Raw genomic sequence first — 525,572 nt, 5'->3', positions numbered from 1 at the left:
CTGCTTAGGCTGAGAGAGCATGATGAGACCTGCACTGCATGGACCCTATAATATATATGAGGTGTTTAGCCGGCCAGATGTATTGGTATTCAATAATGTTAGCTATGATGACCATGTTGCCGAAGGTAGCAGAAACAGAATTTAATCAGAATGCCACAGTAGGGAAAGAATTGATCCTTACAGTAGTGAGATAGATAGATAAAGATATAGATATATATATGTATGTGTGTGTGTGTGTGTGTGTGTGTGTATATATATCCATAAAAACTAAACTGGCTACTAGTTCTCTGCTAATTTCATGTGCTCTCCTAATCCAGGAAACAAAGAGGACACAACACACACTCAGTGTTGATCTCAAATGGACAGGGTTGTTGGATTTGGAACCACTATTTAAAAGGTTCTGCTTTACAGTGAAAATACACAAAAAGATTATTTGAACCCAAGGTATAGCAAGATGCTGTATGACAAAGTTTGGCTAGTTTTAGAAAATGTCACTCTAGTAATGAAGATATAGATATAAATATATAGATAGATATACTTTTTTATTCAGAGAGAAAAAAAGAGTTTTCCAACCACAGGAGGTGTTTGGGTAGGGGGAGGTGTCTGTCCATCCAGCCCCAGCCCCTAGCCAATGTAGTTTTCATAGCAATCAGGGGCGTGGGATAATGGCCCCCAAAATTAAAGTGGTATCTATGTGTGTCTGGGAAGGAGAGGAACCCAAAAGCCGTGAAGGGGTGTTTGGGATTTTTTTTTATGCTACCATGCAAAAAAACTTTTATTAACATTCTGAACAGCTATTAAGAGAGTGTGTATACACACTCACAAGTGGAGATAGAGTTCAGCCTGTTAGACTTGTTACTGAGAGAAGGAAAGAGAGCAAGAGAGGAAGGAAGGAAGGGAAGGAATTAAAAAATCTTACCAACATAAATTCTGAATTGAGGAGATGAGGGGAGTGTGGAGAAGATAGGGCTGGTAAACTGGTTTGGAAGGTGAGGATGGTTAGGAAACATAAGGAAATCAATTTGAACAAGTAACTTTTGATATATTATCTTCCAGAAAGGAGCAATAATAGAACCTTTTTTTTCTTTTTTAAATATATTTTAGATATAATATAAAAGTCTTATATTTTCAATATACTATTAAGAGTCTTTCTTTTTATTGAATTAATTTATTTATTTATTGGAAGAAAGAAAGAACCCAGCATCAGGTTGTTGAAGACTATACAAAATCACTCCTTATTTAAACCAAGTCCCTTTAATAAGGCCAGAACAAACTCAAACTTAACAATGTGTGGATTTTTTTTTCTAAACAGCCTACTATAAGATGACAAACATACAGAACAAAAAATGTGGTAAATCATTTGCAACTTTATCAAATTAAAACCAGCAACTACTATTTCAAATGCCCTAGGGTTTTTATGTTCTATGAATGGAAATCATAGTTTAAATTGTTAACAAAGATGCTGCTTGATGCACTACTCAGTAGGAAGTCCTTCAGGAAGGTTACTTGGAAGGGCAAAGCAATACTGCTTACCAATTTTGTTAACTTAATCCCAGGCTTAGCAATGAAGTGGGAAAAATCAACTGAAAGAAGAGCTTTTTCTTCAGCACAGCATTTAAAGAAGTAAAAATAAAGATACCGTTGAAGCTATTTTAGGTAAATTCTAAAGTACCTACTAAAGGCCCAGGTCAGTTTTTCGGGTTCTTTTTTTCTGGGAGGGGAGGGATGCATTATATAATGACTAATGTGCTTTAAAATAACTACAATATATGTTCATATTTCATAAATATTGGTTTATGCCATGTGGTAACTCAACACTCACAGCTATGACTGTAACATAAAATATTTCCAGAGGAAAAAAACAATGAGAAGTCTCAAGACCAGTACACCGTCTTACACTAAAAGGAAGGAAGATTAGAACATATAATTTTCGTATTTTAAAAGCTCCTAAAACTTGGATTTTCTTGTAACCAAAAAAGGTAACCTCCTGATCAATTCATACACAGTCTTGTATCCACTTCTATGCACCTCTCTCACTCTTCATATTTGATTTCACTTTTTGGGATGCCAGCAAAAATCTTCACTGAAGTCAAAAATAACCTTCACAACAGAATTTCTTTTCCAAACTGTACAACTTGAAAACTTGAAGAGTCACAGTGCCCTCTAGTGATTCATTGGTAAGACCGACTTTTATTTCAATTTCAGAGAACAAAAAGTTTAAGGGATTCTTACACATTTCCAGGGAACTTTTTTGTTGTTTTGTTTTTTTGCAATACATATTTATAAATGGAAACTTCTATTTCTAATGGGGAAAAGTATAAGTTACAATAAATTAGCCATACACCACAATGAAGAATAACTCCCTTTTTTATCTAGTGCTCCCACAGTTATACTGTATCTAGAGGGGAAAAGGGGCTTAATTTCAATCAATCCTGCAAAACAAGATACATTAATATATACAAATGTAAGATTCTTAATCTACAATTGTGATGAGGACAGGTTTGTGGAGCTGTGGAGCTGTACTATAGTCCGGAATCTGTCAATGCCTGACAATGAGACCAGTGTCAAAGAACTTCTTTGCAATTTCTCAGTCTCACCGAACCTCATTTTTCTTCCTCTGTAAATGAAAAAAGGGTGGATGAGGATGCAGGAAAATGGACTGTAAACACTTCTACTGGGAGCATTGATTTTACAGCCTTTCTGGATTCAATAACTCTCTAACAATTTCCTATGTACATTGGCAACAATTCTCAAAAACCAAAAGTTTCCATGTGTATATCATCTTAGTGCCAGAATAATGGCCAATGTTGAACTCGTACTCTGTCCCACATACTGTTTTAAGTGCTCTAAGTATATTTGCTCATTTAATCCTTACAAAAATTCTATAATGTTGTATTAATAATTAACCCCATTTTATATAGCAAGGAACTGAGACACTGAAATTTGTCTGAGTTTACAAAATCAAGAATTGGATACAAACCCAGTTTATATGGTTCAGAGTCCATGCTGCTAACTATTATACTATACTCCCAGAACTACTTCTTCTGGGAATTTACCCTAAGAAAATAGCCAAGGATGTACACAAAGAATTTTCAATCACGGTGTTAATCTCAGCATCATTTATAATAGGGAAAAAATGTAAAATAATTAAATATATCAAATATACTAAGTGAAAATAACAGTTTAGAGACATACATACATTCATATTTATATATAGTGGATGCTTCCATTGTTTAAAGAAATATATATTAAGAGGAAGGCAAGAAATTTGCAAATGTGTAAATCATAATTACGTTGTGAGCATAGCATAACATATAGAGAAATTGAATCATCCTATGTTGCACACCTGACACTAAAATAGCATTGTATGTGAATGATACTCAAATTTTAAAATTATAATATTAATAATGTATAGAGAGTTAGTGGGAGAGTAGGCATAATGATTTTTAATGTCCATTTTCCAAATTTTCTACAAATAATTCTAAAAATATTTTTATATTTGGGTGCCTGAGTGGCTCAGCCATTAAGCGTCTGCCTTCCGCTCAGCTCACAATCCCAGGCTCCTAGGATCTAGCCCCTCATCAGGATCCCTGCTCAGCGGGGAGCCTGCTTCTCTCTCTCTCCCACTCCCCCTGCTTTTGTTCCCTCTTTCACTGTGCCTTTCTCTGTCAAATAAATAAATAAAATCTTTTCAAAATAAAATAAAATAAAAATATTTTATATTTTTAAGAAATGAAGGTCAACTTTTTTTTACTTTTGCAAAATTTTAAAGTTGGAAATTTTCACATAAAAACTTTGCTTTTGGCCTCTACTTTCCATGTTTGCCCTTGCTATTTTATTTTATTTTACTGTAATTCCAGTAGAGTTAACAGAGTATTATTTAGTTTCAGGTATATAATATAGTGATTCAACAATTTCATACATCAGCCAGTGCTCACTACAACAAGTACGCTCCTGGGATGTCTGGTTGGCTTAGTTGGTAGAGCATGGGACTCTTAGTCTCAGGGTTATGAGTTCAAGCCCCAAATGGGCATGGAACCTACTTAAAAATAAAAAATAGGGCGCCTGAGTGGCTCAGTGGGTTAAAGCCTCTGCCTTCGGCTCAGCTCATGATCCCAGGGTCCTGGGGGGGGGGGGGGGTCTCTGCTCAGCAGGGAGCCTGCTTCCTCCTCTCTCTCTGCCTGCCTCTCTGCCTACTTGTGATCTCTGTCTGTCAGATAAATAAATAAAATCTTTTAAAAAATAAATGAAAATAAAAAACAAGGGTGTTCCTTAATCTGCATCACCTATTTCGTCCCTCAAGGAAATACGATCAAAACTATAATGAGATGCCACCTCACATCTGTCAGAATGGCTAAAATCAACAACACAGGAAACAACAGGTGTTGACGAGGATGTGGAGAAAAAGGAACCCTCTTGCACTGTTGGTAAGAATACAAACTGGTGCAGTCACTGTGGAAAACAGTACAGAAATTCTCAAAAAGTTAAAAAATGAACTACCCTAGAATCCAGTAATCACTATACTGGGTATTAACCAAAAAAATACAAAAACATTATTCAAAGGGATACATGCACCCATATGTTTATTGCAGCACTGAGCACTGTTTACAATAGCCAAATTATGGAAGCCACCCAAGTGTACATTGATTGCTGAATGGGTAAAGAAGATGTGATACACAAACTCTCTCTCTCTCTCTCTCACACACACACACACACACACACACACAGGAATATTATTCAGCCATAAAAAAAGAATGAAGTCTTGCCATTTGCAGTTACATGGATGGAGCTAGAGAATATAATGCTAAATGAAATAACTCAAATACAACTATCATATGATTTCACTCATATGTGGAATTTAAGGAGCAAAACAAATGATCAAGAGGAAAAAGAAAAAGAGAGAGAGAAAGACAAGCCAAGAAACAGACTTTAACTGTTAAAAACAAACTAATGGTTTACCAGAGGGGAAGTTTGTGGAGAATGGGTAAAAATATTTTATTTTTAATGGGAAATTCAGGCCAATTGTGCTCTAAGATACTTCCTAGCTCTAAATATTTATGATTCGGAAACAATAAATAGAGAATAGTCATGGAATTTTAGAACTTGTGGGGAGAAAAACATTTATCATACCTCTAAAGGTTCCCATTATCTGCTTGATTCTCAGAATCACCTGGGCTAATCAAAGACAAACTTCTTGCCTCCCTCTTTTTCCAGTCAAGATCACCTGAGGATGAGGTCCAAGTGATTCTTATGAGCTGACTGTGGGAAACCTCTAGTTTACTCCCATTGCATCATTAAAATCATCTGACTGGCACATAAAACAGCACTCTTATAAACCAAACGCAGACCCGAGCCTTCATATAGTGTTGGCTATTATAAGCAATCCAATTGAAATTGACAAATTTCAAGTTCAAGTTCAATTTTTAAATTCTCTTGAGGAAAAATGTGTCTTAAAATAAACAATAAATTTACTAATAAAAAATTGTATGCATAAAATAATGAATGTCAGACCTATCAACTATAAACAGTGAGAATGTATTCTTACCTATATTAATTTGCATGTAGCTTGTTCACATTTCTAACTGCATACTTATTTAAAGGAACCAAAACTTCTTAGAGTTCATAGGACACAAAATCAGACCCAAACAAAAAGAACAATTTTGATATTATTGGCAGGTGTTGGGGAGGGTGGAGTTAATGCAACAAAACACAATTTTGTTTTAAGCAAAAGATTGTCTGAAGCCTTCTCAATAGTCCTAATTGCACAGAGTAAGGAAAAGCCACCCTGGACACAGTGAAAATATTTGTAAATGAAGAAAGAAGGAAAGTATCTTGCGAAATCATCCTTGAAGTTTCAGACTTTAAATGTTTGTCACCTTTTCTGAAGCCATTGAGCATATTCTTAGAGCAACAAGTTTTATTTGCAGTATAGTAACCTAACTGGTCTCAAACTGATGGTACCAAAAGAGATAGAGTTACAGTAACTTACGTGAGACAGTCATCATAGACTTTATTTTATCTAAGCCACAGACCTAGCTGCCTGGCGTGCCCATGTCATTTTGTGCAGGAAGACATCTGCTAGGTGCACAGCATCAGGAAACAGGGGGCTGACTACTGATCTAAAAAACTACAGGTAAATAAATATGGAAGGTAAGATGGTTCATCTTTGCTTCCTACCCTTCAAAAAGAAAGAACTCTTAATGTACCAGTCTCAACAACAACAACAACAAAACATACATACACACTCTCATGGAGCAACTAAAAAGAAAAGCCAAGACTGATGTTGAATTGAAAAACTGTGAAAATTGTTTGGTAATAGTGAATTTTTAGGTGACATGAATTGTGGATATCATGTGCTGTTGCTTTGATTGCTTGGATGACTCATCAGATAACACCCTCCCCCAAGCCTTAAATGCAAACTGTTTCAATTCCCTTACCTGAGCTTTCGCACTTCTCTCTTCAGAGTTCTGGAAAATGTTCTACTCAAGGCAGCAAGTACACACACAGCCCAGATGAACTATAATTAAGGTGGCAAGAAACCAAGGAAAAGAGAAGGCTGTATTAGTTCAATTGTTTCCTTCGCATGGGGAGCAGATGGACTCCAAGGTCTAATAACCCTTTTGTACCTCAGCTAAGGCTGACAATATATCATTATACTCAGATGGAAGCACGAAGAAGGTGCCTAGCAACTTGGACTTGGAATGCCTGAGCTTTTGTCAATTTACGTCATAATCTTAATATTAAACAGGCTCGCTCTCATTTGCCAGTCATCACCTCATTTTATGTTTTTCAAACACAAGAAGATTAAACAGTCTTTCCTGAAAGTACTTTAGCCCCTTAGATATAGAACAGTAGTAGTATTTAAGAGTCTCCCCTTATAAATGTATACATAAAATCGCCATGACCCTTAATGGAAATTATGTAAGTTGAGGGGCCTTCCGTGGGTAACATTTTCATTAGCCACAGTATGCACATAACCCAGGGTCTTTTTGAATTTGGAAACCAAGCACTATTTCTTGGACCCCATTGTGTTTGTGTGTTTTGTGTAGATAAAAAGTTATTAGAACTTTCATTTCTTTTTTTTATATAAATTCTTTTAATTTATTTTCAGCATAACAGTATCATTATTTTTTCACCACACCCAGTGCTCCATGCAATCCGTGCCTTCCTTAATACCCACTACCTGTACCCCAACCTCCTACCCCCCCCACCACTTCAAACCCCTCAGATTGTTTTTCAGAGTCCATAGTCTCTCATGATTCTTTCATTTCTATTTAGTTTTATCTTTTCCTTCTTTAATGTCTATTTGTCTACATTATAAAATATAGACAATTATACATAATATTTTATAATAAAAATAAAAAGTGAATTTTGGGTTGTGTGCTCAAATATTTTAGATATCTAGATCATGGTAGGAGATCAATTAATAGCTAATGAAAGGTAATAATGAAAGAATGAAGAAAGGAAGGAGACCTGAAAATGACTCAAAATCACTGGACCATCAGTGGACCAACCACATGCCCTTCTCACAGGAAGAAAATTCTATTAGTAACATATGATCAAGGGGATGACAATCACCAATTCTCTCCAATATCCTACTGGGGTGTCTAATTATGTCAATACAGGAGGGAGACAGAGCTTGTTAATTTCCCATTTTACTCTATGGTAAAGAAGAAAAATATTGGGGAAAATTAATTTCTGTTAGGAAACCTAGAAATATTGGTTGGAGATATCAATAACATACCCAGGTCCTCAGATCCCAGACAAAGAGCTTCAAATATAGTTCATATTCTCCTGGCTTTCTCACTGGAGATGCCAGTGAAAAAGAAGGAAGAGATAATTATATAAAGAATAAATCTGAGTCTTCGCTGAACTCTTGCAAATCTTTTTGACAACAATAATAAAAAAGGAATAAAAAATGCTTCCAGCATAATTATCCTTAATTGTGATGAAAAATATATAACTGAGTATGTTATTCTTAATAGGACCCATCCTCCCCAGCATGGACATTTGGTATTTGGAATAACTTCAAGGAGGAGAGAATTAGGAGATTTTCTGGACCACATAGTTCTCATCAACTCAGGGGAGAGAGGAAGGCCCCAGTACAAACTTGACTTGGAAGAGAAAAATTCTGCTATCATTATATTGATGAATGTTGGTCTAATATAATATCTTCTCCATTCTTCTGCCAATGCATATTGTCCTACCATATGACAAACACCAGTGAGAGAAGTTGTGAGTGTCTGTCTCATTCTTATCTTCTCCCTATCCTTTGGTATGTAACCATGTATTTGGAAGATCTTATGTTAAACAGGTCATAAAATAGTGTGGAGAAAAAAAAAATGTGAAAAGAGCAAATGTACTGTAAAACAATTACTGGAGACAAAGGAAAAACAAAAGAAAGTAATTTTAGCCTGGCCATACAAGTTTTCTCTCTTAAGTCGATAATGTCACATTCCTGCTTCAAAAAAAAGAGGGGTCTAATTGTCTTCTTCCTTATATTTCACAGCCATTCTAAACCTGTTCAGATATCATTAGACCTTTTCAAGATTGCTGTTGAACTTCTTCAAGATCTAATATTTTGTAATTCTTAATGTAAAGGAATAAAAGTAGACCAATATCCTTCTCTAAGCTGAATAACTGACTTTGCATGGAGACTTGAGAAAGTATTTTAACCTTTCCAAGTCAAGGCCTTCTCATGGGTAAAATAGAGCTAAGTAGCTTTCTACACTTTCCTCATAAATTGTTTCAAAATTCAAAAAAACCACTGGGAAGAGTTGAAACATTTTGTTACTTTTTTCTTCAAAGATAAAAAGGGATCATCCCTTCAATGAAGGAAAGATGAAATATACAGGATTAATTCATTTTAGATACTTAAATGTACAGCATTCTTAAAAAGGAACCTTAAACCTTCAGCCCTGGATAACCTCTCACAATTGAGCCACTGTTTAATACATTCTTATAATGCCAAGGTTTTAGAAAAGAGGGTAAAAATACCTTCTTTGGGCAATTTGTGTGCAAATGAAACAGCTTATTAAAGATCCCCTCAATGAGAATGTGTAAACACTACTCTTGGCCACAAAGAAACAATTTCCTGGGGCAAACTTCATGGTCTGATTTCCCAGAAATACCCTGGAAAATGAACAGAAGGAAACGCCTTATACTGCTTTGTCTGTAACCACAAAATATACACATAGGGTCCCACCCAGCTGGAATTTAACCCTGTGCCACCCAAAAAGAATAAAAATAATAACAAAAGTTCCATAATGAAGCCATTGTACACTTAAAAATAATACCTACACTATCTACACATGAAAGCCAATATAATTATGGTCCAGGAAACCGAGTTCCTTCGGAGTAGAAATGTGAACAGGTGCCCTGTCATAATATTTTTTAGGCAAGAACCATTCAAGGTTATCTCCTCTCCCCTTAGTTCTACTTAGTTTAAATCCATCAGAGGGAGGAGGGGGAGTAGGATTTATTCAATTTAGAATGGATTAAGTGAACATCCACAATGAATATGTCTATCAAACATTACTTTTTTTTAAAACTATCATTATTGTAACTGTCGATCTAATAGAAGAAGGTTTAGAACAATTCATTTAAGGAACAGTCAATTCTTGTATGGTTGACTGTATCTCTATCACCATCTAATGTCTAAAATCAGGCTATCAATGTGTTTCTATCCTAGTCCCATCTCATCAAACCCCCTTACTGTCAAGACTACCCACTTCTGTTAGCAGATTGGAAACCACAGACTCAACATCGACTTCTTCCTCTCTTTATTCTCAATTAATCAACATTGCTTTTAAGTATTAGTTTAGAAATGCCTCTCCCTTTCCTCTGCCACTATCATGGTTCCAGTCTTTGTCATCTCTCTCCAATTGCTTCCAACTTTGCCTTTCCACCACTAGTTCTCAACACTGGTTGTACTTTAGAATTACTTCAAAATATTTGAAAAACACCCTAAATCTTTTATACAAATATCCTTAGATGGTAAGATCTTTTTGCTTGCATCATTCAGTCAAAATAAAAAGAACGTTTAGGGGATGCCTGGGTGGCTCAGTTGGTTAAGCGACTACCTTCGGTTCAGGTCATGATCCCAGCCTCCTGGGATCGAGCCCCACATCAGGCTTCTTGCTCAGCAGGGAGCCTGCTTCTCCCTCTGCCTCTGCCTGCCATTCTGTCTGCCTGTGCTCCCTCTCTCTCCCTCTCTCTCTCTGACAAATAAATAAAATCTTTAAAAAAAAAAAAAAAGAACTTTTAGTATAGAGACATATGTAATTTATCTTATTACTTTTAAATGAGAGTACTTGATTGTAATACTTATGTTCATATTATCAAAGGACACCTAAGTATTTCTCATCCCTGAGTAAATGCCTGGCACATTTATTTTTTACAAGAAGTTTTTCTTCATGAAAAATTATCCACAGGTTACAGATTGTTTATAACTGAGTTAGAAATAGTTATTGCTATTTTATGATGTAAATGAAAGAACACAGGACTGGGGATTTGAATTTTCATTCTGATTCATATTTATGCTGCTAAGCATACGTTCCTTTTTAAAAAAAAAAATTGAACAATAATACCATCCCTACACACCTAAAAAAATTATTGTCAGGAATAAATGGAATAATATATATGAAAAAGTATGAACTACTACAAATTCCAAGTGCCCTTCTCTTATATTGATGCATTTTATTCCTAAATAGGCTATAAACTCTTAGATTAAATGTAGTTTAAGTATTGAAAATTAAGCAACATTCTAAAAAGAAAAAAATGTATTTTCCAAGAGAGTTATTGTCTCTATTACAACTTATGCTTACTGTATACCAGAGGCAGCCCTCTATTCCACAGAGTATGTGGAACCCCTCTCAAGCTGCCAGCACTTTCTCCTTCATCTGTAATCACTCCCTACTGTCCTTGGCAACCCCTGCCTAAGTCTGCAAATAATTCCCACTCCCTAATTTCAAAGACAAGAAAAAGCAAGCCAATCAACAGGTAAATTTCCAGCCGCATCTTGCTTCTACATTGGTTCACTGGGCCTGGTTATCTTCTAAATGCCCTGCTGGGGAAAACACAGGAAAAACTTCTGCTGAGGGTGAGGGTACTCACATCTGCTAAGAGTGTATCCTCATGTGTTTGCCTGTGAGAAACAAGAGTGTGTCTAAATGCAAATTCAGAAGATGAAATTGAATGACTGCAAGGCGGGAGGTAGAGAGCCAAGACGAGTTTCAGTCCAAAGCCACAGCGTAGATACTCACAGTTAAATCTGCCTTGGATCCTAGGTACCTCCTTGAAGATTTATGTAGACTACCACCTGATTCAGGGACTGTAAGAATTGGTCAGGGAACTTGAAGGTATTTCTAATCACATTCAAATATATACCCTAGTTAAGTTCAAATCTTAGCCAAAAAAAAAAGCAAAAAAGCAAACAATCACCACAAACCCTTTTTGTAAAACAGTATTCACCTGTATCAAACCTCTTTATCTTAGATATGTAGAGACATGGACAAGTCTTAACAATAATCCAATACATCATTCTGAATATAAATTTGAGGATTCTTCAATTAAACTGTATTTAAATGTAATATTCATTTATTTCTTATCCAACTGATTATTCAATTATTTTGAAGGTTTTGCACTAAATTTCACTTGGCAAAATACACCTTTTTTTTAATCAAAGAGTTTACAATATGGTATTATTTTACAGCCATTTGGAGTTGTTGAATCTTTTGAAAACCTGATTAAAGACATAGCTATTTTTATCAGAAATACAAAAATACATATAAAGTTTGCCTCAGTTTTAAGGGCTAAAGTCTACCTAATGCTTATTAGGAACAGTTAATGGTCAAGAAAAAGTAAGAATGAAGGTAATACAAAGTAGCAAAATATTAAGGCAATAAGATCCACTATAAGAGCTTAGGTGCATTTATTTGGGTGTAAAATTCTCAAAAATTCATGATGGAGGATACTTTGAGGTTTGCTCTTAAAGAATGAATAGGACTTTTCTAGACAGAGGTTGGAACATTCAAGTCTACAGGAATGGCATAAGAAAAAGCAGAGAATCACATAAATATATGAATGTTAGGCATATCCAAACAAGAAAAATTTCAAAGTTCTACTAGAAAGTTTGGATTTCATTCTATAAGTAAAACCAAGTCGTTAATGTTTTTTAAGCAAGAGAGAGAGATGATCAGAATGGTGCATTAGAAAAATCCTTTTGAGGGAGTCTGGGTGGTTCAGTCAGTTAAAGCCTCTGCCTTCGGCTCAGGTCATGATACCAGGGTCCCGGGATCAAGCCCCGCATCGGGCTCTCTGCACAGCAAGGAGCCTGCTTCCCCCCTCTCTCTGCCTGCCTCTCTGCCTGCTTGTGATCTCTGTCAAATAAATAAATAAAATCTTTAAAAAAAGAAAGATCCTTTTGACATTAAAGTATAAATTGGCGAAGATAACATTAAAAATAGAAGATTACTGCAGTGGTATAAGCAAGAAATAATGAATCAGGAGCAATAAGGCTCATATAATGACACACTAGAGGTAGAACCAAGCAAAACTGACCCTTCATTAAAATGTGGAGAGTATAGGAAGAGAAGGGATTAGATGTGATTACAAAGGTATCTCTTCTCCTAACTCCCCATGTCCACCATGCTATTTGTTATGCTCCACAAATAAGTGAAACCATATGATAATTGACTCTCTCTACTTGACTTATTTCACTCAGCATAATCTCCTCCAGTCCCGTTCATGTTGCTACAAAAGTTGGGTATTCATCCTTTCTGATGGAGGCATAATTAGAAGAAGGGAGTTGGGGGAAATTGTAAGGGGAGGTGAACCATGAGAGACTATGGACTCTGAAAAACAATCTGAGGGGTTTTAAGTGGTGGGGGGAGTGGGAGGTTGGGGGAACCAGGTGGTGGGTATTACAGAGGACACGGATTGCATGGAGCACTGGGTGTGGTATAAAAACAATACTGTTATGCTGAAAATAAATAAAAAATAAATTAAAAAAAACAAAGGTATCTTTTAAAATGTTAGGAAATGAAGTACATTTTGAGTGAAAGATCAGTTTATTTATGGCAGATTGAGTTTAAGCTATTAATTACTCCTGAAAATAAAAGATTTTACTTATGAACCTATATCCATCAGAATACTAATAGTATTAATAACTATAATATTAAAAGAAAAAGACTAAACAAAATCTTGGGATTCTATCAGGAGATTGAAAAATCCTCCAAGAGAATTTTCAACCTTTATTCAAACAAGCAGGAATTCAGTGATAAGTTTGCAACTTATACCACATTTCCAAGATCCAGCCTCTTCAGTTTTGTACTTTACAACTTTTATACTTTGCACAAACTAATCTACAGTGTGCAAAACAGAAGGTGTGCTAATATTCAGCAATAAACACAAATAAGCAATGTTGCCAATCTCATCAAAAACACTGATTTCTTCCCAAGAGAAAGAATCTCACCAAATAAGTGGACAACAGTTACTTGATAACAGCAGGCAGCAGAACTTTGATCAGAAACCAGCTTCCTTCCTCCAACCCAGCTCCTCAACTATTAATTACTCCTGAAAATAAAAGATTTTATTGGATTAAGATGTAATAGATTAAGATCTAATTGGAACCCAAGAAATCATCTAATGCAACCTTTTTTATGTAAGAAAAAAAAACAAAAAAAAACAAAACAAAAAACTAATGCTCAGGGATATTAAGGAAGTCACTTTGGTAATAAACAACAGAACTGGAACTAGAACTTTTGTCTCCTGACTCCCATTTCAGGTGTGCTTTCCTCAGCCCCATATTTTCAAATGTTTCTTTGAGTCATGAATTAACCCAGTGGACTTGTAGTTAACCTACGTCCCACAGAGCAGACCTCAGGAGAATACTGAGCTGCCATACTGATGGATTGTTGGGGTTGTTTCCAGCTGCTTGGACAGAACCACTCAAGCATCTGGCTGAGCTGAGGGGATGAGTGGCTACACACATGTGTGCTTACTGAGGAAAAGGTTAGAAAGGGGAAATAGCTTCTTCATAGGTGCCCTGCACTCTTTCTCTGCATTTCTTTCCTAACAATGGCTGCTAAGAGACCTGATGTCAAAGACCTCCATATCCTCTGCCCTCCAGCCTGCCCTTCTCTCTCCCTGAGCCTCATGCCCCCAAATTATCTATCCCTATCCTTTCTTTGAGAGATTCCTAGCTCCTAAAAATTGCTACTCTGAGGAATAGATAAGCAATATAATGAAAACGGTGTTTGAACTTCAGAGTTTGGAAAGCCATAATTAAACGGCCCCTTCACTAAACTCTTACAGGAGCAGATACTAAATGCATTATCAACAATGGTTGGAAAATCAGTCTCTGAGAGCAGGACCCAAGAATCTGTTCAACAAACTCCACAGGGAGTTTTAATGTTCAGCAAGGTTAGAAAATCTCCAATATAATCTTCATGAGAATTGTTTTCTTTATGATTACATTTTGGATGACCATTTCAAAAGCCAATCTAAAAATCTTAAGTAGGAAAAAGGCAACACAAAACTGCTGGAGATTGAATGTGACAAAGCAAGTACTGGAACTAGAAGGTTTCAGAGATTTCGTCTAGGTTCCTGTTTCTCAAGCAAAAGAATGCCTCATGCACTGCTGAAATTTCACAATGTTGCACTTTCATGGAAAGAAAGATTAAGTATACTTTTTTCTTTAGAAGGCAGACAGAGTAAAATTAAAAAACAAAAACAAAAAGATATCAATTTCAACTTAATTACTGAAGAAGAAAATAGAAACTAAATGTAGACAAAATTTGAGTACCAATTTACCCTTCATATGCTAAGTCCTTAACATGTTCTCTGCTTAGGTGCTAAATAAGAGTTTATGTGCCCCAAAATATTCAACTCACTTGACACTTTACATTAAGAAAAAATAGCGAGCTTCTCATTCAGTGAGACCCCGCTCCATGGCTATTTATAAATGGAGTAGAATAACAAATCATTAGGACATGTTTGAGAGGGAGGGGAAGGCATGAATAACTACAGTTAGTATATTTCATGTGTCAGTCTACTATCTCAGCATGTATAGAGCCCACAGGAGGAAATTTTTTTGACATTTCTTTTCAGTTAAAACCAGCTGGTAAAATTTATAGCTTTTCTGGTTCACAGAATACTATGGCCTTTGTAAAGGAAGGGTGTTTGGCTTTAAGTAAGTAGAGAGTTAATGATATTACCAAGAAATATAATTTCTCAACTTATTTTATATGGGCTCAATATCACAGTCTAATCTGCACATTTTCCAGAACCTTCTAAAATTGAAAAAGAAATCATATCAGAATATTGGATTAGTCTTACAGAATGAACATCTCAAAGAAATAATTGTTTTCTGTGTTAGATGAAGTTTCCTTTGGATAAAGTCAAGTTGTACCTGCACACAAATGTTCCTTAACAAACACTATACTTATTAACTAAGACAAAGCTTAGTAAGCAAGCTCTGTTACATCTTGCTCTATATCAACACTGAATAATGTCTGTTATATGGATTTTTTTTTCCATACAGTAGACTTGAGGAAAATATGCAGAAAATTGTGCTAATTTGGATTTACTTGTCAAATTACACAATCAGGAAGCCATAGAATAAGATTCGGGGTATTTGAGGTGCACTAAAATAATACTGTGATGGCATAAAGATTCTTACAGCGCAAGAGGATTCTGTCAGACTGGCAATACTCTGCGTCTTCACCTGATCAGATACTTTGTAAAAATCAGTGAACTATACTCTTTGTACACTTTCTATACATTTGTTATATTTCACAGTTTAAAAAAATAGCTAAACAAAAGAGCACATATCTCAACCATTCATTAATCTCTGCTATCTCCTGAGAATACATTAAAAGTACATCGAAAGGATTTTTTTAAGTTCCAAATCCACAAAGCAAAAAAAAAGATGATGTAGAAATAAGATAGGTCAACTAAGTTTTGGAAGGTGGAAAGTACATGGACATATAACAACTGACTTAGAAGACAAGAGGAAAACCAAATTCCTACACAGAAATAAGAAATGAACCTTGAAAAGACTCAAGAGTTGGGTCTCACAAGTACCACTGAAGCTCAAGTATTTGTGGGACTGAAAATAGAAGGGTTGGTTATCAGCCTGTAGAGGAAGCAGTTCAGCTCCTAGATGCCCTCCATCACCCCAGTAAAAGATTAAAGAAGTCAAACCTTAGAACTTTGGGTTAGGAGTTATCGGGCACAGCTGAAGGCAGAGATGCCATACTGAGTGAAATTTATATACTAAATAGGGAGACCCTTGAGCTCACCCCTACCCTCGTCACTACCACAGCAACCTGAATCTTGGCGCTCTTGTGGTGACCCTTACAACCCCTAGGCAAGGAGATAAAGGATTTCTACCTGGGAGAACTGAACATGTATAAAGAAAAGATCACGTACTCAAAGTTGAGCATGAACAATGAAGCAGCATAATCTCCACCCAAATAACCTGCATAGCAGCCTGTCAATCAATACACCCTATAGGCCTCTGTGCACACACATGCCCACATGTGCATGCACACACACACACTTACACACAGAGATTTCAGTGAATTCTTAAATCCTTCATTCTTTTTTTTTTTTTTAAAGATTTTATTTATTTGACAGAGAGAGATCACAAGTAGGCAGAGAGAGAGGAGGAAGCAGGCTCCCCGCTGAGCAGAGAGCCTGATGTGGGACTCGATCCCAGGACCCTGGGATCATGACCTGAGCCGAAGGCAGCGGCCTAACCCACTGAGCCACCCAGGCGCCCTTAAATCCTTCATTCTTAAATATGAGCAGGCAAAACAGGCAAAAAATCCAGGTATCTAAAGCATAATCTTTGACACGAATGATAGTGACAAAAATAAGTAAGAAACATGAAGGTCAAGAAACAGTCAATACAAAGAACAAAATAAAACTTTTAAACACTGAAATTAATATCCTGAAAGACATAATAGAAGATATTAAATTCATGATATGAAAATAGAATGTAATGAAAAAGAAACAAGGGGCACCTGGGTAGCTCATTGTGTTGAGCCTCTGCCTTCTGCTCAGGTCATGATCACAGGGTCCTGGGATCAAGCCCCACATCGGGCTCTCTGCTCAGCAGGGAGCCTGCTTCCTCCTCTCTCTCTCTGCCTGCCTCTCTGCCTGCTTGTGATCTCTGTCTGTCAAATAAATAAAATCGTCAAAAAAAGAAAAAGAAACAAGTTCTTGAAAACTCTACATGATTATTGCAGAAATTAAATAAATAATATTTTAGATTAAAAAGTGTTAAGTAATTGGGATCAATGACAAATTTTCTGACACCAGGGATAAAGAGAAGATCCCAAAAGGCTTCAAAGACATAAACAGATTGCAGGCAAAAGAATGGGAATTTAAAATGTTATCAATCTTTTCAGCAGCAATATTGGACTCTGGAGGAAATGACACATAAAAATTCTGAGGGAAATTCATCTCCAACTTAGAATTCTGGAACTATATAAATTTAAAATCAAATGTGAGCATCAAATAAAGATATTTTCAGTTCTATGAGTTCTCAAGAAAAAATCTTTTCTCATGTATTTATTTTCAGGAAGCTACTGAAAGGTGTGTTCCACCAAAACTAGGGACTAAAACAAGAAAAATTTAGGTAAGAGGGCCACAAAAACACAGAAGAGTAAAGAAGTATATTTACAGACTATTAGTTAACAGAAATCCCAAGACAATAACCAAAACAAAGACAGCAACTAGTTTACATTGAAAGAAGAGGAAGGAAAGTTTTAGAAAGGAAATCCCTAAGACAAATATTGAAGTAATAAGATTACCTGACGTGTCTGAACATACAGAGAGAGTAAATTCAAATTTCTGACATGAAGTTTAAGGATACTTAGTGACAGATACAAAGAAAACAAAGGAAAGCAAAAAGGAGGAAAAGAAACAGTCCAAGAAACAGGGAAGTATTACCCTAGAGAACTTGGGCTCCTAACCCAGATGAATTAACAGGGGCTGAACTTATTCTACTACCTGAAACAAACAAAAGACAATATATGTAAATCAATGGTTTTCAAAAACTGGACAGTAGGCAATAAAAGAAAGTGGTCTATCAAAGAATGTTCCTTACAATAGCATAATACCTATTCTTTTCAAGGGCACACAAAACAGGCTATACTATAAGCCATGAAAGAAAAAGGCTCAACAAAAAAAGACGAACATGCTATAGTATCACTTATATGTGGAATCTAAAAATGTCATACGCATAGGATCAGAGACTAGAATCGTGGTTACCAGGAGCTTGCAGGGTGGGGTGAAAGGGGAGACCTTGGTCAAAGGGTACAAACTCCACTTTTAAAATGAACAAATTCTGGGGATCTAATGTAGAGCATAGTGATTATAGTTAACAATACTGTATTATATACTTGAAAGTTGTTTGAGAGCATATCTTAAATGTCTCTACCACACACATACACACATACACACACACACACACAAATGGTAATTGTGTGACATAACACAAGTGTTAGCTAACATGAGGGTGGTGATCATTTTGCAATTTAGAAGCTTATCAACTCAACACATTGTACACCTAAACTTAGTGTTATATATAAATTGTACCTCTGGGGTGGGGGAATCTCAGTGGCAAATAAGCATTGCTAAGTTCATACAAGATTAGGAAACTGCAAATTAGAACAACAATGAGATTCCACTAAACACCTGTTAGAATGGACAAAATCCAAAACACTGACAGCACCATGTATGGGTGAGGATGTGGAACAACAGGAGGGCTCATCCACACAGGTGGGAATGCAAAATGCAACAGCCACTTTGGAAGATGGTTTGGCAGTTTTTTGGAGAACTATGCATACTCTTTTTTTTTTAAGATTTTATTTATTTATTTGACAGAGGGAGAGAGAAAGAGATCACAAGTAGGCAGAGAGGCTCACAGGGGGAGAGGGGGAAGCAGACGCCCCACTGAGCAGAGAGCTCCATGCATGGCTCAATCCCAGGACCCTGAGACCATGACCTGAGCTGAAGGCAGAGGCTTAACCCACTGAGCCACCCCCAGACACCACTGGAGAACTATACATACTCTTACCACATGATCCAGCCATCATGCTACTTGTTATCTATGCAAATGAGTTGAAAACGTATGTCCACCCAAAAACCTGCACAAGGATGTTTATAGAAACTTTATTCACAATTTTCAAAACTTGGAAGCAACCAAGATGACCTTCTATTGAATGTGAATATATAAATAAACTGCGATAAATCCAGACAATGTAATACTGTTCAATACTAAAATGACATGAGCTATCAAGTCACAAGAAGAGATACAGGAAATTCAAATACATATCACTAAATCAAAGAAGACAAATACGATCAAATAAGAATAAATCTAATCAAAAGTATGAAAGACTACACTAACGACTATAAAACATTGTTGAGAGAAATTAAAGTTTAAATAAATGGGGAGAGGTATTTTGTTGACAGGTCATAAAACTCAATATTTTTAAGGCATCAGTTCTTCCCAAATTGATACACAGATTTTTTTTAAATCCAAGGAAAAAATCCCAGCAGGATTTTTCTAGACACTGGTAAGCTGATTCCAAAATTCACTGTAAGTGCAAAGGATAGCCACACAAATTTTTAAAAGAATAAAGTTTAGAGATTAATACTTCTTGACTTCAAGACTTACAATACGACTATAGTAAAAGGATCTGAAGAGACTATTTAGCCCCCCAAACCCTTGGGGAGAACCGAGGGGCCTGGGGCTAGAGCACTGGTTGCCTGCCCTTCCCTCCAGACCCCACTCATGTAATGCCAACTGGGTTGGCATCATGTAATGCCACTCTGGGTTGGGCCATGTCTAATAGGCTCTACATACTACCAAGCATAGCCACAAAGACCTGAAGTTGGAAGTGTTCAGCAAGTTGCTAGCAGACTCCAAGGCACAGGTAGAGAATCACACACCTAAGATCCCCGATACCACGACTGGCTACTCCCGGAACCAAGCTGGCACTGGGACCCCAAATCCAAGCAAAATTTGGCCCATCTTTCTAGATGCCCAGAAATTCATTTCAGGTATTTACAGTGATGTCCGTGGCACCGCAAAATGAAGGACATAGCTTCTGGCAGAAAAGGACCACACGTACACTCTAACCATGGAGGGCTTGACCTGTGCCCTCAGCAAATACGACATCAATGTAAAGAAGCCACAATTTCACCTGAGCCACCCCACCTAAATGTATTTGTCTATCTCTGTGTCTCCATACCAGTGTTTTTTCATAAACTTCACTGTGACAAGTAAAAAAGAAAAAAAAACTACAGTAAAGACAATGTGAGATTAGAGTTAAGATACATAAATAAATTAGCAGAATGGAATGGAGAGCTAGAAATAGACCCACAAAGCTGATCTTCCATAAAGATGCAAAGGAAATTCAGTAAAGAAAAGATAGTCTTCAACAAATAGTGCTGGAACAATGGGAAATCCACACGTGCACGCGTGCGTGCGTACACACACACACACACACACACAAAAGAACTTTGACTTATACCTCACACCATACACAGAGATTAATCCAAAATGGATCATAAGCCTAAACATAAAGCCTAAAATCATAAAACTCCTGAAAGAAAACACAGGAGAAAATCCCTGTGACCTTGAATTAGGCAAAGATTTTTGGATATAAGACCATAAACACAATCTACAAAGGAAAAAATTAGTAACATGAACTTCATCAAAATGTTAAGCTTTTGTTTTTTGAAAGCTTTTCAAAAGTTAAGAGAATGAATAAAAGCCACGAAGTGGGAGAAAATATTTGTAAATCAAATATCTATAAATGACTTGTACCCATAAGTACAGAGATGAACTTAAAGCTCAACAGTAAGAACATTTTTAAAACTCAATCTTAAAAATGAGCAAAGGGGGGGGCACCTGGGTGGCTCAGTGGGTTAAAGCCTCTGCCTTCGGCTCAGGTCATGATCTCAGGGTCCCTGGAATCAAGCCCTGCGTCAGGTTCTCCGCTTGTCAGGGAGCCTGCTTCCCACTCTCTCTCTGCCTGACTCTCTGCCTACTGTGATCTCTCTCTCTGTGTCAAATAAATAAAATCTTAAAAAAAAAAAAAGTCAAACATGTGCCTGCCATATAATACAACCATTCCACCCCTAGCTAACCAGCCAAGAGAAATGAAACATATGACCATACAAAGATTCAGACATGAATAATCATAACATTTTTATTTGTAATAACCAAAAACTAGAAATGATCCAAACACCCAGTAATAATTGAATAGATAAATAAATGGTAGTATATCCATACAGTGGAATAAATTTAGCAATAAAAATAAACTTATTATTTGCAACAACAAGAATAAATCTCAAAATAATTATAAAATCTCAAAATAAGTGAAAGAAGCTAGACAGAAAAAGACTAATGCTCCATGATTTGATTATGCAAAATTCTTAAAAATGAAAACTAATCTCCACAACAAAAGGCGTATTAGCGTTTGCCTATCAGGTGATGGTAGTACAGAAAGACACCAAAGGGACACAGGAAATTTTCAGGGTGATGGGTATATCCATTATCTTGATTATGGTGATAGTTTCACTGGTATAAACTTATGTAACATCTTATCAAATTTTCTACTTTAAATGTGTCCTTGTATTGTTTATCATGCCTTAATAAATGTTTTTAAAAGCCATAAATCAAATGAGATATAATCATAGATATGAATAATGTTCACATAATCACAATAATATAAGCACCAAGTGTTAGTTTAACCAAAATTGTGACATACTTTTCTGAGTTGCTGAAGGCTAGGTTATTTAATTTGCATTTGCGGGGGGCTTTCTCTAGTAAAGTTTTGCATCTCTTTATTTTTTTTTACTTTTTTTTTAAAGCACACTACAATAGTTAATTTTACTTGTTTAAGGGCTCATATTGCAAGCATTAAACCAAGCATCAGCTTTGATTCTGTGAGCCCAGATTCACATATTTAGGAAAATAAGAGCAAACTATGATCCATGTATATGGATGAAAAACTAAAGGCTCACAATTAATTACATTGTAGTTTTAAATTTCTACAGCCTAAAAGCCAGGATTCACAGATCTTTTACGTCTTTCTTGACGTCCCACAAGATACCTGCACTTTTCTTGAGCTGGGCAACCTCATCATCCTTCTGCTTCTGTAATCACACTGGTTAAGCCCCAAGTGTTCAGATTACACAGAAAGCTCAGAAAGACTTCATTCTGAAAGCCATATATCCCCTTCGCCATTGTTGACACTGGATGAATCCCGGATAAATTCTCCAACATGGATTCAATGAGATCAGCCACATTTAATCCAATAGCCCAGTTGGTATATCCTTTTAGCCTGATGACTTCTTAGGCACTTTCCATCACCACCTTATACACTTCCTTCCGATTCTCACTGCCATCTGTTCCCATTTCTGGATTCAGTTCCTGAAGAGAAACATCTACCATATTCACTCCACTCCACACAGCCACAATTGAATCACCATGTTCTCCCAAAATACATCCATGGCAGCTGCTGGGATGAATGCCTAGTTTTTCAGCCTTAAAATAGCAAAATCTAGCAGAATCCAGATTACACCCACTTCCAATCACACAGTTCTTGGGTAGTCCACTTAGTTTGCAGGTAACATGTGTGAGAATATCCACTGGATTGGAAACCACAATTATGATGCTGTCAAGACTATACTTGACTATCTGCAGAATAATGAATTTGAAGACATTAGCATTCCTCTGCACCAGATTGAGCCGGCACTCTCCCCCCTGCTGGCAGACTCCCGCAGTCACCGCCACAATCAATTGGCAGTCACAGAGTAATCTTTATCTGCCACAGTTTTAGGTGTCTGAAGAAATAAGCTCCCATGTTGCAGATCCATCATTTCTCCTTCAAGTTCATCTTCCAAAACATCCACAAGGGCAAGTTCATCAGCCAGGGACTTTTCCAGAATGCTGATGGAACACACCATTCCAACTTGTCCAATACCCAGTACAGTGATATTGTTTGGGATGACTGCCTCTTCTGCAACTGGCGCTATCAGTTTTTCCTTAAGAGTTTGTGCCCAGAGAGAACCTGCTGGGAGAGTCGCAGGAGGAAGACAATGTTACCTGCCTGCTTCTCCTTCAGTGCAGGATCTGCAAGGAGCATTTTTGCATCTCTTTTTCATAGTCACTGGTCATTTGAGATTTCTCCTTCTGGGAATTGCTTATTTGTGCATTGTGCCCACTTAGATTAGCTTTCCTGTCTTATCCTTGTTGCTTTGCAGAAGTTCCTTGTGTATTCTACATATTAATCTCTTTATTGGCTAAATATGCTGTGAAACTCTTCTCTCAGTCTGTTTCTGGCAGCTGACTTTGTCTAATGCCTTCCCCTTGCAGTCCACTCAAATTTGTCGGTCCAAAACACTGGGCAGGTCACAACTTCAATCAACTTTATGTGTTAGCTATGTCAACCTTATCACTCACTGCTCTCTTGGAATTTAATATTCTGAATATAATATCTTAATACAAAATATCTTAAAGGGCCAACAGATTGTATAATATCGAGGATTTATCAGTGAGTTTGCCTAAAAAATGAGTTTGTTCCTGCCAGAAGAGTTTATATATAATTTCAGAAAGTAGCAGGCTATGCAAAATGGTGATAAGAGAAATACTCTGTTTTCTTAAACTTACCTTGCAGGACCCTTCAAGGATGGATCTGATAGTGTATGTAAGTGCTGACTTAGCAAATACCTAGCCCACAGCTAGTGCCCAGTAAATAGTCGCCCTGATTATCACCTGGTGCCCTTCCCCAGCCTGTTCTCCCTTGTAACCTGACAAAAAACTCTTCTACCTATCGTTTAAAGCTCAATTCAAAACACATCTCTTCCATAAAACTCATCCCCACATCAGTACACGTCAAATCTAGCATATCACTGCTTAAACCACACTTTCACTCCAAAATATTAATCACTCTCATCTCTGTGGTCTCAAGCAAACCACTCATTTTACTTGTATTTAAGTGTCTGAGGATACTGCGATGAGCTCAGTACATGACTTTTTACTATAATAAAGTGTGAACTTCCTGAAGTCAGAAATAATTACCTAGGTCACCCATTTTTAACACAGTGAAGGGTTTTCTTCTTAAATAAACAAGCAAATAGGCTAAACACATTATATAGATACAAATGAAAAAGGGACCAAAGAAAAAAGAAACAATTTTGACTATCTTTGTACTCACAGATGGAGGGTGATACTGGGGTGGCTCCATCAGTTAAGGGTCTGCCTTCGGCTCAGGTCATGATCCCAGGGTCCTGTGATCCAGTCCTGCATCCGGCTCCTTGCTCAGCGGGGAGCCTGCTTCTCCCTCTGCCTCTGCTCCACCTGCTTGTGCATGTGCTCTCTCTCTGCTGATTAAATAAATAAAATCTCTAAAAAACAAAATCACAGAAGAAGGAAGGAGAAAAAAGAGAGGAAGGAGGAAAGAAGGAAGGTGAGGTGGGGAGGGTTGGGGAAGAAAAAAGAAGCTTATAGAAAATTTGGAATATTATGATGTCCTACCACATTATCCCTTTGCAAAGTTCAACTACACACCCCATATGAATTTCATCAGTAGAATTTCTTTAAATTGCTTTATTTATTTGCTTATTTATTTATTTATTTATTGAGAGAGAGAAAGAGTGAGAGAGAGCAAGCACAAGCCAGGAGAGTCAGGCAGAGGGAGAAGCAAACTCCTGGCCAAGGAGGAAGCCGGATGTGGAGCTCCATCCCAGAACCCTGGGATCATGACCTGAGCCAAAGGCAGACACTTAACCAACTGAGCCACTCCAATGCCCCTAAATTGCTATATTTAAATCAATATGTATCTATCATCAATGAAAGGCAAAATGTCTGTCACCTTTCTTTTTTTTTTATTTTAAGATTTTATTTATTTATTTAACACAGAGAGAGATCACAAGTAGGCAGAGAGGCAGGCAGAGAGAGAGGAGGAAGCAGGCTTCCCTCCGAACAGAAAGCCTGATGCGGGGCTCTATCCAAGGACCCCAAGATCATGACCTGAGCCAAAGGCAGAGGCTTTAACCCACTGAGCCACCCAGGCTCCCCAGTCACCTTTCATTTTTAATTTTATGTAGAATTACAATTTTAGATTTATGTGAAAGTTAGAATCAATTTTCTCAACAAGTCATTGTGAACGCCCACATAGTGAGAAACTTTACTTACATGTGGAAACTTTCACTTCTGGGTGAAAATTAAGTGCTTAATTAAAATGAACTTTTATGGGCTCCCTGTCTATAACACTTGTCTTTCTAAAAAGGGTGTCAGATATTGCAACACCTATAGTGTGAAAGCAATTCCCTGGCCTAAAATATTCCAATTCTGATTTCATGATGAAGGAATATAGAAAAGAATGAATGTATGATTCAACACTTAAAAAATGTGATTTAAACTTTAAATATGCTTTTATTTTTGCTCCAACTTTTTATTTCTTAAGTAAAATAAGGCATGTTACATTTATTTAATATCCACATACCTGAATAATGTTTGTCCTACTTCCCAGTGGCAAACTCATTTTTAAAAATTAAAATTTAAAAAAAAAATTTTTTAATTTAAATTAAAAATGAGTACCTGTTGGGGCACCTGGGTGGCTCAGTGGGTTGAGGCCTCTGCCTTTGGCTCAGGTCATGATCTTGGGGTCCTGGGATCAAGCCCTACATTGGGCTCTCTGCTCGGTGGGGAGCCTGCTTCCCCCTCTCTATCTCTGCCTGCCTCTCTTCCTGCTTGTGATCTCTATCAAATAAATAAACAAAAATCTTTAAAAAATGAATACCTATTATTTATACATTATTCTTATCTTTTGAATATGTCCTGGTTGTCTATTTTGACAAAGAAAAAATCACTCCAAATTGAAATGGCTTAAAATAGCAATCAATTTGTTATTTCCCATGGCTTCTATGGGTCAAAGATTTAGGGAGGTTTCTGGCTTGAGGGAATCTGGCTTGGGTGTTTCTGGCTTGAGGGAATCTCATGTATTGCATGTGCTATATGATGCCTTAGAACTTTCTGGGGTCTTAGAAAGAATAGCCCTATCTCTATCCCTTAGATCTTTATCCTAAATCATCTTTCTCTCTCTCTCTTTCTCTCTTTTTTTTTTTCTCTTTTTTTAAGAGAGAGAAAGAGATTGGGGGGAGGGGAGAGGAGAGGGAGAGAGAGAACCTTAAGCAGGCTCCACACCCATCATAGAGCCCAACACAGGGTTCAATCCCAGGACACTGAGATCATGACCTGAGCCAAAATCATGAGTTGGACACAACCAACTGAACCACCCAGGCATCCCTTAAAGCCCTTTTTAAATTTGAGAACAATTTGCTTTCTACAAAGACTGCTCTGAATCCTTTGAATTTTCTGTGAATTCCATTCAAAACTAAATAATTAGTTCATTAGTTCATCGGTCCATTTTCATTGTAGTTTAGGCAGCAAGAAATACCAGATCATTGAGTTCATCAGCCACACAGTCTGTGTTCCACATTTACATAGGCAAGAGTTTCACTAAACTTGCTGCCAGTCCATAACAAAGGGAACAAGGATTCCCTTTTCTTCAGCTTCCAATTATGTTTTCCTCACTTTGCTTTAAGCCCTCACAGACAGACTTCTTGAAGCCCTTTAGGCTTTTGCTAACACTCTCCTTGAGTTCCTTCCAGCTTTCAGTAACAACCTCTCTAGGTGCTTCGGGATTTCACTTAACAGTCTCTTCCTAAAGGATTGTGTCCACATTATGTTTTTATCATGTCAGCACTCCATTTCTGCATCAAATTCTGCTCCAATTATCTATTGCTGCATAATAAATCACCCCAAAATGTAGTTGCTTAAGACAACAACAATCATTTTATTATCTTTCATGATTATGGGTCAGGAATTCAGAAAGGGATTGGCTCATGGTTCTGGCACAATCACTCATTTGCATACAGTACCCAGTAGCTAGACTGGAACAATTCAGAGGTGGAACAACTAAGATGGCTGGACATAGATCTCTCTCCATGCAGATTCAATATTTCTCTCTGCTCTCTGCATGTAGCTAATTTGGATTTCCTCACAACACATGTGTATGGGGGAGGGCGGGTACAGGGATTGGTCAGTTTACATAATCTGACTTCACCCTGAACAATCATCCCATGAGAACCAAATAGAAGCTTCTGGTGTGTTCTTAGCTCGTATCAAGCAAAGTCACCTCAACTACATTCTGTTAGTCAAGTAGTTGCAATCCAACCCAAATTCAAGGGAAGGGAGAGAATTAGACTTTTTTTTTTTTTTAATTAGAATTTTTATGGGTTCTGAAAGTGCATGAGGCTAGGGAGTTATTTTACAACCATTTTCTTTTTTCAAAAATACAATCTGCTACATAATAATACTTTTAGGCTTTGTTCTGTAAGGTCTCTTTGTCTAGCTATTTTAAGCAAGAAGTAAAATAAACCATCAGCCATTGAAATAGGATCCCAATTAGGGCTAGAGGGAAAGGAAGTCATTTAACACTTGGTAACCAGTATTTGGGGAGTTTGTTTGTCCGTTTGTTTGTTTTTAACCATGACTTCAAAATTGTGGAGATATAACCCTGATTACTATATGAAATTAGGTTTTCAGTATATACTTTAAAAGGAAAACTTTTTTCTTGAAAATGTCTATATATGAATACAATTGTTTTGTTATTCTTCACCTATGAAATGCTAGACTATATTGCTATGCACACCTTAATTCCTCTACAATAGATAGTACAAAATATCAAACATTTATTTCTCCATTCATTTTTCACACATGCAGCACCATTTGTAAGGTTTTCTTTTAAATAGCTTTATCAATCCACCAAATAACGGCAGAAGTCATCTGGTTTGTGGTGTTAAAGCTCATTTTTATATATTTTTTTCAAAACATCTTTTATAGTGACCAAATTGTCCAAGTGAAAATTGTTATTTTTTTATTGGAAAGGAATCAGGTTGTTTTTTTGGGGGTTTTTTCAATTTAACTTTAACCCCTCACATGTATGTCAACATGCTGGAAACTTAAGAAAGATTATATTTTCAGTGATTACAACACCTCCAAATGTCAGTACATATTACCATAAGCACATAATTAGGAGAAAGACAAATATATGAAAATAAAGTGTAATAAGCAGTTTAATACATCTAATACCATATATACACATGTTTATAACTCACTCCTGCTTTAAAAGAGGTATTAATAAGATGATATCATATCCCCTAGAAAGAATGACCCATCCATCACACAAAGTATGATGTGTGATTCTGTGGCAATTTGGGAAAGCAGGCCTTCTTGATTCACTCCTGCTATTCGTACAATGTCCCATGTGCCTTTACAACTGAGGAAAAGACATAATCATCAGTGTGAATTTCCTTATCTCTATATCTGAGTAAAGTGTCTTTTGCTTGAATTGAATGAACACACTCTGGATTTTTTGGACAGCCCAGTTCCAAAAGTTGTGTTTCATAAGTGTGTTTGTCTTAATTTTCGATGGAGAAAATCTAGGTCTTCCATGTTAACAACTCTAGCGAGTCTATGTCAATACATAAACATCAGTCCAGGTGAAAGTATAACTTGGCAGCATTGCAATGAAAGGTGCATAAATTTTGAAGTCAGAAAGACCAGTGTTCAAATCCCTACTGACTCACCTATTATCTCTGGGATCTTTAGCAAATTCCTTCTCTTGAGCCTTTGTTACCGTGATTGTATTGATGCTTGCACAGGTGTTTGGGTATTCAAACCCACTGAATTACATGTGTTAAATACATGCAGTTCTTTGATTATTGATCATACCCCAATAAAGCTGTTTGAAAAATAGTATATGGTATAATATCCTTATCTCATAAAGTAGATTTGGGAGATAGAAGCAAGAATATAAAGTGCACGTCACATGAGTAGCTTTGAAAGCTGTTTTTTGGTAGTAAAAGTTTAGCATTAATTTACTTGGATTCTTGCAAGGTTCTAGGAAATGCCAAGAGAAAAGAGAAGGAAGTAGAAGTATAACTGGACTAGAGAGCGTCTTTCCTTAAAATAACTTTACTTTTCTTCAAAAGTAACCGAATATATTTCCCTGAGAAACAGAGGCTTAGGGGACATTTTAGCTTTAGCTCTATGAGAACAAGACCCAGATTCCAACTCCAGTCTTCCTATGTTGACTTCTCAGTGTTCATACCCATGCTAATGCAAACACATGAAAACAATTAAACAGCTAAATTCCAGCCTGGCTTCTCAATACTATGGCTTATTTAGCTCTTAGCAGGGGATACTGCTGTGGCCCAAAAACTGGTTTACCACAGAGTGATTTCTGCAGAGAATGCAAAATCATATCAGCAGGTTTGTTACAAATTGTATCTTGGCAGTAGAATAAAGCTGGAATATTCACTTGGCAGCCTGTATGTATACCTCCTGTATGACCACGCCTACCCTAGAAGATTAAAGTGGAAGATTAAAAATAGCCTAGATAATTTGGGTAAGAAGAACAATAATAAAACCTGCTGTTTATTCATGGAGAAAATGGTGATGGTTTGAGTATCTATAATATATGAACACAATTAGTTTGAATATTCAGTTCTCATTTATATTTACAGATAATTTTATCATTATATTTACAAGGGATTATCTCTCTCTCCACTTTCTTTGATCTGTTTTGACACAGCTCAATATAATATAGTATTGGCAGAATCAAGATCTTCTAAAGACATTAGTCTCTACCCCTAGTCTCAAACTTTCACATTTAAATCCAACTAAAAATATAAGAGGAATTTTTTAATTACTGTAAACCAAGATAGAATCCTTTTTAAAAGGTGCAGCAGTTGAGGGGCACCTGTGTGGCTCAGCTGGTTAAGCCACTGACTCTTGATCTCAGCTCAGGTCATGATCTCAGGGTCCTGGGATGGAGCTTTGCTTTGGACTCTGCACTCAGCAGAAGTCTGCCTGAGACTCCCTCTGCCCCTCCCCCCTTCTCTATCTCACCCCCTCCTTGAAAATAAATGATTTTTGTTTTTAAAGATACAACAGGTAGAAGATCTCTAGATTATCAAGATGGCAAATCATTTTTAATCATATAAAAATTATACATTTCACATCTAGCTATCACAGAGCAATGAGACATTACTGTTAAGTCTGCAGAAATGATAATATATCCTAAAGTTTTATACATCATATGTGTGATTTTTCATGCATTATAAAAATAAATATGTGATGTAAGCAAAGGCATTTGTCTCTAGGTTTTGAAAATAATTGCTTAATAAAAATAGAAATGGAAGGAATAAAATATTATGAACATTTAGAAAATCAATAGGGACATATCCTAAAACTTTCATATTAAAAATATTGGAAGAATCTTTCCTCTGGAAATCTCAGATTGTGAGAGTTCAGCATATTCAGAACCATAATTTTATAATTCTATATTTTTCATGTCAAGATACTTTTAAGTAAGTTACTTTTCAAACAATTATATTCTTCTCTAAAATAAAACACATAATTTCTGGGTCACCAGGGTGGCTCAGTAGGTTGAGGCCTCTGCCTTTGGCTCAGGTCATGATCTCGGGGTCCTGGGATTGAGCACTGTATTGGGGTCTCTGCTTGGTGGGGACCTGCTTCCTTCTCTCTCTCTCTGCCTACTTGTGATCTCTGTCTGTCAAATAAATAAAGAAAATCTGAAAAAATAAAATAAAATCAGATTTTGACCCCCAAAGTCATAAGAATTCAGTGAGAATGTGGAAGAAAAAGATCAGATAGTATATGGCCAGGTCTGAGATGTAGTGGGTACATGAGAAAAGATTCTAGTATTTTGTTCCTAAATCACAAGTGAATCTAGGACTGAGGCATGTTTGGCTGGACCAATACTGTAAAGGAGGCTGTTGTATCTACTATGGAGAATTGTTAGCTTTTTGGGGCCACTGCCTCTAGGAGCTTACAGCAAACCAGCTGGTGGTGGGCCTGGGGCTGCTGTTGGTCAATAGGGCAGGCAGTTAGGAAGAGCTAAAAGCAGAGTGGAGAAATGCAGGTATGAACCGGAAACTGCTGGCGTCTTAGCATCTGTATACACTGACTCTAACCAATGACAACTTTCCAAGTATAATGACTACTGCTTTAGTCTCTGCCTCCCAAATCTCCTACAGCTTCACTTAGGGTCAACTCCAGTCTAGAATCTTACAGAAAAACTAAGTTCACAGCATGAGCAAGGTTACCATGGAAGGATGTAGTATAAGAGATTAGACTACTGAGAGACAAAGCCATAGTTAGAGAGTGATTTAAGTGGGGATACACAGAAAGGAACGAAGAAGGCATTGCAGAACAAGCCACAGAACAACCAAAGACATAAATATGGAATCAACACGACATGGATAGGAGTCCAGAACGTGGAGGAGAACAGGAGGACACAGGTGCTAGTTTAGTTAAGGAAGCCATGTGATGGAGGGCACAAATGCCAATTCAAGCTTGCAGATGTGAGTGCCGGGTGGTGTAGTCGGTTAAGCGTCCAACTCTTTGTTCCTGCTCAGGTTATGATCTCAGTGTCATGAGATCGAGCCTTGCATTTGGTGCCACACATGGCCTGGAGTCTGCTTGAGTTTCCTTCTCTCTTTCTCTCCCTTTGCCCCTCCTTCACGAAAATAAATACAAAAATTCTTCAAAAAAAGTTTACAGATAGAGTTAAGTTCTTGAGGAAATTACTAATGATGGAAGTTAGGGGAAGATCAACATAAGCTTAGAGTACGAAATGATTTAAAGTGCAAAGAGGCTCACAAGGATCACTTAGATGAAAACATGGGCAAGGGTAAGTGACAACATGACAGAGAAGAAAAAAAAATCTAAAATCTTATTAATTGACAAATCAACAGAACTTAACACCAACCAAAAGGCAGAACTTCTAGGGAATGAAACATTGGGTAGCAGTTAATAAAAGAATGCTTTCCCTGATTTATTCTATTGACATACTTGGAACTATGATTTGGATCTGTGACAACTGAGTTAAGATTTATGCACTAGAACTTTTTACCACCAACTCTACTGAAATATATAAGGCAACTGAGATAAAGTAGCTTCCCCAGTTGTCAAGAATGTCCCCATTGCCCAGGATGGTGTTTGTTGTAGTCAACCCTAACTACCTTAGGTCAGCTTCCCATGGACCGTTTTATTTCTGGTGTAGAAAGAAATGAAGATCACCCATATAAGAACAGAGACTATTTTATTCAGAGTTTGCTGTGCCAAGGGAGTCAGTCATCATCTCCTATGTTTGGCAAAGATGCAGAAGCAGGCAGGGAGCAGGAAAGCTTATAGTAAGAAAAAGAAGGAAGAGCATCAGACATGCTCGTATTGGAAGTTGTTGGCATAGGGAAGATGAAGGTAAACTACCTAGAAGCAGAGCATACTACCTGATGGGTTCAAGAACATACCTGGCTTTCTCTGGTTGGTCCTGATTTGGAAGTAGTGGCAAAAATAGGAAAGTTGGGGGTCATTGACCAGTCCTGACTATTCTGGGCCAGTTGCTTCAGAGGTCTGGCGCAGCTTCCTGGGCTTCTAAGTCTGAGTTCTATTGTCATATGTGATCTGACATCGTTCATTTACATAATTAGCACTCTCACTAGGAATAAAACTGGATGAGAGTTCACTGTTTTTCATTAATTCGGTACCTTCACAGATTTATATATCTATGGGTTTCACTGCCCACACTATATAATTGTGTTTAACTGCATGAAAAACACTGATTATCATGGAAGTCTTCCAAGAGGAAGAAAGTAGTTATTGTGTTGAAAGAGGAGTGCATTTCTCACTTCATCTATAGTAATGGTACAGTCTTCCTAGAACACAACTCTCATCATGTCATAACTCAATTCAGAAGTTTATAATGGTTTCCTGTTTTCAGCCACCTTTGCATAATATCAAATTTCACCATCCATTCATTTCTCAGTTATTATGTGCCTATAACATATTAGGCATTATAATTGAATGTTGGGGTCATAGCCTGAATAAAAAAGCCAATAATTAATAAGTGATGTTATAAATACCAATACAGGACATTGTGAGAACACAGAGGAGGAAAGTTAAAAGCAAACTGAGGGTTTTGGGGTGGGGGGTGTTGAGGGGGAAGGAATGGGTTAAATGGGTGATGAGCATTAAGAAGGTCACTTGTAGGGCGCCTGGGTGGCTCAGTGGGTTAAAGCCTCCGCCTTCGGCTCAGGTCATGATCCCAGGGTCCTGGGATCGAGCCCTGCCTCGGGCTCTCTGCTCAGCAGGGAGCCTGCTTCCCCCTCTCTCTGCCTGCCTCTCTGCCTACTTGTGATCTCTGTCTGTCAAATAAATAAATAAAATCTTTAAAAAAAATGCTTAAAAAACAAAAGGAGGTCACTTGTGATGAGTACTGGGTGTTGTATGTAAGTGAAAAATCACTGAATTCTACTCTAGAAACCAATACTACATTATATGTTAATTAAATTGAATTTAAATAAAAATTTGGAAGAGTGCCTGCCAAAAAAAAAAAAATGCTACCAGGATACCTCCCAGCCTCCACCCAAAGGCAGAAGGCAACGCAAGCCCAGGCTGTTCCAGCCTCCCACACAGTAGTAGGAGACTGCTGCTATCTTCTGTCCCTCTCCACCCAATGGCAAAGAATAACCCAAAAGTGATACTCCTGACTTTTCCCTCAGCGACAGAAGACAGCCTCAGGAGGCACTCTCTTCCTGCAAAAGCAGAGCCTGAGCAGAAAGCACACTGGCACTATCTGACCAAAAAACAAGCCAGGTGAAATGTTCTCCCTCTTACAGGTCTGACATCCCCCATCACTACCTCCTGACACTGGAAGGCCCAAGGAAGTACTTTCTGTCCCCATAAGTGTCACAAGCAGGGACCAAATGGGAGCTCCAACAGCAGGAAGAACAAAACAGACCAGAATGCATTGAAAGCATTCTGAAAACTAAATGTCACTGGATTCGTAGCAGCAATGTCCACAATAGCCAAACTGTGGAAGAAGCAGAGATGTCCTTCAACAGATGAATGGATAAAGAAGATGTTCATATATACAATAATATTACTCAGCCATTAGAAAGGATGAATACTTACCATTTACTTTGATGTGGATGGAACTGGAGGGTATTATGCTGAGCAAAATAAGTCAATCAGTGAAAGACAATTATATAGTTTCACTCATATATGGAATATATATATATGTATAGAATATAAAAAACAGTACAGAGGATCATAGAGGAAGGGAGGGAAAGCTGAATGGGAAGTCATCAGAGAAGGAGAAAAACCATGACTTTTAGCACTAGGAAAAAAAACTGAGGATTGGTGGGGGGCAGTGAATGGGGGTTGGAATAACTTCTTGATGGACATTAAGGAGGGCATGTGATATGGTACTCACTGGGTGTTATACACAACTGATGAATTACGGAACACTGTATCTGAAACTAATGATGAATGTTGGCTAACTGAATTTAAATTAAAAATAAATAAATAAAATAAAATGTCACTGAAGCTACATTAAACATAAGTAACCTAGAACTGGGGTGACTGGATGGTTCAGTCAGTTAAACATCCGACTCTTGATTTCAGCTCAGATCATGATTTCAGGGTGGTGACTTTGACACCCACATCTAGCTCCACATTCAGCAGGGGAGTCTGTTTGAGATACTCTCTCCCTCTTCCATTGCCCCTCCCCCTGTACTCTCTCTGTCTCTCTTAATTAATTAGTTAATTAATTAAATATTAAAAATAAATAAGCCAGAACCAACATACTAAAACTGAAATAAGGTGACTGCAGCTAAAACAGAAGATTTAAATAGAACCAAAAATCTTCTAACATAATATCCAAAATGTCCAGGACACAATAAAAAAATCACTAATCATTGAAAAAATGGGAAAATCACAACTTGAATAAGAAAGGATAATTGTCTGCCACCAAAGCTGAGTTGAATGAGAAGGTGGAATTATCTAAGAAGGATTTAAAAGCAGGTATATAAGAAAAATGCTTGAATGAGCAATTACAAAATCTCTAAAAACAAATGAAAAGTAGAAAAATCTCAGCAATGAAATAGAATTTATTTAAAGAACCAAATGGAAATTCAATAACAAAAAAGAAAGAAAGAAAGAGAAGACTCACCTTACTGGATGGGCTCAATCGTATATGAAGATGATAGAGAACAGAATCCTTAAACTTGAGGACAGATCAGTAGGATTTACTTAAACTGAACAACAGAAAAAAAAAGATTAAAAAAAATGAACAGAGTCTCAGAGATCTTTGAGACATTAACAGAAGGTCTAACATTTGTATCATTGCAGTCCCAGAAGGAGAGGAGAAAGACTGTGGGGCTAAAGACAGTGTTCAAAGAAAAAAATAGCTGAAAACTTCTCAAATTTGGCAAAAAGACAGAAACATAGAGATTCCAAAAGCTGAACAAACCCCAAAAAATATAAGTGCAAGCAAATCCATGCCAAGACACATCATAATTAAACTTCTGCAAACTAAAGAAAAAGGGAAAAAAAAAATCTTCAAAGCAACCAGAGAAAAACAACATATTACCGTATGCCTATAAGTGAACACCAGTTCTAATGACAGCAGGTTTTTCATCTGAAACCATGGGGGGCCAGAAGGAAGTGCACAACATTTTCAAGGGCTGAAATAAAGAACTGTCGACATCAATTCTATATCTGGGAAACTGTTCTTCAGAAATGAAGAGGAAATAAAGATATTCATAGGAAAAAAAAAGTAAGAGAATTTGTTACTAGCAGACCTGCCATTAAAGAATGGCCTAAAAAACTCTCTTCAAACAGATAGGCTATAACAGAAGAAGGCTGGAATTTTGGAGGGGAACGAAAATCAGAATGGATGAAAGCTGAGTAAATATAATAGACTATCCTACTCAGGGATATTTGTAACCATTTTTGATGGTTAAAGCAAAAACTATGACACCATCTAATGTGGTACTCAATGTATGGAGAGGAAATACTTAAGACAATTGTATTTTAAAAGTGGGGAAGTAAAGAGACCTAAATGAAAATAAGGCTTCAATACGCCTTTTAAAGTGGTAATACAGTGACATGTAATAGGTTGTAGTTAGTTATGTATTTTACTGTAATAGCTAAAGCAATCACTAAGAAAACTATCCAAAGTAAAATCCTCAAAGGCACATTTAATAAATTAAAAATGGAATTCTAAAATATGTTGAAGTAACCCAAAGAAGGCATACTGGTCTGACGTACTAGGAAAAAATGGAACCAAGCTGGTCAAAATCATCTTAGTTGGGCCCAACCAACCTGTAATCATGTGAGAAATTATTTTTTAAATGCCCTTTTTTTAAAGCCTTTGTATTTTTAGAGCAGTTTTAGATTTATAAAAAAAAAATGAAGAGAAAGTACAGAGATTTCCCATATGCCCCCCCATCCTCACACATGTATAGCCTTCCTCATTATCAACATCCCCCACCTGAGTGGTAGATTCTTTTTAATAAGTGTGGCTTTACATTGACACATTATAATTACCCAAAGTCCACAGTTTACCTTAGAGTTCACTTTCAGTATTGTACATTCTATGAGTTTGGACAAATGTATGATAACATGCATGTATCCATCATTATAATATCATACAGAATATTCTCAGTGTCCTAAAAATCCTCTGTCCTCTGCCTATTCATCTGTCCCCCAACACACATACAGCCCTGGCAGAAAATAACCTTGTTGTTGTCTCCCTGGTTTTGCCTTCTCTAGAATGACATAGAATTGGAATCATCCAATATGTAACCTTTTCATATTGGCTTCTTTCACTTAGTAATATGCATTTAAGTTTCCTCCATTTCTTTTTGTAACTTGATAGCTCATTTCTTTTTTGCTCTGAATAAAATTTCATTGTCTGGATGTACTACAGTTTATCCATTTACCAAATGGAAGACATCTTGATTGTTTCCAAGTTTTCACAATTATTAATAAAGCTGCCAGAAACATCCTTGTACAGGTTTTGTGTAGACATAAGTTTTCAACTCCTTTGAGTTGAAATATCAAGGAAGACGACTGCTGGATCTTATGGTAAGAGTATGTTTAGTTTTGTAAGAAACTGCCAAACTGTTTTCTAAAGTCATTACAGCATTTTACATTCCCATCTGCGATGAATGAGAGTTCCTATTGCTCCACATCCTTGTCAGCATTTGGTGTTGTCAGTATTCTGGAATTTGGCCATTCTAATAAGTGAGTAGTGATATCTCATTGTTGTTCCAATTTTCATTTTCCTGAGGACACAGGATGAGGGAGCACTTTTTTGTATGCTCATTTGCCATCTGTATATCCTCTTTGGTGAGGAATCTTTTTGGGGTTTTGACCCATCTTTTAATGGGCTGTTTATTTTCTTATTGTTGAGCTTTAAGAGTTCTGTCTATAGTTTAGCTAGCTGACCCTTATCAGATGTGACTTTTGCAACTGTTTTTTCCCTAGTCTGTGGCTTGTCTTCTAATTTTCTTATTGTCTTCCACCCAAGGTTTTTCACTTTTTATTTTATTTAAATTCAATTAATTAACATACAATGTATTATTAGTTTCAGAGGTAGAGGTCAGTGATTCATCATCTTATATAATACTCAGTGTTCATGACATCTTGTCCCCTCCTTAATGAGTTCCAGCTTATCGATTCTTTCTTTTGTAGATAACATCTTTGGTGTTATATAACAAATGCTATTTTAAGCCATTGCAGTTTTTGAGTTATTTGTTATGCACAGTAGTTAACCAGTATTCACCCAAAAGCCATGACTAAAAAAAAAAAAAGAAAACACCTAAGTTTTTTTCTGTTTTGTTTATCTAATTACCTAAACCTAAAATCTAGGAGTCATCTTAGTGTCTTCCCAGTCCTTCATTTATTTTATTCTTTTGGCAAAAGAGACACTCTGAAAGATTTTTAGCAGGGGGGAAATATGATCAGATTTCTACTTTAAGAAGATCTATACCTACAGTTCTCAAAAGCTGGCACAAGAAGCTCTAGGGTCCCCAGCACCATTTTAGAAGGTTTGCAAGGTCAAAAATATTTTAATAATAATACTGTGTACTCCCATTCTTTTGTGAGTATATAGTGTACACTCACAGAGATTAAATGATATGGGCATCCCAGCAGATTGAAAGTAGAAATAGATATATGAACCCATCTGTCTTCAATTAAATCAAACATTACAGAGACTTGCAAAAATATTTTAAATGCTACTCTTCTCACTAAATTTTGTTTAGTTTTGTAAAATGTATTTTTAATAAAAATATTGTTAACATGAAATGAGATTTTTTATCTTAAAATTTTTAACTTAATTGTTAAATTCCTTGGTGTTAATTTCTAATATGGCAAATACTACTATCATGCATATAAACAAAAGCTTTTTCAAATCCTTAATAATTTTTGATAGTGTAAAGGATTCTTAGAGACAAAAAAAAATTTGAAAACTGCTTATCTAGACTACAGGAAATATGGTAGATAATTTCAAAAAATGCCAGATTATAGACAAATTAGAAGCTAGGCTGGATAATTTCAAAGTGAAAGGTATGCTAACATAAATAATAGTAATGTGGGTGGGTGGGAAGAGATGAGTAGAAGAGAGAGTAAGGAGATAGAATCAAATGGGCCATTTCTAGCTTAGAAAATTATCCACTTGATAAACTATAACTTGTTCTTAAAGCCAAGGTCTTCTCCTCTGTCATATCACCCATGGCCTGATATGGAACTCCATTCATATGTCTGATCTACCAGTTACAATCATTTGTCTAATATGCCTGTATCCTCATGTAGCAAAGGCCATCCTAAAAAGGAAGTATATTTCAATATAGGTGTACCTCTATTTCAAGAGGCAAGAAAATTCTCAAACACACAACCTAATCTTACACTTTAAGGACCTAGAAAAGGAACAACAAATAAAACCTAAAGTCAACAGAAGAAGGGAAACAATAAAAATTAGAGCAGAAATAAATGATATTAAAACAAAACAAAACAAAAAACAGTAAACAAATCAACGAAACTAAGAACTGGTTCTTTGAAAGAATTAATAAAGTTGATAAATCCCTAGCCAGACTTATCAAAAAGAAAAGAGAAAGGACCCAAATAGATAAAATTATGAATGAAAGAAGAAAGCTCACAACAAACACCACAGAAATACAAACGATTATAAGAGAATATTGTGAAAAATTACATGCCAACAAACTGTACAATCTGGAAGAAATGGACAAATTCCTAGAAACATACAATCTACCAAAACAGAAACAGAAGGAATCAAAAATTTGAACAGACCTATAACCAGCAAAGAAAATGAATCAGTAATCAAAAATCTCCCAACAAAAGAAAGTCCAGAGCCAGATGGCTTCCCAAGGGAATTCTACATTTAAAGAGTTAATACCAATTCTTCTCAAACTCTTCCAAAAAATAAAAATGGAAGGAAAACTTCCAAATCCTTCTACAAGACCAGCATTACCTTGATTCAAAAACAAGATAAAAACCCCCATTAAAAAGGAGAATTATATTCCTGATGTACACGGATGCAAAAGTTCTCAACAAGAACTAGCAAACTGAATCCAATAGTACATTAAAATAATTATTCACCACAAACAAGTGGGATTTATTACTGGACTGAAGGGTGATTCAATATTTGCAAATCAATCAACGTGATATACCACATTAATAAAAGAAGGGATAAGAGCCATATGATCCCCTCGATAGATGCAGAAAAAACATTTGACAAAATAAAGTATCAATTCTTAATAAAAACCCCGGACAGAGTAGGTATAGATGGAAAATACCTCAACATAATAAGAGTCAATTTATGAAAAACCCATAGCTAATATCATCTTCAGTGGAGAAAAACTAAGAGATTTTCCTTCATGGTCAGGAACAAGACCTCTCAGGATGGGATGTCCACTCTCATCATCAGTATCTAAAATAATACTGGAAGTCTAAGTCTCAGCAATCACACACCCAAAAGAAGTAAAAGACATCCAAACTGAAAGAAAGAAGTCAAACTTTCACTATTTGCAGATGATATGCTACTCTATGTAGGAAATCTGAAACACTCCATCAAAAAATTGCTAGAACTAATATGTGAATTCAGTAAAGTTGTAGTATATAAAATCAATGTACAGAAATCTGTTGCATTTCTCTACAACAGAAAAATAAATTAAGGAATTGATCTCATTTACAACTGCACCACAAACAGTAAGATCCCTAGGAATAAATCTAACCAAAGAGGTAAAACATCTCTACTCTGAAAACTAGAGAACACTTATGAAAGAAATTGACAAGGACACAAAGAAATGGGAAGACATTCCACGCTCATGGATTGAAAAAACAAACATTGCTAAAATGTCTATACTACCCAAAGCAATCTATACATTTAATGCAATCCCTATCAAATTACCATCATCATTTTCACAGAGCTAGAACAATTCTAAAACTTGTAGGGAACCACAAAAGACCCCAAATAGACAAAACAATCCTGAAAAAGAAAAGGAAAGTGGAAGGCATCACAATTCCAGACTTCAACTACATTACAAAGCTGTCATCATCAAGACAGCATGGTACTGGCACAAAAAAACAGAGACACAGAACAATGGAACAGAATAGAGAGCCCAGAAATGGACCCACAACTATATGGTCAACTAAACTTTAACAAAGCAGGAAAGAATATCCAATAGAAAAAAGAAAGTCTCTTCAACGAATAGTGTTGGGAAAACTGGACAGGCACATGCAGAAGAATGAAACTGCACCATTTTCTTACATCATGCACAAAAAGAAACTCAAAAGGATGAAAGACCTAAATATAAAACAGGAAACCATCAAAATCCTAGAGGAGAAGACAGCCAGCAACCTCTCTGACCTCGGCCATATCAAAGTCTTACTACACACAGCTCCAGAGGCAAGGGAAACAAAAGCAAAAATTAACTATTGGGACCACATCAAGATAAAAAGCTTCTGCACAGCAAAGGAAACAACAAAACTGAAAGGCAGCCTACCAAATGGGAGAAGATATTTGCAAATGACATATCAGATAAAGGGCTAGTATTCAAAATCTATAAAGGATTCGTCAAAATCAATACCCAAAAGATAAATAATGCAGTTAAGAAATGGGCAGAAGACATGAACAGACATGTCTCCAAAGAAGACATACAAATGGCTAACAGACACATGAAAAATATTCAGCATCACTCATCATCAGGGAAATATAAACCAAAACCACAATGAGATACCACCTCACACCTGTCAGTATAGCTAAAATTAGCAACTCAGGAAACAAGAGATATTGGTGAGGATTTGGAGAAAGGGGAACCCTTTAATATTGTTGGTGAGAATGAAAGCTAGTGCAGCCACTCTGGGAAACAATAAGGAGGCTCCTCAAAAAGTTGAAAATAGAACTTCCTTAAAACCCAGCAATTGCACTACTAGGTATTTACCCAAAGGATACAAAAATACAGATTCAAAGGGGCACATGCACCCCAGTGTTTGTAGCAGCATTATCAACAATAGCCATACTATGGAAAAAGCCCAAGTATCCATTGACTGATGAATGGAGAAAGAAGATTATATATATAAGAAGATATATATAATAGACTATCACTCAGCCATCAAAAAAAATGAAATCTTGCCATTTGCAAATGATGTGGTGGAGCTAGAGTGTATTATGCTAAACAAAATAAGTCAGAGAAAGACAAATACCATATGATTTCACTCATACATGGAGTTTAGGAAACAAAAGAGACGACCATGTGGGTAGGGGGAAAAAAAGAAAGAAGGTAAGGGGGAAGGTAAAGCATGAGAGACTCTTAACGATAGAGAACAAACTAAGGGTTGATGGAGGGGAGGGAGGCCAGGGAGAGGGGGAGGATGGGCTAAATGGGTGATGGGTTAAGGAGGACATTTATTGTGATAAGCACTGTAAGTGATGAATCACTAATTCTACTCCTAAAACCAAAATTACACTATATGCTAACTAACAAGAATTTAAACAAAAATTTGGAAGAAAAAAAATCGAATATACTATTTAAAGCCACACTGTCAGAAAGTCAGAAAGATTTAAAATTGTAGATTGTATTACTTCTAAAAATATAATAATAATAATAATAATAATAATAATAAGCCTGTATCCTCTACTGGACTTGAATTTCCTGAAGTTGAAGACAATATCTTACTCACTTATGTCCTCTCTGCCTCCACAGTGTCTGTCATACGTAACAGGCTTTCAACAGATGTTAGATGAACGTGTAATAGGTAGAAAAATTACTGATTTACCACCACCCTTTCTGCTTACAAAAAGGATCTTATCTTGTTGAGCTAACTTCCCTGCTACTTTGGCCCATCAAGGTAAGTTCAATTGTTCTGGAAATTCCTAGATTTTTGGAAGGAAAAGGACCAAAAAAAAAAAAAAAAAAAAAAAAGACCCCCCCAAAAAAGACAAAAAAAATTAAGAGACATAGAGCTAGGTTTGAGAGAGAAACATGAGAGGACAGGAAGGGAGACAAGAGCTTCTTGAAGTGTTACTAAGGGTTACAAACTCGTAGTTCATTTCATATTCTTAGGAAGGCGGAATTACTTTTTAATTACTTTCGGTTGCTAGCCTGTTTCTTTAGTGCGGTAGTGTGCCAAGACTGGGCCATATGGGGCCTAAGAATTTATTTGGATTATAAACTAAGCATGCACGCATGAACTAAGTTTTTTGCTAACAGACTTTACATTTCATAGTATTTTGTGTGCATTTTGGTTAAGCATATCCAGGGGCTTTGGTTTCAGCCTAAGTTTTCTCCTCTGCTGGGATTCTGACAGGTCTGGGCACGTCTGATGACGTAGTAGCAGCCCACATGTCTATACAAATTGATCTGCCCAGGGGTGTGGAGGAGCTGTAAGGAGTAGGGCTTTCCAAGGCACACTACGGGAGACACCTGGGACTTGAAGGGAACAACACAGTGGCTTTCCCGCTCAAGACTCATAGACTAATGTTTCAGCTCTAAGGAGAGAGAGGTACCACAGGAAAAAAGGAAAAAAACTTTTCCCCAAAAGAACTTAGGAGAGGCTGTCTAAAACCTCTTTGTGTGCCCGCTGACAAAATATATTCTGTGTGGAACACAGCTTGTATCTGGGCCAGAGTCAGCTGCAACTCTGCTTGGTCTCTCTAGCTTGCAGGGTGGGGAGTGACCGCAGGCTATAACTGCTCTGAGGTATTTTCTCCTGCAGGGAACATCATTGAGCAGAACAGCTTCACAACTGCATAGGAGATACCTGCTAACGATACCTAAAAATATAGTTGGCAGGGAGTTTTCGGAGGCTGAGGCTGTCACAAGTCAGTAAACTTTGAGTTGTTAGAGTTCATGTGACTTGATTTGAGTCCACTGATTTCTAACACAAATGATGAAACAAGCCTAGCTAGCACCATGCTTTGTGGAAGCCACGTTAAAATACAAATCATTACAGCATTGATGAGTGGATCTCTTATTTTAATCAGTGAATAAATCTTACTTCATTTCAAAAGGATTTGAGGCAGCTGGCTATTAATTTAACAAGTTGCTACCTGAAGCTATTCAGTTGAAAGAAATGTTTTTTCCCTAAAATCTAAGAGACATCATAATCAAAAGCCTATTTGTTAAGCATTTACTCACAGGAAGCATGGTGCTAAGTAAGGCTCATCAAGAAAATGTCACAAACATGTCCCATGTTCTTCAGAATTCTGCAGTCTGAAGTAGGTTGAAGGCTCATCTAAGGAATGGAATTATGAGAGGAGAGTTCCTATTTACAAAGAATGAGAAAAAGGAAAACTTAGCAGTCTGGAACAGAAGCGGGTGTGCCTTGTCCTGACATCGGTATGGGACACCGGTTTTTGTTTTCTCATACAACAAGACCCTACAGAAACCTTCTTTTCTCTTTATATCATCTAATACCACCATTTTGCATTTTCATAGCATATGCACCTAAAGTACGCAACAAATCTCCTCTTCAAATCTGTTATAGGGTATAGGATAAGGGCTATTTTGTTTTGTTGATAGCGTATCTGTGATAACCCTTCAAAGAATGGTTCACTCCCACACAGGGCTTTGGGTTTCACTGATAACTGGATGGGAATGTCCCAGAGGAGAGATGACCTACAAAGAACTATATTATAATCTTTCAGTAAAAAACAGGAGTGGCACCTGGGTGGCTCAGTAGTTAAGCGTCTGCCTTCGGCTCAGGTCATGATCTCCCCATCCTGGAATGGAGCCCTGCATAGGGCTCCCTGCTCAGCGGAAAGCCTGCTTCTCCCTTTCCTTCTTCCCCTGCTTGTTTTCTCTCTCTGTGCCTGTCTCTGTCAAATGAATAAGTAAAATCTTTAAAATAAAAAATACATAAATAACAGATAATAGATCAAAATGACCCTTCAGGAGTCTAAAAATATGAAAGATCATGGTTCTTTTTCCATTTTTTCCTTCCCTACAAGTAATTTTTAACTTACTCCCAAGAAACAATTCTTTTTCATTTCTAAAAAAGCCAATATGAAAAAAGAAGAATCTAAAAAGCTGTTGGTTTTACCTTTCTTTAGAATTCCTGTGTACCCTTATAAAAGATTTATCTTGACTAATGCCGACAAAGGAATCTGAAATTTAATCTGCTTCTGGTAGCAAATTAAATAAAGATTTTTAGACCCTGATCAAATCTCATTCTATGGCACAGACATTGCAATGAAAAAGTCAAAACCTGTTAGAGTTTCCAATTAGTAAACTGCTCCTTCCCATCGCTGGACTTACAGATAAATACAGGTACTGTGATAAATGTGGAGATAGAGAGCTTTAGGCCATGGTCAGACATTACACAGGTGTCCTTCATAAATGTCAGAGACAAAATCAACTATTCCTTGGAGACTGGAGTTTTCAGGGCTAAAGCTCTAGACACATTCATCACAGAAGCCGGCAAGATGCCATCGCCCCAAAGCAGAGCCAAGCCAAGCGTTCTTAGTTAACATTAAAATCTCACAGCATATCTAGCAATCAGGAGCCCTACAATGGAAACCCAAGTATTAGTGTAGGAAAGTGATAATGGGAAATAAAATCACAGACATTCAGTTTCTAATTGTGAAGCTTATGATAGAATTGCAGTCATTTTCTCTGGACTTTGTACAGCAAAAGGAAATCAAATTATTCCAGGAGGAAAGTATGCTGTGGTTTTCTTTTCCGAGGAAAACACAATTTGCTCTCTCCTATTATGTTTGACTGAGGTCAGAATCAACATTGTTGCCAGTGTGTCTGCTATTAAAAGTCTTGAATAAACCTCTAAATAATGACATGTTAAAATACTGAGCAAAAAGAGAAAACCTCAAAGGTTTGCTTTTTGAAGATAATATGAATCATTCGTTTAATTCAGTAGCTTGAGACATTTATGTATAAACACACTTAGAAGAATTAGTGATACTATACATAACATGAGTCATTTAAAACCTCATCTTCTTTAATTAGAAAGTCCAGCCTTTAACCCCACTCAGTCTGACCAAACGTTTCATGATTTGAGTGTTCATTCTGTATTTTAATGCTAAGTCTACAACTTAGCTTCATTCTAAATGTTATTTGACCTAAATTTTCAGTTTCCTCTAAAGCAGTTAGGAATTCTTCATTAAAAAGCATTTATCAAGGGGCGCCTGGGTGGCTCAGTTGGTTAAAGCCTCTGCCTTCGGCTCAGGTCATAGTCTCAGGGTCATGGGATCAAGCCCCACATCGGGCTCTCTGCTCAGCAGGGAGCCTGCTCCCCGCCCCCCCCATGCCGGCCGCCTGCCTCTCTGTCTACTTGTGATCTCTGTCAAATAAATGAATAAAATCTTTTAAAAAAAAAATTATCAAGAACAGCCAATAGAATTCAGGAAGTTGATACTAACCCAAGCATAAAATTCTTAGAGAATTCTAAGACAGTGATTAGTAACAGTTTAAACAGCTAGAACAAAGACATTCAAAACAGTGGTTCACGTAAATGGATTTTTTTTTCTCTTCCATGAAACAATTCAGATACAGATGGCTAGTCCACAAAACCATCGGGGACCCAGATTCCTTGTATCTTTTTATTCTGCATCCCCTAAAGTGTGGTCCTGCGCCATATGGTCAAAATTGATTTATCAGCAATTGGATGTTCCAACCAGCAAGAATAAGGAAATACAGAACGTAAAGAGCAAACAGCTTCTTTCTAAAGAAGTAACTCACACATTTCCCATATCACTATTGTTCATGGTTTTTTTGTTTTTGTTTTTTAAGATATATTTGAGAGAGAGAGAGCAGGGGGAGGGACAGATGGAGAGAATCCCAAGCAGACTTCCCACCCAGCATGGATCCCGATTCGGGGCTCAATCCCAGAGCCCCAAGATCACAACCCCAGCCAAAATCAACAGTCAGATGCTCAACCAACTGAGTTGCCTGGGTGCCCGAATTTTGCTCACATTCTCCTGGCAAAAACTTATCTTCAGGGCCACAATTTGTTATAAAGAAGCAGAAAAATATATGTTCAGCTGGAAGACTATGTGGTAGCTAAAATTCAGGGATGCTCTTACTAAAAGAAAAAGAAGGCCACCTGGGTGGTTCAGTCAGTTAAATGTCTGCCTTTGGCTCAGGTCATGATCCCAGGGTCCTAGGACGGAGCCCCACATGAGGCTCCTTGCTCAGCAGGGAGCCTGCTTCTCCCTCTCCCTCTGTGGAGCCTGCCACTCCCCCTGCTTGTGCTGTCTAGCAAATAAACAAATAAAATCTTTAAAAGTAAATAAATAAAAAGGAAAAAGAGAATGGATACTGGGGGACAATTGTAGTCTGTCACAGACAATGTATCCTGAGGTGTGTTAAGGAAACAAGAGTTCCATAAGATGTCAACAGCTTGCCAAAAAATAAGTTCTTTGTATCTGGACTTATCAGAGCCTTTAATACACTAACATTTAAACTCTATGAGGGAGGAATAGCTTTGCTACATTTCTCAAATTCATTTGGCCATGGATCCCATTTTTCAAAGGTCAACTCTTAGAGCCAATACACTACAGAACATATTTTGGGAGCCACTACTCTAGAATGCTACATCTAAATTTATTAACTCTGGCTACGTAGCAAAATTCATCCAAGTGAAAAATGAAAGCATTGTCATATTTCAGGTGCTATATACTTTAAAGGGACTGAATATACCTAAAGACTGCATATTTTAATTCTTACAGTGAACTCATTAAGATTAGTTTGTGAAACTGTCTTGCTTTTTCCTTAAAAAGTGGGGAAAGGGCATTTTTTTATGTAAGGCAAAATAAATGCATATAATATGCATCCTACATAAGAGAGTCTCCCAACGATTCATGGTCTAGCCCAGGTTAAATTAGTAAGCCTCTGAGATCAGTTTCATGAGGCCCCAAGTCAAACAGTTTAACAAACAGAGTATCAGTTACCCAGTGTTTTATGGTGCCTAGATCACTGCCCTTAAACATGCAAAGGTACAGGGTAGGGTCCAGTTAATTAGAGCCCTTGTAACACCTTGCACACATGTTGCTGGGGTACAGGATGAGGCAGTGGAAATTAAAGAGCATTACCTTTGCTGCACAGGCCAAGAACACAGCCTGAGACTAATTAGATAATCAGTAGTGTCATCACTGCTGCTTATTTTCCTGAGCTTCAAGGAAAGCCAAGAGTCTAAGACACTCTAATACCATCATATAAAAAATTATCACCTAATCTTGCCATCTGGGAAGTGGGTTTATCTATCATTTGTGCGATTCACATTGCCTATGTCAATGGGTGGTTTCCCTTAGCCTGAATGGGTCCTGCTGAAATTGTGGTGAAAAGGACTTTGGAATCCACCAGACCTGTGTTCCAATTCTGGCTCCAGCACTTCCCACCTACGTGGCTGCAAACAAACTAACTAACACATGAGCCTGTCTCCTCATCTATCATATGAAGTCTTCACTATCTACCTCATAAAGTTTTTGTGAGCATGAAATGGGAAGCAGTATATAACGTACCTAGCACAGTGACTGCCGCATAATAAAGGTCCTAAAATGTTAGTGTTCTTCCATTCTTAACACTGCTCCTCAGCACCGTGGCTAAGATCATGGGTGATGAAGACATACAGAGCTAAATGTTAGTCCTTGCTCTGCCACTTTATAGCTGTGTGACCTTGATCCAGTTATTTAATCCTTTTAAGTCTCTGTTTCCTCACCTGTAAACGAAATACATAATAGTACTTACTTCCTGGGCTTACTGAGAATGAAATGTAGTATTAAGAAATTAGTACAGTGACTGGTATACATTGTACTTCATCAAAACTAAAACTTCATCAATTTTAAAATGCATCCTGATTTTATAGAAGTTTAAATGTGGGAGAAAAATATGTGCATCCTAGAATTGATAAAATATGGTTATAAGTGCTTAATAAATATTAGTTGTTGTTATCACATATAATTTGTTATTAAGGAGATTTATGGGGGGTCCTGGGATAGAGCCTACAGAGATTGGAAACATCAACAACTTTAGTCTTAGAACACTAATTGAAATCAAGAGAGTTAGCATGATGACCGCAATATAATGTGATTAATGTAATAATAAAGCTGTATCTATGGAAGGGAGATATAATAGAAGAAGCTATGATAAACTTTAGGATTTAGGTTTAGGATTATGGGGATGAGAAGATGGAAAGGAAAAGCTTCACAAAGAATTGATTCATAAGCAGGGTTTTGAACAATAAAGTGTCCTACAGCTAGAAAGGACATCCCAGACGGAGGAGAAAACAACTGAAAAATCACTAGTGTTGGAGGAACACAAGATAACTCAGCATTACTGGAATGTAAATTGCTTTCATCTTGGATGAGAGAATTCACAGGAATCCACATGGCCAGCAAAGATAAGCCCCCTTCATTCCCTGAAGGGGAAGCTTCTAAGTAAAGGAATTTAAATCCATTCAGAGAAGAAACAAAATTAATGTACCTAATCGCCAAACCCTGTAGGATATTACAAAAGAGATGAATGAAATCTCTCGGGCAATAAGAAAAATAGACTTGGGGATACAATTTCCTAAGGAAAAGTATGTCCTAATCAAAGAACAAAAGATGACAAATTTGAGTATCCTTCATGTTTCTAAGAAACTAGTCCCAAACAAATCTATTAACAAATAGATCATTCTTTAAAGAAACAAAAACACTATGTTAAGCACATTTTACTTCCATTCTAAATTTTAAAATTTTCTTTGCTACCAGTAGTACATCGGTCCCATCTTTTGGGTCTTAAAGCCCACTGAGTTTCATTTCCGTTCTTTTGCTGACATCGGTTTCTAAATAACAATTGGGTTTTGTATATATGCTGAGTATTCCATCTTTTACAACTGTGTAGAAAATACACTCTGACCACCAAATCATTTGGAATCAGTAGATAGCCCATCTTTGATCCAAAAATTCCCCTCAGAAAGGTCAAAGTAAGAGCATATTATCCTTATATTAAGAAAACTAGGGGGACGCCTGGGTGGCTCAGTGGGTTGGATGACTGCCTTCGGCTCAGGTAATCATCCCGGAGTCCTGGGATAGAGTCCCACATCCGGCTCCCAGCTTCATGGGGAGTCTGCTTCTCTCTCTGAACTTCTTCTCACTCATGCTCTCTCTCACTGTCTCTCTCTCTTCCAAATAAATAAATAAAAATCTTTAAAAAAAAATTTAAAAAAGAAAAGAAAACTAGGAATGCCTGGGTTGCTCAATGGGTTAAGCTTCTGCCTTTGGCTCAGGTCATGGTCTCAGGGTCCTGGGATCGAGCCCCGCATCGGGCTCTCTTCTCCTCAAGGAGCCTGCATCCCCCCTCTCGCTCTCTGCCTGCCTCTCTGCCTACTTGTGATATATCTCTCTGTCAAATAAATAAATAAGATCTTTTTTAAAAAAGAAAGAAAAAAAGAAAACTAATAATGCTCATTCAGGGTATTTCATAGACGGGAGGACATAGAACCAGTCTTCTCAAGTTTCTGCTTCCCTCTCAAAGTATTCCACCTTCGGTCTTTCATGTATACCATTTCCAACCACTTTGCATATATAATGGGAATTCTAAATAACTAACCCAAAATGGAAAATACAAACCTTATACATCTTGAACAAAAGTGTTTAACTTTTGAACACCTTGTTTGGCACTGTGTGAAAGAGGGTAGGGGCGCCTGGCTCTGTCAGTTAAGCATCTGCCTTCAGCTCAGGTTCATGGTCCAGGGATCCTGGGATGGAAACAGGCATTGGGCCCCCTGCTCAGCAGGGAGCCTGCTTCCCCCCCCACTCCCTCTGTCCCTCCCCTCCACCTCCCCTCCCCCCAGTTCATGCTCGCTCTCTTTCTTTCTCTCTGTCTCTCTCATATAAATAAATACGATTTTAAAAAAAAATTAACAGAGATTCTCCCTGAGATAATACCCAGGGCCACATCTAGGTGTACACAGTATAGACTACAACACAGCTGGGCTCCAGCAATGAGCACAGCAAACTTAAAACCCTGCTGTCAGGAAACAGATGCAGACTAAGTCCAATAATAAAAATGAAAAGCAGGAAGCCAAGAGAATAAATCCCACACTCAAGGTTTTATCCTCCACCTAGATGTAGATTCTGCCTGTGGAGATGGCATTTGAGAGGCTACCCCTGGAGTCCCCTGACCCCAAGGTACTGACCGCAATGGTTTCACACAATCAGTGTCACAGCTTGCTTGTCCTATCTGTTCCTCTCACCCTCCTTTCCAACTTCAAATATACATACCCAAAGGAACCAACCTTATTTTTTTTAAAGATTGTATTTATTTATTTGACAGAGAAAGACACAGCAAGAGAGGGAACACAAGCAGGGGGAGTAGGAGAGGGAGAAGCAGGCTCCCCGCTGAGCAGGGAGCCCAATGCAGGGCTCGATCTCATGACCCTGGGATCATGACAAGAGCTGAAGGCAAATGCTCAATGACTGAGCCACCCAGGCCCCCCAGGATCAACCCTATTAAAACTGCTTTTGACTATCCAAATCTTAGCTGGGATTGTGTGACACTGTGAAAACCAGTGACACTCGAAAGGATCAGAAAAAAAGAACAGGATACTCCTAATAAGGAGGAACACATGCCCAGTGCCTGCTAATAATGCTCAACTGCTTTCTACTCTAGACCCCCTTTGCTAGAGTTTGAGGGCTTTCTCAAAATAGTCTTTCTCCATTTAAAAAGCAGCATCTCCCCCTTTGGTTCCCTAATCCCCAATCACTGGTTGAGGTTTCCCTGCTTTAGTTCTATTTCTTTTTTGGCTATGAAAGAATTTCTTCAAATTCCCAACCCCCTCCTCTGTTATGCTTAGGTTTCATAGCAATCAGTTGGGGGCAACATTTAATGATTTACAGCCCTGAGACTTTTTTACAGACTATTTTAAGATAGAGAGGGAGATTTTCATGCCACAGAATTGAGCTGTTACAAGGGAAAGAATTTCACACCTTTCAAGACACCCTTGCAGATTTTGCTCCTTGTGCTTGGGGCCTAGGGCTGGTCTTCTTAGGGCCCCTCTCCTCAGGGTCATTACAGCTCTGAGCTCAAGGCCAGGGCAGACTGAAGAGGTAAGAAATTAGGGAGGACAGAGCTGTAGGATATGTGCACAAAGGAAGTAAATAGTTAGGGAGCAGAGAAGAGCAGCGACAGAGCAGGGTGGGTGAAATGCAGTGAAAAGGACTTTGCTAGAGCAGCTCTTACAACATGAGATCCACAGGCTGAGCTCCTGTTAGGCATTCTGTTTAAAAAAAAAAAAAAAAAAAAAAAAACTGGAAAAAATTGTCTTCCTTATCATAAATGTGCTTTTCTTTCTTCCTGATGCCCTTACAATAGAATCCCTCTCTCGCAATCTGAGCCTGCATCTCAATCTTGCTCTCAGTGGCTGGTAAAATCATTCTGGCTGAGTTTTCTTGTCTTTTTTTTTTTTTTCCTTAAGATTTTATTTATTTATTTGACAGAGAGAAAGAGGCATTGAGAGAGGGAGTCAGGCAGCGGGAGTGGGAGAAGGAGAAGCAGTCTTCCTGCAGAGCTGGGAGCCTAATTCAGAGCTAGATCCCAGGACCCTGGGATCATGACCTGAGCTGAAGGCAGGCACTGAACAGACTGAGCCTCCCAGGTACCCCATATCTGGCTAAGTTTTTAACCTGATGGTCAAAAGCAGTTTAAGTTGGGGAAATACTGAATCAAGCAAATTTAAACTGTATTTGCACTTCCAAAATTCCTCTAACTTGTACTGAAAGGGATGGAGTCGAGGTGAATACAGAGCAGTATTTCCTAAACTCATTTTTCCATAGAACTCTTTTTCTAAGCACTTTTATCTCCTCATGAAAGATAAATATTTATAAGGAACTATGGAGTTCTCTGCTAAAGTACAGCATTTTTGTCCCAGGACCCTTTGCACTCTTAAAAATTATCAAGGACCCTAAAGAGCTTTTGATGACTGATATTTGCCACCTTGGAAATTAAAACTTTGAAAATTTAAAATTTGATTAATTCATTTAAAAATACAATAGTAAACTTGTTACATGTTAACATAAGTAATATTTTTCTTTTTTTAAATCTATATTTTCCAAAACAAAAATATTTTGTGAGGAGACTGACATTTAGATTTTTGCAACTCTCTCTACTTTCCAGATTAATAGGAGACAAGCTTCTCACATTTGCTTCCACACTTCATCTGTTGTGATAAGCCATATAGTCTCTGGAAAACTCCCCTGTATACTCATGAAAGAATAAGAGAGAAAAAGGCCAATGCCATCTTAGTGTCATTATAAAAAGTTTAAACCTCGAAGACTCCCTGAAAGGGTCTGAAAGATCCCCAGAGGATCCCATACTTTGAAAACTGCTGACCTAAGGCATGGATTGCCTGTGGAAAGAGGAAGAGGAGGAAGGAAAAAATAAACCATTTATGAGCGTCTACCACATGCCAAGAAACCTGCTAGGAATTTCATTAATTCATTAACGTTAATTCACTTCACCTACAAACCATCTAAGGCGGTAGTCCTTATTTCCTTTGTCATGCAGATGAAGACACAGACTCAGAAGGATTGGGTGATTTACCAAGGTCAAACAGCTCATAAGAGGCAGCGCTAGTTTGAGGCTGATTTTGGATACCAAGGTATCTTAAGTAGTTTTCAATGTTGTGTCACTATACTAACTTTCTATTACTGCATAACAAATTACCACAAATTTAGCAGCTTAAAATAACATCCATTTATTCTCACAGTTATGTAAATCATAAGTCCTAGAGGTGCCCAAATGGGTTTTCTGCTCTGGGTCTATTATTGAATAGACTTTTCAGGCTCTTAGTCTGACTGACTTCTCATCTGGAAGTTCTGAGGAAGAATATGCTTCCAAGCTCATTGAGGCCTTTGGCCAAATTCAATTCCTTACAGGTATTGGACCAAGATTCCCATTTTCTCACTGGCTGCTGGCCAGAGATCTTTCTTAGCTCTGTAGAAGTTATTCTCAGGTTCTAGACACTTATCCCTCTCCATCTACAAGCCAGCAATGGAGAGTCTCCCTTGCAAGTTTAAAAACTTTGGCATCCATGGGGCACCTGGGTGGCTCAGTCAGTTAAACATCTAACTCCATTTTGGCTCAGGTCACGATCTCAGGGCTGTGAGATAGAGCCCCAAGTCAGGCTCCTCACTGGGCATGGAGTCTGCTTAAGATTCTCTCTCTCCCTCTCCCTCTGCCCTGCCTCCCCCCACAAAAAGAACTTTGGCATCTTTCTTCTTTTTCCATTTCTCAACTTTCCCAGAGCTGAAATATATGTGCTAACCTCAGTTTGCTCTCCGTTCTGATATGAGTACCTCCATCTGGGGTCAGTAAACCATTCCTGTCTCAGGGCCAGGCTCAGTATATGTTCACAGAGCTCAGCAGATAAAACCTCTCTGTTTCACAACAACTGAGCTGGTATCTCCCTGCACCTTCTGGATTCAAATAGCCAGCCAGGCTTGACTTCTCCCCACAGACTCTGTGGTTCCATGACCCCAACTTTAAATGAGGTTAACTTCTATAGGTCACACTGGCAGCCCTCTTTCATCTGCTGTCAAAATGTCTTTTCTCATTTCTCCTTTCTTTTTCATAAAGATAAATTCAGACCTTCTTATATCATTCTTCTCCAATAATACTACATTTAGAGACCATCTCTATAGAACATTGCTATAAAACAGCTTCATTAAGTGCATAATACATGAGTTTAGGATTAAAGGCTTTGGAGTTCTACAAATTCTAGTCAAAACATGATTAAATATTAAACAGAATTCATATTAATTTTGTTTAGAGAAATGTATAAGAGTATTACAAAACCCCCTTAAAGTAGCTGGAAATCAAGTTCCTTTCTTCCTTTCTTGCTGAGTTGTTGTAAAATTAATGCCATCCCAAAAGCATGGCATGCTTTATAAGCAAACTTTTTTCTTTTGCTTTATTTATTCATGTACATTTTCACTTCTAAATTTTAAAAAGAAAACATTCAGAGAATAATGTCACTAGTGGTTTTCTACATATACTCATTGTGACTCAAGTGGAATACTAATCTAATAGCCATTGGGAGTGGAATTAGCTCAAGGATTTGTGAATTGGATTACGGCAATGTCAGAGAATGTTAAGGACAGGAATAAGGAAAAAAGTGACAAAGGAGAAAGAGGAAAGGAGAGGCGAGAGGAGATGGGAAGAGCCATGAAGAAGAGACACAAACAGAGCATTCACATGCCATAAGAAAAGAGCAAAGATTTCAGAATCAACCGATATCAGTCAATTAACTGACCAACTAATATTTGTTCGATTAGACACTTCTAGGATCTTCTGTTTGTGTGTCTGGGGATACACACAGATAAGTACAACCATAAACCTACCAGTCAGAGCTTTAAGAAATTCACATATTAAGCAATGAGCCCTTGGTCTAAGTCCCAAGTTTTTGTGGAACTGGCTTTTTGGATCTATATTCATGCAAAGGAAATGTATTATTCTAAAGAGTAGAAAATCATACCTTTTTAGGCAAAAAGAATTTATGGGGTTTGCCCACGCAGCAATGTGATTATAGTTCCTGAAGAATGAAGAGTATGCAGGTCAGTACCATCCTTTTGCCAGCACGTGTGTCCAGATTATTTGCAGGTACAGACATTTTTTTTTAATATTTTTCTTTCTTTTTCCAGTCATTCACAGATCTCTCTTTCTTCACAAGCCTCCTATGTTATTTTGATATAAAGGTTTTCTTTGTTTGGGTTTTTGTTTGTTTTTAATGTAGGTTTGCTCAGGCTGCCATAACAAAGTACCACCAACTGGGTGGTTTAAACAACAGAAATTTATTTCCTCACAGTTCTGGAGGCTGAAAGTCCAAGATCAAAGTGTAGGCAGCATTGGTTTCTTCTGAGGGCCTTTCTCCCAGGCCTGTAGTGGGCTCTCTTCTCCCTGTATTTTTATATAGTCTGTGTGTATATCTATCTCTTAACCTCCTCTTCTTGTAAGGACACCAGTCATAGTAGATTATAGCCCTCCCTAATGATTTCTTTTTCCTTTAGTTACCTCCTTGAATACATGATCTCCAAATACAGTTATATTTTGAGCTACTGGGAATTAGGACTCCAATATATAAATTTAGGGGGAGATACAATTCTGCCCATAACAGTGATCTTTTTAGAAACTTTGCTCTGATAAAATAAATTCATATCTATGGATATAAGTCATCTTAATCAACTGTTGCTGCCATCTTTAATGCAGATTTTTATAATAAAAAGACAAAACCTACCAAGGTTTTCACAAATACAAACTCTGAAAGAAGAATTTCAAAATAGACCCCCCCCCAAAAAAGGCAAAACCTAATTTATAAAATTATTTATAAATTTAAAAATAATAAATAATTAAATAATTTAAATAAATAAATAAATAAATAAATGGATACTTTTAAATGACATAAAATTATTTTATATTTATATATAATTATTTATATATTATATATACTTATATATAATTATTAATTATAAATAAATAATAAAACAATTATAAATTATTTATAAATCTTATATAATTATAAAATTCATATAATTTTATATAAAATTTATATAATTTATATATAAAATATAAATTTATAGAATTCAAGGGGTTGAATTTTATATTCTATTTATAACTTTTTCCCATTCATTCTGACTTTACCATCATGCCATCCATGAAATAAACATCCCACTGTTTTCTACTTGGTTGTTTAAAATTTGCTTAGCTTATTGCCTTGAATAAAAGAGGGTTGTAAAGCATTGTTGGGGGGGGGCGAAACAAACTTGGAACTAATACTTATAAGCTCAAGTGGGCTCTCAAATAGCCTAACCAATAAATTGCTGAAAATACTGTTTAAATCCTACTTCTGCCACCCATGTAAGGTTGGGTTTCCTACTATTCACTTTGAGCTTTAGTTTCATAATCTTTATAATAAGAACAGTAACTCCTCTGTGGGGACACTGAAAGGAAAACAGAAACGAGGGTCAGACTGGTAACACTGGCACACCCTTTCCCCCTGGTGGCAATTTTTAGAATAGGTGGGCAGTGGCCAGGGCAAAACTGAAATATGGAAACTATGAAACAAAAACCAGGAGATAGCCTCCTTGCAATGCACACACTAACTTTTAATTGTTACTTTTCTTGCCTCCTCACTATTTTTTCTCCCCAACTGCTATCAGTAGTCCAAAACAAACAGTGACAGAAATTTCAGAAGCCATTCAATTACCCCAGAGGAATTGCAGTATATGTCATTAATGATGATTTTTTTCTAGAATTGTGATAAAATGCATATAACATAAAATTTATCGGGGTTTCTGGGTGGCTCAGTCAGTTAAGCGTCTGCCTTGGGCTCAGGACATGATCTCAGGGTCCTGGGATCAAGCCCAGCATTGGAAACCCTGCTCAGCAGGGAGTCTGCTTCTCCCTCTACCTCTCCCCCCATGCTCTCTCTTGCTCTCTCACTCCCTCTCTCAAATAAATAATTTTTTAGAAAAAGAAAACATAAAATTTACCATCTTAATTCTCTTTAAGTATAATGTACAATGCATTAAGTACATTCTGTGGCATTAAGTACATTCTCATTGTTAATGAAAAGAAAATAATTTTATTGTGTTTTCCTAATTTAAAAAATAATTATAGGGGTGCCTGTGTGGCTCAGTTGGTTAAGTGTCTGCCTTCAGCTCAGATCATGTTCTTGGGGTCCTGAGATGGAGCCCTGCATCAGGCTCCCTGCCCAGCAGGGAGTCTGCCTCTCCCACTTCTTTTGCCCCTCCCCTCATTCATGCTCTCTCTCTCTCAAATAAATAAATAAAATATTTTAAAAATAATAGTAATTATTATTATAATCATTGTAAATAGTTCAGAGGAATGCTGGAAACAGAAGTAAAACGTTACCCCAAATTCTACCACCAGGAAAAAAAAAAGTCTTTTTTTGTTGTTGTTGATAAACAACTTCCATGAATACCTAACCCTAACATTAGCAACAGTCCCTGTGCCTGGTGAGAACTCTCCTTTGTTTTGGTACTGACCCTAAGTGCACTGCTTCCCCACCTCCATTCTCTGTTTTTATGCATAGTGACCCAGCTACTCCTTCACTATGCAAAATACTTCCTTCCTAAAAAGGCTGTATGGGTAGCAGACATGACTAATTTTTAAGATAGCAATTGGGGAAGCCAAGAAAAGTAAACAATGTAAAATTTCATTTCATACGTCCTGCACTTTTGAAGAAGTCCCTAAGCCATCCCCTCTCTGAGAAAATTTTTGCATGCCACATCTTTCATCTTCCTTGCTGCTTACATAACCTCCTTTCTGTCTTTTCCTCTCCATTCTCTCTGGCTCATAGCGAATCCCAAAATTCCTTTCAATTTCTTTTGTAGAAGAATTCAGCTTTCTCTTTATCCCTTTCCTGTCTGTCAAAGCTCTGCCAAAAGAGCCTCATCTTTGCAAGGGAGCACACCCATCTAAAACAATTACTGTTTTCTCCCAGAGAATTCTGAGTCCACCAATTAAATATTAGGTTTTTTCTCTCTACATATATATAAATTTTTAAACCACACACATACAAAAATAACATCACACTATGAGGGCTCCTACATTGATCAGTTCTGGGGGGGCCCATAGTCTATGTGGATGGGTGCCTCTGAGGTTGGTGTCTCTGTGTCTCTATACAAACAGTCCCTCAGTACTATACTTTTTATTTTGTAGCTCCACAGTGCCATTTCCTCTATCACTAACTACAATTATATATCATTATTTTAATAACTGTGTAGTGTCCCATACTATATAATGTTCCATTGTCTATGATGGATACACATAAGTGACCCCCTTTTTCTCCTTATTAAAAATGCTATGGGATGCCTGGGTGGCTCAGTCAGTTAAGGGTCTGACTCTTGACTTCAGCTCAGGTCATGATCCTCAGGGCTGTGAGATCAAGCCTCACCTTAGACTCCACACATGGCATGGAGCCTGCTTAAGATTCCTCCTCTTCCTCTGCCCTGCCCCCTCTAAAGAAAAAAAAAAAGGAAAATGCTGTAATTAACTCCTCAAACAGGTACCTTTCTGAAGATAACAAATTATAGTCATATATTATTATATCATTATATACATTATATTTAATCTAGAATAAATTCCTAGATACAGAATAGGTATATACATTTTGCCACACGTTCCAAACTGCCTTCTTAAGAAGTACTAGTTTTCCCTAAAACAAATAATATATTATATGTTAATTTAAAATAATAATAATAAAATTTAAATTTTAATTTTAAAAAAAGCAGTACTAATTTTTACTACATAGGAGTTTTTTTTTTACACACAATTTTCAATCATGGGCATTATTATATTCATTCTCTTTTTTATTATGACAGGTGAAAAAAGACATCTTAATGAGTTTTTGTTTTCTTTTCTCTGATTACAAGCAAAGTTGAACATCTGTTATATATATATATTTGTTGACCATTTGCATTTCTCCATTTATGAATCGCATCTTTATCCTTTTATACAGGATTTGGTCCATTTTGGGTCCATTTTTATATACATGGATTTATTTTTTTCCTATCAATTTATAAGAGCCATTTTAAAAATTAGCAACATACTTACCTAATGTTGGTTTTTATTTTCCATTTCAGAAATTCCATTTTACCTCAAGGCCCTTCTGCAATTACAACTAGACCATGAAAATGAGACACTGCTTCAGTAGAGTGATTAACAGGGAGAAGACAAAAAACTCAAATTCCTGACTTTGAGTTCCAAAATAAGGACATGATATCTGTAATATAGGCAATAATCTCAAAAGTCAAAACCTTTGACTGAAAAAAAATTATGTCCTAGTCGATATCTGTCATATATGTTACCAATACTTTTCCTAGATTATAATTTCCCTTTCAATCCTTTGGGGTTTTGTTTTGGCTTAGTGTTTGTTTCTTTATTGCCTTATATATCTTTGCATTTATTCCTTTGTTTTCTTGATTAGATTTGAAAGGTTTCCTCAGGCCCACATCATAAAAATATCCAACTGTATTTATTTTCTCCATTTTTCTTTCTTCCTTTCTGTTTCTCTCTCTCTCTCTCTCTCTCTCTCTCTCTCTCTCTCTTTCTCTCTCCTTCTCTCTGAGAGAATCCCGAGCAGGCCAGATGCAGAGCCCGAGGCAGGGTTTGATCTCACAACCTTGAGATCATGACCTGAGCTGAAATCAAGAGCTGACCCTTAACCGAGTAAGCCACTCAAGCACCCCAATTTTCCCCATTATTCTTATGACTTCATTTCTTATAATTAAAACTTAAACGCATCTAAATTCATTTAAGGGCAGAGACTATAAGAAGAAATCCAGCTATTTTTTTCCAAATCATTGTCAGCTTTCCCAACAAGATTCATTAAATAGTTTATATTTTCCTTAATAAGTTTAATGACAACTTTATCATGAATTAAATTTCTATATATACAAGAGTCTATATCTGAATTCTACTTCATTAATCCATATGGCTGCCTTTACACCAGACTATTTTAATGTTAAAACTTCATAATATATTTTAATATGTGATTGATCAAGTATCCCCTTATTTAAATTTATTTTAAGAGATTTTCTGGATATTCTAACATATTTCTTCTTTCAGATAAAATTTAATTTTGTCAAGGTTTACCCAAAATGTGCTTGTACCTTTGGGGTGCCTGGGTGACTCAGTGGGTTAAAGCTTCTGCCTTCGGCTCAGGTCATGATCTCAGGGTTCTGGGATCAAGTCCTGCATCGGGCTCTCTGCTCAGCAGCGAGCCTGCTTCCTCCTCTCTCTCTATCTGCCTGCCTCTCTGCTTACTTGTGATATCTGCCTGTCAAATAAATAAAATCTTTTTTTTTTTTTTAAAGATTTTGTTTATTTATTTGACAGACAGAGATCACAAGTAGGCAGAGAGGCAGGCAGAGAGAGAGGAGGAAGCAGGCTCCCTGCTGAGCAGAGAGCCCGATGCGGGGCTCGATCCCAGGACCCTGGGATCATGACCTGAGCCGAAGGCAGAGGCTTTAACCCACTGAGCCACCCAGGCGCCCCATAAAATCTTTTTTTAAAAAAAAGTGTTTGTACCTTTTTTTTATGTTTAATGGAATTACAGATTATTTTTGCACTCTTACGCCTTCCTATTCAAAATAACTTATTAACATTTGGAAATTAATAGCCCTCCTCTACACAACCAATAACCAGTTAGAAAATGTAATTGAAGAAATTAACAATAGCACCAAAGAAGTTAAAATTCTTGAGAAAATTTACCAAGAAATATGCAAAGCCTATATTAGAAAATCTTCAAAACACTCCTGAAATACATTGAGTAGAGCTAAATAAATAGAAAGCCATCCCTTGTTCTTGGATAAGAATACTCAACACTTTAAACATACCAGTTGTATATAAGTTGATTTGTAAATCTAATACAATCTCTTGATAAAAATACCAACAAGCTTTTTAAAGGAGCTAGACTAGACAATTGATACTACACTTCATGTGGAAAAATAAACACATAAAAATAGTCAGAAAAACACTAAAAAAGGAAAGCTATGATGGAGGGAGTGATGACTAACTCTACCAGATATTAAAATACTGTTGAACCTCTATAAATAAAATAATGTGGTATTGGTGTATAAACAGACTTGTCAAATTGAATAGACACTCAAATGATAGACTTGAGAACATATTAAATTTTTGTATATGATAAAGGTGTCTCTTAAGTCTCAACAGCAAGAACAGACTTTTTCATCAATGGTACTGGAATAACTGCTTAACCGTCTGAAAAATAAAAAGATAAAACTAGATCCATACTTCACAACACACACACATACACACACACACAGCCCTCCAAACAGAATAGAGAACACAATAAAAATAAAGCTATCCAAGTACTAGAGAAAACAAAGTGAAATTCTTCATTAACCTGGAATAGGAATTTTCTAAGCATAACTAAAAACTCCAGAAGCAATTTTTAAAAGATTGATAAATCTGACTGCATAAAAAATAGCAACTTCATTGAAAAAAAAGGAAAGTAAAACAACTAACAAACATAAAAAATATTAGCAACATGTATCACAGATAAAAAGCTACTAATACATTAAGAACTCTTAAAAATTGAGAATTTCTGTGTTAAGTGCCTGAGAGTCATGAGAGAAAGAAGAGAGCACTCCATAGACTAGGAGGGGAGGACTTTTTGGAAGAAGTGATACCTAAGCCAGTATGAGTGAACAGGAAGAAGGAGAAGAAAGGGAAGGTCAAGTGATAAGAGACTATACTCATCTGCAGCAAGATAGAGTCGTTGTGGACAATGAAAAATAGTGATGCTTCATTCCACAGCAGACACAATCAAGACTAGAGTACCTGATGGCCAACAGGCCATCACTATTTTATAGCATGAGTTGGCCTCTTTCACTCTCCTGGAGTTTCCATAACTGACTAGCATTCTGCGTAAGTGAGTATATACATTCAATAAGGTTACACTGATGTCTGGCTCACCTGGGGGCCATTTGGATTTTTACAGTCAGATCATTCTGATTAATAATAAAGTTTCCTTCCCAAACTGTAATCTGATTCTTAAACTCTTGGGAAATACCTCAACACAGAGCTCAGGGTATAAATGGTCAAGTGCACATTTCAAATACATGTATCATTCTTTCTGTAATGTACATAACAGATTGCCTACAGCAATGACTGCCCAATATGAAAACCCAGTAGTAGAATATAGAAATGGTCTAGTAGGGAAATGAGTCCAACAGGACAATCAGGATGGGGATGGAGAAGAGGGTCCAGAGGTACCTAAAGTCACAATCCTCCTCCCACATACAAAGAAATTATTTTTCTTATTATAAAGCTGAAGCCTGAATCTTAACCTAACATTAAGTTAATATAATCAAGAATATCACATACACAATAGTATGGCTTTATAACTTCATTTTTGTCAATTCAAAATCTGAGCACTGGGCGCCTGAGTGGCTCAGTGGGTTAAGCCTCTGCCTTCAGCCCAGGTCCTGATTTCAGGATCCTGGATCAAGTCCCACACTGGGCTCTCTGCTCAGTGGGGAGTCTGCTTCCCTCTCTCTCTCTCTCTGCCTGCCTCTCTGCCTACTTGCGATCTCTGTCAAATAAATAAATAAAATCTTTAAAAAAAAAAATCTGAGCACTGGATTAGTATTTTCAACCAAAAAAAAAAAAAAAAAGAGCAGTATTAGTGATAATGTTCATTGAGGTAAAATTTACCCTAACTGTACAGACTATCAATCTGGTAATTGTAACATGAAAACATGATCACAAAAGTGACAAAATTAAAATAATGATGAGATTTCTCATTATGAATGAGCCACAAGAAATGAAAGTAATGGGAGTACCGATTAAGTGCCCAACTCTTGATTTCAGCTCAAGTCATGATCTCAGAGTCATGGGATCGAGCCCCACATCAGACTCCACACTCAATATGGAGTCTGCATGAAATTCTCTCTCTCGATCTCCTTCTGCTCCCCCTCTCTAAAATAAATAAAGAAATCTTAAAAAGAAAAAAAATTAAATTAGCCACGTCTCCAAAAATGGCACTTAATACTTCTACAGAGAACTGGAAGAGCACTAAGCATTACAGAGGAAATAGAGATTTTTTATGTTTGGTTTCTGTTAACTATGCTATTTTCCAATAGGAATTATTTTTCTTTTGTTTCTTACTCAGTTCCTTTTCTTGGTTGTAATCTCTCAACATTACATATCCCAATAAACTTTATTTGGTTTATACTTAGACTACTTAAAAGAGTTCCTTTAGTTCTTCTTAGGTGGGATTCTATTTTCCCTTACACCTCTGTTGTTCTCAACCTACCTCACAACTGTGTGGGGGGGGGGGGGCGTACATAGGTAAAGGTACTCATTGTACGTAAGTATTACATAGGTTTTGCAATGCGACTTCAGCTATTACATAATGTAGGCACATCACAAAAAATAAGACCTTTTTTTCTATGAATGCTTGTCAAGCAGCTTAGGAAAGTGATATTTGTAAATTTTATCACTTGCCATTGAGTTATAGAATCAATAGTAAGGTTGAGATTGTAGTAACATTACCTAACTTCAACAGCAAAACACTGTCTCACACATAGAAGATGAGAGTCTGATTAAATCTGCAGAAATTTTCCTTGTAGAAGTGATGTACATTTTTAAAATTTAGATATCTGGTACTTTATGACTTGCTTGAGAATTGCCTAAAATCCTACACCACGCAGGCCTTTAAGAGTATTTGCCGCTTACCTAATACCATCTGGTGTAGATCAGCTTATTATATATAGCATCATCTCCAAAGAATTCTCTGCATTATTTATGAATATTATAATATGGGTTGTAAGAAGTTATGGAAAAAATGCAAATACATCTGGAGGTCATTTAACAAAAATCAATAAACCCTTTATGAATTGAATTATTATTCATATGTTAATCTGATTGGCTCACTAAACATTTCCATTGTTCACTAAACATTGTCAGTTTGCTCAAACATTCCTCAGAAGTCTATCAAAAGACTCAGTGACTACATAAAACACTAATTTTTTCATGACACTATTCCTTAGAAAGCTATAATCTCCCTGCATTGGTGAATCTTTATTTCGTCAACAGAAATGTGAACATAGAAATTTTGGCAATAGAAATGTAGGCAATTGAAGCCACAGAAGCAAAGGGAAGTACAATTGTAGCAGGCTCTAACCGTGGATCATGTAGGCAGTCCATATAAGAGAAACTGCTCATTAAACATTACTTTGCCTAGTTTTGTAAATCATCATTTCATACTTTAATGCCCCTTTCTCTATGCCAATATAAGCCTCAGAGGGTCCCATAAAAGGAATCCCTTGTATATTTTCAAACCACCAAAACCACGGTTACACGTATATAAAATCCCAATGGACTTTCCCTTGAAAAATTCCCATTGATTTCAGCAGGACACACCCATTCCCCAGAATACAGTCAGCTTTTCTCATCTGCTCTAATGAGAGAAAACATTTTGTTAATAAAGCAGATGGCAGCCATCACAAATGTCTTATTAAATATTAAGTAATGGGTGCTTTCTCTGAGCCAAGGAACAGTAATAGGCAATATCCATTATGAATACTGTACTGGCAAAATCGCTCTTTTATAGACTCTCATCAGAATTGAGTGGTTTGACATCCCATTCTAAAAGACAGGACAGGACGGTCACAGTTTCTGACAGCCAACCTTGCACTAAGCACAGCGTTAGGCAAAAGTATATGCATTATTATTTTACAGACAATTAACTGAAGTTCTCATAGGTCACAATAAATTATCTATTAAAGGATGTTATTTTAAAAGGTCAGGCAGATCAAAGCCCAAGCCCTTCCCACTTCACCACACTCTACACAACCTAACCTGAGGTATAAAACAGAAAAACTTGAAGGCATTCTAAATTAATTCACTTCCCTGCTCAAGTGTACAGAAAGAACGTGGCTCTTTCACTCTGAAGTTAATACCATTGCTCTTCATCAACCCCAACCCTCTGAGTAGTAAGCAGAAAAATTACTAATGTCAAATCCCATTTAAACCTTCGTGCAATCTAGTCATTTTAACTGTCCCCACAGGTACCATCTAGTGGTCTCTCTGGAGCTACTCTTCCTCTACCACAGAGCAGCAAGACTCATGTTCTAGATGGCCAAGCAAGGGATACCCCCTCCACTCTACAATGGAGTGCTCCAAATTTATTCCTTGATACGATAAAAGGGGAGAACATGGCTTTGGAAAACCCTTTCTCATTGATAGCCTGGCTTGCAAGACTATGGTCGTGAAGCAAATCTGAATTCAGCAGATAACATTTCTCCATAGAGTCTCTCCATCCCTACTCCCATGTAAATGGATTCTTAGACCAGCCAGCACTAAGCTTATGTATTCAAAAGAGCAAAATAGAAAAAACATATTAATAAATTTCAAACTAGGGGTGCCTGGGTGGCTCAGTCTGTTAAGCATCTGCCTTCGGCTCAGGTCATGATCCCAGGGTCCTGGGATCAAGCCCTGCATCAGTCTCCCTGCTCAGCTGGGAGCCTGCTTCTCCCTCTCCCTCTGCCTGCCACTCGGCCTACTTGTGCTTTCTATCTCTCTATTAAATAAATAAATAAAATCTTAAAATAAAATACATTTCAAACTAGAGTAGTTTTACCAATGACACAAACATGGGTACATGTAGCTAATCCAATAGAATCCCAGTTTTGTGAAACTATTTGTTATTTGAAAATATGAACTTTTAATTACGAATACATTGTATATGCTATGGAGATAGAAACAGATGACAAATTGTTGCAGAATCTTTTTTTAAAGAAGATTTTATGTATTTATTATTTATTTATTTGAGAGAAAGAAAAAAAATATGGGCAGGAGGAGAGGCAGAGGGAGAGGGAAAGAGAATCTCAAGCACACTGTGCTGAACATGCAGTGGGATGTGGGGCTCAAATCCAGGATGCTGAGATCATGACCTGAGCTTAAATCAAGGGTCAGTTGCTTAACTGACTGAGCCACCCAGGCACCCCACAGAATGAACCAAGATGCCCTTCAACGGACGAATGGATGAGGAAGATGTGGTCCATATACACTATGGAGTATTATGCCTCCATCAGAAAGGATGAATACCCAACTTTTGTGACAACATGGACAGGACTGCAAGAGATTATGCTGAGTGAAATAAGTCAAGCAGAGAGAGTCAATTATCATATGGTTTCACTTATTTGAGGAGCATAACGAATAGCATGGAGGACATGGGGAGATGGAGAGGAGAAGGGAGTTGAGGGGAATTGGAAGGGGAGGTGAACCATGAGAGACTATGGACTCTGAAAAACAATCTGAGGGGTTTGGAGGGGCGGGGTTGGGAGGTTGGGGGAGCCAGGTGGTGGGTATTAGAGAGGGCACGGATTGCAGGGAGCACTGGCTGTGGTGCAAAAACAATGAATATTGTTACGCTGAAAATAAATATTAAAAAATGAAAAAATAAATAAATAAATAAATAAAATTTTAAAAAGAGAGTTTTCTCCCTTAATGTTCTTTGTTAAAATGTTTAAGCATCAATTCACACAATAAAGGAAATATATATATATATATATATATATATATATATATATACATATATATTCATAATAATTTTCCTTGCACTTTACCTCCCAAGGTAACAGGAGTAATGTTTATATCCTAATTTATATTTTTCCACACCTACACCTACACTCATACAAACATATAGACATGCAGGCATATGAATAGGGATTTTTGTATCATTATATAAATAATCTACATACATTACTCTGCAACGTGCTTTTCTCATTTAACAGTCATTAAAACCTAATTCTCAAATTGGTTAAAACAAAGTCCCACACAAATAGTAATGGAAGCACATTAAAATTTCATTTGACTCATTACTGAAGGAATCAGCAGAATGACAACATTAATTCAGTTTGAATACAAGAAACTTGGACTTAAATGAACAGTGAAAAAAGGAATGCTATTAATAAGACTGTTAGATTAAATATAAAATTGGTCATTGTCCTACAGGGAAATTAAAATCATAACCTTTGGGTTTATCTCCTTTACTATACAGAAAAAAAAAAAAATCACCACACCTTATTAGATTTCTACAAGCTAACCTTTAATATTACCAAGTTGTAAAATGCCTGGGGCCCTTATCAATTGTAAACATTAAATCAAGCCCAGTCTCTCTTCCTCAAGAGAGCTAGATGACCCTCAGACTGGCTTGTCAGAAAATGCTAGAGCAGGATATTAATATCATGCAATCATCTTTTTTTACCCCATTTCCAAGTTTTAGAAATTTTTCCTAAACATAACAGATCATGGATATACCTTTGGATTAATAGATATATGTCTCCCATTCATTTCTTAATAACTGTATAGTCAATCCATAGTATAAATGCTCTGCAAATAATCTAACAATGTCCTTAATAATGGACATACAGGATACAGGTTTTTATCCAACCTTTCACCACTACAAATAATACTACTTTAATATCTTTGTATACATGTTCTTCAATACTGATATTTCTATTGTTAAAACAGAGTCCCAAGAGCAGAGGCATCAAAATCAAAGAAAATACATATTTTAATTTAATACCTATTGTCACACTGTTTTATGAATTTTGACAGTTTGGGATGTAGTCCTGTGTATATTTTTATCCTAGTTATGTCAAAATAATCCTAACAAGATTGAAAATGTTAATACCTACAAGCTGTGCCATCCCACGAAAGATAACAAGTTTCATGCCAAAAATGTAATAACAATGACTACTCAAACTGTGAATCAAAAATAGTAATAATAACATAAATGTAAAAGCAATATAAACATCTTTATTGGCTGAAAATAAAATGTTAACTTTTTTGTTATTTGCTTCCCTTGATGATCCTAAATCATTATATTTGCTAGTATTGATCAAGTTTGCTTTCATTAGTATATAAAAACTACTTTGCATGGGGTGCCTGGGTGGCTGAGTTGGTTAAGCATCTGACTCTTAATTTCAGCTCAGGTCACAATCTCAGGGTTGTGAGCTCGAACCCTTCATTGGGCTCTGCACTGAGCGTGGAGTCTGCTTGAGATTCTCTCTCTCTCCCCTGCCTCTGCCTACCCCTCGCCCGGGCTTACACACTCTCTTTCTCTCTCTAAAAAAAAATACCATATGCAAAGGTGAAGGAGGGAGAAGAGACATGGTCCTACCTGCTTGCTCCCTATTGGCTCTCCATCTTTTTACTGTTCCCAACACCACCTCTTGATCCCAGCAGCAGCACCCCCTTCCCATAGCAGGAATTGAATCCAGCTGTCACTTTTCCTGTATTTTCAGAACCAAGCTCAAGCATCTCTCAAGGACACTCCTCCAGGACCAACCAAGCAGTAACCTCTCCATAGAGGTCTGAGTTTCAGTCCTACAGAGATACTGCAAGTTTCTAAGTTTTAATCATTCTAATCTTTAATGATTCCAAGACCTTTGTTTTATATTGTACTAAATGCTACTGAATTGTTCACTTTAAAATGACTACTTTGGAGGCACCTGGGTGGTTCAGTCTCTTAAGCATCTGACCCTTGGTCTCAGCTCAGGTCTTGAACCCTGCATTGGGCTCCATGGAGCCTACCTGAAATAAGTAAACAAATTTTTTTTTTATTTTAAATGACTATTTTTATGTTAGGACATTTAACTTTAATAAAAACTTTCACTTTAATAATAAAAAAGAGCTGGTGTGGCTTCTGTCTCCACACTGGGCCCTGACTGATACGTGGGCCTTCATTCCAAAAACGGCAGCCTTCGAGTTTACTTTTACTGCCTTAGCCACATAGTATTTCATCAGCCCTGGTTTTTGTCCAGGTCTCTAATTCCTGCTGTCCAGGAGATGGTTGGTTGTCAGAGGAAAGCATTGTCTCAACCGGTGCTGTCCAGTACTGTAGGCCCCAGTCACACATGGCTATTTAAATTTAAATTTAATTAAATACTTCAGTTCCACTGACATTTTTCAAGCACTCATTACCCACAGTGGCTCGTGGCTATAGGAGTGCCCAGAACATTTCCTTCATGGCGAAAAGTTCTGAGCGGCATTAGTCTACACCTCTTCAAGGGTCTTTCCAAGGTATTTTGTGGCTGTTCATCAGCTGGTAGTTACAGCCTCCCTTGGAGCCAAAAGGAAAAAAATCAGGGAAGAGGAGGTTGGGTCAGGGTCATGTTTCTTTGCAGCTCTCAGCACTTCGCTCTGCCCTTCCTTCAGCCCAGCAGTTCTGCTCTCATCCACCGCTCTCCCTAAACACACGTCAGCAGTTCCTGCATGTGTGAGTCTACATTTAGTTTGATAACATATTAATTTGAGCTGCAAAATTATGAACTCCTCCAGGCCAGAGTTTTGGGGTCTTTTTCACACACCCTTCCCTCGTTCAGTGGTGTATTCCTTGAGCATTCTCACGGAACATCCAAAGAGGCTCGCTCTGGTTTCGGGAAATTCATTCCAAACGGACAGTTTGCCAGCACAGGGGTAACACTCTGCCTAAATAAACAGAAGCGATCTGTGATGCTCCACTCCTATGATTTTTTCTGGTTTCGATTTTGTTCATGAGCGTACCACTTCAAAAACATTTCTAGTGCGGCTCAGCTCAAATAACTCCAGTAGGAGATGGTAGTTCTCCTCCGTGAAAATCAGTCCAGCACTAAATCCTTTTTGTTCTCAGGTCACAGATAAGATCCAAGATCAACCCAGAGTGACACAAGACGGAGATACGAGCCAAGCACAATGCCCTTCCCTCAAGACTTCTTCCTGAGTGTGCTTCCTACTTTTAAAGGATAAACTGAGGCATATTAAACGTTTTAAGAATTGAACAAAAATCAGTTAGAAGAGGGCAATACCAGAGCAAAACTGATCAGGAGCACTCCAGGGACAAGAGTTCAGGGAAAGACATTTATGGAGAAATGACAGAGACAAAGTAAAGAAATTATACACTGGCTATATATAGCTTAAAGCCTGGTTTGCTGTTTGTGATTGGTTTTCCTTATGTTTCAATTTCATAACCTTGGGTATTTACAGTCTCAGATTTTGGGTTGCTTACGCAAGCCAACATGGCATTAGAGCCACCTGCGTCCAGTGGCCTCATTATTTAATTAATTTGCCATGTTTTAATTAATTTGCCATGGCTTTCAGGGAAGACCCCTGAATATCTGAATGGAAGTTTCCAATCAGAGGGTAACTGATCAATAGTAGTCTTAAATGACTTTTTGTTAACGCTCATCAGATTTTGAAATATTGATCTGTAGATTACAACAGCTTCCTCAATACTTATGAAAACTGAATACAAGTTTGAGGAAAAATTATGCTTTGTGTAGTTTGCAGACTACGTTTGCAGGCATAAATCTGTATTGGGCTGATAAGGAGTATTTTCTTCCTAGTTTACTACACGTGTGATATTATCATTCCACATTGAAAGTGAGAATGACCAAGATTCATGAAGGCTTTGGCAAGGAGCTCAGCCTTCTTAACTGCAGGAATAATAAAATAAAATATTAAGAAAGTGGAGGGGCACCTGGGTGGCTCAGTCAGTTTGGCACCCAACTCTTGATTTCTTTCAGGTCACAATTTCAGGATCATGAGATCGAGCCCTGGGTCAGCTCTGTGTTCAGTGCACAGTCTGCTTCAGATTCTCTCTCTCCCTCTCCTTCTGCCCCTCCCCCGTTTGCATACATGCTCAATAAATAAATAATTCCCTTAAAAGAAAAGAAAGTGGATAAATACAGAGAGCCCAACTGATATAAGGCCTTGAATATCCAATAAAGAAATCTATGTGGGTATGTAAGCCAATTGTCATTGGCTCTGTCACACTCCCATCTCTTCCTTCTTCTTCCTCTGCTACTTTCTCTCTCCAAGTTTACAGAAACTATGTCCCTCTCTGTCCAAGTTCTATCTGGCCAATTTTCAGAGTGGTTGACACATAGAGGAGACCACTTTAAAATCCTGAGCAGACAAATGATATAAAATAGTGGAAGTCCTCAGTGCCTTTCTCATTTCCCCTAGCACAGGGCCTTATCCTTTCTGTGCCTACTGCCTGACCTCCAGCTGAGAGCATCTGCATCTCTTTTCCTGAGGGCTTTCTCACAAAGCAGAAAGGAAGTCTCAGGGAATTAACACCCGCTGGAAGAAGTCTTTCTCCAATGACGATGACAGTTGGTTGTCCCTTGGATGAGATCACTGTGAAATGTATGTTCCACATTGGCTCCCAGCATTTTCCGGAGGGATGACGCCCTCATTTTCCAGGGTGGTAACTGGCCTTTATTGGCTGCCTTCCCTTCTATTTCACAACCTCATATCCTTACTGATGTTTACTGGGATCGTCTCCCAAACAAACTACTTGCACTCATATCTTTGTCTCAAGAGCTTAAAGACACCAGATAATAATAACAGTTATTTGTTCAGAGGATGCCATGTGAGAGGTTGTTCTAAGAGCTTCATTCGTATTCACTGGATAAGGTAGATATATCATCATTATGCCCGGTACCCAGATGGGGGAACTGGAGCACAGAGAGGTTAAATACTTACCATTTGACCCTAGTCAGCATTGCTTCAGAGCCTGTGTCCCTATACTATGCTGCTCGCTGCCTCAAATGGGCCTTAAAGAAATAAATACAAGTGAGAAAGGAATAAAATCAAAGGAATTAATTCATAAATTCCAAGTGCCTGGCAGAGGAAGAACTAGTAGACCTGGGTACTTATTAAAGAAGAAGTAAAGAGAAAGGAACAAAAACGAATGCAATGTCGGGGCGCCTGGGTGGCTCAGTGGGTTGGGCCGCTGCCTTCGGTTCAGGTCGTGATCTCAGAGTCCTGGGATTGAGCCCCACATCGGGCTTTCTGCTCAGCAGGTAGCCTGCTTCCCTTCCTCTCTCTCTGCCCGCCTCTCTGCCTACTTGTGATCTCTCACTGTCAAATAAATAAATAAAATATTAAAAAAAAAAAAAAAAGAATGCAATGATGAGATGGTAGCATATGTTTTGCTTGTCTTCCTCTGGAGAGGTGGAGGTTAATTTCCCTCTCTCTTGCATCTGGACTGGCATTAATGATTAACTTGACCCATGGAATGCACCAGAAGTAACATTCTGACCTCCAGGTTTAGGTGTAAGAAGCCTCGCAGCTTTGCCTGGGTCTTTTAGGAGACACTTTTCTGGGAACCCTACACTCCGTGTGAGAAGTCTCACCAGCCTGAAGCTGCCACACTGGAGAAACCACAAGTAGGTGCCCCAATGGATCCTGTCAGATGATTACAACTTTTCAGCCGTCCCTGAGAAGGCTCCAAATATCTGTGACTCTCCAAACCTATAGTGTACCAACCTGTCTAAAGGGGTTCAATATATGTACAGAATTTTAGAAAAATAATAAAACAAACAAAAAGCCGGTCTGCTTTTGATTATCACCGTGAACTAGTAATTCTAAACAATGTCAGTGATAAAATATTACTACCCAGAGACATCTTTTGTTGCTCTAATTTCTAAACACTTGCTATGGTTATTGTTAATGATATGCAAACAAACTTTAAAGTGGCATATTTGTGTTACTTATGCTTTAATGAACAGTGTATTCTAAGTGGAAGTTAAGGTGGAGAACTTCCAGTTATCCAGTCAACCCCCAACACACCCAGTCTCAGCAAAGCATGATCTTTTCAAGCTCTCTAAAAGAACCCAGTTCTTCCCTACCATATATTTCTTCCTTGTGTGTCTCCTTTACTACTCACACAGAGCGCTTCATTTCTGACACTTCTAGTCACCAACTGTGTGGAGGCTTTTCCCCACAACAAGCAATTCTCTGTGACACTAGCTGAGTATCCTACAATTTAACTTGTGTCTGACTCTCTCTCCCGAGAAAGCATCAGATCCCATGGTTAAAGGCTCAATCCCACAAGAGTGCCCCCCACCCCACATACACATAATTCAGACACAAATCACAAGGCCAGGTTATCACTGTCTATCGCTATCACTAACTATCACTCAGTTAAAATTGGAGGTTCCAATGACTCCCTCTTTGAGTTCAATTAGTTTGCTAGAGCAGCTTACAGAACTTAGGGAAGCATTTATGCTTACCAGCTTATTAAAGGACATGATAAGGATATATCTAAACAGCCACATGAAGAGATATATAGGGCAGAATCTGAGAGGGTCTCAAGTGCAGGGGGTTCTGTCCCCATGGAGTTGACGTACACCACCCTCCTGGTGGAGATGTGCTCAGCAGCCTAGAAGCTCTCTAAACCCCCTATGGGAATTTTATGAAAGATTCCTTGTGGAGACACAATCAATGATTAAGTTCATTTCTGTCCGGAAGATGGGGCAGGGGAACCAGGGTGAAAATTCCAATCTTCTGTTCATGACCCTCATCCAGGAGCCATCCAGGGGCCCACCCAGAGTCAACTTTATAGAACAAATGATGCTCCTGGTGCTCTTATCACTTAGTTAGGAAGAAGAGTTTTAGGAGCCCTGTCACAGGTGGGCAATTTTATATACATATCTTATAATTTCACACTCTCTTTGTGGACATTGTGGAGATGTGTATTCTCCAGTTCCTGAAGGGCTACGTATTCCTGCTTTTAGATGGTAGATTCATATAAACTATGATAGCATAGTAGTTGCAAAGACAAAGAAACAGAACTTCCATTTTTCTACCTAACCACTTGGAATTTTCTTTGTATTTTAAAAACCTAAAACAGTGAAACAAGGTGCAAGTTACAAAGGTAATATTAATGTTCAGAAAGAGAAGATTTACACATGAAAATTTTGGCTGAATTTAAATAATATCTGTATAAATTAAAATTTGTTCTTCTATTTTAATTGTTAATTATTTTAAATTTAAAGAACAGATAAAGAAAATAAAATGTTGCATCAATGGTATAATTTAGTAATTGTCCAAGTTGAATCATTTGCAGACTTTTCAGCTATTATAAAATTCATTTATTAGTTATTGAACAATTACTTATTTAAAATATTACTATATCACACTGTAACCAAAAGATCAAACTATGTAGATTAGACAGAAAAACTTCAAAATAAATAGTTGTGTACTTTTCCCTTTTTTATTGAACTGTAGTATCTTTTTTCCTTTTTTTTTAAACTGGTATGATTATTTATATAAAGTTCAACTAAAAAATTGGGGGAGGGGTTTGCCTGTGTTGCTTAGTCAGTTAAGCATCTGACTCTTGATTTGACTCAGGTCATGATCTCAGGATTGTGACACTGAGCCCCGCATCGAGCTCAGCAATTGGTGTGGAGTCAAGATTCTTTCTGCTGCTCCTTGTGCCCCTCCTCCCACCCACACTCTCTAAATAAACAAATAAATAATTTTTTCACTGTGTCTTTCTGTTTTGTGGGCATTGTTGTTATTAGTTTCATTTCATGTTGTTATTGAGGATAATAATGTGCTAAAAATTATCTGTTCTGTACACTATATGCACAGATACACCAGGCCAGTTCATCAGGCAGCTGAATACCACCAAGTGACCAACATGAACACCACGTGGAACAGAAGAGTCACCTAGACAAGCAATCCCTGTCTGAACCTTAGAGTCATGAAATATAATCAAAAAGTCATTGTTTTGGGGCACCTGGGTGGCTCAGTGGGTTAAAGCCTCTGCCTTTGGCTCAGGTCATGATCCCAGGGTCCTGGGATCAAACCACACATCCGGGTCTCTGCTTAGCAGGGAGCCTTCTTCCTCCCCTCTCTCTCTTTCTCTCTCTCTCTGCATGACTCTCTACTTGTTCTCTGTCTATCAAATAAAAAAATAAAATCTTTAAAAAAAAAAAAAGTCATTGTTTCAAGTCACTAAGCTTTGAGATGGTTTGAGATAATAGCAAAAGACAACTGGAACATTTCCAAAGGTGAACAACTAGAACGCTTGTGAGTCTTCACTTTCTAAAATGGTGTAACATGAATTTGAGTTTGTTCATGTGAAGCTTGATTTAATTTTTAAAATGTTATTTGTAATTCTAATATCAGTAACTCTCAGTTGACAAAGTTCCCTGGTTCTGATAAACTCACTTCCCAAACCACCACATTTCAACATCCTTGAGAACTGCCACAGTGAAGAAAAGCACTCATTAAGGATAACTGGAAATACGTCATAATCTGAAGGTCTTGAAGAGTCTGGACTTGATTACTTTAACAACATTTTTTGACCTATCATGTGCCAGGCACTCCTCTAGGCATTGGGATATAACAGCGAACAAGGCAAGGTGCCTGCCCTCAGGGTGCTCATATCCTGATAAATTATGATAAAGAGTTTACTCTCAGATATGTTTTACTACAGAGATCATGGGACTATTCCGTCGGCCGTATACAGCAGACATCAGAAACAAAAGGAATGCCAGCTAACAGAACTAAAGATTCAGATCTTAAAATGTTTAGAATTTGGCATGTGTTTTACTCAGTGATAAAGAATGCATGAAATTTTTAATTTTATGACTCCTCATTAACTGGAAGTCCAACATAAACATCAGACACACCTGGATCCAGACACCCAAAGAAAGTGGCAGCTTCTCCTAAGAGAAGCGTGTGTTCGTCCCTAAGCAAAGTCAAAAATTAAGTCAGAATGGGTCATTGCTAGCAGGCAGATGGATGGTAGCCGATTCATAAGAAACCAAGACAGAAGAAAAGAATCAGGCTGGGTGTATTGCTCACCGTGATGAAAAGCCAGCACCAGCATGAATGGCCTGGGCCAGGAAACCGAGGCCCAGCCGCTGCTGCCCGAGCAGTCCTCGTGCACTCAGAGAATGAAGGAGAGCCCCGCTTCTCTAAAGACAATATTGCAATTCCCTCTCTAGAACAATGCCAATAAAGTATTTTTGGATAAAGAAACCTAAGGTAGATGTGGGAAGTGAATTGCCAACATCTCAGAGTTAGGAAATGACAAAGCCAGGGTTCAAAACCAAGTTTTCTAATTCCAAGGCGAGTATTCCCTCCAAAGCTAGCTCCATGGCTGCTACAGTTTAGACAGACTTTGGCTAATAACTGTGCAGAACATTTCAACTGGCAGAAGAAGAGCTGCGTGATTAAACTGAACATTCTCACCTTTCATCATGTGGACTTTGAATATTACTTGGAGAGATAAACCTTTGAGTTCATATGGAGAAAAACTGTATTGCATATGAATATTTCATTTCATTAATAACATATTAAGCGCTTTCAAGTACACTTGATCCTCACACAATCCTATAAAATAGGTAGGACTGGATTTCTTATAACCATTTATTAAAATGAGAAAAATGAGACTCAGTGAGACTAAGGGACTTGCCAAAGATGACATAGTTTTATATTAGAGGTGGAACTGGAGCGAGAACATATTCTTTATCCACAAGTTTTTTTATATTACTTTTTCTATTTTATTAACTCTCTTTTACATACAAGAGGATATATGTTAGGATCAACCACCCAGCTTAAGAACCTGATCTCAGCTGAGATGTTGAAGTCCCTGTACTCTCCTCCCCTAGGGCTGATGTTCACAACTCCGGCGATCATCATTCACATAGAATATAGTGGGAAGGGTGCCCCCTGGAGTTGTGCCCCGATAGCCTGTCCCCAATTCATCTCTCCCCTCAATTCTGAACTGTGTTTATCATTATCTTACTTTTCTTGGTATTTCACCACATAACTTTATTACTCTAAAAAATGTTCTTTAATTTTTCCTGTTTTTTATACTTTGTAAGCAGTCATACTAATCATAGTCTTCTACAACTTGTTCCTTCACTCCATGTTCTATCTCCGTGTTGGGGTGAGTAGCTGTACTTCTTTCATTTTCCATCGCAGTATAGTATTCTACAATATGAGTTTGCCACAGTTTTTTTTGTCTAGTCTTCTGACATTGAACCTTTTGGTTGCTTCCAGATTGGAGCTATCATAAACAGTACAGCTAGAAATATTCTTGTGCTTGTCTCCACAAGAGTATAAGTATACGAGTATAAGCGTTTCTCCCAGGGGGGCACCCGGGTGGCTCAGTGGGTTAAAGCCTCTGCCTTCAGCTCGGGTCATGATCCCAGGGTCCTGGAATTGAGCCCCACATTGGGCTCTCTGCTTAGCGGGGAGCCTGCTTCCTCCTCTCTCTTTGCCTGCCTTTCTGCCTACTTGTGATCTCTGTCTGTCAAATAAATAAATAATAATTTTAAAAAAAGAGTTTCTCCCAGGTATCAAAGTAGGAGTGTAATTACTGTCTTGTAAGATTTACATATCTTCAACATTACTAGATAATTTCAAATTATTTTCCAAGGTTTTGTACGAGTGTGCATTTTTTCATCATCAGTTTATAAGAATTTCTGCTTTATTCGCATCCTCAGCAACCGTTGGAATTATACACTCCATTTTTTTTTTTTTTTGCCATTATAATGGTTGTATCTCAATGTGGTTCTAATTTGCATCTCTCTGATTACTAATGGATTTGAGGGTTTTTTTCATAGTTTTTTGGTTATTTTTGTTTCTTCCTCTGAGCAATGGCTGGTCATATTCTGGCTCATTTTCCTGTCAAGCTGCTTAATTTTTTTCTTATTGATCTTTTAAGAGGAATTTGTATATTTTAGGTAACATTTCTTTGTCACTTATATATATATTATAAATTCTTCTCTCAAATTAATCTTGTGTTTCACTTTATTTAAGGACTCTTTTGATAAACAGATCTTAATTTTAATACAAGCATGTTGATAAATCTTTTCCTTTATGGACTAATAGTTTAATCTCTAATATGGTAAAAGATATTTAAATACAGCACTGATTCTATGTATTAGATTTTTCATACACTACTGAGTTCATAAGAATTTATTTAGAATTTTTACATCTATTTTTATGAAATACAGATTCCCTATGACCCTGCAATTGCACTATTGGGTATTTACCCTAAAGATACAGATGTAGTGAAAAGAAGGACCATCTGTACCCCAATGTTCATAGCAGCAATGGCCACAGTTGCCAAACTGTGGAATGAACTAAGATGCCCTTCAATGTAAGAATGGATAAAGAAGATATGGTCCATATATACAAAGGAATATTATGCCTCCACCAGAAAGGATGAATACCCAACTTTTGTATCAACATGGACAGGACTGGAAGAGATTATGCTGAGTGAAATAAGTCAAGCAGAGAGAGTCAATTATCATATGGTTTCACTTATTTGTGGAGCATAAGGAATTACATGGAGGGCAAGGGGAGATGGAGAGGAGAAGGGAGTTGGGGGAAATCAGAGGGGGAGACGAAGCATGAGAGACTGTGGACTCTGAGAAACAAACTGAGGGTTTTGGAGGGGAGGGAGTTGGGGAATGGGTGAGCCTGGTGGTGGGTATTATGGAGGGCATGTATTGTATGGAACACTGGGTGTGGTGCATAAATAATGAATTCTGGAACACTGAAAAGAAATTTTTTTAAAAAGATGGGACTTACATACAGATGACTCTAACATTAGTTAATGCATGAACACTTAGGCTTCAGATTTCTAATACTGATTTTTCAAATAAGCAAAATTTTTTATGGAAAAAGAATTCAATGTATTTCTTATTTTTAAAGTGTAAAAATTTTTAAAAAGGGCATTGGCTATAAAAAAAAAGATTAGTCTGCAATTTTCTTTTCTCCTACTCTTCATTTATAAATCAAGATTTTATCATCCTTATAAAATGAATTAGAGTCTTTGAATTTTTTTAATCTTTATTTAAATCCAATTAACTTATAATGTATTGGTTTCAGAGGTAGAGGTCAGTGATGCATCAGTCATCTCTAATACCCAATGCTCATTATATCATGTGCCCTCCTTAATGTCCATCACCCAGTTACCCCTCCCCACAACCCCTCCCCTACAGCAACCCTCAGTTTGTTTCCTATGCTTAAGAATCTTTTACCATTTATTTCCCTCTCTGATTCCATCTTACTTTTTTCCCTCTCTTTCCCTTTGATTCTCCATTTTGTTTCTTAAATTCCACATATCAGCAAGATCATATAATTGTCTTTCTCTGATTAGCTTCTTTCCCTTAGCATAACACCCTCTAGTTCCATCCAAGACTGAAATTATGTCTTCCTTGAATTTTGCTAGATCACAACAGAAAAACTCTGGCCTTAGGCTTTAAAAACAGAAAAATAAATAACTACCAATTCAACTTCTTCAATGGTTATAAGATGATCCAGGTTTCTTCAACCTTCTTAAATCAATTAAGGGTAAACATTGTCCTAAACATTTTCAATTCCTAGGAATTTGTCCACTTTGTTTTTAAATTTAGTGGCATAAAGTTATCTATAATTTTCTCATATCTTTTTAATCTCTGCTCTGTCTGTACTTAGTCCTCTTTTTCACTCTTTTTTTTTTTTTTTTTTTTTTTTTTTTTTTTTTTTTAAGATTTTATTTATTTATTTGACAGAGAGAGATCACAAGTAGACAGAGAGGCAGGCAGAGAGAGAGAGAGAGGAGGAAGCAGGCTCCCTGCTGAGCAAAGAGCCCGATGTGGGGCTCGATCCCAGGACCCTGAGATCACGACCTGAGCCGAAGGCAGCGGCTTAACCCACTGAGCCACCCAGGCGCCCCTCTTTTTCACTCTTTATTTTGTTTGTGACCTTTCTCTTTTTGATATAAATCTTGCTGTGTACTTGATAATTTTATTAGTATTTCAAAGAGTCGACTTTAGACTTCTTGATTATCTTTATTGTATCTTTTTAAAATTGTATTAACTTCTCTCTTATCTTTATTATTTCCTTCCTTTAACTTTATTTATGTTTAGTCTCCTGTGCTTTTTCTAATTTCTAAAGTAACTTGATTAGGTTAATAATTTTAAGTTTCTTCTTTTATAATGCAAGTATCTAAGGTTATAAGTTTCCTGTAAGTTCTTTCTTATTTCAGAACAAATTTCTCTCATTCCTAACAAGACTTTTGCTTTGACCAATGAACTATAGAAAGTTTTTTAGTTTCCTAATGTAAGGTATTGATTTTGTTATCTTATTGTTTTGTTACCTTACTGATTTCTAACAATTACCTTTAAGTCAAAAAACATAATCTATATGATACTGAATGCTTGAATTTTTACTCTATCCCCAGAATATAATCACTTCTTATAAATGACCCATGCACTTGAGAAGAATGTATATACACCAAATGTAGGGTTTCATTTTCTATATATTCCATTGGATTTAAGTTGTTAATTGTGTCATTTAAATCTTATATCTTCACTGATTTTTGTTGTTGGCTTGGTCTATAAATTACTGAGAAAATTATTTAAATTTCCCATAGTGACAGGTGACATTTACCAATTTGATAAATTGTGAATACATAATAAATATATCAGTTTCTGGTTGCAATTCTGCTAACTTTTGCTTTATATAATTAAAGTTATGTAATTAAGTATAATTAAGCATAGAATGACAAATTAAATATTTAATTATATGCTGGTCTTCTTCTGTTTAATCTTAAAATCTATTCTGTCCAATATTAATATGGCTACACCCGCTTTCATTTCATACATATTTTCATATTTGCTTATTTTCTCATACCCTTTTGCTTCCAATCTTTTGGTATCTGTACACCCTCAGTTTGTACGTGTGAGAGTGTGTGTGTATGTGCACATGTGTGCTATCCAGGTTGACATTCGCTTTTAACTGGAGAATTCAGCTAATTTATTCTTATTGAAAACACACATATTTATAGAAAACATATATATTTGGATTTATTTTTTATTTTGTACCTTCATTTTATCCTGCTTTTTCTATGTTTCTTTTTTGTTTGTTTGTTTTTGTTTTTGTTTTTGTTTTCTATTCTGGATTGATTTTTCCTCTCTTCTTTCCTATATTTCTTTCTAGTAACTGGGAATATGTATATTCTATTTCCATTTTTCTTCTGTTGTTCCAGGAACTTAAATACATATTTAATCTAACAATACCAGAAATTAATCAGTATTTATTGTCAACTAAACAATACATACAGTTTGGAATGCTTTAAATAATGATGACCAGCACTGCACCCACCACTTAAATAATAACATTTTATTTAATAGAAAAAACTAGATCAGAGCAAGGAGCTTAAGAATGCAGGGAAGAATGGGGTAGAGTGCAATTTTAAATATAGTGGTCAATCTGGGCGACATTGAGTAGCCATTTGAGCAAAGATGTGAAAGAGATGTTAACCAAGCAGAATCTAGGGCAACAACATTCCGGACAAAGGAATCAGCAAGTGCAAATGCCCTAGGCTGGAGAATTCTAGGAACAACTAGGACAAAGGAGGGCAGTGTGACTGGAGCAGAGTGAACTGGGGGATAATACTAGAAAATGGATTCAGACAAACAATGGAGGATGGGCTCAGGTTGGGCTTTGTGAGCCATTTTAAAGACATGTGGCTTTTACTTGGAGTAAGATGTGAAGCCTTCAAAGGGTTTTGAGCAGAGAAATGACATGAATTGACTTTTTTACACTTCAAAGCCTCTCCCCTAATTTAAATAATAAGATACTAGAGAACTTTTCTTAAAACCAATATTTTATTTCCACAAATACATGCACATACAGGTATGTTTTACTTGTATAAAAGAGATAAGAAAATCTCATGGGAGATGGTTTTAAATATTTGCCTTCATGCTGACTATGCCTTTCTTAATCTAAGATTTGGTAGAAAAAAGGTAAAAGCATAGATAATCAGAATGAAAAGTTATGCCCTTATATCCAATTACTCCTCTTCTTGATGATAATCATTCTATCAGGTGTGACGGATATCTCACCCTGGTTTTCATTTGCATTTCCCTGATGACTAGTGACATTGAAAACTTTTCCATGTACCTGTTGGCCATCTGTATATATTCTTTGGAAAAAATGTCTATAAAGCTCGTCTGCCCATTTTTTTAAGTCAAATCGTTTTCTAGCTATTGAGTTGTATGAGTTCTTTCTATCTTTTATAAGTTAACTCTTCATCATATACATGACTGACAAATATTTTTTTCCCATTTGGTAGGTTGCCTTTTCATTTTGCTGTGCAGAGCTTTTTTTTTTTTTTTTTTTTAATGTAATACCACTTTTTAATTTTTACTTTTGTTACTTATGCTTTTGGTGTCATATCCAAAGAAGCATTGCCAAGACCAATGTCAAGGAGCTTTTCCCCATGTTTCTTTCTAGGAGTTTTATGGTTTCAGGTTTCAGGTTTAGTTTTTAATCTAATTTGGGTTAATTTTTGTGAATGGTTGAAGATAAGGATCCTTTTTCATGCATCTCCATAGGTTTTCCAATTTTCCCAATACTATTTATTGAAGGAATTATCCTTTATCCATTAAGTATCGTGGCTTTCTTGTCAAATATACTTAACCATGTATGTTAGGGTTTATTTCTCGGCTTTCAATTATGTTCCATTTGTCTATGTATCTGTTTTATGGTAGTACCATATTGATTTGATTTCTTTAACTTCATAGTATCGTTTGAAATCACAAAATGCGATGCCTTCTGCTTTGTTCTTTCTTGGGATTGCTTTGGCTATACAGGGTCTTCTGTGGCTCTATACAAATTTTAGGATTGATTTATCTATTTCTGTGAAAAATGCCACTAGGATTTTTTTTAAGACTTTATTTATTTATTTGACAGATATAGATCACAAGTAGACAGAGAGGCAGGCAGAGAGAGAGGAGGAAGCAGGTTCCCTGCTAGAGCAGAGTGCCTGATGCGGGGCCCGATCCCAGGACTCCAGGATCATGACCCGAGCTGAAGGCAGAGGCTGCAACCTACTGAGCCACCCAGGTGCCCCAAAATGCCACTAGGATTTTAACAGTGGTTGTATTGACTATATAAATGGCTCTGGGCCATATGGATGTTTTAACAATATAAATTCTCCTAATTCATGAATACAGAATATACAAACAACAAATTATTGTGTCTTTTTCAATTTCTTTCAACAACATCTTATAGTTTTTCCATGTACATATCTTTCACTTCCTTAGTTAAATTTATTCCTACATATTTTATTGGTTTTGATGCTATTGTGAATGGGACTGGGTTTCTTGTTTATTTTTTTGTTTTTCAGATAGTTCATTGTTAGCGTCTAGAAATGCCACTGACTTCTGTGATTTGTATCCTGCAACTTCACTGAAATAGTTGATTAGTTCTAACAGTTTTTTGGTGGAGTCTTTAAGATTTTCTATATACAAGATCATATCATCTGCAAACAAATACATTTTTACTTCTTCCTTTCCAATTCATATGCCTTTTTTTCTTGACTAATTTCTCTTGCTAGGACATCTAGTGCTATATTAAGAGAGGTAGTGAAAGTAAGCACACTTGTCTTGTTCCTGATCATAGAGGAAAAGCTTTCAGTCTTTCACCATAAACTATGGTGTTAGTTATGGGTTTGTCACATATGGTCTTTATCATGTTGGGGGTTGTTAAGAGTTTTTATCATGAAAGGATATTATATTCTGTCAAGTCTTTTTCTGTATCTATTGAAATGATCACATGATTTTTTTAATTTGAAGTTTTTTTGATCATATGATTTTTATCTTTCAATCTATTACTGTGGTGTGTCACATTTATTGATCTGCATATGATGAACCATCTTATTTCACCATGATGCTGACATCATTCTCATAATTTATTTTAAAAACATTTTTAATTCCCCTAAATGTTTCCATATATATTTAAGTTATTTCTTATTTTTTGCTACTAGAGACAATTCCAATGAACAGCTTTGCATTTACAACTTTTTTACTTCTTGCATTTCTTCCTGAGTATAAATGTCTAGATTGGTATTGCTATGTCAATTTTCTAATTTTCAACATTCCTAACTCTTTGGAATCTTCTTGTTCATTTGACTTGCTGGAAAATGATTGAATGTATTCTTTCAAAATAGTCACCTCCACCCTGTTGGTCAATAAATCCAAGTATTACCCAAGCTGTATAGTGCCAAAGAGTATTTAGCCAGGTGTGGACAGAGAAAGAACAAGCCAACTATCCTGAATCCTCTGGGATGTGTGCATGATGGTCTTCTCCCACAAGGAAAACAAAACAAAGACACGGCAAAAACTCAAAGAAAACTTTGGAAGGCTAAAACCTGCTATTCTTTGGTCTCAGCATTTCTGATGATTATTATGTCATTTGCAAATGATGGCCCAGGTTATTCTGCTCAGATAACACATATTTCTCTTCTCCAAAGATGTTAGCCTTTTATGTCTTCCTTCTAAATGTTCTTTAAAATGTTGTCTCCGGAGAAAAGAAAAGAATTAAAAACAAGGAAAAATTTCTGGCAGAACAGTATGATCTGCTCCATTAAATGTGCTCTGTCTTTCCTCCAGTTTCTCCCCACTTAATAACTCTTCAGAAAAAAAAAATTACTGATAGAATTATTTTCCCTAATCTCTGTGTAGTTTAATTTGGAAACATTCCTAGACCAACATCCAAAATAATTTAGGGCAAGTGAAAAAGGTGAAGCTGACCTTAACCAAAATTCAAGTAATCACTCATGGTTGGTTCTGTCAGAAGAACTGATGATTGGAAGGCAGGACCATGGTAGCAACTAAGAGAGAAAGGCTTCAACATCTCTTCACCTCTCTGAGTGGTCAGGAGCTTGCTGGTTGGAAGAGTGGAAGTTGGGAGGCAGAGGACAAAGAGTGGAGTGGCACCCTGTAAAGAACACCAAATTGGGGATATAACAACTTTGGTTTGTGGGTTGAGACCCAACTGTTCCAACTATCAGCTTGGAATACATCATCACTTAGTGCTTACTCTCACTACCTCTCTTAATATAACATTAGAAGTCCCAGCAAGAGTAATTAGTCAAGAAAAAAAGGCTTATGAATTGGAAAGGAAGAAGTAAAAATGTATTTGTTTGCAGATGATATGATCTTGTATTATTACTCAGAAGCAGTAGAGTATAATGGTCAAAAACCCAGGCTTTGGAATCAAGCAAAGGAAAAATAGAAGACCTTGTCCCCAAACTCAAGGAGCCTGGATATTGGAATTTTTTAGTAACTAAACAAAAAACATTAATTGTCATAAAACTTCTGTTTATAGCAATGTCACTGCTAGTGGAGAGGAAGATTGACTCTACCTTTGAATAGTGTGTCTGCTGTTTATTGGGACTCTGGTCTTGTCTAAGTTACTTTACTTTTCTCAGTCTGTGAGTCCTTACCTTTAAAATGAGGGTAATTATGCCTACTGAATAGGGTTGTTGTGGAGATTCAATTTATAAAGCACTCAGCAGAGTGCTTTACACAGAATTTTATAGTTATGATTGTATTATTATGATTATCCTTTGTAAATCACAATCGACTCATCTGTGAAGGAGGATGTTACCCGATGATTACTACAGTTCCTTCTAATTCAATTTTAATTCTAGTATCAATTTAAAATACTGTGCAAGCACAAAATTTGCACAAAAATACTGTGCAAGCACACTTATAATTTAATCATAGTGTGTTAGCTTTAAAAAAATACATATGTTGTTCACTTGCCAAGTATTCTCAGATAAATAAGATCATCATGGTGAAATGACTATCACCATAATTAGCAACAGAGCTCTCAACAACCATTTAACCCAATGAGATACGGAACATGCACATTCAAACACAATGATCTCATCCCCTATCCTCACCTCTCTGACCTCTTTTCCTGCAACACTCTTTCTCCCCAGCCCTCCCCAGCCTCAGTAGCTTGTTATCCCACTGAATAATGGATAATGCATAATCTCAACTTAGAGTGTTTATACTTGCTATGTCCTCTTCCTAGAATATCCTACCCCTAGATGTTCACTGGTCTTGGTCCTTCATTTCATGCAAGTCTTCCATCAGAAAGGATTTCCCTGACCAAAACCCTCCCTGTTTTTGGTCTTTATCCCTATATCCTTAGTATTTATTGCCCCATATATTACATATATGTTTGTTCTTGTTGATGACCTTCACTATAAAGTATGTTCCATAATAGAAAAGATTTTGTTCCTGTGCCTGCCTGGATCCCCAGAGTCTAGAAGTATGCCTGGTATATAGTAGGAACTTAGTAAACGTTTGACAGTTGAATGAATGAATGGAAAAGAAAGGAAGGAAGGAGGATGAAAACAAAGAAAGAGCCATGAAGAGTGGATCAAAGATTAAGAGTAATCTGTTATTCCTTTTCTAAAAAATATGTATGTAATCTGTTAGGAGCCTTTATTACTTCCACTGATAGGCACTTTTCTTTTCCCTTTTTTTTTTTTTCCCCCTAGCCTTAGTGAGATGGTGAAGTTTTAATTCAAGCATATGTTTGACTGGTTGTAGAAAGAGTGGCAGGAGAGAATGTTTTAGACTGGGCCATAATTTACTCAGCCAACTTTGTGAAGACTCTCAGCTCTGGAGGTCCTGCTATGGAATGAAGAGGAGAAAACTGTGAGCTGAATCTTGAGATGTAGAAGCCCATCTCCATGCTGCCTCCCTGGAGTCCTGCTGCCTTTTCCCCTTTAAAGAGGTTGCTTGTTCCTCATTGAACAGAAAGCTGTAGGAGAAATGGGTTTTAATATTTAGTCTTCTTCATCTTGAGCTGGATGAAGATAGGGACTTACCCGTAACATAGAAATACAACCACTTTTGTTTCTATTCACAATAAAATTTTCTGATTTTTTTCTTAAATTTTACCAACCAGGAATTGAGTTTATTTTGCTTTAATAGTTTAAGCAAGTGTCATAAATTTAATTCCAGGTCCAAGGAAAATCTGTGAAGAGAATTCTTTTCAGATGTGCTCCCAAATAGAGAACAGACTTTATGATGTTCCTGCTAGCATAAAGAGGGGTCAGAAAGACACCTTTTCAAAGAATTCCTAGTATTATGGTTTAGTCCTATGGTTCTTCCCTCTTTCTGCACTGTTCCTACTAATTACTCCAACAAACAAGAGTTCTCTGTGTTGAAAACAAAGGAAAAAAGCAGCCATAGGAAGAATGCTTATGTTTATAGACATTCTCTTATATTTACCATTTTATCAATGAGAGATACGATGGCTTATTTCAGCAACTCTTTGCTGGATACCTGTATGTCCTAAGTTTGGGGCTAGATACAAGAAACAACAGATTTATCCGAAATAGCTCCAGCACATAAGAGGTTTTCAGCCTAGGAGGGGAAACAGAGGAATGTGGAGATTGGAGGTGGTAAAGGGTAATGCAGCATAGCCACAGGATTGGAAGGAGGCGGCACATCATACATGCAGGGGCATGTGGACATCATTCATTCGCTGAACCTTTTTTGAATACTTACCTACAAGGCATCATTATAAACCAAATATTGTTAGTTCTGATTACAAAAACCCTGAGTTCCACTTATATTATTTTCTGCATCCCACTTACAAAGTACAAAAGCTCATTTATTTATTTTTTAAAGATTTTATTTATTTATTTATTTGACAGAGAGAGATCCCAAGTAGGCAGAGAGGCAGGCAGAGAGAGAGAGAGGAGGAAGCAGGCTCCCTGCAGAGCAGAGAGCCCGATGTGGGGCTCGATCTCAGGACCCTGAGATCATGACCTGAGCCGAAGGCAGGGGCTTTAACCCACTGAGCCACCCAGGTGCCCCTCTCATTTATTTTTTTTACATAATACATTATATATTTTTTACATACCAGATGCATGCCAAAAAAGTTATGTGCACATTTTGAAAAATTATGTGAATTTTTAAAGACAATTTTTTAAAGAATGCTTGTATTATTTTAACAGTAATGTCCTGCAATGTTTGGAAAATCACTGTTAACAATTTATTGTATCACACACACATAGACACAAATATAGACATGCACAGACAAACACACTTAGACAAACATACACTTTGTACATAGTTGGGATCACACAGAGGATGCAGTTTTGTCCTGTGCATTTTTCACTTAAAATGAAATACGAAATATACAAAGTGGGTATGTACAACCTTTCTATGTGAACCTACCTGCAGTAACAATCCAGTTCAAGGAATGTTTTGTCAATTCTAATAAAGTAGGATTTGCTCTAAGGAATTCATCTGTTACAACTCTGAACTTTTATCCTGCAGGGTTTTTTGTTTGTTTGTTTGTTTGTTTGTTTTAAGATTTGTTTATTTGAAAGAGAGAGAGAGAGAATATAAGAAGGGGGAGAGGAAAAGGGAGAGGGAGAGAATCTCAAGTAGACTCCCTGCTGAGCACAAAGCCCGACACAGGGCTTGACTTCATGACTCCGAAATCACAACCTGAAAGGAAAGCAACCGACTGAGCCACCCAGGTGCCCCTCTCCTGCAGGTTTTTTTTTTTTTTTAATATTTTATTTATTTATTTGTCAGAAAGAGAGAGACAGTACAAAGAGGGAGCAGCAGGCAGAGAGAGAAGCAGGTTCCCTGCTGAACAAGGAGCCTGATTCAAGACTCGATCCTAGAACCCTGGGATCACAGCATCAACCCAAGGCAGGTGCTTAACCTACTGAGCTACCTAGGCGTCCCTCTTGCAGGTTTTATTAAAGCAGAATAAATTTTTACAAATAAATTAGCTTGAGAACTTCCTGTTTTCACCTGTAATAAAGAAACACAAATCTGAGACCTCTATTTTTTTTTCCTTTTTTCATAAAAGGGTACCAAGAAAGTTGTATATTCCTAATCTATTATGATAGTGTCCATGGCATAAGTTTAAATGTCATTAATAACAAATTTACAAATTTACTGGCAAAAAATTAGGCAATCAATTGACTTGATAAAAATAAATTGTGCAGGGGTGCCTGGGTGGCTCAGTGGGTTAAGCCTCTGCTTTCAGCTCAGGTCATGATTTCAAGGTCCTGGGATCAAGGCCCGCATCGGGCTCTCTGCTCAGCAGGGGGCCTCCTTCCCACACACACTCTGTCTGCCTCTCGGTCTACTTGTGATCTCTCTCTCTCTCTCTCTCTCTCTCTCTCTGTGTCAAATAAATAAATAAATAAAATATTTTTTAAAAAATAAATTGTCCAGCATGATATTTTAAAAACTCAGAATAATCATTTTTAGAATGTTAATTTTTCCTATCAGAAAAGTAATACATAATGCAATTAGTAAAAGGAAAAACAATCAGTAGTAGCAATACCACCCCAAGATATCTTTTCTAACATTTTGCTGAATTTTCATTTTTCCATTCAAATGATTAAAAAGTTATAATCACACATTTTATCTCCTGACTTTTAGTTAACATTATAAAAATTGTTAAACCCCTCCATATAATTTTAAAACAGTTTTAATAAATAATATCCATCATATAAATGGATCATGACTTAACTAGTTACCTATTATTCAACATTATACATGTTTCCAGGTTTTTTAGTGAAAGTGAAAAGATTTGTACATGAAGCTTTTTCTATATTTAGGCTATTTTCTCTAGGTCAGTGTGATTTTTTTTTTTAATTTTATTTATTTATGAGGATGGTAGGTGAGGGAGGGGGCAGAGGGAGAAGGACAAGCAGACTCTTCGGCACTGAGCATGGAGCCCAACAACAGGCTTGATCCCAGGACCTTGAGATCATGATCTGAGCCAAAACTAAAAGTTAAGTGCTTAACTGACTGAGCCACCCAGTCACCACAATGTGATGGTTTTTCAATACATCAACTTAGCTAGCCTACAGTCCTGTCACCCAACCAAACACTAATCTAGGTATTGCTCTGAAGACATTTTGTAGGTGTGATTAAAGTCATAATCGATTGATTTTAAGAAAGGAAAATTATCCTAGATACTCTGGGTAACCTCGCTCAATCAGTTGAAGGCCTGAAACACAGAACTGAGGCTTTCCTGGGAGAAGAAATTCCTCCTATGGACTACACTTTCTGCTCATACCATGCCCAGAAAGTTCCAGCCTGTCCTTCCTGATGGCTCACCCCACAGATTTCGGACTTGCCTAGCCAAACTCCACAACCCACAAGCCAATTCCTTGTAATAAATCCCTTAATATCTATTTCCTACTGGTTCTCCTTCTCTGGTCCAACCCTGATGGATACATTTATGTTCTCAGGAATATACACACTACATCAAAAGTCTCACCCAATAGAAAGTCCAAAATACTATTCCTGTCACTTTCCTCTAATAACTTTCTCCATGATTTTTAAAAAATAGATGATGTCTTTCTTGCTGCCTAATCTCACATAGCCTAAAATTGGGCAAGTAGAGGGAATCATGTTTGACTAAAGACCTGTATAACAGCTAAGCTTAGACAAATAGCACTCAGAACCAGCCATATTGGTGGAATTTGTTCCGCCTGTGTGCTAAACGAAGTGTAACTAAGATGGTCTGAATCTTTCCCCAGCAGCATTGGCAGTAGCCTCAAAGTGTCTCAGCTAACACTTCATTATCCAGGCAACCCAGGGATTTGTATGATACCAGTCTTTCCACTGGGCTGATTATTTACATGGACTCTTTCTATTTATAATGTAATATCAAACCCAAACAAAAAGATTTCACAAGGGCACCCGGGTGGCTCAGTCATGAAGCATCTGCCTTCAGCTCAGGTCATGAACCCAGGGTCCTGGGATGCAGCCCTGCATCAGGCTCCCTGCTCAGCGGGGAGCCTGCTTCTCCCTCCCTCTCTGCCTGCTGCTCTGCTTATTTGTGCTGTTTCTCTGTCTGCCAAATAATTAAGTAAAATATTAAGGAAAAAAAAAAGATTTCACACACACCTATGTGCACATATACACATATCTACCCATATATACACATATCTACCCAAACACATATTAACTATTTTTTTACTTTTTTTTTTTTTTGCATAATTGAGACACAGCATTACGTTAGTTTCCAATGTATGATATAGTGATTCCACAAGTTTATAGATTAGGCTGTACTGACAAGTGTAGCTACCGTTTGTCACCATACAACACTATCATGGTCTCATTGAATGTCTTCCTTATGCTGTGCCTTTCATTCCCATGACATATTCAGTCTATATTAGCTTTTGAATATCCATATTCATCTTGTCTCATATAGACCCTTATAGTTTTCCAATTATTCTTCATAATCTCTTTTCAGACTTCACCTACTTTATATATGAAAAATGCTTTTAATGACTTTAGATAGAAGAGAAAATGCTCTTACAAATAATAAGTGTGTGCCAAGGAAGAATATGTAAACTAATTTCTTATAAAGTCATGTGTGCCATTCTTATTCTGAAAAGGTTAACGGGATACTAATATCACAGCAAGACTTAGTCAGTTTTGTTTTCCATAGAGTGCATGTAATTCTTTATATATTTAGATCAGGTATTCTATTGTATATCCACCACAGTGCTTAGGAACAACTACAGATTTGAAGAGGAGGTTTTTAGAAGCCTATTAAAAATTGGTTTCAGGTAAAAGAATTACACTATTCATAGAGTTCCTCTGTCTTCTAAAGTGAATGGTTCTGGCATTTGAAATGATTATGAAATGATGGAGAATTCTCCATCTACATAAAAGAATGAGCAAGATAAGAAATAACCCACCATGAGATGATTTATACATGTAATTCCTTTAGATCTGAAGCTTAGATAGCTAAAGTGTGACACAGTTGAAGAAGTCTATGTGTTTTACCAAGCTGGAGACACCTGTGGGGCACACAGATAACACTATGCAACTGGCAACTAGAAATTTAGGCCTGGACTGCAAAAGTGAGGTTAATAAAAATATAATGTGTCCACATGAAGTCAAGTGGATATGTTTTAGTGTTCGATGTACCCAATGTCATGATCTGCAAATATCAGTGAATGTGCTATGAATGAGTCCATCTTTTTTTCCCTTTGATAAGCAGTGAGCTGCAAATGGAAGTTGGTATAGAAAGCTCTTTCCAAAAAAATAAAAAATAAAAAAAAAAGAAAAAAAGAAAGCTCTTTCCACCAATGGTACTTTCTACAAAATTCTCCCTGTTCCAACATAACTTTAGGGTCTACCTGAATTTTTTAAGAAAAGAAAGGAGGAAAGAAAGCAAGAAAGTAAGAAGGAAGGAAGGAAAGAAAGAAAGACATACAGACAAGACTTTGGAAAAAGGTGTTCTATAAAATGATTAAAATCTTGCTTAAAGGGTGCCTGTGAGACTCACTGGGTTAAGCCTCTGCCTTCAGCTCAGGTCATGATCTCAGGGTCCTGGGATCAAGCCCTGCATCAGGCTCCCTGCTGAGCGGAGAGCTTGCTTCTCCCTCTCTCTCTGCCTGCCTCTCTGCCTACTTGTGATCTCTCTTTCTCTCTATGTCAAATAATTTTTTTTTTTAAACCTTGATTAAAATCCAGAAGTTTCACAACCTCCCCACAGGTGAACTGAGGAATTCAATATACTTTGAGGGCAAGATCCTGGACCTCTGGAAAAATGGCACTTCATCTTTTTCATGTGTATATCCCCATGGTAGGTGCTCAATAACTAATTACAGAAGGAAAGAAGTGAGGGAGGAAGAAAAGAAAGAATTGAGGGAGAGAGGGGAGCAGGGAAGACTTGTGATGACTTTTGAATTCTGGGAGTTTTTTAATATCTTTCAGTATCTTACAATTCTTTATCTATGTATTTTAACTAGAGCAAAATGTCACATTTACCAGTTGATAAATACTGTCATTAAATATTATGCAAAATGATCAGAACTAAGTGGGATGGTGGGAGAAAAAGAGGGAAAAATTGTTTCAGGACCAAGAAATATAGTTACTAGGGGCACTTGGGTGGCTCAGTGGGTTAAGCCTCTGCCTTCGGCTCAGGTCATGATCTCAGGGTCCTGGGCTCCAGCCCCACATCGGGCTCTCTGCTCCACGGAGAGCCTGTTTCCTCCTCTGCCTGCCTCTCTGCCTACTTGTGATCTCTATCTGTCAAATAAATAAAATCTTTAAAAAAAAAAAAGAAATATAGTTACTAGCTGGGATTTGAGGTTCAGAATTCTTTATTCAGATGCACTTAAAAAGTAAGAATCAATGCTAAAACCATATATTGCACTTCGGTTATTATATATTTTATAAATATTTATTTTATCATGTTGAACAGATGGTCAAAATCAAGTTTCAGGCAGTAGCCAAGTAACTTTGTGTGATATAAACCCGTAATTCACTTTCAGAATAGTTGTACATTTGGAATGGAACCATTGGACACACATGACTAAACTCCATTCTCTGGTAGAGCAACTTTATACCATGCAAATAAGTAGACAATCTATAAGCGAGACCCAGGATTTATGCAATTTTCCAAGTTCTAAAGATAAGTAATGTATTTTAATGGTCTTAATGTTTTTAAAATCTCAAGTGCTATTTCAAAGACAAAAACGGATTCCAGATCACACCACAAGCATATATTATGTATATATTAGATGGATTAACTTAATTGAATTCCCCTGATGACTCTGATTTACATACAGATTTTTAGCTGAAAGGTTCACACACCATGAAATACCCATCAGCCTTAAAGAATAATTCATTAAGTGTATGGATTTTGCATAATCATAATAAGTGAATAAATGGGAAAAAAAATCAAGTAGTTTATGGTTAACTACTCTGGCATCAGCATACTTATTTCCCAAATAAGTGAAATCTCATTTCTTTGTCAGTGTCTATTTCTGATTGGGGAACTACTTCTCTCTCTTAAAAAATATTTTTTAGATATTTTATTCACTTTTTATTGTCCAAATATGCCACTTATTTTATATACATTAGGACATTTTTCAATGCATAGTCTCTAAACTCACTGGTTAAAAATAAAAATAACTACAGAGGAAATAAAAGAATACAAATTTTTAATTCAATTAATTAACATGTAATGTATTATTGGCTTCAGAGGAAGAGGTCAGTGATTCATCAGACTTACATAATAACCAGTGCTCATTATATCATGTGCTCTCCTTAATGTCCATCACCCAGTAACCGATTCCCCTATTCCTCCAGCAACCCTCAATTTGTTTCCTATGATTAAGAATCTCTTATGATTTCTCTCCCTCTCTGATTTTGTCTTATTTTATTTTTCCCTCCCTTCCCCTATGCTCCTGTTTTGTTTCTTAGATTCCACATATGAGTGAGATCATGTGGTAATCATCTTTCTCTGATTGACTTATTTCGCTTAGCATAATACCCTCTAGTTCCATCCACGTTATTGTAAATGGCAAGATTGCATTTTTTATAGCTGAGTAATATCCCACAGTATATATATACACCACATCTTCTTTCACCAATCCTCTGTCAATGAACATCTGGACTCTTTCTATAGTTTGGCTATTGTGGACATTGCTGCTATAAATATTTGGGTTCACAAGCTCCCTTCAGATCACTACATTTGTATCTTTAGGGTAAATACCAAGTAGTGCGATTGCTGGGTCATAGGGTGGCTCTATTTTCAACTTTTTGAGGAAGCTCCATACAGTTTTCCAGAGTGGCTGGAGCAGCTTGCATTTCCACCAACAGTGTAATAAGAGGATTCCCCTTTCTCCACATCTTCACCAACATCTGTCATCTCCTGACTTGCTAATTTTAGCTATTCTGACTGGTGTGAGGTGGTATCTCATTGTAGTTTTGATTTGTATTTTCTGAGGCCAAATGATGCAGAACACCTTTTCATGTGTCTGTTGGCCATTTGTATGTCTTCTTTGGAGAAGTGTCTCTTCATGTCTTTTATCCATTTCTTGATTGCATTGTTTGTTCTTTGGGTGTTCAGTTTGATAAGTTCTTTATAGATTTTGGATACTATTTTGAATATTTTGGATACATACCTTTATCTGATGTGTCATTTGCAAATGTCTTCTCCCATTCTGTCAGTTGTCTTTTGGTTTTGTTGGCTGTTTCCTTTGCTGTGCAAAAGTTTTTATCTTGATGAAGTCCCAATAGCTCATTTGTGCCTTTCTTTCCCTTGCCTTTGGAAATGTGTCTAGCAAGAAGTTGCTATGGCCAAGGTCACAGAGGTTGCTGCCTGTATTTGCCCTTGGATTTCGAAGGGTTCCTATCTCACATTTAGGTCTTTCATCCATTTTTACTCTATTTGTGTGTGTGGTGTAAAGAAATAGTCCAGTATCATTCTTCTGCATGTAGCTGTCCAATTTCCGCAACATCATTTGTTGAAGAGACTGTCTTTTTTTCATTGGATATTCTTTCCTGCTTTGTCAAAGATTAGTGGACCATAGAGTTGAGGGTCCATTTCTGGGTTATCTAAGGAATACAAATATTTTTAAAAACTAAAAAGTTAAAGGGCACCTGGATGGCTCAGCTGGTTAAGCATCCAACTCTTGATTTCAGCTCAGGTCATGGTCTTGGGATGGCGGATTCTAGCCCTATGTCAGGCTACATGCTCAGGAGGGAGTCTGCTTCAGATTCTCTCTCCCTCTGTCCCTCCCCCAACTCACACTCTCTCTTGCTCTTTCTCTCTCTTTAAAGTAAATAAATCTTAAAAAAGAAAAAAAAACTAACTAAAATATTAAATGATATATTAAGGGCATTTATAACATTTTCATGCCAGCTAAAGTTTGAAAGTAATAGAAGGACATATTATAAGTTTTGCATAATAGTTTTTTGTTCTTTGAAAAATTCTCAAAAGTCTCTAAGAACTTTTTTTAATTTTTTTCTTTTTAGGATTTTATTTATTTATTTGACAGACAGAGATCACAAGCAGGCAGAGAGGCAGGGAGAGAGAGAGGGGGAAGCAGGCTCCCCAATGAGCAGAGAGCCCGATGCAGGGCTCAATCCCAGGACTCTGGGATCATGACCCGAGCCGAAAGCAGAGGCCTTAATCCACTGAGCCACCCAGGTACCCCTTTAAGAACTTTTTTAAGTCTGATTCTTTATTCCCAAGATGTTTGCGCCTTCTTACTTTTAGGCCACATTAAGATTTGTCTTTTATGCTGGCTCTGCTACTTGCTCACTGTTTAACTTTGGGATAGTCAAGCCCCAGTTTTCTCATTTGTAAAATGAAAACCAGAATACCTGCCTCATAGGTGTTTGTGAGTATTTGAAGAAAATCATAAAGGACCTCGTACAGGACCTGGCCCATTGTACACAGCAAGTACTTGGTGGCATTTGTAGTGGAAATAGAGGAGGAGGTGCTGTTGGCCATTGATTGCCAACACAAGAAATCAGAGAAGTGTTTCCTGGGATCCACTAACTGAATGTGGGATTGGTGTTTTCAGTGGTAGTGTGCTACAGCTGGCTTGCTCTGGGTTGGAGAGCCAATTTGCTAAATAGTCTTCAGTTTTTCAAGTTTGGCAGTTGTAGAAGCATTTACACCATAGAAATTGGCAAGTGCTGTAAACCAGGGGTTCCTCCCACACTACATATTACCCAAAACACTGATGGTTTTAAGTCTTAGCTTATGAAAATTGTTTAACTTCATATTGTACTTATGGCTGCATATTTCAATAAATCCTTTACGTACATGATTTAAGCTTAATTTATGGGTTGCCCCAAGTGAAAACTAAAGGCAGACCTAGTATGCAGTACTCTGCTCTACTGCCCACCTGCTTAATAATAAGCTGCACTTCATTTCTCAAGGCTTTTACTCACTTTTTCATGGTTTTCTACACCAGGTTGTCACTCAAAGAGGCAGTGGAAAGAGTTTAAAAAAAAAAATCTCTGAAACTTTTTTTTTTTAAGCCTGTGTGGGTGTTTTGTGTGTGTGTATACTTATACCTTACCTATGTCTATACCTATAACCTGTATACTTTGGGAAGGACAAAACTTGTGTGCAGCAACCAAAGTAAGTGTGCTCTGTCCTGGACACAGAAGAAGGTTGCATTTCCCAACATAAAGGGATAGGGGAGGACTGATGTGACTAGTTCTGGCCTAAGGAATATGAGTGGAAGTTTTGAACAACATCCAAATCTGGTCCTTAACAAAATTTCTCACGCAATCTTTTCTTCTCTCTTTCAGTCACTCTCCCTCTCCTTCACTCCCTTTCCTCCCCATCTCTTTTCCCCAAATATGGAACTGGATATCCAAAATAGCAATATGAGATATCTAAGACACCTCTGAGAAGAGTTGCCCCTAGAGAATTACTGACCTGCCCCAGACAATGACATGAGTGAAAGTTAACCCATGGTGGCGCTTTGCCGCTGAAAGCTCAAAGATGTCTTATTACAACAAAATCAACTCGTAAATATTATCATCCTCCCCCCACATTTCTACAACTAATCTCCAGAAAGAAGGGGTGAGCAGGAGGTCTATATTCTGGGAAGCTTGGATTTTTGATATTTCCATTCTCTACAGTTGGATTTTTTCTTTAAAGAATGTTCACAAGAATAAATTTAATGCATAGTTTACTGTAGAAAAATCTAGATAAAGAAGCATACAAATCCTTTAAAATCTTTTGAAATATACTGCTTATGAAAGAGATGTAGGACTAAGTCAGTTTTCTAAGAACTTCCAGTTTTAATAAGCAAAGCAGATTTTTTTGTTAATTGAACATTTTATGTATTAAACAAATGTCTAAGTAAGTAAAATGTAAACTATAGGATTGTCTGGTGAGTTATATTCACACTTCTTGATACATCACATTAAACCTTGCTATAATGAATACGTCAAGTGCCTTTAAGCTCCTTTGGTATATTTTGTTAAAAAGATATTATGAACTCCTAAAGAAACTAATTAACTGAGAATTTTTAAAAATTGGGTTTTCCTCACTGCTTTGCCCCTCACCTGCTGTTAAGACCTTGAGCAAGTCATTCACCCTCTCTGAGTCTCAGTTCTTCACCTAAGCTGAGAAAGTTCCAAATAGATGATTCTTTATACCCAAGAGTATACTTAAAGTCTGAAATATGACTATGAAGTGTTACTGAATTTATAGACTTGCTTTTTAAAAATATATTGGTAGTAGTAGTATACGAAAGTTCTTGAGCAGGCACATACCCAGGGCCTGAGAATAATATTGTTCCAATGCAAAATATGATCTCCTTTGTAACAATTTCTTTTATAATATGGTTTCCAGAACAGAAATGTTTTGAAAAAGTCTTTGAAATCATCCCATATTAGTAAGAAAATGATGCAAAAAAAATTTATTTCTGGTTGTGCTATGAATGAGAGTAAAATATTTCCTTAAAAGCACATTTTTTTAAAAAAAAAAAAAAAGCACATTTTTAGAAGAATCACTAATTGAAGTACACATCTTTAAAAGTATGTTTACTTTTCAGGTAATCTGTAATCTCAGGCAATTTCATGATTTTAAAACTCTACTAAATGCTTGAGAGATAAATCAGTAGGAAGTTCATGAATAGATCTCAGCTTATATTTGTTGAGCATCTTCTATAAGTCAAGCTCTGCTTTCGACACTGTATGAAAAGATAAAACTTTATGGGGAAGATATTCCTCTGTCCTCAAGGACAGAATATAAAATATAAAATAACTTTAACATAAGGTAGGTCATAAAACCTGGTGAAAACATAAGCTAAATGTATAATTCAGAAGAAGGGAGTGTCACAGCCAAGCTATCAAGGAGGCTTAATATAGAATTAGGTGTGTGGCTGCATCTTGAAGATTAATAGAATTCTGGCAGATGGAAATGGAGAGAGTATTCCTAGCTAATGGAATAGAAGGAGAAAATGTGCAAAGGTAAGAAAATGAAGTATAATCTTAGAAAAAAGTACATTGGGTAGATTTAACTAAACTATAGAGAGTGGAATAAGAACTTGTGAGAGGTTACAATGGGCAACTGAATTATGGAGGGCTCTAAATACCAGGCTGAAAAAAAAGTGTACTTTTTTCTAAGATTGTACTATATTTTCTTACCTTTGCACATTTTCTCCTTCTATTCCATTAGCTAGGAATACTCTCTCCATTTCCATCTGCCATTTGTGCAGTCAAATTCTAGAAGGTCATCATTGTGCCATCTCTTGCTGATAGAATGACAAAGAGGAATCAGAAACCTGAAGTTAGGAAACCTCAACAAGAAAAAGCCATCAGAGCTGCCAAGGAAGTGACAGAGGCTAAGTAATGTTTTTTAGACAGCAATGGCTGGCAGCTTTGAAGTTTCCCATGAAGGCAGCAGCTAAATGAGAGCTTGAGAAGCCCATGAAGCTTTCTGAGTGCTGGGTTCATGGAAAACACTAAATTGGCAGATCATATTTTTAAATAAACATGACTATTTAAAAAAAAAAACACATCAAAGTAGAACTAATCAACAAATTCAGTAAATTTGCAGGATACAAAATCAATGTACAGAAATCTGCTGCATTTTTCTAAACCTGTAATGAAGGAGCAAAAAGAGAAATTTTTTAAAATCCCATTTAAAATTGTACCAAAAATAAGATATCTAGTAATAAACTTAACCAAAGAGGTGAAAGACCTGTACTCTGAAAACTATAAAACACAGAAGAAACTGAAGACGACACAAAGAAGTGGGAAGACATTCCGTGCTCAAGGATTAGAAAACAAATATTGTTAAAATGTCTATACAACCTGGCTCTAACACAAGATGGCAGAGAAGTTGGAGACCCTGTTTCAACAAGTCCCCGAAAATGAGTTAATGATCTACCAGAACACTCTGAACACCCATGACATCAGCCTGAGATGTAGGATTATACACTTCTGCATCTCTACAGGGGCAGAAGGCTCCAAGGGAGAGGTAAAGAGGAGTGGGAATCAGACTGATACCTGAGGATAAACAGAAGGGGGAGGGAGCCACCAGAAGTGACCCATTAGGAAAGTAATATTCAAATACAAGAGTACTCTGTGATTGAAGACCAGCATTAACTTGGAGTCTGGTTAAAAGCACTCAAAAGATCTTAAGGGCAACTGGCAGAATCAGGCGGTCATGGGCAGGGTCTAAGGCCATGGACCCAGGACGGTCACCACCAGTGACCACCCATGCCAGACAATGCAGCAAAGCCTCCAGGCCATGGTCCCTGAGCTCCGGCTTTCCACTGCTTGCCCCATGCTGCTAGGCATGCGTGAGAGATTCTGGGGTGGTCACCAGCTGGCGCTCTCTAGAACCACAGCCTTTTGCACTCTGCATGTGCACTATGAGACCAAGGCCTGAACCTCACTCTCCACCCTCCCCTGAGAGAGCTCAGTGCAGGCACTAGATGGTGGTCTCTAGGACCAGCCAAGAGTGTGAACACTCTTTTCACAACATCTGTATCTTTGGGGTAAATACCCAGGAGTACAATTGCAGGGTCATAGGGAAGTTCTATTTTTAATTTCTTGAGGAATCTCCACACTGTTCTCCAAAGAGGCTGCACCAACTTGCATTCCCACCAACAGTGGAAGAGGGTTCCCCTTTCTCCACATCCCCTCCAACACATGTTGTTTCCTATCTTTTTAATTTTGGCCATTCTAACTGGTGTAAGGTGATATCTCAATGTGGTTTTAATTTGAATCTCCCTGATGGCTAGTGATGATGAACATTTTTTCATGTGTCTGATAGCCATTTGTATGTCTTCATTGTAGAAGTGTCTGTTCATATCTTCTGCCCATTTTTTGATATGCTTGTCTGTTTTGTGTGTGTTGAGTTTGAGGAGTTCATTATAGATCCTGGATATCAACCTTTTGTCTGTACTGTCATTTGCAAATATCTTCTCCCATTCCGTGGGTTGCCTCTTTGTTTTTTTGACTGTTTCCTTTGCTGTGGAGAAGCTTTTGATTTTGATGAAGTCCCAAAAGTTTATTTTCGCTTTTGTTTCCTTTGCTTTTGGAGACATATACACTATGGAGTATTATGCCTCCATCAGAAAGGATGAATACCCAACTTTTGTAGCAACATGGACGGGACTCGAAGAGATTATGCTGAGTGAAATCAGTCAAGCAGAGAGAGTCAATTATCATATGGTTTCACTTATTTGTGGAGCATAACAAATAGCATGGAGGACAGGGAGAGTTAGAGAGGAGAAGGGAGTTGAGGGGAATTGGAAGGAGAGGTGAACCATGAGAGACTATGGACTCTAAAAAACAATCTGAGGGGTTTGAATTGGCGGATGGGTGGGAGGTTGGGGTACCAGGTGGTGGGTATTATAGAGGGCACGGATTGCATAAGGCACTGGGTGTGGTGAAAAAATAATGAATACTGTTATGCCGAAAATAAATAAAAAATAAGTCAAATAAATAAATAAATAAATAAATTGACTTGGCAAAATTCTTGCTAACACCAGGCTATGCAGGTCTAATAAAAACAGGACCTAGTCAAGAAAAGGGCTTAAAGGAATCAAATTAAAGTCTGGTTAAAGAGAAAGTCTTTGTTAATGTCATGTGACATTCAAAAGTGGTAATTGGGAAGAAAAAAAAAAACTGTTCCTCTACTTCTTACTCTGAGGAATAGTAATAAATAATATTTGTTAACTTTGAATTGGTTTTATTATCATTTGTAATAGTTTAACATGTCTGAAAATACTGAAAGACTTAAATATGACAGAGAAAAGAAAATAGTGGACGTCCTATCTAGTTTACCCATCAGTGTAATCTCTACCTCTCATTGTCTTTGAGATATTATACAAGTCTGTAAATTGTAGAAAAGAGGAAAAAAATGTAAATTATTCTTGTCCATAGAAATGCAAATAAATTTTGTTCTCTTGAATGCAAAAAAAAAAAAAAAAAAAAAAGAGTGTGAACACTCCCAGCTCGGGCTTGAAAATCTTAGCACACTATCCCTGGTTGGGATCTCTCGGGCAGTCTGAACCTCAGACAGCAGTCCAGCAAAGATAGCCACTGGAAGCAGGCTCCCTGTACCAACATCGCTCACAGTTTTAGTAGCGCACAGGTGCAGAGACAAGCGGGCAGCACAGGGCCCCCATAAAACTGTAAAACTCCAATATCAGGAGAAAACTAGATATTAATCTCCTGGTATTGCCCTAAAACCTGTATATTTCATAGATACAATTTTTATTTTTACTTCGCTCTCACTATTCTCATTCTTTTTAATTTTTTTAACCTATTTACCATTTTGAGAGGTTCAGTACAACAAATTCCGTAATAGCCTTTTAACTTGAACTTTTTTCATACATATACCTGTGTTTTTCTTTTGCTTTTCTTTTTTTTAAATATAAATATTGATATACGCTTCACAGTAATCCTCTTTCCCTAATCAACACTACCCCTATATATAAACCAGTTTTAATCTCCCTTTGTCTCTGGAAAGTTGAGTCCTTTAACAAAGATATCAAGATACACCCAGGAAGAATCAAAATAAACTTCCTTGCCCACATTGAGTATTTATAACCACCATCCCATCTTTTTCTTCTGTCAGTGTTTCTGTGTATTTGTTTTTGTTCTGGTATTATATAAATCTTATACTAGAGGTTCATTTTCACTGGGTTCTTTTTTTTTCCATGTCACGTACTTTTGTCGGTCTTTTTGTTTGTCCATTATTGTTTGTATGATTTATAAATCTTACCTTTGGGGCCCATTCTGGCTGAGGCTTCTCTCTTTTTTTTCTGTCTCTCTCTTTCTCTCTCTCTTTTTTTCTTTTCTTTCTTTTTGGTGGTGACTTTCAATTGCTCAGAAGTGTTCCAGGGTGCACCTTACCTGGGTCATGGTTGATATACTCAGCTACACATCCCCTCAACCACCTCTCACCAAAAATGACTAGGAGGAGGAATGCCCAACAGAAGAAAAACTCAGAGACTATACCCTCTCCATCAGAGCTATTGGATATGGACATAAACAGTATGCTGAAAAGGGAATGCAGGTTAACAATTACCCAGGCAATGGCTAGGTTGGAGAAAACCATTAGTGACAACATGGAATTGATTAGGGCAGAAACAAAAGCCACCCAGAAAGAAGTTTAAAATGCTACCAATGAGATTAAATTTAATCTAAATTCTCTAACAGCTAGGGTAACTGAGGCAGAAGATAGAATTAGTGATCTAGAGGACAAACTGATAGAGAAAAAGATTCAGGAGGAGGCCTGGAATACACAGCTTAGAAGCCATAAAAACAGAATTAGGGAAATCAATGATGCCATGAAACCTTCCAACATCAGAATTATTGGGATCCCTGAGGGGGAAGAGAAAGAAAGAAGACTAGAAGATATAGTTGAACAAATTCTCCATGAAAATTTTCCTAATCTAGGGAATGAGACCAGCATTCCTATCCTAGAGGCAGAAAGATTGCCCCCGAAGATCATAGAATCTAGAAAGACCTCAAGACACGTCATGGTGTCAATCCTAAAGGGGACATACAAAGCCATCCAAGCCTTCCTCAAAAAAAAGTTAAAAAATCCAGAATACACCAGGTCTCTCTACACCTTAAAGAACTGGAGAATCAATAACAAATTAAGCCAACCCCACATACAAGAAAGGAAATAATCAAAATTAGAGCAGAGATCAATGAGATAGAAACTAAAGATACAGTAGAACACATCAGTGAAACCAGAAGCTGGTTTTTTGAAAGAATCAATAAGATCAATAAACCATTGGCCAAACTAATCCAAAAGAAAAGAGAGAGGACCAAAATTAACAACATTGTGAATGAAGAGGGAAAGATCACAACTAACACCAAGGAAATAGAAACAATCATCAGAAATTATTATCAACTCATATGACAATAAGTTAAGCAACCTAGACGAAATGGATGCATTCCTGGAAACCCATAAACTTCCAAAACTGAATCGGGAAGAAATTGACAACATGAATAGACCAATATCTAGTAACAAGATTAAATCAAAATCAAAATTAAATCAAAAACCTCCCAAAAAAACAAGAGCCCAGGAGGTGACGGATTCCCTGGAGAATGCTACAAAACATTCAAAGAAGAAATAATACCTAATCTCCTGAAGCTGTTTCAAAAGATACAAACGGAAGAAAACTTCCAGATTCTTTCTATGAAGACAACATTACCCTGATCCCCAAACCAGACAAAGACCCCAACAAAAAGGAGAATTTCAGACCAATATCTCTGATGAATATGGATGCCAAAATTCTCAACAAGGTCCTAGAAAATAGAATCCAACAGCACATTAAAAAGATTATCCACCATGACCAGTTGGAAATTATCCATGGGATGCAAGTGTGGTTCGACACTGGCAAATCAATCAATGTGATAGAACAAATCAATAAGAGAAGAGAGAAGAAGCACATGGCGCTCTCAATTGATGCAGAAAAATCACTGGACAAGATACAGCATTCATTCCTGATTAAAACGCTTCAAAGTATAGGGATAGAGGGAACATTTCTCAAATTCATAAAATCTATCTATGAAAACCCCACAATGAATATCATCCTCAATGGGGAAAAGCTGAGAGCCTTCCCTTTGAGATCAGGAATATGACAAGGATGCCCACTCTTGCTACTCTTGTTCAACATAGTACTAGAAGTCCTAGCAAGATCAATCAGACAACAAAAAGAAATAATAGGTATTCAAATTAGCAATGAAGAAGTCAAACTCCCTCTTTGCAGATGACATGATACTTTATATGGAAAACCCCAAAGGCTCCACCCCCAAACTACTAGAGCTCATACAGCAATTCAGTAATGTGGCAGGATACAAAATCAATGTACAGAAATTAGTTGCTTTCTTATACACTAACAATTAAAATATAAAAAGGGAAATTAGAGAATCAATTGCATTTACTATAGCACCAAGAACCATAAGATACCTGGGAATAAACCTAACCAAAGAGGTAAAGGATCTGTACTTGAGGAGTCACAGAACACTCATGAAAGAAATTGAAGAAGACACAAAAAGATGGAAGACCATTCCATGCTCTTGGATCAGAAGAATAAACTTTGTTAAAGTGTCTATTCTACCTAGAGCAATCTATACTTTCAATGCCATCCGGATCAAAATTCTACTGGCATTTTTCAAAGAGCTGAACAAACAATTCTAGAATTTTTATGGAACCAGAAGAGACCCCGAATTGTTAAGGAAATGTTGAAATGGAAAAACAAAACTGGGGGCATCATGTTGCCTGATTTCAAGCTTTACTAGAAAGCTGTGATTCCCAAGACCGCATGAGACTGGTACAAAAACAGACACATAGACCAGTGGAACAGAGTAGAGAACCCAGATATGGACCCGCAACTCTATGGTCAAATAATCTTTGACAAAAAAGGAAAAAATATACAGTGGAAAAAAGACTCTTCAATAAGTGGTGTTGGGAAAATTAGGACATCTAGAAGAATGAAACTCGACCATTCTCTTATGCCTTACACAAAGATAAACTCGAAATGAATGAAAGACCTCAACGTGAGGCAGGAATCTATCAAAATCCTAGAGACCAACATAGGTAGCATCCTCTTCAACAATGGCCACAGCAACTTCTTTTAAGACATGTCTCCAAAGGCAAAGGAAACAAAAGAGAAAATGAACTTTTGGGACTTAATCAAGATAAAAAGCTTCTGCACAGCAAAGGAAACAGTCAGCAAAACAAAGAGGCAACCCAGGAATTGGAAGAAGATATTTGCAAATGACAGTACAGACAAAGGGCTGATATCCAAGATCTATAAAGAACTCCAACTCAAAACACACAAAACAGATAATCACATCGAAAAATGGACAGAAGACATAAACAAACACTTCTCCAAAGAAGACATACAAATGGCTAACAGACACATGAAAAAATGTTCATCATCATTAGCCATCAGGGAGATTCAAATAAAAACCACATTGAGATACCACCTTACACCAGACAGAATGGCCAAAATTAATAAGACAGTAAACAACATGTGTTGGAGAGGATGTGGAGAAAGGGGAACCCTCTTACACTATTGGAGGGAATGCAAGTTGGTGCAGACACTTTAAAAAACAGTGTGGAGATTCCTTAAAAACTAAAAATTGAGCTACTCTATGACTCTGCAATTGCACTACTGGGTATTTACCCCAAAGATACAGATGTAGTGAAAAGAAGGGCCATCTGTACCCCAATGTTTACAGCAATAATGGCCATAGTCACCAAACTGTGGAAAGAACCAAGATGCCCTTCAATGGATGAATGGATAAAGAAGATATGATCCATATATACAATGGAGTGTTACAAATCCATCAGAAAGGATGAATATTCAACTGCTGTATCAACATGGACGGGACTAGAAGAGATTATGCTGAGTGAAATAAGTCAAGCAGAGAGAGTCAATTATGATATGGTTTCACTTACTTGTGAAGCATAAGGAATACTTGTGGAGGACATTGGGAGATGGAGAGAAGTGACTTGGAGGAAATCGGAGAGGGAGACGAAGCATGAGAGACTGTGGACTCTGAGAAACAAACTGAGGGGTTTGGAGAAGAGTGGGGGGTTGGGTGAGCCTGGTGGTGGGTATTACGGAGGGCATGTATTGCATGGAGCACTGGGTGTGGTACATAAACAATGAATTCTTTTATAGTGAAAAGAGATAAAATAAAATAAAATGAAAAAAAAGTCTATAAAACCTAGAACAATCTACACATTTAATACAATCCCTATCAAAATACCACCAGCATTTTTCATAGAGCTAGAGAAAACAATCTTAAAATTTCTATGGAACCACAAAAGCCTCTGAATAACCAAAGCTATCTTGGAAAGGAAAAGCCAAGTGGGCTGGGGGGGGCGGGCATCACAAGTCCAGATTTCAAGTTATATCACAAAACTGTAGTAATCAAAATAGTAAGGTATTGGCACAAAAATAGACACCTAGACCAATAGAACAGAATAGAAAATCCAGAAATAAACACACAAGGATATGATCAACTGATCTTTGACAAAGCAGGAAAGAATATCCAACAGGAAAAAAGACAGTCTCTTCAACAAATGGTGTTGGGCAAACTAGACAGCAAAATGCAAAGGAATGAAACTGGGCTGCTTTCTTACACCATACATGAAAATAAATTCAAAATGGATGAAAGGGGAAAAATACGGATGAAAGACCTGCATGTGAGATCTGAAGTCATAAAAATGCTAGGATAGGGCACCTGGGTGGCTCAGTGGGTTAAGCCGCTGCCTTCGGCTCAGGTCATGATCTCAGGGTCCTGGGATCGAGTCCTGCATTGGGCTCTCTGCTCAGCAGGGGGCCTGCTTTCCTTCCTCTCTCTCTGCCTGCCTCTCTGCCTACTTGTGACCTCTCTCTGTCAAATAAATAAATAAAATCTTTAAAAAAAAAAAAATGCTAGGATAGAGCACAGGCAGTAACTTCTCTGACATTGGCCATAGCAACTTTTTTTCTAGATAGGTCCCTTGAGGCAAGGTTAAAAAAAGAAAAATGAACTATTGGGACTACATCATGTAAAAACATTTTTCACAGCTAAGAAAACCATCAACAAAACTAAAAGGCAACCTGGGTGCCTGGATGGCTCAGTTGGTTAAGCATCTGCTGTGCGATCAAGTCCGGCTTTGGGCTCCCTGCTTGGCGAGGTGCCTGCTTCTCCCTCTGCTCCTATCCTCCATTGCTTGTGCTTTCTTTCTCATACACACTCTTTGTCTCATGCTCTCGATTTCTAATAAATAAATAAAATCTTTTTTAAAAAATCTAAAAAACAATCTTTGGCATGGGAGAAGATATTTGCAAATGACATATCTGATAAAGGTTTAGTATCTAAAATACATAAAGAACTTATAAAATTCAACATCCAAAAACCAAATAATACAACTAAAAAGTGAGCAAAAGACATGAATATACATCTCATCAAAGAAAACATACAGATGGCCAACAGTCAAATGAAAAGATGTTCGACATCACTGATCAACAGGAAAAAGCAAATCAAATGAGATATTACCTTCACACCTGTCCAAATGGTTAAAATCCACAACACAAGAAACAACAGGTGTTGGAAAGGATATGGAGAGAAAGGAACTCTCTTCCAATGTTGGTGGAAATGCAAACTGGAACAGTCATCCTGGAGAATTGTATGGAGGTTCCTGAAAAAGTTAGAAATAGAGCTACCTTATCATCCAGCATAACAGTAGTGGGTATTTACCCAAAGGATTAAAAAAATACTAATTCAAAGGGATACATGCACCCCAGTGCTTATAGCAGCATTACCTACAATAGCCAAATTATGGAAACAACTCAAGTGTCCCTTAACAGACGAATGGATAAAGAAGATATGGTACATATATATACCTTGTAATGAATGAAATCTTGCCATTTGCAATGATGTGGAAGGAGCTAGAGAATATAATGCTAAGCAAATAAGTCAAGAGTAATCAGAGAAATAGAAAATACCATATGATTTCACTCATTTGCAGAATTTAAGAAACAGAACAAATGAGCAAAGGGGAAAACAAGAGAGAGACAAACCAAGAACAAGACTCAACTAAAGAACAAACTGATGGTTACCAGAAGGGAGATGGGTGGGGGGATGGGTGAAATAAGTGATGGGGACCAAGCAGTGCACTTGTCTTGATGATTAAAATAAAAACTTAAAAATAAAAGAACACATCAAAGTAATTACACAACTAAATACGCTTTTTAAAAATGAACATGCTCTTCTGGTTTCTCATGTAATCAACAGCTACTTCCCAGAATACACCTCACCCACCTCCCATACCAGACATATCTTACAATATTTGAACAAAAACAGTGACTCTAGGAAAGAGACATTCTTTACAAAAACAGTGAGTGCTGAGTGCTTTTCTCTCTCAGACCCAATTCCACGCACAAAGGAGGGAAAACTTATCAGTTAAACTTCCTAATTATCTACAATAAAGAAAGTAACTAGATGCAGAAAGAAAAAAAAATAGTAGTGAATAATCCAAAAGGCATGTTTCTTACTTTGGAATGCTAATTTACTTTTCCAGTTATGTTGAACTTAATCTATTATTGCATCTCCTAATTCCACACTAATATATAATATAGGAGACAGACCAGAAACAGTGCTGATTTGAAGAAGCCAGGGGAAATTCCAAAACATGTTGAAATAATCCATATAACAGATGACCCATATACATAAATTTGAGAACCAAGATATTGTAAGGTTAGTGACTTAAAAGATGGAAATATTCCTGTTACTTTTTTTCTCTTCTGGTTGGTAGTATTGCAAGATAATTGTAAATTTCATTTTTCTATAATTCTATAATTTTCCCTTATTTAAGATAATTTTCCCTTGCTTTTATCTTTCCCTTGACTCCCTTTGATTTCACCACCCAGAAACTATCCATCAACTAGATGGTCATTTCTCAGGAAAGTAGTGAAGCAAAAAGGGAGGAAGGAAGTCATAAAATGAGCTGTCATCCCCATTTTTTACAGATAAAAACACTGACCTGATGACTATCAAAGTCAGAATTCAAACTCCAAAGTGACAACTTTTTGCAGTTAAACAGTACTTTCTACTTTTTCTTTAAAGATTTATTTATTTACTAGAGAGAGAGTGCACATGCACAAGCAGGAAGGTTAGAGGAAGAGGGAGAGAGTCTGAAGCAGACTCTGCACAGACCATGGATCCCAATGATACGGGACTGAATTTCAGGACCCTGAGATTAGGACCTGAGCTGAAACCGAGTCAGATGCATACTGACTGTGCCATCCAGGTACCCCAGCACTTTATACTTTTAAAAGAACTTTCTACATATTATTTCAATTTATTTAACTTTGATTAGACCCTACCTCAATCTGAAAAATGGATTTCTTTTTTTTTTTTTTAAGATTTTATTTATTTATTTGTCAGAGAGAGAGACAGCAAGCACAGGCAGACAGAGGGGCAGGCAGAGTCAGAGGGAGAAGCAGGCTCCCCGCAGAGCAAGGAGCCCGATGTGGGACTCGATCCCAGGGCGCTGGGATCATGACCTGAGCCGAAGGCAGCCGCTTAACCAACTGAGCCACCGAGTGGCTCATTTTCATCCTGAAAAATGGATTTCTAAAGGCAAAGGTGATATATGTTAAAATTTATGTTTATGGTTTGTCTTCCTCTCTGATTTCATCTGAGCTGGAGGAGGCTAGGTGGGGGGATGGGGTAGTTAGGTGATGTGTGTTAAGGAGGGCACTTGGCGTAATGAGCACTGGGTGTTATATACAACTGATGCATCACTAAATTCTACCGCTGAAACTAAAAAAAAAAAAAAAAAGGATTTATGTTTATGACACATTTGGATTCAAAAAAAATTTTCACATTTAAATATAAAAATTATGGGTAAAAATACTGAGAAAACGTTTTTTTCTTTGAATTTTTGTTAAGCCACATAGTTTTATAAGGTTATCTGTGTATAAAATTTTTAGTGTGACGTTACATATTGTGCTCTAAAATCAAGAAAATAAATATTTAACCATATGACCAGTCCAAAAGAAACTGAGGGAAAAAGAAATAATTGCTTTTTTCGTCATCTCATAGCAAAAGTTTGTGAGGATTTGTACTTAGTCTCCAATTTGATCAGTTTGCTGTAGCATACACATGCTATTTTGAGAATTATAATACCCAACACAATACCTTGTGAATATAGAATGTGCCCAATAAAATAGTTGCATTCATAAATAAAAAGTTAATTGTATAAGGTGCCAAAGAATGGGAAAGTATAATAAGAAAAATTTAGAATGGAAATAAAGTGGGGCAACTTCCATGATACTTTATAATAAAATAGCAATTGAGGAATGCATAAATTTGTTTAACTCACTGATGTTACTTCTATGTCACAATTTATTTTTATATTTTCAAAATCAATGTGAATTTTTAAAAAAGGTAGGTCTAAAGTTATGTCAGGTTTATTTTTCTATTCTAGAAATTCTGAAAACTTGATATTTTGTAGTATTTGTTGATAGATCTCAAGAGAGATTGTTACATTAAAAATTATTTAAGAAAAAAATTTTTAAAAAATTATTTAAGGATTTGTTTCCTTTATAACCTCAGTATGTATTGGGTATTCCTGTGCCCCTTCACCCATTCATTTTTTATTTTTGTTTTTGTTTGTTTTTTTAGTATTCAGTGATATGCTGCCTTTTTTTTTTTTAACTCCTGGCTTTGCTAATTTTATATAAATCTAAACTGTTAAAATACAAATCTATTAGCCAAATTTTCGCATTTTCTAACACATATTATGTTTAAATTTCTCTGCCAGGAATTGCTATCAATTTTCCCTATGCTGACAAGTTTTAGAATATGAGAATTTTCATATTTTATTTCTCAAGCATATGAACAAATTGCATTGAGAAGTATAAAACTAAAGCATACAAATGTCTTTGAACAAAGCAATGAATGCCCCCTAGTGTTTTTTGTTAGAATATCAGTTTTGATAACATAAATTGAATATGTAAATAATATTTTTATAACTACTTAAAAAATAAACTCATAAACAATAGAATATGAATGTTTTATAAGTTTTAAATTTCACCAAAAATGGAGTAGCAAGACATTTAGTTAAATGTTGCCTCAAGTAAATAATAGATATCATAATGTATACACAAAGGTGATAGAAATCAGAGCTGTTCTGACAGTTTTTCAGATATGGGACAGTTGACACTCCTGAAACACATACCCTGCCTTTCTTGCAACACCTTTCTAGCTAACTCCAAACTAAACTCATTAGGAATCATTCTTAAAACACCAATATACAGGTAATTAGTCCCAAAAGCCACATTTGCGCTCTGTCCGCGGACCTGCATATACAGAGCTTCTAACTCTACAGATGAAATTCTGTTTCCATGAGCATCTTCTGCCTCTGCTCTAGTTCCCTTGTTGGTAATGGTCACGGTAAAAATAGAAAGGAGCAAAGAATATAGTTTACCTGGGCATGTGTCAAAGCTGCAAAGTTCCAATGTAACTTGCCTTAACTTTACACAGTGGCACTCATCAAGAATTTAGAAGTGCCAATGCCTCTGTGGTCAACAGCCCATGTCTGGTCTACCTGAAGGAGCATTTGCTTAGAGAAAATAAACACATCAGAAAAACATGTTGGTGGATATCTGAGTTTATTACAACTTCACAGAATACTACATATTTGTCTCTGTAACTAAGGAAAATGATTATAAGTACCACAAACACACAAAAAAGCATTGGAAAACATCTGAGTTGAATACATTAAGCAGGGGGTATTCCTTATTTTATTCTTACCCAAGTATCTCTTTGCCTTTTGGGGGGACACCGCCCCTTTTCTGGTGCGTAGACTTGATACTGTGCAGAAGGTCTGTCTCAGGACCAAGAGGTGGACACAGGATGGAGCCTTGACCAGACTTTAATTTCAGAAATATGAATCTTGGACGGAACAAAGAGAGGTGGCAAAGTTGCTCCCTAGATCCCCAAAGCTGCCTGTTCCTGCATATCCGAAGACCTACATGGCCAACTTTTCCTTGGAATCTGTGTGAGATACCAGTAACTTTTTGCTTAAGTTAACCAGAATAAGGAGATCTAACTGAACTATTTCATAATAATAACATTATACTTACCACACTTAGGTTACATAAAAATATGAAAAATAAACCAAATGATATAATTAGGTCGTTTTAATTACAAATGAGTAATTTATGGACAATATTTTTATTATCATTGAATAACATTGTCAGCTACAGTTTAAAAACAGAATTTGTGTAGATAAGTTACATTATCAATGTACTTTCATAAAAATCTCCAAACAAGCATAATTTTTTAAAAAGCGTTAGAACAAGAATATTCTTTATTATTTATGTTTGCGAACAAAAAAAAAAAAAAATGCCTTCTTTCATTCTTTGCTTTAGTTGTCAGGTAGCTGTAAATATGTCTTCCTTCCATCACCACCATCCAAAATTTAAGGGAGAGAAATATTTATCTATCATATCCAAATCTTTCACTCAATTTAAATTTATACTCACTTTGTTTCCATTTTTAATCTTTCAAAGGGTAGTTAAATGATAAAACACTTTTCTTTATTATTAAATAATTATTATTTTATGTGAAAGAAGCAAAGCAAATTTTATTTAAACTTTGTCAATTATACTTCAACTTAAAATTTTTTATTTAAAATAGTTGCTTCAGAGTATTTTTTATTTAAGAAATCTCTTAGCATGGACTATAAAATCCAAACTTCCTATAAAAGATCAGAATACCTACTTGCTTTCTTTAACAGAGAATGTCATTAAAAATACAATGAAATAGGGGTGCCTGGCTGGCTCAGTCAGTAGAGCATGTGGATTCTTAATTTCTGGGTTGTGAGTTTGAACCCTACATTGGGGGTAGAGATTACTCAAAAATAAAATATTTTTAAAGAAGAAATACAATTACACAATGATAATATAACTTCAATATGATGCTTTAGCTTACCAAATGTTTCTGTGTGGATTATTTCATTTAAGTCTAATGACTATAAATCAAAGATTTGTACCACCATCTTACAGATAAGGAAACAGAGGCCAAAAGAAGGTAAGTGGCTTACCCAAGGTCTTAAAAGTCATCATGCAGCAAAGCCAACTCAAACGCAGATACTCTATCTCTCCAACTATGGTTCTTTCCATTATACCACACTACAAAGTAGAATAAAGTTCTATTTTCCTAGTGTTGTATTACCTCTTAGTGATACTATCACTATACTTACTATCAGTAATACTATCAGGAGTAGAAAGTAAACCAAGAACATACCATGACACAAGATCCCTAGGCAGTTTTCAGGAACTGTAAGTTACTGGTGCTCAAATGCCTTTCTATCAAGAACTGTGAAGTGTTTTTCAATCTATAACATTGATTATTCTCTAGACTATTTCAATAATGTATGTCCCATTTCAATGATAAAGTCAAACAAATATGAATTCACTTTCAAATCATCTCCAACCTTTAATATTGAAATGCAATATATTGCATTTGAATATATTTGATGGTGTGGGTATAAAAACGATGTTCAAGTCCTTCTCTCCATACATTTTTTTTTTTTAAATCCTTGATGGTATTTTTCTAGAAGAGATATTGGATTTGTCTGGATTAGTACTTAATCCTTCCCAGATGCCCTTTTGACTAATGCAAACAATAAGATTGTTGGCTAACTTAGAAATTCAGCATGTGGCCACAGAGTCTCAAAGCCAAGTGGCCTCAAAAGACACATGCTCTTCTCCATACATACATAATTAGCCAAGCTAGGAGACACCCAAAACTGAGTTTAAGATGTCAAAATTTAATTTCATAGATAAGAACCAGATTTTAGACAACTCAGACACTAGAATATTACATATTAAATATTATTAATAATGGAAATAATATTAGATACTAGTAGATATGTATCCATCTCCTTGTTTTCTATAAAACTTCCGGGAGTGATATTGTGTTAGTCCAGGATCTCTAAGAAGCAAGTACCAACAAATAGCCAAAGCAATATTGAGAAAGAAGAACAGAGCTGGATATATCACAATCCCAGATATCATATTATACGATAGAGTTTTAATAGTAATAAAAATAGTATGATACTGGCACAAAGCAGACACCTAGATCAACAGAACAGTCTAGAAATAAACCCACAGGTATATGGTTAATTAATACACAACAAAGGAGACAAGAATTCATGATTGGGAAAGGACAGTCTCTTCAATAAGTGGTGCTGGGAAAACTGGGTATCTACATGCAAAACAATGAAACTGGACTGCTTTCTTACACCATACACACACACACAAACACACACACCTTAAAATGGGTCAAAGACCTAAATGTTATTCCTAAAACCATAAAATCCTAAAAGAAAACATAGGCAGTACGTTCTTCGACATTGACCTTAAAAAACACATTTATGGATATGTCTCCTCAGGCAAGAGAAATAGAAGCAAAAATAAACCATTGGGACTACACCAAAATAAAAAGCTTCTGCATGGCAAAGAAAACCATCAGCAAAACAATAAGACAACCTACTAAATGGTTGTCTTATTGCAAATGATATATTCAATACGTGTTAACATCTAAAATATTAAAAACAACTTATGAAACTCAACACCAAAAAGCAAATAATCTGATTTAAAAATGCACAGAGACCTGAATAGACATTTGTCCAAAGAAAACAGCCAACAGACACATGAAAGATGCTCAGTAACACTTGGCATCAAGGAAATGCAAATCAAAACCACAACGAGGGGCGCCTGGGTGGCTCAGTGGTTTGAGCCGCTGCCTTCGGCTCAGGTCATGATCTCAGGGTCCTGGGATCGGGTCCCGCATCGGGCTCTCTGCTCGGCAGAGAGCCTGCTTCCCTCTCTCTCTCTGCCTGTCTCTCCATCTACTTGTGATTTCTCTCTGTCAAATAAATAAATAAAATCTTTAAAAAAAAAAAAAACCACAACGAGTTATCACCTCACACCTGTCAGAATGGCTAAAATCAACAACACAAGAAACAACAGGTATTGGTGAAGATGTGGAGAAAAGGGAACCTTCTTTCACTATTGATAGGAATGAAAATTGGTGAAAACATTGTGGAAAACAATATGAAGGTTCCTCAAAAAATTAAAGAGGGGCACTTGGATGACTCAGTCGGTTAAGTGACTGACTCTTGGTTTCGGCTAAGGTCATGATCTCAGGGTTATGAGATCAAGCCCCATGTTGGGCTTCCTGCTCAGTACAGAATCTGCTTGAGATTCTCTGTCTCTCTGTTGCCCTCCCTCTTTGTTCCTCCCTGCTTGTGCTCTCTCTTCCTCACTCTCTCTCTCCCTCTCTCTCAAATAAATAAATAAAATCTTTTTAATAATATTAAAGATCAAAATAGTATATGATCCAGTAATTCCACTGCTGGGCATTTACCCAAAGGAAACAAACACTAATTTTAAAAGCTATATGCCCTTCTATGTTTATTGCAGCATTATCTATTTGGAAGCAACATAAATATCTTTCGATAGATGAATAAAGATATGCTACACACACTCACACAATGGGATATGACTCAGCCATAAAAAGAATAATATATTGCCATTCGTGTCAACATGGATGGCCCTAGAGAGTGTTTTATGTTAAGTGAAATAAGACAGAGAAAGACAAATATTGTATGAGTTCACTTATATGTGGAATAAAAAAAAAAAAAAAAAAAAAGAACAACAAAAAAACAGACTCTTAAATACTGGAGTTTGCTAGTTGGGAGGTGGCCTGGAGGATAAGTGAAATAGATGAAGGGGATTAAGAGGTACAAAGCTCCAGTTATAAAATAGATAAGTCACAGAGGTAAGTACAACAGAGGAAACATAGTCAATATCATAATAGCATTGTATAGTGACTGATGCTGACTAACTATACTTAACCATGGTGAGCACTGAGTAATGCATAGAATTGTCTGACCACTATGTTGCATACCTGAAACTGATATAGTATATAGAAATAATTATATTTCAATTTTTTTTTTTTTAAGTAGAACTTACAGAAGCAGAGAATAGAAGAGTGGTTAGCAGGGGCTGAAGGGATAGGGAGGTATTGATCAAAAGGGATAAAGCCACAGTTAGGTAGGACGAATAAGCCAGAGAGCTAATGTACAGGCAGATGACCATACTTAATGCTACAGCACTGATTACCGGAAATATGTTAGAAGAGTAGATTTCAGGAGCACTCATCACACATACACAAAATGGAGGAGGAAGTGATATTAGCTTGACGCTAGTATTCATGTCACCATGCATATATGTATCAATTCATCCTGTGGTACACCTTAAATCATCTACAATCTTGATTAAAAATGCACAAATAAATGAAAAAATGAGTTTATTAGAAGGAAATGCCTGTGTACGAAGAAATAAGGAGGGAGCCGGAGAAGGCGGGGAGAGTCGTCAGACTGTGTGCAAGCCTAATCCGGTAGAATAGGATCGGGCGGGACGGTTGACTGGACATAGCTGAGAGAGCCGTGCAGTCTGAAGAAGGCCTGGCAAAACCTTAAGGATGTCCTGGAGCCAAGGTGGGCCAACAAAGGAGTCACACCTATCTTCCGGAATGAGGAGGGCCTCAGCACAGGACTGTATTCCGTCTTAGGCTGGAGCCTCCAATAGGTATGGCCTGGGGCAAACAGGGTGGCTGGGTCTCAGAGAACAGCAGCCCGGGCCCCTCCATCTGTGAGGAGCTTCGTTACTGTTCCACCGTAGAGTGTATGAAAGACCTAAGAGCGGAGCTTTCCTAAAACTCTTTAAAACATTAGAGGGAAGGCCCCTTTTTATCAGAAATGCATTCCTTTTGTTTTGTTTTGTTTTTCACAAGAAAGCTAAACCTGCATAATTTGGGAACAATATTTAGCATTACTATAAATAGAACACTAAGAAAAGCGTTCTGAATTACAATTTACAAAATATGACAATTTCTAAATCATCTAATAAAAATCGTTCCATAGTTTTATTCAACACCAGGTGGAGCTCTTTTGCTTTTTAAAACAAGGAAAGAGTTTTGGGTTTTGGTTTTTTTGTTTTTTTTGTTTTTTTTTTTTTTACTTAATTTAATACAGGTTTAAGCTGATTATGCATAGCTCTTAAGTCATCTGGTAAAATCATTTGAGTGCTTTCACACCATATTTGTCACCATTTAAAATCTGATAATTTCTACAAATAGCACAGACTAGCTCAAGCTGCAGTGTTAATAAAATAAGACCACTAAGGCTAAAAATAACCATTAAATCTCAAATAAAGTTGTAAATAATACTGCTTCAAGGTCTACATTATTCTAAAGGAATGAGTTAAGAACCTAATTTAAATCTCACAGTCAGGGGCACCTGGGTGGTTCAGAGGGTTAAGCATCTGTCTTTTTCTCTCGTCATGATCCCAGAGTCCTAGGATCAAACACAGCATCCGGCTCCCTGCCTGCTTCTCCCCATCCTCTGCCTGCCCGCCCCTCCCCCTGCATATGCTTTCTCTCCCTCTGTCAAATAAATAAATAAATCTTTAAGAAATAAATAAATAAACCTCACAGTCAATCCTTAAACAAATCAACAACTATGGAACATCCTCTCCAAAATCTCCAATGTGCTCCACATTCATTCTTTTTATGTAAAATACCTTCTCTATAGGACAGATACTAAACAGGTTTTATGTTATGAAATATAATATTTTCACAACTTTTCTATGCCAATTCTCAGAAGAAGCTAAAGGATTAAATTAACAATGTTTATAATGTAGACATGCTTTTTCACAAGTAACTTGTCCCAGCTGGGAGGCATTACTTTCTCTGGGTCTATGCTTCAGAGGACTTCCATTCTCATTGCAGGGTGATGGATACAGACACAAAAGGATTTTTACAATCAAAAAGCTATTTTTTAATGATAGGGTTGATATACTCATAAAGAAGCCCGTTTACTGCAGTGGTCTGTGTTATCTATTTATTCTCCCATCCATGCAAGAAATACTTATAGGGAGCTTGCTATACGCTGAAGAGACAGGAATGAATAAGACAAACAGAGCCTGCTGCTTGGAGCCTAAGAGTTCACAAGATCTACAGTGAATCCAGCGTTATAATACAGACCATTGCAATGAAGGAAATACAGGGTACTCTGGGAGCCAGAGTGAGGGAACCTAATGATCAACTTGACCTGGGAGACAGAATACCTTCCCAAACAAGTGAAATTTAAGCCGAGACTCCTCTGTAGGAGAAAATGGGGTGAAAAGCAAAAGTCTTTAAAGATATTCAAGGTAAAGAAACAGCTTTTCCAAGGGCTTGGGGATGAGATACAGAGGATCAAAAATTTTTAAAATTAAAAGCATGTCAGCAGAGCATAAGACGTAAGATTCTTGGAGAAGTGAGAAAATTTTAAGATTTGGAAAGATTTCTGAGAACCAGATTGTGAGATCTTTTAAATGAATTAACAAATTGGAATTTTATCCAAGAACAATTGGAAATATAAATCAAGGGGCTAAGTTAAAACTTGAAAGGATGTGCTAACCAGACCAAGAAATATTCAGTGTCTAAAGGAGCAATATGTTAGATGAATCATCATCAGTATCCCAACCAAAATAAATTACTTAGATGTGATTATTTTAGCTTCTCTTATCCATTAAAGCAACAACATTGACATACAGACTCAGTTCATATGATTGTTGATGTCAGTGACTTTTTATCATAACAACTCTTAAACAGATATATGGCTTTTCAGATTCTTTTTTTTCTTGTTACAATTATATTTATTCCCAAAACATAATAATCAAATTCACTGTAAAAAAAAAAAAAAAAAAAAAAAAAAAGCATCTGAGCAGAGAGCCCTATGCGGGACTCAATCCCAGGACCTTGAGATCATGACCTGAGCGGAAGGCAGTGGCTTAACCCACTGAGCCACCCAGGCGCCCCTATAAATATATATTTTATATATGTTATATATTTATATATATTATACATATATAACATATTTTTATATATAAATATATAAATATAAGACAAATATAAGGACAAAAATGATGATTAACTTCATTGATGCTAAAAAGCCTGACAAAATTTTATACCCATTTCTAATATGGTCTGTTATGGGCTGAGCTGTGTCCCTCCCAAAATCCATATGTTGAAACCTCACCCCCCAGGAGCGTATGTGGAAATAGGGCTTTTAAAGACGTAATTAAGTTAAAATGGATCATTAGGGTGAATCCTAATGCACTGCATCTTTATTAGGTTTAGGACACAGACATACAGACAAGATGACCAAGGAGGACACAGTGAGAAGGTGGATACAGCAAGCAGAGGAGAGAGGCCTCAAAAGAAATCAAACCTGCAATACCTTGATCTCAGCTCCTAGCCTCTAGAACTGGGAGAAAATAAATTTCTGTTGTTTAAGCCATCCAGTCTGTGATACCTTATTATGAGAGCTCTGACAAGCTAGTGTACCCTACAGTTACCCTCCAGAAATGTGATTACTATGTGATTTTACACAGCCCAGTCTTAAAGCCAATACATTATTTAATAAGACAACTCTGAAGGCATTCCCACACACACACACACACACACACAAAAGAACAAAGCAAGGATGCCCACAATCTCCACTACTACTTAAGATCATATTACGATGAAATTTGGCAATAGAAAACAAACAAACATACTACTCAGAAAAGCAGTAGTAAAAACAATTTCTGTATGCAAATGATATAATAGTGTACCTGCTAGCCCAGGAGAATCACTAACAAAGTTAACTCAAACAAAAATGTACTCAATAATACAGCAGGACATAAAATTAACATGTGAAAATCAATAGCCTTGATACAGCTCATGTGGAAAAATAAAAATAGAAGAATATTTAGGGAACCCTGAAAAGTAATAACAATATGGAGAGACTAGCCCTCCCAGAAACTGAAATATAACAAAAAGCTCTAGAATGAAAAGAGCATGGTGCCAGTGAGACTTAGACCAGTGGAACAGAACAGAAATTCCTGAAATAGATCCAAGAATACATGAAAGTTACTTTGTTACTGTCTCAAAGGGACCATCTCAAATCAACAGGAAAGAGTAAGATTTTTTATAAATACTGCCCTGTATAGTCATTTAGAAGAAGAAAAAATTAGACACTTCTCACCATATACAAGAATAAACTCCATTAGATAAAAGATTAAATCATATATAAAAAGAAAAGGAAAAGACAAGAAACCATACAAGTAGTAGAAAAAAATAAGGGAAATTCTTTTATAATCTAAGTGTGAGGAAAGCTTTCTAAAAGTGACCTGACCTGAAAGACAAATCCTAAGACACTCTTAACCATAGGAAACAAACTGAGGGTTGCTGGAGGGGAGGGTGGTGGAGTGCGGGGGAGATGGAGTAAGTGGATGAGGGGCATTAAGGAAGGCACGTGATGTAATAACCAACTGAGCCACCCAGGCGTCCCGGCACGTGATGTAATAAGCACTGGGTTTTATACGCAAGTGATGAATCACTGACCTCTGCCTCTGAAACTAATAATATACCATATGTTAATTAATTGAATTTAAATAAAATAAAAATTTAAAAAGTGACCTAAAATCCAGATGCAACAAAAGAAAATATTAAATAAATGTGACTGCATTAAAAGAGAAAGCTTTTTCATGAAAAATAAACCACCATAAAGTCAGAGGATAAATGACAAACTAGGTTGAAATATTTGAACAGATAGCATATATAAAGCGCCCATCTCTCCAATGTTTAAAAAGTTCATAAAAAATAAGGGGAAACTTAAGACTACGGCCATAATGGAGTAGCAGAGTCTAGATTACTCTCACAAATGAAACAGCTGAAAATCCAGACAAAACACATGAAAGAATGGTTTTCAGACACTGGACCACAAGCAACACAAGGCATGATCCCTGAGAGAAGCAAAACAAATGAAGTCATGCCTCGGAGGGCCCCAGCTTACTGCCTGAAGAGAGTTTCGGGCCACAACAAAGGGAAGGGGAGGCCAAACAAAATCAAGCTACTCCACTGAATTTCAGAGACAGAGTTAGAATTTGGGGAGGTGAGGGTGGCGGAGTACCAGAGAAGAGAGGGCTGTGCAGGGATCTGAAAAGGATTCCTCTGGAGTCTTCAGCAAAGTACTGGGAAAAACATGCATTCGAGGGAAACTCCTGAGAAAGAACCCCTAGAAAGAAGCAGATGGAACAATCCTCAGATCTTTGACAGCATGGGGAATAGCCTCTGTCCCCACTAACCAGAGTGAAGGAACCTCAAAATAAATGGGAAATCTGACAGAATAAGAATCTGTAAGCTACAGAAGGAGGTCAGTGCTTGCCCGGGGATAGGAGTGAGGGATGAAAAAGTGGTGGATTGCAAATAGGAAACTTTTGGGGGTAATTAGTATATTCATTATACATATACATATGCTAAAACTCAACAAATTGGATATTTTAAATATGTGCAATTTTATTGTACATCAATTATACCTCAATAAAACCATGAGGAAAGTAAGTTTTTAAAAATTATGAGGGAGAGAAAACCCAAAATAAAAAAAGATAAATACCCTCAAACATATAAAAATGCATAATTTCACCTATAATAAAAGAAACGCACAATACTGATGCCACTTTTTACCTTTCATATTGGGAAAATTTCAGCAGCTTTTCAATGCACACTTGAAGCTATGAAGAAACAGCCATTCTCAAACTTTCCAGGAGGTAGTACAAAATGGTATGTAATCCATTGGGTGGGGATTGGCAATGTCTACCAAAACTGTATATGCATTTATTCTTTGTTCCAGCATTCTTACTTCTAGGAATTATCTTGTAGATATAGCCCCCATCCCCCCCCAAAAAAAAATAGTTTATTCAATGTGGCATTACTGGTAATAGCAAAATATTTTGAACAATCTAAATGTCATTCACAGCAGCCTGGTTAAATAAAGTATTGAACATCCATTCAGCTAAGTATTTATGTAGATCCAAAGTTGACTTTTAATAAAAACAACTGAACCAACCATATATTGAATTGATAACATAATCACAGGAAAAAAATCACAAAATTAATTAAAGTATCTTTAGAATAGGGGTGCCTGGGTGACTCAGTCAGTTGTGTACCACTCCTGATTTCGGCTCAGGTCATGATCTCAGAGTTGTGAGATCAAGCCCTGCATCAGGCTCTGTGCTGGGCACGGAGCCTGCTTAAGATTCTCTCTCTCTCCCTCTCTCTGCCCCTCCACCACTACTCTCTCTCTCCCTCTCTAAAACAAAAAATAATAAATAAATAAATAAATAAGTTGTTTTTTTTTTTAATATAGTAACCTGAGTGTATCCTTAGTTGACATACTTCAAGGACAAAAGAACTGCTTAGAAGATTTGCCTTTGGTTGGCATAATAATTCTAATCTGAATTCATATTATATCCTAATTGTAGGAAAGAACAAAGGAGTGAATATATTGATATTCTGGAAACTGAGGTTCTCTCTGTGGATGAAGAAAAATTTAAATATGTATCAAGGAAGGAGAGGAAGAGCCTTGTGGCATTGTTTGAGAATAAGAAGTATTAGTACACCAATTTATTTTTTTTTCCAATATATTTCCTTTTTCTCCCTTGAAAGGGCCTAGAAACAATGACATACTAGTGACAGCAAATACACCTATTTCCCAGTGTCAAGGGCTGTACAGGTCTGAGATTTTTATCCTACTTACAACCTGATAAGCTAGCCTGCCATGGTGTCATGAATGCTAGCAGAACACAAGGAACTCCTGGGTTAGCAATAGGGACTTTATTCCAGAAATAGTCATCCCCAGAGCATCAGAATCTCTGCCAGCTCATTCCCACAGGGCAACATGGAAAGGGTCAGGAGATGCCTGTACATGCCAGGGGTTGCTTTACAAGAGGACTCGGAACTTAAGGAATCCTGTCTTGTAGAATGGGAACAGCCTTCCCCATGATTCACCCCACAGGAAGCATTATCTTTATTATATCGAACAGTACACAAACTTCCCTTTTCTCTGGTAGGAGACTACCTTCTAAGGCTGTTCACTGCACAAAATCCTTGAAAAAAACAGTCTAGCACAAAGGGCATTTACTGCATCCCTCACAAGATGTCCAGGAGGGTGAGAGAACCATGGAAAATTGTCTCCCAACACCCAGATCTTGCTGTCCAAATATCATTCACCACAAAAAATAAATAAATAAAAGGACTCCTTTGATAAAAGGCTGATTATAACTTTGGGGCAGGAAAAGCACAGGTGAGTCTGGAATGTCTTATTGTGTCAGAAAGTAATTAAGCCTGGAAAACTGATGAAGACATTCAAAGGAACTTAGGGCTAGAACAAGCTGAGCCTCAAAATGAGTAATTACAGGGACACCTGGGTGGCTCAGTGGGTTAAGCCGCTGCCTTCGGCTCAGGTCATGATCTCAGGGTCCTGGGATCGAGTCCCACATCAAGCTCTCTGCTCAGCGGGGAGCCTGCTTCCCTCTCTCTCTCTCTGCCTGCCTCTCTGTCTACTTGTGATCTCTCTCTGTCAAATAAATAAATAAAATATTTTTTTTTTAAAAAGAATAATTACAGAATAGATTATAGCACATTCAATGTTTCTTTAGATATCCAGGAGGCCATGGTAATCCTTTGAAAAGGCGGTGGAGGGAGCTCATCTTTAGAGAATAATGCCAGCTAATAAGAAGCAATGAGAGAATGAAAAAATAAATATGAATCGTCACTGAGTGCCTGTTGGTTTATGAACTGGCCCCCGCACACAGGGGGCAAGGAGGGTCTGAAATGATAATGGCTGCACAGCCCTCTCCCCTCCACGCATCCTTCTCCTCTCAGCTACTCTGCCCCCGCCTTCCCCAAATTCTAACTCTGTCTCCTAAACTCAATGTGTTGGTTTCATGTGTCTTCGTTCATAAATGTACCCCCCAAAATAAACACGAGCCCCATGTGATAACCACTGACTTTCTGTGAAGCCATTGCCTCATTTATTTTTAGGTTTCCTTTCATTTCATTAATTCACCATTATGTAGATACATCACCTTTATTGTTACCACTTTATATTGTCCTTATTTATGTTGGACCAGGAATGACTCAGAGGTACTTCACAAAGGCACAGGGACTTGGCAGCACCTCCCTGTCTAGTTTACTTCCTCACAGGTTCTTACACATGCTTAGGCTAAAGTCAGTCTCATCTGTGTGAAGCTCCTAACCGTAGAGTGAAGGGTGGTACCGCCCATTATTAAATAACATTACTGTCAGCGGCTCACACGAACACACAACCCCCAAACATGTTCAAAACACATGTCTAGGGGCGCCTGTGTGGCTCAGTCAGTTAAGCATCTGCCTTGGGCTCAGATCGTGATCCCAGAGTTCTGGGATGGGTGCCCATTTCCCCCCCCTTGCCAATAGGGCATCCTGCTCAGCGGGGAGCCTGTTTCTCCCTCTCCTTCTGCTGCTCCCCTTGCTTGTGCCTTGTACTCTGTGTGTGTGTGTGTGTGTGTGCATATCAAATAAATAAACAAAATCTTTTTAAAAAAACATTTATTTAAAAAAAAAAACCCACATGTCTATAACCTAGGACAGTTGCATCTTCCAACTCAAGAAGTTAGGGGTGTCGCTAGCAGTTTTTATACTACTCAGTTGATCCCCAGCTCCTGAAGAGGAAGGTAGGTACCAGGGGACATCTCAAGGAGAAGAGCAGGGGAAAGAAGGAGCACTTCCCACTTATGCTGTTCTAAGGATTTGCATGCTGAAAGGATTTGGATCCAGGCAAATAAAACTTGATCCTCCTGCTTATCATTCTATCTATCTATCTGCACACATTTATTAAATGTTTAGGATAAAAAAGACTAAATGTGGTTTCAGTGCTCTGGGGAATGGCAAATGGGTATCAATGGCATATCATATAACAGAGGTATGGATGCTTCTACTATGTTCCAGTAGGAGAGCGGTGGGAAGAGCCTAAGACAGGGCACAGCACAGCTGGTCAGAGTTGAAAGCCTATTCCTGAAAAAGTGGCTGGGATCCCTAGCCCTCTGGGAGTCTGAGCATCGAACAAGATGCCCTCACTACTTAGGAAGATGAAAGAGGAACTGAGTGATAAATCATTTTTAAATGATTTATCATTTAAATGATTTAAATCATTTTAAATGACAACATAGTATTATTTATTTATTGTTAAATAAATAAGGAAAAGTCAGAAATGCCAAATTGTTATAACTTTGCCATTCTGTCCCTTCAAAGTCTGGAAGAGCATACAAACAAGTATAGATCATTAGGGAGAGAACATAATCTTATAAGTCAATCATAGACAGACACAGAGTCCAAAGGGTACAAAAGCTCTTTTCTTGCTGTCTATAGCACATAGGCTGGTGGGTACCCAGAAGCCCTATTTCTCTTCCTTATTCCTACCAAGCTTCCTCCTCACCTCTCACTTGTTCCATCCTTTCCTTGCCAAGGGACCCATCCTTTTGTTGTATTTTGTGGACAAGGTCTTCTGAAGTCTACTTTTTGTTCCATTTTCGAGTGAAATAGTAGATTCTCAAGTTTTTCATAAAGGAGCACCTACTCAACAGATAAAACTGTCCCAATAACTAAAAATAATTTCAATCAATCTTGAGACCAAAAGACCCCTCCTAAATGATGAAGTGTAAATGGAAATAGAGAAGGCTGTTCTGCCAAATGTAAAATCTGAAGAAAGCTAATCTCCCCAGGTGAAGATCAAGATATTTCTATAATTTAAAAAATCTAGACATCCTATGTATATATTATGTTGGGAGGCAGAAGTAAGACTCCACTTCATTCTTTCACCCATATATGTCTTTTTCCTAAGTCAGAGAGTACACAAATGATTACCATCTAAAAGCTGCAAGAGTGAAGCAGTGCTGACATGGACAACAGAAGTAACTAGAAATACTAGAAAAGAAAAAGGGGTCCAGAAACTCTCTAAGCACTCACACTCCTCTTCATTTTTCTAGGGTTCTGCAACTTCTGTTAATCAACTCTTCCAGTGACAGAGAGCCTGTCACCCTTATGAGGTTAGATATTGTATTAGATGCCATGATGTATCACCACAGTCCTCTCTCCACATCCTCCCCGCCTGTGAGTCATTCATTCCCCATGCTGCTAGGTATGTTGACAGATGTGGCTCTCAGCTGAGTCTCTCTCCAGAAACTGCTCTGAGCCACGGCACCTGGGTGGCTCAGTCAGTAGCACCCTACTCTTAATTCCAGCTCAGGTCATGACCTTAAGCTGGTGAGATTAAGCTCTGCGCTGGGTTACGTGTTGGTCATGGAGCCTACTTAAGATTCTCTCCCCCCCCCCCACCTCCGGAAAAAGAAAAAAAAAAGAAGAAAAAGAAAGCGCACTCAGCTGAAGAGAGTCACTTTGTCAAACATCATAGCTCTTTTCTGTAATGGTAAGAAAATACAAAAACCTGTTCCTCTTACCTAAACTCAGGACAACCCTGCAGAATCATCCCATAGCAAGCCCATGTGATTGGCTGTGACCTGGAGACTACACTGCATTTCAGTGTCTCACTATGCCCAGTCTTGCTCCCTTCATTCTCCCCAGTTGTTGATCCCAACAGTACTTCCTAGTAACCCTCCTATATGGAAATCTCCATCTCAGAGTAAGCTTCTCAAGGATTCCAACTTGCAGTTTATATTAAGTATAAATCTGCCTTCATATTTAAAAAAAAAGGAGTCTTCTTGTTCTAATTCTAACTTCAGAAGCTGTACTGGACAAAACAATCTGTTCCACATGATGGCCTTTCAGATATTCGAAGATAGTTATTATGTGTCTTGAGGGGAGCACCCAATCTTGGGAGTTTGTGAGAAGGCAGAGGAACCAGCTGATGCAATGAGACTAAAGCCAGGAAAGTGTAGTGTCTTGGAAACCATGCCTGCATCAGAGCTGCCAAGCACTGCAAGAAGTATTTCCACTCACAAGACCCACTGGTTCCATAGACAAGTTCTCATAATCAACCTTGAAAATGCACTGCCTTAGTTTTCTATGATGCAAACATAGAAATTAAAAAATGACACAAATTTAGTATCCTTAAACAACACACATTTATTAGGCCACCATGTTATAGGTCAGAAGTCCAGGTGGACTCAAGTAGGTTCTCCGCCTATGGTCTCACAAAGGCAAAACTGGGGTTTTATCTTGGTTAAGACCTTATCTGAAGGGTCTGGGAATAATCTCTGTTCCAAATTCATTCAGAGATTAGTTCTCTGTAGTTGTAAGACCTAGGCCTCCATTTCCTTGCTGGCAGTCAGCCAGGGCCACTTTCTGCTTCTAGAGCACCCCCCTCCACTTTCCTTCTCAAATCGTCCCCTCCATCTCTAAACCAGCCATGTCTTATACAGTTATTTTCATATGGAAGAATTCTAACTCTCTAGCTTCCTCTTCTGCCATCAGTCAGAGAAAGCTCTTTGCTTTTAAGGACAAACAAGTAGCTATAGATACATCTCACTTTAAGATAGTATGACATTCATAAACTCAGATTTATTATGCAAACATAACTGAATAGTGATCTATAACACCACAGACTTCTCAAAATTTGATTCAAAATTCTCAAAATTTGAAGCCAAAAGGAAAAGTTATCTAATAGTTACAAACAAAATGTAAATTACTAAAAACTTAAGATAACTTGGTAATTATCCAAAATAGTTACACAATAACTACTCCCTATATAAAAATATTTTGTAACAGGCCTTTTTAAAAAGTAGGGTATCCATGTATCCTTATATTGCACAATGTTTTGCAAAACCACTTATATATATCTGAGAATGGAAATCTAAAATAGATAATTGGAACTTTTCACCTATAGAATTCAGTTGCCAACTTTTCTTCAAATCATTCTTTCTACATATTTATATGTGAATGCATCCTAATTCTAAAAATAATATGTATTTATTAAAATTTTGAAAAATACAGAAAAGCATAAAGGAAAAAATAAAAATCCCACCTCACTTCCAGATACAATCATTTTTAAGATTTGGTGACTATCCACCCAATCGATTCCCTAATATTTACATAGTTAACAAAGTCTGAATGTACAGTTTTATCTCCTGAATATTTGCTAAAGTTTAAATCATAAATATTTTATCATGCTATTAAGGATTGTATTTAAATTTCATTTTAGTAAATACATATCAGTTCATAGTATGAATGGACTTTAACCTATACAAGTATTACACTAATTTTAAAGATTTTTATTTATTTATTTGACAGAGAGAAAGAGATCATAAATAGGCAGAGCAGCACGCCGGGGTGCGGGGGGAGACAGGCTCCCCGCTGAGCAGAGAGCCCGATGCGGGCTCTATCCCAGGACCCTTAGCTGAAAGCAGAGGTTTAACCCACTGAGCCACCCAGGCACCCAAGTATTACACTAATTTTAGATATTTACACCTTTTATATATTTGTTATGATGGCATACTATAATGAACATCATGATCTTCATCTTTTATTATTTCTTTGATATTAATTTCTGAATCAAAGGATGTGAACATTTTCAGATGAGGCAGAGCATAGAGCAGAGGTGAAGCAAAACAGAAAGATTAAGTGAAAGTCTATTAAAAGATGAGTTCCCCATTATTCATCCTCTTTACCTCCTTGGTTCCCAGAACACTGGCAGCCAGGATTCAAGAAACTAACCCAAGAGAAAAGTTCAACAATGGCATTTTGAAATCCTACAATGAATAGTGAAGTCCTAGCTAGTAACCATACATCTAAAAATTAATCTATCACTACTTATAATTAATCTACAAGCTATAATCAGTAGTACCTTATAACTAAAACAACATTCTCCAGTCTCTTCTCCATTTATCCTCCATTAAAGTATCAGACAGAATAGTTTCACTACCCTAAAACTCCTCTTTGCTCTGCCTATTCATTTCTCCCCAAGCCCCCTGGGAAATCACTGATTCTCAGTTTTTACAATTATAAAGCTGATACAAACATCACTTATCTTTTTCCTTTCTTCATAGCTTTGCCTTTTCTAGGATGTCAAACAGCTGGAATAATACAGTGCGTTGCCTTTTCAACTTGGCTTTTTTCACATAGTAATATGTATTTAAGATTCCTCCATGTCTTTTCATGACTTCTTGATGGCTCATTTTTTTTTTTTTTAGCAATGAATAATATCCTATTGTCTAGACAAACCACAGTTTATCCATTCATCTACTGAAGGATATTTTGGTTACTTTCCAGCTTTGGCAATTAAAGCTGCTATAAGCACCCACCTGCAGGTTTTTCTGTGAATATAAGTTTTCAGTTCATTTGGGTAAATGCTGAAGAGTGGGATTGCTGGATTATATGGTAAAAAAATATTTTTTGTTTCGTAAGAAACTTCCAAATTGTCTTCCAAAGTGGCTGTAACATATTGTATTCCCACCATCAATGAAGGAGTGCTCCTTTTGCTACACATCCTCACCCGTATGGCATTGGCTGGGTTTGGCATTTTAGCCATTCTAATAGGTATGTGGCGGTATCTCATTACTTTGCTAATTTGCAGTTTTCTAATGACATATGATGTGGAGTATCTTTTCATATACTTTGTGCCTCTCTGCATATCTTCTTTGGGGAGGTGTATATTAGGTTTTTTGTCATTTTTTAAATCAAGTTGTTCCTTTTCTTATTGTTCTATTTTAAGAGTTTCTTGTGTATTCTGGATTACAGTTCTGTTTCTGAAAGGTCTTTAGCAAATATTTCCTCTCAGTTCATGGTTTGTCTTCTCATTATCTTGACAGCATCTTTCACAGTTTTTAATCTTAACGAAGTCCAATTTATCAGTTTTTTTTTTCATGGCTCCGGCTTTTGATGCTGCATTTAAAAATCACCATACCCAAGATCATCTAGATTTTTCTTTTATGTTCTCTTCTAGGGTGAAGTGTATTTTTAAACTACATAGATCCCAAAAGAGAATATGGAGTCCACATGAGACTGGTCAGCCACCACATTTTATTCATTCTTTTATCTTTGAAGACTAGAACTCAGCCTGGCATATCACAGGTAATCAATATATGTTTGCCAAGATTGATGAATGTATGTGGCTTCTTTAGGCAGAATTTAAATTCCACCAAGAACTGAAACCTAGCTCGCCTCTCTTTCCTACTCACTTTCCCATCCTTCCTGGGGCAGCCAGGGCCCAAAGAGCCTCCTCATTGCCTCCTCCACTCCTCCCTTGTTCACGGTCCTCCAAGCTGCAGGTGGTAGCTTTCTTTGCTGGGGGCGGTGCCTGGACACCGGTGTCCCTTGCCCGGGACAGCCTTACTGTCCAGGAAGGGAGAGTGAGGAGCACTAGGCGGCGAAAGAGCGCAGCCTGGGACAGCCCGGCCGGAGGCACTGGCCAGCTCACCGCGCGTGCAAGGGACCTCGAAGCGTGTTGGGACAAGGAGGGGTGGGATAACGTGGAAGAGGGGTACTGTGGGTTTGGCCAGCCCCGGCGGAGGCGGCGGCCAACAGAGCACCCACCTGCCCAGTGGTCTCCCACGCCCGGGTGGTTGTGCCGCCCGCCTCGGGGCTCCCAGATCCGCGCGGGTTAGCAAGCGGGCGAAGGACAAGGACAGCCGTCGCTGCACACCGCTACCCTTCAGTCAGGTTTTTGAGGGTCCAAAGCTGACAGCCTTTTCTTTCAGCTCCGAGTTCCCCAGCTGCGGCCCCATCAGTGCCCGAGGCAGGCGGCGCTGCGAGTGCAGCGGCACAGCCCTCGGCGCCCCCTCCGCCTTCCGCCTGTGAATCCATTGTACGCTTTTGCAGCGAGTCTCAAGTGGGCATGTTTCAGGTGGGCAGGTCCAGTGTCCCCAAACCTGCCCCCCGGAACCTGGAGGACCTGGACTCTGTGCAGCGCGTCCTCTTACACAGGTCAGTGCTGGGCCGGGGGCCCCGGGAAAGACCGCCCTCAGCTCCCGGGGCTTACGGCGAGGGGAGGGGCGACTTTCCTGGGCGGGGGGGGGTCCTGCGTGAACAGTCTTACTTGGGGTTCTCCTGCGTGTGGTGCTCGCTGCGGCAGGGCGTTGGGACCTGCACCCCACCCTTTCCAGAACTGGATGCTCCCGACCCACTTAGTCTAGCCGCTGGGACTCTGGTCCCGCGCGGGACCGGGGTATCCACCCACCTCCAGAAAACACCGCTTTCTAAAGAAGTTAAACAGAATTAAGCAAAACTGTTCTTTAAACACCTCTAGACTTTCTCCAGGAAAAAAATAGCTAAAAGTGTTGTTTGGATTTCGGTTGTAATTGGAGTTAGAATGACCACTTTTTAACAAATCTAAATTCTAAAACACGCGCGCTCGCGCGCGCACACACACACATACACCCCAAACGCACGCGCGCGTGTCTGCACAGATAACTACACAAAAGAAATTTAAGAGTTCCTCTGAGAAGGTTGGGAACACCAACTTTCCGTAAACTGCTAATGATGAATTTACTGTTTGTACCTTCGTCCAACCTTATACTTTATGCAAATAGACCAACGAATATTAAATTCCATGGTAACTATGATGAGTTTATAGAAAATAAAGAAATAAGAATCCACATGGATAGCAGATTTTCTTTCCATTTTAAGGTTAAGAGAGGATGGATGAAATGTCAGGCAGTTAATGCTGCTTTAGGTCTAGGAAAGCCTGGCCTTCTTAAGACATAATATGGGAAAAACTTAGAAATATATCGAAAGTATCTCTTGAATACATTTGTGGTGAGAAAAAGTGGCCCTTAGTAAATATCTGTGTGTGTGTGGGGGGGGCTTATTAGTGTTCTCTCATCTGTAGACGGTTCAAGTGACCCTTTTAAGTCTTTGTATAAAACCATATGAGCTATAGAAACCCTGTTCTGTTGGAAGTGTGAGTAAAATAAAAAGACATTGTGCAAGGAAGAAAGTGGGTCTCTTCGATTTAAAAGCTGTCTTCTGAAACCTGCAATTTTCCACAGTTGGTTTCCTTTCGCCCTCCCCCCAAGAGAGCCCCTGCCATATACAATAAAATATTGTCAAACAAGTAGCTAATGGGGGGGGGGGGATTCTAACTTCCCAAAGACAAATCCCCCTGCATGATAAAATTTCAGTCCAGAAATAATCCCCCAAAACATTAACTAAAAACCCATTCACAGCATGATGTGATGAAGTAGGGAGAGGTTTTAAGCTTAAGACCCTGCTACAACAGAATTTCATATTTTAAATGTCAGGTGCCAGAAAATTTCCAAACTAATTAACACTGCAGGGTTTCAGATCCAAAGCACAAATATGTCTGAATGACCCAGGGCAAAAGAGTATGTTTAAACTATAGTCATCAAGACTGAAGTGATTATTTCGGAAGTAAGTAGGGGAGTATTTCTGGAATAAACTTGCTCAGTATATGAAAAACTACTCTATCTGAATTACAAATAACTGTTCCCACATGCTATAAGAACCAATGGAATCTGAAACTATAAATGTATTTGTCAGTATTATAGCTAACAGGGCTTTGTTTTTAACACTATATGAAAGTCGTTTTGCTTTGGCAATGTATCATTTTTTCAGTGATTATTTATTATTAAATGTTTTCAAACATACTTATTAAAAAATGAGACATGTATAGAGGTTTCTCTTTCTAATGAAGCTATATTTTCACACATGTTCCTATTTCATCAAATGTCTTTTAAAAAAAAGATTTTATTTATTTATTGAGAGAGAGAGCATAAGTTGGGGAAGAGGGTGGGCAGAGGGAGAGGGAGAAACAAGGAGCATGGAGCCCCATGTGGGCCTTGGTCTTGGTTGGGACCCTGAGATCATGACCTGAGCTGAAGTCAGACACTTAACAAGCTGAGCCACCCAGGTGCCCTGAACAAACATCTTTTACTTGCATTTATAAATTTAGATATAATGTAATAGAAATTAGAGAAATCAGATAACTTTTAGACCATGTTCATCTACTCACTATAATTCTCATTGACTAGTCCAGAACATGTCCTATTTTTTAATATCAGTTTTATAAAATTTTTATGTTTTTCCTTTAAAACATCGCTTGTCAGTTATCCACAACATTTTGGCAATTGCATTAAAGAGACCGATAGTCTTGAGCCATAGACAATTTACAGAGAAGAGAAAATAGCAAACTATTGTATCTTTACATCTGATTTTAAAGGGTAAGTCTTCTGAGTGTTTTTTTAAATTACTTGTGTATTTTCTGCTGTGAATATGGTTTTCAAAACTGTAAAGCATTAAATTACCGAGCTTTTGAAAAAGATACTTCAGCCAAACCAAAATTGAAGCAAAGTTGCAAACTTTTCTCTGCATGAGGTGTTAGCTACAAAATATAGTTAAGACTAAAATAACAGTAGCTGGGGCAAAAAAGCTGTCTGGCTTTTTGATTAGAAGTTACATGTAGGTTGTCAGAGTCAGGGAAAACTTCAGTATTATTTCTCAGTTACTTTACGTAAGTAAATTAACTCATATTTGTGTCATCTTGATTATAAAAAGTATCCAAATAATTATGTTTGGGCTCATTAATATTTTGCAAAGACAAAATAAAATATGTGCACAAGGCTATTGCAGGTTTAATCATTCCTTTTGAGTCCTATTTCTGTTGCATAGTTGTTGTGTGACTTGCAAGATTTTTAACATCTATTTTCCTGTTATTTCTGTAATATAAAGGGATAATACCCATCTCACAGGGTCTTGGTATGAATTTCAGTTATGCAACAGCTCTGTAAAACTAGGTTCTGTCAAATATGAAGGATGATATTAACAACTGTCCTAAAAATTTAAAGCAAAACACACACCTATAGCTATTCCTAAATATTCAGAAAATTCAGCTAAGTGACTTTTGCCCAAACCCTAACAGCTAATATATGGGGCTGGTCCAGGCCAGAGTGGTAGTATGTTCTGACATCTCGGCCAGCAAAGAAAATGAGCTAGAGTTATGCCTCTGGAAATGTTTGATGACCTAAATTTCATGCTTTTGCCCACAGCAAAAAAATGCATATTTAAAATACCTCAAATATTCAGAAGTCTCAGGGGGTAAAGGTGTACCACATTAGATAACATTCCTGATGAATAAAATATACTTTAAACTCAAAAAGTAAAAACTAAAAAAAAAAAATAAACAATTTTTAAATATAGCATATAGCACGCACTCATCTGTTTCTTTAGGTGTAGGGCTTTAGATTCCAAGGGTTATCTCATTTGGTTCTTAGCGACCCAGTACAGCAAGCAGGGATTATTATTACTGTCTTCAGATGATGAAACTTTGTCCACATTCACTTGGTTATTAGTGCCAGAATCAGAACGATATGTGGCTTCTCTGACTGGAGAATGCGTGGCACTTAAGAATGAGCATTTTCACAGTCTTATCAAATTACTGTAGGGTTCGACAATGCAGTAATTTTCTTTTCTTTTGTTAGGTGCTTTTGAGGGCACTTGGCATTTCACTTATAAGCTTTTTTTTTTAGTTCTTGTGTATTCTTTTTGTTTCCTACTTTCCTCTTCATTGGCAAACAATTTCTGCAGCTATTGTATTCCTGTTTTAAGGAGGCCTCCCTTCCTTCTGGTTGGCAGCTACTGATATACAGCAGCTGAATTTTTTTTTATAATCTGTAAATGAAAATTTTTTTATGATCTGTAAATCAAATATAAAGTGAGGATAAGTAGGAGTAAATCAAGGGTTTTGGGCTTGAGCTTGGTGCCGTCTGTTTCAGTTACTTTTATGTTTACCTCTGTATTCTTACCTGTGTTTAATTATTACTGAAACAGAGAATGTATGATCTATCTCTTTGGAATAAGTTCCATACATTTTTACAGGTAATTCAATTTTTATATTGAAAATTAGAATTTTAGATAATACAATGCTATAAACATAGGATTGCTAAAGCATTATTCTTATATCCCAAATTTTAAAAATCTCACATTGCAAAGCCTCAGTTTTTAAAATGTTATTTTGCTGGTCTAACAAGTTATTTGTTCATGATATTTAAAATGTTGGGGGTTGTATTGTATTACTATATACTCATGAATTATTTCATTGTTCACAATTAAGGTGGCATTAATTAGTTTCTAACAATGTCAAGTTCCATGCACTTTTCCTTGCAGTTTAAATTTTTTTAATGGACATGACCTCATGTGGCCCTGTTTTCACTTACTTCTCATTGCTAGCTTCTATTACTACTAAACGGAGAGCTCTTGAACCTGCTAAAGACACTAAATTTTTAATTATGTTCTTATCTGGTGTATTTTATGTCAGAATTGTATTGTATGCCTAATTGAGATGGCAATCTATGAAAAATAAGGACATTATGTCATATATATTAAACTGAACATATTTAGTCCTCAGAAGACTGCTGGCCATCTGTGTAGTGGAAAATAGAAATTGAGAATATACCTCAGTCTCTTTTAAGTCTTCCTGAAATTGCTAATTATAAAACAGTCAGTATTTTTTAAAAGGCCCTGAAAATAGCCTGTTATTCTTTTCTGTTCTTCATCCCCTCTAGTATACCTAAGATAGTTAGATATTGATTTATTTAGTACAAATATGATATATAAAATTGAAATCTGATTAGTTAATATCACCCTGAAATTTTAAATAAGAATATAAAATGATTGTTATTATTTCTAATTTTGTGAAAGATAAGCAAAGTGGCAAAATTTTGGGTGGGGCAGATTTTGTCTATTAAACTAACATATGGAAATAGACAAGCCAAGGAAATTAACATAATTCACAGACGTGATTATTGTGAAGAACATTTCTTAAAAGATGCTTTTATGTGGCACTTCCTGCTCCTGTCCAACTCTGTGTAAGATGAAAGATCAAAAAACAGTAACGAAAACTCAGTCATATCTTCCAGGAATTTGTCATTTGATGGCAAAGATAGACACATTCCTAAATAATTTAGATACACCCAGACTGATACTTATTATAACAGAACTTTATTGGATAGATTATGAGGGGAAGGTGGAAAGAGGGATTGTCACTGAGGTACGAAAAGAGTGCAGGAAGCTTCTTGAAAAGGGTACTATTAGAATTGGGTCTTGAAGTAAAATGTGGTATTTTAGATAAGTAGCATTCCTCGATGAAAGAATCACATGAGTAAATGATTTATAAAATAGCTTGTTTTATTGACATTTTATGTGCTAGGTATTGTACCTGCATTAACTTGTTGGACTCCAAACAGTCCTGTGATGTATGTACCAATATCTGAATTCATAGATAAAGAAATGCAGCTTGGAGAGGTTAATTTGCTCAAGATTATAAGATGGTAGTTCTGGAGCCAGGAGAGGTCTGTCTGCCAGGCTCAAATTCAGGAGGTGGGAGTGGGTTCTAGTCTACTGGGGAAATGGTCACTGGGCCTGCAGGTATGAAGCTTTAGAACTGCACAGAGGCTTAGGGCAGTGTTTTCCAAGTTTACCTTAACCTAGGGATCACTGAGGGGCAGGGGCATGTTTTAAAACAGTATTTCCTGGCTAACTTCCCTGGAGATTCTGATCCTGTTGAAGTGGGGCAGGCCTTAAAATCTCTGTTTAACAAGAACCCCTGGGGATCTTTTGATCTGACAAGTTGGGCACATTTGATTAACTTGATTAATGCAGGAAATAAGGCATCTAATTCCTAATTGGTGCTCAATTGTTTGTAGAATTGGAATTTTTTTTTTTTGTTGTAGTTAAGAGACGACACAGTTTGGACTTTATTCTCTAATGGAGTGGCATTGAAGGTTTATGAGCAGGGTATGAAATTATTAAATGTTTATAGAGAAAAAAGTATTCTTTTTAAAATTTTTCTTTAATGCAATTTAGTTAACACATAGTGTATTGTTAGTTTCAGAGGCAGAATTCAGTGATTCAACAGTTTCATAGAACACCCAGTACTCATGACATCAAGTGCCCTCCTCAAGCCCCATCAGCCAATTACCCCATCTCTCCACCCACCTCCCCTCCAGCAGCCTTCAGTTTGTTTCCAAGAGTTAAGAGTCTCTTATGGTTTACCTCCCTCTCTATTTTTCTCTTATTTTATCTTTCCTTCCCTTCCCTTGTGTTCATCTGTTTCTTAATTTCCAGTGTTATTTATATGAAGAAAATGTGTTTGTTTTGTTAAAATTTTTAAAATGTACTTTTCTTTTTTACTTCCAATAAGATGCTTCTAAAATAAGAAAAGTGTAACTTATTAAAGAGGTGCCTAAAGCATTTTTTTAAAGATTTTATTTATTTATTTGACAGAGAGAGATCACATGCAGGCAGAGAGGCAGGCAGAGAGAGAGGAAGGGAAGCAGGCCCCCTGCTGAGCAGAGAGCCCCATGCGGGACTTGATCCCAGGACCCCGAGATCATGACCCAAGCCGAAGGCAGTGGCTTAACCCACTGAGCCACCCAGGCACCCTGCTAAAGCATTTTTTTAAAGTTTATTTACTTAAGTAATCTCTACACCTAATGTGGGGTTTGAACCAGAACTGAGATCAAAAGTTACATGCTCTTCCAACTGAGCCAGCCAGGCATCCCAAACATTTTTTATTTTGGAATGAAATCTTAAGTAATTTTTAACATTTGAGATTGTGGTGAGAATAATATGTATGTGTTGACCAACATAGCTCTTATAGTGGTTCCAGCTTTTTTCTCATAATGTTTCTCTGATTTTATTTATTTATTTTTTTAAAGATTTTATTTATTTATTTGACAGACAGAGATCACAAGTAGGCAGAGAGGCAGGCAGAGAGAGAGAGAGAGAGGAAGGGAAGCAGACTCCCTGCTGAGCAGAGAGCCCTATGCAGGGCTTGATCCCAGTACCCTGAGACCATGACCGGAGTCAAAAACAGAGGCTTAACCCACTGAGCCACCCAGGCGCCCCTGTTTCTCTGATTTTAAAAGTAATACATTTTTTTGGACCTCATTGCTGATGGAAATACTTGTTTCCCTTCCTTCCTGGATCCTATCTCTTCAAACTTCTAATACCATTACATCCTTCATCATTTTCAGCCAGCAAGGTTGCCTTCTACTTATCTGAGAATATAAACACCATCACGTAAAGGATATTTCAGCTCCCTGACTAACCCTGACAAGTCAGCATCCATACCTGCACCCTCCTTAAGGAACCAGTTTGTGTATATGTGTGTGTGTGTGTGTGTGTGTGTGTGTGTGTGTGTGTGTGTATTCCACCCCTGCTCCTTACTGATGCAGGAGTCGATCCCAGGATCCTGGGATCATGACCTGAGTTGAAGGTAGCTGCTTAAACAACTGAGCTACCCAGGAGTCCCTAGGAACCAGTTTTAAGGAAGACATGTCAGCAAGGTCATATCCCTCCATCTGTACCTCAGATGCCATTTTCTCCTGCTACCTCAAGAACCTCCTCTGTCCCATTATCCCTTTATGAACTGGTCCCCTGTTTCCCAATCTGAGTGATGTAGAGACCTCTTTTGAGGAAAAACTGTTGTGGATTTCCAGGAATGACCTAAACTTTTTTAAAATTATAATTTTAAATAAATAAGTATAAGCTCTGTGCTCTATAGCTCTTACAAAGATAAAAAGTTCTATAAATTAATTCAAAGCAAACTGTAAAACAATATTCAATAGCTGGTATACAACTCTGAAAAAACGCATTTAGAAATCATACAACAGGGGCTCCTGGGTGGCTCAGAGGGTTAAGCTTCTGCCTTTGGCTCTGGTCATGATCTCAGGGTCCTGGGATGGAGCCCTGCATAGAGCTCTCTGCTCGGCGGGGAGCCTGCTTCCCTCTCTCTCTCTGCCTGCTGCTCTGCCTACTTGTGATCTCTCTCTGTGCCAAATAAATAAATAAAATCTTAAAAAAAAAAGAAATTATACAACAAAAAAACTTTTAGGATATTGAAATGTACATAGTTTAATGTAACAAATGAAACTAAACCGCATCTTGAAAGTTTAAATACTTTTAGCCTGCTACTGCTTAGGTTCTTTTCTGTTCTTTTCCTTTTTAAGAGTTTATTTATTTATTCAAGAGAGGGAGCAAGAGTGAAGGGGGAGGGTCAGAGGGAGAGAGAGAAGCAGGCTCCTCGCTGAGCAGGAAGCCTGACTGGGGGCTGGATCCGAGGACCCAGGGATTATGACCTGAGCCAAAGGCAGAGATTTAGCAGACTGATCCAACCACTGGCCCCCACCACTCAGTTTTTTTTTTAATTCTCCATGCATATAACCACTTTGTGCCATGGGAAGCACTCATTTCCCACTACTCTTTTCTTTTTGGATTGTAACACTCCATAATAACAGAAGTTTAGACTTCCTCTGTGGCCCTCCACACCCCAGTCTATCTTCCCTTGGGTATTCCTTGGAACTCTGCATTTATCATGATACTTACCACTGTGTATTATAAATTGCCTATTTGTCTTTCAGTATCTACCATCTATCTGTCCATGTAGTTTAACTTGAATCTCGAGCACCCATCCATTGAGATCATGAAATATTTTATCCTTTTTTTACTTGCTATTGTAAGAGTGGGTTAGCATAAGAACGGCCATCCTGAAAGCCGGGAAGCCATTTTACTGAGCATCCCTAACCGGCCAACCACTGCGTAGGTGACTTGAGATAAGAGAAACTAGCTAAAACCTAAAACACAACTTAATCATATACCACCAGGGCGCCACAGGGACCAGATGTTAATAAAAAACAAATAGTTAACTTGCAGAGATCACAATCCTGCAAGACAGGAGTCTCCCTTGGTTTACGAATGTCCTAGTGATTTACAACAAAGAAGCTGTCTTCTCAAGAGCCCAATTTCCAGGGACAAATGGTTCAGTTCCTTGAGGCCTGATGTCGCCCTCCCCACCATAAAACTGAAGGAGGCTGAGGTGGAGGGAAATGTAAATAAAGTTAAATTTCTTCTAAACCTAAATCTCACTTAACCGCCAGGGTGACACCGGGGTGGCAAAAAGTTAAACAAAGTTAAAACTCTCAAAGTGGGGCGCAAGATATGTATGAAATAGCCTTGAAAATGCTATATAAACCCCTGGCTGTGAGTGCTCTGGGTCCTTGTTGAAACCCGCTGCATGGGGCAGATACTTGGACCCCAGCTAGCTGGAAATAAACCTCCCTGTGTGACTTGCATTATCAAGAGTGTTCTCTGTCTAATTGAAGGGTGGTCGATTCCGTACCCTAACACTATAACATGACTATTTCCCCATGCATTACTCCTTGAAAACGTTTACTATTCTCAAATTCATATTCCATACATATTATTTAGTTTTCGCCTGCTGTTGAACACTTAGATTGCTTTCAACTTTACACTTCCACAAATTTTATAAATTTTTTGCATCCTTTATTTTCTTAGAATAGATCTGCAATAGTTGAATTACTGAGTCCTGAGGGGGAAATATAATCTAGTAGTTAATGACTTAGGTTCAATTTTTGTTTGACTTTGTTGCCTTCTAGCCAGTTGACGATTAAGATGAATAACCCAAGCTTCAGTTTCTTTAGTATAAGATATTTACTTCATAATAATACTTAGCATAGTAGACGAATAGAACAAGTAATTTGAGAATATTACTGATTCTCAATAAATGCTATTATTTTGTACTTAGAGAAAATACTTGGAGGTATTCGTAAATTACCGATAAAATTTATCAATTTACACTTCCAACTCAGTGATGAGAAGAAATTGTAAGTTTGCGTTACAGAATGAACATGCAGTTGATTTCACAACACTGCCACCCATTTGAAGCACTCCATGGCATCTGCCGGGAAAACTATAAATACGTTTGCAATTGGGAAACAAAATGAAAACGGAGGAGACAATGGAGCGTATTTACATTAGCACCTCTTTGAGGGCGTTGTTTAAAAGCTTTCCTTCCTAGTCCAGGAGGCAGAGGCCCTGAGGAAGGGTAAAGAGGAGTTTCCTTCACCTCAAGGAAACCCCAGGCTATGTGCCTCTAAGGCTTTGGGCAGCCGTTCCGCGTAGAAACACAGGGCAAAGTGCAAACTGGAAGAAAAGGGAAAGACAGTGGGTCTTCTCTGTTAACAAATTCTGCGGCTCCAAAAGAGTGCATTTAGGAGAGTCTAAGCGGTGAAATTTTTACTACTTAATTCCTCCAACTGAGACGCCCTCCTGGACATTTCACCTCATTGGCTTCTTTCAGTAGTTCTCGCGCTCTCGGGTAAAGCTTCCTCGTCTCCCTGGCAACCCAAACCGCCACCAATTGCAGCCAAGCGTTGGCGGTCACGTGGCGTCTCCTCTTTCCCAGTGGAGACAACATGGCGGATACAGCGAGCTGTACTTTCGACATTTGAATTACGCGACTTGCCGCTATTGCATTCCTGATTATGGCGTTTCCGGTTTCGTGTGGCTCGCCTCATAGCCCCGATGAGCTCCCTGGAGACCCGTCTTCACAAGAAGATGAGGATTGCGATTATGAAGATCGGGTCAGCTACTCGGGTTCATACTCCTCAGAGAGTAGCGATTATGAGTAAGAGTCTTGAAGAGGGGCAGTTAAATCCATCCGTTCAATCCAGAGAGTGTACACGTGGGCTGGGGGGACTGCCAGAATGTTGGCGTGGTTGGGATTGAGGAGAGTTCTATAATCAGTGGGATTTACTTGAGCCACGTTCCACTTCTGCGGTATTGTGAGCCGCAATGACGTGCCATTCTTCGCTCGTGTGGGCTTTTTATGATGGTCAGGTGAGGAGGTTTTCCTCTTTGTGGCGGGTTCTGTAGTATGTAAGGGTATACCTGTGAGGATGTTCCCAACATTCTTTGAGCTTGTCGCCGTGCCTTCTCTGCTGTTACGGTCTTTGTGATTTTAGTGGAAGGATACCCTACACGTTTTTTCTTGTTTTAAAAATGGGTAGGTATAGAAAAAAAATTCACCCTTCCTCTTCACCTTCAAGAACAACTTCTCAGCATTTGGGGGGTATTTCTGCTCTATTTCCCTATACATTTTCACGGTTTTCTTGTTTTCTACTTAGTATGATACGTAATTTAAAAAAAAAAAAAAGATTGTTATTTATCTATTTGTCAGAGAGAGCACAAGCAGGGGGAGCGGTAGACAGAGGAGGCAGAGGGAGAAGCAGACTTCCCTTGAGGAAGGAGCCTGATGTGGGACTGGATTCCAGGACCACTGGGTTCATGACCAAGAGTTGAGGGCAGATGCTTAACCTGCTGAGCCACCCAGGCATCCCAATAATGTGATTTTTAAAATATAGAATATCTAAGTGTTATTTTCCACTTTTTAATCCATAATAATATCGAAAAGGTTATTTTGATCCATAGGACCCAATGCTATTTCAATTTTGCAGGAATCTATTTCTTACTACTATGAATTAAGACCTTTTTTGAAAAGTAAATTAGTCCTAGTTTGAAAGCTATGGATAACAGTGAGAAGGTGTAGGTGCCAAACCCTGGACCAATCCCATAACAGACTCCCATGCATAGTCAGTTTTAGGATGATATTTTAAGTGTATTATTTAGGAATAATGATTGCAAGTATTTAATGTGTATTTAGGAGTAAAAATTACTTGGCAATTATTTCCACCTTTGGGTATGTAAAAAGGATTTACCATTATCTTTTTTAAAGATAAGGGTAAGGGAAAACTAATGACTGCTTAATATACTCTAGAGGCTCAATAAAGACAGATTACATTCTTGAGGAGACTGTCAAGTATTTTGTGTAATCTTCTGTGGTCATTTAAAAAGTAGTTAAAAAATGATGGTTATCAAGTGAGGCACTGGATGAAGGATGGGTTACAGGAAACCTGATTTGGTCTTGCTGTGGAAGTCATGGATCTTGTGAGACTAGAGCTCCTGGTTTCTCTGCATCTTAGAAACACACTTTTAGCTTAGAGAGAATCTGTAATTCATCCATAGTCACACAACTGAGTGTTTCAGCATAGAAATTTAGGAGGCCTGATTGCAAATGGAACGAAGGCAAATGAACTAGCCCTGTTTCCTAGGAAATGAGCAATCTGATGACCCTGTGTTAGGAAAACTTGTTAACTCAAAACATTCTGTGATTCAAAATACATGTAAATATGGATTTTATATATAAATACATAAACATTTGTATATATATATTGTGTGTATATATATATGTATATATTTTTTAAAGGGCATTAAGTTTTCCTCATTAGTTATTCACTCGTTACTCCAGATGTTCCAGTGTCTTTATCCTCCTAATAATAAAAGTACAGTAGATCAGGGCGCCCGAGTGGCTCAGTAGTTTAAAGCCTCTGCCTTCGGCTCAGGTCATGATTCCAGGGTCTTGGGATCGAGCCCCACATCAGGCTCTCTGCTCAGCAGGGAGCCTGCTTCCCCTTCTCTCTCTCTCTCTTCCTACCTCTCTGCCTACTCGTGATCTCTGTCAAAAAAAACAACAACAACAAAAAAAAAACTTTAAAAAGTACAGTAAACCTCTGTTGCAAAATGTTCAGGTGATCTATATTTTCAAGTCCTGTCAAGATTCAGATTTAATGTTTATCGCTTCTTCATGTGTAGGACATGAGAATTGATTTGCTGATCTGACCAGGTAGGTTTCTGGTCTGTTCTTACTTACTTCTCTAACCTGCAGAGTCACCACTGTAGAAGTAGTCTTCCCAGTTTGGACATTACTTTTTTTTTTTTTAAAGATTTTATTTATTTATTTAAAGGGGGCATGTGAATGGGGTTAGGGAGGGGCAGAGGGAGAGGGAAAATTTCAAGCACACTCTGCCCTCCGAGTGAAACTTGACATGGAATCTCACGACCCTGAGATCATGACCTGAGTCAAAACCAGCCGTGGGACACTTAACCAGCTGAGCCACCCAGGCAGGCACCTCTGAACCAGATCACTTCTTCTTTTTTTTTTTTTTTTTAAAGATTTTATTTATTTATTAATAAATGAGAGAGAGAGAGAGCGATCACAAATAGGCAGAGGGAGAGGGGGAAGCAGGCTCCCTGCCGAGCAGAGAGCCCAACTCAGGGCCGATCCCAGGACCTGGGACCATGACCCCAGCCAAAGGCAGAGGCTTAACCCACTGAGCCACCCAGGTGCCCCAGACCAGATCACTTCTTAATCAAATACACAGGGACATGTGAACATGTGAACATAATTTTTCTCATCAAAGCTAAGAGATAGGCATTGTCCATGTTGTTGCCCATATGTAGTTCATTCTTTTTTAACTTCTGAATAGGATTCCACTATATGACAATACCACAGGTTATTCTTTTCTTGGGTTTTAACATAAGGATGTTTTACTTGAAGAATCAAAATATTTTGAAGTCGTGATGCCATATACCGTATTAACATCCCATTTAGGATAATTCCCTTTTTCTTCTGCTCTGATCCTTGACTTCTTTTTCCTTTTAATTTAATTTCTCTTTTATCAAATTACATATATTAGAAATTCAAACAGTGTATGTCTAAGTTTTTTATGAGAATGGCAATTCTTTGCTACCCTTTCTGCTTCCAACTCAGGATGTTTGAAGATAATTCATTATCTTCCCTGTTTCTCCCCTGGTGTTGCCCATCTTACCTACTGATATCACTCTCTCCTTGCTCATGTCTTCAGATCTAGTAAGTCTGCAGTCTTGTTGACTTCCTTTTTTGATATCCACCCATCCTCCCCCCACCCCACCCCAGAGGCACTGCCTGACTTAAAGCGCTGGCCTCTCCCAGGTAAGAGTGGAGTAGCCTTCTAACTGATCTGGATGCCTCTTCTTTCATCTCCAGCCTTTTTTCTATACAGCTGCCAGAATTTGCTTTCTAGAACACAGTTCTGAATCATTTTTCTCTTAGAGAACTGACTACAAAAAATATATTGTGGCAGTTTGGATCAAAAATAGAATTAGGGGCACCTGGGTGGCTCAGTGGGTTAAGCTGCTGCCTTCGGCTCAGGTCATGATCTCAGGGTCCTGGGATCGAGTCCCGCATCGGGCTCTCTGCTCAGCAGGGAGCCTGCTTCCCTCTCTCTCTCTCTCTCTCTCTCTGCCTGCCTCTCTGTCTACTGTGATCTCTCTCTGTCAAATAAATAAATAAAATCTTTAAAAAAAAAAATAGAATTAAACACATACTTGAAGCTAAATAAAATGAAGCAAATATGCATATGCTTAACTAGGTCATCCCCGTGATCCTGAAGAGAAGGCTGAGATTTAAGGAACAGCTAATATGTCAGGCTTGGTCACTGATGGTTGTATTGCAAAGAATTTAGCCACTTCAATTACAGTGGAATTTCTTGTTGCCTGAATGTAGTCATCCTGTGCAAGGTAATGAATATTCGATTAAGGGTAAGGGTCAGAAAACCTGTGTTCTCTGCCACTAACCATATGGCCTTACATGGGTCACATGACTTCTATAAGGATCAGTTTTCACGTGTTAAAATGGGAATGAGACTATTTACTTAACTTTGAATTTTGTTGACTGTGAGAAGGTTTGTTAAATCCTAGGAAAGGGAAGTTTGTGAACTGTTGATGGTAAGGAATTGACAAGAGGCAAAGAGGAGTTGATGGTAGAGGTGACATTTTTGATTTGAAAGAAGGTTAATCCAAGCTGAGTTTTATTTCCTCATATTTCCCCCAGCTTTATGGAGTATAATTGTCAACTAAAAATTGTATGTATTTAGGGACGTCTGGGTGGCTCAGTTGGTTAAGCAGCTGCCTTCGGCTCAGGTCATGATCCCAGCGTCCTGGGATCGAGTCCCACATCAGGCTCCTTGCTTGGCAGGGAGCCTGCTTCTCCCTCTGCCTCTGCCTGCCATTCTGTCTGCCTGTGCTCGCTCGCTCTCCCTCTCTCTCTCTGATAAATAAATAAAATCTTAAAAAAAAATTGTATGTATTTAAGGTGTACAATGTAGTGATTTGATAGGATTCTATCAAATAGAGAATTCTCTAAGAGGAATGCGGATGCCCTTTACAAGTGTATTTTGCTTGCCTAAAAGTGTTAACATTTTAATTTCTTCAAATTTTCCCTGGTCTTGAGGGGTTCAGAATCAGAAGAATTCTTGGTTATAAATTATCATTTTATGAGATGACTCTTATAACAAGTTTTCTCATCTTTGTCAGAGGTTTCACAACTTCTTCCATATATTCAGGAGGGAGAACACTTCATATTTTAAGGGGCAGAGTGGTTAAAGAGAAAACTGTAGGCTGAAGGTGCAAGCATTTCTATGAAATCTTTGTTAGATGGCCAAATAAAGACACGCTTTTCTTTTTTCTTAATTCAAAATTATTTTCTCCGAAAAATTTGAAATATGCACAAAAGAAGAAAGAAAGCCCTTATATACTTCTCACCAAAGATGTGGTTTTCTTTACATGAAAACTATCTTCCTGGTATTGAATGAGAAGCTTTACGGGCCTTCATTTATTCTGACTTTTATTTTAAAATTTGAAGTAATAAGATAATTGTGTTAGGGCAGTGAAACTACTCTGTGTAATACTATAATGGTGGATGATGCATGTCATTATGCATTTACCTAAGCCTATAAAATGTACACCACCAAGAGTGAACTGTAATGTAAACTATGGATTTGGGGTGGTTATAATATATGACTATAGGTTTGTCCATTGTAACAAATGTATCATTCAGGTGGGAGATATAGATAATGGAAGAGGTTATGCATGTGAGAGGAAGGAGTATGTTGGAAATCTCTGTACCTTCAGCTCAACTTTTCTTTGAACCTAAAATTGTTCCAAAAAAAGAAAAAAAGGTAGTAAATAATTTTTCTATAGTACTCAAAAGCTCAGTGGCCGCCAAAATAAATTCCAGATTATTAGGGGTTTCAGATCTGTCCTTAGCCTCTCTGATCTCATCTTTGATGATCTTCCTTCTTTAAAGCCTTTTTTGTTCTCACTTGTCTTACCTCGGACTGTTATTTAAAAAATAATATAGGGTGCCTGGGTGGCTAAGTCAATTAAGCATCTGACACTTGATTTCTGCTCAGGTCATGATCTCAGGGTCATAGGATCAAGCCCCACATCAGGCTTTGCACTAGGCAAGGAGCATGGTTAAGATTCTCTCTCTCGGGGCACCTGGGTGGCTCAGTGGGTTAAAGCCTCTGCCTTTGGCTCAGGTCATGGTCCCAGAGTCCTGGGATCAAGCCCCGCATTGGGCTCTCTGCTTGGCAAGGAGCCTGCTTCCCTCTCTCTTTGCCTGCCTCTCTACCTACATGTGATCTTTGTCTGTCAAATAAATAAAATCTTAAGAAAAAAAAAAGAAAAAAAAGATTCTCTCTCTCCCTCTCCACCTCCACCCCTGATCCCGCTCACATACACACACTCTCTCTCTCAAAAAAATAAATTAAATTAAATTTAAGAAAATAGCATAGACTGAGTAGCTTATAAACAACAGAGATTTTTTTCTCACAATTCTGAAGGCTGGTTGTTCAAGATCACTGTACCAGCATGGTCAGGTTCTGTTGACACCCTTCCCCCAAGTTATGGATTGCTGACTTCTCTTTGTATCCTCACATGGCAGAAAGCAGAGAGAACAAGCAAGCTTTTTCATGACCCTTATGAGGATGCTAATCCCATTCACCAGGGCTCCATCCTCATGGCCTCATCTAATCCTAATTGCTTCCCAAAGGTCCCACCTCCTAATAGCATCACATTGAGTGATAGGGTTTCAACATATGCATTTTGGGGAGACACATTCAGTTCTTAACATTACTACTTGGAAATATACACTCATGCTCATACCTCTTGTGTACTTTCACACCTACACTTGTATGTCCTTTGTTCTCTCTGAAACATCCTTTCTTGCTATCTTATCAAAATCATTCAATGTCCCACTTATGTGCTACCTTCTCCTATAGACTTTTTTGATACTTCTTACACTTAATTTCCCTAAACTTGGCTCTCCTGTAGCAGTTTTGGTTCTTCACTTTCGGGCCTTGCATTTTAGCTAGGTGATGAACCCTCTGTCCATCTTACATCTTTAAAAGCACAAAAATGCCCTATCACAAAATGTTTTGCTGGTCTGTGATTTCAGTTTTTCCAGGGTCAGATCTTACGCTCAACTCAGTGATTTGTAAGCATGCTCCATTTAACTGAAGGGTGTGGATGTAGGGAATGTGGTCCTGGGAATGGGGTCATTATTAGCTTAGTTCCAATGGAGATGTGTTCCTGATGTAAAAATTTATTTCATGCTGAGAGTACACAGTAGTTTACTGGCTGATCCGTTCCTTTTCTCTAACATGCTTCACATTTGTTCCAGTGGTAACTCTGGCTGGGCTAGAAAGACCACCAGCCCATCCCAGGTTCCCCACCCCTCAAGCTGCCATAACATCTAGCACAGATTTTAACTATTAAAACTATGGCTTTCTTCTAGAAAACAATCGAAAGACTTCAAGGATAAAAATTAGATATTGCTGGTAGAGCACAGAAAAACGTTAGATCAGCGCTGAACAAACATCAGATAGACTCGATATTTAGTTGTTATGTTTTTATTGTGTGTGGGTTTTCTCTGTCCCTAGAATTGTCCTGCTGTACATATTAGGACCATGTAACTATGTGTTTTGGCCACTTTGGTACTTTTGCCCACTAACAAGGAAAACAAAGTATACTGTAACAGGTTTGGAGTAGTAGCAAAAGCCTGTTTTCCTTAAGGAAATGAACCAGTAGCTCTGGCTATTCATAACTTTTCTTGTGGTAGCCAAGAAAATCCTAATACCATTTCAGTTGATAAAAAATGTTGACAATGTAAATAATGACCTAAGGGATTCAATAGTTTAGAAGAAAAAAAATAGTATCAGTGTAGAATTCTTTTTTTTTTAAGATTTTATTAGGGGCTCCTGGGTGGCTCAGTCATTAAGGATCCTGGGATCAAGCCCTGCATCAGGCTCCCTGCTCAGCGGGAAGCCTGCTTCTCCCTCTCCCCCTGCTTCTATTCCCTCTCTTGTGGTGTTTCTGTCAAATAAATAAATACAAATCTTTTAAAAGATTTATTCATTTATTTATTAGAGAGAGAGAGCGCTCACAAGCAGGGGAGTGGGAGAGGGAGAAGCAGGCTCCCCACTGAGCACGGGTTCCCATACAGGTCAATCCCAGGACCCTGGATCATGACCTGAGCCTAAGCAGATGTTTAACTGACTGAACCACCCAGGTACCCTTCAACATAGGATTCTTGAATATGAATTGAGAAATTTATTAGCATTATCTGAAGTTCATTTTCTTTAATATAGTTATATTACCCTATATGTAAGTGAACTTGGTTATTTGTAAATTAGCAAATCTTTCTTTTGGGAAGAAGGACTCTGCTCATGTTTACTACATCAGAGCCTTGAAAACCACTTAAAGTGTCCTCAAACTTTGCAAGCAGACAATGAATATACAATTATTTCTGTTCAGAGAAAGTGGAATAAGCAAAATAATCTCATTGCAAGACATTTACACAATGACAAGTTTGCAATTTGTACCATAGGATCTCAGAAAAGAGATTAAAGAACACTTATAAAAATGTGAATTAAATCTGCTTGAGTTGATTTCCTTTTTAAAAACAAACATTTTCTTGTGGAATAAGTTTAGATCTTACAGAGGAATTGCAAACATAGTACAGAATGTTCCTGTATGTCCTTCACCCAATTTCCCCTGATGTTAACATCTTACACAACTACGATATGTTTGCCAGAACTAAAAAATTAGTACATTAGTACATTAGTACAGTACTTTTAAATAACTCTACACTTTATTTGAATTTTACCATTATCTACTTATGTCCTTTTTCTTTTCTAGGATCTAATCCAGGGTATCATAATGCATTTAGTCATTAAGTCTCCCTAGTTTCCTGTGGTCTGTGACAGTTTTTTAGTTGTTTCTTGTTTTTCATAACCTGGATCACTTGGTTAAGGTAAAGTCTGCAAGGTTTCTTCACTGTGAAGTTACTATTTATCACTTTCCATATTCTGTTGTTTGGGAGCACATCACTGAGTCCAGTTCACATTAAAGGGGAGGAAGGGTTAAGCTCCATCTCTTGGAGTAGGACGTATCAACATACAATATTTATTTAATTTTGTTATTAATAATAGTTGCACTGAAAGGTTGTTTTTTTCCTAATTGTTGTCTTTAATACACCCTCTTCTAGTAGAACTAGTTTGAGAATACAGTCTTTACAACTTTCTCAAACTTTCTAACATTAATCAGTTATGCTCTTATTGCTTATCTAAACAGGAATTAATCATCTGGAGTAGGAGTTAGGAATCTTCCAGGAATAATGAACTATGGGAGCAATACAGGCTGCATCTGCTTCACTTCTTTTGCCAGTAGTACTTAGCCTGGAACCTAGCAAATAGAGGTCATTAAAGACATCTTCATTTATTGCCAGGAGTTGGAAGAATACAGAAGTATGAGTGCTATATCCAATAAAGTTAGAAGTTACTCTACATTTTTAACTCTTTTGGGCAAGAGGAAAGGAACTGACATTTGACACTTATACCATGTCTAGCAGATTTTTTAATTTACTATTGATAACAGCCATGTGAAGTAGCTATAACCTATTTTCTAGAAGAGAAAAACTAAAGCTTAGAAAAGTAAAAATGTCAATAGAACAGAATTTGAACCCAAGTCTTTGTGACTTCTCAGTTCCTTTTTTTTAACTATATATGTTTCCTTCTTTCATGAGTCTTATACATTCATTTCTCTGTCTTTATTCCTGTTCCTCTTACCTCCCTTTTAATTTCTTCTTCCTCTTAAAGTGAAGCATCTTTTAAATTTAGAGGTGATGAAAATGGATCTTATTCATTGCTAGTGGAAATGTGAATTGGTGTAGCCTTTGGGTAAAAATGTATATGTACGAGGCACCTGGGTGGCTCAGTGGGTTAAGCCTCTGCCTTGGGCTCAGGTCATTGGGTTCTCTGCTCAGCAGGGAGCCTGCTTCCCCACCCCCCACCGCCTGCTTGTGATCTCTCTGTCAAATAAAAAAATATATATATGTACATACATACATATAAGGATGGTTACTGTATCATTGTCCATAAGGGTAAAACAATATGGAACACAAAGATAGATTTTTAAGGAGGCGAATGACCAAATGTGCTACATCCTTGATAGGAACCATTAATGCAGCCATTGGGATTTCTAAATTGTGATAAATGACAAAGGTTTGTGTATATATACATATGTAGGTACACTTTTGAAAGATGATTCCACATTATATATAATAGAATATGTAATAGTTCTAGTTTTTCAAAAACAATGACAGCATAATCCTATATATGATTTTAGGATTTTAAGAACATGAATATTTAACATTTATGTCAGTGAAAAGTAGGAGGGGAAGACAACATGTATTATAGTTCTGTTTCCATTTATATAAAATGAGCCTGTGCATGTGTTTGCATAAAAGGATGCGTGAAGGGCGCCTTGGTGGCTCAGTGGGTTAAGCCGCTGCCTTCGGCTCAGGTCATGTTCTCAGGGTCCTGGGATCGAGGCCCGCGTCGGGCTCTCTGCTCAGCGGGGAGCCTGCTTCCTCCTCTCTCTGCCTGCCTCTCTGCCTGCTTGTGATCTCTGTCTATCAAATAAATAAATAAAAATCTTTAAAAATTAAAAAAAAAAAAAAAGGATGCGTGAAAGAATAGTCACCAACCAGGAATCTAGTCGACAGTAATTCCTTCTGTGTCATCATCTCATGTAATCAGTCTCAAATTCCAGTGATTTTCAAGCATTTCTTAAATGTTTTTCTTACTTTCCATGTTTTCTGCCATTGCTTTAGATACCATCTTTGCCTGGTAGCTAAACATCCCATAGCCAGACTCTTGACTTGAATCTTGCCTCACTCAAATCCTTCTTCCAGTTTCTTGTTAAAGTAGATCTATCCAGAGATATCTGACATATAAAAATTTCTTTTTTTTTTTTTTAATTTTTTATTTTTTATAAACATATATTTTTATCCCCAGGGGTACAGGTCTGTGAATCACCAGGTTTACACACTTCACAGCACTCACCAAAGCACATACCCTCCCCAATGTCCATAATCCCACCCCCTTCTCCCAAACCCCCTCCCCCCAGCAACCCTCAGTTTGTTTTGTGAGATTAAGAGTCACTTATGGTTTGTCTCCCTCCCAATCCCATCTTGTTTCATTGATTCTTCTCCTACCCACTTAAGCCCCCATGTTGCATCACCACTTCCTCATATCAGGGAGATCATATGATAGTTGTCTTTCTCTGCTTGACTTATTTCGCTAAGCATGATACGCTCTAGTTCCATCCATGTTGTCGCAAATGGCAAGATTTCATTTCTTTTGATGGCTGCATAGTATTCCATTGTGTATATATACCACATCTTGATCCATTCATCTGTTGATGGACATCTAGGTTCTTTCCATAGTTTGGCTATTGTGGACATTGCTGCTATAAACATTCGGGTGCACGTGCCCCTTTGGATCACTACATTTGTATCTTTAGGGTAAATACCCAATAGTGCAATTGCTGGGTCATAGGGCAGTTCTATTTTCAACATTTTGAGGAACCTCCATGCTGTTTTCCAGAGTGGCTGCACCAGCTTGCATTCCCACCAACAGTGTAGGAGGGTTCCCCTTTCTCTGCATCCTCGCCAGCATCTGTCATTTCCTGACTTGTTTATTTTAGCCATTCTGACTGGTGTGAGGTGATATCTCATTGTGGTTTTGATTTGTATTTCCCTGATGCCGAGTGATATGGAGCACTTTTTCATGGAATTGCATTAAATGTGTAAATTGCTTTAGGTAGCATAGACATTTTCACAATATTTATTCTTCCAATCCAGGAGCATGGAACATTTTTCCATTTCTTTGTGTCTTCCTCAATTTCTTTCATGAGTACTTTATAGTTTTCTGAGTATAGATTCTGTGCCTCTTTGGTTAGGTTTATTCCTAGGTATCTTATGGTTTTGGGTGCAATTGTAAATGGGATTGACTCCTTAATTTCTCTTTCTTCTGTTTTGCTGTTGGTGTAAAGAAATGCAACTGATTTCTGTGCATTGATTTTATATCCTGACACTTTACTGAATTCCTGTATAAGTTCTAGCAGTTTTGGAGTGGAGTCTTTTGGGTTTTCCACATATAGTATCATATCATCTGCGAAGAGTGATAATTTGACTTCTTCTTTGCCAATTTGGATGCCTTTATTTTCCTTTTGTTGTCTGATTGCTGAGGCTAGGACCTCTAGTACGATGTTGAATAGCAGTGGTGATAATGGACATCCCTGCCGTGTTCCTGACCTTAGCGGAAAAGCTTTCAGTTTTTCTCCATTGAGAATGATATTTGCGGTGGGTTTTTCATAGATGGCTTTGATGATATTGAGGTATGTGCCCTCTATCCCTACACTTTGAAGAGTTTTGATCAGGAAGGGATGTTGTACTTTGTCAAATGCTTTTTCAGCATCTATTGAGAGTATCATATGGTTCTTGTTCTTTCTTTTATTGATGTGTTGTATCACATTGACTGATTTGCGGATGTTGAACCAACCTTGCAGCCCTGGAATAAATCCCACTTGGTCGTGGTGAATAATCCTTTTAATGTACTGTTGAATCCTATTGGCTAGTATTTTGTTGAGTATTTTCGCATCTGTGTTCATCAAGGATATTGGTCTATAGCTCTCTTTTTTGATGGGATCCTTGTCTGGTTTGGGATCAAGGTGATGCTGGCCTCATAAAATGAGTTTGGAAGTTTTCCTTCCATTTCTATTTTTTGGAACAGTTTCAGGAGAATAGGAATTAGTTCTTCTTTAAATGTTTGGTAGAATTCCCCCGGGAAGCCGTCTGGCCCTGGGCTTTTGTTTGTTTGGAGATTTTTGATGACTGTTTCAATCTCCTTACTGGTTATGGGTCTGTTCAGGCTTTCTACTTCTTCCTGGTTCAGTTGTGGTAGTTTATATGTTTCTAGGAATGCATCCATTTCTTCCAGATTGTCAAATTTGTTGGCGTAGAGTTGCTCATAGTATGTTCTTATAGTAGTTTGTATTTCTTTGGTGTTAGTTGTGATCTCTCCTCTTTCATTCATGATTTTATTTATTTGGGTCCTTTCTCTTTTCTTTTTGATAAGTCTGGCCAAGGGTTTATCAATTTTATTAATTCTTTCAAAGAACCAGCTCCTAGTTTTGTTGATATGCTCTATTGTCTATTTGGTTTCTATTTCATTGATTTCTGCTCTGATCTTTATGATTTCTCTTCTCCTGCTTGGCTTAGGGTTTCTTTCTTGTTCTTTCTCCAGCTCCTTTAGGTATAGGGTTAGGTTGTGTACCTGAGACCTTTCTTGTTTCTTGAGAAAGGCTTGTACCGCTATATATTTTCCTCTCAGGACTGCCTTTGTTGTGTCCCACAGATTTTGAACCGTTGTATTTTCATTATCATTTGTTTCCATGTTTTTTTTTCAATTCTTCTTTAATTTCCCGGTTGACCCATTCATTCTTTAGAAGGATGCTATTTAGTCTCCATGTATTTGGGTTCTTTCCAAACTTCCTCTTGTGGTTGAGTTCTAGCTTCAGAGCATTGTGGTCTGAAAATATGCAGAGAATGATCCCAATCTTTTGATACCGGTTGAGTCCTGATTTAGGACCGAGGATGTGATCTATTCTGGAGAATGTTCCATGTGCACTAGAGAAGAATGTGTATTCTGTTGCTTTGGGATGAAATGTTCTGAATATATCTGTGATGTCCATCTGGTCCAGTGTGTCGTTTAAGGCCTTTATTTCCTTGCTGATCTTTTGCTGGGATGATCTGTCCATTTCAGTGAGGGGAGTGTTAAAGTCCCCTACTATTATTGTATTATTGTTGATGTGTTTCTTTGATTTTGTTATTAATTGGTTTATATAGTTGGCTGCTCCCACGTTGGGGGCATAGATATTTAAAATTGTTAAATCTTCTTGTTGGACAGACCCTTTGAGTATGATATAGTGTCCTTCCTCATCTTTTATTATAGTCTTTGGCTTAAAATCTAATTGATCTGATATAAGGATTGCCACTCCTGCTTTCTTCTGATGTCCATTAGCATGGTAAATTCTTCTCCACCCCCTCACGTTAAATCTGGAGGTGTCTTCGAGCTTAAAATGAGTATCTTGGAGGCAACATATAGATGGGTTTTGCTTTTGTATCCATTCTGATACCCTGTGTCTTTTGACAGGGGCATTTAGCCCATTAACATTCAGGGTAACTATTGAGAGATATGAATTTAGTGCCATTGCATTGCCTGTAAGGTGACTGTTACTGTATATGGTCTCTGTTCCTTTCTGATCTACCACTTGTAGGCTCTCTCTTTGCTTAGAGGACCCCTTTCAATATTTCCTGTAGAGCTGGTTTGGTGTTTGCAAATTCTTTGTTTTTGTTTGTCCTGGAAGCTTTTAATCTCTCCGTCTATTTTCAATGATAGCCTAGCTGGATCTAGAATTCTTGGCTGCATGTTTTTCTCATTTAGTGCTCTGAAAATATCATGCCAGCTCTTTCTGGCCTGCCAGGTCTCTGTGGATAAGTCAGCTGCCAATCTAATATTTTTACCATTGTATGCTACAGACTTCTTTTCCCGGGCTGCTTTCAGGATTTTCTCTTTGTCACTGAGACTTGTAAATTTTACTATTAGGTGACGGGGTGTGGGCCTATTCTTATTGATTTTGAGGGGCGTTCTCTGAACCTCCGGAATTTTGATGCTCGTTCCCTTTGCCATATTGGGGAAATTCTCCCCAGTAATTCTCTCCAGTATACCTTCTGCTCCCCTCTCTCTTTCTTCTTCTTCTGGAATCCCAATTATTCTAATGTTGTTTCGTGTTATGGTGTCACTTATCTCTCGAATTCTCCCCTCGTGGTCCAGTAGCTGTTTGTCCCTCTTTTGCTCAGCTTCTTTATTCTCTGTCATTTGGTCTTCTATATCACTAATTCTTTCTTCTGCCTCATTTATCCTAGCAGTGAGAGCCTCCATTTTTGATTGCACCTCATTAATAGCTTTTTTGATTTCAACTTGGTTAGATTTTAGTTCTTTTATTTCTCCAGAAAGGGCTTTTATATCTCTCGAGAGGGTTTCTCTCATATCTTCCATGCCTTTTTTGAGCCCGGCTAGAACCTTGAGAATTGTCATTCTGAACTCTAGATCTGACATATTACCAATGTCTGTATTGATTAGGTCCCTAGCCTTCGGTACTGCCTCTTGTTCCTTTTTTTTGTGTTGAATTTTTCCGTCTTGTCATTTTGTCCAGATAAGAGTATATGAAGGAGCAAGGAAAATACTAAAAGGATGGCAACAACCCCAGGAAAATATGCTTTAACCAAATCAGAAGAGATCCCAAATCGTGAGGGGGGAGAAAGGGGATAAAAAGAGGTTCAAAAAGGAAGAAAGAAAAGAAAAGAAAAGAATTTAAAAAAAAGAAAACAAATACAAAAATATAAAAAAGAAAAAATATATATATTGGATAAACTAGTTAAAAAACGTTAAAAAAGAAAAAGGTAAAAGTTAAAAAAAAATTTACCACAAGGCGAGAAAAAAAAATAAAAGAAAAAGAAAAAAATCAAATTAACTGCAAGACTAAAAAAAATCACACGAAAAAAGCCATGAGTTCCGTGCTTGGCTTTCTCCTCCTCTGGAATTCTGCTGCTCTCCTTGGTATTGAAACCACACTCCTTGGTAGGTGAACTTGGTCTCAGCTCGATTTCTTGTTGATCTTCTGGGGGAGGAGCCTGTTGTAGTGATTCTCAAGTGTCTTTGCCCCAGGCGGAATTGCACCGCCCTTAATAGGGGCCGGGGTGAGTACTCCGCTCCCGTTTGCTTTCAAGAGCTTTTGTTCCCTGAGCGCTTTCCGTAGAGTTCCGGAGGATGGGAATACAAATGGCAGCCTCCTGGTCTCCAGCCCGGAGGAGCCGAGAGCTCAGGGCCCCACTCCTCAGTGCGTCCTCAGAGAACAGCGCCCAGTTACTCCCGTCTGCCTGACCTCCGGCCGCGCTCCGAGCTCACCGAGCCTGCGACCGGTTCAAGGTAACCCCGAGCTGTGAGCTTACTGTCGGCTCTGTCTCTGTAGCCGGCTTTCCCGTTCCAATACTCGCAAGCTCTGCGACACTCAGACACCCCGGATCCTTCTGTGACCCTGGGGGACCCGAGGCCACGCTGACCCCGCGTGGGCTTCACCCCAGTTTAGCCTCTGGAGCGATGTCCCTCAGCGGAACAGACTTTTAAAAGTCCTGATTTTGTGCACCGTTGCTCCGCCGCTTGCCGGGAGCCGGCCCCTCCCCCCGGGGTCTATCTTCCCGTTGCTTTGGATTCACTTCTCCACTGGTCCTACCTTTCAGAAAGTGGTTGTTTTTTTGTTTCCAGAATTGCTGTTCTTCTTGTCTTCGATCTGCCGATGGATTTTCAGGTGTTTGCAATCTTTAGATAAGGTATCTAGCTGATCTCTGGCTAGCTGAAGCAGTCTCAGCCTGCTACTTCTCCTCCATCTTGACCCCTAAGTCCACATAAAAATTTCTAATACTCTTCATTATTGGGGCGCCTGGGTGGCTCAGTCGTTAAGCGTCTGCCTTTGGCTTGGGTTGTGATCCCAGGGTCCTGGGATCAAGCCTCAAATCAGGCTCCCTGCTCAGTGGGGAGCCTGCTTCTCCCTCTCCCACTTCCCTGCTTGTGTTCCCTCTCTCGCTGTCTTTGTCAAATAAATAGATAAGTCTTTAAAATTCTTCATTACTTATACCATCAAATCCAAACCTCTTGCCAAAAGGCCTTGTAAAATTAGGACTTGAGTACTTTTCCTCTATGCCCCACTTTTGGTGACCATAGACTATCTTTGTTTTGTTTTATTTACAATTTTATTAAAATTCCAGTTTATTAAAATACAATAATATTAGTTTCAGGAAAATAATTTTGTGATTCATTACTTACATACCACACCCAGTGCACATCACAACAAATGCCCTCCTTAATGCCCATCACCTATTTAGCCCCTCCCCACCCACTCCACCCCCAACATGTCTGTCTGTTCTCTGTAATTAAGAGTCTGTTTTTGGGGCACCAGGGTGGCTCAGTTGGTTAAACGTCTCCCTTCAGTTCAGGTCATGATCTCGGGGTCCTGGGATCAAGCCCCACATTGTGCTCCCTGCTCAGCGGGGAGCCTGCTTCTCCTTCTGCTCCCCCCTCTTGTGCTCTCTTTCTGTGTCATGTAAATAAATAAAATTTTAAAAAAGAGTCCGTTTTATGGTTTGTCTCTCTTTCTCCCCCCAACATTCATCTGTTTGTTTCTTAAATCACACCTACGAATGAAATCACATGGCATTTGTCTTTCTCTGACTGACTTATTTCCCTTAGCACAATACTCTCTAGCTCCATCCACAAGACTCTCTAGCTCCATCCACATCACTCTCTAGCTCCATCCACATCATTGTAAATGGCAAGATTTCATTCTTTTTTATGGCTGAATAATATTCCTGTGTGTGTGACCTCTTTATCCATTCATCAGTTGATGAATACTTGGCTGCTTCCATATTTTGGCTATAATTGATAATGCTGCTGTAAACATCAGGGTGCATGTATCCCTTCGAATCAGTGTTTTTGTATCCTTTATACCTAAAGGATATACCTGCAATTGGATTATATGGTAGTTCTATTTTTTTTTTAAGATTTTATTTATTTATTTGACAGAGCGATCACAAGTAGGCAGAGAGGCAGGCACAGAGAGAGAGGGAGGAAACAGGCTCCCCGCTGAGCAGAGAGCCCAATTTGGGGCTTGATCCCAGGACCCTGGGATCATGACCTGAGCCGAAGGCAGAGGCTTTAAACCACTGAGCCACCCAGGCGCCCCAGTAGTTTTATTTTTAAATTTTTGAGGGACCTCCATACTTTTTCTATAGTGGCTACCCCAATTTGCATTCCAACCAGCAGTATAAGAGGGTTCTCCTTTCTCCACATCACCAACATCTGTTGTTTCCTGTGTTAATTTTAGCCACTCTGACAGTTGTGAGGTGGTATCTCATGTGGTTTGGATTTGTATTTCTCTGATGATGAGTGATGTTGAGTGATGTTGAGCATCTTTTTTATGTCTGTTGGCCATCTGTATGTCTTATTTGGGAAAATGTCTGGTCTTGTCTTCTGCCCATTTCTCAACTGGATTATTAGTTTTTGGGTGTTGAATTTGATAAGTTCATTAAGATTTTGGGTACTAATCCTTTATTAGATGTGTCATTTAAAAATATATTCTCCCGGGGCGCCTGGGTGGCTCAGTGGGTTAAAGCCTCTGCCTTCAGCTCGGGTCATGATCTTAGGGTCCTGGGATCGAGCCCCTTATCGGGCTCTCTGCTCAGCGGGGGCCTGCTTACTCCTGTCTCTCTGCCTGCCTCTATGCCTACTTGTGACCTGTCTATCAAATAAATAAATAAAATCTTTTAAAATATATATATGTATATTTTTTCTCCCATTCTGAAGGTTGTCTTTTAGCTTTATTGATGGTTTTCTTTGCTGTAAAGAAGCTTTTTATTTTGACCTTGTCCCAATAGTTCATTTTTGCTTTTATTTCCCTTGCCTCAGAAGACCTATCTAGAAAAAAAATATCTACAGCCAACGTCAGAGAAGTTACTGCCTGTGTTCTAGGATTTTTAAGATTTCAGATCTGATTTAGGTCTTTCATCCATTAGGTCTTTCATCCATTTTGAATTTATTTTTAAGTGTGGTGTAAGAAAGTGGTTTAGTTTCTTTCTTCTGCTCATAGCTGTCCAGTTTTCCCATCACCATTTGTTGAAGAGACTGTCTTTTTTCCATTGGATATTCTTTCCTGCTTTGTTGAAGATAAGTTGACCTTATAGTTGTGAGTCCATTTCTGGGTTTTCTGCTCTTTCCATTGATCTGTGTGTCTATTTTTCCACCAGTACCATACTGTCTGGATCACTATCGCTTTATAATATAACTCAAAGTCTGGAATTGTGATGTCACCAACTTTGCCTTTCTTTTTCAAGATTGCTCTGGCTATTTGGGGTCTTTTGTGGTTTCATACAATTTTAGGATTGATTGTTCTAGCTCTGTGAAAAATGCTGGTCGTATTTTGATTGGGATTGCATTAAATGTGTAGATTGCTTTGGGTAGCATGGACATTTTAACAATATCTGTTTTTCCATCCATGAGCATGGAATGTTTTTCCATTTCTTTGTGTCATCTTTAATTTCTTTCATCATTGTTTATTGGTTTTCAGAGTATAGATCTTTTACCTCTGTGGTTAGGTTTATTCCTAATTATCTTTGGTTTTTGGTATAATTGTAAATGGGATCAATTCCTTAATTTCTTCTGCTGCTGCTTCATTATTGGTGTAGAAAATTCAACGGATTTCTGTAGGTTGATCTTTGTATCCTGTAACCTTACTGAATTTGTATATCAGTTGTAGCAATATTTTGGTGGAGTCTTCAGGGTTTTCTACATAGAGTAATATGTTGTCTGCAAATGGTGTTAAGTTTCACTTCTTTGCCAATTGCCTTTTATTTCTTTTTATGTCTGATTGCTGAGGCTAGGACATCCATACTGTGTTAAATAACAGTGGTGGGAGTAGACTCCCCTGTCTTGTTCCTGACCTTAGAAGAAAAACTCTGTTTTCCTCCTAAAGGATAATATTAGCTGTGGGTTTTTCATATATGGCCTGTATGATGTTGAGGTTTGTTCTTTCTTTAGTTGTCCACATAGGCCAGATGGTTTTAGTTGTCCACATCGTCATAGAGACAGTCCCTCAAGGCCTCTGCTTATGCTGTTGTTTCGGCTTGGAATTGTCTTTTCTTCTTCCCCTTAAGCCCCCCATATCCCATCACCAACCACTTACTCTCTTAAAACTTACTTCTGTGTATCCTCTACCAGAAATTTCCCTGCCCTCGCTCTCAATCCCAGGCTAAATAGGGGACCTCTTTTGCATACAGTGTGTATTGTTGTGAATTGTTTCTCACTTTCTCTTCCCCATTAGACAAGGGAAGGTACAATTCTAGTGCCTTCCAAGGACCTGGCACTGTTCATTTGCTCCATGATTGAATATCCTGTGTCCTCCTCTTACCTGCAGAGATCTTCCGTCATAGCCAAAAGATGTTTTCTCTTTCAGATCTTAGAGATTAAGATGAAACATCTTCATGTTTAGCATAGGAGAAAAAGTATTTCTTTTTTTTTTTTTTAAGATTTTATTTATTTATTTGACAGACAAGAGATCACAAGTAGACAGAGCAGCAGGCAGAGAGAGAGGAGTAAGCAGGCTCCCTGCTGAGCAGAGAGCCCGATGTGGGGCTCGATCCCAGGACCCTGAGATCATGACCTGAGCCGAAGGCAGAGGCTTTAACCCACTGAGCCACCCAGGTGCCCCAGAAAAAGTATTTCTTTGGGGTCACATTTCTAATACAAATAAAGAGATTATAAAGCAAATAGTTTCATTCATTGTTTAAATTGATACTTATCTTTGTAAGTAGTTGTGTATAATCATGATATATACATTGTGACATTTTAAACTATGATACATAATTATCTAAATTTTTTATGATTGGAGGCAGTTACTTAGATTCTTCAGAGTAGAATTACAGAGTTTTTTTTTTTTTTTAAGATTTTATTTATTTATTTGACAGAGAGAAATCACAAGTAGACGGAGAGGCAGGCAGAGAGAGAGAGAGGGAAGCAGGCTCCCTGCTGAGCAGAGAGTCCGATGCGGGACTCGATCCCAGGACCCTGAGATCATGACGTGAGCCGAAGGCAGTGGCTTAACCCACTGAGCCACCCAGATGCCCCCAGAGTTATTAAATACTGATTTCTGTGGGTACAGATGAGTATGGTTGCAACATCTGATAAAGGGTTAATACCCGTTGCTTAATGGTTCTAAAATGATGCCCCACTTTGGGACCCAACAAGTGCCAAAGAAATACTAGTTTTGATATTTGGGGCTAGGTATGCCTTTTTTAACTATTAATATATTGTTGAAAATTCTGTGTTAATTGCCAATGACAGATGAGATTGGTGGTTAATTTCAGAGTTGAGTAATAAAATGGTGCATTTTTTTTTTTATAATTAACTTTCACAGTTTTTGGAGAGACAGATGCCTTTTCTTTTTTTTTTTTTTTTTTGAGATGGCGAGAGAGAGAGAGAGCGCGCTCGCACGAGCGTACGAGCGTTTGTGCTCATGAGGTGGAGGGGATGGACAGAGGAGGGAGAGGGGAAGAGAGAATTTAAGCAGGCTCTAAGCCTGGTGCAGAGCCAGCACCAGCACAGAGCCCGACATGGGGCTGGATCTCATGACCCTGAGATCATGACCTGAGCCAAGTTTATGCATCAGACGCTTAACTGACTGAGTCATCCAAGCACCCCTAGAGAGACAGTTGACTTTTAAGTTAAAAGAGCCAGAGTTGCTAATAAACACTGTAGAAAACAGAATTGTCTTCTATTTCATGGAATGATTAGAACACAAATTATACCCTTTTATATAAGAATACTGCAGTTGATGTTTCTGACTCTCTCAACATATTTTCTCCACTGTAACCAGTTCTGCTTTAAAAAAATAACAGTTTGAAAGGTACAGCATTCATAACATTAAATAGGGAGGGTAAGGGTAGAGTTTTTGATAGGTTTGTTACCTTAAGATGGGCATGTTTTTTTTAATGCTGTTTCAGTCCTTTTAATAGCAGAACTTTTATTTTTTTCAATGGCCTATTTCCCAGTTAAAAGTTTTTTTTAAAACAATCACATGATGAATTACGTAATATGCGGTTTATTTTTCTTACTATAATTATTCATAAAAAGGAGTTTTATGGAAATTATAAGTTATAGAAGCAATCATTATTAACTGTGATTATAAACTAGCTGTTTTAAATGAAGATTTTAGTTTACGGTAAGGTGAATGTTTCTCTTTTGAAAAGTTATTGTATAAACAAATCTTACTAATAATGGTAGGCTTTAGCTTTCATTTTAATGTGACAGCCATGCTGAATAGTTTTATGCAAATAGGTTGTTTGATGTCCAGTTTCCAAATGGCTTATGTCTGGATATAATTGCACAATCAACTATTAATGTGAATTATTGTCCAATGAAATTGTCTGAAGTCAGCAATAACCTTACAGGGGCTGAATTAAAATTTAAAAAAAAAACAAAAACAGCTACCCTTAGATTCTAGAAGAAGGCTATCTCCTTTATTTGTTTTCTTTTCTATCACTATACTTTTTTAACCCTCTCCTCCAACTCCATTTCTTGAAGACTCTTAAAAAGTGTCCTGGGGGCGCCTGGGTGGCTCAGTGGGTTAGGCCGCTGCCTTCGGCTCAGGTCATGATCTCAGGGTCCTGGGATTGAGTCCCGCATCGGGCTCTCTGCTCAGCAGGGAGCCTGCTTCCCTCTCTCTCTCTCTCTGCCTGCCTCTCCGACTACTTGTGATTTCTCTCTGTCAAATAAATAAATAAAATCTTTAAAAAAAAAAAAAAAGTGTCCTAGAAAATAATGTTGATGCTTATAATAAATCAGAAATAGTAAGGAAACTTGAACAAGAACTTCCACCTCCTCCCACTTCTCTGCACACCTGGTGCCTGAAAGACATAACTATTTTTCTTTTGTTTGGCTCCTATTCAGAGTATCTTTTCTATTTTTCACAGTGATGTTGAACCTGAATGGCTGGACAGTGTGCAGAAAAATGGAGAATTATTTTATTTGGAATTGAGTGAGGGTGAAGAAGAAAGCCTCCTTCCTGAGACTCCTACTGTGAATCATGTCAGATTCAGTGAAAATGAGATTATAATTGAAGAGGATGATTACAAAGAAGGAAAAAAGTATGAACCTAAACTCAAGCGGTTTACCAAAATTTTAAAAAGTAAAAGTCTTTTACCCAAGCGCCACAGTAAAAAAAGTAGTAATGGCAATGAGCCAGTGTCCATTCTAAAGCATCAGTCTGACCAGAAAACAGGAGTTGTTGTCCAACAGCGGTACAAGGATGTGACTATTTATGTAAACCCCAAAAAGTTAACTGTGACCAAAGCCAAAGAGCAACTTAAGCTTCTGGAAGTCCTGGTTGGGATTATCCATCAGACCAAGTGGAGCTGGAAAAAAGGTGGAAAACAGAGCAGTGGAGAAAGGCTTGTGGTCCATGGCCTGCTGCCAGGAGGCTCTGCTATGAAGAGTGGTCAGATATTAATTGGTAAGTGTTGCTGGTAAACATCATTTCTTGTTTGCAGAGATTCATGATTAGTGATGCCTTCTGAGATGTGATCAAAACAGAATTATATCCAAAGTCTCAACAGATTAAGGACTGCATGATGGTATTTGGGACAGTAGCGACATTGTTAGGCATGGTGTACTACAAGGCATAACGCTCTTAGACTAAGTACTTTAGGGATTGAATATGTGTGTGCCTCATTTAGGTCAAGGAATAGCTTAACTAATTGTTGAGTTTTGAATTATATCATTTTATTTCATCTTGCTTATATTTGCTGACAAGAAAAAGAAAATAAGTTAATTTTACAGTGATAATATCGATTTGAATGACCTATATCCAATAGCGTGATATAAAAATATGTAATTTATGAACAAAAATATTTTTACATTTGTGTTTTACTTGAGTACACTAAGTTCTTGAGAGTGGTTTTTAAACTGTTTTGTTTGGCATATTTAGCAACATTGATGTTATACATAAATTTCATTTTAAGTGTGGTTGTCATAAAATATCTTACCAATTTAAAGGTTAAAAAATGCATCTGAAAGTTATTCTGAATATATGTTAAGGTGAGCATTTTGTATTGCTGATACATTTTCAGCTGTTGGATATAATGCTTGAGTTACTAGTAATTTTATTACAAAGGTAAAAGCTATGTCAAATGTGAGAATATATTATTAATGAAACTTAAAATCAATGAACAAATCTAAAAGCTGACAGTCTTTTAAGTTGACTCAGCCTATAAGATTTAGATATAGGAACTTTTTTTTTAAAGATTTTATTTATTTGACAGAGATCACAAGTAGGCAGACAGGCAGGCCCAGGTAGAGAGGAAGGGAAGCAGGCTCCCCACTGAGCAGAGAGCCTGATTTGGGGCTCAATCCCAGGACCCTGGGATCATGACCTGAGCCAAAGGCAGAGACTTTAACCCATTGAGCCACCCAGGCGCCCCTAGATATAGGAACTTTTATAGCTACCTTAGAAACATTTAAAAATATTTCTTTAAGTCTAAATTGTATTTGTTTGTTCATTGATTCCACAAAACTTTTGAGTGTCTGCTGTCAGGAATACAAATATTATTCTAAGGATCCATTTACTCCTCCTAAGAGGCTCATACTGCAGTGCAAGAGGTGGGTCAGAAATAGGCAGTTTCACATAGTATGATTAGTGTCGTGATAGGGTTTTACATAGTATGATAGTTTCATATAGTATGATAAGTTTCTCATCGTTTGATAAGTGTCATGATAGGGTTTACAAGAATGAGTCACATAGGAAGAGCATCTATGCAATCTATCCTAATGATTGCAGCAACATCTCCACATTCTCTTCTTACAGTTTAATGTTGGTACTCCTCCTACGTTTTTTTTTTTTTTTTTTAAGATTTTATTTATTTATTTGACAGAGAGATTGAGATCACAAGTAGGCAGAGAGGCAGGCAGAGAGAGGGGGGGGGAAGCAGACTCCCCACTAATCAGAGAGCCCGATTCGGGGCCCGATCCCAGGACCCTGAGATCATGACCTGAGCTGAAGGCAGAGGCTTAATCCACTGAGCCACCCAGGCGCCCCTCCTCCCAAGTTTTAAGTTAAGTTTTTGTGTCCTCCCTTCCCTACTCCTGTGGGCCTGAACCACAGCTTAAGTAGTACTATGTGATTTCAGAGGTGGGATCATAAAAGGTGATACAGCTTCTGCCTAGTATTCTTGGAATTCAGTTGCCATTGTGTGGGCAAGGCCGGTCCACATGAAGAGGCCACAAGTACTATTCTGGCTAATCAGCCCCAGCTGAGGCCTCAGCTACCCTGCAGCATCAGCCAGCACACATGAGTGAAGAAGCCTTACAGAAAATTCCAGCCCCAACCACCATCTAGGTGCAACCACATGGGGAACCCTGAGTTTGAACCTCAGCTAAGCCCAGTCAACCCCAGAACCAGGAAGGATAACAAATTGTGCTTGCTGTTTTAAACTCTAAATTTTAGGGTCATTCATTATGCAGCAACAAATAGCTGGAACAGAAGCTAATGCATGCTTACGTTCTCTCAGGTGCTCAACTTCCTTTTTGGTAAAATGTCTCTAAGGTTTCTTCTTTTTGTTCTGTCAGGATGCCATAATTCATGCTTATGAATTCTTCTCTGGTTGTTGCAAAACACCATAGCTTTAAGATAGCACATGATGGGAAACTCCTATATTTATCTGGGACCTCTGCTCAGGACCTAAATGGACTGATTTGTAGACAAATCTCTGAAATGCTTCTTAGCCATTCCACTTGAAACCTAATAGAGAGTTGGTTATTGTCAGTGAGCATCCCATTCCATGTTTCATTTCCCCGATCCTCCAGTCTACTGAACCTTCTAGGAATACTACTTACCTAGACCTGATCTTTTTGCACCATCTCTATGGGAGGAAAGAAAATGAACTATAGAGAGGAAGAACATGCTACGTCGTCCTGTTGTTTATCGTGAAAATAATTTAAAGATACACAGGATGTTGGTAGTATACTTTTTAACCCGAGTGTGGTTATATAGGTATGTTCACTTTTTGATAATTTATTGTTGTAGTAGTACTTTGTGTGCACTTTTCTGCATGTGTATGAATAGCAATGAAAAGGCAGAAAAATGAAGTTCATGATTTCAGTTTCAAAATGGAAGAGTTTATGATTTACCAATAAGTAAAAAAAAAAAAAAAAAGATATGTCAAAATAAAATGATTATTTCATCCTCGGTGCATAGCAAAATGCTTGGTTGATAAATAAGCCCTAAAAACGTTTATTGAATAAATGCACAAACTGTGTAGAAAAATACTGTGGAGGGAAAACAATTGGAAGTAAATATAAAGACACCAAAATGCTGGTAGGGTTTGTGTGAAGATGTTACAGATGGTTTGTTTTCTCTTTTTTCAGAGTTTTAATTTTATGGTGATATTGTATATTTTTAAAGTTGTATACTTAGGGATAAATAATGAACAATTTTTAAAAAGATTTTACTTATTTACTTTATTTACTTATTGAGAGAGAGAAAGAGTGCACATGTGCAGGTGCAAGAGCTGGGGGGGGGGCAGGCAGAGGGATAAGCAGGCTCGTGCTGAACAGGGAGCCCGACTAGGGACTCAGTCCCAGGACCCCAAGATCACAACCTGAGCCAATGGCAGACGCTTAACCAAAAGAGCCACCTAGACACCCTAATGGACATTTTTGATGTCATTGTGACTTTAATTTTTGATGTCATTGTGACTTTAATAATTCCACAGCATGGAACTTTGTTATTTGTTTCTTTCATAGTTTCATTGTATACTGAAATCTGTGGTTGAACTGTGATGTAATCCCATAGGCAAGAGAGTCTTAAAAACTTTGTCCTGGTAATGCAGTTTGCTGGCCATTGTCTAGCTGGAGAATGATCCTCCTTTGACTTAAGTGCATTGGCCAACCCAACTCTATTCTATTTTGATTCTTCTTTGTTGGGATTTTGGAGGGTTTGCTGCATATTCTGGTGCCATTTTTGTTCTTACTGCTGACCTGTGTCTTTATTTTTTTATTTCTGAGTTTTTCTTAAAGTTTGACCACTAGGGTGTCCACGGTGGCTCAGTCATTTAAGTGGTGGATTCTTGATTTGGGCTCCGGTCATGATCTCAAAGTGGGGAGTTCAAGTCCAGTGTTGGGCTCCCTGCTGGGCCTGGAGCCAGCTTAAGATTCTCGCCTCCTCACTCTGACACTCCTTGCTCCTCCCCACCACCATGCATGTGAGCACATGTGCTTTCTCTCTCTCAAATAAATAAATCTTAAAAAAAAATAAAAGGGGTGCCTGGATGGCTCAGTGGGTTAAGCCTCTACCTTCGGCTCAGGTCATGATCCCAGGGTCCTGGGATCGAGCCCCACATCCGGCTCCTTGCTCAGCAGGGAGCCTGCTTCCCCCTCTCTCTCTGCCTGCTTCTCTGGCCTCTACTGATCTCTCTCTGTCAAATAAATAAATAAAATCTTAAAAAAAAAAAAAGAAAGCCACAGTTCTTTGCTCCCTGACTACCTGTAGCCAGCCTCCATCCGTAGACCAAAGCAAATCCTCTTCTGACCTGCATCCTAGAAACTGCATATCACCTTGGTGATTGTTTTTTTTTTTTATCAAGATGACCCATTTTTGCTCATTTTAACCAGGCGTATTATAAGGATGGAAAGGATAGGGTTAAAGAAATCACACATTAATGTTCTCAACACGCATACCCCTGTAGAAAGTTTCTGCTCAACAATAAAACAAAGTGTTTTTTTTTTATTTTTTATTTTTTATAAACATATAATATATTTTTATCCCCAGGGGTACAGATATGTGAATCGCCAGGTTTACACACTTCACAGCACTCACCATAACACATAACCCTCCCCAATGTCCATAACCCCAGCCCCCTTCTCCCAACTCCCCCCCAGCAACCCTCAGTTTGTAAAACAAAGTTTTTATTTTAAGTACTTTTTGTGTGACTTCTAATGTTCTCACCTGTGATCATTGAATAACTTTGTTTTATATGACACACTTGTGCTATTTCTCTTTTAAATTTTTTGAAGTTGTTTTTTAATCTTTTTAAAAATCTTTTTGAGGTATATCATACATTGATAACATAGACAAATCTTAAGTGTGCACTCAGCGAATTTTGACGTATGTATATAGTTGTGTAACTACCACCCAGATCAAGATAAAGAACATTTCCAGTACCCAGAAGGCTCCATGATGCCTCCTCCCAGTTAATACCCTCTCCCTTCTGAAAATCCACTTTTCTATCAACAGAGCTGACTTTTTCTCCTCCTCTTCCTCCTTTTTAATTTTACCACTTCTCAAACTTCATTTAATAGAAGTCTATAGTGTATATTCTCTTGCATTTATTTTCTTTATTTTATAGTATGTGAGAAATATATAGGTTATTGCTATGTAGTATTCCATTGTATATTCATTTTTCCATTTCACTGTTGATGGATATTTCCAGTAAAAACATTTTAAGTGCTGGGACGCCTGGGTGGCTCAGTTGGTTGGACGACTGCCTTCGGCTCAGGTCATGATCCCGAATTCCAGGATCAAGTCCCGCATAGGGCTCCCAACTCCATAGGGAGTCTGCTTCTCCATCTGACCTTCTCCTCGCTCATGCTCTCTCTCACTGTCTCTCTCTCAAATAAATAAATAAAATCTTTATAAAAAAAATTTTTTAAGTGCTCTTTTTAAAAGATAGGTTTGGGGTTTTTTTGTGAACACCTAATGGTTTTGTTTTATTCTTTAGTATTTTATATGTTGTTATTTGATACACATTTTTATTTTCACTTTCTGTAATACTTGAAACATTTCAATTTCTCCCCACTTTTTTTTTTAATATTTATTTGTTTATTTTAGAGAGAGAGAGTGAGCGCAAGCTGAGGGAGGGTCTGAGGAAAATCTCAAGCTGACTCTGAGCTGAGCATGGAGCCTGACATGGGGTTCAATCTCACAACCCCAAGATTATGATCTGAGCTGAAACCAAGAGTCACACACTTAAACAACTGAGCCACCCAGGTGCCCCAGTTTTCAGTTTTGTTAACAAAAATAACTGCTGTGTTTGTCTGTCTCTCCTCCCTCACATCATTTCTTTCCCACGTTTTTACCTGTGGTAGTGGACCCAGTAGTAAAGGAAAGAAACAAGCAGTGATTTCACTGGAAAAATAAAATTAGAGTTTTTAGGCCTTCCTAGAGAGTTTCTGGGGCAGTTACTTCCTTCTACAGCTGAGTAACAGAAGGATTATGTGATTTACCCAAGAACAGAGGGCAGTGATAAAGCTGGGAACTACAAGTTCTGATTTCTATTCACAAAACTCTCACTTGCTGTGGTGCTCACTTGATGGGTGGGGGAAATGCTGAAGGATTTCTCTTTGGAGCCAAAAAGAAAAGAAATCATTTCATCCTTTCAAAATGTAATTTGGAAATAAGGATTAAGCTACAACAATGTACCACCTAACCCATTTTATCCATTTTGAGACACTTATCCAAACGAAATAATCTAAAACAGATCTATAAACCATGACCTTTAGGTCCTATCAGGCCTACCACTCATTTTTGTAGTCTGAAAACTGAGAATGGTTTTTACCTTTTCAGTGATTAAAAAATAAAATCAAAAGAATAATATTTTATTATATATGAAAATTATGTGAAATTCATATGTTAGTGTTCATGAATAAAATTGTATAGAACACAGCCATATTCATGTGTTTTGTCTATTGCCGCTTTCAAGCTACAGTTGTGGAGTAGAGTAATTAGTTGCTGCAACAAAAACCATATGGCATGCAGAGCCTGAAATATTTACTTATCTGGTCCTTTACAGAACATTTGTTCATCCCAGATGTAAAAGAAGGAAAACTATGTGCATGAAGATATTTATTTAAGCATTTTTTAAGAATAAAAAATAAAAAGCATGAAAATGTCAAACTGGAGGATGATTATTTTAATTATAATTTAATAAATGTATGCATTATTTGACTATTAAAATAGTAATCTAAGCACTGTGTACCAACATAAAAATTCTTAATACTTGAGAGGTTTAAAAGGATGAAATTCCTTTATACCTTATTAGTGTCAATATAAGTAAAGAGTAAAAATAATTTGTGAAAATAATTATGGCTATGAGTGCTGGGGTCATCAATTTTTAAAGCATTTCTATAGTATTACTTCTATTTTAATGAGAAATAAAAACCTTGCACCAGTTTCTTATCAGGCAACATTAGGGAATATGATCTTTTCTTAATCAAATATTTTGAGTGATTATTACAATATATGAGACACCATTATTCAAGGATTTCTAGAATGATAGGTTAGGAGAAACCTTAATTTTCTGCTTATGCCTGCATATTATAAATGAGAGATTGATATTGGAGCTCAAAAAATACATAATGAAGGTAATTCTCTCAGAATTTAAGAATTTTTCGGTAAATGTCTTGACAGTAGATGCGTTAACTTGAATGTATAAAACGGCAGTACTTGGTAACTATGTTTCAGAAGCCAGATTTTCTTCCCCGAAAGTCAAATTCAGTTTAATTTAAAAGACCAATTGAAACTCACAATCGGATCCCACCCCATTGGTATATAACATATTTCCCGGTCCTTCTGTGCATAAATTCCTCCTTCTAACAAGACTGATTTTTTTTTTTCTCCAATGACCTCTTTGTACTCTTTATATATTCTGATCTGTTCTTCTTCATTCATGGTCCCTGATTCTCATTTGGTGCTTAGTTAGCCAAGACTGCTTTATATTGTTAAGACAGGTGTATTCATTTTCTATTGCTGCTGTGACAAATTACCATAAAGTTAGTGGTTTAAAACAACACAAATTTATCATCTCGCAGTTCTGGAAGTTAGAAGTCTAAAATGTGTCCTTTTGCACTAAAGTCAAAGTATCCACAGGGGTAGATTCCTTATAGATTCTCTAAGGTAGAAATCCCTTTCCTTGGCCGGCTTTTCAGAGGCCACTTGAATAGCCTTGTTTCACGGTCCCTTCCTGCATTTTCAGAGCCAGCAGCGTAGCATTTTCAAGTCTCTCTCTGACTCTGACCCTCCTGCCTCCTGCCTTATAAATACCCTATGATTACATTGGGCCACTTAGATAATCTCCCAATCTGAACATCCTCTTCATTATATCTGCCAAGTCCCTTTTGCCATGTAAGGTAACTTTCATAGATTTCAGTAAGTAGGGTGTGGACAACTTTAGGGGACCATTAATCTGCCTACCACCATGGGTTTTTATTTTTTAGTAAAATAATGAGTTTTCGGGTTCCTCAGTGCTCAGTCAGTTAAGTGTTTATCTTGGACTCAGGTCATGATCCCAGGATTCTGGAATCAAGGGCCCCACATCGGGCTCCCTGTTTGTTGAGAGCCTGCTTCTCCCTCTCGCATTGCTGCTCCCCCTGCTTGTGCTCTCTCTCTCTTGCTGTCTCTCTTTGTCAAATAAATAAATAAAATATTTTTTAAATATAGGGATTTAATTTGTTTAATATAGACAGTTGAGAAAATGAAACAAAAAAAGAAAAAGCCCGTACACCCAAAGGCAATATTCTACATAAATATTTTTTCTTTTTTCTATATTTATGTGTAATAGTTTTAAAAATAATTTCTTAAACTGTATTCATTTTGTATATAGTATAAATACAGTAGTAAACAAATGTTGACATATATATTTTCATAGCCCTTGGTGCCCTTCAGTACACACTTGATATTAAGTAGATGCTGAGGAATGCATTGATGGATTTTCTCAAGTGATTAATTTTACATTGAAGAATTGATTTAAGTGCAGTGCTAAACTGATTTCACCACTTTCTATTTCTTTGACTTTTGAATGTATCTTGATAAAACTTTCCATCAGTAATTCACATTTCTTATCTAACAGTTCAAACAATTTCATGCAGTTCATTTCCTTTCAGCCTATGACAGGGTGTCCTAAGGACTCCTGTGTGCTTGCTGAGAAAGAACTTTGCCCACTGCAGTGATAGGATGTCCTGGAAGCCTGCCATTTCTGAGTCACAGAGTTGCTGACAAAAACTGGAGGGAAACAAATATGTGGGAGAGTGAGAAGTGGGTAGAACACTTCTGCTATAGAAAGAGAAAATGTTCCACTAAACATTAAAATATTATTTATACCACACTCACTCTAAAATTAATTTTCATATCTATCATGACAATACATGTATGTCTCCTACTTTTAGAGCTTTGTTAGACATGTTTTCAGATGGTTCTTTTCTACAACACTACCTCTGTTGTCCAAGGCTGTTCACTGCCCAAACATCCTTGAAAAAATAATCCAGAACAAGGACTTTCAGTGCCTTACCTTGCAAGATGTACAAAATATGAAACACTGGGGGAGAATCATCTACCAACGGGCGCCTGGGTGGCTCAGTGGGTTAAGCCTCTACCCTTGGCTCAGGTCATGATTCCAGGGTCCTGGGATCGAGCCCCGCATTGGATTCTCTGCTCGGCAGGGAGCCTGCTTCCTCCTCTCTCTCTGCCTGCCTCTCTGCCTACTTGTGATTTCTTTCTCTGTCAAATAAATAAGTAAAATCATTAAAAAAAAAAAAATCTACCAACATTGTTATCTATATACACGTTTATAATCTGTCTTCCCCAGAGTATGAAGCTCCATGACAGTAGAGGTTTTTGTCTGTTTTGTTCCATTGTTTACCTATATTGCCTAGAACGTACATGGCACACAGTAGGTGCTCAGTAAGTATCTGTTTGATTAATATTAATAATTTGGTCCATTTCCTAATGATATGTTTAGGAATGATAAAAAATAATCTTGGTATGTATATATTTCTATTAATAAAACTCACTGGAATTTTGATATTATCTCTATGTTATAAAAGTAAATTCCCATTTTAACACTGATCTTTATTTTATGAAAGCCACCAAATTTGATAACCATACCCACTTAAAGAAAAAGCCATGGAAAAGGAACTTTTACCAAAACATGCTGTGGTTTTGTTATAGTTGGGGCCTTTGAAACAAAGAGCTATATGTAGACATAGATCAGTAATAGCAGTGAAAGCCACAGCATATTGAATTATGATGTACCACATGGATTTAATTAAAATTAAAGCCAATTTTTTTTTACTGTGGGTTTAAGTGATTAGATTCAATTTTGCTAAGTGCAGTACTTGGTTTATGCTACAAATTTTGTATTTGCCCTTTGAGTTCTCTCAATTGTATCCAAAATGAGAATATTCATCTCTTTAAATGTCCATAGGTGGTATTTAGTTATGGTGTAACATTGGGCTATATTATAGTATAAGAAAAGAGTGGAGTGGGAGCTTAGCTCTGCTGCTATGAGCTGTATAATAATATATAATGAGTTCCACAGTACTTTGAAGAGGTTGGAATAGATGCTTTTTAATGGTCTAACTCTAGATCTTTTTGGGTTTTGAATATTTATACAACAACCTTTGTTATTCTGTTTTCAGGTGATGTCCTTGTTGCTGTGAATGATGTTGATGTGACTTCTGAGAACATAGAGAGAGTTCTGTCTTGTATTCCTGGACCTATGCAGGTATAAACAGTCTTTCTTTTGTATTTTATGATTAATTACAGAAAATAAAGATACCTTCTACTGTTTTCTTTTTTAAGATTGAAAATTATCATGTATAAAATGAATTATACTTACATATTTGATGATTTAAAACATTTTAGCTTCTGTTAACATTTTTAGCTTTTGGATATTATTCTAAAAAGAGAGAAATATCTACAAATAAAACCCTCCTATGTAAAGCAGGAATAATGACGTAATTTAAAAACTATATAATGACCAACCTATCATTATAACTTCTATATATGTTGATGAAAATCCATTTCCTAGACAAGTCATTTTAAACAGTCATGGAATTTTTTTTTCTCTGGTTTATTAAAATCACTGTTCCTTTAAAAAAATTTTAAGATTTTGTTTATTTATTTGTTAAAGAGAGAGAGAGCATAAGCAGAGGAAGAAGCAGGCAGAGGGAGAAGCTGTCTCTCTACTGAGAAAGGAGCCTGATGTGGGCCTTGGTCCCAGAACCCTGGGATCATGACCTGAGCCAAAGGCAGATGCTTAATGTACTGAGCCACCCAGGCATCCCTCCTATAAAGTTTTTTAAATGTGGTTTTGTTTATCTTAAAAACTAATTGTACTATTTTCTTGATTTGTGTGTGTGTGTGTGTTATCTTGTTTAGCCTTATTCCTGAGCTTTCATTTAGCTACTTAGTGTATTATTGCTCATTCCTTGTAAGTAAAAATAAATCTCTTTCATAATAGTTATTTTGATAGTCTAAGCATTGACATTTTGTATTGTAGATGACATTTTTAGGTCATTAGAGAGATGTATTTTGAAAGTGCTGTACTTTCTATTTAGGAATGTTCTGCTCTTGTTAGTATCAGGAATTCACTTTTTCTCTTTTGAGGGATAGGGAGGATGATCTGCTTTGAACAGGTAGATACTCCATCAGACTATGAGAGGATGAGCCACTTTCTGGATTGATCAGGGTGAAGAATAGAATCCATGATAAAACAGAATCTTCCTGCATCTGATTTGAGATACTGAAATAATGGGACCCATGATGAAATTCTTTATTGTCTAAGAAAGAACATCTCCCTTATGTTCACTTCTTTCTCTTAACACACAAAGACACACATGGATGCTCTGTAAAATTAGCTATCTTTGGAAATGCAAAATGAAAGTGCTCGAAGAACTTTGGCAGCCAGTGACCAGCAGCGCCTAGGAATGGATAGAGATGGCGATGGAGACAAGGTGGTGTTTGAAATACTAACAATCAGGCAGACACCAGACGTAATGCTGAAATAGGGTATACTATTGTCCCCTTTGGTCGTCAGGTGTGGAGAGGGCCTAGGGTGAGCCAGGGTACTAAGCACCTCAGGGGGCTCAGACAGCAATTACTTACCCATTAGTAATGAAGAATTGCAGTATTTTAACAACTGAATCAGCTTCTCCAGAGTAAACTGGCCGCATGTCAGCTCCCAGGTCTGGGCTCCTCCTTTCTTGCCTCTGTCAGTGGTGGGTATCTGCCAGTGTTGCCAGAGTTCAACCGCGGCTCTTCTATCTTCCAAAAAAAATTATGTTTACAGTCGAGTCACATTGTACTTATGTTTAATTAACATTTGCAGATTCAACTATTCACACTCAGAAGTTAAAAAAAGAGAGAGAGGAAGAAATAATGATTTAAATATTTTTGTCCGGTTCCACCCACCATTTACATGCCCTTATTAAATATGAAGTAGGAGTTGTGTATCTGCTGTTGGCCCAGTTTGCCTTTTATGATGTGAGCATCTTGCTGCATTAAGTGTGGTTCTGTATTTAAATACACATACCCACACACACACACACACACACACGCATGCACACGGCTTTTACATGCCAATATGTACATCTTGTGCCTAAATGAAGAAATAGCAGTTTGTTTTGAAAGTGGAAGAAAAACTGTTTTGAGTTGTTTGAATTTATCATATTGAGAGAGTATGTTCTACTCTAGCACATTCTTGCCTTCCTAATCTAAGTTCAGAGTGATTTTGACAGCATTTAATTTGAGGATATTACCCTGTCATAAGATGTATATTATTAAAATCTTTTTAAGGTTTTAAATCTTTTAAAATCTTTTCTACTTAAAAAAATAAACTTTCTTCTTATTATAAAGGTAGTACATGTTCATTGTAAAGAGGAAGATACGAAGAAGTAAGGGACAAAATCTTTTAAAATCCCATTACCTGAAGATGTTCATGTTTAATGTTTTGGAATATTTTATTCTAGTTTAACCCTTTGAGTATAAACATATATGCATTTTTTGTTTTGCTAGCAGAATTGGTATTATAGCTGTGTCATGCTCAAAACCAAGCACCAGCTTTTAGCATGATGTATCTTTAATAATGTTTAAAACATAGTTAAAATTCCTTTAACTAGAAGTAATGTTTAATTAGTAAACCACATCTTTCTTATATCATTAGTGTTGAAAGGGGTGTGAAGTATAAGCTTCTCTCTACCAGCCGTATAAACTAGGAGTTCGTAGGAGGCTCAGGGAGGACAGGAGTGGAATTGGGAAGAGAACTAGTGTTTGTACATACCAGGCAGTTTGTTGGTGCTTTGCTAATCTCATTTTCTTTAGCGATTTAATTTATTCCTCACAATAGCCTGTAGGATACCAATAATTGTGTTTCTATTTTGTATGTGAAGAAAAAGAATCAGAGAGATGTAACAGTTTCTCCAAGGTTGCAGAGTTAATAACTCAAGGAACTGAAACTGACTGCAGAGCATGATCCTTCCATCTCTCACACAACTTGGGTGGGTCTTCATTCCTGCTGGGCTAGAACAAACTGAGGTGGAATTGTCTCGAAAAAGTTGTTTTACCTGATTTGTATCTATGGCAGCTGAAACAATCACTCAAGCAGTAAGAGAAGAGGAATATTCATTTATAAAGAATACCAAAGGAGACTTTTTAACATTTAAATTTGGAATTGTCTAACAGCAATATTTTATTTTATTTTTTTAAAGATTTGATTTATTTATTTGGCAGAGAGAGACACAGTGGGAGAGCGAACATAAGCAGGGGGAGTGGGAGAGGGAGGAGCAGGCTTCCCGCTGAGCAGGGAGCCTGATGGGGGGCTCGATCCCAGGATCCTGGGATCATGACCTGAACTGAAGGCAGATGCTTAACGACTGAGCCACCCAGGCACTCCTCTAACAGCAATATTTTAAACTTCTGCTTGATGTATAAATATGGTCTAAATGCTCTTGTCATCTGACAGAAGATGGCCTGGGAGCTATCTACAATGTGGTAATGTGGTAGAATGAGGTCAGAGCTCCATTTTAAACCTTGCTCTGAGCAAGTTGCCAGACTGTTCTGGGTTTCAGTTTTCTCATCTATAATCAGAGGAGATTTGAGCAAATATATCTGAACCCAATTCCAACTCTGCAGTTCTGTGCTTGATTTTTAAGTAAGTTCTGTTATAAATAGATTCAGAATACCAGAATGAAATCCGGAAGTGAAGCCTATATGCTAGGTGAGGTACAAAAAGACTAAATTATTTCTTTTAAAGCCAAGTTATAAAATTCTGCAAAAATAGTTATCTTAGATTTCTCTAAAAATGTTTTCTGTCTTGAAAGAAAAAGAAAGCTGGAGAATTGTTTTAGGCTAAAGCAGAATGAAATGACATAGAACTAAGTGCAGTGGCTAATCCTAAATTGATCTTGGATTGCAGTGGGTAGCAGCTATATTGGGACAATTGGGGAAATTTGGGCAAAGACTTGAGAACAGTATTATATTTAATATTCAAATTCCTAAGTATGATAATTATATTTGGTTGTGTAGGAGAAAGCCCCTATCCTTAAGAGATATGTGCTCAGGTATTTAGCAGTAAAGCATTAAAATGTCACCAGATAATTCTGAAGTGATGCAGCCAAATTTTTTTTGAGTATATAAAGTAGGGGTGAGGATGGAAGGAAAGGGGAGTAAGACAGAGAAGACAAGGAGAAAGCAAATGTGACAAAATGTTAAAAATTGGTGAAACTGTGTGAGGAATAATGCATGGGTAATTATTATGTTATTGCAACTTTTCCATATGTTTGAAATTTTTTAAATAGGAAGTTGCGAGTTTGAAAAAAAGAGGTTTTCAGTATTTAAAATGACAAGAACAAAGGTACAAGTACCCTTGTGATTGCTGACTGTGACCTTTACTACTGCAGCTCTTATGCACTCATATTTATTCAACAAGTACATAATTATATATATTAAGTATATATCACTCATTCCTGGCTTCTTCAGGGAGCTTGGGTCCAAATTCTGCTGTTGACCAGGGTAGATTGCATTAAGCATTGGGCCATACCTCATTTTCCTGGAGCTTTGGAGGAAGCCACCAACTCCTTTCACAGATCAGCCTGTAAAACATTAGTCCTGGACTCTTACCTCTGAAGTATTTCTTAGGCCCAAAAGAGGGGGGAAAGTCTTTTTAAAGGAGATGATGGTTGGGTGGAATGTTTTAACTTTTATCTCCTTGTTAAACAAAAGTGATATATAAACCATGGAAAAATTAGGAAATAGACTGGCAAATTTTTTTTTTTAAATGTAAATCTAATCTATTCTCAGAACCCAGAAGTATCATCTATGTGGATATTTTAAAGTGGAGGACTGACTGATCAGATTTGCATTTTAGGAATATTTCATTCTGAATAGGCCTGGAGGTAGGAAAACCAGGTGATTGGCTTCACAGCAGTCCAGAAGAGAGCTGATAAAAGCCTATGGATATGGAGGAAGGAATAGATTAGATTCAAGATAATGTGAAGCATACGATAGTGCTTCCTGTGGGATAAAGAGAAGTCTAACATGCCTTCCAGGTTTCATCTTGAGTGAGATTGCCTTAAACAGAAGAGGATCAAGGAGAGAGAATTTGCTAAGTCAGATACACTCCTGTTCTTCAGAATTGTGACTGAGGAATATTCAAAGCATCTGCCAGGAAAAGGAGAAAGGATCAGATGGGCAGATAGCAGTGTAGATGTTGTGAGAGAGATCCCAGGAGGGCTGTGAGCAGAGGGTGAGAGACTGGTCAGCTCTTGGAGCTGCTTCAGATTCTGACAACCTCCCTGGTTCCCATCTGTGAAGAGGATGGCTTGGTAGCTAAAAGAAAGAAAGAATTTGCTTGTTTGTTTGACAGAGGCTGAAGAGACATTGCTTGTTAAATGGAGGGGTTGAAGAGAGAAGTAGAGAAAGGGTAATTAAACAAGATTTTGGCAATGATGAATTATGGAGAGCATGTCTTCTGACCCAAGGAAAGGTACATCATCTCCTGAACTGGAAGGAAAAGAAGAAAGGATGAGCAAATTGCACACCACACACACACACACACACACACACACATTTTGAGAGAGACAGGCAATGAGGAATGATGAAACATATCATAGATTAATGTTCATGGAGGAACAGAAAATCCTTTTGTAAGAGGTTTCATGTAAACTATTTTATATTAGATGGGTTTTTCCCCCTCAGATTTTATTTATTCATTTAGAGATGACAAGCTGGGGGAGGGGCAGAGGGAGAGAGAGACTCCATGTACTAAGCACAGAGCCCGATGTGGGACTCCATCCTATGATCCTTGAACCTTGAACCAAAAACAAGAGTCAGACACTCAACCGACTGAACTAACCAGGTGCTCCCTCCTAGATGTTTCTGAACAAAAGTTCTCTATAAAATATATCTTCAGTATTTATGTATATAGACCCCTTTTTTTAAAAAGCACATAACTCTTAATTTAGTTATTTGTCTCATCCATTATTTTATCAAGGCAACCAGATATCCTGAAATTTAAAGCTACTTAACATGTAAGCTTTTCAAAATGCCTTGCTAAAATATAATTATCTTTGCGTAATGCTGCTAACTTTACTTAAATCAGAAGAATGGTGGCTAAAATAGTCCTTAAAAGAATTTTAATGGATGGTTCTGTGGTGTGTATATTTGAGTTTTTGACATGGTGAGGGGAAAATGCCCTTACACCACAGAAAAGAAGTGCAGTTGTCTGCCAAGTATAACATTAGTTAGTTTTCAAGTATGTCATTTTTCACTAAGCATAACAAACTAGTCTTAAATTTTAGGTTGTTTTTGCTGCCTAAAGTAAAATTAGTGAGCTTTTATTTTGAGTTTACCACCTCATTTCCTTTTGTCATTTTTGGTGAGTCACAGCCAGTCTCTTAACCTCTCTACCGACAAGAGTCTCAAACGGAAAAGATGCTCTCCCTGTTCTGAGGCACATTTCTTTCTCCAAAGACCACCTTTCTCCTTGTTTACTACTGGTATGCGCTACTCTCACAGACACTCCAACAAACCCAGCCAGCCTATCTCTGTGACATCTGCTTCCCTAGGATGCTAATGATCTCATGCTCCCTGTGGTCATATTTCTCCCTCCATTCATATATATTGCTCCTCACCAAAGCCCAAGCCTTGGGACAATCTCATAGCTTCCATCTCACCTGTCATAAGCTCTGGGTTCAGGATTTCCCCAAATTCTCAGATCTCTCACATTTTCAACACCATCACCAAGGAACACCACCCATATATTTTCTTCTGGAAACTCTTAAATTCTCATTCTTGGATAAAAGAATTTTATCTTTTATTTATTTTTTTATTTATCTTTTATTTATCTGATCTCAACCACCAAACCATTCACTTCATAAGGTCATTCTTCAAGGATTTTATATGGTTTTTTTTTTGCTTATATTTGTATTTCTATTTATATATACATATTTTGAACGTTGCCCTGTAGAACAGATGCAACTCTCAGAATATAGTCTTTTAGGCCATCTAATGCTTACCTGTTGCTTGTTTGGGTCAACACCTCACACCAAGAAATTCTTTTTCACATTCTTCTAAGACCGTTTCTAAAACAGTGTCTCTTCAGCAGTCTCTCACCTTAATTTTAAGTTTCATCAGAACTTGCTTGATTTTTCCCATATAGGGTCTCTAATTTTTTATATTTTTGTTGAGTTTGCTTATTATTTCCCCCTAAATACACTAATTTTCTATCCAGCCTTTTTGGATACAGTGTTGTAATATTAAGGACCCATTTTTCAATAGGTTTATAGCAAATATAAAAAATTTAGTAAAGGTTGGCTTTTCCATTTGGAATATTACATGTTTTGTACAGAAACATGATCATTAGGCCTCAGGAAAATTTTCTGAAGGATTTCTCCCCTCCTACTTTCTATATAGATTACTACTGATCTTGACCTAGTTTATCTTTCTCTGAATATATACATATTAATGAGTTTAAACCTCATGTTTCTTTTCTATTTGTTAATAAAATAAATCTGAGACTTATTTTAGAAAAGATGTTTAACTTAATTCACTTTAGGTATACAAAGATAATTTAGTGCCCTTTAGATGCCATATCAGATAGCTACAGATAAGCAAAATTGAACACAACTGTAAATAGTCCCTCCTTGTTGACAAAAAAGGATATTTAGATATTTGTCTTTTGGAAGGTTTTATTCTCAGGGCAGATTTATTTTATAGTATAACAGTTAGATGGTCTAGTGGGATTATGAATGAATTTTTTAAAAATAATGTGCTTATTTTTTAAATAAGAGAGGGGCTTCCCACCCCCCTCTCTCTGCCTGCCTCTCTACATACTTGTGATCTCTGTCTGTCAAATAAATAAAATCTTTAAAAATAAAATTTAATCTAATTTTAAAAGAGTCACTGTGTTTAAATTTGGAACTCTACGGATTATTATAGTTAGCATATCCTATTTTACTCCTCTGTATTGATGATAAAATATAAGTCCATAAAGCTCATTTTTTTAAAAAAGTGACTATATATGTTAATATTTATCACATTTAAAATTGGCCTTAAAAATTGTACCTCTTGAGTACCTGGGTAGTTCAGTCAGTTAATCATCTGCCTTTGGCTCAGGTCATGGCTCCAGGGTCCTGGGATCGAGTCCTACATTGGTCTCCCTGCTCAGCCAAGGAGCCTGCCACTCCCCCTAATTGTGTGCTCTCTTTCTCTGTCAAATAAATAAAATCTTTAAAAAAAATAATAACATTAAGAATGAGGGATTATTTATTACTATCTTGATAATAACTTTTTTTAAGATTTATTTATTTGAGAGAGAGAGAGTTAACGGGGGAGGGGCAAAGGGAGACAAGCAGACTCCTCACTGAGCATGGAGCCCAACATGGGGCTCAGTCCCAGGACGCTGAGATCGTGACCTGAGCCAGAATCAGGAGTTCGATGCTTAACAGACTGAACCACCCACGTGCCCCTATCTTGATAATAACTTCTAAATATTTTCCTCCCAAATGCAACTTAATGTGTACAATTTTATCTGCTTTTAAATATTGGCTAGATATTTCCCACCCCCAGCCTATTGAGGTATGATTAACAAATAAAAATTGTATATATTTTGGTTGTTCATGATTTTTTTTAAAGATTTTATTTATTTATTTGACAGAGATCACAAGTGGACAGAGGGGCAGGCAGAGAGAGGGGGGGAAGCAAGCTCCCCGCCAAGCAGAGAGCCCAATGTGGGGCTCAATCCCAGGACACTGAGATCATGACCTGAGCTGAAGGCAGAGGCTTAACCCACTAAGCCACCCAGGTGCCCTGTTCATGATTTTTTAAAGTATCCAGTGTGATGATTTAACAAACACATATTGAACAGACTTTTTATTCTTAATCAAACATGAATTTATTTTTTTACTTAAAATTTAATCTAATTTTAAGGGGCACCTGGGTGGCTCAGTGGGTTAAAGCCTCTGCCTTCAGCTCAGGTCATGATCCCAGGGTCCTGGGATCGAGCCCTGCATCGGGCTCTCTGCTCAGTGGAGAGCCTGCTTCCCACCCCCCTCTCTCTGCCTGCCTCTCTGCATACTTGTGATCTCTGTCAAATAAATAAAATCTTTGAAAATAAAATTTAATCTAATTTTAAAAGAGTCACTGTGTTTAAATTTGGAACTCTATGGATTATTATAGTTAGCATATCCTATTTTACTCCTCTGTATTCTGATAAGATTTTAAACATTAGGAATACTTTGTGGTTATATAGCTTATGATGATGTTTTTACTACACCAAATTAGCTATATCTAGTGAAAACTTCTTTTAGTCAAGATACACACTGGTGCTTCTTTAAAATGAACAAGTTATCTTTGGCCAGCTGGCATCTAGACACCTATCTCCTTTTCAAGTAAAAGTAATTGAGAAGTGGAAGCTAGCTTTCAACAATTGGAGAATGGTCACATTCTGTATTCTTACCAATCTTGTCTGACATCAGGCCGTGAAAATAAAACTATCTTGATAAAACTTATAATCTTCTCAGGCCCATGGTCCCAGATCTAGCATGTTGATAGTTTTTTCTCTCCTTGGTCTTTATTTTAAAGGACCAGAAAATGGGGTGCCTGGGTGGCTCAGTGGGTTAAGCCGCTGCCTTCGGCTCAGGTCATGATCTCAGGGTCCTGGGATCGAGTCCCGCATCGGGCTCTCTGCTTAGCGAGGAGCCTGCTTCCTCCTCTCTCTCTCTCTCTCTGCCTGCCTCTCTGCCTACTTGTGATCTCTGTCTGTCAAATAAAATAAATAAAATCTTTAAAAAAAAAAAAAAAATAGTGGGTTAAAGGACCAGAAAGTGAGAGAAAAATATTTGAATATCGCCCCACTTGAAAGGACAGCTAACCTGGTTATATGCAGTTCCTTTTAATCCTATATTTCTTCTTTTTTCTTTCCCCAGATGAGCTATTAGCATTCATAATACTTTGCTCCTCTTTTTGAATTATGAGATTGTATGAATTTTTGTTTTTCTATTGTATTTCTTTGTTATCAGTATCTTAGAATACAGTGATTAAATTTAAATAAATAAAATTTTGTACAGAGAATTATAAATTCTTACTCAATAAATACATGTAATAATATGTACCAAAAACTAGGCTAGGAGCTGGAGATACAAATGTAAGCAGATTACATAATCCTTAGGGTGCCTGGGTGGCTCAGTCATTAAGCCTCCGCCCTCCTCTCCATTTGTGATCTGGATCCCCGCACAGCGGGAAGCCTGCTTCTCCCTCTGGGGGCTTGTGTTCCTTCTCTCACTGTCTCTCTCTCTGTCTGTCAAATAAATAAATAAAATTTTAACCAAGAAAAAAAAAAAAAGAAGAAAGAAAAAGAAAAAAAAGAATACATAGTCCTTGACACCAAAGAGCTCATATTCTAGGATGATTTTTAGATATACTCTGTGTACCTAAGTGTCTATATATGTACAGACCCTTCTTTGTGAAAACTGCAACTGACCTTTCCCTGTTGAAAAATCTACTTGTTTCGTTAAAGGTAAAACTGACCTTTGAAAATGCATATGCTGTGAAGAAGGAAACAACTCAACCAAGACAGAAAAAGGAACAGTCGAACACAAATGATTTAGTCAAACTTCTGTGGGGAGAGGAGGTTGAAGGTATCCAGCAAAATATCCTAAACACTCCTCACATCGTTATGTATCTCACACTGCAGCTTGACTCAGAAACATCAAAAGAGGAGGTGAGTGCTTTCTCAAACGTGCAAAGGAAAAGAATAAGGTCCTTTTATAGTCTTTCAAGTGAATGACGAGCACTTTTTTTCAGTCATTCTGTGTCTTTAGGGTTGTGGTATGTCTCTTACACATAGCAATCTTCTAACTGATAAGCTTAATGAGTCCATTTATACAGATTATTGAAATATTTGAATTTTTTCTGTCTTCTTTAAAGATTTCTATTTTAATTACTTTTTCTATAGTATTTTTCTTACCTGTCATTGCTTGCTATATACTATATTTTATGTGATTGCCTATAAAATTTTATCATATTTGTCTTAGCAGATTCTGTAACGCTGCTTTAACTCTTTTTCAAAATAATTCAGGGCCCTTAGTATACCTTAATTCAGATTATCCCCTCTTCACATACATGCTATTTTCCTGAGTATTTTAGTGCTATCATTTTTTTTAAATACTTATTTATTTATTTTAGAGAGAGAGAGCACACGTGCATGCACACAAGTAGGGGGGTAGGGACAAAGTGAAAGAGAGAGAGAGAATCTTAAGCAGGCTTCATGCACAGTGTGGAGCCTAATGTGGGGCTCAGGTCTCACGACCCTGAGATCATGACCTGAACCGAAATCAAGAGTCAGATGTTTAACCAACTGAGCCATCCAGGTGCCCTGTGCTGTCATGTTTTTAATTCCAGAAATTGGACATAATTATGCTAGTTCTACTACTATTAATTATTATTACATTTTATATATTATAAAACATATAATACATTATAAAAATCATTTTTTGCATTATGCTCCATACAAATGAATTTTTAAATTTGCATATATTCTTATCATTTTCTTTACTCACTATTCTTTCTTACATCTCAGACTGTCCTTACTTGATCATTTTTCTTCTTCTTAAGACATATATTTCAGGCATTTCTTTATAGTGAAAGTCTCTTGATGGTAAATTGTTTTTGTTGTTATTTCTCTGATGGTGTTTTTTTCACCTCTTCTTGAAAGGTGCTTTATAATTCTACATAGTATTAGTCAGAATAGGCCAGGCCTATTCTGTAACAGCCCTGATGTCTTAGTGGCTTAACATAATAGAAGTTCATTTCTCATTTCAATGTAAATGTTCCCGGTCATATAGCCTAGTAGTTGGAGCCCTTCATCTAATGGTTCCATTGATTCCCAAAGGCTTTGGAGTCCTCCATTGGGTCATTTGCATCTCGTTCACCAATGAGAGAAGAGAGAAAGCATCTAATATCCCATGAGACAGTTCAGAGTTCTAACTTAAAAGTTAAGGAGGGCACATATTGCATGGAGCACTTGGTGTGGTGCATAAACAATGAATCTTGGAACATTGAAAAACAAAATAAAATTACCAAAAAAAAGAGAACTTACATTCAAGTAAAATAAACAGTATATCAAATGGTTAAAAAAAAAAAAAAAAAAAGTTCTAACATCACTTCTGCCCATGTTCCAGTGCCTCAACTAGTTATATAGTCTCTCCCAATTCAAAGAGGTAAGAAAACACAGTTTTCCTGTGTGGCGAGGGAGAAGATGAAGTCAACGCATGGTATTGCTTATGTCATTATGGTAGAAAGTTATTTTCTCTAATCTGTTTAAAGATAGTATTCCTGGGGCGCCTGGGTGGCTCAGTTGTTGGGCGGCTGCCTTGGGCTGGGTCATGATTCCAGGGTTCTGGGATCCAGCCCCGCATCGGGCTTTCTGCTAGGCAGGAAGCCTGTTTCTCCCTCTCCCACTTCCCCTGCTTGTTTTCCCTCTCTCGCTGTGTCTCTCTGTCAAATAAATAAAATCTTAAAAAAAATAGAAGATAGTATTCCTTTGTCTTCTGATTTCAGTAATTGCTGTTAAGTCTACTGTCAGTCATTCCTCTATAAGGATCTTTTATTTATTTTTTTGTTTAATTTCTTTCTTCTGCTATGTCCAAACTGTTTTTAATCTCACTCTTGTGTTTTCTATTTAAACAATCATTTTTATTTTCAGGATTTCCTGAAAAAATCTTTAGTCTGCCTTTCAAATCTGTCATGATACTCCTGGTAGTCTCTTGCTGCTTGCTTGTCTTTGCGATTCTATACTTCATTTCTCCAAGTATTTCATATGTATTCTGTGTTCTCTATTCTGTATCTGCCCATTCCATCTTCTCTAACTCCTAACTGACATGTGGTAGTTTGCCTTCTTGTGCCCTTGGTGATCACTGACTAGGCTTACTACTTGATTTTACCTCTGGAAGTCCTGTGGTTAGAAGGTAGGAATGCCTTCCTCCAGAGAGAATTTGCTTCTGCTTCTGCTTCTGCCACTCACCTAAGGTACTCAGACTTTCTCAAGAGTCCAGGTTTAACACAGTGGTCCTAGGTTCATCTTACCTACCTAGCCATTAGGAAAATACTCTGTACTGATTGACACTCTTGTAGGCATCAGCCCTCTGTCCCTCTGCCCACCACTCACCACTGCCCGCTAAAGCCCTCTTGCTTTGCAGTTCTGAGGAAGGCGATTGAAAGGGTATGGAGAAGACGTCCTTAGAAAACCTTTCCATTTCTTACATATCCAGCATTTCAGCAAGTTATGTTCTAGCCATAGTTCCATAGTGCTTCAAGCAGAAGCGCCATCTAAAAGTTGTTAACCTAATTTACATTTCTTTGCTGTTGAAATCCTTGCAGGCCATTCTGATTGCCAAAGCCATTTTCTCCAAGGGGTGCATTTCTTTGTGTTGCATCTTTGTATATCAAAATTTAGTCAATAATTGAAATGGAAAAGAAGGGATTTTTTACTTCTATGTATTTTTTGTAATTTTCTGTATTCTGAAAACATAAGAGACCTAAGGTTAATTATTCTGATTTCTTGCATATATTTATTTTATACCTTAAAGCAAATGAGAAAATTAACTGTTTGTTATATAAAACGTACAACAAAATTCTGGGATGGTAGCACCCTGAAACTTTCTAGGTCATCTTGGAGTAGAGTACCACCAAAGCCTTTTGTCATCTTTGGCTTTCTTTCCATGGGAAAATGTGTAGATGTTTCTCAAATGAACAGGTTTCTGTCTATTGAGAGCCCTATATCAATATTGTAATTAGAAGAGGCTTTTTATTCTTACTGAACAGAGTGGAAGCTGCTGCAAATGCATGCTACTAACAAGTGCCTAAAAATAAAAAATAAAAGCTAATTAAATTGGTTAGGAACTGTAGAGTTTGCCAGGTCCTTAATACTGAGGCTTTCTGGGCTGGTTGCTACAGGGTTTGGAAAAAAGAGACTTTCTCAAATGGCCTGTTTGGTCTTACTTTACAATAAAATGTCATAGGGTGTTTTGTTTTCATGTGAGTTAAATATTTAATAAAACCTTGTCTTCTTCAACTTACAAGACTTAGAAATATCAAAAATCCAATCAAAGACGGTAAGGTTATTTGTTTAAAGTGGTGTTTGGTATTTGGCTAAATGCAATGTGTATTTACTAGTCGAGGTTTAAATTTATTAAGTAAGCATTAGCAGAAGATCTTAACTGATGTTTGGCTTAATTTCTAAAGAAAAAATTTTTATAGCTTTTTATCCTAGAAATGTTGTAAGAAAATTTGAGTGTTAGGCAGCATGTATTTGGCCAACATGTTCTATAGCAATTTGCATATACTGATGTGCTTATTAATATTTAAAAAGATGTGTCCAGTTTATCATTTTTTATATTTATCCTAATGTAAAAATTGCCAAGATATGGATACTAAGTCACGTAATTATTTATTGTAAAGAGGGACCAAAACAAGATATAGGGCACTCTTTAGAGAACTGAAGAAAGACGTATTTTAGGAGTTTGGGCTTTCAGTAGTTACTGTATGAATATTTAAGGATGTTAAATATTAAATAGCGTAACTGGGAGCTACTCTGAATTCTCTGTGGTTTCTATCTAGAAATTTTTATTTTGCCAGCTTTTAGTTTGCCTTGTGAGAAAAATAACATGTTGCTTTAAGTCACAACAAAAAAAGTGAGATACAGAATGATTCATCCCTTTGTGTAAAAGTTCTAACCCAAAGCACATCCTGATTTTGAAATTTATTTTATTTTGTAAAACTGTTTCCTGGGAATATGCTCTTCTTGAAAAGAAAAAAATATTAAGCATTTTGTGAATTATATAGATCTAGTTTTTTCTATGATTTAAAATGTGGTTTCTTTTAAAGTTTGAATTCAGATTAACTTGTGGTGGGAAAACCCTCTTAAATTTAAGACAGATAAGATAGTATAGCATCAGAAATACTGCTATCTGCACTACTATAATTTTGTGTTCTTTGTAAATTTAATTGCAGTATTGTCTCGGGTTAAAATGATGATTTCACCAAAGATGACGAAGGTTATCTATTAAATGTCAGTAATGAAAGTAATTAAACAGTGAAATTAATTATAATCATTCTAACTAATCAGTGTCCTACTCGGTGTATATTTTGATATTATGACCAGTTTTGACAGTCTGTAACTTACTTTCAAATGTAGTGTTTTAAATACTAGGTAATGTGTTAAAATTCCAGACATACTTCCCTCCTTGTGTTTGTTTGAATAATGCTTCCTTTGAAGCTGAAAAGATTGATTTTTTTGTTCTTTTCTTAATAGTGAATTCTGAACTTTCCATGACCAAAATATGGGAGGCTGATCATTTCTATTTCTTTTCATCTAACAGCAAGAAATTCTTTATCATTGTCCAGTATCTGATGCATCTCAGAAACTTAAAAGTGTGAGAGGGATATTTCTCACACTCTGTGACATGTTGGAAAATGTAACTGGGACACAAGTTACTAGGTAAGAATTGATTTTTCTTTAGCTTTAATTCTGGTTTTTTCAAGCGCTGTACCTCTTACAATATAGTGATATAAGTATCTATTATACAAATATATTTGTATCTGTAATATAGATAGCTATACAGCAGATATGATATCTGTAGGTATTTTGTTTCTCACCCAAATTATTTCTTGTAGTCACCTATATAAAAGTGTAGGTTCTCAATACAGCTATAAATCTGGGTGTTTTGGCACACTTTAAATCACAAAGGTGGACTAATGGACCTACATTTCAGAATTTATTCATGAAGGTAGTATCTCTTAAGCATGGCATTACATTGAGTCTGCTTTTTCATGCTTTTGTCTTGATTATTAACTCGCTAGGCAGTACTTCTGTGGTTGGCAAGAATGACTGAACACTGAATTTTTCATGTTCTACAAGTATGACAGAAAAATACAGAAAACACATACACTTTAAAAAGAAGAGTCAGAATGCAGTTATCATCTATGCAAATTCATTCAATGATGGATAAGCAAGAATTATGTGAAATAATTTCTTGGAAAAACAAAATATACCATATAGTCAGTTATAGAGCCACATATCCCTTTCCACATTCATTTATTAAGCCCTAACTTTGAAATGCCACAGTTAATTTATGGGAGAATGCTGAAAACTTCTGAGTTTTATTTATTTATTTTTTAAATAAAATTAAATAAATAAATGGGATTACTAACCATTTTTCTTCCTTAATTCAACAATTTTAGACTTTACAAAATAGGCATTTATCTCAAATTTTTTAAGAGCTCCATAATATATAAAATATAAAATTAGATTTTCTAAGACTTTAGCTTTTCCCATCTTCTGGTAAAAATGATACTTGTATGATTTTAAAAGATAAGGTTGGCAAGACAATAGGAAGGAGAATTTCTTTTTCTAAATGAAATTTATATTTAACCATGGGGTTCATTTTCAAGACAGTAACTGAGGCTACATTTCATGTATAAGTTTGCATTAAAAAGGGGCACCTGGGTGGCTCAATTGGTTGGGTGACTGCATTTTGCTCAGGTCATGACCCTGGAGTCCCAGGATTGAGTCCTGCATCTGGTTCCCTGCTTGGCAGGGAACCTGCTTCTCCCACTGACCTTTCTCCACTCATGCTCTCTCTCTCTCATTCTCTGTCTCTCTGTCAAATAAATAAATAAAATCTTTAAAAAACATTTTTTTGCATTAAAAAGAAGTGTTGAGTAAAATCATATGGTATGTGTCTTTCTCTAACTTATTTCACTTAGCATAATGCTCTCTAGCTCCATCCATCCACATCATTGCAAATGGCAAGATTTTATTTTATTTTTTTACAGCTGAGTAATATTCCATTATATATATACATACATTTATATTTATACACACACACAAACACACACACTACATCTTTTCTACCCATTCATCAGTCAATGGACTTTTGGGCTCTTTCAATAATTTAGCTATTATAGGGATGCTTGGGTGTCTCAGTGAGTTAAAGCCTCTGCCTTCAGCCCAGGTTGTGATCCCAGGGTCACCTGGGATCCCCTGGGATCCCCTGGGATCGAGCCCCGTGTTGGGCTCTCTACTCATCAGGGAGCCTTTTTCCTCCTCTCTCTCTACCTGCCTCTCTGCCTACTTTTGATCTCTGTCCGTCAAATAAATAAATAAAATCTTTTTTAAAATTTAGCTATTATAGATAAGCTGCTTATAAATATCAAGGTATATGTATCCCTTTGAATTAGTGTTTTTGTATTCTTAGGGTAAATACTTAGTAGTGCAATTCTCCTTTTAACTTTTTGAGGACATCCCATACTGTTTTCCAGAGTGGCTGCACCAGTTTGCATTCCCACCAACAGTGTAGGAGGGTTCCCCTTTGACCACTAGCGCTTCCTGTTTCTTGTATTGTTGATATTAACCATTCTGATAGGTATGAAGTGATACCTCATTGTAGTTCAGGTTTGCATTTCCCTAGTGGTGATTAATGTTGAGCATCTTTTCATGTGTCGGTTGGCCATTTGGATGTCTTCTTTGGGAAAATGTCTGTTCATGATACCTTCTCCCATTCCATATGTTGTCTTTTACTTTTGTTGATGGTTTCCTTTGCTGTGCAGCTTTTAATTTTGATGATGTCCCAATAGTTTATTTTTGCTTTTGTTTCCCTTGCCTTAGGAGATATATCTGGAAGGAGGTTCCTATGGCCAATATCAAAGCAGTTACTGCCTATGTTCTCCTCTAGGATTTTATTGGTTTCATGTCTCACATTTAGGTCTTAAATCCAGTTTGAATTTATTTTTGTGTATGGTGTAAGAAAATGGTCCAGTTTCATTCTTTTGCATGTAGCTGACCAGTTTTCCCAACACCACTTGTTGAAGAGATTGTCTTTTTCTTTTTGGATATTCTTTCCTGTTTGTAGAAGATTAATTGACCATGTAGGTCTGAGTTCATTTCTGGGTTTTCTTTTCAGTTCCCCTGATCTATGTGTCTGTTTTTATGCCAGTACCATACTGTCTTGATCTCTAAACAGCATTGTAGTATAGCTTGAAGTCCAGAATTATGATGGCTCCCACTTTGCCTTTCTTTTTCAAGATTGCTCTGGCAATTTGGGGTCTTTGTGGTTTCATACAATTTTAGGATTGGTTGTTCTAGCTTTGTGGTATTTTGATGCTGGTAGTATTTTGGTAGGTATTGCATTAAATGTATATATTGCTTTGGGTAGTATAGACTTTTTTTTTTTAAAGATTTTATTTATTTATTTGACAAATAGGTCACAAGTAGGCAGAGAGGGAAGCAAAGAGGTAGGGGGGAAGCAGGCTCTCCGCCGAGCAGAGAGCCTGATGTGGGGCTCTATCCCAGGACCCTGAGATCATGGCCCGAGCCAAAGGCAGAGGCTCTACCCACGGAGCTACCCAGATACCCCTGGTATAGACATTATTCTTTTAAGATTTTTTATTTATTTATCAGATAGAGATCACAAGTAGGCAGAGAGAGGTAGGGGGAAGCAGGCTCCCTGCTGAGCAGAGAGCCCGATGTGGGGCTCAATCCCAGGACACTGGGATCATGAGCTTAGCTGAAGGCAGAGGCTTTAACCCACTGAGCCACCCAGGCGCCCCCCTAGTATAGACATTTTAATAGTATTTGTTCTTTCTATCCATGAGCATGGAATAAGTCTTCCCACTTCTTGTGTCCTTCTTCAATTTCTTTCATCTGTGCTCTATAGTTTTCAGAGTACAAGTCTTTTACCTCTTTGGTTGGGTTTGTTCCTAGGTATCTTACAGTTTTTGGTATGATTGTAAATGGGATTGATTTTTTAATTTCTCCTGCTGCTGCTTCATTACTTGTGTAGAGAAATGCAATAGATTTCTGTATGTTGATTTTGTATCCTGGGACTTTACTAGATTCGTGCATCAGTTATAGTAGGTTTTTGGTGGAATTTTGGGGGTTTTCTAAACAGAGTATAATTTCATCTGCAAATAGTGAAAGTTTTACTTCTTCCTTGTCAATTTGCATGCCTTTTATTTCTTTTTGTTGTCTGATTGCTGAGGCTGGGATTTATTACTATGTTAAATAACCGTGGTGAAGGTGGACATCCCTGTTGTGTGCCGGACCATACAGGAAAAGCTTTTTTTCCTCATTGAGAATGATATTTGCTCTGGGTTTCTCATATATGGCCATTATTTTGTTGAAATATGTTCCCTCCAAACCTACTTTGTTGGGTGTCCGGGTGGCTCAGTCAGTTAGGCGTCTGCCTTTCGCTCAGGTCATGATCCCAGGGTCCTGGGATCGAGCCCCACATCAGTCTCCCTGCTCAGTGAGGAGTCTGCTTCTCCCTCTGCCCTTTGCCCCTGTTTGTAATCTCTCTCTTTCTCTCTTACTATCTCTCTTTCTCAAATAAGTAAATAAAATCTTTTAAAATAAATAAAATAAACCTACTTTGTTGAGAATCTTTTCATGAGTGAATGTTATATTTTGTCAAATATTTTTTCTGTATCTATAATTGAAATAATATGGTTCTTATCCTTTTATCAATATGACTTATAATGTTGATTGATTTGCAAATATTGAACCCACTCTTGCAACCCAGTAATAAATCCCACTTTAATCATGGGGAATGATTTTTTTAATATATTGTTGGATCTGGTTTGCCAGTAGTTTATTGAGAATATTTACATCCATGTTCATCAGGAATACTGGCCTGTATTTCTCTTTTTTAGTGAAGTCTTTATCTTTGCAATGACATGGGTGGAGCTAGAGAGTGTTATGCTAAGCGAAATAATTCAGAAAGACAAATACCAGGTGATTTCATTCATGTGAAATTTAAGGAAAAAAAAACAGTTGAGCAAAGGGAGGATAAAAAGAGAGAGGGAGGCAAAGAAACCAATTCTTAACTATAGAGAAGAACTTCTAGTGTGGGGAGAAAGGTAGGTAGGGGAATGAGCTAAATAGGTGATGAGCAACCACCTGGTGTATGGAAGTGTTGAATCACTACATTGTATATCTGATACTATTATTACACTGTGTCTTAAATAACTGGAATCTAAATAAAAATTTAACAACGATTTTACACTTGATCTTAGCCAAAAGGCCAAGAAGCGATTTTTAACAACAATTTTAAAAACCAGTGATGGTAATGCCTGAAGAGGATGTTAGGAAGATGAAAAAATATCATGTCTCACAAATAGTATGCATTTGATTATAATAAAAATAATAATATCTACTGCAGTATAGAAGGTATATTAAATCCTAAGGACTCAGCAGACAGACTGATGTATGTATTCTAGTTTAAAGAAAAAAAAAATCACTGAGTGTATTTTCATTTTATTTTCTTTCTACTACCTACCCATACTCAGGATGGAATCATTATGCTCTCCATGTTTTCATAGTTCATTATATATCTCTTTTTAGATCACATTTAGTTTTCCAACTAATTAAAGTATAGTAAACTGCATATATGTAAAATGTACAATCTGATCAGTTTCAACAGAGGCATATAGACCCTGAAGCCATCACCACAATGAATATATACATTATTCTAAACATTTCTTTGAGAACACATTTAAATCTGACTTATATTTTGGTTACTTGCTTATGTACCTATGTCCTATATTGAATTATTATCTTGTGAGCTGGGACTGTATCTTCCTATTTTTGTAATTTCTCATAATAAATCATGTTTATAAATAGGCAGTAAGAAAAGATTTGTTAAATTTGCATACTAATGGGAGCTTTCTTCTGAAAAAAGTAGCATATAGTCATTTAATGTTAATTAAAGAATTTCACTACTTTTGGCTGTAAGAGGTCTACCTTCATTTGACCTAGAGCTTTTTTATAGGTTTTAAAAAAATATTTCAGAATATATTTTTTGTTGTTACATAATTACTTGCCCTTTCTGTGTGACAATTAGGTATATGCCAAGAAATTTGCTCATTAAGCATGCATTTCTTAAATCATACTATATGTAATCTTTTATGAATGACTGTTTATAATTTTATGACATTTAAAGATATTCTAACTTATTTTCACTCTACTTTTTCCTAGCTCATCCCTTCTTTTAAATGGGAAACAAATCCATGTGGCTTATTGGAAAGAATCTGACAAGTTGTTGTTAATTGGCCTGCCTGCTGAAAAGTAAGTTGAGATCTTTTTTTTTTTTTTACCTTAAAATCATTTCTGAAATACTGCTAACAAAGTCTGTTTCATTAAAATTATGACATTTTTGGCGAAAGCAAAGTCTTTCAGTTTTACAGTTTAAAGATCTCTTGCACCACTACAATAGCTACCATGCTAATTTGGTATTTAAAAATACAGAAAAGGGGCACCTGGGTACCTGGGTGACTCAGGTAATTAAGCGTCCAACTCATTTTTTTTTTTTAAGATTTTATTTATTTATTAGACAGACAGGGATCACAAGTAGGCAGAAAGGCAGGCAGAGAGAGAGGAAGGGAAGCAGGCTCCCTGCTCAGCAGAGAGCCCGATGCGGGGCTTGATCCCAGGACCCTGAGATCATGACTGAGCCGAAGGCAGAGGCTTTAACCCACTGAGCCACCCAGGCACCCAGCATCCAACTCTTGATTTTGATTTTGGCTCAGGTCATGATCTCAGTATCCTGGGATAGATCCATGTGTCATGCTCTACACTGAGCATGGAGCCTGCTTGAGATTCTCTCTCTCCCTCTGCCCTTCCCCCTCTTGCTCTCTCTTTTTCTCTCAAAATAAATAAATAATTACTTAATTGAAAACAAAACAGAAAAGTGCTAGAAACAATTTCTAGGGGCCCGGCTTTCAGTACACTTCTTTCTGAGATATGGCCAATATGGAGCTGAGAGATGACCTTCTCTACTTCAGTTGTCAAAAGAGGCAACTTTTGACAAGATTGTAGTATGGATTTTATGTGTTTGTAGTTTTTTACTGTTGGAGATTTTGGAGAATTAAAGGTCAAGTAGAAAGGTGTTTGGTCCTGATGTTGAGTGCCCTTGACAAAATAGAGTTGACCCTTGGAGAACATGGGTTCAAATTGCATTGATCCACTTATGCGTGGGTTTTTTTCAATAACTATATTGGAAATTTTTTTGGAGATTTGTGACAATATGAAAGAACTTGCAGATAAACTGCATAGCATAGAAATATTGAAAAAATTGAGAAAAAGGTATATCATGAATGCATAAAATATATGTAGATACTAGTCTGTCTCATCATCATTACCATGAAGTATACACAAGTCTATTATTAAAAGTTAAAATTTATCAAAACTCGTACAAACACTTGAATGGAGCAATTCATAGTTGAGAGAGATGTGAATAAAGTAAAGATGCAGTATTAAATCATAACTGCATAAAATTACTATAGTGCATATTGTACTACTGTAAGAATTTCATAGCCACCTCCAATTGCTGTTGCAGTGAGCTTGTGTTATGATTATCTGCTTAAAACTCCCTATGACACTAATCATCTCTGTGAATAGTTTGTCTTTCCAGTAAATTGTTTATGGCAATAAAAAGTGATTTCTCACAGTTCTTGCATATTTTTCATTGTGTTTAGTGCAATACTGTAAGCCTTGAATAACACCAGGAGATCCATATGAAGTGCTGGAAGTGCTCCCAAGAAGCAGAGGAAAGTTATGACATTACAAGAAAAAGTTGAATTGCTTGATATGTACTATACATTGAGGTCTGCACCTGCGGTTGCCTGCCATTTCAAGATAAATAAATCCAGTGTACAGGCCATTGTAAAAAGAGAAAGGAAATTCATGAAGTTATCACTGCAGTTATGCCAGCAGGTGCAAAAACACTGCACTTTCTGTGAAATATCTTTTTATGATGTATTGAAAATCCGGCTTTAAGTAGGTATAGGATTACTATAAGAAAGGCATACTTATAGACTCTAATGTGATTTGAGAAAAAGCAGTTATTATATGACAACTTGAGGCAAAAAAAAAAAAAAAATGTGGCTCTAAAGCAGGAGATTTTAATGCCAGCAAAGGGTGGCTTGACAATTTTACAAGGAGGTTCAGCTTTAAAAATGTCAAGATAACAGGAGAAGCAGATTCTGCTAAGAGACAGCAGATGAGTTCCCAGATGCCATTAAGAAAATCAGTGAGGAGAAAGAATATCTGCCTCAAGGTTTTTAATACAGACAAAATTGCCCTATTCTGGGGGAGAAAAATATTGCATAGGATATTATTAAAGAAGAAAAGTGAGCACCAGGATTTAAGACAGGAAGGAATAGGCTAACTCTACCCTCTTATGCCAACACATTTGGGTTTATGGTCAGGACTGCCCTTATCTATAAAGCTCATTAACCCCAAACCTTGAAGGAAAAAGATACACCAGATAATATTAGCTACCAGTCTTTTGGTTGTACCACAAGAAGTCTTGGACATTGAAAACCCTTTTTCTGGATTGGTTCCATTGATGCTTTGTCCCTAAAATCAGAAACTACTTTGCCTTTGAAAATTCTTTTGCTATTGGACAATGCCCCTCGCCACCCAGAACCCCATGAGTTCAACACTGAAGATGTCAGTCTACTTGCCCCCCAAAACAGCAATCTCTAATTCAGCCTCTAAGGCTTGTTACACATGGTACCCTATGGAAAGGGTTATCAATGCTGTAGAAGAGAACCCTGATAGAACATGAAGTCTGGAAGTATTACACCACTGAGGATGCCATTGTTGTTATCGAAAAGGCCATTAAAGCCATCAAGCCAGAAACAATAAATTCCTGCTGAAGAAAATGGTGTCCAGATGTTGTGCATGACTTCACAGGATTTATGACAGAGCCAATCAAGGAAATCGTGAAAGAGCCAATCAAGGAAGTCATGCCAAGTATTGGATATGGCAACAAGGTAGCAAGACGGGGGGACTGCCAGAAAAAAACTGATACTAGATAGTCTGGCAGAAGGATTCTGATTATTCAGGACTGCTTTGACTTCTTTTATAACATGGACCCTTCTATGATATGGGCACTGATAATAAAGCAAACAGTGGAAGAAAGTTTGATGTCATATAGGAATGTTTTTAAAGAAATGAAAAAAAGAAATTACCATATATTTCTGTAAAGTTAAACTGAGTGTGCCTGCCTCTCTTGCTTCCCCTTTACCTCCACATCTTCTGCCTCTGCCACCCCTGAGACAGCAAGACCAACCTCTGCTCCTCCTCCTCAACCTGCTCAACATGAAGATGATAGGGGTGAAGATCTTTATGATGACCCACTTCCACTGAATGAATAGTAGATAATCGTCATGCCATGTAGCTAATAAACTTATCTGTTGTGTATGTGTGTGTCTTCATGTGAAAATCTGATAATTGTACAGCAAGAGCTATATCGTCGTCATCATCGTCTAAGTATTGATTATGTAGAACACCATGTGCAAAACTCGTGTGTAAGGTGATAGTGTGTCCTTACCTAGATAAGGCGATTGATATTTAACATAAAATTAATAATATGTTATTTTTCTATTTTATAACTTTCTTTCAAAAAAATTATACTACCATACAGTATGCCTCTCCTTCTTGTAATAGGGGAAAACTGCATATCAGTATACCATCACAGGTAAGTGATTTAAGAAAAAAAGTAAAGTGTTTCCAGCATGCCCTGAAAATATTTTAATACTTCATTCTCTAGTGTTATGGGTTAGGCTGCCATGAAGCTATGCTGTCAATTATATTAGGCTACCATAAAGAAATCATATTGCTGCTGCTTTGTTATGAATGCATGAATTGTTTGTAAATAAATATTTTATTTCTTTTTAGCATTATCTTTTCATTTTGGATCTTTAGTGTCAGTAACATGTGTAACATCTATAGTGTTTTGTATTATATAAGACAGTATTGTCACAGGTACTAACAAATAGATGGATGATTTATCTTGTAAACAGATGATACAAACTTATGGTATCAATTTCTCTTCTTATGGTTTTCTTAATAAAATTTTCTTTCCTCTAGCTTACTGTATTGTCAGAATACTGTATATAATACATGTAACATACAAAGTATGTGTTAAACAACTGTTTACTTTATCAGTAAGGCTTTTAGTCAACAGTAAGCTATTAGTATTTAAGTTTTGGGGGAGTTAAAAAGTTGTACTTGAATTTTCAACTGCCTGGAGTATTGGGACCCCTAGCCCCTGCATTGTTTAAGGGTCAACTGTAAGAAATATTTAACTTTAAAGTGATGTCTCTAATGATATGTCTTATATTATTGTTTTCTCCTTCTTAATTTTTTGCAAGTATTTTTAAATATATCTTATTTTTATAGTTGGAGGTAAGAGTTGGGTTGACATTTATAATGAGCACACTGTGAACCCACGGACTGCATTAGGTACTTTACATTCATTAATCTCACTTAATCTTCAAAATCAGCTCCAGATGTACTTCGTGATCTCTGGCCCCATTTTATAAATGAGGAAAGTAAAACCAAGAGAAGATTAAATAACTTGCCAAAGGTCACATAACTGGCAAAAAGCAGAATTACAAATTGAAGGAGAGTCTTTCTGAATTCTTTCTACCACATTGCTCCCCTGATGTCATTAGACATTAAAAGCTGTGGGGAAATGGGATAGGAATATGGACAACAGCCTCAAGGAGAGTATAAGTTAACTAATGTTAGATGAGTCTTACGTCCCTGTTCAGTGATTTTTTTAAAAAATTTGTAATTTAGATCCTTCCCCACTTTAAAAAAAAGAAATTGGACAACTTCTATTAAACTATAAGTGCATTTTAGTTTTAACTTCTGGTCCACAGAATCATACATTGTCTACCAAATACTAATCAAATATCAAAATAAGTACTATAGTATATGAGTGACACAACTTTAGAGAATACCAGTTTAGATAACTTTTCTTTTGGTGTTGCTTTTAAGCTTCCCAAGGAAGAAAAAAGTATTATAAAAATGCATTATCCAGAGGGACCTGGGTGGCTCAGTCATTAAGTGTCTGCCTTCAGCTCAGGTTATGATCCCAGGGTCCTGGGATCGAGCTTCGCATTGGGCTCTCTGCTCAGTGGAGAGCCTGCTTCTCCCTCTGCTACTCCCCCTGCTTGTGTTCCCTTTCTCACTGTCTCTCTCTTTCTGTCAAATAAATAAATAAGATCTTTTTTAAAAAATGCATTATATAGCCAATCTGAACATGAATATGACTATTCTCTATTATTGGTAATTTTGTTAACCAGATTTTTTATCTGGTTTATTATCTCATAGGTGTTCTTGTGAGTCAGGAATTCATGAGCAACTTAACTGGGTGATTCTGGCTCAGGATCTGCCTTAATGTTTCAGTCAAAATATTGGTCAAGGATACAGTTATCTGAAGGCTGAACTAGAGCTAGAGCATCTGCTTCCAACATGACTTACACACCTGGCCATTGTCAGGAGGCCTTAATTCCTTGCCACAAGGATCTCTCCCTAGAGCTGCTTGAGTGAAGTTCTCATAGCACATCAGCTGACTTCCCCCAAAGCAAGTGATAGAGAGATGGGTTTCTTCAAAATAGAGAAAATGGGGAAGTTGACTTAGTCTTAGAAATGATGCAGTCATTTCCCCCATTTACTATTTGTTAGAAGTGAGTTAAATAAGTCCAGCCCACACTCAAGGGGAGGGAAATTAAGTTCTACCTCTTGAGGGGAAGAGTGCTGAATTGTGGACATGTTTTTATACCACAAACAGGAACTCCAAAGGAGGCTGCAATGAAAAATAGCAAAACATTTGTGTTTTAAAGGTGCCTAATTTCAGTCGAAATTAGATCTATCATGAATGCGTGGCTAAAAATTTTTTTTAATTTTATTCTTTCTGTTCTCATCTTTATTATTTTTTTTTCCTTCTATTGCCTTTGGGCTTTGTTCTTCTTCTAGCTCCTTTGGGGTAAGGTTTGGTTGTTTATTTGATACTTTTCAAAATTTATTGAGGTAGGCCTGTATTTCTATAAACTTTCCTCTTTGAACAGCTTTTGCTGCATCCCCAAGATTTAGACCATTGTGTTTTCATTTTCATTTTCATTTGTCTCCTGTGTTTCCTGTATGCTTCAAAACATTTAACGTGAGTGATAATGGTTCTGTGACATATACTAGGAAACTAAACCCTAAAAAGGCTTAAATACTTTTTCTGTAGGTGGTGATATCAAAATGCCTACTAGACCCATGCTCAAATTTCAAATCTAGACAGTGGAGTCTTTAATGAACAACCAGCTATACTAGCATTTAACCCACAGACTTCTCACATTCTTTTCATGTAAAATGTAAAGATGTTCTGCTTCTCTTAAATATGTATTATTTGGTTATGTTATAAATGCATTTTTGCTTTTTTTTAGAGTTCCTCTTCCTCAGCTGAGGAATATGATAGAAGATGTTGTCCAAACCTTAAAATTTATGTATGGTTCTTTAGATAGGTAAGTACTTCTGTGAATTGAATCTCAAGTTTTTGTTTATTTGTTTAAAAAAAAAAAAAAAAACTTTTAGTCACAGAGAATAAACTGATGGTTACCAGACGGGTGGTAGATGAGGGGATAGGGGAAATGAGTGATGGGGATCAAGGAGTGTACTTGACATGATAAGCACTGGGTGATATATGGAATTGTTGAATCACTGTGTTGTACACCTGAAACTAACATAACACTGTATGCTAACTATACTGGAATTAAAAGTTAATAAGAAAATATTAAAAAGGGGCACCTGGGTGGCTCAGAGGTTAAAGCCTCTGCCTTCGGCTCAGGTCATGATCCCAGGGTCCTGGGATCGAGCCCCACGGCGGGCTCTCTTCTCAGCAGGGAGCCTGCTTCCTCCTCTCTCTCTACCTGCCTCTCTGCCTACTGTGATCTCTGTCTGTCAAATAAATAAATAAAATCTTTAAAAAAAAAAATATTAAAAAAATGAAGATATCAATGCTTATGAAACATGAATCTCAAGTTTTAAGTATATAATTCTAAATCTCTTTTGCACTTAATACTTTTCCTTGATTGGCAAGTTAGTTATTTGTTTTTTTTCTTATTCCTCTGATTTTTTCCTTCTTTAATTAGTGGCTTTATTTTATAGTTCTAGGCAGTTTTTCACTTGATCCATTGCTTTTTCTTTTTTGGTCTTATGTTAGTTCAGTAAAATAATGTGAAATAGTGATAAAACCACAATTATATTCTGATTTGATATATTTCTATAGTAGCAAATGTAAGAGCATTTCAAAATAGATACAGAAAAGAGTAAGAAGGTTTTAAATAAGTTGTTTGTGTTTTTCTCTGGTTTTATAAGAGCATTGTCAAATTTACTATCCTAAAATTTGATACTTCTTACTTAAAAAATGTTTAGTAAAAAACATGCACTCATAAATAAATGACACAGTAAAAAAGGTATTGGCTAGTTTCATGTGTATTATTTCATACATTTCCTATACAATATGAATACAGTCTACATACTCTTTTTTTTAATATATGTGGGCTCATATTATGCATATTTTCCTGCTTCTTGCTTTTTTAACCATGCAGTAAAATATGATACATCTTTCTTGATCTGAAGGAGGCAATTTGAGGTAACTTCGACATTTGAACCCATAAAATTATGGATAAAAAATACGATTTTTTTCTGTTGGTTGGATTTTTCTAAGTCCCAGTACTTCAGAAGGCTAAAATGATACCTTTGCTTTCAAAGCCTTAAGAAAATATCAATATAAAAATCCAGAAACAGTTTATATGTTTTCCCAAAGCATAGTGGTGTCAGCTCTCTGTTCTTTCTATTGTGGATCTTTGTTGTCACTGTTCTCAAAGCAGCCTTGAAAGGATTTTCTGTGGCTGTGGTATCAGTATTTTCTAGTTTGTAGAGTTCTCCTCCAAGAGCCTCTGAAGAGACAAATCCTCTCAAACCCAATTACTAATTAGCATTTCCCAAACATGTGAACTATGAAAGGCAAAGCAACCACAAACAGTGCTTTTACCTTCAGTTAAATAAGGAAATTTTTAATCAATAAAGAATAAAGATATGGTTGTAAACCACCTCCTTAAATTCACACTGGGTGAGCAAACCTTGCTTTGTTTTGCCTTAATTAAAGCTTTATATTTTTATAAAACCAGAGATAATTAAAAATTAAATTTCTGCAATGAATTCCATACTTTAAGACAATTAGTCAGGATTGTTCTGCAAGTTGCAGTGGACTAGGTTAGGGGCAGGGGACACTTAATTTCTGTGAATTTCATTTTGAAATTTAGCTTCCATTTACTTGGAAGTATCACCAAATTGGCAGTAAATTTTAGTTTTTCCTTGTTCTGTTGACAATTTGAAAGGCAAACTAAGAATATAAATGTGAAGATCCATTAGTTCTTAAGACCAAGAAGCAGTATGGATCCAAGATGCTGTTAGTAGTCATTTTGTAGCAATTTTTAATAAGCTTTTCTCTAATTATGAAAGATATTAAAAGCACATTATGAAAAATTATAAGACTAAAAAGTCCAAAGACTTAATTTTTTTTAAGTTGTAAGCTAGTTAGTTCCCTATAAGGCACGGAAGATTGATTATATATTCGCAGAATTTAGTGTTTTGATCAAAGATATGTTTCCTTCACTATTCCTAGCCAAACTATCAGCAAATTCTAAACAGTCTGTCTTTAAAACATATCTCAAATCCATTCATTTCTTTACATCTTCACTGTTAACCCTGTCCAGCCACCAGCATCTCTCACTACTACAGTAATCTAAATGGTTTCCTTGCCACTTTAATAAATTTTCAACTGCAGTTAAAATGATCTTTTTACATTATAATCTGGCTCCTACATACCTTTCTGATTCAGATCTCAAACCGCACCCACCCCTCTGTGCTCTTCTGTGGGTACCCTGCCCAAGTTTGTCAGCATTTGTGCTTTTTCCTCTCACTGGATCTTCTTGACATTGGGATCTCAGCTTAAATGCCCATTCTCAAAGACTCTTCCCCAGCTTTTGATCTGTCACATCACCCATTCACATGATCCTATTCTCTGTATGGCCCTTTGTACGAGTTCATGTTTTTACTGTTTGTTCATTTGTTGTCTTTCTCCATTAAAATGTGAGCTCCACAGAAACAGAGACCATGTCTTTTGTCTTGATAGTTTTACTACTGTACCTCCAGCAGTGAGAACAGTGCCTAGAACACAGTTGGCACTTAAGCGGTTTGTTGAATGAATCCATGAATATTATTCTGATGTATTAACGGCACATATAATAGTTATCGTATTATCCAGCGGGCTATTCCAATGAAAGGATGCAGGCAATGCTCTATTATTTTTGCATGGCTAAAAACAAATGTTTAGTCTGTCTCCCCTTCCTCCCTCTCTTTGAGTTCTTCAATAGTGTTGCCTTCATTAGTGAAGAGGGGAAAATTACTTAGGCTAATTATGTGCTTTCTGTATTCAATAAGTAATAAGTATAATAAGTACTTATTTACTAGGTACTTCACACGTGAATCAGGTTGTATTATCCCCATTTTTAGAGATGGGAACAAAAGTTCAGAGAAAGGTTAGATGATTTTCCTGAGATACCTACCTACTAAAAGCAATGAATGATAAGAGTCAAAGTCAGATATGTTCTATTACAAAACTCTAACTCTCTTTATTATTCCATCTTGCCTGAAAGGTATTGGGAGTTTAAATGGCTAAGAGATAAGGTAAAAGCAACTTACTTTTTTTTTTCCCCCACAAAGTGTACTTCAGCTCATTCTGTCGTAGATAGACCATTTGTGTTAGCCCTGTGGTTCTCCCATAATATCATCTACTCTGTACATTTGAAAGTAGGTTTTTGGGTAAAAAATATTGACAGGATGAACTTCTTTTTTTTTTTTAAAGATTTTATTTATTTATTTGAGAGAGAGACAGTGAGAGAGAGCATGAGCGAGGAGAAGGTCAGAGAGCGAAGCAGACTCCCCATGCAGCTGGGAGCCTGATGCGGGACTCGATCCCGGCACTCCGGGATCATGACCTGAGCCGAAGGCAGTCCTCCAACCAACTGAGCCCCCCAGGCGTCCCTGACAGGATGAACTTCTTACATTCCATCGGTAACATTATAGCAGTAATTCTTCATAAGGGAGAGGAGTGAGGAAGAGAGCCTATGTAAGTTGGGAAAGATCTAGTCTTCTTAGGAGCATGTAGATAACCACCATTTCATATGTTGTTCTGACTTACAGCTCTTGTTTCTTCAGTGCCTTTTGCCAGGTTGAGAATGTTCCTCGTTTGGATCATTTTTTCAGCTTGTTCTTTCAAAGAGCACTTCACCCTGCTAAACTACATTCTGGTACCAGTTTGAGTGCACAACAATATGATGCTTCCAGCGCAGTGCTTTTAGACGGCCTCCCTGGAGTTCGATGGCTCACACTTCCACGGGAAATCAAGGTAATCTCGGGAGTCATAAATAAAAATCAGAACCAGTTGCCTTGTAATTTTTTATCTTCTCTCCTTTTTAGACTTTTTGTTATTTTCAGGATTGTGGGTAAGAGTTAAAAGAAGCCATTGGTTAATTAAATAGGAGATCTAGTACAGTGAACTTAGAAAGAGAAATACTTCTTTCTAGATAGAAATTAGTTCTCTTATCTTACTTTAACATTTAAGCATTTTCCAAACTTAAAATACTTTTCAGAAATCAATGTTATGTGGTGTGTTTTGCTTTTGTTTGTTCAGATGTTCTCTCTCTCTTTTTTTAATGTCATTTTTCCTACAGTACACTGGACTAATTTAAGAGAAAAGATACTTTGCTTATTGTCTTAAGGAATGTGAAGGAACAATTTTAGTAACTTTGTGCATTAGCCTATAGAATTCAGTAGTGGAAATAGCAACCTGTAAACATTAACATTTGTGAGATCAAAATTCACAAGTGGATACTTTTCTTTTTGTCCTTTAGTTTTTCACAAGAGAAACCATAGCCCAAAAAAAGAGTACATGAAATATTTGCTAGATGCAGAAAAATGTAAGTCACAAATGAGTAATAAGTCACAGTGTGAGAAAAGTATTGAAAGGCATGACTAATGTTTCCAAAGCTTTAGTTATCTCAGTAAGACACAGTTTGAAATAGTCCTGCAGAGAGTACCCTGGCCTTTAAAGAAAAAGGAAAAGAAAAAAAAAAGGATAATCTTTTTTTCCCCCACAAATCACGTATATGATGCAAGCTTTAATTACCAATAGTTTTCAATTTATATATACACATTACAAATTAAGCTACAGATTAAATTTATTCTGTTTTCAAATTTGGAATGCTTCATGGAGGAACAAATACATGAAAGAGTTCAGGCAATTTCCATAGAAACAAAAGCTAAATCCTAAGTAAGATTTTCCTAATAACTCTGTAGGGAAGCTAAACTGTGCCAGATTCCACGGGAATGCTTGCCTTCATGTTTTAATCCATAAATAAAGATTAAGGGTCCTTTTATATAGGACATAGGAAAGACACAGGGAAGAATGTTGATATTTTCAAAGAATCTAACTGCTGAGAAATATATAGGAAATAGAGGGGAGAAAAAAACCCTCAAAATAGTTTGAGCACATTAAGATTGATTATTTTACTCTTAAGAATTTTAATAGTTTCAAGAATTTTCCAACTCAAAACTGGAAAGCAGTTTTTTAACCCCAGAAATTATTTTGCATTGAATACAGAATAAAGCTCATCTTAAAGCCCATAATAAATAAATAAATAAATAAATAAATCTCATAATAATCGAGATTTAACTGAAAAATGTATGTTAAATAAATATTTTTCTGTAATTCCAAAGCTTAATAGTAACATGTTCTATTGGGGGACATTTCTTAAATATCACAAAAGAGAAATATACTTACTCAATTCTTCAACTAATTATTAAGCACTTTTATGAGGCCATTACTAAATAATAACTGATACGAGTTAAATGGTTTGTGTTACTTTTTTTTTCTTTTCACATAGATGGAACTAGACACAGCATTGAATGACTTGGAGACTGCAGATTTTGCAGAACTGGTGAGAGAACTGATGAATTTTAGGAAAGGCTCAATGTTGATTTGATATTTTATAAATCAGCCATTATTCTAAATATTTTTCAAATGAGCATGTAATAATCTTGAAATACGTATCATTGGGTCTCTATTTTGACATGAACAGAATCTATTTTGCTTGCCTTAAAATTTTTCACTCAGTTGAAAGTATTTGTTCATAAGGTATACATGATGATTAATTGCACTTAGAATCTTTAAGAACTGGGCTTTGAGAGAAAGGACACACATTAATGTTAAAGTAAAGTATATAACTGAATTGTAATACTAAAGTTAGTAAAAACCCTATTGATATAATTTTCAGTTGGGAGTACCAGTATGTTTTTTAATCTTTTATATATATATTTAATATAGATAGATAGATAGGTAGATAGATCGATCTCCTAGCTCTGTCCAGTAAAAAGGCCTAGAAATAGTGATCATCCCAGTGGTGATGAATGCCATTAGCATCCAGGCTATGGTACATAAATAATACTTCTTACTAAAAGAAACCAAGACTCCTAAGAGAAATGGCTGATTGCGGATTTGGGGCTAAAAATATACTAGATAAACCTGGCAACATCTTATTGTTTCAGAAATCCAGAAAGCTTTAAAAAATGCTGCTATGGGGTCCCTGGGTGGCTTGGTCTTTAAGCGCCTGCCTTTGGCTCAATTCATGATCCCAGGGTCCTAGCCCCGCATCAGGCTCCCTGCTGGGCGAGAAGCCTGCTTCTCCCTCTCCCACTCCCCCTGCTAGTGTTCCCTGTCTCGCTGTCTCTCTCTCTCTCTCTCTGTCAAATAAATAAATAAAATATTTTTTAAAAATATGCTGGAGTTAATAATAGGGTTCAAGTAATTAAGAGACAACTTGAAGAGGCTCCCACTTGAGCATTTGTAAATGTACTAACTGCAGTAGATTGAAACCCATCAGATATGTTGAAGTCCATGAATTCATAATTGTACTCAAGAAAAAAAGAAACTTCTTGGTCAACTTTGGAAGATGCAAGGGAACCAATTCATTACTGTGAAAACTGTTAACAAAGAGAAAGAAACAAACATTTATCTGCCCTTCCTATCTGAACCATACCTCAAGGTTACCAAAAAGAGATGAGGGGGAGTTCTCTTTACAGAAGTATTCTATTTAACATACCAAGAAAGGATGACAGAACTGGAATATTACCATATTGCAATCTTCCCAATGAATTAATAGGTCTAAGCAAAGATCATCAGGTTTTTGTTTTTTTTTTTAAGATTTTATTTATTTATTTATTTGTCAGAGACAGAGGGAGAGAGAGCGAGCGAGCGAGCACAGGCAGACAGAGAGGCAGGCAGAGGCAGAGGGAGAAGCAGGCTCCCTGTCCAGCAAGGAAACCGATGTGGGACTCGATCCCAGGATCCTGGGATCATGACCTGAGCCAAAGGCAGCTGCTTAACCAACTGAGCCACCCAGGCGTCCCAGATCATCTGTTTTCTAAAGATTTTGTTTATTTATCTGACAGACAGAGATCACAGGTAGATAGAGAGGCAGGCAGAGAGAGAGAGGGAAGCAGGCTCCCTGCTGAGCAGAAAGCCTGACGTGGGGCTCGATCCCAGGACCCTAATATCATGACCTGAGCCGAAGGCGGAGGCTTTAATTCACTGAGCCACCCAGGCGCCGCTCATAAGTAGTTTTTAACATCATGAAAAGAAAGACAGCCAGGTAGTATGTGGCTCATGGTGGAAGCACAAATTTTCTATCAAATATACTTGATGAGGTCTCGAGATCTAACTACCACTATATAGGAAATACTAGGGACAAAGGGACTTGTTAAATGACCCCATTTGGGAGAGGGAGATTATAATCATCAAAATCCAGACTATAAAACACAGTAAGACAATTTCTTCAACAAATAAAAGGGAACAGGGAGAAAAGGAGAGAGCCTATCAGTTAGAAGAGACTTAAGAAACATATCAACCAATTTTAATATATGGGTCCTTACTTGGGTCCTGATTCAAACAGATAAATTTTTTCAAAACTTCTTTGAAACAATCAAGGAAATATAACATTGATAACTGGATATTAGGTGAGAATAATTCTTTTGATGTGGTAATAGTATTATATATATATATATATATATATATATTTTTTTTTTTTTTTTCTAAACCCTTCTGTTTTAGAGATATATACTCTGAAGTTTGTAGGTGAAATCATATAACATCTATTACTGGTTTTGAAATAATTCATCAGGGAAAGGGAAGAAAGAGAGGGATATTGATGAGACAGGATTAGCCATGTGTTGGTCTTGAAGCTGGGTGATGGTAGGCATAAGGCCTAATTATACAATTCTGTTTTTGTATGTGCTGAAATTTTCAGTAAGGAAAGTTCTTTTACCAGGGACCTGGGTGGCTCAGTCAGTTAGCGTCCAACTCTTGATCTCAGCTCAGGTGTTATCTCAGGGTCTTGAGTTCAAGCCCCACATTGGGCTCCATGTGGGGCATGGAGTCTACTTTAAAGAAAGAAGAAAAGTTCTTTTTGTTTTTTTAAGATTGTATTTATTTATTTGACAGAGATTACAAGTAGCAGAAAGGCAGGAAGAGAGAGAGAGGAGGAAGCAGTCTCCCTGCTGAGCAGAGAGCCCAATGTGGGGCTCGATCCCAGGACCCCGAGACCATGACCTGAGCTGAAGGCAGAGGCTCTAACCCACTGAGCCACTGAGCCACCCAGGCGCCCCATTTACTTTTAAAAGTAAATGGTGGGGGCAGTGGGTGGCTAAGTTAGTTAAGTGACCTGATTTCAGCTCAGGTCGTGATCTTAGGGTGCTGGGATGGAGCCCTACTTTGGACTCCACTCAGCAGGGAGTCTGCTTGAGGATTCTCTTTCCCTGTGCCCCTCACCTCCGTTTGTATGCTTACTTGCTCTCTCTCAAATAAATAAATAAATCCTTAAAAAAAAAAAAAGTAAATGGGAAATTAGATGTAGAAGCAGTGAGGGCTGGATCATAAGCTTGCTGGTGAAATCTTGATTGCTTCAAAGAGTAGCTTAGTTTTTTCTGTTTTTGTTTGTTTGTTTGTTTGTTTGTGTCAATCAGTAGTTTTTTATTTGACAGGAAGAGAGAGTGAGAGAACACAAACAGGGGGAGCAGCAGAGGGAGAACGAAAAGCAAGCTCCCCGGGACTCCATCATAGGATGCCAGTATCACAATCTGAGCCGAAGGCAGACCCTTAACCCACTAAGCCACCCAGGTGCCCCAAGAATAGTTTAGTCTTAACTAAGATCCTGAGCAAATGGAAGCATATTTTGTTTGTAAAAATAATGGAAACTTAAACATGGTGAACTCTTCATATCTTCATAGGTCATAAATCTTTTCACTGATGGAGAATGTTTAGATAGACACGAAGCATTAGGAGCAGCTTAAAGTATTAAAAATTCCAGGTTTTAGGAACTTAAATCTAATAGGTTTCATTAAAAGTCTAATTCCTGGTTTATGTAACATCATAATGAACATTGGAATTAACAGTATTTTCTGTGGTTAGAAAAAGTTCTATTGGGATTCCTTGGATACAACATCAAGACACAACATATATAAAGAAAGAAGAAAACTGATAAATTGAGAATGTCAGATGGTACAACTACTTTGGAAAACAGTTTGCAGTTTCTTAATAACTTAAATATACAACGACCATATGATTCAGCCATTCTGTTCTTCTAATTACCCCAGAGTAATGAAAGCCTATGTCAATACAAGACCTCTACACAAACATTCATAACAGCTTCATTTGTGATAGCCAAAAACTGGAAAAAATTCAAGTAACTCAAGTGTCCCTCAGTGTCTTGATAGGCAAATTGTGCTATGTTCATGCAAGGAAATACTACCCAGGGAAAAATTTGGCAAGAGTGTTGATGGAATTGTTATATATCTTGATGTTGATGACACTTAACATAACTATGCACATTTGTCAAAATTGGCAGAACAGGGGCACCTGGGTGGCTCAGTTGGTTAAGTGGCCAGCTCTGGGTTTTGGCTCAGGTCATGATCCCAAGGCCCTGAGATCAAGCCCCGCATTGGGCTCCTTGCTCATGGTGGAGTCAGCCTGAGGATTCTCTCCTCTCTCTCTACCCTTCCCCCAAGCCCAACTATCAATTAAATAAAAATATCTTTTTTTAAAGCTTGCAGAACAATTCACAATGAATTTTACCTTAAAAAATGAAAATAAGGATTTATTCTAAACTTTTTGTGAAATTAGATTTAAGATTTAATCTTACATCCTAATTTTGTTTTCTTTAGTTTTTAAAATTATTATTAGGGTATAATTTATATTTGGTAAATAATTCTGTGCCCCTTTATAGTCAGTCCCTCTCCCTACCTACCTCCAGCCCTTGGCAACTACTGATTTGTTTTTGTCCCCATGGGTTTTACCTCTTCTGGAATGCCCTATAAACTGAATTAGATAATAGATAATTTTGAGGGGCCTTAGTTCAATTAGCATAGTTCATTTGAGATTCATTCACGCCTCTGTATGCATCTATAGTTTAGTCCCTTTTACTCCTCAGTAGTATTCCATTGTATGAATGTTTCACATTGTTTATCCATTTTCCAACTGAGAAAGATTTAGGTTTTTTCTCGTTTTTTTGTTTTTTTGGTTTTTTTTTTAATATTTTATTTATTTATTTGACAGAGATCACAAGTAGGCAAAGAGGCAGGCAGAGAGAGAAGAGGAAGCAGGCTCCCCGCTGAGTAGAGAGCCCGGTGTGGGGCTCAATCCCAGGACTCTGGGATCATGACCCAAGCCGAAAGCAGAGGCTTTAACCCACTGAGCCACCCAGGCGCCCCTCGTTTTTTAGTTTTTTTTAGGTTTCGTTGTTTTGGGGTTTTTTTAGATTATTAAAGTAATACATGCATAATTGGGTAAAATGTAAGCATGGTTATTAAAAACAAATGTCCTCCCTCTTCATCCCCCCCCCCATCTATCTCTAATTTAACTTTTCTTACAGTTTGAAACATATTCTTCCATAAGAAACATATTCTTTTTTCTATACTCATAGGTACACACAAACCAGCACATGTGTATACACGTACATGTATATCATTGAGAATGCTGTTCTTTTTAAAAAATTAGATCATAGCGGCACCTGGGTGGCTCAGTGGGTTAAGCCACTTCCTTCTCCTTAGGTCATGATCTCAGGGTCCTGGGATCGAGCCCCACATCGGGCTCTCTGCTCAGCGGGCAGCCTGCTTTCCTCTCTCTCTCTATCTCTGCCTGCCTCTCTGCCTACTTGGGATCTCTCTCTGTCAAATACATAAAATCTTTAAAAAAAAATTAGATTATAATGAATATTTTGTTCTGTAGCTTGCAGTCTTTGCTCAACAGTAGACCCTAAAACCTTTTGTGCCTGCTCATATAGATCAACCTTATTTTTTTTTTTTTAAAGATTTTATTTATTTATCAGAGAGAGAGAGGGGAGAGAGCGAGCACAGGCAGACAGAATGGCAGGCAGAGGCAGAGGGAGAAGCAGGCTCCCTGAGGAGCAAGGAGCCCGATGTGGGACTCGATCCCAGGACGCTGGGATCATGACCTGAGCCGAAGGCAGCTGCTCAACCAACTGAGCCACCCAGGCGTCTCAATCAACCTTATTTTTTTAACAGACCTATGATAGTCTATAGTGTGAACGTACCTAATTTTGTTAACCATTCTCCATTGTGGCACTCTCCAGTTTTTGCCTTTTTACAAATGGTTCTGCTACTAACTTTTTATACAAAAGTCTTGATTATCCTGTTTGAGCATTTCTGTAGATTTTTGGAACTGAAACTACTCAAAGGCTTTGTGTATTTTATTTATTTATACTAATCAGTTGTTCCCAAATAGGTTTTATCAAATTATACCTTTAAAAATATTATTTGGGGGCACCTGAGTGGCTCAGTGGGTTAAAGCCTCTGCCTTCTGCTCAGGTGGTGATCTCAGGGTCCTGGGATCGAGCCCCGCGTTGGGCTCTCTGCTCAGCAGGGCCCCTGCTTCCCTTCCTCTCTCTCTGCCTGCCTCTCTGCCTACCTGTGATCTCTGTCTGTCAAATAAATAAATAAATAATCTTAAAAAAAAATTATTTGGTAATACGGGATATTTTAGATGATATATAGTAGAAGCTTTTTGCCTTGATAGACTTGTTTCAATCCCTCCTGTAGTAACTAACCATATGTTCTATTCTTAGATATCTCTAATCAACAGTATCGTAAAAGATTAAAAATTAAAATTGTTTTCCATCACAAATTCATGCACATTATCTTTCTTTCTAATACCCTTGTATATTCATTTCTAAAAAAGGCAGTATGAAAAGTTGTTACTAAACAATGTAATTGCCATTTTAACCATTGTAGCTTAACTAAGATCTTTTTTATCATGAAAAAACAATATAAATCCACTGTGGTTTTTCTTCCCCAGTCTGAGGATTACTATGACATGAGGCGGCTGTATACAATTTTAGGGTCTTCTCTATTTTACAAGGTAGGTTGAAACTTGAAATTTTTATAAATGTCCAACTGCTATATGAACAGATCTAAAACAAATTTTCTCAAACTTCTACAAACATGAAAATACATTTCTTACTTTTCCTTTGAAACTTGTTACTATTAGATTAAGGTCTTAAAAAAAAACCAACAACAGCAACAAAAACCAAGACACTGGTACCTACATATTTACAAATACAATAAATATTTCTGATGTAAATGATCTAAAGCAAACTGATCTAACCTGATCTAAAGCATTTGTGGATGTGTAAAGGAGAAACAATACTCAAGGAACCAAATGTGTAAGAGAGAAAAGCAATATTTTAATGATTTCTTTTTGCAGCAGTGAGTGTACTTTTTTCTTATCTTCAACATAACCCTGTATCTTTTTAGTAAATCTAACAATTAGTTGACTTCCATATACAGCAAATTAAGCATCAAATGAATTTAAGTATTTTCATATTTCAAGATTTTTAAACACAATTTAAAACCTTTCTAAAAAAGAATCTGACAAAACAGAATGGTACACAGTGAAAACTAGGTCTCTCCTCACCTTACCTCTTGCTTTTGCTTCTCTTCTCCACTTTCCATCCTCAGAATTCAGTTCTTTTCTAATGTTGCCAAACACTCGGGCTTATGTTACTCAGGTGATCTGGTTTTGCTCTAAAATCTATCTGTTGTAGACTTGACTTTTCATAAATCCTGGATCTCTAATTGACTTCAGGAAAAAAAAAAATTTATCTTTACTGTATCTATTCCACTTGAAACTGGAATATTTTAAGCCAACTGAAGTACCTATGAAACCCTTAGAAATATGGCATTATTGCTTTATATCACTAGTTGACTTTTGTTCTTTGTGGTTAAATTCAAGGGTTATTTGATATGCAGTCATTTGCCTAAAGATGATCTTATTGATATTGCTGTATACTGTCGCCACTACTGCCTACTGCCTTTAGCAGCAAAACAAAGAATTGGTCAGTTGGTTATATGGAGAGAGGTGTTTCCTCGACATCACCTCCAACCTTCTACAGACTCAAACACTGAAGTCTTTCAGGAACCTGAAGGGAGATATTTTTTGCTAATAGTTGGCTTGGTAAGTTTACCTTGGTTTCTGTGTGTGTGTGTGTGTGTGTGTGTGTGTGTGTGTGTGTTTTGGCCATTTGAGGGTTTTTTTGGCCATTTACTATCTAAATATATACTCAAACAAACATAATAATTTAAAATTATGAGCATTTCAGATACCAGTATTCAAGAAAATGTTATTTGTCCCTTATTCCTTTTCTTTTGCATCCCTTTAATGCTTGTGGAGAAATTAATTAATGAAACCCAGAATAAGATTTTATCAGGTCCTTAAGATCTTTTGTTCATATTTCTATAGTGGTTTTATCCTCTTGTTTGTCTTGGGAAATAGAGACATGAAAAGGATATAGAATGAGAATAAACATGGGATTGTAAATAAAAGGACTTCCAATAATTGTGGCTCTTTGAAAGCTACCTTGTGACATGTGCCAAAAAGTAGTAGTTGATGGTATACCAGGAGAAGGCAATCTGATTGAAGATTTGTTTTCAAGGACAGTCAAGCAGCACTGAAAATAACTAACAAAGGGAGGGAGGAGTTTTTAAAAATCATATGATTATGCCATATGTTGTTAGTATTCATAAATGTATACATGCATGCTACATATAAACATTTTCATGTAGCTAAAGCTCTATTAATATTCTTTTCTTATAGAAGCACTATATGTTATGTGTGCTATTAGAATCTGGAGGCTGTGCATCCAAAGCTATTGGGAATCCTGGACCCGACTGTATTTATGTGGATCAGGTCAAAACAACCCTTCACCAACTGGGAGGAATAGATTGTCGCATCAGTGAACAGCTAACAGCTTCTCCCAGCCCCTGTTTGTCTTGTGCTGACTGGTTCCTTACTGGATCACATGAAAAATTAGATAGTTTGACGACCTCACCTATCCTCAGTAGGCTACCAGGTACTTCCAAGGTAGCAACCTCTCCAACATGCAGAAGAATTCTTTTTGGTGACTATTCCTTAAAAGCACGTAAGCCCAGCCCTTCTCGAAGCAGTGGAGGATCTGACAATGGCTGTGAAGGTGGAGAAGGCATTGGCCTGAGCCCTCATTCTACACCAGATGCCATATGGAAGCAAAGAGAATCTCGGGGCTCTGATGGTTCGGAGGAAAGTGGGGCCTTGCTTAAGGTGTGTGTTCATTCAAGTGTGTACATTGAGCTAAGCTGTCTTGCCAGTTCTTATTTTATTTTATTTAAGATGTTATTTATTTATTTGATGGAGAGAGAGAAATCACAAGTAGGCAGGGAGGCAGGCAGAGAGAGAGAAGGGGAAGCAGGCTCCCTGCTGAGCAGAGAGCCCAATGTGGGACTCAATCCCAGGACCCTGAGATCATGACCCGAGCCGAAGGCAGAGGCTTAACCCACTGAGCCACCCAGGCACCCTCCAGTTCTTATTTTAAAAATGCAAGGAAATTTTTAATTTAATGTTGGGATCATTCTTCATTTGAACTACTGGTTGTTTGGGTTACTGTTGGCAAACCAGTGATTTGGAACCAAAAAGAGAAAAAAATATCAAGTAATAAAATAGTAGCATTCAGGACAGCTGCTTGACACTACTTACAAGTAGGAAAATTGCTTAATCCTGCTTTCCCTGTTCATCTTCCTTCCGTATTCACAGTGTTAAGTGAAAACGTCCTAGTTGTGGGGGATTTTACTATAAGCAAATTTGACTTTAATAGGAAAACTACTGCATTATCTTTTTCCTAGTTGTGGGGGATTTTAGAGGGCTGGTCTGGCTAAATAACCAATAAAATATTCAGAAACAAAAAGAAAATCAGAAACTTATATATAAGTATATAATTGTAAAAAATACATGTAAGTGTATACTTGTAAATATTTGTGTGTATATGTTATTCTACAGATTTTTATAGGAGATTTTTGTTTTATTTTGTTTTGTTTTTACCTGCCTCTGTGAAGATCTGGTCTCCATAGTCAAGAATTTAAAATGTGATTATAAAATAAAGAGAATGTTCAGTTTTCAGGTTGTTTATTTTGATCATTTTTCCATTTTTTTCTCCACAAAAATACCATAATATATCCAAATGATCATCAAAGTAACCACACTGGGGGATGTTATGCTTATTCTAATGATGCTTCTCTTTCAGAACATTTTTGAAACTCTCATTTGGGTTGTTGGAGGCAATGCCAAACAAAGCATAAAAAAGGAGGAATCTGAGAAGGGGCACAAATAAGATCTGAGATTCTGAGTGTCATGGCATAAATAGCCATAGATTCCATCTTCTAGTTCCAAACAATGCAGAACTCTTGGGAGCTTAGGTAGATGTATTTAGGAAATAAATTCTTACTATATTGATTATCCGGTCAGTGAAATTGGTAGGAAACATAATTTAGGAGGTAATAGATTTAAAGAACCATGAATAGTTCCTAAGAGAGATTGAATTAATCCCTAGGATTGAGCCATTCAACAAACTTGATTGAACACCTACTGTGTGCCAAGGGCCATGCTAAACAGAGGAGATACAAAGATGGATAAGACACAGCCCATGCCTGTGAGAAGTACAAGTCTAGAGAAAGAGATAAGTACATATACATATAAAACATAACAAAACTTGATAATGGCTCTGGTAAGTTTTCAGGAAGAACTATCTTGTCCTAAGACATGGTCCCGAGGTCACTGTTAGCAAAGGAGGTACAAGTACAAAGCAAGAGGTACAAGTTAGCATCAAAAATATTTAAAGGAAACTTTGCAAAATAGTAAGTAGTTCTCTTAGAAGGATTATCAGTTTTTACACTATTTCTGCTGTTTGATTCCATTCTTAGATACAAACTGATCTACTTAACTGTATTTTTCAGGTCACTAAAAAGAAGGTTAGTCTTCCAAATCCATTTCATTTGGGGAACTTGAAAAAGAACCTTTCAGAAAAAGACCTGGAAATATATAACACAATGAAGTAAGAAACTTCCTTATAATATTCTTTTTCACTTAAACATTGTGTCTTTAAGAAAGTTTTACAGTAAGAAAGTACAAATCCATACCATATAAAGATTTAATTCAAAAATGTAATTATGATATATCTTACATTATTAAAGGTAGTATCTATGCTAATTCACTAATGTTTTTCATTACACGTATAGGAAACATGTACTCCTATTACAAAAGATTAAAAAAACAGAGTAATGTTTCGAACTGTGAAAGCTCCTTTTATCTCCTTTCAATGGGTAACCTCCCTTTTGGGTGTGTATATTTTTAAATTATTGTATTTACATTTTTAGACCTTAGTGGATTCTGTGGTCTGCTCCCCAGATACTCCGTAGCCCAGGGTACTCCTGCCCAGTGTTGGTGGTTGGCGGGGGTGGGGGTAATGAGTGTTAACTACACACAGTTTTCCCTCCCTGGCCTTGCTGTGTTTGGAAGTTTATTGACTCATCCAAGATTATAGTATCTCCCTGGGAATAGCCCACATCCAGTGGCTAATAGATAAGTGAATACAAAGACTTGGCCCTTTGCCTAAATTCAAGACAACTCTAAAAGGCCATCCAAGCTTCAGAGTTGCAAGAGGTATCTGCGGAGACCTTTGTTTTGATTGCGGCTTCTCCTTGGCTCAGTCCTGCTTCCTGCACACTTTGTGCCACAGGTGGTATTCCCCAAGGTTCTCCCTAATAAACTTGCTTGCTGCATATCTCTGAGAGTCTCTCACTTTCTAAAAGAGATGAAACCTCAAACTTACATTAAGTAGAGAATTCTGAAGAAAAGGGAACTGAGTAAGAGGAGCATTTTCAGCAATTTAAATTGTCTAATTATTAAAATATGAAATGTTACATATTCACTTCTTGTGCAGCTATTAGGTGATGACAAGCAGATCTGTCAGGATCAATTAGTATGTAACAAACTCAACTGCACACTTTTATCTGGACAAGCAAACATGTACAAATAAAAATTATACAAAAAATTTCAACACGGGGCGCCTGGGTGGCTCAGTGGGTTAAGCCTCTGCCTTCGGCTCAGGTCATGATCCCAGGGGCCTGGGATCGAGTCCCGCATAGGGCTCTCTGCTCAGCAGGGAGCCTGCTTCTCCTCATCTCTCTCTCTGTCTCTCTACCTATTTGTGATCTCTCTCTCTGTCAAATAAATAAATAAAATCTTTTTAAAAAAAATTTCAACACTATGACCTTAATCTTTGAAATGTCTTATAGTAAGTTCAGATTTATAGATGAGAAAAATTTATAGATGATCTCCTTCTCTGTCTGTCCCTGGTTTTAAAAGAGAACCAAGGCCATAAGTCAATAATAAGAAGGAGAAATTATTCTGATCATGCAGCCTAATTAACAGTTTAATAGAAGTAGAACTAACATGGGTGATCAGGGCAGGCTCTAGGCTGGTAAGAGCTGAAATATGCCTTTTCTTTGTCCTGTGCTTGAGACTGGGGGAAAAGGAAAATAAAAACTGGAGGGATTTCTTTCAAATAGATATTAGAATTAGAATGGGGGCAGCTGGAGTGTTTGAGATGCAAATACAGAATTGCAGTCCATATGCTTAAAGATTGCTAATCAGGGGGCGTCTGGGTGGGTGGCTCAGCAGGTTAAACCTCTGTCTTCCACTCAGGTCCTGATCTCAGGTTCCTGCGATAAGTCCCACACTGGGCTCTCTGCTGAGCAGGGAGCCTGCTTCCCACTCTCTCTCTGCCTGCCTGTCTGCTTACTTGTGATCTCTCTCTCTCTCTCTCTCTAATGAATAAATAAAATCTTTAAAAAAAAAAAAAAGTTATGGATGAAGAGGAAAAAGGCAAGGTTTAGTGGAGGAAGCTTCAGAGTTAACTAAACTCAGCCACTTAGCTTTGTGACCTCAGGCAAGCCAGGTAATCTGAGATCCCTGAAGATTGATTCCCTCATAGTTAAAATGAGGGTAGTAGGGGCACCTGGGTGGCTCAGTGGGTTAAAATCTCTGCCTTCAGCTCAGGTCATGATCCCAGGGTCCTGGGATCGAGCCCCATATGGGGCTCTCTGCTAGGCAGGGAGCCTGCTTCCCTTCCTCTCTCTGCCTACTTGTGATCTCTCTCTGTCAAATAAATAAATAAAATCTTTAAAAAAAAAAATGAGGGTAGTAATACTATTGAACATCTCAAAGGGTCATTATGAACATTAAGACTAAGGTATGTTGTAGCACTTCCCTGGCACAGAGAGGGCACTGAATATATGATAACTATTATGATGTTGTTGTTGCTGTTATTGTTTTTCTTTAGCTCTTCTTACCACTGGTAGAAATAAGCAGTATATGTAGATTCTGCTGGCAGGTCTGAGACCTAAAGATGGAAAAGAAGAATAGAGAGATGAAAATAGTAAGAGAACATGGAAGGGAAGGAAGACTCTAATGAGGAGTAGTATAATACAAGTAAATGCCATAGTGTTCCAGAATATTAACCCACTTTGCAGTTGGTAATAATAATTTTATTTTTCTTCAGGATCATCAGTTGGACTGTTAGGCTACTAATTTAAATATGTTTATTTTGTTGGAAGGTGTTCTTATACGTGGTCAACTCTAGACCGATACCTTATTTATGACTTGTAGGTATCTGAACCAGAAAGGAGCTGATAATTTATTACCAACTATGGAGAAAGAGGGGTTTAGCCAATTTGGGTTGTTTAGCAAAGGAACAATTGTTTGCAATTGTGTATTTATCCTAGCCTCCCATGTGATATTTGCCTCCATTAAGGAATTGATAATAGCCCTAGCCTGTATTCTAGTTAAGAAGAAAATGGGACTTAGATGTTTGGCCTAGTTTTCCTGCCCTGATTACATTGCCAATATTATACTGTAGATAAAAGTTTGGAGTCTACAACGTTCAAAATGAAGCAATATTTTTTAAGTTTGTTTAAATATCTTCTCTCTTTTTTCTTATTTTTTTCTTCTTTTCAAGATTAACATCTGGTCCTGAGAACACACTTTTCCACTATGTTGCCTTAGAAACTGTGCAAGGGATCTTTATTACTCCGACCCATGAAGAGGTGGCACAGCTAAGTGGTTCTATCCACCCTCAACTAATAAAGAATTTCCATCAGTGTTGTCTCTCCATTCGTGCAATTTTCCAAAAGACATTGGTAGAAGAGGTATAAATATAGTTTTGTCAATTTTGTTTACAGATCTCTAAATATTCTCTCTAAAAGCTCTTTAATCAGTATGTCCAACAATGACAGTTTTTATTTTAATTTTTTTTAGCAGTCACCCAGTCTAATTAGAGTATACAATCTAACTTGAGGGCCAAAAGGATTATACTCACAATATTTAACTTAAAAGCTTTGTTTCATAATAACTGATTTTAATGCCCTGGAATACTATTCCAAAAAGTGGTGGACCTGTGTTTTTTTCTATGGCAAAGTAGAATGTGGTAGTTTATAATTTAAATTGGCCTCTATATTTATTATCTGCGAGTCAGCCATGGCTCGGACAGTAGTATCTACCAGTTGTTAAGTCTGATAATTCTTTAAGTATTCTGTCAGTAGTATAAGGTGTTTTGTAACATAATAGGGTAAGGTACAGCGATAGACACAATACTGTTGCAAATCTTTTAGCCACTTGATTTATTTCTTGCTTGCTTTTTAATCCAGGATGAAGTTTCATTTAATATTTTACCTCTGCATAAGTAATAATATTATATGTAATTAAAAAATCAACTAGATTATCTTAATGGCAAGGAAAAGTATGTGTTGATTTCTTGAAAGGGATAAACATACAGAAGTTTATTTGTCAGTGGTCAAACATCGCAGAGCCAAAACCAAAAAACAAAACACCCTTCTGAAGATGATTGAAACGTATATAGCAATATGTGTGTTAGGAATGCTAAAATTGAAAAAAAAATTAAAAAAGAAGAATGCTAAAATTGGGGGGACTTGGGTGGCTGGCTCAGTCAATTAAGCATCTGCCTTCAGCTGAGGTCATGACCTCGGGGTCCTGGGATCGAGCCCCACATTGGGCTCCCTGCTCAGCAGGAAGTCTGCTTCTCTCTCTCCCTCTGCTGCTCCCCCTCCTTTTGCTCTCACTCTGTCTCTCTCTCTCTCTCTCAAAAGAAAAAAAAAATGTTAAAATTGTGAAGAACTTGGGTTTAAACGTAGAAGAATATTGGGCTGGGAATGAGGAATTTTATACTGAGCCTGGATTCTTCCTGTTTCCTCAGCTATAAAGTAAGTGGCCTGAATTATGTCTTATTAGAATTCATTCAGCAATAAAATTCTGTGCTTTGTAGGATTTTTAAAAATTTTCTTTCTTTCTTTCTTGAGAGAGAGCACACAAACTGGGGGTGGAGTACCAGGAGAGGGAGAGAGAGAATCTTAAGCAGGCTCTGCACTGTGCCCACAAAACAGACCTCAGTCTCACGACACTGAGATCATGACCTGAACTGAAATCAAGAGTCAGATGCTTAACCAACTGAGCCACCCAGGTGCCCCTTACAGGATTTCTCTCAGAAATTGGTATTCAGCAAAATGTTATATCCAACCATATCTATGTGCTTTGTGGTCTTATGCTCCTCCTTTCCTTTTAATATAACTGATAGAGTCTCTAAAGGAATCTTTCATTAATAATTCAGTAAGAGTAGTGTAATTATTCAGTAATAGTAATGCAAATTAGTCTTTCCCATAATACTGAACTATTGAGGTATCCACTATGCACCCGACACTACTCTGATGCTGGGGATATAGCAGTGAACAAAGTCCCTTTCCTCATGAAGCTATTACCAGTGTGTGAATGGAGGTCTGGGTTCTTGGATTCCCCCATGAAAGATTTACGTGAGGATCCATGCTTGAATAAAAATGGCCAGAAGGAAGATAGCAGACATAAAGCAGTTTATTGAGGACAGTACACTCTCAAGGTGAGAGAGCAGGCAGGCCCAGAGATGGCAACTGGACCAGGGTTAGGAGTATCTTTTCTTTTTATGTTTCCATAGTTTATGGGTCGTAGCTAGGGCAGTCTTCCACTGAAGTGGTTTCCAGTCATCTAAGGGACTCCTGTGGTTGGGCATAGGTCCTACTCCCAACTACTGGCCCTGCAGGGTTCTTGCCAGAACTATCATGGTCAACTAATAAAGATTTTTTAAAATTTTCTTTCTTTCTTTCTTGAGAGAGAGCACACAAACTGGGGATGGGGTACCAGGAGAGGGAGAGAGAGAATCTTAAGCAGGCTCTTAAGATCATGGTCATCTTCTTCCATGGAAAGAAGGCATTGAAAGAACAATCTAAATATACTATAATGAAGCTATTTATTACCCTGGGGCAGTGGTTCTCCACACATGACTCTTGGTCTGTCAACCCAGGGCTATTGGAAGCCTTAATTTAGGCCAGGATGTTAAAAGCCGAAAAGTCAGGATGTTGTGTCCTCAGGTTCCTTTTTTTTTTTTAAATTAAAGATTTTATTTATTTGTCAGAGAGAGAGCGCACAAGCAGGGGGAGAGGCAGAAAGGGAAAGAGAAGCAGACTCCCTGCTGAGCAAGGAGCCCAGTGTAGGACTTTATCCCAGAACCCTGGAATCATGACCTGAGCCAAAGGCAGACGCTTAACCGACTGAGCCACCCAGGTGTCCCTGTCCTCAGGCTTCTAAAGTGTCCCCTGTTTATCACCACCTTTTCCTCCAGCCCACATCTGACTAACTGCCTACTTTATCAAAGTCTATATTCTCAAGGGGAAGACTTATGAACTAGCAAGTAGTTACAATATGTCAGTAGGTAAGTTTCAAGAGGAATAGTAAGATAGGATAATATTTGAACAAGGACCTGATGAAGTGAAGAAGGAAGCACGTTAAGTAGCCGGCTGAAGGCAGGGCTTCCAGACAGGGAAAACAGAGTGCAAAGCTGCAGAAGTAGGAGTGACTGAGAATGCTGGAGCTGGAGGGGAGGAGAGTGCTAGGAGTTGACATGGCAAAGGTTAGCAGGGCCAGATCGCGCATGGCCTGATAGATTGAAGGGCTTTGGGGTTTGTTCTGAAGGAGATGGGAAGCTCTTGGGACAGTTCTGGGTAGAGGAAGGACAGGATCCTACATTTTTGAAAGGATCACTCAGGCTACTACTGTATGAGGAACAAGCTCTGTAGGGTAGAGGGTGGAAGCAGAGACCAGTCAGGAGGCTATGGAACTTCTCAAAGCAAAGAATGATAGTGGTTTCTAGATTCTGGAGGGTGAGCAAAAATGATTTGTTGTCGGATTAGATAAGGGTTTTGAGAGAAAGAAAAGAATCCAGAGTCACTCCACTAAGTTTTAGCCTTATAAAAAGTCTTTTTAATCCAAATGACTCATTGTTTTGCTAATAATTTAATCAATGGGTAACTTAAAGGGGATGCATGAAAGGAAGAGACATACTGTTTTAAGTATAAGTGTTTTCATTTTATTACAGAATCATCTATGAATTTAGTAACCTACTCACTTTTAATCTATTTATTAAGCATCTCCTTATGTACTAGCCTCTGCTGCTTCAAAACACACAAAGATGAACACCATTTGGTCTCTGGCCTGGAAAAAGCATATAATCTACTGGGGAAGACAGACCTACAAACTACTAGCGTAATTAATGCAAATACTAATAATACAGGGCTACAAACAAATGTTTTCTGGGAGACTTTAAGGACACTGTATCCATGAAATCTCTTTTAGGAAACGGTATTTAAACTAAGTATGAGGAAGAATAGAAATTTTCCCACAGACCAGAACAATGTCATTCCAGGCACTTAAGTTGCCAATTCAAATCTGTATGGGAAAACATTTTAAAGTAACATTAGTAATACCAGTTAATATTAATAATACATATTAATTTACAGAAAAAGAAGGCACTAAATCGTGGAGATCATTCAGGTTCTACAAATTCTGTATCTTCTCTTAACCCTGTGAAAGAACATGGTGTGTTGTTTGAGTGCTCACCTGAAAAGTGGACGGATCAGAGAAAAGCACCACCAGTTATGGCCTACTGGGTAGTAGGGTAAGTGGGGGAAGAAAAGGATTTGAAAGGGAAGTAAAATGTTAAAAAATTGAAAGAAAAATGGTAAAGGAGAAAAGCATTTTAAAATGTAGGCATGGAATTATTAATCTAACTGTAATATATATTTTTAGGCAAGTATGTATGTATGTGTGTATGTATGTAATCTCTACACACAGTGTGGAACTCATGAATGACTCCAAGATCAAGTTTCATGCTCTTCTAACTGAGCCAGCCAGGTGCCCCTCTAACAACTATAATACTTTAATACATTTTAGAATTTTTATTTTATTTACTAAGTATCTCCTTTAAATTCCTCTCAAGTCTTTCTCTTCTTACTTTTTCATTTTTAAAATTTATTTTTAGATTCAAGAATAATTCACATACAGGGACGCCTGGGTGGCTCAGTTGGTTAAGCAGCTGCCTTCGGCTCGGGTCATGATCCCAGCGTCCTGGGATCGAGTCCCACATCGGGCTCCTTGCTCAGCAGGGAGCCTGCTTCTCCCTCTGCCTCTGCCTGCCATTCTGTCTGCCTGTGCTTGCTCTCTCCCCCCCCCTCTCTCTCTGATAAATAAATAAAATCTTTAAAAAAAAAAAAAAGAATAATTCACATACAGTGTTCTATTATTATATTGTACAGCCTCAGCTGTACAATATAATGATTCTGCAATTCTATAGATTACTCCTTAAGTGCATTCCTTAACCCCACCACATATTTCACCTATTCCCACCACCCACCTTCCCTCTAGTAACCACCAGTTTGTTCTCTGTATTTAAGAACCTGGCTTTGGGTTTGTCTCTTTTTCTTTGTTTTGCTTCTTAATGTCTACATGTGAGTGAAGTTGTGTGGTATTTGTCTTTCTCGGACTGCCAAGGCTTTTTTCTATTAAAATAAAAGGCTGATCCAGTAACCTTATAAAATTATCGTAGTAATACACCAAAAGATAATGACTCCACAATTTTAATGCTATTGCTTTCCTTCCGTCCCTCCTTCCCTCTTTTCTTCCCTGTCTCCTTGCTTTACCTCTTCCTCTCCTTCCCCCCACCCCAGTCCACCAACTACAAGAGGCTGCCTGACCGTAGCCCTTGCCCACCTCTTTCCGCCTTTTGTCATTTCTGTCTCCATCCACTGTGCACAGCCACACTGGCATCCGTTGAATCTTATTCCTACAGTCCCTGTGTGAAATGTTCAGCTTCTTAACTTTGGGTGTCTGGTTCCTTGATATTCAGATCAGTGCTAGCCTCAAAAAGAGAATCCAGGATCTCTTTCCTGCATTAAAGTGGCTACTATTATTATTTTCTTGTTTGTTTATGGTCTTTCTCCCCTTCACTAGGAAGTTAGGCTTTATGAGGTCAGGAATTGGATCTGTCTTGTCCACCACTGGTAACTGCAACAGCACCTGGCACATAGTCACTTGATAAATACATCACAATTTAATAAATGGAGTTGTGCTTGGCAAAATATGGTGGTGGGAGGCATACATAAGGCAAACATAAAGTCATAGTCATTGCATTCATGGTCTTATACCCATCAGAAAAAATATGAAATATGCTCAGACATGTATATATTTCTGGATAGAGTTTTTTTAGATAGATTGAATAAATGAGTTGATACAACCAAATGCTATGGGAGTTCTGAGGAAGGGATAAAAATCTACATTGGAATTATGTAGGAAGGCTTATAGATTCCATTTGATCTGGTTTGAAAATGAATTAGATTTGGATAGAACATTCTAGGAAAAGGAGGGGATGAACAAAGACTGAAACAAGGGAAATCATAAGGCAGGGCAGTTAAGTAGACTGATTTGCCAGGATGGTAAGGGAGTGACAGAGGCAAAGATAAAATGGAAGATCAGGTAGGAAAGCTAAGTTAGGGCCACTGTAGAGAGCCTTCAATTCCTTACTAAGGAATTTAATTTTGAGGGAGATGTTGAGGCACTGAAGGTTCTTTGAATTGGGTTAAAGAATTGGTGGAGGAAAGGACAGAGAGTTAGGTGAGACCAGTGTTACTAGATACCTACCATGCAGTACTGAACTATATAACAAACATTATCCAAAGCAGTAATCCTGTGTGTCGGTCCATGAGATTTAGAATCATCAGAGTCACTTATTAAAATCAAGAGATGCCTTTGGCCCACCCCAGACCTGCCAACAGAATCTAAGGTAGTGGTAAGCTCTTTGTGATTGTGATGTGTACCCAACCAAGCTTGGAAGGAACATCAGCATAAGTTCAAGTCTGTGTAGTGTGATCAGAGCTGTGCTATTGGAAGATTGAGCTGGGAGCAGCAAAGTGTCCCTGGTGTGGACAGAGAGAAAATAGAGATAAAAACAGTTTGGCATACATACAGGTGTATAGCAGAGCCTTAACTACATTCACAATTGGACTAGGAAGAATCAAGAGGTATTGAATTATAATGCAGATCTATATAGAATACAGGAATTTAAGGAAGCCAGACAAAATATACCTGATTTAAACTGTCTGATTTATCTATACTATTACTGACTAAATATATAAAAATTTTAACTCTTTAAAAAAATTAAATAAAGTCTTAGTGGTATTTCCAGTTAAGTATTATCTACAAAAAGAACAATCACAAAATGTTTTGTTGTTGTTATTTTGTTTTAAGATTTTATTTATTTGTTTGAGAGAGAGGTAGTGACAGAGAGCACAAAGCGAGGAGGAGTGGGAGAAGCAGGCTCCCGGCTCAGCAGGGAGCTCAGTGAAGGACTCCATCCCAGGACCCTGGGAGTGTGGCCTGTGAGCCAAAGGCAGACACTTAACTGACTGGGCCCTCATATAATGTTTTAATAATAATTAACATTTAGAAAGTAAATGACCATGTTTAATAGCTATTGTACTTAATGATGGTAACACATTTGACTTTATTTTAATAATAATGACTAAATTTAATATTTTAAAACTAAGGTATATGGTAATATGTATATTGATAAAATAGGCTATTTTACTCTGGAAAAATAAAAACAATTGACCTAAGGCATTATTTATTTAAAAATAAATCTAACTGTATTTCCCCTTACTATAGATTTAGATTAGTGGCTTTTATTTCACTATGAATTCTGTCAGAAAGTAAAATAAAATAAAATAAATTGAAAGTTTGGAGTTTTTCCCCTTTGATATTTGTTTTTTGAATTTCTGAAATGAGCGTGTTCTTTTCCTCTACAGGAGACTCTTTCTTCATCCCAAACTTCAAGAACTTTATGTCTGTTTTCATGATTCAGTCACAGAAATTGCCATAGAAATGGCTTTTAAATTGTTCTTTGGATTAACCTTGTAGCTGTGTTTTCTTGATGCATGGCAACTGTGCACGGAACATTGAATGGTGTTAGAATTGCTGACACACATATACAAGAAGATATGGGTTAGCCTCTCTTAACTGTTCAGTTTTGAAGATAATATTGTTAAATATTGAGATGATATGCTCTTGGATTTGATGCACTAATCTTATGTCATATTGTGAGACTTGAAGAGATTGTTATTTCCATTTTGGTATATAATGTTAATTTATTGACTAGTTTGAAATAATGTGAAGTGTTTTATATAAAATTAATAGAGGACATATTTATCTTGAAAGAATATGCAATTCATAAGTTGCATATTATTTTCAAGACTAATAATGATATCTGGTATAAGAATCACAAAATCGGGAGGATGTGACCACGTCCTCTAACTAATTAGTGCTGGGACCGTGAGCAAGTTTTTGTACCTCTCTGAGTTCAGAATTTTCATTACAAATGAGATGACTGTATTGAGACCTCTGAAGTCCCTCTTAAGTAAAATGTGCAGTTTTTTTTTCTTCTTGCTCTACTGCTCAGTACCTAAATTTGTCATGTCCAAGTACTGATTCCTTATTACATCAAATACTTTGCTTTAGTTCAACTGTTTTAATAGATACCTCACCATGGGGTAAAAGAACTGAGGACTGAAAATTAAACTTATTTTTCTATTTATTTGATTTTGTGTACTCTTTCAGGTCAGCTCTATTTTGGCTAGGATATAGTTTTCAAACTATTTGTACATAAAATTTTATTATTTTTTCTTTTTATTGAGATATATTCAGGTATGCACACACATTTTATATAGTTCTTGAATTTCAGGACAGCTATATGTAAATCTTTTTTAAAAACCTGATCATGTTAAAAACACTGAAAAAGTTGGGTGAAAGAAATCCTATGGTGACTTCTGTTAAATACTAATTTTTGCCTTATAAATATGGTTTGTTATGTAGTGGGTTTTCCCAAAGGAAATTAGGTTAATGAACAATAGTTTACTTGACCCTTAGTAGAGAATCAAAACTAATAGGATAAGAATTTTCTTTGGCTATGAGAATTTGGTGGATTGAGAAAGAAGGAAAAATATAACAAATACTGTATTTTTTAAAATTTTATTTACTTATTTGACACAGAGAGAGAGGTCACAAGTAGGCAGAGCAGCAGGCAGAGATAGAGGGGGAAGCAGGCTCCCCGCTGAGCAGAGAGCCCAATTCGGGCCTCGATCCCAGGACGCTGAGATCATGACCCGAGCCAAGGGCAGAGGCTTAACCCACTGAGCCATCCAGGCACCCCTGTATTTTAAATTAACATTTATCTCGTGGATCGTCCTGAAGTCTCAGATGCCCCCAAGACTACAATACTGGGTTTTTTTCTTTTTCAGGACTTAAGCTTTAGAAGGGGAATTATGCCAACACATCTAAAGTTAGTCTCTACTGCCTCCTCAGACACCTGGAACATGAGCCCTCGGGGTTAGAACTAACTGTAAAACGCAGTGATTGCACCCTTTGAAGCATTTGGTCTTCGAAGAAACACTGTTACCTCTGTATAATCATCTTAAGAGATTTTCACCCAGGTATTTAAAATGCAAACCACTGTATTTGTCCTGTTAGTGATTTGTGGGCCTTAACTCTAGCATTTAAATCAGAGAAACAAACTTCGGTTCTTGAAATGTACAAAACAGCTTGAAATATCCTCAGTTTAAGATCACAATATTGGTCAGAATGGTAGATAGACTCTCAACACTGCCTTAGCTCTGCTTGCTACATATATGGGCAATAAGGCACTTTGTTTAAAAGTATTTATTAAATGTCTTAAATTTCTTAACATGTCCCCCGAAACACCATTAGCTATTTTCAGTACGAAGATTTATTAATAAATGTAACTGTTAGTTACCTCAGATTTTCAAACAGACTGAACGAAAACTGGGGTTTTTATTACAAGGGACTTTTTTTGTTTCAGTTAATGAAATTTTGGTCTTTTGAACCACTTTCCTGGTGTCAAAACATCTTGAGACCACCACTCAATAACAAAAATAAAAAGACAAAATAGACTACTTGTCTTAATAATAGAAAATCATTTGCTATACCGTAGATACATACTTTAATGTCCATGTTGCAGAGATGTTGCATTTTTTTGAGACATTGAATTTTTAAGAAATAAAACCAAACATTGTGGTTATCTCTAAATGGATATTGAAGTAAGCATTGTAGTTAAACCTAGCTGCCCATTTTTCCAAATATGTTCAGATTCACCTCTGAAAGATCAATTTAATTTTTAGCCAATGAGTGCCTATCTGCCACTTTATTAAATAAAAGGGGACAACATGACAGTGTAAATACCCCAGAGGTGTGCTTTAGCTTATATAGAAATATTAAGTTGAATTTTATTAGCATTCTGTAAATGTTCCCTTTTACCAGACTATAAATGCAAAAGATTATAGAACTATCATTTTTTGAAATACCAAATACTGTTTTATCACCATCATACATCTTTTAGCCACCCCCCCCCCAAAATTACATTTTAGATTCTGCACCTTCCACCCTTCCCCCCTCCCTCTCCTTTCTTTAGTGTTCTTTAGTTTGTTTTTGGTTTTTTTTTTGTTTGTTTGTTTGTTTGTTTGTTTGTTTTTGTCAGGTTAGAGAACTGTACTTAGCAAGGGAGAGTTTCTTATTTGTGCCAAGGAACTGTTGATGGTGATGCATACTGGCAAGATAGTAAATTTGCAGTGCCTGATTTTTATATTTCTGACACAAATGAGAAAAGTCATAAAACCAATTTACTAGGTTTGTCTGCTTTGAACATTCTTCACAATAATATTGTGAATAATTATTTGTTTTCTGTATAAGTTCCCTCTAAATTGTGCACATATCATGTGCTATGAAAGTGTTATTTACTCCTACTACCACCTACTACTACCATTTATTATTATTATATATCCATTGGTTAAAAACCAAGGTATCAGCTAAATCATACTTGCTACTGTACAAAATGTTGGAAAGAAGCTGAGAAAAATATTCAACACTAAACACTTTTGAGAAAGGATGTATACTTTGGATATTTTAAAATACATTATTAAATGTTACTAAAACTTTATACACTAAACTATGTGAAAATAATTTAATTTTATAGAGTTGTATTTCTATATTCTATATAATTGAAGCTATTTTTATATTGATAGTCTTTAATAAAGATGGTTTGGAGGTTTACTTGCAGTTGTGTTGTCTTTTCATGCATTCATCCAACAAATAATTGACTTTCTACTCTGTGCCAAGCTCTGTTCTGGATGCACGGATAAAGCAGTGAACAAAACAGCTAAAAATTCTGGCCTTCGTGGACCTGATGTTCCCATGGGAAAGGCAGGCCACAAATAAGACAAAAAAGTAAAATATATTGATAAAAGCTAAAGAAAAAAAGTGAAGGAAGAAAATAGGATATGAAGTGTGAGAAATAGGGTGGCCAGGGAGCAAGTTGCTAAGATGACCCTAGACCTGAACGGAGAGAGAAAACTAACCATGCTGATTTCTAAGGAAACCAGAATGAACAACTCAAAGGTTCTGAGACTCTCTATTTTAATATCAACATATAAATCACCAGAATTTATTTTTGTTTCCTAAATCAGTAAATAAAATGCAAATACAGCTAGTTAAATAATTTTAGCTCCATATATCAAAAAGAGCTGGTCCATAGCTTTTAAGCCTAAAAAAAAAAAAAATCTACATTTTTAAGTACTTTCACTTTTTTCACATTTGCTGTCTTCTATGGAAGAATAGATGTCAGAAATAAGCTTGAGAATATCATAAAGCAATATGCTATAAACACTGTCAATGATAAGAGTCAAAAACATCTCCCTGGAGAGCAACAGAACACTTGCTTTTTCTGTCTGAGATGCATATGATCCCTGTGACCAGAGATGTTCCTTTGACCTCTCTTGGCCCCTTAAAAAGAGTCTTGCCTGGAGTGTGACTCAAGTATTCTTTCTGCCCCCTTAAATTTCTCCCTGTATGTTTGTTAATACTTCAAATTCCCTTAGAGGAGACTGAAACCTTTCATTATTCATATTTCTTGCAGAAAAAAACATCACTTCTTGAATTTGCAATGTATTTCACAAAGGATTTTGAAGTCCGTACAATGAAAAGACTTTAAATCTTTTAAGCCTAGGAATAATGATTAATGCAATTGCTTCAGAAAGATTAACCTGTCAGCAGCATGTAAAATGGAGAGAGATTTGGCTGAAAACCCCGCTAAGAGTCAAATAAGCTGCTATGGACAGGAAGATAGCACTAAACATGTAGGACTTGCTAACTCGTTTTATATGAGGTAATCAAAATATAAACAGAATTTCCCACTCTGGAATCCTGGCCTTAATGTGTGGTTTTGTACTTGTGACAAGTTGTATCAAAAGTGTAAAAATGGGGGCACCTGGGCCGCTTGGTGGGTTAAGCCTCTGCCTTCGGCTTGGGTCATGATCTCGGGGTCCTGGGATGGAGCCCCAAGTCCGGCTCTCTGCTCAGCAGGGAGCCTGCTTCCTCCTTCCCCTCTGCCTATCTCTTCTGCCTAATTGTGATTGCTCTGTCAAATAAATAAAACCTCTTAAAAAAAAAAAGTGTAAAAACACACTTAAGATTAATAAAGAAAAAACTAGAACCCTAAGTTCCAAAAAATAACTCAACATACAGTTTGTAGATGTGTTTCAAGAGTGCAGATCCTAAAGAGTAAGAGAGGATAAAATAGAATCTCTATTAGAAACCATCAAGCAAGATATAAAAAGAAATCAGGAATATATTATATGCTACCACTGAAGGATCTCCAGGATGTACAAACTGAAAAAAAGCAAGTTGAAAATAGAGCAAGACATTAGATGCAGGCTAGATGTACATCACATCTACTGCGGTTTGTTTTGTTTGTTTTGTTTGCCCAGAATCAGACCTGAATCTGATAAGCTTCCAGATTAGTTCTCAAACTGGTATGGGTATAGATATCAAGTACAGATGTCACCAAGACCTCTTCTGAAACACCATGGGATAAAAACTTTTCTTAATAATACTGAGACACTAATTGCCTATTTCACTCTCATTCTTTCACGGCACAGTAGTTTTCCAGCAGCTACATGATGTGTGGTATTGCAGTAGAGTGGGGACAAAAGCAGTCATGTAAATCCAGCTGTCTTCTATTAAGTTAGATATTAAATAGATTTTCAAAAACACACACACAAAAAGGCTATTCTCATTTTTTTGTTTTGAAAGATGGTTACTTTTTAAAATGCTATTTATATTATGGGTTATTTCAAGTAAACTGATATTTTAAAAATTTTCCGTTTCAGTTTCTCAACAGTATCAATACTTTTAAAACAGAAACAGCTTCCTTGTGACCCTAGTTTTTTAAGAGTGAAAAGGGGTCTTAAAATAAAAAGGTTGTGAAGCACTGTTCTAGAACAGGTCATTGGTTCTCAGCCTTGCACATTAGAATCCGTAAGCCCAAGCACTAGTTAAAACAGCATATCCCTGTCCCCTTTGGTTAGTCTTGAAAACCTCCGCTCCAGATAAAACAATTTGAATAAAATACAGAAGAAAGAGCAACATGTTAAATTAAGCTACTGGGGTGCTATGAGCAAAGGCAGACTGTAAACATGACTGGATAAACAATCCCTGCCTAATTAAACGAGCAGAAATCGAATGGATTTGTATGAGAAAATGGAAGGATAACCCTAGGAACTAAAGCTAAACTTGGCTAACCCACGTGGTTGGTTAACTACTCTATTACAGTTTTGGCTCCTAAATATCCTGTTTACTGGACTAGCTCTCGAGGCTCCTTCCTGCACCTCTGCGATTCAGTCCCCACCGCCCGCCTGCCTGTGGACCCTGCGGGCAGCAGGGAAAGCCCACATCGCTGTTTATCACGGCAGAAATCGGCGCGGAGGAGCCACGTGTCGGGAGTCACGTGGCTGGTGCCAGAGGCGGGAGGCGGTTGGAGGCGCCTGCGCAGCTCCGGGAACCCGGGCCCTGCACGCTGATATCCCGGCATCCTGAGCGCTGTTTTCCCGCCAGGAAGACGCCGAGGCGGTTTTCTGCTTGCTTTTCGTCGTCCTTCTCAGGCTTGTTTTGCCACAGCTGCTGCCCGTTTTTAGCCTCCATCACCCCACCATGCAGCGTGAACCTCCGAAGACGAAGCAAGAGAAGAAGTCGGAAAAGCGGCTCTTTGACCCCGCATCCTTCGGGAAGGACCTGCTGGCAGGCGGGGTCGCAGCGGCTGTGTCCAAGACCGCGGTGGCCCCCATCGAGCGGGTGAAGCTGCTGCTGCAGGTGCAGGCGTCTTCCAAGCAGATCAGTGCCGAGACGCAGTACAAAGGCATGGTGGACTGCCTGGTGCGGATTCCCCGAGAGCAAGGTGCGTACCGGCGGCGATGGTGCCAGCCTTACCCGTTCTAGGTCGGCGTCCCAGAAGAGGGGGTGGAGCGAGAGGGGATGGACTGCACCGCAGCCGCATCGGTCTGTGAGGAGTTTCTTTCTTCTCCGTTGAGAAGTCAGTGTCTTCACCGGTCTTAAGAGGCTACACTTCCCCGAGCCGAGGCCTGCCACGTGGTCAGTCCTGAGTAGGAGCGGGCCCCAGATTCTCTTGTTTCTCCTCAACATCAGGATTGACACCTTGGTGCAGTTGTGCCTGCCTCGGAAGGAAAGTGGTTGACCTCCCAGGATCGAGGGAGATGCCATTAGGTTAATTTGCTTTCTGTTAACAGGTGCTTTAAGGTGCTTACGTTTTTGTTGAAATAGTACTTTTAAGAGAAGTACCCCAAATACGGAAGCCTCGGAGCCTCCCAGTACTCTAGTTCCTACTCAGTGAAAGAGGTTCTGTTTATTCTTGAGAACTACTGAAGACCAGGGCGGAAACTAAAGAGGGGCATTCACCCCTGCACAAATTTGTGGAGGACCCCCCCCAAAACTCAAAAAGACAAATGGTATAAATCAAAATGCGAAAAATCCAAAGTGAACAAAATATCAAAATTTTAAAGACAGTAGTATTTTGCATCAGCCCCGCATTAATTAAAATTTTCGTATGTTTTCATTGTGGAGAGTTTTTCCAGTATTATTGAAATGATGTCAAGGAAAAAATAAAGTGCTTTGTTAGCCATTAAATACCCCTCCTGTTACAGAATGGCTCCTAAGTTAGCTAAGTAGGTAAGAGGATAAATTTACCAACAATTTTCTATAATTGACCCATGTAGTTGTATTCAGTTGAAAACTCTATATAAACTTTAAAAAGGAAATAGGTCTATTTATTGTGTATTCTGAATGAGAAGTGAAGTGGTTTCAATTCCAGTGCCATCCTTTTCTTCCACTCCTAAATCAATGGTTGCTCTTCCATGAGAAAAGCATTCTTTCCCTAGGGATGTACTTACAACTCCTCTTGAGCTGTTGAGTGTAGTATTTAGGGTGGAGTGTAAATTTTTTTTTAAGATTTTATTTATTTGAGAGCAAGAGCACAAGCAGGGGGAATGACAGGTGGAGGGAGAAGCAGGCTTCCTGCTGAGCAAGGAGCTGGATGTAGGACCGTATTCCAGGACCCTGGATATCATGACTTGAGCCAGAGGCAGACACTTAATGGACTTAGGCACCCAGGTGCCCCTGAGTGTGACTTTTAAGGCATCATCTAAGCCATAAATTGAGAATGCCCATCCGGGGAGCTGAGCTCAGATCTTTCATTGTGCTTCACATTTCTCCACTCCCGTTTATCAGAGTAAGCTTCCCATTTCCCTCAGGGTTTTTAAAGGAAAAGTGGGAACCTATCTCTTCTTGGCTGACATTCTAAGACCTCTTCAGAGAAGTAAGGGACTCTATTATTAGCTAATCTGGTTTAAATATTTAGTAAGCTAAAGTTAAATATCCTGCTCAGATTGTGCTGATCAGCACTAACTTATTTTATATTTTGAGTGTTTTAAATGATATTTAAACCTATACATATTCAATATGTATAGGTTTGTAAATTGAGATAATTTTGAATAGTATTCCAGTCCCTGTTTTCTTTACCTTCCAGTGAGATGATTATAGCCAGAACTTTAAGATGTTTTCTTTTCTTCTAGACCAGGCTTTGTGTGCTCGCTTCGGCAGCACATATACTAGACCAGGCTTTGTGCTAAGAGATTAGAATTCACAACAGGGATAATATTGCCATCTAGGGGTATATTTTACAATCTTGTAGGGAATTTTTTGTTTAGCACAAAGATAGAAGGTTGTGATCCCTAATTCCAATGATGTAAAAGGCAAAAGCCAGGGGTGATAAACATCCTGCTGCTGTACATGGCCATCTTACACAACAAACATTTATTCTACAACCTGAATGACTCAGTTCTCCACTGGACATTCTTGTAGCAGTAAAACCTGTTTATGATTTTCTAAGCCTAGAACCTAACTCTGATTTGCTTATAAACACAAACTATCTGGAACATTGTTTCCATGTTCACTGATTCCAGAAATGCAGTTGCCATGTGAGTAGAGGGAATATTATACTTTGTTTTATTAAGAAGTGTACTAAGGGGCACCTGGGTGGCTCAGTTGGTGAAGTGTCTGACTCTTCATTTTGACTCCGGTCGTGATTTCAGGCTCTGTGTGGGGCTCTGTACCAGGTGGGCATGGAGCCTGCTTAAGATTCTCTCTCTCCCACTTCCTCTGCCCTCCTCTGCCCTCCTCCCCCCGCCCAATAAAAAAATTATATTGAGAATTGTTCAGTATTGGGAAAACTCACCAATTCTTCTTTCACATTTGGTTACCACTTTACTCTTGAATTCATGATGGTTGCACATTTATATACACAAATATATTTATTAAGCACTCTAAAAGAAATGTAAATGTATCTTAAGTATAACATTCATTATTAAGTAGAAGCAAACATTTGCCTGTTTTGTCTATGGTGTGGTCATACTTCACCAATTTACTAATTAAAATACCTATTTTATTTAAAATGTCTATTTCCTCTTCCTATGTAGTAGAGAGGGCATTATATGGATTTGTAAAAAATTGTTGAAGAGGTCACAGTCTTTGAATTCTGTGCTAGATAGTAAAGGGAGTATTGTAAAATATGTATTCCATATAGAGGACTTGAGTCTGGTAAGTTTGAGAATCACTGTGGTAAATCACTGGAACTTTACTAGGCAATCAAGTTCTGAAACTGTTATTTTCTGGAATTTACTTTCTGTCGCTTTTTTGAAAATCAAGACACATCCTCATCTCAAAGGTTCTGAAGTTTCTTTTGTGTTTCATGTTTGCTCTAATTTTACTGATAAATTTTCTTCAGACAACATGAAATGAACCTGAGGGAATGAACTCATAAGGCACAAGTAGTTGCTCTCAAACTGTCTTCTTATCTTATCTCTGCTTTGTTTGTACCCTAAAGACAGATTTCTTCATTTTAAAGCTTTGAACTTTGCATTAAACATCTCTTTGGGTACTTTTCATACTTCTTATAAGATTTCTTTGGCTTATAAAAGCTTCTGGATTTAACTTGGCTGATGATATTCTTAAAGATTTATTCTATTCTTTAGTTCGTTGTAGGACCTTCCAACTTTGTGTGCATTTAATTTCTATTTAAACCGTTATATAGAAATAAAGCATGTTTATTATAGAAAGTTAGAAATATAAAGAAGTACAGAGTAAAACAAATGACTACTAAAATGACCACAGTTAACATTTTGGTGTCTATGCAATAATTTTTCACTGGGCACAATATGCATATATGAAAGCATATTCTAAATTAAAATAATTGTTTTACTTAATATATTGTAAACCTAATCTTTTAAAGATCTGATCTATGCAGTTCATTTTTAAGCACCTACCAGAACTCTTTTCTCTTTTAGGAGTTTCTGACCATCCATAAGGTTTTTATATCTTGAAAACAGTGTTTTGGGGTATGCAAAGAAAATATTAAGCATTCACTTTAAATAAAATGGGAAAATAAACTTTATGATACTTGGTATATGAGTTGGCACTGGCACGTGTGCTGGGCCAAATGTGAATTATATAGCCGTGGAAACTAAGGCATTCTGGAAAAAAATATGAATTATACACCGGAGAGGGGATGACAGGTATCCTTCCTCAATTATTATATAATAAACATAGTTTATGTTTGCTCGATTGGATTTATAGAGACAAGACTATTTGAATATTTGAAATTATCAAGAAGACTATTTGAAATATAGCTTTATGTATACTGTTCTTAAGAATGAACATTATCCTAAGGGTGCCTTGAGATATGTAATAAATGATGGTATGAAAACATCATGATTAGTAAGATAACTAAAAAGATTGTTTAATTGTTCTAATGAATGCTAAGTTAGGCTCTGATATCTCTTAGCCAGAAGTTTTTCCCAACCATCATGTCTAAATAGCTTTTCTTCCTTCTTCCATCTCCATATAGTATTTTTGTTCTTACAGCCACTTGACATATCTATTTATTCGTTGTCTGTCTCCCTGGTCCTTCTCCCTCAAAATATAAGCTCCATAAGACCACAAAATTTATTCCTAATGCTATCCCCAGCAAGTCTGCTACATACTGGATACCAAATAAGAGGTTTTTAAGTGAAAAATCTTTATTTCATCCTTTAATTTCTCTTTTGGATATATTTTACAAATGTGCACAATAGAGTAGTGTATAGTGGAAAATGTATATAAGGATAAAATTAAAAGTTTTTTTTTTTGTTTTTTTTTTTAGGATTTTATTATTTGAGAGCAAGCATAAGCACTGGGGTGGGGAGAGGGCAGAGAAAGAGGGAGAAGCAGGCCTACCTACTGAGCAGGAAGCCCATCACAAGACTTGATCCCAGGACCTGAGCAGAAAGCAGAGGCTTAACCAACTGAGCCACCCAAGTCCCCTAAAAGAGTAGTTCGTAACCTAACACTGTAGCTTCAAGGAATCCATAAATTCTTTGAAATATATGCAAAAGTATTTTATGTATGTGAGATTATATTTTTTCAGATATAACCCATTAAGACAAATCAGTTTTCCTGTTATACTTCTAGGGATTTATTTGTTTCTAGATTTTCATTGAGACATTGACATTTGTTTTGATGAATTTTTTAGGGTTTTTTTTTTTTTTTCCATGCAAATTTGCTAAAAAGAATATGTTCTTCAGCCAACTCTAGCAAACCCCTTGACTCATAAATCCAGCATCCTGTCATGGTCTTGTGTTAGTTTTCAGATGACTTTGTCATCAAAATCTTCCCTTGTATTTAATTCATTAGCCAAAGTTACAAATGTTCTTAATGCTTTATATATGACACTTGTTTCTTTTACAGATTTAGTTTACAGACACTTGTTTCTTTTACAGATTTAGTTATTTGAGAGACAGAAAGAGAAAGTGAGCATGCTTGGTAGGGAGGAGCAGAGTGAGAAAGAAAATCTCAGACTGGAGCATGGAGCCTGATGTGGGGGCTGGATCTTACAACCATAACCCTAACATTATGACCTGATCTAAAATCAAGAGTCAGGGCGCCTGGGTGGCTCAGTGGGTTAAGCCGCTGCCTTCGGCTCAGGTCATGATCTCAGGGTCCTGGGATCGAGTCCCGCATCGGGCTCTCTGCTCAGCAGGGAGCCTGCTTCCCTTCCTCTCTCTCTGCCTGCCTCTCTGCCTACTTGTGATCTCTCTCTGTCAAATAAATAAATAAAATCTTTAAAAAAAAAAATAAAATAAAATAAAATAAAATCAAGAGTCAGATGCTTAACTGACAGAGCCACCCCTGTACCCCATATGGCACTATTTTTGTGAAATAAATACTAATTTAGACTGTAATCATAATTATAGAATTATTACTAATAACTCATAATCTAAAGCCCATAATATCTCAGTAACATTCAGCTGAGTGAGCCATTTCCAAAATGACTATAAATACTTAAAAGTTATGTATAAAATGGAAATTGTAATATCTTTTCATAACATGGCACTTTTTCTAAATTGTTTATATATTTTTTTAATTTTTTTATTTTTTATAAACATATATTTTTATCCCCAGGGGTACAGGTCTGTGAATCGCCAGGTTTACACACTTCACAGCACTCACCAAAGCACATACCCACCCCAGTGTCCATAAACCCACTCCCCTTCTCCCAACCCCCCTCCCGCCCAGCAACCCTCAGTTTGTTTTGTGAGATTAAGAGTCACTTATGGTTTGTCTCCCTCCCAATCCCATCTTGTTTCATTGATTCTTCTCCTACCCACTTAAGCCCCCATGTTGCATCACCACTTCCTCATTTCAGGGAGATCATATGATAGTTTTGTTTATATTTTTTAAACAAATGATTTTTTCTTCAATTTAAATCCCATTTGATCATATTGGCAATTTTCCAGGCAATATGTTCTTTTTCATACTTTTAAAATTGACATTGTTCTCTGCCAGTAATCTGTCGTTGTGTTACTATAAACCATGGTCTAGAAAATCCTATCATTCTTCAGTATCATTTACACAGTCATATTTTATTCTCTGTATTTCTGTTTTGGAGGTCTAACCTGTTAGAAAATACAAATGTTTTCTTAAATGTTTTCATTAACAAGAAAGAACTTAAAAATCACTAAAAATACCTCCAAAAATTAGATTCACCAATCTCCCTCAATAATTCAATGTGGCCAAAACTAGCAAGAAATATTCTTCTATAATTAGCTTACATTTCTCATGTTTTTATTTTGCTTTCATTAAAGAAAAAGAGTTGACCTTCCTTAGTACAGAAAACATTCACTTGATTAAAGTATATATGGAAAAGTATTGTAGATAAGGGACTAAATTATTGAGCCAGATTGCTTGGGTTTGAATTCCAGAGCTACAATTTTCTAAGTGACCTTAGGCAAGTAACTTAACTTCTGTCTGCCTTAGAAGTTCTGCTTTAACTCATTCCCCCATCTTTAAAATGGAGAGATGAATAATACCTTCCTCATAGGAGATTATGAAGATTAAATTAAGTTCCTAGAATTTAGTATTGTCATTTTTGTTAACATTGCCTCAAAAGTTTTATAATAATCCATTTCCTTTTTTTTAAAAGACCTTTATTTACCACGCTTTCATAATCTTAAAACTTTTTAGGATTTATTTCTTCAGAAACCCAAACCTGGAATAGAGTTTTGTTACTAGACACAAGACCTGACTAAATCCTGGTTGGCTATTTATTAACCATGTCTGTAGACAGTCTTTAAACTTCTAAAATTTCAGTTTGGCATGTATAATATGGGTAGTATAGGAGAACCTACTTTGTAAGCCTAACGTAGTGATTAAATGAAATATACAACCTTTGGCCAGTGCCCAGTGCCTGGCACATACTAAACACTCAGGAAATGGTAGCATCTAGCGTTACATGTTCCATGTCTTAGTAAAAACTGAATCAGTTGTGAGTACTGAGATTATTTCTTGGCTATTAACTATGCTCCTTAATTATCTTTGTGCAAGGGCACCTGGGTGGCTCAGTGGGTTAAAGCCTCTGTCTTTGGTTCAGGTCATGATCCCAGGGTCCTGGATAGAGCCTCTCATTGGGCTCTCTGCTCAGCAGGGAGCCTGCTTGCCCTCTCTCTCTGTCTGCCTCTCTGCTTACTTGTGATCTCTGTCAAATAAACAAATAAAATCTTTTAAAAAATTATTTTTTTCAATTGCTTTACATGCAGTTGGGATTCACAGAGATTCTGTGTTCTTCCCCCAAAAAATTATTTGTTAAATAAAACTTTCAGTTTCTGAGCATCAGCCCAGTCAACTGAGATTATTTTCCTTTGAATTTTTATCATCAGAAGACTGATTCTGGGTATTCTCCAAGTTGGGACTAGAGTAGCCAGATCAAACCATTGGATAATTTGCAATATAGTAGAAACAACTATGGCTGCTGAGGAGATAGCCTATTGTATTCTAGGGCAGCTCAATTATAAAGATTATAAAGGTAGCTCTGAATTATAGGGGTAACACAATGACTGAATTTTAAGGATTGGTCAATCCATGGAGATTTGAAGCGGGAAGATTATTGACCTGAAAAGTTTTCTTCAGTCTCTCCATCAGGCCTCTGGAGAATGCCTTGAATTGTAAATTGATCTTTTTTCTGGCTAGGTTCCAGAAGGTAAAGGTAAGTATACTTTAGACTCCATTTTGTGGGGTGGGGGGACAGGGGTAAAGGGAGAGAGAGAGGCTTAAGCAGGCTCTACACCCAACACAGAGCCCCATGCGCAGCTCAATCTTAGATCATAACCTGAGCCAAAATCAAGAATCAGATGCTGAACCGACTGAGCCACCCAGGCACCCCCACTTTAGATTCTTAATGCTTTCTCATTCTCCTAAGTATATATACAAACCAATTTTGTTTTAACCATATAAACTGCATATCCTGATTTGGAAATGAGAGTAAGGGTTACTAGCTTTAGCAAGCTGTTTTTCTACCTAGTAAAAAGCCTTATATTCAAATGATGAGTCCATAGACTCTAAGGTATTTAAGGCTTTTTACTGGAAATTAACAAAATTGAAATGGGGTACATGGAGTTAACACTGCCTTTTTTCTTCAGTGGATTCACATGTAGACTTAATTTTTTCTCATGAGAAAGAGTGTAAGTTTTAGATAGTTCAAATAACTAATTTGTTAAAACTATGGGAATTTTTAAAATGATAATACAAGTTTGTATTTAATGTGTTTTTTGATAGGTTTCTTCAGTTTTTGGCGTGGCAATTTGGCCAATGTTATCCGATATTTTCCAACACAAGCTCTTAATTTTGCGTTTAAGGACAAATACAAACAACTTTTCATGTCTGGAGTTAATAAAGAAAAGCAGGTAAGTACATTTTAATATCTATTATTTTCTAAGGAATAGTTGAATTTGCCTTAGCCTATATTGTTTTATTTGGGAGGAGGTGCTGAGTGGTGGAAGGAATAATAATTAAAACATACATGTTATAATCACTATTCTTCTATACTAGGAGAGCTCCAAAAAAACAGTCAACAGATCTGTATTCCTATATATATGAGGTAATTAATTTCCTAAAGAAGTATATTGTTTCATTTTTATGACTAAGGCTCTATTTAGGTGAGATTAAAGTGCATAAGAATATCAAATCAAACAACAGAAAAGCAACAAATTGAAGTTGGAGGATTTTTTTTTTATTGAAAAGGTATTTTCTTTTCAAGGTAGTCACTCCCTTGATTACAGAATTTCAATTTCAAAATTTCCTGTTTGTATGAACTATATAGCATTTGTTTAGATTTCTATTTGTTTTGTTGCTTCCATATATACTATACCACCTACTTTACTCTTAAGGTCGTCCTTTTACCCTTATAAAGTCTCTATTCCCCTTTTTCCTTTCTCTTTCCCCCAGCAAGCCAACCAAACAATTGAGCTTTCCTAGGAGGTTTTTTTTATAAAAGCAGCTATTTGTGGAACATTCCTTTGTTGCTGCCTTTTTAAATTTCTTTTCATATCCCTTATTCCCATTTTTTCACAATTTATATTTTTTTTTGTTTGTTTTTTAAGATAGATCTGTTTATTCATTTATTTATTTATTTTGAGAGAGAGAAGACAACACAAGCAGGAGGAGCAGCAGGCAGAATGAGAGGGAGAAGCAGGCTTCCTGCTGAGCAAGGAGCCTGAGGATCCTTGGATCCCAGGATCCTAGGATCATGATGACCTGAACAGAAGGCAGACCCTTAACCAACTGAGTCACCCAGGTGTCCCTCACCATTTATATTTCATTAACAAATGTTTAATTAATAATTTGCACTGTCTATTTTGGAGTGGAATTCTCTGTGTCAAATAAATAAATAAAATCTTTTAAAAAAAAAAAAGTGATTGATCTACCACAATGAGATATCATTGCCCACACATCAGAATGGCTAAAATAGTGACAATACCAAATGTTGGTGAGGATGTAGAGAAACTAGATTATTCTCTCTCTTTCTTTCTTGTGTGTGTGTGTGATTTTATTTATTTATTTATTTTTTTAACTGTTTCAAGATTCACTGTTTATATATTACTGGTGAAAATGTAAAATGATAATTGCCACTCTAGAAAAGAGGATGAGAGTTTCTTATAAACTAAATGTGTGCTTACTATACAACCCAGCAGTTATACTTTTGGGCATTATCCCAGAGAATGAGAACTTACATTCACAGAAAAACCAGTGTGCACAGTGTTTGTAGAAGCTTATTTTATAATAGGCCAAAATCTGGAAATAACCCAGATATCTTCCAACAGGTGAATGGTTAAATTATGGTGCATTTTACCATGGAATACTTTTCAGCAATAAAGAGGAACAAACTTTTGATAAGACAAATATTGTATGATCCCACTTAGATGTCTAGAACAGGCAAATTCACAGAGACAAAAAGTAGAGTAAGAGGCTAAGAGGAAGAAAGACTGGGAGTTTTATTTAATGGGTACAGGGTTTCTATTTGGGATGATGCGGTTTGGAATTAGAGAGTAATGATGTGTTGGTTCTTTTTAAATTATTTTATTTTATTATTTGAGAGAGAGTACAAATGAGGGAGGAGCAGAGGGACAAGAAGACTTCCCATGAGTGGGCATCCCAACTCGGGGCTCCATCCCAGAAATCCAATATCATAACCTGAGCCAATGTCGGGCGCTTAACCGACTGAACCACCCAGGCACCCCAAGAAGAATAATATTTTTATGTTATTGTGAATGTACTTATTATCACTGACTTATACACTTAAAAATAGCTAAAGTCAGGGGCACTTGGGTGGCTCAGTGGGTTTAATGCCTGACTCCTGGTTTTGGCTCAGGTCCTGATTTCAGGGTCCTAAGGTAAAGTCCCAGGTTGGGCTCCATGTTCAGTGGGGAGTCTGCTTGAGATTTTCTCTCTTCCTCTCACCTTGCCCCTTGCCCTGCATGGTTTTTCTCTCAAATAAATAAATAATTTTTTTAAAGATTAAAATGCTAAGTTTTATGTATATTTTATAATTTTTTAAAGAACAAACTTGATAACGTGTAGCAACTTTGGAAGCTAAGTGAAAAGAAAACTCAATCTCAAAATTTACTTTCTTATTTCATTTATATAACATTCTTGAAGTGTTAAAATCATTAAGATAAAAATAATGTAGTGGTTGCCAGAAGAGAGGGAGGTGGTTATGGCTATAAAAGGGTAGCATCGAGAGATCTTTATCACGGAACTGTTGACTGTGGCAGTGGTCACATGAATCTGCATATGTGATAAAATTGCATATATTTTAACACACACAGAACAAATAGACATAAAATTGGTGAAATCTGAATAAGTTTTTATCAGTGTTGATTTCCTCTACTATAGTTATGCTAGATATTAGGGGAAGTTAGTTGAAGGGTTTATAGACTCTCTCTGTATCACTTCTTAGGACACATGTGAATCTGCAATTATTTAAAAATAAGAAGTTTTTAAAAAATAACCATGGTGGGGGGGTGTCTGGTGGTTCAGTCAATTAAGCATCAGACTCTTAATCTTGGCTCAAGTCCTGATCTCAAAGTTGTAAATTCAAGCTCCATGTTGGGTTCCACGTCCAGCTCCATTATTACTTTAAATAATAATAACAACCACCACCATGATGGGAGCTATATGCCTACTATATACCGTTTCACTGAATTTTCACCTCATTCTTTGAGGTAGTTATTTTTATCTTAGATGTAAAGCGAAGGAAAACAAGACTCAGAGGTGAGAGCACTTGTCCAAACCATTTGTTCAGGTCTTTCTAACTCCCAGACTTAGATTCTTCAACTGGACTCTTTCTCTGTCAACTGAGGTGACTACACTGAGTGAAACTTAGCTGAGCCTGGGCACAAAATGTTTCTCTGCCCCCTTTTAGTAGCTTCCAATATAACCCTTGACAGGGAAGACTTGAACTTCTAGCTCTTTCCTGCCCAGACAGACTTTGTAAGAAACAATTTTGCTTCTAGAGCATTTGTTCTTCAGTGCATCATTGAGTCCATTAACATGATTATCTATTTGTCTACAAAATAAACAAGATTATTTTCCTCCAAAACCCTCAGATTCTTTCAACCTCCTCTTCCTGCCGACTCTTCTCTTTGCCCTCTCCTTTTATGATATAGTAATATCTGAAATTACTGACTTACAATAATTAAAACTCTCATTTCTACTGATGTACCACCTCCTTTGAGTCTGTTTTATTTTCAAGCGTAATTTTGAAGGGATAGATTTTTTTTTGTTATACGAACACTTGCAAGATTATGATTCAACATAGATACTTCCTGTCTCCTCCTCCTTGTTCCCTTCAGTCTTTACTCCTCCCCTCTTCCTTTCTTTGGTCAGAAAGTTGGCCATATTACTTACATATGTTCTGCCTGCCTGTGTCATTTTTTCCAAAGCCCCCCTTCCACTGTCAGAAGTGTCATAGTTTGAGTAATAAATTATATGATAATCTACCCAGAAAGTCATTGATCTGCCTTCCCAGGATCCATGAATTTTTAAAGAATACCTTAAACCATTAAAAGTGTGTTTATACATACGTGGTTTTTATTGGAAGAGGATCTATTGATTGCAACAGTCTCAAGACTGAGACCTAAAAATAGTTATTTAATACATTTTCCATTTCTGTCCATACTGCTAATTGGCATAGAATTTTAGAGTTAAATTCCCAAGAAACAGGCTTTGGTCCAACTCATTTTTTCTACCAGGTTACAGATTATCTACTAGATTATGGATTAGCTATCCTGGGGTCAGTTGTAATCTCCTGATCTAATTATCTCTGAGTGATTATGAAACATGTCTACCCATAAAAACCTATGAGTTTCACTGAAAAGGAGGCATGATAGTCTGAGGACAATATGTGAGATTATCAGTACCTCATTTATTGAACGCATTACCATTACTTTTGGGCAAGGCCCATAACTTGTTTTGTAAAATAAACAGATGAATTAAGAATCTTGGCTTCAAAAAAGTGCAAACAACCAAAATGTCCAAGAACTGATGAATGGGCAAATAACATGTGGTAACTTCATATAATGGAATTTTATTTGGCAGTTAAAAAAGGGGGGTGCCTGGGTGGCTCAGTCAGTTAAGCGGCTGCCCTTGGGCTCAGGTCATGATCCCAGTGTCCTGGGAATCGAGCCCTGCATTGAAGAGCCTGCCTCTCTCTCTCCCTCTACCTCTGCCTGCCGCTCTGCCTACTTGAGCTCTCTCCCTATCTCTCTGTCAAATAAAAAAATAAAATCTTTTTTTAAAAATGAAATGCTAATACCTGCTGCCACATGGATGAACCTTGAAAATATTATGTTAAAAGAAAGAAGTCAGTCACAAAAGACTACATACTGTGTTATTCCATATGTACGAAATGTCCATAATAGGCAAATCTATAGGGACAGTAAGTTGCTTAATGGTTACCTCAGACTCAGGGGCATGGGGAGGATGTGGGGTGACTTCTGGTCACTCTGTTGGGTATAGGGCTTTTTGCGGGGAGCTAATGAAAATGTTTTGAAATTGATAATGGTTGAACAATATGAAAATGTTAACAATCCATTGGATTGTATGGCAAATTTACATTGGTAAATTGTATGGTGTATAAATACACCTCAGTAAAACAAATAATAATAATCCTGACTCTAAGAAATTTATGGTCTGCATGAGGTAAGATAAGACATGTATATAAATACTTGTAAATTGAAAGTAGGAAGTGATTGTAAATACTATTTAAATTGAGAATCTAGAACATGTTGACACATTTTACATATTGGTCAGAGGATTCACTTCTAATTCTCTTGAGAGCTGAAGTATTTATGGAAAGAGATGATTACATATAGATTTGGGTAGGTTTAGAGATCAGAGGTTTTATGGAAGAAGTTGAATTTGAATTAGAGTATAAATTAGTAATTTTTTGTTTAAAAAGTTAGGAAAGTCCTTCTAGACCAAGAGAAAATTGAGAGTTCCAAAGCTATCTGAGACTTAAAACTATTGTTAGAAATAAAGGTCAGAGCATAAAGCAAGAAACTGAACTTGATTAGAATATTATTCATTTTAAGGTATTTTAAATGGTTACAGTGGCCTTATACCCTAGATTTTCTATAACCACTCCAATTCAAATATTCTTCTCCAGTAAGCTCTAGATGTTGAAAAGCAGTTTATTGGACCAAGCAGGGCAGATTTAAAATATTTATGAAAAAGAACCTCAACAATCCATGTGAACCAGTAGATCCATAAGGCCTAAGTTACATGCTGCTCAACTATATTATAATTAATTTCTGCTAATTTTCATGTTAGCAGCTGAAAATATTATATTTTTTGAGCTGTTAAATTTTGAGCTGCTTAAATATCTAATAAAATTACAAAGTAAAATTATAGCATTATGAAGTATTATTGCCCCATACCAAAAAAAAAAAAAGGTTCAACTAAAGCCTCCATAGATCCCTGACATTTTAACCATAATACGAGTATTAACAAAAAGTTTATATAGTCTAAAGAGATGATTATCATATGTGGCCTTATTTGCTAATTTGGGCTACTTTTGCTACAGACAATTAAAATATGTTGGAATTTCTTTATATCAGCACTTAAACTGTATCTCCCAGGCTGCCTGGAAAGAAACAAAGGCTTCATGGACATGAAGGGAAATATTTTGGATAATATGATATACATTATTACAGATGTTTACTTTAAAAGAACAGTTTATAAATCTGACTTTTTAACCTTCATAAAAATAAGAATTTTAAACAGATTCTACAGTTTAATAACCACTTTTTAATTAATGTGTTTCAGTTCTGGAGGTGGTTTTTGGCAAACCTGGCTTCTGGTGGAGCTGCTGGAGCAACATCCTTATGTGTAGTTTATCCGCTAGACTTTGCCCGAACCCGATTAGGTGCTGATATTGGAAAAGGTATAAGATTTTCAAAAATACTAACTCTCGGGGCGCCTGGGTGGCTCAGTGGATTAAGCCGCTGCCTTCGGCTCAGGTCATGATCTCAGTGTCCTGGGATCGAGCCCCACATCGGGCTCTCTGCTCGGCAGGGAGCCTGTTTCCCACTCTGTCTCTGCCTGCCTCTCTGCCTGCTTGTCATCTCTCTCTGTCAAATAAAATAAATAAAATCTATTAAAAAAAAAAAAAAAACTAACTCTCCCTTCTTTGTGTTTTGAGTGAAGCATTATTTATTGTAGAGTTTGCTATGATGACAGCATGAAATATGTTTTAAAAATCTTACCTTCGGGGCGCCTGGGTGGCTCAGTGGGTTAAGCCGCTGCCTTCGGCTCAGGTCATGATCTCAGGGTCCTGGGATCGAGTCCCGCATCGGGCTCTCTGCTCAGCAGGGAGTCTGCTTCCCTCTCTCTCTCTCTCTGCCTGCCTCTCCATCTACTTGTGATTTCTCTCTGTCAAATAAATAAATAAAATCTTTAAAAAAAAAAAATCTTACCTTCAATTAAATAGTAAAGTCTTGAGACTAAAGATTACTACTTTTTTCTTTTCCCTCGAAAGAAGGAAGGGGAGGGCCAGCACTGTGATTCAAGAGAGCAAATGCAAAGACTTCTTTTAACTCACTTCCAGTTTTTTTCCAGAGAGCCACCTCTTATATCCCTCCCTGAACTTATTCCTGTTTCAACTATGGCTCTTCTCTAGGTTACATATACAGCTCTTATCCTAGAGATTCCCTTTGTCTCTCACCTTACTTATTTTATGTATCACATCTTTCTGTGTTGTTGTTATACTCTTGTTTTGGTAGATTATGCTCTTTAATAGCTTTCTGAGATTTTTGAGAAGAGTGCATAGGAGATACATTGAGATATTACATCTCTAAAAAATGTCTGTTTTACCCTTTTAATGTTTGGCCATATGTAAAATTATACTTTAAAGTTACTTTGTTTCACAATTTTGAAAGCATTTCTCTGGATTCTTGTTTCTAATATTGCTCTTAAGAAACTGATCTCCTGGGGTACCTGGGTGGCTGAGAGGGTGGGTTAAGCCTCTGTCTTTGGCTCAGATCATGGTCTCAAGGACCTGGGATCAAGCCGTGTTGGGCTCTCTGCTCAGTGGGGAATCTGTTTTGCGATGCCTACTTGTGATCTCTCTCTCTCTGTCAGATAAATAAAATCTTAAAAAAAAAATGATCTTCTAATTGCTAATTCTTTTGTATGTGACTTTTCCCTTTTTAATTACCTTATGTCCCTGATGATCTTGACATTTCACAATGGTATATCTTGTGAGGCTTTTTCAGCAATTGTGGAAGTAGCTCAATTGGCCCCTTTCAGTCTGGAGCCTTGTGTTCAGTTCTGAGGATGGCAGAGGAGTAAGTCACTTGGCAGCTCAAGGATGAGGTTTTGAGCATCCAGATGCTACTTTGTTTTCACTGCAAGAGCAATACTTTTTTTTTTTTTTTAAGATTTTATTTATTTATTTGACGACAGAGATCACAAGTAGGCAGAGGGGCAGGCAGAGAGAGAGGGGAAAGCAGGTACCTTGCTAAGCAGGGAGCCCAATGTGGGGCTTGATCCCAGGACCCTGAAATCATGACCTGAGCTGAAAGCAGAGGCTTAACCCACTGAGCCACCCGGGGGGCCTCGAAAGAGCAATACTTAGTTCTTCTAATTTTTAAGTCTTTCTGAGGGAGAAGCTTGCTTTTCTCTCTGCAAGAACATAGGTTTCAGCTTTTTCTACTCTGAGTGAGTTACTACTCCTCCTTCTCCTTTCCATTTTGCTAAAATTTGTGGTTTTCATTCTCTGCCATGTACTGTTCTTGCCTGTATGGCTTTAAACCTGTTTTGTTCTTTTATTACCATTTTAGTGGAATTTCCTAAGAAAGCAGAGGTTTATTCAACAAATACTTACTGAGTCCCTGCTGGGACCAAGGCCTGCCTCAGATATAAGATGAGAGACATACACATAGACACCCCATATAAAACGTGGAGCTCGGGGCACCTGGGTGGCCCAGTGGATTAAACCTCTGCCTTTGTCTCAGGTCATGATCTCAGGGTCCTGGGATCGAGCTCCGCATTGGGCTCCCTGCTCGGCGAAGAGCCTGCTTTTCCCCTCTCTCTCTGCCTTCCTCTCTGCCTACTTGTGATCTTTCTATCTCTCTCTGTCAAATCAATAAGTAAATAAATCTTTAAAAATATTTTAAAAAGGGACGCCTGGGTGGCTCAGTTGGTTAAGCAGCTGCCTTCGGCTCAGGTCATGATCCCAGCGTCCTGGGATCAAGTCCCACATCGGGCTCCTTGCTCGGCGGGGAGCCTGCTTCTCCCTCTGTCTCTGCCTGCCACTCTGTCTGCCTGTGCTCGCTCTCGCTCCCTCTCTCTCTCTGACAAATAAATAAAATCTTAAAAAAAAAAAATATTTTAAAAAAACATGGAGCTCATGGCATGGGTACTTTATGATCTAGGGGAAGACACAAGTAATGAAAAAACGAATGAATGGCCAAAATATACTGTCATTTAGCAATAAATGACATACAAAAATATTTAGGAGCAGGGAGTAACATCAGTTTTAGATAAGTTGGTTAGAAAAAAATGCCTCAGAAGTCATAGCAGTTTGAGCAAAGATGAAAATAATGAGTTCCATCTAACATGTTCAACTGGCTGTTCAAATTTTCTTGTTATTGTTAAGAAAGTGACAAAAATTCCTGTATCTTGTTTTTAGTTCTGTAGTTTTCTGTCAGAATTTGGAGAATTTAGTTTATTTTGAAGACTATCTTTTATATACAATATTTTTAAACTATTATCAAGGAGTTCTAGGTGAAGGGAAGATAAAATTAAAACCAGCAAACACTATTAAAATATAATAACTCATCTAAAATGTTAATGATTCTTAAAGTTGGTAGTTTTTTTTAATTTTTAATATTTTATTAACATATAATGTATTATTAGCCCCAGGGGTACATGTCTGTGAATCGCCAGGTTTACACACTTAACAGCACTTACCATAGCAGATACCCTCCTCAATGTCCATAACTGGTAGTTTTTAACTTTGTCTTTTTACTGTGTCTGTCTTTTGCCTTTCAACTGAAGCAAGTCATAGAATTTTTCACTCCCAAGTATTTTCTGAATTCCAATCAGTAGCTTCTGGTAATTTTATTGAAATGTTTTAAGCCAGGCAAGTTGCTTGAATTAGATTGTTTTTATAAGCGATTAATATTTTCAGTTAAAATCTTTTAAGATATTTTTGAAACCTTAATTCTCTTTAAAGAAATGGGAGGATTTTGATTTGTGTCCATTTTTATTAGAAAAATTTCTAAATGGCAGTTTAAGAAGATATTTTAAATCGGTAAGATTAATTTACTTTGATTAAAGTGTTTATCTGATATATAATGTATATAATGTTGCTAATACATTTCAAATGGCTTTATTTTAGGTCCTGAAGAGCGACAATTCAAGGGTTTAGGTGACTGTATTATAAAAATAGCAAAATCAGACGGAATTGTTGGTTTGTACCAAGGGTTTGGTGTTTCAGTTCAGGGTATCATTGTGTACCGAGCCTCCTATTTTGGAGCATATGACACAGTTAAGGTAATTTGGGGATTTAACTGGCATATACTAAATACATGGTTTGTTTCTTTTTATTGTCTTAACTAGTAGTTTGTTCAACTATGAACTTTTGTTTTTAATTTTAGAAATCAAAATAAATTATGAAATAAGAAACATTATAGAATATCTTCAATTGTGACTTTGCCATAACCTTATTGAATTATAATTCTGTTATGGATCTGACTTTAGATATAAAGCATAAACACAAACATTAAGTTTTTGTGCTGTTTGCCACTGACAGACTCACTATATATCATGTTGCAAATAGGAAACGTGCTAATTAATTAGCCTTACATCATAATTAAATAAAATCTTTAGTATATAGAAAGGCATCTTCTAACAGTTTTTCTGATTTTACATTCACTTCATTATCACTTTCTTACATGAGGATAATCAGCTTACCATCTCATCATTTTAAAAAGTAGGCAAGGCATAACTAATTAATTAAATGTAATAAATGCTTCTAGAGCTCAGTTATCAGTTGGGTTCTATTAGATTCTATATTGTATTCTCCAGGTTGTTCTGCAATTTGCCTTTTTATTTCAGATTTTAACATATTTCCATAAGGTAGGAAAGAGGAAAATTATAATAAAATTTTTAGTTACTACTTAGTTCTATGAACTTTGTTAAATACTTCCTAGCAATATCCTAGGATAGCTTTTAATATCTCCATTTTAAAGATAACCTAGGAATAGTTAAGTAATTTGTGCTAAGTGGCAAACAAAAATCCCATGCTCACAGTCTCTTACAAAAGGAAGCAGGGAAATTAATATTAGTATTATTTACTAGATAAGATTAAAACTTGAGGGAAATTTATATGTTTTACATATTGTCTTAGCCTTCCCTCATTAGTAATTATAGATTATTTTTATTGTGGTCTCGGCATGTTATTTTCAGTTTCTTGTGTATTTTTTAGACAGATTAATGGAAATTAACAAGTTCTTATGTATGTTTATTTAGTCATGGAAAATTTTATGTATGCCCTTCCTCTGTTTTTCTTTATTATCACCTGTAGTAGTTATGAAATTTAGAAGTGTTTCTTCACTAGCTTAGGGCTTTAAAGATGTTTATTAAATACCTGTTAATGATAATATCAGGCATTATTTAATTATTTTTCAACTCTGAGGAAGAGCTAAGAACTTGTTTGGTCACTGGCAGCTATTTCCCTTACTGTTTGCCATTAATAACAAATCTCTGGTAATAGCAAGTATGCTTTCTTTTTTCAGATGTGCTTTTAAAGTAAAGCCATGTGTGGCATATTTCTTTCTTATTGATCTCCTGATACTGTTTTAATCTTTCCATATTAAATCCAACTGTGTTTTATTGCATTTTAAGTATAATAGAACCCTCTTGCATTATAGGAGTTATCCTTTGACTTAAGAATTTAAGATATTTTGGAAATTTAGATGGTTACTTGACATGTTGATTTCTTTTCTAGGGCTTATTACCAAAACCAAAGGAAACCCCATTTCTTGTCTCCTTTTTCATTGCTCAAGTTGTGACCACATGCTCTGGAATTCTTTCTTATCCCTTTGACACAGTTAGAAGACGCATGATGATGCAGGTATTTTATATTATTTGTGAGTTTAATTGAGTTTTCCAATATCCTTTATATTCAAGTATAATTTATTCAAATTTTAGAGAAATTCTGGCTGAAAGGCAGGTCATCTGTTTTATTTACTTAAATAAATGTGTGCTGTGCTCTGTCTTCTATCCTTTCCTATCCCAAAACAGCCATCATCCAGCAAAACTTTCTTCTTCTATTATCAGAATAGAAATGCCCTCCACTCCTGTAACATATTGTTTGAAAGGTGGAGGGGGGTGTCAGGGATGGGAAGAGTATGTCTATCCTAAATGAATATTAGGCTAAATAGATCAAACCCTGTCACAAGCCACTGCCATATGTTGTTATTAGTTGTAACATATTTTAACAAAAGTAAATAATTTTTAATTCCAAGGATGAAAACTTGTTTAAAATTCTTAGTGTTCTGAATATAAATCTCTGGGGTGCCTGGGTGGTAGCTGGTTAAGTGTCTGACTCTTTGTTTCTGCTTAGTTATTGATCTCAGGGTCGTGAGCTTGAGCTCTGTGTTGAGCTTAAGACTCTCCCTCCCTCTTCCTCTGCCCCTCCTCCCTGCTCTTTCTCTCTCAAATAAATAAATAAAATCTTTAAAAATAAATACATATAAATCTCCAAATCAAAATTTTGATACATTCAGTCTTCATTGATGTTATTTGTTACATTCATTTATTCAGCAAATATTTAAGTGCCTAATATATGCTAAGTTATGACAACCCAAATAAAAATAAGGTGGAACCTGCTTCCAAATCAATAGCATAGCACTGAATGCATATGGTTAATGGTTTAAAAAGAAATGTGCAGGGGCACCTGCGTGGCTCAGTGGGTTAAACCTCTGCCTTTGGCTCGGGTCATGATCCCAGGGTCCTGGGATCTCTCTGCCTGCCTCTCTGCCTACTTGTGATTTCTCTATCAAATAAATAAATAAAATCTTAAAAAAAATACGCATAAGTCCCAGGAACACAACAGAAGGATACCTAAATGCTTAAAGTGATCAGATGTAGCCCCTTGGAGAGCTAAATATCTATAAATAGATTTTTTTCTTTAGACAATGAGAGGATATTCTAAGTAGAGGGGAAAAAACATACGTAGATGTATAGTTTGAGTAGCAGATGATAGGGTTTGTGAGGGCAATTGAAAATAAAAATAATGAGGCCAGAAAGCTAGAATAGTAATATAATGCGTATTGTGTTCCAGATATTGTCCTAAGCATTTTGCACTTTAACTCATTTAATTCTCAAAACAATGCTATGAGGTGTAGTTACTATCATTATCCTCATCCTCATTTTATGTCTGCAAATTGGTCCTGGAGAACCCTGTAGGCCACATGAAAAGGTAAAGCATACCTATTATATTATTCACTTATAGACTGTTTTTAAAGTTACTCCTTTTATATGTGTGTTTCCTCTTGATCTCTATCTAGCTCTAGTTTAATACATTGAAAAACCTTTTTAAATAGAAAATTAATTTGCATACAGACTGGATTAGGTGAATGGTATTGTATTGATGTTATATTTTCTGATTTTGTTAACTATACTTTGGGTTTGCAAGAAAATAATCTTGATTTTAGAAAATGCACACAGAAGTATTTAAAGGTAAGGAACATGATAGTCTGTAACTTACTATCAAAATAATTCAGAAAAAAATTGTGAGTGTATGGGGCTTTAGATACATGTGTATATTAGATACATGTGTATATTACAACAGAGACTGGGTGGCTTCAGCAACAGAAATTTTTTTTCTCACAGTTCTGGAGGCTAGAAGTCTGAGTCAAGGTGTCCAGCAGGGTTGATTTCTTCTGATGGCTTTTCTCCTTGGCTTGTAAATAGCTTTCTCCTTGTGTCTTCCATGGTCCTTTTTTTTGTTTCTCTTCTTATAAAGATAGCCAAATTGGATTAGGGCCTACCCTAACAAGATTATTTAATCTTAATTACTTTTATAAAGACCCTGTCTGATGAGTAGATAAAGAAGATACATATACACAGTGGAATATTACACAGCCATCAAAAATGAAATCTTGCTACTTACAACAATGTGAATGGAACTAGAGGGTATTATGCTAAGTGAAATAAGTCAGAGAAAGACAATTTATCATATGATCTCTCTGATATTTATAAAAACTGAAACAAGACAGAGGATCATAGGGGAAGAGAGGGAAAAAATGAAACAAGACAAAACCAGAGAGGGAGACAAACCATAGGAGATTCTTAATCCTAGGAAACAAACTAAGGGTTTCTGGAGGGGGAATGGGTGAGGGATGGGGTAACAGGGTGATGGACATTGGTCAGGGTATGTGTTGTAATGAGCACTGGGTATTATGTAAGGCTGATGAATCATAGACCTGTACCTCTGAAACAAATCATACACTGTAAATACTTACATATATACATACATATATATATATATGTACATATATATATACCCTGTCTCCAAATATAGTAACATTCTGAGGTGCTGGGTATTGGGACTTCAATATATGAATTCTTGGGAGGATATAATGCAAACCCATAATGGTACTTTAATTTTTCTATTTTCATTTTTTTGTTAAACCCAAGTACAAAAGCTAATCTATATGTACACTCTGAAGTTGTGTGTTGTTGTTGTTGTTGTTTACACACAGGTATATAATCTGTGAATAATACTAGGTTTTTTTTCTCTTTCTTATCAGTTCTTGTACCTTTTATTTCCTTTTCTTGCCTTTCTGCACTGGCTGAGACCTATGATTCAGTGTTATTGTATTAAAGAAGTAATAACTGACAACCTTTTTGCTAGTCTTAATAGGAATGCCTTCAAAGTTACATCATTTAATGTTAGCTGTCTGGTTTTTGTAGTTATCCTCTATCAGATTATGACTATTCCTTTCTGTTTTGGGTTACAACAGCTTTTAATCATGAATGGTGATTCTGTATATTTGTTGAGATAATTTTCTGTATCTTGAGATGATTTCATTTTTCTTTTTCCATATGTTAATAAATTACATTTATCTGTTTTCCAAAGCTAAACCAACCGTATATGTCTAATATAAACCCATCTTAGTCATTATGTATTGTATTTTTAGCTGGGTTTGATTGGCTAGTTTTTGTTTAGGAGTTTTGCATTGTTTCAGGGACTTTAGTTTGTAATTATTCTTTCCTGTATTGTCCTAGCCTAATTTTGATATCAAGGTTTTACAAGCCTTATAAAATATATAGTGGAGTATTCCACTTTTTCTCTTCTCTAGAATAACTTCTGTAAGATTGGAATTAAATTGAATATTTAGTGAGCTCACATATAAAGCTATCTGGACACATGGTTTTCTATATGAGGATTTTCAACAACTGATTAGATTACTTAAGTGAATTTCATATATTATTCTAATGTTTTTTTTTATTCTGTTGGTAAATTATACTTTTTAAGGAACTTGTCCATTTCTTCTGAGTTTTCAAAATAGGCATCATGAATTGTTAATATCATCTTAACCTCTGCATCATCTACAGTAATGATACATTTGATGTTTCTAATAATTTTGGGACATTTTCTTGTTTTTCCTCAGTATTTCTAGAAATTTGTCAGTAAGGTATTTCAAATAACTAACTTTGACCTTGCATGCTTTCTGTTGTATTTATTTCCTATTTCCTTAATTCCATAATTTCTGCTGGCTACTTTCTTTTTTTTCCTTCTTTTTTTTTTTTTAAGATTTTATTTTATTTATTTGACGAGATCACAAGTAGGCAGAGAAGCAGGCAAAGAGAGAGGGGGAAGCAGGCTCCCTGCTTGAGCGGGGAGCCCAATGTGGGGCTCGATCCCAGAACCCTGGGATCATGACCTGAGCTGAAGGCAGAGGCTTTAACCCACTGAGCCACCCAGGCGCCCCTGCTGTACTTTCTTATTTCTACTTTCTTTTGGTTTAAAAATGTTCAGGTTGCTCATTAATTTTTAGCTTTTCCTTTCTAATATTTCAAAGTCATTAATTTTCTTATAATTTACCACTCAAGCTGCATCTTGCAAATTTATTAAGGAGTTTTATGGTTATTATTAGGTTTTAAATATCTTCTAAGATGTGTTTTTCTTAGTAGCTAAACAGTTGATAGTTAACTAGTTATCTTTTTTGCTGTCAGTTTCTCATTTAACTGCAATGTTGTGAGAGGGTAAATAATAGTATGTGATAACCATCTTTTGAAGTCTGTTAAGCCTAATATATGATAAGTTTTTAGGTGAAATATGAGTATTCTCATATTTCATATCAGAGAAATATGAGTATTCTTCAACCACTGGGTACTATATTCTATATATGCCCATTAGTGCAGCATACTTATTCAACACAGTGTTAATTTTACGTGTCCTTAGTGCTGAAAAAAATCTACCTTAAGATGAAAGATAGTAAAATAATGACAAACTATTTGTCCTCTTTTGTATAGAGTGGTGAGGTGGAACGGCAATACAAAGGAACGTTAGACTGCTTTGTGAAGATATACCAACATGAGGGAATCAGTGCATTTTTTCGTGGTGCCTTCTCCAATATCCTTCGTGGTACAGGGGGTGCTTTGGTGTTGGTACTATATGATAAAATTAAAGAATTCCTTAATATTGATATTGGAGGTAGTTCATCAGGAGATTAAGAAACACATGTATTTAACTTGTTAAACATACAAATTATATAGCTGCCATTTGTGTACGATTTGATAGAGTGTTATTACTGTCAGTATTTTTTAGAATGCTAATTCTACAAAAAAGCATATGCTTTTTCAAGGATTTTATATACTAAAAATCAGATAAATGTGGGTTTCCTTCCTACTTAGACTCAAACTTTAATGAGATATTTGACTTTAAGTAGTATGTGTTATTTCTATTAGTTTAAAATCCTTTGCTTTTGTAATGAAAAATTAAAATGTATAATACTAAAATCTAAGAAATGGAAGTATATTCTTTTTAAATGCTCTTCTCTTAATATAACTGCCTTCTCATCTTTTAAAATCATATGATATGACAAATATTTCTTAAAAGCTTATCAGGAGATGTCATCATATTTATGGGCAGAAGTAAACTTTCTTCTACAACATCTCTATTAAGACAGCTCAGGTATTACTATGTATAGTTTATGTTACCATATACCTGTTATAGATTCTAGATCTGATCATAAAAAATTAATGACTTTTTGACACTATAAACATGTTGGTGGAAAACAAAAGATATAAAATGGTGTGTCTGTTTTTATCTTTAAAATAAAAAAATCTGACTAATGTGAATGTATCTTGGAACAAAAAATATACCTATTAGTTTGTGTGCTGTGTATTGATAATAAAGTTTAAAACTATTATAGATGAGCTTTTTTCCTTGATTCTAGCTTCATTAATAAGCAGAGAGTAACAAAATTTTTGCCAGAATTCAGAATTGACTTAAAGACAAAAAACAGTGTTTCCAAGGCTTTATACAAGAGTTTGTCTTGTTTTTTCAGAAATGTTGTAGAAGATAGTACATTTGAAATCCCTAAGATTTTAACATTTTAGTGGGTAAAGGAATGTTAAACTAGAGGGGATAAACTATAGAGAGATTTTTGGAGGCTGTGAATGAACAGAAATGGAGCCAGCACAGTGGCAAAAGTATAAATATTCATCTGTTTTGGTGAATTTAACATTGTGTTCTCACAGCAAGGTTTGCTAGGGGGGAAAAAAGACAAAACAAAAATAATATATATCCAATAATTACAATATGGTATGAAAATACCTGATTTCTATTGGTGGGAAAAATCACATACTATTAATACTACTGTAATTTGTGGGGTGCCTGGGTGGCTCAGTCAGTTAAGTGTACAGCTCTTGATTTTGGCACAGGTCATGATCTCGGTTCTAGGATTGAGCCTAGTGTCAGTCTTTACACTGAGGCTGCTTGAGATAGTCTCTCTCTCTCTGCTCCTCCCCCCACTCACAATGTCTCTCAAAATAAATAAAATCTTTTAAAAAATACAACTGTGTTTATTTGTGTTTATATTCAAAATTGAAAGAAATGTTAAATTTTAGTTAAAGGTTAGTTCAAAACAATCCCCGTTTAATTCTACCTATGGATCCTTTGGGGATATGCCTCCCTGTTCCAAGGTAAAGAACACTTGTCCTAGAACATTGTACTCATTTGTAGAATCAAAGTTGGGTCTCTGGCTAATCTGTGTTCCCACTGACAGGAAAAGGGAAAAATCACAGGAGGTGGAAGAAATTTTAACCAGGCAAGGTGTGGAAGTTGCACATATTGAATATACACATTGATGACTTCAGTCACATGGCCATACTTAGTTATAAAGAGGGTGGGAAATATAGTCTGCAGTTCAGCAGCCATGTGTACAAGACAAAATATTAGATTTTGAAAGACTGCTAGTAGTCTTCCACAGTCTCTTAACATTTTGTATCCATTCTAATCCACTGCCACCAGAGTGGTTTTTTAAACTCTCAATCTGATCATGTCAGTCTCCATATATTTCAGTGTTTTTGAGTAAGTTATAGCACTACTTCCTGGCTTGGAGGTCATCAGCATTGGGCAAGGTTGGGGGGCAGTTTTTGCAAGTAACTTAGGAGTCCATATGCCAATTAAGAATGAAAATAGAATTTTAAAGTAGGATTTTATGTATATGTAGCAATTTTGTTTACTTTATGTACAAGTTTAGGGGATTAGCAGAATACAAAATTGCATTGAAATATTCTTGAACTCATGGTAGTACATGGACATCCTATTTCAATAAAAACTTTTAAAAAGTTACTTTGAGAGGCATAGTTTTTGTTACATTAAAAATGTGTCTTCAGGGCGCCTGGGTGGCTCAGTGGGTTAAGCCGCTGCCTTCGGCTCAGGTCATGATCTCAGGGTCCTGGGATCGAGTCCCACATCGGGCTCTCTGCTCAGCAGGGAGCCTGCTTCCTTCTCTCTCTCTCTGCCTGCCTCTCTGCCTACTTGTGATCTCTGTCTGTCAAATAAATAAATAAAATCTTTAAAAAAAAAAAAATGTGTCTTCAGGGGCGCCTGGGTGGCTCAATGGGTTAAAGCCTCTGCCTTTGGCTCAGGTCATGATCCCAGGGTACTGGCATCGAGCCCCGCATCAGGCTCTCTGCCCAGCGGGGAACCTGCTTCCTCCTCTCTGTCTGCCTCTCTGCCTACTTGTGATCTCTGTCTGTCAAATAAATAAATAAAATATTTTAAAAATGTGTCTTCATTCTTGAAAAGGTAAATGGCTAGCCTGCGGATAAATGAAAGACTTCTTATTCTTACTGTGGGATACAGGATCCTTTGTGCTCTAGCTCTGGACTTCAGCTGTGTATCTTATCTGTCCTCTTAGGCATTAAAGGCTTACCAGTAACTTCTGATCCCCAAACACAACATGCTTTTTGATGCCTTTGCCGTTGGACCTTATTTTTCAATGTCATTTATCTTTTTTGTACTTTTATTTCCTCTTTGCCCATTAGCTTGCTCCTTTTCATTATCTATCTCGAAAGTTACTTATTTTTTAAGGTGTAATTCTAAAGTTGCCTTCTCTGAGCTCTTCCTGTTTCAAAGGATCCCTCCTTTGACAGACCGGTGTCCTATTTCTAGCCCTTCAAACACAGAAGTTTCTAGACTTCAATGCAAATCTCTACCATAGCATTTATTATGAGGGTGAATTTCCTACTTATCTCACAAGTATTTTTTGTACACTATTTAGTTCAATGCCTTGGCTAGTTTTGAAGTATACAAAAACACATCCTATACACATAATCTTGTAAAGTTCATAATTTAGAGGTTATAATCTAGTAAAATGGACAAAACAAATAACTGTTGGAGAACAGAATGTGGAAAATATAAGAAAGAAAGGTACAAAATGGTAGCAAAGGAAAGAAACAGTTAACTTGAGGCAGTCTTGGGAGGCCTCATGATACCCTTAAACAATATTGAAGGTAAGGTTTTAATAAGGGTGTAAAATTTGAGCTATGTTCCAGAGAAAGACAGTGGCCCAGAAACTTGGTAGAGAAATTTGTCATATTTGAGCAACAGTAAGAGGTCAAGCTGCCTAGGTAAAATAGTTGATGTAGAAAAATGATAGGAAATAGAATTGAAAAAGTAAGTTGCAGGTCAAACTGTGAGAGGCTTTGAATGCCAGAGTGAAGAATTTACACAGTGGAAGAACCATCGCTAATTTTCTGAACAAGTGAATAACAAAGTCAAAGCAATGCTTTAGGAAGACAGGTTGGCACAGTAAATAGGGAAAAGACTGAATGTGGAGAGACCAGGAAGCGAATTACAGCAATAATCCAGTTGAAGTAGAGATTCTGGATCAAATATTTATCGCAAGTATATGAGCTAAATATCTGGCAATGTGGCAGATTGAATTTACACAGATACCCTTCCCCACAAACATAATGAACATATTGGGTATGTTGGATATTGGATAAAATATATCCAAAAGAATTTTTTTTTAACAAAAATGTCAGCAACAAAGATACTCAAGGCTAAGAATGTTGCTGGGAGCTAATACTGTGTAACATCTCCGAGGATTCAGAAACATCTACAGACCTTAAGAGTAGTTTCAACACCCTCATGTGGATAGGATTATGAACTTGGGCCCTGGTAAGGTAAGGGAACTGAAGCTGAATATGTCATGTGTACTAAAAAGCTTGGAAGGAGTGTTTTCTTTTTCTTTTTTAAGATTTTATTTATTTACTTGACAGAGACACAGCAAGAGAGGGAACACAACCAGAGGGAGCGGGAGAGGGAGAAGCAGACTTCCCGCTGAGCTGGGAGCCCAGCCTGATGCAGGGCTTGATCCCAGGACCCTGGTATCATGATCCGAGTCAAAGGCAGACGGTTAATGACTGAGCCACCCAGGTGTCCCTTTATTTATTTATTTTTTTAAAGATTTTATTTATTTATTTGACAGAGAGAGATCACAACTAGGCAGAGAGGCAGGCAGAGAGAGAGGAGGAAGCAGGCTCCCTGCTGAGCAGAGAGCCCGATGTGGGGCTCGATCCCAGGACCCTGAGATCATGACCTGAGCCGAAGGCAGTGGCTTAACCCACTGAGCCACCCAGGCGCCCCCCAGGTGTCCCTTTAAAAAATATTTTTTTTAAGAGTTAAGCATATGGCTATTCCCATATGCTTTCTTTTTTGTTTGTTTCAATTTTTATTTAAATTCTAGTTAGTTAAAATATAATGTAATATTAGTTTCAAGAGTAGAATTTAGGGATTCATCACTTACGTATAACAGCCAGTACTTATCACAAGTGCCCTCCTTAATACCCATCACTTATTTAACCCATCCCTCTTCCCACCTCCCCTCCAGCAATCCTGTTTTTTCTCCATTTTAAGGAGCCTTTTTTACGGTTTACTTCTTGTTTATCCCCCCTATGTTCATCTGTTTTGTTTCTTAAATTCCACATATGAGTGAGAGACTCCTATTTTTTTTTTTTAAGATTTTTATTATTTGACAGAGATCACAAGTAGGCAGAGAGGCAGGCAGAGAGAGAGGAAGGGAAGCAGGCTCCCTCCTGAGCAGAGAGCCTGATGCGGGGCTCGATCCCAGGACCCTAAGATCATGACCTGAGCCGAAGGCAGAGTCTTTAACCCACTGAGCCACCCAGGTGCCCCGAGACTCCTATTTTTATTTTAAGAAGAAAAACTAGAAAAATGGGCACCAAACCACAGTAGACAAATGGACTGACAACCATCTCAAAGCAGTGAATAGGGAAAAAGTCATCTATGAGAAATCAAAACAACTAGACTTCTGCCAGGACACAGTAGAGTTGACCCTTGAACAAACATGAGAGCTAGTGGGGCCAAGACCCTGCATAGTTAAAAATCCAAGTATAATTTTTGATTTCCCAAAAACTTAATAGCCTGCTGTTGACTAGAATCATTACTGATAACACACTTTTCATATTATATGCTGTAATCTTACAATAAAGCTAGAGAAAAAAAAGTACTGAGAAAATCATAAGGAACAGAAAATTCACTTATAGTACTGTACTGTAGTTAATAAAAAAAAAAATCCAGATAAAAGTGGACCTGTGCAGTTCAGATCCATGATGTTCAAAAGCCAATCGTATATACACATAAGCACAATATGCATGGTATATGAACTCCAAACTGAGAAATTAAGACTGATCTAGGACCAGTAAGTCTCCTGGTTCTGACAAATACAAAACATCTCTGGGACACTTCTATGACCCAGGGTACACAAAAACCCTACAGTAAAAGTTGCCTTAGTGAAGATGAATTTTTGGTCAAATATTTAAATCTTATGAGGAAGAAAGAAAGTACATTGTGGCAGAATTGGTAGATAAGACAATCAGAATTAGCCCTCAAGAACTAAAAAGGTGATAAGAGAGACTATAAAATTAGAACACTTAAAACAATAGATTTTTTAAAGGAGGAGAAATAAGACAGTACAGTATAAAGAACAGACAAGTTTGAAAACAAACATCTAAAAATCACAAAGTGCTTGAAATTAAAAATAGATAACAAAAAGAGGCTAAGAATCATAGAGGTTAGAATAAAGAGACCTATATATTTTAACAGGAGATCCAAAAGAAACTGAAAAGAAGGGATGAGAAGTAATAATCAAAGCAAATAACTCAAAGGTACTGAGACTTCTGCAGTACCAACCCTCCCCAAAACCAAAAACCAAAAACAATTCATCCTCAGGTTAACAAAAATTTCAGAATAAATTTTTAGAAATCCACACCTAGACACAACATAATTAAGCTACAAAATATCAAAGAAAAAAGAAAGACAAACTCATGACTTTCAAAGGAACAATATTTAGTCTCAATAGAAATGGAAGCCCAAAGATAAGGGAAGGTAACTAATTTTTTAAATTATTTTTTTATTTTTTTATTCACATATAATGTACTATTAGTGCCAGGGGTATAGGTCTGTAATCACCAGGTTTACACACTTCACAGCACTCACCATAGCACATACCTTCCCCAATGTCCATAACACCACCACCCTTTCCCTACCCCCACTACCCCCTACCCCCCACAGCAACACTAACTTTGTTTTGTGAGATTAAGTGTCTTATAGTTTGTCTCCCTCCTGATCCCATCTTGTTTCATTTATTCTTTTCCTACCTTCCAAACCCCCCACTTGCCTCTCAACTTCCTCATATCAGGGAGATCATATGATAATTATCTTTCTCTGATTGACTTATTTCGCTAAGCATAATACCCTCTAGTTCCATCCATGCCATCGCAAATGGCAGGATTTCATTTTTTTGATGACTGCATAGTATTTTATTGTATATATATACCACATCTTCTTTATCCATTCATCTGTTGATGGACATCTAGGTTCTTTCCATAGTTTTGCTATTGTGGACATTGCTGCTATAAACATTGGGGTGCACATACCCCTTCGGATCACTACATTCATATCTTTAGGGTAAATACCCAGTAGTGGAATTGCTGGGTCATAGGGTAGCTCTATTTTCAACTCTTTGAGGAACCTCCATGCTGTCTTCCAGAGTGGTTGCACCAGCTCGCACTCCCACCAAGAAAGGGTTCCCCTTTCTCTGCATCCTCGCCAGCATCTGTCATTTCCTGACTTGTTAATTTTAGCCATTGTGACTGGTGTGAGCTGGTATCTCATTTGGGTTTTTATTTGTATTTCCCTGATGCCAAGTGTTGTGGAGCACTTTTTCATGTGTCTGTTGGCCATCTGGATGTATTCTTTGCAGAAATGTCTGCTCATATCCTCTGCCCATTTCTTGAATGAATTATTTGTTCTTTGGGTGTTGCATTTGCTAAGTTCTTTATAGATTTTGGACACTATCCCTTTATCTGATATGTCGTTTGCAAATATCTTCTCCTGTTCTGTCAGTTGTCTTTTGGTTTTATTAACTCTTTTGGGAAAGTAACTAACTATCAAGAATTCTACACATGGCTAAAGTATTATTCAAAAATTAGGATAAAGAAATTTTTTCTTTTCAGAGAACAACAAACCAGTTCACCACTTAGAGGACTTTATTTAAATAATTACTGAGGGGTACCTGGATGGCTCAGCTTGTTGGGGGTCTGCCTTCTGTTTGGGGTATGATCCCGGGATCCCTGGATTTCATCCCACATTGGGCACCCTGCTCCATGGGGAGCCTGCTTATCCCTCTCCCTGTGTTCTTTCTCTCTATCGCTCTCTCTTTCTCCCTCAAGTAAATGAATAATATCTTTTTTTAAAATTACCAAAATTAAAAACCCAGAAGGAAGGAATGGGATGCGGTAAGCAAAGAACAAATTGGCAAACCTAAATAAGCACTGGCTAAAACACTTTTTGGTGGGGAAAGTGACTTAACTTGATGAGTTTGGGAATAATTAAGCCTCATTCTCACTTCTCTTGAGAGCCTACACATTCTGATCCATTCTTTCTTGGATTTTTTTCAGGGACAGGCCTCAGTGTGGAGCTATGTGTTTTACTATAACTAGGTAAGTCTGCTTAATTCTGGGGTACAGTGTTTATAAGCCTATAAGACACATGCATTTCTGTAATACCAGTTTTATCAATAGTAATATTGATTTTTTTATCTCCATTGCCTACTCTTCTCAGTTGTTCGAAAATTCAGATAGAGATTCAGCCAAAGTGGTATCTAGAAGGAAATTTATGGCTACAAATATACCTATTAGAAAACAAGAAGGACTGAAAACTAATGCTACAAGTGTTAAACTCATGAGATCAGGAAAAAAACAAAGTAAACATAAAAAATATAGAAGGAGATAATAAAGAACAGATGAAAGATGAAAGAGCAGAAAAAAGAACCAAAAGAAAAGATTCAAATGAACAATATCAAGAATGAAAAAGTGGATATATAACTACAGAAGAAAATTTCAAAACTCACAAGTGAATAATCAACTTTATGCCAACAAATGTGAAAACTTAGATGAAATGGTAAATTGTCAATAAAAATATAAATATTGATTCAAGAAATAATAGAAAACATAGACTATAACCACTAAAGAAACTTAACCGGTGGTCATAAATCTCCTAAATTCCAGGTCAAGATATTTACAGCCTTATTTTACCAAAACTTTGCCAGAGAAAAGAAAAAAGAGAGGAAACCTCTCAAGTTCTGTGAGGCTAGTATAATCCAGATATCCACAAGATGAGTAATGAAAGGAAAATTTAATCTTACTTATAAATGTAAACATTCTAAATAAAATAGTCATAACCCAAATCCAATATATCTAAAAATAATCTAAATGTCATGGTCTAACTGGTTTGTCACAGGAACACAAGAATATTAGAAATATCTATTAATATTCACCACATTAACAATTAAGGGAGAAGAAAAATGTCATACCAATAGATAAGTAATTTTTAAATTACTTATATTAGTATATATATTAGTATATATATTATATATATGTTATATATAATATATTAGTATATTTTTATATTTATATTATATTTATATATATATAATATAGTATATTTATATATATTTTTATATTTTTATGTATTTTTCTATTTTATATTTATTATATTTATATATATTATATATAAATATATATTATATATTATATTTTATATTTATATTATATATTTTTATATATTTTTTATATATTAGTATATTTTTAAAGATTTTATTTATTTATTTGACAGGCAGAGATTACAAGTAGGCTGAGAGGCAGGCAGAGAGAGAGAAGGAGGAAGCAGGCTCCCTGCTGAGCAGAGAGCCCGATGCGGGGCTCAATCCCAGGACATTGGGATCATGACCTGAGCCAAAGGCAGAGGTTTTAATCCACTGAGCCACCCAGGCGCCCCGATAAATAATATTTGTTGTTTCAATGTCGACATATGAGAAAAACTTAGCAAACTAGGAAAAGAGGATAATTTTAATTTCTTTCATCATAAGTACAAGTACTTAACATTAGTCACAAGACAAAGATGCTCATCATTACTGCTCATATTCAACATTAGAGAGTTTAGGCAACATAAGAAAAAAAACAAGAAGTAGAAGGATTAAAAATGAAGAAAAAATAGTTGTTTCCGGTGTTTCTATACACAGGAAATAAAAGAAACTCTACAAATGCTGCAATTTATGAGAATACAGCATGGCTGCTGTATACATGGAACAGTGTAAATAAATCAGTATAATTCCTATATTCTAGCAACAGGCATAACTTCCATTTTTTAATTTTATTTATTTAATTTTTTTTTTTTGCATTTTCAGTGCCAGCAAGGCACTACTGTTACATTATTTAATCATAAAAAGAGCATGGTAGGTATATTTGTCATCATTTTAACAGATTTTGAACCTAGGACTTGGTGAATTAGGTAATTTGGCAAAGGTCCTACTGCTGTTAAGTGAGCCTGGGACTACAATCCAGGTCTATGTGACCCCAAAGCTTGTCATGCTTTTAGCCACTAGATTCTGTGATTTCCTCCCCAGTTATGTAAAGAATGTGGTGATATCCCCTTGCTCCTGACCTCAACTGTTTTTTTTTCTTTTTCTTTTTTTTTTTTAAGATTATTTATTTATTTATTTGACAGAGAGAGATGACAAGCAGGCAGAGAGGCAGGCAGAGAGAGAGGAGGAAGCAGGCTCCCCGCTGAGCAGAGTGCCCGATGCGGGGCTCGATCCCAGGACCCTGGGATCATGACCTGAGCCGAAGGCAGCGGCCCAACCCACTGAGCCACCCAGGCGCCCCCCTCAACTGTTTCTTTTTACTCGAATGTTTTAAGTGTTCTTTAACAGATGAATCATCATCATGCCCTCAAATTCTACAGACAGAAAGCATGGATAAATAAATGGTCGTAGGAGAGTTTCAAGATAATTCTGGAAAAAATCTAGATGGTGGCGGGTTCAAAAGGATGCTAGCTGAAGAGGCATCTGGGGAGGAAAGCGAGAGGCCATGAGATGCCCAGTAGGACTGGGGGCCCAGGGTTCTGTTGCGGGCGGCAGTACCCAATCCCTGCTCTGCTCACGCACTGCCTGCTGGGAGGCCCCCCACCCAGTCTAGGCACATCCAAGAGGACTGGCGAGCGTCAGTCAGGAGCTTCCCCTCTTCTTATGTGCTCCGGACACGGGAGAGAGATGGCATTCTTTAACATAGAAAGACTGGAGTCAAAACAATACCATACATTCCAGTCTCCTTAGTATTACCCCTGAAAATGGATTTCATGTTACTCATAGCAACAGCTGCAGGAGCTGTAGCCACACTTGCTGCTGCTGCTGTTACCGCATTGATAGTAGTAAAAAGTCTAAGTTTTCTAAAGAAGAGAACAAGTAGGAATGATGAGAGTAGTAAAAAAATCAATGTCAAGACGGAAACAAATAGGAAACACGGAACACATAAAGAATTGGGTGAGAAGGAACAGGAAACCCACGAAAAAGTGAACGAGGAGAAACAAGACAGCCAAACTTTGTAAGTGTAAACTATAATGTGATTAAATTTCGGCTAGATAATGATGCAGGTCAAATGAAGGCAGACAGCGGGACGACACTAGGCTCCTTTTCTACCGACCAAAAGGCGGAGTCCGGAGGCAATGCACTGTCTTGCCTGGTATCACAGTGTCAGACTTATTTTAAGGTCAGCTTTCTGTGAAACTGGTCTTCAGAGGTTAAGGGTTAGTGGAGACTGCATCTTTATAATGGTTTAAAGGAAGTTACAGGAAGGTCGAATTGTTAGTGTGCTCTTGTTTCCTGGTAGAAGTGTGGTTTTTGCCATTTCAGGCCCTGATAAGGAAAAACACGCCCCTCAACTTTGTTCGGCTGGCTTTCACACAAGACACTGCGGGAAATGAAATGAAAAGGCCTCCTTTCCCCGCGAGCAGCGGCGCCCCTGCAGAAGAGGCGAGGCTGCCGCCATGCGGCACAATGGGCGCCACCTCACAGAGCTGGGCGCGGCGGGCGGGCGGCAGGACCGCGCGGCCAGACTGCGAGCGCTCCGGCTGCCAGCACATGGGCCCCTCGGGGCGGCGAGGCCGGCCGGTGGGTTCCCTGGCTGCGGGTGGCACTTCGTCGGGAAAGAGAGGCGGTGCAGGCCTACTGGCCTGCGCGTCCCACTTCGAGCACGCCTAGGCAGTACCCAGCTGCTGTAAAAGGCGTGCCTCTGGTTGCCACAAACAACCCAAAACACGCTGGCAACGCGCGGCTCGGCCGGCTGCCTCTCACCTAACCCAGTCGCAGCTCTCCCAGCTGCCGCGCGATGGCGAGCAAACTCCCTTTGCCTTCCGTCCTCTCCTCCCTGATCCTCCCCGCTCCGCCTTCTCCCTCCCACCCTAGGCCGGCTCGGCCGCCTCCATTTTCCAGATCTTTCTCGAACCCTCGGCATCTCGGGCAGCCGTTGCCCGAGTACTGACGGAAGCGGCCGAAGTGGAGGCGAGGAGCAGCCTCGGGTGCAGAGCGGCCGCTCGCGCACCTCCCCGGCGGCCGAGCGCGCAGGCGCAGACCTCTGTAACTGCCGGTTGGAGGCGGTCGAACCGCAGTGGAGAGAGACCGAGGCGGCGGAGCCTGCGGCGCGGGAGGCCTCTATCTCCTCCTCTGGTCCCGGACGCGCTGCCCTAGATTTAATGCGTAGCGACTTGGGGTCATTTCTCCTCTGCTTCTCGTAGGAGTCCCAATTCTTGGAGCAACAGCTCAGAAAAGGACGCGGTTCCCACACGGGAGGCTTCAGCACCAGCTCCCCGACGATTCGGCGGCGGGATGTCTGTGGTTGGCATTGACCTCGGCTTTCTCAACTGCTACATCGCTGTAGCAAGGAGTGGCGGCATCGAGACCATCGCCAATGAGTACAGCGACAGGTGTACCCCGTAAGTGCCTTGGCTTGATCGTAACCCCGACCCTAACAAACGTTTCCTCCCGACCCTGCGTGGGTCCCGCCTGCTGGCTGCTTCTGCTGCGCGCCGAACCTTGTGATGACAGGTGCAGTCCATCAACTGCAGTCCCTGGAGACCGCTGGTTGGCGGGCCCAGGTGGGAGTCGGACTTCGTCGCCCTGCAAAGCTGCTTTTCCTTAAAGGACAAGGGACTTCGCTCTAATAGTTGGCGCATCTCCTTTCTGTACCCTCTCACGCCCACGTCCCCACCCTGCCTCTGTTCCTCAGCGGGCCTGCTTTAGTTTTCCGGGGCGGGGGGGTGGGGTGGCGTGGTGCAGAACCTCCTCGATATCCTGAACAAATCTATGAAAAGATGTCTGGTTACCTCTAGCGGGGCTTGCTGGGCATTACCGGCCTCGGGCGCGGATCTCCCATTAGCTGAGCAAAGAATTCTTCATTCCGCCCTTCCTCCTTTCCCCATCTCTCTGCCTGACGGCTTTTCAGAAAAGTAAGAAAAGGAAAGCTTAGGCTGCACACATCAGAAGATGAGTTGCAGGTTCATCTGGCCCAGAAAGCCCCCCCCCTTTTTTTTTTTTTGCTAAGTTGTTGAGGTGTTCGGGGTTTTACCCCGTGTCCTTGAAAATTCGTGGGAATTGGACTGGTTTCCAGTGGCGTATATTGATGATGCATTAATAGGGAATCGGGGATGGGAGTTGTTGGCCTCCTGAATTGTATTGGTAATGTATGTCCATGAATGAAAAGCGGTGCAGCCAGAACCTATCAAAAGCGAATTTCTACAGAGTGAATTATAGAAGAATCAGAGGCGGGTGTCCTGTATAAACAGGATCGTAGAGTGATTCGTTTATGAACACTTAATGAAAGACTTAGGAGTGGCGTTATGCCACGGAAACATGTTTCTACACGTTCCATTGTTTCTCTGGTTTATGAATGTTGTTGGCAAAGAATAATTAGAGTAATTAAGACAGGTCTATGAAAAATTAGCCTTTTATTGTCAGTTCCTGTTACTGGTAATTTTGTGAAGAAACCAACTGTTCATGTCTTTCTTTCTGTGGAAAAGTAACTAAACATCTTGATTTGATGCTTTAAGGTGACCCAAAATATATAAATATGAGACTAATTTTAAGATCCGTGTTAAGCTAAGCCTTTAAATGATAAAATTACTATGATTGTATGAATAAAAATAATTTAAAAATATGTCAAGATGTTGAAGAGTAGCTGACTTGAAGCAGTCTGTGCCTTTGGTTTCTTTCAAAGAATATTCTGGAAGGTTTTATACCACTTTTTTCTAGATATATACGTTATATTCTGTTGAAATTTTACATGTTTAAATTCTCAGGTATGAGCATAGATCAGTCAATCCTCATACTACTGTTACAACTTTTGTTTCCTTTTATGTCTTTTTCCAGCCTTTATCCACAATGAGAGGCTCAAGCAGAAATTGTGAACTGTTTCATGACTTTATGTCTGAAGATCTTGTTTTAAGCCACAACAGATAGAGGCTGCCAGAAAAGAAGCAGTAAATTCCATTGTCCTCTTTCAGCAGAGTAGAGGTTAATGGGGGCAGTCTCTGGCTTCAGGGACTTAAGACCATGGAGAAAAAGTGAGGGGTAGCATGGATATTCCTCTAATCGTTAAACTCTTATCCTAAAAGATCACAAACCAGAACTGTAAGATGCTGCATTTCCGGCTCAGAAGTCTTAGTAGCGAGTCCATTGACTTTTTAAAGAATCAGGCCAGACTTAATTCTTTAAAAATTAGGCTGCTCATTTTCATGTTTCTTAGACACATTGGCTAATTCTACACGGCTGAGATCTAATATATTTCTGATCTGTGTGTAAGAGCCACTAATACCTAGATTTAGTGAACCTAGTCCAAACTAGAAAATGACTAAGGCGGAAGTATTCTTAGCTGTGTTAGCAACTTGCCCCTCTTTTCATGGCTGTGTACTATTACCTCAGGATCTTTTATTGTTACTAAACTAATACTTCACTGTAGTCTATTCTTACACTATATTTACTCTGTGGAACTTAAAATTATTGAGTGAAAAAATATCTTTTCCAGGTCCCTGGTCCTTTGTTTATTGAATATGTATCTTGCAAAAAGCATAACTATTAGAGAGCCTGTAAATTTTCTAATACATCACAGTATTTAATGATATAAACTAGGTTTCAAAAACTTTTTTCCCCTGTTCCACTCACTGACACCAAGGTAATAAGACATAGGTGTTTTCAAATACATTACAAAAGGACCTTGTGGAAAGAGGAAGGAAATGTTCCATTTAGTTCGTTTTGGCATTTATGCTTTTTAACATTTTTTTCATTCTTTAACATACTTGATTATACATGGGAATGTCTGGTGAATAAACCAAGGACAGTTTAATGGAAAAGATAATTCCTTAAGTTTTGGCCTTGTGTAAAGTTGGAGGGCCTGGACCAGCTGCTCTTCTCCCATGCTTAAATTGAAGAGGGGGAAGGAAATTAACATGCATAAGTTGAAGAGGAAAATTAATTTCAGAACATTTTCTTATTTAAAGCAATTGTTTCACAAATAGTACATGTTCATTGTAGAGAGGTAGACACATTAAAGGATTAAAGGAAAAATTTAATTCCTCCGCCCAGAAATAAAACTTCCAGGTGGTTTTTTCTGTGTTTCAAGGATGGATTATACTTTTTGTACTTATATCCTGTTTGGTAACTTTAATGTAATACATACTTCTGTACCATTAGTTTCAGTGTTTTTGTATAATCCTTTCTTTAATTCCATCCCTTTTTGGATAGTGAAGTTGTTTATATTTTTTTATAAGCCATACTGCAATAACTATCTTTGTGACTGAATTTTTGACCCTTATAATTCTTCAAATTAATTCTTAGAAGTAGAATAGCTGAATATGCACATTTTGGGATGTTTGTATTGTTCAATTAAGCATAGATGTGGGGGATTGGAATTTCTATCCCAGACTTAATTATATCAAAGTGATTAGTTTCATGGGAAAAGAAAACTGTAGCCAAGAACCTTCATTCAATATTAGACTAAAGCATGTGATCAGCTAAAACAAAACTTTTGTTGATAATAGTGATGGGTATGTGACAAATGTTGTGCCTCTATTGTCGTATGTATTATATCAATTCTGTGAGTTTGGTAATACTAGCTTTTTTCATAAGCCTAAAGCAAACTTAACTGTTTTGGCCAAGAACTTGTAAGCAATGAAACTGATTCAGTTTCAGGCCTCTTTTACCCCCAGAACCCCAAAGTCCTTCCATTATCCATTGGTATAAGGACGGTATATCCATATTAGGTTAATGGGGACATAACAAAGGAACAAAGTATCTGGCTGAGAAGCATCTTTGCTCTAGTATCAATAAATTCACCTGTTTTTGAGTAGTTTCTAAGAACTGTTTTAAAATGCTTTTAAGTTATTTTAAGAACATGTAAAAAATCTTATTTTGTTTAACAAATTCATTAAAATGCATAGCAACACAAAATAGGTTATTATAAGTATATGGAGGAAAGCAGTGTGGAAGATTGTAAACTACAAACTGCATATTTCTTGTGGGTAGCATTAGGAGGACGTGCTTTCACCACATAATGTGTAAGGTTTTGAATTTTTATGAACATATTTTACAATAAGGAAAATGGAGTTTTTTAACATGAAAGTATTTCAAGACATTTTTGTTAGGTGTATTTTTCAAAATTCTGTATGATCAGACTGAATTTTCAGTTCTCTGGTTTTCTGTCTCATTTTTCCCTGTTTCTTTACCAGTATATGAATAATTTGGAAATATGGGAATATACTGTTTTTACCTTACTTTGAGCTGTCCTCTTCAGTGCATACAGGTAGAAATCACTTACTTTGGGTTATTAAAAATAAACATTTTTATACATAGGAAATGCCAAACTCCAGAAGTTAATAGTAGCTATATTTGGGTAGGAGGAGAACTTTTCTTGGTGATAGCAGTTGGGGAGGTTGAGGGGGAGGGGAGGCTTTAACGTTTTATTTAAATATTCTTTATATCATATGAATTGGCTTTGTATATCTTACTTTGAGCTTATGTTAACTTTGATTTAAAATATTTTAAATACATCTGAGAAAGTAAATCTCCAGCTCTTCCCAGCCACCTAATAAACTTAAGTATGTATGCTTTTGGTTTTATACAAGTGTATGTGTATATAACTGGTATGTTTTTCTATGTGTTTTTTAACGAAAGTAGAATTACATGGTATGTATTTTGCAACTTTTTCTCAAAATACATTTTGAACATCTCAAACTCGTGTGTATAGTTCTAATTTACTTCATTTAAAAATTTTTAAGTTTTAAAATTTCAGTTAACACAGTAATATTAATTTCAGGTGTACAATTTAGTGATTCAGCACTTTCATAAAGCACTCAGAGCTCATCACAAGTGCATTCCTTAATCCCCATCACCTGTTTCACCCATCCCCCCACCCACCTCACCTCTGGTAACCATCAGTTCTCTGTAATTCAGAATCTGTTTCTTGGTGTGCCTCTGTCTTTTTTAGCCTATGCTGGTTTGTTTTGTTTCTTAAATTACACATATGAGTAATTTAGCATAATATTCTAGCTTCTTTGGGTAAATACCTGTAGTGCAATTGCTGGATCATAGGGTAGTTCTATTTTTAACTTTTAGCGGAACCTCTCTACTGTTTTCCACAATGGCTGCATCAGTTTGCATTCCTACCAGCAGTGCAGGAAGGTTCCCCCTTTCCACATCCTTGCCAGCACCTCTTGGTTGATTTGTTGATTTTAGCCATTCTGACCTAATTTACCTTGTTTATTTAAATGGCTGTACGGGGTGCCTGGGTGGCTCAGTGGGTTAAAGCCGCTGCCTTCGGCTCAGGTCATGATCCCAGGGTCCTGGGATGGAGCCCCGCATCGGGCTCTCTGCTCCTCGGGGAGCCTGCTTCCCTTCCTCTCTCTCTCTGCCTGCCTCTCTGCCTGCTTGTGATCTCTGTCAAATAAATAAAATCTTTTAAAATAAATAAATAAATGGCTGTACATCCATTGATAAGTGCACTATTAGTGAATGTTTCAAATTATTATTTTGCCATCGACAAAAACAAAAATATCTTTGGTTTTTTTGTTGTTTGTTTTTTTAATTGTGCTAAGTAGAATGGAAAGACAGATGGCTCACACATTAGGAAGGCCAAAACTAGGATTATAAAATCTTTTAGTGTGAATATTTTCTATGATGAAACAAAATCTTTATTGCCTTGAATTTGTGGATGAGGAATTCTGAAAAGTTTCTAGAAGGCAAGGAACTGTAAGTACAAATTACATACTATTGTGAGTTTAAGGTATTTAGCATGCTATGGTAGTCTTTCGTATATAGTCACTACAATACAAATTAATCAGCATAGCTGTGTTCCAATAAAGCTTTATTTACAAAAATAGGTGGCAAATGGTAATTTGCAAACCCCTTGTCTAGTCAATCATAATCAAAGGAACTTTAAAATTATGGTGCATTGCTATTGGAATTTGACCTGTGGAATTTTAAGATAATCAGCTTTTAAAATAATGTATCTAATAGTTAAATACATCTAATTTAATGTAACTAATAAGCTTTTAAAATATGTCTATGTAATTATAGTTGACCCTTGAACAATATGGGTTTGAACTATGGAGGTCTGTTTATAGGTGGACTTTTTGTTTTGTTTTCATAAATATAGAACATTACTGTGAATATATTTTCTCTTATAATTTTCTTAATGTTTCTTTTTCTCTAGCTTAATATAAGAACACAGTGTATAATACAACACAAAACATGTGTTAACTGTTATCATTAAGGCTTCTGGTCAGCAGTAGACTATTAGTAGTTGTGTGTGGGTTAAAGATTATACATGGATTTTCTTCTGTGTAGGGATTCAACACCCCTAACTCCCTCATTGTTCAGAGTTCAGCTGTGTGTGATTTCTGTTAATAGCTTCAAGTTATGAACCAGTTTGTTTATGAATTAGGCACATTTATTAAAAGCATTTAGAAACTCATAAAAGAAATTTTTATTTTTTATATGTTAAAAAGTTTTATCCATTGTCCATACTGAAATACCGGAAAGTTTTTGTTATTACTAAATCATGTATGCCTAAAAGAAGTCTTACTTTTGGGAACACCTGGGTGGCTCAGTAGGTTAAGTGGCCAACTCCTGATTTTGGCTGAGGTCATGACCTCAGGGTCCTGGGATAGAACACCCCTGCCCCAGTCAACTCCACTCTCAGCTGGGAGTCTGTTTGAGGATTCCCTCTCTGCCCCACCCCTCCGTGCGTGCATCCATGCTTGCACACACTCTCCCTCTCTCAGATCTCTAAAAAAAAAAAAAAAATTGTCGGGGCACCTGGGTGGCTCAGTGGATTAAGCCTCTGCCTTTGGCTTGGGTCGTGATCCCAGGGTCCTGGGATCGAGCCCCACATCGGGCTCTCTGCTCAGCGGGGAGTCTGCTTCCTCCTCTCTCTCTGCCTGCCTCTCTGCCTACTTGTGATCTCTGTCAGATAAATAAAGAAAAAATCTTTAAAAAAAAAATTGTCTTATTTTTCTAAGTGGCAAGCTCGAAAGCAAATGGCAATCAGAAGTCTTTTGGAGAACATTCCTCCCCCACTTCTTCTGGGGCAATTTTTTTTCGAGATAGTTAACCTTGAAAAATAACCATATGTTTTCTTTACTGCAGAGCTTCTCAAATCCACTTATTTGTTTATAGACATTGAAACGCTCCCAGGAAAGAATGTTTTTCCCAACTTACTTGAATCTCCAAGGAATTATATTCCATAGAACAGTATTTGGAAAATGATGCTATAAGGCAGTGGTCTCAGGTGGAAATTTTGCGCCTTAGGGCGCATTTGACAATATCTGAAGGTACATTTTTGGTTGACACTCTGGGGGTGAGGAATGGGGGGAGTGCTTCTGGAATCTCAGGAGATGACCGCCTGACTTAAATCAATTGATTGCCCTTTCATATCATTATTCATCCTGCTATTGTTTTCTTAATATGTACTTGATAACATAAGACTATAAATAGTAATTTTGATTTTATGGAAACTGGCAAGGGAAAGCTGACAATTTTTAAAATAGGGTTATTTTTAAAATGAAAGTGGTACAGTCAAGAGACTTTGAATCCTTCGTGGAGACTGACAAAGTGAACAAATTTAAAGAGTACTGACCTCTTAGGTGAGAAATCTATAGTCTTCTGGCAGTATGTGTTTTCTCCAGCCTGATCATGCTTGGCTTTATAAAAATAGGCTCTATAAGAGAGAAAGAAAATTAATCTTAAGTTTTAAGGGAAAATACAAATACAGTTTTGTTTTGTTTTGTTTTTTAAAGATTTATTTGAGATAGCATGCTTGTGGGGGTGGTCAGAGGTAGAGGGGGAGAATCTGCTTGAGATTCTCCACTGAGGGTGGAGCCCAAGTGGTGCTTGATCTCACAACCCTGAGATTATGACCTGAGCCAGAATCAAGAGTTGGATGCTTCACTGAGCCACCCAGATGCCGCAAAATACAACTTTCTTAAATTAACACTTGCCATTTGATTTTTATGCCCCTCGTCTACCAAAAGTGACATAGGACATTTAGAAATTTTGTTTGTTTAGAAGTTTGTGGCATTTTCTGAGAATCTGGGATTACCACTGTGGTGGCAATATCAGATTGGAAATTAGAGATTTAAACTGCATTGTAAAGTTTGTTTTTAGATATAAGATGGAATTTCTAAATAACAGTTGAAATAAAGTATAGAAAGTATGATATAAATGGATTATACAATATATATTTGGGTAAAGTATTGAATATCCTTTCTATTAAAATTTTTATGTCAGCCTCTGAGGTATGGTATAATGTGTTTATTTTCCTTGTGTTCGTAAAGTCAGGTAAAAGTTTTGAGAGATGGTAGGTATTTTGATTCCAGAATCTTTTTGAAAGAAAATCAAGGAAGGAGTGTTAAGCCCTTTTTTAGTTATGTAAGGAAGGTTTTCTGTGTATTGAAACTAGGTATTTCCAAGCTGTAACACTAAATTGTTTAAACTTTTAAAGTTGTCTACTTTTAACTTCAGAGAATAATAATGGTAACTATTTAGCTTTCTCTGTGAAGTGATATGTGTGCAGCATGTTTCAAAGAATTTAGCGCTTAATAATTGTTGAAACTTTTATTTGGCTTCAGTGTTCTAAGAAAAGTTAACTTCTTGAGAATCAATCTTAAGAATAAGATTTTCTATATACTCAAGTGATGGTCGCCTAGTATTAAAAAACTAAAAATATTCTTAAGTGTGTCCAAATAATGGACTAGAGAGGACAGATTATAATAAAGTAAGCTAAAAGAAGGCAAATCCATATTTTCTCTGATGAACTTTAGGACAGAATGCCAGCCATCCACATAAATAATCATATTAGGTATGCAAATGCCTACTCTAGCAGGGACTATGTTGATCAAGGAGTTATTTGGAAGAGATAATCTACTTGGGTGTCTCAAACGTATCTCAATCTCAGCATGTCCAGTGAGCACTGCGATGGTCCATCTCAAACCCATCCATTTTACAGTGTTTTCTGTCTCATTAAATGACACCACTCTACCCTCTTCTGCAAATGGGAAACCTAGATTAGTCACGATACTTGCCTCTTCCCCTTATATATTCCAGCTCTGTTCAGTAAAAATGTTAGCAATATCCATAAATGTTTTAATAATTACACCAAAAAGCTAAGAAACAGGTGAAATTAATTTTGATATTTTTGATTTATCTCAATATGTCCAAAATTTTATTTCCGTATTTTAAAATCAGATATTTTATATTTCTTTTTAAATACTAAATTTTCAAAGTCCAGATAATGTTTCACACTTAAAATGAATACATCTCAATTCCTACTTCCACATTTCATGTGCTTAATCATCACATACGGCTGGTGGCTACCATATTGGACAGTGAAGATCTAGTCTGTCACTAAGTCCTTTGAGTTGTACCTCCTAAATAACTCTTAATTCCTTCTCTCTCTCTCTCTCAGCTGGCATCATCCTGATACAGATTACTGATAACTTCTAGCCTTCCATCAGTACACAGTGGTCAAAATGATCTCTCCCAAATCTTTTAATTCCACCCCCATCATCATTTACTCTTTAAAATCTCATCGCTTCCTTGGGGTTAGCCTTTCCTGATACTCCTCCTCTAGATCAATTCTATTATCTACTCATCGAGCATCATGTACACCCTCTCTTGTAGCATCTTGTTTACTTTCATTTGTGTGAGCACTGTAAGTTCCAAAAGAGCCAAAACCATGTATTTTTCCCCTTGCTAGATCTTTAGTAACTGAGTGCCAGATGTAAAGTAATTATTCAACCAAACTCTGTTAACTGATGAATTTAACTGCTTGCCCTCCTTGAAAATGTTGTGGCCCCCAGTGTAGCAGTATCCGGTTCAACCCTTAAAAAGCATTGTTTTGGGGGCACCTGGGTGCCTCAGTGGATTAAAGCCTCTGCCTTCAACTCAAGTCATGATCTCAGGGTCCTGGGATCGAGGCCCACATCAGGCTCAGCAGGGAGCCTGCTTTCTCCCCTCTCTCTCTCTCTCTCTGCCTGCCTCTCTGCCTACTTGTGATCTGTCAAATAAATAAAAATCTTAAAAAAAAAAAAAAAGGCACTGTTCTTAATACTCTTGATCTCAGCTCAGGTCTTGATCTCTAGCTTTTGAGTTCAGGCCCCATGTTAGGCTCCACACTGGGTATGGAACCTACTAAAAGAAAAGCATTGTTCTTGGATCTTTCCTCTTTATTTCATCTTCTGTATAAGCAGGGATTGTTCTTTTCTTTGTTCAGAAGTCTTTAATTCACTTTACCTACTGAGATAAATTTCAAATTTTTAACTTGCCATTTGAGGCTCTGTGTAATCTGACCCCGATATTATTAAAATGAAACTAGCCAAGTTGTATTCTTCCTACTCTCCAAATTAACATTACCCTTAGGAGCCATCTTTCTATTCATTCAGTAAGTACTTTTACTATGTTACCAGGTAATGATCAAGGTCAGTACTATCAAGGAAAACTTTCTATTCGACTGTATATCTCTTCTGTTGTAGGTATAATCTGTTCTCTCTATACTCACTGGTTGCATATGACTGTTAAGCCCTTGAAAGTTGACTGTTGAGCACTTGAAATGTGAATAATGCTGAGGAACTAAGTTTTTTTATTTTGGTTAAATCTTATTAGCCATGTCTGGTTAGTGGCTCCAGTATTGGATAGTGCAGATCAAAGGAATGGAGCACATGTTATCTGCCCTCATGGAGTTCATGCCCTGGTATGGAGATGGTCAGTAAATAAACTGTATCAGATGGTGGTACATTATGCAGGAAAATAAAATTAGGTAAACAGTAGGAGATGTATATGTTGGGAAGGAGCAGAAAATGTTGTTTATGTAAGATAGAAAAGGTACTGGCAAACTGACATTTGAGCAGAGATATGAAAAAAGTGAGTGTAAGCCATGTGGATGGGTATATTTAGAAGTGTTCCAGAGATAGAGAATAGCACGGACAAAGGACCTGAGGAAGGAGTGTGCTTACCTTATTCTAGAAATAGCAGAGACTGGTGTGTCTAGATTGAAGTTACAGGGTAGAGCAGCCAAGGACCAGAACAGGAAGGGTTTTATTGGCTGTTAGGGAGATTTAAGCTTTTGCTTTGTGAAACAAGATGCCATTGGAGGGTTTCAGCAGCTGAAATTCATGACCCTGGTCTTGAAGAGAATTACTCTGATTATTGTATTGAGAATAGGTATATACCTACATACTTGGAATGTCCTTTTGGACAAAGGACATTCTACATATTAAAATTTTTTCTCTTCTTTCAGATCTTAATTCAGAAATTACTTCTTCTGCTTGCTTTTCCTAAGCCTTATCATATAGAAGTGATTTTTCTTTTTCACTAGTATTCATGTCCGTATGTTCATAGTCCTATATATGTTCATTTTTTTCTGTAGACTATAAATTCAACAACGGTGATTGTAGCTAGTATACACACAGTGCTCCTAGTTATTGGTTGAATGAATGGTACCTCTAGTTACAACTAAAATCATGGGAACAGTTTTTTTTTCTTTTTTTAAGATTTTATTTATTTATTTGACAGACAGAGATCACAAGTAGGCAGGGAGGCAGGCAGAGGAAGAGAGAGAGGGATGCAGGCTGAGACCCTGGACCCTGAGATCATGACCTGAGCCGAAGGCAGAGGCTTTAACCCACTGAGCCACCCAGGCGCCCCATGGAAACAGTTTCTTAAATTATAACACGAAATGATACTTTGATGAAAATGTTGCTCTATAATTGCTTTTATAAGCAGAATTACATCTAAATGCAGTAATAAAAAAAAAATAGCATGGTGTCCAAACCATTTACCCATATTCACTCATTTAATCCTCTTACAAACCTGTGAGTTGGTATTATCAGCACTATCTTCTGGATGGGAAACGGAGACAAATAGTGGTTAAGTAATTTCTACAAGATTACAGAGCTTGGATTTAGATCCATGCAACCTGGCCTTACTAAACACAGTTAATTTTTTTAGTAGATCATAGACCTACTAAACAATTTTGGGAGCCAACAGAACATTGCCGGCTATTAGCAACATTTATTCTAAAAATTCTAACATTCTAACTTAACTACTGTTCTATTACTTGTGAAACAAAACTATGCAAAATTCTGATGTTCATTAACCTATTTTTAGAATATACATCATTATGTTAATCCATTTAATTCATTTTTTTCATAACAAGAGATAGAGTAATGGCATATCAATATAAACATACCATGGGAACAAACTTTGTGTTTTTCCCTTGTTTAGGGCCTGTATATCTTTGGGATCAAGAACTCGAGCCATTGGAAATGCAGCTAAGAGCCAGGTAAATTGTTAATGTAGATGTTTTGACTTACAGGAAGAATTTAATGGAATCTTGGTAACCAAGCTCCCACTTTACTAGTTAGTGAGAAAAGAGAAGGAGAGAAATTTGACAGACTTGAATAACTTTGTATTTTAATAGGTATATTTTGCTTTGGGGTTGTAAAATATTTCTTATATTTTATTTTTTAAAAAGTCTTATTTAGTTGTGAAGTTAGGGTGTATGACATCACTTTTTCCCCTGTATGGTCACTTTTCTATGAGGTATCCTATCTAGAATGTACACTTCCAACAAGTAAGCAATGTCTTTGTAAAAGAAGGTGGGAAAGATGGAAGAACTAATTTCCAGAGTAACCCAGTGTGGCTACTTTTGCATGGAATCTGCTTAAGTGTTCGTATTTCTAAGCTTCCAAAGTGCTTTTAAGTAGAACATTTACTTTTAACGTTTTTTGTTAGAGGTTCATTTTCCTCAGACTTTATTTCCCTGATCCAAAAGCCCTTAACAATTACTTCTTATATTTTAACGTGTAGCTGGGTCTTCTTTTTGTCATAAAATAACTTTAATAGGTCTTTTTTCCCTCCTGACTTTATGGGAATAATTGACTCATTTATCGAGGAATTTTTGCTTAAGACTTTCCTCAAGGTTGTCTTCCAATTGGCCTTTATGAAAATGTTATCTTTTACGCTTTCATATTGTACATTAACACATGTTGAGTTTGTGCCAAAATGACTTCTTCACTAAAGTTTACATCTTATATTCTGTGTGATCTTCTAAGCATATCACAGATAAGAGTCTCTATAAAGAATGCAAACTAAAGTTATTCCTCCTAAAGAGACCAATGTGGTAATTCAGCATCCCTGTAGCTTTCATCTTGTAACTTGTAACTGAAGAGCAAGATCTGTTTGACTTTAACTAAGAGGGCAGCAACTAGATCTCAATATTAGTGTATAGTTTGAGCTAGATGTTCTAGTTAAAAAATTACTTTGGTAAAATACAAGCCATTTGCAAATTCAGACACTTTAACTTTGTGTCATGCTACACAGAAGGAATTTAAATTTACCAGCCTAGAAGCACTTCTCAACAGTAAGAAATTTCATTCTCACTACATGGGAAGTTTCACAAAGAACTAGATATTAAGAGGAAAAGAAAAAGGGGGCAATGTGGAAGAGTGTTTCAATAAAAACATAGGAATGAAAGTGGAAGAAAGAGAAGGCAAACGTACTAATTCACTAAAGCAAAAGGTGAGGAAAACCAAACAGATGAACTGTAGATAGATTTTCACTGTATTACTTGAAAAGTTTTACATTTTTGTTCTTTCTTTTTTGAAGACATTAATTTTGAGTCTACATTCCTAGGATAGGAAGAGAATTTGTGGAGCAATATATAAGATGCATACATTCTTATTGTATAATTTTACAGTCAGCTGGAAGCCAGACAAATGATTGTGTATAATTCTAAACTTAAATGTGTAGGATAAAGAGACTCGGTGGTCTTAAATATTGGCATAATGTTGATTTTGCATTCATTAAATATCAATAAATAAAAGTGTTTGCTGCCAACAGATAGTCACAAATGTAAGAAATACAATTCATGGCTTCAAAAAGCTTCACGGGCGATCATTTGATGATCCCATTGTGCAAACGGAAAGGATCAGGCTTCCTTATGAACTGCAGAAGATGCCTAATGGAAGTGCAGGAGTTAAGGTAAGCTTCTCAGAGTACAAATATATTTAAATTCAAGAAACCAAATATAATATTACCTGTTTATAATTTTTTTCCACTAAACCTAGTACATATGTACCAAGATTCAGTTTTTGTAGGAAGCTTTAGTGAGTGCCCCTAGATAATTTTTAAAATCCAGACAATACTTTGATTGTCAAGAAAAAATTATTTGAAGAACTTTTAGAAGTGAACAGTATTTAAGCAATAAAGGCAGAGGCATAAGTGATTTGGAAAAATAGACTGCTTAAGTATATTAATTGTTATATTAAAGCAAACTCTACTTCCAAATAAGAGATGGATTCTTGATTTTTAATTCTACATCCTGAGATGGTAAGTTATAGATTGGTTAACAAAAACATGGTAGCCTTTCTGTTTTTTTACCTCAAAACAAAGTTACCATATGACCCAGCAGATTCCCTCTTCATTATATAGACCAGAGAATTGAATAATGTGTGCACACAAAAACTTGTACCTGATTTTCACGATAGCATTGTTCATAATAGTCAAAAAGTAGGAACAGTCCAAGTATTCATCATCTGATGAGTGGTTAAATGAATTGTGGTACCTGTACAATGGAATGTTTAGCCATAAACTGGAGTGACTTCATAGAGATGAATATGGCCACATAAATATACATATATACACTTAAACACACATATGTTGTGCTGCTTGAGAAAAGCTCTTCCAGAGTTTAGTGTTACAGAATAAAATTTGGTTCACTAAGGACACAGAAGGAAGACATAACTTTTTCTTCAGTAAACTAAATGTAGTTATTATATGGGTTCCATGGTAACTTTATATTGCTCATAAATTTATTGGTTATTATAAAAGGGCTTAATTATCTAAAGCACACATCTTCCAGTATTTCTTCATCAAGAAGAATTGTAAAGTTCCCTTTTGTGTGCTTAAACCTGTGTATAAGATGAAGTGGTTATTTGGTCTAAAAAACATAATTTTGAAATTTCATGTATACATCTCTAATATTTAACTTAATGATTATTCCTAGAAACCTTGGAATAATCGATAAAATACCTCTTTTTTTAATAAGAAATTTTCTTTCCTGATACTCTAATTTCCTCTTCCTAAAACTGTATGACTAAATCTTACATTTTAAGGTCATAAGAGTTCTAACTTTGAAAAGAAGGATTATTTGATCTTTTTTCTCTCAATATATGCCTGGAAAGTGAATGTTAAAAATTGCTTTTGTGAGAGGCATGTGGGTGTCTCAGTTCGTTAAGCATCTGCCTTCAACTCAGGTCATGATCTCAGTCCTGGGATTGAGCCCTTCATCAAGCTTCCTGCTCAGTGGGGAGCCTCCTTCTGCCCCTTTCCCCCTGCTTATGTGTACACTAGCACACTCTCTCTTTTACAGATTTTTTTCTTTTTTAACTTTTTTCTTTTTGAAAAATTGCTTTTGTGAAAAGGAGAGATTTAAGGCAGGAAGACATTTTTTAGAACAATTTGGTTATATTACTACGTGTAAGTCACTTGAATTTTATAAATGAGAGGTGGTAATACTAGTATAATCTTTTTCAGAATATAACTTCCTTGAGCAAAGATGGTCTTTTTCGCTGTTGTTGGTCTATCATGTATGGAGTAGATCCTCACAGAATCATATTGGATGAATAAAAGACTCAATAAATATCTCAACTTCTGGTTTTAGGTGCGGTACCTAGAAGAAGAGAGACCTTTTGCAATTGAGCAAGTTACTGGAATGCTGCTGGCTAAACTTAAAGAGACTTCAGAAAATGCTTTGAAGAAACCAGTAGCAGACTGTGTGATTTCAGTAAGTTTACTTAACTACTTTCAAATTGCACCTTCCAGTATATTAACATTCTATTGAAATATTTTTCTTCCCTTTTCTTTACTCTTTCTGATCTTAATTAGTTAAAAAAAAAAAAACACCTTATTTGGTAAAGTTTAGGATTGAGTTAGTTTCCTAAAAAGTCAGTTATGATAATCTGTGAATCTTAAAAAAAGACAAACAGTGTCTATGATTAGTGACTGCCGTACCTGCCAGTAATTCCTAAGAATCTTTCCTGGTCACTCTTAACTTCCCACCTGTAGGGACCTTAACATTCCATGGCAAAGTTGAAAATTCCCATTTGGGAATTTGAGATTATATATATTTGTATATTTTGTATCAGAAAGAAAGAATATTTTTTTTAATGAAAAATTGGATATATTTAACATGCTATAGTTTCAGAAATTTTGACATATGCTTACACAAAACCATCATCAATAATTATCAGTATTATAAACATATTTATCACCCCCCCCAGAATCCCATTGTATCTCCTTTAAAGTAAAAGTTGTTTAGGTATAAGGTGTGTAGCATGATCCTTTGACATACATATACATAGTGAAATGATAATGATTACTGCAATTGAGCAGTAATCATTAATTAATCATTAATTAATTAATATACCCATCTCAAGTACTATTTTTGTGTGTGGGGCAAGAACACTTAAGATCTACTTTCTTAGCAGATTTCTAGTATATAATACACTATAACTAACTCTAGACACCATATGCTATACATTAGATTTTTATAATTTATTCATCCTACATAACTGAAACTTTGTAATCTTTGGCCAGTATCTCCCCATTTCCCCCACCTCCTTGCTCCTGGTAACCACCACTTTACTCTCTTGCTTCTATGAATTTAACTTTTGTAGATTCCACATATAAGAGAGCATGCAACATTTTTCAAAAAGAAAAGGTCTTTCTTTAAGGATTCATAGAACATTTCATCATTTATCTTTTGAGATCCCATTATATACTGATAGTTTTTTAAAGTTACATATTGTCACTTAAATGTATGTTTCTAATATTATTAAACTTCTCTACCTAATTTCAACAGTCTCCTGTCCTCAGAAAAATAGAATTAGATTCTAAACTCCACTGGAGTTTAGTAATTAGATTATTATAGGTATTTAGAATTTTTTGAATGAGAGAAAAATAATAGAGCTTTAATATTTTCTATTCTCACCATTTAATAATAGCAAATACTAGAGTGTACCTTTGGCCAGGCAATGTTGCAGGCATTTCATAAGTACTAACTCATTTAATCCTCAGAACCGCCCTATGAAGGTAGGATATTTTTAACTCCAGTTTTATAGATTAAAAAGCGGACACACAGAAGTTAAATAACTTGCCCCAAATCAACAGAGCTAATGAGTTGTAAGCCAGAATTCACACCCCTGTATTTCATTCCCAAGCCTCTGCCTATAACTCTTCCCTTGTACTACCAGTTGAAAGTATACATCATAGTGAGTTTGGTTTTAAAATCCATCTTAAATTCAAGTTCATTGACTATACTTGATAATACTTTCACATCAGTAGTTAATATTAGGAATGGATAAGGAAGATGTGGTCCGTATACACTATGGAATATTGTGCCTCCATCAGAAAGGATGAATACCCAACTTTTGTAGCAACATGGACGGGACTGGAAGAGATTATGCTGAGTGAAATAAGCAAAGCAGAGAGAGTCCATTATCATATGGTTTCACTTATTTGTGGAGCATAACAAATAGCATGGAGGACATGGGGAGTTAGGAGAAGGGAGTTGAGGGAAATTGGAAGGGGAGGTGAACCATGAGAGACTATGGACTCTGAAAAACAACCTGAGGGTTTTGAAGGGGTGGGGGGAGGGAGTTTGGGGGAACCAGGTGGTGGTATTAGGAAGGGCAGGTATTGCATGCAGCACTGGCTGTGGTGCAAAAACAATGAATACTGTTATGCTGAAAAGAAATTTTATAAAAAGAAAGTTAATGTCAGAAGAGAGCATGATGAACATTTTGGCCGTTATTTACTTTGTAGTTAGTGTGATAGACACATTGTGAGCTATATAAGGGGAAGTATTTTCTCTGTTTTATGCACTGTTATATCCCTAAGTGGTTAGAAAAGTACCGGTTACGTAAGTGCTCAATGAGTATTAAATGAAGTCTATATTAGAATTTGGATTTTTGTCAGAAGGATAATAGCAAAATCAGGATAAACAGTTTATCAAAATTCAAGTTCTTTTCCTGTTGTTAGTATCTGTTAAATGTAATTTCTGACTTCAAAAAGCAATAAAATTGGAGACAACTTACTTAAAATTGGAAGAGCTTCAAGTCATTTTGTACATGAATGTACTTAATTAGCTTTTTTTTTTAAAGATTTATTTATTTAAGGGAGAGAGCATGCAGTACCCATGCACACACGGGGGAGGGGGAAGGGAAGAGCTGACTCCCTCTGTCAGGACCCTATCCCAGGACCCTGAGATCATGACTTAAGATCAGCCTAAGTCAGATACTTAACCAACTGAGCCACCCAGGTATTCCTACTTAATTAGCTTCTCAGAAATCTGTCTGTAGACAAAAATCAAAGTTTGACAGAACTAAGTATATGTAAATCTTAAATGTCTCAGTTATCTTTTAATAAAATCTTTAATTAACATTAATTAAACATATAGTGGTTTTTGGTGATTTTAAAAGAAGTACTTCTCTTCATAAGTCCCCTGCAATATAGGTACCCCCTCCCTTTGAGATGATAGGCACTGCAAACCTTGGGTTTTATATTCTCCTAGCTAACATATACCTACACAAAAATCATGCTACACATGTCCTTTTTTCTAATCAGTATTGATACTCTTCCATGACCATTCAGATCTGCCTGATTCTAACAGCCACGTAGTATTCCATTATATGGAAATACTAAGATATATTGTTAATAGCTACTGGATATCATTTTAACAGTCTTGGGCTTTCAATTTTTCATTATTAAAGATGAACAAACTTTTTTTTTTCCATAGAGAAGACCCATCACAAGAAGGATTTAGATGAACATAGTTTGGAAATCTTGAAGTATAATTTCATCTTATTAATTGCTTTAAATTTGTGTTCAAACTTAGGTAAACACTTTATGGTATAGAAATTGCCAAAAAGAAAAAAACTAGTGTTTTTTTTCTTGTTTATTTAATTAGAACACCATTCTTTGCCTTAAGCCCTACACAAGTTTTAGAGCAGTTATTTTACATTTTTAACTGATGAAATGTTTAAAATCTATTACATCAAACTAATATATTTTAATTACTGTTTTAAAATACCAGATTCCTAGCTTTTTCACTGATGCTGAGAGAAGATCTGTGATGGCTGCAGCCCAGGTTGCAGGTTTAAATTGTTTAAGGTTGATGAATGAAACTACTGCAGGTGAGCACTTTGCAGTTTGAAAATCACTGTCAGAAAAATACTGTTCTGGTTGTTTTTGTTTTAATATAAAGCATTTATCTTTTTAAAACTTACTGTGTACTAGCTCTTTTAACCTTTAGTTTTGTAGTACAGTATTTTGCTAAAAGTTAAGTATGTCTTATATTTGCTGTAAGAATTGTATATAGCAAATGATTCTAAAGGAAAAATAAAAACAGTAACCAAATTATAAAAAATTAATTGACTTTGAAGTGAATATAATTTATATTACTCTCTATGAAAGTGCAGTATCAAAAGGACTTATGTTTTGTTTTCCAAGAGATTGCTATCCTGATACTAATGTAATTTCTTTGTTCTTACACAGTTGCACTAGCATATGGAATTTATAAACAGGATCTTCCCCCACTGGATGAGAAACCAAGAAATGTAGTATTTATTGATATGGGACATTCTGCCTACCAGGTCTCCGTTTGTGCTTTTAACAAAGGAAAACTTAAAGTAAGTAAATAAATGATTTGCTATATCTAAGTTTAATGGTTAAGAGAGCATGTAAGACAATATAGAGAACCTTAGTGCCTGGGTTTAAATCCTGGCTCGGCCACTTAAAAACTGTGACCTTGAGCAAGTTACATACTCTCCTTAAATCTCAGGTTTGCCACCTGAAGATAGTATCAGTAATTACCTCAGAATTTTTGAGGAAAAATTAGTTTTAATGTATGATAAATGCTTGGAATGCCTTATAATAGATACTGTAATTTGTATTAGCTGTTTCTATTGTCAAGGTGTTAAGTCACCTACAGGGAGCATTAAGTACATTACTATCCATAAATATATTTAGGAAAAATTTTCTAAAATGATTCCCTTTGGGTTTTTTTGTTTTTTTGTTTTAAGATTTTATTTATTTATTTGACAGACAGAGATCACAAGTAGGCAGAGAGGCAGGCAGAGAGAAAGGGAGGAAGCAGGCTCCCCGCTGAGCAGAGAGCCAGATGTGGGGCTCGATCCCAGGACCTTGGGATCATGACCTGAGCTGAAGGCAGAGGCTTTAACCCACTGAGCCACCCAGGCGCCCCCATTCCCTTTGTTTTATAAACTTTCCTTATCCAGGAGTTCTAATTATAATTTTCTAGAATGTGGCATCGTTTAGTTCTGTGTGCTTATCTTATAGTTTGTATTTGATTTTACATTCATTTTTACATTAGTCATCTTATCATCTTGTCTCTCATCATCAGTCACATATGTAGAAGTTACTTAGAAGATGAAATACTATCCAACAGACCTTTTAGAGCCTTTTGTCTCACAGTTTATAGTAACATCCCACAAGGGTAATGACTTATAATGAATATAGGATAGTTTTCTGTAAATTGGTTTAATCTGTTGGTTAGTTTTGAATTTTAACTTAAGAATATTTTCCTCCCTCCCTTTTTAGTAGATGTCTTTAAGTAGCCATATCTGTGGCCCTTCTGTCCAGAAGGGTGCATGTTTGCACTAGTCACATACTAACATAGTTTTGCAGTTAATTTTGTGTGGTACTGGTCCTAGCAAGAAGTTGATCCATGAATTCTCCATACTAGTTTGTGGGCTGATAACCCAGTCACATTATGTTTACAACTTTCTGTAGGGTTTACTATTGTTCTATCACACATTCTTGTGAAAAAAACCTGAGGAGCCACACCAACGGTGGGGTTTCTATTTTTTAAGTGACTAGTATAAGTAGACATTTGTGTCCTCTACCTTGGAGAGAGAGAGACTAGATATCTTGCTCCTGCATTTTCAAGAGGTATGATGTTCAAGTTCTGTGACTTTTCTACTACTCTTTGATCCATCCACTAGCTGGGGCTCATTGGTCAACAAGTTTATTATATTATTAATTTTTGTTTCTTTTCTTCACTTTCTTGTGTTTTATTTTTTGGTTTTTCATGTATTCTTTTGCTCTATGTTTTTATAAAAATGGTATAAAAATGGCTTGGCTTTTTTTTTTTTCATGGTAGTTAGAAGGCCTAATTCCTGACCTGAAAATTGACCAGTTGTGCTGTTTTAGATTGAATCTTTGAATTGGCTTTTCTTGGCTGTTTTGTTTTGATTTCATGCTTTAGAACTGTTCCTTTGCTCTCTTAAACTTGGTTTTTGGCCTGTCTGTTCAGTGTTGTTATAGAATCAACGGATATGAGATAGTGAAGTTTTAATTATAACTAAATTATTCAGAAATAGAATTAATTATAATTATGGTATATGGATCTGCAACCCAAAATAGATAATTCAGAATGGGTAAGTACGTTTTAAATATAAGTGATAATTAGTATAAGTGATAGCTAGTTTGACACCCCTTTTTGACAAGGTTTTTGCCTTTAACTTTATTTTTATTTTAAAAGTTGGTTTTTACCTTTTTGAAAGCATTTATATTTCTGAAAATTCAGTTCTGGTTTTTTTGGTTAAACAGGTCTTGGCTACCACCTTTGATCCATATTTGGGTGGCAGGAACTTTGATGAGGCTTTAGTAGACTACTTCTGTGAGGAGTTCAAGACCAAATACAAGATAAATGTGAAAGAAAATTCTCGGGCTTTGTTGCGTTTGTATCAGGAATGTGAAAAACTGAAGAAGCTGATGAGTGCAAATGCATCAGATCTTCCACTGAACATTGAGTGTTTCATGAATGACCTTGATGTTTCTAGTAAAATGAACAGGTACCGTGTATGTTTTCAATTTAAGAAGTGTTGGCTTATTTTATGTTTAGATCATGTCTGATATTTTTCATCCTGTTTAGAAGATCTACTTGAATTTTATATCCTAAAATGATGAATTTTATTTACTTTTCCCACAGGGCTCAGTTTGAACAGTTATGCGCTTCCCTCTTCTCCAGAGTTGAGCCACCATTAAAAGCAGTAATGGAACAAGCTAGTAAGTGTAAATTACTGGACTAACCATCAAAATTGTATTATGGCATTAATTCACTTGAATGGGGTAGGAAATGGTAAAAGCGATGAAAACTTTCATTTGTTTTTTGAAGATTTTTAGCTTTCATTTTAAGATTTTTTATTTTATTTATGTGACAGAGATCACAAGTAGACAGAGAGGCAGGCAGAGAGAGACGGGGAAGCAGGCTCCCTCCCCAGCAGAAAGCCTGATGTGGGGCTCGATCCCAGGATCCCGGGATCATGACCTGAGCCAAAGGCAGAGGCTTAACCCACTGAGCCACCCAGGTCCCCTTTATCTCTCGTTTTAGAGAAGGAGATTATAGCTTCATTCATAAGAATAAAGGCACTATGAATCTGGGTTTATAAGACTAATTCCTGACTTATGTTATTGTTTACATCATAAAACTAACATTAGTTATATTTGGAGGTGTTTATATGTAAGTATCCTTTAAAGTCTAAATGAGAAAAAAGTAGAAATGGGACATGATTGCTTTTTGTTAAGGTTTTTGGTAACCAGTACTTTTATGGGTATTTGTGAGGTGAAAATTAGAAAATTGAAGGAATTTGGAGAGCCCATGAGGTACTTGTCTGTTCTTATTGTCACTCTGTCATCTGGACCAAGTGCAGTGCTTGACGCATGGATAGTTATTATTTATTAAGTTTTGCCTTTTTCTAAAGTTTGTTTTTATCTTCCTTCTATTTAGTCTTGTTTTTAGCAAAAACGAAATCAATTTTTTTAAAAAGTAATTTCCAAGGTCTTTTGGTCACATTTTAATAAAGACTATCATATTTTTCTCAATTAAAAACATTTTGTTTTCCAGACTTGCAACGTGAAGACATAAGTAGTATAGAAATTGTAGGGGGAGCAACTCGAATTCCTGCAGTGAAAGAACAAATCACTAAATTCTTTCTTAAAGACATAAGTACCACATTAAATGCTGATGAAGCTGTTGCAAGAGGATGTGCATTACAGGTATTATTATTTAATAATTCCCCTCTTTTTTACAGGGTATTTTTTTGCCAGAAATATGGTGATAAGCCTAAAGGGACCTTTTAATAATATTTGTTCAAACCACTTGTCAATAGGCTAAAAATAAATTAAAATTATTCCTGATAAGTAAGTCTTGCATTTTTCCAATTTATGTTTTTAAACTGTCATAGGACAATGTCTATACTGTAGTGAAAGAACATTTACTTTATGAATTCTTATAATTATTCCCATTTTAAATTATTTTTTCAGATTTAAAAATACTTTATATTTTTGTAATTTTGTCATAAAGAGTACTCTTGGCATTTTAAAGTAGCTCTTACCAAAAGACTATAATTTTTAGGATGTAACGATTTTATTACAAGGACTTTATCAAGCAGTTCATTCAGGTAACCTACTGTATGTTTTGTGTTTGTTGATTTAAATATGGTATACATCTTATTTTCAGTGTGCGATTCTCTCACCAGCATTTAAAGTGCGTGAATTTTCTATAACAGACCTTGTTCCCTATTCAATCACATTAAGATGGAAAACCTCTTTTGAAGATGGAACTGGGTAAGTTACTTTTAAGGCCTTGGTTAGAGCTTGTTGTAAATAACCAATTGAAACAACTTTCTGAACTATAGGAATTTACGCTTCTAAAACTCTCAAAACTCTCAAATACTTTTTTTTTAAAAGATTTTATTTATGAAAACTCAAATACTTTTGAATAAAATGTTAGAGAAAAGGAACTATAAAATATTATATAATATGTAAACCATGATGGCATATTCTTAATATTTTATTATAAAGTAAATCATTCTTATTTTCAAATAAAATCACAATATGGAAATATAAAAACTTAACCTGCATCTGCCCTACCCCAACTCCTACTTAGCCCATTTTACAAAAGTAGCCATTGTTAATAGCTACACTTATATTTATCCATTTTCTTGAATATCCAAAAATAAAAATTGCTCTTTTTAAATACATACATCATTATCCGAGTGTTTTCCAGTGCAACTTCCTTTTTAAAATGTCATATATTACCTTTCCATGTCAATAGATAGTGACTGTTTTCTCAGCAGTTGTGTGTGCCATAATTAATTTAACAAATACACACTTAATAAGTCTTATTTTTTCTGATTAAATTAGTGCTATTAGGAACATCCTTGTACACATTTCGTTGTTTAGTTGGGTTTAGTATATCTGTAAGATAACTATATAGGACCGAATTGAGCATTATTATAACCAGTATTGCCACACTGTTCACCAAAAAGATTATACCAATTTATATTCCTTTTAACATTGCTGAATTATCTGTTGTAGCTCATTTTCTTCTATGCTTTTAAAGATAACATTCTGAAAGTGAAAATAAGTACTTTGTTAATAGATTTGCATTTCTGACTTTAATGAGCCACAGTCTTTTCATGCTTTTATTGCTTAAGATTGAAATAGCTTGCTTCCCTACCAAAATAAAAATTTGTGTTTCCAATAATATATCTGACTAGTTTTCAGAGCTTAAAATTTGTACAAAAAGGTAAACCTGTATTTAGCTTTTAAAGTTACTTTTAAAATTTTGTTCTGTGCTCTATACATCCACACCCCCAAGAAACTAAAAGTTTTACACAAATTCTGAAACTATGGATCATCAGTCTGATGTGAATGTTTTGCAGAACATTTAAATGGCATGTCCTAATGTCAATTTTGAGGCAAGAAATGCTGTTCTTTAAAGTTAACTTCAGAGGCGCCTGGATGGCTCAGTTGGAAGAGCATGTGACTCTTGATGTTAGGGTTGTAAGTTTGAGCCCCATGTTGGGTGTAGAGATTAACTTAAATAAACGTTTTTTTTAAAGATTGTATTTATTAGAGAGAGAGAGAGAGGTCATGAGCAGAGTGAGGGGCAGAGGAAGAAGCAGACTCCCTGCTAAGCAAGGAGCCCATTGCAGCATTCCTTCCTAAGACCTTGGGATCATGACTTGAGCTGAAGGCAGATGCCTAATCCACTGAGCCACCCAGAGCCCCTAAATAAACTTTAAAGAAGATAATTAAAGTTAAGTTCAGTTGAAGATACAGTGATCCAGAAAAGTATTTTAAGAAACATATGGGGAGTTAAATTGAAAAGTAAATCTATCCTAGTGATTACAATAAGAAAGTAAAAGATAATGTATGTTTTTGAAAGCTGGGATAGAGGGCAAGGTCCATGAATATGAGATTTGCAAACCTTGTATAATGAATAGGGTAATGGTATAGTATTATAGAGTAAGATTCTGGGTCACTATAAACAATAGTTTAAGCTACTTCTGTTAAACTGTTTAAGAGTGGGACTTCTTATGTAGATTTTTAAACTTCCTTTACTAGAGAGGAAGAAATACGATGTTATTACATCAGTTGAAGAAGTTGGAATATGGAAGTATCAGTGCAAATTTATAAAGTTGACAGCTGTAGTGTGGTTATAGTGGAAAATATCCCTGTTAGGAAATTCACACTGAAGTACTTAGATGTAAAGGGCTGTAATGTATGGTATCACCCTCCACTGGTTCTGAAAAAAATACACATGTACATAGAGTGTGCACTTAAGTGATGAGAAAAGAGGAATAAAATGCTGGCAGTAAATCTAGTTAAAAGATATATAGGTGTTGTTCCTTGTTCCTTGTGCTGTTATTTTTGCTCCTTTCTGTAAGTTTGAAATTAGTTTCAAATTATTTTAAAGGGAGCTAGAATTAAAAGGGTTACATATGACAAGTATTTTGGAAACTGATAGGATTTGGTCCACAGATGTGAGCATAAAACTACTTCCTGTATTTTGGCCTCAAAATATCTTGTCTCAGTTCATTTTTCTTTTTTTTGGTAGGATAAAATTGTCTCATGACAGACATTCTAAAAACTTTGAGCCATAAACCTATCAAATTGTATGTTCATAGCAAAACCAGTAATTCTTTATCTTTACATTTGTGATAGAGGTCTTTAGAGTTGTTGCTTTTGAATTAGGAATCACATGGATTCTTGATTCATAGACAACTTTCTGTTTATTTTGAACTATTTTCCCACTTCATTTTAGGGAATGTGAAGTATTCTGTAAGAACCATCCTGCCCCATTTTCAAAAGTCATTACTTTCCACAAGAAGGAACCATTTGAACTAGAAGCATTTTATACTAATTTACATGAAGTGCCTTATCCTGATCCAAGAATTGGTAAGAGAACTCAAGAAAAAAATTTCACAAACGTTTGCTTTATAAATATATTAACATTTGAATCAAGTAATTAATAAATTGATATTTGAGATAAGCTAGCACTGAAAGCTATTCATACTTTTTCTAAACATGAGCTTTTAGTACTCACAGTTTATCCTGGACTAACAGCAAATCTGAATATTTTTAATTCATTTTGACTTCTCTATTTAAAATGCCCTGTAATTTACCTGAAAGATTTGGGTAAGGGTCATTTTTTTATGGAAAAACTCCTTTAACAGTAAGTTGAAATTGTGCTGTTAGACTGACTATGTAGTCTGAGTTTAAACTTAAGTTCCCTGACAACAACTAGAATACATATCATTGGATCAATACAAAAGTGAAAATTGGAGACTGTAATAACTGTTTTAGCTGAGTAATCTTTTTTAGAGATATAAAACAAAGTATGATTTTTATAACATTTAAGAGAAGGAATAATTTATAATTCTTTAAATTTTCTATTTGTATTGCTTTTATTGACAGACTAAAAAGGGAACAATCTGAATATCTCAAATATGTTATTTAAAGCAGTAGAAATAAGTTAGGGAAGGTGGAATTCGTTGCCTTTGCTTCTGTAACTGAGTGGCTCAAACAGAATTTGTTGTCTCCAGTTCTAGAAGCTAGAAGTATGAAATCAAAGTGTTGACAGGATTCCTTCTGAGGGTTTTGAGGAAAGGATCTGCTCCAGGCTTCTGTCCTTGGTTGGTAGATGGCCATCTTCATGTTCACATGACATTTGCCCTATATGTGTATCTGTCTCCATATAAGGACATCAGTCACTGGATTAAAGCCTACCCTGATAACCTCATTTTAACCTGATTACCTCTGCTAAGACCTTGTCTTCCAAATAAGGTCATCTTCTGAGGTACTTGAGAATAGGACTTTATATTAATTTGAGGGTAAGGGTCTCAATTCAACCTGTAACAAAGGTCAACCAAATTTTTTACTTCAGTTTTTCTGCCTAGTGTCCTTTCTCCTATAGATATCATTATATATTATGGATTTTGAAAAATAAAACAGCAGAAGGGCACCTGGGTGGCTTAGTTGGAAGCGTTGTGTAAATCTTAATCTTGGGGTTGTGAGTTCAAACCCCATGTTGGGTGTAGAGATTACCTAAAAATAGGTATTTTAAAAGATATAATAAAATAGTTTCTTAAAGTGAAAAGTTAATATCTCTGTAGTTATTAGTGACTGAATAACTTAGCAATTTTGTTATAGGGTAAATTTTTTAAAAATTGCTTTATTTGCGAATTACCAAGATGGTTATGATTTGCAAAACTTGGAGCAAAAGGAGAATTTCCATTTTTATCAAGCTCATAAATTGAATTTTGTTATTTTGGTTTTAAAATAGCAATTTATAAAATACTTAAAAGCTCTATTGCCTTGAGTCAAATTGTCCTTTGTTGAAATTCCAACTTAACTTTGTCCTAGCATTGATGATTTTGGGCAGGCTGCTTAACCCTTCTAATTCTTAATATTAGGTCCATTAAGATATAAAAAAGAGGTGATCTAGGGTCAGTGCATTTTCCACAGTAGTTATTCTGGATATAATTTATGATTATTTGCCTTCATCTAAAAGAATGAATGAATAAATTAATTGGAGGCTCATGTTCTGATGGAAGCTCTTTTTTCCTTAAGGGAGCTTCACTATTCAGAATGTTTTTCCTCAGTCTGATGGTGATAGTTCTAAAGTGAAGGTTAAAGTTCGTGTTAACATTCATGGAATCTTCAGTGTGGCCAGTGCATCAGTAATTGAGAAGCAAAATGTGGAAGGGGATCACAGTGATGCTCCTATGGAGACAGAAACTTCATTTAAGAATGAAAGCAAAGATGATGTGGTATGTAGAAAGCCTATTTCAAGATTCCTCTAATAAATAGTTTCTTAGTTATAACTGATAGCTTAAAAGTTGAAAATATTAATCTCTGAGATTTTACTGTAAAAATTGATATAAACTTTTTAAATAAAAGCATCAAAGAATGATTTTTTAAGTATAATTTTAAATGCTGTACATCTTTCACATTTTTAAACTCTTTAGAGGTTTTGCATCTTTTTTTTTTTTTTAAGATTTTATTTATTTATTTGACAGACAGAGATCACAAGTAGTCAGAGAGGCAGGCAGAGAGAGAGGAGGAAGCAGGCTCCCCGCTGAGCAGAGAGCCCGATGCGGGGCTCGATCCCAGGACCCTGAGATCATGATCTGAGCTGAAGGCAGAGGCTTAACCCACTGAGCCACCCAAGCGCCTGAGGTTTTGCATCTTTAATAGCCCTACATGAAACACATGTGTTTGAAGTTGTATTTCCTAAATTCTTTTTTATTTCCATTAAAAACATGTATTATGGCTAGCTTTTTAGCTTAGAGATAAATCCATTCAGACTGATACAGTTTGAACTATACATGTACCTTTTTTTAGATTAAAGTACATGCTTAATGCTATTTTTCTGGGCTTAGGAGATATCTTGGTATTTGAACATAAGAGTGTGCTATACATTCAGTAATGTCAGTACAGATTTTAGACTGTTTATTTCCTTAGGAAAGAGTTACATGACCCTAAGACTATATTACTCTTCGTATACTTTAGATGCAGGAATCTAGGAGAACGTGATAATTTCCATTACATAAGGGTTTCATCTTTTTATATAAGTACTATTTATAAGTTATTTTTAATGGGATACTAGATTTTGTTTTGGAAATCTGCCCTAGATTTTTTGTGTTTTGTGTATATTAAAAATGGATTTTGAGGGTGCCTGGGTGATGTGGCTCATGGGGCATCCAACTCTTGATTTCAGCTCAGGCTGTGATCTCAGGATTGTGAGATCAAGCCCTGCGTTGGAGAGTCTGCTTGAGATTTTCTCTCCCTTTGCCATTCCTGCTCATGTGCCCTCTCTCTTTCAAATAGAAGAATAAATCTTTTTTTAAAAATGGATTTTGTTTTGTTAAATTTCAAGACTGTTTCTACCTTTTGTGAAGTTTGTCTCTTTGTTTTTATTAATACTTACACTAAAATCTTCCACATTGATCAGAATTCTGCTGCTGTTTAAAGTACCCATTTAAGAAGGATCGTGGCATTTTCTTTCATTCTTCTTCCCATGTATTATTTTGCTATTGTATCTTTCCTTGAACTGAGGAGAAAAGAAGTGTCTTAATCTGTTAGTAAAGAATATAAATTTTTTATAATTAATGTAAGACTAGTTTTTTTTTTGAAAAGTTAGTTTTCTTAGTTGTAGTTCATAATAATTTGTCAGACATGTACATTTAATCCATTAAGATTTATTTTTACTAATATTGAGAGCACTCTTTATGCCATTAGGATGAGTTTTTCATAACTATTTCAGTTTTCTTCACTTCTTTTTCTTAATACTCTATGCTGAGACCTTTATTTCATTTTCTGTATATAGCAGATCCTAGGCACTAAAAACAATAATTTAGCATCCATTTTTCTGCCACCTCTAGCATTTATTTGCTGCTTTTATTTTGTCTGTGGGCTTGAAAGAATGATCTGGATGTGGACTTAAAAGATTGTACCTGTGAATAAAGGGTATGAAGTTATGACAGCTGCTTTGGCCATTCAAGAGACTGACTTGCCTACACAAGAGTGTTTTGGCTTATAGGAACATTTCCAGGTAGTTGATGTCCCCATATAAGGGATTTCTTCTAGATAAGTAAGATGTTCCTAAATATTCTTTCTACAACATACATAATCAAGAGAAAAAGAAAGGTTAATATTGTGGATCATATCCTTGGCATATTTAGCAGGCATGTACCATACCTATTATCTCCTTTTAAATCCCTACCATAGCTGGATATAGTAAGTGTTGAATAAATTGTAGTTCATTTCCAACGCATTGCTAACAAGGAGTGATGTTTGAGTGTCCTGTGTAGAAAACATCCTGTATGCTGTATTTATTTCTTAATGGTTTTCTCTAGGATTTTTTAAATTCTGTATCCAGAAGTTTAAGAGCTAAGTCTTACATACCATTATAAAGTTGTTTCTTCCTTCTTCCCAAAAAATGTGAACCAAATCAGAGTAGACTTTGGAATTTAATTGTTTCAGTTTTAGAGGGAAACTAAGAGGGTAGTAAGTTCTTTTTACTCTTCCCTGTTTGCTGACACTATTGGCTTTGACGTAAACCCAGTATGCAGCAGAAATCTTTTTTGCTGGGGGGGCTTTTCCATGAGTTGATTTATGAAAGATTATTTTATGGGTCTCTTTTTTTTTTAATTAAAAATTAGGATAGCTTTGGTTTTCCCAAAAAAATCAACAGATTACTGACTTTTCTTCAATATAAAGATACCTCAAAATTAATATTTCTAGGTGTAAATATATATGTGTGTGTATATATATACACATACATGTACACATATATATATTAATATATGGTCATACTAAGAAGTTATCACAGCTTTGTCTTTGTCACAAAAGCAGAGATCAGAAAGACTATATGCCACTTACTGTACTAATATACTTTGATTTTATTATTCCCCAATTGTTGACCATTTTTTCAAAATATCTGATTACTTATATGTATGAGGCACTGTTTAAAGCACTGAGAATACAGTGGTAAGCAAGAAAGAAAAGGTCTCCATCTGTCTTTTAACACATTCTAATGGGAAAGGACAAGCTGGAAACAACAAGATACCATTTAAATATAAAGGAAATTAATGGGGGGGTGGGATGCGTAGTGGAAATTAACTGTGTGGTAGTGAGAAGGAAAGCCTCTGTGAAGAAGGAACAGGTAAGCCAGCCTGAAAGATAAGAAAGCAGTCTGAAGGTAAGGTGTGGGTAGATGTCTGGGCTGAGTGAGTAACAAGTATAAAGCCACTGAAGCAGAAAGCCCTTTTTTGTTGTAACAAATGTGCAAGGGTAGCTGATACATGAGATACAGGAGTGGAGAAGCTGGGGAGAGTGGCAAGAAAGGTAGATCAAGGGACAAATCCAGTAAAGCCTTTATATAGTTCATGATAATAATTCTGGATGTTATTCATTTTTTTTTTTTTTTAAGATTTACTTATTTTAGAGAGCACAAGCTAATGGGCAGAGGGAGAGAGAATCTCAAGCAGACTCTGCACTGAGCATGAAGCCTGATACAGGGTTCAGTCTCATGACCCTCAGATCATGACCTGAGCTGAAACCAAGAGTTGGATGCTTAACCAACTGTACCACCCAGGCACCTCTGGATTTTATTCCTAAGTACTTTTTATTCAGCAAATAACTAAAAGCACTAGAATATGTATATGGATAAAGCAGGGAACAGAAAAACGATCTGGACCCTCATGCAATTTTAAAATCTGTTAGAGAAGCCAAAGTCTAGAAGCACTTCTTTTAATTTCCCCACCATGGATAATATTTGTACGAACCTTCTCAAATCATTTCAAAAGGTTAACATATTACTCTCAAATCATTTGTAAGCTGTACAATTTCTACTTTTTTTTAATATATCTGAAATTGGGGTCAGTTTTGCAAATGATCATATCTTTTATGTATTGTTGCCAGTGGCAGTACTCATCATACAGTTCTTATCACCTGTACAAGTGTGAATTTGGTTTTTATTCCCAATGGCATGACTAGGCAATTGCATCCCCTTGACACTTCCATCAGCAAATTGTTTTTAAGACCTTTCATGGAAGGAATTCAAGTCCTGGTTGCTGTTTGAAAACTGACTCCTTTTGGTGTTCTAAAGAAAACACTATCATAGGGGTGCCCGAGTGGCTCAGTGGGTTAAAGCCTCTGCCTTCAGCTCAGGTCATGATCCCAGGGTCCTGGGATTGAGCCCCACATCGGGCTCTCTGCTCAGCAGGGAGCCTGCTTCCCCCCTCTCTTTCTCTGCCTGCCTCTCTGCCTACTTGTGATCTCTGTCAAATAAAATAAAATCTTAAAAAAAATACCATCATAAAACTTACAGAATAAGTATCAGGGGCTTATAAGAAAATATTAAGAGACCATACTGGAATAATTTTTAAACAAATGCTGGGTCACTGATGCTTTTGATGGCAGAGAGGACAGTATTTGTAGAAAAATACTTAACAACTGAATTAACTGATTCAGAGGAGTTGAAAATTTGAATGTGAAGTTTTAGAAATACCTTAACCACTTCATATGATTTATCTTTTAGAGATAAATATATACATGTTAGAAGAGCTCTTTCAGTAAGTATCAAATAAAAATGCTAACTGATCAAGCATTTTGGCCACTTAATTGAAAGTATTTTTTTCTTAGTATTTCATGAAGTAGAGTTAAATGTATTTGTGTCTTCCTACATTGTACCAACTCACCACTATATCATTTTTTTTCACCTTTTTTCAATCAGGATCAGGGAAATTCTACAGTTGGAAGTTGCCTGGGGGTAGGGTGGGGTGGAACATCAGAAATATTTGGCTTTCTAAAAAAAAAAAAACTTTTTAAAAGATTTATTAGAGGGCAAGGGGAGGGGCAGAGACAGCATCCACAAGCTGACTTACTTACTTGGGGCTTGATCCCAGGACTCTGAGATTATGACCCAAGCCAAAACCAAGAGTCAGCCACTTTCTCCACTGAGGCACCCAGGCATCCCAGAAGATAACTGACCTTTTAACTACAAAGAACACTGGTTAAAAGATCTTCTAACTTATTATTCTCTTTGCCACAAGTAAGCATTTCTTCATGATAGCCTTCTGAGTATTTTATATTTGCTTAACTCCAAATATATAAGAAGATTTAAATGATACTGATTCCTGAATTCCAGGCATCTTTTTAGTAGGATGGCCATATAAGGTTAAGAAAGACCAGAAAAATCTATTACTTGTGATTGTTTATCAAGTAGAGTTTATTTTAACTGGTTGAAAGTTTGTCTTTTAGACATTAAAAAATCTTTGAAATTTACTTTGTAATAATTTGGAGACATCTACTTTGACAGTTCTGATGTATTGGGTATTTTACTACATTTTAAAAAAATGAACTTATGTAATACATGTATTTTTTATCTCATTTTCCCACATTTAGTTCTTTAAAAATATTTTTCAAGTCAAATTTAATGTTCTTTTTTTGGTAAGAAATATCTTTCAAGTCAAATTTAATGTTCTTTTTTTGGTAAGCTTATATTTGTGAATTTTGATTGGTGACTTTAACTTGAAAACCATTTTCTGTTTCTTTTGTAGTTACTTGACCACAGCTGAATGAAACTGTTTATTCACTTATCATCAAATAGATCTTTTTCTTTTGTGTGTTAATCTTTTTATTTGTAGTTTTTCTCATTTGGAAAACAGCCGTCTACTTTACATTCTTCACACATTACAATTTTGAACACTTAACACCCTGTTTATTTTTTAAAAATAGAATAAGGAGGACACTCATGTTATCAATTACATTTTTCTATCCAGGATAAAATGCAAGTTGACCAAGAAGAAGGAGGGCATCAAAAATGTCATGCTGAACACACCCCAGAAGAGGAAATTGATCATACAGGAACCAAAACAAAGGTGTGTTTTACTGTTTTTGTGGTTGTGTCTTTTTGAGATTGGTATTTTGAGTAACGTATTTACTTTATACTGCATGCTTTTAATACACTTGATATTTTAAATCTTAGTACTCTGGAAGTATAGAGGCATATAACCAGAATAAATATAATTCTATGAGTTTATTATAGAGGATTTTTAAAAGAACGAACACTAACAATGTAAGTAAAATTATTCCTTTGGTGAGAAAAAGAAGATGCATTTTTCAGTAATTTTTTTGTGTGTCGTTAAAAACCATATAATCCCAGAAAAATGGGAAATATAATAAGCTAAATGAAGAAAACTTACATTGTCAGTAACCTCACATCTCAAAATTAACCACTCTTAGCATTTTGCTGCATATTATACAATATTTCCCTTTGTGCAAAAAAAATATATATATATTTTTTTGAAGGTAAAACTTTAAAGGAGAATTCTTTTATTGAAAGTCATCATTTTACTGAGACAGTTGTTGCCAATAAAAGGGAGAGATCCCGATCTAAACACCCAGATGAATGGGGCTGCAGTTCTAAATAATCATCTTCAACAGGTCTGTCTAACCTGAACAGAATTTAATCTATATTAGTTAGTTGTAGGTTATTTGTAGATCTTTTCCAGAGGTTATAAAGATCCTGTTTCAAGTCCTAGGCTCTCCAAAACAAAACAAAACAAAAGAACAACAAAACAGTTCTAGGCTCTCTGTAATTTAAAAATTAAAGCCTATTTTTCTAGATTTTCAATTTTTCTTGGTATTTTTTGCTTTAATTGTTTAATAGCTTAAGATATAGTTTATATACCGTATAGTCCACCCATTTAAAGTGTACAATTCAGTGGTTTTTAATACACTCCATTTTATAAATGTAATAGTGCAGAGTTTTGCAACTATTACTATAGTCATTTTTATAGTGTTACCATCACTCAGGAACTGCCCAACTGTTTTTCCAGAGTGGTTTCAGTATTTTATAATCTTGTTAGCAGTATATGAGGGTTCCAGTTTCTCCACATCCTCACCAATTCTTGTTATTTTCCTTTTTTTCATTATAGCTGTTGCTATTGAGTGTGAAGTGGCATCTCATTTTGGCTTTAATTTGCATTTCCATCCTGGTGTCTTTTATGTAGAAAGATGTAGTGTATGCAGTGTATAAAATACTATCTATATAAAAGTAGTCTTAAGTACAGTAGATGGTAAAAGTTTTGATTTTACTTTTTTGTTTCATCTGAAATCACTTTTAAATCTTTTTTTAAGCTGGTTTTATTTTACTTCTTTTGCATTTCTCTTTGCAGTCAGCTCCCTCAGACAAACAAGATCGATTAAACCAGACTATTAAAAAAGGAAAAGTCAAGAGTATTGATCTGCCTATTCAGAGTAGCCTGTGTAGACAATTGGGCCAAGATCTTCTCAACAGCTACATTGAAAATGAGGTATATAAATTTGAGTTGATACTGAAATAAGTGATAGTGTAGTCTGAAATTTTTGTAAAAGTCAATGATTATTACCCCTCTCCTCCCAACAATTTGGGTATCTAGTCCATAACTCCTAAGGAATTATTAAGTCATTAACTGCTTTATTTTAGACAAAATACTGAACTATGTTAATGTCATGTACGGTAAGATTTCATCAGAGTTATGTGAAAAATATGCATTGTCTCCACTATAAAGAAAGACCACTCTAATACTAAGGGTTCTTATCCCCTGGTACTTTGTCTTTAGCAGTAATACCCAGCAGACATTGTATGGGGAAGTATTAGCAGCTCCCCTCTTCTAATGTGTTCTTAAAGATAAGGCTCTATTCAGAATATTTTCTGACTTCTTAAGATCTATTGTCATTCTTGAAATTTTCTTTACATGTCTAATTACATATATCTAATTTTATAGTCTCTCAAGGAGAAGAGTTTTGTTTCTTGACTAGCAGTTGTGTAAGAAATAATTTTATTTTTAAAACTTTTGTTTAAGTAGTGGTCATGTCTACAGGCTTGGCTAGTGTTAGAAGTCAGTTTTCTTTGAAGCGCCCATATTCTCCTCTTGGTGCACATTATTCTGGGAATTTCTTCAAGAGAATTTGACTTTATAATGTTTGCCCTGTTTAGTACCTATCTATATTGCCTGTTCATTAACTATTAAGTTGAAGCCAGCATTCTTGGAGATCATAAGTAATTAAGAATTTGTTTTGAGACAGATTAATTTTCCCAAAGGAATAAACTGTAGGCAAGTGCTGCTGTGGCAAATTTTGTGTATACGATTTTTTTTAAGGTTTTAAAAGAATGAACACTAACAATGTAAATTCCAAAAGTCTGTACACTGTAGTCTTCTGTTTATAATACTGTGTTTCTGTTAAAGTGAAAATTTTGTTTAGGTATTAACAATTCTCAGATTCTTTATTTCTTTGCGTTAGTTATAACAATAATCATATTTGCTAAACCTCTTAAAACACACTGATACCGTATTTAATACTCAAACCTGTGAAGTGTAAGTACTGTTAGAGATTTATTTTTTACAGATGAAGAGACAAGAACAGGTAGCCTAATCATACGAGATCAGAGAGTAACCTTTGAGTTGCATCTGGGTAATCTGTCTCCAAAGCTCAAGATTACAACCACTATATTATATCCCCTTCCAGAGCTAACATTTATTCAGCACAAGTTAGGTGCTAGGCACTATACTAAAATTTTATGTGAATTATATCAATCTTACTAACAGCCCTAACAGACAGATAGTTGTATTCTGTTTTAGGATAAGAAAACTGAGGCTTAGAGAGGTTCAGTGAACTTGCTGTGATCTCAAAGCTAGTAAATCGGGAGCCAAGGTATTGAACCCGAGTATGTACAATGACATAGTCTATGTGGGGTTTTTAAAATAGCTTTATTGAGATATAATTCACATACCATACAGTTAACCCATTTAAAGTGTAGTTTGGTGGCTTTTGGAATATTACACTTTACTAATCTTTTAAATTTAAATGTATATAACATAAAATTTGTCATTTGACTAATTGTACAGCAATTCAGTGGCATTGTTAAATTCAAAGTTTTGTGAATTGTCACCACTGCCTATTTCTTTTTCATAACTTTTTCATAACCCCAGAAAGTCTGTAATCATTAATAACTCACCATTCTTCTCTCCCTGCAACCCCCAGTAAATTCTAGCCACTTTCTGTCTCTGGATTTGCCTATTCTAGATAAATCATATGACTGTAATCATACAATAGTTGTCCTTTTGTGTTTGGTTTAGTATACTTTGCATGTTTTCAGAGTTCATGTTGTAACATGTATCAGAACGTAACACCTTTTTAGAATAGAGTAATATTTCATTGGATATAGATGTACATTTTATTTATCCATTCATCTGTTAAGGGACAACTGAGTTGTCCACCTTTTGGCTATTGTGAATAATGCTGTAGTGGGCATACAAATACCTGTTTTGAGTTCCTGTATTCAGTTCCTTTGGTTATATACCTAGGAGTGAAATTGCTGTCATACTGTAAATCTTTGTTTAGCTTTTTGAGGAACCACCAAACTGTTTTATATAATAGCTGCAGGATTTTACATTCCCAATAGCATTATGCAAGGGTTAAAAATTCTCTACATCCTCACCAGTGTTGTCCATTTCTTACAATCCATTTCTTTTGATTATAGTCATTCTAGTAGGTATGAACAGGTTTTGGTTTGCATTTTCCTGATGCATATTCTTTTTTTTTTTAATTGAAGTCTAGTTGATATGCAGTGTTACTTTAGTTTCAGATATATAGCATAGTGATAAACTAGTCTATACATCTTGCTCACAAGTATGGTTATCATCCCTCACTATACACTATTATTATACTATTGACTATATTCCCTATGCTGTACCTTTTTATCCCCATGACTTACTCATTCCTTAGCTCTAAGCCTGTATTTCCACTCCCTTTCACCCATTTTGCCCATCTCCCCACCTAGCTCCCCTCTGGCAACCATCAGTTCTGTTTCTATTCTTTCTTTCTTTATTTGTTTTTTAGATTCCACTAAGTGAAATCATATGGCATTTGTTTTTGTCTGACTTGTTTCACTTAACATAGGTCCATTTGTGTTGTTGCAAATAGCAAGATTTCATCCTTTTTAATAGCTGAGCAATACTCCATTACATGCCCCCCCCCCCCCCACACACAACCCATACCTTCTTCATTCATCTTTCAGTGGACATGGGTTTCTTCTCTATCTTGGTATTGTAAATAATGCTGCAATAAACAGAGGTGTATACCTCTAATTATTTTTGTTTTCTTTGGGCAGATACCCAGTAGTGGAATTATTGGATCATATGGCACTTCTATTTTTGATTTTTTTGAGGAACCTCCTTACTGTTTTCCACAGTTGCTGTACCAGTTTATATTCCTACCAACACTGCACGAGGATTCCTTTCTCTCTATGCCTTTAGCAACACTTTTTTCTTCTTTTTGAGTCTAGCTATTCTGACAGGTATTAGGTGATAGATCATTGTGGTTTTTATATGCATTTCCCTGATGACTCTCCTGCATATTCTTAATAGCAGCTAATCTAAACATTTTGAATATAGGGGAAGATGATAATGCAAGATAAATTAGAGAAAGAAAGAAACGATGCTAAGAATGCTGTTGAAGAATATGTGTATGATTTTAGAGACAAGCTGGGCACGGTCTATGAAAAATTCATCACTCAAGAAGTAAGTCTAAATTTTAAAATTTTTTATTAGAACTCTTTGTTTGAGGGGCATCTGGGTGGCTCAATTGGTTAAGCATCTGACTCTTGATTTCAGCTCAGTTCGTGACCTCAGGTTTGTGAGATCGAGCTCCATGTTGGGCTCTGCGCTCAGTGCGGAGTCTGCTCTCTTCCTCTCTATTCCTCCTTTCTACTTGCACTCCCATGCACTCTTGCCCACTCACACTGTCTTCCTAAAGTAAATCTTTAAAAAAATGATTTGACAATGCTAATACGAATTATATAAATAAACATACCAAATGTGTTACTGTTGTCCTTCTCCTTGAGCCACATTTAGGAATGGTAATTAGTTATTTCTCCCAACTGCAGAACTATAGTGAAAAACATGTTTATGAATAAAAATCCAGAGAAATTGAAATTTAATCTTTTATACTTGAAAAACATTCTGTCCTTCTTTGATAACTTTTATTTCTAAGGAATTTTCAGTCAGTGTCTTTTAAATGTATAATTAGGACTTGAATAAACTGTCTACGATATTGGAAGACACAGAAAATTGGCTTTATGAAGAAGGAGAAGACCAACCTAAACAAATTTATGTGGATAAGCTTCAAGAACTAAAGGTAAATTTTTTAAAGTCCATGTTAGTTTTCAGTAGAACATGAAATTTTCCTAAAAATTATTCTGTAAAAGCAAAGTCTATTTTTAATAAATATATTAGAAAATAATAAAGCAAGATACATGTAGGAAGAAATGTTCTCTAATCTTAAAAGCATTTTTGGAGGGCAATAATGCTACATAATTGTAATCAAATAATGTATAATTATATTTTTTAAGATTAGCAGATGATTGAGTGTTACCAGTTTTACATTAGCCATATATTTCTGAGATTTCATTAAGAACAGATTTGTGAACCTAATCCCTTCTTACCCATTAGAAGTTACACCTTTTCTCTACTTCTCTCTTCTTCACTGTCATGATTTTGAGGAGTAATATACTGCCCTATTGTATTTTCACATTGCAACTGAGGGGGACATCTGCCAGTGAAGAAATTAGAAAGTAGCACTCTTGCTTTTAATGTCCTTCCACAAAGAAATAAGGAGATGTGGCCACCAGGTCTCCCTTTTCTAGGTCCAATGGTATGATTTTAAGAAAAGACCATAATTACTGCTTTCTGCTTATCTGCCCTACCCTGAAAAAAGTAGTTTTAAGTTCACATTACAAGGATGATAGGAAATTTGTCTTTTCTTCTTCTTCTATGTGGATCATAGCAATACTTTAATGTTCACATAATTACCAGGGGCTCTTACTAAATGTAGACTATGATTCAGTATATATCTGAGTGATGGGTCCATGATTATCTATTTTTAACAAGCTTCCAAGAAATTCTGATGCTGCTGGTCACTGAGCCATTCTGAGTAGCAAGGAAAAAACATAGATGACATTGATAATGATTCCTAGGCTATGGGAAAAGGCAGACCTTTAGGACTGGGAGAGGTGGGGAGTATAAGAGAAGTTACTTAAAAGCAAAGTTAGTATCTTGAAAAAGTTAGAACTGTCTTCATGCCAGTAAATTACTTCCATATGGAATAATTAAAAATCAACTAGAAAATCTAAACTTAAAAAAAACTTAAAACTTAAAACCAAAACTAGTCTTTATCACATTTTATCTTGATGGTGGTGTTACTCCCCATCTCCCTAGAAGAATGTATATATTTTGGGAGGTAGGAGCAGCCAAGCAGCTGAGGCCAGTAGAAGAAACTGAAAAACCCAGCAGCTCTCAAAAAGGATTATTTTACCCCAAATATATAAGTAACCATAGAAATGAATGTTGTAGAAGGCTTCACAGGCCTTAGTTTTTTGTTGTTTTGGTTTTTTTTTTTTTTTTTTTTTGAGATGGTTAAAAAATACAGTATTTGGTCCTTTTTTCAAAAACATTTACAGTAAGGGGCACAAGGTGGCTCAGTTGGTTAAGCATCTGTCTTTGGCTCAGGTCATGATCCCAGGACTCCTTACTCAGTGGGGAGTGTAATTCTCCCTCTGCTCCTCCCCCTCTTGTGTGTGTTTGTGTGTGAATGCGTGCGCACGCACGTGAGTGTGCGTGCACACACTTGCATCCTCTCCCTCTCTCCCCTCCCCCTGCTCATGCTCAAACATGCTCCACACCCCTGCGAGCTCTCTCTCTCTCTCTGTTCTCCCCCTGCTCATGCACTCTCTCACTCCTGCATGTGTGCATCCTCTCAAATAAATAAAATCTTAAAAAAATTTTTCAATTAAAAATATGATGTAAGTAGACTAAAGGCAATATGGTATCCTGGAACAGAAAATTAGGAAATCCACATGAGGTCTGGAGTTCAGTTAGTAGTAATGCTCCAGTGTTGGTTTCTTAGTTTTGGCAAGTGTATGTTCTATGGTGGTACAAGATGTTAACATCAGAGGAAAGTAGTGAGAGGTACTCCATGCTCTATTATTTCCTTTATAACTTCTCTGAAAATCTAAAATTAATCTAAAATATGTTGTTTTTTTAAGTTTATAAAGAATAGAAAAGAAAATAGGTATTCGTTCTTCTAATGCATCCCCCTCCTCAAAGTTACAAGGGGCTGTTAAAACATTTAGAAATTCCTCATTCCAAGCATTTGGGTTAAGGGCCAGAGGTTTTATGTTGTTGTTGTTGTTTTGTTTTTTTTCTAAGTGCTGTACTCATAGATCCAGAATTTCTACCTAATTAATAAACATAAATGATACTCAATAAATACTGAATATCCAGAAATTCTAATAATCATGTTGTTTACAGGGTTATATATAGAAACTTGGTTTCAAATACATGAATTCTGCATGGAGTATTGTCCTTATGGTCTTCTTATTTAATAGTTCTGTAAACTTTTAACACCTAACTTTGAAGGAATTAAAAGTATTGTCTTGTTAAAAACTTTTCTGTTAATAACTTTTTCTTTTAAAAAAATTTAATAGAAATATGGCCAGCCTATTCAGATGAGGTACATGGAACATGAGGAGAGACCAAAAGCTTTAAACGACTTGGGAAAGAAGATTCAACTTGTTATGAAAGTGATAGAAGCATACAGAAACAAGGTATGAAAACCACAAAGCCAGCTGATGATGATGGCATGTGGGTAGTACATCGTGGCAGTGGGGTAAATCTGTAAGTTCTCAGCTACAAAGCGAGTGCAGTTGTTGCCACCAAATTTTGGAGACCTTGTGCACCAAACTTAAGACTTTTTTTTTTTTATTAGGGGGCGCCTGGGTGTCTTGGTCATTTGAGCATCTGACTCTTGATTTTGGCACAGGTCATGATCTCAGGTCTTAGGATCGAGGTCTATGTTGGGTTCCATGCTGAACGTGGACCCTGCTTGGGGTTCTCTCTCTCCCTCTCCCTCTGTCTTCACTCCCATCCCTGCCCCATGCATGTACTCTCTCACCAAACAAAACAAAACAAAAAACCCAAACAAACAAAAGTTTTATTTATTGGAAAGTTACCGATAAAGGGTACTTACACTCCTAAAATACAGTGCAGGCATATGATTTTAATCTATTAAAATTCCTTAGGTGTATGTGATTTTCAAACACATTATCACTATTCTCCCAGTTTTTTGGCTTTGGAGTACTCTTTCATTCCATTTCCCTTTATTTTCCACGTCCAATCTGTAATCCACATTGCATTGCCATTTCTTTTTGGTCCTGTGACTACCATCTTAAACCATGAATTCTTAGATTGTTTCCTATATGGGGTGGCTGCAGTTGTTTTTCAAACAGAATGTCATTATGTAATTCTCCTTATCAACAACTTACCATGCTGTTCTGCTGTATTTTGAGAATTTTCTATCTAGCTTGCAGTATGCCTTTTTCTCTTATTTCTCTTCATTCCCTAACAAATTCAATTCCGAACAGCTTCTTTGTTGGCTAAGTATTGTTCCCTTGAATATTCTCCACTAGGCATTTTTTGGCAAAACTGACTTCTTTAGAAAGCCTTTTCTTTTAAAAATGCACACAGAGGGGTGCCTGGGTGGCTCAGTGGGTTGAGCCCTCTGCCTTCAGCTTAGGTCATGATCTCAGGGTCCTGGGACTGAGCCCCGCAGAGCCCCGCATTGTATCGGGTTTTCTGCTCAGCGGGGAGCTTGCTTCCCCCTGCCTCTCTCTCTCTGCCTGCCTCTCTGCTTACTTGTGATCTCTGTCTATCAAATAAATAAAATCTTAAGAAAAATAAAAGGCAATACCTCAAAACTAAAGTTAATAAAAAAATGCACACTCCTCTTTTTTCCTTCTCCCTGTCTCTTCAATTCTATATAATTTGTATATGGCTTCTTTGCATGGATATGTGTGAGGTATATATTCAATAAGAATCTAAATCTTTTAAATAGAAATTATTAATTGATGCATTAATTGATATAAAAATCTGTTACATTAAGTAAAAAATTTTTAATAGGATGAAAGATACGATCACCTGGATCCCACTGAAGTGGAAAAAGTTGAAAAATATATCAGCGATGCCATGAGTTGGCTGAACAGTAAGATGAATGCACAAAACAAACTAAGTCTCACTCAAGACCCTGTGGTGAAAGTTTCAGAAATAGTTGCAAAGTCAAAGGTAAGTTACCTACAAAATTCTTTTTTTAATGGGTTCAAGCATTAAACATTTTTAATGGGAGCTGTTCTTTGAGAAATCATCAGCTTGCAAAAGAACTTAGAGAAACAAGTTTAAGGCTAATTTTTAATTAAAAAAAAAAAAATTCTAGGTGAGACATCCCTGTCCCTTGATTTAGTCACATACACAAGGCTGTTTTTTATATTTTAAGTGTAATCCAGAAAGAAAGAAAGCAATGTGATAACTTACTGTTAAATACTTCAGACTTTTCTAGATTAGATAAGACTTCTAAATCTCCATAGTAGTAAAACTTTGTAGTATTAGTCTTTGACATCATTTGAAACCTGTAAAATTCTGTGGTAAATCTTATTTTTGAGATAAATTTCCCAGTCTAAAAAACATTACCCATGAAAATACAAAAGATTATCATAGAAAAGAACACCATGAAAAACATGGGAGACAAATTTTGTAATAAAGATAAGCATCTTAGTAGAGAAATGAGAAAAACTATTGGATGGCAATTGACAAAACAAGGTTATACATGTCCAATAAATATATATGAAAAGGTGCTCATCCTCATCACATTCTTCTCCACTCATCTTTTTTCATCTGATTCATGGTTTTGTGTTTACATTCATAATCTTTGTCATAAGTTGTCAAGGGTGCAAAGAATCGGATGTTCTCCCTTAGCAACTTGGTTGAATTTGTTAAAGCATTTTGCATCAGTATATGTTTAGAAATTTAAAGGACGTATATGTACCCTTTAACCCAGAAATCACAATTGTTCATCCTAATTCATCCTAAATTGATCATTGCACAGGGATAGGTACATAAATACCCTTGCTTATTAATTAGCAAAAAATTGGAAGAAACACATACCTGGCAGTAAGAAATTAGATAAATTGAAGCATCCATTCAACACTTTGCAATCATTACATTAATTTTAGAGACAGAGATCTATCTAGATAGAAAGATGTGTACAACATATTGCATGAGAAGGGAAAGATTACAGAACCTAAATGACATTATTTCACTGTATAAATTAGCAAGCATCTTCACAGATCTGTAGGCTTGTAGGTATGTGTATGTATGGACATACACCTAAAAGGACATTCACTAAAATGTTCATGTTAATCTGTAGAAGATGGAATTTCAGGTGCTCTTTTTTTTTTTTTTTTGCCTTACCTAGTTCAGTATGTTTTCAAGGTTTTGTTTTTGCTTTTTTTTAAACAATTAACGGGTATTTTTAAAATCAAAGCGAAGTATTTTCCTTTTGAGAGAGTTTTGCAAAGAAACCATAATAATTTACTCTTAATCAGATGTAGTATGGTAAGAGCAGTTTCCCCTAGGTTGTTGACTCCCTATCTTTCTGTCCCTATCCCGATCTCTGTGACACTGGTCTTGGGGATTTTAATGGTCTTTTATTTCTGTGTTAAAAAGAAATAAGCAAAGATAGAGAAATTACATTGTACTTACTTTAAATTATTGAGTTGCATATACATTCATGACTTCATTTTCCTTCAGCGTAGTTCTACAGGTCCACTTATGAAAGCTGTTTTCATGTAAATACCAATTTATGAAATGTGTTATTTGATATAATTCTCAGAGCACTAGGCATAATTTAAAGGAATGAATTAAAAATTATTTCTGTCCAAGAAAACTATATTTCAATTATGAGGAACCAGTTTTTAGGAAGATTAGATACAAAGAATTTGGTAAAGATTGAAGAGTTCCTTGTCAGCATTAATGTGCACTAACCCAGAAATAAATGCTTTATTGATGTATTTGAAGAAACTTGGTTATCTAACTGAGCTAACATAAATTCAGGAATATCTTATTAATGTGGAAATTTAGAAAATTAATGGTAATCTGTTCTGTAGTATTTTTAATATCACTTTTCTTTATGTCTTTTAGGAACTGGATAATTTCTGTAACCCCATCATTTACAAGCCCAAACCGAAAGTAGAGGTTGCTGAAGACAAAGCAAAAGCTAATAGTGAACATAATGGACCAATGGATGGACAGAGTGGGACTGAAACTAAACCAGATACAACAAAAGACAGCTCCCAGCATACTAAATCTTCTGGAGAGATGGAAGTGGACTAAGTCTTAATTTTACCTTCACATAATTCAAACAGTGCAAGCAACCACAAGGTCCATTCTTCCTTTTACATGTGGTACACACAACATATGTTCAGTTGTTCTTAACCACTTTTTGTCATTTGTTTTTTGGAGTAGTTTTGAAAAGTGTTCTATATTGAGTGCACCTCTGTTCATTTCCATTGCTGCTTATGTGAAGCTTTAGCTGCGTATAGATTTACAAGTCAGTTTTAGCTTTCTTAATACATGTTCTATCAAACATGCGAGACTGATATGTATTTGGCAACAATCTACCTTATTTAAAGCTTCTACTTGGATAAACCTCAGCTCCTGTATTCAGGAGAGGATACTGTATTGCACTATTGTTGCAGAAGCATAGATTTAATTGCATCATCATTTTGAAAAACATTGAAATGGATGTGGTTTGAAGCCACTGAGGCACTGACTTTTTTTCTAGTTATTGTAGTTATAATTTAAATATTAAAACATGATCTCATTGGTGTGCAATGAGAACTCTAAAGTGTTATCATCACATAAATGAAATAAATCACATGATGAAAGGGAAACACAATTTTTATGTTACGGTGACACCAGCAGTTTGCATCTTTTATTAGTAATATGGATTGATGTTTTCTGAGAGTAATTCAGTGTCATTTTCACTTGAAACTTCTGATCTACTTGTCCTGAAGACCAGCTGCTGCTAAAGTAATACTAGCCTAAAGATAAGAAGCATTATTGATGAAAATACCTTCATGTTAAGGGGGAAATTCTGTTGAACTACTCAGACATGCATCTGTGATGTTGATAGCCTTGTTTCAGTTTTAGTAGTTATTTTGGTTTTCTTAATTGATTTTGTTAATAATACAGGGTAGGGAGAAATGGGCACAATGTGTATCGCATTATATACATTATCACTGATTTACTTAATGTTAAGAAGTAGATAAACACTATTAAATAAGCGGTAATACTTGAAAAGAAGTACTTCTACCGTAAGTCTTAGAAAATAATGCTTGTAATAAACTTAACTATGTTACATATCAACAGGCAAAATATAGAATGTTACATAAGTGTAATATGATATGATGTGATTAAATTATAGTTCCTGCTGTTACATCACCTATTCAGATGTTGGCTCCAGTTTTGGTGCTTCTTATATATATTACATGGGACAAAGGACTGTGAAATTAAGATATTTTAAGGACTTAATCTGTGCTCCATCACCAGACTTGTTCACATTGTTCAGTTCCTCCCAGAGGCTAGAAACTATTTTAAGTATAGGAACAGACTGAAATGACTTTCCAAACCTACAAGAAGCCTAGACAATGCCATGGGCACTGGTGTTTCATGCCAATCAACTAGATTAACCTAAGTTAAAATTTTGAAAGGCTCACTTTCCCCCAAAGCTAAACCTTTATTTTAATACTGACTTTTCTTAAGTAGTAAAAATTGAGAGTTGAATATCTTTAGGGATAGTCATTATTTCTCAGAGATAGTTCTCTTAAGAGAGATTTTGTTTCTACAATGTAGTCTGCACTGAAAAGGAAAGTATGGAACAGTGCATTTTGCAGGGATTTTTATTCATCCTTTTTAAGGGAGATGTCCCTTTTTGCATTAAAAAAATCATATAGACCCAACATATTTTTAATGTCTTCTAGTCTTCAAAATTGTCTTAATACTCTAAAGGTGAACTAATTATACCCATTAATAATGAAGTACTTTTTTTTCTTTAAAGAAGTTACTTTTCCTTTATAGGTTAAATATGCAGGTTCATTTCAGGAAGAGCATCAAAGATAGGAAGGAATATTTCAACAGTAGACATTAGGGAGTTTATAGCTTTTTCTTGAGTTACAAGAAAATCTCCAGGAACTTCATTAGGAGCTATATGGCCCCGTAACTTCTTGTAGACAAATGAGGAAATAGCCCTTCTGCACCTGAGTTGTCTAATTATACTTGATATGTCCTGTTCCTTCTTTTCAGTTCATGTAGCTCTGTCTTAGTCAGATATTTAACATTCTAATTCTTGCAGTTATATAACACTTTACTTAACAAAGATGATATGTATAACTTTTCCTACTCATTCAACTTAAATATTTTCAAAAGCCCTTTAACCTTATGATGTGGTTATTTATCAAGTATATTAATAAAGGAAAATATGTTCTTAATACAGTTTTGGGTAGAAGGCATGGTTCAGTTTAATTTTAATCACTGAAATGTGTTCAGTATTAGACAAAATTTTTTTCAGAATAAAAGGCCACTATTTTAGAAGTTATTTTAAAAGACATAAAAAATTAGAATGTTTTCCTATAATCAAATATGAACTAAGTATGTAGAAAATACCTAGGATGATTAATAAATATAGATTAGTACACTCTGGAAAAGTGTAAATTGGTTTCAGAATCCAACTCCTGATAGTCCATAATACTGTGATCTTAAAAACAAAAATTGCTTAAATAAGAAAGTTTGTGATGTTTCAGTTCCTTAGCAGTATACAGAATTCTTAAGTTTTAAACAACTAGAAACAGCACACCAAAGAATTGGGCTTTTGGAATAAACAGATCATCTGTGTTTAAAAGTATAAATAATTAGACTTTTATTAAGGAATAAAGATTTCTTAGAGTTTCTTGGCCAATTTTTAGTATATTTATGATTATTTCCTAGATAGAAGTCTATATTAAAGTGAATTTGGGGGCTCAGTTTTCAATATAATAAGTGTTAAAGCATTTTATCCAAATTAGCACATCTTGAACTGTTTTGAGAAATTATCATCTTTTAAAGACAATAGGCATTCAAATACAGTAAACCAATTAGCTGACTTAATTTTGACCTGAAATAGAACCATTCCTCCATTTTCATAAATTTGATTTTTAATAATAAACCTATAAACCTTCCTATTAGAATTTTTTTTAAATAGCTGATATTTGGTAGTTTACAACAAATGAAACCCTGGCATTGATCTTACATACAGAAGTAATTCTTAAATGACAAGAAAAATATAACTTTACCTAACATTTTATAGTTTTACAACCAATAACTGCAGTTCTAAGGTAAATGTTATTTTGTGGTTAAAACTTTGGAAGTTTTAGGTGGAATCTGCCTTTGTGATATTTGATCCTACAAAATTAATGATAAGCATAACTTAATTTTATCAGTATTTAAAATCTGTAAAATCTGATGGCACTGATTAAAGTGAGCCACTGAGAACTTTTCAAATGACATAGGTAGTAGCGATGCTTATAAAGTGTGATTCTAATATTTTATTATCCTCTTACTCTACAGTGGATTTTAACTATCGTTTAGCAAACTAATCTTGAAGCAGTCAATTTCAGAAGACACTTTTTTGATCAAAAAAGAAAAAGGTTTATAGTTACCTTTTGTTTTTTATCAAGGTCTTATTTAATCTAAGGTTTTACCATTTTAAAGTTCCTAGGAAGCATATAATTTTTTCTTTCAATAATGTAACAAAACTTTGATGCAGATGAAAAAGACCAAACAAAACTCTTAACCAAAACAAACGAAAAACTTCAGCTGTTTTGCTTCCAATCTCTAATTTAAAAAAATACTAAAATTAATGTTCTTCCATATATTCCTGTTTCCCAAGAAAACAGCAGCTTTGAGTTTATAAAACAGATGTCTAAATTCTTTTCTTGCTAAATTCAAGGGTATTTGTTTCACACAAAAAGGGGCACCTGGAATTCTTAGAATATGAAACTGAAACTGCTTGGAAGACAACTTCAATCTCTCTGGCAGTGGTCAAGTATCTATTAGGTGGTAATTGTTCTTTCATCTTCCAGATCCCTAAGGACACATCCTCTAGCATATTATTAGAGTGGGTACCAAAAGAAAATGCGTATCTATTAAAATATATTACTAAATGACTAGGAACATTCAAATCGAAGAAGAAAATAATTGAATCATGAACATTTGACTCCATCAAGCAGGTCAAAATCCATAACCGTAATAAAAATTAACCCTATCATCTTTGCTTTGGAATCTATTACTGTCATGTTCTAAGTTACAGGATTGATTTATTAAGAAGTAAATTGATACTTAACCCATCCTTTATAGAGATAAGTGAAATTCAGTATGTTTTACTTTTATAGTGTATAAACTTATAGATGGAAATGATCTTATTATTCCTGGTTAATCTTGTTTATCTTTTCATTCAGTTCTAAGCTCTGAAATAATGTTTTTCTCAAGCACATTTTTTTTTTAATGTTAGATTCATTAGGTGCTTTATTTCATGGATTTTTAAAAATAGTTTCACTGCTATCCTATCACTTCGATAGCTAATTTTATTACCTTTGTCCCATTTAAATACCAAATCTTACTGTGAAGAATGCTTTGACTCTTAAATTCATACATGAAGAGCCATGTTTTAAGTTTCCATATATAAATATCTCTAAAATTTAATAATGGCTTCTAGATTTTTCATGTTTTGGCCTTAGAATACTTTTAAGTAGAATACTTTTTAAAGTACTTCTGGATCAAAAGAGGTCAGTTTTGTGAATTACTGTGTATTAAGAAACCCAGCATTCTTTATTTTTAATACAAATATCAATGTGAAAAAATAACAAGGTTCAGAAATTCAAAATAGTTGTTAAAGGGTTAGCCACCTTCCATTCTTTGTTTTCTGATTTACATACATGTGCTGTGCATCTTTGTTTTCTTAGAATTTCCTAAATTTTTTACTTCCAAGACCTTGAGTAAAATCCTCTTGAAATCATATGGATCAAACCAAAATAAGATGTTAAAATGTCATTAGAGATAGGGAAATCAAGGTAATGCAAGGTACTGCTTTAAAGTATTGTATTTTTGTCCCTGAAATAAAATTTTATGGCTTAGTGTTTTAGAAAGAGACTTACAAGTGGTTACCTTTTATACTTGGTAGGATGAAGTCATTGTTTAATACTACAGTATACAGAAGCAGTTTTTTTAAATGATATTATCATTGTTTTAGTTCTAACAATATGGCATCCAAGTCATTTTTCTTTTCTTCAACCGTTATTAAAATAATTTCTGTACATGGTGACTCTGACTCTAGTCATTAGTCTAAAACAATTTCTGGCAGTTTAGTTCCTACTAGCTAATTTTTTTTTAAGGAAACTACATTTGATTTCTTCATTTCCCAGTTTGTTTTCAATACAAAGAGTAACCAGTGCAATGCATAAAATCATTGCCAAGTATGATGTGTCTATAAAAATAATAAACTGATTTTTCCATGAGCCAACTCATGTGTAGTGAGCCAACATGAGAATAGGTTGTGATGTTGCGTTGGTACATTCTAGGAATATATATTTGGCATACAGTTTTGGTTCACAAACCTAAAAAATGTTTACATATGGCAGGATCAAAGAATATAAAACAATTTATGTATGTAAACTGACATCTTAATACCAGTGAACAAATAGTAATTGATAATACAATTAATTTTTGGATGACAGTACACACAAGTCATGTAATCAGAATAAATCTATATCTACTTCTTGAACCATGTGTTTTGCACACCTGAGGTTTAATTTTCACATATTGAACTTCACTGACTGGATGGTAGTTGCAAGTCCTCAGAAACATTTACAAAAATTTGCTTGTTGATGAGGGTTTTTTAATTGGGCAAATTTTTGAAACATTCTAATGCTATTGATTCTGAAAACTAAAATAGTTTGCTAATGTTGGATGTGTTGTCAGAGAATAAATTTAGCTTTATATACTGGAAGAGAAAACAGGAATAAGTGAATTTGAAGACTTTAGGCATTTTCAGTAGGCATAGAGGAGCTCCATGCCCAGTGAGTCTCCTGCTTGAGAACTGCTAATGACAAAAATGTATCAAGTAGTTTAGGGTATTGGGATAAGAAAATGATTAAGGTCCCCTGGTCTAGATTAGAGCATTCGGTGCTTAATATTCTAGGGACAGAAAAACACGAAAGAATTAAAGGCTAATGGATCCTCTGTCTAGAAAAATGTTTATATGGACTGTAGACTGTCCAATGAAATGCAGATAAATACTTGTTAAGTCTAGAAGGCTTAACAATTGGCATTTCATTCCTCTTCATCCTGAACTGGGGAGAACTGGATAGGATTTAGGTTTGTTTTACTTGCTTGTTGTAAAACCCAAGTCATTAGTTAATTGAACAGGAAAGACAGAACCTTCCAGAGCTGGAGAAGGAATGTCCGTTGATTATAAGTACCTCCCAATACTTTGTCCTTAAAAATTCTCCCCTTTTTAAGTATAAGGAACAAAAGGTTTAAGATGGTTTACATAGCCTGGAAATGCCAGAAGGCAGTTTGAACTAATATCCAGCAGCTGCATTGCCAAATGACTGCATTTGGTTTCCTATTTAAGTTCACTGTGATGGTGAAAATCAGTGTAAAACCTGAAAGGCTTAGTGTACTGTTTTAGAGCTAGCAAGGGTTAGGTTAAATTAAAAGTTAAATAAGTAGGAAGGAAATAATTTGTAGTTAAGAGAACCCTGTTGAAGGCAAAGAGAAGCAAAGAACAAATCACAAAAAATAATAGAAATCCAAATGTCAGTAGTTACAGTAAATGTAAATACTGTAAACTTGCCAATTTAAAAACTATGTGGTTTTTACAAAAATAATTCTTAAACACAATGATATAATAAGTTTAAATTGGTGGAATAAAAAAATGCCAATCAAATGAAATTGTGAAACCATTAATCAGATAAAATTTATTTTAAGGTGAAAAAAGTGGGATAAAAAGTGAGCTTTAATAATGATGAATGGAGTAATTCACTGGGAATTAAAAATTCAAGCTTTGAAATCTATAAAGCAATTTACAGAGAAGTTTAGGTCCAAGGTATCCATGATAACTGATAGTTAGGTAATAAGTAATTAAAAATATTGAATTAAATTTTAAAAGCTAGATCTAATAGACTTACATAAATTATCACTCAGCTATTAGGTAAAACTTGAAGTACACATAGAATATTTATAAAAAATCAGTAAACCACAAAACAAATCTCAACAAACACCAAAATCCATTATACAGATTTTCAAACAGCACACACAGTAATATGATGAGTAACCCACGAAGAGAGCCCAAAAGAAATCCTTATGCCTATATGCTTGAATTGAAAAAAATAACTTCATGAAACATCAAAGCACATTAAAAATTAGAAAATACTTCAATCGGAATGACATTATAATCATTTTATATATTTTTAAAATATTTTTTAAATTGCAAATCCACCTCTGAGATTTAAGATTTTTCTCATTGCAATACACAAGAATGCATGTAAGTGTTCAGCAAATATTTAAATAAATGAAAGCTGCATGTAAGACTTGGTAATGGGACACCTGGGTGAATCAGTTAAGTATCTGCCTTCAGCTTGAGTCATGATTCAGAGTCCCAGGATCAAGCCGCTGAGCAGGGAGCCTGCTTCTCCCTCTGCCTGCAGCTTCCCTGCTTGTGCTCGCTCTGACAAAATCTTAAGAAAAAAAAAAAAAAAAAAAGACTTGGTAACATGCAACTAGATTACCATTTTGTAAGTTCTTATGCCTTGGGGTCCCTGGGTGGCTCAGTCAGTTGAGTGGGTGGCTCAGTCAGTTGAGCATCCGACTCTAAATTACAGCTCAGGTCATGATATCAGAGTTGTGAGGTTAGCCCCAGGTCAGGATCCATGCTGGGTGTGGAGCCTGCTTGTGATTTTCTACCTATTGCTCTGCCCAACCCCCAAATAAATTTTTTTTTTTTTAAGTTTCTATGTTTCAATGCATATACTGAAAATGAATATTAAAAATCTAATGACCCTGGAGCATCTGGCTAACTCAGTCATTAACTGTCTGCCTTCAGCTCAGGTCATGATACCAGGGGTCCTAGGATCAAGCCCTGTGTTGGGTTCCCTGCTCTGCAGGAAACCTGCTTCTCCCTCTCCCACTCCCCCTGCTTGTGTTTCCTCTCTTAATGTCCCTCTCTCCATCAAATATATGTTTTTTAAGTGTAATGATGCTAATCATCCCAGGAAGGGAGAAAGACAATAGCAAAATAAACCTAAAAAAATGAGAATGAAAGAATAAAAGAGGAAAAATTAATAGCAAGTGGAAAAGGGGCACCTAGGTAGCTCAGTGGGTTGGGCCTCTGCCTTCAGCTCTGGTCATGATCTTGGAGTTCTGGGATGGAGCCCCAGGTTGAGCTCTCTGCTCGGCGGGGAGCTTGCTTCCTACCCCTCTCTCTGCCTGCTTCTCTGCCTACTTGTGATCTCTGTCAAATAAATCTTAAAAAAAAAAAAATAGCAAGTGGAATAAAGGACCAACAAAGTCAAAACCTCTATCTGAAAATAAGTTTCTTTTAAAAAGCCTCTAGCAGAATGGGTGAAGGAAAAAACATAATCATTAAATCAATTATGAGTTAAAAATTTACCCATAAAAGATAAACCAAGACCAGAATGCCTTACAAATATCCTAGAAATGACTTTAAACTTAAGAAATTAAGAAAACTTCCTAATTCTTTTTATAAAACCAGTTTCTCACAATGTATTCTTGGTATGCCACACAAGAAAAGGATGATATGAGAAACAAAATACTTTCCTAAACCCAATCATGCACATAAATGCAACAAATTATAAATTTTCTAAATATTAACAAACAATTTATAAGCATATTAAAAATGTTATCAGATTAGTTTTATCCCAAGGATGCAAGAATAGTTTAATGTTAGGAAATCCCTTATTCATCACTTTGACTAAGAGAAAATATTTTTAACAGTTGCTTGAGTATATTTCATTGCTCATTTATGATTTAAAAAAATAAAAGATTTTATTGAGCATGAGAGGGGAGAAAGGAGAGGTCAGAGGGAGAAGCAGACTCCCTACTGAGCAGGAAGTCTGATGTGGGACTTGATCCTGGGACTGCAGGATCATGACCTGAGCCGAAGGCAATTGCTTAACCAGCTGAGCCACACGGGTGTCCCCATAAAAAAATAATCTTATACTTAGTCCAAGCCACCATCGTCCTTCATCTACATTATTATAGTAGTGTACTAAGGGGTCTTCCTGACATTCCCAACACAACTCAAATTTATCCTTTTAAAACTTGTATATCCAATCATAGGTCACTCTTCTGATTAAAACACTCCACAGATCTCCACAGCACTTGGTAAAACCTAAAGTACTCACCATATCCTATAAAGTCCTACATGATCTGTACCATTAACTCTTACCTCATATTTACTGCCTTCCTCCTTCATCACAGAGCTCCAACACAATGGTCATCTTCTGTTTTAAGAGCACTGTAAAACTGTTGAAAGATAAAGAGAAAAATCTTAGAGGTTGCCAGAGAACAAAGACCATTTCCCCCTCTAAGGAGCAACAAGACTAGTTAATGACTGACTTTCCAAGAGAAATGATAGAATCTAGAAGATAAATTTTCACTACTGACATAGTAAAGTGAAACAAAAACCTACCAACCTAGGGTTCTATACCCATTGAAAATATCCTTTAAAAGGCACAATATTCTCTCATATAAAAGCTCTTAAATCTGCACCAAAAATAATACTAATACAAAACTCTTCAGATAGAAGAAAAATGCAAGGAAAAGAAAGCACCAGAAAATAGAAATGGATGGGTAAATCTAAATCTTAAATGTGTTTTAGAGGCAACAGGTGGCTCAGTCGTTAAGCGTCTGCCTTCAGCTCAGGTCATGATCCCAGGGTCCTGGGATTGAGCCCCGCATCAGGCTCCCTGCTCAGCAGGAAGCCTGCTTCCCACTCTCCCACTTCCCCTGCTTGTATTCCCTCTCTCACTGACTCTCTCTCTCAAATAAAATCTTTGGGGAAAAAAAAAAAAAAACTCTTGGGGAGCTTGGGTGGCTCAGTCGGTTAATCAGCTGCCTTCAGCTCGGATCATGATCTCCGCATCCTAGGATCAAGTCCCATGTTGGGCTCCTTGCTCAGCAGGGAGCCTGCTTCTCTGTCTGCCTGCCACTCCCTCTGCTTGTGGACACTCACTCTCTGACAATAAAATCTTAAAAAAAAAAAAAAAAAAAAAAAAAAAAAAAAAAAACTGTCTCAGGGTGCCTGGCTTGTTCAGTGAGAAAAACATGTGATTTTAGCGTCACAAGTTCAACCCCAAAGAGATTACTTAAAAAAAAAAAAAACTGTCTTGATCACAATATAAGCAATAATGCATGACAAGAAATCAGTGCTCTAAAAAAACACAGAACCAAAACCAGCCTCAGAGTTCTGCAAACTTTGTCTTAGATGCACTTCTTCCTTAGCAGCACAAATGCAACTGAAATAATTCATGAGTCATGAATTATGTGAACTGTTATGTGAACTTATATACACGTGTGTGTGTGTGTGTGTGTATGCACACAGATCTATCACAATTCAATACCATTTCTAAATGTCACTGTTGTGATGCTATCTCCTGTAGGTACATTTTATTTTTAAGATGTTTTATTTATTTGAAAGAGCACAAACAAAGGGGAACAGCAGAGGGAGAGGGAGAAGGGAGCTCCCTGCTGAGCAGGGAGCCTGATGTGGGGCGTGATCCCAGGACCCTGAGATCAAGACCTGAGCTGAAGGCAGACATTAATGGACTGAGCCACCCAGGTGCCCCCTGTAGGTACATTTTTAAAAATTAGGTTTCTGGGGCGCCTGGGTGGCTCAGTGGGTTAAGCCTCTGTAATGATCCCGGGGTCCTGGGATGGAGTCCCGCATCGGGCTCTCTGCTCAGCGGGGAGCCTGCTTCCCTCTCTATCTCTCTGCCTGCCTCTCTGTCTACTTGTGATCTGTCAAATAAACAAAATCTTTAAAAAAAAATTAGGTTTCTAAATTTCTAATACTTTTGTGTATCTTTCCTTAGTGCAAAGGGGTTTATAACATCTTTTTAATTTGTTGTGACCTTATATACATCCTTCTTTATACCTATTATCACCTTTAATATTAAATTCCACAGGAGTCTAGTTCCAGGCTAAAATCTTATACATGATCCTTCAGGTTCAAAGATAGGCAATTTTACAGGTTTTACCAAGCTGGCCACAAGTGGGAAAACTGCCCTCCTCTCAACAGACTTGGTGAATGGTTAGTCTATTGCAGTCTCTGGAAGGAGTTGCAATCAAAGACTCAGATCTTCATTCCACCCCTGAGCCAACACTGCTCATACACATTCAGCATTCCTAGCCCAACCGCCTCCATTCAGAGGCCTCCATACAGTAGAGCCTCTACCAAGACTTCCTCATCAGGGGACTTTGACTAAAACTTTTTTCCCTTCTGATTCAGTGATTGGAGGAACAAACAAGAATACAATCTTTTCTATTTTCAACTTTTTTTTACACCTAGCCATTACCCCTTTCCCTTCTCCCAAGCCCAAAGTCCTTAAAATGGTAGAAGTGTTTTGTCCAACTCTTCAGCAGTGAGTCATTTTCCACCACCAGCACTGCCTATCATCAGATTGGCCCATGCCTGGTACTATTCCATGATAAACAGAACATTGAAGAGCTAGCATTTTTCTTTTCTTCTTACCTGCAGTAGCTCAGGAGGCAAATAAAGCATTATTACTTTCAGTTTGGCTCATTGTCCTATTCAACAACATTGACATTTCACGGTTTGACAGATAATTCTTCCATTTCCTCTTTTTTCCACTGGCCTAGTATTTTAATGTTTATTTCTTTGTATCAATTTTTTATTTATATTGTGGTTAAAATATAGTGTAATATTGGTTTCAGGAGTAGAATTCAGTGGTTCATCGTTTACCTATAACACACTGAGCTCATCCCAAGTGCCCCCCTTATTATCCATCACCCATTTAGCCCATCCCCCTGCCCACCTCCCTCCATCAACCCTGTTTGTTCTATATAGTTGAGTGTCTTACTGTTTGATTCTTTCTTTTCCTCCTCTTTGTTCATCCAATTTGTTTCTTAAATTCCACATATGAGTGAAATGATATGGTATTTGTCTTTCTCTGACTTATTTCACTTAGCATAATTCACTCTAGGCTACGTCCACATCACTGCAAATGGTAAGATTTCATTTTTTCTTATGGATGAGTAATATTCCATTATATGTATATATATGCACCACCTCTTCTCTATCCGTTCATTAGTCAATGAATATTTGGGCTTTTCCCATAATCTGGCTATTGTTGATAATGCTGCTATAAACATCAGGGTGGCATGTATCCCGTTGAACCAGCATTCATATCCTTCAGATAAATACTTAGTAATGCAATTGCTGGATCATAGCATAGTTTTAGTTTTACATTTTGAGGAACCTCCATACTCTTTTCCAATTTTAGTATATGTGCTGCTGAAGCGAGCATGATACTGTTTCCAGAGTCACTGCACCAATTTTCATTCCCACCAACAGTGCAAAAGGTTTCCCCTTAGCATCCTTGCCAACCTCTTATTTCCTATGTTGTTAATCTTAGGCGTTCTGGCAGGTGTGAGGTGGTTTTGATTTGTATTTCCCTGATGATGATGATGTTGAGCACCTTTTCATGGGTCTATTAGCCATCTTAACATTTTCTTTAGAAAAATGTCTATTCATGCCTTCTGCCCATTTCTTAACTGGATTGTTCTATGGGTATTGGGTTTGATAAGTTCTTTGTACATTTTGGACACTAACCCTTCATCAGATATATCATTTGCAAATATCTTCTCCCATTCCAAAGGTTGCCTTTTAGGTTTATTGATTGTTTCCTTTGCTGTGAAGCTTTGTATCTTGAAGTCTCAATAGTTCATTTTTGCTTTTATTTTTCTTGCCTTTGATGACATATCTAGTAAGAAGTTGCTATAGCCAAGGTCCAAGAGGTTACTACCTGTGTTCTCTTCTAAGATTTTGATGGCTTCCTGTCTCACATTTAGGTCTTTCAACCATTTTGAGTTTATTTTTGTGTATGATGTAAGAAAGTGGGCTAGTTCATTCTTCTGCATGTTGCTGTCCAGTTTTCCCAACACCATATATTGAAGAGACTGTTATTTTCCATTAGATATTCTTTCCTGCTTTGTTGAAAGATTAGTTGACCATATAGTTTTGGCTCCATTTCTGGGTTTTCTGTTCTGTTCCATTGATCTACGTTCTGTTTTTCTGTTGGTACCATACTGTCTTGATCACTATAGCTTTGTAATATAGCTTGAAGCCTGGAATTGTGATGCCTCCAGCTTTTCTTTTTCCAGATTGCTTTGGCTATTTGGGGTCTTTTGTGGTAATCTACAAATTTTAGGAGTATTTTTTCTGGCTGTGTAAAAAATGCTGGTGTAGGTTGCTTTGGGTAGTAAAGACATTTTAACAATGTTCTTCCAATCACTGAGCATAGAATATTTTTCCATTTCTTTTTGTCCTCTTCAATTTCTTTCATAAGTGTTCTATAGTTTTCAGAATTCAGATCTTATCTCCTTGGTTCAGTTTATTCTTAGGTATGTTATGGTTTTTGGTGCAATCATAAATGAGATCCAATCCTTGATTTCTCTTTTTTTGGCTTCATTATTGGAATACAGTAATGCAACAGATTTCTGTATGTTGATCTTGTATCCTACGACTTTACTGCATTTATATATCAGTTCCAGCAATTTTTTGGTGGAGTCTTGTGTTCTCTACATAGAGGATCATGTTGTCTGCAAAGAATTAAAGTTTGGCTTCTTTGTCAATTTGGATGCCTTTTATTTCTTTTTGTTGTCTGATTGCTGAGGCTAGGACTTCTAGTACTATGATAAATAACAATGAGTAGACATTCCTGTCTTGTTCCTGACCATGAATAAAATCTCTGTTCTTCCCCCATTGAGGATGATATTAGCAGTAGGTTTTCATATACAACCTTTATGATTTTTTAAAAAATTGTTCTTTATTTTTAAAAATTTATTTGACAGAGATCACAAGTAGGCAGAGAAGCAGGCAGAGGAGAGAGAGAGAGAGAGAGAGAGAGAGAGGAGGAAGCAGGCTCCCTGCTAAGCAGAGAGCCTGATGTGGGGCTCGATCCTAGGACCCTGGGATCATGACCTGAGCTGAAGTCAGAGGCTTAACCCACTGAGCCACCTAGGCGCCCTGACCTTTATGATGTTGAGGTATGTTCCCTTTATATCTATTTTGTTGAAAGTTTTTATCAAGAATGGATGCTATACTTAGTCAAATGTTTTTTCTGCATCTATTGAGAGGATCATATGGCTCTTACCTTTTTTTAACTGATGTGGTGTATGACCTTGATTGATTTGTGAATTTTGAGCCACCCTTGCAGCCCAGAAATAAATCCCACTTGATTGTGTTGAATGATTCTTTTAATGTACTGGTGGGTTCTATTTGCTAGTATCTTGTTGAGACTTTCTGTATCCATGTTCATCAGAGACACTGGCCTGTAAATTCCCTTTTTTTTAGTAGGGTCTTTGTCTGGTTCTGGAATCAAGGTAATACTGGCCTCATAGAAACATTTTGGGAGTTTTCTTTCCATTCCTCCCCACCACCACCACCAAACAGTTTGAGAATAGGTATTAACTTTTCTTTAAATGTTTGGTAGAGTTCCCTTGGGAAGCCATCTGACCCTGGAGTTTGTTTGTTGGGAGATTTTTTATTACAGATTCAGTTTCATTGCTGGTTATGGATCTGTTCAAATTTTCTACTTTTTTCTGTTTGTGTTGTGATAGTTATATGTTTTTAAGAATTTATGTTTATTCCGGATTGCCTAATTTGTTGGCATTTAATTGTTCATAATCTCTTATTGTTGTGTGTTTTTCTGTGGTGTTGGTTGTGGTCGCTCCTCTTTCATTTGTGATTTGATTTATTTGAATCCTTTTTCTTTTGTTTTTGATAAGTCTGGCTAGAGGTTTAACAGTTTCATTAATTCTTTCAAAAAGCCAACTTCTAGTTTCATTGAAGTTTCATAGTTTTTTCTTTTTCTATATCACTTATTTTGGCTCTAATCTTTATTATTTCTTCTTCTGCTGGCTTTAGGTTTTATTTGCTATTCCTTTTCTAGCTCCTTTAGGTTTAAGGTTAGGTTGTATATTTGAGACTTTTCTTGTTTCTTGCTAGATTCTCTCTCTCCCTCTTCCCCACTCCTACACCTATAAATAAATAAATAAATAAATAAATAAATAAATAACTTAGATCCTGTTTCCACTAGAACTGCAGCTTTGCAGCATTCTGTGGTACGTGGAATTGGTGCATCCAGAGGGTTTTATGCTGGCTTCCTGGGGGAAGAGCCTATTACTGCTCTGGCTCATAGGCACACATGCCCCAGTTAAAAAAAAAAAAAAGCACCTGCAAAGCACAGCAGGGCTTGGTATGAGCAGCTTGAGCCTCCACTGAAGTCTGCCCATGCTGATGGGCAGGGGGAAAATGGTATTAGCCAACTGTCCCATCCTCAGAGAGGGGAGTTCATACCTGCTACTGTTCAGGAAGCCCTCACATAAGAGTGACCAATCCCCTTGTGATCGCCAGGCATTCCTCAAATCCCTGTCTTCACCCTTGTCTCTGAATCATCTGTCCATGCAACAGCACAGCTCCTTGTTTTATCTCAGGTGCACCTGCTGGGTTTCAAAACTCCACATTTTAGGGACCCAGCAAAGGATGGACCCATGATGTGGGTCTCACCACACTGTGGCCAGTGCTGGTCTGTTCTGGAAGGGCACTTGCATGAACACACAGGGGGACTGGACTTTATGGTAAAGCACATCAAAAAGCCAGCATCCAGGTTAGCTGGTGTGTCTGCTCAGCAGGTGTGTCTGCTCCTCTGCTAATGAATGGGGCAGCTCAATGGCACTCCCCAGCTCTTGTGTCCCCTAAGAAGCAGTGGGCCTGTCTCAAATTCACTCTAAGAAGGGAAATTGTCTCTCCCTATGTGACCCAGGAAACCCTCAAACCATACTGTCCGCTCCCAGACCTCTGCCCTCCTTCTCAACAGGAGCACTTCAGGCTCTACCCCAGCGATAGCATGGACTTCTAAGAAACCCTTCAGTCTTGAGCTCCACTGCTTGTAAAAACTTGTGGTAATCAGTCCCTCTCATTTACTCAGACAGTGGTTTTAGGAAGTGTTTTTCTTGTGCAATGCCTGCACGCTGTTCTTACTCTCTCTCCTCTTTGTGAGAAGGCTTCCCCACCTCTGCAGCACCTGTGATTCTTTCTGCCCCAAATCATGTCTCTGCACCAGCTACCTTCCACAATGTGGCCTCTGTTCTACCTCTAGATGTGCAGTTTGTTCCCTCAGTCCTTGGATTGATTTCTTGGGTGTTCAGAATGATTTGAAATAAAATATCAAACAAAAAAGTCACAGAACTGAAGAACCGAATAACCTCACTGGAAAATAAACTAGTTCAACAGCAGGTTGCATGAAACAGAGAAAAGGATCAGTCAGTTCAAAAGCAAGGAGGTGGGACTCATCCAATCAGAGCACAAAAAGAAGAATGGGAAAAGGTAAAAATATCTTAAGGGGGTTATAGGATAACATCAAGTGAACTAACATAAGAGTCCCAGAAAAAGAAGGGCCAAAATCTTAAGAATTAATGGCTGAAAACATCTCTAACCTAGGGAAGGAAACAGACATCCATATCTAAGATGCCCAGAGCATTTCAAAAAAGATGAATACAAACAGACCCATACTAAGATACTGTATAATTAAAATGTCAACATTTAAAGGCAAAAAAAAAAAAAAAAAGTAGCAAGAGAAAAACAGTTTGTTACATAAAAGGGAACCCTTAACTTTACAATTATTTAATGAATATCTCATGGCGAGGAAAGCAACAGAATATGCAATGTAGTCAATGGCTATACTATATTTTAATAGTGTTGTAAGGTGAGACGGCAGCTACACTTGCTGTGAGTACAGCAGTATGTATAGAGTTGTTGCATCACTATGGTGTGCATCTGAAACTAATGTAACATTCTATGTCAACTCCAATTTAAAAAAAAAAATTAAAGGAACATCAAAAGACTATCAGTATATTTTTTAGCAGATACTTTGTAGGCCAAGAGGGAGTGGCACTATGTGTAAAGTGCTCAAGAAAAAACTTGTGGTCTTGGGAAGACGCTGGATTGGGAGGATTCTAAACTCATTATGTTCCACAGACCAACCTGCGTAACAGCCACCTGGGTGCACTGAACACAGAAAATAAAGACGGGCGGAACAGACTATCAGTAGTTAACCAACAAGAGGAGGACACATGGGAAACGATAGGAGGGGGTAGAGATGCAGTCTGGAACCGGTCTCAGTGAGACTAACCACAGATGCGAGGGACACCACAAGCACAGAGAAGGGAAAGGAAACTCCCCACACCAGGCACCACACACATGGGAATGGCACTGGGAAAACAAATCCCCATAACATTTGACTCTGAAAACCAGTAGGGCTTAATACCATGAATCTTTACAATCAGTGGAGCTTAACTCTGGGTAAAATTTTGGCAGATTCAGTCTTGACAGAGCCAAAGGGTGATAGGAAAACTGAGGCTCCACCAAGATACAACAGAGAAGCAGCACTCTGCAAAGCATCTAGGGTACAAGTAAAAATTACTCATCCCTCAAAGTGTGCTGGAGGAGCAGGGATCTTTAGGAGACTTCAAGAACAAAAAGCTGATGGGCACCATTTCTCCCCCACCTCCAGGCTAAACAGTGGGATGCTTGCATGAAAAAGCATGAACACCCCGCACCTACCTTTCAAACACCACACATCCCCACTCCCATTCTTCTGCAAATCCTCTGAATCCAAACTGGCCCACCTAGCAGGAGTCCCTATAAACCAACTCCTTCCACCTTCTATCCTGAATGCAGCCCTGGCAAATACCAGCACCACTGCAAAGTGATTCCTGGGGAAAATGACCACACACACCAGTACATCTGCAGTCCCGTCACCAAACTGGCAGTGTGGAGAGAGTGCTCTGCTGATCAGTGTATCTGCAGTTTCAGCACAGGGTCTGGGGAAAACATATGGACCAACTACAGGCCATGCCTACCAAAAAAAGCCTCTTAGTGGACAAGACAAGGATTGCTGGCTGTAGTTGGTGGGACCACAGCCCAGACAAATGGGCTAAGCACAGGTGCCTGATCTGACTGCTGACCTTGCCCAATTACATGCCCACAACTCCAGACTAGCTTGTTAACAGCACGGGACCAACCCAGCCCACAAGAGGCAAAATGGGCCATGGAAGCTGACTGGAATGAAAGCAAATGAGGCTTGGCTACAATAGTGAAGTACACAAAGCCTACATAGGAGACAACTCTCATGTGCCTGGTTTTGGTGAACAGGGGACATTGCACTACAGGGTAACAAAGGAACTCTTACTCACAAAGCTGCATCTTTCAAGATCAGGAGACAGAGCTAAATTTCCTAACACATAGAAACAAACACAGAGAGATAAAATGAGGAGATGGGAATATGTCACAAATGAAAGAACAAGAACCACAACAAAAGAACTAAATGAAATGGAGATAAAGAATACGCCTAATAAAAAATTCAAAGTGATGGTCATAAAGATGCCCACTGGACTTAAAATGTGAAATAGAAATATAAGAAAGAACCCCTGGGGATAAAAATACATTATATGTTTATTAAAATAAAAAAAAGAAATATAAGAACCAGAGAAGATGAACTCTATAACTAAAATTAAAAACACACTACAGGAAGTTAATAGTAGATTAGAGGAGAGAGAAAAATAAAGATTAATGAATCAGAAGACAAAAGTATTGGGAAACAAACCAAGCTACACAGGAAAAAGAAAAAAGGAGTAATAAAAAGTACGAATAGGTAAAGGGAACTCAGTTACATCATCCAGTATAATAACATTCCCATTGTAGGGAATCCCAGAAGTAAAAGGGAGCAAACATTTATTTATTTAAGGAAATAATAGCTGAAACTTGTATAACATGGATGCAGGAAACAGACATCCAGTTCCAGGAAACCCAGAAAGTGTTGAACACACATAACCCAAGCAGATCCACAACAAGACACACAGTAATTAAAATGGCATAAAAATAGTGATAAACAGAGACTTTAAAAGCAGCAAGAGAAAAACCAGTTACATACAAGGGAAATCCTATAGGGTTAACAGATTTTCCAGCAGAGAACTTAGAGGCCAGAAGAACGTGGATAGGGTGCCTGGGTGGCTCAGTTGGTTAAGTGACTGCCCTCTGCTCAGGTCATGATCCTGGAGTCCCAGGATCGAGTCCCACATTGGGCTTCCTGCTCAGCAGGGAGTCTGCTTCTCCCACTGACTTCTCTCCTTTCATGCTCTCTCTCTCTCATTCTTTCTCTCTCAAATAAATAAATAAAATCTTTTTTTTAAAGATTTATTTATTTATTTATTTGACACAGAGAGAGAGAGATCACAAGCAGGCAGAGAGAGAGAGAGAGGAAGGGAAGCAGGCTCCCCGCTGAGCAGAGAGCCCGACGTGGGACTCGATCCCAGAGACTTTAAAAGCAGCAAGAGAAAAACCAGTTAGATACAAGGGAAATCCTATAGGGTTAACAGATTTACCAGCAGAGAACTTAGAGGCCAGAAGAACGTGGATAGGGTGCCTGGGTGGGTGCCAGAGATCATGACCTGAGCCGAAGGCAGTGGCTTAACCCACTGAGCCACCCAGGCGCCCCTAAATAAATAAAATCTTGGGAAAATAAACAAAAAACAGAAGAACATGGGTAAGGTGCTTTCAAAGTACTGAAAGAAAAACAACAACAACCCTGCAAACAAAAACCCAGCAAAGATATCATTCAGAACACAAGGAGAGATAAAGTTTCCCAGAAAAACAGAAGTTAAAGGAGTTCATCAATACTAAACCAGACTTACAAGAAATATTAAAGGGAATTCCTTGAGTGGAAGAAAAGGCCATAATCAGAAGTAAGAAAATTATAAAAGAAAACTCACATGTAAATTCAAACATAATAAAAGTAGTAGATTAATCATTTTTAAAGCCAGCACAGAGATTAAAGCACTAAAGCCAAATATATTTATAAAAATCAGTCAAGACATTCACAAAATAAAAGGATGTAAACCATAATATCATATACATAAAACATCAATGAGCAAAGAGTAAAAACGTAGTGCTTTTAAGTGGGTTCAAGCTCAAGGAATCAACAATTTAATACAGAATACTACAGACACAAAATGTTATATATAAGCCTAATGGTAACTACAAATCAAAATCCTGTATTATAGCTGGGGCACCCGGGTGGCTCAGTCAGTAAGTATCTGCTTTTGGTTCACAATCCCAGGATCAAGCCCACATGGGGCTCCCTGCTCAGCTGGGAGCCTCCTTCTCCTTCTCCCTCGGCCCCGACCCCCTGCTCATGCTCTCTCTCTCAAGTAAATAAATAAAATCTTAAAAAAAAAAACAAACCTGTAATAGATACACAAAAAATAAAGAGGAAGAAATCAAAGCATATCACTATACAAGCCAGCAAACCATGAGAAAGGAAAGCAAGAGAAGGGTACAGAGAAGTACTACAACAATCATAATACAAGTAACAAAATGGCAATAAGTACTTACGTATCCCTTTGAATGTAAATGGACTAAAGGCTCTAATCAAAGAGTAACTGAATGGACAAAAAAGCAAAACCCTTCCATATGCTACCTAGAAGAGATTCATTTCAGATCTAAAGACGTGGATTAAAAAGACTGAAAGTGAAGGGACAGAAAAATGTTTAGGATCCAAATGAAAGAAAAACAAAAAAACAAAAAACAAAAAAAACCCTGGGGTAGCAATACATCTATCAGCCAATATAGACCTCAAAACAAAGGCTGTAACAAGGGACAAAGAAGGATATGATGATAAAGTGATAAAGGGAACTAATCAATAAGACGATATACAAATGGGGGCGCCTGGGTGGCTCAGTGGGTTAAGCCGCTGCCTTCGGCTCGGGTCGTGATCCCAGGGTCCTGGGATCGAGCCCCACATCGGGCTCTCTGCTCAGCAGGGAGCTTGCTTCCCTCTCTCTCTCTGCCTGCCTCTCCATCTACTTGTGATTTCTCTCTGTCAAATAAATAAATAAAATCTTAAAAAAAAAAAAAAAGACGATATACAAATGATAAGTATATAAGTACCCAACATGGGAGCACCTATGTACATAAAACAAATATTAACCAAAATAAAGGAGGAAATTGGCAGTATAAGAATAGTAGGGGACTTTAAAACCTCACTTAAATCGGGGAGGGTATGTGCTTTGGTGAGTGCTGTGAAGTGTGTAAACCTGGCGATTCACAGACCTGTACCCCTGGGGATAAAAATATATGTTTATAAAAAATAAAAAATTTAAAAAAAACCCTCATTTAAATCAATGGATAAATCATCCATACAGAAAATCAACAAGGAAACCATGGCTTTGAATGACACACTGAACCAGACGGAACTAACAGATATATTCAGACCATTCCATCCAAAAACAGTAGAAAACACATTCTTTTCAAGTGTACATGGATCATTCTCCAGAACAGAAGAAGTCTCAGTTAGTTAACTGATAAAAAAAAGACTGATATCACAGTAAGCATCTTTTTCAACCACAATGGTATAAAACTGGAAATCAGTTACAAGACAAAAATGACAAATACATGGATGCTAAATTACATGCTACTAAACAATAGATGAATCAACCAAGAAATCAAAGAGGAAATAAAAAACTAGGTGGAGACAAATGCTAATGAAAATACAACAAACCAAAATCTTTGGGAAACATCAAAACCTGTTCTTACAGGAGGGTTCACAGCAGTACAATCTTAAGAAGAAAAATCTCAAAAAACAAAAAACAAACAAACAAAAAAAAAACCATACCTTACCCTTAAAGGAGGTTGAAAAAGAAGAAAAAGCCCCAAACCAGTAGAAGGAAGGAAATAAGTGAAACAGAGTAAAAAAACAATAGAACAGATGATTGAAACCAGGACTTGCTTCTTTGAAAAGACCTACAAAATTGCAGATATATATAGGAGATTAAACAGAAAGGGGAGAGGGCCACCAAAGCTAGCCATTGGAAAGTAATACCCACAATGCGAAAGTGCCCTGAGCCTGGGGACCAGCAATAGCTTGGAGACCAGTGGCTGCAAGTTGGGAAGGGGCTGATAACAGCACTCAAACAGAACAAAGGGGCTTAAGGGGTAATTGTTGGGACCAGGTGGCCTCAGGTGCACATGGACCTAAGGCACACTAATGTGAGCCAGTAGTCCTGGGAATGACAGCCACCAGGACCAGGGTTGCCTGGACCAGTATTGCTAGAGGTTTTGGTGGCATGGAGGTACAGAAATAAGCTGGGGCCTCGGACAAACACTGAAACAGTGGCTGGGGCTGTGCACCGCCTGAGGGAGGCTGCAGTGTTCAACAGAGTTTGCAGAAGGAGAGTCTGTGCTCTGGAGGATTCAGAGAGGAGCAGACTGTGGCTTCCCTCTGAGGCAGAGGTTGGGTGCAGACAGTTTACTTTGCTCTGACCCTCCAGAAAGGCATGAAAAGCCTCCAAAGAACAAAAGCCTCCAGAGAACAAAAGCCAGAAAAAACAGTTTCCCAGGGGGCAGGGCAACTCAGCCCACACAGGATAATTGAAAAACAACATGGTAGGCCCCTCCCCCAGAAGACAAGCTGATACAATAAGAGGACAACAACCATGGGTCCCCATAAAATTGTAAAACCCAAACATCAGGAGAAAACAGTCTATTAAGGTCCTGGTATTGTCTCACAGCCTGTATATTTCTTAGATACAACTTTTCTCTCTCTTTTAATACTTCCTCATGATTCTTGATCTTTTATTTTTTTTAACTATTTTAACTAGATGTTTAATACAAGATATTCCATAGTAACATTTTTTAAAGATATTATTTATTTGACAGAGATCACAAGTACGTGGAAAGGCAGGCAAAGAAAGAGAGGGAAGCAGGCTCCCTGCTGAGCAGAGAGCCCAGTACAGGGCTTGATCCCAGGACCCTGAGATCATGACCTGAGCCGAAGGCAGAGACAACCCACTGAGCCACCTGGGCACCCCTCCACAGTAACTTTTTAACTTGAACTTTTTCATATAATTTTTTTTCTTTTTCTTTACATGTATGTGTGTGTGTGTGTGTGTGTGTGTGTATGTACACAATGTATACTTCAATGTAGACCTTTTTCCCCTATTCAGTACTACCTTTTTTTAAAAAATAGATTTATTTATTTATTTGACAGAAAGAGAGAGAGATCACAAGTAGGCAGAGAGGCAGGCAGAGGGGGAGGGGGAAGCAGGCCTCCCACTGAGTAGAGAGCCCAACCTGGGGCTTGATCAGGGACCCTGAGATCATGATCTGAGCAAAAGGCAGAGGCTTAACCCACTGAGCCACCCAGGTGCCCCTCAGTACTACCTTTATATAGTTTTAATTTCTCTGTATTTCTGGAAAGTTGAGTTCTCTAACAAAGATAACAAAATACACCCAGAAAGAACTGAAATACACTTCTTCTCCCACATAGAGGGATTATAACCACCTTCCCATCAGTCCCCACTTTTTATTTTTTTTCCTTTCTTTTGTTGGTCTGTTTGTTTGTTTTCATTTTTGTACTTTATAAATCTTACTCTTGGGGCTCATTTTGGCTGGGTTTTTTTGGTCTTTTTGTTTGTTTCTCTTTTTGTACTTTATAAATCTTACTCTTGGGGCTCATTTGGGCTAGGGTTCTTTCTCTTTCTTTCTTTCTTTCTCTCTTTCTCTCTTCCTCTCCTTTTTTCTCTTTTTGTAGGTGATTTTCAATTGCTTCAAAATTGCTCCAAAACTTCCTAGGATGCACGTTGCCTGGATAGTGGTTGATATTTTTCAGCTATATATCCCTAACCACAACTCAACAGAATGACAAGGAGAAAGAATTCCCAACAAAGAAAAGACCTAGAGACAATGGCTTCTCAGAAGATCTAATGGATATGGATCTAAGCAAGATGTCAGAAATAGACTTCACAGTAACAGTTATGAAGACAATAGTCAGGCTGGAGAAAACTATTAATGGCAATATAGATTCATTTAGGGAAGAAGTGAGAGCAGATCTGGCAGAACTTAAAAATGTATCAATGAGATACAATCAATCTAGATACTCAAACAGGGTAAATGAGGCAGAATGAATTACTGCTCTTGAAGACAAACTGATAGAAAAGAAGGATCAGGAGGAGGTCTGGAGCAAACAGCTCAAAATCCATGAAAACAGAATTAGAAATAAATGACACCATGAAACGTTACAATGTCAGAATTATTGGGATCCCTGAGGGGTGTATGGAGAGAGAGGATTAGAAGATATATTTCACCAAATAATATCCAAGAACTTCCCTAATCTGGGGAATGAAACAAGTAATCATGTTATAGAGGCAGAGAGGACAGCCCCCAAGATCAATGAAGATAGATCAATCCCCAGGCATGTAACAGTAAAACTCACAAATCTTAGAACCAAGGAAATCATTTTAAGGGCAGTTGGGGGAAGAGATTCCTTATGCACAGAGGGAAAAACATCAGAATAATGTCAGACCTGTCCACAGAGACCAGGCAAGCCAGAAAGGGTTGGCAAGACATATTCAGGGTACTAAATGTGAAAAATGGGCAGCCAAGAATTCTTTATCTGGCAAGGTTATCATTCAGAATAGATGAGAGATAAGAAACTTCCAGGACTGGCAGAGACTGAATAAGTGACCACCAAGCTGGCCTTGCAAGAAATATTGGGGGGGGGGGGGTTCTATAAAAGAAGAAAGACCCCACAAGTGACACAGAACAGAGATATACAGAGACAATCCATAGAAACAAAGACTTCACAGATAACATGATGACAATAAAATCTATCAATAATCACTCTCAACATGAACAGCCTAAATGCTCCCATAAAATGGCACAGGGTTGCAGATTGGATAAAAAGACAGGACCCATCCATATGCTGTCTATAAGAGACTCGCTTTGAATTTAAAGACACATTCAGACTGAAAGTGAAGGGATGGAAAACTATCCTTCATGTCATCAGCCTTAAAAGAAAGCTGGCGTAGCAATTCTCCTATCAGACAAATTATATTTTAAGCTAAATACTGTAGTTACAGATACAGACGGACTCTATATCATTCTTAAAGGGTCTATCCAACAAGAAGATCTAACAATTATAAATATCTATGCCCCCAATATGGGAACAGCCAACGACATAAGCCAACTGTTAACCAATATACAGAGACATATTGATAATAATATGTTAACTGTAGGAGACCTTAACACACCACTCTCAGCAATAGACAGAACAACTACGCAGAACAACAAACAAACAAGAGCTTTGAATGACACACTGGAACAGATGAACCTCATAGACATATACAGAACATTCAACCCTAAAACAATAGAATACTCATTCTTCCCAAGCATGCATGGAACTTTCTCCAGAATAGACCACATACTGGGTCACAAATCAGGTCTCAACTGATACCAAAAGAATGAGATTATTCCCTGCATATTCTCAGACCACACTGCTGTGAAACTGGAACTTAATCAGAAGGAAAAGTTTGAAAAAAATTCAAACACTTGGAAGTTAAAGACCATCCTGGTCAAGAATGTTTGGGTCAATCAGGAAATCAAAGAAGAACTTAATCAATTCATGGAAACCAATGAGAATGAAGACACATTGATCCAAAACCTATGGGATACGGCAAAGCCAGTCCTAAGGGGGAAATACATAGCCATCCAAGCCTCACTCAAAAGAACAGAAAAATCCCAAATACACAAACTATCTTTACACCGTGAAGATCTAGGTAATCAACAACAAATTAAACCTAACCCACAAACTAGAAGGGAAACAATTAAGATTAGAGCAGAGATCAACAAATTAGAAACCAGAAAGACAACAGAACACATTAATGAAACTAGAAGCTAGTTCTTTGAAAGAATTAATAATATTGATAAACCCTTGGCCAGACTTACCCAAAAGAAAAGAGAAAGGACCCAAATTAATAAAATTATGAATGAAAGGGGGGAGATCATGACTAACACCAGGGAAACAGAAACAATCATCAGAAATTACTATCAACAGCTATATGCCAATAAGTTAAGCAATCTAGAAGAAATGGATGCACTCCTGGAAACCTACAAACTTCCCAGATTGAAACAGGAAGAAACTGACAACCTGAATAAACCAATAACTAGTAAAAAGATTGAAGCAATGATCAAAATCCTCCCAAAAAACAAGAGTCCAGGACCTGATGGATTCCTTGGGAAATTCTACCAAACATTCAAAGAAGAAATAGTACCTATTCTCCTGAAGCTGTGTTAAAAAACAGAAACAGGGGACGCCTGGGTGGCTCAGCTGGTTAAGTGGCTGCCTTTGGCTCAGGTCATGATCCCAGCGTCCTGGGATCGAGTCCCACATCGGGCTCCTTGCTCAGCAGGGAGCCTGCTTCTCTCTCTGCCTGCCTCTCTGCCTACTTGTGTTCACTCTCGCTCCTCTCTCTCTCTGACAAATAAATAAATAAAATCTTAAAAAAAAAAAAAAACAGAAACAGAAGGAAAACTTCCAGACTCTTTCTAAGAGGCCAGCATTACTTTGATCCCCAAACCAGGCAAAGACCTCAAAAACTCTCTCTCTTCATAGATGACATGATATTCTATGTGGAAAACCCAAAAGTCTCCACCCTCAAATTACTAGAACTTATACAGAAATTCAGTAATATGGGAGGATAAAAAAATCAATGCACAGAAATCAGTTGCTTTCTTGCACATTAACAGTGAAACTGTAGAAAGAGAAATTAGAGAATCGATTCCATTTACAACAGCATTAAAACCATTAGATACCTTGGAATAAATCTAACCAAAGAGGTAAAGGATCTATACTCTAGGAACAACAAAACACTCATGAAAGAAATTGAAGAAGACACAAAAGATGGAAAAACATTCCATGCTCATGGATCAGAAAAATAAACATCATTAAAATAACTATGCTGCCCAGAGCAAGCTATACTTTCAACATCATCCCAATGAAGATACCAATGGCAATTTTCAAAATGCTGGAACAAACAATCCTAAAATTTGTATGGAACCAGAAAAGACCCGGAATCACCAAGGAAATGTTGAAAAAGAAAAACGAAGCTGGAAGCATAATGTTACCTGACTTCAAGCTATATTACAAAGCTGTGATCACCAAGATTGGCATGGTACTGGCACAAAAACAGATACATACACCAATGGATTAGAATAAAGAGCCCAGATATGGGCTCTCAACTCTATGGTCAACTAATCTCCAATTGGAGATTCTTGGAGAATCTCCAATTCTCCATGGGAAAAAATATCCCATGGAAGAAAGTCTCTTCAATAAATGGTGTTGGGAAAATTGGACAGCTATATATAGAAGAATGAAACTGGACCATTCTTTTACACAAAACACAAAGATAAACTCTAAATGGATGAAAGACATCAATGTGAGACAAGAACCATCAAAATCCTAGAGAAGAACATAGGCAGTAACCTCTTTAACATCGGCCATAGCAACTTTTCTCAAGACAAGTCTCCAAAGGCAAGGGAAACAAAAGCAAGAATGAACTTTTGGGACTTCATCAAGATAAAAAATTTCTGCACAGCAAAGGAAACAGTCAACAAAACAAAGAGGCAACACACAGGATGGGAGAAGGTATTTGCAGATGACACTACAGACAAAGTGCTGATATATCCAAGATCTATAAAGAACTTCTCAGATCAACACCTAAAAAACAGATAATCAAGTCAAAAAATGGTCAGAAGACATGATCAGACATCTCTCCAAAGACATACAAATGGCTAACAGACACATGAAAAAGTGATCATCATCATTAGCCATCAGGGAAATTAAAATCAAAATCACATTGAGATACCACCTTACACCAGTAAGAAGGGCAAAAATTGACAAGGCAAGAAACAACAAATCTTGGAGAAGTTGTAGAGAAATGTGAACCCTCTTACACTGTTGATGGGAATGCAAACTTGTGCATTCATTTTGGAAAACAGTGTGGCAGTTCCTCAAAAAATTAAAAATAGTGGAACCCTATGACTGAGCAATTACACTATTGGGTATTTACCCCAAAGATAAAGGAGTAGTGAAAAGAAGGGCCATATTCACCCCAATGCTTGTGGCAGCAATGTGGCAGCAATAGTCAAAATGTAGAAAGAGCCAAGATGCACTTTAACAGATGAATGGATAAAGATGTGATCCATATACACAATGGAATATTACTCAGCCATCAGAAAGGAGGAATGCCCAACTTTTGTACCAACTTGAATGGGACTGGAGGAGATTATGCTAAGTGAAATAAGCCAAACAGAGAAAGCAAATTATCATATGATTTCAATTATTTGTGGAACATAAGGAATAGCATAGAGGACATTAGCAGAAAAGAAAAATGAAGGGGGAGAAATCGGAGTGGTAGATGAACCATGAGAGACTATGGACTCCAAGAAACAAATGGAGAGTTTTAGAAGGGAGGGAGGAGGGGGAGAGGGGAGGCTGGTGATGGATATTAAGGAGGGCAGTGATTGCATGGAGCACTGGGTGTTATATGCAAACTTGGAACACTACATCAAAAACTAATGATGTACTACTGTATGGTGACTAACATAATACAACAAAAAAAAAAGATTAACAAAATTGATAAACCCCTAGCCAGAAAAATCAAGAAAAAGAAGAGGGTTCAAATAAATAAAAACAGAAAAGAAGGAAAATAAATAACCGATGTCTTAGAAATACAAAAGATTATAAGATTATGAAAAATTGTATACCAACATATTGGACAACCTAGAAGAAATAGAAAATTCCTAGAAAATTATAACATCTGAAAACTAAATTAAAAAGAAATAGAAAATCTGAACAGACTGATTACTAGCAAGTAATCAAAAAACTCAAAATAACCCAAAAGTCCAGGACCACATGGCTTCAAAGGTGAAGTCTACCAAACATTTAAAGAAAAGTTAGTATCTATCCTTTTCAAACTATTCCAAAAAATAGAAGAGGAAGGAAAGCTCCCAAATTCATTCTATGAAGCCAGGATTACCCTGATACCAAAACCAGATAAAGATACTACAAAAAATGGCCGCCTGGGTGGCTCAGTGGGTTAAGCCTCTGCCTTTGGCTCAGGTCATGATCTCAGGGTCTTGGGATCGAATCCCGCATCAGGTTCTCTGCTCAGCAGGGAGCCTGCTTCCCTCTCTCTCTCTCTGCCTGCCTCTCTGCCTACTTGTAATCTCTCTCTGTCAAATAAACAAATAAAATCTTTAAAAAAAAAAAAAAACGATACTAGAAAACATAAAAAGTACAGCCCAGTACCTCTGATGAACATACAGGCAAAATACTAAAAAAAAAAAAAAAAATGAACCAACCAAATCCAACCATATCAAACAATACATAAAAAAAAATTCAACACAATCAAGCAGGATTTATTACAGGGATACAAGGATGGCTCAACATTGGCAAACCAATCAACATGATATACCACATTAACCAGAGAAAGAAAAAAAAACCACATGATCATCTCAATAGATGCAGAATAATTGACAAATTACAACAGCCACTCTCAAGGTAGATTTAGGGGGAACATATTTCAACATAATAAAGACTGTAAGTGAAAAACCTACAACTACCATCACACTCTATGGTGAAAAACTGAAAGTTTTTCCTCTAAGATAAGGAAAAATATAAGGATGTATATTCTCACTCTTCTATTCATCATAGCATTAAAGTCCTAGCTAAAGCAGTCAGATAAAAGAAATAAAAGTCATCCAAATTGGTAAGGAAGAAGTAAAACTTTCATTATTTGCAGATGACATGGTACTATATGTAGAAAGCCCAAAAGACACCCCCCCCAAAACTAGTAGAACTCAAATATTAGTTTGGAAAAGTCACAGGATACAAAAATCTGTTGCATTTCTATACATTAATAATACAGCAGAAAAAGAAGTTAAGAAAACAATTACACTTATAATTACACCAAAAATAATAAAATACCTAGGAATAAACTTAATCAAGGATCTGTATTATGAAAAATAAACACAGTAATAAAAGAAATTGGAGATGATACAAATAAATAAAAAGATAATCCATGCTCAAGGATTGGAAAAATAGATATCATTAAAATGTCTGTACATCCCAAAGCAATCTCCAGATTTAATTCAATACCTATCAAAACACCAATGTCGGGGCGCCTGGGTGGCTCAGTGGGTTAAGCTGCTGCCTTCGGCTCAGGTCATGATCTCAGGGTCCTGGGATCGAGTCCCGCATTGAGCTCTCTGCTCAGCAGGGAGCCTGCTTCCCTCTCTCTCTCTGCCTGCCTCTCCATCTACTTGTGATTTCTCTCTGTCAAATAAATTAAAAAAAAAAAAAATCTTAAAAAAAAAAAACACACCAATGTCTTTCACAGAACTAGTACAAATAATCCTAGAATTTATATGGAGGCATAAAAGATCCCCTGATCTCAAAGCAATCCTGAGAAAGAACAAAACTTAAATAGCACAATTCTAAATTTCAGGACATACTACAAAGCTGTAGTAATAAAAACAGTGTGGTACTATTCCAAAAATAGACATAGAGGTAAATGAAACAGAATAGAATCCAGAAATAAATCTACACTTTAACAGTTAATTGATCTATGATAAGAGTCAAGAATACACAATGAAAATAAGAAAGTCTCTTCTACAAATGGTGTTGGTAAAACTGGACAGCTACATGGAAAGAAAAGAAAAAAAAAGAAAGGAAGGAAGGAAGAAAGAAACTAGACAGCTTTCTGACCACCATAGACGAAAATAAACTCAAAAGGATTTAAAGACCTAAAAATAAGACTGTAAACCATAAAATTCATACAAGAAAACATACTCATCGTAGTATTGAAGTATTGAATAATACTGAATTTTGACATCAGCCATAGAAACATTTTCTAGGTATGCCTCCTCTGCCAAGGGAAATAAAAGCAAAAATAAACTATTGGGGGCGCCTGGGTGGCTCAGTGGGTTAGGCCGCTGCCTTCGGCTCGGGTCATGATCTCAGGGTCCTGGGATCGAGTCCCGCATCGGGCTCTCTGCTCAGCAGGGAGCCTGTTTCCTTCTCTCTCTCTCTCTGCCTGCCTCTGAGTGTACTTGTAATTTCTCTCTGTCAAATAAATAAATAAAATCTTAAAAAAAAAAATAAAAAATAAACTATTGGGACTACTTCAAACTAAAAAGCATTTGCATAGCCAAGAAAACGATCAAGGTATCAAATGGAAGATATTTGTAAATGATATATCCAATAAGGGGTTAATACACAAAATATATAAAGAATTTATAAAAGTCAATGTCAAAAAATCAAATAATACGATTAAAATTGGGCAGAGGAGGGAAAACTGGGCAGAGGACCAGAATAGACATATTTCCAAGGAAGACATGGATAGCCAACAGATACATGAAAAGATGCTCAATATCTCTAATCATCAGAGGAATGCAAATTAAAACCACAATGAAGTATCACCTTATACCTATCAGAATGGCTAGAATTCAAAAAGAGATGAAACAACAAGTGTTGGTGAGGATGTGGAGAAAAAGGAACCCTCATGCACTGTTGTTGAGAATGTAAGCTTGTGTAGCCACTAGAGAAAAAGTTATAGTGGTCCTTCAAAAAATTAAAAATAGGGGTGCCTGAATGGCTCAGTTGGTTAAGCATCTGCCTTCAGCTCAGGTCCTGATCCTAAGGTCTTGGGATTGAGCCCCACATTGGGCTGCCCACTCAGGGGGAAGCCTGCTTCTTCCTCTCTCTCTTCCCCTCCCCTTGTGCTCTCTCACACACACTCTCTCTCAAATAAATAAATAATCTTAAAAAAAAACAAACTTGGAATTATAATACTTCCAGTTTGTTTAAAAAAAAATTAAAAATAGAATTACCTTATGATCCAGTAATTCCACTACTGGGTATTTAGCTGAAAGAAAACAAAAACACTAATTTGAAAAGATATATATACCCTTATGTTTATTGCAGCATTAGTATCTAATAACTAAGAAATGCAAGCAATCCAAATGTCCACCTATAGATGAATGGATAAAGAAGATGTGGAATATATATATATATATATATATATATATATATATATATAATGGAATATTACTCAGTCATAAGAAAGAATAAAATCTTGTTATTTCAATAATATGGGTGGACCTAGAGGGTATATTCCTAAGTGAAATTTTCAAAATCAGTTAGAGAAAGACAAATACCATATGATTTTACTCATATGTGGAATTTAAGAAACAAAACAAATGAACAAGGAAAAAAAGACAAAAAAAGATACTCTTAAATCTAGAAAACCAACTGAGGGTTGCCAGAAGGGAGCTGGGGGAGGGGCGATAAAAGCTGTAATAGATAAAGGGGATTAAGAGTACATTCACCTTTATGAACATGAAGAAAGTAGAGGACTGATGAGTGATTATACTGTATTACCTGAAAATAATATAGCATTGTATGTTAATTGCACTGGAATAAAAAATAAAATTAAAAAAATTTTTACTCTACCCAGCAAAGTTACCAGTCAGAATTGAAGAAGAGATAGTTTTCCATAATCTCAAGCAAAAGCTAAAGGATTTCATCACCACTAAAATAGTCTTAAGAAATGTTAAAGGGACTTCTTTAAGCTGAAAAGAAAGGGCATTAATTGGTAACAAGAAAATGGATGACATAATAAATCTCACTGGGAAGGTAAATACATGGCAAAATAGTAGATTAATCAGTTATAAAGGTTTAGAGACAAAACTAGTAAAAAAAAAAAAAGCATGATTGCAATTAATTGGTTAGGGGATAAGGGACACACAAGATAAAAAGATGTAAAATGTGGGCCAGCAGCCTGGCTCAGTCAGTATAGCATGTGACCCATGATCTTTGGGTTGTGAGTTAAAGCTCCACATTGGGTGTAGAGGTTACTTAAAAAAAAAAAAAAAAAAGATGTAAAATGTGATATCAAAAATATAAACCATTAGTAGTAAGAGTAAAGATGTTGAGCTTCAGATGGAATCAAACTTAAAATTGTTATCAACTTAAAATATACTCTAAGTTTTCAAACATAAGCCTCATAGTAATAACAAAACAAAAACCTGTAACAACTACACAAAAGACAAAGAGAAAGGAATATAAGTAAACTACTAAAGGAAGTCATTAAGTCATGAGGGAAGAGAGCAAAAGAAGAATGGAAAGCGAGAAATACAAAACTAGCCAGTAAACAATAATGAAATGGCAATAAGCACACACTTATCAACAATTACTTTAAATACAAATAGACTAAATTATTCAATCAAGGCATAGACTGGCTGAATGGATTAAAAAACAAAAACAAAAAACAAGACCCATCCATATGTTCTCCACAAGTCTCACTTTAGATGTAAGGACTCAAACAGATTGCCAAGAGAGAGGATGGAAAAGATAGTCCCTGTTAATAGAAACAAACAAAAAAGATAGAGTAGCTATACTTAAAACAGACAAAAAGACATTTTTTAAAAAAGATTTTATTTATTTGACAGAGAAAGAGAGAGAGAGCACAAGGAGGCAGAGCAGCAGAGGGAGAGGGAGAAGCAGACTCCTCACTGAGCAGGGAGTCCAACACAGGGCTCGTTCCCAGAACCCTGGGATCATGACCCAAGCCAAAGGCTGACGCTTAACCAACTGAGCCATCCAGGCACCTCTGACAAAAAGACTTTAAAACAAAGTTGTAATAAGAGAGAAAGATGGGACTTACATAATGATAAAGCGGTCAATCCCTTAAGAGGATGTAACACTTGTAGATATTTATATACCCAAAAGAAGCAGCTAAGTATATAGAAAGCCAATATTAGTAGGTCTTTAGGAGAAATAGACTGTAATATAATAGTAGGAGATTTTAACACCCTGCTTACAGCAATGGATAAATCATACAGATAAAAAAATCATACAGGATCACTAACCTAAATTACAACTTAGATTAGATGGATTTAACAGATATACATAGAACATTACATCCAAAAGCAACAGAATACATATTCTTCTAAAGCACAGATGAAACATTTTGCAGGATAGATCATAGGTTAGAAGAGAAAACAAATCATAATAAATTTAGGAGAAGTGAAGATATGTCAAAGTTTTTTTCCAAGTACAATGGTATAAACTAGAAATTAATTACACAAAGACTCAAAAATTCACAAACAGGTGGAGACTACACAACATGCTACTGAACAACTAATGAGGCAAAGAAAATATCAAAAGAGAAAGAAAAAAATACCTTGAGACAAATGAAAATGGAAATCTAACATACCAAAATTTGTGTGATGCACCCAAAGCAATTCTAAGGTGAAGTTCACAGTGATAAATGCCTACTTCAAGAAACAAGAGAGGTTTCAAATAAATAACCTAATTTTACACCTCAAAGGACAAAAAAAAAAAAAAAAAAAAAAAGACGTAGGAGTAAGGAAATAAAAAAGATTACAGCAGAGATAAATGAAATAGAGACTAAAAAGACAATAGGATCAGTGAAATTAATATGTTGTCCTTCGCACGGATAAACAAAAGTAACAAGACTTTTGCAAAAGTCATCAAGAAAAAACAGATTCCTCAAATAGGTAAGAAATGAAAGAGATATTACAATTGGATATCACAGAAATTCAAAGGATCATATGACACTACTATGAACAAGTACATGCCAAGCACTTGGACAACCTAAAAGAAATGGATAAATTCCTATAAACATACATTCTACCAAGACTGAATCATGCTGACATAAAAAATCTAAACAAACTGATAATTGGTAAAGAGACTGAATCAGTAGCCAAAAACCTCCCAATAAACAAAAGCCCAAGAACATACAGCTTCAGGGATAAATTCTACCAAGCATTCAAAGAAGAATCAACACCAACATTTCTCAAGCTGTTTTTAAAAACTGAAGAGGAGGGAATTCTTTTTTTTTTTTTTTTTAATTTATTTATTTGACAGAGATCACAAGTAGGCAGAGAGGCAGGCAGAGAGAGAGGAGGGGGGAAGCAGGCTCCCTGCTGAGCAGAGAGCCCGATGTGGGGCTCGATCTTAGGACCCTGAGATCATGACCTGAGCCTAAGACAGAGGCTTTAACCCACTGAGCCACCCAGGCGCCCCAAGAGGAGGGAATTCATCCAAACTTATTTTATGAGGCAGTACTCTGGTATCAAAACCAGAAAAAGATGCCACAATGTTACAGGCTGAATATCTGTGATAAACATTAAAAACCTCAAGAAAACATAAGCAAGCCAAATTCCAACAATATATAAAAAGGATCATATACCATAATCAAGAGGCATTTATTCTAGGGATGCAAGGATGATTCAACATCCACAAATCAGTAAAAGTGATAGACTATGTTAGCAAAATGAAGTATAAAAATCATTGGTCATCTCAATAGATGCAGAAAAAGCATTTGAAAAAAGCTAACACCCATTTTTGATAAAAATTCTCCATAAAGTGGGTATAGAGGGAATATGCCTCAACATAAGAAAGGCCATATATAACAAGGTCACAGCTAACATCATACTTAATGATGAAAGACTGAAAGCTTTTCCTCTAAGACCAGGAAGAAGATGAGGATGTCCACTTTCACCACTTCTAGTCAACATAATACTTGAAATTCTAACGACAGCAATCAAGGAAGGAAAAAAAATTGTATCAAAATTAGAAAAAAGAAGAACTAAAATTGTCTCTATTTGCAGAGGACATGATTTAATACATAGAAAACCCTAAAGGCTCCAAGAAAAAACTGTTAGCACTAACAGACAAATTTAGTAAAGCTGTAAGATCCAAAACAAATACCCAAAAATCTGTTATTTCTGGGGTGCCTTCGTAGCTCTGTCTGCTAAGTGTCTGACTCTTGATTTTGGCTTACTCTTAGGTAAGAGTAAGCCTTACTTGTCTGACTCCACGCTCATGTGAAGTCTGCGTAAGATTCTCTCTCTCCATCTCCCTCAGCCCCTCCCTCCTCTGCTCATGCTCTAAATAAATAAATAAATAAATATTTAAAATAATAAAAATCTGCTATGCTTCTATACACTAATAATAAACTATCCAAAAGAGAAATAAAAACAACCTTGTTTATAATTGCTTAAAAAAAAAAAGACAATAACAAAAGCAAAAACCTAAGAGTAAAATTTAACCAAGGAGGTGAAAGACCTGTAATCTAAAAACTGTAAGGCATTAATAAAAGAAATTGAAGCCACAAACAAATGGAAAGATATTCTGTGCCCATGGGATGGAAGACTGATTATTGTTAAAATGTCCTCACTTGCCAAATTAATTTAGAGATTCAGTGCAATTCCAATCAAAGTTTCAATGGAATTTTTCAAAGAAACAGAACAAACAATCCTAAAATTTGTATGGAACCACAAAAAACCTTGAGTAGCCAAAGCAATCTTGAGATAGAGGAACAAAGCTGGAGGCATCATCACACTCCCTGATTTCAAACTCTATTACAAAGCTATACTAATTAAAACAGTGTGGTAGTGGGATAAAAGCAGACACAGATCGGAGACATAGAGAGCCCAGAAATAAACTCACATTTACATGGCCAATTAATTTATAACAAATGAGGCAAGACTATATCATGGGAAAAGGAGAGTCTGTTCACTAAATGGTGCTCAGAAATCCTAACATGCAAAAGAATAAAACTAAACCAGTATATTATACTATACAAAAGACAAATTCAAAATGGATTAAAGATGTTAATGTAAGACCTGAAACCATAAAACTCTTAGAACAAAACATGTGGTAAGCTCTCTGGTATAGATCTTGTTGAGTATTTTAGAATCTGACACCAAAGCAAAAGTAACAGATGCAAAAATAAGTAAGTGGGACTACTAAATACTAAAAAGCTTCTGCACAACAAAAGAAACCATTCACAAAATGGAAAGGCAACCTACTGAATGGGAGAAAATACTTGTAACACAGGATTAATATCCAAAATATATGAAAAACACATACAACTCAAGAACAAAAAACAAACAATCCAATTTAAAAAAAGGGCAGGAGATCTCAATAGACACTTTTCCAAAGAAGACACAGAGATAGTCAAAAGACACAATAAAAGATGCTCAACTTCATTAGTCATTAGGGAAATGAAATAAAAAACACAATGAGAGGGGCACTTGGATGGCTCAGTCAGTTAAGCTTCTGTCTTTGGCTCAGGTCATGATCCTGGGGTCCTGGGATCAAGCCCCACATTGCACTCCCTGCTCAGTGGAGAACCAGCTTCTCCTCTCCCTCTGCCTGCTGCTCTGCCTACGTGTGTTATCTCTCTGTCAAGTAAATAAATAAAATCTTAAAACAAAATACAATGAGCTATCACATCACACTATAAGAACAGCTACTATCAAAAAGGCAAGAGGTAAGTGATGGCAAGGATACGGAGAAAAGAAAATCCTTGTATGCTGTGTTGAAATGTAAACTGGTAAACCACTATAAAAAACAGTATGAAGGTTCATCAAAAACTTAAAAATAGAACTTCTATATGATCCAGTAATTCACTATTAGAAATCTATACAAAGAACACAAGAACTAATTCTAAAAGATATCTATACTCTTACATTTATTACATTATCTATAATATATAAAGATATATATAAAGATATAAAGAAGATATAAAACCAACCCAAGTATCCATTGATAGATGAAAGAATAAAGAAACTGTGGTATGTATATACAATGGAAAATTACACATAATAAAGAAGAAATCTTGCTACTTATAGCAATATGGATGGGCCTACAGGGCATTATGCTAAGTGAAATAAGTCAGAGTAAGACAAGTACCATGTGATCTTTATTATATGTGGAATCCCAAAATACAGAAAGGACAAACAGAAACAAACAAACAAGCTCACAGATACAGAGAACAGATAGGTGGTTGCCAGAGACAAAGTGTGAGGGGTGGGAGAAATGGGTAAAGAGGATAAAAAGGATAAAAGAAAAAAAGAGCTCAATTTCAATGATGACAAATAAATAAAATGCCTTTTACATTTTGATTACTAAATGAACTTTATGAGTTCAAGAGGGTCAACATGTGGGTATTTCCTAATATAAGTTTTAAGTGTGCAAAATTAGGTTACCTTAATATGATGCAAGGCCTATAAAATTTATTTCTTATTTCCCAAAAGTTGGATAGATACATTTAAAATTAAATGAAATTCTATCTACAATATTCCTTTTTTTCTATCATAAAACTAACTTCTGGGGCGCCTGGGTGGCTCAGTGGGTTAAAGCTTCTGCCTTCGGCTCGGGTCATGATCTCAGGGTCCTGGGATCGAGCCCCTCATGGGGCTCTCTGCTCAGCAGGGACACTGCTTCCTCCTCTCTCTGCCTACTTGTGATCCCAGTCTGTCATAAAATAAATAAATAAAAATCTATTAAAATAAATAAATAAATAAATAAATAAATAAAACTACCTTCTATTTAAAAAAATAAAAATAAAAAAATTATAGCTCAATATCTTTCATGAATATAAATGTAAAAATCCTCAACAAATATTAGTAAATTGAACCAAACAAGATTTACAAACCACTACCAAGTGAGATTTATCTCAGGTATGCAAAACAGGTTCAATATTAAAAATCAATTAGTGTAATTCATCACACTAACAAGCTAAAAAGGGAAAAACCACATGATCATTTCAACATATAAAGAGAAAGTATTTGACAAAATCCAACACCCATTCATGCTAAAAATTCTCAATAATCTAGGAATAGAAGGTATCTTCCTCAAATGAATAAAGAACATCTACAAAAAAGCCTATATCTAATAATACTTAATGGTATGAACCTAGTATAAGTTTTCTCGCTAAGACCAGTAACAAGGCAAAGTTGTTCCCCCTCACCACGAGTTTTCAATATCACAGTACAAGTATTAGCAAATGCAAACAAGGCAAGGAAAGGAAATAAGAGGTATATAAATTGAGAAAGAAGATATGAAACTGTCTTTTTTCCCAGTTGACATGATCAGCCGTGTAGGAAAACCAAAAGAATTGACCAAAAAAAAAAAATCTCCTGTTCCTGATGATAATAGCAAGGCTGCAGATACGAGCTTAAACCATAAAAGTCAATTGCTTTACTATATACCAGCAGAGAAGAACTGAAAATAAAATTTAAAATACAGGAGGTTCCCATCCAAGATGGCAACAGAGGAAGACTTTGAACACACCAACTTACACCTATTAACACAACAATTCTACATGAAAAAGAATTAAGGGCTGACTGAACTACCAAAGACAGAGAGAATGGCCAGAAGACAAGAGAGACAGACAGACAGTAATAAAGGAAATCCCCACTCCCAACACTGCAAACAGTAGTGGGGAACAATAATATTGAGGGACCAAGAACAGACACCTCTGTCTTTGGGCTTGGAAAAAACCCCTAAGTTCACAAAAGCAACTGGCATATAAAAGACACACAAGAAATCTGCCAAACACCGGAGGAGTTGTGGGAAATCTCTTCAAGTCAGAGGGACTGCAGAACAATATAGTTTATGTTGCGACCCCACCTTGAGAGTGTAGACTACAGCAGGGTCCAGACTATGGAACATATGGGTCCAGTCATCTCGATAAGCTTGCAGCTTCAGGGAGTCCAGGATCTACAAGACCATACCAGCCCTGGGCATGCTGGGACACAGGAAAAAGAGCCATGGTTAAAAAGCACTGAGCAATTGCGGGAACACTTTCTCCCCTTCCACCTTAAAAGTCCAGACCCAGTAGGGTTGGCTTATGGTAAGCCTTTGACCCCAGAGAGCTCAGGGAACACAAGCCCGCATCAGTTGCCTTGAGATGTTGAGGCACAGAAAACAAGCTGCAGTTTTGTGGGGATTTTATTATTATTACTTTTATTTTACTTTGAAAATTTGTCTTGTCATTTTTTTCTTTTTGGCTTTGTTCCTTTCTTTCTTGTTCTCTCTCTTTTTTTTTTAAAGATTCTATTTATTTATTTGACAGACAGAGATCACAAGTAGGCAGAGAGGCAGGCAGAGAGAGAGGAGGAAGCAGGCTCCCTGCTGAGCAGAGAGCCCGATGTGGGGCTCGATCCCGGCACCCTGAGATCATGACCTGAGCCGAAGACAGCGGTTAACCCACTGAGCCACCCAGGTGCCCCACTTGTTCTCTTTTTAAAATTCTCTTCTTTTAGGGTGCTTGGGTGGCTCAGTCATTAAGCATCTGTCTTTGGCTCAGGTTATGATCCCAGAGTCTTGGGATTGAGCCCCGCATCGGGTTCCCTGCTCAGTGGGAAGCCTGCTTCTCCCTCTCCTATTACCCCTTGTGTTCCCTCTCTCGCTAATTCTCTCTGTCAAATTAAAAAATAAAAAAAATTTTTTTGTTTACTTTTTTCCATTTTCTTTTCTTCTTTTATTATTTTTTCTTCTATTATTCTTTTTATTGGTATTCTTTCTATAAAAAGCCACAGTGTAAAAGACTAGCATATACAGCCACAACTCCAGCCAGCCAGAAACAGTCATCAAGCATACACAGTCTACAAAGAGGATTCCATGCACAAATCCTTAAACTTTAGAAGTAGCTTTTTTTTCTTTTTTTAATTTTTATCTTTTATAAACATATATTTTTATCCCCAGGGGTACAGGTCTGTGAATCACCAGGTTTACACACTTCACAGCACTCACCAAAGCACATACCCTCCCCAAGGAGAAGTAGCTTTAATCCACGAAACAAACACAGAAAGTTACATAAATGGAAATACAGAGGAATATGCTCCAAAAGAAAGAACAAGAAAAAAACTCAAAAAAAGACCTAAATGAAACAGAGATAAGGAATTTAAAGTAATGATCATAAGATCATTACTCACTGGGCTGGAGAAAAGATTAGAAAAACTCAATAACATTTCAATAAAGAGAAAAAAAATTAAATCAATGAAAGTTGAAGCATACAATAACTGAAATAAAAAAAAAAAAACTAGAGGAAATCAAAGATTAGAGGATGTGGAAGAACTTAACAGTGATCTGGAAGACAAGGGAATAGAAAGCACACAACCGGGACGCCTGGGTGGCTCAGTTGGTTAAGCAGCGGCCTTCGCCTCAGGTCATGATCCCAGCATCCTGGGATCGAGTCCCACATCGGGCTCCTTGCTGGTCTGGGAGCCTGCTTCTCCCTCAGCCTCTGCCTGCCATTCTGTCTGCCTGTGCTCGCCCTCTCTCTCTCTCTCTGATAAATAAATTTTTAAAAATCTTAAAAAAAAAATAAAGAAAGAAAGCACACAACCTGAACAACAAAAAAAAAGAAAAGAACTGAAAGAAAATGAGGCTAGATTAAGAGATCCCTTAGACAACACCAAATGAACAAACATCTACATTATAGGGATCCCAGAAGAAAAGAAAGGTGTAGGAAATTTATTTGAAGATATAACTGAAAGCTTTCCTAACCTAGGAAGGGAAATAAACATTCAAGCCAAAGAAGCACAGAGAGTTCCAGACAAGTTGAACCCAAGAAGGTCCACATGGCAATAGATAATAATTAAAACGCCAAAGGTTAAAGACAAAGAGAAAATCTTAAAAGAAGCAAGAGAGAAATAAAAAGCTACCTGCAAAGGAGATAAAGAGTTTCCCAGACAAACGAAAGATAAAGGAGTTTACCATCACTATGCCAAGCTTCCAAGAAATGTTAAAGGAACTTTTCAAAAACATTTTTTAAAAGATTTTATTTATTTGACAGACAGAGCTCACAAGTAGGCAGAGAGGCAGGCAGAGAGAGAGGGGGAAGCAGGCTCCCCTCCGAGCAGAGCCCGATGCTGGGCTCGACCCCAGGACCCTGGGACCCTGGGAGCCCGGGACCCCGGACCACCACCTGAGCCGAAGGCAGAGGCTTTAACCCACTGCGCCACCTAGGTGCCCCAAAGGAACTTCTTTAAATGGAAAACAAATGGCTGTTAACTGGACATAAGAAATATATGAATAAAAAGATGTAAAATATGACAACATATACATAAAATGTGAAGAAAGGAGTAGAAAAAGACAAGGAGAAAACTAAAAAAGAAAAAAATCTTTTTTTTTTTTAAAAAGATTTTATTTGCCAGACAGTGATCATAAGTAGGCAGAGAGGCAGGCAGAGAGAGAGGGGAAGCAGGCTCCCTGCTGAGCAGAGAGCTTGATGGGGATCTCAATCCCAGGATCATGAGATCATGACCTGAGCCGAAGGCAGAGGCTTAACCCACTGAGCCACTTAGGCACCCCGAAAAAATCTTTTGCTTTTTCTGTTTTATTGTTGCTAAAGAATGTGTTTGAACTTAAATGTCCATCAAATTAATATCGGCTGCTATTTACTTATAATGCTAAATATGAACCTCATGGTAACCACAAATCCATTAACTATGATAGATACACAAAAAGAGAAAGAAAGGCAAACAAAATACTATACTCACCAATCACAAAAAAAGAGAGCTAGAGAAAAGAAACAAAGAACTGCAAAAAAAAAAAACCAAAAACAAAAAAAACCAGAAAATAAATCTTTTGAAAGTTTTTATTTAAATTCCTCTTAGTTGGGGCACTTGGGTGGCTTAGTTGCTTAAGTATCTTCCTTTGGCTCAGGTCATGATCTTGAAGTCCTGGGATCAAAGCCTGTGCCAGGCTCCTTGCTCAGCAGGGAGTCTGCTTCTCCTTCTGCCTCTCCCTCATGTTCTTTCACTCTCTCTCAAATAAATAAATAAATCTTAAAAAAAAAATTCCAGTTTTTTTACATACAGTGTAATATTAGTTTCAGGTGTATAATATAGTGATTCAACACTTCCATATATCCCCCAGTGCACACTGCAAATGCAATCCTTAATCTCCATCACCTACTTAACCTACCACACCACCCACCTCCCTTCTGGAAATGATCACTATGTTCTCTATAGTTAAGAGTCTGTTTCTTGGTTTGTCTCTCTCTTTTTTCCTTTGGTCATTTTTTTGTTGTTGTTTCTTAAATTCCACATGAGTGAAACCATGGTATGTCTTTCTCTGGCAATGTTACTGGCTGGGAGGTCTATAGCTTTTGGTTTTTATTTTTAGGTTTATGATCCATTTTTAGTTAATTTTTGTGAAGGTCGAAAGGTCCATGTTTAGGTTCACCTTTTTTTTTTTTTTTTTTTCTCACTTGGCTATCTAGCTGTTCTAGCACTATTTGTTGAAAAGACTTATCTTTCTTCCATTGTATTGCCTTTGCTCCTTTGTCAACAATCAGTTGACTATATTAAGGTGGGTTCATTTGTGGACTTTACATTCTTTTCCATTGATCTTCTTATCTGTTCTTTCACCAGTACCTCACTGTATTGATTACTGTAGCTTTAAAATAACTCCTGATATCAGATGGTATCTAACTTCCAACTCTGTTTTTTCTTTCAATACTGTGTTGGCTATTCTGGGGTTTTTGCCTCTCCATTTAAATTTTAGAATTTTTGGTTTTAAATTTTATTTACTGGGCGCCTGGGTGGCTCAGTGGATTAAGCCGCTGCCTTCGGCTCGGGTCATGATCTCAGGGTCCTGGGATCGAGTCCCACATCGGGCTCTCTGCTCAGCAGGGAGCCTGCTTCCCTCTCTCTCTGCCTGCCTCTCTCCCTACTTGTGATCTCTGTCTGTCAAATAAATAAATAAAATCTTTAAAAATAAATAAATAAAATAAATTTTATTTACTTTTTATTTGCATATAGTTCACACAATATTAGTACATTAGTATCAAGTATGTAACATAGTGATTCAACAACGCTATGCATTATGCTATGTTCACTAGAAATGTGGCTGCCTCTTGTCACCATACAATGCTATTATATTATTGACATATTCCCTATGCCATACCTTCTATTCGATGACTACCATAATTGGAAGCCTGTATCTTCCATTCCCTTTCATCCATTTTTCACATCCCTCAGTCTTCTCCCCTCTAGCAACCATTGGTTTGTTCTCTGTATTTATATATCCGATTCTGCTTTTGGTTTCTTCATTCAGTTTGCTTTTTAGATTCCATATTTAACTGAAAGCATATGCTATTTGTCTTTCTCAGATTTCATTTAGCATAATACTTTCTATGTCTATCCATGTTATTGCAAATGGCAAGATCTCATCCTTTTTTATGACTACATAATATTCCTGTGTGTGTGTATGTGTGTGTGTGTTCTTTATCAATTAATCTATTGACGGACACTGGGTTGCTTTCATATCTTGGCTATTGTAAATAATGTTGCAGTAAATAGAGGGGTACATATATCTTTTCAAATTAGTGTTTTATTTTCTTTAGGCAAATGCCCAGTAGTGGAATTACTGGATCTTACACTATTTCTTTTTTTTTTTTTAAGATTTATTTATTTATTTGAGAGACAGAGACTGTGAGTGTTAGCGGGGGGAGGGGCAGAGGGCAGAGGGAGGGGAAGACAGAGAATCCTAAGCAGGCTCCATACTGATGCAGAGCCTGATCTCATAACACTGAGATGATGACCTGAGCTGAAATCAAAAGTTAAATGTTTAACCAACTGAGTCACGCAGGCATCTCTGGATCATACACTTTCTATTTTTAATTTTTTTGGGAAACTCCATGCTGTTTTCCACAGTTGCTGTACCAATTAACATTCCCACCAAAAGTGTGCCTGTGCTTTTTCTCTTGCCAGCATTTGTTATCTTTTCTTTTTACATTAAAAAAAAATATTAACATATAATAATATATGTATTATATGTAATATACAATATATTATATATAATATATGTATGTAATATATATATATATTAATAATGTATTATTAGCCCCAGGGGTACAGGTCTGTGAATCAACAGGCTTACACATTTCACAGCAATCATAGCATATACCCTCCACAATGTCCACAACCCAACCACCAAACATTTGTTTTTTTTTTTTTTAAGATTTTATTTATTTGACAGAGAGAGATGACAAGCAGGCAGAGAGGCAGGCAGAGAGAGAGGAGGAAGCAGGCTCCCTGCTGAGCATAGAGCCCGATGTGGGGCTCAATCCCTGGGCCCTGAGATCATGACCTGAGCTGAAACAGCAGCTTAACCCACTGAGCCACCCAGGCGCCCCACATTTGTTATTCTTGCCAACATTTGTTATTTCTTGTCTTTTTGATTTTAGCCATTATGACTCATTGATTTACATATCCCTGATGATTAGTAATGTTGAGCCTCTTTTCATGTGTCTATTGGCCATCTGGATGTCTTCTTTTTTTTTTTTTTAATGATTTTTTTAATTTATTTGAGAGAGAGAGTGAGAAAAGAGAGAGAGAGAGTGATCGCATGGGGATGGGGCAGAGAGAGATGCAGACTCCCTGCTGAGCAGAAAACCCGATGTGGACTCAATCCCAGAACCCTGGGATCATAACCTGAGCTGAAGGCAGACGCTTAACCAACTGAGCCACCCAGGTGCCCCTGATGTTTTCTATATAAAAATGTCAGTTCAGGTCCTCTGCCCATTTTTAATGGATTATTTGGTTTTTTTGTGTTGACTTGTGTAAGTTCCTCATATTTTTTGGATATTAACCCATTTTCAGATATATCATTTGCAAAAATCTTCTCTCATTCAGTAGGTTACCTTTTTGTTTTGTTGATGGTTTCCATTTCTATGCAAAAGCTTTTCAGTTTGGTGTAGTTCCAATAGTTTATTTTTGCTTTTGTTTCCCTTGCCTCAGGAGACATATTCAGAAAAATATTTCTATGGCAGATAATCAGAGAAATTACTGCCTATATTTTCTTCTAGGAATTTTACGGTTTCAGGTTTCACATTTAGGTCTTTAATCCATTTTGAATTATTTTTGTGTATGGTTTGAGAAACCAGTCCAGTTTCATTCTTTTGTATGTGGCTGTCCAGTGCACTAGCACCATTTATTGAAGACTGTTTTCTCCACGTTGGATATTTTTGCCTTCTTCATCATAGATCAATTGATCATATAAGTGTGGGGTTGTGTCTGGATTCTCTGTCTCTTTCATTGATGTATGTGTTTATTTTTGTGCCAGTACCACACTGTTTTGATTGTGACATCTTTGTAATGTCTCTTGAATCTAGAATTGTGATGTCTCTAGCCTTTTTTTTTTTTTTCTTTTGCAAGATTTCTTTCACTACTTGGGGTCATTGGTGGTTCCATACAAATTTTATTATTTGCTCTAATTCTATGAAAAAGTCTATTGGTATTTTGGTAAGGATTGCATTGATTCTGTAGATTGCTTTGGGCACAGGGACGTTTTAACAATATTAATATCTATGAGCACAGAATATCTTTTCATTTATTTGTGCTGTCTTCAATTTGTTTCATCAATGTTTTACAATTTTCAGAGTATGTGTTTTCCCCCTCCTTGGTTAAGCTTATTCCTAAATAATTTATTCTTTTTGGTGCAACCATAAATGGAACTGTTTTCTTTTTTTTTTTTTTTTAAGATTTTATTTATTTATTTGGCAGACAGAGATCACAAGTAGGCAGAGAGGCAGGCAGAGAGAGAGGAGGAAGCAGGCTCCCTGCAGAGCAGAGAGCCCGATGTGGGGCTCGATCCCAGGACCCTGGGATCATGACCTAAGCTGAAAGCAGAGGTTTTAACCCACTGAGCCACCCAGGTGCCCCGGAACTGTTTTCTTAATTTCTCTCTCCACTACTCTCTTATTAGTATATAGAAATGCAACTGATTTCTGGGTATTAATTTTTAGCCTGCAAGTTTACTGAATTCACTTATTCTAATAGTTTTTTGGTAGTCTTTAGGGCTTTCTACATAAAGTACCCTGTCATCTGCAAATAGCGGCAATTTAAATTCTTCCTTACCAACATGGATGCCTCATCTTTCCCTTGTCTGAGTGCCATGGCTAGGACTTTGAGTACTATGGAGAATGAAAGTGAAGAGAAAGAACATCCTTGTCTTGTTCCTGATCGTAGAAGAAAATCTTTCTGTTTTTTCCACTGTGTATGATGTTAGGTGTGGTTTTTTCATTGTGGCCTTTATTATGTTGAGATTCCTTCCCTCAAAGCCCATTTTCTTGAGAATCTTTATAATGAACAGATGTTGAATTTTGGTCAGATGTTTTTTCTGTTTCTATTGAGATGATAACATGATTTTTTTATCCTTCATTTTGTTAATGTGTATCACATTGATTGATTTGTGAATATTGAACCATTGTTATAGCTGAGAAGTAAATCCCACATGAACATTGTGACTGATCCTTTTAATGTATTGTTGAATATGGTTTGGTAACATTTTGTTCAGGATTTTTACATCTTTGCTTATCATGGACATTGGCCTGTGGTTTTCTTTTGTTGTGGTGTTTTGTCTGGTTTTGTAATCAAGGTAATGCTAGCCTCATAGAATGTATTTGGAAGCTTTTCTTCCTCTTTAATTTTTTGGAATTGTTTGAGGAGAATAGGCATTGAATCATCTCCTTCTCCTTCTTCATTTTATTTATCAGAAAGAGAGAGAGCATACAAGTAGAGGGAATGACAGAGAAAGAGGGAGAAGCAGCCTCCCCACTGAGCACAGAGTCCAATGCAGGATTCCATACCAGGAACCTGGGATCATGACCTAAGCCAAAGGCAGATGCTTAACCAACTGAACCACTCAGGCATCCTGACATTGAATCTTCTTTAAATGTTTGGTAGAATTCATTTGTGAATCCATCTGGTCCTGGACTTTTATTTTTTGGTAGTTTTTTTTTTTATTACTACTTCAATTTCATTACTTGTAATTGGTCTATTCAGATTTTCTATTTCTTCCTGGTTCTGTTTTGGAAGATTGTATGTTTCTAAAAATATATTCATTTCTCAGGGTGCCTGGGTGGCTCAGTGGGTTAAAGCCTCTGCCTTCAGCTCAGGTCATGATCTCAGGGTCCTGGGATCGAGCCCCACATCGGGCTTTCTGCTCAGTGGGGAGCCTGCTTCCCCCTCTCTCTCTGCCTGCCTCTCTGTCTACTTGTGATCTCTGTCAAATAAATAATTTTTTAAAAAGAAATATATACATTTTTCCTAAGCTGTCCAGTTTGCTGGCATATTATTTCTCATAATATTTGCTTGTAATCCTTTGTATTTCTGTGGTGTCAGTTGTTATTTCTTTTTTTTTTTTTTTTAAAGATTTTATGTATTTATTTGACAGACAGAGATCACAAGTATGCAGAGAGGCAGGCAGGGGGGTGGGGGTGCAGGCTCCCTGCTGAAGAGAGAGCCCGATGTGGGGTTCGATCCAGGACCCTGGGATCATGACCTGAGCTGAAGGCAAAGGCTTAACCCACTGAGCCACCCAGGCACCCTGATTTCAGTCTTCTTAAGTTTATTGAGACTAGTTTTGTGGCCTAGCATGTGATCTATCCTGGAGATCTATCCTTGAAAACAATGTGTTCTTTTTGGATAGAATGTTCTTTATATGTCTGTTATGTCCATCTGATCCAGTATATTATTCAAAGACACTGTTTCCTTATTGATTTTCTGCTTAGTGACCTATCTACTGTATAAGTGGATTTTTAAAGCCCCCAACTATTATTATATTACCATCAATTCCTCCCTTTATGTCATTAATATTTGCTTTATGTATATATGTACTTTAGTGTTGGGTGCATAGATATTTACAATTGCTATATCCTCCCACTGGAGTGATCATTTTAACACTATATAATGCCCTTCTTTGTGTCTTGTTAAATTGTATTTTTAAAGTCTATTTTGTCTTGATATAAGTATTGCTACCCTGGCTTTTTTCACTTCCATTTGCATAGTGAATGTAATTTTATCACTTCACTTTTGGTCTCTGTATGCGTCCTTAGGTCTGAGGTGAGTCTCTTGTAGGCAGAATATAGATGGGTGTTCTTTTATTATCCATTCTGCCTCTCTGTGTCTTGACTGAAGCACTTTTACATTTATATTTAATTAGTTATTGATAGGTATGTACTAATTGCCATTTTGAAAATTAATTTTCAGAAAAGAGAAAAGACCCAAATAAATAAAATCACAAATGAGAAAATGGAAATAATAACCAATAGCACAGAAATACAATTTTAGGAGAATATTATATTTAAAAACTATATGCCAACAAATTGAACAACCTAGAAGAAATGGATAAATTCCTAGAAACATGAATTATCAAAACTGAAACAGGAAGAAATAGAAAATTGAATGGACTGATAATCGGCAAAGAAATTAAATCAGTAACTTAAAAATCCCAACAAAAAAAGTCCTGGACCAGATGGCTTCACAGGTGAATTCTTCCAAACATTTAAAGAAGAGTTAATACCTAATCTTCTCAAACTATCCTAAAAAATAGAAAAGGAAGGAAAATTTCCAAATTCATTCTAGGAGGCTCACATCACCCTGGTATCAAAACCAGATAAAAACACCACAAAAAAAGAGAACTACAGACCAATATCCCTGATGAACTTAGATGCAAAATCCTCAAGAAAATACTAGCAAACAAAATCCAACATTACATTAAAAAAAATCATTCAGCACAATTAAGTGGGATTTATTCCTAGGTGCAAGGATGGTTCAGTATTCACAAATCAATCAACATGATACATCTCATCAATAAGGGAAACGAGAAGAGCCATTTAATCATTTAAATAGATGCAGAAAAAGCATTTAACAAAGTACAATAGCCATTCATAATAAAAACCCTCAAAAAAGTAGATTTAGAGGGAACATACCTGAACATAATTAAGGCCATATATGAAAAATGCACAGGTAATATCATCCTCAATGGGGAAAAACTGAGAGCCTTTCCCTTATGGTCAAGAACAAGACAAGGATTTCCACTGTTACCACTTTTATTCAACATAGTACTGAAAGTCCTAGTCACAGCAATCAGACAACAAAAAGAAATAAAAGGCATCCAAATTGGTAAGGAAGAAGAAAAACTTCCATTATTTGCAGATCACATGATACTAGATATAGAAAACCAGAAGGACTACACCAAAAAATTGATAGAACTGATAAATTCAGTGAAGTATCAGGATAGAGAATCAATGTACAGAAATCTGTGGCATTTCCATACACCAATAATGAAGCAGCAGAAAGAGATTACATTCAAAATTGCATCAAAAATAGTAAGATATTTACGAATGAACCTAATTAAGGAAGTGAAAGAACTGTACTCTGAAAACTATAAATCATTGATGAAAGAAATTGAAGATGACAAAAAGAAATGGAAAGCCATTCTATGCTCATGGGTTGGAACAACAAATCCTATTAATATGTCTATAGCACCCCAAACAATCTATACATTTAATACAAACCCTATCAAAGACCACCAACATTTTTCACAGAGCTAGAATAAACAATCCTAAAATTTATAAGTATCCACAGAAGACTCCAAATAGCCAAAGGAATCTTAAAAAACAAAAACAAAACAAACCAAAAAAGCAAAGCTAGAGGCATCACAATTCCAGGCTTCAATTTATATTACAAAGCTGTAGTGATCAAAACAGTATCATACTGCTGCACATATAGACCTATAGATCAATGGAACAGAAAAGAAAACTCAGAAATAAACCCACAATTTGTGGTCAATTAAACTTTGAGAGAGCAGGAAAGAATATCCAAAGGGAAAAAAGAACCTCTTCATCAAACGTTGGGAAAACTGGTCAACTATGTGCAAAAGAATAAAACTAGACCACTTTCTTACACCATACACAAAATTGATTTCAGATGGATGAAAGACCTAAATGTGAGACTTGAAGCCATAGAAATCCTAGAAGAGAACATAGGCAGTAACTTCTTTGACATTGGCTGCAACTTCTTTCTAGATATGCTTTTGGAGGCAAAGGAAACAAAAGCAAAAAGAAACTACTAAGACTACATCAAAATAAAAAGCTGCTGCACAGCAAAGGAAATAATCAACAAAACTAAAAGGCAACCTAAGGAATGAGAGAAGATATTTGCAAATGACATGTCTGATAAAGCATTAGTAGTCAAAATATATAAAGAACTGATAAATCTCAACAACTCCAAAAAAGAATACTCGAATTAAAAAATGTCAGAGACATGAACAAATATTTGTCTAAAGAAGACATATAAACGGCCAAAAGACACATAAAAAGGTGCTCAACAACACTTAAAATCAGGGAAATGCAAATCAAAACTACAATGAGATACCATCCACCCCTGTCAGAATGGCTAAAATCAACAATACAAGAAACATGTTGGCAGGGATGTGGAGAAAAAGGAACCCCTTTGTACTGTTGGTGGGAATGCAAGCTGGTGCAGCTACTCTGGGGAACTATAAAAGTTAAAATAGAACTTCAAAAATTAAAATAGTTAGAAAAGTTAAAATAGAACCTCAGAAAGTTATAAACAGAACTACCCTACGATCTAGCAATTGTACCATTGGGTATTTAACCCCCCAGCCAAATACAAAGACGCTAATTTAAAGGGATACATGCACCAGGATGTTTATAGCAGCATTATATACAATAGCCAAATAATGGAAGCAGCTCAACTGTCCACTGATTGATGAATGGATAAATGAGGAGTGGTATATATACAATGGAATATTATTCAGCCATAAAAAAGAATGAAATCTTGCCATTTGTAACAATATGATCGAGCTAGAGAGTATAATGTTGAACAAAGTAAGTTAGAGAAAGACGTATCATATGATTTCACCCAAATGTGGAGTTTAAGAAACAAAACAAATGCTCAAAGGAAAAAAAAGAGAGAGAGAAACCAAGAAATAGACTCTTAACTATAGAGAATAAACTGATGGCTACCAGAAGGGAGAGGGATGGGGGTTATAGGTGAAATTGGTGTTGTCATGTTGAGCACTGGGTGATATATGGAATTGTTGAATCACTATATTGTACACCTGAAATTAATATAACACTGTATGTTAACTACACTGGAATTAAAATAGAAACAACAAAAGAAGAAAAATTGTGTTTTTTAACAAGTCAGTATAATACCTGATATAAATGGAATAAAGGATACCTTCCAAAAAGCCCCACAATTAATAGTGAATTATATGAATCTCTGAAAAACTCAACAGTAAAAGCAAGTCTAATAGGAAGACTGGACCCTGAACCACTGCTCAAGTATTATCACATATAATCTTTAAGGACGAATTTCTAGAAATGAAGGGGAAATTTTGACTTTTGTCTAAATAGTTTTTTATAGCTTGCAGGTAGGCAAACTTATGTAAACTTAATATATCCATTAATGTAGAAGAAAGAGTTTTTTCCATTTAGAAGCAGAAGATCTAGGGGTGCCTGGGTAGCTCATTGTATTAAGCATCCAACTCTTGATTTGGGGTCTGGTCATGGTCTCAAGGTCCTGAAATGAGCCCCACATGGGGCTCCCCACTCAGTGGGGAATCCACTTGAGACAGACTCTCTTATCCTTCTGCACCATCCCCGCTTAAATAAATAAATAAAATCTTAAAAAAAAAACAAAACAGTATCTAAGTTTGTGGTGTAGTTCGTTTTAAGTCCTTATTAAATATCTCAGTCTTCTCAGTGGATCACTCCAACCTTATAGATGTCTCCTTTAATCAATGCATTGCATAAAAAGTATGAGATATCTTAAATATAAGTTGCTATACAAATAATAATAGCAATTCACCAAAATAAAGAACGGAGTTCAATTTCTCAAAGCACCATACACCTTCATTACAGTTATGAAAATCTATGGAATAAACACAGAGGTGTAAAGTGCTTAAACTGGGTAATGATTTTTTTTCCAGTGCTGCTCTGTCAAAATTTAAACATTTGAACTTTTTTTTTTTTTTTAAAGATTTTATTTATTTATTTGACAGAGAGAGATCACAAGTAGGCATAGAGGCAGGCAGAGAGAGAGGAGGAAGCAGGCTCCCCGCTGAGCAGAGAGCCCGATGCGAGGCTCGATCCCAGGACCCTGAGATCATGACCTGAGCCGAAGGCAGCGGCTTAACCCACTGAGCCACCCAGGCGCCCCTAAACATTTGAACTTTTAAAATCATTTTATATTTTTTAAGATTTTATTTATTTATTTGCCAGAAAGAGACCCAGCGAGAGAGGGAACACAAGCAGCGGGAGCAGGAGAGAAAGAAGCGGACTCCCCGCCCAGCAGGGAGCCCCACGCGGGGCTGGATCCCAGGACCCCGGGATCACGACCTGAGCTGAAGGCAGCCACCTAATGACTGAGCCACCCAGGCGCCCCTTAAAATCGCCTTAAACCCTTCATAGAAACGAAGACAGTTTTCCACACTGTCAAGTGAGTAGCCTACCAGTTGTCTCATATTTCAGGACAGCTCTTCTATCCACCGTAAACCCGACCTTCTGAAAGACTGACTGCCAACCTTACCTAGCGAGGCCGCAGGGCAGCCGGAGCATTTCCGGTTCTAGCCCCTTTAGCCGCGAAGGGGTGCCTGCCGCGCATGCGCGCCCAGCGCAGCCGCTCCAGATCGACCAGTCTCTTTACGTCACAGCTAGCCCCGCAGGGACGGCAACCGGCGCGAGTTTTTCAAAATGGGAGCGCGGAGGCGCCGCCCGGGTCTCGGAAGGTGCAGGAGAGGCCTTTCTGTGGCTGTGCAGCCGTCGCCCGGAGGGGCGGCCTAGAGAGCCAAGCCTGATGGGCGCCAAGACCGGCTGGCTGCTTGGAGCGCTGCCTCGAAGGGACTGCGTGAAGGAAGCTAATCGGAGCACAGGCCTGAGCCTGGAAATATGGCGACTTGCATCGGGGAGAAGATCGAGGTGAAAAGTCTTGGCAATCTTCTCCGGGGCAGATTGGGAGGGTGGGGTAGCTGGAGTGGCAGGACTCGAGACTGCTGCAAAAAGGAGACCAGGCGAATCTAACGGCTGTGGGGCGGGCGCCGAGGTGCCTTGGGAGCGTCCCAACCGCCGGCCTGGCTGTCTAGGGCGGAGCGTCCCGCCCCTCAGGCTGGGGTGTTGGGGGACAAGGTGAGTCGCTCACGGCCCCGCCCGTCCGTCTCCAGACACCAGGGCTATCCCGCCGGGTCTGCCGCGCTAAAACAGGGCAAAGCTGCCACCCCCTTCTCCGAGGGGATGGCGGTTACCTCCGGCGGGAGATGCGGCGGGATTCGTGCCGTGCCCTCTGCTCCCAGGGGTTGGCTGGAGGTGGGAGCAAGGTGATGAAGTTGCGCTGAGGTTGAGGAAACAGTCCACTAGGGTGCTGTATCTGAAGCCCAGCCTGGACTTTCAGGGATCTCCGCAAGGCGTCAACATGCTTTCCACCCCAAACTCCTGCTGTATCGAGGTGTAATACCTGCTTGAATTTTAAATTCATATTCCCCTCTTGGTCCATTTTATCATCTTTTCCCAGTCTCTTCCTATCTTTCTTCTTTTTCACTCATGTGAGTCATCACACCTATCTTTAATTTTAACTTTTAAGGATTTTAAAGTTGGGAATCTGCTTGGTAAAGGATCATTTGCTGGTGTCTACAGAGCTGAGTCCATTCACACTGGTTTGGAAGTAGCAATCAAAATGGTAAGAATATATTAACCAACTTTTCACCTCTACTTTGCAAGTAATTAGAGAGGTGACTTAAGATATAAGAAACTTCTTACCTATGAGGCTTTTTCTTTTTTTTTTTTAAATTAAGGGTGGAGGGAAACCTATCCCTTATGCAGAAAACAATAATGCCAAGTCCAGCGATTGTCATTACAGATGTTTTAGGAGATCCTTGACTATGCTTAAATAAGTGTTTTATTTTCACTAATGTTCAGTAGACCTAGTACTAGTTATTATGCAAACTTGTAGTAATTGACAGAAATCGAAAAGCAAGTAATTTGTTTATAATAATGAGTAGGATTTGTGCCTAGTTCTGTATTACACTGTTAACAATCTAAAATACTATGTTTTGATTGTTATAAAAAATACTATGTTTTGATTGTTTATGATAGGAGTATCATAAGCAAATTAAGAACCACTTATCTAAACCAGTAGGGAAAAGGAAGTTTTATTTTAAAGCTTGTCTAGTAGAAAATAATAGGGTGAAAAAACAAAAAAAAAATAAAGCTTGGGTAGATTTTTGTTGTTATTGTTATAGATATGATTGTTGTGCTATTAAATTCTTTTAAGTTGGGAGAGGATATTAGAATGCATTGGGTAGACTTTTTTACTGAATGTCTCCTCTGCCAAGCACTCTCTTAGGTGCATGGGGAAAACAGACAACAGAGTAAATTGATCTCAGAAAGATGTAGATAAAAGGACTTAAGAATATTTTAAAGTATACTTTCTCTTCAAAGTTAACTTTTGAAAACTTCACATTTGGAAGTTCATCAGCAACATTTAAATGTTTCGTGTTTTTTTTTAGATAGATAAGAAAGCCATGTACAAAGCTGGAATGGTGCAGAGAGTCCAAAATGAGGTGAAAATACATTGCCAGTTGAAACATCCTTCTATCTTGGAGGTAATACAAATTTTATAAAAGTGACCAAGGACATTGAATTTTTGTATATTATCATTTACTATGCCCTTTTACATTTCAGCTGTATAATTATTTTGAAGATAACAATTATGTGTATCTAGTATTAGAAATGTGCCATAATGGAGAAATGAACAGGTATCTAAAGAACAGAATGAAACCATTCTCAGAAAACGAAGGTAGGTGGCTGCTTTTTTTCTTTTGTGTATATAAATTTTACTCTTGGGGCGCCTGGGTGGCTCAGTGGGTTAAGCTGCTGCCTTCGGCTCAGGTCATGATCTCAGAGTCCTGGGATCGAGTCCCACATTGGGCTCTCTGCTCATCGGAGAGCCTGCTTCCCTCTCTCTCTCTCTGCCTGCCTCTCCATCTACTTGTGATTTCTCTCTGTCAAATAAATAAATAAAATCTTTAAAAAAAAAATAAAAAAAAAAAAAAATTTTACTCTTTAAAAACTAGTTTTTGAAGAATGTGGTATTTTGTAATGTTTAATAAAACTGTTTAAATTATTACTTTGGGCTAGAAAGGGAGACCCCCAACTCTCAAAATTCGAAAAGCTGTTAATTTCTATAAATAATTTAAACATTACAGAAGTAAAAGGAGAAATTTGTTATCTTTCCCCAAAATACATTTTATTTTTATTTTTTTTAAATTTTTTATTTATTTGACAGACAGAGATCACAAGTAGGCAGAGAGGCAGGCAGAGAGAGAAGGGGGAAGCAGGTTCCCCACTGAGCAGAAAGCCCAATTCAGGGCTCGATACCAGGACCTGAGCCAAAGGCAGAGGCTTAACCCACTGAGCCACCAGGCGCCCCCTTTTTTTTTAAAATCCAAAATCACATTTTAAATTAAATCATTGATAGTGTGTATCCTTTCAGTTCTAGAGAAAAGCTTTTTAGAATGTTATTGATGTCTATAAAGTAGTTCCTAAGTCAAACACAAATATTGAAATAATTTATTATAGAAAATGTCAAAAATAGTAGATGGAACAGTATAATGAGGCCTCAGCTTCCAAAGCTATCAATTCATGATCAAATTGTTTCATTTGTACTCTTCTTATTCCCCTAATTTTCCAGAGTATTTTGAAGCTGATTGTAGCCATCTTTATATCTATAAATATTTTGTTGTATGTCTTTAATAAAAAAAATAAAAACTTTTAAAAATAATAATAGCCACAAAGTCATTATCATACCCAATAATTCCCTAGTATCAAATGCATAGTAAGTTTCAACTTCCAGAGTTTCTCATAAATAACTATTTTACAGTTTGGATCAGTATCAAATAAGGTCCATGAGTCATCACAAAAATAATTGTTTTCTAGTTATCCTGATAACTGAGATTGTAGGTAAGCTAACGGATGTGGTTGCTATTGGACTTTTGGTACATTTAAGTCTATATAATCCATTTGAAAAGCAGTTTGGTCATATGTATTGAGTTATGCAAATATTCATATTCTTCTTCTTTTTTTTTTTTTAAGATTTTATTTATTTATTTGACAGAGAGAGATCACAAGTAGGCAGAGAGGCAGACAAAGAGAGAGGAGGAAGCAGGCTCCCGGCTGAGCAGAGAGCCTGATGCGGGGCTCGATGCCAGGACTCTGGGATCATGACCTGAGCCAAAGGCAGAGGCTTTAACCGACTGAGCCACCCAGGCGCCCCGCAAATATTCATATTCTTTGACTCAAAATAATGTAGTAATACAAGTTGAATAATACAAGCTATACAAATATTAATGATGACTTGCATTTTTTGTAATACTGTATAATAGTAAGCCTTAATTAAGAAAAGCTATAAAGGAAAAGAATTATCAATTTGACTTAATTAACATTAAGCACATGAATGACAAAAGATTAAGTCAAATTTAAAACAAAGGAAGTAAATATTTGTAAAATATATGACTGACAAATTATATTAAATTAATGTTTAATATTAAAAATAAAAGGGATGCTTAAAAAAAGGTAATGCAATAGAAAAATGGGTAGGGAATATAGGCAGACTTCACAGAAGAGAAAGTACAAATGGCCAAAAAATAAATAAAAAGATGCCTAAACTTGATAGTAATCCTAAGAGTGCCAAATAAAATAGTGGAATACCCCTTTTTCTTTTTTTTAAACTCATTGGATTGACACTACCCAATGTTAACAAGGATATGCATGAAAATACAGCCTTTTGGAGGGCAGTTTGGCAAGTATTAAAATACTAAATTTTATCCTTCAACCCAGTATTTCTGCTTCTTGAATTTAACATAGAGAACCATGCCATACATATACATAAGAAAACAAGTGGGTACAAAATGTTTATTCCTATGTTTTCTGTAATCTTGAAATATCAGAAATGACCAACTATTCATTGATAGCAATTAAATAAAATGAAAATTTATGGGGGACCTGGGTGATGCACTTGGTTAAGCCTCCAGCTCATAGTTTCAGCTCAGGTTGTAATCTCAGGGTCCTGACATTGAGCCCCCACACCAGAGACTCTTTCTGCCCCTCCTGCTCATGCTCTCTCTGCCTCTGTCTCTCAAATAAATAAATCTTTTTTAAAAAGATTAGCACATCTTTATTTTAAAGATTTATTTATTTTAGAGAGTGAGGGGTAAGGGAGGGGCAGAAGGAGAAAGAATCTTAAGCAGACTCCCTACTAAGCACAGAGCCCAAACTGGGGCTCCATCTCCTGACCTGAGATCATGACTTGAGCCAAAACCAAGAGTTAGAGGCTTAATGACTGTGCCACCCAGGTGCCCCTAAAATAAATAAATAAATCTTTAAGAAGAGAAAATATGTGTACTGACATGAGAATATTTCAAGAAATTCTGTGAAGTGGGGGGAAGAGTAACAAAACTGTATTTTTTATACATTTATATATATATTTTTAATATTTTTTTAAATATTTTTATCCCCAGGGGTACAGGTCTGTGAATCACCAGGTTTACACACTTCACAGCACTCACCAAAGCACATACCCTCCCCAATGTCCATAATCCCACCCCCTTCTCCCAAACCCCCTCCCCCCAGCAACCCTCAGTTTGTTTTGTGAGATTAAGAGTCACTTATGGTTTGTCTCCCTCCCAATCCCATCTTGTTTCATTTATTCTTCTCCCACCCCCTTAAGCCCCCATGTTGCATCACCACTTCCTCATATCAGGGAGATCATATGATAGTTGTCTTTCTCCGCTTGACTTATTTCGCTAAGCATGATACACTCTAGTTCCATCCATGTTGTCGCAAATGGCAAGATTTCATTTCTTTTGATGGCTGCATAGTATTCCATTGTGTATATATACCACATCTTCTTGATCCATTCATCTGTTGATGGACATCTAGGTTCTTTCCATAGTTTGGCTATTGTGGACATTGCTGCTATAAACATTCGGGTGCACGTGCCCCTTTGGATCACTACGTTTGTATCTTTAGGGTAAATACCCAATAGTGCAATTGCTGGGTCATAGGGCAGTTCTATTTTCAACATTTTGAGGAACCTCCATGCTGTTTTCCAGAGTGGCTGCACCAGCTTGCATTCCCACCAACAGTGTAGGAGGGTTCCCCTTTCTCCGCATCCTCGCCAGCATCTGTCATTTCCTGACTTGTTGATTTTAGCCATTCTGACTGGTGTGAGGTGATATCTCATTGTGGTTTTGATTTGTATTTCCCTGATGCCGAGTGATATGGAACACTTTTTCATGTGTCTGTTGGCCATCTGGATGTCTTCTTTGCAGAAATATATACATTTTTATATTTTAAAGCATTTATTACAGTATATTTCGGTAGACAAATGTACATAAGCACAAATGTATAAAACAGTATAAACACATTATTAATAGTGGTTATTTTTTGTGAGGGTTTGTGAGGACATCAGAGGAACTAGCTTTCTTTTTTCCTTTTAACAATTATAATACATTTATGAATTGTTTGTGCAATTATAAATATTTTCTTTTAATTGCTATGGACTTCTAGAGACCCTAGGTAGTCCAGTCTCCTCCAGTTGCTAATATAATTAAGCTTTCCTTAACTATATAGAAAACTCATCAGTTGGAAAGGACAAAGATTAGAAGGAGTTCCCAGTTGTTTTAAAGGGACTTAAAAGAATATTATGGAATTGTCATCAAAATAGTATTTTGGTTGGTAGAACTAAGCTGCAAGCTGGTGTTCTAATGTAATACTGTGGCATATATACTTGGGTTTCTAAAAACTGAATTCTAAGATTCTAAATACTGAATCAGATTTTCTAAATTGTCAATTTTATTTTTTGCATTCCAACAGCTCGACACTTTATGCACCAGATCATCACAGGAATGTTGTATCTCCATTCTCATGGCATATTACATCGGGATCTCACACTTTCTAACCTCTTACTTACTCGTAATATGAACATCAAGATTGCCGACTTTGGGCTGGCAACTCAATTGAAAATGCCACATGAGAAGCACTATACTTTGTGTGGAACTCCTAATTATATTTCACCAGAAATTGCAACTCGAAGTGCACATGGACTTGAATCTGATGTTTGGTCCTTGGGCTGTATGTTTTATACGTTGCTTATTGGGAGACCTCCTTTTGACACTGACACAGTCAAGAACACATTAAATAAAGTAGTATTGGCAGATTATGAAATGCCCACTTTTTTGACAAGTGAGGCTAAGGACCTTATTCACCAGTTACTTCGCAGAAATCCAGCAGATCGTTTAAGTCTGTCTTCAATATTAGACCATCCTTTTATGTCCCGAAATTCTTCAACAAAAAGTAAAGATTTAGGAACTGTAGAAGACTCAATTGATAGTGGACATGCCACAATTTCTACTGCAATTACAGCTTCTTCCAGTACCAGTATAAGTGGTAGTTTCTTTGATAGGAGAAGACTTTTGATTGGTCAGCCACTCCCAAATAAAGTGACTATATTTCCAAAGAATAAAAATTCAAGTGATTTTTCCTCTTCAGGAGATGGAAGCAGTCTTTATACTCAGTGGGGAAATCGAGAACAAGAAACCGGTAATAATGGGAGGCGAAGAGTAACCCAGGATATGGAAGAAAGGCCACATTCTCGATACCTTCGTAGAGCCCATTCCTCTGATAGATCTGGCACTTCTAATAGTCAGTCTCGAGCCAAAACAGTGGAACGATGTCACTCAGCAGAAATGCTTTCAAAATCCAAAAGATCAGGAGTAGATGAAAATGAAGAAAGATACTCACCTACAAACAGCAATGTCAATATTTTGCATTTCTTTAAGGAAAAGACATCCAGTAGTTCTGGATCTTTTGAAAGACTTGATAATGATCAAGCCTGGTAAGAATTCTATCAAAAGCATTTTATTTTTCTATAAATGTTATATCAGCACACGTAGGGAACTGCATCTAACTAAGGAGGGTTAATTTTTTCTTATATTGTCAGATGTTCCTGGGGTACTTCTTAGCTATGATTTCTATTTCTTATTAGAGAATCAGAATGATCATTTTTTAATTGTAGTTAAGAAACAATTTCATAATGAGTGTATGTGCTCATGAATGTGTTTAATACTTGAGAATTTTGTTTCATTTTTATTTTATAGGCAGCAGGTCTCCAGTGCAAAGTATCATATTAAATGTGTCTGATCCCTAAAGTACTCTGATAATAACTGTTCTCTTTTTCTATCCTTCTTTCTCCCTTCTCTCTCTCACACACACACACACAGCTGAGCCAATGATGAGTAATCATGTTATTAACATTAAGACTCATTTTTTAATGCTTGTAGTGTTTTTTCCTTTTTCTTATCTTTTATTTTTATGCTTAAATTACTAGAGGGCAGTAGCCATATAGAAACTTTGTTACAGTACCATGGGCATTTTGGTCTTGAAATTTAGCTTCAGTTTAAGTATTCAGATCAAAAGATTTTTAAAATCTTTTTATCATCAGAAGTTATTATCTGATAATTTTTTTATTAGTTTATCAAAATTTTTTTCCTCTGTTTAGCTCCAATCGTCTTCGTCCAGGGAAAACTCCTTTTCCATTTCCAGACCAGACAACTCAGACTGAAATGGTGCAACAGTGGTTTGGGAATCTGCAAATAAAGGGTGAGTTTTCTGTTTGGGTTTTCTTGAGAAAATAATACATTTTAAAAAAATAATAATACATTTTCAGTAAACTATATTACGATAACAGTAATAAGGGGCGCCTGGGTGGCTCAGTGGGTTAAAGCCTCTGCCTTCGGCTCAGATCATGATCCCAGAGTTCTGGGATCGAGCCCCACATCGGGCTCTCTGCTCAGCGGGGAGCCTGCTTCCTCCTCTCTCTCTGCCTCTCTGCCTGCTTGTGATCTCTGTCTGTCAAATAAAAAAAAAAAAACAAAAAAAACAGTAATAATAACTTTACTCATTTTGAGTATTTGCTATATCAGCTACTGTCCATAATGCTTAACAAATATTAACTTATTAAATTCTCACACACAATAAATATGAAGATAGAGGTGCCTGGGTGGCTCAGTTGGTTAAGCATCTGCCTTCCATTTCCACTCAGATCATGCATGATCTCTGGGTCCTAGGATGGAGCCGGCTTTCTGTTCAGTGGGGAGTCTGCTTCTCTCTCTCTGTCTATCTCTCCCTCTGCCCCTCCCCACTGCTTGTTCTCTCTCTCTCAAATAAATAAAATCTTTTTAAAAATACAAAGATAATATTAGCCCCATCTTACACATGAGGAATTGTGTTGCACAGAGCTTAATTTGCTAAGCTACACCGCCTAAAAGCAGAGGAGCCAGGATTCCAGTACAAGCGGTTTGGCTCATGAACTGTACTCTTTATTCCTTATCTCTGTTCTTGCATCCTATCTGTAAGAAGCACATACTGTCAGCACATATAAGATAATCAAAAGATGACTGACCTTATTTTTAAGTAGACGCCAATGAGGACATCATGGTTTACATGGGACTTTACATACACGGAAGTACACAGCTACTAAAACCTAAATGGGTTTTGTTTTTTTTTGTTTTTTTAAGGTAACTCTAGGCCGATGTGGGCTTGAATTCACAAACTTGAGATCAAGAGTTAACATACTCCGGGCGCCTGGGTGGCTGTCGGTTAAGCATCTACCTTTGGCTCAGGTCTTGATACAGAGTCCCAGGATCAGGCCCTGCGTCGGGCCCCTGCTTTTCTTTCTCCTTCTGCCTTTCCACCTCCTCCTGCTTATGCTCTTTCTCTCTCTCAAATAAATAAAATCTGTTAAAAAAAAAAAAAAAAGCAAACAAAAAAAGTTACATGCTCTACTGACTGAGCCAGCCAGGCACCCCAAAACCTAAACATTTTTAAACAGCTGTCATCCACGGGTGCCTGAGTAGCTCAGTGGGTTAAAGCTTCTGCCTTCGGCTCAGGTCATGATCCCAGGGTCCTGGGATCAAGCCCCACATGGGCTCTCTGCTCAGTGGGGAGCCTGCCTCCTCCTCCTTCTCTGTCTGCCTCTCTGCCTACTTGTGATCTCTGTCTGTCAAATAAATAAATAAAATCTTAAAAACAAAAAACAAAAAAACAGCCGTCATCCAAGTAATTATTTTAGATTTAGAGTTTGACAGTTCAACATCTCTTATTAATAAACACAACAGACTCCCAGAAGGTGGGTTGGAAATACCATGGAAAAAAAGAGAATAATAAAGAAAACATATGGGGAGGAGGAGATCATTTCTTACCAAGTATTATATTACTTCAGACAGAGAATACATAATATGACTATAATTTAAGCAGAGTTGTTATGTTACCTCAACCATCTGTTTTTTTCTTTTTAAACATACATTGTTTTCAAGAGCCCAAAAGGGAATTAATCTTTTTATGTGTACTTCATGATGGTAATTCAATTTTATGGTTTTTAAACTATAAAATTTTAAACTATAAAATTATAAACTATAAAATTTTTAAACTATAAAATGTTCTTAATTGTGCATTTAACCTTCTGTTGTGTTTATAGATACTTTTATTTGGTAATCGGGATATATCTGAGATGGAGAAATAAGTTTGTTTATAATCTGATAGTGCTGCTGCAATTTTAAAGTATATTATTTGGTACAAAATATTTCTGTCATGGGAGAAGGAGGAAAGAAAGCACTAACAAGTCATTTAGGGAAAAAATGCAATATATATTTTTGAGTTTAGCATTTGAAAAATTGCCTTATAGAGATCTATATAGCCTAATTACTTAAGGGGCTTTAAAAAATTAATGTTCCCGTGTGAACTGTAAAGCTATATAAAATATAAATAGGTAAAATTCAACAAGAGCTTTTAAAAAATATGGTGCAATATGGAGCGCCTGGGTGGCTCAGTGGCTTAAAGCCTCTACCTTCGGCTTGGGTCATGATCCCAGGGTCCTGGGATGGAGCCCCACATAGGGCTCTTTGCTCGGTGGGGAGCCTGCTTCCTCCTCTTTCTCTGCCTGCTTCTCTGCCTACTTGTGATCTCCTGTCTGTCAAATAAATAAATAAAATTTAAAAAAAAATGTGCAAATACACTCATAATATTAAATATTAATAATAACATTACAACTATTTCATATATTGTTTTTGGTTTTATTTACATATTTTATAAGTAAAGATGGTCAGACAGTCCTCAGCTTAAAGAGGTAAATTTACATATTACATAGAATGATTACCTGTACTTGTTGGAACACTGGCAGTTACTTGTTTTAGAATTAGTAAGTGACCCTAAATTTTGCCTTGACTGAAAAACAAATTTCATATTAATATCTTTTCTTAGTTTTAGGAGTATAAAGGTATATCTTTGCAATCTGGATTAAAATGTTCTTTTAAGGTCATTCTTAGGGAGCCTGAGTGGCTCAGTCAGTTAAGCATCTGCCTTCTGCTCAGGTCATGATCCCAGATTCCTGGGATTGAGTCTCACATCGTGCTCCCTGCTCAGTGGGGAGTCTTGCTTCTCCCTTTTCCTCTGCCTCGTCCTGCCTGCCTAAGCTAATGCTCTCTCTGTCTCTCTCTCTTGCATAAATAAATAAAATCTTTTAAAGTCATTCTTGTATTATGTCATATCTTAAAACTCCTTATTTGTTAGAAATATTATAAACATTTTTTTACTAGATTTCTTTTTTACTTCAAAACAAAATTATACCAGTATGACATTATGTTGTGTAGACTTTTCTTTTTTTTTTCATTTTCACTAACTTGCTTCAATCTGTGTATATTGCAGATCATTTAAGAGAAACTACTGAGCACAACAGCATTAGCCCAAAAAGAGATTTCCAAGGCCATCCAGACTTGCAGGACACATCAAGAAATGTTTGGACTGATACGAGAGCCAAAAAGAGTTCTGATGCTTCTGATAATGTTCATCCTGCAAAACAGTTGAATACCATGAAATTTATGACTGCATTTCAAAGTAAACCTGAGATAATTCAACAGGAATCTATTTTTGGCTCAGATCCTCTTTCTGAGCAAAGCAAAACTAGGGGTATGGAGCCACCATTGTGTTATCAGAAACGTACGCTACGAGACATTACATCTCCTTTGACTGCTTACAGGTTAAAACCGATTAGACAGAAAACCAAAAAGGCTGTGGTATGTCTATCATTTTTCTAAATTCCTATTTGATATTTTCCTTGAGTATGTGGTTTCTTATATCAAATATGTTTCTTTTAGTTCCTGTACTTTTGATATTTACATGATAAACTGATTTAAAAGTAAAGACTAGGAATTTATGGAAAAATTACTAATGTTTTCTATTAGCTACTTTAAGAATGGTGAATTGATACTGATAAGCTTTGAATTTTAAATTACTGATAATGAGAAACATTTAAAAGTAACAGTGGGAGGGCTCCTGGGTGGCTCAGTGGGTTAAAGCCTCTGCCTTTGGCTCAGGTCATGAGCCCAGGGTCCTGGGATTGAGCCCCACATCTGGGCTCTCTGCTCAGCAGGGAGCCTGCTTCCTCCTCCCTCTCTCTCTGCCTGCCTCTCTGCCTACTTGTGATCTCTTGTCTGTCAAATAAATAAATAAAATCTTTTAAAAAAAAATTAAGAAAAATAAAAGTAACAGTGGCTAAATACTGTGTTAAATATTATTTTATTTACAATTCCGGTTACTGAATTAATATTTAATACTGCTTTTTGCTTTTGTCTTAATTGTTTCAGTATTTAGTCTCATCAAAAAGGTAAACTAAAAAAAAATTTTCTTAACATTTGGAACTAAAGAAAAACAATATATACAAAATCAAGTTTAGAGTTTACATTGATGTATGAATTGGAAATAGCAATTTTTATTTTTTAATTCTATCTTCTTCCTCTTTGTACCTTGTTTTCTATTCACCCAGTCTTGCCTTTGTTTGGCTTGCTATTGTCTTTTTAAAGCCCTTATTCTCCACCCCTACCTTCTGCTTTCATTTTACTCACTGGTTATCATTTCACACTTAATTATGCCTTCTTACCTTTGCTCCTTATATTTCACAATTGTGCTCAAATACAGCTCTGGTGTAGACTGTTGGAGAGAAGCAGCCATTTGATTTTGACTTGAATTTTTGTTTCTGCTATGGTTAAGTACTTTTAAATATTTTATATGTCAGAGCTATTATAGTAAACAAGAGAATTGTTACTAATGTTACCTTCTTGTTTTTTAGGTTAGCATACTTGATTCAGAGGAGGTATGTGTGGAGCTTCTAAAGGAACATACATCACAAGAATATGTGAAAGAAGTTCTTCAAATATCTAGTGATGGAAATATGGTAATGTGGCTTTACTTCATTTTGTAATTTTAAATCATCATTAAACATTTAGCATTCCAGTATATTCTACAAGGATATCATTAAAATACTTAAACATTGGTTTTCTTAATATGATAATATCTCTGAAATTAAAAAACTGAAATACCATGTTACATATATTTAATTAATGTGGTTTTTTAAATAATTATAACTTATAGCAAAATCTAAACTTTATTACTTCTAGAAAATATTTAACATTTTCAATAAAATAATATTGAATTTTACATGTGAGCTCTTTTACATAATTTTTCTAGTGAAATATAGCTCTCTAACTTAATGGCATATAATTAGAATTTTTAAAAAACTTTTTGACAGATTACTATTTATTATCCCAATGATGGAAGAGGTTTTCCTCTTGCTGACAGACCACCACCCCCTACTGACAACATCAGTAGGTACTGCTTTGACAATTTACCAGGTATGTAAATTTATCAGGAATAAATTTAGATAATGCACTTATTTATATGTAAACTCTATATGTGTGGATATCATAGATTATAAATGTCTTGCTTCAACCAGGCTATAACTCATGTTCTCATATTTTATATGTGGTGAGATATATGTTGTACCTTACTAATCCAATGTTTATTCATACTCTGTGTTATCACATATTTAAGCAAAAACTATGGAATATTAGTCATATATCACACAAATATAATATGTACTCTTGTTTAGTTACTAATTTGTGAAGAATCTTGTTTAAAATTCAACATAAAGTATCAATTTTTGGCTTTTAAAACCATTATTATGCTCCATAAATGACCATCTGTTATTATGGCTAACCAATTTTGACTTCTCGTTCAGCTTCTGGATTTTATGGATAGGGGAATTAAATATTGAATAGTAAGCCTTCACTGAAGTGACTTTTAGAATCAAACAAGAAAACCTGTCTAATCCTATTAGAAATCAAAACAGAACAAGACTAAATACTGTAAGTGACTATAGTTCCAGGGAATTGTAAAAACCGACTTTTGAATATTAGGACCACAAAACTCTATGCTTTACTAACATAAAAAGAACTACATCTTTTCCTGATAGTCTGATTCTGATATCTCAGGTAGAAATTTTTTCATTTCAATTGTTAAAACATTTCTAGAATCATTACTTATAATAAAGAGTCAGTGATTCAGAGGAAGAGATTTTTTTAAATTATCGTGGTACTACTCATTGGATTTTGTTATATACTTCTTGGGGATTGTATTATATTGTCTTTAGTTTTCATTAAAATAATAGACTTGCAGGACTAAGATATCTTTATTTTAGTAATGAGGTTTCTAACCTATCGACGTGAATTTTTGTGGAAGAGTAGTGATCAATATTAAACTTACGGAATTTATATGTCAAGTCAACACTTTATTTCCCACTATTAGGTAATTTTTTTCTTTTTTTCCCTAGAGAAATACTGGCGAAAATATCAATATGCTTCCAGATTTGTACACCTTGTAAGATCTAAATCACCCAAAATCACTTATTTTTCGAGATATGCTAAATGCATTTTAATGGAGAATTCCCCTGATGCTGATTTTGAGGTTTGGTTTTATGATGGTAAGTACCATTTAGAAATGATAATTTTTCCCCTTTAGTTTATAATTTAGTAGTTTTTTTTTAATTCAGCACCACAAGTTTATAAGCTGTATATTTATACAAATTAGTTACACAGCACAGTATACTATATATTAAATATGTTAACCAAATTTATTTATATAAACAGCTTATTCTCCAATATGTATATTAGTTCTCTTTCCCATTTTAGCTCAGATTTAATAACACTCAGGTTGATAGTACAGAATCACCTTAAATAAATATCCTACTTCTTAGTAGAAACTCAAATGGACATTTACCAAATGAAGAGAATTATAAATGTGGCAAATGGAGGGGCCTGGGTGGCTCAGTGAGTTAAAGCCTCTGCCTTCAGCTCAGGTCATGATCCCAGGGTCCTGGGATTGAGCCCCGCATCGGGCTCTCTGCTCAGTGGGGAGCCTGCTTCCCCCTCTCTCTCTGCCTGCTGCTCTGCCTACTTGTGATCGCTGTCTGTCAAATAAATAAATAAAATCTTAAAAAAAAAATGTGGCAAAAGGATAGGATTGAACAAGAGAATATGTTTTCCTAAATCTAAAGATGATTTACTTTTTAATCTGTAAAACTCCTTTTAAGGGATACCTAGCACATATACTCATACAGTATACATATAATAATAGCTATCCTTCAACTGTGTTTTTGTATGAGATCAGTGATTTTTATTTTTTTATCTTTTTAAAGATTTTATTTATTTTTTTGACAGACAGAAATCACAAGTAGGCAGAGAGGCAGACAGAGAGAGAGGGGAAAGCAGGCTCCCCGCTGAGCAGAGAGTCCTATGCGGGGCTCGATCCCAGGACCTTGGGATCATGACCTGAGCCAAAGGCAGAGGCTTAACCCACTGTGCCACCCAGGCGGCCTGATGTGATTTTATAAAATATCATAAAAGTATCAGACTTACACCAGATATATGAAGGGAAAAAAATGGATGGCTTATGTTTATTGAATATATTCACAGCCTCATTTTTTAATGATCAGTGAGTGAATATAATACCTTAATCTTTATGCACTAGCATGATAATGAGTATAAACACAGGAGTATTTAAAGAAATGATAAAAGAGTCGTTTTCTTTTTATTCTTTAAGGAGCAAAGATACACAAAACCGAAGATTTAATTCAGGTGATTGAAAAGACTGGGAAATCTTATACCTTAAAAAGTGAAAGTGAAATTAGTAGCTTGAAAGGGGAAATAAAAATGTATATGGACCATGCAAATGAGGTATGTACCTAGTTATGGTAGGTTTTTCATACAAGTTAATAGTGATTCCAAATGATAGGTGAAATAATGACAGCTCTATTCTTTTGAAATAGGGCCATCGTATTTGCTTAGCACTGGAATCCGTAATTTCAGAGGAGGAAAAGAAAAGTGGAAGTGCTCCCTTTTTCCCAATAATTATAGGAAGGTAAATGTTTGAAAATTTTTTAAATATGGCTAAGATGTGTCAGAAATGTTAAAAAAAAAGTTTAGTGTTTACACTATGGACACTTTTAAGTTTTCTGTAATTTGAAAGCTTTAAGGGAATATATTTGGACATTTCTTTCCCCTTCAGAAAACCTGGAAATACGAGTTCACCTAAGGCCTTATCACCTCCTACTTCTGTGGATCCAAACTACCTGATGCGTGATAGAGCATCTTTGAATAAAATGATAAATAATACTGCTTCTTCAAAACTGGCACCAATGCTTAATCCTCCTGTAAGTAAATATATGTAACTTCTATACTTTAAACTCTTCAGTGATTGCCTCTTGCCTTTCATATAAAATTTAAATTCCTTACTGTGGCCTTTTTATCATGTCAACTTCTCCCCTGCCTACTTTACCCTGCACTATCTATGCTTTCTTTTAGTTTTTCAAGTAAGTCAAGCATACAGGCCTTTTCACATGCTATTCACTGGACCTGGAACTTTTCCCTAATCTCTTAATGGCTAATTCTTTCTCATCCTTCAGGTCTCAGTGTAAATGTTACCCCTGTAAGCTAAATATATTATTATATGAATCATTTTATTTTTACTAATAAAATATCATCGACTGCCTTAATATCCATGATAGAACATTGTTTACAAAAACTTATTAATTTTTTATTCCATGAACTGTCATGCCTATAAATACTATATTGTAATATAGAAAAATGCAACATTAGGGAAATAGATCTGTGTGTGTATATACTCACACACATGTACATATATACTGCAATTGCAGTTATGAAAAATTATGCCTTTGGGAAACAAAAGACGAAATCTACCTAAATGAAAACAGCAACTGTATGATTTTTTCTTCTGTGTTTCTCTAGTTTTCCATAATGCGGTTATATATTCGCATTTTTTGGTTAACGCGTTAATTAATTAATTAATTTTTTAAAGATTTTATTTATTTATTTGACAGAGAGAGAGAGATCACAAGTGGCAGAGATCACAAGGGAGAGAGGGGGAAGCAGGCTTCCTGCTGAGCAAGGAGCCTGATGTGGGACTAGATCTTAGGACTCTGGGATCATGACCTAAGCTGAAGGTAGGCGCTTAACTGACTGAGCCGCCCAGGTGTCCCTATATTTTCATTTCTTGACTCTGTTATTAAAAAATTTTGGGCGTGCCTGGGTTGCTTAGTTGGTTAAGTGATTGCCTTCAGCTCAGGTCATGATCATGGAGTCCCAGGATCTAGTAACGTGTGGGGCTCCTTGCTCAGCGGGGAGTCTGCTTCTCCCTCTGATCCTCCCCTCCCCGCCTCGTGCTCTCTCTCCTTCTCTCTTTAAAATAAATTAAAAATTTTTTCAGCTAATTTTTTCAGTTTTGATGAAGTTGCCTTATAAAAATGCCAAGGAATAATATCTTCTTGTACTTTACTGTTTATAGATGGTTACAAATGAAGGACATGGCTTTATGGCTGCAGCTTCTGAAACAAACATCTCTTCTAGTAATCTAAAAGATTGTCTTCCTAAATCAGCACAACTTTTGAAATCTGTTTTTGTGAAAAATGTTGGTTGGGCTACACAGGTGAGAAGCTTTTTATAAAGTGAATTTTTTCACTCTGAATTTCTTTAAGTTTTCATAGTCATTAGACAATTAGCAAAAAAGTAAATAAGTTTAAATATTTCTCTTTGCAAGAAAGTTTTTACACCGTTTTTACATTTACATTTTAGACATTTTTTATTTGTATACACTTGGAGAACTCTAGGTATTGTTAATAAATTGGTAAGGCATAAGTGATTTGTTTTTAAAGTTTTTAAAAACAAGTGTCTTAAACCCAAATGTTCACTGATAGATAAAGAAGATGTATGTGTAGAGGCACCTGACCAACTCAGTCTGTAAAGCATGCAACTTGATCTCAGGACTATAAGTTCAAGCCCCACGTTGGGCATGGAGCCTACTTAAAATTAATAAATAAATATACAGAGATACATACATGAAAAAATATTTGTGTATATACACAATGGAATATTACTCAACCATAAGGAAAAAAAAAATCTTGCCATTTGTGACAACGTGGATGGGCCTAGAAGGTATTATGCCAAGTGAAATAAGTCAGGCAGAGAAAAATAAATAAATATTTGATTTCACTCACATGTGGAAACTAAAAAACAAAACAGAAAACAGAAAGAAGCTTGTAAATACAGAGAACAAACTGGTCATTGCCAGAGGGGAGGAAGACTGGCTAACTAGGTAGCAGGGATTAAGAGGTACATACTTCCAGCTGTAAAATAAATAAGTCACAGAAGTGGAAAGTACAGCATAGGGAATATAGTCAATAATACTGTAATAAAGTTGTGACAGATGGTGAGCTTTAAGTACTCTATAGAATTGTTGAATCACTATGTTGTATACCTGAAACTAACGTAACACTGTATGTCAACAGTGCTTCAATTTAAAAAATAAATTAAGAAAAACAGAATAGAGAGACACCTGGCTGGCTTAAGTCAGTTAAGTATCTGCCTTCAATTCAAGTCATGATCTCAGGGTCCAGGGATCGAGTCCTGCTGTGGGCTGCACACTCAGCCGTAGTCTGCTTTGCTCCCTATCCTCCTCTACTTATGCCGCTCCCCTCTCTCAAATAAATAAAATTTTTAAAACAAAACAAAACAGAATAGAGGTGTCATGATAATGGCTACTTTTTGGTAATTGAGAATGATGTTCATGACTTTTAAGTTTTACAAACTGTTGGTAATCTATTACTATTAATCTATTAATAATAGATTACTATTTGTAATCTATTATCCTTTGGCAGAAAAGTTTTGCATTTAAAAATTAAGTCCACATTGAGTTTCAAACTTAAAGAATTATATGTAGGTCTGAGCCTATATGTATATATTATCTGAAAGCTGAAGCTTTCATACTTGAGCATAGTACATTTTTTTAGTACATGTAATTTTTACTTGCCAGGGAAGAAAAATGCACCTTAAACCTTTATAGGGGTAGGAAATAAATGAAGAGAACTCGGTATTTGTTCAGTACCTGTTATATTGTTTCTCACGTATATTGTCTTGTTATTCCCCAAAATAAAACCCAGTAAAGTTGGTGTTACCTCCTTTTATAGGTAGTAAAATTATGGCTTATAATTGTTGATTGACTTGCCCGGTCCTACTCAGTAGTTGGCAGAGTCTGGTGTAAACTCAGGTCTGTTTGATTCCAGAGCCCATGTCTTCTCTCTTCTGTTTGGAGTGCCACAGTGTATATTAGTGACTATATCAAATATCAGTAGCTAAAGGAATAAGTTGCAAAGACTAAAGTGTACAGGCAGAAGAGAAATTCTGTGGCCCAAGAACAAAGAAGAGAGGGAAATCCTAATTCAAGAAAATACTACTTTTGTATTTCCTAAATCTCTCCTTTATTAGAAATACTGTTGGCAGGAGGGACACAAAACTACTGAGACATTGTAGTAGAAATGAATTGGAAACTGGATTCATTTAGAATAATTTTAATATTTTAATGTCATAGCTATTAAAGGAATAAATGGAAAAGATGTGAATGAATATTCTCAATGCTACTAACTTCACAGCCCCACATTTGTAGTTTCCTGAGAGCGTTGCCTTTTTTTTTTTTTTTTTAAGATTAATTTATTTAAGCGTGCACATTGGAGTGCAAGCAGTGGGGGTGCAGCAGGAGGCAAGCCGACTTCCTTCTTAGTGGGGAACCCAACAAGGGCTTGATCCTAGGACCCTGAGATCATGACCCAAGCTGAAATAGAGTCAGATGTTTAAATGACTGAGCCACCCAAGAGCTCCAAGCATTGTTTTTTTTTTTTGTTTTTTTTTTTTTAAGATTTTGTTTCTTTATTTGACAGAGAGAGAGATCACAAGTAAGCAGAGAGGCAGGCAGAGAGAGAGAGGGGGAAGCAGGCTCCCCACTGAGCAGAGAGCCCGATGTGGGGCTCGATCCCAGGACTCTGAGATCATGACCTGAGCTGAAGGCAGAGGCTTAACCCCCTGAGCCACCCAGGCGCCCCTCCAAGCATTGTTTTTTTTTTCTTTTAACCATTTGTAAAACCTGTTGAACATGAGTACCTTTTAAGAACTTTAAATCTTCTACTGTATAGTAATTTTGTATACTTAATATTTTTCTAGTTAACTAGTGGAGCTGTGTGGGTTCAGTTCAATGATGGGTCCCAGTTGGTTGTCCAGGCAGGAGTATCTTCTATCAGTTATATATCACCAAATGGTCAAACAACTAGGTAAGCCCTTAAAATGATGGTTGAGATTTAGCCCTTTGCTATATAATTTTCTTTTCTCTATCTGTTGAAATAAATGATTTAATAAGATTTTGTATGTTCTTTAGATTAAGGCCTTCAGTTTAATGAAGAATCTAGTTTTCAAGTCAGCTCAAGTATTTGACCTAAATTTCTTTTTTTGTTTAAATACACTTATAAAGTGCCCTATTTTAAAAGAAAACAAATGATATGCTTAACTTGATTTAGGTATCTACTTAAATAATATGTGTGATTTTTCTGAGGTGCCTCTTTCATTGAAGAATTACTGAAAAATAGTATACACCTTTTGGTACTTTCATACAAACAAATTAATTAAGTTGTGTTTTTGTCTTTTTTTTTCTTTTGCTTCACTTAGGTATGGAGAAAATGAACAATTACCAGATTACATCAAACAGAAATTACAGTGTCTTTCTTCCATCCTTTTGATGTTTTCTAATCCAGCTCCTAGTTTTGAATAATTACGGCTCCTTATAGGTACATAAGTCTAATAAATAACTTTGTTGGCTTTCAAGTAAAGTGACTTTTTTTTATTTGATATAACTTCCTCAGAAAGCCTTTCTACAAAAGACCATTTTATATCGTAATAGATGTATTCTAATGAGAGAACAAAGCAGAATGAAACTTCTAAAATGTACTGGCCATAGATAAAATAGTACACTAAACTTTGCTCTTAGAACATATACCCCTAAACTTTGTATTCATATATTTGTATTGAACAGTCCTTTAAAAGCAAAAATATAAATGGTGTGTGGTGTATTTATGCTTTTTTTTATTGTTTTCCCTACTTCTTAGTCATGTTGAGAATCATGGAAGAAACATGCTGGAGTTTTTGAGGTTTTGACCATGTAAATAATGTGTATTTATGTTGTAAGTAACAGATGTAAACATGTATATTTGTTTTATATTTATTTTTGTAGCACCAGTTTCTAATGAAATATTTCTGAAAATGCATTTTATAAAAAAATAAATACAGAGATAAGTTGCTTTATCTTTTGATTTATTTAATTAAATACTCATTTTAAAATAAGTTACTAGTAAGCTCATTTTTAAATTATGTTGCCTGTTCAAGAGCCAGTTAAATTTTTAAAATTAATTTCGCAAATGGTAAATACATTGTTTCTCTACCTTTATTTGAAAATATGTGTATATTTTAATGATAAACATTTTAACACTGTAGAACTTAATGTAATAGTTACAATGAGAAAAAGAATAATTGATAGTGGGACACTCATTACCTTTTACTAAAGATAAAACAGGAATGAAATAAAATATATGAATATGATTAAGACTTTTTTTTTTTTTTTAAGATTTTATTTATTTGACAGAGATCACAAGTAGGCAGAGAGGCAGGCAGAGAGAGAGGGGGGAAGCAGGCTCCCCGCTGAGCAGAGAGCCCGATGCGGGGCTCGATCCCAGGACCCTGAGATCATGACCTGAGCCGAAGGCAGAGGCTTAACCCTCTGAGCCACCCAGGCGCCCCATGATAAAGACTTTTAACCTAATGTTTCCTGCTGTTTTTTAGAATTAGAAATATTTGATTTTTTTTTTTTAAAGATTGTATTTATTTGACAGAGATCACAAGTAGTCCGAGGCAGGCAGAGAGAGAGGAAGGGAAGCAGGCTCCCTGCTGAGCGGAGAGCCCGATGCGGGCTCGATCCCAGCACCCTGGTACTATGACCTGAGCCGAAGGCATAGGCTTTAATCCACTGAGCCACTCAGGTTCCCCAGAATTAGAAATATTTGAGCTATTTCCGTTTAGTAGACAGGAATACCTAATGCCACAATTATTCAACATTGTTTTGGATGTTTTTGCATAAGGCCATAAGAAAAATAATTTGCAACATAAGTAAGAGTTAATAAGCTAAAGGCAACCTGATAGAAGTATGGACAAAAGATAGCGGATAATTCACAAAGACAAGAAAGGAAGTACATGCTCACTACATTTATAGTTGGAAAAATGCAAAATTAAAATAAAATCATTTTCTTTTATCAAAGAGATTAGTAAAAAAATAATAGTGCTTGCTAAAAGGAACAGGGGATTCTCAGGTGTTGATTAATTAGTGTAAAAGTCATTAGGCAATATCTGTTAGAATTAATAATTATCAGAAACCAATGAGAATGAAGACACTTTGGTCCAAAACCTATGGGATACAGCAAAGGTGGTCCTAAGGGAGAAATACATAGCCATCCAAGCCTCCCTCAAAAAAGTTGAAAAATCCAGAATACACCAGCTGTCTCTACACTTTAAAGAACTGGAGAATCAACAACAAATTAAACCAACTCCACACACAAGAAGGGAAATAATCAAGATTAGAGCAGAGATCAATGAGGTAGAATTAATAATTATCTGTTACAATTATTTTAGTACATTGGTAATCACTTTTTGGGAGGAAAATTTATGTAAACCCTTAGGGAAAAAATATGAGAAATAAGAGTTTCCTTCTAAAAATGAAATCAATTAAGGAATTTCTAGCTTACTTTTGAAAGCTAAATAGATTTTGCTTTGACAGACTTTTTTGTCATCTTTCAGTCTTAATGTGTCTCTGTTTCAGGTATTTTTCTTATACATATATAGCTGAAATTTTTTTTTTTAAGATTTTATTCATTTATTTGACAGAGAGATCACAAGTAGGCAGAGAGGCAGGCAGAGGGTGGGGGGAAGCAGGCTCCCCGCTGAGCAGAGAGCCTGATGCAGGGCTGGATCCCAAGACCCCAGGATCATGACCCAGGCTGAAGGCAGAGGCTTAACCCACTGAGCCACTCAGGCGCCCCTGAATTTTGTTTTTTAATCCAATCTGATAACCTCTATAGTCTACTGTGTTCACATTTATTAAATCATTTCTGATAAGTTTACTATTTGTCATTACAGTTCTATTGTATTTATGTCTACCAGTTTCTTTTGTGCTTTCTATCTACATGTTTCATTGCTTTTTTCCCCCTTGCCTGTCTTCTTCGACCTTGAATTTCCTATAATCTCTTTTACTCTTTGTACTGATTTTCTCTGAAAGGGTACAGCAATGGCTTACTAATATTCACTTTACTTTATCATGACTACTATCAAAATATTCATAGCTGAGCTATGTATCACACTAGAATTACATACATTCCTTGAACAACTTTTTTGAGTTTTTCCAGAGTCCTTTGTTTGCTCAAACACATCTGATAATCTATCTGTAGTTTTTAATTGTTGGTTCCTTTTTCTCTCCTTTTGAAGACAGCTCTCTTGAGCCCTCTGATTTCCTTTTTCTATCTGAACTGGTTGTTAGGTGTAGCATGTCCAGTGTATAAATAAAATATATTGTAATTTGTTTATCTATTATAATGCTAATGAACATTTGGGTTGTTTCCAGATTTTGGCTGTGAAAACCATACAGCTATGACAGTGTTTTGGTGAATATGCACACAAGTTTCTCTAGAGTTTTACTTAGAACTGAATTTGCTGGATCTTAATATTGGCGTATCTCAAATGTTAGGAAATAATGCCTAATTTTTTTACACTTCCACGTGCAACATATATTTTTATTGCTCGACATCCTCATCAGTATTTGGTGTTGTGATCTATTAAAATTTTTGCCAGATTGACAAATGTAAATAATGTATCCTTGTAGTTTTAATTTGCATTTCCCTAATTACTGAAGAGGTTGAAATCTATATATTTAATAGATACTCATCTCTCCTCTTATGAAGTACCTGTAATGTCTTCTGCCCACTTTTTCTCTTGGGTTGTCTGGCTTTTTCTTGGTGATTATGAAGAGTTCTGAATATGTATCCTTTGTCTATTGACATATGTGGCAAACGTCTCCTCCCAGTCCAGGTTTTCACTCTCTTAATAATGTCTTGATAAACAGAAATTCTTAACTTTAATGTAGTCCAATTTCACAGATTTCCTTTACATATACTGCTTTTTAAATTCTGCAAAGTATTTTTTTTTAAAAATTCTTTATTTAAATGCAATTTAGTTAACATATACTGAATCATTAGTTGTAGAGGTAGAATTTAGTGATTCATCAGTTGCATATAACACCCAGTGCTCATGGCATCAAGCGCTCTCCCATCACCCAGTTATCCCACCCCCCACCCACTTTCCATCCAGTAGCCCTCGGTTTCTTTCCTAGAGTACAGCATCTCTTATGATTTGTCTTCCCCAGTTTTCATCTTATTTTATTTTCCTTCCCTTCCCCCATATTCACGTGATTTGTTTCTTAAATTCCACACATGACTGAAATCCTAAGATATTTGTCTTTGGCTGACTTATTTCTCTTAGCATTATACCTTTTGGTTCCATGCACATCATTGCATATAGCAAGATTTCATTCTTTTGGATGGCTGAGTAATATTCTGTGTGTTTGTCTGTCTGTATATCTATTCATCTTCTTTATCCATTGATCTGTTGATACACATCTCAGCTCTTCCCACAGTTTGGCTCTTGTGGTCGTTGCTGCTATAAACATTGGGTATGATGCCCCTTTGGATCACTATGTTTGTATCCTTTGGTTAAATAGTACTTAGTAGTGCAAGTGCTGGGTTGTAGAGTAGTACTATTTTTAACTTTTTAAGACTTTTTTTTTTTTTTAAGATTTTATTTATTTGACAGAGATCACAAGTAGGCAGAGAGGCAGGCAGAGAGAGAGAGAGGAGGAAGCAGGCTCCCCGCTGAGTGGAGAGCCCGACGCAGGACTCAATCCCAGGACCCTGAGATCATGACCTGAGCCGAAGGCAACGGCTTAACCCACTGAGCCACCCAGGCGCCCCACTATTTTTAACTTTTTAAAGGAAACTCCATACAGTTTTCCAGAGTGGCTGTACCAGTTTGCATTCCCACCAACAGTGTAAGATGGGTTCCCATTCTCCACATCCTCACCAACATTTGTTGTTGCCTGAGTTATTTTAGCCATTCTGACCAGTGTGAAGTGGTATCTCATTGTAGTTTTGATTTGCATTTCCTTGATGCCAGGTGATGTTGAGCATTTTTCCATGTGTCTTGGTCATTTGTCTGTCTTCTTTGCCAATTTCTTGACTATTATTTGTTCTTGGGTGTTCAGCTTGATAAGTTCTTTATGGAGTTTGGATACTAGCCTTTTATCTGATAAGACATTTATAAATACCTTCTGCCATTTTATAGGTTGTCTTTTAGTTTTGTTGACTGTTTCCTTTGCTGTACAAAAGATTTCATCTTGACAAAGTCCCAATAGTTCATTTTGGCCTTTGTTTACCTTGCCTTTAGAGATAGATCTAGCAAGAAGTTGCTGGAGCTGAGGTCGCAGAGGTTGCTGCCTGTGTTCTCCTCTAGGATTTTGATGCATTCCTGTCTTACATTTAGGTCTTTCATCCATTTTGAGTCTATTTTTGTGTGTGATGTAAAGAAATGATCCAGTCTCATTCTTTTGCATATGGCTGTCCAATTTTCCCAATACCCTTTGTTGAAAATGTTGTCTTTCCATTGGACATTCTTTCCTGCTTTGTCGAAGATTAGTTGACCACAGAGTTGAGGGTCCATTTCTGGGTTTTCTATTTTTTTTTTTTTTTTTTTTTAAGATTTTATTTATTTATTTATTTATTTGACAGACAGAGATTACAAGTAGGCAAGAAAGGCAGGCAGGGAGAGAGGAAAAAGAAGGCTCCCTGCCAAGCAGAGAGGCTGATGCAGGCCTTGATTCCAGGACCCTGAGATCATGACCTGAGCTGAAGGCAGAGGCTTTAACCCATTGAGCCACCCAGGCGCCCCCTGGGTTTTCTATTTTTATTCAATTGATCTGTTTGTCTGTTTTTATGTCAGTACCATAGTGTCTTGATGATTATAGCTTTGTAATACAGCTTTAAGTCCGGAATTGTGATGCCACCAGCTTTGGTTTTCTTTTTCAACATTCTTTGGCTATTTGGGGTCTTTTCTGGTTCCATACACATTTTAGGATTATTTGTTCCAGCTCTGTGAAAAAAGTTGATAGTATTTTTATAGGGATTTCACTGAATGTATAGATTGCTCTAGGTAGCATAGACATTTTAACAATAATAGTCCTTCCAATCCATGGTATGAAATGCTTTTCCATTTCTTTGTGTCTTCTTCAGTTTCTTTCATGAGTGTTCTGTAGTTTTCTAAGTACAAATCCTTTGCGCCTTTAGTTAGGTTTATTCCTAGGTATCTTACGGTTTTTAATGCAATTGTAAATGGGATCAACTCCTTAATTTCTCTTTCTTCTGTCTCATTGTTCCTGTTTAGAAATGCAACTGATATCTCTGCATTGATTTTATATCTTGCCACTTTGCCGAATTCCTGTATGAGTTCTAGCAGTTATGGGGTGGAGTCTTTTGGGTTTTCCACATAGAGTATCATGTCATCTGTGAAGAGTGAAGAGTTTGACTTCTTTGGTGATTAAAATGCCTTTTATTTCTGAGGCTGGGACATCTAGTACTATGTTGAATAACAGTGGTGAGTGGACATCCCTGTCGTGTTCCTTACTTTAGAGGAAAAACCCTGTTTTTCCCCATTGAGGATGTTACTTGCTATGGGCTTTTTGTATATGGCATTTATTGTATTGAGGTGTGTTCCCTCTATCCCTACGTAGCAGAGAGTTTTATCAAGATTGATAGAGTATCAAGATGCTGTACTTTGTCAAATACTTTTTCTGCATCTATTGAGAGGATCATATGGTTCTTGGCCTTTCTTTTATTAATGTACTATATCATAATGATTGATTTGCAGATGCTGAACCACACTTGCAGCCCAGTAATAAATCCTGCTTGGTCATGGTGAATATTCCTTTTAATGCACTGTTGGATCCTATTAACTAGTATCTGGGTGAGAATTTTTACATCCATATTCATCAGATTTTGGTCTGTAATTATCCTTTTTGTAGAGTCTTTATCTGGTTTTGGAATCAATGTAATGCCTCATAGAAGCAATTTTGAAGTTTTCTTGGCATTTCTTTGGAATAGTTTGAAAATAGGTATTAACTATTAACTCTTCTTTAAATGTTTGGTAGAATTCCCCTAGGTAGCCATCTGGCCCTGGATTTCTGTTTGTTGGGAGGTTTGTTTTTTTTTAAGATTTTATTTATTTGACAGACAGAGAGCACAAGTAGGCAGAACAGCAGGCAGAGAGAGGAGGAGAAAGCAGGCTGCCTGCTGAGCCCAGTGCCCGATGTGGAGCTTGATCCCAGGACCCTGAGATCATGACCTGAGCCGAAGGCAGAGGCTTTAACCCACTGAGCCACCCAGGCGCCCCTGTTGGGAGATTTTTGATTACTCATTCAATTTCTTTTCTGGTTATGGGTCTGTTCAAATATTTTATTTCTTCCTGTTTGAGTTTGGAGAGTTTATTGTTTTTAAGAATTTATCCATTTAATCCAGATTGCCCTGTTTGTTGGCATATAATTGTTCATAATATTCTCTTATAATTGTTTATATTTCTTTGGTGTTGGTTGTTTTCTTTAATTTATGATTTTATTTACTTGGTCCTTTGTCTTTTCTTTTTGGTAAGTCTGGGTAAGGGTATATTGATCTTATTAATTCTTCCAGAGAACCAGCTCCTGGTTTTGTTGGTCTGTTGTACTGTTCTTTTATTTTGGGGTTTTTTAAAAATTTCTATATCATTGATTTCTGCTGTAGTCTTTTATTATTTCTCTTTTCCTGCTGGATTTAGGCTTTCTTTGATATTCTTTTTTTTTTTTTTTAATATTTTACCTATTTATTTGACAGAGAGATCACAAGTAGGCAGAAAGGTGGGCAGAGAGAGAGAGAGAGAGGAGGAAGCAGGCTGAGCAGAGAGCCCAATGTGGGACTCAATCCCAGGACCCTGAGAACATGACCTGAGCTGAAGGCAGAGGCTTAACCCACTGAGCCACCCAGGTGCCCCCTTTGATACTCTTTTTCTACCTTCTTTCGGTGTAAGGTTAGGTTGTATATTTCAGAGTTTTGTTTCCTGAGGAAGGCCTGTGTTGCTATATATACTTTCCTCTTAGGACTGCCTTTGCTGCATCCCAAAGGCTCTGAACTGTAGTGTTTTCATTTTCATTTGCTTCCATGTATTTTTTAATTTAGTCTTTAATTTCCTGATTGACCCATTCATTCTTTAATAAGATGTTCTTTAACCTCCATGTATTTATTTGTGTTCCTTCCAAATTTTTTCTCATGGTTGACAAAAGTTTTAAAGCATTGTGGTCTGAAAATATGCATCGTATAGTCTTTTTTATTTGTTGAGACTTGATTTGTGACCCACCCAGTATGTGATCTATTCTGGAGAATGTTTCACCTACACTTGAGAAGAATGTGTATTGTGCTGCTTTAGAACGAAATGCTCTGAATGTATCTGTGAAGTCCATCGGTCCAGTGTGTCATTCAAAGTCCTTGTTTCCTTGTTGATCTTCCTCTTAGATCTGTCCCTTGGGCGCCTATGTAGCTCAGTTGGTTGGGCAACTGCTTTCAGCTCAGGTCGTGATACTGGAGTCTCAGGATTGAGTCCTGTGTCGGGCTCCCTGCTCCATGAGGAGTCCGCCTCTCCCTCTGACCTTCTCTCATACTCTCTCACTCTCTCACTGTCAAGTAAATAAATAAAATCTTAAAAATAAATAAATTAATTAAAAAGACCTGTCCCTTGCTATGAGTGGGATGTTAAAGTCCCTTATTATTATTGTATTATTATCAATGATTTTCTTTAATTTTGTTATTAATGGGTTTATATATTTGGCTGCTCCCCAGTTAGAGCTGTAAATATTTACAATTGTTGGATCTTCTTTTTGGATAAGACCCTTTTATTATTTTTTTAAAGTTTATTTATTTGACAGACATAGATCACAAGTAGGCAGAGAGGCAGAGAGAGAGGAAGGGAAGCAGGCTCCCTGCCAAGCAGGGAGCCCGATGTGGGGCTCGATCCCAGGACCCTGGGACCCTGACCTGAGCTGAAAGCAGAGGCTATAACCCACTGAGCCACCCAGGTGCCCCAAGACCCTTTTATTATGATGTAGTATCCTTCTTCATCTGTTATTACAGCCTTTGGTTTAAAATTTAATTTTTCTGACATAAGGATGGATACTTCAGCTTTCTTTTGATGTCCATTGGCATGATAAATTGTTCTCCACATCCTCACTTTAAATGTGGAGGTATCTTTGGGTCTAAAGTGAATCTCTTAATAGGCAACCTGTAGATGGGTCTTTCCATATATATACACATATATATACATACACACATTTTCTGATACCCTATGTCTTTTGTTTGGAGCATTTAGTCTATTTATATTCAGAGTAATAATGGAAAAATATGAATTCATGCCATTGTATCACCTGTAAAGTTGCTGTTCCTGTAGATTGTCTTTGTTATTCTTGTTCTGTTTCCATCTCAAAGGGTCCCCTTTAATATTTCTTGAAGGGCTAGTTTAGAATTCACAGATTCCTTTAATTTTTGTTTGTCCTAAGAATTTTTTCTCTCCTATTCTTAATGATAATCTTGCTGGATAAAGTATTTTTGGCTGCATATTTTCTGCATTTAGCATGCTGAATATGTCATACCTGTCATTTCTGGCCTTCCAAGATCTCTGTGGACAGGTCTGCTACCAGCCTTATGTGTCTGTGTCTACCCTTGTAGGTTAAGGACCTCTTGTCCTGGGCTGCTTTTAGAATTTTCTCTATCTTTGAGGCTACATTATTATATGTCAAGATGTTGGCCTATTTTTATTGATTTTTCAGGGGGTTCTCTGTGCCTCCTGTGCTTAAGTTTCTGTTTCCTTCCCCAGATTCAGGAAGTTCTCAGCTATACTGTGTTCAAATAAACCTTCTTCCCCTCTCCCTCACTTCTCATCTTCTGGGGCCCCTATCATCTGGATATTATTACATTTTATGGAATTGCTGAGGTCCCTAAGTCTCCTTTCATGATCTAGTAGTTTTCTTTCTCTTTTCAGCTTCCTTATTTTCCATCATGTTGACATCTATATCACTATCTCGCTCTTCTGCCCCGCTTATCCTTGTTTTTAAAGCCTCCATTTGGGACTGCATCTCATTAATACCATTTTTAATTTCAGCCAGACTAGATTTTAGTTCTTTTATCTCTGCAATTAGGATCCTCTAGTGTCTTCTATGCTTTTTTCAAGCCAGCTAGCATCTTTGTATTCATTATTTTAAATTCTAGTTGACATCTTGCTTATATCTCTTCATTAAATCCCTGGCACTGAGTATTGTCTCCTTTCTTTTGGGCTGAATTTCTCTGTCTTGTCATTTTGTCCAGAAGAGCAAGGATGAAAGAAAAACAACAACAAACAATAACAACAACTTCAGGAAATGTTTCTGGTATATGCTATACACTCTGCTGTGTGTTTTTGTTGCTCTTTCCCACTGGTCTTTACAGAGTTCCTGCTTGCTTGTAGTGGAGAGTGTTTGGACCTTTAAGTAGTTATGCCTTGATTTGTCAAGATAAGCCTGTAAGAGAAAAAAGAAGAAGAAAAAAGAGAAACCACAAAAGCCTAATTCAAGACAAGAGAAGAGGAAAAGGAATAAAAATGTGAAAGACAAATAAGAAACCATAAGCCTGACTTTGAAAATAAGAAAAAGAGTAGGGAAAGAAGAAAAAAGGGGGAGAAAAAAGTCTGACCCAAAAAACAAGAGAAGGAACAAAAAATGAATAAAAAATCATAAACCCGATACAAAAAAAAGAGAAAAGAAAAAAATATATAGATAAAATAGAAGATAACGAATAGAAAATAAGATTTATTTTACAAAAATTATTTCTAATTTTTAAATTAGAAAAATTTAAAAATTAAAAAAATAAAAATAAAAAAGGAAGCAAGGCTGGTCCTATTTCCACTGTTAGCTGATGTTTTGGAGCATTTTTAAAATCAGACTTGGTAGATGCAGGGCCTGTGTTAGTCTCCTGAGAGGGAGCTGGGCTGGCTTATAAACTGACTTGCCTTTGTAAAGATGCCCCTGACAGGTGCAGGGTGTGGGGTTTAGTGTAGGGGACTCAAGTGTCCACTGGAGGCACTGTGTTTCTCCCCGAAGTCCGGAGAGTACTGGGGTTGGGGGAGGGAGGAGTGGTGGAGGAGTAAGAATATGGCATCACCACTCCCTCTTGTCTCCAGGGAGGGGAACTCATGGCCCCTGCTGTTCAAAAGGTCCTCTTACAAAAGTGAACAGTCTCCGGTGTCCCAGGCTTTTGTCACTTCCCTGCCCTTAACCTGTATTCTGTATGGGCCCAGGCCATTGGCATACCCAGAGCCACAGATCTCTTGTATTTTATCTTTGGTTGGTGGCTGGGATTCAAAAATCCCAAGTTTAAAAACCTGGTATGATGTGGGCCCACTCCCATCCCCCAGAGGAGAGGTTTGGAGCATGCCCAGCACCATCCTGTCCCCAAAAAGCTGCACAGTTCACATGCAGACTAGAGTTTATTGTAACACTTAGCAAAAAGCTAAAACCAGATTATCAGCCATCTTCACATAACTCAGTCTCCCACTCCCTTCTGTCCCAGAAAAGTCATTACAGAGGCTTAAATCTCTTGTGGCAGACAGTGAAAAAAATGGCAGCCAGGTTCTCTGCAATCTGCTCTTGTCTGCTTTCTCCTTAGTTCTGCCTCAGAAAAGCTGCCATTCTGTGCACACTCAGAGGTGAAGCCTATTGTGGCTCACAGTAAAAAGTTGAGGTTTTCTGACCTCTGCGCATACCTCTGTCCCTACTGACTGGCCTCCTGTCCTTGGAGAGGCAAAGTATGCTCTTCCGAATGCACTCCATAAGGAGAGTGATCTCTCCCTGTGCGACCCAGGATATCTCCTCACTATGATTTATTATCCCATCCCAACCCACTGTGCACTCTCCCATTTTTCTCCCTCTCCCTGATTTTGCTCCATGAAAAGGTGTCCCTCCCTTTGTGGCTGCTGGGCTTTCCTCTCCTCCAAATCACATCTCTGAACCTCGCATCCACCAGTTCTTTCCCTCCAACTGTGCAGATTGTTTCCTCAGATTGTATTCCTAGTTGTTGGAAATAGTTGGATGTTAATCTAGCTGTGTTCCAAGGACGAGGCAAACTTAGGGTCCCCCGACTACTCTTCTACCTTAGTTCTGCCCCTAGTATTTCTTTATCTTCATGAAAGGTTGTAGGTAAAGGTTGTACACAAAAATGATTATCACATATTTAGTTAACAGTAATCACCTCACATAGTTACAATTTTGTTTTCTTGGGATGAGAATTTAGGGTGTGTGTGGGAGTATTTATTTAAAAACATTTTTTTTTCAGATGTCATGCAAATATATTTTATTTCATAAGACACTGGCTACTTTTATAGTCAAAAAATCTAAATATAATCCAACATAAAAACAATGTGTCATTTATTTTTCTCTAATATGATGTATTTTTTTTTCTTTTTTAATTTTTTATTTTTTATAAACATATATTTTTATCCCCCCGGGGTACAGGTATGTGAATCACCAGGTTTACACACTTCACAGCACTCACCATAGCACATATCCTCACCAATGTCCATAACCCAACCCCCCTTCTCCCAACCCCCCTCCCCCCAGCAACCCTCAGTTTGTTTTGTGAGATTAAGAGTCACTTATGGTTTGTCTCCCTCCCATCTTGTTTCATTTATTCTTCTCCTACCCACTTAACCCCCCCTTGCTGCATCTCCACTTCCTCATATCAGGGAGATCATATGATAGTTGTCTTTCTCTGCTTGACTTATTTCGCTAAGCATGATACCCTCTAGTTCCATCCATGTTGTTGCAAATGGCAAGATTTCATTTCTTTTGATGGCTGCATAGTATTCCATTGTGTATATATACCACATTTTCTTTATCCATTCATCTGTTGATGGACATCTAGGTTCTTAAAAACATTTTTTTTTTAGTATAGTTGACACGTTACATTTGTTTTAGGTGTACAATGGTAGTGATTCTACTCTACACATTTTGCTATGCTCACCACAACTGAAGCTAATTGTGATGAGAACTTTTAAGATCTCTTTTAGCAACATACAATATTGTTGACTATAGGTACCACAGTACATCCCCAGGACTTATCTTATAACTGGTAGTTTTTACCTTTTGGCCACTTCCACCCTTACTCCCTATCTTCAACCACCGCCCCCCATCATCCCCTGCCTCTGGTAACCACCAATCTGTTCTGTTTCTGTGAGTTCAGTTTTTTTCAATTCCATATATAAATGAGATCATACAGTATTTGTCTTTCTCTCTCTGACCTGCTTCACTTAGCATATTAATCTTTTAATATTATTCCACCTCTACCATGTTTAGTGCCATTTATTTGTTAAAGAAAAAAATTTGTTTCTTTAATATAAAGAGACTATTTTATATAGAGAGTCTATTTAGAGACTGTGTAAAGACTATTCATCACTTTGTTAATATAAGATTTTACTGTTGTTGCCATGGGACTGAAAAGTGTGTATATCTATCTATCTATTAATACATTTTATTAGAAAGTTTAAACATATGATAAACTTTACAGAAATGTTCTGTAGCATTTCTTAAGTTCTAGGATCAACTAATTGCATCCCAATGGTACCATTTACAATGTATATTCTGAATTTTCCAAAAGCTCTAGAAGCATGATTAGACTTAGGTTTAATTGGGGTGGGGTTAGATGGAGAGGGAAAGGCACAAGAATAGTTCTTAGCTGGTACTGTTTTTACTACTAGGAACGTATGATAACTTGTTGCCTCTTTTTGTGATACTAAGATTGATTAGTAGATTCAGAAGCTGTCAGTGTCATGTATGCATTATAAAGTTCTCCATTCAATGATGACTGCTACTTAGATTCATGATTTCATTAGGAATTACAAGATGGTGACATTTCTGTCATTCCTTTTGAATTTTCGTTATTGATTAACCAGAAATAAAGAAGATACAGAAAAGGCTGGCACAAAGCTTCATTTTTTCCTTTATTTACTAGTTCTCAGAATAAAAAAGAGTTTGTACTCTAGAAACTACCAAAGGTAACTAGTAAGGTGTTTGGTTTTGGTATATTTGTGAACTCAGACTTTTTTAAAATTAATTTTTATTGTGACAAAACAGCATTTTGGGGGGCTCCTAGGTGGCTCAGTGGGTTAAAGCTTCTGCCTTCGGCTCAGGTCATGATCTCAGGGTCCTGGGATCAAGCCCTGCATCAGGCTCTCTGCTTGGCAGGGACCCTGCTTCTTCCTCTCTCTCTCTGCCTGCCTCTCTGCCTACTTGTGATCTCTGTCTGTCAAAGAAATAAAAAAGAAATAAAATAAAATAAAAGTAAAAAAGAAAAAATAAAAATCTTTTAAAAAATAGCATTTCTTATAGTTTTTGCTTTATAAAAGTTATTGATCTCTTATTGGTGACACAAATATTAACATTTTCTTTGTGATTGTAACACTTAGCATAATGAAGTAACCTTTTTATTCCTTTTTGCTTGAATTCTGCCTTGTTAAATCAAGATGTTGACCCCTGCTTTCTTTGAATTAGCATGGCCTGGAATATTCATACTTAGCATTTTATTTTTAACCTTTCTGTGTCTGTTTAAGGAATGTCTCTTGTACACAGTTTAGTGTTGAATTTCTTAGCAAAAGAGATGAAAATATATTTTTCTCGTTAAAGATGAGCCTATTTGTGGTGCCTGGGTGGCTCAGGGGGTTAAGCCTCTGCCTTCCACTCAGGTCACAATCTCAGAGTCTTGGGATTGAGCCTCACTTCGGGCTCTCTTCTCAGCAGCGAGCCTGCTTCCTCCTCTCCTCTCTCTGCCTGCCTCTCTGCCTACTTGCAATCTCTTTCTGTCAAATAAATAAATAAAATATTAAAAAAAAGAAAAGATGAGCCTATTTGCATTTATTTATTTATTTATTCATTCATTTAACAGAAAGAGAGGAAGAGCACAAGCAGGGAGAGCAGCAGGCAGGGAGAGAGGGAGAAGCAGGCTCCCTACAGAGCGGAGAGCCCAATGTGGGGCTCAGTCCCAGCAGCCTGGGATCATGACCTGAGCCAAAGGCAGACATTTAACCAACTGAGCCACCCAAGCACCCCACCTATTTGCATTTATTTATATGACTGATTTGTTGGCTGTTCAAATGTCAAAAAAATATGTTCAAGTAATTAGTAATAGCATGGAAAATATGAATAATATTAAGGTTCTAAGAAACAAAATTTAAATTACTTGACTCTTTTGCTTAAAATCAACTGACATTATATCTCTTTTTAGACTTTTTATTGTTTCACTGAATTATTTGTCTCTTTATGCTGAAAACACTTTTGCACACTATATCTTCATATTAAATCTTGAAATGTATTATTAGTATATGTCTTCCAGCTTTCTTCAGGATTATTTTGATGTGCTAGGTCCTTTGCATTTTCATCATAATTTAGGAGTCATCTTCTCAATTCCTACTGGGTTTTATTGTGATAAACATTAAATATATAAATCAATTTGAATAAATTAACATCATAATAGTATCATATAGTATTCTTCTGAGTCAGTTTTTCAGGTGCTTGGTACCTGAATGTACAGATACTTTTTATGCGCTTGTTTGAGTTTTATTTTAGCAAATTTTTCTTGTATTATAGTCCGTAGAATTTATTCTGTTTCATTGCTTTGGCTATCTTCAAAGACTTCTACAATATATGTTATCTGTGCTTAGTTTTTATATCTATCACTGTCTATGGAATGATTTTAATCTCTATTTCTGTTGTTTTAATTTTTCCTTTGTCTTTTATTTCCCTTATGAAGTTATCTGTGGCATCTTATTTACTCTTATGTTCCTTCTAATTTGATCTTTATGTTGAGATTATTTTTTAAATTTCTTACTATTTTCTGAGCTTTGCCAGCAATACTTTCATACCTGCATATTCTCTTATTTCTCAATATCACTGAGGAATTGTCTCATTTCCAAATATGATTTATGTCATTTTTTCAAGTTTCCATTATTTCATAATTTCTTTCTGCTAATTTTATGATATTTAGTTTTTTTTGTGTTTTATGGGTCGATCTATCTGGCATGCCTTTGTTGTAAGAATATCATTTAATTCAACTGTACTATTTTCTTGTTCCTCCTCCATATTTATTCCATAAATGGCACTTGTATATCTAGCTGTTCGTGTCAGAATCCTGGAAGTCATTCTTAGTGTTTTTTTAAGATTTTATTTATTTAGGGGCGCCTGGGTGGCTCAGGGGGTTAAAGCCTCTGCCTTTGGCTCAGGTCATGATCCCAAGGTCCTGGGATTGAGCCCCACATTGGGCTCTCTGCTCAGGAGGGAGCCTGTTTCCTCCTCTCTCTCTGCCTGCCTCTCTGCCTACTTGTGATCTCTGTCTGTCAAGTAAATTAATTAAAAATAAATAAACAAATAAAAAGATTTTAATTACTTATTTTTTGAGAGAGATTGAAAGAATGAGTGGATGGAGCAGATGCGGACTTGATCCAGGGACCCCCTGGGATTGTGAATGCAGCAAAAGGCTGGATGCTTAACCGACTGAGCCACCCAGGCACCCTGGAAGTCATTCTTTTTTTTTTTTTTTTTAAAGATTTTATTTATTTATTTGACAGAGAGAAATCACAAGTAGACGGAGAGGCAGGCAGAGAGAGAGAGAGAAGGAAGCAGGCTTCCTGCTGAGCAGAGAGCCCGATGCGGGACTCGATCCCAGGACCCTGAGATCATGACCTGAGCCGAAGGCAGCGGCTTAACCCACTGAGCCACCCAGGCGCCCCACCCCGGAAGTCATTCTTAACACCTTCTTTTACTTTATCTAATCAAACTAATCAAACTCTACTTCTGAAATATATTTTGATGCTGTGCTTTCAACTCCCAGTTCCACCGCCAATTCCCTAGTCCCAGGTCACCAGCATTACCCATCTGAACTACTACAGTAAACTGCTTGTCTCCAAACATCTACTCTTGCCTCCTGTGTATCAGTCAGGGTTTTTAGTTGCAAACATTAGAATCTAATTAGGTAAGCAGAGAATACATTTATTAAAGGGTATTGGTACATAGAATATCTAGGAGGGACAGAGATTCAAGCTTTGCAGTTAGGCCCAATGCCTAAATCACTGAATGTAGGAGCTGCCCCAGGAAAGACATTGCCACCCCTGCTCAGCACAGATCCCACAGCCATGCTGATGAAGTTATGGAACTAGGTTCTAGAAACTCTGCCAGTGATTCTCCAACATTTAACTGCTGAACTTGCTCTTTCACCGAAGTCAATTTTTCTCATGTTTCCCACTTTCTCTTTTTTTTCTCAATTCCTTATGAAATCTCACATGAGTGTGTGTGTGTGTGTGTGTGTCTGCATGTGCGTGCAAGTTGGGGAGGGGCAGAAGGAAATGGAGAGAGAATCAAGCAGACTCCCTACTGAGCCTGTCACAGGGCTTGATCCCATGGCTCCGAGATCATGACGAGCCAAAATCAAGAGTTAGATGCTCAACCAACTGAACCACCCAGGCACTCCTAACTTGGATTCATCTATAGAAAGTAACTTTCCCTCATCAATATTTGATTACCCTGAAGTTTAGATATGCAAAATGCAGAATAGATTCTTGAATCTATTTTCTGGTTTTCAGAATTAAGAACTAAAACCCTAGAACCTCCAAAGGGGACCAATGGGTTTCTTATTTTGTTTTTTTATGTATTTTTTTAGATTTTATTTATTTACTTGACAGACAGAGATCACAAGTAGGCAGAGAGGCAGGCAGAGAGAGAGGAGGAAGCAGGCTCCCTTTAGAGCACTGACTTGATTGGTAGGTCTGAAGAAGCTGAATACAAGCAACTTCATCTACTTTCCACAATGGTGCATATAATATTTTCTGATTGCAATGATGTGAGAACAGTTGGGAGGTGCACATATAGTGGATAAACATTTCTATTTGTCAGCTCAACAGACCTTTGTTTGGTGGAAACTCCTCTTCTCCATTTAGCTTTAAATCTGCTTAGTCTATGTAATTAAGTTGAGCCTGACAGTTCTTCCCCTCCTGTCTCTTCAATGTACAGACGACTGCATTCCCAGAATGGATGAACGATCCAGGCCTGGGTTAGTAGAAGATTCCATTCCCTGTCCATCTGGTCAGTTCACAGATGGGTATGCAAGTTAAAGTTGGCAACTTTGAGCCTTTTCTGATACTTCTGCCAGAACCATTTTTCTCTGGTATTGTGAATTACAAAGATGTTGCAAACTTGGGGCTGCCCATGCTCATCTTGCCACAGAATGGAGAGTACCTGAAAATAAAGTCAAACATGTAGAACTAAAAGAAAGAGAGTCCTGATGACATTCTTTGGCCTCCTAACTCTAACCGTGCCTAAAGTTAGAATATCTCTTACCACTGGAGACCTACTGCCTGAAGTCTACAAGGCCTTGCATTTTCCCTCTGTAGCCTCAACTAACACAACTTTCCCTCAGTCACTATACTCCAGCCACCTCAGACCTATCTGTAGTCCCATGAATGCCCCAATATCTTACCACTTCCAGGGGTTTTGCACTTGCCTTGCCTTCAGCCTGAAATGCACTTGTCTCACTCTTCACCAGTCCAAACCATTCTCTCCACCAAGCCTTAGTTAATCATTACATCTTTAGAAAAACAGTCCCTGACTTTCCTGTTCAGATCAGATCCCCCATGAGTCACGTCACCTTCATAGCTCCCTATACTTCTCTCACATCACGCTTGCTTCAGGCATAATCATTCGTGTAATCACTTCATTAATTAATTTAAGTCCCACAAGGGCAGGGGCTCTGTGTATTTTGTTCACTGCTTTATTCCCAATGATGACATGGTGATTGGTACATAATAGGTACCCCTTGAATAGGTGTTGAAAGTATGAATAAATAATTTGAAGGCTTAAGATACAGATACATAGTAATTTTTTATTAGAAAGTATACTTTCACAATGTAAAATACATTAACTTACAAATAAATCTGTAGTCAAAAATGGTACTGAAAATATCCTCTCACAATAAGTTAATCTATTCTTGAGTAGAAGCCGATAAATACTTTACACTCTCCAAAACAAAAATTACATACAGATCTATTTCACTTTAGTCAAGATAACTGGGGGAGTTTGAATGTAGGCCAGCTTAGCAAGGTAACATGGAGATGCCTTGTGAAGTTATAAATCCCTTCAAATATAAAAATCCTTTAAGATTAGGTTTTACAAAACTTACCATTCTGAAATACAAACTATTTTCAGCAATTTTTCATATCTTATGGTCCCCTGTCATCTTTTTCAACTTAGACTCCGCTTGTCTCACTCAAGACCTTAACTAGTGATTTTTTCCTCAAGTCTATCTCCCTGCCCTGACCTCAACCCCATGTCACTTCCTCATCTTCTTCTATGCCAAGATGTGTGGTGGTATAATCACCCAGAAAAGAAAGCACTCTTACTAAAAAGAAAGGTGTTAGTCATTTTTGCAAGTTTATCTGAATTATAGTTTATCTAAATTATAGTTTATCTGAATTTTATTTAATATTATAAATCTTGGGAAGTTGGGAAACTTCTCTATGTCATATTCTTGCACAGAAACAGTCTACTCTGCTAAGATAATAGCTCCAGTTAGTCAGGTTCAAATTACATTTTTCAAATATTTCTGCTAATATGATTCACTGGTATACCTAACTTAATTTAATGCTAAAGTACACAATTAACTGCTTTTGCAACTTTCTGGGCTCTTTTCCCCACTATAACAAATTTAGTGGTTTAGAGTGTGGAGTCTAAAGACACTTACTTAGACCAGTGTCTTAACTTCTCTATACCTCTGTTGCTTTATCTGTAAAATGGGACTCACAACAGTATCTTTGCTTTATAAGATGGCTGTGAAAATTAAACTGTATATTACATATTACCTGCAATATGGAAAGAATTCTCTAAACATATGCTATTATTTTCATCATCACCATTATTGTTATTTCTATCATATACACTATCTAAACCAAGGGTGGAGTTCACTCTTTAGGATTAGAAGTTACCCCAAAAAATGTAAGACTGAGGAAAGAGCTGCAGAACATCAGGAAGAGAGATCCCAGGACTTGACCAAACAGCCAGACACGTAACTATGGTTCTGATAAGTCTAACTGAAGTGGTCTTGCTAAGGGAGGTGGAGATGAGACAAAACGATCTCTAAAATTTAATCAGGATAATTTCTGTCCGATTAAGCTTTCTAGTAGAGCTAAAGAAGTTGGATATAAGAGTACAGCAAATTTCAATAGCAAAAAAGCTGAATAGTCTGATTTAAAAATGGGCAGAGGAGGGGCACCTGGCTGGCTTAGTCCATATGGCATGCAATTCTTGATCTCAGGGTTGGGAGTTCAAGTCCCACGTTGAGGATAGAGCTTAAAAAAAAAAAAAAAGAAAAGATTTTTTAAAAATGGGCAGAGTTTCTAAAACTCTGTGAAGTTATAAAAAGACATTTTTCCAAAGGACATATATATGGCCAGCAGAGACATGAAAGGATGTTCCACATGAGTAATTCTCAAGGAAATGCAAATGAAAACCATAATGAGGTATCACCTAGCACCTTGAAAATGGCTAGTATGAAAAATACAATAAATAACAAGTATAGATGAGGGTGTGGAGAAAAAAGGAACCCTTATGCACTGTTGGTAGAAATGTAAATTGGTGCAGCCACTGTGGAACACAGAATGGAAGTTCTTCAAAAAATAAAGAACTACCATACGGCGTGGCAATCCCTCTTATGGGTATATATCCAAAGGAGATGAAGGCAGGATTTCAAAGAGGTATCTGCACTCCCATGTTCACTGCAGCATTATTCAGAAAGACAAAAGACAAAAGATAAAGACAAAACAGGGGAAAACCTAGATGTCTATCAATGGGGGAATGGATAAGGAAGATGTGTGTATGTAGTGGAATATTATTTAGCCATGAGAAAGGAGAGCCTTCCATTTGTGGCAACATGGATGGAACTTGAGGCCATTATGAAATCAGTCAGAGACTTATATATGAAATCTAAAAGAGCTGAGCTATTAGAGGCAGAGAATGGGTGATAGTTGACAGGGGCTATGGGTGGGGAGAAAATGGGGAGATGTTGGTCAGAGAACTTCCTATTATAAGATAAATAAGTTCTGGGGATTTACTCTATAGCATGGTGATCACAATTAATAATGCTGTATTTTATACTAAAAAATTGCTGAGAGTAGAACTTAAATGTTCTCACCACAAAAAAGAAAGGATAATTATGTGATAGGACAGAGGTGTTAGCTAATGCTACAGCGGTAACCATTTTGCTATATATAAATTCATCAAATCAATGCATTGTACACCTTCAACTTACACAATGTTATATGTAAATTATATCCCAATAAAGCTGGAAAAACAAACAAACAAAAGATACAGGGAGAAGATATATCTCTACAGGCCAAGGAGAGAGACCTCAGAAGAAACCAACCCTGCTGACAACCTTGATCTTAGGCTTCTATCCTCCACAACTGTGAGAAATAAATTTCTTTGTTTAAGCCGAAAAAAAAAAAAAAAAAAAAAGGAAAAAAACACGAGAACAGTAAACAGTATAAAGTGCAGATTATAGTGTTTACTTAATTACTTTGAGATCTGAAAATAAAACTTAGAGTAGGAAACATTTGGTAAAATATTTAGAACTATTTTTGCATTTTTTGGTAATATTGATCATCCATTTACATAATTCTATACTATTCCTCTTATCAGCATTCAACATATGTAGAGGTAGAAATGTATACATAAGAGAGTGTGATTTAGCCAACTTCAAGTAAACTCAGTAAACTGATAGAGATAAGCAATTTTACCTCAAATATTTATTAGCCTAGCTAGACTGGGGTTGTCATGGCCTATGCCAACTTAAAATTCTGCAGTTCTGAATAGCTGCACATAGTTTGAAAACTGTTGTGTCTTCCCTGTCACTACCAAGAGATGGGAAAAGTAAATAACTGAAGTGAAAGTTTTTCTCCAGAATTTAAGGGAGTTGAAAAATGCCAGTAATTTTAATACACAGTTTGCTGTTCAGTATATGTATACTGTAACACACTTGGCTCATGTTCCTAAAGTGAGTTATTATTAGTAGTACTTGAAATTAAATTGTAATTAGTCCTACTAAAGATAGTGTAATTCATCTTGATCTCTTACTCCTCTTTATTGCTCAAGTATTAGCATTATTTGTGCTTACCTATTAACTTAGGGGTTACTTAGTGAGATCCTGAACTAAAATAGGACAAAAGGTATAATATTAAAAATAATGACATAGAACATCAGGTAGAACAGCAGGTCATGGTAAACAGAAAATTTAAGACTCATGATTTTTATTTCATAGGAAATTTGATAATAGAAATTGCATTTTTAAATAAATAAAAAAGTAGGTATCTTCAAACAGAGATACTTCTATTTAGGTAATTTCTATAATTTCTTTTTTTTTTTTTTGTTATAGGTAATTCAAACAGAATTCTCCTTACGATTTCACTGCATATTTTCTCATTATTTTAATGACACTTCTGCAGTCTAAGCTAAAAGTACAACTTCCCATTTATAAACCATTGTCCATTCACTCATGAGTTCATGCACCCCAAAAGAGATGTTATGATAGAATATTGTTTGAAAGAAGGGAATTATTAACCAAGTGTTTTACTATTACCTTACTATTCCCAATTACACATTGAATTCCCTGAATTATTCATTGTATGTTCTTGTTATTCAAAATATACAATATTTGCAGCCTGACTTTTGGAACCTGACCCATACCAGAGCCTTGGAAGAGGAAGTCCCATATCAAGTACTTTCCATTGCAGAGTTAGTTACATTACTCTTGAATCCTTCCATGCCTTACAGAAAAAGCAACGAGTCTTTTGTATACTGCAACCAGGAGCAGGATGGTAAGTACCACTATTCCACACACAAGGCTGAATGCCCATCGTGGGCCCCAGGAAGTATAGAGTTGGCTGATGAACACAGGTCCAAGAATCCGGGCTGCACTTCCAGAAGCTGTTAACCAGCCCATGTACACACCCTGTGGCAGGGAGAGGGAAGGAGAAGCCAAATGATATTCAGGTTTAGCTATTTTAAAAACAGGATGATATTACTACTAGTATTAGTACTACTACTAATAATAATGATGATACTACTATTAGCAAACTATAATAAACTCACAAGAATCACTTTCTCCATCTTTGATTTTTGAGTAAATTAAATGCCTCTGTATAAATACAGCAAATAATGAACAATAAACTTAATTGATTAGTCAGTTTAAGAAAAATATAGTAGTATAAAGGGACAAACTGTCCGCTAAAGTCCTAGAAACAATATAATTTATTTTTTTTATTTTTTAAAAGATTTTATTTATTTATTTGACAGGCAGAGATCACAAGCAGGCTGAGAGGCAGGCAAAGAGAGAGGAGGAAGCAGGCTCCCCGCTGAGCAGAGAGCCCGACGTGGGGCTCGATCCAAGGACCCTGGGATCATGACCTGAGCCGAAGGCAGAGGCTCTAACCCACTGAGCCACCCAGGCGCCCCAACAATATAATTTATTAATTATCCTTTACAGGCAACATTTATTTTATACTTCCTATCTTCCAAACACTGTGCTAGGTGTTTTACATGTATTGTTTCCAACATTCACAGGTTTCTGCAATTGGTATTGGATAATTAAATTTATTAAATTAAATGGGGATGCATTTAATAAACAAGGAAGGTAAAGCCCAGAAAATTCAGGCAACTTGTCCACAATATTTGAAGGCATGGTTGGCTGATTCCACTATACCACTTTTCACTATACCAAAATGTCACTCTTCCAACTACTGTACCCCAAATAATCTACCTAAGAATATATAGTGCAGCAATTCTTTTAATATCCTCAAATTGAAAACTACCTGTCCATCAATGATGGATTAAGTAAATAAATTATGGTATATTTAATGAATGGGATGCTAATCAGTTGTTTAAAAGAATAAGGTCTTATATCAAGTAAGATCTTATAATGAGAACATCTATAAGCACTAACATGGAAAGAAAGCTATGGCTACTGTAAAAAAATTCAAGATGGAAAAAAATTTATATGTGATATATTCTGTGTTACCTTTTTCTAAAAAGTCAGGAGTGCACATATGCTTGAATAGGTATTGAAAAATGCAAATGAAGTGAACAGGGGTCATCTTTAGTGTATTGAGGATAAGGGGAGCCTTCATTATCTGCCATACACACTTCAAACCATTTGGCTTTTGTTACAACTATCATACATTGCTTTTGTAATTTGCTTTTATTCTTGATTTTGAAAATTTGAAAATACAATTTTATATTTTAAAAACCTCAGAAATGCTTTACCTGCTATTATAGCTTAAAAACACAGTATTAAAAATTTTCTTTTCTCTTTGTCTTGTATCATTAGAAACACTGATTTCTGTCCTCAAAATGTAAAACTATCAGTGCAATTTTTAAGGAAGAAATTCATATTTTCACTTTTTTAAAAAAAGATTTTACTTATTTGATAGACAGAGATCACAAGTAGGCAGAGAGGCAGACAGGGAAGTGGGGGGGGGGGGAAGCAGGCTCCCCACTGAGCAGAGTGCCTGATGTGGGGCTTGATCTCAGGACCCTGGGATCATGACCTGAGCCAAAGGCAGAGGCTTTAACCCACTGAGCCACCCACGCACCCCTTCATATTTTCACTTTGTGACCATTTAAACAACTTCTACTAAAAAGATAAGTCAGAAATAAAACTTGGGGGGCGCCTGGGTGGCTCAGGTGGTTAAGTGTCCAATTCTTGGTTTTAGCTCAGAACATCATCTCAGGGTTGTGAGATAGAGCCCAACACCAGGCTCTGCACTCAGCACGGATTGAGATTGAGAGCTTGAGATTTTCTTCCTTTCCCTCTACTCCTCCACTTACTCTGGTACTGTCTCTCTCTCTCTCTCTAAAATAAAAAAAATAAAATCATTTTAAAAAGGGCTGAATAAGATAAAAATCCACCAAGTCAGCTTGTGTAAAAACAGAGAATGGTAGCAAAAAATGTAAGTGCTTACAACTCTATTTCATATAATTGCAATAGCAATATCAGGGTAAATGACTCACCTGAGGTTTTGGTCCCAGAATTTTTGAATATAATGTATAGGACATAACATTACAGGATGGATAGCCTATTCCAATTAGCACAGCTGATGTGAGGAACTGGGCCAGATGAATCATGGGGGTGTAGAAGCACCAGGCTTGTTCAATTGGGCAGCCAGTTGGTCCTTCATTGTGATCTTCTCTTGGAGATTTCCAAAGAGTAATAATAATTTCCCCAAATGTGGTATTAGGAATTGAATTATTATGTAAATCTGTTAAAACAAAATTAGCACAGTACATTACTTGCTAATTTTAGATGAATAACAGGGGCAAACATTATAGAATTGTGTATGGTTATACCTTCCCACTGTATTTTGGGAAACTGATTTCCCCAGGGTAACAAGATAAAGAAGCCAACCCATACAACGATGAGTCCTCCCAGTAGAATAGCACGTTCGCCAATCCTGTTAAAGAACAGAAACTTTGTAATTTAAAAACAAAACAGTATTACATAGTTCCATTACTTTTATATTTTAAAACTGTGATATAATATCTTGATCCTTTTAGTCATATACCAAATAATATGAATGTTAAATATAATTTTCCACTAAAAAGAACCAACTGATTTCATACCTAGAACAGAAAACATATAAGATAAGCCTGGAGGGGTGCCTAGGTGGCTTGTCAGTTATATGTCTGCCTTCGGATCAGGACCAAGATCTTAGGGTCCTGGAACCAAGCCCCAAGATGAGCTCCCAGCTCTACAGGGAGTCTGCTTCTCCCTCTACCCCTTCTCTGTTCCTGCTCTCTCTCTCTAATAAATAAATAAATAAATCTTTTTAAAAAAGAAAAAGATGAGTCTGGATATTTTTTCATACCAAAAGTATTAGATGCTAGAGGTGACTACTAGGTCCTCCTAGTACCTAGATCAAGGTACTCTGAGCCAATTTGAAGATGCTGGCCAAAAACATAACAGTGCGAACACCAAAAATAATAGTAATGACAATGGATTAAAACATATAAAAATGTTATAATTTATGAATTCATATTATATTAAAATAAAATATTCTCGGTTACTTTTAAAGGATGTTAGGAAGCTGAATCATTATTTTAAAAAATCACTTAATAAAAGGAAGTAATCTTGTCTTTCCTATACAAACTGTACCTCAAGATATCCAAATAATTGGTGATAAGAAGGTTCTCTTTAAAGAAAATATTCCAAAAAATTAAATAAAGACATGATATAATTAAAAACCAGCATTGTATAATGATCTATTAATAAATTAATGAATCTAGGAATGCTTGAGAGTCACTAACAGTATAAAAAGAAATAAAATCTAACATTTCTCATGATGTAAGCATATAATACAACCTATAAAGTATATTTTTGCTGAAAAATTGAACTTAAATTTCATCAAGCTTCTGGATCTAAGGACCAATTTTTGAGAAATATAGTAAACACGGGAAAATGTAAAAAAACAAAAACAAAAACAAAACACCACAGGGTTCCATTCAATCAGTGAGATCCAAAATGCAAGAAACTATAAAACATACATCCTGGTTTCTTCATTTTGGAAGGGAAAAAAAAAGAGAAAAATGTTAAATGTATAGATTAAAAGGCTTAAGAAACTTAAGAGCCTGAGTCAAGTAAGTTGTGAAACAAAAGAAGACATAGGCATTCTTACATATTGTCCAATTCTCCCATTTGCCATTTCTTTCATTCTGCCCTGGTCAAATTTGTTTTCCTGCTTCTTTCTAACACTGCTGCTCTCTCCCAACCCTGCCCTTGCTACTCTTTATTTTCTTCCTCTCTCAGTTCTTCTTCATAGTACTTATCACTACCTGATTTCACATTTTTATTTATTGGTTTTCCCACCCAATAGAATACAAGCTCTTTGAAGGTATGAATTGGACAATCTGTAAGAATGCCTATCAGCAGGACTGCTCTACTCTGTAATGCATTTACTATTATTTATTTTGAATATAAATCTATGTCTATGTTTGTATCTGTATTTTGGCTCCTCTATTCGGGTCTATAAACATAGGAATCTTCATAGTATCTCCCATTGCGCTTAACCCTACACACGGACTCAAGATTTGTTCATTGATTTTAGAACTTTATAAAGTTCTAAGGTATTTTTTTTAAAAGATTTAAAAAATTTATTTGTTTGAGAGAGAGTGAGAGAGAGAAAGAGCATGAGCAGGGGACAGGAGAAGGAGAAGCAGTCTCGATCCAGGACGCTGGGATCATCACCTGAGCAGAAGGCAGATGTTTAACCAACTGAGCCACCCAGGTGCCCCTAAAGTTCTAAAGTATTATTAAAGCATTTTAGGAATAATCAAATTCTTAGAATTGTCAAATTCATCAATTAATGTGCCATCCTAGACTATATGAATGAAATTAATTTTATACAAGCACTTTCTCCAAAGCATGTTATTGCAGTTGTAGTTTTACAAAATGCTTCTTTAAAACAATGTTCTTGGGGTGCCTGGGTGGCTCAGTCTGTTAAGTGTTTGCCTTGGGCTCAGGTTGAGATCCTGGGATTCTGGAATTGAGCCCTGCAGCCCAGCTGGCTCCCTACTGAGCTGGGGGTCTGCTTCTCCCCCTCCCTCTGCTCATGCTCCTGTTCTCTTTCCCTCAAATAAATAAATAAAATCTTTTAAAAATTTATAGAAAAGAAATGTTCTGTGGTCAAAGTTACAAGTAACTTTGAGAAATGCTACATAATGTCTTTGTCATTATGTTGATATTATATCTATGCACCGAAGATCTGGAAATTTTAGAGTAAAAGAAGTTTGGTAATTTTAACCAGAATTTTCCAGACTTAACCATTCAATCTTTTCTGTTGTACAACCTATACAGCAGAATAGAATTTTATAAAATACACTTTAAGAAATACTTTAAATAAAACATAATATACAAAAGATATGTTAGAAGAAATTAATTCACTTTGTAAAATATCTTGCTTTACCAAAGAATATGTCATATGGTATAGAAATATCATGCTCTTTTAATAAACTTTAAATCTGTTTGCAACCATTCAAGGACTAAAAGTAATACACGATGAGAGAAAAACTTTAAGGTATTTTACAAACACAGTTGTTTACATTGTTAGCTCTGTTTCATGTTTCACTTTTTTAGAAAAAAGACTTTTTTAAAAGTCTATTTTAAAATTCACTGAAACAAAATCAAAGACACATAACTTACTTTTTGGAAAGTAATTTAATCCCCATGAAAATAATAACTGCCTCAACTCCAAGAGCAGCAAGTATTACTCCATCATATAATACAGCTTGTTCTCTAGTCCAGGCATACATATCCATTGTTAATGGAGTAACAATTCTAAGAAAAACAAACAAAAAAAACCGTTTTAATTTAAATCATAGGCATTATAAATGTGAAATAGCTTTAATAACAATACTGATATATTCAAGAATTTGACCCCCTTTTAGAAATGACACCAGCTCTACATTTAAAAAAAAAATTAACACATTTTAAGCACATTTTGTTGCTACGTGCACTAGCTACTAAGTCAGGCTGTTTGTATTTTTTATTTACTAATATTTATTCTAATTATATAAGTAATAGATCCACATTGCAAAAATTCTGAAGGACAGGAAAAGAAACAAACTGTAATTCTTACCATTCTAACTAACTAGTCATGGTTAAATCGGTTTAAATTGGTTTCTTTTTAATTTCATTGAAATAAGTAATAACATAATATTAACAATGTTACTATAATTAAGTTATTAGAAACTTGCTGGATTTTTCTTCCTCAGTGTCTCTTTCATCCCTATTTCTGAATGTATTTCTTTCCCTACTTCTTGTTTTTTTTTTTTTTTGGAAGATTTAATTAATTTATTTGAGAGAGTCAGTGAGAGAGAGACAGAGAGGGAGAAGGAGCAGAGGGAGTGACAGAGGGAGAAGGAGAAGTAGACTCCTCTCTGAGCAGGAAGCCCAACATGGGCTCTATCCCTGGACTCCAGGATCATGATCTGAGCTGAAGGCAGATGCTTAACTGACCGTGCCACCCAGGTACCCTTCTTTCCCTACTCTTGAATGTTGTTCTTCTTCTATATGACTGTCTCCTTCCTTGCTAAGCTTCTTTTCCTACTCTCTATCTCCTCTATTAACTGGCTACAAAATCGAATTGAAATATATTGGGGCACCTGGGTGGCTCAGTGGGTTAAGCCTCTGTCTTCGGCTCAGGTCATGGTCTCAGGGTCCTTGGATTGAGCCCCGCATCAGGCTCTCTGCTCAGCGGGGAGCCTGCTTCCCCTCTGTCTGCCTGCCTCTCTGCCTGCTTGTGATCTCTCTCTCTGTCAAATAAATAAATAAAATATTAAAAAAAAAAAAGAAATATAGTTAAGATATTCATTCTTTTTTTTTTTTTTAAAGATTTTATTTATTTATCAGAGAGAGAGAGAGCGAGCACAGGCAGACAGAATGGCAGGCAGAGGCAGAGGGAGAAGCAGGCTCCATGCTGGGCAAGGAGCCCGATGCGGGACTCGATCCCAGGACGCCGGGATCATGACCTGAGCCGAAGGCCCCCGCTTAACCAACTGAGCCAACCAGGCGTCCCTAAGATATTCATTCTTAAAAAAAAGAAGAACATCACCATTTTTAATTTGATTATCAGAAGAGCTAATGTGGAAAATGGTTTGGTAGTTTCTCAGTAAGTTAAACATAGAATTACCATATGATTTAGCAAATCCACCTCTGGGTATACAACCAAAAGAACTGAAAGCAGGGACTCAAACATATACCTGTACACCAGTGTTCATCACAGCATCATAGTATTATTCACAAGTGCCGAAAGGTGGAAATAACCCAAAAATCCACTGATAGATGAATGGATAAATGAAACTGGTATATACACACAATGGAATATTATTTAGCCATAAAGGGAATGAAATTCAAATATATGCTATAATATGGATGAACCTTAAAAACATCTTGCTAAGTGAAATAAGCAAGACACAAAAGGACAAAAGGAAATGTATTGTATGATTCCATTTATTTGAGGTACCTAGATTGGGCAAACCCACAGAGAATGTAGAATAAAGGCTACCAGGGGCCGGGTGAGGGGCACTGGGGACTTACTGTTTAATGGGTGTAAAACTTCTATTTAGAATGAGGAAAAGATTCTGGAAATGGATAGGGGTTATGGTGTACAACATTTGTGAATAGACTTAATGCCACTAAATTGTACAATTAAAAATAGTTAAAATGGTACACTTTATGTTATGTATATTTTACCACAATTTTTAAAAATGCCCCCAAAATCAGATGAACTGAAATTTTCACATACTTTAATAATTTTAAAAATACAAAATCAAGCAAATCTACATGTACTGGCATAAAAATGTTACAATGATTACAAAGGAATAAACCAAATTTTCAAGTGATGTCCATATTCCAGGTTGATTTAATACACACATACACCCCACTACTTATAGTTGTATAGAAAAAAAATTTGAAAAATACTGAAATATTAGCAGTGGTTACTTCCAGGGAAAGAAGTGGATGTGGAGATACAGTTATAGAGTTTAGAATATTTATACCAAGAATGTACTATTTTTACAATAAAATGGAAAGGCATTTTAAAAATAAAAAGCCATATGATAGCTAAGAGTCAATAAAACTTACACAAGTCAAGGATTTTGTAATATACTACTTTTTTTTTCAGGATCAGAGCTTGAATAGTTTTAACAGGTTGCCAGACTGAACCCAATACATGTAAATATAAATAGATAGTTATATAGCCTAAAGTTAATTAAATCATGGCACTGAAGTTTTAGAACTACATTAAATATATATATATAAAACTCAGAAAAAGAAAAGAAAGACTAGTGAACAGATTCCTTTATAAGGAAGTGAGATAAAGTAGTAAGATTACAGATAAGTATTAAACTGTATTCAGGTTAAAAGCATAAAATTTATATGTACTTTTTTCATCATGACAAAAAATATGCCTTACATAAAGTTTTTGAGAACATCAATATACCTGATTAATGTTGCATTAAGAATTGCATTATTCATTATATCATGTTATTCATCAAATCATGTTATTCATTATTATTCATTATAATTTTTATTCATTATTATAAGTTGCATTATTTATGTAATGTGATTTGATGAAGACAAAATAAAACTTACGTTTCAAAAAGGGCAAAGATAAATAGAACCACGAAAAACAGAACATTGGTGGCCACAACTGCAACTTGATCAATATTTCCTTGGGGAACCTGAACTTCATCTGTACTTGCTGTAATAAATAGGAGAAAAATTTTATGACTTAAACATCTAATTTTTCTAATGACACTAAAATAATGTAGAAATTATATGTAGCAAATTCTATGACTGAACATTTAAAATCACTTTTAGGCTCAAAGCAGTTTAAAAGTAACAATTTAAGACAGAAATAATTTTTATTTTTTAAAGATTTTACTTATTTGAGAGAGCTGGAGCACAAGCAGGGGGAACTGCAGAGGGAGAGGGAGAAGCAGACTCCTCTCAGAGGAGAAAGCCCAATGCAAGGCTCAATCCCAGGTTCCTCGGATCACAACGTGAGCCAAAGGAAGATGCTTAACCAAATGAGCCACCCAGGTACCCCAACAGAAATAATTTTTATAATGAAATTTGAAAATAAAGTGAATTTTCTTTCCAGGAGCTATACTTTCTGTTATCTATAGGAAATAGTTGTATTTTCTACAAACTTTCTTTCAATCCAAAACAGGAATATTATAAAATTATATAAAATGATCTCATACTAAAAATATTTCCATTGCAGGCACCTGGGTGGCTAGTTGGTTAAGCAGCCAACTCGTGGTTTCAGCTCAAGTCATGATCTCAAGGTCAGGAGATTGAGCCCTGCATCAGGCTCTGCATTTCAGTGGGGAGTCTGCTGTAGATTCACTCTCTCTCTCCCTCTGCCTCTCTCCCTGCTCATGTACTCTCTTTCTTGCCCTCAAGAAATAAAATCTTTTAAAAAAGTAAATTTCCATTGCAAGGTTTTTTCCTATTTCACTTAAATTTTAAACTTACGAGGATTTCAATGAAGACCTCATAATAGTTTATTAAATCAGTTAGTTCTGTGATTCACTTCAATGAATATATATTTTGAATTTCAATGCTATGTGAAATTAGAATTAGTAAATATCTTCATGTTATTATCACAATTTTTCGAAGTCCTTATGTAATTATTTATATTTTTATCAAGGAATGCACTTGGGTGGCTTAGTCGTTAAGCATCTGCCTCCAGCTCAGGTCATGACCCCGGGTCCTGGATCAAGTCCCACATCTGTCTCCCTGATCATCAGAAGCCTGCTTCTCCTCTCCCATTCCCTCTCCTTGTGCTCCTTCTCTCTCTCTGTCTCTCTCTGTCAAATAAATAAATAAAATCTTAAAAGAAAAAGAAAAAGAAAAAAGAAATATATATTGCAAATAACCACCAAGATTTGATGGTGGTTTTATAAATTAGGAGGGCAGGGGTGCCTGGGTGGCTTAGTTGTTAAGTGTCTGCCTTTGGCTCAGGTCATGATCCCAGGATCCTGGGATCAAGCCCAACATCAGGCTTTCCGCTCAGCGGAGAGCCTGCTTCTCCCTCTCCCGCTCCCCTGCTTGTGTCTTGTGTATATTCTCTCAGTCAGATAAATAAAATCTTTAAAACAAAAATAATAAATTAGGAGGGCAAAGTGAGTGTACTTATTTATCTTGAACTATGTAGTTAAGCTGCACACTATTGACTGTGAATAGGACTATTTCTGATGTAATCAAGAAGTGTGAAGCCATATATATTTACTTATATACATCTGTCATGCTATTTTATAAATTATCCACTTATTCAGAGTAAACCAAGTTGGTAACTCAAGAACATCTTTATTTTATGCTATCTTTAAGCATATGTGCAGCAGCAGCAGGGGGCAAGGGGTTACTTCCCTCAGACAGTTTTTCTCATCATAAAAAAGTTAGAAGCCGGGGCGCCTGGGTGGCTCAGTGGGTTAAGCCGCTGCCTTCGGCTCAGGTCATGATCTCAGGGTCCTGGGATCGAGTCCCGCATCAGCCTCTCTGCTCAGCAGGGAGCCTGCTTCTCTCTCTCTCTCTCTCTCTCTCTCTTGGCCTGCCTCTTCGTCTACTTGTGATCTCTGTCGTCAAATAAATAAAATCTTTAAAAAGAAAAAAAGTTAGAAGCCAGTCTTTACTCCTTTGAATCAAAAGGCAACCCTGCCCCAAGTAAGACTGGAGTTTGCTTCAAATGCGCTTAGTTTTCCGCAGCCTTTACCCACTACTGGCTTCAATGGGGAAAGCTCTAAACTGTTGCATTCTAGATTATGAGGACCAACTGGGTATCCAATTATGAGGTTTTTTAAGTTTTTATTTTTGTTTTTTTGTTTTCTTTGACAGAGAGAGAAAGACACAGGAAAAGAAGGAGCACAAGGAGCAGGAGAGAAAGAAGGAGAAACAGGTTTGCCGCTGAGCAGGTAGCTCCATGAGCGGCTTGATCCCAGCATCCTGGGATCATGGACCTGAGCTGAAGGCAGATGCTTAATGAATGAGCCACCCAGACTCCCCAAATTATAAGAATTTTTAAGAAAACAATAGATTCATATTAATTCAAAGACTATGTAATTAGAAATTATAACCTATCCAATGATAATATTTTTAATAATAGCAAAAAAGCGGGCAGATTTAAATACTTACTGAAATTGAAAAATGACTTTTGTTTTGGAAACCATTTTGAAGTACCTAGATTCTTAAGAAAGAAAATAAGTCTGGTCTTTCTAAACTCTCATTTGTGCAGTGCTGTGCAACAGACCCTCTGACATGATGGAAATGTTCTTTGCCTGTGTTCTATAATTCAGTTAGATGCTTTTTTTTTTTTTTTTTTTGCAGTGATATAACAAATTTTAATTCAAAATAGACACTCTGAAACAATAGGTTAAAAAAAAAATAAACTTCGACAAGATGCTAGCCACATATACCCATAATTTAACACTTGAAATGTTGCTAGTGTGCCTGAGGAATTTCTTAAATGTTATTTAAATTAAATTTAAATAGCCATATGTGGCTGGTGTCTACCATACTGGACAGTGTGTTTCAGAGACCAGCAGCATCAGCTCCCATGGTAGCTTATTATAAATGTAGACTCTCAGAATATCACTACGTTCATCAGATTTAGTAAATAAAAATACAGGATACCCAGTTAAGTTTGAATTTGTGATAAATAATAATAATAATATTTTCTGTGCAATATTTGAAATTTAAGTATAAGAATGTTCCATGAAATATCTGAGGCATATTTACACTAAAAGATTATTTGTAAAAATAAATAAATAAAATAAATAATATATAATAAAATATGTTATTTTATTATATATTATTTATATATATTTTATTATATAATATATAATAAAATACATATAAATTAAATTAAATATAAATATATTATATAATATATAATAAAATATATTATTATATAATTTTATTTAAAATAATAAAAAATAAAATAAATAAAATACAAGATCATTTGTTGCTTATCTGAAATCTAAATTTAACTGGCTGAGACATATTTATACTAAAAAATTATTCAAATTCAACTGGGCATCCTGTGTTTTATCTGGCAGCCCTAATCAGCCCTTTTCCCCTAGGCCTAGTGATTCAGAACTGGCATTTTAACAAGCTTTTCAGGTGCTTTATAAGCATATTAAAGTCAGTGAAGCACTGATTGATATTGTTATCCTTTTCCAATTTCTGGAAAGATTTCACTTCTGATGTATCTCCCTTGTCTTAGCACCTTATACTCACCCTCTTCAAACTGTTCATTCCTTTTATCTGATAGGTCCTTTAAGTTAGCACCCTATTTTTCACGTTTTAAGCAAAGTGGCTTATACCCCCTGCTGGCACTTGCTCACCATTCTTTCTTTACTTTGCTTTTCTTTCATTTTGAAAACTTTCAAATATATATTCAACCCCTCTATCTAACAATATTTTGCCACACTTAATTCATTTACCCCTTCCTTTTTTTTCCTCTTCCTCTTTGTTGCTATAGTTTTTCACTGGCTTACTCTGAAATTTGTATCTTTAGCTTTGATCTCAATGGCCAAAATTACAAATGCCTCAGCATTTTTGAGTTTTTCTACTGTAGCAGTATATTTAGCTTGATCCAAACTGAAATCATTTTCTCTGTTCAACTGATGTCCCTTCCTAAATTCTTGTTCTCGCCCATTCTTTCACTTACCTAGACTCAAAACCTGACAGACATTTTCAACAACTCCTTCTATTCCTTAATATGCTATATCTAATCTGTCAAGAATCTTGACTTTTTTTTTCCCTTCAAAAACTCGTATCCATCCCTTCTCCATTCTTAGTTGCTGCCCTAGTTCAGTCCTTTACACATCTGTATTAGTCTCACATGGAATCTATTATCAGACTTCTTCTTTTTTCAAAAACTTACTAATGCTCCTCACCACTCTGTTCTCCACCCTACTACTTTTAACTTAACCTTCCACTAGTTTTGTCATGAAAATTAAATAAAATGGCTATAAAAGTACTTAGTAAAATAACACTTTGTTTTTTTCACAACTTTCCAAACTCCTTAAAGGTAAGAACTGAGTTGCAATCTTTTGCACAGAGGGGTACACTCCCCAAGAAGTAAAATAGTGGTTTATTTAGTAAAATATACCTACTGGCCAGATTGGATACCTACTTCTGAGTTCAGAGAAAGATCTAAGGGATGAAAATATACACTTGTAAGAGTACACCAAAAGAATAAAAATACACGAGGGGTGCCTGGGTGGCTCAGTGGGTTAAGCCGCTGCCTTCGGCTCAGGTCATGATCTCAGGGTCCTGGGATCGAGTCCCACATCGGGCTCTCTGCTCAGCAGGGGCCTGCTTCCCTCTCTCTCTCTCTGCCTGCCTCTCCATCTACTTGTGATTTCTCTCTGTCAAATAAATAAATAAAATCTTAAAAAAAAAAAAAAGAATAAAAATACACGAGAGAAACCTATTCCCATGATTAAGGGAGTAAAGAAATGCTTGAGACAGAAAAACACATTTAGAAGGAAAGTTACTGAAATCATCCCAAAGAACTGGAGGTTTTTAGGATATTGGCTCTTTACAACAAAGAGGAAGTGATTTTTTAGCAATGGTTTTAGCCTTGCCAATCATGAACACCAAATAACTGATCTGGGCATACCTTTTAAATTTTTTTTTAATTTTAAAAATTAAAAAAATTAAATATTTTATGTATTTATTTGAGAGAGAGAGATTGAGAGAATGAGTGGGAGGAGCAGCAGATGGAGAAGCAGACTCCCCTTGGAGGGGGAGCCCTACTTAGGACTCTCCTGGGATCATGACCCAAGCCGAAGGTAGATGCTTAACCAGCTAAGTCACCCAAGGAGCTCCTGGGCATGCATTTTTAAACAATAATCAATTTAGGGGTACCTGGGTGGCTCAGCCAGTTGAGGGGCTGCCTTCAGCTGGGGTCATGATCCTAAGGTCCTGGGGTTGAGCACTGCATTGTGCTCCCTGCTCAGTGGGGAGCCCGCTTCTCCCTCTCCTTCTGCTCTTCCCCCTGCTTGTGCTCTCTCTCTCTCTCTCAAATAAATAAATAAAATCTTTTAAAAAATAATAATCAATTTAGGTAACTTTCAACTTTGAAGATCCTCCCCAGTCACCCACTGTACTGTCCTCAGAAGCAAAATCCAAGTAAATATCAGACAGACAGAATCATCAGAAACACTTTGATAATGTGCAATTCTAGCAATTTAGTCAAACAGGTTAAATAGTACCTTCTTCAAAATTAACATTTTTACACTGTCGTCCTGAGTCATCCACACGATGTTCTCTTAAATAGAAAAAAATAAGTATTGTATCCATGAAAAACTTAGTATAATAGATAAATGACTTAAATTTATTAGTAGCCTCCTATTTTTGCACATTCTGATATGGGTTTCTTTTACTGACTTCTGACTAATGAGATTACTACCAGTGAGATATAACCAACAAAATTTAAAAGGTACAAGTTACAATTATTATATTATCCTATAAAATGAAAAATAATATTCAATTCATTCAAAAGCACACATGATCTACCTTAATAAATATTTGAAGTTTTCCATGATTTTGAACATTTTTTGTTAATGTTGTTTGGCCTTTGGATAAAGTACTCCAAGGAAATATAAAGTAATAAAACTTCTGTAGTTTTATAAAATTTCTTCTAATGAACAAAAAAGATAGGAGAGGTAAATAAGTTTTGGATTTAAGGTTGATACCAATCATTAATCAACTTAAAATGTTACTTTCATGCTATTCCCCAATTTAGAAACCTATAGTTAGGAAATCAAGATCAAACCTTGAGTCTTCAAAGACTTTATTCTCAATTATCAGATTGTCCATTATTTGTTCTGAGTACTATATTCATTAGCTGATCAAAAAAACACGAACACAATTATAGATATCAAAAGCCAAACAAAGCCTTTATGGGAATAATTATCTTCCAATAATGATAGTGCTTATTTAATTTCACAATTTACAAAGGTAGTTTCATCATTTCTATATAATTACCTTAATAGAATAAGGATCAGAATAATATTTAAAACTCCCAGGAACGCGCCAAGTAAAACTGGTGCTGTGTACATGTTTATCTGTAGTTTAATGGTATCCCATGTCACGCCCTTTTCTCCAATGAGAGCAAAACAAGTCTGAAAAACTTAATAAAATAAAATGTATACAGATGAATTATTAAGTAGGAGGCACAAGCTAAAAAAAATGTGAAAGACATTTACAAGATTGGAAGCAACATTATGGAATCATCCATCTACATCATGTATCTCAATAGAGGCAAGAAAGTTCAGGGGAAAGGGGTACAATATTATTTCTTCTGTATAAAGCATAGATACTCATATAGTACATAAAAGATATACAATTGATCTGTGGTATTAGGAAAAAAATGTCTAAGAAGGCTCCTAACAATGAGAAAAACGTTAAACACCAATGTACATATACTCACAAAGTTTTATATCTAAAGTAACTTGTCAGTATCTTCCTTTTTAAGAAAACATCTCCACAGGAAATCTAAATTATCCAGTTTCTTCTATAAATAAATCATGATTTAATTTAAGAAACAGAATGTCACATTTTAAGTCAACATTTCAAATTATCACTGTGTATGTAAGGTATTTAAATTATATATATTTTTAAAATTTGTATCTATGGCAAATATCAGATTGGAAGAATACTGGTTTGCTTTCCTGATGTAGATTCTATATCTGACTCTTCCAAAATTTACATGCAAACTTAAGGCAAGGATGAAGTAAGATACTATATATAAAATACTTAGAACGGTGTCTAGCACATAGTAAGCATTCATTAAATGCTAGTGCTGTTAATGTGGTTATTATAGGAAAGGTCAACTAATCTTTTTCTGGTCTATATTTACATTTAAATATAATACAAATATTTAAATGAGATAATCTGTAAAATACCTTTTTTTCCTATCTCTTTCTTTTTGATTATTTCTTTTATTCTTAGGTTGAAAATGTGGAAAATCAATGAACAAGGTGATATAAATTTTAGTGCTGATCTTTTTTTTTTTTTCTAATGTCCTGTCTGCCTTTATACTAGCTAGTACTGTCTCTGAACTTCCATTTTCTTGGCACTAAAATGTTATGAGATTTATTACATGCTTTTACCTCATTTATTTTATTTTGTTTTATCATTATTTAATCCTTAAAATACTTCTTAAGTGGTCAAAATATTTACTGAGAACCTAAGTCTATACCAGGTACTGTGCTAGATACGAGGGGTAGAGTGGTAAATAAAAAAGACCCACACTGTATCTTCAAATATTTTATAATATGGCAGTCAGTCCAATTATTCTACATTTGTGCTTATTATATTTTTCTACAGAATACTAAACTGAACCATTAGATTTTGGTGAAGGATAAATTAGATTATCTTTTTTAGAGCTTTTTCTTGGCTATCTAAAAGGAAGTAATGGAAACGGGTGAGGGTGGAATATTAATGATGAAGTAAACTGAGCTGGATTCAAAGCGATGATATTCATAACTGTAATATTCAAAGCATGAGACAATTATATATTCTTTAATGTTTTCTAAGCATAAAGATTACTAATTTATCTATTCAGCAAAAAATTACCTGCTTTGGGGAAGTATTAAATTTCATTAATAATGTTTTACACTCAAAGTTCAAATGAAGCTTTGGAAGAAAAATGGTCTTTAAACAGTCTTTTAAAAATTCTTTCATTTTCTTCAACCTTAGAAAAATCTGAAAGACATGGGCAAAGGGCAGAAGGGTAAAGAGCCTTCTATAACTTTCCTTGACTATTCAGTCAAAGAATTTTGTTTCTAATAAATGGGCGGTGCAAACTGTTATGGAGAAGTCAAGCTAAATGATTATTTCAAAGAGCATATACTTTGGAGTCAGAGTTAGCTTTAAACCTCATATTTCCCATATGCTATCTGGCTGACCTTGAATAATTTAGATTCTCTATGCCTTGGTGTCCTAATCTGTAAAATGGGACTAATATAATTTGCTTTAGAGGTCATTTGTTAACACTTATAAAGAGCCTAGCCTCCAGCTGGATCAAAAATTATTAGTGTCCTTTCAGGTATGAGGTTTTATACTTGGACCCATTTAACATTTGAACCTTGAAATTTCTCCTAGTTCAAGTAATGACAAGTGAAAAATACCTACCTGGACCTAAGATAAAACCCAATGCTTGACATGCACTAGTGTTTGCCATGGAACTTGTTCTTTCCTGAAGGGAAGTAGCACCGGCAATATATGATCTAATAACTGCCACATTTCCTAAAAAAAGACACAATAATTCAAAGTAAAAGAAAATATCCTTCAGTTTATAGAATTCAACTTAATTTGGCTTTATATAGAACAAAAATCACTGCTTTCTCTTTATGATCATACAAAGCATGTACATTGAGCAAATGTATCAATTAATGGAAAATATTGCTTTCAGTAACATGAAAACACAGTTAAAGATCTGAATGAATGAAAAAGGCATTATGGAAATGTTAAACTTTTTTTCTTCATTAAATATGGAGAAAGCACTGAGTGAATGGTATACTACTGATTGTTACAACTATTTTTAAAATAAAGATGTCAGACACTGCATGCTTTGCACCCATAATATAAGAAACAGAAAAAGAAATCCACTATGAATTGGGCTGAAAAAAATTTATTGAAAAAAAATTCTCTTGAGTTCTTATTATGTGCAAAAGACTCTGTAAGGGGCCACAGAATATTTCAGGAAGTCATAAATTGTCTCTCATTATAAAAGTTTTCTATCTGGTTAGTGATAAAGGATGAAAACAATGCAAAACAGTATATAAGCAAGTGCCACAGACTAGAGAAAGGAAAGATCTGTTAAGGAATAGTTACCTAAGAAAGCTTTATGGAAGATACAGAACTTGAACTGAATCTTGAAGGATGAAGAATGATGGGAACAGAATAAAGAAACTATAGGTAATGGGAACATCATGAGGAAAGGCAAAATGACAGGAAAGATTATGTGTCTATTTGTAATGAGATATCTATATGTAAGATATGAGATTTTGAGGGGCTGACACCAGGTGAGAGAGGGCCATAAATGTCAGCATGAATGTAGGTCTGACACAGCCAAACATATACATACATACATATTACCTGCTCCAAATCCCACCAATCCACGAGCAACCAACATGTAGTATTTATTATGAGAAGCTGGAACGTGGACATAGGCATAGAGGCAGTTAGCCGCAACCGAAATGAAGATGGAGACAGTAAGAGGTTCTTTTCTTGGTCTATAATTAGACCACAAACCAAATATAGGTGAAGCTACCATTTGGCCAAGACTAAATGAAGCAATAACCCAGCCCAAAAAACTTGCATCAGCTGTCTGATCAATCTGCAGAAAAAAGTACAATGCTTTAAGAATTGTTATCCAAGAAAAATAAAGGTTATAAAACTTAAATACATTTTTCAGACCATGTAACATTTCCTATTTAAAAAAATAAAAACAATAATTCTAACATATAAGTTTTGTGACACTGTTATTTATAATAAGGGATTCAAACTTCTGACATTATAATTAAATGTGCTACCAATTCACTACACACTAGGAAAAAAATGCTTGGGAAGGTTCATCTTTTAGGAAGATTTATGGGAATTTCTGATTCATAAAAATCTTGTTAAAAATAACCACATTATATATATAAAATAATCACATCATAAAAATAATATGCCATTCCTTAATTAGTATAATGTAAATATAGTTGGTGATGCCTGGGTGGCTTAGCTGGTTAAGCATCTGCTTTAGGCTCAGGTCACGTTCCCTGGGTCCTGGGATGGAGCCCCCTATCAGGCTTCCTGCTCAGCAGAGAATCTGCTGCTCTCTTCCCCCTGCCTCTCCATCCTGCTCATGTTCTCTCTCTGTCTCTCTCTTCTCTCTCTCTCTAAAATAAAATAAATAAATAAAATCTTTTAAAAAATAATGTAAATATAATTCTTTAGACTTATGCTACTCCATAAGCTAAATAGCCATTAGCACCATAAATGTATTTTTTTTCATAAACGTATTTTTTTTAATTGGGTACAATAGTCAAAAGCTTAAAGAAGAGAATAAAAACACAAAAGTTGAAAGATAATTCTCTCATTAAACCTATTATTAATTCTTCCATTCAACATAGACAACTTAGGGTTCTACCACTGAAAGAAGGTTTATGAATGTTGAGGAGAGAACCAAATGATTAAATTCAGAAAATGAAATACTTAAAAAAAAAATAGAAAATCTTAGCTCACAAAAGGGACCATGGAATAAATTAACAGACTTTTAAAAAATATATGATAAGCTATACAGTAATTTGGAAAAATCAGCACCATTAAATTTTAGGAAGTAAGATATAAATATACTGAGGTTAAGTGACAGAACATAAGGAAAACCATAGTCTTTTCTTTTCTAATATATTTTTAAATAGTTTAAAATGGAAATATTTGGGTACATTTTCTTGTAGGGGATGAGAAATAGGAGTGAATATGTATAATGATACACAATATTAAAGTTCTAGCCTTAAAAATATCTCTTATTTTAGGCACTCTGGTTTTTATTTTCTACCCACATTATCTTTGGTGCCTTTGATCTATTAAAATATAAAATAACTTCATGTAATAAAAATATTTTAATTAATTTTCAAAAAAGCAATTATGACACAATTTAATGATAAATGTGGTTTGAAAGCAAAAGGATAAAACTGTCTTCTCAGGATAGCAATTGATTATAGTCAAGTATCCATCTCATAGAAGCCAACTCTTGGGGATGGCTCTAACAATAGTATTTGCTAGAGACCAATGGAAACTTTTAATTGGCTACTATTCTTTTTTTTAAATTTTTATTTTTTAATTAACATATTATGTATTATTAGTCCCAGGAGTACAGGTCTATGAATCGGCAGGTTTACACACTTCACAGCACTCACCATAGCACATACCTTCCCCAATGTCCATAACCCAACCACCTTCTCTCTACCCCCTTTCCCCCCGGCAACCCTCAGTTTATTTTGTGAGATTAAGAGTCTCTTATGGTTTGTCTCCTTCCTGATTAATTGACTACTATTCTTTATGGTGACTGGAAAACTGGAATCTCCTAGAATTCTACTATAATTGCAACAGGAAATAAAATGGTTTCAGAGATACAGTTTCTACGCTGTAAGAAAAGGTAGTCACTTCAGTAACTGAACTGTTATCTGTGCTCATATGTGTTTCTCTTATAGTAGTAACAGCATCTTATTTCTGGTCCTCTGGCCATTTCTGGTGATCTCTATCACACTGTTTTCAGAATAAAATCCAAACTGCTTCTTATGAAAAACTAGCTCATAAGTTGGCCACTATCCCTCCTCTCTAAAGTCATCTCTCTGCAATTCTAATTCCCCCAATTCTAATTTCTAGCCACATAGAACTGTTCGAATTTTCCAAAATGAGTCAAGTTCTTCGCCTCCAGGACTTTATGCTGGCATCTCTACTGCTCCCTTTTACCAGCAATGCCTTCCCACCTCCAACTCCCTGGCCCACACCTTATCTTCAGGAAACTAACATCTGCAGACCTTCAGAACTCAGCTCCAGTGTGACTTTGGAAAGTCTTCCAGAATTTCTTAAGTTTGGATTAGAAACATCCTCCTAATAGCCCATGCCTATCTGTCTGCCTCTCTCTCTCCTTCTCTCTGAATCTTTCTCTCTCTCTCATACACACACACACACACACACACACACACACCCATACATTTAAAAAAAATTTTTTTTTTAAGATTTTATTTATTTATTATTTAGAGAGCAAGAGAGCAGGGGAGGGGCAGAGGAAAAGGGAGAGAGAGAGACAGAGAATCTCAGGCAGACTCTGCACTGAGCACGGAGACCCACACAGGGCTTGATTCCACAACCCTGAGATTATGATCTGAAGTGAAATCAAGAACCAGTTACTTAACCAGCTGAGCTAACCAGGCACCCCATACCCATACTTTTAGACTTTTATGAGTATATAGTATATAGTAATCATCTATAATAACTTGTATTACACTTCAGTGAAAGTTGGATCTATATCATCTCTAAACAAAACCCTTTCCAAACTCCAAAGTACATGGTATCGAATTTCAAAACATTATTCTCTAAAAATGCTAACAACATTGACAAAGTCAAAGTTCTAGAAATCGTCATGCTTTGCTATAGGAATTAAGTCATGAGTATGGATGTTCCAAGCCTCTTTATGTGTAGATTATTGCTCATTATTTCAGTTAATAGTCACTAAGTGCCTTTCTATGACAAAAACTATGCTAGGAAATAGAGGTAGAAAGATGAGTTAATACAGAGTTTCCAAACTGGGTTTCATCATCAAGGAGTGTCCAAGCCAGGCTTTGCTTATCCAGTAATTATTAGCTGGTGGGGGTGGGAGAGAAGGGGAAATCACATGTTTCAATTCCTTATCTGTCAAATGAGGATATCTTCACAGAGTTGATATAAGAATTATTTAAGCCAATACTTGTGTAGTGCTTAGGGCAATGTCAGCATATATACGGACCCAATGAATGTTAACCTATACTATATAAAAACTAATATTTTTTAGTACTTTGTTTTACTAATATGTCAATTTTATTATTATACTTTATTATAATTTATGCATGAGTATTCCCACTATCTTCCTGCCCCTATAAGATAACCTATCCTTCCAACTTAAAATCTAGGTTTAAGAATATAAATCTTCCTGGAAATTTATCCCACTTCTGGGCAACAAAGTCTAAGCAATCTGAGTCTGATGGCTGTCTATGAGCCAGAGCCAGAAAGAAGTACAATTCAGAGGTTCACACCAGTGCCAAATTCCTTTCAAATACATTACTGTTTTGTTTTGTTTTCTGGGGTTTTTTGGGGGGTGGGAGGAGGTCTAGTTTTTTTTATCTTTCTCACATATGGCATTTAAGCTAAGTAATATTTGTCAACATTATAATAAAAAATATGGTAGCCTTAAATTAAGATTTTAAAAGTTTAACCTAGTAGACATAGCACTAGTTGAGTCAGATTTTGGTTTCATATAGGTTTGGCTCTGCAATTTTCTAGCTGTGTGATCCTGGGCAAGCTACCTAACTTTCTGAGTATGAGTTTTTCACCTGCCAAACAGGAGTGGTAATAATCATTTCACAGAGTTGTTATGAATATCAAAAGGTGAAAGGTTTTTTACTGTACCTATCACACAGCGAACTTTCATTACTGTTATGAAATAACTTGAGAAAATTAGTTGATAACTTTTTTAGTGAAATTACTATATTTGTATTGTCAAAGAACTAATTATAAGTTTATGGACTCACTAAATTTACCTTTGAAGAGCTTTCAAGTATCTGAAGAAAGGAGTGTACTTTTTCAAAATTCAACATATTGTGCTGAGTAGACATAATTATTGTAGATACCCTTCTTTTGATAATTTTGAGGCTAAACAGACTGAATACAAGGACGACAGAAATAAAAAGTTTTGACACATGGAAATATATTTTTGGGAAAAAAGATATTGCTCTAGAATTGTTAAGTATTTTGCTTTAATTCTAGTGACTATGCCAGTAAGGAAAGAATTTTTAGTGTCATGTGTAATAATTTCAAGTAATATAATTTTTTGATTAATTTTCAAATAAATTTCAAAGTAGCAATGAAAATGTGGCACCAAATTCATAAAAAATGAAGTTTGTATTTCTGTCCTTATATTCCTTTTAAAATATCAGATATTTTAAAAGTTAGCATTTTCAGAAAGTTAAAAATTCATAAAAACTAAAAAATCTAAAATGAAATATAAAATGTCAGTAAGTTTTTGTATCATAGGCATTATTTTTAATCTTCAGGTGTTCATTAGATATGTCTAGTATTTTTGTTGAAGTCATCTGAACATCCTAATGCTCAGATGGAGTAGTTAATTCTCCATAAACACACTGTTATGACACTCAGTGGTAAGTGTTAATGATAAAGGGGTATGGAAGCACACAGGAAAACCTTCTAACTTAAACTGGGCTGGGGAACAACCAGAGAAGGCTTTTTGGAAGAAAGTCTTGAAGAATGAATAAAAGATAACAGGGAAGTAGGGTGGAAGGGAAGGACAGAGGAAAGGAGAGAAAAAGGCAGGGAAAGCATTCCAGAAAAAAATGTATAAAGACCCGAGGAAGCTAGGTTCATTCAAGTAGATATATCTAACAAATTGTTTGCTGTAGATCTAACATGGACCAAAGCTTAGGATTTAGGCTACAACACACATACACATATGTGCGTGTACACACACACACACACACACACACACACACACACACACTGCTCAACCTCTGGGAAAAACCAACATATAAGGAGCAAGTTGAAAAAGAAAACTCACAAAAGACTTTAAGAACAAATATTTAAAGAGCAAAGCCAGGAAAAAGAAATGTATAAAAGCTAAGAGAGGATTTTCAGAAGCAGGGAGAGGACAACAATGCCAAATGCTACTCAAATGTCACCTAAAGTACTGAAAAATATCTATTGCTCAGCAATTAAGTAATTGAAGACCTTAAGGAGAGCAGTTTCAGGCCATCACAGGAGTTAATCTGCTTTAGCAGTTTAATGAGTGAACAGGAGGTGGGAGAGTAGGAGGAACTTGATCAAGAACCTTAACTGAAATATTCTTAGAGATGAATTACATCTGCAACTTATATACTGATTTTCAGTAAATTCATTCCTGAAGATTTAAGATAGAATTGACATATATTTACATTATGTTATATGTCACATATATATAATATACACAAATAAGTTATATATATAATTTATTTATATATATACAAATATACACATATACATACGTCAGTATATATACATATATACAAGTATATATATGTATTTGTATATATTATATATATGACATATAACATAATATAAATATGTCAATATATATATAATCAAGTCCTACGAAGTCTACCTTTAAAATATATATATTATATATAATTTACTTATATCTATCTTTAAAATATATGAATATAAAATATAAAAATATAAAAAATATATATATATTTTAAAGATTTTATTTATTTATTTGACAGAGAGAGAGATCACAAGAGAGGCAGAGGCAGGCAGACAGAGAGAGGAGGAAGCAGGCTCCTTGCCAAGCAGAAAGCCTGATGCGGGGCTCGATCCCAGGACCTGGAATCATGACCTGAGCTGAAGGCAGAGGCTTTAACCCACTAAGCCACCCAGGCGTCCCATATATATATTTTAAAGGTAGACTTGGTAGGATTTGATGATTAACTGATATCAGAGTACCCACTAAACTTGTATCTTCTTGACCCCCTCCTTCCCATCTAGTAACCAAAGCATAAAAACACATATATTATCTATTCTTTTTACAATGTTATCTGACGACCCAAATTAATTCTACAGGAAAGCACAAAATTACTGCATTGAAATGTCATTTGTACATTTCGGGAATTCAGACAATGTATAATGTGTAGTGTCTTTTTTTATCAAGGAGCCAGTATTGATAGGATGTGAAAGTGGTTAGGAAATTCTGATTCATTTGCCTGGGACTGTCCAGGATCCTGTTTCCTGATATAGTACTCCCTTCACTTCAAGAGTGTTCTGGTTTGCACAATAAAGCATTTGATCACCTTACCTGCAAGGCTTTTTTGAGGAATTATTATCTCAAGTTACTCTAGTAAGGATTAAATCAATAAGACACCAGAGAGATTCTTAAGAAAACTTTTAACTATGTAAGAGTTACTATTACTATAGCTACTTAAGAGAATAATAGATTGAAGTGTACAAACCTTTTGGAGATATGGCCATATTGACATTATCACAATGGAAAATCCTGTAAAGAGGCAAAGTTTGTTATTTATGCTTAAAATGCTTTCATCAATATTTATAGAACCAATTTTTTGAACATGAATAAAGTCCATGAATAACATGGACTTTATTTATTTATTTCAATATTTTATTTATTTATTTGACTGAGAGAGCACATAGTGGGAGCAGGAACTGCAGGCTCTCCACTAAGCAAGGAGCCCAACACAATGCAGGGCTTGACTTGAGCCAAAGACAGATGCTTAATAACCAATTAAGTCACCCAGGCGCCAATACATCGTTCTTTTTAGAAAGCCTATTTTTAAAAATAATTTAGTTATTAGTTTCATTTTAGTGTATTTTGAATATTGATTTTGATGAAAAGAGGACTGAAATAGTAAACTAATATTTGAAATCAAGGTTACAATTTCACAATCAAGAAACTTAGGTAAAATGTTTAACATACTAATTAAAATCCAAAGTTAAAATAATTTTCTTCTTTGGTATTAAAATTAAAATTATTACTTATAATTTTAGATAATTAAGTACTAAAATTAGAAGTATTTTACTTTATTTTATCTTAATTTCAGTAATAGTTAACATACAGTGTTGTATTACTTTCAGGTGTACAATATAGTGATTCAACACTTCCATATATTACCCAGTGCTCCTCATGACAAATGCACTCCTTAATCCCCATCCGTTATTTCATCCAACCTCCCACTTCCTCTTCCCCTGACTGGCCATCAGTTTGTTCTCTATAGTTAGTTAAGAGTCTGTTTCTTGATTTCTCTCTCTCTCTTTTTTTTCCTTTGTTTTGTTTCTTAAATTCCACACATGAATGGAATCATCTGTTATTTGTCTTTCTCTGCCTGACTTATTTCACTTAGCATTATATTCTCTAGCTCCACCCATGTAGCATGTAGTTGCAAATGGCAAATTTTCATTCTATTGATCTGCCTTTCATTGCTTTAATTTGCAGGGGCCAGCTACAGAACCTAAAAAGTAGAGGAAAAGATTTTCCGCCCCACCAAATATACAATAGAGTATTATTCAGCCTTAAAAAGAAAGGAAATTCTGATTCATATTATAACATGGATGAATCTTAAGAACATTATGCTAAATAAAATAAACTAGTCACAAAAAGACAAACACTGTATGATTCCATTTATATGAAGTATGTAGAGTAGTCAAATTCGTAGAAACAGAAAGAATGGTGGTTGCCAGGACCTGTGAAAAGGGGGAAATGAGGAGTTGTTTGATGGGTATAGAGTTTTAGTTTTGCAAGTTTGAATAAGTTCTGGATATTGGTTACATAATCATATAGACAAACAATACTTCTGATCTTAGAAATGCTTAAGATGGGAAATTTTATATTATGTGATTTTTATCAAAATAAAAAAATTTAAAAATGAAGTGATATTAAAATAAGATACTTTAGGGGCACCTGGGTAGCTCAGTTATTAAGCATCTGCCTTCAGCTCAGGTCATGATCCTGGAGTCCTGGGATCAAGCCCCACATCGGGCTCCCAGCTTGGTGGGAAGCCTGCTTCTCCCTCTCCCTCCTCCCCTCCTTGTGTTTTCTCTTTCACTGTCTCTCTCTGTCAAATAAATAAAATCTTAAAAAAAATAAGATACTTTATCTAATTTTTATAATCATATATAATTTCTTTCTTTTTTTTTTTAAAGATTTTATTTATTTATTTGGCAGACAGAGATCACAAGTAGGCAGAGAGGCAGGCAAAGAGAGAGGAAGGGAAGCAGGCTCCCTGCTGAGCAGAGAGCCCGATGTGGGGCTCGATCCCAGGGTCTGGGACCATGACCCGAGCCCAAGGCAGAGGCCTAACCCACTGAGCCATCCAGGTGCCCCTAATTATATATAATTTCTAATACTTACCTATACTGCTGAGAAACATAGTAAGATACAGAATCCTAATTGATATCCATCGGCTCTTATAATGCTCTTCAGTTTCTATAATATCCCATTCTCTAGGATTAAAGAAGAAAAAAGTAGTATAATGTTATCTCATTATGTATAAAACTTTCTCTGGCATAATATAATTTTCTTTCTTCTAAAGTAATTTAAAAAATAGGACAGAGGTGTAATTTACTAATATTGGTTTCTGCTGTACTAATTATTTATGAATAAGTATTATTTCTTTGAATTTCCATGGATTTTATATATATATATATATATATATATATATATTTTTTTTTTTTTTTTTTTAAGATTTTACCTATTTATTTGACAGAGAGAAATCACAAGTAGATGGAGAGGCAGGCAGAGAGAGAGAGAGGGAAGCAGGCCCTCTGCTGAGCAGAGAGCCCGATGCGGGACTCAATCCCAGGACTCTGAGATCATGACCTGAGCCGAAGGCAGCGGCTTAACCCACTGAGCCACCCAGGCGCCCCTCCATGGATTATATTAATGCATCATTACACACAGAAACTTGGGAGACATGAGGTAGCTTAAAAGGGGTAACATTTTGTCAACTTAATTATTTTGCTACCGTTGACCTGCTACAAATTGAGTGTTTGAATTTGTTAAAGAAACAAATTAAATAAAGTATATCAAAATAAACTAGCTACAACAACTAGATCTCCTATGGATCAGATACACAACTACTACATATTTTAAACAATTAATTACTGTCATCATTATGACATGTTCTATTTGATGATAGTAAAGTGACTTTGCTGCAGGAAGCTATTTTGGCTGGGTGCTTTCAGTAAAATTAATGTAGAAATGACACCAGAAAAGTTTGATGTGACATTCCTAGGCCTGGGACCTCTTGAACACTTGGCTTTGCTTCAACATGGGTTACCAGACAAGTTCTATTTGTGGACTAAAGAGTCCAATGTCCCTCTAGACTAGGGTTGATCTTTCATATAAGCCTGTGACACACTCCAGGCAAGTATATTAAGCATACATCCTGCTCCAGTCAGGTGATACATGAGGGTGTATATGGATTCACTACTTTTGCACATTTACATACAGAAAAAGTTAACAAATTTACCTTAATATGAGCCTTGTATTTTCAAATAATTAAGACAAGCACAATAGACAAAATGCCTTATGTTCCAAAGTTATTTTCTAAACTAGACCTTAGAACTATCAAATAGCCATACCACCCTGGATTATGACCTGAACTGAAATCAAGGGTTGGGGGCTTAAAATGAACTACTGGGACTTCACCAAGATAAAAAGATTTTGCACAGCAAAGGACACAGTCAACAAAACCAAAGACAACCAACAGAATGGGAGAAGATATTTTCAAATGTCTTATCAGATAAAGGGCTAATATCCAAAATCTATAAAGAATTTATCAAACTCAATACCCAAAGAACAAATAATCCAATCAAGAAATGGGCAGAAGACATGAGCGACATTTCTTAAAGAAGACAAATGGCCAACAGACACATGAAAAAATGCTCACCATCACTCAGCATCATGGAAATACAAATCAAAACCACAATGAGAAACCACCTCACATCAATTAGAATGGATAAAATTAGCAAGTAAGGAAATGACAGGTGTTGGTGAGTATGCAAAAAAAGGGGAACCCTCTTACATTGCTGGTGAGAAAGCGAGCTGGTGCAGCCACTCTGTAAAACAGTATGGAGGTTCCTCAAAAAGTTGAAAACAGAGCTACCCTATGACCCAGCAATTGCACTACTGGGTATTTATCCAAAGATACAAATATAGTGATCCAAGGGGGTCCCTGCACCCCAATATTTATAGCAGCTATGTCCACAGTAGCCAAACTATGGAAAGAAACGAGATGTCCATTAACAAATGAATGGATGAATAAGATGTGGTAAGAGATTCTTAATCACAGGAAATAAATTGAAGGTTGCTGAAGGGGAGGAGGATGTGGTGATGGGGAAACTGGGTGATGGAAATTTTTTTTTTAAAGATTTTATCTATTTGACAAGAGAGAGAGACAGTGAGAGGAACACAAGCCAGGGGGGTGGGAAAGGGAAAAGACGGCTTCTGAGCAGGGAACCGGACGCAGGCCTGATCCCAGGACCCCGGGGATCATGACCCAAGCCAAAGGTAGATGCTTAAGGACTGAGCCACCCAGGCACTCCTGGTGGTAGGAGGCCTTAATTAACTCAGCTACCCAGGTGCCCCAAGTTACCATTTTTATTATATTTTCTTAATTGTGATGATTCAACCAACCATGTCACATGGCTAAGATTGAGTATTCTGAAGGTTTCTTTCTTGTATCAAAGAGGCATAAGAAAGAATCCCACACTTCCAAGATAATTTGTCAAACTTGTAACTTAAAAACTAGGAAGAATACATAAAATCCTGGGGGGAATTTATCACCAAAATAAGTCAGATAAAATTTAACAGGAATAAGCAAAAAGTGCCAAATTTAGGTTCAATAGATCATGATTTAATACAAGGAGATTTGGGTAAACAGAGTACTTTATTTTCAAAAAATGACTCTGGATCTACTGAGGGAAAAATAAAACTACGTATTTACCAGAGAGAGCATTTGTGAACTACTGGAGAGCAAAAAAGAGCCCATATTCAAAGAAGATAAGAGAATAAAGTGTGTGCTCACTGAGAGAATAATGCAATGGTGTTATGTATAAAATTTAGAAGACAAAAATAAATTGAGAATATTCTATAAGGATACGCTCTATAAGACCAGAGGTCCTAATAATATCTGTATTACAGAAATTACACTAAAGGTGCAAAGAAAAATTTTAAGCACCTATTAACCTTTTAGGATATTCTAAAAGAGGGATCAGTGAACTACAGTATTTAGTCCAAATCCAACCTATCACCTGTTTCTAGATCACCAGTTTCTACTGGAGAATAGATTTTACAGATGAATATCTGTGGGAAACTTGTTAGAAAACATCAACTTTTAACTCTAGTTAAGCAAAATGTCACCCTTGAGAAAGAAATTCTATTCCTCTTATGGATTTGTATTGCAAAAAATTTTATTCACTTATATTTTAAATTTCATTACTAGAATTTTTTTGAGAATATTTTTTCTTTCTTGTTATCTAAGTACCTAAATAATATCTTTGGTTTTGCCTCTTGTCCTACAAATACTCAAATATTTACCATCTGGGCCTTTACAGAAAAAATTTGTCAATACCTTGTTCTCTTAAACACTACAGATGGGGTCAATGGAGATCACTGAGGGCTCGCGAGATCAGTATATTAAAATTAACCTTCTTAGTGAAGAAAAGTTGGTGGTAAACTAGGCTGAAATTTCTACAATTTACTCATAGGGAAAAGGGCTTTCCAATTATATATATATATATATATATATGTTCAAGTTACTAAGGAATCTGTTTTAAAAGACAGCTTACTGAATTATCCTCAAAATAAACTCTTATTAAAAAAATACACCCTTATTTTTTAAATGCTAAATCTAGAATCTCAATCAAGTATTGTTTATGGACAGAACATCTGAACTTAGATGCATCCTAATGAGCCTCAATCATTCAGACGTAACTGAAACATAAGAGTATATAACAGTAAGAAGTAGATTTATTTGGACACAGTGACAGAATATATACTGTAAGACCACATCTAACTATTAACTCAAGGATCCTGAATCTATCTGAAAAATAGCCAAGAACCAGGTAGAAGCAAAAAGAAATTTGAGAAACCCAAATGTCACCAAATCTATGGCTGAAGCATATGCACTTGACTAAGAGACATGGTTAGTCCTTAGTCATAGCTTCCATGTTCTAACTGCACATAAATCTATTAAGTTTAGAAATGGCTTTCAAAGAAGCGGCGAACTAGAAATCTCAAAAGCTGGGAGAAGAGAGGTTGCTGACAGTAGCAAAAACAAGAGCTGTCAATACATAACAAATCCATGATGAGAAATAGTCTGCTAGCAACAGAACAGGTAGAAAAACTAAAAAGCAGACATAAAACTTTGAACGTGTAGCAAGTATAGAGTAAATTAGTAAGAAAGTAGTGTAAAAGGCGCCTGGGTGGCTCAGTAGGTTAAGCATCTGCTTCCAGCTCTGGGCGCCCTGCATGGAGTTCCCTGCTCCGTGGGAGTCTGCTTCTCCAAATGCCCTTCATCCAGCTCATGCTCTATCAAATAAGTAAATAAAATCTCAAAAAAAAAAAAAAAAGTAGTGTAAAATAAACTAGTATAGAAGCAAACAGTCCAAAATAGTACAGGGCTTCTATTATAGAATATTTTGGGCTTGATAATAATTGTACTGATCTCAAGGTAAAATGTACATAAAATCGCAATACATACATTCCGTTCAATAAATTGGGGACCAGGGAAATACACTGTCCAAAGAGTTTCAAACAAAGTCGTTACAATCAAAGTTTAGTTCTTAAGAAAGACAAAAGTGCAAAAAGTCACACGGTCGTTGACAGAAGAACTGCGTATTTATTAATTTACTTGATAAATTATGTCTCAAACAAAATACTGAATTCCGTTTTCCGAAAGACAAAAATACTTAATTGCGTAGTAAGAGACAAACCGAACAATTCTGAATCACTGTCCATAAAGTAGGATCAAAACAACCAGAAAGATAAGGGTCGAACCACAGTTCATCCTTATATGCTAAGAAATTAGTCTTCATATATTTGGTGTAGAAGAAAGCCGTGCTCATTTCATACAGGTTTACTTGCTAACGAAATATCAAAAAGTTAGCACGCAATTAAGCCAATACTAAGGTTTCTTCAAGTATCGATTAAAACCATCATTTTAGAGCTTTCGTGAAACGTGTAAAAGCGATGAGCTCCGTAGAGGAATGGAGAATGCGGTGGCTTAACGCTGCAACGCTGTTGGGAGTGAAGGTTCAGAGGCAGTGCGAATTTCTCCAACACCGTCTACAGAGCTCGCTGGCTCGTCGCGACGCGCGGCCGAATTTCGTTCCTCTGCAGCGGGAGCATTACACCCCCGGTCTCGCGCGAACGGCCACGGCCCCGGCCACCCCGAAACCTACGTCCGACCCCGTGAGGCTGACGCCGGGAAAGGCGCCAGTCCCAAGAGCGTAGGAAGGTGAGGGGACCTTCCCCCAACATCCGCTCACCTGCTTCCGGGTGTGCGGTCGCCTAAAAGCGGCTCCTGCTCGGCCTCGATCCCCGGGCTAGCCATAGTTACATCGCCCACAAGGCGGTGTGAGGACAACTCTCGCGACACATCCTGCTTCCTCCCATCCCACTCGTCCAAGCTGTCAAAACAAGCCAGCAAGTGCGCGTGCGTACCCAGCAACTGGAAGTGGGCGGAGCGGCCCGAGGTCAGAGAGGGAGTCACGCGGCAGTCGCGACCGCGCCGGGCGGGAAGAGGTCAGGGGTGGGGCCCTGTGTCCTAGTCGTCCTCCTGGGGTTCGCGTTTCTCCGCCAACCCGGACTGCTTGAGAGAGCCGGGGAGGGTTCAGGGCGTGCCTAAACGGCTACCCCGCCCCGGGCTCGTCCCTCTCATTAGACTTTGGCTGTCTGGGCATTTTATTCTTGGGTTCCTGGAAAGATTCCTGCCACTGCATTTGTGGCTCCGACGGAAGGCCAGTCTTGGGAGCCAGGGGAAGGACAGCGCCAGCAGGCTCGGCTGGCAGGACAGCAGGCACCCTAGGAACGGCCGGTTCGGTAAGTAAGTAGCCGGTCTGGGCCGCGCTCCGGGAGCCTCTCGACACACAGCGTACGTGCCAGGAAGCAGGGACTCGGGGCGCAAGGCTTGGCGGGAGACGCGGGGGTCCCAGGCGCTGGACAAAGCGGGGCTTTAGGGCACGTTTTGGCCGACCCGGGTGAGTTAGGCTGACGGGCAGTCTCCTATCCCGGTGGAAGGTGGAATTGTCTTGGCGCTGTTGTTTTCTCGCTCGGCTAACTATAAAGGCTAACTACCCTCCCTGTAGTGCCTTGTTAGGGCCTTGATGGGGGCTTTGAAGATGGGGTGCAGCCCTTTCTAATCTGCTGATCCTCAGATCGACATCTCACTGTCTCCAGCGCCTACTGGGGGATTCAGTCTTGCAAGATATCACTAGCAGACCCTGCTGCTGCAACCTAGAGGTTAGAAAAGGCCCAGCACCAGTTTAGCAATGATCAGCTCCTTTTATCATGAAGAAGATGACCTTTTTTTTTTTTTTAGAAAACAGGGGTGTTCTGTATTGTTTTGTTTCGGTAGATCTTGATGCTGTCTCTTTCCTGGTGCTTACATATTAACATTTTGCTTCTACAAGTAGACTTGTAAGGTATTTGGTAGCAGTAGTCATTATGAATGTCATAATTGTTTTATTAGTGCTAGTACATTCTCATGTGATTTCATTTCATTACAACTGTCCTATGAGATAGGTAAAGCAGACACATTTCTATTTTATAGAGAACTAAGATTCAGAGAAGTTGACAATTTACACAATCACTTGGAGTGAAGAAAGTGGCAGAGTTGGGACTCACTTCAATTCTTTCAACTAATATTTATAAGCAGTTACCTATGCCAGACCCTGTATTAGTTATCTGTTGTGTAGTATATGCCATCACTTCTAACCTTTGTCTTGTTTGTGACCTTCTTCTGTTTATTCTATCAGGCACATTGCACTCATGAGCAGCTGAACTTGAAATTTGTTTTCTATTAGTTGAGAACTATTTTCTGAATCCAGACGATATTTTGTGCATGTATTCAGTTTTGCAAATTTGTTTGCAACAGTTCAAAAACTTAATCAGAATCCTATGTCTGGTTCCAAGAAGGTATATAGGTTAAAAAATTAATATTTTTTTTGCCATAACATTGATTTAATGTATCATTGATTTCTTTTCTAATCCCTGAAGTCTAGCACTGTGTGTGTGTGTGTGTGTGTGTGTGTATGAGCATTTCACAAAGGGACAGAATAATCTAGCAGAATTGCTAGATGAATATATGGTGAGTGAGTGCTTAATGACTCGCCTCATTTAATCCCAAAACAGTCTTCTGAGTTGGAATTGTGTAAGCATAGAAAGAAAGTGAAAGCATGAAGATATAATTTTCGTGGTCAACACCAGGAATAAATAACAGAGCAAAAATCCAAGAAATACAGGACTCCTGAATATAAAGCCTGTGCTTTTTCACAGCAGCCTTCCTATAAAAAGAATTTTAAGAAGAATCTTTTCCTGTACCTTTAAATTATATCAAAACAGGTGACCAATTTTTATATAAATTGAATAATTTGCTACTGTGTGTATAGTAGGCCAGGTATTATTCCCCTTTTATAGATTAAGGTGGCAATCAAGGTCACATTGCTAGTGAAGGAACCAGGTCTTCTGACACTGCTATTTTCCATTGCTACCTCCAAGTGATGACTTTAGACCACAAAAGTACATGGAATGAGTGTGTGTAAAACTGGTGAAATCTAAATAAGCTCTATGTATTGTACCATAGGAAAAAAAGAAAGAATAAAACATTATTTCTTAGGAACAGTCCATCCAAACACAGTAAACATTTAAGAAATCTTTAAAAAATCTTAATTACTTTCTTTAAATCCCGTGGAAAAGAAGAGCTAAATTTGAAAAAAGATTAGATTATTTGCTGAATGTTTCACATAAGGATGTGAGACAGTCACCTGTTTGAATTTCCTTAGATGACTGCTTAGAATAGATAGCCACCCCTCAAAACAAATGAACAAATAAACTTCCTATTTATGTATCAACTTTATGAGGGTAAAAATCCAGAAAAAAATAGGATTTTAATGTTTAAATGCTGAAGTATTAGAGTGATAAGAGATGAAAGTACTATATGGCATACAGACACTGAGTGCCACTTCAGCAATAGAGCTCATTTCTAGGAAATATTCATTTGTTGGCACTGTAATAGAACTTCTACTTTTGTAGAAGTTTGTTTTTGTGGAAGTACTTTGAGTTTTCCTTTAGCATTGCCTATATAAAAATGAAGATGATAATTGTATCAGTTTGGCTTGACACACATACTTAAAAATGGGTCTGTCTTTGCAGAATTCACTGGTCAATCCAGCTAGATGTAGTTTTTTTTTTTTTAAGTTTTCTGATGTGGCTGTAAATGGTGCCTCTTTTTGGTGAACTGGAGTTATCTTTACCCTGGACTTATATTATTATCTGTTCATGGTGACACTAGATAGCAGTTAGCCTTACCTAGACTTAGGTGTTTAGAACATCCCAGAAATCTAGACCTTAATATTGTTCTTGGGACTGAAGTGGGATTTAAGAAGTTCTTTGTAATCCTAAATGCCATAGCCAAACTTAAAGCAAGTTATGTGTATTTTTGATTTGCTTTCTATAAATTATTGGTCAGTAGTTTACTGCGGGTAAATACAGCAAGGAATATGCTCACTCTAGATTTGGAGAGCTGATTGTTATGGCCTATATCATATGGAATTAAAGTGATTTGGAAAGCTTTTCTGGTATAGGGTTGAAAATGAGAAATAACAACTTAGGCATATAATAAACATGCTACCTTATAAAATATTTGAAGAGTTCATTGTTCTTAGGTCTTTTCCTGCTTCTCTTAAATTTTTTGCTTTTGTATATTTGCCTTTGTTTACCATCTTAGAAGAATATTGGATAGAAAAATGGGATGTCTCATGAACAGTGTTCTTCTTTCTGTAAAATACAAGTGTTGGAATTCTGGGGTTATTCGTTTATTTATTTTTTTAAGAAGATTTTTTTTTTTTTTAAATATACTTGACACAGAGAGAACACAAGCAGGGGGAGCAGCAGGCAGAGGGAGCAGCAGGCAGAGGGAGAGGGAGAAGCAGGCTTCCTACTGGGCAAGGAGCCTGATACGGAACTTGATCCCAGGACCCTGGGATCATGACTTGAACGGAAGACAGTGGCTTAACTGACTGAGCCACCAAGGTAGTTGGCTGCTCCCTTATTGGAGCATAATTTTGGAGTTTTTTATTGCTAATGTGGAATCTGCTATTGATGCTGTATATGTTATAAAGGAAGACATTAACCCCCATCCTTTCCAGCCATTATAGAGAAAATAAATAGCCCATGATGATGATATGTTATATGGCAAAGTTGGTGAGATGACATTCCCGTGGTTACATTAAGTTATATTAGACTCTGCCTTGCTAGCACTCTCAGTCTCACTGTCCTCCTGGCTTTGAAGAGGCAAGCTGCTCTTTTGTAAATTTCCTAGGGAGAGAGCCATGTGGTAGGGAACCATGGATAGCCCCTAAGAGCTGAGGTTGGCCTCTGGCTGACAAATAGCAAAATATTGAAACTCTCAGTCCTCTAGCTATGAATAAATGAATTCTGCTAACAAACTGAATGGTCTTGTAAGCAAGTTTTTCTCCAGTCAAGCTTCCAGATGAGAGCACAAACAGTCCACACCTAGATTAAAGCTAGATGAGACTTTAAAGCAGAAAACATAGGTAGGCTGGGTTCTTGGAAACTAATCAAGAAAGGGGAAGTAAGAGGATGGGGGAAACCAATTAAAGAGATCTGTTCTTCAAATTCTTCTATTTAAAGGCATTAGTGAGATCTTCAAATATTTAAATTATGCTGTAGCATTCTTTTAAGAGACTAATACAGGCTTTGAGTTCTATTCTTAGATTCATAGGATAGTGAACTATTTGTGCTTACTGAGAAGGTTGTCAAGAGGGAAAGAAAGTATCAATTAACTTCTGAAGAATTTTGTAGAGAAACTATCAAATTAACTCCAGTTTCTAAATTTTTCAATTTTTTTATTTTAAAATACGTATCATATAAAATTTACCATCTTAACGATTTTTAGATTTACAGTTCAGTGGTATTAAGTTCAGTCATACTGTTGTGCAGACATTACCACCATTCATCTATACAACTCTACATCTAGCAAAACCAAAACTCTCTACACATTAGACAATACCCATCTCATTTTCCTATCCCCTTAACCCCTGGTAGCCACCATTCTGCTTTCTGCTTATGCATCTGGCTGCTTTAGGTTCCTCATAAAAGTAGAATCATACAGTATTTGTCTTTTTGCGACTAGTTTCTTTCACTTAGCATAATGTCCTTAGGGTTCTTCCACATTGTAGCATATGTTAGAATTTCATTCCTTTTTAAGACTGAATAATATTCTATTGTATGTATACACCACATTTAGCTTTTCCATTCATCCATTGACTGACACGTAGGTTTTTTCTATCTTTTAGCTACCAAATTATAAATTTTAAGAAGGCAGACAAAACATAGCTAATTAAAAAAAAAAACATAGCTAATTAAATAACTACTGTTTGTTTTAGATAGAATACTGATTTTATGTCTACCTTGTGACATGTTTAATTCTTTTAAAATCAATATTTACATTTTACCTATACCATTTTATAGGATTGGATAATTTATAATAATGTACCCTTTTATAGTTGTATTTTTGGTTTTGTGACATTTGTGACATGTCTATGATTTATTTGATTTTCTAGCCCAAGGGTCAGCATACTGTGGTCTGTGGGCCAACCTGCCTGCTTTTGTATGGCCCACGAACTAAGAGTAGTTTTTACAGATGAACATTAGTACTCAATTTGGTATTAACATTGAATCCCCATTACACAAAGTCCCAAGAAAAAGATTTTACTTCTCTCATTTCTAGACCTGTATTATAAAAGATTGCTTATTATTATATTTGAATTTCCTCAGTTAAAAAATATGTGAATATTAGTTTTCTTTTTTATAATATTTATGTACCTACATAATACCTTTGATTTTACCTCTTGCTTTGCAAGGCCTATAATATTTACTATCTAACCCTTTATAGATAAGTTCACAGTATCTCTCCTCTATTCTAACATTGTTCTTTTGAGATACTATTTTTAAACCCGTTACAACAGACACTAAGATTTTATGTTTATGTCATTTATTTAATATTTTTCCATGCAGAATTCTATGAGGTATCATTTTGTAATTGGATATATTTAGTACAAATTTTTCTAAAAAATATTCTTTAGCTTTTTTTCATTTTCAGATCATTATTTTCTCTAAAAAAGGTGTATCATTAAAGATATCTTAGAAAAATGTTAATCAAATTTAAAAAGGCAGGCTTATAAAAATCCTTAGGATAATAGATTAAGGAGTATAATCCTGAAAGTTGGTAACATGCATGGAACTTTTTCACTCTATGACTTATGATCTTGGGTTTCTGATATGGCTTAGCTTATAAGAATTTGGAGAAATGGTATGGCATGGTGGAGAGATGTGTATTCCATCACAGAGGAATAAATCTCCCCTAAGAATTTGATACACTCATTCCTGGAATGTAATTCTAGTACAAAACTTGTGGGATTGAAGGAAAAAATCTAGAATAAACTGTTTCTTATGAAATAGGAATATTCATCCAAAGAAAAAGTATAAGGAAAAAGGAATCCTTCCAAATAAATAATTTGTTAGCCTTGTAACATGCTTCATAAAAATACTTAAAGGATAGAATAAAATATTAATGGAGGAAACAAAACTCTGGATGGAAAGACTAAAAAATAATAAGTGTTACTAAGTTAATATATGGATTGTACACACTATTGGTTATATTATAAAAAGGATATTTTATAAGTTATGATAAACATAAATGGGATGTATATGGAAAACTCATTGTAGACATTTAAACACTAAAACAACATTTATAAGAGCTGCTTGAAAGGTCTTTTAAAAATGGGATATAGGTTTTAGAACTAGATCTAAGTTTATAGATGATTTCTAGATTTCTTTTTAAAGATTATTTATTTATTTATTTGAGAGAGAGATTGAAAGCACAAGCATGGGTTAGGTGCAGAGGGAGAGGGAGAAGCAAACTTCCCGTTGAGCAGGGAGCCCAATGTGGGGCTCCATCCCAGGACCCAGAGATCCTGACCTGAGCTAAAGGCAGACACTTAACCCACTGAGCCCCCAGGCACCCTGAAGACCTCTAGATTTAAAAAATAGGAATTAGTTGGGTCATCTGGGTGGCTCAGTCAATTAAGCATCCCACTCTTGATTTCTGCTCGAGTCATGATCTCAGGGTCCTGGGATCAAGCCCTGCTTGGAGCTCTGCTCTCAGCAGAGAGTCTGCTTAAGATTCTCTCTCTTCCTTTCCCTTTGCCCACTGTCCTCTCCCAGGCCCCATGTTTGATAACCTGAGATTACTTTCCTTAAGATTACCAAAAAAGGGGAAATTCCATAAGTTGCTGTATGGCCTCACCTTGCCCTCAAATTGTGGCCTCCTACCACTGTCTTGTGGCAGTCTTTGCTTTGCTATCCTGCAGGCCACTTCCTTGCAGTGTATTCAGTAAACTTTTACCCCCATTATTCTGCCTTGGATGAATTTTTTCAGCACTTGTGCCCCGAGCCTCCATCTGATTGGATTACTCCACATTTGGTGGCTGCCCATTTGATTAGGAGACCCACGATATGGATAATCAGTAATATTGTTGCTCTTAGTTGTAGGTATAGCACTTGCATTTGCAAAGTGCTGTTTAAATGCTTCACAAATGGTAACTCATTTACTTCTTATACCAATCCTAAGGGATAAGTACTGTTATTATCCCCATTTTACAGATGACTCACAGAAAGGATAAGTAACTTGCTCAAAGTCACATGGTAGAGGTAGGCATTATGACATATTGAACCTTAAATATATCTCTTTCAAATTTATATACACTCAAATATAAGACAACTAAATGTAAATAATTTTTTAAAAAATGGAAAATCAAAACCAGAAATCTAAAAGAATTAAACCCAAAAGGTATCATAGTAATAAATATAAACGGTCTAAGCTCATTTGTTAGTAGAAAAAAATGAGACAGTCCTATAAATCAGCAGGGTGCAGGACAACATTGGAAAAAGACAAATATTGAAGTTGGTCTCTTTTGTGTTTAAAAACAAATACACCAAAACTCTTAAAATATGTGTACATGTATGAGTGGATAGAGGTCACAGGTATACAGCCTTAAATGTAGTGTTTACCTTTTAGGAGGAGAGGAAACTTAGTAGAAATAAAGAAGAAAGATTTCTCATCTTTACTCTGTATATATTTTTGAAAGATTAGGTATTTGAGAGAGAGTGGGAGCAGGGAGAGGGAGGGAGAGAGAATCTTAAGCAGACTTTGTGCTGAGCATGGAGCCAATTGTGGGGCTCAATCCCACAACCCCAAGATCATGATCTGAGCTGGAACCAAGAGTTGGATGCTCAACAAACTGAGTCACCCAGGTGCTCCTACGCTATATATTTTTATGTTGTTAATTACTGCCAAAAATATGTAATGTAACTAGTAAGTTTTTTTAAAGTTTGTGTAGGTAAATAAACAGTGTCAATAAGATAAGATTCCAAACTGTTAGCACTAAATGTCTCTGAAAAGTAGAATTGGAAGTAATGGAAACAAGATTATTCTTCCTTTTTTACTATACCTACTTCTGTATTGTTTGAATTTTAAATTGTTATAGTGAGCATCTAAATTAGCAAATAAAGAAGAGACATAATCACTTCTCTTGAATTTCCTCTTACATAAATTATTTGTTCCTGTCCTTTACCTTTACCTACAAAATAGATAGTTCTTACAGATTTCATTGGAACATTGTCCATTAGTAGACACGAGGAAGTATATGATTTTAATTAGATTAGCAGTTTAAAGTCTTGGCCGAATCTTATTATTATATGGTATTGCCTTAAATGTTACCTCTTTGGTTAAGTGGGACATTTTTTGATTGTCAGAGGAGGCTTCTGGTATTTATTACATTCTCTTGTTATATTATCATTATAGTATTGTCATCATCTATCTACTCTTTGCTTTTTTTTTTTTTTTTTTTTAGTAATTTGTTTTCCTCCACTAAAGTAAAAGATCTGTGAGATGAACAGTGTGCCTCGATCATCTTTTAACACATGCCCTAAAATAATTCTTGGCATATGTAAGCATTTAATAAATACCTTTTGCTTAAATGAAAAAAAAGTAATATTCTTGGGGCACCTGGGTGGCTCAGGGGGTTAGAGCCTCTGCCTTCAGCTCGGGTCATGAACCCAGGGACCTGGGATCAAGCCCCGCATCAGGCTCTCTGCTCAGCAGGAAGCCTGCTTCCCCCTCTCTCTCTGCAGACTTGTGATCTCTGTCAAATAAATAAATAAATTTTTTTTTTTAAAGTAATATTCTTAAAAAGTTCAGAAACTTAAATTTGTGTTAGGCCATCCTAGAATGGTTTAGCTTTGGGGAACTAATTGATGATAATTCATTGTAGTCTAGTAATCAGAATACTAGTTTATTTATTTATGATGGTATATATAAATAGTATAAACAAAGCTGGATATACATTATGGGTTATTTTCTTTCGCATGATTATGCCGAAACCAAATTTTTATCAAGAATGAAAATTGAAGGGGCGCCTGGGTGGCTCAGTGGGTTAAGCCGCTGCCTTCAGCTCAGGTCATGATCTCAGGGTCCTGGGGATCGAGTCCCACATCGGGCTCTCTGCTCAGCAGGGGGCTTGCTTCCCTTCCTCTCTCTCTGTGATCTCTTCCCTTTCTCTCTCCTACTGTGATCTCTCTCTGTCAAATAAATAAATAAAATCTTAAAAAAAAAAAAAAGAATGAAAATTGAAAAAGAAAAAAAAAAGAATGAAAATTGAATAACACATGAATTAGGAAAAAGAGAATTAGGAGAAAGAGAGTTAAAGTAGTATTTAAAAATTAAATTTTTAAATTTAAAAATTAAATTTTTAATTAAATTTAAAAATTAAATTTTTAATTAAATTTAAAAATTAAATTTTTAAATTTAATTTAAAAATTAAAAAATGCTAAATACTATAGATTATATTGCTCAACAAGTACCTTATCTAGTAAATGTTTGTTCATGATCCTGAGAGTTGTGAGAGGCAATATGAAGGATTTGGTTTTCTGGTCCAGTCATAAAAATAAAGTGCCAGCCCATTTGGATGATGGGTTAGATTTTATACCTATATGAACAAAGAACATTAAATTAAACTCATATTTTGTTACAGATCAAAGAGTAAAAGTATAAAACATTAGTGGTGATTCCATGAAAACATTCAGAATAATAAGTACTTACTACATCTCACTGATGGAAGTGCACATTTCCATTTTCCATTTTTCTAAATAGAATAAACTCTGAAACTGAATCAGATTTTGCTCACAAGTCAAAACTACACTGTTCAAATTGAAAAGATTGAGGCGGATATTTTAAAAATCAAAACACAAAGTGTTTAGAAATATTTGGAAAAAATAGAAAAGTGGTCCAACATAGCATTGCTTAATTATTGCTTTTCATGCACTATAGTGTAGACAGGCAGTGTAGAATAATAGTTAGAAATTGCTATGTGTCAGGGATTCAGTTTTAGCTCTGCCTACCAGTAGCAGTGTGATCTTAGATAAATCACCTGTTTTCTCTGTGGCTTAGTTTCCTCATCTTGGGGTAATAGATTCTTTTTTCATAAAGTTGCTGGGAGGTTTAAACGAGAGAGAGAGAGAGTTTGTAGTTTTATAAAATGGTGCCTGCCAGATAATACAGTACTACATAGCCCTCCAATAGTTATCCAGTAAATATCGAGTGTTACTGTTAGTCACTCTGCTGAGGATGGGAAGATCCTTCCCTAAAGGAATAGAGTATATCTTCTCTACTTTTATCCCATTTCTTTTTTTCTATATCTTATATCCAAGAGAATAATTCAAGGTACATCATTTAATCTCAGTCTTTTATTTTTTCTCAAGTTTTATTGATGTATAGTTAATATATAACATGTTGTTAGCTTAAGGTTTACAGCATAATGATTTGATATAGGTATATATTGTAAAATGATGAGCACAATAAGTTTAACACCATCACCTAACATAGTTATGAACTTTTTCTTTTGTGATGCGTACTTTTAAGATCTATAAGATAAGTAGTTTTGGGGATGTAATGTACAGCATGGTAACTATAGTTAAAAATACATATTTGAAAGTTGCAAAGAGAGTAGATCAATGTTTATTTTTTACCTGATATTTAAAGAGATGGTTAAGAAATTGACCTGCTGCCTAAAATAAAATATTTTAAAGTAATTTTAAATCCTGTCTTATAGATGTTTGTTTGCTACTAATGGGTGTGAGCAAATTAGATATTCTATACCGGAGACTTCTCCTCACAAAACTTTTTATCAGAGGATGGGGGAGGCCAGAAGATCTCAAAAGGTAAACTTTTTTTTCCCGAATTTGCTTATTCTAAATTTGTTGTAGTAAACATTTCAATTTTTTTTTTTCAGTGATAAAATCCTTTACTATAAATATAAAGTGATTGGCAAGTTAAAAATAAAAGTATATGAAACATGTCATTATTTCCTGTTGTCTTTTGTCTTTTTAATTATTTCTCTTGAGTTTTAAACCACATAATCATAAATTGACCTATTTTAAAAGCAATTTTAAAATTAAAGAGGTCTTAAATACAAACTAGATTTTTAACTTTAATGATTTTTAAGTTGTTTAGAGTTTCCAGGGACTGAGCTTCCTCGAGTAAGTAGAATCTGTAATAGCTATAAAACAGCTATACTGTAGTTCATGGAAATATTTAGAAAATGAATTTTCAGGATTTATGCCTTTAATTTTGAGTCTTGTATGTGTTAATTGCTTTTTGAACAACGATATTTCTCACATACTTTATGAGACAAAATGTCCAGCTTGAATAAAAGCCAATAGCCTCATCTTTTTCTTTAATGATTCAAATTAAATTTGGATATAGCTTATGAACTGGACTTGCAAATTTTTCAGGATTATACACTTCCAATACAATGGGCATACTGAATTTTTCCTTTTTTCCCCCTTAATAGACTCTTCGAATTCAGAAAGATGATTGGAAATCGAGAAAGATGTCAGAATCTGGTTTCAAGTGATTATCCAGTACACATTGATAAGGTATTTAAATGAAAGAAATAAAGTTAACAGAAATTCTGGTTTAACATAAATGTGTCAAGAATTGGTTGGGAGTGCCTGGGTGGCTCAGTTGGCTAAGCATCTGCCTTTGGCTCAGGGCTGATTTCAGAGTACTAGGATCGAGTCCTGCATCAGGCTCTCTGCTCAGCAGGGTGTCTGCCTCCCTCTCCCTCTGTTGGTGCCCCTCTAACCCTACCCTTGAGCCTCCACTTGTGCTCTCTGGCTCTCTATCAAATAAGTAAAAATCTTTAAAAAAAAAAAAAAAAAGAGTAAATTAAATGTTAGACTATACTAACAGAAAACACTAAAACATAAGTGCAGTATAGATTTTTCATGTAATATAATTAAATACTATGTATGTCCTAGCAGGATGCTTGTAATTAAGAGTATATATTTAGTACTTGCCTAAATACAAGAAAATATTTAAGTCTCGATTTTTTTGAGCCTTGTTTTGTATCTTTAGGTATCTTTAGGAGGGTTAACATAAATTATTCAACATTTTAGAACAACTTTAAGTAATATAGGGAAGTATTCTAGTTGGAGAATCGGCACCTGAGAAATTACCAAAACAGATTCTATTTTTTAAAAAATTTTATTTTAGAAAGTGAGAGTGAATGAGAGAGAGTGCAGGGGGAGGGGCACAGGGAGAGGGAGAAGTATACTCCCCACTGAGCTGGGAGCCTGATGGAGGGCTGGATCCTGGGACTCTGGGATCAGGATCTGAGCTGAAGGCAGATGCTAAACTGATTATGCCACCCAGGCGCACCCAAAAACAGCTTCTAAATAACATCAGGGAAATGTTATGGGATGTAGTTAATTGATGAGAGAATGGTAGAAAGAAAATGCTGTAGCATTAGAGAAGATGAGAAAATACATTTGAAATAGTTTTTTTTTTAATTTTTATTTTTTTTTTAGCAATCATATGTTTTTCTGTAAAGCAGTTCTAGGTTTATATAATTGAATAATTGAGGTATTATTGGGGGGGAATGCATTTATTTCACGTCCATCATTGCCAAAGTAACTCTGCTTTCATCTCTTACATGTATTAGATATATTCAGAAGATTTCATTTTTCAAAGCAGTTCCACTGCTAAAAACAAAATTTTATAAACTGGAAATCCCTTGTCTATATCATATAGTTGTTCTTTCTATAGCTTCTGGATTTAGAACACTTCTACCTCAAATTTTGCTAAATATGTCTATTATTGCTATTTTTTTCTATTAAAAATCTATTTAATTTCTATTAAATTAAAAGCATACCAAGTGAAAAACCAAAACTGTAACTTTCTGCCACTTTCCATCACTTAATTCCATTTCTCTCCCAAGGAGGAGTTACTGTTAAGATCTTAGAATGCAGTCTTTTTTTTTTTTTTTTTTTTTAAAGATTTTATTTATTTATTTGACAGAGATCACAAGTAGGCAGAGAGACAGGCAGAGAGAGAGGGGAAGGGAAGCAGGCTCCCTGCCAAGCAGAGAGCATGATGCGAGACTCCATCCCAGGACCCTGGGATCATGACCTGGGCCAAAGGCAGAGGCTTTCACCCACTGAGCCACTGAGGTACCCCCCTTTTTTTTTTTTTTAAAGATTTTATTTATTTATTCGACAGAGAGAGATCACTAGTAAGCAGAGAGGTAGGCAGAGAGAGCAGGGGAAGCAGGCTGCTTACTGAGCAGAGAGCCCAATGCGGGGCTCGATCCCAGGACCCTAGGACCATGACCTGAGCTGAAGGCAGAGGCTTTAACCCAGTGAGCCACCCAGGCGCCCCTTGGAATGCATTCTTGAAAAGAGTTCCTTCCTCTCTGTTCTCCCCATCACCATCTCTCTTCATTTTTAAAAACTGAGATATAATTTACCTACCATGGGATTCACCCTTTTAAAGTGTATAATTCAGTGTTTTTGTTTTTATTACTACATTCTCAAGATATGCAGTCATCACCACTATCATTACGTGCTTCCAGAACATTTTTATCTCCCCCAAAAGAAACCATATACTCATTAGCTGTTATTTCCCATTTCCACACAGCCTCCTATCTGCTGGCAGTCATTAATTTGCTGTCTGTATGGATTCATTGATTCTAGACATTTCATATAAATGGAATCATATAATATGAGGCCTTTTGTGTCTGGTTTATTTCACTAAGCTAATTTTCAAGTTTCATCCATATTATCTAACAATATCTCATTTTTTTATTGTTTAATATTCTATTATATAGATACATGACATTTTGTTTATCCATTTATCAGTTAATGGACATCTAGGTTTCTGCTTTTTGACTATTACGAATAATAATGCTATGAACATTCATGTGTAAATGTTTTTGTGGATATATATTTTGAGTTATTTAGGTATATATCTAGGACTGGAATTTCTGAATAATATGGTAAATCTATGTTTAACTTTTTGACAAACTGAAAACTGTTTTCCAAAGTGCACCATTTTATTTTTCCCACGAGCAATGCATAATGATTCCAATTTGTCCATATTCTCACTAATATTTGTATTAAACAGCTGTCCTAGTGGGTGTAAAACATATTTTATTGTGATTTTTGGTATGCCTTTCCTTTGGTATGATTGTGATGTTGAGCATGTTTTCATGTGCTTACTGGCCATTTGCATATCTTCTTTGAAGAAATATCTGTGAAACCATTGCCCATTTTTTAAAAGATTTATTTATTTATTTTAGAGAGAGAAAGTGATCACAGGGCAAGGTGCAGAGAAACAGAGGGAAAGGGAGAGAGAGAATTTCAAGGAAGGGGACTCCCGACCAGTTGTGGAACCCAACGTGGTGCTTGATCTTGTGATCTTGAGATCATGACCTGAGCTGAATCAAGACTTGGACATTTAAGGGACTGAGCCACCCAGGTGCTCCAAATCATTGCCTCTTTTTTAACTGGGTTATTCACCTTTTTATTGTTGAGTTATAGCTTAATTTTTAAATCTATATTATGTATGGTTCTAAAATTGCCTGTTTTTCTTATAAAATTACCAGTTGTCCCAGCATTATTTGTTGAATTATTATTACACCTTTTCACATTAATCTGTGCTATCTCCTTTATCAAATAATTTATTCTTCTAAATTATACAAAAAGAAAACTTTAAAACTATAATAGGAGGTACAATAATGACTAAAATGTAAAAACTTCCTGGATTAGAAATTTCATGTCATACACATTGGGTCTCCTTACCATTTTCAAAAAATGCAGTGCAATCCTAATTAAAATATTCAGTTTAGGACTAAAGTCTGTAAAAGGATCCTAAGATTATTTTGGGAAGGACCTTGAGAGTATGATCAGATCAGGAATATCTAAAAAAGAAGAGTGTTACGTAAAGCCTAGTTCAGTCATTTACCAATAGGTATAAAGTTGCAGCATGATTAAAACAGCAAGATTTGGTACAGATAAAAGATAGGCTAATAAGCATTATAAACAATAGCCGAATTGTGGAAAGAGCCAGTATTCATTGACTGATGAATGGATAAGGAAAATGTGGGGGATATATACATATATATAAACATATACATATATGTGTATGTATATTATGCAGTATTAATAATGAAAAAGAATGAAATCTTGCCATTTACAACAACATGGGTGGAGCTAGAGAGTATTATGCTAAGCAGAATAAGTCAGTGAGAAAAACAAATACTGTATGATTTCACTCAAGTGGAATTTAAGAAACAAAACAAATGAACAAAGGGGGGGAAATGGCGGGAGGCAAAGAAACAGTCTCTTAACTATAGAGAAGAAATTGATGGTACCAAAGGGGAGGCAGATAGAGGAATGGGTGAGACAGGTAATGTGTATTAAGGAGGGCACTTGCTGTGGGTGTTGTATGTTAAATGATAAATCACTAAATTCTACATCTGAAACTGGAATTGCACTGTATGTTAACTAGCTAGAATTTAAATTAAAACTTGGAAACTTAAAAAAAAAAACCTGGGGAAAAAAAGATATGCTAATAAGAACCAATATAGGATTGAAAATAAGTGGCCAGAATTTAGTAAAACTTACTTGATGATAGGGGTGCCTGGGTGGCTCACTTGGTTAAGTATCTGCCTTCAGCTCAGGTCATGATCATAGGGCCCTCACATCAGCCTCCCTGCTCCGTAAGAGCCTGCTTCTCCCTCTTCCTCTGCTACTCCACCTGCTTTTGCTCTCTCTGTCAAATACATAAATAAAATCTTTTTAAAAAAATTTACTTCATGATAAAGTAGCATTTTAAGTCATTTGCAAAAAAAAATGGATTATTTAATATAAGATATTGACACTACTGACTAAAATTTGTGTTTTAAAATGAGCTTGATAAATAAAGAAATGCACAGAAGACGTGAACAGATATTTTGGCAAAGACGACATCCAAATGGCCAACAGACACATGAAAAAGTGCTCCACATCACTTGGCATCAGGGAAATACAAATCAAAACCACAGTGAGATACCACCTCACACCAGTCAGAATAGCTAAAATTAACAAGTCAGGAAATGACAGATGTTGGCGAGGATTCGGAGAAAGGGAAACCCTCCTACACTGTTAGCAAGAATGCAGGCTGGTGCAGCCACTCTGGAAAACAGTATGGAGGTTGCTCAAAAAGTTGAAAATAAAGCTACCCTATGACCCAGCAATCACACTACTGGGTATTTACCCTAAAATACAAATGTAGTGATCCGAAGGGGCACGTGCACCTGAATGTTTATAGCAGCATTGTCCACAGTAGCCAAACTATGGAAAGAACCTAGATGTCCATCAACAGATGAATGGATAAAGAAGATGTGGTACACACACACACACACACACACACACACTGAATACTATGCAGCAATCAAAAAACCCTGAAATCTTGCCATTTGCAACGACATGGATAGAACTAGAGGGTATTATGCTAAGCGAAATAAGTCAATCAGAGAAAGACAATTATCATATGATCTCTCTGATATGAGGAATTTGAGAGACAGGGCAGGGGGTCATTGTGAGTAGGGAGGAAAAAAAATGAAACAAGATGGGATTGGGACATAGACCATAAGAGACTCTTAATCTCATGAAACAAACTGAGGGTTGCTGGTGGGTGGGGGAAAGGATAGAGTGTCCACATTATGGACATTGGGGAGGGTGTTATAGTTAGTACTGTGAAATGTGTAAGTCTGATGATTCACAGACCTATACCCCTGGGGCAAATAATACATGTTAATTTAAAAAATGAGCTGGATATGTATGCATGTATGTGTGCGTGTGTGTGTGTGTGTGTATAAATATATATATGTATATATTCATTCCACATATACAGTTATTGGTTTGTTTTCAGTTTTAATGAAAATATGTGGTGTTTACTGCTTATTTAATTTTGACTATTGACCTGATAAAGATTAAAAAAATAATAATAATAACTTGGGGCATCTGGGTGGCTCAGTTGGGCATCTGCCTTTGGCTCAAGTCTTGATCCCAGTATCCTGGGATTGAGCCCCATGTGAGGCTCCCTACTCAGTAGAGTATCTGCTTCTCCCTCTGCCCCTTCCCCTGCTCATGCTTGTGCTCACTTTCTCTCTCTCTCTAAAATAAATAAAATCTTTAAAAAAACATAAAATATATAAAAAATATTTTTTGGTGGCTCATTTGATTAAGTATCTGACTCGGTTTTGGCTTGGATCATGATCTTGTGGATGGTGGGATAAAGCTCTATGTCAGGCTCCATGTTCAGCAGGGAGTCTATTTGAGATTCTTTCCCTCTGCCCCTCCTCATGCTCATGTTATCTCTCTCAAAAACTAAGTCTTTAAAAAAATAACTATTTGAGGAGGGGCAAGTTTAGGTGTTAAGTTATTAAATGCCTTTGCTATATATGTAATTATATATTTTCCCCTATTTAATGTATTTACATGACTCATTGCATCAGTGGATTTCTTTCTTTCTTTTTTTTTAAGATTTTATTTATTTATTTGACAGAGAGACACAGAGAGAGAGGGAACACAAGCAGGGGGAGTGGGAGAGGGAGAAGCAGGCTTCCCGCCGAGCAGGGATCCCTATGTGGGGCTTGATTCCAGCACCCTGGGATCATGACCTAAGCCGAAGGCAGACACTTAATGGTTGAGCCACCCAGGGGCCTTGCATCAATGGATTTCTTAAAATGAGCCATTCTAACATATTTAGCATTAAGTCAACCCTTATTTGATTTTGATAAATTATTTTTACAGTTTCTTTGTAAATTGTTCTTATGGTTTTTATATTTTTAAGTTCTTATAGCTAGTATTTTATTTTGTCTCCATGCTGTTGTACAAATGAGCTTTATTTATAGCTTACTTCTCTTTTTAAAAATTTTTATTTATTTATTTGAGAGAGAAAACAAATGAGGTGGAGAGGGGGCAGAGAGAGAAACAGGACTCCATCCCAGGCCCCTGATATCATGACCTGATCTGAAGGCAGACACTGAACCGACTGAACCACTCAGACACCTTTTAGTGTACTTTTCCATTAGCCTATAGTAAAGGATATGAAAGGAAAAGAAATGTGTATAAGAGCCATGTCTTTAGGAAGCTGACTTGGGGGAGGGGAACCTGGGTGGCACAGCCAGGTAAGTGTCAGACTCTTGGTTTGGGCTCAGGTTATGATGCCAGGGATGTGAGATCAAGCCCCACATCAGACTCTGCACTCATGAAGTCTGCTTGAGACTCTTCTCTCCCTCTGCCCCTACCTGCTGAACTTGCTTACTGTCTGTCTCTAAAATAAATCTAAAGAAAGCAAGCAAGCAAGCAAGCAGGCTGACTGAGGCAAAAGAATATGTAGTCATTAGTGATAAAAAGTTTTTAATTGAATAGAACTTTTTTAATAGGAAAACATGTATGATAGACCAAGATATCTTAGTCTACATGTATGCATTTTGGTTTTGCTTTTCTCTTAGATTGAAGAGCAATCAGACTGTAAGATCCTAGATGGACACTTTGTTTCCCCCATGGCCCACTATGTGCCTGATATAATGCCAATGGAATCTGTTATTGCAAGGTAAGAAATTTTATTCAGAAAGTTAAAGTAGTAAGTTATTTTTTGTAGTAAGTTATTTTTGTATTTATAATTACAATAAAATCAATGCCATATTATTTTTAATTGCTAGTATTAATTACAATCATTATTTGGCATTGCTGCCATTAAACATGGGTTGGGACAGAATAAAAATATGGAGCTTTATAGTATGTATTCAAATTTAAGTCATTCTCATCTTAAAATAGACTGTTATGATAAGTATAAAATGATTTGTATAAGCCTGATAGAACACAAAGCTAAAACCTACTGGATAAATAAAAGGTAAGAAGAAATAAATATAAGCATACCTTTAGAGAAAATCATCCAATCACAAAGGAAGAGACAAAAAGAAGGAACAAAAAAATAATAAAACTGTCAGAAAACAATAAACAAATTGGCAATAGTAAATTCATATCTATCAATAATCACTTTAAGTGTAAATCAACTAAATTCTCTAATCAAAAGACTTAGAGTGGCTGAATGGATTAAAAACTAGGACCTAACTGTATGCTGTCTATAAGAGACTCACTTCAGGGGCACCTGACTGGCTCAGTTGGAAGAGCATGTGACGCTTTGATCACAGGTTTGTGAGTTTGAGCCCCACATTGGGAGTAGAGATTACTTACATAAGTATAACCTGCTGAGCTGGCTTACTCACTCTCTGTTAAAGAGAGACTCACTTCAAATGTAAGGATGTACACAGACTGAAACTGAAGAGATGAAAAAGTTTTCCATTCAAATGAAAATCAAACGAAAGTAGAGGTAGCTATATTATACCATACACAAAGATTGGATAAGGGACAAGGAGGGTCATTATAATGATAAAAAGATCAATCTTATGAGAGGTTATAACATTTATAAATATTTATGCATCCAGCATAGGAACTAAATATATAAAAGAAATTAACAGACTTGAAGGCAGCAGTACAATAACAATAGGGAGCTTTGATACTTGACTTGCAACAATGGATAGATAATCCAGAGAGAAAATTAGTAAGAAAACATTGAATTCAAACTATCCATTAGACCAGATGGACTTAACTGACATTCACAAAACATTGTTTCCAACAGCATCAGAATACACATTCTTTTACAATGCACAGGGGGCATTCAGAATAGATCATATTATTTACAAAACAAATCTTATTAAATTTAGAAATTGAAATCATATCTAGCATCTTTCCCAACCATATTGGTATGAAACTAGAAATAAGAAGAAAACTGGAAAACTCACAATATTTGTAGCATGCTATCAAAACACCAGGGGATCAAAGAAGAAATCAAAAGAGAAATCAAAAAGCGCCTTGGGACGAATGATAATGGAAATAACAACATACCCAAATTTATGGATTATAGCAAAAGCAATTCTAAGACGGAAGTTCATAGTGATAAACACCTACATTAAGAAAAAAGAAAAAAATTTTTAAAAAGATTTTATTTATTTGACAGATAAGAGATCACAAGTAGGCAGAGAGGCAGGCTCCCTGCTGAGCAGAGAGCCCTATGCAAGGCTTGATCCCAGGACCCTGGGATCATGAGCCAAAGGCAGAAGCTTTAACCCACAGAGCCACCCAGGCGCCTCAAAAGAAAGATCTTTTATAAAAATAAACAACTTAAGTTTACACCAGGAACAAAAAAAAAAAAAAAAAGAACAACAACAACAACAAAAACCTAAGCCCATAGTTAGTAGAAGGAAGAAATTAGTATAAATCAGAGACAATAAATTGGTGACTATAACAATATTAGAAAAGGTCAATGAAACTAAGAACTGTGTTTTTTGAACAGATAAACAAAACAGACAAGCTTTTAGCTAGACTACTAAGAAATAGAGAGGTCTCAAGTAAAATTAGAAATGAAAGAGGAACCATTATAGTTGATAATGCATAAATACAAAGAATCACAAGAGACTACTGTGAATAATTATATGCCAACCAATTGGACAACCTAGAAGAAATGGATGAATTCCTAGAAATGTACAACCTACCAAGACTTAATCATGAAGAAATACAAAATCTAAAAAGATACCCATAAGGAGATTTAATAGTAATCAAAAATTTCCCGATAAGACAAGTTGAGGACTGACCAGATGGCTACATTGGTGAATTCTGCCAAACATTTAAAGAAGAATTAATAATAATCCTTATCAAACTCTTTGAAAAAATTGAAGAGGAGGGATCCTTCTAAATTCACTTTACAAGGCCAACATTACCTTGATACCAAAACCAGACAAGCCATAAGAAAAGAAAATTACAAGCCAGTATTCCTACTGAACATAGATGTAAAAATCCCCCCCAAAATACTAGCAATCCAAATTCAACAATACACAAAAAGGATCATATACTATGATTAAGTGGGATTTATCCCAGGGACACAAAGATGGTTCAACATCTGTCAATCAGTCACTATATGTTTATGTGGTAGACAAATCATATTGTGTGCCACATAGACAAAATGAAGGATAAAAATCATTTGTTGATCTCAATAGAAATAAGAAAACCATTTGATAGAATTCAGCATCCATTTAGGATAAAAAATCTCAACAAACTTTATGGGAGGATCATATGTCAATATAATAAAAGCTATATGTAACAAGCTCATGGCTAGCATCATATTAAATGGTGACAAACTAAAATCTTTTCCTCTAATACCAGGAACAAGACAAGTATGCACACTGTTACCACTTTTATTGAACAGAATATTGGAAGTCCTAGACAGAGCAATTAGGCAAGAAAAAGAAAGGAATCCAAATCAGAAAGGAAGAAGTAAAACTGTTTATAGATGACATGATATTATGTATAGAAAAGGCTGCAGGCTCTACCAAAAAACGGCTGGGGCGCTTTGGTGGCTCAGTGGGTTAAGCCGCTGCCTTCGGGCTCAGGTCATGATCTCAGGGTCCTGGGATTAAGTCCCGCATCGGGCTCTCTGCTCAGCAGGAAGCCTGCTTCCTTCTCTCTCTCTCTGCCTACTTGTGATCTCTCTCTGTCAGATAAATAAATAAAATCTTTAAGGAAAAAAAAAACTGCTAGACTTATAAACAAGTTCAGTAAAGTTGTAGGATACAAGTTCAGGATATAAAAATCAGTTGTATTTCTGTACATTAATCACAAGCCATCAGAAAAATTAAGATGGCAGTCCTATTTACAGTTGCATCAAGAAGAATAAAATACCTATAAATAAATTTAACCAAGGAGGTAAAAGACCTGTATGCTGCAAACTATAAGACACTGATGAAAGAAACTGAAGATGACACAAATAAATGGAAAGATATTCCATGCTTATGGATTAGAAGAATTAATATTGTTAAAATGTTTATACCTTTGCAATCTATAGATGCAATGGAATTTTTTCAAGAAGTAGAACTCTTGAATTTTTTATGGAACCACAAGAAAACCTGACTAGCCAAAGCAATCTTGAGTAAGAAGAACAAATCTGGAGGCATCATACAATAGCAATTGTAAATAATAGCTATTGTAAATAATGCTGCAATGAACACAGGGGTACAGGTCTCTTCCCAAGTTAATGTTCTTGTTTCCCTCAAATAAATATCTAGAAGTGGAACAGCTGGATCATATGTTAGTTCTATTTTAAATTTTTTGAGGAACTTCCATAATGTTTCCCGTAGTGGCTACAGTAATTTACATTCCCACCAACAGTACCCAAGGGCTCCCTTTTTCCAAATCTTCACCGACACTTGTTATCTCTTGTCTTTTTCGTAACAGCCATTCTAACAGGTGTGAGATAATATCTCATTGTTGTTTTGCTTTTGGTATTTGGTATTCCGGGGTCTGTTTTTATAACACACCATTTTCTTGATGATTAGTGATATTGAGCACATTTTTGGGTACCCAAAATATTATATGTTATATACCTGAAACTAATAATATATGTTTATCTTATTTTTCTTTAAAGAGAGGTTTTAGAAGGAAAATAGAAAGCCATTAAGATCTATATAGATACTTCCCCTACCTCCCTTTCCTGCATGCTTTATGGTTTCTTACTTCTCTTTATGATCCATGCCATTTATTTGTGGATAGGTTGACTTTCTCTGTTTCTCATGCAGCTGACAAAAAATAGCTACCACACCTCCAACAGAGCTTTCATGTCCAAAAGCTCAACAGAATCTAGGGTCTGTCCTACTTCCAGATTACCAAAAGAACAAATCTTATTGCCCTAATTTGGCCTACTCCAGGCCCAACCAACTAATCAACTATAGCAGAGAAGCTCATATGAACTATACCCATTTATCATGGGCATTGGAAAATACTGTGTGAGAAGATACTATAATAAGAGCAGACGGACTAATTAATAAACCTCTGCTAAATAAGTGGTTGTTATTACTGTAATAAAAGATTCCTTTTAATTTAAAGCTGTTCTCCATAATGAAACCTTTATGTTCATTATGGACAGAATAGCACTGCTATGGGACAGAAGGGGGAAAAATAGCAGCAATATCCAGCTTTCTGTGGAAAACATTTTTAAATGTCTTCATTTCCCACAAATCATGAAAATATAAATAAGCAGTACAGTTCTGAGAATGTAAAACGAGCAGAGTTGTTAACATTGCTAGTTTTATGAGATTACAAATTGAGAATTAGTTCTCAATGAGAACTAATGAGCACAAAACAGAAATAAACATTGAACTCTTCTGAATGTACTTGTCTGTGTTCTGTATTGCATAATTTACTAATAACAGATAACTAGTGATATTGTTCCCTGTCCAAGCAAAATAAGCTCAGAATTGAGGTTTATGTTGCCCGAGAATACAGCTATCTAAGGTCAAACCTTGAGTTGACTGAGTGCAGTATTATACTATGATAATAATTCTAAAATATCTACTGCTAAAGAAATTAAAAAGACAAGTAAATCAGTTTGGGAAAATAAAGATCTGAAGATGAATGGTGGTGATTATTGCACAGCAATGTAAATGTACTTAATGTCACTGAACTGTAACAACTTAAAAATGATTAAAATGGAAAAATATGTTACATGTATTTTACCACAACTAAAAAATAAGTTCTATAGGAAGAAGACATTAAATGAAAGGCAAAATACTGCGATAAGAAGATAACAAATAGGGAAAACTGTTTTTTTCTGCTATGAGTTGCTTTTACACTCTCCAAATTGAAAAACAAAATTGATAACAGACTATTCTATTGATACATCAATAGCTTGTACAACTAAGCATTGTTCCTAAAAGGAGAAAAAGCAGAGCTATCTAAAGAGTTGGTTTTTTTCTAAGACTTACTCAGATGTATTGATTTCACTGCAAAATAAGAATATTTCATTATGCATTTATAAAGTTGTGGTATTGAACAAGGTAAAAATGACTACAGTAAATTCTGTGTTTATATTGTACTGAATGTTTTAATACGCTAACACAAAGCAAATTTATAATATCTTAGTTGCCTTTTGCAGACATTAATCAAGTAATATGAATGTTAAAATTCTGAATGATCTTCTCTCCTAAATAATTTAATTATGTAACTTTTACAAATTGAAAGTTTGTATTAAAAACCTTTTAAAGATAATTTCACAGATCTGTTTTATTTTAAATAGGTTCCAACTTATTGTTCCTAAAGAATGGAACAGCAAATATAAACCTGTATGCATTCATCTTGCTGGAACAGGAGATCATGTAAGACTCTATTACAATGACTTAATCCCTATTTGTTAACATATTGTATAACACAGATGTGGTTATTATATTCTTTAAATATGTCATCTTTTCTTTCTGTAGCATTACTGGAGACGACGAACACTAATGGCTCGTCCTATGATTAAAGAAGCCCGAATGGCTTCTTTGTTGTTAGAAAACCCTTATTATATCCTTTTGTGATACCTAGAAATCTTTTATTTACTGATAGATTTAGTCATCAGAAAGAATGATACATAGTAACCAGCTTTTCGAAACCAGTTAAATTTACTTGTCAGTTCAAAAAATATTTAAGCAAGAATGAAAAGAAGTGAAAATTTGTTTTATGCCTTTAAAAAAACCAATGTAGAGATTATGCTTCTACTGTATAATAAAGATAAACTGTACTTCTTTTTCTTATAAAACTTATGCTGGATTTTAAGATTATGTCAAATGTTTGCTCTTAATGAAACACTCTTGTTTTAAATGTATTCACATGTAAGTCATCAGTTGAGGTTTAGAACTGTACTTAACTTAACTTTCAAGATGACGTCAGACTATTCCCAGAAGAAGAAACGAAAGTGATGCACAGATATAAAGAAATGTTCAACATTGCTGGTAATAAGAGAAATATAAAGTTAAAGTAACATTACCAAAGATTTAAAAAATAAAATGCAATAGTTGTGAGGCTATTTTAAAAAAATAAAATAGGTACTCTTACTACTAATGGCTGTGAAAACCAGTTTAATTCTTTGGGAAAGCATTTTACCATATGTATCAGGAACATTAAAATGTTTTATGCCCCTTGACAGAGTAATCTTGATTCTTGGAAATTTATTCTAAGGATAAAATACTAAGAAAAGAGTAGTGCCTGGGTGGCTCAATCAGTTAACTGGATGACTGGATTTCAGCTCAGGTCCTGATCTCAAGGTTGTGAGATGTTGGGCATGGAGCTTGCTTAAGATTCTCTCTCTCCCTCTGCCCTGCTCCTGTCTTTAAAAAAAAAAAAAAAAAGACTAAGGAAAGAGAAAGTGATAGAAAAGAGATATTTATATAGCTTTATTTAGAATAGTAAGGCTTAAATGTCTAATAATAGAAAAAGAGTTGAGTAAATTAAGGCTCATAATATTAGAATATTATGCAGTTGGTTATGTTTTTTGCTCTACCACTTAGTTATCTGTATGACTTAAGATGTGTTACTTTTAACCTTTTCATTGGTAAATGGGAATAATCTCTGAAATTACTCCTAGTATTAAGTACTTAATGCTATCTAGAATGGTGCCTAGTAAATAACAAACATTCAGTGAATTTAGTGGTTAGTTATTATTAAAAAATTTACAGTAATTTATAAAAAGTATAATGCAAAAATAGGAAACAGAACTCTGTGGTATGACATAGATATGCAAAAAACCTAAAAACATAAAGTCCATAAAAGAAAAATCTGTGCATAAGGAAAAAATACTGGAAATACACCAAAATATTAATATGGTTGTCTGCAGATGAAGTAGTTTTTCTTCTAATATGCTTTTCTATATTTCTTGGATTTTCTATAATTAACATTAAAAATGAAAAAAAAACGCTTCATTTTAAAAATTAAGTTGGAGATTGCACACCCCTGTGAATATACTAAACATATTAAACTGTACCCTTAAAATGGATGAATTGTATGATATGTGATATCAATAAAGCTGTTTTAAAAAAGAAAAAAAATAATGAAGTTGAAAAACCAGAGAACTCCTCAACAGCCTATTTGAGATAATTAAAAAATAGTTATTTCAGTATCAAATATTTATATCAATATATCAGATCAAATGTATCAAATCAAAATATATATCAGTATATTTGATATATATCAAATATATCAAATCAAAATATATCAGTATCAAATATTAAATAGTTATTTCAGTATCAAATTCAGATGTAGCTATGTTGCTTAAGTTAATGTGTTTTGAGACACAGACTATATTTAATTATTTTAAAACTTTCTCTTTGACCCACATTCTTAAATGGCTGCAGGAAACCCAAGGACCAAATGTAAGTATATTTCACCTTCACTTTGGTAGTCTTTATACCAAATTAAATTAAAGTTTTTGTTAGTCTTCAGTTAATCATTTCTAAGTTTTACTTGCAAATGTTATATGGGGAAAAAATTCTGTTATAAAACTGTGGTAGGAATGTTGATCTAAGTTTCTATTTTAAGCTTTTTTAATTAAAATGTTTGATAAAGAGATAGAAATTTTTAATAGATGGAAGATCTATTTTATTTGTAAGTGGTAACTGAAGAAGTATTAAAACATTTTCTTTCTTAAAGTACATTTACTTTGTAAAATTAAATGCCACTCTTTATTCTTACAATTTGTGGTGTAGGTAGTCTAATCTCTTTTTGGTCTTTAAAATGATGAACTTTGAAGGCAATTTTTTTGCGTTTCCATAATCTGTGTATTGTGTTTGGTTTTGATTCATTGAATAAATGTTTGATCTGAGACACTGGGAAGTTAGCAACAAAAAAACAAGGTCCTTACTGTCATAGAGCTTATATTCTAGAATGGGAGATAGATAAAAATAAATAAGATGATTTTGAATATTTATTAATGCCATGAAGAAAATAAAGCCAGGCAATCAAGTAAAGAATAATAGAGGGTAAGTACAGAGTTGGAAAAGTATTAGATATGAGGACATGGGAAGGAGCCACCATGGTAAAGACCTGGAGGAAACTTCAGAGAGGGACAAATAAATGAAAAGTCTGATATAAGCTTGAGGTGAGAGAGTAGTATAAGATGAATTCAGAAATGTAGGCAAGGACCAGATTTATGAAGAGCCATTTGTGTTGAATTTTGCTATAAGTGCAGCTGGAAACATTTGGAGGACTTTAAGCAGAGAAATAATCTGATTTGTGCTTTTAAAGGCTCCTTTTGGTTTACTGAGACAAGAGTAGCAGCAGAAAAATGAAATAGGAAGCTACTGAAATAATGCAGGGGGGAAAAAGCAGCTTTAAGGAATGGCAATGGAGATGGAAAGAAGTTCCATATATATATATTCCATATGTATAGATACATAAAAGAATATATAAAGAGAGAGAGCACAAGCAGGGAAGTTGGAGAGGGAGAAGTAGACTTCCCCATTGAGCAGGGAGCCCAATGTGGGGGTTGATCCCAGGACCCTGGGATCATGACCTGAGCCCAAGGCAAACACTCAGCTGACTGAGCTACCCAGGCACCCCTCAGTTCGCTCTTTTATATAACAGTTACTGATGTGGGGACAGTTGTTATTTGTATAAAAAAATGTTTATATATACACACACACACACACATATGCACACACACATGCACACATACACACATTTATGCACATATATATTTTTATATATATGAAAGAATAAACCTTATGAAATGTGAAAATTAATGTCCAAGCTAAATAAAGAATTCTTACTCTGGGGATGCGTGGGTGGCTCAATCGGCTAAGCATCTGACTTTGTCTCAGGTTATGATCTCACGTTCCTGGGATCAAGTCCTGCTTCAGGCTCCTTGCTTGGTGAGGTGCCTGTTTCTCCTCCTGCCTGCTTCTCCCTCTGCTAGTATGCTCTTTCTCTCACAAAAAAAATAAATAAAATCTTAAAAAAAAAAAAAAAAAAGAACTCTTACCCCTGGAACCAATTTCTGAATTCAGAACTAGGCATGTCATTTTTACCCTGTTTGTTGGTGCTTAAAAATCCAAAAGAGTTTCTTGAGTTGTAGTTTGAGGCAGCATGGGTTTAATGGAAAGACTTTGACTTTGGAGTCATACAGACATAAGCTGCGGTCGTAACTTGCCACTTAATAATTGTATGACCTTGGTCTAACTATCTGTTATCTACTTCATTTATAAAGTGGAAATACTATATAATTTCTTGTACACGGAATTGATATGAGAATCATATTTATAAAATATTCTATCACATATCATATATCCAAGAAATATAATACTTGATTTTTCAAGTAATTCATTTTAAGAAATGACTTACAATTTAAGTAATAAAAAATTATTTTTTATCTCTTTTCAAAAGACATCTTATGTCTATTTTCAGTGTTTAAAGTTTTTGAAACTGGGTCCACTGGTACAAATAACAACTGTCCCCACATCAGTAACTGCTATATAAAAGAGTGAACTGAGGGGTGCCTGGGTAGCTCAGCTCAGTCAGCTGAGTGTCTACCTTGGGCTTAGGTCATGATCCCAGGGTCCTGCGATCAACCCCCACATTGGGCTCCCTGCTCAATAAGGTAGCCTACTTCTCCCTCTCCTGCTCCCCTGCTTGTGCTGTCTCTTTGCCAAATAAATAAATAAAATCTTTTTTTTTTTTAAGATTTTTTTTTTTTTACTTATTTGATAGAGAAAGATCACAAGTAGGCAGAGAGGCAGGCTGAGAGAGATGAGGAAGCAGGCTCCCTGCCAAGTAGAGAGCCCGATGCGGGACTCGATCCCAGGACCCTGAGATCATGATCTGAGCCAAAGGCAAAGGCTTAAGACCCACTAAGCCACCCAGGCACCCCTAAATTAAATAAAATCCTAAAAAAAAAAACAAAAAACAAACAAAACAAAAACAACTGAGGTGTATCTGAGAATTCAGACTTCCATATCGGGCTAAAATACATAATCAGGGCAGTTACTTGATAATAAATAGAAAATTGGAATGAAGAAAACAAACAAATATAAGGATACATAGGCTTTTTTTATGAGGAAGCACATGTATGATCTGTTTTGACAGAGTTTCCATAAATTCTGCCTTAAATACTTAGAGCTCCGAGAGGATGTGGTAGGACAGTAGATATAAGCTCTTTAGGGGCCAGAATTCCTGTTTTTCAAAACTTGACATTCTTATGACACCTAGTTGTTTGTGTATAATCACTCTACATTTACATATAATAACCATTGATAAAATGAATTTTTGTACACCTGACAAGCTTTCTTTCAGAAGCCAATCACATATGTCTTTAGGTGAACTAAGGATTTGAAGATAGATTCTAATTTGGACACTTCAGTAATAAGATAGTATTTTTTTATCACTATGCAGGCAAACTTTGGAGATATTGTGGGTTCAGTTCCAGACCACTGTAGTAAAGGGAATATTGTAGTAAAGCAACTGAAACTAATTTTTTGGTTTCGAGTGCTTATAAAATTTATGTTTATACAATACTGTAGTCTGTTAAGTGTGCAGGAACATTATGTCTAAAAAAAAATGTACATACCTTAATTTAAAAATACTGCTGGGGCACCTGTGTGGCTCAGTCAGTTGAGCATCTGACTCTTGATTTTGGCTCAGATCATGATCTCAGGGTCGTGGGATCAAGCCCTGTATTGGGCCTCCCTGCTCAGTAGGGAGTCTGCCTCTCTCCATCTCCCGCTGCCCCCCATCTCTCTCTCACTAAAATAAATGGATCTTTAAAAAAATATGTTGCTCCCAGTTATGGAATGAATAAGTCACAGTAATAAAAGGTACAGCATAGGGAATATAGTCATTGGTATTGTAACAGTGCTATATGGTGGTGACAGATGGTAGCTACAGTTGTGGTGACCACAGCATACATACAGACTTGTCAACTCACTATGTTGTGCACCTGAAACTAATGTAACACTGTGTGTCAACTATACTTCAATAAAATAACATAAAATAAAAAAGCTTTATTGCAAAATATGCTAACCATTATCAGAGATTTCAGCAAGGCATGATCTTTGCTGGAGGAGGGTCTTGCCACAATGTTGATGACTGCTGACTGATAAAGGTCACCACCAACTGAAGGTTGGGTGGCTGTGGTAATTTTTTAAAACAATAATGAAGTTTGCCACATCGATTTACTCTTTCTTTCACAATTTCTCTGAAGCATGTGATGCTGTTTCATAGCGTTTTACCCACAATAGAACTTCCGAATTGGGAGTTCATCCTTTCAAACCCCGCCACTGACCTACCAACTAAGTTTATGTAATATTCTAAATCTTTTGTTGTCATTCAGCAATCTTTACAGTATCTTCACCAGGTTTAGATTTTATCCCAAGAAAGCATTGTCTGCTCATCCACAAGAAGCAATTCCTTGTCCATTAAAGGTTTATCATGAGATTGCAGCAGTTCAGTCTCATCCTCAGGCTTTACTTCTAGTTCCTTTGCTATTTCTACCACATCTGCAGTTTCTTACTCCACTGAAAATCAAAGTCGTCCATGAGGGTTGGAATCAAATTCTTCCAAATTCCTGTGAATGCTGATATTCTTATTTCTTCCTGTGAATAACAAGTGATCTTACTGGCATCTAGAATGGTGACCCCTTTCCAGAAAATTTTCAATTCGCTTTGCCCAGATCCATCAGAGGAGCCACTATCTATGGTAGCTATAGCCTTATGAAATGCAGTTCTTCTTCTTTTTTTTTTTTTTTTAACATATAATGTATTATTAGCCCCAGGGGTACAGGTCTGTGAATCACCAGGTTTACACACTTCACAGCACTCACCATAGCTCATACCCTCCCCAATGTTCATAACCCCACCACTCTCTCCCCCCAACCAACCCTCAGTTTGTTTTGTGAGATTAAGAGTCTCTTATGGTTTGTCTCCCTCCCAATCCTATCTTGTTTCATTTATTCTTTTCCTATCCCCAAACCCCCCACATTGCCTCTCAGCTTCCTCATATCAGGGAGATCATATGATAGTTGTCTGAAATGCAGTTTTTAAATAATAAGACTTGAAAGTCAAAATTATTTCTTGACCCATGGGCTATAAAATAGATGTTGTGTTAGCAGGCCTGAAAATATTAATCTTATTGTACATCCCCATCAGAACTCTTGGGTAACCACATGTATTGTCAGTGCAGTGTAGTCATGTTTTAGAAGGAATCTTTTTTCTGAGCAAGTAGGCCTCAACAGTGGGCTTAAAATACTCCATTACCATGTTGTCAACAGATGCACTGTTGCTTAAGCTTTGTTGTTTCATTTATAGAGCAAGGCATAGTAGATTTAGCATAATTCTTGATAGTTCTCTGAGCCCTGGCTTCAGCTTAAAGATACCAGCTGTAATTAACCCCTAAGAAGAGTCAGCCCCTGCTTTCAAGCTCTGAAACTGGGCATTGACATCTCTCTTAACTATGAAAGTCCTAGATGGCATCTTCTTCCAACAGAATGCTGGTTTTCAACATTGAAAGTCTGTCATTGAGGGGCATCTGGGTGGCTTGGTCAGTTGCACATCTGCCTTCGGCTTGGGTCGTGGACTCAGAGTTCTTGGATCAAGCCCTACATCTAGCTCCCTACTCAGCGGGGAGCCTGCTTCTCCCTCTCCCTCTGCTGCTCCCCCTACTTGTGCTCACTCTTCTTCTCTCTCTCTGTCAAATGAATAAATAAAATCTTTAACAAAAAAAAGAAAGAAAATCTGTTGTTGGATGCCAGGTTTGCTCAGTTGGTTAAGTGTCTGACTTCTGATTTTGACTCAGATCATGCTCTTAGGGTCATGGGATCAAGCCCTGCATCAGGCTCTGCAGTCTGCAGGGAGTCTGCTTGAGGATTCTCTCCTCCTTCTCCCTCTGCCTCTCCCTCCACTCATGTGCTCTCTCTCTTTCTTGCTAAAGGAAATGAAATCTTTTAAAAAAAGGAAAGGAAAGGAATAATCTGTTGTTTAGTGTAGCTGCACTATTAATCATTTTAGCTAGATCTTCTGGATAACTTGGCTGTAGCTTCCACATCAGTCCCTTCTGCTTCACCTTGCACTTTAATGTTACAGAGATGGCTTCCTTTTTTTAATGATTTATTTTATTTTATAGAGAGCAGGCAAGAATGGGGGGAAAGAGCAGAGGGAGAAGAATAATCTCAAGTGTACTCCCTACTGAATGTGGAGCCTGAAGTGGGACTGAATCTGGGGCCCCTGAGATCATGACCTGAGTTGAAATCAAGTCAGTCACTTAACTAACTGAGCCACTCAGGCACTCCGATGGCTTCCTTTCTTAAACCTCATGAACCAACCTCTTATTTTTTTTTTTTTTAAGATTTTATTTATTTATTTGACACAGAGAGAGCATGCACAGGCAGAGTAGTAGCAGGCAGAGGGAAAAGGAGAAGAAGCTCCCTGCAGAGCGGAGAGCCTGATGCAGATCCCAGGACCCTGGGATCATGACCTGAGCTGAAGGCAGTCACAACCGCCTAAGCCACTCAGACACCCGAACCATCTCTTTTAGCTTCAAACTGTTCTGTGGCTTCCTCACCTTCTCAGCCTTCATAGAATTGAAGAGAGTTAGGGCCTTGCCTTGGAATAGGCTTTGGCTTAAGGGAATGTTGTGGCTGTTTTGATTTTCTATCCAGATAGTAAAACTTTCTCTGCATTAGCAAGAAGACTATTTCACTTTCTATTTTGTGTCTTCTCTGGAGTAGTACTCTTAATTTCCTTCAAGAACTTTTCCTTTGCATTCAGAATTTGGCTAACTGCTGCATGAGGCCTAGCTTTTGGCCTATCTCAGCTTTTAACATCCCTTCCTCACTGAGTTTAATCACTTCTAGCTTTTGATTTCTATTTATTTGTTTGTTATTTTTAAGACTTTATTTTTAAGTAATTTCAATACTCAACATAGAGCTCAAACATACAACCCAAAGATCAAGAGTCACATGCGCTACTGACTAAGCCAATCAGGTGATCCTCTAGCTTTTCATTTAAAGTGAGAGATCTGTGACTTCTCTTTTCACTTGAACATGGAAGCCATTGTAGAGTTATTAACTTGTGTACGTTCAAGGTTTTTATGTCTTGGGGAATAGGAAGGTGGGATAGAGGGACAGGGGAAGAACAGCTAGTCAGTGGAGCAGTCAGAATACATACAACATTTATCCATGAAGTTTGCCATCTTACATGGGAACAGTTCCATGATGCCCCAAGTCATTTACAACAGTAACATCACAGATCACCATGACAAATACAATAACCAAGAAGGTCTTAAATATTGTAAAAATTACTAAAATGTGACAGAGACCTGAAGTTAGGAAATCATGTTGGAAAAATAGCACCAATAGATTTAATCAACATAGGGTTGCCATAAACCTTCAATTTCTAAGAAATACAGAATCTCCACAGTGCAATAAAATAACATATGCCTGTGTAAGAATGGTTTTAGAATTTAAAAAGATCATTTAAGTACTTCTTTTTTTTTTTTAAGGTTTTATTTATTTATTTGACAGAGAGAGAACAAGCAGGGGGAACAGCAAGCAGAGGGAGAGGGAGAACAGCAAGCAGGAGCCTGATGCAGGACTCAATCCCAAGACCCTGGGATTGTGACCTGAGCCAAAGGCAGATGCTTAACGGAGTGAGCCACCCAGATGCCCCCAAAGAAGATCATTTAAGTACTTGTAAAGAGGTGTACTTACTTTTAAAATTAGTTTCTAAGAACAAGAAATTCTAGTTGAATTGGTCTTTAAGTTAACCAAAACATGTATTTGAATAAAAGATTACTTTTCGGATCAACTTTTAATTATAAAATAAATAAGTCATGGAGATGAAAAGTAGAGCATGAGGAATATAGTCAAGAATATTGTAATAACAGGGGCGCCTGGGTGGCTCAGTGGGTTAAGCCGCTGCCTTCGGCTCAGGTCATGATCTCAGGGTCCTGGGATCGAGTTCCGCATCGGGCTCTCTGCTCAGCGGGGAGCCTGCTTCCTCCTCTCTCTCTGCCTGCCTCTCTGCCTACTTGTGATCTCTCTCTTTCAAATAAATAAATAAAATCTTTAAAAAAAAAAAAAGAATATTGTAATAACATTGTATAGTGACAGATGGCAACTACGATTACCATGCTGAGCACTGAGAAATGTATGCGTGTATATATATATATATACACACACACATATATTTACACATACACACACATATATATCTGAAACTAATATTATGTATGTTAACTATACTACATGCAAAAATCAGAAAAAATTTCTAGTTGATTATATTCATAAATTGTATATTTTGTGAAAAATAAGCAGCATATTTAAGATTTTGGAAATACATGAGTGTTAGGTTAAATCCTTTTACATTGCTTTTAAAAAATGTTTATGCTTTAAGTTCTATTGTAGTAACGGGAGGAACAACTATGAATTTTTTTTTTTAAGTTTCTTTAAATGCTATCAAATAAATATGATTTCCTGGGCTTTAAAATAGCTAAATAATTGAAATTCAAAAAAGATTCGATAGAGAGCATTTATACCTTTTAAAAATAAATTTTAATTAATTGTAGAATAATGTTAGCACTCTAATTCCATCGATTTATTCCATTGTTTTACTTAGCTAACTCATCCTTTAAAAGAAAAACATGAAGTCTGGCTACCTGTTGTAAATTTGCTTATATTAAAATGTAAATGCATAAATAATTTTCTCTTTTGTCTTGTGAGGGTAGAAGGTCCAGCTTAAAAAACGTGTCTGACCTTTTTGTGATGGGAGGAGCTCTTGTTTTAGAATCTGCTGCTCTCTTGCACTGGCTAGAGAGAGAGGGTTATGGACCTCTAGGAATGACCGGAATATCCATGGGAGGACATGTAAGCCTTTTAATTTCAACTGATATTTCATTGTGATTATGTTCATAAAATCTAGAGAATGTAGTTATTTTAAAAATTCACTTCAGGTAGAGAATTAATTTTAGTTTTGGAAATAGGTTTCAAGCTTTTCCAGTTAACAATGTTGTTGGGTTTTTTTTGGTATGATTTATGTAGACATTGTACTACTTATTTCACAGTTATAGCTCAGATATTGGATTTAATATTTTGTTAGTTGACTTTTAAAAAATAAAAATAATAAAACTAATTTTTATAAAACTTAACTTTTTACATCTCAAGTGCAAATACCTTATTTTGCTGTTAAATTGGCAAAGATAGCAAATTTGGAAAATACTTTTAATTTATCTCTTATGCCTATGCCCACAGTCACCAGCCTGTTTTACTTTGTCTTCTAGAGGGTAGTAAAACAGCCTTCAAGTGGTTTCTCTGTCGCTTGTCTTTTCTCTCATTAATATTCTTCTAAGTTTTTCTTCATACCATTACTAGAATGATTTTTCTAAATCTCATCTCTGTTCTCTCCCATTTAAAATCTGCCAAAGGCTTGCTATTGTACTGGGGTAGCTATGCCAGGTGCTAGCAACCCTCAGGGGCCCTTTCATTCCTAGCCAAAATAGCAGTTTGCCCTTCTGGTTCCAGTCCAGAGCTTACTTTCTGTGAGAAGCTCTTCCTGACTCTTAGCCTAACCTCAGACCATATTTCATCTCTCATTTGTGCTTATTTCACTGCACTGTGATTACTTGTTTAGCAGTTTATTCTCTCCATGAAGCAGTTGGTTCAATGAGGCCTCAGAAATATGCTCTAGTTTGTTACCTGGACATATTAGCCACTCAGTACATTTAGAAAGAAACAAGTTTTTGGTAAGTCATTTGAATTATAAAATTAAGTTCAAAAACTGATTAAAATTTGCAAGAACTATTAGACCATGAACTTGAACACTACCTAGTAGTGTTTCTACTTTTATGACCTAGATTGGGATCCTATAACTTTCACTTGAATTACTTCCTATACTGGTTTCCCTACCTCAGGTTTTACCTGCTCTAATCAATCCTATAAATTGCTATCATTTTGGCTTCCTTAAATCACTTCTTGGACAATGCTGCTCCTTTGCCCAGACCTCTTTGTTAATTTCCCATTATATACAGAGCAAAAGGGACCTCTAATCTGATACTGTCCCATCTTTCCAGACCTATCTCTCCCACCTCATTGGCTATATGTACCCTATTGACCAGCCAAACTAAAGTATATTGGCTTGTTTTCCTACCTGCTTTTCCACTGTTTCCTTTTTCACCATCTTGTCTTTGATCATTTTTTTTAATATGGAAGACATTGATCTCAATGATCATTCCATTTTTTTTAATATGGAAGACAAGATCTCATCTTTCATTTCCCCTGAGGGACAGCCAGTTCATGAAGCCTTCTTTTATTCCTTTAGCCAAAAATAACTTTTCCCTTTTCTAAACACACACATTACATTACTTTATATCACCTATATAATCTGTTTGTAGTTCACCAAATTCTTGGCATTTTGCAGTTAGCCCCAAATGTCTAAGGTTTTATAGTTGTGATTTTGCTGTATCTGTGCAAATCATTTAGGTAATGAATATCATTAGCCTGCTCCCCAGCATCTACATTTCAGTCTGTTTGGTCTGTTTTTATCCGGTAGAAAGTAGTTCTCTATGAAGGGTTTTGAGATGATTTAAAATTTTACAACATTTATTATTTTCTAAGGGGGAAGTTGTATGTCATTGAATTTGTGATTTGGGCAGTTTCAGAAGGTTGCTAGACATTCTCATGAGTATTTAGAGATTCTTTTTTTAAGATTTTATTTTTAAGTACTCTCTATACCCAACATGGGGCTCAAATTTACAACCCTAGATTAAGAGTCCTGTGTTCTACTGAGAGAACTAGATGTCCCACGTATTTAGAGATTTTGTGTTCATATCTTATCTCACCAAGAACTACCCAGACTACTTCTTAATAATAAATCTTTTCATTTTAATGAATAGAAATTTAAACAGAAGCTCTCTAACTGACTGTTAAACATTTTGCAGATGGCTTCCTTAGCGGTATCCAACTGGCCTAAGCCCATGCCATTGATTCCATGTCTGTCTTGGTCCACAGCATCTGGGGTCTTCACTACGGTAATTTAATTGCAATTAATATTTAAGTAGATATATATAATTAAAATTAATTGTTTAGGGGTTCTCAAAACCACCTCCAGGTTTGCTGATTGTCTAGAAGGTATCACAGGACTCACCATATAGTCTGATTCATGACTAAGACTTATTATATCAAAAGGATACAATACAAAAGAATCAGCAAAGGGAGAAGGCACATGGGGCAAAATCCAGAGGAAATCAGGTATAACCATCCATTGGAATCTTACATGATTTGTTTAATTCATCCAGCAATGTGTTGTGATAGTACGTGTGAGAAGCTCAATTGATCCTGGCAGCCCAGGGTAATCAGGGGTCAGTCACTTAGGCACTCTCTGCCTCACATGTACCAAAATTCCAGATGAAAAGTACATGTTCAGCAGAAACTACATTGTACAAGAAGTTTAGGGAGAGTGCCCCACTTTGTCATTTAGAAAGTTGTGTATTGGGATTAGGAACTGTTTATTTGTCAAGGTTCCAGACTCTAATCAAGAGTCAACATTGCAAGCAGGGCTTTCTAAAGATAGGACGCTTCAAGCCTGCTATGTTTATTCTTTTCTGCATACTAATAATAAAATTACTGGACAAAATGTTTTATGGAATTATTTGATCTTAACACAGTTTGTTATTTCAGGGTGTTCTAAGTAAATCGATTAATTGGAGGGAGCTGGAAAAGCAGTATTATACACAGACAGTTTATGAAGAAGAAATTATTCACATGCTTGAATACTGTGGAGTAAGTATTTTTAATGTCTGCATAAATTGGGGGGAAAAATTGATGGTGTTTAATGACTCAGTTTTTTAAATTTGTTAAAAAGCAGTAGTGCTTTCTAGTTTTTAAGATTCCTCATTTTAAAATATAGATGTAAAAAAAACATGCAATGCAAATGTATGGCTTGCACCAATAGAATAAAAATTGACCACCCAGGGGTACCTGGGTGGCTCAATCAGTTAAGTGTCTGCTTTTGGCTTAGGTCGTGATCCCAGAGTCCTGGGATTGAGCCCTACTCAGTGGGGAGCCTGATTCTCCCTCTTCCTCTGCTACTCCCCCTGCTTATGCACACTCACTCTCTCTCTCTCTCTCAAATAAATTAATAAAATTTTTAAAATAAATTTTTTAAAAAGATAAAAGAAATTGACCACCTAGATAGTCCACAATGGCAGAGAAGCTGGAGACCTGAGTTTCTTCTGGTCCCAGGAATTCAGCTAGATAGCTATCAAATAATTTTGAACACCTGTGAAGTCAACTGGAGTTCTAAGAAAACAATAGCTGCAACTCTACAAATAGAGAAGCAACTACTTTCTGCAAGAATGACAAAATGGAAAAACTCAACTTCATAAGAGAACAAGAGGCAGCACTGACTGCCACGGACCTAATCAGTATGGATATAGGTAAGATGTCAGGTCTAGAGTTCAGAATAACAATTATAAAAGTACTACCTGGGTTTAAAAAAGCATAGAAAACACTAGAGAATCCCTTTCTGGAGAACTAAAAAAACTAAAATGTAATCAAGTCAAAATAAAAAAGACTATTAGTGAGATGCAATAAAAAATGGAGGCTTTAACTGCTGAGATAAATGAGCTCCAGAAGAGAGAATTAGTGACATAGAAGACCAAACAATGGAGAATAAAAAGGCTGAGAAAAAGAGAGATAAACAACTACTAGATCACAAGGGGAGAATTTGAGCGATATGTGATAACATAAGGTGAAATAATACTAGAATAATTGGGATCCCAGAAGAAGAGAGAGAGAGGAGGGTGTGTAGAAGATATATTGGAGCAAATTATAGTGGAGAACTCCAATTTGGGGAAGGAAACAGGCATCGAAATATAGGAGGTACAGAGAATTCCCCTCAAAAATCAATATATGCCCAACATATAATAGTGAAACTTGCAAATCTCAGAGCTGAAGAGAAAATCCTGAAAGTAGCTTGGAATAAGAGGGCAGAAACATCAGATTGGCAGCAGCCCTATCTGCAGAGACCTGGCAGGCCAGAAAGGACAGGCTTGATGTTTTCAGGGTACTGAATGAGAAAAATATGCAGCCAAGAATACTTGATCCAGCTACACTGTCAGTCAAAATAGACAAAGTGATAAAAAGCTTCCAGGACAAACAGAAACTAAAAGAATTTGTGATCTTCACTAAAAGGGATCCTTAAAGCTAAGAGACAGCCCAAAAGTAACATAGACCAGGAAGAAACAGAGACAATATACAGAAATAGTGACTTTACAGCTAATATAATGGTACTAAATTCGTATCTTTCAGTAGTTACTCTGAATGTAAATGGTCTAAATGTCCCCAATCAAAAGACACAGGGTATCAGATTGAATTAAAAAAAGCAAGACTCCTTAGTACACTGTTTGCAAGAGACTCATTTTAGACCCCAAAACACCTCCAGATTTAAAATGAGCGGATGGAAGACTATTTATCATGCTAATGGACATCAAAAGAAAGCTGAGGTGGCAGTCCTTAAATCAGACAAATTAGATTTTAAACCAAAGACAGTAATAAGAGATTAGGAAGGACACTTTATCATAATTAAAGAGTCTATCCAACAAGAAGATCTAACAATTGTAAATATTTATGCCCATAACATGGGAGCAGCCAATATAAGCCAATTAATAACAAAAAGAAACACTTGAATAATAATACAATAATAGGAGGGGACTTTAACACCCTCTCCCTGAGAAAATCAACAAGGAAATAAGGGCTTTGAATAACACACTGGACCGGACAGACTTAACAGATATATTCAGAGCATTCCACCTAAAGCAACAAAGTATATATTCTTCTTGAGTACATGTATAGGACATTCTCCAGAATAGATCACATACTGGGTCACAAATCAGGTCTCATCTGGTACCAAAAGTTGGGATCATTCTCTGCATATTTTCAGACCACAATGCTTTGAAACTGGAACTCACTTATAAGAGGAAATTTGGAAAGAATGCAGATGTATGGAGGCTAAAGAGCATCCTAGTAAGAATGAATGGGTCAACCAGGAAATTAAAAGAATTTTAAAAATTCATGGAAAAAAATGAAAATGAAAACACATTTGTTCAAAACCTTTGGGTTGCAGCAAAGGTAGTCCTAAGAGGGAAGTATCTAGCAATACAAACCTTTCTCAAGCAATAAGAAAGGTCTCAAATACACAACCTAACCTTAAATCTAAAGGAGATGGAGAAAGAACAGCAAATAAAACCTAAAGCCAGAAATCAGTTGCATTTCTATACACTAACAATGAAACAGAAAAAAGAGAAATTAAGGAGTTGATCCCATTTACAATTGCACCAAAACCCATAAGATACATAGGAATAAAGCTAACCAAAGAGGCAAAGGATTTGTGCTCAGAAGACTATAGAGTACTCATGAAAGAAACTGAAGAAGATACAAAGAAATGGGAAAATATTCTGTGCTCACAGATTGGAAGAACAATTATTGTTAAAATATCTGTGCTACCTAGAGCAATCTATACATGCAATGAATTCCTTTCAAAATGCCATCAACTTTTTTTCACAGAGCTGGAACAAATAATCTTAAAAAGTGTATGGAACCAGAGAAGACCCCAAACAGCAAAAGGAATGTTGAAAAAGAAAACCAAAGCTGGTCACATCTCAATTCCAGACTTCAAGCTGTATTACAAAGCTATAATCATCAAGACATATGGTACTGGCACAAAAACAGACACGTAGACCAATGGCATGGTATAGAAAGCCCAGAAATGGAGCCTCCACTCTATGGTGCACTAATCTTTCTTTGATAAAGCAGGAAAGAATGTCCAATGGAAAGACAGCCTTTTCAACAAATGGTGTGGGAAAATTGGACAGCCACATGCAGAAGAATGAGACTGGACCATTTCTTTACCCCATACACAAAAATAGACTCAAAGTAGATGAAAGACCTAAATGTGAGACAGGAATCCATCAAGATCCTAGAGGAGAATGCAGGGAACAACCTCTGTGACCTTGGCCACAGCAACTTCTTGCTAGATCTATCTCTAAAGGCAAGGTAAACAAAGGCCAAAATGAACTATTGGGACTTTGTCAAGATAAAAAGCTTTTGCACAGCAAAGGAAATAGTCGACAAAACAAAAAACAATGGACAGAATGGGAGAAGACATTTGCAAATGTCTTATCAGATAAAGGGCTAGTATCCAAAATCTATAAAGAATTTACCAAACTCAAAACCGAAGAACAAATAATCCAATCAAGAAATGGGCAGACATTTCTCCAAAGAAGACATACAGATGGCCAACAGATAGATGAAAAAATGTTCAATATCACTTGACATCAGGGAAATACAAATAAAAACTTCAATTAGATACCACCTACACCAGTCAGAATGGCTAAAATTAAGTCAGGAAATGACAAATGCTAGTGAGGATGTGGAAAAAGGGGAGCCCTCTTACACTGTTGGTGGGAATGCAAGCTGGTACAGCCACTCCGGAAAACAGTATGGAGGTTCCTCAAAAAGTTAAAAATAGAGCTACCGTACAATCCAGGAATTGCACTACTGGTTATTTACCTCAAAGATACAAATGTAGTGATCTGAAGGGGCACCTGCACCCCAATGTTTATAGCAGCTATGTCCACAATTTCTAAACTACTCAAAGAGCTCAGATGTCCATCGACAGATGAATGGATAAAGAAGAGGGAATAGAATAATACTCAGCCATCAAAAAAAAAAAAAAATCTTTTCATTTACAGCAATGTGGATGGAACTAGAGGGTATTATGCAGTCAAATGCTCTACGACTGAGCTATACCCCCTTGTACTAGAGGGTATTATGCTAAGGGAGGGTATTATGCTAAGTGAAATAAGTCAATCAGAGAAAGACAATTATAATCTTGTATGTGTACTTAAGAAACAAAACAGAGGATCATCAGGGGAAGAGTGGAAAAAAATTTTAAAAATTTAAAAAAATTTTTTAAAAAGGACCACCCAACCCAGAAACCACTTCCAGGTGTTCTAATTAAAAAGCCCTTCTCCCCCAACTATTAATCATTATCCTGATTTTTATAGTAATTATTTCCTCTGTCTTTACAATAATTTTATTGTCCCAATGTGTGTCATTAGACACAATTCTTTTATGTGCTTTGAAGTATATTTTAATCTGTAAGTTTTATTCCTTTCCCTTTCCTTGTAATTTATCAATTGATGAATTTAGGCTATTTATTTGTAGAGTTTCTCACATTCCAGCTCTTTTTTTTTTTTAAGATTTTAATTTGTTTGTCAGAGTGAGAGAGAGAGAGAGAGCGCGCACAAGCAGGGGGAGGGGCTGGCAGAGGGAGAAGCAGGCTCCCTGCTGAGCAAGGAGCCTGATGTGGAACTTGATCCCAGGATCTATGATCTGAGTGGAAGGCTGACGCTTAACCACCTGAGCCACCCAGGCGTCCCAAGTGTAGCTATTTCTGATTGCATTCTCATGGTACAGTTTAGCATGTTCACCCATGCTCTATATTGCCTGAAAGTTGGCAGCTGGGTCTAGAGTCTCCATTCAGTTTTTATTCCTTTAGTAGGAGTACAGGAAGCACATAATGTCTAGTCTCTATTTTGTGGTGTAAGCCTCCATTCATGTTTAATACCTATGTCTCTTAATAGTGGAGAGCTTCAAAATGCTGATATTCTATCATTTTTTTATTTATTCGTTTGACTGCTTATATAAAAAGGCACTTATCTATTATTGTACCTAGTAGTTCATCTAGGAAAGGCAAGATATATGCTTGATTCTTTACTGTAATCTACCAGTTTTCAGAAAATTTAATTGGTTCCCTGTTAGTTTCGTAAGGTGACCAGTTCCTTTAATGATTTTTTTTTCTTTTTGTGAATTTTTAATTTTACACATTCTGTTTGGAAGTCACTGAGAATCTCAAGAAATCTCAGAAAGGAAACGAGACTCTCCACTATCAATTAGGACTTGTAATTATACCACTATAAATCTCACTCTTGTAAAGTAAGTCTGTCTTGAATAATCTCAAAGGGTTATTATGTGCCTAAGAACTTTGTTACAAAAATACCTCTACCTGCTAGTTAGTTCCTTGTGCTCCCCTGTACATATAAGCCTATATTTGAGAGCTTATGAGAAAACTCAATATGAAAATTTTTTGAAGGGAGAATCAAAAATTTTGGTTGTCTGAAATGGCAGTGTGGTCTTACCCTGCACTTTCTTTGTGCCTCTCACTCATGAGGTTGTATAGAAGATTTTTTGTCCCGGGGCGCCTGTTGGTTAAGCATCTTTCAGCTCAGGTCATGATCTAACTGTCCTGGGATTGAGCCCCGCATCAGGCTCCCTTCTTAACAGGGAGCCTTCTTCTCCCTCTCCCTCTGCTGCTCCTCCTGCTTGTGCTCCCTTTCTCTCTCTTGTCAAATAAATTAAAAAAAAAAAAAAATTTTTAAAAAAAGAAAGGTTTTTTGTCCCAGAACTAGTTCACAGTCATGCATAGTCAAGAAATGTCAAGATGGCTTCCTTCCTTTTTGTTATAAAAACAGTTTTCCAATCAAAAGCAGTTAAAGTTGATGGTGTAGCCCTCTGAGTAATTCTAGTTTGCTTAATCTTATATTTCTCAATGTTTCCAAACTTCCTTTTCCATTCCCTCTTATATATATATTTGATCTGGATGACTTCAGTGATTTGTTCTACTAGCCAGGTCGTTGGGTTCCTTTTTTGCCTTGGCTTCAACCAATTTTAGGCAGAAAGGCAGGCAGAGAGAGTCATTCTTCAATTTTTTTTTTTTTTAAAGATTTTATTTATTTATTTGACAGACAGAGATCACAAGTAGGCAGAGAGGCAGGCAGAGAGAGAGAGAGAGAGGGAAGCAGGCTTCCTGCGGAGCAGAGAGCCCGATGCGGGGCTCGATCCCAGGACCCTGAGATCATGACCCGAGCCGAAGGCAGCAGCCCAAACCACTGAGCCACCCAGGCGCCCCTCATTCTTCAATTTTTTAAATAGATTATATGGCCATGTAGTTCAAGCATCATGAAGTATAAAAAGGCATATCATGAAATACATCCTACCCTTATTCTCAATTTGCCTAAGTCCTATCTCCCTCAATAAATAAGTCATTATTTATTAATATTTCAAGGAATTTTTCAAACCAGTAGAAATAAGAGCTTTTTTCTTACCTTTTTTAAGGGACTATACACAAATGTTTCTTTTTTCTTTTTTGCTGCTGCATAATAATCAATTATATGGGCGATGTACCATGATTTATTAACCAGTACCCTGTTGATGTGATTTCTCATTTTTTTCCTTGTAACAAACAGTGCTGCAATGAATAAATTTGTACATTTGTCATTTCACAAATGTAAATTCCTAGAGATGTTGTTACATTTGTAATATTAGATTTTGTCTACTTCTGCTTGCGTCTGTCTATACTAGCAGTAGGAACATATGCATGTATTTCTCCATAATTTCCCAAATTGAGTGTGTTAGCAAACTTAAGGGTTTTGTTTTGTTAACCTGATGATGAAATTAGTATTGTTTTTATTTACTTAATTTTAAGTAAAATTTGATATGTTTTTAAGTTCAAGAGCTATATATTTCAATGTCTGTGACCTTTATTTACATGTCGCTTGCTCACTTCTTCTCTTGTGGCTTTGGGCTGTGTGTTCACTTCTAGCTCTTAATAAAAGCAGTTAGCTTTGTCATATAAGTTATAAATACATTTTCCCATACTGTCATTTTTTTCTTTTGACTCTGCCCTTAGTATTTAATAAAGTTTATTTTACTTAAATTATATTGTACTTACAAGTCCTTAAACTAAGTATATACTTTTGAGATTTTAATAGGCAATTATTTTTTCCTTGATAATTTTAAATTCTTCTTAGTTCAGCCTGAGAAAGGGGGTGGATGTGGTTGATGTATTACTTGCCAGGATACACTCATAAGGCTTTTGGAAGTTCTAAGATTCAGGCAGATCATGATTTCAAAACTTTGGCATTAAGCATATGGTGTAGACTAAATGATACCCTTTAGTGTTTAAGAGGAGACATTTAGCAATATAGTATGTCTTTTATTTATCTAGTCCTCAGATAATTCTTGACATCTCTTTTTTCTTTGTTATTGTTTAAGTTGTAAAATATATGCAACATAAAATGTACAGTTTCACCCATGTTGAGGTGTACAGTTCAATGGTGTTATTAAGTGCATTCACATTGTTGTGCAACCATTGCCTCTCTCCATCACCACCATCCATCTCCAGCACTTTTCATTTTACTAAACTGAAACTCTGTACCCATTAAACGATGATTCTTCATTCCCCTTCCTTCCATCCCCTGGCAGTCCCCACTCAATTCTCTATCTCTATGAATCGGACTACTCTAGATTACCTCATAAAATTTGGAATCATACAATATTTGTTGTTTGTATCTAGCTTATTCATTTAGCGTAGTGTCTTCAAGGCTCATTCATGTTGAAGTATATATCAGAATTTCATTCCTTTTAAGACGAAATGATAATCAGGGCACCTGGGTGGCTCAGTTGTTGGGCATCTGCCTTCAGCTCAGGTCGTGATCCCAGGGTCCAGGGATTGAGCCCTGCATCTGGCTCCCTGCTCAATAGGAAGCCTGCTTTTCCCTCTCCCACTGCCCCTGCTTGTGTTTCTTCTCTCACAGTGTCTCTCTCTCTCAAATAAATAGAAGAAATATTAAAAAAAAAATTAAAAAGCATTTAGAAGAAAATAAAGGAGAATATTTAAAAAAAAGACTAAATGATATTCCATTGTATGTATGTACTACATTTTATTTGTTCATTAATTCACTGATGAAATTTGTGTTTTGTCTTTAACAAGGTTGTTAAATAAAATGTATTTTATAATAAATGATATTTTCTTTTATTTATTTAGACAGATTCTTTCAAAATGGGACAAGAGTTTGTGAAACGCTTCCCTATCAGTGCAGACAAGCTAACTAACCTTAATGTGGTTTCTGGAACTTTAAATTTAGATATGACAAACCAAGTTGTATCCCCAAAACCTAGTGAGTGCCATAAATCTAGTAAAACATCTGTCAGTGCCACATCAGAAAGACTCTTACTGCAAGATACCTCTAAGATGGAGTGCTTCAATCAAACGCTTTCAACCAACAAAAGTAATTACACGAGTTGCAATCCTCAGTCATACCATCTACTCAGTAAAGAACACAGAAGAAACAATCTTCAGAAAGAGTCTTTAATATTCATGAAAGGAGTCATGGATGAATGTACTCATGTGGGAAATTTCTCAGGTACCAATTTTTATATGAAATTAAGAATGTTTGCTGATGTGTAAATTTTGTGAAATATTTTTTTAAAGATGCTTTATAAAATAATTTCATATTTCAAGAGTATGTTTATTGTTGGCACCAGAATATATTTTCCAGGCTAAGTGAGTTATTTAAATGCGTCATATTTTATCCATGATAATCTAAAACCATCTTATTAGTTTAAAAATATATTGGATTTTGTGGGGAATGGGGGATTGGGTAACAGGGTGATGGATATTGGGGAGGGCATGCGTTGTACTGAGCACTGGGTATTATATAAGAGTGATGAATCACAGACCTGTACCCCTGAAACAAATAATACATTATAGGTTAATTAATTGAATTTAAATTTTAAAATATATGTTGGATTTTGTGTCTTTTTTAGAATGTTCATCTTTTTGTTTTAGAGATAAATATTATATTACAGTGTATTATAGTTGGTTTTTAACTTAATCATAAAGTTTTTAGGGGCTCCTGGGTGACTCAGTTGGTTATGCAGCTGCCTTCAGCTCAGGTCATGATCTCAGGGTCCTGGGATTCAGCACCAGGTCTGGCTCCCTGCTCAGGAGGAGGTGTGCTGCTCCCTTTCCTTCTTTCCCCACCCCCACTCATTCCTAGTCTGTGCTTTCTCTCTCTTTCAAATAAATAAATATAAAATCTTTTAAAAAAAAAATTAGTTTCACAGATGTTTCATTTAGTGTACTATCAGGGGTATTTCATTTTCTAATAGGATTCATAGTATTTATATAAAAATCTTAAGAGCTTTTTAAGGGTATATATGTTTTATTTTTTAAAATTCTATCCCTAGTTCCAGTTGACCCAAGCCTCATTATAGTGGTTCAAGCCAAAGAAGATGCTTATATTCCACGAACAGGAGTTCGAAGTCTACAAGAAATTTGGCCTGGTTGTGAAATCCGTTATCTAGAGGGGGGTCATATTAGTGCTTACCTTTTTAAACAAGGACTCTTCAGGTAAGATGATTGGTCTAAACAGGTATCTGTTTATTTGCTTGTTTTTTGGAATTTTTTTTTGACCTCAATAAATAGAGAAGATTGGGTATTTTTATTATATGTTTTAGTCTTCTTATTTCTTACCTTCCTCCCTCAATTCTCACGTTGTGATACTTTTTCCTATACCATCCTCTTCTTTTTTCTTTTACAGAACTAGGGAAGTAGCATATGATAGGCACATTTTTTTTTTCAAATGTAAAAATTTTAATCTAAGTAATAGTTGTTTATAAAAAATAATTCTGTAAGGCATAGAGGCTTGTTGCAAATAATGAATTTTCAGATTAATAATATATCTGAATATCTTCTAATATCTAAAGTAATAATATTCTACATTAAAAGCTTCCTTGGGCTAAAATATTTCCTGGACCTACATGATGTGCTCTTAGAGTTTTACGAGAGAAATCATAGGTTCTTGAGCTATCATTGAGGAAATGATAACAAAGAAAATGTTTGAGTTTTCTCTTTTTCCTGGATCTTTTGATTACTGAATTTGCCATAATAAGTTAGCAGCATTGTTGGGTATATGTTTGTACATGCTAATGTTATTGAGACAGGCTTAGTTTCAATTGTGGTAACTTGTTTCTCTGATGAATAAAAAGGAGGAAATTTTAAATAAATAAATACATAACGTGATAGAGTAAGATGATTCTGCCTCTTCTCCCACAAATGCATTCCGTATAAGAGAGAATAGGACATAGAAGATATATACTAGATGAAATAAGTCAGATAGATAAAAACAAATAGCAGACAAATAGGAAGACAAATATGAGTTCACTATATGTGGGATCCCCAAAAAATTAACAAATGAATGAAAGCAGAATCAATCCTATAAATACAGAGAACAAACCGATGGTTGCCACATGGAAGGGGGTAGGAGGATGAGCAAAATGGGTGAAGGTTTCCAGTTATGGAATTAATACATCATGAGAATGAAAAGTAAAGCATCAGTAATATTATCAATGATATTGTAATAGCGTCATATGGTGACAAGTGGTAGCTACACTTGCAATAAGCATAATACAGTGTAAGCATAACATAACATTATATGTTGAATCTCTATGTTGTGCATTTGACACTAATGTACTGTTGTGTCTCAACTATACTACAATTTTTAGAAAGGGAATAAGAAGCAGAAATACATATCTATCTTCAAAAAATAGAACCATCTCAACTGAAGCACAAAACAAGAGGATTAGCTACCACACATGGTGAAAATCAAACAAGAGAATGAAAATAACATTCACCATCTGTACCCCAATGTTCATAGCAGCCATGGCCATGGTCGCCAAACTGTGGAAAGAACCAAGATGCCCTTCAATGGACGAATGGATAAGGAAGATATGGTCCATATACACCATGGAGTATTATGCCTCCATATGATAGGCACATTTTATTGTGTGTTTTTACCCTCTTCAAGTAGTAATAGCCAGGCATATTTAGGGTGGAGGGAGGAACACCGGGGTTTGTAAAATTTGCTTTGGTTCATCTTGAATTTTTCACTCCACTTTCTTCTCTCATATGGCATGAGCATCTATGGAAGAGTCCAGCACTGTTTTTCAGTAGCACATGAATATTGAACCTTACGTGAGAAGTGAAAATATTGGTTTTAATGTTAATAACCTTATATGACTCCAGTACTTACTAGAAATTATAAAAATTTTATGCTGTATCTCTAGTTTTTGATAGCCTATATTATTTCTACTTCTATTCAAATTTGATGGCAAAAGGTATCTTTGGGATATGTTTATCATTAATGGTTAAATAAATTAGTTCACATAAAGTGCTTAGATAAGTGCCCTGTGCATGCTGTGTTTCAAAACTGCCAGCTGCATCACTAGATAACAAAGAATTGTATTACTTCATGTTTGACATGTTTTAGCTCTTTTTAATCCAAGAAATAATTCTTTGTATGTTGTCACTTATTTAGTTTAACTTTTATATGTCACCTTAAATGTCCAGTTAAAATATTAAAACACCTTGTGAAGGGAATATTGGAAACTAAGGCTTCTGCTTTTAGTTCAGTTGCTAAGAACATGTGTTTTTCTGGACAAAAAGCATCCTTATCATAATTTATGAAACAGGTTGAATAAATACTACATTATGAAAAGTTACATAGCCAGTTAATTTTCAACAAGTGACATACATACATACATATTTTATATTGCATATATATATATATATTATATAAATGCATATATTATGTAAGTTCGAAGGTGCAAAAAAGTACATCATAGAAAAGGTACTTCCGAATTCATCATCAGTTTAAAGCACATTTGAGGTTTTCTGCAGCTGTGGTGAAGTTACATGGATCCAACCACCACCCTCAGGTAACTGCCTCTTTCAAAGCTATTTGGAGAGGAAGTCAGGTTGCAAGCCACAGGTAACTTTGGAAATAACATAATAAAAGTAGTGTCCGTCTTCCTCTTTTGCTCATTACTTAACAGTTTTTCTTTCATCTTCTATTTTAGACAAGCCATCTATGATGCATTTGAACGCTTCCTCCATAAATATGCTAACTAATTGGATCGCTCTATGTAACCAGAATGGCCATCATGTTTCCTACAAAAGGAGTTTTTCATCTTTTGATGATAAGAATAAGCAGACAGCACTATATATCTAACTACTATCAGTTTAGTCTGGAATTCATTGTTATATCAGTCAACAGTGATCTTTAAATACATGTGAATAATTTTAAACCAATATTTGGATGAAGCAATGTTGAAGTATTTTGTTACTGTTTTGTGGGAACCCCATATATGCAATATTTTGTCTGTTGTTACTATTTATGAAAACCTTAAATTTTAATTGTGAATAATTTATTAATTAAAATAAATTTATTCATAGAAACCTTATTGGTTTTTAAGAACTGCTAAATCAAGCTAAGTTTGTAATACATCAGCATGTATTGTATACTTAAATGATAGTTCTGCTCTTGATTTGAGAACATGTTTCTTTCTTATCTTCAACTTTAATTTCTGCCATGGAAATATTTAATGATGTATAAAATCAGTGTTAACTTTTAATTCTTAAAAAAGTCCTGATTGCTTCATATTTAGGTAGTTTTAATAATTAAAACAAATGTAGGAATGCAGGTAAGATGCATATGACTTGGCTGAACTTTAAAACTTTACCAAATATGAGGTTAGAAAATGATGCCAAATGTATGTCCCCTACTTAAGAAGTTTCAATTCATGAAAAATGGAAATGATGAAAGACCTATTGCATTACTTGATACTGTGTCTTAACATTTTCTTACATACTGTGGGTTTGCTAAACATCCAACTTTAGTCAGATATACTTGATAGCTTTGGCTTTTTAATTTCAGAAATTAAAGACCACAAATGAAATTGATTTGTTCCATATAACTTCATTTTACAGAAAAGATATAATAACTGCTAACTTTTTTAAGTGGAAGGTTATATGATTAGATTTGGTGCTTTTTATGTTAAACTTCTCAAGCTAAGATTTAAAATGTTTGAAAAAAGTAGAATATATTTTTGGGAATTGTATCAAGGTTTGGAATAAATGTATTTGCATTTTATTTGTTTGAAATCTGTGTTGTCTATGGATTATTTTAAAATATGTATTCTTGGTCTAGCAAGGATATTTGAATTATAATGTGCCTTCATAGTCTTTTAGAAGAATTTATTTATTACTAATATCTCCATCAGTTTAGCTATTAAAAAACTATTTTAAAAATTCATTAATGTGAAGTCATTGATGGTATACAAAACTGTAAATTCTGTAAAACTGCTTTGGCATAGCAAACCAAATCAATTTGGTTACAGCCATTTGGCCTATAGCCATTTTATATCTTCAGACTAGAACCTTTACTTTTAACTGAAGTATAAAATGTACTAAAATTCTTAAACAAAATACCCTTTAAAGATAAAATAAGACTTATTGTCAAATGAATTACAAGAATTTTCTTAGTATATAGGAGGCAATATGATTGAATGCTTTCTGAATTATACCTTAGTAAAACCAACATTTATTTTTTTACCTAAATATTTCTTACTAAGCAATAATGTACTGTGGTATAGGACTTTCTGTTAGTAAAAGAATGAAATGTTATTTAATTTCAATTAACTTTTAGGCATAACTAGTTTTTCCCAAATAAATGTGAAAGGAAGTTTTAAAAATTTCATCTCTTAACCAGATGTTTTAATGAACATTATCCACACAACTTCCTAAATTGATCAAGGTGCAACGTACCTTTTCTTAAAAATTTTAAATCCACTTATCCCAAAATAGTGATTCAAGCTTTATATATACACATTTATATGTCTATATATAGTGTAAGGTGTATATATATATATATATATATATATATAATAACATGTTATATATAGAGAGAGACAACATACATATTTTAAAAAGTGCTGTCTGCCATTTTGAGAATTGGGTACATAAACTGCTAAAAATTCATTCAGGCCGCAGTTGTAAACTTGCAGTCAATACCAGCCAGCGTGGCCCACAGCTGTTTATTCAGTATGCATAATACTTCAAAATTGTTTGAATTTGAAGTCTTTCAACTGGGCATGCATTTCTAGTTTGCCACAGTCTGCTAGACTCTCTCTTTCATCAGACTGCTTCACTACTTTGTGTTTCCTACTTAGCCCTGAACACATCTGAGTTTGAGACCCCTGATTTAGATCTGTGGTTACAAAAGTTTCTGAATTTCATGATTTGCTAATGTTGTATTTACTATTATTTTAACATGTGAATTTTAGATTGTTATGAATGTAATTTTTTAATGTGGTGCTTTCTCTCCTAAAGATTATTGAATTAACACTGTAACTGGAAAGTTTTCAAATCATTTTCAAGTATTTTATACTTCACAATAAAAGTCTATTTAAAAAGTTAATTATTTCATATATCCAAGAAGATTTATTCTGAATACAGAATGCATGTGTCACATTTGATTAATGTATCCAAACTTGGATTGAGTGTATATTCTTCCTTCGTTCTATTATAAACCAAATAAAGTAAGGCAGAAAGAAGGGAAGCTTTAGCAGAATAGTACTCAGTATCTGCAACAAGAGCCAGATTTCTTTCCCCTGCAAATATGTGTGATCGCAGGGAAAACAGCATTCTGACAGTCCATCTTACCTGAATGTTGTATAATTAGATATAATTCTTGGATATAATTAGATTTATGCTAGTAAATGTTATAAGCAATTAAAAATCTAGAGCTAACTATATGACTGAGAATGGGAATGCTGGGCAGAGGCTGCTATAGAAACTGGGTTTGGAAATAAAAGGAAAGATATTGGCAAATGAGACAAAGGAAATAGAAGTACATTTGGACCATTTTGTGAGAGTAGAATAACTTAATTCTGGGACTATTCTTATAGGCAGAATCCTAGGAAACCAATGATTTCGTGAAGAACTTTGAAAACAGTTTAGAAAATTTTGGACCAAAACACGGATTTTCCTCAAGACCAAAAGAACTAATGTGCAGATTCACCAGATTGTGTTAATTTAAAAAAAAAAAAAAAAAAAAAAAGTAAACTTACCATGAAAAGTCCATTCTCTGCATAACTCATAACTCACTGAGGTGTAACTGTTTTCCTATATACTGTACTGGATAATTCCATAGAAATAAAGTTGTATCCTCGCACTTTGCTATTCAGAGTATGGTCAGTGGATTGGCACCATCCTCTGGGAGCTTGTTAGAAATTTAGAATCTCATGCACCATCCCAACCTCACTAAGTCAGAATTTGCATTTGAATAAGCTGGTTCATATACACATTAAATTTTTTAAAACCCATTTAGAGTCAGTGGTACTCATATTTTAGCTTGCATTGAAATCACCTGGAACTTTGTTAAAACACAAATTTCTAGATCCTACTACCCTGAGTTTCTGATTCAGTAAGTGGCGCAGGACTGGTGAATTTGTATTTCTAACAAATTTCCTAGGTTGCTGTTGCTGTGTGTCCAGGCGTTACACTTTAAGAACCAAAAAGCCAAGGCTCTAATTGTATCTCAGGCCTGGAACATACTAGAATCACCTGGGAGCTTTAAAAGCATAGGTAAGTAAGTGGGTGTTCTTACCTATGCTGAATCTCTTACCCTAGAGATTCGGGTTCAATTGGCTTGCAGTTGGGATTTTTAAAGCTCCCTAGGTGATTCTAATGTACAGCCAGGTTTAAGAACTGTGTGCTTTAAAGGACTCCAGGGAAGAGGACGAGCTGTTGAAGGAAAGGATGTAAAGTCAGTAAATCACAGATTTTGGAAAGGAATTCCTGATATTCTGGGTGTTATCAGTACCTCAGAAATATTAAAGTAGCCAAGAGGGCCTGTGTTCCTTTTGCTTCTGCTATTTTGTTATGGGTAGACATGTGTTAGAATAGGATGAACTGGGGGTGGATTGGGTAATTATGTGCAGCAGATCTTCTTTAAATCTTAAACCTTAACTCATCTTGGCGACTTAAAGCAGAGACAAGTATGAGCAAAGAAATGCTAACCTCTTTATTTTCTTCAACCATAAACCATGGCTCTTTGAAAAATTAAAGCATGTCTTTAGAAATCATTCCTTTCTTGTCCAGAGCAGTTACTCAATTTTTCCATCCATCTCGGTCAACAAAATGTTGCCTTAATATTGTATGTTTTAGAGACACTTTACCAACTCAAATCTTTTTTTAAAAAATATTTATTTATTTATTTGACAGAGAGAGAAAGATCACAAGTAGGCAGAGAGAAGGGGAAGCAGGCTCCCTGCTGAGCACAGAGCCCAATTTGGGGCTAGATCCCAGAACACTGGGATCATGACCTAAGCCAAAGGCAGAGCCTTAGCCCACTGAGCCACCTAGGCGCCACCAACTCAAATCTTTGATCCATTTCCCTTGCCCTGTAGATGACCATCTGACCATAAGTCCTTACACTCAGGCAGAAGACAATTACTGATCCTGCTCTGAGTTTTTACTCAAGTTCGACTGTAAACCTATACCACCAATTTCACCTGCTAAGCAGTCTTTCCCCAAGTCCCAAAGATGTAGGAAAAACCTTAGTGTTTGAAGCCAGCAGCCAAGAAAGAATTCTTGAGACGTCTTTGGTGCAAAAAGTGGTTTTATTAAAGCATGGGGACAGGACCTATGAGCAGAAGAGCTGCACTGGTGTCTTGCTGAGTAGCCCATAATACACTTTCAAGTTGGGAAGGGGTTAGGGATAGTGTAAGCCTCCCAGGTATTTTGGAAACAAGGTTTCCAGGATCCTGTCCAATGGGGCAGCCGAGGAGGGGTGGGGGGGTTGCTTTTGTTAGAAAAGGTCACTTGTTACTGTTTAGTAAAAGCTCAGTAATGATACATTCCTGGTATCTACTGGTGGGGTGGGTCATATGCTTGGGGGATGATTACCAAAACTGTATCTTGGTGGATGGGGGATGGGTAGAGATAAAGGAAGTTTACAAAGGAATTTTTATTTGTTAAAGTAGATTTATAGGATCCTGGGGGTTGGGCTAAGACTGCCTTTAGCCCTTAGCCAAGTATCAACACTGAGGCAGTTGAGTCCCTAGAGGATTGTCACTCTGCCTGCTTTAAGAAATTTAAGAACAATGGGCTGAAGATAGTAAGGAAACTTAATAATTTTTCTTCTGCCTTTGTTTCCCACATCAACAACTCCTCAAAAAACAATTGGTTAGTGATAATGATAATATGGAATACAATTTTTTTTTTAACTTGGAACTATATATTTGTGCATTTATTACTTCATTGGCTTCTTTTTAGGTGGCATTTTATACCAATGTTGTCTTAGATTTTAAAGTAGAAGAAGATAAATTGGTAATTTGAGAGATGTACTGGGAAGTCTTTTTCAGTCAAAAATTCTACATTGAGAAGAGATAGGTTTGTTGTCACTTACAGAACTCCCTGGCATTTGCTCTTATTTCTGCTTTAATTCATTTTTTTGTATCTCCACAATGAATGATGATTCTGAGGGCTAGTCTAGTAATTTTCTTTGTGTCATGATACCTACAAGGCCTTCAGGTTTTCATATTGGAAGGTAGACAATCACGTCTCTCCTTGGACTGAATTCATCAGAATAGACAAGGAAAAGATTCACCAAATGCATGTTTCTTTTTAAGAGTATTTGTAAAACAGAGAAATGTATATGGGAGTTATGACTGTATTTTAAGAGGACAGGGACCACAATGATTATCACATTCCCAAACCCAAACTTTCAACCCCATAGCCGGGCGCCAGATAGATTTACATATATTGCACTTAAGTCCACTTATTTGTTCGTTTGTTTATTGATTCACTTAAAAAATATTTACTGAGTACCAGAGAAAAAGCTGTCAAATAGAATGTTTAAGACAGTTTTCAAGGACAAGACCAGTCCCCTTTAACTTGACTTCTACAGAAATTTCTGGCTTAGCTGTATACATTGATTGGTTTTTAAACAGCTTTATTAAAATATAATTTAGGCATCATACAATTAATTGATTTAAAGTATATATTAGAGTTTGGGGTAAATTACATTATTTTTTAAATTGTGGTAAAACTATAAAACATAAAACTGGCCACTTTAACCATTTTTAAATGTGCAAATCAGAGGCATTACATTCACAATGTTGTGCAACCATCACCACTAATTTCTAAACTTTTTAACACCCTACATAAACTGTTTTTTTTTAAGATTTTATTTATTTATTTGTTTGTTTGAGAAAAAGAGAGAGGAGAAAGAGCACAGCGGGGTGAGGGGAAGAAGAAGAAGCAGAGACCGCCAAGCAGAGAGCCTGATGCAGGGTTTGATCCCAGCACTGTGGGATCCTGACCTGAGTGGAAGGCAGAAGCTTAACCGACTAAGCCACCCAGGCAACCCTGATTTTTTCCTTTTTTTTAAATAGGCTCTGTACCTAGCACAGAACTCTGAACTCGGCGCTTGAACTCACAACTGTGAGATCAAGACCTAAGTCCAGATCAAGAGTCAGACACTCAACAGACTGAGCCACCCAGGCTTCCTCTACATAAACTGATTTATATCTATCTATCTATTTATTTATGATTTTTATTTATTTATTTGACAGGGAAAGAGAGAGCATAAGCAGGGGGAGAAGCAGGCAGAGGGAGAGACAGAAACGGACTCCCCGCTGAGCCGAGAGTCCTATGCAGGACTTGATCCCAGGACCCTGGGATCATGACCTGAGCCCAAGGCAGATGCTTAACTGACTAAGCCACCCAGGTGCCCCCATAAGCTGATTTTTCAATATTTGTTTTAAATTGAAGGAAAAGTCTTACTCTTCTCAGTTCTACCACTGGATACAATGCCCCTATGCGTTTTAAGCATCCCAATGTGTTCTTCATCCTAACATTTATTAGAACTCATGCCAGTCCTAACACCTGCTATCCCTAAATAAACTCCTCAATTTCTTCAGCACTCATTAACTACAACTTTTTTTTTTTTTAAGATTTTATCTATTTATTTGAGAGAGAGAGACAGTGAGAGAGAGCATGAGCGCAGAGAAGGTCAGAGGGAGAAGCAGACTCCCCATGGAGCTGGGAGCCCGATGTGGGATTCAATCCTGGGACTCCGGGATCATGAACTGAGCCGAAAGCAGTCGTCCAACCAACTGAGCCACCCAGGCATCCCTAACTACAACTTTTAGAACAGAGATGCACACCAGAGAGCTATGCTTTATCTTCTAAGCTTAACTTTGCTGACTTAATTTCCATCAGTATCTTAATTCAGTAACATTTAAAGTCAACTTAGAGGTATCTGAAAATTTAAAAATATCCAAAATCGAACTTATTATGCCTTTCACCCAGGAATTTCCCAAGCTTCTCCCAATCCATTCTTTATTCATATTTTTGGGTTTTGGTAGCCACCACAATCCAATTCCTTAAACAAGCAAACAAAAGGAACATACCCGTATACTCTCCTCTCACAGATCCTCAGATACAGATCCTCTATACAGATCCTCAGTCTTATTATTTCCCAAATATGTCAATAATCTCCTTTCCAAACGCACTAACATAGTCTTAGTTCAGGACTTTCTTATCTTTTTTTCAGAATGACTGCAATATTCTTTTTTTTTTTTTTTTTAAAGATTTTATTTATTTAGTCAGAGAGAGAGAGCGAAAGTGAGCACAGGCAGACAGAGTGGCAGGCAGAGTCAGAGGGAGAAGCAGGCTCCCCGCGGAGCAAGGAGCCCGATGTGGGACTCGATCCCAGGACGCCGGGATCATGACCTGAGCCGAAGGCAGCTGCTTAACCAACTGAGCCACCCAGGCGTCCCTGCAATATTCTTTACAAAACAATTTTTTAAAAGTTAACAATGGAGGTACCTATGTGGCTCAGTCATTAAACGTCTGCCTTCCACTCAGGTTGTAATCCCAAGGTCCTGGGTTTGAGCCCCACATCGGGCTCCCTGCTTGGGAAGCCTGCTTCTCCCTCTCCCACTCCTGCTGTTTGTGTTTCGTCTCTCACTGTGTCTCTCTTTGGCAAATAAATTTTAAAAATAGTAATAAAAGAGTGGGGAACAAGATTGCGGGAAAGTAGGAGGAGGCGCCTTTTCAACCTGTACCCAAAGTGAGCTGATTGCCTACCAAAGAACTCCTATCACCCATGAAATCAGCCTAAGCTCAGAATTATACATGTCTGGAGATACAGGGGCAGAAGATGCCAGTGGGCAGGTAAAGCGGAGTGGGAACGACGGACTGATATCGGAAGATAAACAAAAGGGGGAGGGAGCCACCAGAGGCGACCGGTTGGAAAATAATACCCATAATATGAGCGAGAGTGCCCTGCATCTGGGGACCAGCATTAACTTGGAGACTGGATGAAAGCACTCCAAAAGAGCAAAGGATAGTGGGGCGGGGGGGGGGGAGGATTTGGGAATCGAGTCCCCAGTCCCAGGACAGCCTCCCCTGGCGCTGAGCCAGAGAGAATGTGGTGGAGAAACCAGGTCTTGGTCCCTGAGCCGCCAGCACACCCGAGATTGCGTGGGGTCTGGCTCATGTGAGGGGCTGGGAGCCAGGCCAGACGGCAGACCGCGCAAGCCCTGCTACAGAGCCTGAGACGCGTGCTCCTCACCCTCCCCTTAGGGAGGTCCACAAAGGCCCACCCAGCGCTCTTAGACCCACACCATTGTTTCAGAGCCTAAGACGCGCACCCCAAACTCTCCCCTGAGAGAGGTGTGCGAAGGCCCAGCCTGGTGCTTTTGGACCTGCGCCCCGTTCTCAGAGCCTGAGATGCCAGCGCGACCCACAGCCTCCCCTGAGAGGCACGTGCAAGCCGGGTGCTCTTAGACCCAGAAAGACCAGGCACTCCCAGCCCGGGCCAGCGGGAAAATCTCAGTGTGCAATCGCTGCTTGGAACCTCTCTGGCGGTCTGGAGCTGCCCAGATAGCTGCCGCTGCTGTGGTTTTGGGTACAAGCAAAAGATCCTGTGTCCTCAGGGACCGTGACTCGGAACCTGCTCTGCCAGTGGCCAAGGGGAAATTTATATGGGCTCTGCAACACCCACAGAAGAACAGACTGAGGCTTCTCTCTCAGAGGGAGGTCAGTGTGCAGTTTGCTTTCCTCTAAAGCTACAAAAACCATCAAAAGCAGTCAAGGTGAGAGGAAAAAAAAAAAAAGGTGAGCAAACATAAAAACCTCCAGAGAACAAAAGCCTGAAAAAAACGGTGTCCTCAGAGCCCACCCCCTTGAGGGGGACAGGACTTCTTAACTGAGGGAACATCATTGACTGAAAACCCACGTGGCAGGCCTCTCCCCCAGAAAACCAACCAGGAAAGACAAAAAAAAAAAAAAAAAAAAAAAAAAAGACTACAAGAGAACCACCACCACTACTTCATAGGACAACCTTTATTTTTAATTTGTTCCCACTATTCTGGCTCATTTTTTTTATATAGGTAATTTTTTAACCTATTTACCATCACAGTGAGCTGCCCAGTACATCAAATTCCATAATAACCTTCTAACCTGAACTTTTTGATACATACACCTGTGTTTTTCTTTTGCATTTCTATTTTTTTAAATTTCTTTTTTTTAATTTTAGTTTAGTTTAATCTAGTTTACTCCTTTTTTATTTTTATTTTCTAATATTCATATAGAGTTAAACTTCAAAGTAATCCCCTTTCCCCAGTCAATACTACCCCTATAGGTAAACCAATTTTTATACCCTTTATCTTAGGAAAGTTGAGTCCTTTAACAAAGATATCAAGATATATCCAGGAAGAATCAAAACAACCTTCCTCGCACACACTGAGAATTTATAACCACTCTCCCATCTTTTTCTTCCACCAGTGTTTCTGTGTTTTTGTGTTTGTCCTGATAGTATATAAATCTTACACTTGAGGTTCTTTTTGATGAGGTTCTTCCTTTATTTGCAAATATATATATATATATTTTCTCTTGTCATATACTTTTATCAGTCTTTTTGTTTGTTTTAAAGATTTATTTTATTTATTTATTTGACAGACAGAGATCACAAGCAGGCAGAGAAGCAGGCAGAGAGAGGAAGGGAAGCAGGCCCCCTGCCGAGCAGAGAGCCCGACGCGGGACTCGATCCCAGGACCCTGAGATCACGACCCAAGCCGAAGGCAGCGGCTTAACCCACTGAGCCATCCAGGTGCCCCAGTCTTTTTGTTTGTCTGTTTTTGTTTGTATACTTCATAAATCTTACCTTGGGGCCCATTTGGGCTGAACCTTCTCTTTTATCTTTCCTTTCTTTCCTGTCTCTTTCTCTCTCTTTTTTCTTTTTCTTTTCTTTTTTCTCTCATGTGGGTGGGGAATCCTGATTGCTCAGAAGTGTTCCAAGGTGAAACCTTGACTGCACCACGGTTGATACATCCAACTACATCTGTTCAGTCATCTCTCACCAAAATGACTAGGAGGAGGAATGCCCAACAGAAGAAAAATACAGAGGATGGACCTTCTGCAACAGAGCTAATGGCTATCAACATAGATAATATGTCGGAAAGAGAATTCAGGCTAACAATTATCCAGGCAATAGCTAGGTTGGAGAAAGCCATGGATGACCAAATGGAATTGATTAGGGCCGAACTAAAAGCGACCAGAGATGATGTTCACAATGTTGGGGCAGAGCTAAAAGCTACCAGGGATGAGGTTCACAATGCTCTCAATAAGTTCCAATCTAATCTAAATTCTCTCAAGCTAGGGTAACTGAGACAGAAGATAGAATTAGTGATCTGGAGGACAAAAAGATAGAGAGAAAGGATCAGGAGGAAGCCTGAAACAAACATCTTAGAAACCACAAAAACAGAATCAGGGAAATAAATGATGCCATGAAAAGTTCCAATGCCAGAATTATTGGAATCCCTGAAGAGAAGGAGAAAGAAAGAAGTCTAGAAGATACAGTGGAACAAGTTCATGAAAATTTTCCCAATCTCCCGAATTGAACCAGTGTTCATGTACTAGAGGCCGAACTGTCTCTACCCAAGATTATAGATTCCAGAAAAACATTAAGACACCTGATAGTCAAATTGAGGAATCATAATTGTAGGTATAATCTCTTGAAAGCTGCTAGGACAAAGAGGCTCCTTACTTACAGAGGAAAGCCCATCAGAATAACGTCAGACCTGTCCACAGAGACCTGGCAAGCCAGAAAGGGCTGGCAAGATATATTCAGGGCACTAAATGAGAAGAACATGCAAGAATACTTTATCCAGCAAGATTGACATTCAAAATCGATGGAGAGATAAAGAGTTTCCAAGACCGGCAAGGCTTAAAAGACTATGCAACCACCAAGCCAACACTGCAGGAAATATTAAGGGGGGTTCTATAAAAGAGGAAAAATCCTAAGAACAGCATTGAACAGAAATATAGAGACAATCTACAGAAAGAAAGACTTCAAAGGTAACACGATGTCAATAAAAATGTACCTACCAATAATCACTCTCAATGTGAATGGCCTAAATGCACCCATAAAATGACACAGGGTTGCAGATTGGATAAAACAACAGGACCTATCCATATGTTGTCTACAAGAGACCCATTTTGAACCCAAAGATACACCCAGGCTGAAAGTGAAGGGATGGAGAAGTATCTTTCATGCCAATGGGCCTCAAAAGAAGGCCGGGGTAGCAATTCTCATATCAGATAAATTAGATTTTAAACTAAAGACTGTAGTCAGAGATACAGAAGGACACCATATAATTCTTAAAGGGACTATCCACCAAGATGATCTAACAACTGTAAATATTTATGCCCCCAATATGGGAGCAGCCAATTACATAAGAATACTATTAATCAAGATAAAGAGTCATATTGATATGAGTACATTAATAGTAGGAGATCTTAACACACCTCTCTCAGAAATAGATCATGGAAGCAGAAAATCAATAAAGAAACAAGAGCATTGAATGACACATTGGACCAGATGGACCTCATAGATATATACAGAACATTCCAGCCTAAAACAATGGAATACTCATTCTTCTCAAGTGCACATGGAACCTTCTCAAGAATAGATGACATACTGGGTCACAAATCAGGACTCAACCGATACCAAAAGACTGAGATTATTCCCTGCATATTCTCAGATCACAATGCTTTGAAACTGGAGCTCAATCACAAGGAAAAGTTCCAAAGGAACTCAAACACCTGGAAGCTAAAGACCACCTTGCTTAAGAATGCTTGGATCTGGGACGCCTGGGTGGCTCAGTTGGTTAAGAGCTGCCTTCGGCTCAGGTCATGATTCCAGCGTCCTGGGGTCAAGTCCCACATCGGGCTTCTTGCTCTGCAGGGAGCCTGCTTCTCCCTCTGCCTCTGACTGCCATTCTGTCTGCCTGTGCTCGCTCTCTCTCCCTCTCTCTCTCTGACAAATAAATAAAATATTAAAAAAAAAAAAAAGAATGCTTGGATCAACCAGGAGATCAAAGAAGAACTGAAACAATTCATGGAAACCAATGAGAATGAAGACACTTCGGTCCAAAACCTATGGGATACAGCAAAAGCGGTCCTAAGAGGGAAATACATAGCAATCCAAGCCTCCCTCAAAAAAATTGAAAAATCCAGAATACACCAGCTGTCTCTACACCTTAAAGAACTGGAGAATCAACAACAAATCAAACCAACTCCACACATAAGAAGGGAAATAATCAAGATTAGAGCTGAGCTCAATGAGGTAGAAACCAGAGATGCGGTAGAATGTATCAATGAAACTAGAAGCTGGTTTTTTGAAAGAATCAATAAGATCGATAAACCATTGGCCACACTAATCCAAAAGAAAAGAGAGAAAGCCCAAATTCATAAAATTATGAATGAAAAGGGAGAGATCACAACTAACACCAAGGAAGTAGAAACAATCATCAGAAGTTATTATCAACAGTTATATGCCAATAAGCTAAGCAACCTAGATGAAATGGATGCATTCCTGGAAAACTATAAACTCACAAAATTGAACCAGGAAGAAATTGACAACCTGAATAGACCAATATCTAGTAACGAGATTGAAGCAGTGATCAAAACCTCCCCAAAAACAAGAGCCCAGGACCTGACAGATTCCCTGGGGAATTCTACCAAACTTTCAAAGAAGAAATAACACCTATTCTCCTGAAGCTGTTTCAAAAAATTGAAGCATAAGGAAAACTTCCAGACTCTTATTATCAACCCAGCATTACCCTGATGCCCAAACCAGGCAGAGACCCCAACAAAAAAGAGACTTTCAGACCAATATCCCTGATGAATATGGATGCTAAGATTCTTAACAAGATCCTACCAAACAGGATCCAACAGCACATTAAAAAGATTATCCACCATGACCAGGTGGGATTCATTCCTGGGCTACAAGGATGGTTCAACATTCGCAAATCAATCAATGTGATAGAACAAATTAATATGAGAAGAGAGAAGAACCACATGGTCCTCTCAATTGATGCAGTAAAAGCATTTGACAAAATCCAGCATCCGTTCCTGATTAAAACACTTCAAAGAATAGGGATAGAGGGAACATTCCTGAACTTCATAAAATCTATCTATGAAAGACCCACAGCAAATATCATCCTCAATGGGAAAAAGCTTGCAGCCTTCCCGTTGAGATCAGGAACATGACAAGGAAGCCCACTCTCACCACTCTTGTTCAACATAGTATTAGAAGTCCTAGCAACAGCCATCAGACAACAAAGAGAAATAAAAGGTATCCAAATTGGCAATGAAGAAGTCAAACTCTCTCTCTTCCCAGATGACATGATTCTTTATATGGAAAACCCAAAAGACTCCATCCCCAAACTACTAGAACTCATACAGCAATTCAGCAACGTGGCAGGACACAAAGTCAATGTACAGAAATCAATGACTTTCTTATACACTAACAATGAAAATACAGAAAGAGAAATTAGAGAATCGATTCCATTTACTATAGCACCAAGAATGATAAGATACCTGAAAATAAACCTAACCAAAGAGGTAAAGGATCTTTACTTGAGGAACTACAGAACACTCATAAAAGAAATTGAAGAAGACACAAAAAGATGGAAGACCATTCCATGCTCTTGGATCGGAAGAATAAACATTGTTAAAATGTCTATACTGCCTAGAGCAATCTATACTTATAATGCCATTTCAATCAAAATTCCACCGGTATTCTTCAAAAAGCTGGAGCAAATAATCCAAAAATTTGTATGGAATCAGAAGAGACCCCGAATCGCTAAGAAAATGTTGAAAAACAAAAATAAAACTGGGGGCATCACGTTACCTGATTTCAAGCTTTACTACAAAGCTGTACCAAGACAGCATGGTACTGGCATAAAAACAGACACATAGACCAGTGGAACAGAGTAGAGAGCCCAGATATGGACCCTTAACTCTATGAACAAATAATCTTCAACAAAACAGGAAAAAATATATAGTGGAAAAAAGACAGTCTCTTCAATAAATGGTGCTGGGAAAACTGGACAGCTATATGTAGAAGAATGAAACTTGACCATTCTCTTACACCATACACAAAGATAAACTCAAAATGGATAAAAGACCTCAACGTGAGACAGGAATCCATCAGAATCCTAGAGGAGAACATAGGCAGTAATCTTTTCGATATTAGCCACAGCAACTTCTTTCAAGATATGTCTCCAAAGGCAAAGGAAACAAAAGTGAAAATAAACTTTTGGGACTTCACCAAAATCAAAAGCTTCTGCACAGCCAAGGAAACAGTCAAGAAAACAAAGAGGCAACACACGGAATGGGAGAAGATATTTGCAAATGACAGTACAGACAAAAGGTTGATATCCAGGATCTATAAAGAACTCCTCAAACTCAACACACACAAAACAGATAATCATATCAAAAAATGGGCAGAAGATATGAACAGACACTTCTCCAATGAAGACATACAAATGGCTATCAGACACATGAAAAAATGTTCATCAGCACTAGCCATCAGGGAGATTCAAATTAAAACCACATTGAGATATCACCTTACACCAGTTAGAATGGCCAAAATTAGCAAGACGGGAAACAACATGTGTTGGAGAGGATGTGGAGAAAGGGGAACCCTCTTACACTGTTGGTGGGAATGCAAGTTGGTGCAGCCTCTGTGGAGAACAGTGTGGAGATTCCTCAAGAAATTAAAAATAGAGCTTCCCTATGACCCTGCAATTGCACTACTGGGTATTTACCCCAAAGATACAGATGTAGTGAAAAGAAGGGCCATCTGTATCCCAATGTTTATAGCAGCAATGGTCACAGTGGCCAAACTGTGGAAAGAACCAAGATGCCCTTCAACAGACGAATGGATAAGGAAGATGAGGTCCATATACACTATGGAGTATTATGCCTCCATCAGAAAGGATGAATACCCAACTTTGTAGCAACGTGGACGGGACTGGAAGAGATTATGCTGAGTGAAATAAGTCAAGCAGAGAGAGTCAATTATTATATGGTTTCACTTATTTGTGGAGCATAACAAATAGCATGGAGGACAAGGGGAGATGGAGAGGAGAAGGGAGTTGGGGGAAATTGGAAGGGGAGGTGAACCATGAGAGACTATGGACTCTGAAAAGCAATCTGAGGGGTTTGAAGCGGCGGGGGGTGGGAGGTTGGGGGAACCAGGTGGTGGGTATTATAGAGGGCATGGATTGCATGGAGCACTGGGTGTGGTGCAAAAATAATGAATACTGTTATGCGGAAAATAAATAAATTAATTAAAAAAATTAAGAAGCAAAATGTTTGCTTTAAACAAACCAATTTGTACTAAAAAATAAATTCTCCAAAACTGGAAAAAAAAAAGTAATTAAAAAAAGGTTTACAACATAAGGGGTGCCTGGGTGTCTCAATCGGTTAGGTGTCCAACTCTTGATCTCTGCTCAGGTCTTGATCTCACAGTTGTGAATTTAGGCCAAGCACTGGGCTCCACAGGGTCATGGAGCTTACTTAAAAAAAAAAAGTTAATAATGTAGTATTTGCACAAATTTAAATAATTAGTATTACTACAACTACTAGCCAACACAAGAACATGCTATGCATCTAGCACATTGTTAACATTTTACTTTTATTCTTCATAACCATCCCCATGGGTAGAAACAATTTTATTTATTTATTTTCATTATTCTTATTTTTTTAGAAACAATTTTAAATGGGACCCAAAGCCAGGCAATCTCGTTCCACAGGCTATGTTCTTACCCACTGTGCTATATTCACTTTTTTTTTTTTTTTTTTAAAGATTTTACTTATTCTTTTGAGAGAGAACATGAGAAGAGGCAAGGGGCAGAGAGAGAGGGAGAAGCAGACTCCCCCTAAGCATGGATCCCAACGTGGGGCTTGATCCCAGGACCTGGAGATCATGACCTGAGCTGAAGGCAGATGCTTAACCATCTGAACCATCCAGGTGCGCCATACTTACTTTTTATTTTTATATTTTTTTAAGATTTTATTTATTTATTTGATAGAGAGAGATCACAAGTAGACAGAGAGGTAGGTAGACAGAGCGAGAGAGAGAGAGAGAGAGAGAGGGAAGCAGGTTCCCTGCCGAGCAGATAGCCCCATGCGGGACTCGATCCCAGGACCCTGAGATCATGACCTGAGTTGAAGGCAGCAGCTTAACCCACTGAGCCACCCAAGCGCCCCATACTTACTTTTTAACCCACTGAGCCACCCAGACGCCCCAGCCATACTTACTTTTTAAAATCAAAAGTCCCATGAGGCTCCTTCTACCTTACCATCTGTCCCTAGTCCCAATCCTCTTTAAATATAAGCTTTCTATAATTTTAGTGATTCATCTATTTACCTCCATAATTCTAAATAATGTGCTTATACTTGACATTAATTGTAGACATTTATGTTGTTATTGTATTTGAGAATATATTCCTTATAAACTACAAATGACAGTTTTTTTTTTCTTCAGAATGAAATTATATCACAATTTTTGGTTAAATGAGTATATAATATTTATATTACTATGACTAAGCAAGTATTGTTCAGTGCTGAGATAAGCATATTGTATTACAATTCCACTTTGTTTTCCTGTAGTTAATTGCTTTGCTTGTTTTCCTACGGACTTAAAACTTTACTTTTTTCCAAATTCTGTAAAGAGATCAGCCAAAAAATGTAAGAATGATTTTGCCAGATTTTCAAATAATATATATAAGTTCCACTTTTAACCCTGGTGACCTACCTCTCCCAATTCTCTCCAGCCTTCTTTCCTCTAGTAGTAGTAGTTCTTGTGTTGAATCTCCTGTGTTCTCGTTTCTCTGGTTTCCTTTTTCTTGGTTTTCTTTGTAGTTTGGAAGCAGCACATCCTCTGCTGCTTTCTGAGAAAGGAATCATAGGAGGTTTTGAAGCTTGTATATTTGAAAATTCTTTTCTTTTCACTCCCCCCCCCAAATTTTTATTTAAATTCTAGTTAGCTAAAATACAGTGCAATATTGGTTTCAGGACTAGAATTCAGTGGTTCGTCACTTACATACAACACCCAGTGCTCATCATAACAAGTGCCCTCCTAATACGGGACCGCCATCTAGCCCATCCCCCACCTACTTCCCTCCAATAACCCTCAGTGTGTTCTCTATTGTTAGGAGTCTCTTATGGTTTGTTTTCCTCTCTCTCTCTCTTTCTCTCTCTCCACCATATTTTCATTTATTTTGTTTCTTAAATTCCACATATGAATGAAATCATACGGTATTTGTCTTTCTCTGATTGACTTATTTCACTTAGCATAATATACTCTAGCTCCATCCATGTTGTTGAAATTGGCAAGATTTCATTATTTTTTATGGCTTATATATCAGTGTTCATAGTAGCATTAATTACAAGAGCCATAAGTGGAAACAACCCAAATATTCACTGATAGATGAATGAACAAACAAATGTGGTACCTATATATAATGGAATATGATTCAGCTTTAAAAAGGAATGAAATTCTGGGGCACCTCGGTGGCTCAGTTGGGTAAGTGTCAGACTCAGTTTCGGCTCAGGTCATGATCTCACAGTTGTGGGATCAAGCCTGGTGAAGGGCTCTGTGCTCAGTTCAGAGTCTGCTCCAGATTCTCTCTCTCTCTCCCTCCCCCTCACTCCCTATCTCAAATAAATAAACAAAATCTTACAAAAAAAAAAAAAGAAGAAAGAAAAAGGAATGAAATTCCGACACATGCTACGACATGGATGAAACTTGGAAAAAACTAAGTGAAATAAGCTAGTTATAATACAGTAATATCTTTTCACAGGAAATACCCATACTTTTACTGAGGTTTTTAAATTGCATACTACTGTCCTTGGACAAAACTCTCAAAGTAACATCTAATCATACACATTTAAAGAGATACTCTAAGATAATATGATTTCACCCTAAGGACTTATATCTGATCTTCCTGTATTTCTTCCTTAGATTTTAACTGACAGATGATAAACTAAAAATCTTTATTTTTAAATTGTTCAAAACAAAAGGAAATTTTAAAAAACTTAAAAAAAATCATCCAACAATAATGGCTAGGAAAAATTTCCTTTAAGATTTCCTAAGATCTTTTAGAAAAGTTAAACATAAAAATTTCAGGTGAAAAGGTAAGATTATATCAGCAAATAAATAACCAAGAAACAGGAGATAATGGAAAATGTCTAGAAACTCATATTTTTATGTATATAAATACGTATATATTTATACATATATTTTCTTTCTCTGTCAGCTGAGAGGGCCTGGAATCAATGACACCCCAATAACAAGTATCACATCTAATGCACAGATCTTGGTTTCTTTCTTTCTTTCTTTCTTTCTTTCTTTCTTTCTTTCTTTCTTTCTTTTTTTTAACTCATAACCTTGAGATCAAGACCTGAGCTGAAATCAAGAGTCAGATGCTTAACTGACTGAGCCACCCAGGCTAAGGTTTTATTTAAATTACAGTTTGTTAACATACAGTGTTGTTATCTAATTGTAGTTTTGATTTGCATTTCTCTGATGACCAAGGATTTTGAGTATCTTTTCATATGTCTGTTGGCCATTTGTATGTCTTCTTTGGAAAAATGTCTATTCATGTCTTTGGTCCATCTTAAACTTGGTTTGTTTTGGGGGTGTTGAGATTTATCAATTCTTTATATATTTTAGATACTAATACTTTATTGGATAGGTCATTTGCATATATCTTCTTCCATTCCATATATTGCCTTTTAGGCTTGTTGATTGTTTCCTTTGCTTTGCAGAAGCTTTTCTTTTGAAGAAGCCCTATTAGTATATTTTTGGTTTTGTTCCCTTGCCTCCAGAGACATACCTAGAAAAATATTCCTACTCAGAGAGGTTACTGCCTGTGTTCTCTTCAAGTTTCACATTTAGGTGTTTCATCCATTTTGAATTTATTTTTGTGTATGGTGTAAGAAAGTGGTGCAGTTTCATTCTTTTGATATTGCTGTCCAGTTTTCCCAACATCATTTGTGGAAGAGACTGTCCTTTTTCCTATTGAATATTCTTTTCTGCTTTGTGGAAGATTAATTGACTATATAGTTGGGGTTCATTTCTGGATTTTCTATTCTGTTCTATTGATCTGTGTACATTTTTGTGCCAGTACCATGCTGTTTTGACTGCTATAGCTTTGTAATATAACTTGGGAGGCCAGAATTGTGATGCCTCCAGGTCTGCTTTTTTTTTTTTTAAGAACCCATATATTTACTATAAATATCATTCATTCTCATGAAACTCCAAGTGCTGCAACACAAATTATAGAATGGTGCTAATTCCATTATAAAATACAATTTTAGGGGTGCCTGGGTGGCTCAGTGGGTTAAAGCCTCTGCCTTCAGCTCAGGTCATGATCCCAGGGTCCTGGGATAGAGCCCTGCATCGGGCTCTCTGCTCAGCGGGGAGCCTACTTCCTCCTCTCTCTCTCTGCCTGCTTCTCCACCTACTTGTGATCTCTCTCTCTCCGTGTCAAATAAATAAATATATCTTTAAAAAAATAAAATAAAATAAAATAAAATTTTATAATTAAAAAGTTTTGTGAGTCATTAAAAAAGATATTGTTAGTGAACAAAATCTGTATGGTTTTGAATGACTTATCAACAGTAGCCACTTGTCAAAAAACTTTTTTAAGGTGGCTCCATTTAAAAAGCCACTTAAAAGTCAACTGGGGCTTGAACTCAGGACCGTGAGACCAACCAAGAGTTGCATACTCTGCTGACTGAGCCAGCCAGGTACCCCACCATTTGTCAATTGCTAAATGATTCAATTGCTGCAGAAGAACCATAACATGATCTGCATAACTCCCCTGATCAGAAAAGTCATATCCTGTCAGCAGTAACAAAATGGCATCAAGAGAATGCATCAAGAGAACAATGGCATCAAGAGAACAAATTATTCTTGTTTAGAATGTTTTGTTTCTAACCACCCCCCACCAAAAAAAAAAAAAAACAACCAAAAGAATGCTTTGTTACTTCCATCTGGATGTGGGTATATACGAGTTAACCTCACAAAAAAATATCAGGTCAGTACTTAGATATTCAGAACCACTTAGGACTAGAAATCAGTAGTTTTACCTTTACAATGATATATAAAAATATCAAAGAGTTATTAATCAAAATTATAAACAGTATGGAAAAATGGATATGTAAATATGCATAGAAAAAAACGGAAGGCTATAGAGTATCAGGGGAGTGAGAATGGAAGGAACAAATTAAACTTATCGATGACCTTAAAATTTTACCATAGCATGTATTATTTCAAACAAACATAAAAAAAGTTGTCATTTTGTTCTCTTTGAAATTAATGGCTTATGATAAATTTCTAGGAGTGGGATGACTAGCCTAAAATACCTAAATACTTCTTCAGTGCCAAATCTTTTGCCAAACTGGAAAATATATTTTGAATGTTGCAGATGTAACACATCTTCAAGTATTTACTATTTCAGCATACAGAATGGAATTCTGATAAATATTTCTCCTATAAAACGGTGGCAAAGCCTTTTTCCATAATATAGCTCATCTGCGCTGATTTCAGCCACTCGTCTTCTAAAGCAGATAAAACTCAGATATATTGGAAAGTGAATAAAACAGAGAAATAAACTGTTGTATTAGTTTTTGAAAAGCTTCCCTAAAACCAGGACAAGCCAATTTAATATTTTAAGATTAAAAAAAAAAAGCAAGTTGCAGAATTGTTTGCATAGCAGTATATAATACTAAGAAAAACCTTAGCAAAAAAGATACATCTTTATAAAGCAAAATGTTATGACCCTGAAAATGTTCTTTTGTACTCCTGAGAAATTGAATTTTGAGACTGGCAAAGGATTTTGTTCAGGGTTTTGTTCAATCCTGAACTATGTGAAGCAGAGAGCTCATTAGTTAAAGAACAAATACTAATAATCAGTAAACAAATTAATTGTAGAAATAAACAATAGAAAGCAAAACTGATGATTGTTATACTTGCACCGGTAAAATATATATATGGATGAAGACTCAAATTTTCCTAATGAAGTTTTAGTGTAAATCAATCCAGTAAATATCAGATATTATGAAATAACTAATCAGCATAACATGAAATCAAATGCGACTAAAGTGATATTAAAAATTTATGAATTTAGGGGCGCCTGGGTGGCTCATTGGGTTGGGCCGCTGCCTTCGGCTCAGGTCATGATCTCACAGTCCTGTGATCGAGTCCCGCATCGGGCTCTCTGCTCAGCAAGGAGCCTGCTTCCTCTTCTCTCTCTCTGCCTGCCTCTCTGCCTACTTGTGATCTCTCTCTGTCAAATAAATAAATAAAATCTTTAGAAAAAAAATAAAAATAAAATAAAAATTTATGAATTTATAAAAACTTGACAAAATTTAGAACTGCAAATTTGACCTGGTAAAATCAGTCAAAATAAAGGTCTTCTTTAGGAAAAAAAAAAAAAAAAAAAGGTCTTCTTTTCTTTGTTTTGTTTTTTGTTTTTTTTTTTTAAAGATCTTATTTATTTATTTGACACAGAGAGAGAGAAAGAGAGAGAGAGAGAGAGAGCACAAGCAGGCAGAAGAGCAGGCAGGGGGAGAGGGAGAAACAGGTTCCCTGCTTAGGAGAGAATGACACAGGACTTGATCCCAGGACCCCAAGATCATGACCTGAGAAAGCAGACACTTAACTGACTGAGCCACCCAGGCATCCCAAAATAAAGATATTCAAAGAAAATTCACAATATAAAATTAAGAGGGACAAGATTTGATCCAACCAAATTATTTTAGTTAAAAATTAGTATGAAAATGAAACTGGTTTAACTGCATTATATAAAAAATTGATTAAAAAATTATATTTTTCTTGTAGAACTTGCTCCCAAAAATACTTTGGTAAGTGTTCTAACTAGACCATACATAGTCCTGTAGCTAAGAATTTTGGTCTCTAAGATAAGAACTAACGAAAGCCATTAAAAGTTTTTTTTCAGGTGGTGTGGGTGGGGATGGGGTGGAGAAATGTGGAGTTGGGGGAGACTGAATATGATTTAAATTTGTTTTAAATAGCTCATTCTCTCTGGCTGTAGTAAGAAGAACTAGTTTGCGGGGAGCCCATAGTCCATGCAAAGGAATCAACTAAAAGGCTATCAAAGTGATCCAGGTGAGAGGTGATGATAGCTACAGTTATGATGGTAGTGGATATGGAGAGAGTGGGTAGATTCTAGAAGACATTCTGGTGATGGATTGGTAATGGATTGGAATGGGGGACAAATGAGTGGTGCCTTTCAAAGAGAGAACCCTGGAACACCAGTGTGAGAGGATGGATCTAGAGGCTAGTGTTATATATACAGATTTTCAGATGTCTAAAAATAGGTAATAGGATATATGAATTGGAAGTTCACAGCTTCTGCTCAGAAGTCTGAGCAGAAGGAAAAAACTTGCAATCACTGGTGTTTATATGGTAGCTGAAATACAGGCACGGTTAAGATTTTGAGGAGTCTAGGGAAGGAAAAGGACATAGCACAATATTTCTCAAACTTTTTGGTCTCAGCACTGTTTGTACTTTTAAAACTTGAAGACCCCAAAAAACTTTTTTAAAAATTAAAATATTTTTATTTATTTGTCAGAGAGAGAGAGAGCACAAGCAGAGCAAGAAGAGCAAGAAGCAGTCAGAGGGAGAAACAGGCTCCTCGCTGAGAAAGGAGCCTGATGCAGGACTTGATTCTAGGACCCCTGGGATAATGACCTGAGCCTAAAGCAGATGCTTAACCATCTGAGCCACTAGGTGCCCCAACCCTAAAGAACTTTTGTTAATGAGTATACATTTATCAATATTAATACATTACAAATTAAAATTTTAACAAATATTTTTATACATTTAACTTAACAATAATAATAATAAACCCATTATGTGTTGTCGGATTAGACTTCAAGGACTGCTGTAAAAAAAAAAAAAAAAAAAAAAAAAAACCACCACAAACTGGTGGCTTTAAACAACAGAAATTCTCTCACACTTCTGGAGGAATTCACAAGAAAATTCATATTGTGAATTTTCTTGTGAATTCTGAAGTCCAGAATTAAGGTATCTACAAGGCCATGTTCCTTTTGAAGTCTCCAGGGAAGGATCTATCCCAAACCCCTCTCCTAGCTTCTGGTGGTGGAAGGCAATCCTTGCTGTCCCTCGTCTGGTAACAGCATCTCTGCTTCCTTCCTGTGGCATTCTCATTTCTGTATCTGCTTCCAAATTTCCTCCTCCTTATGAGGATACCAATTACTGGATTTGGGCTCACTCTATTCCAGTATAATCTCATTCTACCTTGCTTACCTACAAATCAATGTTAACATAAATAAAACTTTTTAATGAAAAATAACTTTGTTTTCAATAATTTTTTTTAGTGAATAGTGCATTATTTCAGTTTTGTAAATCATTTTAATATCAAGCTTAATAGAAGACAGCTGGACAGTCTGTCTCTAAATCCTCTTGGTAAGCAAGGCACTGAAGCTCTTGCCCCCTGTAATTTATATTCTCATGCAACTCAATTTTATCACTAATCTAGTCAGAGGAGCAGCAGGAGGAGAGAAATTCCTCTCAGGGACAGGTTCAGAAGGCAGCACGTGAGACACTTCCTCTAAAGTCTGAAGTTCTGGCTACAGAGTTGTTGTTGGTTTTGTGCTTATAAAGATGCCTTCTAGCTTTCTGGCTAGAAAGCTCATGTTTTCAATTCCTCAAAGAGAATCAGTTCAGTGGCAAAGCCTGCGGGGATGGGCAAGGCTCCACATAGCAGTGCGGCCCCAGCCATGATGCACATTTTTCCTTTTACAGATGACCTAGGGTCAGACTGGTGGCCTGGGTCACATCCTTGCTTGTTCCCCTGAGAAATCCTTCAAGAAGAGGGGACAAGCTTTTGTGCAGTTGCTGTTCCTGTGAAGCCTGGCCTTTTGCTCCCTATTTGAGCCCTCTGCTCACCTCTCAGCTCAGCAAGCAGAGCAAGAAGAGCAAGAAGCACCTCCAAGAAGAACCTCTCTCACCCCATGTCTGCCATTTGCCCTCTGAAACTGGTGAGTAATTTGAGGTCTGAAGGGTCATCAAGAACTCCCCTGTCTTGGCTGATAAACAGAATGGTCTTGCAGGTTACCTTGGCAACATGTACAATGCTTGTTTCGCCATTACTGTACAGTGAGTACAATAGGGAGGGGCTGGAAGTTAAGTTGATCACCAAAGACCAGTGGCTTAATCAGTCATGTCTAAGTGATGAAACCTCCAGAAAAACTCCTATCTGGTGGGATTCAGAGAGCTTCCACAAATACACAGTGGTGCCAGGAGGGTGACATGCCCAGAGAGGGCAGGGAAGCTCTGAGTACCTCCTCCCCCATAGTTTATCCTGTGCATTTTTTTTCATTTGGCTGTTTCTGAGTTGGATTTGTATCCTTTACAGCAAACTGGTAAGCATAAATAAAGTGTTTCCCTGAGTTCTGGGAACCATTCTAGCAACTTCTCAAACCTAAGGAGGGGGTGTGGTGACTGATTTGTAGTTGGGTGGCCTGGGTACCCTACTTGTGGCTGATGTCTAAAGTAAGGGCAGACTTGTGGGAATGAGTGCTTTAACTTTGATGTTGGACACTAACTCTGGGTAGTTAGTGTCAGAACTGAATTGAATTGTTGGACACCCAGTTGGTATAGGACGATTAGAGAACTAACAGATTATTGGTGGCTAGTGTCAGAAAACACTCTAGACCTGTCATCAAAATCTGTTCCAAATACTCATGTTAATGCTGACCTGTAATGAGATTTTATATATTTCAACTTTAAACAATGTCTTTTTCATACAGACATAACAGGTACTGCATCTATTTATATCTATTTATATGCAAATGTTTTCAATTAAACATATTCATCACCATTTGGAAAGAATTTATGGAATTCTATTAGATTCCTCTCGATATTTGCCTTTTAGCAATAGTACAAAGTGATGACAGCACCACATATGATTCCTCTCACAACAGCTCAACTCTGCCTTTGTTTCTCACATTTGTGGTAGGAAAGTGGCCACAGACAATATGTAAACGAAAGAGCATGCTGTATTCCAATAAAAGTTATTTATGGAACTGAAATTCAAACTTCTTATAGCATTTATGTGTCATAAAAATACTTCCCTTTAAATAACCTTCCATTTAAAAAATGTAAAAACCATTCTTAGCTTGCACCTGTATAAAAATAGATGGTGGTCAGGATTTGATCCATGGGCAATAGTTTGCCAAGTGGTGATCCAGAATATTCATGAAACCCTGAATTATTTTCTAAATAATATATTTTCACTAGCCTTATGATTGTCTTGGAATCAAACAGTTAAATAGTAATAAATATAGTTGCTGATATTTAAGGATTATGTAATAATAGTAAAAACATTTTAAGTCAGAAAAAGAAAGTCAATAGTCTTTCGTATCCTTTGTCTTACCAATGTATGATTTGGTAATGTTTCTAATCATTTGAAAAAATACTGCCTTAGGGCGCCTGGGTGGCTCAGTGGATTAAGCCGCTGCCTTCGGCTCAGATCATGATCTCAGGGTCCTGGGATCGAGTCCCACATCGGGCTCTCTGCTCAGCAGGTGGGGCCTGCTTCCCTTCCCCTCTCTCTGCCTGCCTCTCTGCCTACTTGTGATCTCTCTCTGTCAAATAAATAAATAAAATCTTTAAAAAAAATACTGCCTTAGTTATGCAGAACTTCCAAATATTGACATATTTCATTACACAACATCAAGTTATATTATTAAAATCACTCATCAGAAAAAAAAAGTCTTTAACCTCTGGGAAGCTGTTGAGCTCATGCTTTAGTTACATGTTTTCCAATTCCAATTTTCTCTTGATAGCTTGAATTTTATCACTGGTAACAAATATCATCAGTAGTTGCCATTGACATGACAGGTTCGCTTCATTCATTTCTAGGAAAATGTCTGCCAGATTATCTAAGCATGAATAAACCTGGTCTGTTGTCAGGTGTTCTTTCAAGTACAAATGGGTTCCATGAAGAAAGGAGCTAGTCCACTTACAACTCAATCTCAGGGCTTTTCTTCAAGACAACCATCATACTTTAATATACAGCAGAAATGAGTTATGTATACTTCCTATTTCATCAGACAATATTAAAAGACTCACATGGTTAAGCTTTAATCACATTAATAGTTTTTATTGTTCCACCAAGGATGTTCTTAGGTGAAACTTGCAATTTTTGGTTTTTTTTACTACAAATGTGTGAGAGAAGAATACAATGACTGGTAGTGTGGTTTGGTGCCATTGGCTTGATTTGTGCTGAGTTGCTGGCAGAATTATCCACCATTGCTTTTGTGCCAGCTGTACAGATATCAACAAGGGAAAAGGCAAATAATATCCTAGTATTATTATGAAAATAGCTTTGACCTTGACTTTAAAGATTCCCTAAAAGAGTGTCCAACATTCTAAGGGTTTAGGGAGCACAGTTTGGAAATCTGCTAACCTAAGACAAAGTTTTAGGTATCTCTACCAACAGTTAATGTTTAGGCAAAGAAGAATTAAAGAGGTAGACTGAGAAGTGGCCAGAAAGGCAGGTATTGAACAATGAGAATGTGGTATCATGGAGGCAGGGAGAAGAGGAACAATCAGGAACTGATGGAAAAACAGAAACTATATCACAAAAATCAGTAGCTATGTATATATGGATCTCACTCAAATGCAGTGGGAATTTATTGATTATCTTACACTGATGGAATATAAAATATTAATCAATTTGATCTTGTTTCTAGGGGATAATGACACTAAAACCATAGAGAAGGAAATGCAATCCTAGCACCCCATATTGTTATGCAGCGAGGAATATCTACATACTCATAAAATAAAGCTGTTTATGGATTCTTAAATTTTAGAACCAATCTATGAACAAAGCATAAAGAAGACATTATGGTTACATAATAGATATAATGATCACTCTTGATAATGTAAGTGAAAGGAAAAAATATTGTCCATAATATGTCATACTCTCAAACACTGCCAGCGTTAGTGTAAATTAGTACAAAAGTTTGGAAAATGGCTGGGCAATATCTAGAATGCTTTAAGATATATGTACTCTATGATTCAGAAATTCAAAATGATATAGTACTTACAGTATGATTTCATTTATATATAGTTTAAAAAACTAGGAAATCTATGGAACACATTATTAGGTGATAAACCATAAAGAGAAGTAAGAAAATGATTTTCTCCTTTAGGGGAGGGGGAAAAGTGTTGTTTATAGGAAGGGACACATGGGGGTTCTAATCCTTTTTTCTTAAAATATTTATTTATTTGAGAGAGACAGAGAGAGAAGTCATGCACGCAAGTGGGGAGAGGGGCAGAGGCTGAAAGAAAGAATCTCAAGCAGATAACCCTTGGAGCGCAGAACCCCACATGGGCTTTTTCCCAAGACCCCAAGATCAAAACCTGAGCTGAAATCAAGAGATAGATGCCAAACCAACTGAGTCACTCAGGTGCACCTGGGGGTTCTAATTCTTAACTGGGGTAGCCATTACATGGTTGTCCACTTTACCCATTAACTTGTATATTTGTGGATTTTTACCTTTGGGGGGCACTTTTCTGTGTATGCTTTATTTCACAATAAAAATGGTTAAGATGTTAATACAAAGAAAACAAAAACTAGAATCTAGAACAAAGGGTTGGGTCATATATTCTTACTCTACAGAGCAAGGATACAAGAGATTCTATCTAAACTTGATAGAATAGTCCTGGGTCCTGGGATCGAGTCCTACTTAAGGCTCCCGCCTGCTTGTCCCTCTGCCTGCTGTTACCCCTGCTTGTGTGTGCTCTCTCTGACAAATAAACAAACAAAATATTAAAAAAATAAAATTGATGGAATACTCAAGTAAATAGTCAAGTATATTATTTAAAGTAAACAACAGAAAAAACCCACAAACATCAAAAATAGTAAGGGAATGGAGGATGGGCTCATGTAAGTGCGCTAAATCTTCATGTTTTATAGTGGCAGGTCAAAAGTTCAAAGAACTGACTTTAGGGATTAGGACTCAGTAAGGTATAACTTTTTTCCCACCAAACAAACAATGTTGTACCATCTGGATTTACCATATACACAGATTAACTGGATTATTAAAAGCAAATTGCCACAAGCTACTTTTTAGTATTGCTGAACAAGTTTAAGGAAAATGAAAAGCAGTATAGTATAGTGGTTAAGAATATGAAATACAGAGAATACAGAGAACTACAGAGCAAGATTGGTTGGGTTTAAATTTTTGTTCTAGCACTTTCTAACTGTATGATCCTGGACAAGCCATTTACATACTTTGTCTCCATTTTGTCATCTGAAAATGGAGGAAATAATCATCTCTATTTTATATCGATGTTTTGAGAACTGAGTTAACATATGCAAAGCACTTAGAATAGTGTTTAGTATGTGTGTATTCTTAATTATTAGCTACCATTCAGTACTTAATTTTGATAAATGAAGCTGGAGGAAAAGAGATGAAGACTGAAAATCATCCAATGGATTTATTAATATGTAGGCTACATAAAGGAATTTAGCCCTGACAATACCTTGATTTTAGCCCAATCAAGGACTTAGTTAGGACTTCTAACCTACAGAACTATAAAATAATAAATTTGTGTTGTTTAAAGTCACTAAATTTGTCTGAATTTGTTTTGGCAGCAATAGAAAACTAACACAGGGGTGTATATAAACAAAACAAAAATGGTAAAATGTGGTTAATTTTTAAAGTTCATTACAATATTCTTTCTACTTGTGTTTATATTTGAAAACTAAATGAGAAAATAAAAGAATATATTTTCTCTTCAATGATGAACTTAAAGAAATTAATGCATTAAATATCAAATACGAGTTACTGTTCTTTAATGAATAATGTCACTGTTAAGTGAATTAGATTCTGGTCTTCATTGATCTACATATTCTTTATCTATAGGTAAGGTTTTTTTTTTGTTTGTTTGTTTTGTTTTTTTAAAGATTTCATTTATTTATTTGACAGCCAGAAATCACAAGTAGGCAGAGAGAGAGGAGGGGAAGCAGGCTCCCTGCTGAGCAGAGGCAACCACCCCTCCCCACCCCACCGCCATGCGGGGCTCGATCCCAGGACCCTGGGGTCATGACCGGAGCTGAAGGCAGAGGCTTAACCCACTGAGCCACCTAGGCACCCCAAGATTTTTTTTTTTAATTTGTCAGAGAGAGAGAGAGAGAGCGCATGCACGAATGCACAAAGAGGAGGAATGGCAGGCAGAGGGGGAAGGTGGCTCCTCACTGAGCGAGGAGCGTGATGTGGGGCTCGGTCCCAGGAATCTGGGATCATAACCTGAGCCAGAGGCAGATGCCCAATGGACTGAGCCACCCAGGCACCCTTAATTTAGCGCTTAAAAAAAAAGTGAAATGGAACAGAATAGATCACATAAGAATGTGTTCATTTAGTAAGGATAAGTAGAGCTTTGTAAAACCTCTGGTTCAATTGTACAGATCAACTCATGAGGTATGAAAACCATTGCACAATGCATTCTGCCTCTCTAAGTACCTGAGTAGACCAGTTCACCAGTGTGTCCCTAGGGCCCAGCCTAGTTTTCAGTGAACCTTTATTCAATTGATTAAAATAAGTCAGAAGTATTAAGAAGCTGAGAAGAACTTTTTCTTAGTTTCTACACAAAGCTTTTCTTCTTTCTTTCTTTCTAAAAAGATTTTATTTATTTGAGAGAGTGGGAGAGAGAAAACATGTCACAGGGGAGGGTCAGAGGGAGAAGCACTGCCCCCACCCCCAGCAAGAGGCCCAAATGCAGGACTCAATCCTTGGACTTCAGGATCATGACCTGAGCCAAAGGCAGACACTTAACTGAGCCAGCCAGGTGCCCTGAAAGCTTATTTTTTCTGATGTCAACCACTGAAGTCCATCTGAATTTGAATTTAAAGATCTCATCTTTGTTGTGTGCTAGTGTTAGAAGATTTCTTCTCCATTAGCACCCACGGTTCTTGGTCACGCCACTTCAAAGAATAAAAAGGTAGACCAGACGAAGAATTGTGGGCAGCAAAGCAGGGTTTATTGAATGATAATAAAGTTTATTGAATGATGGAATACAAAGCTCCCTAAGTGGGAGGGGACCCTAGAGGTTTGCCATCAGAGTTCCTCCCTTTCTTTTTTTTTCTTTTCTCTTTTGTTTTCTTTTCTCTTTGCTTTTTTCTTTTGCCCTTAGAGCATCTAAATGTAAGGGGTTTTTAAGGGCTTGTTGGAGGCTGTTTTAATCTAATTAGCCTGTGCCTATCATCTAATCAGTTTTTGTCATCTATCTATCACATGGAGAAGGGTAGAGTGATCCTTCCGGGTGGTGTAAAATCTTTTTAAGGGTAGTTCCCAACATGGGTACCTGGGTGGCTCAGTTGGTTAAGCAACTGACGTTGGCTCAGGTCATGATCCTGGAGTCCCAGAATCAAATCCTGCATCAGGTTCCCTGCTCAATGGGTAGTCTGCTTTTCCCTCGAACTTCCCCCATCTCATGTTCTGTCTCAAATAAACAAATATGATCTTAAAAAAAAAAAAAAAAGAAAAATGTGGTTCCCTCTTATGGTGGAGGGGCCCTTTTGTCCCTGCCTGCCTTTCTTCCACCTACCCTTTATCACTAGTATTTATAAGGCTATACTAATATTAAATATAACTGGATAGTAGGAAGAATTCAGACAGATTACTAACCTTAATGTTTGAAAGTTGTTCTTTGCAAAGTGGGGAAGAAAAATTTATGCTTCCTTCAGTTTATAGTTTATTTTTAGAATATTTTTTAAAAGATTAATATTACTTCCTATTACTTATATCATTACAAGTTATTGTAAAAGAAAGAAGACTAAATAGTGTGACAATAAAGACAGAGTTTAGAATATCAACCTTAGCCATTATTGGCTGAGAGTTCTTAAACAAGACACTTCTTTTTAGAGTTTCTACTTCTGTTACACTAGTCTATTAAAACCTACCTAAAAAGTAGAGAGCAACCCGCTTAGGAACAGCAATATGGTTGAAAGGTAGCCTAGATTTGTTTTGAACCTATGTTTGCATAGCAAGCGCAGTGTTTTTACCTACCTGTATGATACAGTTAAGTAAAAATAGAGCAAAAATTAAACAATTTCTAAAGGTAATTTTCACTGTAACTTGATATTTATTTACTTTGATTGATATTTGTTTACTGAAAAGAAGGTACAATGCCTTTCAAAGACACATTAGTATTGACCCTGCTTTGAAGGCTAAACATAATTGGAAGTATGCAGTACCTATGGGTGGCTCAGTTGCTTAAGCGGCTGTCTTTGGCACTGGTCAAGATCCCAGGGTCCTGGAACAGAGACCTGAGCCCTGCATCAGGATCCCTGCTTCAGAGGGAGACTACTTCTCCCTCTCCCTCTGTCTCTCCCTCCACTCCCCCGCACCGCACTCAGCTTGTTCTTTCTCTCAAAAAATGAAATAAGTCAAGCAGAGAGAGTTAATTATCATATGGTTTCGCTTATTTGTGGAGCATAAAAAATAACATGGAGGACATGGGGAGATGGAGAGGAGAAGGGAGTTGAGGGAAATTGGAAGGGGAGATGAACCATGAGAGACTATGGACTCTAAAAAACAATCTGAGGGTTTTGAAGGTGCGGGGGGTGGGAGGGTGGCGGAGCGTGGTGGTGGGTATTATGGAGGGCACGTATTGCATGGAGCACTGTGTGTGCTGCATAAACAATGAATTCTGTTACATTGAAAAGAAATTAAATAAATAAAATAATAATAATACAAAAATAAAATATTTTTTAAATCAATCTTTTAAAAAGTGGCTACTTTATAAGTAGTTCAAAAAATATCTCTGAGTTCAGTTTTATCTTCTCCTTGGACTGCGGGATTTTGAAATGATTTATATCTAATACATTCTTTGAACCTTCTCTAGCATACAGTACAGCTATTTGTACATTGGGTTTTTACCAGCTTGACCCTAAATTGCACTGGTAATAATAACAAACATCTGGATGTTCTCATGGGACTTTAATTTCCTAAGACAGCAGGGAGAGGAGGAGAAGGAGTGGGTTCAATCATCTGACAATATATAAGCATACTCTAAACAGGAAAAACAAGATTCATCCTTTAAAGGCTCATTTGAACAGGATCACCAAGTTTGTGTATGGATAGTTACTTTAGGTGTTTTACAACTTCTGAGGGTCCAGAGAACCATTATCCCTTCTTTGAAAAGACAGCCTTATACCAGTTTCCCATTACCAATAAATAAATAAGTAAGTAAGCCAGGCTTCTCAGTGGTTCAGTAAAATTAAGGTCATTTACCCTGGTTAAGTCTGTGAATTTAAAAGCAGTAAAAATAGGTAGTCTCACTGAGCCAAGGTTTTTGGTAAGCATTTTGCAGTTGGTATCTCATGTAACCTTTACAGTTTTATCAAATAGATCTAAATGAAGGCAGAGAGGCCAATTAAGAGGGTGTGAAAATATTACACAAGCATGGTGGCATCCTGGAGTAGGATGGTGGCAGTGGAGAAAGCAGGACTTGACACTGAGGAGGTCTTGGTGAGTGCCTAAAACACTGCCTGGCAGATGCTTGAGAAATATTTGTAAAGGAATGAATTACGGAGAGTGAAGGTGAGGTGAAAGGATGACTCCTGGGTTATAGGGATTAGAATATAGTGCCATTCACTAAAATAGGGAAAAGGAAGAAAACTTGGTTAAAGGAGGTACCTCTCTCACATTCCTATTAACTAGCTCTCCCAACCTAATTGTTTTGAGGGTAGTGTTTTGAACCAAATAATCTGTTCCTCCAGGATAGATGGGGACCCTATTCAAGGGAAATAATCCATAGGAAGATAGGTAAGGATTTGGCTACAAAAAATAAATTGAGCCAATCCATCTTTCTTCCCTGTTTTGAACTAAGAAGCAGAGGCCAAATGACTTAACATAATGGAGTTTCAGCCAAGGCAAACTAGGTCAAAGTTCCATTGAAAACTGGACAGGAGCACCTGGCTGGCTCTCGGTGGGGTGTGTAACTCTTCATCTCAGGATTTTAGGTTTGAGTCTCACAACGGGTGTAGAGGCTGTTTAAAAATAAAAGCTTAAAAAAATCGAATGGAAACTTAAACTGC

At 36.6% G+C, this 525,572-nt stretch overlaps 6 protein-coding genes, 1 long non-coding RNA gene and 2 pseudogenes across 17 annotated transcripts; 5 read left to right on the top strand and 4 right to left on the bottom strand.

Moving 5' to 3' along the window:
- Nucleotides 1-22,095: 22,095 nt before the first annotated feature.
- Nucleotides 22,096-23,007, bottom strand: LOC131819475 (L-lactate dehydrogenase B chain-like; annotated as a pseudogene).
- Nucleotides 23,008-141,018: 118,011 nt separating this feature from the next.
- On the top strand, nucleotides 141,019-229,911 carry INTU (inturned planar cell polarity protein). Of its 4 annotated transcripts, none has more exons than XM_059168902.1 (16): nucleotides 141,019-141,214; nucleotides 163,276-163,814; nucleotides 173,768-173,853; nucleotides 184,144-184,347; nucleotides 189,005-189,123; nucleotides 194,659-194,748; nucleotides 200,910-200,987; nucleotides 204,748-204,937; nucleotides 206,475-206,528; nucleotides 212,954-213,016; nucleotides 213,890-214,111; nucleotides 214,751-215,233; nucleotides 216,919-217,016; nucleotides 219,981-220,170; nucleotides 223,861-224,018; nucleotides 227,200-229,911. In XM_059168902.1, the coding sequence occupies exons 1-16, from the start codon at nucleotides 141,156-141,158 to the stop codon at nucleotides 227,309-227,311; spliced, it is 2,745 nt and encodes a 914-aa protein (XP_059024885.1). In that variant the 5' UTR covers nucleotides 141,019-141,155; the 3' UTR covers nucleotides 227,312-229,911. The 4 variants fall into 4 exon arrangements, with proteins under 4 accessions (XP_059024885.1, XP_059024886.1, XP_059024884.1 ...); XM_059168903.1 differs by having other exon boundaries at nucleotides 141,019-141,258; nucleotides 228,688-229,911; XM_059168901.1 differs by having other exon boundaries at nucleotides 141,019-141,258.
- On the bottom strand, nucleotides 175,181-368,008 carry LOC131828034 (uncharacterized). Of its 2 annotated transcripts, none has more exons than XR_009352198.1 (4): nucleotides 367,909-368,008; nucleotides 323,986-324,062; nucleotides 277,253-277,333; nucleotides 175,181-175,394 (listed from the first exon to the last, which is right to left on the bottom strand). It is a non-coding gene; the product is annotated as an uncharacterized LOC131828034 (long non-coding RNA). The 2 variants fall into 2 exon arrangements; XR_009352199.1 differs by having other exon boundaries at nucleotides 367,832-367,978.
- On the bottom strand, nucleotides 193,593-193,717 carry LOC131822771 (U2 spliceosomal RNA; annotated as a pseudogene).
- On the top strand, nucleotides 232,634-258,822 carry SLC25A31 (solute carrier family 25 member 31). Its single transcript, XM_059168910.1, has 6 exons — nucleotides 232,634-233,690; nucleotides 241,952-242,079; nucleotides 248,000-248,117; nucleotides 251,577-251,731; nucleotides 253,188-253,313; nucleotides 257,726-258,822. Exons 1-6 carry the CDS (start codon nucleotides 233,447-233,449, stop codon nucleotides 257,924-257,926), a joined length of 972 nt encoding a protein of 323 aa, XP_059024893.1. The 5' UTR covers nucleotides 232,634-233,446; the 3' UTR covers nucleotides 257,927-258,822.
- HSPA4L (heat shock protein family A (Hsp70) member 4 like) lies at nucleotides 268,281-319,833 on the top strand. 2 transcript variants are annotated; one of them, XM_059168894.1, is made up of 20 exons: nucleotides 268,281-268,672; nucleotides 269,862-270,059; nucleotides 281,896-281,953; nucleotides 283,513-283,653; nucleotides 285,335-285,457; nucleotides 288,767-288,866; nucleotides 289,228-289,361; nucleotides 291,304-291,548; nucleotides 291,686-291,762; nucleotides 292,601-292,752; nucleotides 293,216-293,322; nucleotides 295,808-295,941; nucleotides 297,616-297,815; nucleotides 303,333-303,431; nucleotides 304,731-304,868; nucleotides 307,992-308,117; nucleotides 308,626-308,733; nucleotides 311,081-311,200; nucleotides 312,552-312,713; nucleotides 314,625-319,833. In XM_059168894.1, exons 1-20 carry the CDS (start codon nucleotides 268,419-268,421, stop codon nucleotides 314,814-314,816), a joined length of 2,868 nt encoding a protein of 955 aa, XP_059024877.1. In that variant the 5' UTR covers nucleotides 268,281-268,418; the 3' UTR covers nucleotides 314,817-319,833. The 2 variants fall into 2 exon arrangements, with proteins under 2 accessions (XP_059024877.1, XP_059024879.1); XM_059168896.1 differs by lacking the exon at nucleotides 268,281-268,672 and adding an exon at nucleotides 269,136-269,238.
- Nucleotides 368,009-368,039: 31 nt separating the features above from the next.
- Nucleotides 368,040-388,996, top strand: PLK4 (polo like kinase 4). 2 transcript variants are annotated; one of them, XM_059168884.1, is made up of 16 exons: nucleotides 368,041-368,297; nucleotides 368,956-369,051; nucleotides 369,881-369,976; nucleotides 370,056-370,170; nucleotides 374,247-375,267; nucleotides 375,931-376,031; nucleotides 379,134-379,501; nucleotides 380,554-380,658; nucleotides 381,013-381,115; nucleotides 382,093-382,242; nucleotides 383,361-383,494; nucleotides 383,587-383,678; nucleotides 383,826-383,970; nucleotides 385,122-385,262; nucleotides 387,827-387,933; nucleotides 388,325-388,996. In XM_059168884.1, exons 1-16 carry the CDS (start codon nucleotides 368,268-368,270, stop codon nucleotides 388,425-388,427), a joined length of 2,907 nt encoding a protein of 968 aa, XP_059024867.1. In that variant the 5' UTR covers nucleotides 368,041-368,267; the 3' UTR covers nucleotides 388,428-388,996. The 2 variants fall into 2 exon arrangements, with proteins under 2 accessions (XP_059024871.1, XP_059024867.1); XM_059168888.1 differs by lacking the exon at nucleotides 387,827-387,933 and having other exon boundaries at nucleotides 368,040-368,297.
- Nucleotides 388,997-405,601: 16,605 nt separating this feature from the next.
- On the bottom strand, nucleotides 405,602-442,484 carry MFSD8 (major facilitator superfamily domain containing 8). Of its 3 annotated transcripts, none has more exons than XR_009352156.1 (13): nucleotides 442,306-442,484; nucleotides 437,165-437,256; nucleotides 435,252-435,295; nucleotides 428,608-428,848; nucleotides 427,642-427,755; nucleotides 425,491-425,635; nucleotides 424,716-424,771; nucleotides 419,083-419,191; nucleotides 416,131-416,265; nucleotides 413,283-413,386; nucleotides 412,947-413,194; nucleotides 410,625-410,889; nucleotides 405,602-406,127 (listed from the first exon to the last, which is right to left on the bottom strand). XR_009352156.1 is itself a non-coding variant. In XM_059168869.1 (12 exons), the coding sequence occupies exons 1-12, from the start codon at nucleotides 442,368-442,370 to the stop codon at nucleotides 410,683-410,685; spliced, it is 1,560 nt and encodes a 519-aa protein (XP_059024852.1). In that variant the 5' UTR covers nucleotides 442,371-442,484; the 3' UTR covers nucleotides 406,751-410,682. The 3 variants fall into 3 exon arrangements, 1 of the variants encoding a protein (XP_059024852.1); XR_009352155.1 differs by lacking the exon at nucleotides 405,602-406,127 and adding an exon at nucleotides 406,751-408,232; XM_059168869.1 differs by lacking the exon at nucleotides 405,602-406,127 and having other exon boundaries at nucleotides 406,751-410,889.
- A 75-nt stretch (nucleotides 442,485-442,559) lies between these two features.
- ABHD18 (abhydrolase domain containing 18) lies at nucleotides 442,560-494,512 on the top strand. Of its 3 annotated transcripts, XM_059168874.1 has the most exons (13): nucleotides 442,560-442,858; nucleotides 453,229-453,337; nucleotides 453,970-454,054; nucleotides 460,960-461,060; nucleotides 466,635-466,713; nucleotides 466,816-466,902; nucleotides 468,719-468,744; nucleotides 477,083-477,221; nucleotides 479,291-479,380; nucleotides 480,030-480,131; nucleotides 488,239-488,617; nucleotides 489,444-489,606; nucleotides 492,114-494,512. In XM_059168874.1, exons 2-13 carry the CDS (start codon nucleotides 453,246-453,248, stop codon nucleotides 492,163-492,165), a joined length of 1,395 nt encoding a protein of 464 aa, XP_059024857.1. In that variant the 5' UTR covers nucleotides 442,560-442,858; nucleotides 453,229-453,245; the 3' UTR covers nucleotides 492,166-494,512. The 3 variants fall into 3 exon arrangements, with proteins under 3 accessions (XP_059024857.1, XP_059024860.1, XP_059024862.1); XM_059168877.1 differs by lacking the exons at nucleotides 453,229-453,337; nucleotides 453,970-454,054 and having other exon boundaries at nucleotides 442,563-442,858; XM_059168879.1 differs by lacking the exons at nucleotides 442,560-442,858; nucleotides 453,229-453,337; nucleotides 453,970-454,054; ... (1 more) ...; nucleotides 466,635-466,713; nucleotides 466,816-466,902 and adding an exon at nucleotides 467,250-467,328 and having other exon boundaries at nucleotides 468,727-468,744.
- The last annotated feature ends 31,060 nt before the right edge of the window (nucleotides 494,513-525,572 follow it).

Source organism: Mustela lutreola, chromosome 1 (genome assembly GCF_030435805.1).
Source record: "Mustela lutreola isolate mMusLut2 chromosome 1, mMusLut2.pri, whole genome shotgun sequence".
In the NCBI taxonomy this organism is placed as follows: domain Eukaryota; kingdom Metazoa; phylum Chordata; class Mammalia; order Carnivora; family Mustelidae; genus Mustela; species Mustela lutreola.
Note: the sequence above shows the minus strand (reverse complement) of the source record. Positions and strands in the feature narration are given on the sequence as shown.

Coding starts and splice junctions, on each gene's coding strand:
- INTU (XM_059168901.1), top strand. CDS start 141,116: ATGGCGTTTCCGGTTTCGTGTGGCTCGCCTCATAGCCCCGATGAGCTC. Junction 217,017..219,980: donor GAAATATATAACACAATGAA/GTAAGAAACTTC, acceptor CTTCTTTTCAAG/ATTAACATCTGGTCCTGAGA. Junction 220,171..223,860: donor AAAAGACATTGGTAGAAGAG/GTATAAATATAG, acceptor ATTAATTTACAG/AAAAAGAAGGCACTAAATCG.
- SLC25A31 (XM_059168910.1), top strand. CDS start 233,447: ATGCAGCGTGAACCTCCGAAGACGAAGCAAGAGAAGAAGTCGGAAAAG. Junction 242,080..247,999: donor GAGTTAATAAAGAAAAGCAG/GTAAGTACATTT, acceptor AATGTGTTTCAG/TTCTGGAGGTGGTTTTTGGC. Junction 248,118..251,576: donor AGGTGCTGATATTGGAAAAG/GTATAAGATTTT, acceptor GCTTTATTTTAG/GTCCTGAAGAGCGACAATTC.
- ABHD18 (XM_059168874.1), top strand. CDS start 453,246: ATGGGTGTGAGCAAATTAGATATTCTATACCGGAGACTTCTCCTCACA. Junction 488,618..489,443: donor TCATGTGGGAAATTTCTCAG/GTACCAATTTTT, acceptor TTCTATCCCTAG/TTCCAGTTGACCCAAGCCTC. Junction 489,607..492,113: donor TTTAAACAAGGACTCTTCAG/GTAAGATGATTG, acceptor CTTCTATTTTAG/ACAAGCCATCTATGATGCAT.
- MFSD8 (XM_059168869.1), bottom strand. CDS start 442,370: ATGGCTAGCCCGGGGATCGAGGCCGAGCAGGAGCCGCTTTTAGGCGAC. Junction 428,849..435,251: donor TATGGCCATATCTCCAAAAG/GTTTGTACACTT, acceptor TTTTTTCTGCAG/ATTGATCAGACAGCTGATGC. Junction 410,890..412,946: donor TTCTGGGACCAAAACCTCAG/GTGAGTCATTTA, acceptor TCCCTGCCACAG/GGTGTGTACATGGGCTGGTT.
- PLK4 (XM_059168884.1), top strand. CDS start 368,268: ATGGCGACTTGCATCGGGGAGAAGATCGAG. Junction 375,268..375,930: donor CTTGATAATGATCAAGCCTG/GTAAGAATTCTA, acceptor TCCTCTGTTTAG/CTCCAATCGTCTTCGTCCAG. Junction 383,971..385,121: donor CACCAATGCTTAATCCTCCT/GTAAGTAAATAT, acceptor TACTGTTTATAG/ATGGTTACAAATGAAGGACA.
- HSPA4L (XM_059168894.1), top strand. CDS start 268,419: ATGGATTTCATGTTACTCATAGCAACAGCTGCAGGAGCTGTAGCCACA. Junction 291,763..292,600: donor AGCAGTAATGGAACAAGCTA/GTAAGTGTAAAT, acceptor TTTGTTTTCCAG/ACTTGCAACGTGAAGACATA. Junction 312,714..314,624: donor AAATAGTTGCAAAGTCAAAG/GTAAGTTACCTA, acceptor TATGTCTTTTAG/GAACTGGATAATTTCTGTAA.